Here is a 495,467-nt window from a genome sequence, read left to right as displayed (position 1 = left end):
TTTAAAAAAACATTTTTATATACATAAAAGAATTACATAAACAAATAAGTGTTATCTAAGGAATACTTGTACACTTCTGACATTTCTGTTACTGCGGTCTAGTCCTGTAGAACTTGCCAGTGCCAGGAACTGGGATTTAGAATAGACCAAAACATACTTTATAGAGAAATCCGTGGTAAAAGTAAATGAACTTGTTCTGCAGAGAGTTTTGGTATGTGCCCTTTGAAAGTTCTGCAGTGAGTCAGAGATGAGAACTGGGCAAGGCAGAATCCTCAGATATAGAAAAATGACTCACCAGAATCTGCTTAGACTGGAACTCCCTGGTCCTGCCTTCCTTGTAATAAGAAAGAACAATATGGGAGATTTGGAGGTGCTCAGATGAAGAATTATTTGCCCCAGTGTGGCCACCTTTTCCTACCCCTTCATCATCTACTTTGGTTGGTAATTTCTTCTTCATGTGTGGAATTGCAACATGAGGATTTCTGATCTCAGTGAAGGGTGAAAAGGGCTTCATACTTAAAATGTAAGGAAAGAAAATGCAGATAAATTGCACAGCAAAGTTCACTAATGATATTAGCAATTACTTGATGGCCTGTATTAATGTTATTAGAGAGAACAGAGTTTCATAAATATGGCTGCCATTTGTATTAAGCAATGTTTTATTCAGCATGTGGTCCCTTGACTCAGAAATGCCAGGACCCCTGCTCACTGTGCTGCAATCACAAAAGTCCAAGGCTGGTCCTAGGTTTCTGTCCCCAACTCAGCAGAGATTACATGAAAAAGTTAATTCACCTTGGAAGTATATGTGTTTTCCCACAGGCTCACTCAAGGACAGGAGCCCTTTAAAGCATTTATCAAAGCACCCAAATTTAAGGAAGGACCTCATAGCATGGCCTTAGCAGAATCATGGAATGGGGTTGGGGGTCGACTACTATGTAGAGAAGCATCATCATTCCCTACTCAGTGAAGCAATGCACGGTGATCTCTGTAGAAGGAACACCCCAAAATTTCACTCTGTCAGTTTGTTCCTTCCTGCTCTGCCACTGTCGGGTGCGGGCATTTGCTGGGTGGACTCATGCCCTGGTGGGTTCTTGGCTAAGAGGTGCATTAAGCAGAGCCGAGCCGTGTCTGGCTCTCCGCAGCTGAGAGTGAGTCAGCACAAGGGCCGGCTGCAAGAGCAGAAAGAAAAGGCTCACTCTCTCCCTGGACAACCTCCCAGTGCAAGTGTGAGTATCCCCAGCCTGAGTGGATTTAACCAGTCACCAGGAATGTGGAGTGTGCACCCTTTTCCACACTTCATATAAGGTTCCCATCCTGTTCTCTGTGCATAAAGAAGCAGTTCCTGATACATGGAGGACTTAATTTGCTTTATTTGAAATAGCACATGGGGAATGAGTATCTCACAATAGGATGTGGAGCCTCCCCCATCGTCTTTTCATTTTTCTTTTTTGATACTTTAATCTTGGTGCAATCTCATTCATTCCAAATATTCTCCTTGCACCCCCAACTATTTCTTTGCACCCCCAACTATTTCTTTCCAGGGATTTTACCAGTGGAACTATGCTCCTTCTTGACAGTAATGATCTGACAGTCACTAGAAGTGGGATTAACTCTTCCATTTTATAAAAGGGAATCAAAGCGACACTGTCACTCAGATTAGTGGCTAAATTTTAGTGACGGGCTTCCATGGGCCACTGAAATCTTGTTCTGCAATGAAATCTAATTTAATTTCATATGAATGACCCCTGCCATCTTGAGAAGTACTGCACATTTCAAGCTGACACTCAGACCTAGCTAAAATCCAGCACCAACCTTTCAAAACACTTATAATTTTTTTATATGTACTTTTTCTTTTTGCTGAAGTAGTCAGAAATTATTTATACATTGCTTGCAGGGTTGATGGACAGTTTATTACATTATCAGCATTAACCATGTCACTTGAGTTTCCTGTTGTTTAACAGCATCCTGACAGATTATAAAAGGGGAAAAGAGAACACCAAGTGCCTCTGCAGGAGACTGCCTGCCCTGAGTGAAATTAATGGCAGAGATCTGCTGAATCTCAATAATTCTCTCAAAGAGGTTCACACAGACTATGCCTGAGGAAAGCAGAGCTCTGAAATGAAAAATATTTCTCACCTTTTAGACTAGTTCACTCAGCATTTCTCTCTTTGCTCGGAGATCCCAGTCACCTACATGTGATGCTTTTTGAAGTCACAATTAAAAATGGTTATTATTTCTCAGCAAACATTCAAGTAGAAACTGTGAGCCAACTACAGAACTATGAATCCAAGGAAAATGTGCATTTTTTAGTTTATTTTCCAAGAATATATGCTGACCTTTACAATCTACTTGTTTGTTCCATCATTAAAAATGTGGACAAATATATCAAAGAGCACGAAGATGACATCTGGATTAAGCTACATATTATAGTAACTCATTTTGACTCAAAGCAAGCCCTTAACAGCTGTTTTACATGTAACAGTACCAATGAGATTTGGCAGAAGGTAGTATTTTTCAGGAGGTGGTTTGAAACGTTCTGGTTTTGGTGTTATTTCTAGTAAGTTTCTAATAATTAACCAGAAATTTCTCATAGACACTGTCATCATTAATATTTATTTCTTATTTCTATCACTATAATACCTAGGAATCCTAAAAAAGCACCAGCACCACCATTGTGCAAGGAGCTGTACAAACATAGCATAAAAAGTCCTGAAAGAGTCAACAATTGAAACAAGTTAACCAGCTGTAACCTGAGCCAAAATCAGACCTGACAGACAAGCAAATTCGTATGAAAGCTAGCAGTATGTGCAGATACTCAAAGAAGGACTTCTCTTTGAACTGATACCCTCTTACTAGTTTTCCTATTTTCTCAGCCTTCTGCAACTAATGCGTAAATCAGTCATTTTGCATTGCTGCCATACAACAAATCATAGCAAGTTCCATGCTCTTATTGCTTTCCCAGGTATTTCCCAAATAACTTATATCCAATGTTTAACTTATCACACATCTCTGATGAACTTTTCCCCTTCCAACTGCCCATATTAAAAAAGAATTATGAAGAGCATTAATTCAAAAGTACATAAATCCACATTACTTTTTGGCTTCTATAGGTGGTTTGTTATTAAATATTTTGATTTGCTATGTGTGATATTTTTATTTTACATCACAGGAAGTAAAAAGGAATTGGGAATGTGAGTACTGTGATAATGGTTGAAGATTGTATGTTTCAATTCTATTACTGTGGGGAAAAAAGCTCTCTTTATTAGCTGCTCTATTAGCTATCTTTATAACATGATGATGTCATTATTACAAAGAAAGGAATGAACTTAGAAACAGTGGGCAAAGGTAATTTCAGCATAATATTTTTTCCCTAAACTATCATACAGCACATAAATTGTCTTTTTTATTTGGTAGCTACACAAATTGTTTAAATGTTTCAAGACTCAGGATGTTCTCATTTGCACTGATTAGCTCTATTTAGTGCTGTGAAATTACTCGTATTTTACATGAGTGTAAGATAATATAGAATTAGTCCTTCCTTTAGTCTGAGTAGAAGTTATTTCATTTGCTGTAGTAAGATATTGTGTGTTCTTGACTGATTCATCAACATCTTTTATCAATCAGATTATTGCAAAGAAAAGTGGTAACTAAAAACTTATTATATCTCTTTTTACGGATTTCATTTCAGTAGTAGCATTTTTCCTTAAGCAGTGGAAGATGGGCATTACAGGTAGAGCGATTGCCAGTGATCATTTGCCACTAACATTAGAAGTCTCAGGAAAAAAAAGCAGTAGCCTGTTCTTTATCAGCTTTTTTTTCTTGCCCTCACCCCCAGAGAAGAATACTGTTTTCTAAAGCCAGTCTTCCCTGCAGACCCTATATCACTCTGATAATGCAACATAATAACAGAGAATTAGCACTTAATTTTCAATCCTGGTCTTCCAGATACTCTGTATTTGTCATACCCTGAACTGCCAGAAACTGGAACTTGTCACAGAAGGATGAAATTTGTATTGAATGAAAAAATCTTTCTGAAGACCTTCAAATGACAAATCTGAACTTTAAATAAAATTAGATATACATTAGAATTAGAATACAGGATAACTAACACCAAAAATAAAAACACAAATTCAATTAAAGGACATATTTCCAGGGATCTGAAAATCAATTTTAAATAGATATGCATTAAATAATATTTCACTGAACTGGGGCTGAGCAAACAAAAGGATTCCTTAACACAATTCCATACAAATGAATGATAAAAAACTCCCAAACCTATGTTTTGATGAGGTATATGGATATTGACTATATATTGACTATGCCTCTTGGAATCCAGGCAATTCTTGATCTGCTTTGCCCCTGTCTCTCTACATCCTATAAGGGCCATAGAGGAAGCTTTTAGCTAGAGCTGTGAAACTAACTGTTTATCTGATTTGACAGCTGTGAAGAAAATTGAACACCTCAGCCTGAAGTGTCTATTTGTTCTTTTTCTAGTGAAACCGACAAACAAGGAACCCTATAAACTGTGCTGCCACCTTGGAAAGGCTATTCTTTCTTACTAGTACAAGTAAATGTATTTAGATATAAAATGTTCTAAACCGGAAATCTGAAGCACTTAATGAAAAAAAATCAAGTAAAAATACGTCAACTTTTGGGGAAAACATGAATTTCTGATAGGGTTTCTTAACCAAATTGTTGAATTCACAAATAGTTTTGCTCAATTTAAATCAGCATTATTTTCCAGTGAATAAAACATTCAACCAACATATTTCACCATCAGCCAATAGCTTAAGCCAAAGATGTTAAAAACTAACTGGTCCATCACATTTCCTGCTCTAAACCTTCCCCTTTACCTCAATGCTGACTCTCCCTATTCACATACTCTCATTCTCACACCTGGAACAAGCTCTTTTATACTTGTCAAGTCCAACACAGATGACTAGGGAGAAGAACGGAGGGGGTCATGCATTTCTTCTTGCGGTATAGTGAGAGAGTGAGCCAGCCAGCCAGCCTCTCTCTCTCCTTTCCTCTCTCCTAAGATGACTCTTTCTTTCTGACAGATAAAGTTCAATTTGTTACCATCCACAGCCTGTCCAGAGTGGCCTAGTCCCATACACACCTGCCAGAAATTAATGCTCTCTCATGTCTATGTAGTTTATCTGTTTGTTGACAGGTCTCTAAAGCGGTGTTAAGAAAGTGAGGAAAAATATAAACTGAGGAGACAAGCAGTTGAGTATATCAATTCAGAGTCAAGGGGTGGAGCTGAGGGGTCCTGGGGAGCTCACTATGTTGGGGTCAGGAGTTATTTTGTTTTAAATGAAAACACATAAAAGATTCCCCTTTGTGGAAGGCAAAGAGGGAAAACTGTGCTTTGTTCCCTTCACAGAAAGAGAGAAGTGTAAAATAAATGTATCCCTTTTAGCTATAACACTGTTTTATTTTATTATTTTTTAACATTCAAGTGCATGAGCGCATTGTGGGATAAACCTTAGCTGCTTTCCACAAGGTGGGTGCTTCTAGCTGTGAGCTAACCATCTTAACTAGCCTTAAAAGAGGATTAAGGGTGGATCCTAGACCTGCCATTTCAGGCTGAGTGCTGCAAGGCAGATAATGTGACACCCATCTTCATCACTCTTAGAATTATAATGGATACCATGAGCCTTAGTGGCCAACACAGCTCTTAGAACAGCCCAAGGTTTAAAGGCCAAGTTAAAGCCATCTTTTCCTTGCATGCAGTACAAGAGATAGCTCCCGCCAGTGAATGCATTTATGCACCATTTGAGATTTTCCTGAAATAGCACTGGGAAAAGCTCCAGGAAGTCAATGAAATTACACAAGTGATTCATCTGTTTGACAAGCATCATCTCTGCAAGATTTAACATGGCAAACAGAAAAACACCCTCGACAACAGTAAAAATCTATTTCTGATCAAAACTCTAATAAGAAATGATATGGATGCACCTGCCTAATCCACACAGCTGGGTTCACCTGCATTAAAGACCGAAGCAGAGAGAAGAAACAATGTACATAAGGTCTTATCCCAACATGGAGCTAGGGTAGGCTCAGGATCCATGCGTAGGCCCCAGAATTAGGAAGTTCTCCTTGATCTTCTAACTGTTGCTTCTGATAACAATCTTAAATCAATCCTGATTTCAATCTTAAAGCTGATAATTTCAGAAAAACACACCAAATGTATGATTTAAGATATGAATTGGTAACACTCAAAAGTAGTATTTTTGTACAACGTGTCCATGAAGTGGACATGTCCATTGACTGTGCTACATATCTGCAATGTGGAGCGACTGTGTGGTAAAGTTACAACCTTCCCCACTAAATTTGGGCAAGCAATTACAAATCTACCGTGAAGCACTGAATTTGACCAGCTGACTCAACACCATTAATAAGGCTGCAAAACAAAAGGGTGAGCAAAAAGGAACTAACAGATCTTTAATCTGTATCAGTTCAAGTCCAATATTCTGTTCTATACTCAGGCAAAGCTTCAGTCAACTCCAGTGAAGAGTCTGGAGATTCTTCCTGGAATTCTGAAGAAGATCTGGACTGCAAAGTAAATGTTCTAAGATACACTGTAACCTTCTGAAGAAGTCACAGCTCCTCTATATCAAAAATATTACTGAAATTATTTTTCCAAGTGTAAAGTAACATTGCAGTGAAAAAACCCCTCACTCTTTTCCCTTAGGGTACAGTTGTATATGTTTATCCTTCATTTGGTAACTCACATCTGTTATCGTTAAGTTTGGTGCATCATTAAGCAAGCTGTTTATGGAAATAGTATCATACAGTTTTCTATTTTGGTAGAGAATGAGAGTTATTTGAAAGATTTGGAAATTTTATATGATTAAAATTTCAGCCTATTGATAGCTGAAGCACTGCTTGTGTATCCAGATTCTGCAAAATCCAAAAAAGGGGCCAGTTAAAGTGTTACAAGCTCTGCTTTCTTCACCTTTGAAATAGACTAACAATTATATTTGCAAATACAACCCAGCCTCCTGAATCACCAACACTGTATAATCCCACTTCCTAATTTACAGGTTGACATTCTATGCTGATATTCCCTTTTGCTTTCAAAGATAAATCAAAACCTAATGAAAATACAGACTGTTTTGACAAAAAGGAAATCTGTCTATTTATTACTGCATGTTTTGCTGCTCCTGAAATATCCTAAAATTTCAGCGTCTTGTCCTGAGCGTTTAAATAAGTTATCTGGTATTACTGAAGTTGAACAAAGGGCTGCCACAATTCACCTTTACTGATCAGAATCCGAATGATTTGCAATATCCCAAAGAACTGCATCAAATACTCCTTATCTGTATTCAACCCCATTGCCATGATAAAAATAATAAAAAAAGAGAAAAGGAAATTAAAGGAAGAAGAGAAATGTTTTTCTTCATTGTATTATAAGCATTCCTCCCAAAATTACTGCTGAGCTCCCACACTTCCTTTATGTGAAACTGCATCACTGCAGCATGTGTTGAAGCTCAGCTCTAGTTTGGACCAGCAGCAGCACACATACCACAGTATTTTACACTCATCACTGTAGCATTTCCTTTTCCTATACTGAATAAAGGAAACATGGCTACCCATCTCTATCTGTGAACTTTGATTTCTATTTTCATCTTACTCTATGGAGGAAAAATGTATTGAGTGAATGTTTTATTCAGGCAGATTTTTTTTAAACGCTACCAAGTTTTAAAGTTAGAGACGGTAAGTATATGAAATGCATGTTGTATTTGGAGTGGAGAAGGTTTGTGTCAGTCTAATTTCCATGGGCACTTATTTCTGTGTCTGACTGGCCTGAAAAGCACCTGGCATCTGAATACAGGAGTTTTGCCTCCAGAGACTTGCACTGGGCCAGGCAAAAAAAGCTACTGCGGATGGCTTTTATTTCAAAATTTTAGTTTGTCTTTTAGATATACATGTTGACTATCAGGACTAAAGCAATGAGATAATCCAAAATGCAATGGGAATTTTAGCACAGAAGGAGGGAAGGTTCAGTATGGCCCTGGTGGTCTGTGTGGCAGAAGACAATTTTCAGTAACATTCTGTACTGGATGTGCTCAAGCGTGGCAGGCTTCGTGGGCAGATAGAGCGTACTGTTGCAACCCGATGGAGAAATGATAAAGGTGTGAATAATTGATGCCAGATTAAGATGGCGTCTTTTAGCTACCCACTTATAATACTTCCATGCAGATGGGACCACACACCTGGTTTGCTGAAGGATCACACAATTCTGTCATACAAAAATATGAACCAATTATCTTCCTTTACGGAGTATCCTAGACTGTCTATAGTTTGTTAGTCTAATACTGTTTTCTCTCTTTGTAGTCCTACATTTATGTAAGGCCACTCATTTAAAGTAAGTTATTCTTAGCTCCTGTTGACGTAAATGAGATCAGAATAAAATTCCCCTTTATATGTAAACACATGCGGACATGGGATTGTATATAGTGCTATGTATCACAATACATCTATTTACTACAGTTGTTCAGACCAACATTGTATGACTCCTTTCCCCACCCCTTCAAAAGGCAGAGAGACACATAGAGGGAATGATATTTTAACCCTCTTGGTAGTAAAACAGCAACAGATGAACACTGAAGTAGGAACAATATGTTTCACTTCTGTGGTGGTGTGCCAATAACACATCGGCTGTGCTGTGGAACAAATTCTACAAAGCCTGAACATTAGCAAGCTAGCACAGAAAAAAAACGATATTTAGAATGACAACAACGTGAACAAAATGTTCCATGTACTAAGCATTAAGAGCCCAGCCCAACTCTCTTGTTAAGTCAACAGGAAAATTCCCATAACTAGATGCTCTGCAACCCTGAAAGAGGACACAATTGTGGTAAAATCACTCTTAAGGAATACCTCACTTTCTGACTTTGACTCTCACTGAAAAAGAATAAAACACTACACGGAAATGAAAAATTCTACACGAAACCAGTTCAGACAGCATAAAACTGCATTCATATAAGTTGACAAGCAGATACTGCTTTCAACATCTTTTGTCAGCTACAGTGGCAGCTAGAACAGAGGCATAAATACTTGCATAAACCTCCTTACTTCAGCACACTGATTCTATAAAAAGGCTTTGGTGACCAAAACAAAATCTAATTCTAGGCAGGTTATCTTTACTGCATTTTTATCTGGCACTTTTCTTTTCCACAAAACTGGCAGTTCTTTAGGATTCCATGTTGGTGACTCTCATATTCTCATCATTTATTGAAAATCTGCCTGAAGGCTGAACTCACATGCATGACAGCAGCACTATTTATTTACCAGCATGTTTTACTCTGCTGTTAGAATTGCAGCACTAGCAAAATCTAAACAATTTACAAAGCGAACCAAGAACCCCAGCTCTTCCAAATAAAACGTGTGACTGAAAGCAGGTAGTACAAATGGCTTATGACCCACTGGGAGGATTTGACTAAGGTGTGCCTGTATTACTGCCCATTGCTGGACAAAATCAGAACAGTTAGCCTTAAATCTCCAGCCCAGAAAGTGTTGGTCACATTCACTATTTAATCTGATTTCTGGATGTAAGCTATTTCAGGGATTTGGGAGAGGTCCAGGTTATCTTATATCTGACTGAATTCACAATAATTCAAAATGCCTTATTTTTGCTTGCCATGGAAAGAAATCTCAAACGGTTTTGAAGTCCATCAGTGAATAGCTAGTCAGAAGTACAGATATTACAAAGGCAATGAGCAGTATCCTCCCACAGAAATAACTCAGTTAACTGGGATTACAGAGTATTCTTTATATCCCACTTTCCATTTTACAATTCTGCAAACCACAGGGAGAAATAAAACTCCATCCACACAGGCAAAATCCCCCACACCCCCTTTTCTTCCTTTTCCCTGTTATTGGGTCTGCTCACAAACTATGGAAGTGTTCATACCTTTCCCCCATCTCCCCATTCTCATGTGTTCTCCTCCAAACCAATCTGCAATTTGAAATTTCCAGACAACTCAGATGATTTTCTCCCCTTTCCTGTTCTATTCACCTTCCCTGCATTTTATTTTAATCAGCTAAGTTAACAGTGTTATTACACCACTTCAGGGCCTCAGCTGGGCCCAAATAGCCTCCCACTCCCTAGCTAAATGAAGTTTTTGTTATTTTTCTATTAAATAAATGTGAGACTGCCTTAATATTTTCATTAGTTAGACTTCTGTAACTGCTTCTCATTGTACCTTGGTGACTGCACTTTCTTTTCCTCTTTCATTGCTTTTTATCAATGAGATCAAGTTACAATTTGATGGGAATCCAACTATGCTTTGGTAATCATTCCACGCTTCTGCCATTCAGTTTAGCAATTAGACCTTTGCTTATTATTGAAATCACAGAGAGAAATGGACTGCGTGTACAGCAAATGTAACCAATCTAAACTGGATAAATATCTCTGCATTCAAACATCACTTTGCATTCTGTCAGAGACATGCAAAACATGTCTAAGAATTATTTTCCTTCTGGGTTTTATGTTGTGTCCAAAACTTACTAAGGTCAGCTCTTTTGAATACTTTACTCAGCCTTGATTTTTTTTCTGAATACATTTTCAGTACAGACACATAAAAGACAAAAAATGGGGTCAAAATCTGCCACCTTTACAAAGCCTAAATAAATATTTCATTTTCCCCTGAAAGAATGCCTTTCAGGTGCTCACTGTCTTCAAGGCAGATGCAGACATGGCTGCCAGAAGGAAAGTTTATGAATCCTGATCCAAATCTAAAGGGATTTGACAAGGTTGAAGACTGTGGGGTTTTAGTTCAGATTCATGCTTTCTCTGGAGAACATCTACATACAGCATTGTCTCGCGAATAGCTGCAACCAGATATTACATATTTTAAATTGCAAAGCATCTAAAACAACAACTCTCTCCAGACAGCCTTCAGGCTTTTTAGGTAATAAGAGACAACGGAAGGTATTTATAAAATAGCCAGAATTTCAACAAGCTATAGATCAAATATTAAAGATGAACTGATTTATTAAGCAAGATTGGCTCTATTTTAATGATTTCCCATTATCATCACCTCTTCACCTTTTCCTTATGCACTTCTGCTTCTTCTCATTGCTGGCCAGTATTTGCTATTTCAAACACAAATGAATACGTGTACAGCAATGGCAACACAGTTTAAATGGAAAGAAAGTTTAGTTCTAGTAAGAGCCTGGGTATGGAACGAAATTGTTCTCCCAACATACATTTTGCCTTACAGTAGTCATTAAATTTTCTTTCTAGGCTATGAAGTTAGCAAAAGTAGAACTTCAATGCACAGAAATAAATCTTTCCAAAACAAACAATATACATCTTTGTAGGATATACACAGTACAGATATATATTCCAAGGTTTAACAGAAGGGTTTGAAAAAGAAAATGAATGATGACCTGGAGTTATTCATACAGTAAAAAAAAGCTACCAGTTGTTTGTTTTTTAAAAGGAAAGGCTCTGATTATCTTTGGAGGAAAAAAAGGGATATATAGGAGTAATATCTGAAACACAGCAAATTGCTGTGAAAAAGAGAAATATTTCTGATCTTTAATCTGCATTCAGTAAACAAATATTCTATCTATAGCTGAAATAAATACATAATAAATAAACAATATCCTAGCAGGACAGCTGAAGCAGTAAGATATTATACTACTCAGTTTAGATACAAATTGTTCAAAAGTTGTTATTGCATTTAGCACAATCCACTAATACCTATATGCCATTTCAAGCATTACTCTTGTTTATGAGTTTATAGGCAATTGCTTTTTCTATTTCATGAAACTTGTATGAATTAATTGTGCATGTTATATTCACCAGTGACTATAAGGATTGAAAGAACAGAAAATGACAGTTTCTGATAATGCACTCCATGTTCTGATACTAGAAAAAGCAAGTTTTACCGTCAGATTCCACTTTTTGTCCCAATTCCCACTCAAAGACAAACCCATAACCCAATACAAAACACAACTAGAGTATGACTAGTTCCATATTCGCCCATAAAACCATCACTTTTGATCATTACTTCTTTGATGTATATACACTGTCCAAGCCATGTATGGAGGCTATGTTTTTCCTCTAGGCCCACTAATCTACTGGAAAACATTAGCAGACATTTAAAGAGAGTCTTCCTAGCCCTACTAAAAGAAAGCTGTGGTTATCATAACATTTTATTTCCACTTTTATTGTCCAGCTGAATTATTCCCCAAGTCAAGTCACGTTTTACCTTCAGTGCATATTGTCCATGCTTCAAAGTAATTTTGGAGTTAGTTTGAACATATATTTAGACTAATGAGATGGGAGTTTCAGACAGTGAACTGTACCCTGAGTGGGTGCATTTTAAGGCAATGTATGGGTAATCATCTTTGCTTTTTGTGATGACTGGTTATACAAATATTGGGCAGGCTAACACAGAATATTCTTTGGCATTTTTAAACTACATTACCTGCTCATTCTTTTTTTCATAGGATTCATTTCTATCTAGTTGTAAGCTGAGTCTGAGAGGTTTTCTCATATAAAATACGACACTGAGAAACCTGTCTGACAAGTTTTATGCACTTCTTTTTATAAATTCAAAACCAAGGAAACACACCTTTGTAAACACAGGCTTGGACAATGCTAGATTATTGCTAGATTGCAGAAGCTACCAACTTTAATTTTGTCTCTTCACACTCAAGCATGATTCTGGCATTTACCAAATTATTCAAATACATCTGAATGATAAGAAACGTCAGACACTAGAAAACCATTGAACTAAGACAGAATGAACAAAGAAGAATTAGACTCAGAAAAAGAGCTACAGAAGAAAAAATACACTGCTAATTTGAAAGCAATAGGTCATCAAGCCTAAATAATGTATCTGAGAGTACAGAAGCAGTTTATATATAAAATGACTGAACTACTAAAAGGAATATGCAATGCTGCATTAAAAGCAAAGAACAAAATTGCTAAGTGACAAAACTCTTACATAATACCAAGTTACTTCAGTTTGTAAGGTCCAAAGAAGGCTGCAAAAAAACTACAGGAAGATCTAAACAAGAGCATTATGATAGCAAAACTATGAGTATTGAATACACACACTGAAGAAAATACACACTTAAGAGAAATCTATAAACCACCTGAACAATTTAGCTGTATCCATGTTGTCACCAATAGCCAAATAAATTGTGTTTAAAAAAGGGCAAAAAAATTTAAAAATCTAAGCAATATATTAGGCAGCTTAAAGAATGAAATGAATATTGCTACAGAGAATGCCTCCACGTGAATCAATAGTACACTCTTCCCTGGTCAATTCTATGCAGCAGGGGACACACAGCCTGTAAAAATATACATTAGAATTATAAGTATTTGCGGATGGACAGAGAAAGATCTAGAAAAGTATCGTGTGAAGAAGTGCTGTAAGGATGTGTATACCGTATCAGGAAGAAGCACAGTAAGTAACATCAAGTACATAAAGTATATGATGTGTGGCAGAGGGAACACTGAGCAACTATTGTCTCAGATTTGTGACAGGAAAATGTGGGTATATCCAATCAAGCAGAAAGGACGGTAAATTCCCAAATGATGAACTATGTTTTCACATAAGGTGAAATTAAACTAAGGAACTCACTGCCAGAGGCTGTCAGGTATTTAGTAATGTCCAAAAGATAGACTGAAAGTATACATTGCACTGAAGATACCAACTGGTAGCATAAGATTGATAAAGATTTTAGAAAGGACATTAGAAGTGCTATTTCACAGATTTGCCAATCTCTAATTAGAGATCAGAAGACTCAGCACAGGAGGAGACTGCCAGGCTCCTATACCTTTCTCCAAAGGACCAGGCATTAAGCACTGTCTGTTCTGATGAAGAGTTAAGTGACATTGGGTCTAAATATGAGTGACAACTCCTATACTCTGGTAGCGCAAAAATGAAGTGCTTTCATAACTTTCTGAAATTCCTAATTCTGCCCACAGGATACACCTAAAGATTTGCAGTTTGACCCAAGAGCAGGAGGATAAAGAAGTAGCACAGCAAGAAATAGTCCCCAGGCAAAGTATTTCAAATGAGTTCAGAGATATTCTGGTCTGAGGAAAACCCTGCATTAGGTAAATCACTAAATCTAAAAACTGCAGGGTGAACTCAGTCAGCATTAGGGATTGCCTACTACAAAGATACCTGTCTGGTCACAAGGCTGATTGTACCTTTTGTCTCAATATTCCTACTCAAACCAACAAGGTTTTAATCCTGCAAAGACTGAAGGATCAGGTCCTCAATAATTAAGCACGAATACAATTGTGAGAGCATTTGCAGTAACAGAAGGGGTTGTGAAGTGTGGGAGATTCTTCCACATTGCAGCTAGCACATGGCTATTGGAGGAAGATGATAAAGGAGAAGCTGGGTCGAATTGAAAAGATGTGTGTCCTTTCCTCCTGGACTACCAGCAATATTGTTTGAAGAATTATCAGCCTCTTTTCTTCAGATGATTTGTGTTTTGGTTTGGGATCACCTCAAGGATAAGAAAGAAGCCCCATGGAAAGGGTTTTAGGAATACTGAAACTTAGCATGTTATTTTCATTCCCCGAGGAAACTGATTGTAGCCATCAGTTTACAGTCACATCTACCATGATGCACTTGTGCGTCTCCTTCCAGCTGGTTGCTTGTTTCGCTTGTTTCCCCAGTGATTTTAGTGTTAATTAACAGGACACAGTGAAGTTTTATGGCCTGTGAATTAATTTGTTTTCTTCCCAGATCTACCAGCAACCACAGCAATCTTTCTTTCAAAATGAAGTAGAGAGAGAAAACCAAAAACCTTCGGTGCTCAAACTAAAACCTCCCAAAAGGATAAAATACCATCTTCATGCCAGCAGGCCAGGACTGGCAGCTATAAGCTATAATAGCAAGTCAGCCCACACATGTGTGGCCATGCTCACACAACAGAAGAGCAGTCTGCATCTGTGACGTAATGTATTTCAGTTTCAAACTCTCCAAGGATTGCTACAAATTAAAACCTTATTTTAAATACTAAAAATAAACTTCTTGAGACTATCGTTTGAAACAACAGTGCCTTTACCCAATGCAGCTGTAAAAGAGCATGAAACATAGTTTCTACAGCAGCTTGAAATGGGCCAAAAAGTGAGAAAAAGCACAGAGCAGACAAGTGAAAGAAGTAGCAGTGGAAAAGGGAGGGAGGAAGAAAAGGAGTTCATTCAGCTACAGATACCAATCTCTCAGACCACCTTTAAACAAAGATAAATAGTGGAAGTCACTAAGCCACCAAGTTCTGCAGCTTTTTTGTGTTGGTGCTGTTAGTTTATACTAGAATCATTCTTGAATTTCAGTGATGGAAGCAAGAAGAGACCCACCATTAGAGGCCACCTGTCGATCTTCAAGCCTCTCTATTACACCAGCCTTGGAAAATTAACCATACTTCTCTAACTAATCAACTGATGGTATTTCACTATTCCACACACCATTTTTTACTCTTTCCTTTTACACACCTTTTTTTAAGTGATATGATTCTTGAATACCATCACAGACCCTGGTAGAGTGATTTCTCTAGATGTGTACAGGTGATGGGATGTGTATAGCCCAGTTTCATACTGCCTGGTGTGATGTCCAAAAGGTGTCCTAAATGCCGAGAGTCACAAATTTTGGTAAAAGAAACCTTCACTGCAAGGTACCTAACATATCTTTTCCATTTTACTTCTGATATTTGCTGCTGGATAAATTATAACTACCTTTTCTTATCACCAGGGCAGCGGGAGATGTTACTCTTCACTTTTGACTTTCAATCTTCTGGAGAACTAAAACACCCAGTGCTAAGGCTCACTTCATTAAGATATAAAACTACACAGAGCAGTCTTCTACATATTACTGTTATTCCATTTTTGTGCTTTAAAAGTCAAGTACATAAAAGTCACTTATAGCTCCAGTGTAAATATATGAAACAATAAAGAAGGGAAGACCTACATTCTCCATTTGGATTATGGCAACTCAAGTTACAGGCATGATGGATGACAGCTTGAAGGCTACCCTCATTTTTCCCCACAGAGCTGAATTGCAGCCACTAACCAGTAAGGGAAAGGACCAGAAGAAAAGGGAGAAACAGAGAGCAAAGTGCATGCTGTTGGCTCAGTATGCCAAGAGGAATCCTCCTGACCCTGGGCGATCTTTGCACTAGCTTTCGGACTGCTCTGTGCAGCACAAAGTGGCACAACAGAACATCAGGCATATAGTGAGTTCATCTTCTCAGGGGCAGTGTCTTTTCCTTCCCCTCCATTTTTTATCTAGAAAGCCAAGTTCTCCTGTTGTTACACTGGGACAGAGGATACACATTTCCCTGGAGAGCAGACAGCACAGTAAGATTAGGAATTTGGGGTCTTCTACAGTGTACAGACAGGGTTAAAACTTTAAATGATGCAAAATTAGCAAAGTATCCATGAAGCCACACTGACAAAAACATTTTGTCTGTAAACAGAAAAGAAAATTTAGCAACAGAGTCTATTTTCTTCTTTGTTCTAAAAAGTTGAAGTGTGATTTTCCTATTTTGGTATGAAGTCCATTTTTAAAACTAGATCTCTTTTTAAATGCATTCTGATTTTGCTAGATATGTTCTCAGTATATCAGATGCTAATTGAATAAATGTTATTATCCAGTATTTTATTAAGCTCATCTTTCAGGAGTGAGAGGAAAAGGGAGCCAGGCTGCAGGGCTGGAAGATGTGCACATATAGAAATTTCTTTATTCACGTCTTTCATCTTCCTACCTCAAGGAAGGAAGTCTTTGCAAAAATGGCTGCCATGATACCTCCCATCTGCATCCTGCTTTGGTACCCTAGAGACATGGCTGCCAGATACTCATAGCCTTTCCAGGAGAGAAAATATGTACTGGGATATGATCTTACAGTTCCTCACGGTAAGTTTGATCTTTGTCATTCACCTGATGTGCTAGTACCAGGCTAAGCAATCAATTATCTGCATCACCAGATCTTATTGAGGGTACTGTGGAGATCAGACCAAAAACTTTGGTAGAAAGAATAAAGAATACATGCACTACATAAAGCTACTTCTAATTCTTTTGCAAAAATAGCTATAAAGACATTTAAAATCAGACTCCATTACAATGTAGAAACACATATGAACTCCTGCAAAAACAGTGAAACCATTAAAATAAGTATGATTGCTTTTCCCATGCATGTGTTCCCATGTAGTGCAGGTTCCCTTATTTGAATTTGAATATTTTGTTACTTTGGATAACAAACTATTTATCTTATTTGATGCTGATGATGTTGAAAAATTGGCTAATGAAATTCAAAATGACATCCTTCCAGACAACTGAAATAGAATGAGATTAATTACAGGCATTCGGCTACGAGATCTCAGATTTAACAGCTTTCTTTTGTGCTATTCTTAACACCCACTTTCTGTCATTGCTGGTTTTGCTGCTTTTCTGTGCTTCTACACATGACTCATTGTTGCTTGCAATCTGAAGCATTTAATTTTAGACAATGTTTCTCTTCTGGGAATCAGTCATAAATGACTATAAAAAATTACAATCTTTTAAGCAAAAATGTCGCCTCCCTTCAGAAACGTTGGGCCAGATTCTCCACCCACTTATCCATGTATTACTTCATTTATTTCTGCAGAGTTAGTCTCAATTTACATCAGCCTCAGTGAGGAATCAATTCCATAATCTTACGGCTTAGTGAAGAACACTCCTTAGCTACTGAGAATGGATTCAAGCTACTAATTTGTGCTGTAGTATTGCTGTATTGCTATTTTAAATGCTATTTTAAGGCAATTCGCAACTCCTACAAGATAAATGTTCTTTATTACAAAATTGTAAATTGCAGACCAAAGAGATAACAAAGGAAAAAAAATACTCAGTTTTACCATTTTAAGAGCAGAAGAAAGCTTTTAAAAATGGTTTAAATGCACTGGGCTGAATGGTCCAAATACTCGAGTATTTGTCTTGTAAATCATTTTAAGCCAGTTTTCCATGTCGTTTTCTTTCCCATGCTCTGAAACTGAGCCAGTGACTTCCTGTTTTGCTGTGATATCCAGCAAATAGCTGGCTAGGTTATCACAACTACTGTGGAGCCCTGCCAAATGAGTTACCCCACACAGAACGACATGGGTCAGTGCTGTCATATGAAATGATCTTCATGGCTTTTTTAAAAAAGTACATTTTTATCACATTGCACATGTGTTTTTTCGACTATATAGATGGTGGTCAGGCTGAGTGCATATATATTTGGAGAAGAAATAGAACTCCATAAAAATTGAACTCAGAGAATACCTTTAGATCCTCTTCACATTAGCACAATACAGATTAACCTGGCTGCTATAACATATCCTGTTGTTTTCTTAAGAATGCAGCAGTGTCCTCATGATCTTACCTAAAGCTTAAGTAATAAAAATGCTCTAAAACTATAAGAAATCAAACAATTTTTGCTTCAAGAAGCTTACCTTTAAAAAGGTAAGCTTTTTTTTTTTCTCAGCTTGATTTCTTGATGGTAGAGGACTTGGTAATCTTTAATGAGAGTGCATGCTCTTCCAATCTAATACGTGGAAATTTAGAGTGGATACCAACAAACGTGTTTAATGTTAACTCATCTTACAGTTGCACTCATAAAGCAAATTTAGGAATAAGTATACTTTCAGTTCAGAGTTCATTAAAACCAAGTGAAATAAAAAGCCTTTGAGACCATACCCCTCAGTAATGCTTCAAAATCAGACTCGGGAAATACTATAGAAAATTCAGGCTATGCCTCCTTAGTAGAACTGCTGGCTCCACAAGGTACTGAGCAGCGGAACAGACAGCAAAGATCTCCAAGCTGGAAAGTCCATTTAACTCACCATAACTGGACTTACCTGTGGCATAGTCATTAACTGTTAACTGTTCTTTAATCAATTTTTAATTGTTCTTGCCCAGTCCAGGGAGAAGCCTAGTCTGAATCTACACTCACTGAGCTAAGTTTCTTCTCTTCAGATTCATGAGCTGTGGAACAGTTCATAGTATCCACTAAACACTATTCAGTAGTGGGCACAGAATAGGGAGTAAAAGAACGTGATTACAGTATAACTGTTGAGCTATGGGACTTCTGCTGCCCCAGATAACTACTGATGTGAAGACACCAACAGTCAAAGTGGTGAAAGAGGGAAGGAGGACAAAGGAAAGTAAAGAGGGAGACACTTGAGAATGGGGACAAGGGCATATGCGGAATAGTGGGCTTAGGGAGGAATCTGTAAACAGGAAAAAGAGATAGCTCAAGGCAAGGAAAATTACAAAGGACAGGAATAAAACAGAATTGAGATGGGTTAAAACAAAGTGGGGAAAGACAGGAAGCACTTTATAAGGGATGGGCCAGGCAAGTGAGGAGGGAGAGTTGCCCTTTATGTGAGAGAGCAGTGGGAATACATGGACCTCCGCCTTGGGATGAATGATGAGCTAGTTGAGAGCTTATGGGTTAGGATTAGAGAAAAGACAAATGTGGGCAACATTGTGGTGGGTGTCTGTTACAGAGCGCCCGATCAGGAAGAAGTAGATGAGGCCATTTTCAGACAACTGGAAGAAGTCTCATGTACGCAGGCCCTGGTCCTCATGGAGAACTTAAGCCATTCCAGTATCTGCTGCAGGGAAAACGTAACAGGGCACAAGCAATCCAGAAGGTTTACAGGGTGCATTGACGACAACTTCGTGACGCAAGTGATCAAGGTGCCCATGAGAGGATGCACTCTGCTGGACCTCGTACTTACAAGCAAGGAAGAACTAGAAGAGGATGTGGGGTCAACCTTGGCTGCAGTGACCATGAGATGGTGGAGTTCAGGACTGAGAGAAGGGAAAAAAGCAAAAAGTAGGATCAGAGCCCTGGATTTAGGAGAGCAGACTTTGGCTTATTCAGGGATCTGCTTGGAAAAATCCTATGGGAGACTGTCCTGGAGAGAAGAGGGGTCCAGGATTGCTGGTTGATTTTGAAGGATGGCTTCCTCTAAGCTCAAGAATCGCCCATCCCAACAAGCACAAACAAAGGTGGCAGGAGGCCTGCATGGATGAACAAGGACAGTCTGACAAAACTCAGACATAAAAAGGAAGTATATAGGAGGAGGAATCCGACAGAAGTGACCTGGGAGGAATATAGACACATTGTCTGAGCATGCAGAGATGAAGTTAGGAAAGCCAAAGGCCACCCGGAGTTAAATTTGGTGAGGGACATGAAGGGCAAAAACAAAGGTTTCTACAGGTATGTCAGTGGCAAAAGGAAGACTAGGGAAAGTGTGGGCCTACTGCTGAATGGGAATGGGAACCTGGTCACAAAGGAGGAGAAGGCTGAGGTACTGAATGCCTTTTTCACCTCAGTCTTTACTCATAAGATTGGCCTTCAGTATTCCCAGGTCCCTGACACCAGTGAGAAAGTCCGGGGCAAGCTAGACTTACCCTTCATGGAGGAGGATCAGCTTAGGGAATATTTAAACAAACTGGACATACAGAAATCCATTAGCCCTTATGGGATGTACCCATGAGTGCTGAGGTAGCTGGCTGATGTCATTGCAAGGCCACTCTCGATTATCTTTGAAAGCTCATGGGGATTGGGAGAGGTTCCTGAGGACTGGAAGAAAACAAATGTCACTCATATCCTCAGGAAGAGCAGGAAGGAAGATTCAGGGAACAACAGGCTGGTCAGCCTCACCTCAGTCCCTGGGAAGGTGATGGAGCAAATAATCCAGGAAACCATTTCCAAACATATGAAGGACAAGGTGATTTAGAGTAGCCAGGATGAATGTATGAAGGGGAAATCATGTCTGACCAACCTGCTAGCTTTCCACAATGAGATGACTAGCTTGGTGGATGTGGGGAGAGCAGTGGATGTTGTTTATTTCGACTTTACTAAAGGTTTTGACGTATCTCCCATAACATTCTCATTGACCAACTGATAAAGTACAGAATAGATAAATGCACAGGGAGGAGGACTGAAAACTGGCTGAACTGCTGTGCTCAAAGAGTTGTGATCAGCAGAATGAGGTTCAGCTTGTAGGCGCCTTCAGCAGTGGTGTGCCTCAGAGGTCAATCCTGGGTCCAGTACTGTTTAACACCTTCATTGATAACCTAGAAGATGGGAAAGAGCGCACCCTCAGCAAGTTTGCAGATGATGCAAAACTGGGAGAGGTGACTGATACACCAGATGGTTGTGCTGCCATTCAGAGGGACCTTGAGAGGCTGGAGAAATGGGCAGAGAGTAACCTTATAAAGTTCAGCAATGGCAAATGTGAAGTCCTGCACCTGGGGAGGAATAAACCCACGCACCAGTATGGCCTGGGTGCTTACTGGCTGGAAAGCAGCTTTGCAGAGAAGGACCTGGGGGTCCTGGTGGACATCACATTGAACAAGAACCAGAAATGCACCCTCATGGAAAAGGCCAATAGTATCCTGGGCTGCATTAGGAAGAGCATTGCTGGCAGGTCACAGTGATTATCCCCCCCACACTCAACACCAGTGAGACCTCCTCCAGAGCACTGTGTCCAGTTCTGGGCTCCTCAATACATGAAAGTCCTGGCCATACTGGAACAAGCCCAGTGAAGGGCCACAGAGATGGTTAAAGGACTGGAGTATCTCTTATGTAAGAAGAGGCTGAGAGAGCCAGGACTGTTTGGCCTGAAGAAGGGAAAGGGGGAATCGTATCGATGTGTATAAATACCTGACAGGAGGCTGTAAAAATTAGGCCACACTCTTCAATGGTATACAGTGAATGGACAAGAAGCAATAGGCACAAATATTCCATTAAAATATAATAAAAAGCTTTTTTATGGTAAGGATGGTCAAGCACTGGAACAGGTTGCCCAGAGAGGTTGTGGAGTCTCCATCTTTGGAGATATTCAAAACCTGACTGGACAGTCCTGAGGAACCTGCTCTAGTTACCCTGCTTGGAGCAGGGGGTTGAACTAGATGATCTCCAGAGGTCCCTTCCAGCTATTCAACTATTCTGGTTCCTTCGACTATTTTGTGATTCTCTGGAAACATTCTGACCAACTGAATATATTCTGTTAGTTAGGAGGACTGTCTGGAACAGTCAGCTCAGACAGTAAAACCTGATAAGAACAGATGGAGTACTTGCATCTGATGCAAAAAAGTTCTTTTTTTTTTTTTTTTTTTTAATTACAAAATGAAGTGGTAACCTTCAGTTGTCCTGTGCCACTCAGGTGAATTTTCCAAAAAGAAAGAAAGACAGGGATACCAATGTGGTGAGGAAAATACAGTTATCAAACATCCAGTTTCGAAAATGTATGATGCAATCTAACTTTCTGCTTCTTGCATTATTAAGTATCTTTAGCATCCTCCCTGAAAGAGTAGACAACTCTGCCCTACTCCTTCGAACTCCGGCAGTATCCAGGAGCCATGTAACAGAAGAGGATGTCAGAGCGCATCCTCTCACATTCTGTTTGTAATTGCTTTGCAAGATTTCACCACCTCGTTTCCTGCTAGCCCTCCCCCCGCCAAGTGTCCTAACAATGCAAAAGGGAAGAAATACATGACCTGATTCTATATGTACACCATGGCAACATTGTGAAGCAATGCTGGCACAGATACAGCTGCTAAGTTAACACATGGGCATGTTTCTGATCTCCAGTGAAAATCTGAACAAAGAACCATTCTTTGCCTACCTGACTATGTGTGCCTACCAGAATGGTACAACCCGCAGCAGGGGTATATAGACCGAACTGCAATACAGATAATACTCTCAATGGCAGTATCATTATGTCTCTGAGTAGAGGACAGTAGGTTCAATTTGAGTATGCTAAACCTTATTTCAAAGTTCTTCCCTAAGCAACATCCATTTCATGCTGTGTTGGCAGCTCTGTACATGGGCGCTTGCATGTCATTCTACTGTTTGTTAACTTAAGCAAGACTGTCTGAGAACACTGAAGTGATGCACTCAATCATCAGAATGTAAGCATGGCATTTCTTGTGCAAAACACCGTCTCAAGAAGATAAACTGAAATGAGGGTGCAACAGTTTCTCAATGAAATTTTTTCTCTCACATCTTCCTACTGGGCTGAATCAAAATTGTGTTTAGTTAAACATGAGAACTTCTTTTTAACTTCTTCAGTGGAATTACTGTATTACATCTCCCACTGCCCTAGACGATTCCTAATTTGAAGGTACCAACATAAGAGCACCAACCTGAAAAGTAACTTACTATTCTATACATCTGGATTTAGCAAAATACTTAAGTAGATCCTTAGGTCCCTTCGATTTATTTGCAATGAAAATTAAAAATCCATTATTTTGCACCGTGTAGTCAATGTAACGTTCAGATCAAGGCTGACGTGCTCCAGAAGTATTAAAAAAAAATCTTTTCTTTGCATAGTACAGTTAATCAGGCCTCATGCACAGCTCCTCCCATGTTCTTTTCTCCTCTTCTCTAGAGGATCACATTATTACCCACTCTTTTCTTCAAATGAGTTTACTATGCTCTGTAAAACCAGACAGCTGCAGCAGGTAAGATGTTCAATCAGTTCTGAAAATGTCAATGCTGTACTTGGGTCATTGGCCAGGAAAAATCTAGGGAAAATGATGGGAAAAATATCTTCTCATTTCTAGTTATGGAATTACTGATGGTGCAGAAGGATATTTAGCAATAAGTGACTTGAGAGGTGTGAGAATATCAATAAAAACACAAAATTTAGACTTGCAGAAAAACATTTTGTACTACCTTGCGGCTCTAACACAAACATCTGAAGAGTGTTACCAGATAGCTAAACAGAGATGTACCTGTAGCGCTAGATATCACCAAGCCAGCAGCAGTAAAGCTACAGTAATACAGGCTTTCATATGGGCTAACCACCAGAATATCTCCAGAGGCCTGGGCATGTACTCTAGCCAACAGAGAATGCTGAAACCTCCATTTTTGTCACCCCTACTGCCTAGATTAAAGTTATAAAAGAGATGGCTACCAGTCTACAAATAACTTTATTTTGCTCAGTCGTCAGGCCCACTAAAGGCAAACTCAGGTCAGCTCCAAGTGTCTTTGCAGCCTAATGGGAATCTTCCCACTGATTCCAGCAAGAGCTGAATAATAAACATTACGCCAAAGATGTGCGAGGCAGGCTTATTGTGCAATATATTCATAACACTGACATTAAACTGAGCTGCAATGGGATGTGAGTCATGAACTTCCTGATACAATACTATGAAGACAAAAAATATTACACACATATTGAGAAGGAGGCAGAGGAGAGATACGAATGTTGTGCAGAATAACTGAAAGTCAGATTTCTCCAAAAGCCACAGAAACCAAAATGTTATCCAGCCACAATCGTATTCAAGGGTCTGACAGCAGGGAAATCTTAAAGACTCGGTAAATCCGGAATGCAGGACTAGCCCACTCAGCCATCTCTACCACACTTGCACAGTTACGTCATAGGATATCTGACTATTCTGAAGTGAAGAAATGACAGCCCGATAAAGGCCTCTTCATATACAATAGGTCAGAATAAAACCCATAAATACACCTTAATACAGGTTTAATATTCTAATAGCCATGACCAAGTACAGCTCTAACAACTTCTCAATCACAGATTCATGCATGTAACCATTAAATAGAATCACTTTTAGTGACCAGAATCCAAATAAGGCTAACTCCGACTTTGATTTCTTTTTTATTGTTTCAGGGCTCAACGGAACCCATGATCCCAATATCCATGAACAACATCCTTTTGTTAGCTGCAACAGGAGATGAATCTTAGCTTTTATAACTCTTTCAATAGACAGTTATATCAGGGTGCAGTGAGGGCTGGCTATTTCCTAAGAGATGGGGAGCTGACCAGCAGGGCAGTGGCTTCACCAGCCAGTGCCCAGCCCCACTGTTCCCAAGTGAGGCAAGCAAGGCAGGGGATGATCTCCACATTCAGCCAAGGGTCCAGAGCATCAGGCAAGTTCATGGTGTTGAAGCAGGTCCAAAGTCAAGCCAGGAAATCAAAACACAGATCACGGTCAGGATGAGGCCCGGTGATTGCTAGGCAGGTCCATGGTGACAAGGCACAGCTGAGGTCAAGCCACGAAGTCAGTCAGCCTGTGAGTGAGGGTCAGGATCAGCAAGGCCTGTAGCTGGCCAGAGGCACAGCAGTGGCAGAGCTGGAGACTGGCACTGCTATGGCATTGCTGGGGCAGGGACTGATAGCCTCAGGCTGAGCTCAAATGAGCTCCTGCGCCCATGTGCAGGGGGTGTGCATGGGAGTCCCAGGTAAGGCTGGGCAGGGCCATTAAGGCCTATTAGTGCTCTCATGGCCAACAAGTTAGGCCTATGTTTCTTGATCAGCAACAACCAATTCAAAGATTCACAGCACAGTTACAGTCTGCATGTAATAAGTACAGAGTAATGTTTGCTAGAAATTTCTAGTCAAAGGGTTAAGAATAAGTATGGCCACTGTAAGAAACAGTAAAAAGAATTACCAGTATCAGTTTAATCTTGATTTAAAAATGAGAGATTTGGGACTAATTTTGTGGCTATCATTAGCTAGCTTAGGAAGTTAAAATCCAAGTCATGTTTTACAAAGAAAGGTTGTGTTCTCTCTTGCCTATAAAATATTCTTACCTGCTACGTATGACAGAATTGAAGGTTTTACAATAAATGACTTTGTTATATGCATACAGGTATTTCTTAAATCTGTATATTTATCTTTCACTACTTTAACACCCAAACATATAAATGCTCCATAAAATTGTGACCCTGCTGAAGTCAATACGAATTACTGTTATTCTCTTTGTTAAAGTTAGGTTTTCAGTTTTTCATTCCTCAATATTTTACTGGAAATCACCAGATAAAATAGGCAACTCTAACTACATTGACGTGTGGCTCAGGGTTTCATTAAAATACTGTTAAAATATTAGACAGATAGATTAACTGAGACCAAACATTACCCCATATAAATTAACCATACAACCATAATGAAAGCCCTCTTTCACACATGCTACTATAAAGCCTTTGTTAATAAGAATTCCACTTCTTGGATACTCAAAATGAAATATTATTCATTGCCATATGGTTCATATTGAATACAAGGAAACAAACACAACACAGTAATTCTTTGACATTTTAATGACCACAGACCAGCTCCTACTAGAAGCTGTTCTACTGGCTAATTAAACTCCCTGTTAAAAACATGAACTTTGTTTCTAGCCTAGTTTCAGCTCTTATCTTTTTTGTGTTAATTTTGAGTTCAAATCTTGTCTTGGGAAAAGTTATTTGTATTACTGGTAGCCCTTAAAGACCTCATCTGAGATGAGGGTCCCTTAGGCACTGTATAATTGGACTATAAAAGAAAGTTCTTGAATAAGTTAATTTAATTGATTACACAAGAGAGAGAGAGAAATGATGAAAATGAATGGAGATCAGAGAGCCTCCAGTTCAGGATAAGGAGTTTTCTACTTTCAGGGCAAACGTTCTTGTAGGACCCAGGAAGAAAAAATTGGTCCACACAGATCAGAGGAACACAGTAATTCAAGGTCATGTGAAAACTGATACATGAGGTACGAACAGTGACACCACTGGACTGCTGCCTACCGTGATATCAGAGTACCACTAGATGAACTCGCAGAGGTCCCTTCCAACCTCAACCATTCTGTAATCCTATGACTACCTTATACTAGAAGAGATGTCCTGTGTAATGAGGAAAAAACACAAAACAATGTTATGCTCTAATCAATAAAACACTCCTGAGATCATTGCCATATTGCTACTTTCTCTCACAGACGGTCCCATATTATGTGGAAGAAAATAATAAACCTTAGTGCATGGAGAGACTGAGCTTGTGTATCACAGAGATAAGGGGCTGGGAGTGCTAACAGCTCAGAGCCCATGTAACATACCAACAATTCTAATAGGGAAATCTATCCTTATCCTTCTCTGTACCAATACATTCACTGATAAATATGTATCCTCCCTCTAAGGAGATGATTTTGACATTTTTTTCCATAAAAATCTTCCATTATTTTTAAATAAAACCAAGGGAAATGTAAAAGATAACATCTTGGCTTCAGAAAGCTATTGAAAAGATAAGCATATACCTCCAAAGCAACACAATTACTTTCAGACGCTGACTTGTACTGGCATGGAATATTAGCTGACTAGAGATGATGGAGTGAATGAACATTAAAAATGCAAGGTAGATAAGAAACAGGCTAAATGGAATACAATAATTTTTACTGAAAGAGGAACCACTGGGATGGGGGAGACATTTTCAAAAGAGTTCTTCCAGGATCCATTTTAGAATGAGTCTTGCCTTACTGTTTTCGTTGATGATCCAGACACAAAATTTACATGAACTAATTAATGTTTGATAATGTTAAAAACTGGGAGGCAGCATCAGCCTGGACAAGGACCAGAATGTCATACACAAAGAGCTGTCTGAGGACTTGAGTCCTTGAGGACCGAAGTAACAGAAATTGGATTAAATTTTAATATTACAAATTACACGGTTTTGCATTTGAGGGCTCCTATGAAATACAGACAGTGAGAAGCAATACAGAAAAAGTGTAGGTCAGAAGCGGCCATCACAGGATACCCGAGACACCCATTTGATATAACTGCGAAAAAGGCAAATGCAATCCCATGATGCATCAGGAAGCTATTTCCAGCAAAGACAAGGAAGTATGCCATCACATCAAGTATTTTTGATGTTACAGGAGGAATACAGTCTACATTTCCAGCCATCCATGTTCAAAAAAGATACAGTCAAACTGAATCAGGTGCAAGAAGTTTCCTGGGATAATCAAGGGAACAGAAATATTCCCTTTCTTTCAAGGGGAGACTTAAAGAGACTGGCCTGCTAACTCTGGGAAAAAGAAAGCTGTCTACATAACTGCACATCAGAAAGCTGAACACCAGCAGGGGTAAGATCTCCCTCGGCTAAATGACAATATTGGCACAAGAACAAATGGATTCATACCGGCCACAAATAAATTTAGGCCAGAATTAGGAAAAGATTTTTAGTCTAATCAGTAAAGCAAGTTTTTGGAAGAGCCTTCCAAAATGAGCCTTCCAAACGGAAGAGTAGGTGCAAGAGATTGGACTCACTTCAAAATGGATCTTGAACTGTTTATGAAAGGGATTATATAATATGATTTTCTACAACAGTAGGAGGCTACACTTAGTGTCCGAGAGATCATCTCAGTCCTATTTCCTATATTCACCTTTAACAGTCCAACATTTAAGCCTTCATACGCTTACACTTTATAAAAGAAATAAAAAACTAAACTTAGCATCGTAGTAGGGGCAGCCATGAAGAAAAGGGCTGTGTAGCTCCTACAACTTTGCTTGACTGGGCAACCAAGTGAGGAGAAGGGGTAAAATCCCCTTTGCTCACATTCTTACTAGCCTATATGTAGCACTCATTTTTTTCCCCCCATCAAAAAGCAAAAAGTCTGAACCTGCTTTCAAGTCACCTTATTGAAAATATACACTTATAATTATTTAATCAATCACGGTTTTCTATAGGTAGGTCACACAGGACAAAAGTACAGGATTAGTCCCTGTCTATGGCATGAGTGGAAGACACAGGCAGTGCTTAGTGTCTATAATTGTTTGGAAGAAGCAAATAGCCTCTGCTGTCATCTAAATCACTTTGTACGTTCAGGCATCTTCTCTCTATCGTAACACAGACTATTATTAATATACCAAAGGCTTTAAATAGTTGATGTAAAACAAAGAAAATGCAAGAATAATAGGGCATCAATCCTGCAACACTGCTTTCACACCCTACCACTCTCCTTCTCTTTATGTACATAGCTAATTATCCCTAATAGTAACTGGGAAGAATTACACTTCTGTGGGTACAAAGATCAGAGCTTTGAAGCTTTACCAGTTTTGAAACATTTCAGGAATTTAGAAACTACTATGTATGCATAGATGTGCATAGGGAATGTAAACGTCCCTAAGCATAAACACAGAAAGATAAGAATGAAGAACGTACCTATAACAAACACATATGTCCCCCATGGTTATGGTATACCCTATCATATAGGAAAAGTGCTGTGTGAGACATGCATGTGTGTATAAAACAGTGGTTAATATTCTGCCAGGATTATTTATTGTATAACTTGTGAGTAAAAGTTCGAGCAAATCAGAAGAAAATGAATAGAGGATTTTTTAAAACTATTTTCTGTAATAAAGCTTGCTTTTTGTATTGCTCCTCTCCAAATATTGCCATTTTTCTGTGTTAATTGGAAAGCCTTCACAATTCTAGGATAAGCAGGTATCTTCTATGTTTAAATAATGAAAAGTAGCCTTATGAAGAGTTAAATGTTTACAAATGTAACAAAATAACTCAGACATGTTAGGAAAATTTATATGGAAAGCCAGGAAAAAACAAACAAAATAGCCTTGATATAACTTAAATTCTTTAAATGTAAGGAGTTTGCTCATCTAGAAAGCTATTAAATCAATCATTGCCTACATGAAAATGTCGTTCCAAAGACCCAAGGAAGTCCCACAATGCTGCAAACGAATAGGGAAACACAGACAATATGCAAATGTCCATCGGAAAGCAAAATGTTGTTCTTATAGCACATTACATAGTGTATTTTCAACAACACAAAACAAACAGCATGCATTTACATTCAAACTCAGCAAATTACTGGAGGAGGGAAAAAGGTTGTTTCAGATCAAATGTATTTTTGTTCACATTCTCTGGAATACTATTTATGATTGCTTGAGAGTCTTTATTAATATTGCATATCTCAGGATTGGTTTCCTTTAAAGGGAAATTAAATCAGAAGTATTATCCTGACTGTTTTTACAGCCCAGCAGATGGAATTAGATGGAGTTAGAATACTGTCTGTGTAAATCCAACATCAGCAAAATAATTTCTTTCTCTCTTTAAAAATTATCTTCTTACTAACAGATAAGAAGGAGATACTGAAATATTATTAACTGAGATAAAAACACCAGTCTACGAAAAACTAGGGGAAATCATAAAGTGAGGCTTTCTAATGGATCCTAACAAAAAGCAGTTTGAAGACTGGCAAAAGAGTTTTGAAGAAAAGAGACTGTTAAAAAAATAAAAGAAAATCATGGATATACAACAGTTTACCACCATTGCAGTACTGACAGCAGAATTTTACAGCTGCTTGAGTAGATTTGTCTGTTACATAATGATTTAAAATACTTGTCATAGCACTGTTATTAGTGAAGCTCTTTCCTTAAAAAAAAAAAACTTTAAAATGTTACCTGAATAATTCAGATTTTCTGTGAAAAAAATGGAAAGGCAATTTCACTTCTTTTTCTTGACAGAAATTAATAATTTGCCCCTTGTCCATTTTTGACAGGATGCAGTGTGTATGTAAACCCAGAAGTATTTCATGCAGTAGAGAAACTATTCAAGGAGACTGGCTATCGAGGCCTGCAAATTCATATGGGTTGAGGTTCTTGAACACATGTGAGGGAGTCATACACTGAAATCACTTGAGCATCTTTCTAAAGAGTGGAGAAGTGGTGTTGTCATTAAAACAAAAAGATCAGGGCTGGCATTTCTGTGTTCGAGGTGACAACTCAGATTTCTTAACAGACTTTCCTTTTTCCTTACCACCTTCCTTTCTAGTCCCCAAGTATCTACAGAATAGTTACTCTTACTTTGAAGTTAATAACTAAGTTTGGTACCAAGGAAGAATCCTTCCAGCCCTCTAATTTGAACTAAATTACAAGGATGTGTACATGAACTGTACACATCAAAAACAGGTATTTGTAAAAATCCATAGTACTGTCTTTCTTTTTTGCCACTTTATAGAATAAAAGTGGGAAAAGTTGGAGAAAGACAAAAAGAGCATGCATTCAGTTCATGGCACAGAAAGTTTACATCAGAAACACTATCCTGACAATAACATTCTAGAAAGATAACAGAATAAAAACACTGTCGTTTGCAAGGCCTTCCCAGCACCTTTTACAATCTTTACCAAAGGAAATAACCCATCCTTTTCCATATCCTGAAAGAAGGAATGAAAAGGAGGATGGAATCAGTCTATTTTCTACGCATTGTCAGAGTATTTTTATGAATACAATTATTTCAATTTGACCTTTATTCATGAAAATAAAAAATCAGTTATTTGAGGAAAATGCTTTCTTACATATGTTACAGATGCAGTATACATTTTTATGAATCTAAATCTGATCTCACCTTTATGTTTCTGTCAATACCATGGGATCTGAGAGCATATTTAATTCCTGTAGGTGCATGTACCAGGTTCCACATCAGGATATGCATTACTCTTTATGTGTGCCTTGTTTTTCAAAGGAAGAAACTTAGCACATGGTTCAGAAGGTAGTCACAGCATACTCCACCTAGGTCCCCTGTCTGAGCACCACAATCCTAATGATATTTAACCTGGCCTTCAAATAGTCTGACTTGGGGAGCATTGCACAGTCATGGGAAAGTAAGGAGAAAGAGTTTTCATGCTATTGCAATGTTCTGGCTTATTAAAGTGGCACTTCTTAGCCAGAAATAGAAAAGATCCTTTCACTGGCTGGAGCAAATACACAGTGACAGGTAACGCTAAAAAGCTTTTCACTGATGTGGTATGGAAGTGAATATGGAACACTTTCTCGTAATGGTCTTGGTACTGCAATGTAAAAGGAATGTCATCATTTTTGTCACACAGTAAAAAGACACCAACAAACTGAATGTCTAGAACTGGTGGTTTTGGTAGCAGCTACTACTATTATGAGAATCTAAAATGAACTCTTGATTGGTATAAACAGAGATGCCAAGACCTGGGATTTAGATTGAGAACCCCAAGGACCTATGAAAAGACTGTTAGTTACGCTGTGACTCATTGTAGCAAAAAGGAACAGTGATAGAGCAGCAAAAATATGCTGTTGACAGACCCAGAAAGGCCTCATTTCATAGGCTACTTTTATGTGATCAGATATAAATGGCAAAAGGTCATTTAGACCAGGCATTCAAAGGCATTCAGACATGATGCTAATCAAGTAATTTCTTTTATATATTGTTAGACACAAAATCTGGTTTGCAGACAGAGCACCAGCCACCTGACTGGATCCACTCACGTGCCTCAAGCATGCAAATATTTATCCAAAACTGCATAATAAGTATTAGCTTTGCAGACCAAGAAAGGGAATCCATCCTTTTGAAAGTCTCCTCTTCTATATATCCATATTTTTAGTATTTTTGCTTCCAAAACACTGTGTTATGTTAACAATAGGTTTACAGGGGGTAGGAGGGCATATAAAAGAGCTACAGTTCCTGCTTGGCCCCATTTGCTCTGCACAGATTGATGAGCTCTCCATGTCACATGACAGAGGAGATACTGTGCTGTTCAATAGCACCCTTATCCACATCCTGACTGCATCCAACCCTGACGTATAGCAGTTCTATGTGAACAGATTGCTTTCATGACAGTTTTGAAACTCAGAAGGAGTCAGTTTGAAACGCAATTTCATTTTTAACCATCCTACTAGTAACGTCTATAATCCAAGTCACAACCGTCTCCAACATGGTGGTAATCACATCTACGCAAAAGTGCCAGTGTAAATAATTGGATAGTTCTGAAAGGTTACATTATAGACCGTACACAGCTTTAAAAGGCGAGCCATGACCCTGGAGATATTCAGAGTCCAAGCATTCAGTTAGCAAACAACCTTGGTATTTATATCTTTTTAGTCCCCATCTTCTTGCTATTGAGTGCACCACATAAAAACATGATGAATTTTGCAAACTCCTCTGAAAACTACATCAAGGACACTTGGGCAGCTTGAATTCTGGATTCTTGGATAACCAGAATAGTATGACTCAGAGGACTCTATAAGCTTTCCAATCATCTATTTCACAAATGTACTTCAAGTACTTTTTAAATATTTTCAACTACAACTGCATGATTATTTTAGCCCTTTGCACTTAAACTGTGAAATACTCAAATTAAACAAGACTAATTACCCATATTCTTTTTGTACAGGATGATATTTATCTCAAGTGGTGTAACTGGAGCTCTGGTTACATGTACAATGTGTGATGCAGTGTAATACTGAGATACCCAAGCTAACAAGAAAAGGAAAGAAAAGGATCATGATAATTATACCAAGAGTGTAGACAATATGAAAGGGAGGAGAACTTGGAGCAAAGCTATCTTCCGGAACAAAACCTTCTTTAGCTTCCACACTTGGATTCCTCTAAATGGCTTTAGTATAGTTTTTACCACAGAATAAACCAGAGTGCCATACAGTAATTGTTTTTGATAGACAAGAAAAAATGCCTATATCTCATTAGGGGATCCTACTAGAGCAGCTTTCCTTTAATCAACCAATTCCATACTCTTTCACCAGATAGAAGCCTAAGTCTTCCAAAATAAATGGCTACCTGATTACACAGTCTCCAGGGTGTATTACTCTGCTTGGATACTAATTATCTCATCAAGGTTTCCATGACAACTTTCTTTGCTCATGATGGACCCCAAGTAAAGCAGTTCATTTAAAGTGATCAGAAACATCTCAGTCCAAAGCCACTTGTAATGAACTTTCACTTTCCATTTTATCCTATCTACTCTGACAGGATACTCACAAGGGATTCCCAGTCTCTTTAGCCATATGTTGTATTCTCCACTGAATTAAGACTCCCGTAAAGTGTAATCCACCTTTCACTTGTGGAGCTGCTCAATGAAATCCAAATCTACGGTCAGGACTGAATAGGAGTAGAGAAGAGAGAGAGAAAATAAATGAATCTCATGGAAATAAGATTACATGCATTGACTGTAAGTGTCAGATACCATGTCATTTACCTATTTTTTCCAGAAAGCACTTGGATTCATTCACCAGCTATGCTGCATCCCATTAGAGCCACTATCACACAGACGGAAAGAAAAATCATTCTGGAGAAGAATTTCTGAGAAACACAAGGAGTGAGCAATTAGCTACAAATTGCTAATTTAATTAATGAAGAATAAAATGATAACATTAATTAATCTTGAGATAATAGACTGATTTAAGAATCACTGATAAGTACCTAACCATTATTAGTTAGAAATGCTGCCAGCTCATACAGTAAGAGGCTCAGTATTTCATTTACTTCAGAAATGATACTGTATAAGGTTAACATTCTTTTTGATTTACAGAAGTTTAACTGTTTACCTCCTACTTACATTAATAGCCATGTGGTTAAGTCATCATGTTTTATTTTAAAGAAAGAAATACAAGCAATGTCTTTAAATGTTTCACTTCTTAATTTTTCTCAAGACAAAACTCTGCATTTTGGGGATCTGTCCCATACTACAAAAACTCCTTCAGTCTCCATATCATACTCTATGTAATAGTTCCTGCTAAGATTAGTGTGAGTTCTACTGAAGACAACAACCATCCACTATTGTGCTTTACAAGTGTTTTCATTATATTTGCAAACCTTAAAAATACGAGATCCTGCCTGCTTAAAATTATGTTTCTGATGGCTTAGTTGATGTGTTCTGGAGTTTTTTTTCAAAAATGGCATCAGTTCAAAAACTATTTTACATAGATTGTCAATTGAAACATCATGAACATGAACATTAGCTAGAGTGAAGGGATAGGAAGAAAAAAGTATGTCACACCGCAAAACAAAACTAGTATGGTGAATACCAGACAGAAAACTGAATAGTTAAACAATGGCTTGAAACAAAGTATAAATAGAATTGTATGCAACTCTCCCATTTCTCTAGAGAACACTCAGCTCTCATGGGTGCCTGAGCAAGGAGCTTGCTGCTCTGTGGGCTCAATTCAAAGAAATACTGAGGGTAAAGAAACTTCTTGTAAATGGCAATCTTCTCACACAGCTTCTCTTCATAGATCTTGCATTTTCTTCACTGTTCAAGTGTAAGTATGTAGACAGCAGCCCTGGTCTGTATGAGGTGCCCACTAAGCTAAAAGCAGGACAAGGATGAGGACTACATAACAAGAATCTTCTGAAAGCTTTAATGAGGAAGAAGAGAGTTTTCAGAGGGTACTTTGCTCCACTTCCATCTCCCACCTGAACTACAAGGCTAAATCTTTGTGTTCTCATTGGTTTTGACTTAATTAGGAAGCAATAGATTGCAGTCTTCTCAGCCTCCTCATTTGCCTCTGGATTTTTGGCTCTTCCCCCATGGATGTTTCATCAGAATTTGGCCCATAATAGTAAATATTGTTGTCATAGTAAAAAGTTCATATAGCATTAAAAGGGCTAATCTGCAAATTGCAAAGGAGGCAATTTTTTTCTTAGGCAACCAGTCCAGTTGGAAGCAGAAAATAACCTTGACCTTTTCCTTAACAAAATACACACAGCAGATGCTTTTCTCGGGTTTCCTGAGATGTTATGCCACAGTTATATATAAATCCTGGAAAAGCTGGTAGCCTCTTTCATTCAGTGGCTTAATGCTAACTGATTAGCTGAAAGTGACAGGAGTCTCCACACAACAGAACTAGTCTTGCCAGGACCTCCTAAAAGTACAGGTGCTAACACTCTCCCTTCTTAGACAATTAAAATAGTTAGTGATCATAACATAATATGACACTCAAAATACATACAAGAAATCATATGACACTTTAAAACATACTAGAAATAACTGTCACTATTCAATTCATCTTTCTGAGATGTCTTACGACATTTCATGGACCTGAATATCTCTTCTGCAATAGGTACATGCCTTAATATTTCTGGACTTGGCAGTAATACCTTTGGAAGCATCTGTTGTGTGTTTATGCCTACTGAAGTCTCTCTACTTAACTCCTTCAATTGTTCAAACCCTTTCATAATTTGTGTCCTATGTCCACAGGACATCTTTGCATGCTTTTTGTGGTTCCCATTTCGCCATCAACTTTTGAAACTGCTGGTTTGAACCTATTTAAGGCACAAATTATGCTACATACAATCCCAGAGAACACTTCTTCCCTGTCTGATCATATTAGTGTGTGGATGATGGTGCGGGGAAGTAATCTGATGGAAGTCCTCCAGTGAAATACTACAGGAAGCTAACAGAATATAATATTCCTTGCAAGTCATAGGGTATTAGCATTTTGAATTCGGTCAGGAGGCACCAGGCTTCAGAAGAATGTATTTCTTGGACAAGTCAAAAAACTCAGTTGCTCTATCTAGATATCACAGAGATCAAGAAGTAATGAAAAATAACTGAACTCACTTTTGTATTTGTTGAAAATTGTAAAAACTGTCCGTGTAAAATGCTGACTTCTGAGTGAGATATTTGATGATGAAATAAAGAGACAGAGTCAACAACTTTGCAAGGACTTTTTTTGATTCATTTTGCTATATACTGCAGTGCAGTTTTATTTTCAAAGTAGTTCATGTACATCATATTGCCAGAACTACAAACTGTGTTGCAAACTCCCTAACACTATCAGTTTGGTTATAAAGAAATCTGATCCTGAAAGATGTCCAGTACACAGAATTCTTATTGAAGCTACAACTGAGAGTTCCTAGGATCTTGCAAAAGGTTCTGCAAGAACCTCACAGATCCAAACTATTCTAGCAAAACAGAATTTCATTTTAGGATGTCTGACATTTGAGCTAAAATTCCAAGCTGTGTGCTGCATCAGCACCTTGAGGGCTTTGCTCATGGCCAATGACAGACATTGAGCACCTAAGAGATACCAATTTTTAAAAATGAGTAATGTTTAAATGGTGTATTTAGGTGCTTAAACAGACAGATGAACACACAGAGGGTTTAAGTCCGAGACTTTGAACAGTTTGAATTAAAAAGTGAATATATTTTTAGAATGTATTTGAATTATCCAAGATTCACTTCTTCACTATTAATGAGCTGTTGATCCACTTATAGTAATAAATGCACAACTAGTGGTAGTTTGACCAGAGAGTTTCCACAATTTCTATTTTCAAAATACATGCTCTGTTTGCTGCTTTTCAGCACCTTCCTTTTCCTTAATTAGTTCCTATAGTTATACAGAATTATTTGAAAGGTAGAATCAATATGAGAAATACTGCTATTCTTCTAAGCCAGCACTCATGCTCTGTAACAAAAAGGAAGAAAAGATTTGCAGTTGTCATGTTATTGAGTATATTTTCTATGATGTAGGAAGCATAAGCAACCTAATGAGGCCCCTGCCTCGGTTTCTCTTCTTCTTTTTAAAAGGAAATTATACCTCTTTTGTCTCTTCTGATATGCAATGAAGGAGAGGAGGTAAGTAGGAAAGACTGGAATATGTAAGGGAAAAGTAAGGAAATTAAGAAGAAAAAAAGAAGGTATGGTGAGTTGCACTGTGGGGTTTTTGGGGCACTACAAATTGCTAGAGCTAATCTAACAATCTAAACAATTTAAAACCTCAAACCTACAAAGCTTTTTTTCAGTTACATTTGCCAAAACTTGGAACCAGACATGAAGGGGTTAAAGGGCCAGGGAGCAGGTACAGCTCAGATCCTGCAACCTACCAGCCAAGGGTGATACCTATAAGACGGCATCTACACGAGAGAACAAGTTAAACCAGTTTCACCCTAGTCTGTAGTAAGAAATCATATAGCTTTCTCCATAAGCCCTTAGATTTAGGAAGTACTTCTGGATTTTTTCTGTCCTGCGATGGTGAGAAATCTTTCTTTTTTTTTTCTTTTTTTAAATCTGCTGGAATGTGTAATTTAATGAGAGGCTTTATTTGCTTCTGCTCTGAGAAGAGTGGAAAGACTGAGACCTTGTCTGACAATAGCTGATGTGTTTATGCTGTCTGTTTTCTGCTGAGAAAGCAACAACTATTGTTTTGTGAAGTGAGGTACTAGCTAGGCTGTGTTGAGATGATGCACTGGTCTAACTTGTCTATGAAGTAGAGGATGAAAGAATGCTTTTAACTGTGAGTAAGCTGAGTGGTAAGAACTGTGTTCTTAATCAGTGACTAAACTGTTCTTAACCCTATAGGTAAGAATTAGGCTCTTAGTCAATGGTGAAGTCATAGCCCTTTGGCTCTAGATACAGCACAAAAATATCTTGAGCACTGAAGTTATCTTGCATATAGGTCTTTTTTGTTTTTTTTTTTTAAGATTTAAATACCTGAAGAAACTAATTATCAAATAACATCTCTCTCTGCCTCATTTGCTTCTTATTTCATGTCTATGCTAAGGAAACAATGTCCTGTAGGTCTTCGCCAGTGCAGCTTGAGGATCTAGATTCTTTTGTTGCTCTTTACAGGGGTAAAGCTGATTAATTTAAAAGACAGGTTACTGCCTCTCAACTGGGAGACTGACCTCTCAACATGGAGACTTATATCTGTGTAACATCGGGTTGGATTTGTGTGTGTGTGTGTGCAGCAGTGGTGTTTTGGTGTGGGGGGGGGGAGGTTGTTTGGTTTTTAAAGACAACTTGACCAGCTGGTACTATCACTAATACTGCCAATTCAGTAACCTATAGGAAGGGTCCTAAAACAGTTTTCAAAACAGAGGGAAACCTTGGGTATTTTTTGCCAACGTACTATGAAAAACTGCTCAGAGCTTGTACTGTGTTGGTAATTAAGTTGGTAGCTTAAAAAGCTGGCATACTACTATGGGTAGCCGCTGAAAAGCGGTTTCGGTGTGCTTACAAAACCCCTATTCTCTAAGAGCCGTGGCTGTTTTCGCTTGTGAAAAACAGTACATCCAACAAAGACAAAGCTTAACTTCACAAAATCTCAACAGTAAAGGCTGATGCTATTAAAGACAAAATCCTACTGTGAAAGGACTATATAATAGACTTTGGGGGCCATTGGCCTACTTTTTTATATATATATACACCAGTGTTGATACTACAGCTGTCTAAATTGCTTTTCCACATATATACACATCTGTCTGTTCAAAAAGCTGTAGGCCCTAGAGGAACAAAGTTACACTAGAACATGTTGGTTCCCTGAAGCTGAGGAAGCATGCCAGTCTCTTCTTGTGGTGCAATGGACTGGGCTTTCAGACATACTGTGTTTTTAGCTTCCTAGTGGAGTCAGTAAGAATTAGGTTTCCACACTAAAGGCAGACTTAGTTCTGATGTGAAAGGGCTGTTGAGCACAAGGCTTCAGGAGATCTGCATCAAGGGTGGAGGCCAGGCTTCACCTCCTCCCACCACCATCCTAATGAGAACAGGGTGGTTTCTCATACTGCGCAAAAACCCCCCTTAGACAGTGCCATTGTCTTTGAGTAGGCTGTAGATATGGGGAAAGGCTTTAGGTCTATTACCTTGTTGTGATGTTATAAGCTGCCATAAGCAAGTACCAAAACAAATGAATGGGAAGTGGGGTCACATAAAACAGAGCAACTTATGTTGTGTAATGATGCAGTGTAGCAATCTCAGGACAGTATCACATTTAACTGGTTACAGAACTGGAAGCAGCAGAGCTATGCCAGCACAGTGCTGCACCTGAATTAAGAAAGCTAAACTTATTAACAAATGGGCTGTGCTGATGCTACACAGCTCTGGACACTGAGGCTGTTAGTCAGGAATGGCACCAAGCGAATACACCACATCCTGTGACACTGGCTAGGAGATGTCTAAGGCAGTAGTCTATTGTAATGCGGCATGGGAAACCATCCGGTGTGGGAAATAGCCAAGCAGGTCCGAGTGAAGAGCTCTGGATACGAACAGAGGAGCAAAGTCTAGAATACATTTTTAGTGCTGTCTTTAAGATTTATGCTAAATCCAGCCTGGAACTTTTGCTCCTTCTGATGTTTTGTGGTTGTCAGGTTACACAGCAAAATGCAAGAAGGAATGTTTCTTACAGAAGCTGCTAACTATAATTGGATTGTTCACCCTTAACCATACACTATATCTGAGGATTTAGTGAATCTCACAGCAGTAATTGCCACAGTACTTATTGTTTGAGAGTGGTTTATCTGAAAATATAAATTACTGCCTCTTGGGATGTTAAAATATAAAAATAGATTTACTCAGCTCCTAAAGGAGTCTTGCCAGCCAGTCAGAGCCAGCAGTTCTCTAGCTCTCCTCAGATAATAGAAATATAATCAATTCAACCAATTTTAGACCCTGAATAAAATGGAGAGAGGGAATTATACTGAGTTGCTTGCCTCTTGACTCACTCTAGCCTAAGCTGAAAATGACTCAGAACCACTATTCTCCACCCCCTCACCCCATTATCACTTGGGGGAGGGAGGCAGGGCATATGTACCAAACAAAATGTTAGCATCCTCAGTCAACACTTAGTGAATACATATTGTTTCATAATTTGTATTGATTGTCACCATAACCTACAGTGACAGCAGAATGTGAATTACCCCATACACTGGGAAGTTGTCCAACTGAAACACAGTTGTGAAAATCAAAGTTGGGAGGTAAGATACACACTCTGCTAAGGTGTGTACCTTAGTAAAGGTAAACATGTAAGTAAATATGAAAGACACGACAGTCTTTGAAGTTGCTAATAGTAAAAAAGCAGATGCAGGATTTGTGTTGGTGGTAGGCATGTACATTAAATCATGCCCCTTTCCTAATAGGAAAAGGGTTAGGAAGGGTTTAAGCTGAAAGGTTACAGAATAAGGGAAGCACAGCATCCACAAATAAGCAAAGCATAACTGAAAAACAAATCTTGTACTGTGATTGGCTGGCTCAGAAAGTAATATCCTACTAGAAATAAAATTGGGTTAGGCTTACTGATTCAATAGTTCCACTTCTGTTTGAGAAACAAAAATCCTTTTCAGATAGGTGTTTATGTTGTTAACCGTCCCTTGTAGGGGTAGACTCTAAGTGAAGACTTTTGGCTTTGAGTGATAATACATTTAGCTGAACTGAGCTTCATGGCTGCTTTCAATGTACTTAGTACTGCTTCCTGGTAAACTAGGCATCTGCACAGTCTTCTGAGACTTCTGGCCATCTGTAAATCTTAACTGATAGATATAGCAAATGATTTTACTTAAATTGCAGGTCTCCAAAATCACAGGACTAAGAAGTAAGTTAAATGTAGAATATGGTAGCTGTAGGGCTCAGTGTTCTAAGTACTAATTTATATGAACAGAATGGTTTTCCTATATTTAAAATAGAGCCAAAAGAGAGGCTTTGGCTTGCAGTAAGATACTATTGCCACCTTAAAAATGACAGTCTACTGCTAGCTGTCGGATTTAAACAAATAGTCGTTCAAAGTACTGGATTACAGCAGTACCAAGCTGTGAGTTTACTTTCCTGTTAAAAGCAGTTATTACAAGGATCACTGAATCAATGCCAAACTAATACTAACCACTAGACTAAAATGAGTAAAAAGATGTATATGTCTCTGAAACCTTTGCTGCAAAGACTACTGTATGTGCTCATCTATATTCTTCTTTAAATACCCACAATGTACAGCAACCTGAAAGGCTTCAGGATTTCTCAGGGAATAGATTTCCTGCAGTATCCCGATTAGTTTTCTTCCAGAGACTTTTTTTCTCCTCCTCCTCCTCCCACTGCATTTTCTTCTTTCATTCATGCAGATTGATACAGCCTCACAGAAGTGTGAGGGCAGCTGGCGGGACGCCAGGCCAACCCAGCAGCACCCGCAGCAGGGAAGCAGTGACTCAGCAGAGGTGCTGTGCGCCTCCGCAGCTCCACCACAGCACTGCTCACTCACGCACAACCCATCCGGAGGCAAACCTTGTCCTTGACGTTGAATGTGGCCACAGCTCCTGGTTACCCTGATTTTGATGGGAGGGAGGGCATGTCCTCTAATGAACCTGAAAATGTGGAGCTGCCCCACAGAAGCTAATAATCCTAGGAACAGAGGCTTTGTGTGATCTGAGGATTATTTGAGGCTTACCTTGAGGAGAAGGCTGGCAATTTTGTAAAGCAACTCATTAAGAACCAAACCTTCACTTAAGAAGCTCCAATGTTAAAACTATCTCAAAATAGCATAATTTCACTGCATTTGTTCCTTTTTCCACACTGCATTCTACATGGCTACACAATGACAGCTGATACGCGCACATACACACCCACCCTCAACAGATTTAGTACATATACTGGCATTATTTACAGTAAGACTAAATTTTCTGGAGTTAAGCAGACTGTGTCTGAAAGGAGATGTACTGAATGGTCCAAAAGGACAACAATCTGGCCAGCTGTGTATTAAGATGCTTTTTATTGTCTCAGTTCTTCAGACTTCTTTCTTTTGCTTTTTTAATAACAAGAATTTAAATGGCTCCCTCTTGTGGCCTGAAATCTTGCTGGTTTGCAGAAAGTCCTTGAACAGAAATTGGAATTCCTCTATATACATGTGTGTACATCTGTCTAGCACAATCTAGTTATCAAAATATGGCAGTGACTGATGAGCACATCTATCTCTTGCAGCTTAGGTACTTTTGAAAGTACCCAGTCGTGACTTTTGATTGCCTTCAGCCGTATACCCTTAGAGTGGGGGGGGGGGGGGGGAAGAATCTAGAACCATATCATGCCCCATCTAATTTTGTAATGCAGACTAGACTCTATCTGTCTTGCAGATAACTTTGTTTTAAACTTGTCTCTGGAATGTGAGCACAGAATATGCAGATAGTATAACTTCCTTGGTTTTGATACCTTTCTTCACAGGTGAGCAAATCTGAACCCTCTAAGAGCTGGAAGGAGGGTAATCGGAACTCTGAAGGAAAGCTAAGGGCATAAATGACTGAATGGCAGGAAGCGTAAACTGGATTTTGACAATCTTTCATGTCTTTCCTTCTTGCTGGTATCTACTAGCTGATAAAACTTTGGCTCAGGCTTTTAACTCATGAAGGCCTTCTTCACAATGACTAATGGCTACAAAATTCTGAAATGAAGAACTGAGACCCCATCATAGAATGGGACATGCTTTAGCAACTTTGGATATTAAGCAATAATCTTGGAAACAGACTTGGGCGAAGAAAAGTCCTTATATAAGACATGCTGAGGTATTGGTGACCTCATTAGGCTAATTAAATGTATACACAGGAAATCTCTACTAAACCTTGTGAGAAAGCAGGTCTCAAAGGTATTGTTCCAGGACTACTGATTCCAGTTCTGTGGTTTCTCACAAAAGTTGTCAATGAATATTTATAAACGCTTAAAAAAAAAAAAGACTAGGCTCATTATAAGAGTAGGACTAATTATACAGATGGCTTTACAGCTTGATAAAGCTACCTTGCAGATTAATCTCTTCTTTGAGAATTAAGTTCTTACTGCTTATGCTGATTCAGAAGTCTGATGGTATAGACTCAAGAGGCTTATGCTCAACAGGAGAAGGCTTTAAAATGCCATATTGTATGTCTTGCTTTTGTCATTGTCCTCCTTTGCAAAGAGTTTTCCATGTCACAGCATTATAGGCTGTAACAGAAAGAATGACAATATGGCTATCAGTATCAAATTATATACCCTTTTAAAACCAAGGATCTCAGAAGTGAGAAAAAGTTGTTTGGAGGTAGATGTGGACAGATGGCATTACCACTTCTTCCACAGAAAAATTACTACAGTACACTGAATAATCATTCAGTATCTTAAGATCCTTTTTTAAGGGTCTGTATGGTATAACTAGACTACATGGCACCTTACAATCTCTCTCTCTCTGCTTCAGAACAGAACTGATAAGGATAAAGACTTACTGAAGAGTAGCTGAGACAGTTTAACAAATCTAAAGTTAAAAAAACAAAAAAACAAAAAAACAAAACTGCTGCTCTGAAAACCCCTTTTCAGCTGCCACCTGCACTAGATACACTTAACCTCAAAAATGCCCCTTTTACCTATGCAATCGTGCAAAGTCAGATTTCTGAACATAACCACAATCATGATCTTGATGGAACTGAGCTGCCTGACACCTTAAGCCTGATGGGATAGGACCAGGTAACAGGGCATGTCATTACCTATTTCTCAAGAGGCACTCATTCTAAAATTGCTTGGAAAATCTATATAAAGGATAATGAATTACATATAATAGGCATGGATTTTTATTTTAAATATGGCCAAACACTGTTAATACTACAGAATAATTGAGTGGCTGGGGCACCTGCCTGGTAAGTCTGTGAGACTGAGGTTTTTCAGCTGGAGAGGGCTTATTAATATTTTCCTTCTGGAGTCTATGCCCCTTTCCCTTCTGGGGTATCACTAAACTGCAGGCTATTTTATAAGAGGGGTGCTCTCAAAGACTTTAACAGGTTGTATGGAGAAAAGAACTAGAAATCAACTGATCCATAAGCCTCAGAGCTTTATCTTCAGTTAAGTGGTAAAGGGGCTCTCCAAGCTAGGCTGTTGAAAGGCAGCACAAATACTAACACTATGCCAATGCAGAAGTATTTTTCTAGCTAACTTATGCTTTTTCAGCTTTGCTTTATGAAATACTGGCACACCTAAAATGAGTTGATCAGAACTTCATATCACAATTCTCAATGTTAGAAGGTGAAATACTAAGAGGCAAACATCAATCTCTGAACAGTTTTCAAAGTTTTCCCTGCATCTCTGCGAAGGTACTCCCTTCTTCTTGACTCAGACTGAAGGTAAAAGCTTTCACGCTGATTTCATTTACTTGTTTTGTAGTAGAAGACCATAATATGGCAGGATTAAGTTATGAAACATGCTTCAGCTATCTTTGTCGCTTTAGCGTTTGCTTTATTAAAATTGTACTTGTAGAATTGCAAGTGGCTATGCGAATGGTTTCTTTTAGTTTAAAAAAAAAACAGAAGAGAAAGGCTTGATAAACATTTGCAAAGTTACAGGCTTGGAGGTGAGGTTAATTAAGGAATTAATATCACCTTGCAATAGGGAAAAAAGCTGATCCTGAAATAGTAATGGTGACAGAACTTAGTATTCATTTGTTTGTTTCAATGCTGAAATAGGAAATATCAGTACCTTTCATGTCACTGAATCAGTGCTCTGCATAAGATTAGATTTCAGGTAAGTGAAGTTAGAGTATATAACATATTTATGGGGAAAAAGAAAGGTAGGCCCTTATTCTCTTAAGAATTAAGAACCCAAGTCATCAGAGAACAGGTCCCATCAAGCTACTGAGAAAATGTCATTCCTTTGGGTGCTATTTTATCTAGCCTCAGTGAAGGTTAAGGTCAGATATAATAGAAATTATGGAGTGACAATGAGACTGTTGTTGAAAAGCATACCCCAAGGAAACCTCAGGGCAGTGCTGCTCACACTTCTCAGAAAGAAAACTAGGTTCATGGATCCTTAGTGAGCTTTTGTGCCCTGTTTCAGCTTAACCTGAGGCTATTAGGTATTTATGAAACATCATGTCTCTTAAATAAGGTTTGAATGTGGAATTTAATACTCCTTCCTAATGTGTGCAGGATTTTGGCAAGCAAAGTTTAATATGTATGTCGACTTAAACAATAATTCCTCCAACTGAAAGAGGAAACATTATGTCACTGATTATCCTACATCTACCTGGTATCTGTCCATGGTTTCTATGAAGTTCCTGCTACTAGCTATTGTTACAGACAGGAAGCAACATCATGAACATAGAGCTCCCTGTAAAATAGTCTGTAACTCTTAGTAACGAATGCAAATGTAACTTCCACAGCATGTCAAAATCTTCAGTCATTAAACAAAAAAAAAAAGTGGTGAAACTAAGATTAATACCGCAACTTTAATTTGACCTCTTTGTAAAGGAGGTTGAATTTTATAGCAGCCTTTCACATTCTATGAAAACTCTGTAAGACTTCAGAATTATCAAGCTTTTATCAGCTATGCATTGCTTTTAGTGATCTATCACTGGCATATGTGGGTGAAAGGGACTGAGGCATATTCCTGGACTTGACCTGGTAAACTGTACTATAACAAATACAGCTTTAATAGGTTGCAGGAGGATAAAAAATGTTGAATTTATGCCATATACGTACTTTCCCTGCACACAACAAAATTCCTCTGGTTAAATTACTACATTGTGCTTCTAGAAGAACCACTATAATCTGAGTTATTGAAACAAACAACTGAAGGCTTATACATAACCAGCTTCCTACCACCTCCCTGTGTTGTTTTACTGTTTGGTTTTTTTTAAGGCCTCTTTTCTGTGCAAAGCACTTTAGCAATATATTTAAATGATTGGAAGTTGCATAATATGATTAAGCAGTTTTCTGAATGAAGAATGCATTCCACATACTGTATGTGACCCTGTTCTCTTGATTCTTTCACTGAAAGAGAAATTATGTGACTTTTTTGCATTAGTGGCAGCTGCCAAATGCTAAAGCGGAGGCTTCAGAGGTTTTTTTATATATTGAAAATTACTGTCATTCCCTCTCTCACATATGAATTTACATCTGAAGTGTTCACCTGAATCAAATTTAATCTCTTCCTTAGGGCCGGATATTGGGAGAGGGAGACGAATTTCTATTATAGGAACTTGCACATATGTGTAATTAGGGTACAAAGTAGAAGACCGCAGCCTCAAAAATATACGGGCAGTCCTGAGCTGAGCTACCAATTACCAGTGAGGTGGAAAAACGGCTGCAACCTTCCCAGCTAATCTCTAGCAGCCAGCTGTACCCGCAGAGAGACAAGCGATCAAGAGTTAACTGCATTCATTGTCTTCCCACTCACTCTAACCCCACCCCTTCCCTCAGAAGAGTTTTGATTCTTGCTCTAGCCCGGAATAAAGACAGCCTACAAGGTACAGTTATCTTTCTTCCTACCTCCTCTAATCACTCCTACTCTGGCCAGCCAGCACCGGAGCAGACTGGCTCATGAGCTGATGCGTAGATACAAAATCACGTTTTGTACTTCTAAAAATGCTTATTTCCTGTTCATTTTGCTGCGAGGCGTCTCCTGGTGAAGAGGAAAGACGCGGTGCCTCTCCTGGCAGAGCCTCCATCCCCTCACCGGGAGGGGCCGGCCATCATCACCCGGGCCGGAACCCCTCTCTTCTCCTCTCCCCTGAGGCACTCGCTACCTGCTCTGTCTCGGCTCTCTCACGCTGTCTTTACAGGGCAGCCGTTCCCAGCCCCTTCGCGGTATCTCCGGCTCGCAGGAAGCGGCACTCGCCCTTGCTGCGCCCTCCCCACCTCATTGTGGGGAGCCGCTCCCCCTCCCGGACGCTTAACGGCCGCCCCCGCGCGCGAGGGGCGGAGCAAGGCAAGCGCACAACAGCCGGCGCGCGCGCTCCGTGCCTCGCTGCGTGCTGACGTAGAGGGGCACGATCTCGGAAGAGAGCGCGCGCGCGCGCGGAGGGCGGGCTGCGGCCCGCGGAAGCATGACAGGTGGCGGGAAGCGGCGGCCCCGCGCCGAGGACGCGGGCGCGGAGCAGGTGGCCGTTGGCGTGCGCGCGCGCGAGGCGGGGGGGAGGGGGGCCGAGCCCAACGGGCAGAGCCGGCCGGCGGGGCGTCCCCGGAAAGGGCCCCGCGTGGGGGAGCCGGGGCGGCCGGGACCCGAGGCGCCCGCCGGCAAGGGAGCGAGCTGGCGGCGTGAGCTCGTCCGGCTGCGTTGGCAGGGATGCCTCTGCCTCCCCTGTCCCTGTCGGGATGCGGTTAGAAATCCGACGGTGCTCCGCTTGGAGGATGAAATGCCTGCCTCGTTGTGCTGTCTTGACAAGAAACGGACTTTTTATCCTTTTAAAATCGGGGGGGGGGGCGTCTTTTTTTTTTTTTTAGTATTGTTAGGAATGAGATAGTTGAAGCTGCTGCTTTAGTGGCGTGCATGTGTGAATAGATCGCCTCCCACCCTGTTTCAGATCATACCAAAGCATCTCTAAAACCACTTGAAGTTTAAGCTTTTTCTGAAGTGTTATGCTGTAAAATTCACCAGTTCAGGTGATGGTTAGCAAAGTAGTTCAGATAGTTAGAGGTCTGGTGGATTCTTGCTGCGTCATTTAATCAGGCATGATAAAATAGTGCCCCTACAACTTGGTCAGACTTCTAACAGTCTGTAAAACGTGATTCTTGCATGCAGGCTGCTGTGTGATTGGAAATAGTCATTCTAAAGTAGTCCAGAACTTGGATTAAACTTTCGGCATGCTTAGTCCTTTGCTCGCTCAGCTAGTAAGTGCTTCCGTAAGTCACATTGACTTGTTTGATCAGAGTAGCACTTTGCTATTTAGTACACTTCTAAGAACTTGCCTCGGATGCAAGGGACTCTGTCCTAAGATGCTCTAATCTGTATGTATGCTGCTTTAAATAGCATGCAGCAGAGTTGATATAAACAACTGTTAAATTAATCGCTTTCTATCTGCAGTGTGAAAAAAATGGAGGTGTCAAAAAGAGAAGATCAAATCAGGCAGATATCCCTGATCATCTTTGTCAAGAAGCAGAAACATGTTATCAGCTTAGACTACCTGAAGACTTCTACCAATTTTGGAAGTTTTGTGAGGAGCTAGATTCTGAGAAACCAAGTGGTGGGTTTTTAGTTTTTTTGTGGCTTGTGGGGAGGCTTAACTTGTTTTAACTTTCACTCTCGAAAACAGCCTGAAGGTAGGCAAAAAGGAAGTGAAGATTCATTCCAATGCTGCTTCAGTTCTCAGTTGAGATGCAGGATAATACTTCCATGAGTGTAAAGAAGAATTCTAGAGATACTCATGGAGATGTTAATCCACTTCAAGCTTTCTGAAATAGTGGGGGTGTTTGTGTCTGGTTTTTTTTTTTTAATCATGTAATGCAAGGGGACTAAATGTCCTTTAAATATGCCCTTCTTACAAGTATATTCAAAATAGTCAAAATAGAGTTAAAGCTCAGTCATATCAACCCAAGCTTCAACTTTTCAAAAAACTTATTTGATCAGTGTATTATATAAGGTATCTCTGAATCGGCAAGAAATTACCGTCTCAAAGTAGAGTAATGTGTATAAAAAGCAGTTCATTTTCATATGAAAAGTTTAACAACCTAACTCTTGAATGAAACTTATCTGAATAAAAGACTATCTCAGCTTTCCTTTTCTGGTAAACATCATGTTTGACTGCTTACATTTATGGAGGCTTCTGATACCTGACTGATACACATGTAAAAGTTAGGATCTCCTGTGGTAAGAACTTCGTGGTTTAGATATGCACTCACCAGAAGGTGAAATGGTTCATGCTTTGCTTTTCAGATGCACTTGTGTCAAGTGTTGGACTTAAACTGGTTGGACCATATGATATTCTTGCTGGAAAACACAAAAAAGTAAAATCAACAGATCTGGATTTCAATCTTCACTGGAGATTTTTCTATGATCCCCCAGAATTCCAGACTATAATTGTTGGGGATGGCAAAACCCAGTATCACATGGGATATTTCAGGTATTTTAATTAAAACAGGCTCTTGCTGTGTGCAAATTTTCTCCTCCGTGTTTCTGATGAGACAGAATTTGAGCTGTGCACTATCATTGAGTGAGAGAATTTTTCCCTTCTGTAACAGGATATTAATATGTGGGTTGATGTCTTTAATAAAAGACAGTCAGAGCATTGAAGATACTGCAATTGAAGACTAGATTTAGATACTTATTAGCTTCCCCCTGCCCCAAGCATCTTAACTTATTCATCTTTAACTCTTGCCCTAATGCTTTGAATAAAAAGTCAAGCCTTATGAAATAAGAGAACCTCTACTCTCTGCCTGTATTGACAAAAGTTCCTTTCAAAACCATGCTGTAAGGTTCTAGTGCTCTAGCTCTAGGGATTCTTTTGTTGGCTTTCTGAAGATGGCATGGTGAGGCAGCAAACGAAGTCCTCTTTGAGGGAGGAGAAATGGGCACAACCTGACTGTTTGTATGTACTTTTCCATAAATAGGGATGTGCCGGATGAACTTCCAGTGTGGGTTGGTGCAAATGAAGCTAAGAAGAGCTGTGTGATTTCACAAGTTGGTGATAATGTATTTGCTGCAGTCAAGTAAGGTTCATATTTACTCTTATTTATAAAAAGCAGTATAGGAAAGAATCTGTACATCAGTAGATGTGATGTAGGGTAATGCAGCTATCTTATGCATCTTCCTGTCTTTGCTTCTTGAGAAAGTCTCATTTATTTCCTACTACTGCTAGCAAGTTTTAAGGTATTCTGTAAAAGCTTCTATAGGCTTCTTGAAAGTATTTTCCCTTTAGAAGTAAAATACACAAATGCTAATTATCTGATTCTTTACTTATATTGAAAAGACTAGAAGAGATAGTCTCTTGATATAAAATGTCCACTTGGTGTTTTGAAATACTTCCCATGTTACCACAGCACAGAACATAAAAGCGTCAACAGAAACAACTGTAGAAGACAAACATGGTACTTCTTATTGGCATGATTATAGAAAGGGCATCTCAAACAGTGGTGAGGGAAATCAAACATCTAACTGAGTAACATCTAGCTCTTGTTCTTGCCTATGTATAAATACATTATTTTTATGCATAATAGTTAACTGTAAGAAGTACCATTGCTGACCTGGAACAAGATAACATTTATACGGGTATGTAACTCAGGATGATCCATGAAGCCTTGCATGCTCCTGCATAATCAACATACACAACAGAAATGTGGATTCTCTTATTTCATGATCTGTCCGTTAAAAACTGAAAGCTTTCTAAGGATGGATGCATGTTAGTAAGTGGAAATACTGAAGAAACATTCCTGCAAAGCACCCTTGTCTAGTGCAGAATAACCAATGATGTTTGTTTTGAAACATTGTGATGAAACAGTTACATATGTATGACGTGTGGATTAGATGACAAATAATGAATAAGGCTCTGAAGCAGCAAATTAAATTGTTAAGACAGAAAAATCTGCAGTTACTGAGTTCATGCGATCTTCAGCACTTGCAGATTGCATAAACTATATTGTAATGCAAACACAGGAAATGCTAGAATATTGTCTGCCAATTTTTGGGGGGGAGGTGTGGGCAGGGGGAGAGAGAGGGAGAGACTTGAATACTTAAGTAATCTATGTGTATAAATAAACCTATGATTGCTAATCTTCATTATAAGATTTGGAGGTTTAATGATTAGAAGACTGTATTTTTGTTTGTTCATTTTATGGTAAGCTCTTTTAAGACATGTTTCTTCTGTTTACAGATTATTTTTGTCAAAAAAACTTAAGGAAGTGACCGATAAAAAGAAAAATGCTATTTTGAAAGACATAGATGAAAAACTAACAAGAACAGCAGAAGACCTGGGATATTCTCTTGAACAGAAAACTATGAAGATGAAACAGAGAGATAAGAAAGTATGACTTTTGATCCACTAGAAAGAACTAAGTTCTCTTAAACTTTTTTCATTGACTTACCTGATTTTTTTCCCCCCTCCCCCTTTTATTTTGCAAAGAAGCCTGCATTTAAGAATGTCAAGAGCTAATCAGCCCTCTAGATGAAACTTCAGGAGAGAAAATATTAATGCGTGTTTTCCAAATAATAGGATTAAATAAAACCTTTTTACTTTTGTTAACCACAGCTTGGCAAGTAAGGCAAGCTATCAAGGCATCAATTAAAGAAGGAGGGCAAATAGTCTAAAAATGTAACGGTAGCAAATGAGAAACATGGACATAAATTTTATACTGAAGATTCATGTAAACAATTGGGTTGGATCTACTGGAAAGGCTAACAATGATATGAATCAGTAACAGTGTTTTTTCTGCCCATGTATCAAAAACAGATTATGGCACTGGCTGATTGAACAAATGTAGCACAGTGCTGCACAAGTGACTGTAGTGATTTCCACAAATCAGAATTTCATTGTAGTGGAGTTTCCAGTTATTTTAAGCTTCAATTCTTAAAACATCTTGGCAAGAATAACTGCAGTATACCTTAAAACAGAACTGGTGTCCTTGAACCTGGATGCTATATTTGGTTTGACCACCAGGAGTCAAGTGCTAATGTTTTTTAGTTAACAGTCAGTTGTTGTATGTCATATACTACTGTCTTACAGTACTGGTTTCAGTTTTCTGGTTCTTTATTTAGGTGGTGACCAAAACGTTTCATGGAGCAGGCCTAGTTGTTCCTGTAGACAAAAATGATGTTGGATACAGAGAACTTCCTGAAACAAATGGTGAAGATCTTGTTTACCATATTCTCTGCTTTTTTAAGTAAACAATCTGCAATCACATGTGTATTCTGGCAAAAAACAAACTGCATTCATATTTTCCACTTGAAAAATACCAGCAGTGCAGTGAAGAGCAAGGCTCTTAATCATCACACTTGAGCTCTAAGTATTTTCTTTAAGTAAACAGGTTGAGAATCAGTGAAAAACACTAAATCTGAAATAATACTTCCTAAAGTAGTAGTTTAGACTACTGTCTTCTGTATTGGCACAAGTATTTCTGCAGCCATGTGATAAGTAGATCCAAAGAACTGATCTACATTCAGGGACTTGTGGGTTTATTTATTATTTTCCCCTTCTTTTCCTGATGGTGTTTAACCTGAATCAGCTCCTTGCTGAAGTTTGCCACGTGAATGCTTGTCCATATACAAGGAATTGAGATGGATGGGTGTGGGGTAGGAGTGAGCAGCAAAGGAAAGGGAGAAGCCATTTCATCAATAACTCAGGCTGCATTGCCTTAGTCTTCATGTAAGCGTGGCACATGCAGTACATCTTTGGCGCAAACAACTTTAGTGCAGTATTAAATTTCTTTTACCTAAACATTTAAATATTTCTGCTTTTATTGTTGCAGCTAATCTTAAAAAAATTTGTAAGGCCATTGTTGATGCTCCTACTGATGACCAGAGACTGAAAGCTTTTGCACCCATTCAAGAAATGCTCACTTTTGTCCAGTTTGCTAATGATGAATGTGATTATGGAATGGGATATGAACTGGGCATGGACTTGTTTTGCTATGGATCACATGTGAGTACTACAACACTTGTACTTCACAAAATATGCGTTATTTTATGCGTGGACCAGGAGCTGTTCTGTGTCTTGGAACTTTATTCCGAAATCATCAAACTGTCATCACTAGGGATTCTCCTGTGAGGCAAGACTACAAGAGTATTCTTAATTTGTGGAAACTATTAATAAGATAATCATATTCATGACACCATTCCATATTTAAATTCCTTATATGGAAGCATAATCCTGCAGTCCAGAAGCATTTAAATAGCATTTAGCACTTGCGATTTAGTGTGCATAAGACAATGAGTTGTTACTAGCCTCCTAAAGATGCAGAGCATTTAGTCCAGATACACTGAATATCTGTAGCTTTCTATCTCTGCTGTCTCCTGTCCTATTACTTGTACTGGCACAAGCATTTCTGTTTAACTGGATCGAAAAACTGACGCATCCTTGAAACCCCCATGGAGGGGAAAAAATTGAACCTAGATCAGGTGCTTGTGTACACTTCCTGTATGATGCACAAAAAGGCTTCCCACTAGCTAACTGCATTTATAAATGCCTAAATTTCTCTAATTGTTGTTCCATTTTAACAAAAACATCATTAGTAAGCTGATTGACTTACTAGCATTTAATGATGTGTAAAGATACCATGGTCCTATGCTGAAAAGTGTCGCATCTATAATAACTCTAAGGCTAGGAAATGCATTTAAAATAGAAGTTTCAACATAAGTGTAATATGGATGGTAGTGAAAATACTCATGAGAAAAGCTTCTCTAAATAAAAATAGAAATAGTATTGGCTAAGGGACTCTCTGAACTTTAACTCAAAAAGCTATTAAGCTAATTATTCACTGAAACAAAGTAAAATTCAGTGCTGTGCCTTGTTAAATTATTAATGTGTGTCTTATTACCCTGCCCTCAAGTCTCCCACAGCATCTGAGAATTTGTGGTGTATTATCCTCTGATCTCCTGCTCATTTAAGACCCTTGCTTATGTGACTATACTGTTTCAGCTGCTTAATTCCTCCCTATGTCTGGCAGGGCAGTGAAGGAACTAGTTACTTAAAACTGGCTGAGTAGGAAGAGGCCAAAACCCTCTCTTACTTCATGCCTACTGCAGTGTGAGACGAGTCATTGTAGGAGTTTGTCAGTGGCAAATTACATCCTTAAAATACTGGGACGTGGCCTGATATGCATCTTGTACCTCAGTTTTGAAATGGCTATAACTTTGCAGCTATAATATTCAGAAAATAGAAACCTTTGATTTCTATTTTAACAAACAGAAGGGGAAAACAATGGTTTTGCATGCTAACAATACAGTTTATCCGAGTGAGGTGATGTGATGATCAGCAAAAATGCTGGGACAACAAATTTGCTATCTGCAGATACTTACAGCTGCTTTCCAGTTCTGACTAGATCCTAGCTATCCCATGGCTTACAGAGCCAGAATAAATGCTGTCGCTCTAGCTGTAACCCAAGAAATAGAAAAGGGCTTAACCTCTTAATCCTCATTATACGAGAGGTATAGTGGGCTTACATGTACAATAAACATAATGTGCTAAAAATGTTCTGATTTAAATACATTTAGTATATTTTTATATACTTTAAATAGGTACTTTCTCAGAGTCTAGGAAGTACTACTGTGGAATATGATAGGGCACTGGAAGCTAGACAACTGCATGTTTTAGCCATGGCATCTTTTGTATGGCTAAAGTAAAAATACTTTCCCTCTCTTCCTCCTCGAGTCCAGAAAAAACACCATGCTATTAAACATTCTTGTATGAGGTGAGAGGAGCACAGGTCAGGGTTTACACCTTCCCTAAAAGGGGGAAAAAATTATACAGAGCTTGTCCCTACTTGATAGGAGAACCTAAGCACTAAGGAGCTGCTTGTGTCTCCTTTTAACCTCACACGTAGGCAGGTTAGGCCAGGCTCTTGTGCAGCTGAGCACAAAACTAGTGAACTGGTTCAAACGGTTAGGCATGGCTATTACTGTAAGAGTTCACATTGCAGTTCATTCACATGGCAATACATGCTGTAGCATGCATGCCCCTATTACCCCTGCAAACTGAGCAGCAGTTTGGGAAGGGCAGTCTTTCCTTACTGTGCCCACCCAAGTGTAGTACAAGGGTGTACAGTGCTTTTGAGGTGTGGGAGGGAGGAATGTTAATCTGGTAAAGCTTAAGGGTTAGGTGACTTTCTCCCTGTATAAATGAGGCCACTGAACAATGAAGGGTTTTCTTGCTGTCCCCCTTGTTTACAGTACTTTCACAAGACCGTGGGTCAGCTGCTGCCTCTTGCTTACAACCTGCTGAAGAGGAATCTCTTTGCCGAGATCATCCAGTCGCACTTGGCGAACCGGAGGGAAGAAAACGTGGACCAGCTGGCGCTGTGAGCCAGCGCAGGGGCCTGCGCGGCAGGGAAGCCTGAATGCGTTAACATGGGTGATCTTGCACCGTCGAGGTGGGGTTTTCCTTGTTTTGTTTTTGTTTTATATGGAAAAGCGTCCTGTGCGGTCAGTAAAGTTTTTCGAAGTAAGACGACTCCTCTCCGTGCTTGCTCTTGCCTCCTGTCGGCCCCGGGGTTCCATCTGCGCATGCGCCAGCGCGGCGGGGGGCCGAGTGCCCTACCGCCCCTGCGACAGCGAGGGGCAGGAGCGGGCCGATGCGCGTGCGCGCGGCCGTTGGCGGGGAGGGGCGGGGCTTTGCCGCCTTCCACCGAGCCCTGCTTAGCGGCCGCGCGGTGCCGCGAGGGGAGCCACCGAGAGTCGAGTGCCTGCCCTGGAAATAACTAAAAACCCCCCTCTAGTTTTTTTGGTGAAGCTTTAGCATTGCTGAAGAAAAGCAGTTGTAATATGTATACTGAGCAACCAGCTACTATACACCCACTAGGAATGTTATTCAAAGCTCAACCTCCTCTCTTGGTCCTTTTAACAGTATACATTACCTGAGGTGTGTCCCACGGCGCCCTATTGCTCTTCTGCATTATTGCAGTTAAAGTTTTGTTCTTGTTCGAAATAACAGTCCAAAAAGCAATGAGAAATAACTGCTTTACTCAACATGCCAGCCAGGGCAGAGTGATTTGACTTACATGGTAAATGTCATGGCTAATGATGATAGTACTAATGAAGATGATACCCTGGCAACGTGATCTACCTTCAAAGTTGGCCCTACTTGTATCAAAGGCTTGAACCTCCAACTGTCCCTTCCAACACAAATTATCCCACAATTCAGTGCGAGTTCAAGTACTACAGAAGTATATTTCACCTTTAAGCTACATAAGCTACATCTGCTTTCATAAATTTGTCAAAAATCTTTTTTTCCCCCTTCAGTCAGCATACAAGTGTCCTATTTATTAAAGCATAAACACAAGCAGACACGGTGTCTTTCACAGGCCCAGAATTCTACATTTTGCACATACAAAATAGAGGCACCATTTTGAAAACTCAGATGGTCTCTCTTTCCCATTTATTTTTAATGTTCAAAACAGAAGAGACTTTCAAATAACTTTTATGATTTATAGGGCACTAACAAAAAAAATACTCACTTTCCACGTTGAACTTAAATCTGCAAAAATTAAGATATGAGTATAGGTTTTTTAGTTTTCTTGATGAACTCTTGATTGAGTAGAAAAACTGTTACCACTAACTGAAAACATACTGGTGAAAAGGATACATCGTTAGTATACATTATCAAGAGATGTCTAACTTAATCCTACAATTTTTTTTTTTAAATGGAGGAATGCTAAAAATGCATTTCAGTAAATTGTAATTCTGTCTTTTAGACAGCAAAAGCATGATCCACTTTTTTAAAAAATAAATCACAAAGCCAACTACTCCACAGTTACAGTTGAGCAAATTTTAAGATAGCCATTTCAGAAAAAATACCTAGTACTGGTCTGTTAGCTAACTATATTCTAGGCAATACATAGACTGCCTTTCCCCTAAACTTCAGTCATTTTTTCATCTACATATTCATTCTATATGTAAAATTCCCAGGTGTTAATCTTCTTTCAGTGAAGTAAATACAAAAAACAACACAAATAGTTTGAGGAAACATAGAATTAAAGTCAAAACAATAAATGATCATACAGAAATTTTTAATGTTTATGATTAAATCATCACAGTAATGAGAATTTTTACTGTAATGATATGCAGCTCTACCACACTATCATAAATAAAAACATTAAGATCAATATTAAATACAGCTCTAGGCAACATCACAGATTAACAAATTATGCATTCTTCATGAACCAGTAACTGAACAGTTTAAAAAAAAATGCTGACACTTCTCCCCCCTCCCATCCACCACATTTTTTCAAATTAGTAACTTGAGTAAGGCGCTGGAAGTTTTATATTAGAAAAGAAAACTTTCGTTGAACAGCACAGGCACCCATACATTAGTAATAGAATTTCTAATATATGTTTACCAGAAGATGTTTTAAATGTCAAAAGGAAAAGCTTAGCAGCTAAGAACAGTAAACAGAGATGCACAATACATATGCAGCACTTGGGTTCTATACTGAAATTATAAAACACAGCACTGGTGTGAATTGTATTTCAATTCAGACAGAGCACAGTCTGTAGAATTAGGTGCAAATTCATACAATACACACACACAACAGTGTTTTATCATGAGGAGAACAGCAGAAATGCCAGAGGTATCAAACTGATTTAAAGCAATTTGTATACATGTAGTGCATTGATATTCTTCCACTATAGAAACAAGTTTCAGACAATGGAAATCAGCATTGCAGACAACTTCCAGAGCTGCCTTGTGCAAGTGGGCCAAATGCTGCCCTTTGTAAAGTTTCCTCAAACTTACAGTGTAACAGAACAAATTTTGAACCACTAGCCTTGACTTCACTTGCAGTGAAGCACTAGCTTTTGCAAAACATTTTAACATTGCTTGATTCCCTGCTTCAGTTCCAAAGCAGTTTTTAAAATGGGGGCTGACCACACCAGGCCCACTGGGCACCATGGGGAAGTATTATGCTTTCTACTGTTTCAAGTTGCTGCAAGAGATGAAAAAGAATAGATGGCAGTTTTATACTTCAAGAATAGGTAAAAAATAGCAGGGCACAGGCATTATTTTGGAGCCTGCCAGTAGTCCCGGTAATTTGTGCATGTTAATCATACTTGAAGATAAAACCATGCTGAGTACTTTGCTGAATAAAGACCTTAGAAATAGCTGTGATGAATGCCTTAGAGATACCTGTAATTGTGTATGTTTACCATTTATATTTTTGCAGTCTTGTGGGCATAATTATTAATAGAAGGAAATTTTATCTAAACCCAAATTATCAAACGTGATTTCATCAGCTGTATTTCTTAATTTTTTCCTCCCTATTTTAGGTTTAGCTTATGACATACTACCTTTTTCTCTGTATGTCAGGTTGTTGGTGGTGGTTTTTTGGTTTTTTTTTTTTTCCCCCCTTCAGTGAATATGAAACAAATTAATCTGGTGAGTGAAAGAAAATAGTAGAGATGTTAAGGATCTGTCAGTTAACCTGCTGAAGGGTGTTGGTGTTGCTGGATTTTAAAGTCCAGGCAAGGTTTCAAGGACTGGATTCCATTCTGCCTTCTACCCATCTTCTGTGGCTACATACCTTTTACACCTCTATATACTTGGGGGGGTGTGGAAAAAAAGTGACAACCAAGCTAATAATTACAGTTACTTTTTTCCTATTATTTTTAAAACCCTGCAGTTTTTTTTAATAATATTTTTAGTATTACTGTTCCAGTTATCTGCTAATAAAGAAAAAGAAAAAAGAGTAAATCTCAAGGTAACGGCAGTGAAAGTTAGGTTTGAAAATTATCTTATATGCATGTTGGATCATAAAGAAATCATTTCTTTAAACCCTTCATTTAGTTGTAAACATTTGCCCAATCCTCCATTACTTGCAGAGGATTATGAATTATACTATAAAATCACATTAAAAAGGTAATTAGTTATGTGAGATATTAACTGATCTGTATTTAATAATTTTTTTAAATCCATAAAAATATAAATAAAGAATGGTAAAACTTCAAGAAAAATAATATACATTTAGTGCAAGTTACAAGTTACATTTCTTCCTACTGTGTCAGCAGTGGAACATCTTTTGTGGAGGAAAAAATAAAAATGATAGATCTCATATTTTATGAGGGAGAAGGAAGGAGGGGGAATATCTCCAGTGTTGTAGCATGCAATTTTTACCAGATACACGTATACAGAATTGTTCCAGCTCTTAACTATTAGTGGTGCAGTATTTCTGCTTATACTGCACAACATTGGTATATATCATAGTGTTTTCAATAATACAAAAATTGCATAAGACCAGGTCACATTATTGATATTTTCTGCAGCAAAAACAGTATTTTTCTCTGAAACTTTAGTTTCACCTGTTTTTTATTTTTTTTCCTATCACAGCACATGGGCTGAAAGATGCCTCACATGGTTCTTGCAACGTATTACCTGTTCAATCTGTTTTTGTCGCAGTGGATCTGTACTGCCCCAAGCATTTCATGACGTACAGACTACATGTTTAATGGCACAAGGAAAACCTCCCTTCTTGTGATCAAATCTCAGCAACTCACAGTACATCTCAATATGAGAAACTACTGTTTCAAAAGGGCACACCAATTTTAAAGATGCTTTGTTACGGCTCAGGAGAGAGAGAAATAAAGCTCTTCTGGAATGTAGAAAGGTGACGTGTAATAGTTATACATTTCATGAGTTAACACAACAGTTTTCAATGGTAAAAAGGGCAAGACCTTTCAGTCTCCATAGGATGGCTCAATTCAGAATGATCCCTCCAGAAGCAGGGACTAGTAACACATCTCTTCAATGCTGAAGTACCAGGCTGGGGCTGGAGAATTGCACCTCCTCGCAGGGCTCCTCGCTGCACTATCATGGCAGACCTGACGTCTCGGGAACGCATCCAGTGCAGGACAGCAGCTCTCCCTTCCCACGCTCCCATCAGCCTTCCTCCTCGCCACATATTCCCCCAGACCGACTCCTGATTTCCAGCAGCACTGTTATGCAAAAACCCAGCTCTCATTTCTGATTTTAGAAGTATCCCCCAGACTAGAGTGTTGTGCTATTCAACAAATGAACCTCCTCTTCAGTTTCCTCTCTCTCCTCAGCTATGGGTTTCAGTTGAACATTATTGAGGCGGGGTCTTGGTTTGCCGTCTGGGCCATATGACGGAGGATATCTTTTTTTGTTATAATGCCAAGGAGGCGCCTGGAAAGGATAAGCAGAACACCAGTATTAATCCATACAGGAAAATAATAAAACAGAACAAATCTGTAGCCAAGTCCTTTTTGTTGACAGGAATACAGCAAAAGTAAACAGCCTGATTTTCTTATTTAAACAAAAACATTTTATTAATCAAAATATCGAGTAACCACCAGTTTGTTGAAAGACAGCAATCCTGAGACATCAGATAGGATCGTCTCTGACAGCTGTAGTCCATTTTTAATGAAATACAAGTAATGCGAGTAGAATCCATGACCGTTTTTAACTTTTTGTTTCTAAAAAAAATGAAATTTTGATCAGCGTATGCCAACAAAAAAGTAACGAAGAGGGACAAAGAAAAAAAGAGGTATGAAAAAGAAGTGATATTGATCCCATTTCATAAGGGAAGCCTGTTCCAACCTAGCCATCCGAAGTGGCAAATCACTTGATGGCCCAAAATCTTAATATCAAATCAAATCCCCTTCCCACCTTTTTTAATTTAAAGAATCTTTCCAGTCTCACACCACTGGATCAGACTGAGTATCTTCATAAGAGCACATTGTATTGACCATGAAACGTATCCAAAATAATCTATAGTTAACTAGTTTTTGGAGTTCACAGCTTTAGAAAATAAATGATAACAAAGAAAGTTTTCTTTTTATAATTTATATACTGTGCTCTTATGACGGGGACTTAATTGCTGTTAAAATTATAACTCTGTGTAATATCAAAAAGGATGAATCTGTCCAAAAGGATAATATCACAGGAGAAGCAAAGAGCAGAATGAATGAGCTGCTGCCCTTGTTATTCTGGTTAGTACATTTTGTTTTGTCTTATTAAAGGAGGCATGAAATACTTGTGAAATATTAGCATAAAATGAGAACATAATTAGCGTGTTTTGCACATAAGCAGCTAAACTTGGTGGGTAGGTTAATAGAGATGTGGCTATTGCAGAGCAACCAATGTCCAAATTAAGACAAAGTCTATCTTATAACTAAGGTTAGATCACAACATCTTGGTTAAAGCAACATCTAGATTCTGAAGTCAACAGTAAAAAATACTATCATGCCATATAGTGGCTTAGGAAATCACCACACATTTTATGAAGGGGTACATTAATTGCTGTAGCTGACAGCAGCATTGCAGGACATTACAGTGCAGAACTAAAAAATATGACTACTTTTAAAAAATGATGTAGATAATGGGGATAACAGGGATGATCTAATATTGCAATACATTAAAAACATGTTTGGATTAGCTTGTCAAAAGATGTGATACTTTTCTTTTAGCAGCTATTTAAAGCTGTCAAGATCAGAAAAAGAAGAAACTGTTTTATATGAAAATTTTAATTTGTATGAAGGGAAAAATATTCCTAGCTGTGTGCTTTCCCATCTGGCATAATACAAAACAACCAGATGGACCTATGTGGTCTCAAGAGCAAAATATCAGAAAGTTTTTGATCTCTATCATTTACTTTCTATTAATGTTGTGACTAACAGTATGTCTGTATTAACAGCTTAAATTCTACAAATAGATTTTGCACATATTGTTTTGTATTCTGGTTTCTTTAATACAGATTTTTAGTACAAGATGATTTCATTGTTCAGCCGATGTCATAAGAGCACTGAACAGTTCACAAGTTTCATGCTTCCTGACTTCTAATGTGTCTAATTATGAGATCTGATATATCTAATCACCAAGGGTTCGACGTGCTGCTTTAGTTGCTCGAGATGCTCTAATATGTTCTTCTTTGTGATGATCCCCAAGACAATCCTGAAACACATCATGTTATGCTAATAACTGTGTGTGAAATCAAATAAAAAAAGTTCCAATAATAATGAGAAAGGCTTAGCGTAGAGCAAAACTAAAAAAAAAAAAAAACTAAAAAAAAGGGGTTGCCAGAAAGCTAATAATGAGATCGTTAAATGAAAAATGATTTGAAAATCAGTACCCTTCCCCGACATTGACTGTTTTTTTAACCCCAGAGGAGTATGTTTCTCATACGAAGTACATGTCAGGGGAAGCATACTTCACCCCTTCTCCCCAAATTCATGTCTCTTCAGCTTTTAAAAACACTGAAACTGAGAAGTACTTTATTTCTCCTCTCATACAGATTGTTGTCCACAATGTAATCTTCCTTAGTAGATGACCAAAGTAGTAACTGCACAAAACCACAGCAATTGAGGTTTGAAGCTGCACTACAGAGCAAGGTTATCTGGTGTCCCTAGGAACAGACATATTCAGACAAATTTCTCATTCACGATGGTACAAATCAAGAGCAACTCCTTGGAATTGATATTCTGGTATAAATTATAAAGAGTCAGGCTCTTTCTTTAGGTATCCCTACATTTGTCATCAGCATCTATTTTTGCAAACTTCCAGTTCGTAATTAGATGTCAATACTCATGCATAAATAAGTCGATGTATATGTATATACATCAGTATGTTTGCATGATGAATACATACATTCAATTTACAGGAAATTTGCCAAAATTTAGATTAGTCCTTGATATCCACATGGCCATGTGCCACCGTAAGTATTTACTATCGAACTTTGTTGTAATGGACGGTGAATGCACGAAGAACAAGTTAATAAGTTGAAGCAGGACAACAAATATGAAAGTTAGAAAGCAGCAAACTAAAGCCATCCATATTTGCTGCTACTTTATCATAAAATAATAAAAAATTATAGTAGAGTTTGACATAATTTTGAATAGTTAAGGTTTCTTTGCAGTCATAATGACATCATCAGTGTCAATGTTGAGCACTCAACCACAACAGAAATCAAGAAAAAAAAAAATCAGAATAAATATTCCTCACTGACGTTTTATCACTTCAAACTTCACTCCTAAGACTGGGAATAATTGAATTCCTGCACTGACTTCTAAATGCCAGATCATGATGCCTTTTCCCCAGCAGAGAAATGTTTTTAAGGAAGCATTTATGCTTCTGAAAACCTCCAATTGCCATTCAATATATGGATGTGTTCAAGAAAAAAAATGAGCAAATTTAAAACATTTGATTTTAAAATACATCTGAATAAACAAACTTGCAAATCAGTGCAATATTTAAATATTTACCACTTATAGCTGCCCACAGCAAAACAAAACAGGTCCCACCCATATTTCAGGATTTTAGTTTTTGTCCCATGGACATTTATCCTAAATAATATGGATCAGCAGAGAATAATTAACCTCTCAGGTGCCTTAAAACATATGCTAAAGGGAAAGCAAGATATCACGTTAGAATCTGCAGTGTTTACATGTCGAGTATTTCACACAAGAGATATAGAAAAACAGAATGTTAAACAAAAGAACAGCTCCTTAGAAAAAGTTATTGTAAAAAAGGAGTAGTTTACATCGGATGAGAGGCAATTTATAATGACCATTGCTCTATTTCAATGTCTGATTTATTTAGCAGGTAATGACACAACAATTCCCTATATTCTGATTTACAATCATTCTAAATCTTAAAATTACATTCTTACAATATTTTGAAGTGCAGACAAAATTATTCTAGACTGAAGTTTCAGAACTAGTGGCAGTTATGTGGCTTCCGATACTCCAAAACGCCAGTGTCAATAGCAATCACTAAACTCCAACGTGGAGGTACTGAATGAATCATTTTCTACCTTATGAACCCAGATATTTGCAGAAGATGTTCAACAGCTGATGTGTTTCACATTGGCAGAGCATATTTAAGAACTAGGAAATACCGGCCTCATACTTTGTGCTCCGCCAGATTAAATTCCTGCGGGAGAAGTTCTCTCTCTCCCATGTGTGAGTTGCACACACAGAACTGGTGCTAAAAGAGGGCTAACTTTTAAAAGAACATCTTAAAATGACTGAGATCGCTGCCTGCTTACTTAAGAGTACAAGGGAGGAGGAACAATTTAAGAGATGTGCCACAGCACAACATCCTAACCTACAGTTAAGGTCCTCAGCTGCAGCACCAAAATCATAGGTTCAAATCCCATGAAAGCTCTTGATCCTGGAAATGAAAATTACCGTATCTAACAAAATGAGCTGCATTCCTGCTGTTTTACTCACCCGTTATGTGTTACAAGGCACTGCCTCAGACCCAGCTTCCGGAAAATATCCACCACTATTTCCATCGGTGTGTGGTCTGTCACGGTGAAGGGGCTCATATCAAGTATGCTTCTAAGCTTCAAAGGCCGAGGGCTCTCTGCTGGAAGTGATGGGGTATGCTGGGCAAAACAGACCCTGGAACTGCCAACAATGCCTTCCTGCTTTTTTCTAGCACTTTCTTTAAGAAAGAGAGGGGAAAAAACAATAGAGAAAGAATTTACAATGACTTAGTACAAACTGAAAGTTCTGTCAGCACTATCAGACTCTGGTGTTATTCTGTAGATGTCGATATCCTGCCAGCTGCTATTCTGATGATGTGTTTCCATAGCCACTACTTTGACCTAAGAAACGTTCAGTGCAGAGATCACAAAAAGCTATCTACCGTACAGCTTTAGCCATTCTTCAGCTACTACCACTTTCACTCCAATAACTAACCTTTATTTATTATAAAGAGGTGGAAAGACTTAAAAATTAACATACAGGAAGCACACAGACAGCTGCTGAAGAAATTGTCAAGGAAAACACCAATCTGAAGTGACAGCTCCCTTATAACGATACCAATGAGTGCAGTATGATTGTTCATTTACAAACCAAAAAAATCTTCATTCCTGATCGCTCTGAAAGTGTTCTCGTTCATATGAATTTAGTTAACTTTGTTTGAATGGACCCCCTTTCCTTTTCATGTCATCATCAGAGTCCCTGTACCCCGAACTATTTATTTCTCAAAACAGCTCTCTCAGGCCAGTCAAAATCCAAGACTAGAAGCTTGTACTGTGCACTTCCAGTGGCTGAAACGAGTTTTACCTGTGAAAGTGTTTTACTAGAAGAATGTTCTACTATTGCCCCATCTATTAGTAAATAAATGAAAACTTAAAAAAGCGTGACTTCTATAACAATTTTCAAGTTCTGGAAATTCATATACATCCTATAGTGCATAGCATAAGACCACAGGCAAACCTTTTACTGAAATAACCAGCATTTTGTTGACAAAAAAATTTTTTCTTTAATCTTTCATATAGGAGACATTTGTGTCTCTTTCTCACATGTCTTTGTTAAAGGGATACTTGTCAATATATAATCTAATGAGTTATACAAAAATCAAGTAGTTTAATATACAACTTCTGTCATTCATTTCATGCACCAAATGTTATAGTTTTGTAACTTTTTCTTACATAATGTTTTTTTCTTCTGCTTATGGTACAGTTTCCTCAAATCCCACAGAAAAAAAACTGCTAGCACACAAAGCACTGGCACAAGTATCATATTAATATTTACCCTGAGAAAGAGGGCCAAAACAGGGTTTATATACTGATGTGCACTAGGCTGAACTTCCCATTAAACAGACAAGTTGGGGGGGAAAAAAATTAACGATTCACTCACTATCTCTTGACAGAGAGGAGTGGACAGAGTGCACGACAGAGTGGAGCATAATATCAATTTAAATTGAAAAATCATTTGGACAATAATTCCAACAGAATCCTGCTGGTCTAAAATAAAAGTTATTCAATTTTGAAGAAAAACATTAATGGAATTTCACTTGAGAAAATATTAGTACAAGCCATAAACATTACGTGCGTGGCATAGATAAAATGCGCCTTCAATTGTCCTGTGTTTCAAAACTATATTCAGTCCTAGTTTCTTCTCAAGCATCCAGTACTAGACACACAAGGAAAAAATGGACTAGATGGTGTTCCAGCCTACTTCAGTATGACAACTCTTATTTTTATGACAGAGAAAAGAGAAGAACATTTTCTTCATTTCAGAGCCTACAACTGACTAATCAATATTCTTCAGTAGAGGAATTGACATCTTATGCAAGGTATCTGGACCTTAAAAACATGAAATAGTCTAGAAACATACAGTAAATTCTGTTTTAAGGTATCAATTCATTTAAGTTAGAATATATAACCATACAATACTGGAAGATAATTACCTATTGCAATAGTTAAATCTCTTCTTAGAGCAAAGCCCACTAGTCTCTGTGATTCTTTTGACATAATAACAGGAAAACCATTATAGCTGGTTTCATTTATCAAGTTTTCTATATCTTCAACTGTCATATTATCCTGCGTCAGAACTGCCAAAGGTGGATCACTTCTTCGAGGCCTCATAACATCAGCAGCCAGTGTTGTGTGAGTAAATTCTTCCTTTGCATCCAAGAAAGGATATCCATTCAGTCGAATGTGTGCTTCATAGATGCCTTCCCTACCAAAGGCATCTCCTACCCACTTACTGGTCATGACTGCAGCCATTAGGGGCACAATATATTCTAGCCCTCCAGTTAGTTCAAAGACAATAACTACCAGGGACACAGTCATCCTTGTCACACCACCTGCAAGAAAAATGGTAGTCAGTAACATTCTAATATTAGATAATATTGAATTTAGAATTTTCAGGCCTCCTGTTAGGAGCTACAAATATAGCTTGGCCAATAAAGGTCACCTGACAAACATCACTCTGTATAATACAAAGAGAAGCAGACAGAAGGAAAATGAACACAAAACTTTAAAAGAAAGAAAGGGCTTTTGGAAAAAATCCTGAAAGTCAGAAAATACAGTAGTTTGAGGAAAAGTGTGGTTCTTTCATACAAACTAAGGGGAAAAAAAAGTGTATTTTTCTATGCCACTCCTTATCTAGTTAAAAATACTGAGAAACGCAAAGAAATCCAGTAAGATGATGATTTGGAAGAATAGAACTAATGCAGGTAAGGCACAGGTATTCAACAGCTGTACTGTTCAAAAGGATTAGGAATTTAATGCTGCTGTTTAATTGCAAAACCTAAGGAGAATTCTGAGCTGACAAAAAGCATCTCTTCCTTCAGCAATATGAGAAGATAGGGATATCTCTTTCATTAGTATTCTGGATGATTTTTCTACCACCAGTTTCTGATATTACATCCTCATTCAAAAAAAGCATATGGCCTTTCTTTCAATGCATTCAGAAGCAATTAAGTTGAACTATTAAAAAACAGAATAAGCCCTCCAAAAACTATATTTGTTCCACTAGTTTATGTGATCACTCAAATGCACTCAGATGTTTCTTCCTTAAGGAAGAAGTCTACTTTTCACAGAATCTGTTCTAATAGTTTTCTAAGTTTAATTTCTAAGGAAGCTATCTAATAAGTTAGGACAAGACAAGGCCTTCAGAACCTCTCTTAGTTTAGGCGCCCAACATAAGCCTCCTTCAAAGAAGCTGATTTTTAACATTTCCTCTTAAAAATATCTCGAATTGGATTCTCCAAATCATTAGCCACTTCTGACAGTTTTGTTCAGATTATGAAACTTCAGAAACATTTTTTGCAACTCATACGGAAGCGGCAGCAAATCATATCATCTCCTTCTAATAACATCAACAGTACTTGACTCTTCAAGTCCTCTGCTTTATACGTTTCAAGAAACTGATCATTTTGACTGATGCAGTAAACGACGCCTCTCAATATCACAGAGAGGAAGTTAACAGTACTATTTAAGTTTGTTTATTTCCCAGCAGCTAATCTATTTATATTTCACATTTTATTCTTCAGATCATAAGGATCTTATGACCTTACGTAGAGATTCAAACATTTTCTTCTGAAGGGAGAAGTCCACATAAAAAGGTGCTCTAATACTGTACATGTTTATATCTCCCTTTATTTTTAATCATTATTTTACGTAGGTACAAGAAATCAGATCTTTTATTTATTTTGTTATAGTTTAATTACCTAAGCATGCAGCAGCACCAACCATGGCATAAAGACCAGGCGTAATACAATCAGCTCCAACTTCACACCACTCCTTGAAAATGAACCAGTCGTGATGGTAATAGGCCAGCTGCTCCACTGCAATTCCCACAATCCTTCCTGCTATCGCTCCAATTGCCATACTAGGAATGAACAACCCAGATGGAACCTGCAACAGAAACACAAAAACTGCTGTCATGCTGATGGGAACATACTTGATGCATATTCTTAGAAGTAATTATTTTTGTCTGAAAGAGATGCAAATACTCAAACTGTCATGTTATCAACACATAAATTGACATTAGAAGGTTAGCAGACTTTTATGCAATGGTACTGATACCTTTGATCAACCTGGTTAGTTGAATTCAACTTTATGAGCATGTTTGTTTATATTTTACTGTATTTAAGAGCAAATCTACCAAGACCACAAGCTAGATTCTCACTGTCAATAGCAGAATTTTGCTGATATGTCTCCAATCTGAGCTGTGCCGATAGCTCTGAGAAGTCTTCCTTACTATTTCTGATGTCCCTCATTATTTCATGCTCCTCTGAATCAACATCCATGTACTAAACAAACTTAGCACATAAAAGGAACACCTTTCCAAACTGCTTCCCAACACTCCTATATATTAGGTGGCCATCTAAATAGGTAAATTTTAGAAGAAGCTCCCCTTACTTTATCATACCCCCCATCATGTATTAGCACCCTGTATTTCTGAAAGATAAACAGGTGGCTCAGCTACTATTACAAGAAAGTAGATAACAAATTAGTGTGAAAACCCACGATTCTGTCGTAATTTTGGTTATTTAATTTTTTTTCCTGTTATTAACTAAAACCTGAAAAGAACCCACCTCTTTGTCATACCAGAACAGTTTAGTAAAGTATCATTGCAAGGCTTGCTTATATCAGCAGCTTCAGAAGCAGTGAGCATTCAGCTGAGAAACTGCTGTTTTGTATCTTTTCTCCTCCTACGGAAACTAATCTCCTTTCCAAAGAACATACTGGTGTCTAAATGTCTCATTAAACTGGAAATGCCTGCTGCTTCTCCTAACAGCAGTTGTTACTATCAGAAATATGTTCCGCTGTGACTGAGGTACAAACCGTACTACAAATAAGTAGGAAGATTTTTACTTTTTACCTAAACACATCTGAACACCTCTTAAAATAATTTTATTTAAAAATTTATGTACCGTTAGTGCAGTAAGACACATTATTTTAATTATTTATTTTTAACAACTCTGCAGCAATGAAATATAAGTATTGTGCAATTCCAAACTACAGATTTTGCAATCAAATCCAAAAGCGTGTGCAGAATTGTATTTCAGAATCTACTTACATTATTATTATTATTATTATATTGTCAATATTTATAGTTGCAAAGATAATTTCCAAAAGGCAACCCAAGGACAAATCAATACAGCAAGCTTCCCAAAAGCCAGAAGACTAAGTTTCAGGGGAAAGGTTTAAGAAACGTTCCCTCTCACTGAAGAAGCCTAAGCCCTGAAGCCTAATGATAATTCTTTCAGTGTGGCTAGAGCTAACTATTCAATGCTGTCATTTTAGCATAATATCCAAACTGTGCATTTCTATCACGTTACTATCATCTCCCACAATTGAGTGTCCACGCCCCTTTCTAACTGTTAAACCCCAAATTTTCCTTGAGTGAAATTCTTTTTGTGAGCAGTACAATAGCACCTTTGAAAATGAACATTTCAGACAGAAGAGTAACTGAATAAATCTTTCAAACTGCCCCAGATTCTAGCCTGCTAGACCATTATGCCACAGAACATTAAGTCTCCAAACAGAAACAAAGTCCAAATTGTTTCTTGCTCTTTGTTAACATGGTTTTTCAGGCATCTTGCTCCTTCGCTTCTTTTCATCCCATGTAAATAATGGTTACAGGTCTCACTATGATTTACAGCTGCATTCTTTTAAATAAACTTCTGGATCACATGTCACAAAGTGGAGAGGAACCTTCACAGAGACTGGACAAGGAAAAAATAGCTTCTGCCTTGTCTCAGCAGTGTTTTCCTTCTCCTGTGCATGCCAGCTTGACTCGAGTTGTCCTTTAGAGGAGATTTATTCTGTGGCATACATATCTTCTTTGAAAGCAGCAAGGAATCAGGATTTAGGTATGACTTTGTGCTTTTTGGTAATGCAGCTGCATACAAGTTGGGTCCTGTGGCAGAGCTGTAATCCCACTCCAAACTGTGGTTCATCAGCATTCAGGCATGATGAGCCTACTGCATGTAAGTGTCAGAGTACACACATAGCCTGTTTACTCCAACACAGAGCAACACCACATGACCTTGAAAAGAACATTCTCCTATCAGCTCCCTGGTGCTCCCTGTTCACGGCAGCAAGAGCAGTAGGAAGCACCATGCCCCACAAGCAGCTCTGTTGCCTTGCTAACCTCACAGAAAATCAGTTCCTGTGGAGGAGACTAGCACGTCTGCACATGGCAACAGCTCCAGGAATAGACCTGGACAGCCCAGAGGATCTTATTAATTTAAATGAGAAAGCCCCCCCCCCCCTCCCCCAGTAAATCCTCCCTTCACAGAACTAAAGCTTAAGATGTAAATAAGTATAATATTAAAGTGACATCCCCTTCTCCAGATTCTGGCTGACACTTTAGCCAGCCAAAAACTTCAAAGCTTCAGATAAATGTACGCAAAACAATCCCATCCATGACAGCAGCATGAATCCTTGACTATTTGCAAAGTTATAAATATAATCTTACAACTTCACCAAAAAATTTCCACCAAACCTCAAGTGCTGAAGTTACAAGGAAAAGAAGCAAAAATGAATGCAGTGAAACCTTAACTCTTCTGTGAATTCGAACACACAAAGCGTGATCCCATGGTGACAACCCCATGAGAAATCACAAGATGCACACAAACACATGGTAAAAAGTCTTATAATACTCAGAAGGGCAAAGCCCTGGGTATAAGTGAAATTCTATAAAACAGATCAAGTGAGCATGTTAGAGAAGAATGTCTGAAATTCTGACCTATGGAAAATTAACATTTAAAATACATATAACAGATTTAATCTTACCCATCAACTGACATAACAAAAATAACTTCAAATAACAGACTGAAATTTCTTCTAAAATACCAACCTGTGAAGAACGCAACTTGATATTTTTCCATCAGCTACATGGAACAGCAATGTAGGCTGTGAAAAATTAAAGCCAGGGCAAATAGAAATCCTGCTTGGTGAGCATTCTGCAATCATGTTTGTGCTAAGACAGGATTGATAATCATCTAGTTGCAAAAAAGTGTGAAGGGAACCCGCCAAGTCAGAAGATGATGAAGCCATAAGAGTTACTATGTGTCATTTAGAAAACTGCCACTGTTGGAGAGAAGTGGAAGGGATCTCCAAAACTGATTTACAAAGTGACAAAATAATACTGTTTTGTAATGTCGGAGAAATTCGCAATACAATCATATGAATAGAGTCCATTTTCAAGTCATGACATGCAATATTGAAAATTTCAGAAAAGCAATCAACTGTAAAAATCATCATCAGCTCCTTTTTAATTTGACTGCAGTAATCTACATAGAGATACATTTATCTGACAAATGAGAAGAGGGGATACTAAAGAAAAGTAGTTCAAGAGGTGCAGTATTTTCATTTTCCATGTGACAGGACTAGGGAACATGAGGTTATTTTGAACTCAGTTGAATTGAGCTTTTGGAAATTTTAGAAACATTATCACTGCTCAATCAGGCCCATACAAACAGACAGCCATCCACACAATTTCTGCCCTCTATAAAATTTAACACACATTTCTATTCAGCTGAATAAACAGAAGGCTAGTTTAAACTTACTTAAACTTAGCATGGTTCTCCACGAGATTTGCTTATTAACGAAGGACAAAAACTTTTTTTTTAAACTACACTTTAAAAAAATTCTATAAACAAAGCTGCTAGCTTTGAGAGCTGGAAAGGGAGAAAAGAATAATTATATATACACAGCAGATGATGCAGTCACTGCATTCGCACTTACCTTGATACCAAAGGTGAAGACTGTCATAATTATTTTAAATATGAGGGCTAAACACAACTGCCATATAGCTGAATAGACTCCAGTGCCTGCTGGACGGTCAGGAATATCATCTACTATTTTGCTTGCGTTCATATCATTTCTGTAGTCACAGAGGGAGGAGGATTCTAACGGCCCACAGTCTGTGAAGAGCTCTTTAATAAGCTCACTGGTGTTTAGCCTTGTATATGGATTAGGAAATGCAATGACAGCCGTTATTGCTGCAACAATAATAACCTCCAGGACGGGATACTTCCCAAATTTTGTAGATTTGCGTCGACGACACCACGCGATGTTTGCTCGGATGAAAAATGCTCCCCAGAGCCCACCAAATACTCCCAGTAGAATAAAAGGAAGCAGTTCAAAAAGGTACCAAGGAGTGTGGTATTCGACATAAAAAAGCACTAGACGGCTATTACCAAAAGGATTGATGGACCTCAACACAAATGCAGCTACTAAAGCAGCAAAAAATGACCTCCATAAAGTTTTCAATGGGAAATAATAACTGACCTGCAAAAGGCAATAAATTAGAATTATTAGTGACTCAATTAAAAATACTGGAAAACTATTTTCTGCATGTGTTAGAATACTACTTGTCACCTGGCATATGTGGAAAAAAATGCACTTACATTATCACTATTATTCCTATCACTTGAAGCTCCAGCACATTATTTTATGTTATGTTTTAAAGCCCTAAAGTAATTCATACTTACATCAGTTGAAGAACAACACTAAAGCAATATTGAAGTCACTGCTGTTTTAAGGTTGTTAAGAAAAATGTGGAATAATTTCTGTTAAAAAGCTTCTCTAAGTATCTCTGCATTCATAAGGATCAGACTGTATATTGGCTGCTCTCTCAATTTCTTGCTAACACTGTTTCATCTTCTTTGGCAGTACCAACATTGAAAGGTTTCTGGCATAAACATACTCTTTTAAAGCATGATTAAAATGTTTAAAAAACAAAACAAAAAATAAATCACAAAACTCAAGGACACGTAGGTTCATACTTAAGTCCTACGTAGCCCAATTTTCAAGTGTTTTTCCCTCAGCTTTTTTGGACTTTTTTGGCAACAACAGAAGTCCTCAAAATCCCCTAATGACATAGCAGAATTACATACTAAATGATATTTTGCTTTTCAGAGATTCAGAGATTTTCTGAAGAGCATTAAAATGTCAAATTTCTTTTAAAAATGCTACATGATTGAAATAACATTCCCATGTATTTTGAAAGCAACTAATGAAAACCGATGTAGTAAAAACCACATTCCTTGGAAAACAGAGTTTGATTACCATGGCAGTCAATTTTACATGTTTTTTTTTTTTAATTGATTACTAGTGTATTCAACTATGTTTCGTGTCCACATTTTTTTTATTTAACATTTAAAATCTTGTTTTGTGAATCTGTCAGATAAGTTTCTAAAGCCTCTTACAAAATGAAATACAAGTCCTCAGATTTTTATTTTTTAGAATACATTCCCAGAGTGAAAAGCTGGTTTATCTCCATCTGTATATAAACTATAATGATTAACTGACTGTACCTATAATTGAGAATAAAGCAAAGATGATAGTTATCTGAAATACATAAAAAATATCTGGGAGTTTGCCTCTGACAGGACTCACGATTTTGAAACGTGGGTCCAAAACTAATTTCCCTCTCAGAAAAGCTTCACAGCTAAAAGTGGTCTGAGATTATTCATGTTAAAATGGACTTTTAAACTATCTTTCTTTCAGTGCCATCTCTTGACATACCTCCTCCAGACTGAAAAGGACTCCACCAATTGGGGCACCAAAGGCCACAGACACTCCTGCTGCTGAGGCAGCTGACAACACCTGGAAAAGAACAATGGTGTCAGTGTATTTTGCAGTCTGTGATTATGTTTTAAAAATTAAAAATAAAATCTCATTGAAGCTATCAGTTCTTTTTATATTCCTACTGAGGATACACAGACTTGCTAAGAGAAAGCCATCACGTAAGTCTATCGGAATGCTCATAAGACATGGCCAGTGCCCATGGCAGCCACTCACCAGGCACCAGCCATGACAAAGCCAAGGATGCTGCTCAAAGCCTCCTTAGCAAAGCACCCAAAGGAGTCTATACTGCTGTATGAAACTGCTGGTATCTCTTTATCAAGAGATTGTAGTAAGCTGTTTCTGTGCAGGAAGACGTGTGGCAGAGAAGTGCACCCATTACAAATACTGCTCAAGGGGAAAAAAAAAAAAAAAAAAAATCACCGAGACTACATAGTTTTTAAATCAAACCTAGAGATTTAGGCTCAGCAGTCTTCGACCAAAAACTTACAGGAAGATTTTGTGTGAACTGAAATAAGGGAAATTTAAGAGGAACTGAAACAGCAGCTGGTCCTGCAGCATCATGGATAAATTAAGCTTAATATATGAGGTTAGTTAAAGTGCATGCTAAATATAACAATATTGGACAAATCCCAGTAAGAACACTGATGCCAGTAGCCCACATGCTGGTGGAAGAACACACAGATAAACACAAAAGAATTATTACACTCCTTTGAGATGAACAGCTAAAAGACACAGAAGTTAAATGATTTGCTTAAGTATACATAGCTTTGAAACAGGAAATGAAATCAAGTTTCCTGTGTTCTGCAATCTTCTTCCAGAAGTTGAACCTAAGAAGTACAGCACAGCGGGGATGACACCCTTTTTCTTTTACAGTATGGGAATTCTATTGGAAAGTGAAACAATCCTGTAAAAAGAATGTTAGATCTTGCTATCCTCTATCACTATACTTGGTTTCATTACCTCTATCTACAACAAGACCAAAAACAGAGCAAAAATACTGTTGTCACCAACACTTTCATAGGAATAGTTTGTTGGTAAGTTCAAAAATAGGTCCTCTCCTCACAGCTGAGGACAATTGCCAAAACTGCACCCAAGAAGAACAGAAAGAATTTAAGTAAAATAAAATAGTCTCTGAAATAGGAGAAAGGCAAATGTGCTTTGACATGTACATTTTACCTTGGAGAATGCTAGCGTTAATACAACGTTCTTAACACAATGAATAACTGTAGATAATCCAAGCCTAAATACTAACTCAAGAACAAATACTGTCTTTTAAGAAATCAGTGTTTTGGCTATTTTTAATAAACACATCCCTAGTCTATACATTCTATAAATGTTTTTACAAGAACTTACCTCTCTTTTTTTAGCTTCATTTGTGCTGTACTTTGGAAAGAGGTATGAAAAAATATTCCCACAGCAACAGGCAACATGCACCAAGGGACCCTCTTTTCCTAAACTCAAACCTGATGCTACAGCCAACACTAATGTGATGGTTTTTATCATCAAAGTCCACTTCCCCAAGTAACCTCTGATGATGAAGCCACTCAGTATAGTTTTTATCTGGAAGAAAAATAAATCTGTTATTGGATTCTACCTGCTTCAGGAAATAGATTGCTTCAATCATTTTTGATGCATAACTTTTAAAAATTAGCCTTTTCAAATGGATAACTTTTTTTTTGTTCAGACTGCTAGACTGTCTAGTCCACTCAGTTGCCAGAAGTTTTTCATTTTCACTTGCTCTAAAAGATACGACATTAACATAAAACGACAGCAACACTATCAATTACATTTAATAGAAGATATATCTGCAGTAGCTTATAAGACTGTATTCATTGATTTAATACATAAATTGTCAAGTGAAAGTCAGAAAACTCCTGAACAAAAAATAAACCTTCTGTAAAAACTACACTGAAGGTCACCTATAAATTATTTTAATTGCAACAATATCCTCTTTGCACCAATTTTGCATTTCTCTGTGTTCTCCTTATATTTTACCACATCCATATAAAAATTTAACAGTAAATTCTGTGAGATATCAAAGATGAAAAAGATCAGTCTTTTTCACTAAAGGTACAATTTTCCTACAGTAATATTTTGCCTAATAGCGTCATGTTATTAGCCTGGAAAACATGGCCATATATGGGAAACAATAGAGTTATCAAAGCAAAAGACAACACATCTACAAAATAGGATGCACACAAAATATTGGCCAGCTGTGTGTAGAAAGTAAAGGTTAGCTAAATACATTTGAAGACCAATTTAAGACGAAACCTCCTCCAGGATAAAGGCGCAGAACTACTCTGGGCTTATTCTTATTTGTCCTTCAACTTCTACAATACATGAAGAAATGTTTACAGAAAGACTGGAAAAGTGAGACCGACCAGGATTTTAACTTTGGGGGTTTTTCGCCATTGTGTGTAGTAGCAGACAAGCAATTGTAAAAAGAACAATTTTTTAAGGATATCAAACATTTTACCTCACATATTGACTGTATGTCAGTTTGTGTTACTTAAGAAAAACAAATACAGCAAAAGATCAGCTGTTGTATCAAAGGACCCTGTATTCTGTCAATGAATCACTGCTCTCTTATAATCACAGGGCAAGTTGGGGTGTGGGGATGAAAAAAATCACTGTTCAGAAGCTCTTCAGAAGTTTATACTCTAAGCTATATATTTCCAGAAAAAGTAGTCCAGCCAAAAGCACACAGCAAAAATCTACAAACTCGGGATATACTCTGAAACTTCAAGTTTCTTTTTCAGCTATCATTGACACAACTACAGTATTTCCATTTGAACACTTACATTAATGTATTTCATCAAAGTCAGAGGGCCTTCCCTCTGACCATCTATGGTAACAGGAATTTTCATATTAATATGAAACACCTATAATATACATATTATTTAGAACTCACCTCAGGTATCCCGGAGCCACAGGCATAGGGAGCAAACACCTTCACCAGAGAAACTGCTAAGAAAGCAAAGCTCAAAGCCCAGAAAATGTACATTATGTAGTTCATTATGTATGAACCTGGACCCTAAAAACAAAAACAAAATTCCCCAAATGTTAGAATGTAAGTTTGATATATGAGCTTAATCACTACCTAAAAGTAACCTGGATGCACTCTTGTACTGTACAAGTATACTTATACATACATTTCCTGCGAAAGTAAATTATCACTAAGTCCTGAGAGTGTTAGTTTTGTTTGAAAAGCATCAAGTCATGATAACTGTACCTCAAAGACTGGGCTACACCCAGTTAGAAATTTTCTAACATTACATATTAAAAAACAAAACAAAATAATAGCACAGGCATATTTATAGCTATTAGATGCTAAAATGTACTGAATTTCAAGTTAAATGTTCTTTATTAAAAAGTTTTGTGGTAGAAAAATAAAAGCAATCTATTCTTAATTATATGAAGATAATACAAATTTCACTTTTGTTTAGCTTTTTTGTATAGTGACGATCAAGAATAAAAATTCTCACATTCATTAACAGTTCTATACTCTCCCTGTAACTTCCTTACACTGGCAACACCCCAAGCCCTCTTGCAGTGTATATAAATGCACACTTATTATGGTTTAACTGATTCATCAAAATGCTGAAAAATGGAGCAGATAGCCCCAATTTAGTACCCTACCTTAAGACCATCTTTTCTATAATCAGAAGAGTTGTTGAACAAGATCAGTGAATGGGTATATACTTACTTCTGCTTGACCAATTATTAGTTCTGCCCATGTTTTCCACTGTGGACATTTGTCTCTCTCTTCAAACGTGGTCTCATTTGAACCCCAACAACACTGTTCGTGGTTAAACCACAAAGCACTAAGGCAAATGCCTTCCTTTAAGTCAGTCATCCAATCAGCAGCAATGTCTATTAATCCTGCCAATGCCCCTGTTGTACAAAAAATTTTGTATTAGTATTCTGGGAAATAGAAATAACAAACAGCTAAAATGAAGAAATGTGGTGGCATTAATGAATGTAATCTGAAATTACAGAAATCCTAAAGAAACATATTTAAAATATTAGTGATTTCCATGTATATACTCAATTTGCAATCTGGCAAGATTAGTATTTTCCTGAAGAATCTAATACTGTGCATATTTCTGAAGTTAAATGCATCTCCCCTCAGCATCATTTTTCAATGATCCAGTGAAATTAAGGACTTCAGAGCCAGAGGACTGTTATATTTTTCTCATGAAAAAGACGATACACATTCTGACAAACGAACTATATCATGCCTCAGAGAACTCACAAACCATTCTATTTTGTACAAAACAACACATTTTGACAATTCTTACCTTGCCAAAAATCGTTTTAGAATATCATAAATAAAACACCAGATAAACTATGAGTTCAAGAAATTCTTAGTATCTGTAATTCTTGTAACCTCCAGTGGGGATTTTGTGTGCCTAGCATGTTACAGAATTAAGCCATATAGATTACTTTGAATGTCATCAGGGGTTTAAGATGAATTCTGTTTTGTAACTACATGTTGAAAACTTGCTGGAAGAGCCACTGAAAAACGGGCATTACTTAGGAGATTGCTCCAAAGCATTTAAAAAAAAAAATCATTATTTTACAAAACCAATACACTTTTTCATGGTAGCAGTATATTGAAAAGCTACATCTGAAGTGAAAATTTTTGTGACCATGAACAACTGTTAATTAGTTATAATTTCCCATTTTAAGGTATTAATCACTACTAGAGTTTGCTGCCTATAGACAGTCAACGAGCTTATTTGTGTAAATTAGTGTTACAGAATTACCTCTAATTTACCTTTACTAACCTTCGCAGGGCCTCAGTTTGTGATCTTTGCCAGTTAAAGAAAATACTCAAACTATATGGCAATATTTTATTAGAACATAACTTCAAATAAATTATGCTGATATGAACGATTAAAATACATACACAAAACCTCATCACGACTGAAATCAAGGTAGCATCCCATTGGAGATTTATCATACATGTACAGTAGAAAGTTAGCGCAACTGAAAAACCTGAGGAGTCTGATGAACAGAATTTGCTAGCTTGGTGTTTTTAGGAAGCACAGTAGAGCAATTTTAATATACATTGCAGCTTTGAGGGGAGAAAAAAAATCAATTTAGACAGCAGATACTGCACTTTTCCACTGAAATTATTACAAGCAACTTCCGGTAATTATACACCCCCAATTTGTGCACACACAGGTATATAAACACATGCTATATATACTTTGCATATGTATTTATTCATATGTGATTTGTGAAAGTGATTATGTATTTATCTCAGTGGTAATTATACCTTTACCATGCCTCTAACAGGCACATCCAACCTCCCACTAAACCACTTTACCTATCTAATTCTCTCTTTGAGATACTTGTTTGGACAAAATGGGCACAAAGTCTGTGACTTTTCACTTCTGAATATTTTTATCACTCCAAACCATGCTTATAGAAAGTGGCACTACATCACAGTGAGGCCCCAAACAAAATTCCTAAAAATACTTTAAAAACAAAAAATAAAGTTGAAGGAAAGGCCAATGAACACTGCTTGCTAAAACTAATACCTTTTGTATAGCAATCTCTACAAAGATGGACATAAACGTATAGCTAGATTTTGCTCATGTATTGCTCACATATTTGCTCACACGTGCGTTACAAGCAAGTCTGTTTACTGAAACTACATGTATGCCACAGTTACTTTTTGAAATCACGTGACAGACTCAGTAATGTTCCTAGCAAGAAAAACAAATCTGTGGCAAAAAACCATCAACTACAACCAATTAACACACAGATTTTTGAAAGAAATCTTATGGGAGAAAAGTAAATTTTAATGGACAAGGAAAACCACCACCTCAGTGATAAGATTAAGGAACATCGGTAGTTTATTAGATGGAAGTTCAGTAACTCGAAGAAACACTCACTGCTTCCAGCAGGAAAAGGATTTGTTTTCCATTTGATTAGTAAATGCAAGGATTTGCTTTCCATTTGATTAGTAAATGCTCGCCTAAAATTCCAAAGTCTACAAATCAAGGTAGTCACTCTTTTTCTTCCCTCATGAAATAACATCAGTAGCCTGAACCAGTTCTCATCCAGGCTGGCAGATAACACATGAATGAAAATCACAGTAATTATACATGCTAATGAAAATGAGAAAGATATCTCCATTTTTATTTACCTGATGCCAAACCAGTTAGTGTGACTACTAGCCATCCTGACCATGCATCATACAAACTTTTTGTCATCTCCCATGCTGACTCCTTCTTCTTGCTGTTAATCTGCAAAGACAAATCATAGTCTATGTTTGTATGTGTTCCTGTAATATGAATAGGAGGAAAAAAATAAACATGGGATACAAACTGGATGATGCAAGCTGTAGGCAAATATTCCCCATCTCTAAACTATAAGCATTCTTCCAGGATAACAGCTTTACAAAGGTAATTCAGCTTGGTTATTCAGACATGGAATAACTGACAGAGGACAGGGAAATTTGCTTGATTTAAAGAATTAAAAACCAGAAAATGCGTACTTCATATACTCTGTATGCTTTATAAAATAGGCATCTAAAAACATAACCATACAATTAGCAATTTTTCTTCTAAATCTTAAATGGTTTTTATTATGTTGATCCTAAAATAAATAACAAAAAGGTCATTTTTATGCAACAGGAATTAAATATATAATAAAAGAGCCAAGCTTGAAGTACACTATTCCACATAATTCAAATTAATAAATTTCTATTTCAAATATACATATTCAAATATATACAAATATTCATTTATGTTTAGACTTAAAAACACACGAGTGGACAACTGCGTAATACTTCTAGTCAACTGTTATCAATGATAAAACATTGTTCTGATAAAACATTCATTCTTATTTTAGTCTCATTTACTTTAGTTTCTGAGCTTAGCTGAAATTTGTGCATAATTTGTTTTACAATTAAGCCTTCACTATAAAACTGTATCCTATTCTTCTGATATTTTCATTACGTAAAGGGAGAAAGAAAGTATGTGCAACAAACAGGAAAAAACCAAGAAAACAGAATACTGGACAAGGAGATGTAGAAAAAGATACCTTCCCTAAAGCAAATATATTTATTTCATAATTTCTGTACATTCATTAGATTTTCTTCCCTTTTTTTTTTTTTAATAAAACCTTATGTTCTTCTACAGTAGCACGTCTTTCAAGAACAGCATAAACTAGAACTCATTCTTTTTTCTTTCTACATCTCTGATTAGGTAGCTAAATATTCTCCTATCATTCAGGACATACTTCTATATTTTACAGTAGTTCTATGACTATAAGCTCAGTGTAAATTGTCTGTTCTGACTTTTCCAGTCTCAAACTTTAAAATGAGGAACAGCCGTTAGTCGTGAGAAGATCACTTATCTCTAGGTGTGAGCTCTCTTGCCAGGATTTCGTCAGGCACGCCCGCTAAATATTAACCTATACATTTGCAGTATAAAGATGAACTTGTGTTAATTACTACTTATTAGAAATCAAATTATGAAACCAAGTATCATATGCAAAACGTCATCTTGTCAGAAAAACTATTCAGTCAAGGTACATGTGTTCGCAGATTCATTGCACAAGTAGCCCTTTCTCTGAAAAAAACCACCAGGGTAAAACTGTGGATTGATCTGTTTTCCTTTTTAAACCAGTGTAAGATTCTTGAACCACGGCAGATTAAATCAGTTTATACATCGTACATTTCCTTTCGAGAAGTTTATATTTGCTGTTTCAAAAGAAGGCAAAATAATAATAGCTACCCAGCTGACTATACCATGTTGCACACGAAGCCCTCCGCACAATCAATGCTGTAGTCTAATGCTTGAGAGTCAATTAACATTCACGTCTAAACTATTCCTTTTGGCCAGTTAAAAAAAATCTTAGGAGAACCCTATCTTCACATCTCTAAAGCTGGGTTTTTTAGGTAAATTAATGTGAGCATTCCAAAAATTTGGCAGTAAAGCTCTCAAATAGCATATTCCCTCCTAAAATGCTATTAAGCCTATAACATGAATGACAGTATCCAGTAGGTTACTGAATAACAGAGCTGAAGTCCAGTCCATGAAAGTACCCACAGCAGAACACACTGATAAAGGTGAATAGAGCCTGAACTTTAAAGGTCTTGTGAAGAAATCAATAGACAGAGGAAAAAAACAAGTTCTGTGATGGGAAAGTAGAAAAGATGATTCCCATACATATTGAGACTACTACATTTTTTTTTAATATACACACCAGCATAAGTGTATATATGCAGCAGGAATCTAGATGTATTTGTATCAGTATAAAAGAGACATATACCAGTGTTCATTTTTCTATGCAAAAAGTACCATAAACACTATTGCACTGCTCCAAACACATCTACACTGGAAGACAGCCTTAAATATATCTCTATTGCAAAAAAAGACAGTATTGTAAAAGCATCATTTTGAGGAAAGAAATTTATTCGCACTCCATTATATTGCTGTTTCCTTTCCAGATCGTAATACTGTCAAAAGAATGCAGATAGCAATGAAACAGTGCTTTTTTTTATAGCATTAGAGTAGTTCTAACTGATGTAAGTACTAACAAATTTTAAAGTATGCACATACTTATATGTTACTAGATCAGACCTTAATCCCAGTATCAACCAAAAAAAAATCTTCAGCTATTGTTATTTATCTCAAAGTACCCGTCTATGCCTTTCTCTGTCTTTGCACTTCTCTCGAACCCAGTCAATGGTATGGAAATCATCATATGTTCCTACTCCAGGAATTGGCTCATCCAGAAGGTCCAATAAATGTGTTGAACTGTTGATACTTCCTCCATTTGTCATTGTATAATGAGTTCCTGTGGCAGAGGAAAGATAGGAAACAAATTCTGTAATAAAATAACTAAGTATTCTAATGTTTATAACTTTATAGCACATAAAATTCTATGCAAGTAATTAAGACACTTCCCATAATATGCACATGTTGAAATGCATTGCTCAGTCAGATCCTAACAATGCCAACACTACTTGCAGTAACTATTACTGATCTTAAGTGTGTATCTATGCCTTTCGGCTTTGATGTTTTATGTTGTTTCAGTATTTTTCAACTTGCCCACCTTTCTTCCAAACTAAGATTATGCTCTATTAAGGTTAAAAATTAAAAAACAGAACAATCAACAATTTCACTCAGAAAATTTACAACTTACGTGTACCCCAGCAGTGTCCAAGGACTCTACAGCCCTACAACTTGCTGCACTAGCCACTGTAGTAACACTGTATGTACATCAGCATTTGAGTTTAAATAAGCAGCATGCTTTTGAAGTGAATCTCTCAGTTTTCCCTACTCTTCACTGTCTGGTCCACATTGCTGAGCACTCTAGGGCACAGAAGCTCAGTTCCCTCCAGATAAAGTTAAATCAAAAAATACATTCCAACTGCAAACAGGCATTCACTCCACAAAAACAGATTAGAGCGAGTCCAAAACAACAGCCCCTGAAATAATTATAGTATGACACTTGGTGCTTAGTACCAGTTGTTTCCCTCTACAGATTTATGAAGCCATGTTATTTGCTACTTTAGACATAGGATAATATGGGAAACTCCCTGCAGCAAAAAAAGAAAGTTTATTATTTTACGTGTGTCACATGGACTATGAATATCACCTTCGGCAGGTAAGCAATTCATTTAAGGCTCTCAATGCTGCATGCTAATGTTTTTTTTTCTGTCTTTTAGCTGTAGGTTAAATTTGTACATCACTGTACTTCATATTTCCACTGGTTAAATATAAATTAACATACTAGTCAAAATATGGTTCTGGGTGCAGACTCTTGAGAAACTTCAACAGAACACGGTGAAAAATAAGCAACTCTTGACACAAGTTGTACTTATAATTTACTTTATGAACTGCTATAGGAAAATTTGACTGTAAAAAAGCTGAATCGGATGATTAGACACTGTTCACAGCATCTCCATAAGTTGCCAGTTATTTCTAAATATTCATACCCTTGATTATCAATCTCTCCTACACGTGTAAACCAAACCTAAGAAGTGATATCAACAAAAGTTTATCAGCTCAGCTAAAAAGCAACAGTAAGCCATGCAAACACATTTATGTATTTTAAATCTCAGGTAGCTCGCAGAACACCCTTCAGTCATGAAAAGTCATAAATCCTGTACAAAGGAAAAGTCCTGTACTATTTTTTCACCACTAGCTAGCTCCTTCACAACCAGCTCACATAGCGACACCCACAACACTGTTGCTTTCAGTGATCAGAATAAGGAAGAAGAGCAAGAGGAGTATGGAAAATTTTCCCTCTGCACAAACGATGGAGAATGTTTTGTCTTCTGAAGCTTCCCAATGTCATCAATTCTGTAACATCCTGTTTTAGCAATTCCTGTGGTAAAGTAGTTTGTTTACTGTCCACAAGTATAATCTTCTTCTGGATGACTGCCAAAATATATAATGGTGGCATGGCCACCATTCCCCCCCACCAACTGCTTCTGCAGCAGTAATTGCCTCAAAGGAAACATTTATATTGAAGTAATATACACAATGATTTAAAGAGTGGTTACTGTTTCTTGTTTAACTAACAACAACATCATTTAGTCAATAGCATATGGCATACCACACTAAGCTCTACTCTTGAAGATTGCCATTGAGCCCAATATTTCTACGAGTTCAGACAGGCATTAGAACTCATTTCACTGGACTGACACCTGAATATCAGGCAGGTGTGTGTGTGGGGGGTGATTTTTATTTTACTTTTTATTGTAAACTCAGCTCCTTAGTGTTATCAGCAGCAGATTTCAACCCATCAAAAAGAAAAAAAAAGGTCAAAGGGTGTTACTGTAAACTCATTGCAAATGCTACAAATGCCACCCTCAACAGCCCCAACCCTCACAGATGCGGAGGGATTAAGATTTATACAAAGATAAAACGTGCTTTTGCCTTTAAACTTGGCAAGTCTGAGATTTATCAGAGGCTTGGTATTACCTTTGGATCAAAAGGTGTGTCTCAGCCATCTATAGCATGACAGATCCCATTTATGCTTGCTATATAACACACATTTTCTTAGGGATGAAAGACTACATACAAGAAAATAATAACAAAAAAGTCCTAGCAAGACAAAATGCAATCTAAAATTTTCAAATATACAAAACTATTCATTTTTGCATGTGACAACCTTACTTTGCTGTCTACATACAGCAAAGCTTAAAATGTACAGAAATGTGTGTGTGTGTGTGTGTGTGGGGGGGGGTTAACCTTGAAGTGAAAGCAGAGAATGCAAACACAAGAGACAAGTCCTCAACAATACCTAGAGCTTTCGCTAACACTACCATGATTGTCATTTCTTTTTTTAACACTGCTTTTTTCCAAGTCTCTGCCATACTAAATTCTCCCTCACGTATTTATCATAACTAAGCTCTGCAAACCTCCTACCAAACCTGTCCCTGGTCTCTTTTAAGGTAGCTGTAAAGAAGCGTTAACTATGCTTCCATTAATAAGAGACTAACAATAAAAAAAATTAAAACACATTTACTAATGGAAGCGAATGTGAAAACCTTGCTCTAGGATAGGGGATCCAACTCTCTTGCCATTTTCAATTCTAGTAATCAGAAAGGAAGTCCAAGAGACAGCTCTGACTAGCCAAAAGGGCAGATCTTGGGGGGGGGGGGGGGGGGCAGGAAGGATACCAACAAATTTCACGCTGCGATCATTAGTTTAGCTCTCAAAGCTAAAAGAACAACAAAATATATTATGAAAACGATGACTTTACATGAAAAGGGCTCATAATTTACATTTCACACACAGTCATTACATTATTAATTTTCCACAATGTTTAACTGGAATCAGTTTTCTGAACTTGGATGACCATGGTAGGACAAAAGCTTGCCTTTGCCCTGGAGCATGGCTTTATGCCCTGCTATATACGAAAGAATACCAAACTGTAAGGAGGATGCAGTCCTACGCCACACAAGGTAAAGGAGAGCGAAGAGTAGGAAAAGCATCATAAACAGTAACAGATCATACTATGCATATTAGAAGATGTTGAGAACTGGATTTTTTGCAGGGAGACCATCAGGGATAGCACTGCACACGGCATCAGACACTAAACAGAACTTGGAGCAGACTACAAAGATGATCATCACCAAAGAGTTTCGGATTAAAAAAAAATCCCTCTGAAACTGTCTCGGGTTCCTACATTGCCAGTGTCTGCTGGGTCAGCAGCACTGACAGCAGTGTACCATGTACTGGATACTGGAATATAAGTGTACGATGGGGAGGAGCCACAGAACAAGATGTGAAGCTGAAGAGGTGATTTCTTTGCATACAGAGCCCTCAAGAATGCCTTATGCTGCTGACTCGGTATTATCTTACACCAAACAGGAAACAGGTTGCAGTGATACCCTGCATTAGTGTGCAGTAGAAACACTGCCCTGGACAGGACCACGAAGTGAACAACCGTATATCTGATGTTCAATATGTAAGATATGCCAGGTATCCAGTCTGACAGCAATGACAGAGAATATCTTCCAGCTAGTACTGCGAGCTATATTGCACATAATTATTCTGAAGGAGGATTTAAAGAAATATACCAATACTTGATACTTCTCTAAACTTTTCACTTCCCTTTCTTCTCTTCCTTCTCTTGCATTTCACACCACAAGAAGCCCCTTGCAGCTATGAAGTCAGCGATTCCAATTGCATGATATATACATAGCATAGACCATATCACATTTGCAAGCGAATGCACATAAAATATACTGTTCTATCTCAAACTGAGCATGTAACAGCTTACTCTACTCCACTTTATGACAATAAGACATATTTCTCAGGACAGAATCACACAGTTAGGATGAGCTGATCTAACAGACTACCGCCACCCAAAGGGGAGGTCTTGCTCTCCATTTCTCGCTCTCACCCTTGATCATCCACTCCCACTCCCCGCCTTCGATTAGCTCTGCCACTCATCTGACTGCACAGTATACCAACCAAACACGCTAATCCAGCTAAGCAGACAAAACTGACAAACAAAAAAATTTTCTGCCATTTTACAGAACTGAAATCAAGCTATCGTGCTGTCAGACGAACAGAGTCAGCGCAAGAGCAGGAACGGACAGAAGAAAGAAGAGGAAGGGCAAACAAAATCTCCCCTTCCACAGCAACAAACCATCAGACTGGTTCTACTGAAATATATAAATGGGCTCTTGTTAAATTTTAATTATGTCCTTTTTCTGGAAGCAGTTCAGACACTTCTACATAAATATTAATATCCAATCAGTATACAGTAATACTCATTTCACAGAGCTCAAAATTCCCTGAGAAGGGTATGTTTAAAAACATTTCAGAGTTGCATACACTACAACAGACAAACAATGTCACTAATGGAGTCCACAGCAGAACAACAATAGGACCCAATTTCTCAAAGGTAACTTCTCTACCAGCTACATAATACTACCTCTTATAGCTAGAGTACCCTAGAGTTTGCTGCTGCTCATGCATCCCTTTTTCCAGGCAACGCACAACTACACAGTATTCCACTTAGCTGTTGTCCTTCTGGCTGGCAGCAGTGCAAACTGCTTCATTTGTGCTACTTCAAACAGTGTGAAAGGGGGTGGGCGGGGGGGAATGCACTTCTGTGACTAAAAACCAAGCTAATCAGTTTACACCAGAGGCTGGGATAAGCCCTCCCTGACACAACCATCCAAACCTGCTGAGTGCTAAAGTCGGCAGGAGCTGGAGCTCTCCAGAGGCCAGATACTAATCCAAGGCTTTGCTTCACCCATGTGTCCTTGGGTATTAGGTGGTAAGGGGAAGGGAGGCAGGGAAGCACCCTGAATGCAATGCACAGCATTAAGACCATTTACACTTTTAACAAGCAAGATCTGTATAAAGAAGATGTGTTAGTGCCTGAGCTTATTTTTGTGCCCCTATTCTGACCTCTAAATATGACACATCTAATGGAAAAAGGCAAGAAATAATTGTCAGTTTATTTCAATTTGTCTGTAACCACTCACAAAAATAGTCATTGAAGTGCTTCTGTCTTTACAGGGTAGAAGTAATTTTTAAATTTCAGAATCAGAAGCAAGCCATGCCATGTCAGAGCATATCATTCACTACTGCTGATGATCAATGATTTAAAGCCTTTGCAATCAAGTAATACTCTTCTCTTTACGTGTAGCTAAGAATTCAGCTTGTCTCTTTAGTTGGCTCTCCCGAACTATAAGGCTTACAAGCTTGAACTTACACAAGGCTTACATTGGCCTTCTCAGCATTACAAACAAAATTAATATAGAATGAAAGAAGCATATATATACACCAACTGAAAAATCAGCTAGCACATCTGATATGGTGGGAAACATGAAGACTCAGGACCCCTCCTCACCGTTTCTTCTGGCCAAAAATCTATGTTCAAAAATAACCCTCAAAAAAAGTAGGAGTTGATGGAGTAAACAGGTAATGAGGAGTAAATGAAAGTTGAATAGTAGTGCTGCAGAGTGAAACAAAGCCTTTTGAAGGGCTGCATCCTCTGAAAACAGATTGGAATCTGAGGACAAGGCAAATAAGAGGTCAAGCATTGCTCAATGCACATTGCATATAAAAGAAAGCATCAATAATTTTGGCTTTTTACTTTAGGTGGAAATACTTCTTTCTGCCCAGATGATGCAGCAAAAAAATGGCTTTATCATTACAGATGATTTTTTCTTGCAGTCTTAAAGTACATGGAAGACAGACTATAATATCATTTATTTAGCTATGTTTATAACCAATATGAACTTCAGGTATGTAAGTGAAGAATTAGGTGTGGTTCCCACACTACTAAATTTACAACTTAAACATAAGATGAATAGTGCACAGACTGTGAGGAAGGAGACGAGAAAAATAAAGGTGTGTATATAACTGAAGGAATAATTTGGCTTTGAACAAACAGTGACCAGGCTTTACCAACAGAGTCAGGACAATGGAAATTAAGATAATCAGATTTCTAAGCACTGCTGCTGTATGTACGTAAGAGGTATTTACTTATGTTTTGTTCTGGAGGGCAAAGACAGGATGCAACAGAAACAATAATAATCTTAACATTGTTATCCCAATCAGGTCCAACAAGAACATATTCCTGGTTAATTCATTAGCCTAATATCGCCTATACTAATATATCTCAAAATACTTTAAGTTTGAGAAGTACATGCCTAATATAGAACCTTATCAGTCATACAGCCCACCATGCAGGCAGATAATGTATAATTACCTAGAAATGACTGCAGCTATATGCCGTATTACTGTCTGTTCATCATAAAACTCAAATAAGTTAAACTCATAATAGAAAATCCTTATTCCCTTTTTATACCAGGAACCATAAAATGAAGTGCTGCAGAAATACAATGGCCTAAGAAAGCTAGGCAGATTCCCAACACGTACAGAGTTACATGTGGGGTGGCTCCAGGTAACGTGTTTTCTGTAAATGTTCACCATTCAAGGAACATTTATGGCTACAGTCACCTTGGTTGCAATTTCTGGCCTGAACCCTGAAGTGCAGCACAGCCTGTAATTAGTCTAAAAATGAGTTTTATTACTCTTCTTCCGCTACCAATAAATTTTTCAGGGTCGAACTACAGCTCTGAGCATGTGTACACATCTTTCAAACCATGTATTTCAAAGGTCACGATTTCAGTCTCTGATGGCTTTCGATTCATAACATGAGAGAAGCCCATAAGCAGAAATACAGCCTAAAACACAAAAGTAAAACTTTTACCACTTAGAGGATCTCAACTGGCTTAGTATGCATGTGACTCAAACTCTCCCTAAGATATTATTAAATATCCTCTGCCCCGCAGCTTCTTGTAAAAGGGGAATCTGTGAGGGGGAGTGAGGTTCCCCAATGTTAATATTAATAGTATAATGTAAGCAATATGAACTGCACCTACATGCCACGACGATTCGTCCTTCAAATATATACAGCAAATAAAACTGTGAGTTATTTTGCCTCAAAAAAAAATTGGTTTACTAAAAATAACTCATTGGTAAATCTGGTATGTCACAAAACTGAATGCTCTTTCCACACATACTTTTCACATCTCCTGGCTACCAACTCAGTCATAGATTATTAATGATACAGCATTTCATTAATTTCGGTTGAGGTCCCGTGCACGTAATAAATTCAAGTTGGCCACCACCCAGGGCTTGCTGAAGCTGAAGTTTTGCTACTGGCTTAGACAGCCTAGCCACTATATATGTTCTACTATCACTCATATTTCAAATTTAAAAAGAAAAAAAGAATGGTAAAATGAATGCTTATTTAAGACAAAAGAGGGAAAAGTCAGAGCCAGTGAATATATCTGTGGTTGGTTGGAAGGCAAGCGAGATACTGATATTTTGGAAATACCGGATGGGTCCAGCTAGCAAAAACGATGCAAAAATAAATCCAAGGCAAAGAACTGCACAATACAAATAATAACAATTTATTTACACAATATATTCCAGCGTATGATTTATTATATAACAAATTCTTCTGAAAATGCGTAATGTCAGCTACTTCTCATATACGCACAGTCCTAAATCAGAATTTAAAAGCCCCTGAAAAGGAGAAAAATACTCTTTTGATACCCAAGAAGACAGTAGAACTGAGCTACTCCTGTAGTTTTATTTCAGTGTATCAGAGAGGATAAGGAGGTCTGGAATTATGAGATTAGCAGTAGATAAAGATTAGTACCAGGACAGAGCAAATTAAAAGAAATACAGATAATATCTATACAATAACATCTGTATTTTTTTCTGAGATGAGTAATCAGCATTAAAAATAAATACAATTAATAAATATATGTTTTGAAATCTTTCTACTTGATGTTTTACCACTGTAAAATTTCAGTTCGTTCAGTCCATATTTGGACTGAACGAATTAAAATACCTTCCTAATGAAAACCACTAGGTCAGAATTTTAATAGTAATATAATACCTCATGTCTCATTTCATCAATTGTTAGTAAAGGTCAGTAATTAAAACTCAAAGACCCCAAGCGAGTTAAATAGTTGTTTCATCATTGCTGAGGTACAGCCACTTTGGGTGAGCTGCTGCAGTCAGCTAGTGCAACAAATGTTTTAATGTTACAAAGCAATTTTACAAGATATGGACATTACTCTGCAAGATAGAAAAAGTGTCAGTATGTGAATTCAGGGGAAGAAAGTTACACAGACTTTAACTATTAAGCTTGTTTTCTTTAAGTATGTTTATCCATTTTCTTCTAATCTGTTCTTACAATGCTCTGAAATCTATATAGGAAAAAAGCTTTGAGTACCCCTTTTCCAAATCCATAAATAATATAAAGAAATGTCAAGGAGTTACTTTAAATTTCTGGTTTAGTCTGCCAGCATTTTAGCCTTATTTTGATAGCTAGATGATGACAACATGGATTACTTTGGTACTGCAAGTCAGCAAATTCTGATGAAACCTGTGGCACAAACATTATGATCTGGAGACTCAATTTTCTTATGAGTCATATGCACTTGACAAATTAAGCTTTGCAAGAGAGAACGGTAATATTCAAAATGTTTTTTCTAAATCCAAGCTCCCTGTGTATCAGAATATAGCAAGTACAAGCCTTAATAGAATTCAATGAAACTGGGGAAAAAAAGAAGAAGGAAAAAAAAGTCAAGTCACATTTGGGAATTTTTTTGCTGGCTCCAAGTGATGTCGTCACAATATGAACAGCTAGTATAGCCCTAGACCGTTTTGCTTACATTATTTGCAGTATTTGTAAACTCTGTATTTAAAAGCAATACTCTGACATGCCAGGCACCATTTTGCACCGCAAGCATCTCCGCTTTTTGTGCTATATGATCAACTAAAACGGGGGGCCGATCCAACTTGAGTGTCTAACTATAATTTGTAAAGTTAGAAGGTAAAATAATGCTATTATATAGTTATCATCTTTAGGACTTTTTACAAATTACATTCTCCTATTTCTGGTAATCAAGATGTACAGCCAACTTCTTTTCCCACCCATCTGAAAAACCAAAACAATGAAAAAAAAATCTAAATCACATCTTGTAAATGTTCAAGAAAATACTATCCTCAATTTCTCAGAAGTCATTTTAAAATCTGACTTAGAAAACTAGCTTGCACCTGCTACACAATAATGATCTGAGCAGACAACACTGGGATCAAAAAGTAGTAGTATAAATCTAAAATTTGCTTCTCAAAATATTCTAAGCCATATTTTAACTTGACATTCTTAGGTAACGCTGATAAACACTGTAAGGATGAAAAAGACAACATCTAACCTGTTTATGTAAAGTACTAAAACACCGATAAAAATGCTAGATGAACATAAAAATGTGATCTAATGACTTATAGAAATAAAAGCTTGCAAGAAAAGATGAAAAAGTAACTTACAATGGCTTCATAGTGACTAGAAGGAAAAATCTACTCATTTTATGTAAATCAAATCTTTATTTTTAAACCACCTCCTCTCTAATGCCATCACCAGCAGCAGCCATAAATGTTGATAACTAATTTTAGGTTAGCCAACTTAAACAAAACTAAAGTGAGGAATTATCACATCTACTGTTCTTAAAAGAAGGTTTAACCTACCAAATCCAACAACAACAACAAAAAAGAGAGGCATATGCTCAGAATGTGAAGGCATAATCTTAATTTATTTCTACTATAACTACTCTCAATACAAACCCACATCTTTATATAACATATTCTGATTTAAGTTTATTGTAAGAAACAACTGGCGAGCTCAAAAGATGATTCTTAGGAACACTGAGACCAGTGGGGGTTTTTTGTTTTTAATCTGCTTCCTTGCAAGCAACAGTGTAAAGAACCTATCACAAAGCTCTGATTTCTTAAGAGCTCACCAATATTGCCTGAACTTAATATTACAATTGTATAGGGGTTTTTTTTCCTTTATATCTCAAAGATGTCAACAAAGAGTTGAGTCTAAAAACGCGTACGGAAACTTCAAAGCTAGATACAAACATTATTTCTAGCCAAGTCAGCAAAAGGTATGAAACAGCTTGCTTAAACTCTTGCCTGTTTGGTCATGGTCAGCCACAAGCACAATTTAGGTCTTTTGTGCAGGAGATGGTTTTATTTAAAAAAAGAAAAGACTGCCACATATCGAAGATGGAGTCACAAGCTGATGCGATCTGAAGCAGGACTAATCTGCCCACAGAGAAAACCACCGGAGACAGCACAAGAACCAGCTACAACTGAATCCTTTTCCTGCAAAGGGCATCAGGCTGGCAAACAAAGCGACGCAACCACGAAAGAGCCATTATATGGGCTTCGCATCCCAGAAGCTGCCCGACGCGCAGCGAGCAACTCCAGCCGAACAGAAGCGCGCGGTACCTCTTTTATGCAGCTCCCTGAGAGGGATGCAGTCTCCCCCGCCATCGTAGGGGGAGTACGGGTCCGCCGAGGCGTCCATGGAGGCGGCGAGGCCGGCGCACGTCCGCCGGTTCAGCGCCGCCGCGGCATCGCTTACACAACAACGGCGGCGGCGGCGAGGGCCGCTGCCATGTTGGCGCGGGAGCCGGGCTGCGCGCCGCCGCCTCGTGATGTCATCAAGAGGAACGAGTGCAGAGCGGTTGCTAGGGGCTACGCGGGCGCGCGCGGCCCCGCGGGAGGTTGGGGGGGGGGGGGGGGAGGCTGGCGCGCGCGGCCCCGCGGGGGCGTGCCCCGGGCGCGGGGCCGCTGAGGGCCTCCGGGGGCACCGGCAGCGCCTGGCGCAGCCGCAGCCGGCGGGGACACCGCCGCGACGCGAAAAAAGCGAACGCGTATTTCAGCGCTACAGAAATATAAGAAAAAGAGGAAAGTTCTCAGCCGCGCTGAGGGCCGCGGGAGGTGCGCGCGGAAGCGCACGAGCAAGGGCTGCAGCCCTGCCCCCGCGGCACGGCGGCTCTCCGCGCCCTGTGACTTGCACGTCGAAGGGAATCTGACGTTTGTCAAAGTCACAGCGACGAGCGTACGACCAGCACGAGAAGTTCGCTCACGAACGCTCAGCTGCCAGAGCTGTCGGCCTTGTTAACAAGCTAGCGGTGGGCTGACTGGCTCAGTTAAAAAGGCAAATCCGCATTTCAGGGCATAAAATTGAAGACAAAAACGGTATCCGCAACCACTTCATTCTGGAGCTAGCCCAGCAAAGGCTTTTAAACGGTCATAATCACATTTAATTTGGAAGGGACATAAATGATCAAAATTCATGCATTACCACGGAGGAAGAGACTATCTCCCCATCATTTTGTTTTCAAACATCAAAATTATTCACAAGTTGCTAAGAAAGAACAATGTAATTTGCTAAAAGCAGCAAACTGCTCTACTCCAAGCGCCCGTGGATTATCTTGCCCACTTTTGCTTCCACCCCCCACGTTCAAAAACTACTCATCTACAGAAGCACAGATAGACAATTATTATTTTAGTTTTCAAATACACCAGTTTCTCAAATAATTTTCTGAGTATGTCCTTAAGTTATTTCTTTTATATATCAATGCCAATGTTGCAGACTGTGTGCTATAAAATGATTTTGTTGGGTACAGAGGAAGACAAAGAAATACTAAATTATTTCACAGACATGTTAGTATCTTAAAAATATGGCTCCATTACAGCATTCAGAAAATACTGATACAAATTCTCTACATCTCTAAAGATATGAAAATGGAAAACAAAGGCGAATGAAGGAAGGAAAAACAAAGAGCCTTGTAGCAAACTACAGGAAAAGAAAAAGACCATCTTATCTCCAAAACAAAGACAACCTTGGAGCCACAGATGTTCAAATCCAAAATACCACTGTCTTCTGAGCTAAAAAGATCTCTGTTTGCTGTCATCTACACAAGGAAATGCTTTCTGATAAGAGGCCTCCTACAATCACCTTTTCAGCAAGAGCAATTGAACTCTCAAGTTTTTGAATGTCCAAAATTGGTCTGATTTTCAAAGCCACCATGCACTCTCACCATTCAGGTGTGCCTGTGAAAATCAAGCTAAGGATTTAATTTAACATCCCAACCAGTGAGACATCTCTAAATAAGCTCTCGCTCTCAAAACATACTGTCACAAGTGTCCTGTCCCACTCCCACTGATAGCACTGAGAAGAAACAGAAATAACATCTCCTGGCAGCACATAAACTGCCCAAAGTTCCCACAGAATAAGAGCCCATCTGAACTTTAAATTATCCACAGTACTTTGATTTAAGGGGAAGTGTGACAGAAATCCCTGAGTATTCTCAATTCTGTATTTCAACAGCACCTAGAAAGAATCTGTAATCTCATAATGAGGCTTTAAAGAAAAACTCCTTCACAGCAGGAAGAAATACGTCAAGAATTTTTGTAATCTGAAGAACGATTAGAGAATGAACTATTATCGTATTTATTTTATGCTTATTACAGGAGGCAACACTGTAAATCCAATTCTAAATTTCAGAAAATATGAAAAAAGGTCTTGAAGAACTTACGTAATACAGTCTATAAGATTGCTGCTAATTTAAGAGTTTGATAGGTTTCCATAGGCCTGGAATCTCTGAAAACCATCACAGCAAAGAAATGGTTAACTCACTCATTAATCTCGACTTCTTCACTGGACTAAGGCAGATGCAAAATTTCTGCTGAAAATTTTTAGAACTCAGATTGCTATCAAAAAGATAAAGTGCATAACTAGTTGGAGGGCGTCTCTGATGAACTTCAGGTATGCAGGAAAACCATGACAGAAAGTTTGCAATGTAGAATACATAAAAACTTCATGTTCACTACCTAAAATTTCGAGAGCCTACCCTGTATTAGATTTCAATAGCTCCTCCTAGGTTACTGCTTATAGACCAGCTGCCAAATAGTCCTTTCTTTGTATAGTCTTAAAAAGCAGAACAGTTCATTTTCCCTTCTCAATTACCAGCAGCTTGTGTGTTCTCATTGTTCATGGCCACCGCGCGTACTCCTTTCGCTGCCCCACAACACAACTACAACACAATGAAAGGGTTTTGGTTTGCTGCCCTCTCCTCCGCTTTCCTTTTTGTTTTTTTGTGAGAAAGATGCTATGCATGCTAACCTGACCTGACCTATGCCAGGCTTTTTTTTTTTTTTTAAACCCCTAAGGATCTATAACTTAATGTTTCCGAACTACTCTTGTTTCTGTCTGGTTTGAAATAGCGTCCAACTTTAACTCTGTCTGATAATTTTCAAGAGATTTCAAAAGATTATGTCAGTTATTTCTATTGTATAAGTCTTGCAAATTCCAAAATTGGAGTTAGTGAAATGGTGCATCTTGTTAAGCAGTAATTAGGAATGCTTGCCGTAAGGCTTTATCTTAGATTTAAGACATCCTTATTTTATACAACCAAGAACCTCTTAACATGGCTAATTTTTATATTTAGTACATAGAACAGTTCATAAGTAAACAGCAGGCTTATACAGTAACTTGTTTTCAAGGACATTTCATCAGAATAATTTATACACTAAAGGCCTGAATCCCAGAAATTCTCCATGCCCAAATAACTTTTGATAACAATGGAACTATTCAGATGTATAAAGGCACACGCTGTTGTTCACATCACTCAGATTCATATATCTTTGCAGAAAAGGGCCTTAAATACATTGTTCTGGAAATGTCACAATGTATTTGGCTGACACACCTTTAAAGTACACTGAGAATGAAGAAAGGTGCCTTAATCCTCCTCCACCTCTCTCTCTCTTTTTTTTTTTTTGGGGGGGGGGAAGAGGAGAAGAAATGCATTGAAGATAAAATACTTGAAAGTAAAAGGAGTCAGAGGTTAGACAAATCAGATAAAGACTGAAGGCAGGAAGACCAAAGGAAAAGTGTTTTGAAGTACCACAGGGACAGAACAAAACCAACGAGAGGAAGGGCAGTATCCCAAGCTGCAAGGGAGAGGCTTAATTCTGAAACACTCTTCCACCATTTCATATGTAAAAGCTAGGTTTAAATAAGAGAGCCAAACACTTTGTTCCACAGAACACACACACACACTCTCTCAGTTCCCTCAATTAGTTGGCTTACTCAGATCAGAGAATATATAATTTCATTGCACCAGATAATGAAAATTAAAATTTGGGCCTGTTATGAAATTCCAAATGTACAACTCGGGATGTTGAATAATCTCATTAAAGTAACAACAGATGCCAAAAACCTGTCAGATAATTACAAATGATGAACTGTGACTGATGCAAAAGATTTCAGTGACTCTTAACTGTCATTCTCTTTGGTATTATTATTCAAAACTAAAGCTTCTCCTGCGGCAGAGCTAAAAGATATTATTCTCTTCAAAATGCTACATAACGCAGCTCTCTCTCAAAAAAGCTACCATCTCCAACTGTTCTCCAAAGAATTTAACCCACATTCACCCTCAGTTGATGGCTGAATCTAGAAGCACCCACTTTCAACACAGTGCCTGAAGGATGCAATCTCTCAGAACCTGTGGTTTCCCATTCCCTTTCTTTCCATTCCCTTTCGTTACAGCATTGTTTTCTTGCCTTTTTTTCTGATCTCCTCTTCCATTTACCCTTTTCTCAATACAGGTGGACAAACTAATCCTAGTACTAATCCCACCACTAGTTTGACTCCTCTTACTTAACTCGTGTCTTGGTGTATTGATCTTGCAACCCCTTCAGTCTGACTGTCCACTCTGAATAAAGTCACGCAACTTTCTCGTACGGGTCACGCAAAGCAAGCGGTAGGATTGCTAAAGACAACAAAAGAAGAACAAACACCCCTTCTCCCAGTTCCAGTGCCCAGACCTCATCCGTGAAGAAATAACTCACACATACAATGATAGAAAAGGGGGAAAAAAATAAAACAACTCAGTCACGTGTAGCTTCCAATTAGAACACAGTAAAGAAATTTTTTCAAAGTTTTAAATTAGGGGAGTCCAAAACTTAATTCATTCAGGAATGAGCATTATAGAAAAGTCTTCTTATAACATATTCTATGGAGTACTTTTAGGCAGATGGGGTGTAAACAAAACAGGAGTTAAAAAAAAAAAAACAACAAAAAACCCATGCCCCAGTGGAACGTGCTTAACAGCAATACAGGCAGAAAGCTTTATTCTATTTGCATTTTATCATACAGATACAAGTTAGCTTCTTTTCTCAGCCTCACAGACAGGGTGTTTTTTGTTTTTTTGTTTTTTTAATAGTCATTTGTTCCCCTACAAAATTGCTACTTAATGCTGCTCACAATCATTTCATCCAGCAAAGAACATGCTATTCCAGGACCCAGCCTAATATGCTTGCTTCTTCACTGGCCAACCTCAAGCTCCTGAATTACACTTTTATAGTATTGTAGTAATTCTGATGGCTTCCTTTACTCACTGGCCAGACACGGAAGATGATAATTCAAGTCAAACCCAACTAGTAAACAGAATGTAGCAGAACAGGACGCAGAGCCACAAGCACGTTGTGCAATCGATTCCAACACTGGCTGACTTCCCTCCCCAGGGTAGCTGAACCTTCACTGCATATCACTGAAATAGGAGGAAAGGCTCCCCACTGTCAGGCAAAACTACAGGGCAGGAGAAGAAAGAAATAGACAGGCACATGGGAAATAATGAAAACATGGCGCAGCCTAACAGGCAAGACCAAAAGAGAAATACATCCCCCAAACAAACCAACCAACTCACCCAAGGCCCCAAGCACACTAAGCCTTCGGTCCCTAACGCCTGTTTTAACGTCCTAGCCCAAGAACTGCAGTCAAGACTGCTCCCTCTTACCACTTGTCTCTGAGGTTGTCCATTACACTTTTCTTGATCTATACCCAGGTGATACTGGAAGAAGGAAATGCTTGAGATCAGCTAGGAACACACCATCAGTTGTAAGGGTTTGGAGTTTATTTATTTATTTATTTATTTTAAATTGGGCAGCTTTAGTCCCCATTAAAAAAAAAAACCCACTTTTACTGTACTAATATTGCAAGGATTTCTAAAGAGCAGCAGAGCTATTGTCTGCATGCAGGAGAATGAGTTGTTTTCTCTGATTTGCCAAGAGCCTCTTAACCATTTCCTGCATTTTTTTCCTGTTCTTTTCTTACAGGGTAAGCTTTTATACAGAAAGCTTTGCTGAATTTCACCTATTTGCTTGAGTACGTGTCCTTTCCTCAGTCTCCCATCTGTTGAAACTGCAATCATATCTCAACACTGTTGAAACTGCAATCATATCTCAACAGTAAGAAAGAGGATTTGGCATCCTTACCAGGAAGTGATCCTGGCTCACTTAGCAGCTTCGTTGAAGTTCACTTCTCCCTCTTCTAGGACTAGCCTACACTGGGCTGCTAAGATCATTCTATTCATCTCTTAAACACATTTGTAAGGAAATAGCTTTTATCTGCTAGATTGCCCTTATTCTCACTTTAGGGCTTTTTATTTTTGGCCAGAATTTCCAACTTCCTGTTCGAAGTATGTGCAGGGGGTAACTTAGAGCACCAGAATCTAGACATACCATAGAGTTTACTTTCTGCCTTCAAGAACATTATATCTTCGACATATATGGAAGCTGCATGAACAGAGACACGGTGCCAACAGCAATTTTGAATTTTGTTAGTATGTAATAATACACTATTCTAACACTACATATTTGATTCTAGGGAAGTATGGGCTCAGTACTCAGTAGCAGTCAGAATAAAATGCATCCAGTGCTGGAAACTATTACAGAAGAGAAGGAAAGCATGCTATTGTACTTCCATGCCAGAACCATATCTCAAATGCCGTGTCAAGATCTGATCCCTCCTCTCAAGCTCAAAAATAAATAACTGTATCTATGAAGAGGCTCAGAAAGGGGCAGTAAAAATGATCCAAAGCATGAGATGGCTGCCAGGTCCAAGTGAGCAAACCAGAACTCCTTAATCTGGAAAAGAGAAGTTTGGTAAAGTCATAAGTAGCAGCAGAAATCATTTTTCACCATCTGTTCCCATAGAAGACCTACGGGACAGCAGATGAAGACAGCAGGTCTCTTACAAGAGTTACTGTTTTATAGGATCAAGACCACTGCAAAGGAAAAAGGCAAGGACAATAAACTTTTCCTAAGGAGCCTATGTTGTATACGGATACAGCAGAACATAAGCTATAAATAGTTTAATACCTCACACTGGTGATTAATACACCTACTCATCGATCTGCTCAAATTAAACAAAACACTGCCCTAATACAGTTCCCTTTGGTGAGAGACACAGGATTTTAACAGATGACTCTTCCCTCTCTCCTTTTAAAAGTGGGAGGCAGACTACCACCTTTTATAGTGATAGTACTATGCTACTTATGTGTTAATCCTCATTAGTTTCTACATGCACATAACCAATGCATGACAGGCCTTATCAAAATACGCGTATTTGGCAAGACAGTCAAGTCATCCTAGTTTCAGGTCACCCTGCCCTAGTTTCATATCAACAGTAGTTTCATTTCAATAAGCTAATATTACCCCCTAAAAACCCATATATCTGCCAAAAGATTCTCCATAGCTGCAACTATCTACAAAAAGAAGAGCTTAAACGTTTATGCTGTACGAGGGTGAGCGATGAGGAAGTCTATGTGTCAGCCCACACTCATGCATAGGCCTATGTCAGCCTTGGCAGGTCTTTGGCAAGGCTTTGGCTGTTATAGCTGTTCTCAGCAGTATTTACAGCTGGGCATAGGTTCAAAATAAACAAAAGGAGGTGTTTTTTCACACAAGATGTAGCTAAGCTGTTGGAGCTTGCTAAATGATGTTGTGGATCCTAGAAACTGTTTCAAAAAAGCATTTGTGGAAGAAAAAGCCACTGAGAAGGACTAAAAACCATAGAAACCACCACTCAGTTCAGAAAGGCCCTGAGCCATGGAATACTCAGAGGAACTATCATTTACTTGTCCCCTGTTCTTACTCGTCCTTAAGCACTGACTTTCAGTCACTGTCAGAGACAGGATGCTGAGCTGGATGAATCTGTGGTTTGGCTCAGTACAGCTGCTCTTACATTCCAGGGATGTAGTGACATTCTTTCCCATAACACCACCTCTGTTTAATCCATACAGATGAGAAGCTTTCACTTTAAAATGTATTTATTAGCTGGTAACCACGAACATTCTCCAAGACAGAAAACGGAGCACAGCCTTGACACAAATTTGGTTAAAATCAATCCACATCCTTTGATTTAAGAGAATAAAGCAAAGGTAAAATAAATCGAGAAAAATAATGTTAAAGCTGTAGTGAAAATCCTTTATTTAGTACCTGAAGATTCATAGGTCATACTAGACTAAATGATTTTATTGTACATTTCAGCCTTGTGTTTCTATCGACCTACATATGTGTCACCACATTTACTCTACTTTCACTCCTTCGTCTTGCACTACTCATACAGCATGTGCGGGAGAAGGGAACACCGATGCTGCCGTTACACTAGGCTGTCAAGTGAGTAATAACTCTCAGCAGCGTCCGTTCACAAAAGCAGTGTGTTTTAAGCACTTCAACAAGAAGAGAGCTGCAAAATGAAACTGACAGCATTATACAATATCAGGAGCATGCAAAGAGTAAACTACTAGTACTATGATTCATCTTCTGCCAGAGCATCTGGCTGGAAACACATATGCTTCTGTGCTGGGGAAGATGACAAAAATCCAATTGTGTAAACATGACTTTTCCAGGAAAGACTGGCGAAATTATTCAAGGGCTGGTGGTAGATTTGAGTTCTAAAACCAAAGCAATTCTCGCACCCTACAAGCAAGTCTTCAAGAACCAACCGTGGCATTCGTGAGAAACCTAATAGTCAATATTTGGTTTTAAACATTTAACAGAGTAAGAAACTAATTAGTTACTACAAACTCTACATATGAACTTCCATAATTTCTGTCACTGGAAGTCTAATGCCACATCAATCAAATCACAATCTGAAGGCCCAGACTAATACTGAAACACCACTAAAGCAGTTCCACTGCTTGACTAAAACAGGATCAAGTGAATATATGGTAATTTCATTTATATTAAACACAGATCATTACCTTTCAAGCTATTTTAACAAAGCTCAGCACAGCAATCTAAAAATGACTTCCAGTTTTGGAAGCTAGGCCAGACCACTTGCCTCCCCTCTGACAACACACATCCCTTAAGTACTTCTTTAGCACTAACGTTAGGTGCAAATACTATTTCAGTTGGATGCGATGGCTTAAACTGATATCCAATTCAACGTACAGCAGTTGTAGTTTAGTTACATAGTATTTTCATTTTGGACAGTAATTATGTTCTAAAAAAATGGATTACAGGATACACTGCATTTCACAATCAATAACCTTATGGATCAATTGCTATATGACATCCAGGTTCAAGAAAAATCATCATCATCACAAAAAGGTAAGATGGAATAGACACCTTTCAAACATCTGAGACTCACTCTCATTCAATAATGTGATTTAATAATTAAGGTAAATGTTTTCTCCATTAACCCAAAATTCTTCCAGGCAAACTGTTGCTCTGCCAGGAATTTTGGATCCTGCAGGGAAGAACCTTGTTAATTAACCCAGTTAGCCATGTAAATATAATGCATAACAACTTGTGCTCCAAACAGATAGCCAAAATTAACTTATCTTATTACAAATAAATAAGGCAAAGGAGAAGATGTGTTTTTACATTGTCAGATGTCCTGTGTTCAGCTATTTCAGTACTACAGAGCATAGGCAAAATGTCTGCAGGTCTAACTAGAATTCAGTAGAAAAAGAGTAAATGATAACCGGTTACTGACAATTTAATTATTCAAACAGACCAGCTGTGCCTCATGCTTCCTCTGTGATCTGGGTAAGCCGTATTATCTCATTATTCCATTTCGAATATATGCCTTACTTAAAAAGCAAAATAAGCCCTTTAATGCAAATATTGCTAATTTGGGGAAAAGACTGTATATAACTTAGGAAAGATCTGTCGAACAATCGTAATGTTTGTTCAGTCAACCTTCTATACCACATTTTTTAAAAAGTCAATGCCAAACCAAGTTGTTATATGTGATACGAAACTACTTCGAAGACACTGTTCATATCAGCTGCGGCTAACAGGAAGAATCTGTTAGTTTAATTTCCCTGCATAAAGAACATAAGAAGTTTGAACTTCTGCACGAAATACAAATTCCTTTATTCTTTTCTTTGTGTCTATATTCAAATTAGATACCTCCCTTTATAGACTGTGACAGCAAAATCGAAACAAGCATACACATGAAAGGACGGTCATATGCTGTTAGAAAAGTTAACTAAAAACATCTAGATCTTTCTTGAACAATTAAACTCATTTTTATGTGATAAATATTTCTTGATTATACAGAAACAGCTGCATTTGCTGAAAAATGCATTCTGTTCCTCAAATAATGCCATATTAGTTGATTATATCATATTTTTAGTGTTACTGCTGCCCCCCCTTAAGGCACTAGAAGTGGATTGTATAGGTGCTTTCATCTTACTTTAGGCAAAGAACTCTCATTCATGTACAAAGTAAGGACAGTTTAGGATAGCTGCAGTGTTTTGCACTACCACCTGCTCTTATGTTCTTTTTTCAGTGAGGCTGCTATCACTGCAAGGAAATACTAGCTGCTACTGCAGCAGCTCTTGAATTACCAATTTACAGGTTGTCATATTAAGGTTAACCATTCCCAATTTTGTGTTAACACCATATGCCAGCCTGTAACCTGTCTCAATTCTGAAGTCACAATATAAGCAACTGCGCTCCTCCTTCAACTAGAAGCAAGAATCACTATAGGTATTGAAAAGAATGCCAAGCTCATTCATGAATCAGACTTCCACAGATAGATGGAAGTATATTTTGAGATGTTAACCCCAGTGATATTATTTGCAATAAAAATGATTTGCAAATAAATGAGGTCATCATCTGATTTCAGTCAGTGTCTTGAAGAATGTACAGATTGATAACATCAAAAATCTACATCCTGCTGAGCTGCCTCAAAAAAAAAAAAGAAAAAAAAGAGTGAAAATTGATGCAATCCTCTCCTACCCCATGTAAACAACCCTCAAATCTGAGCAAAATCATGGAGACTCAAGAGTTCTTTGATCTCTCAGTTCTGCCTTATCAGTTGGCTGAACCTGCCTTTGGCGGGGGGGGGGGGCGTGGAACCCTCAAGTAACACAAGAGACTTGCTACAAACGTCAGTTCCAGTCAGCAGCCAAGAACTGAATCTCCTACATTTTAGAGATAGGCAGTGCAAAGCCTATGATGGGGTGGGGAGTCTTCTCATTCACATTTATCAATTAAAAATATTAATTTGGTAACATATTTCCATTCTGGAGATTTCACTTCCGTTTAGAATGGATTCAGTTTTTTCCTGTCAAAATGAAGGAAAACAATGATTTAGTGTAACCATTTTTTTTAATTAAATAGTTAGATCCTATAAAATTTGAAATAGGAAATATTAGTTTATCTGCTCTAACTATTAAAGAACTGGGAACTCCACAATGGCAAACATAACATGTTTAAATTGACTTAGCAAAAAGCAGAGTAAATATTCTAAAAACAAACATGTTGGTAAATCATAATGAAAGTGATCAATACAGAATGCCTACACAGAAGTACACACTGGTAAGATTCCCCCCCCACAAAGAGACAGGTATTTCTATTTTTCTGTTTAATGTCACCTTGACCTCTCATTAAATAGCAGCTCAACACAGGAAAACATTAAATTGATTACTACAAACAGGTTATCTTTGACAAGCAAAAAAAGCAAGTTTTGATCAAAGCTGACAGGCAGTACCCCTTCTAGGCCAGGCTATGGTGCAAGCCATCCAAGACTACACATTCATAGCAATTTCATTCTTTAGCATGTTAAAACATAGTAAGCTCAAAGAATAATGCTGCTGCTGAAAGTCTGAAATTTATGCAAAGAAAACAGCTACTGGAAAACATAAGCATGTAAGAACATGTAAAGTAATACTATACGATAATATTGTTGACTTCTGTATTCTTCTCAGATGACACATTGAAGGACAGGTAACACGCTTTCAGATAGCATTAGGAGAAACAGGTTCTGGTACAGCATTTTTTAGGACAATGGGGAATCCCCCACAAAGAGCTACGTGAAACAATTCTAAACACAAGTCAGAGGTGATGCTAAATAAAAGACACAGCTCTACCAACTAAATATTAAGGACACCTAAAAGTTTAGGTGATAAGACTTTCTGAAGACTGATTACAATTAACATTCACCTGTGTAGGCCCATGTAACGGAGGATTTTTTTCACGCAAAGCAGGTAGGATAGATATATCACTAGGATTCTTTCCCAATATCATCCAATTTCTACATGCTCTCAGCAAAAGACACCATTGAGTTACAGACTCCATGGCTTTGTAAGCCCCAGTGAAGTGCATAAGTGCATGTGGTGATGGCAAAGGCAGTACTGTGCAGGCTTCCTAGAATCACTGCCCGGCCTACTGAAATGAGTAGAACTGTTCCATTAACTAACTGCCCTCCAAACGAGGAGGGAGATTACAATTACTTTGGAAATTTGATATGGTTATCTCTTTCTCTGCATAATCTGTACGTGCAGTTTATGATTTATTTTTCATCAGCTAAAAAGAGGAAAGGACTGTTTATTCCCATCATTTCTCCTCATTGCATGGACTTGATTATTTTAAATCTATAATTCCACATCAGGTAGCCATAAGTTCTAAAGCTATGATGAATGCATCCAGTCTGGATAAGATACCGTTGACAATGGAGTGTTCAAGTCTGTGCTCCAAGCTCATCTGTACACCAGGCTTTTCTGCAGCTACACTGCTTTGAATTTAACTGTATTACTTCCACAACCATTTTAAGTACAGATACACTATTGTCACATTGTACAGGTTGCTAAGAAACCAGGCTCATAAATTCTTCCAGACGTAAAGACTTAAAACACAGCTACACTATACAACTAAACAGGGCTCCTGATTTTAGCAAGGTTCATCAGCTGAAACACAGAGCTAGACTTCATGTAGTTCTGTGCATTCATATAGCACTGCAAGGCCTCTGGAGCACTGAGAAGATGAGATCTTACAGTTATTGGGATGGTCCAGCCTTTTCTCAGGAAATGAGACAGGCTTATGATTCTGTATAGTAGATTCATCTGTGCTTACACTTAACAGAAAAAAAGTATATTAAAAGGGGGAAAATAAAGGAGCATTTAAATACAAAAGATAATATATATTAAGATCAAGGTTGATGCTAAGCACAGTAAGAAGAGGACTATAAGAAGAGCACGTGCAGCAAGCGAAGTCAGGAAGTCCATCATGAAAGTTCCTGTTTGATATTGTCAGTGAGATTTGCTGAATTGAAAGAGACTTACATATCTGGAGACTAAGAAATGGGAGACAGGCATTTGCTTTCTGCATGTATTGGAAACGTTTATCAGTTACCTTCTTACCATCTTGAAAACAAAATTTTCACCAAATTTTGGTCTACAGCTAAGATATTTTCTATGAATTACTTTATTTAAAATATTTTTCATGCATTTAAAGATGTAAATCACTGTTAATTTAAATAGAGTGATTATTACTATTGCTATCTCTCATGGAGTGACCAAAATTCTGGCAAGTAGCTATGCCATTGGCCAAACAATTCAACTCTGGTAAAGAAAATACATTAATATTTACATTCTAATAATTCAGGATTACAATGAGATAGGAGCTGCTGGCATGAGCCGGAATTAACATTTCCTTTGATGGTCTGAACAAAATTACCATCTCATCTGCTTTGTCTCAATTTACAGATCTAGTTTCAAAACAAGTTAGGGACAGAACACTGGCTCTTATTTATTTTACTGTAAACCCATCTCTCCTCAAAGCATGATGGAGAAGATTTATACAAACAATAAGCAGAGTAGCTTCAAACTTTCAGCACAAGTTGCAAGTACTATGTTAGACAAGCAAGACACTCACTTTATTAAAAAAGCCAGCTATTCTGAACAAAGTAGCACACACTGAAGGGAGTTGTTCACTTAATTTCCTAACTTCCAAGTGCTTGACTTCTTAATGCTGATGTTCTCGAAGCAATTTGGAGGAAGCAATTTTTATGTAGCTTGGAGAAATGTTCAGGTTCTTAATACACTGATACAAGTCATATGAGTGCACACTCAAGACTTATCTAAATAGATAAAAAGAAGATAGATGAGAAGGATGCTGACAAGAGAATAATACAACTATCCAGTGTAATGCCAACACCCAGTTGCTAAGTGTGGCAAAAGAAAAGTGCATAAAGGAAGAGATGCTGCAGGGTAGGAAGACAACTTAATGGTGGAGGAGGGGGTGATAAAGGGGAAAGTCAAGAGGCTGATTCTGATCTGAAACAAAGCAAGAAGAATTGACAAGATTATGTATTTAATTAGATTTGCTACCTTAAACAGAAGTATGAAACAGAAGTAAACAAATATAAACAGAAGTAAAGCAAGTATGCTTTCCCTCCTTTCATTCTCTTCTTCGGTTATCACTAATAGAAAGCTAAATCTTTCACTCCATTAACTGCTTTGTTAATAAAAAAGGAGAGGAAGAGCTTCCCAGTTCTTTCTTCTTTGTATTTACTTCAATGCTTTTATCAGTGCTGACAGTAGAAACTTTTCTTCGCAATTTTCCACTTAGTCAAAAGTTCAGATCTTACGAGGTTTGCTGCTGCCCTAACAACACTTCTGCTTATAAGGTTTCTGCCTCTGTTCTACAGATGCAAAGTTGAAGCAAGCAGAAACAGATTTATCACTGGAAGTAATGATCAAAAGAAACTTTTAATTTCTGCCCAAAAGAAATATAAAGGATTTTAAATATAAAGACCTTAATTCAAAGATTTCAAAAATCCTGCTGCAGGTAAGATATACCAGGTAGTGGCAGAATAGCCATCCTTCTCCTACTTGACAGGAAATTTGTCATTTGCCAGAAGTTAGTACCTGCCTCATCTGAGAGGTCATCCCATACAACATCCAGCATGCACAACTGAAAATTCTCAACCACTTTCAATTTTAAAGCATCCCTCTGAAGGACAGAGTTGTCAAAGAGAAACTTAGTTATGAAAAATGGTTGGTTTTGTTCATGACACCCCACACATCCCCCCAGCTAAATTTTAATAAGCCAAAAAAGTCAAAATAACAGTAACTTACCAATCGATGCATCGCCGTCCAGGAGATTGTCATCTTCAGAAGTCTGGAAGTCCATAATGACACCTGCCCCATCTAAAAGCTCTTCATCGCTGCTTGCACTAGTTATACTGTTGTAACTGTTTCGATAGTAGCCTCTATGAAACAGCTGCTCAGACTCCATTTAGCTGCTTTATAACCTAAATAAGGAAACAAGGAGTTATTTTCTATTTGAAAAATGCACAAAAGACTGAGAAGCTCATATCAAATAAAAGAAAACGCAAGCATTCCATGTTTTGGGCAAACATATTAAGGTCACAGTACTGTAAGTTACAAAATGCAGTAGTAATATAGAACCCCATAGAGACCAATTTAGGAAAATCTTTTGTGATTTTTAACTGGATAATGCTTCCTCACTCCCCTTCTTGGGCTCTCCTTAGTTCAGTGTTACCATCATGAAAGCATTTCAGTTAACATGGCTGGAAGGCACATACACTATGTGTAGGAACATGCATTGCGCCATAGGGCAGGCGTAAAATCTAGTCAATATTAAGGTTAAAAAAATTAGAAGAACATTTTAGCAATACTATCATCTTTACAAAACTGTATTTTACTTTCACATACAGTATGACACCAAAGCATAATATGCCTTATTTTGGTAATGCGAAACCTCTCACACCCTCTAACTGAAGAAGCCTCCCCCCACCGCCTCACAAACACACCTCCAGATCTTCTCCTCATCCCTTCTTCCTCTGTTTATTCTCAAATTCTGTAACCATTTGCTGTAGCTGGTGCAAAGCTACATGCACCATAAGCATCCAGCCAGCTGTCATCCCTCAAAAGAGATGACAGGACTCCCGAGTCAGATCTCTCTCCTCTATCCAACCATTGAGCCTTGTGAAGTATAGCTAAACCAGTTGTCCAATGTCCGGAGTTATTAGTGGACAGACAGACAGACAACTTTCTCATACTGGCAAACAGTAGAGTCTGCTAAATTACAAGCTACCTAGAAGAAGCAATGAAAAGCAAAGTGACAAAGTTTGCTGGGGAGTTAAAAATGAGCAGCAACTACAAAGGACAGCAGAAGGAATTACCAGCCCTCAGCAAGCATGCAATAATAGCATGAGATGAAATTGATTCACTTGCATATTCTGTCAATTCATATTTATCAATTCACAAAAGGGGAGAAAAAAGATATTCCTAACTTGTCTTACAGAGTAGCAGGCTCTGACCTGACCACTAGCATTCAGAAATGAAATATTAAGTTTATAAGAAAGAGTTCAGTACTCAGCAGTAGTCCTGAAAAATCTGATATAAGGAATAATCAGGTAAGAGAGAAAACTTCATTACACCACTGTATAAATCTATGACATTCCCACATCTTAAACACTTTGCACAGTGCCAGAAATCCAAAAGGAAATAGAAGAGCTGAAATAGATTACAAAGGAGCAAACTGATGACCGATAGTACAAAATAGCTTTCCTTTTACGGGACAACAAAATGGATCTTCAGTGCAGAAAAGAAGCAAGATGGAGGAAGATACAAAGACCTCACTACAATCTTGTGGTTTGTGAGTGGCAAGGAGGTCAATAGGCATCAGCTGTTTTACGGTGGTCCCTACATCTCATAATGAAAGGGACAAGACAAACAGGTGACAAGCACACAAAAAAGGCATGATTCTTCACACAGCACATAGTGAAGTGGTGGAATTCTTTGCCATTTTGCACAAGTATATATCAGTTCATAAAGCAGCCTAAGAAATCCATAGAGAAAAAAAAAACCATCAAAAGCTACTACAGACAACACCTCTACTAGGAATGCTGGAGGCTAGGAGAGCAGTATATATGCTTATTCTGTTCTTACACTCTTCCACTAGAGATCTGCTATTGGGCTAGCTAGACCCCTTTGATTGACCCATTTTCATTAAGATATATAGATATAGATATATATTTACAATTTAAAACATACTCCTGAAATAAATTTCTGCCATTCTTCCCTATGTTAAAATTCTTCTTAATCTTCTACCATTTTACAGGCACTGGGAAAAGCTTCTTAATGAACAGTCAGGAAAGTGTTACATTGTCATATGAGGAAGCATACCCTATTTGAAAATACAGCTGCTTAGATGCAGAAGCAATGGAAGTATCTCCATTTCAGCCCCAAAATACCAGACCATGATTTGTAATTTATTCAGAAACTATACCTGAAACTGTTCAACAGGTATAACTTGTCACACTTTTTTTTTTTTAACATATTCCCAGCAACAGTATCTAGAAAAAACATGCCAAAAACCTCCAAAAGTCTGTTCACAAGCAGTCCAACAATTTTGCTATCATGCTCCTAGAAGGTCCTGTTGACATCCCTCTGCCTACATCAGCCGGGTGCTATTATAAACAGGAGTCCCAAACAACACAGCTAAACTGAGAAATCTGGACTTCCTTTCTGCTGTTTCCACTCACTGTCTGCACTGTTCGTCATCTTCCTCCACCTGTTGCATGCAACAAAAAGTGATATTCCAGGCTTTGATCTGACAGTTAGTCCTCTTGCTTGAGGAAAAGCTAACACTTACATCCATCTAGTCTTTCCTACACTCTGATCAGGTCTGTAAGAAGAAAAAAACCCAACACCCTCTTGCCTTACCTATAAAAGTTTCATTGAAAGACAAAACTGTAGGACACAAAAGCGAACTGTACCATAGTGCAAGTTTTTAATCTATTCTGTGTTCTTTCTGTAGTATATCTGACTTTTTAAAAATAGCTTATTTTTGTCAATTATGCATTAATCTTTATTACAGAAAACAATTAACAAGCTTAAGACAGACAACAGTTCAGTTAGAAGTGATGAAGAGTTATTTGTAAATTTAACAAAAACTACAAAGTGGTAGTAAATTCAGATCCCAAGAGTACTGCTACTTTTGTGTCCATCCGAGGCCTCGAATGTCAAAATTCAAACTGCCACAAGAACTCTTGGATAGGCTTTATGTTTGTGTGCAAAAGTAAGAATACATCTCCTGTTGTCTACAGGCAAAACTACAGCTATTAAAAACAACTACCTGAGCTCAGTGGGAGTTGATTCTGTGGAGGCAAATCAAGGAGATGTAAGCACTGAATTCTATACCCAACACTTTGCTAAGATGCATACTGAGGGCAGGGCTAAAGCCTGCTTAATCTTTGAAGTATTGTGCCAAGCTTGGAAGCCACACATTTTTTTCCATCTAATAAAAATATTTTTTTCTTGTAAATTTTGCGAGAAATATTTATTACAGTATGATGGTGGAACACTGTAAGCATCTCCTTTTAAAAAGCAGGTACTGTATTGTTTTCTTTACATTAAACTGTACAACTTTGGTTCATCTTGCTACAGACCTGCTATTTAGAATAAGAAATAACTCTCCCTTTGGATGTCCTTTTAAGAACTTTAAATGAGAAATGCCATAGCAGTGGATTACAGATATTAAATCTTCCGATAATTGATTAAATACTTTCAGCCTTGTCTACAATGGAAGAGAAAAATTAGCTAGTTGGTCAGGAACTGACAGACAACACCAACAGATTCTCCAGAGCCAGACCAGCTGTACCGTGAAGAACCTCTCCATCATTGCTGCACAGACATGATCCCACATGCTGACTCCTCTGGCACTCATGTGCTTCCAGTTACATGATACAGCATGACACTACAGGCCTTCTGTTCTTGTTTTGAAACACTACATGTCTCCTACTGCAAAACTATTCCTGCTGACAAATCACAACAACGAAGCAAAAGATGTAACCCCAGAGCCATTCGTTTTGAGGATCTTAACTAAGATTCCTAAGAATTAATTGTACACCAATACTCTGCATTCCCGGAGAGTCCAGTGCATCAACTGCTTCGTATCTGACATAGCAATACAGATTACTGTCTTACAGCAGCATGCAGTAACAGCAGGAATACTGTTAGCAGACAAGAAGTCTGGCTAGCCTGAGCAAAGGAAAGAGAGTGGTATGGGCACAGAGAGTAGACTCCTCCTTAGAAACAGACTGCTGGGGAATGGCAATTACAGAGGAAAGGAGGAGCCAGGAAACAGCCAGAAGAGAAGTAAGGTGCTGCCTGACCCAGCCTGAGGCAGATTATCCCTTGTGGGTTCTGGAAGGCCACGCTCTCACAAGAGACCCTGCGCAAAATCCTACAGAGCTGTGAGGAGGGAGCATGGAGGAATGAGAATTAAACAATCACCCTGCTAGTTTTAGCATGCCAAACTCCCTGCACTAGCCAAATAGGCACTAAAAGACCAGTGAGGACAGATGCAAGTTAGTCGAGAGAAGCTTCAAATGTGGAAAGAGATACTGTTTGAATGCTAGCCAAACCGAATGTCGGGGAGGGGGGTGGGGGAAATTCTCAGCAACTGCTAGCTGCAGTAAATATTTAAGTAATAATCTCTCTTGGATTTGTGCAGTAATCCAAGTTGAGAAACAGTTTACAAAGGCTAGATGAGAACATTAAAGACACTAAATTTTACATGTTTGTAGGAAGCATCATAGCTTTGACCCAGAGTCCAGTTCAGTTACCTCAGAAGCTGATGGCCACTCAGAAATGCTTCAGATAATCTTTGAAAAAGGGAAGATAGTGAAGCAATGCACTGTAAGAATAAAAGAATGAAATCTAACCAGTAAGTGAGGACTTTCACTCAACATATACACCCAAGTCTCCTATGAAGAGACTGCAATGGGCAAAAGGTGCAACCAACCCTTTGTGCTTTCACTGCTGACGTATTTTCAGGACATTATAATCCATCAGAACTCGTCTGCAAAGCAGGTCAACAGAAAAGCCTGACACAAACAATTACAACCAAAAAAGCCCAGACAGCTAATTAAAGCCAGATGTCTTATCTGCTACAACTGGGGAGAGGGAAGAAAGCAATAAGCATGCACACAAGCATATCAAATTGTGCAAGATCAAATACAAAGCAGTCCCTGCCTGCACTGCATTTATAACAGCACAGAAACAGCTACATTTACAATAGAAAAAGTCGGTAAGGCTATTATAGTTTTCTGCACAGTTTAATACCTCAGGCATTTTCTGCTCCCAAATACAAGACATTCTGCTTATCTTTTAAGTCCTATGAATGAAAGGTCACAGAGGCGAGTCAGCTGAGGGACCACTTCCAGCGCAGTGAAGGGCAGTCCCCCTGCAGACGACAGCAGCACAAGAAGAGGCCTGACAACAAACGGCCTGTAAATCAGACCATCTGAGCAGTTAGTGAAGCTCTGATACCTGCTTTGTCATCCTACAGAAATAGGAAAGGCCATTCAGCACAATGTTGAAAGTTTACCTTGTGAACAGAAAAGCTTTTTCCCCAAACCAGGAAGAGTCCTGATAAATACAAAAATTAGCATAACATCCTTTTTTTGTATTCAGTACTAATAACTAAGCTCCAAAAGGCAGCCATCTGTCCCCTAATTCACACCTTCATTCCTGCAAAACCTGCAAGAGGACAGCACCTGGTGAGTTACCAGTGAAATACTACGAAAATACTACAAAAACCACAGAGCAGATGAAATTCACAAGGAAGCTCAGCATATGATTAAGAACGCTATGTTTAAACATAAGAATGTGTTCTGTGTTAGACAAAGTGCAATGATAGCAATAGAGGAGTCATTTGCTGAAACTCCTGGAAAAAATGCTAGAATTGCAATGGTTTTAACTGGTAAGAACCTAAAAAAGTGATACTTGTTATAAAGCAGTCAGGAACTCTATACACTCTATACTTTATTTTTATTAAAAAAAACTATATAAAAATACCATAGACTTTAAGAACAGACAAAGAATGAGATGATAAAAACATTCCCCATGCGCACACTTAAAATAAAAGTTTAACATACACCCCATTTGTATGTCAGAACTACTGTCTGAAAGATGGAAGCAGTCAAGAACTGCCTTGAACTCTTAATTCCAAACTCTCCATATTATGGCAATTTAAAAATAGTGCATTGCCAGCATTATTTTTTTAAAATAAGCATGCCCTTCAAGAACTCCTCCTGCACTCAGAAATAAGTCTTTTACAAAATTTTTAATACAAAGGCCAAGTTTCGTCTACTCTTTCATCCTCAGCCTCAAAATAACATTCTCACTTTCACTGCAGATACAAAGAAAAGCTAGTCATTCAAAACAGGTCTGCAGCTTCTTTTCCTCTAATGAAGCTGGATAAAGCATTGGTTTTTGTCTCCCAAGTTCCAGAGCTTCAACGTTTCTTGTTTCATTTAAAATTTTGTGCCTGGTAAAAACATTCTGTGGGAGGGGGGAAAGAAAAAAAAAACCCTACAACACCAAGATGACTTTCAATTTGAAAATACTGAAACATTTTGGTTTTCTTCATTGGATGTATCAAATTTCAATATTGCCAAATCAAAATACTCTGGCATGTTGAATGGTTTCAGCTTTGTAGATGACTGTTTTGCAGTCAAACACATGGGTTTATGAGCTTTACTTGATTCGAGAAACATCTACATTAAGCAGATGTCATTCCTGTTTTACTGAAAAACAGAAGACACTGAATGGATCTGTACTGAGTCTCAACAACTCTTTAAAAATAAAATGTTCCATCACTTGCACAGTGAGATCTATTATTCAGTTCTATCAGCAGAGGCATCTGGAGATGTTCTCTTTACATGCTGGCCAAGTGGTATTCAGAAATTATTGTTAGCATTAGACTTATTCACCCTTACATTGAGATTGGTGCTGCTCAACAGAAAAAAAGTTTATACAGAAGGGATGACACTTTTAAAATAAAATTTCAAGATCATAAATAAAAAAAAAATCCAGCACATCTGTCCTCCATTTATTCATTTTACCTATCACATGAAGGCAGTTAAAGACAACCCTAATATCATTTATCTTCCAAACCTCAGGTTTGGAAAAAGAAAGAATGAGTAGAGAGGAATTTTTCATTGTAATTTTCAGATCACTAGCAGAGCCTTTCTTCATAAAAAGGCTCAAAACTTTATGCTTCCAACTATATTTTGAAGAATAGGGAAGAGATGATAGGAGAAATAGTTTTCCTGAATTTTCCCAAGTCAGACTGGCCCACCAAAATTAAGGATACTCAAGAAGGCAAACTGATTAAAACTAGGGAATGCCTGTGGTAACCTTACAAAAACAAAAGGACAGAAAATCCTTCTTTGTAACATCTTCCCCTCCCCCCCCCCCCCCAAAAAAATCTGAAACTAACTTAATTGATCTCAGGAACAGAACTGCTCCTATTATAGCTATTTAATGAGGAAAGCATAAGGATCTCAGTCCATTTTTAGATCACATCTAAAATATACAGTATTGTCACAAAGGAGTACAGCCAGTTAACTGAAGTTACTTGAGTTTAAAAATACTAAATACCATCTAATTGAGTTTATGTAGTAGGCACTCTGGGAATAGAAGAGAAAAAGCTGATTTCCAAAAATATATACAAAGATCTATTGTAGTTCCATTACTGACAGAATAAAATAAATGTTCATGGAAAAAAAGACACATATTCAAACGTTCTTCAGACAGAAAAGAAAATAAGGGCAAGTTCAGGAACACACAGTGAGACAAAACTACATGAAAAGGTAATACTTATAAAGTACACATATAATCTTAGTTTTAAATTGTAATTAGAAAAGAGTTTTCAGACCTACTTTCTAGAAAGCTTAATATAATAAAGGTCTGAAAAACCTTCACTTTTATTATACATACCAACACAGAATACCACCACTCTGATCTTCAGAGTCAACAATACTCATTTTTGATACTGCTTTATCTTCTCAGCTTCAAAAAGAAAAAAAAAAAAAAAGACTGAGAGCTACCAGCCTAATCACAGAGTGAATACTGAACTCATACTTCTAGTCATATGACTCCAAACATGAGGGTTACTGAATTTAGCTTGCATAAAATATTTGAAATTACTTCAGTTCCACTCTCTAAAATGTCTTAACCACGAAGGCAATGCATAGCTGCGGCAGCTGAAGGGTTTTTACATTACCAGCTGGCACAAAGATATCAGCCTGCCTGCTGGAAGGGGTTGCTTCTTTTATATGTACCAAGTTACTGGTGTGACTACTCCTTAGTCGTTCCAATAAAAAATAGCTAGATTAGCAGCAAACTCGGACTTGAATTTACTAAGATAACCTGGCTCACTGATGCATTAGAAACAGCTCTGCTAGCAGAGTTAAAGAATAGTTCTCCCACACATGCATAGCTGTAAGCAGCTAAATGCATGGTTAAGATCTTTTAGGTTTTATGGGGGCGCAGGGGGAGGAACATCCTCTCAAACCCATAATCCCTTAGCAAGAACCTAGATTAAGTATAAAAGCAAATATTAGCCCGAAGCTTAAGCTTCATAGGTAAGTATTGATCCTTAGCTGAGACATGGTGAACCACTCTGCCCATGGCTGCCACTTCGGTACAAGTGTAAAATACACGTGAGGTATGGTATTAGTTTCTAAACTAATGGGTTAGCAGCTACAGATGTAAGTATTCTGTCCAGGAAAAAAAACAGGGAGAGTTCCCTTAGCCAAAAAAAAAAAACAAAAAAACAAAAAAACAAACAAACAAGAAAAGTCACCTTATGAAAAATCACTTGTGTTCCTTCTGTGACCAGATTCAGAAGAGAACACCACAAATTCCTTAAGACAAGCGAAAGGTAAAACCCAAAGTCCTTTTCCCAAGGATCAGAAGAGCTGTTACTGTAGGTTCCACTGTAGTAACATAACTTTTGTCTGTTGAGTCTTTGGTCATCACATTCATTTTCTATTCAGTCAAGAGACTGCCTATTCTCCTTTGCTCAAGGCAACAGCGTATGACATCCTCTTCACAGTCTTTAGAGGATTTTGCTCCTTTTGAATGTAGACCAGCATCGCAGTCATTGCGAGGGTACACAGACAATGATGCAGAGCTTCCATACAACACCAGATTGACTATCAGTCTTGGTATTTATACATTTCTCATTTCAGGCAAATGCATTGGACAGTCCTCAGCTATGTGCACAGGTTAAGTTTAGGATTGCCTCTAATCACACCTGAGTTAGGTGCCTTTCAGTAACCTTCACCTGAGTTCAACCCATTTATATCTGAATGACCTCAAAGTACTCAAGGAAGGAAAAGAAACCTTAATATAAAGCAAACAACAGACAACCATGGCAAAAAAAGAGGCTCTGTGAGTCAAGATAAAAAGCATGCAAGACCACTGACTCCAGCAGAAAGAGGGGCACATGAAAAGTATTCATCCTTGAGAGGCAAAATGTTAATTTGAGATTGTAAAATTGTTATCTGAAGAAAACACCATCATCTCAAGTTTCACTATAAACATCTTCTTGATAACAGCAGTTAGCAAAGATTAAGGTCTTTGTAATGTTTTCTTCATCAACACATTGTAGCATCTGACACCAAGAAAAAAACCCTACAAAGATCTTCAAAATACAACACAAACTACCATTGCTTACAAAATCATCTAGGCACCCCTCGTGGTTCCTGTTTCCTTACTCTCCCCGGATACCTGCCTTCTCCCTCCACTGATTTTCAAACTTAAAAGTGAAGAATATACCACCTAATGAGACACCTATTCTCTGTACTTTCATTAGAAATAAGTATTCGGTCACTAAAAGAAAGGGTTGTTGTTCTTGGTACGTCTAGAAGATGCAATTTGTAGAGCTATGCACTGAAGAGCAAGTGTTTTAACACTTCTTGCACAGCAAGTTCCCTCACTTAAATATTTTTCTCTCCATCTGTAAAACTTAGTTGGCTAGTAGGCAAATACAACTCCTAAAATTGTGCCTACTTTATCAGGCTTTAGGATGGCAACTCCGTGGCAGAAGAATCTGAAGGCAAATTACTATTGTTAAATGGTGTTACAAAGTTGAAAGCAAGAATCAAAGTGGGTATTTCAGGGAAAAAAAATAAGCTATTTCTTGTGAGATCTTTAGTTTTGAAAATTATGGAAAAAAGATTCAATAATACTTTACTAAAAGGCTTCTCATCAACAGAGTACAAAAGAAGGCCAGTTATCTTAAATATATGTTATATACCAACAAAGATGAGATCAGTTCCCTGGGTTCACAGATTAAATTTATTAAAATATACATATATCTACACACACACACCCCTAAATCTCCCTATCTATCCAAAGAACCAAAAGTTTTTCTAATTTTTCAGAGGGGAATAAATACTGAGATTTTTGTAATTTTTTGGTAATAACAGCAATATTCAGGGTTCAGGCTGTTAAGTCTGCTCAAGTGTTCTACAGACTTACAAGCCTTTTGGGGAATTTAAGAGAATAGTGATGTCTCAGCCCAAAACATAGAAGAGAGCTGGTAGGTCTGTAAGGCTGATCTGTTCATGCCATTTGCTTGCCCTGCTATAATAACTACAAGTGTTGACTCATTCTTGTAGTGTTCTCTATCAGGTCTGACAGAAGCTTTTTGCAAAACAAGCAGCAAGAAGTCCAAGAAGGAGAAAGGAAAACAAACAAACAAAAAACACCCTTCAGTTTTCTTTCCTAGAACCACCCCTTTGGAAATTTGTAGATTCACTTTTCAGAAACAGAAAGTGAAAAAGTTTGGGAGCATATGAAGAACAGGCTTGTAGTCTTTTCTTGTTGTTGTTGGTGGTGGTGTTTTTTGTTTTGTTTGTTTTTTTTGACATGTACACAGGAGAAATTAATAATGAAAACCTCTGGGGAAGAGCTGCAGTAGATTAAGAACTACAGATAAACACCAAAACCCAACAAATCTGGCAGAGAATGCTAATTTGGAGATAAAGGTGGAATGAACTGAAATACAAACTTATCTTTTAGGTGAATATGTGAATTAACTGGCAGAATGTCAAAACATTAAGTCACTTCAGCAGCTGTATCTGTAATTTAAATGTATTACTGAAGTGAACTTACATTTTTACCATTTCAATTACAAGATGTTTCTTCATTATATTGTATTACAGTGTAAAAACTCAACAGGCAAGTTTAAGTACTTTCTCATTCATGAACTTTTTAAAAAGTTTATCATAATCTACCAGGAAAATAAGAAAGAGTAACAATGAGGGTTAGCCTTACCAAAGGATTTCTGCTTTAGGACAGAACTTAATTCACTTATTCATTCACTATTCCCCCTTCCCCTCTGGGTAGTTTGTATCTGTAACCAGAAAGCATAATCAAAAAGCAAACAACAACAAAAAAGCTAGTCTTGGAAATTTGAGGGAAAGACTATATTAGACTTTCTGCACAACATTAAAAAAAAAAAAAAAACACCTCTAGTACATACTACAAAGTTATAAACTCTTCTTCCTATTCATTTCCAGGTGCACATATTCAACACTACTTGCTACATAATACAAATAAGTAAGGATGCTCCATACACAAAGAGATTTACAGCTACTTTAAGTGCTCTGACTAGATCCTTTCTATTATGCATGAAGCAGCAGAAACAATCTGCCAACTCTGTCTTAAGCTTCTTAGCCCTAAGTGCAGCCATTATCTCAAAATTTTACATGGTTTTCCAAGTTTTGACCTTTTTAAAGCAGAACATATGCCCCAACCAACTACATACTTTTTTTTTTTAATATATACAGTCTGTTTACATACTCTCTTACCAAAATCAGTTTAAATGAGTGTTGTTTTTGATAAACATCATTCTCACAGACCAGCTTTTACAAAGGCTCCCAAAATTCAAAAATAAGCTACAGAAAATTTAATTGTTAGTTTCTAGCATTCTGATCATCTTCATCAGAAGTTTCAAAACCCTGGTATATAAATAAGCACAAAGTACTGTGTCGCAGAGCCTGAAGCCGCAGTCCTCATATCCATGAGCACAGGTAAATAGATGGCCTGACACATTACCAACTTCAGCAAGTCAGCCGACATGGAATCTGCACTTGCAGATTGCAACAAGGAAAAGATTGACGCAGGGAGCATAGATTTGGGGATCTGCATTCAGAGCATGCAGGTATTAAGTTATCATCTTAGTTTGGGGAAAATGAGCGGGGAGAACGTACAAGCAGGCTTATGTGCACATGACTACTGCCACTGCTGACCAGATTCAGAGATTATTTGGGTACTGTTGCAGACAATCAGATACCAAGCAAGAAGTTCAAGAACATGCAATCTAGAGTCTGAGAACTAGGAAACTTGCTCTTCCAACAACTTGAACTGGCCCTACCTTTTCTGGCACTAACCTCAACACCAAAACTTCTCTCTGCTTTTTTATTACATTTTTATTACTTTATTACAAAGTTGCAAATATCCCCACTGTCAAAGGATTATAAGATTGTACCCTAAAGACTTGATCTGCACAGCAATACCTACCCACATGCAGAAATTAGGTGTTATTCTGATATTTGCAAAGTCACTTAAATTTGGGAAGGGAAAAATTCTTAAAGTACCCAGAACAACCTGGGCAGTGCTTGTTAACTCAGAATATTAGCCTCAATGTGTTTACATTCAGAGAATCCAATTCTGCAAACACATGAATGGAACTATTCTTACATTTAAAGCTATTCAAGTACCAGGGCAAGACAAACACACAAAAGTCTTAAAACAAAGTGTGAAGAAAAGAAAAAATAAAAGCATATATTCCATGAACAGAAGAACATATACTATATAGCCAGACACAGCTGTTCATTGAATAGCCCACAGATAGTGGGTTATCGCTTTCAGATTACTGAAATGTCAGTTCATGACAAATATTAGGTGTAGAAAAGAGCACAGGAGGAAGTACAAACATGATCATGTGAGAAGAGATTGACAGAGCTGTAAAAGAATTTCCTTGTTGAGATCTGGCTAACCTTGTCCATATTACAAGTCAGTATTTAAAAAAAAATAGAAGTTATCCTGGGGTAAATCTCTTCCCAACAAAACTAACTTACAAGTATGCCTGACAGAGAGAATGGTGGTACTGTAAATCAGTCGCAAATATTTGGAAAAAGACAGCTATGGAGATCCATACAACAAAGTAAATACATTTCTAGAAACAGTGCAATATACATTATGCAGAACATTTACTATTGGTATGTCAGTCCTAAAAATTCTTTACCTAGTAACAGTAAACAGAAGCAAACAAAGGAAAAACTCCATTTTAGTGGGTGTTATATAACTTGTCTTTTTTATAGAAGATGCAGACAGATGCAAAGTCATTTTGCTTTAAGCTGCGAGTTCAACACTAACTCCAGTTGGACATGGCCCCATGCTAGCCCAGGCGCATGTTTTGCCAGAGCAGTACTGCTTCCAGTTTGGCTAGCTCCGAGCGCTGAGCAAGTTCCCATCTATTTGCCAACCAAAGACTCAAGACATCAGATTTAAAATTGTTCAGCAGTCTATTCCTTGTATCTTAGAGGAAGTGATAGTGCTAGTTTGTGAGTTCTCTAGGGACATATTTTACTTCACACAGGTAACTTTGTTATAACATACAAACAAGTTTTTAAAATCTTACATTACAATGTTCTGAAGTTTCTTTAAATAAACAGTATTGATAACTATCTGCTTTCAAACCTATCATACCAAGACTTTTTCCATTCAAGTAGCTATTTTGCAAAGAAGCATCTATGTTGCCAAGGGATACAGAACATAAAACCTGTAACATTTCTACTAAAAAGAAAGGCAACTGAAAGCAAAAAGCCTCAATGCATCTGACATTTCAATAAGCATGAACTTAATTTCTTTTACAGACTTTGTACCATAAATTCCAGAGGTTCCACAACCTGATTAAGGGCATGTAAATACTAAAACCCAAACGATTACCATGTTGATACACCTTTCCTGAAGTGTTTTTACACATCTTATCTAACACAGTTTAGCATGAGAAACATTGCAAATTTTCTTTTTAGGCTCTAGCTTAACCTAATTCAGTACTCTCAAGTGTGACACAGCAAATTTATTATTCAACACTGAATATTTCACTACCAGCACTTGAAATTAAGCTTTTCCACTTGCATACTTGCAGCTGTTCATTAGATGAGAAATGATATATATTTGTTGTTGAGTCAGATCTCCTTTTTCGGATTAACCAGGTAGCTGAGATAATATGAAAGAGTACAGTTAATCTCAGGTTTTCACCTCAGCTGACCTACACCTTCTTCATTTAAGAGGCTCTAAGAACAACCCTCTCGCTTGTCTGACTGAAACTTTACCAACCAAACCTATGAGTCAACATGAAGTAAGCCAACTTGAGCAGAATATTTTTAACACTGCTTATGTGGGGAAGAGACTCTTCACCTGTGGTCCCTAACATCTTCTAAGTTGCAGAGACCATCAGTTTTCCCAATGGCAACAAGAGACTGCCATTTAATAAAACCTAAATCAACTGACAAGGGTTTTTTTTTTTTTTTTTTAAGTTTTCTTGCACGGACTCCTGAAAAGTAGTTTCCTGATTTCCCACCCCACCACCACCCCCAGGCAGAGACCTAAACTGTGGGAGCAAGAATTTTAACCAGAGGCACACGACCCCGTTTCCCCACCTGAGCGTTGTTTGGGCTGTTCTGTGTAAAAAGATAGGGAGTTCCCCTCGCCCCACGTCTGCGTGCGTGTGTTTTGGGGGCAGACAAATCAACGGGCCCAAGCAGAACACAACGGCCGCCTCCCTCCCCCCGCCGACGAGCGCGCAAGCGGCTGCCCCGCGGCGCCCGGCGGTGGGGCAGCGCAGGGCCCCGCTCCGCAGCCCGGCCGCGCCGCCCCAGCAGGCGCCGCCGCGGCCCCACTCGCGCCAGCACCAGCGGCAGGACCGAGCGGCCCTGCCCGGCAGCCCCCTCCTGCCGCGCCGCCGCGCCGGGCCCTGCCCCGCCCCGCCCCTACCTGTGCGGGTGGCGCCGCCTGCTGCTCCCCGCGGAGGCGCTCGCTCATCGTCCCGCAGCGGCGGGGCGGAGTCGCGCGGTCGGCGCGGACACCGGCTCGGCCCCCGGCCCAACGGTCGCCCCGGCAGCCAGCCCCGCCCCCTCGGCCCTGGGGGGGGCGGGGCTTCCTGTCACGCACTCGCGCCGCCACGGCTCGGCGCCCGCCGCGGCCGGCGTGACTGCCGCTACTTCCGGTTCCGGCGGTCCGTCGCCGGCGCGGTTCCCCCTTCCCTCCCTCCCCCCGCCCGCGGGGGAGCCGTTACGCGCGCGCCTCGCGGCGGTGGCGGGCGGAGGTGGCGGCGCTGCCCCCGCCCGCGCTGCCCGGCACCGCCCCTCCGCTCCGCCCTGGTGCTGCCGGCCTCAGCGACGCGCAGGTGTCGAGCTGCGTCGCACGCGTTGTAACGCGTACTAGGAATGCAAGCTTTCGGCTAGAAGAGATGGGAGTGTCTCCACCTCGGGGAAGTTCCGGGGGCAGCCTGACTCCCCTGGGTAAGTTTTGGCCCAAAACTCGGCTTTGACCCCAAGTTTTGACCCCGCCGGAGCACGGGGACGGCTGCCCCACACGACATTCGCTCTGGGAAGACTTTTGGAAAGAAACCTGGCGCAAATGCCGCGGCTTGCAGCCTTGTAAGCCACGGTTTATCCATGAAAGCTTTACAGCGGTGGCATTTATTTCCACCGTTAACCTCTACAGCCACCGCTAACCCCAGCAGCCCGGTGCCGTTTGCACCCAAACCGCTCCGCCGGGACAGCGCACTCGGCCCCCGCCCCGGCCCCGGCCCCGGCCCCGCCAGTCACGTGTCCCCCCGCGCGTTACCAGGGTGATGCCGCTACGCGCGAGGGGCGGTCATGCTAGCCTGCTGGCTCCGGCTCTGCTCCCGTCGCCCAATAGGAGCTGAGGTGGCGGGGAGGTCCCCGCCAATGAGGGGGGCGGGCCCGCGGCGGGTGTGAGGCTCGGTTGAGCGGCCGCGGTAGCGCCGGGCGCGGCGGGGAGGTGAGCTGGGGTGGGCGGGCAGCGCCGGGCGCCGCCGTTCTCCTGCGCGGCGGCGGGCGGCTCTCAGCGCCCGGGTGGGGGTCCCCGGCCGCGCCTCTCGCCCTGCTGCCGCTCTGGCCGCGTGAGGGCGGCGGCCCGGCCTGGCCCGACGGAGGGGAGCGGCGCGGCCCGGTGTAACGGCCTGCGCGCGGCCTGGGGGCCTCGCCTGCGGCCGGGGCCGCCCGCTCGCGGCCCGGCTGCGCGGGACGGGTTTGTCGTCTCGCCTTCTCGGCTCCCCGCGGCCGCGGTGTCTCGGGGCGTGAGTTGTGCCCCGGCGCACCAGCCTCCCTCACGCCTGAGGGATAAAACGACTTTCTTGCGCAGGGCTTGGGAAGCCTCCGCCCTGCCGACGCTGAAGTCCTTTCTCAAGGCTTGTATTTCCCGTGCCACAGGTAAAAATAAGCCGTCCAACTAGGCCAAAGCTATGTCCCGTCTTTGACTTAACTGTAGTCCACCCATAGGCTCCTTGCTCGTAGTTGATGTTTGCGCAGAGTAGCATGCAGCAGTCACACTAAGTTACATCTAATACTGCTGGTTTAGCTTTAGTACAGCATGACTGGTTTTGTAAATAACGCAGCAGCAGCAAGAAAACTTGATTAAAAGCACCTGAAATGAAATAGTGTCTCACTTAGTATGTTTTACCATTACCCAAAAGATAACGTTAAAGTTAATACAAAGTCCTTTTTCCACCACCACCACCCCCATTTTAGGGGTAGCTTAACACACTGCCTTGATGCATCTTCAAGACACACACAAAAAAAAGTACAGGGCTGTCACTTTCACTTTTTTCCTTCTGGTAGTTATGCCTAGTCATCTTTCACTCCCATCTTCTGTTTTGTGCAAAAGGTTACTTCAGCTCTCCCAGGCTTTGTTTTGCAGTGCTAATCAAGCTTGTTCCTTTTGGTCTGCTCACATGGTGTACGGGTCCTTCATCTTCCTGAGCATCTTTAGCAAACTCCTTTTCTGGTGCTTGGTCACTTCTTGACTGACAAAAAAAATGATTCTAAATCAGTGAGATGAGCCTTAAGTATGAACGTAAGGTAATGACGTCTTCTGTTGGAGGAAAGCTAAGCACGGCAAAGTATGAGCACTGTTAGTGCTCTTGAGTGAGGCTTGGATGCAGAAAAGCTGAGAAACCTTTTGTTTCTTTCAACCGACAGTCCTCAGGGTATAAAAGTTCTTTCTAATCTAGAAAAGATGACCTTTTAACCCACCAATGAATTTGTTTTGATTTTTATCATTTTATTCTTTTTATGGCCAATTCTTTTTGCTGTTCTGACTCTTCTCTATGTTGGCTGTACTTTCAACTTTGAGTCATTTGCAAATTTGGGAAACCTCCCCCCCTTTTTTTTTTTTTAACAGATCTTGTCCCAATTTCCGTCTTGTTGATTATTAGTGATTCTTTCATTCACCTTACCAAATGCATAACTGAAGCTCTTGTGTCATAAAGATAAAAATGTCTGTCAAAAGAGAGAGAAGAAATTAGCTTGATATAGTTTACTTTTGTTAAATCCACTTAGGGTTTTATCACACTTACTCTTTCCCTCCATGTTTGATTATTGCTTCTTTTAAACTTGTTCGGGTCTCTCATTTTACCAAATGATTTTTAAAATATAGTATTTTAAACACAATCAACATTCAGCTAAACAATGCTGCTTAATCTCAAAAGCTTCTGGTCTAACTAGTCAGATAGTACAGTACAAATACTGATTTGCACCATTTTGTAATGAATTTTCTGTATGATATGAAAAAATAAATTATTTAACTTTTCAGTAAAAATTAAGGTCCTACCTTTTTGTATTGAATAATGATTCCAAACTTGACTGGGTATCTCTTGAATTTAGTCTGGTTTTTGGTTCATTAGAGTGACTAGCTTCCAAAATACTGTATTTACTGTTTCTTAAGAATAAATGTATAGGTAATTTTTTCCACTCCTATGGTAGTTTTCCCAGATAAAGTTGAATGAGAGATTGCTAACCAAATGCTGTCACTGTCAAAGTGAAAGGGTAAACTGGTTTTAGCAGTGCAGCCCTTTTCTACACCAACTGAGCCAACTGTACAAAAATAGAGATGATATTAAGAGTAGATGATTTACAGAAATGGTACTAAGCATGTAATGCAGTTGAAGAGATAAATGGGTTGACATTTTAAGTAACAAGCGTAACATGAACTGGCAGGCTGGAAGACTGACTAAGTACAGCTAACTAAATCCATTGTTTTTTCTCTATTAGTACTGAAGTAAGGATGCCTTAAACAGATAAATATGGATAAATATATTAAAGTGCGGAAGATTGGAGAAGGATCGTTTGGGAAAGCAATCCTGGTCAAAGCAAAAGAAAATGGCCAGCAGTATGTTATTAAAGAAATAAACATCTCTGAGGTGAGTGATATCATTAATTACTGATTTTTTTTATTATTATTTGTATTCCTGTTCTCAAAAATCATTATTTTCCTTCTGAAGATGTCAAATAAGGAGAGAGAAGAATCAAGGAGAGAAGTTGCTATATTGGCTAACATGAAACATCCAAATATAGTCCTGTATAGGGAGTCGTTTGAAGGTAAGATCAATTAATACAATAGAACCTGAAATAATAGTAGTAAGTGACTGTCTGTGTACTACTAATTTCATATAATTTAAAAATCACTGTGTTTTTCCCCTTTAATCATGTTCCCCTCCTTTTATTGCTATCATCAGTTCTTTCTGATTGTTTTTGTGATTCTTATACACATTTTAAAAAAGTGCAACAATTATATAGAAACATTCTTGTTCTCTCCCTTACATGATTTAATTTTGGTTAATGCTAAAGTGAAAGGGTTTTCTTTTTCTATTTCTCCACAGTATGTGCCGCTTAAAATCTTTCATCTATCCTAATTACTTGAATGCCTATGTACCCTAAATATGAGCATGATCTAAATTCAGATATTAATCACCCAGCAAGAGCAATCTCATCCCAAAGGTCTGTCATCTTGGAGTGTGGTCTTTAGTAATTACAATCATGTCATCGCTTTAAAAGCTGGAAGAATAGATGAGACTAAAAGTTTGCCTTACCAAGCTATGAAGGAAGGAGCAATTTAATTCAAAACTGGAAGAGCTTAATACAAAAGATGATTCACTGACATCCTTAGGAAGGAGCTACTTAACCAGTGGCCCAGAATTCTCTCCTGGTTATCATTTCTTCCAATGATAGTATGGAAGTTGTGGTAACCAAGAAATTTAGGAGCAAGATTTCACATAATTTTTACAGTGAATATCATGGGAAATAATCAGAAGAGGTATAAGATCCCAAAGCCCTATTGCGTAGAATTAAACCATGTAAGAACATTATTCTCATCGCCCTTCTTTCCTTTCTGCTGACTTTCATGCCTTTTGATTTTGGGTTTTTATTTTCTGCTCATTAAGTTAGAATTATATGCTGTAAATCAGAAGACTGTGGTTGTTGCTTTTTATAAATCCACACTTCCGTCTTCTCTCTAATAGAGGCCTGTTCTTTAAGACTGCTATATTTTATGAGGCAGATTCTGTAGTCTCTAGTTCATGAGACTTCATACTGCATCTTCCTTGCTGAAACAGATTGACTTTGAACATACTGGTTTTGATTTATAAAAGCAGTTTATTTCAGAGGTAGGTCTGCAGGAAATCCAGACTCCTAGGATTACATTTCAGAATAATTCCAATTGCAAAGCTTAGCCAAGGTACGAACCACTGTAAGCTCAAATGAGAAGTTCTGTTGCTGATGTTTTGGAAGACAGATTTCGGAAATATGTTGTGGAAATTAAGTTTAAGAGACTTAGAGGCTTTAATTATTTTTCACTCTATTTACTTTTATAGTATTATGACTAACTTTTCGTAGTCATAAGGGGTGTTTCTTTTGAGTGGTGTGTGATCATGTGTACTTATTCACCTTTTCTCAAAATCACACCTAGTCTGTGAATACTGTAGCTCTTGTATTTTACTAGCCTATTTGAGTTGCTATTCAAGAAATGTTAGAATTTTCATCAGTATGCTTGTAATTTGCCATTTGTTTCTGCCTAATCTCTTTTTTCAACAGTTATAGAAAAGATTGTATTGGGGAACAAAACTGTAACTTTGTATAAATGTATTATGTGTGCTCAAACTGATTTTAGAGGTCTCCCCAAATTTCTTTCAAAATGAGAAAATACTGATTTCCATAAGTTGTTGTCTGCTGGAAGCTTTCTTGTTGTTCTTCAGTCTCTGAAATGAACTCTTCAATCTGGTATGAGGACTGATAATTGCCATGTTCTTGCACTACGTATGCATATATTGTCCAGGTAAAACTGCAAGAAGGAATTAGGCAGATGCAATTACCTGATTTAGAACTTTAAGATATCTGGTTTTAGAGCTAGGTGATCTATGGATGTTTGCAATAGCAAGTAGGGTGGAGAGTGGTTTTTATATTGCATTCATGAAGTGACTTCTTTAATTTCATAGTGGTCTTGCACCTCATTCTGGGGCAATGGTTCTGTAGACGTCATTTTTCCCTCTGCATCAAATAATCCATTATCGAAGATGGGAAACATATGTTGTGAAACTCAGAGTAAATACAACTTTTTTTCTTGAAGTTTGGAAAAAGGAATAATAAATGATATCGGAAGCTGCACATGAAAGGGTTTGATTTCTTAATTGCTTTCTCAATGACCCATGTTGAGACAAACTGTTGTCGTTAAGATATTCAGAAAGATATCTTAGAGAGGTTATTTTTTATTGAAATATTTTGGGTTTTGTTTTACAGAAAATGGGTGTCTCTACATAGTGATGGATTACTGTGAAGGAGGAGACCTGTTTAAAAAAATAAATGCCCAGAAAGGAGTCTTATTTTCTGAGGATCAGGTAACAGCAAACTACTGCCTTAGCTTTTTGCGGCATAATACTTTCCATGTCCTTTAAAGAATTTTTGTTCAATCTGGCAGATATGGTTGCTTAAGATGTATAAAATGTTCCCAAATTGTGATTCTCGTTGCTGCGAGCCGCAGTAATGACTAAAAGCTTAGCTGAAGATCCACGGTATGTTAATTGGGATTTTGTCTGTACGTGTAGGATACTTTAAAACAAACAAACAAACAAAAAACCCCAAAAACTGCACCTCTTGCAAACTAAACCGCATCTGATAAATGAAAAATACTAAGGGAGTGGACAGGCTGAAGTTTTTTAAACCTATAAAATGTTACGACACAAGATTTTTGTTTTGTAATACTGATTTTTTTTCATTTATCCTAGGTATAAAATAACATACTTTGTAGATATAATAATATGGAATATAATAATATGAAACTTATGTCATTCAAATGTTTCTTTTTCAATAGAAATATTTGATATTATGTTGGAAGTATACTAGCAGATTTTTCTTCTTCATAATACTGGTTATAAAATCATTTATGCAATGATTAGATCTATCTAAGGATGCAATCATTAGACAGTCTGGAATAATTGAGAGGATTTTATGTACATATTCAATTAGACAAAGCAAAAATAGATTCTGTAGGATTTAATTTTTTTGTTCAGAACTGAGATATGTTTCCTTGTTTACAAATAGTTTCTACACTTTTGTGTTTGTATGCAGTAGGAATGCATCAGAATCTCAACTTAGCTCTGGCTGGGAAGGCTTAGGACTGTTCTAGGTCTATTGGTGATATTCCGAGTAGGGTAGTGATGAAAACTTTTCTAGACATAGTTTGTATAACTTCTAATTTTCTAGTTTGGACTTTGGACTCACATTTACAAGAACTGAAAATAGAAAAGTGAAAATCACACCTTGCATTTTATTGTAATTTTGATATGTATGTACTCTTGAGTTGTGGAAATGAAACAACTATTCCACATGGAAGAGTGTTTGCAGTTAGCCTCATTACATTTTGTGACTTTCACAAATCCACGATAATGTTGGTTTTGTTGGCTTGTTTATAGTTTCTAATTGCATGTTGTTATTTGTTACTTTTGTAATTGAAATCTACTTTGTACTATTTTTCTTTTAAAGGTGAAATAGATAAAAGCTACTAGATAAAAGAAGCATTTTTGTAAGCTAAGCATCCATATGGCTCTTTAGGACTCGTTTCATTAACTAATTGACTATAAGAAGACTTTGTATTGGTTACAGCAGAAGTACAATCTTAAGGATACAAGTTCCATGTTTTAAGTATTACAGACAATCAGATTCAAATTGCATACCTTTATCTTTATCATACCATTATCTTTATCATACTATTATTGTATACCATTATCTTTATAATAAATCTAATAGTATCAGGATTAATAATATCTGGATAGTTTAATGTGTATCTTTGATTAAAATAAGATGTTTGTGTTTATATTATAGTGATAGTAGCATTACATTCTTAATGTTTCTAGGATATATATGAAGCCAGGTTTGTGGGAAGAGGATAACATTTTGAGTTATAATTATAAAACTGATTTGATGAAATCCTGAGGAAAAAATACCTGGAAAAGCTTTCAAATAAGTTAAGATATTGATGTTGCATATTCTTTTTTACATTTAGATTCTGGATTGGTTTGTACAAATCTGTTTAGCACTAAAACATATACATGATAGAAAAATCTTGCATCGGGACATAAAGTCACAGGTATGCTGGGGTGTGTGTGTGTGTCTATTTTTTTTGTTTTCTTAATTTACTTCCAAACTGATTATGTTATATCTCGATAGTGTCAGCTGGGAAATTATGGAAAATATTTGGAATACATCTTTTTACATAAATGCTTTTAATTTTGGAAACACTTTTTGTTTATAATCTTTCAGAACAGGTTTATTTGATATTTGTACAAACAGATGAGGCAAAGAAGCTATCTTACCATTATTCATATGACCTTTTGTCCCACACTTAATTATATTTTAGAATTTATAGTGGTGTTTTTTCCAGTTTTGGTAAAGTAGGACAAGAATAGATCTGTTATTTCCCAGTAGTCAATAACATTAATGGTAGTGACTTCAGAGCGATTGAATGGTAGAAAACCTTACTCCTTCCAAAACATGTTGAGAACAAAAAGTGTGCAACTGTGTGAATGTTTTAATTAACAGACTTCTTAAATTTCTATACCAAGAATATATTTTTGACCAAAGATGGGACAATACAGCTGGGAGACTTTGGAATCGCCAGAGTTCTTAACAGGTAACTCCTATTTGCTGCTAGTTTCTCTGAATTAATCTAAATAGCTTTGTTCTAGGAAAACATGTGTGCACACTATGTAACTTAACTAGTTAACATTCTTCTTTTTTCTTAGTACTCTAGAACTGACTCGCATTTGCATAGGAACGCCATACTATTTGTCACCTGAAATATGTCAGAACAAACCTTACAACAATAAAAGGTACTGATAAGCATTTTATTAAGTATTTTGGGGAAGGAGGAGGGAGTGTGTTCTTTAGAAATCTGAAGCTGTTCTACTCATATGATAGTAAACAGCCTTTAGTTAATCCCTTACCCAAGAATGAAGTGGGCTTCGCTATGCAGACGGTATCTCAGCAGCTTGATGTAGTACAGAGCAATGTGATCCGGAGATGATTTGCTTAGTGCTCTGAGTTGTAGATCTAGCCATGTTCTTATTTATGGCTCTGCTTTGATTTCTCTACACACCATTTGTGCTGCCTTAATTTATGCAGTATGAATGTTAAAGCATGTTAAGAATGAAAAAATCACAAATATGCTGATTGTATTCTCTAAGCGTATGTATAGATATGTATAGATTCATACACAGAAGAACATCCTTCAAATACTTTGCTTATGTTTGCTGCCCCTGCAAATAGGCTGTATCTGGTAAGAGTTTCCCTACTATAATTAAAATGTTCATTACCAAGTTAATTTTATGTTGCACTAACTTGCTGAAGTGCATCCATTGTTGTGGGTGCCTTATATTAATTTCCTTAATTTTCTTAAAGGATAAAAATGATTATAGTTCCCTGCCCCATAATCTCTCCTGCATGGGATTTCTCATTCAATGATATTCCAACCAAATTCTGCTATCCTGTAATGAGTGCGGGTAAGGTAAGTCAGTGTTAAACAGGATAAATGACCTGTTTAATTGAATATAAGAATTGTACTTGCTGAACTGCTTATAAAATTATATTTGGAATTTCAAAGATGTCTCAGGCAAAAAGTACACATTTAAAGAAAAAATCTTTTATCCCTATTTTGTCCAGTTTCTCTGCTTTGGGTGATACAGAGGAAAAGTCTTAAATAAAATGTGTAGCCAAACTAATCCAGTCTGGTTTTCACGTTGGCCCTGTGTTTTATTGCTGGATTTTTTTTTTGTTTGTTTCCTGGTGATGGAGTTTTGTAAGGGGAAGGGAGTAAATTAGAGGGAACTTGTACATACTGAAAATGCAACTTTTTCTTTCCCTTTTCAGTGCCACAGTACTTGATTAATAGTTTATTTGGCAGTGTCACACCTAGAACTAATTCTTAAAGTCTGTGTTCTTTGATTTAGTGATATCTGGGCCCTTGGTTGTGTTCTCTATGAGATGTGCACACTTAAACATGCGGTGAGTAGAAACTGAGTGTTTCTTTAAGAGAATAATGATTTCAAACACAGGGTTTTTTCCTCATTATTATCATACAAACATATTTATGTTTTGAGTTTATCATCTGTGTTTTGGTTCATGCCAATCTCTGCAGAAATCTTAGCACTGCATTTTTTGTTTTCTGTGAATTGTGTGTTAGCTACAGAAGTGTTAGGTATGGTAACAAAAGATACTATTCATAATGTTCCTTTCTTTCCAAAAACGTGACCTTTTCATTTTTACTGAGAAAGTCTGAATTTAGGCTGCCACCTTTGTGCAGATGGATTAGTATATTTCTTTGTTTAGAACAGAAATAGTTCTTTAAAAAACTCCCAAAGTAAAACAGTTGCCAGTTTTTTTATTTTGCTCATTTAAAACATACCTCTTTGTTTGTCATCCACTTTCCAGTTACAAAGGAAAGAAAAAACCTTTTTTCTATCTCTTCTTGTTAGAGATTTAAAAATAAGATTTATGAGGGGAGGGAGCACACTTCTGTCTTTTAAAATAAATAAATAAGCTATTTTTATTAAAAGGAAGATTACTACAACATGGACATCAGAAAAAAACTTTAAAGGGTTAAAGATTTCATGGTAGCTTTTGTGATTTCTTGTTGCTGGGTCTTTTCTGCAGCAAGTTTGTTGCCTCTCAGAGAGTTGACAGCAATAGGTTTTCTGTGAGCTGGTTGATAAGTACTAGTTTTTCATTGTACAAAGGAATTGGAATGGCTCTCTGCTTCCTGAGCTTATGCTGAAATCTAAGCTTTCCTTTGGATTTGGCACAGAATGAATGTGAACACTTTACATCCTTTCATTTGAAAAGTGACTTCACTAAAAAGTACAGAAAGCATGTGATGGTTGAATGTTTTAGGGAAAGGCAGAGAGCAGATGAAGTGTATATTACACAATACTTTATAATATTTTATCCTTAACTACTGTAACAGCATATCACTGTCAGTCTAGGTCTGAAAGGAGATAACTATTTGTTAGCAAAGACAGCATATTGCTTTCAGAATTTAAGCTTCAGATCTCAATAGCGTGACACTATTGATAGGCAGCAAGCTTTTTTAAATTGATGGTCTTGAAAATTTGTTTTGCTATGTTGAGGCAAAGAAAGTCCTTATTTGTTTTTCCTCACCATATGAAACAACTGTGTTTTTGGGGTTTTTTTGTTTGTTTTGTGATACAGTTTGAAGCCGGTAACATGAAAAACTTGGTACTGAAGATCATCTCTGGATCTTTTACTCCTGTTTCTATGCATTATTCCTACGACCTACGTAATCTGCTATCACAGTTATTTAAAATGAATCCTAGGGATAGACCATCAGTCAACTCCATATTGGAGAAAAACTTTATAGCCAAACGAGTTGAAAAATTTCTCACACCACAGGTATGGAGATGGTTTTAATTCTATTTTTGCCTGAAAACATCATAGGACTTTCCTTTTTTTATTCTAATGTCAATATACAACATAAAATTGGAGTAATAGTATTTCCTAAAGCTTTTATCCAGGCATTTTCTGTTGAGGAAAAAGAATGTTACTTTGATCTTGCTAAATTTACAATATTGATAAAAAGAACTACAAAAAACAATTTCAAATTGCTAAAGCAGTTGGTAGTTTTGCAAACAAATTTTAATTGGCATTTTCTTTTTCTCTCAGGAGCATTGTTTTGTATTTCTTTCTATTTAGTGAAGAATTATGAATCAGATGTTGATCTGTTTAGATATACATTGTTGCATAAAATGGCACTGATGATGACTTCAGCATCACTTCTTTAATGTTATTTCTTCAATCTGGTATTTTGTTCTTAATTTGGAATGGCCTGCAGGTTTGTTCTGTGAAATATTGCTAAGTAAACTAATCATTAAATTTCTTAATGCTTAAATGCATCTCTTTATATGCAAGCTAGAAGTTGCTCAGTATTCCATATTGGATCTGTTGACATCTATTGATGTCATTTTAGTATAAATCTAGTTTAAAAGAAGGCAAGAATAACAAGTGGAGAAAAGTACTGGTGTTATGAGGTAAGCAAACATAGACAGAGAAAGGACATGGAAAAATGAATGCAAAAGGAGAACTTCTTAAGTATAAAGAATTCTAATGGACTATAGTTTGAACTATTATTAATTGAAAGTCTTCCACATATAGTTGAAATTCTGATTATATATGGGCCCTTCTCGTCTAAATTTCTTTATCTGTGAGTTAAAAGTTTCATTGAAAGGTAAGATTAAGAAGTCTTTACAACGAAGCTCATTGTCCTAACCTTTACAGCAGTAATTTTTTGATCTGATTTTTATTTGCAGCAGCTCAAATGGATATGATATTTTTATTTGAGGCTATTCAGACTTTACTAATATTAACAACTATTAATTATGATAAACTACTAATTGATAATAAGCTACTACAAGATGATGATACTGTTTTCTCCTCAGTTGAATACAAATACTTGAACACAATTTTTCCAACTGATTCACTGACATATTCAGCTTAAAGGGATGCTATCTAATTTAAAGCCAAAAAAAAACCCCAAACAAAAATAGAAGGCACCTTTTACAGACTATATTGATCACAGGTACAAAAGGTGGAGGTGATCTTTCTGTGACATAACTGTAATGCCTGTTTTCTTTTAGTTTCACCCACGACTAATCTTGTGCTCAGCTTGCTTTGGTCTGAGCTTCAGAAAGCTTCTCTAGGTATATGTCACCATCAGCATGGCTCAACTATTGCTGAAATCCTGCTCTTAACTGACAGGAGATGAGTCTACCAGGATTATATGAATTCTTAATTTTTGTAGTTAATAAGTCACAATAAAAAGTACACTTAAATTACAGAGCATCCTTGGCGGGGGGGGGAGGGAGCCTCGAAAAGTACTCGAGAGCCATACTTCCATGAACAGCTCTTATTATTGGAACACCACACTGCAGTTGTTCTGCTTGCAGCTCACCAACCAAATAAAAGCTTTAAGGCCATTGAAATACCAGTAGTAGAAGACAGTTCTCATGTGTGACTTCTTGCTTTTGATGACAGACTATAGAGGTTAGAAAGTGTGTCTCTGCTGTTGCGTGCAGTTTTAGGCTCTGCACTTTTGTTCTTTTAGGGTTTTTTGGTGTAGGCTTTTTATTGGTTGGGTTTTGGTTGTTTGGAGAGGTTGGGGGGTTGGCTTGGGGGGGTTGGTTTTTTTGTGTTCTGGGAATTTTGGAGGGGGTTTTGTTTGGGAGGGTTGGTTTCTTTGTTGTTGTTTTGGGGCGGTTGGGTGGGTTTGGGAGGGGTTGGGCAGATTTTGGGGGGTTGGGGCAAACGGGGGGTTGGTTTGGAATTTGGGGGGAATTGAGGTTTTTTGGGGGGGTGGGTTTCTTCTCTTGTTTTTTGTTTTTTTATTATTTTTTAACTCCCCCAACATCTATTGTAATTGGCTGGTGATCTCTAAGCAAAGCAAAATCATCTGGATAGTTCAAGATTCTATAAGGACTATTCCTTAAACTTTGAGGGTTTGTGATTAGCCAGTTGGCATTGCTAGCAGTCCTTGTCAGAACACTAAATGTATTCCTGGCATGCTCTAGGGCTTGAAAGGTGGTTTGTAGTACAGCCATTATCTGTTTGCATGTAGCTGTACCCATCGTAAAAGTTATTTTATTGTTGACCTCCTTTGAATGTTCTGTATTGGTAGGACCAGTTGATGCACTTGGATTTGGTAAGAAGTCTGAAAGCAGGAAGTTAGAACATGAGAACACTGTGCCAGGTCAGCTAAAAGTCACTCTTGTTCCTTATCCTGCGGGCCATGAACACTGGCCATAAACAAATGCCTAGTGAAGAGTATAAAAATACAAGAAGCCTTCCTTTTTTGTACCTGGCTTCAGTAAGGATATTTCTCAGTTTTATTGTACTTAATGTGTCTGACAGAAGTCCATATATGTTGTTTATAGAAATCCATATGTACAGTCATCTTCCCATCTTGGAAAGAATAGGGAAACAAAAATTCCCAAACATCTCTGAAGGACTTTTTAAACTTTTTTTTTTTTTTTGAGGCAAGGCTGTCTGAGAAATTGAAATAAAATCTGAAGACTATACAGAATCTAAAATAAACTATGCACAAAACCATGTTGATGTTCACATTAATTTTCTTGCAGCTGTGATTAGCTAGTTCATAAATGGGGTAACAAGTGCCAGACTGCCCAGAAGTTAGACTAAATCATTTTTTAAAGTGATATGAGTAGTTCTGCCAGAAATGGTTGAAAATATTGAATCCAATTTCATATTAATTTTAATAATAATAAATTGAATTCATGTAATTGAGTATTCATTTAAACTTAGGTTATGGTAGATACCGTTAGTTAGAAGCCTACTAAAAAAGCTATATATATTTTTCTGATAAGGAGTTCTGCTTTTTAGCTTCAGACATAAATACTGTTTGCTAATAATTCAACTTTTTGTTTAGCTTATTGCAGAAGAATTCAGTCACAAAATGTTCCAAAAGTTGGGGCCGCATGCTGCAGCAGGTAATTAATTGTGTAAAAGAACTTTTATTTTCAGCTCTGGTAAGATAGTATATGTATAAATGTTGCACTGTTCTTTTATTGCTTGGGTTTTTTTTTTTTAATACCTGATTCTAGAAATTTCAGGAGAAAACAGGAGAAGTAATGCTCTCTTTTCCTGGAGAGGTGGATGTATGTAAACCTACAAATCATACAAATATAAACTATGGGCCTCTAGCCCTTTTAGGTGTACTTTTTAGTCTTACAGTATGTTACACTTACAAAATGTAAAGAGGTAGTAAAGACTCAAAATACTGGAAATCATTTATATGTTGTTATTGTAGGGGAGTTGTCTTACTAACGACAAATGGTTAATGAGAAATACCATTTCTTATAAAATTTGGAGTATTTTGTTAGTGATTCCGAGATTAAGTCCTGACTTCAGCCCAGAACAGTAGAATTTCTACTGCTGCTAGTAAACCAGATTGTGGTTCAGTTTTGCAAGATGATCTGTTTCTAATTCATTTTCCTGTATTGGTTACTTTACTTTTTTTTTTTTGGTACAAATTCTTCCCTTCTTATTATTTTATTTCCTTGTAATATTTTGAAGCTGTGGTAGGTGCTCTGGTGTTTTTTTGATTGTCTTGTGGCAAGTATTTCACTGCTATTCTGTCATGAAAGAGCCCTGATAATGCAGAATCAAATTCACAAGTAGATACTGGCATATTTTCAGGAACTTTCCAGCGGAACAATATCCCCAAAGGCCACTGAAACAGTAGCTCTGTTAGAAATCTTTTGCTGACCTGAGTGTTGCAGGTTGCAGTCCTGTGTCATTTGTGGAGGCCTGCCTCTGAATTCCATTTGGAAAGCTTTTCCCTGTGTCCATGACAAAGTGATAGTAAAACATGGCAAATGGAATAAGAAGTTCCAGTTCTTCAGATTAAAGTGAAGCGATCCAAGCGAAAAGGTCAGAGATTGTGTTCTTGTTTCTTACCAAGTATGAAGTTTAGGAAGGCCATTTTGGACAACTGGATATATTGCACTATCAGCTCACATGAATGAAATGGTTAGCAGTTCACCCATTCTCCTTCAGCCCTGCTGTCCCAAAAGCTGGAAAAAGGGAGATGTGGTGCATTGGTAGGCCTGGATATCCTTGTAAAAGAGTCTTCTCTTGTCTAGCAAAAAGACCAGCTCATGGACAAAGCTTGGCTTCAGTTGCACCAGCTCAGAAAATTACCAAACCTGCTGCAAAATACAGAGTGCCTTTAATGAGCAAGAAATCTGGTGATGCACCTAAAAAGATTCATGCGAAGAAGCCATTGATTAAATGTGGACAGGTAAGAACCTCAGTAACTTAAACTGAGCTGTTTGTTAGTACCTATTAAAATACTATGCTTTCCTTTTCAAAATACTTGTTATGTGGACACATGCAAAAAATAGTTTAAATGCTTGCTTTACATATGTTTTCAGTTCTTCTGTTGGTGTTGATTGCTCTTGGAAATGTTGGAAGCCTGTCAGTTATAAATATCAGTGTCATTGGATAAGAATCATTGAATCTTTTTTATTTGTTCAAGAATAACCTCCAAATTTCAAACCTTAGAAAACTAATTTTGGGTTATTTTCTAAAGTGTTGTCAGCAGGAGAAATTGTATAATCAGATGAGTTTTGCAGACTTTATTCCATGAGCTAATAACAAAATTATTTGCTATGTACCTTCATACAGTACTTCCAATCTTTCCTTCAGTCACCTTTCTCTGCACACCGTGTTACATTAAAAACACCGTACTTCTCCCTGTTGATTTTTTTTAATTACTTCATGGCCAAGATACATTACATGGTACAACTTGGTCTGAACTACATGCACGTGCCACAGACCAAGCAGTTAGTAGGAAGCCCCCACTTCAGTTTTTTTCCACTCTCAGCAGGAGAACTAATTCAAATTTTCTTCTGAATGGGTGGGTTTTCTTTTTTCCTTCTCCCCATGACACTTCTGAGAACATAACATTGATATCTCTATACACCTATCAAATTTTTGATAGAAATTATCCTTGAGGTTCAAAAGTTACTGGAGGATTAAGGGAAAATTATCAAAGATCACACAAGCCTTGTTTCCCTAAAATACACAGTTTAAAAAAGAGAGCAAGGGAGAAGGAACACACAGACTGCTGTGTGTCCTTATGAGACCGTGAGGCTTTTTTCTGTTTCAAGACTTGGTTGCACGATCATCTGCTAGTCTGCTGCTGCTTACAATCCATTTCCCCAGCCAACCCCAAACCAACCCAACTTACGCAGAGACCCAAAGCCCTCACTGTAGCAGGGTGGAGACATAGAAAATGCCTCTTGCTGGAAGGAGTTTGTGTTGTACCTAGTGACAAGATGTAGCATAGAAAAAATGGCTACAATGTAATATAAATCCTCTTCTCTTTGATGTCACTTCAGGGTAGTCTGATCTTGCAGCTATAGACTGGCTTTTCAAAGGAGCATATAACAATAATCTCCTTTGTTTTACTGGTGTTAGCTCACTGTAGTTGAAATACACTGGCTTAAGTTTCTAAAGGCTTATGTTTCCTCAAGTACTTGATTTAAAGTACTAATCTGATAGGATTTTTAGGTTGTCAAAAAAATTTATGAAGCTGTAAATATCTGTGTTCTATAGTCAAAATAAGCACGCTTTACTAGTAACCATCACTTATCTGAGAAGGAGATTGGAATAAATGCATAGCTTATTGTGTATCGCTACTTCTTTACTAGGTATTTGATAGTGGTTTCATTCACCTTTTCCATAGGTATCAAGAACTTGGGTAATGTTACCAAACAAAGAGTCTCAGGATAACCTAGTAAACCTGTTTTCCAAATAAAAATTTATCTTAATATCTAGGGACCCTAGAAATAATATGAACAGATCATAATATGGAATGGCATTGTCAAAGAAGAGAAATTAAGACAAAACTAACTTAAAAATTACTGCCTTCAGCTTTCAAGAGGGAGATCTTAATACAGAATGAACAAGTATGGTCGCATTTACCCTAGATCTTAGCAGTGTTTTTAATTTAAAAACTCCTGAATAATATTGTCAGCCCTGTTTTACACATACTATATTGTGGATTTAAGAATCTCTCTGATAAGAATTTTTCCTGTCTTCTTGGCATCATGCTGTCTAACTTGAAGTTTCACCTTATATCCAGGCCTTTCCAACTCCAGTGAAGAAAATGAATCTGGAAGAAAGGAGGAAAATGTTTGAGGTATAATGAAATCATCTGTTAATTTTCAAACTACTCAAAAGCTAAGTCCAGAACAAGGATGACAAAATAAAATCTTCAAACCTTTCGTCCTTATTTCTTTTTTCCACTACCTAACATTAATTTTTGTCTTCATGGGTGTACCTCAGCCATTGGAGCACTAACCAATCTTGATGGAGACTTAAAAGAATAATGGTTCAGTAATAAATACCAAATTATATGGTTATTTTTCAGGAAGCTGCAAAAAAGAAAAGATTAGAATTGCCTGAAAAAGAAAAACGCCAGCGAGATCAGGTAGACAAGATACTTCAGCCTTTCTTTTTGTACCCATAGTAACTTGAATGAAATACTTTGATATGTGTTGTGTTATATGTTGCCTAGCAATATATAGAGTAGTTCAAATTCCCAGTTACTAAACTTGTTTAATTCTTGTTTTAATAAATAAATTGCATACCAGTTTACTGAAGGCAGAGCAAATGAGAAGATTGGAAAAAGAAGGGGTAAAATATGTTTAAAATGTGTTTTACTTAAAGTGTTTCCTTGAATTATATTTTCCTTTATTGTTTTCTCCTTCAGATGGAACGAGTAAACAGAGCCAGGGAACAAGGATGGAGGAATGTGCTTGGTTCAGGTGGAAGTGGTGATGTTAAGGTTGGCAGCAGATGCAGAAATGTGGTGTAGCCTGTTTCCCTTCCCCATGTCTCCCCCACCATTGGTTATCTGTCCTGGTCTTTTCTCTTTTCAAAAAGATCAACTCTTGGAGCTGCCCAGTATTAAACTATAAATAATTTAAGAGAGATTGTATAACAGACTTTTTTCCCTGGCTTCTTGGAGATCATGTGCAATTTTCATTTTTAATACTTAAATTTCAGAATCTCCTGTCTTTTGCCAGGTCTTCATACTCCCCTTTCTTTTTTTGCAGTCCTGCTTTTGCTACTTTTCCTATGCTGAATCTGTGCATGAACAGTTTCTTTCACGTTCAAGCTTGTTCTTCAAATTTTTTGTTGAAATATTTTCCAGGTTCTCATATTATGATAATGGACCGTTTGCCCGGTATTTAAAACATGCTTCTAAGCATTCTTTGTTTTTTACCAACATAAATGACCAAGTCAGTATATATAGAAAAGTTGGCTGTGAGGGGAAAAAATTCCTGAGTAAATTTTAAATGTTTTTTTTTCCTCAAAGTAGTAAACTTTGTAGCCATTCACTTCTTGCAGGATTGAATTACATAATTCAGTCTGATTCCTGTGACGGTTTCATTTTGCCTCTTTGTGCGTATCTTAGTTTCATGGAAACGTAACTGTTCTGGGAACTAGTCAGTCTCATGAAGGTACTTGAATATTAACGTTCTCTACCTTCACCAGACAGAACCAGTGCAGAATTAAGTATTGTCATGGTGCAAATCTGTCTGACAGTATAAATTAGATTACTACCACAAATTGCTGTATTTTAATGAGTCTTACAAATATTTGGCTTAAATATGTTCAGCAGAGTTTTTGTGAACAAGCTCTGAATGAAGAGTAGAGTCAAAAGGAGTAGAGGTTTTATTTTCTGTTCCATGTACAACAAGAATATGAAGAAAACACAAGTATGTGGCCAGGTTTCAATAGCTATTTGCTAATTATCTATATGCTTTCAAAATAGAAATCATCTTTGGATGCGTGCCATATATAGATAAACTTTATTTATATAAGTTTAAATATGAAAACAAACTTAAAAATGACAGACTTTGAGAATTAGCATGTGCTGGTTGAATGGAGAATCAAAGGAAATCATTTGGTTCCTATACGTCCCTTTTCTCAAGGTAATGCTGCCAAATACAGCACAAGCTTCCATATAACATGACATACCAGCACCACCACATTTGAATCAGAGCTGCATATGTGCCCTGAAAACAATCATGCTTCTAATTAACTTTGAAAGTTTCATTGCAAAACATTAGACATTGCAAACAGGCACAATTCTGTTGTAGCTAAATGTGCATTATTTTTCTGTACTCTCAAAGTCACTAGGGGAAACTTAGATTCAGTGGCTGTGTGTATTTTCACAAAGTGTCACTTATGTAAAATGTCATGGCAAACTTATGCTTTAAAGATGTTTTAGATTTCTTCTCAAGGTACATTGGGTAATTTTGTACAAATCTTACTGCAGACTAGTAGGTTATCATCAATCTAGGTTTCCATTTATTATCATGGTATTCTTGATTGAATTTTCATTTTCTTTTCTCTTGCGTGAAAACAGTGCATCCAGTGACTTCTTGACAATGCTATTAGCCTGGAATAGTAATGTTCAAACTTTCCATTAATGCAGGCTGCATAGCCTCTTATGAAGGCACAGAAGGGCAACATACTGTATGATTTTCTTCTCCTGTCTTCTTTTTGGGAGACTGGCACCTATTCCAGAAGGGGAATAAGGGAAGAAGGTGGCAAGGAGTTGACTTGGGGTTTGTGGTTCTAGCAGGGGCTCTAACTGTTCTGCAGACTTGATGAGCATCTGCTCTAGAACATTTGCCTAGAGATTGATCATACTATTTCACTAGGTAATCTTTCTGAAAACTGAGCTCTAACAGTTATAGGTGAAACCTTGAATAGTGTCTAAAGCAGTGCTTTGCATTTAATTTGTAGAAAAGGTAGGCTTGTACAGTAAATTATTTTTATCCAGAGGAATAGCATGCTAGCATATTTGAATGCCTGGATAAATCTTTCTGTCAGCATTCTATCATATGGATTAAGGAGGAGCTATTGATGGGTGTTGAGCAATTGAAATTCTTCAAATGTGAACTAAATTTCCTTGTCAAATATAATCTGTTCAAGAACGCTTGCTTTAAATGGGCAATCTTAAACCTGTCACATCTGCACTGACTATTTGAATGTATGTAGAATACTTCAGACCACTCTGGAAAGAACATCTACACTATTATTAAAATAAATTCCGTAGATTCACTATCATGGGCTGTTTGACCACTCCGGCAGGTATAAAGTGAACATTTTTATGCATGTGCTGACAACCTTAACCTTGTTTTGCCAATTTCACGTTTTCTGCATCCATCCTTGGCTACTACTATTCACAACTGCTTGCAACATTTTTTTTATTTTCACCTGGAGGTTCTTTAGGGATTTTAATTCTATGAGAATGAGAGAAATGTTTTCTGTAAAGGGGTAACTTGTGGTAGATATTCCCCTGATCTGAGCATTAGATGGGAAGCTTCTCTATTCTGGTGATGCAACCAAATTATAGGTTGGTAAAAATGGGATTCTGAAATTAATCTGCACTTGGAATAACAACTTAATGCCATTCAGCAACCTGAAAAGTGTGCTTAACTGTTTCCAGCTTTATTTAAAAATGGTCATTTGGATACAAGTTACTCATTGGTACTTCAGTTAGCACTGTATCACTTTTAGCTTTTGTGCTAAAGTGTGATTTATGCTGTGTAGCGCATCTGTCTCTGGTTACACTTCAGTGGAATCTTTACCAATAACTTCCAAACTATGTGATGGATGTCACACGTATAATTAAAATATTATCAGAGGGAGGTAAATACTGTTTTGTTTTGGAGTGCTAACTGAAAAGTACATTTTTAATTTTTCAGTCTTGTTTTGGTGTATTAAAACAGGAACATGCCAGAAATAAAAGCACTAGTACCAAATCAGAATTGTTGCAGAACATAATAGTGCTTTTATTCTGCTGGGGAGATGGAAATTGGAAGGGCTTGTTAAGACCAATATTGAAGATTCCTGTTCTAACTCTTCTGATTTCCAGGCACCATATTATGGTGGTGGAGGTGGTGTTGGTCCTTTTCCTGTGTCTTCCAGAGGACAATATGAACACTATCATGCTATTTTTTATCAAATGCAACAGCAAAAGGAGAACATTAAAGTAGCTGAAGAGAGGGAAGCCAAATGGAGGGCAGGTGTACAAGGCCAAGAAGCTGTTGAAAGGTATGGCTACCTTGTGTTAGGAAGTTGCATGTAGTCTGCTTTAGATGAAAGTAATGAAAGTTACTGTACATATTTATCTACAGAGGAATTCCACCTGGAATACGTCCAGGAGTTCCTAAGGGGCCTGCAGGTCATCACCATTTACCTGATGCTGATGCAATTAGGAAAAAAATGAAAAGATTGAAGGAGGTGTCTAAACAAGCCAATGCAAACAGGTTGGACTATGATAATCCATAAATTTGTCCCTCCATGTTAGACTTCTGTTCTGTGTCTTGTTTCATTTAGTAGTCTGAGATGTCTCAAAACCACTTTTATCCATTGGTACCGTGCTGTCTGTTTGTGTGTTGGTCCCTCACAGACCACAATTCTTTTAGAACCAATGGATACCTTGGCTTCCCCTGACAGTAGAAAAAATGAATTGCTAACAACTGTAACTGGGCTAGATTTTGGCCAAAATTCTTGGTTTAATGCAGTTACAGTCTAGATAACACCACAAGCCTCCTTTTCTTTTTTCATAGTTCTACTTCTTGTGTTACTGGCCAAGATGCTTCCTCCACTTTTCATCTCATTCTGACTGTCTTCTTGCCATTTAAGTGTTTGATTCTCTAGCATAGAGCATTTAGAAAGCTCTCCTGTAGTTTGCTGCTGCAAACTTTTTAGGTCTCCTGTTTGTTGGTCAGTGGAAAATTTTCAGGAGCTTTCTTCAAGAGCAAGCTGTGAATACCAGGTATTATACTGGTGTGCAGCTTCTGGTTCTATGATGCTTATTCTTGGCAATTACTATAAAGTACATATGCATCTCGTATACAAACAAGCATTTTTTAATGATTTCTCTTGTTCAGGTATTTTTTTCAAAACCGCTTTACTTTTCTTCAAATCTGATAATGTTGCCCCAAGGACTGTGTCTGCACTAGAGAGCAGTAAATGGTGAAATGTCTTTTTTAGTAAGTCAGTACGTGAGCATTACTCACTGACTAAGCTTCTCAGAGGGACAAAACTTTCTCATGCATTATCTAAGCTTCTGCAGATCCAAAAATACAATCCACGGACAGAAAGATAAATGGAGGTAATAAGAGGAAAAGGAAATGGTCAGAGAAAATGTTATTGTTCTTAATTTAATTTTATTCAGTTTTATTTTTATATTTATATATATGTGTATGTGCACATATATGAGTATGTGTGCATGTTTTTAGGTTTTCTGTTTTAAAATTTACAAAAATAATATGATAACGTTTAACATGAGTGTTATCTTTCAAAAGAGAAGACTATACTATTTAAATATATACTATATAAATATATACTAATATAGATACTATTTTCTATGTAGCCATCTGGGCCATTGTGAGCTAATTAAAATTCTTTCTGATAAACCTCAGTACTGGAAAATGTATTTTTTCCAGCTGGCATAGATGTTTTTCCATCCTCCTATGCTTCTTCTCAACTCTACACACAGTGCCACCATCCCCAAATCATGTCTACATTAAGAAATATTATTAACGTTTGCCTTGCACATTTGACAGTATTAAATGCTATTTGGCTACAACCAGGTAAAATGTTTTTAATGTGATAAAATGGAGAGGAAATATTGAAGAGGTCTGCAAATTATCAGTAAAATGCAGATGAAGAGGAGGAAATGATGATTCAATATTTCTGAAATTCACAAACCCAAAAGCACTCAATGAAAATTCCAGGCAGAAGTTTCGGAACAAATAGAGATCTTTTTTTCCCTAATTGAGGTGCTGTCTTTTTAGTATCTAAAATATGTTAAATATTTTTATTTTATTATCTAGAGATAATTTTATCATCATAGCCAACATAATATTTCTCTCCTGTGTTTTATTGATTCAATTGAAGGTGAAATGTAAAGATACATGTTCAGGATGTTTAGCTAAAACAAAGAACTTAAATGGAACTTTCTTAAAGACAGGTAATTTACAGTATATATTAAAGAAACTGAGAAATTCTCAAGTTGTGATCTTTCTGATTATATTGCCACATCTAACATAAAACTAAATACATCTTCAGAAATCTTTAAAAATTGTCTCTTGGACAGAAATGTAGTCCAGAAGAAAACTAGATAAAACAGTTTTAAAGCCAGATGATCCATTTTGTTGAGCAGGGAAAAACAAATCATCAACAAATTTAGTTGGAATAACTATTTGCTGTGGACTTGGTTTGAGACAGATAGTTTTCTGCTTGAAAAGCACCTCTCCTCCAATACTGTAAGCTAATCTTCACCTGTATTACAGGTATTTGGACAGATTTCATTATCCACTCAATGAGTTAATATGTAATGAACCGTTACAGTCAAAATCTTGTAGTAAGTCAAATAATATGCGTATGCAAAGATTATCAAGTGTTTCTTTGTGGACTGTCTTGTGTTTTTAGAGCAGCTATGGGATTTGTTTTATTGTATCAAAGTACTTTGATCTCTGACTTTCTCTTAATGAATTACAGCAAATGGAAACAGTTTCATTTCCTCATTGCTAGAGGGAGAAAGGCACAAGATGCAAGGGTGTTTAATTAGTATGCTAATTCATTTATGATTTACCAGCAATAGTTCCTGTATTGCAGAATGATTCTTCCTTGACTGTTTCAGCCTAATGAGTTATTCCTGTCAGCTTATCCTAATTTCTTCCAGCCTGTTGCTGGACCCCCATTACTTTTCAGTTAGAAGAGGCTAAGGACCCAGGGAAAGGGGATTTCCTTTTCATTCATTCTAATAGAATATCTAACACCAGTCTGCAGCTTCTTTTATGGAAAGCTTTCCTATAAGTCCACGTCTAATTGGTTTGTCAGAAACTGGATCCCCTACAGAATGATCATATTTGCACGGAGGCTTGCCAGGTGCTCAGTTAAAATAATCTCAGTACAGCCACCTTATCTACCCAAACTGGTACCTGACCTGGGGTGGTATATATGAAAAAGCATCCTGTTCTGGCGAATTCTGCAGTAGGGAAAATTCTTTCCCTATTCCTCTAAAAGCAAACAACCCCCCCCCCCCCCAAAAGCAATTCCCTGGTACCCTCAGAATAGTAGTGCTGTGCTTATCCAAGGGGTAGAAGCTCTTACTCCAAGTGTAGGTTAGACTTGAGAGACTTCTGCAGTATTGATCTTACTGACTGGCTCATGTGATGAGTTCTTGCCCATCTCTGAAGGAAAACTTTGAAGGACTATGTCCTTTTTAACAGGTGATAGCAGTAATGGAATAAGCTGAGACATTTCAGAAATAACTGCACTAAGATTATGTTGCCTTGGATTTTTGTTTCAGTGACCAGGATACAGAAGGACAATACCATGTTCTGGATTTTTCAGTTTTCTTTTAACCTAGTTCATCTTACTTTCTTACATTTTGTGAAAGTCTGACTTGCATTTTATCTGATAAAAGGCATTTTCAAAAGAAGCCTTACTCACAGAAAGCTGCTTTTTCTTTGTGTCCCAGTTAATGTGTAAATGCAGTTGTTTTTTCTTTTTGTTTGTTTGTTTCTTTTGAGTGTCATATTCAGATACTTTCAGCTTGATATATGTTGCAATTACTCAGGCAAAAAGGATGGGTAGCTGCAGAAAGAGAAAAGCAAGTTGAAGAATTCTGGCAACGGAAGAGAGAAGCTATGCAAAACAAAGCTCGAGCTGAGGGACACATGGTATGGAATCTGATCTTCCTATATGTGTTAGTGTTCCAACATGCTTTATGAACCTTTAAAATAGCATCATAGCCACAAAATGCTAGCTAGATATTTTCTTTACATATTAAAAAGGGTGGGTACATGCTCTACTTGTACATTTTATGCTCATGGTTTTATTAAAATGTAACAGAATTGTGTGTGATACCTTTCGCCAAGATTGTGAATTTATCAACAAAGCAAAAATCTTTTTGTCCATATCTGATTTGATGTTGGGAGTTTTAGAACATTAGTTTCCAGTTTTTGGTCGCTAGTTTTAAAATTTTGGTTAAAATAAAACTTTATGTTCAGTAACTAGAATTTAAAATGAAGTTGGGTGAACTGATAACTCAGCTATAATAGTGCATTTTACAAAAAACTGCTTATTAACAAAATATCATATAGAGACATCCATCTTTGTCAAAGTTGATGTTTCTAAAGTTTTTATTCTGTAGAGGTTGAAACTACTGAAAGTGTCACATGTTCTTTATTCTTTATGCTTACAGTTCTAAATTCAATATTCCTTCAGGAAATCTGTTTCACAGTACAAGTCTTGGAAATGACTGGGAGTTGTTGTGTGGTTGAACTATATTTCCAAAATATGGAAAGTTTTTTGCTTTTTGAATGCTTTTTCACACTATACACTTACAAGCAAGTCACAGTGTTGTTGTGTGCTGATTAAATGAAACACACTATGCTATCAGTGCAGTTAGGTAAGGGGGACTGCAGCTTTACAGCAGCATATCTGTAGTTGTATCTGAGTATCAAATCATGAGTTAAAGACAGCTTTTTGTTTCAAGAATAATTTCAGTTACATGAAGTAATTTTGAAGTACTTTGATTCAATGCCTTGATGGTGAAGTTTCCTTAAATTAGTGTATTCATTTTAAAGCATGAGTTTACTTAAAAACAGTGTTTCTGTTCTAAAACATCTAAGACCAGTAAGTCATTTTCATAAATTGAAAGATTCCTGTTTTGGTAAGACTGCATCTTCATAGTTAAGTTCTTAGTAGTGTCTGCATCCATTTTGTTCTTGACTTTGCTGGCATTAATATCGATGTATGAGATCAGTTTAATGCAAGATATCCCAAGTATTCTATTTCTCAGGTTTCTGCCTGCAGCTAAGGTATTCAGCTGAGCCCAGATGTTTTGCACTTAATTGCTGCTGTAATAAAATGGGGAGGTTACTGAACAATCGTAAAGATTAATTTCCAGGTTCTTAAGACATAGTAATTCTAAATCAGGGTTCCAAATTCATGTACATGGCAAATTTGCCCTCGATAGCAGAAGCCCTCAGCAGCTTCCTTCTATTTGTGCAGTAAAGTAACATGAGTAACTGGCAGTAGTTCTCATGTATCGTGGTCTTGATGATCTTCCCGTCACTAATCCGAGAGGAAAAATCAGTAGGAATGGTCAAGTAGTATGCAGCTTTTAACTGTATGAAGACTTGGGATTAACTCAAATGACTCACTTTGGCTTACCAAACATCAGTTAAATATAGTAGGTATCAATTTTAATTTTCAAATGACAGTCTGAAGTTTCGCTCAGTAGTTGAGTCAATGGTATTTTCAACCATCCCTTCTTTAAGACAGCTGCCTCTGGCCTAATTTGCTATTTCACTATAGCTGTATGGCGCTGCAAAACCTTGAGTCCTGGTTGTTTTGAATCTTAATATGTGTTCAACTAGGTAAATGAATAAAATGTTAAGTGTTAACAGTGTGCAGTGATAATATCAGTTCTTAAAACTCTTGCTTCCAGCTCCTTTCTTGTTTAAGAACATTAATATAAATCACCATCAGTTTGTTGAGAAAGCCTAGAACTAATCTGAATGCTAGCATGGAAAATGACGAGATAAGTCTTAAAAGCTATTTGGCTTTTGTAAATCTCAGGAACATGCATAAAACAGTTAAAATCAAATATTTTTTTCTGAAAAAGTGAGTATGGGAAATATTTCTGTCCTATTTCTCAGCACTCATGTTGAAACCAGATTTCATGAAGTCCTTCCTCATGAATTTATGCTGCTACTTATCACCAGGATGGTTCTTTTAATTGGTTCTCTGACCCCATCTAGTGACTAAACTGCAGAAGTTTAGAAATATTCTGTTACTTTTTTAATTACTGTTTTTTAGCTCTCTCTTGAAAGAATATTTAGCCAGATTTTTTTGATCCAATCCTTTTTGTCAAGAATTTAACTGGAGTATTGACTTACAAGTGGTTCCCAGTACTCGGGCTTGAGAAAGCTAAAGCCCTGGTGTTTCATAAGGCACAAGGTGCATATAACCATCACATGTATGCTTCCTATCTTTATTGTATGTAAATTTATACAGATTTAAAAATAAGCTTTTGATTCTAAGTTGACAAATCAGGATGTTTTAACCTACTCCACAGAGGCTTACACTATATCATTACTGGCCAAAATAATTCAGGTATGATTTTAAACCGAACAGGTAACCTTGAGTTAAATGGTTCTTTTACTGTCTTATTTTGGACTTCCATTTTTATTCCCCTTATAGGTTGAATCTCTTTGACAATTAGCACACTGATTACATCACACTAACCAAGATTATACATTGTAAATGCATATGTATTAGTCAGTTAACTTAGCTTGTTCAATGTAAAAGGCAAAATGTAGTAAGTAAGTATGCATATTTTGAGTGTTTGAGGTTGCTACTTGTAGGATGTAGGTTAAAAAAAGGTTAAATTTATCACGATGGTGGATAATGCTTAATACAAGAACATGCAAAGGTTCCATTTTTATTTTAAGCTTGGCTCAACAATAACAAATGCCAGCTATATGCCACAATTTGTATATAATTCAGATGTAGAAAAACTCACATCTGTCAGAACTTAAGCTTTCTAACACAGCTGTAGAAGATCAGGAAAAAGACAACTATACAATTAAGGTTCATGCCTCTCTGTTTGGCTACTCAGGATATTTCATTACTGATAAATTTTTCTTGTAAATGGAGGGGATTGTCAGTTAACTTCAGAGCAACTGCAGATCATTGATTCAATTTTTTATAAGTAAACAGTTATTATTGGATAAAGCAGATAATTCTACAGCCCCAGACATCTTAAATTTGATCCCATTAAATGGCAAACAGGGTACACTGCAAAACGTGGCAGATATCTATGGAGGCAGGCCCATTTCTGCAAGAGGAAGGAAGTCCAGAAACAAGGAGGAAGAGGTATGCTTGCCGCATGTTTGCCACTTTCATCACACAAATAGCGCCATTTTGACCTTGACTCTGCCTAGTTTTCCTGCATGGTTCATCTGTGTAACAAAATAAAAGAGCTTCGTAGATTTGTGGGAAATGATTTATTTATACCATCCCAGAGGTTGATTTTTATTTTTTCTTTGTTTTTTTAATAATTGTAAGATAATAGTTGTCTACAGCAGTCTGTCTCAGAGAGATTCTTGAATGTGCATACACACAGACATGACTGTATATATCTTAAACTTTTTGTAACAAATACAACCACTCCTAGTGCCCTTGATTCCATCCAGTGTAATGGTAGCTTAATATTGAGGAACATAAGTTCCAGTTTTCTTTATTTCCACTAGAGGACTTTTTCTGGAGGTTAATAAATGCTAATATAGTGGTAGCAGTGGTGTTTTTTCTCTCATTTTATTGGACTTTTTCTGGAATCTTACTTATTTTGAACCAGAAATACTGTAAACAGTTTCTGTCTAATTGAAACTTGCTTCCTTTCTTTGCCTTAGGAATATTTGGCAAGATTAAGACAGATCCGGCTACAAAACTTTAATGAACGTCAACAGATTAAAGCAAAACTTCGTGGAGAAAAGGTTGGTTTGAGAAATAATCCTCAAAATTTTGAGAAGTTGGCAGAGGGAACTATTCTTTTATTCCCACAGAAAGACTTTTTCAGCAGAAGTTTATATATACACATATATATGTATGTGTATATATATATATATAAAAAAATGTATGTATGTATATACACACACACGTGTGTGTGTGTGTGTGTATATGCATATATATATATCTTTTTTTAAAACATTTAGTTTTGTTCCACAGCGAGTGCATCCATCTTTTCTTCCAGAATAAAAGAAGTCTGTTTGATATTTATGTGTTGGAGAGTGCAGCTTCAGTGCCTGTAAACACGATCTTTTAAAAACAAGACAACATAAGTTTACATCTGAATTTGACATATAAATTACTTATCAAGTACTAGCACATTTATATTTATTTGCTTTCAATTATAGGAACTTCTCTAGAATTGAGTTTTTGACAATGCTCACGCTGAATGCGTATGAATTGATTCTTTTTGTACATTCCATAGATATGTTAGAAATTAGAGATTCTTAGCATTAGAAATGAGAAATTCCTAGCATGAGCTCGATTTTTATTAATACACTTCTTCAGACATGGGTTTTCCAAAACTGAGTTCGTAACAGATATAGCACCAGCACTTCTTAAGGTGTTAAATCCAAGGTAAGCTTGGATGCAATTAATTTACTTGTAAAAGTTTTTCATTTGAGAAGCTGTCTTTATAGTAAATAGGGTCTGGAGATTTTTTCCCTCTTTTCATTAACCTGCTGTGTGATCTTATACTCTTAAAGTGTCTTAGAGTATTTGAGTTTCCTCAAGTGGTTATGTGCTTATGTATTCACATTATACTCAGGAGCTGTGATTTGAAACCTGAAAAGTGTTCCTGCCTTACCTCATTCAGTATCTATACTAGGTGCTTTCATGTACCCTCCTTATGTTTAGTGAGTGGACATACAAGGCAGACCATGCCTAGTATCACTCATTTTCTTTTGACCACTATCTTAGTTAAATGGAGTGCTGTACTTCTGTAACTTCCTTCTAGGTAAAAATATTCTGTTTTTCCTGTATTAGTGACTTCTTCTAAAGTGTTTTCTTTATTTTCTTTAACCTTGATGCAACAACAGAGCCAGTTTCAATCCCTTGACTGAGATGCAAAACTACTTTAGTGCCTTGGAGAGGGACCTGTGCCTGCTATGTGCTCCATCTATGTTTCCTATGAAATCTGTGTGATCCAGAGCTAGTTATGTACATTTCTACCTGAGGGTACTATATAGACTTTATTAGATGAACTAGAGACTAAGCTGAACTACTCAGCAGAGGCCTCTGGCAGGCAACCGACATGGAATGTTCTCTTAAGTTTGTCTCAAGGAGCATGATCAAAGTCAAGACCTGTTTAGTGTGTGGAGTTATTGTAGAGACTGGTCAGTGAAGATTCTCTCTGGCATTGACTCACCAATGCAGGCTAAACTGACGCAGCATAAGCACGCACTATCTTACTTGCATTTGGTGCTAGTTTCACTTGTAATTCTAGTGTCTCCTTTGCTATTCGGAAATGCTTCAAACTGCTGCCATGGGACTAGTCATTTCCATGCTCTGCCCTACTAAACCATAGTGTAGCTCATGGGCACCCTTAGGGTATTGAGGACAGTGCTAAAATGCTACCAGCATAGAGTCATTGCTGTACTGCGCTGTTTCTTTGTCATCTGTAACCCTGACCCCTCAAAACTAGGAGCAGGAACACTCTACCTGCAGTATTGTGAAGTAGAAGTGAAGGTGTTCTCCAGAAGTTTCTTTGGAGGACAAAGCTGCTCATCCTCGTAAAGTGAAACAAAGTGCCACTATTGTCACTGTGATGTTAATTCTCCTTATGGGTTATTAGGCTTCTGAAGGCATATCAGGAACCTAGCTTCTTTTCCCAGTAGCTATAGCTTACCTAGTGTGTTGAACGTCCCAGAAGCTATGCCACCTACAAAGGAACAGAGAATAAGTAAACATCTTTCCAGGAAGTCAGCCCAAACTAATTTTTCTTCAAGACACTACCAGGGGTCACTCCGTGCTCTGTCCTAACTTGCTTTTGCACCACAGGAAACATTAAGCCTATGTATCATGATCACCAGAGGTCTCTTTCAGGCTGTATCTCTGGTGTTTTTTTATCATCATTCTTAATGGAAAAATGAAACTGTTGCTTTTCTGAGTGAATGCTGCATCTGTAAAATAACATTTTTGAGAGAAAAAGCAAATGGCACCCCCTCATCTGCCCATGCATTGATCACAAAGAGAATCAGAGCGTGAGTAGATCTCCTCAGAGGATATTTATAGAAAGGGGGGAAAAAAAGTTTTGGGTTTCAAGCAGCATAGGTTCGTTCATACTGAGCGTACATGTGAACCTCCTGTCTGAAAATACTTCAAGTTACTGGTTAATAACCTTTCTTCCTCTTCCGTGTAATTCCTCCAATTTAACATGCCTCGCTTGCAAGGTGTTCCGTACCCTATGGGAAGCAGTGCTTTAGGCAATTCTATAAAGTGACTGCGTGGATCTCTACTCTTTTTTTTTGTCTTTTTTTTTTCTTCCTTCCTTTAGATGCATTCATTCTTGCAGATGAGTGTTGACCCCTAGATACAAATTTAGAATTAAGAAATTCAAGGAACCTTCCTCACAGAAGCTAGGTCCTTTCCGTGATATCTAAAGGGAATTAAATAATTTATGCAATGAGTACATGAAGAACAATATAATGCCGATAATATACAAAGAGTTCATGTATAGCAGTCAAATGAAATGTACTATATACATGCAAATTATGAAAGAGAGAAGCAAAGCACATGAAAGAGAGAGCAGTTCAGTTTTATTTTGAGGATCACCAAGTGTCAAGCCTACCAGAGAAAAAATTTAGCTTACCTAAGTTCAGAGATCAAGTTTTTGAAAGGTTTTTCGATGATCTGCAGATGGGAACCTTGGCACAGAGATTCAGCTCTAGAGAAACACTATCTCAGACCAAAATCTTTTGTTTTGTTTTAGATATAAAATTGTTAATCAGTATAAAGTAAGTAAAGACATCTATTGCTAGTGCAATGTATCCTATTTTATGTATGATAAATGAATGTATTTAATGGCTGCTTTCAATTAAGAGGACTTTCTGTCCTTTGCCTATGAAATGTGCCAGATTTTTTTAAAAAGTTTTACCTTCAGTGTTTTTTCTTCTTTTTCCTTTTAGCTGACTGAAGCCAAGGTGGGTGTGATATTCTTTATTTTTACCAAAAAAAAATTACTTAAAAGTTTTGCCTGTGTTTTGCCAACTTATTTGTAATGCTACCCTACCACTTATTTAATATGCTGTAAGAAGCCTACTAAATGACTTTAGATTAAATGAAAAGTCTGCACGAGTTGGTCATCAGCAGAAATGTGTTCCTATCAGATTTCTTTTTTTTTTTATGCTCAATTTTGTCAGTTTGTTCATAAGCATGAATACGCACAGGCCACCAAAAATGGAGATTTCAGAGGTTGACCCTACATATTCTTGCTTACTTTCATTTCCCTCCCACCTATTCCACTTTTCTTGCAGTTATAACTGGAGCACGTACATGGACGAAACTGAAATTCCATCAAACCTTTCTCATATACCTTACCTGTAGAATATGCAATGGTCATGAGTGGTGGTGGGGAGAGCCCAGCAGTGGACATTGTTAGTTTAAGTTCCACTGCCCGAACAGCAATAGACTCATCATTTTCCTATTGGTAAAAGCTTCATATCTAAAAAAAGATAACTAATCTTAAAAATGCAGGTTAGTCTCAACAGACATTACATTTGAGTGAGGAGTTACCTAGTAAAATTATGGCCTGTGTTAGTCAAGCAATCAGTCTAGATGATCCCACTAATTGCTTCTAGCACTAAATTTTAAAATATGTGAATTAATGATAATTCTTTGAGAACTCTTACTTTGCAGAGTGAAGCTGGCAGTTCTTCTGATGGACAAGAATCAAGTGAGGAAGCAGAACTGAAACGCAAAAAGATAGTAGCACAGAAGGTAATTGTGAGAAGAGAGGAGCTGGAGTTCATTATTTAAAATTTCCTTTGCATCTCATGAGTTTTTTAACATTTCATTTTGTTATCAATAGCTTAGACATTCATCCACTAAAAGAGGCTTTTGTCTTTTTAAGGATGATGTAGCCATACATACATTTGACAGTACTGAAGTGACAACTCTTTGTTCAACTGATTTGTCTCAGCAATTTTAAAATATGTTGTGGCATAGGTCAACAAGCAAAAGATTTTTCTCATCCCTACCTTTGAGATTTTTCTGTAGATTAGCTTTAGTCCTAGAAGCAATCTGGCATAACTAAGATAGTATTTTGATATGGAAAGGGAAGGGAAAATATACCATAAATAACCATTTTATTTATTTTAGGTAGGAAAAACCCTTTGTGTGTGCTGACAGGGCCTACATGTAGTTTGGAAGGTGGGCTATACTTTCCTATCATGAAATATGTTTAGTTCAGTGTTTTAAAGCAAATGTTGTGATTCATAGAAGTCCAATGTTTAATTGGAGTTTCACTCCATGTATTCTCCTTTTCAAATATTCGCTTATTTTTCCCGTTATCTTCAAAGAGCAATGTAAAAACAAGCTGACCTTAAGCCCAACCTAAATTAAAGTAAAAGTAGAGGTGAAACAATAACTGGAGCTTTTTACATTCATGTAGAGTTTACACTGAATACTTAATATTTTGTGATTAATGCATTTAGCCTCAAATAATTTTAAAAGATACTAATTTTAAGGGACTTCTGTTTAAGATTACTTTGTGCGTTAAAAGTTTTACCTTGCCAATCAAGAATTGTACGTAAATTCTGAGGAGCTGTTACTATTTTTGAGACAGGAGATGAGTTATAGTTATGTGGTGATGTTGAGTATTGGTGGAGTCTTCTCTTACACGGTCTATAAAATAAGTGAGGGAAAGGGAGATGAAATGATGCAAGAATGTTTTTTTTTAAAACATCCCATGGAATTAAATGCTCTGCTTGTTATGATTTTAAGTTGGTCATTTTTTGATTATTACAGACCCAAGCAAATGCTCGAGCTGCCGTTCTGAAGGAGCAATTAGAACGAAAGAGAAAGGAAGCCTATGAAAGAGAGAAAAGAGCCTGGGAAGAACATGTAAGCAAATTAAATCTATTTTATGCAGTCAAAGTATATAGTGCTATGTATTTGTGTGACTCAAATCTTGTACTGTGATTTTCAAACTTAGATAATTAGTTTGCCTTCTGAAACTGAGGAGAACATCTGTCGGTCAGAATTCTCTCATTAGAAGCCTCATATCAAGTATACTTGAATGAAAAATTTGTCTCAAGAATTTAATAACGCCAAACCTAGGAATCTTTAGGATTATATTAAGTATTTTGCTAATCATCCATAACTTACAAAAGTGGACATAATCTTCTCTTGCTTTTGTGTGCTGTAGATTGGAAATAGTGCATGTGTGCAGTTGGTAGTTGTCTTTAGTAGTATGAGAGCTTGACATTATTGTCGTTTTCTAAGGTTGCATAAGCCTATTTGATAGTACTGCATTTAACATGTGAAATCATTAATAAATGAACAGTTGATTAGAAAGATGTAATTCAACTAGTTTCTATTGATGCAGGAAGCTTAAAAAGCTGTCGTAAATTAGGATATAGATTAACAATTCAATACAGGGCTATCACAGTGATGCTCCATTTGATCTGTAAAACAAAACTTGAACTGTTATGCTGAAAGCAGACATCTATAAAACTAGTTACTCAAAAACACCATCTTTATCATACTATAGCATAGACTTGATTAAAATTTACTCCTCTCAAAAGCCTGGTGTAGGGCAAATAATTTATTTTTTTCCTGGTACTAAGAGGAGAAAATTTCAAACCAGTGCTATGAAAGGGTTGGGTCTTTTTCTTACTGAAAGAAGTAATTTTTAGGTAAATGTGGTCAAGTAAAATAGCATCCAGGGAAAAGGGGGGGAAGATGTTTGAGACATCGTCAAACTGAATCTTGTATTTGTTGTCCCTTAATGCTATCTGTTATTCTCCAATCATGATTTAAAGCCAATGGTCTATTTGTCTATTTGTTCTTGCTGTGATAATTTATATGGCCTGAAAAAATACATAACTTTCCTTCCGTTTTTGAATTTAAAGTTACGATCACTGATCTTGCAGAAGGTTTCTTCCCACCATTATAATAGCCATTCCTTCTGAATTTTGTTCAGTGTTTTGTTTTTAGTGTGAAGTTTTAAATTTTCAAAATATTAAAGCTAGCCATTCTCTAATGAAGGTACTTACTATGTAAATAGGTTGCTTGAAAACCATATTCATAAATTCTACTTCAAGTAGACTCTAGTTTATTTAGTCTAAGTTGGTTTATAGACTTAACTTTTTTTTTTTTAATTATATACAGCTGATAGAGAAAGGAGTAAAAAGTCCTAATGTGCCTTCTCACGTGGGAGCTATAGGACACAGTCCTGTGCATGGCCTACAAGAGCATGGAGCATCTCTTTCTAAGCCACAACTTCCACCGAAGCCTGATACACCAGTCCTCTCCATGACTTCTGCTTTGAAGGAAGTGGGTGTGGTAGGTACTTTGCTAGAAGGTAAAAGAAATGGAAAAAAGGGGCAAATATACTGGTTTGAAAAAGCAGTTTTAGAAGAATGTGTAGATTAAGTAACAGAATACTTGAAAATGCTTAAGGATACTAGATGCTTTTAATAAAAAATAATATATAAAAAAAGCTTAGAAACTGCTTTGATGCATTGAAACTCCTAATAATTCAATCCACTTTGGACAGAACAGCTTATTTCTTATGAAGCCTGAGCTGCAACTTCAGTTCTAATCAATGCAGTCATGACTAGTGACAGAAGTCATCAACTAATCAGAGTTTTCATCTGCCTCTTAAAGTCAGGAGATACCTGATGGAAGTGACGAAATAAATTTTGAATGATAGAACTATTTTATTTCAGTTCTTGTTTTCAGTGAGTTTAGAAGTGTGCACTGGATATAACAAAAGTTTAAGAGACTAGCATCTGATAGTCTTGTCTTTTTTTGTCTGAGTGGACTGCTTTATTTTTCTTTTCTGTGTTCTTGGATCCAGATATTGTAAATGCTTAACATATTTACCTCAGCTACCGTGTGTAGTCCCATTTGTTGTAAGTAACAGGTGTGAAACTAAAAATATGCATGAACATGTGTAGAATTTGAGTTTTGAATACAATCCGCATTAATTTGACCATTAACTTTGCTTTTTACCTAGCTTTGTTTCAGCATATTGCAGAATTATATACTGTGAACAGCCCCCAAGGCTATGGCTATAGAAATACAGTGAAATTTTATATAAAACGGTTTTATGTATAATTATGCTACACTGAAAGCTGTCAGCTGATAGCTAGAAAAATAAACAAAATGATGTTCTGACACACAGAAATATTTAAATCACTAGCACTTTTTTTATGTGGATAAACTTTTCTTACAGTAACACAAGATGGTGACTATAACTGACAAAAAAAAAAGAAAAAAAGAAGCTTTCTGTGTAGCAGAGTGAGCAATTTGAAAAGGCTGGTCTTGTATGCAAAGTTTTCTTTTGTTTTGTTTTTTTAAGTTCTACATTTCCACCTTCAATTTTCAGTTTCATTACCTATTTACTGTTTTACAGTTTTGAAGAGTAAATATGCATCCTGAATGAAGCTCATCTTGACTGCTTTTGGAGGCCCAATAGGCCTTGTGCTATATAGCTCAAATTCTAGTGCTCCCATAATTGAGGCAATTATGTGCCTGCCTGTTCTCAGTCAACTTGATCTGTGCAGGTTTTGTGATGTGTTTTCAGATATCAAGGAACTGTTATTTTCTTATTCTTTACTGACTTGACATCATGTATGCTGTAGTCACTAACTGAAGTTGTCTCTTCTCCTTTCTGCTTTGCTTTACAGGTGTTTCTTGACTCTGTCCTTGCTCCTTTCCTGTTCTCTTCTAGAATTACTCATTTCTAAAGTTGGAATTTGGTGGCATTTTGCTGTAGATATATCTGGCTTCATCTCCACCTGTTTTGTGCTCTGAATTTTCATGTCTACTTAAACTGAGTCTGATTCTTTTGCTCACCACTTTCAGATAGTGAACGGTTCAAAGACTGAAGTTGTCTTTGAAGTTCAGTCTTTGGGAAGCACCATAAAACCAGAAATATCATACATTCTGTCTTAATCTATCTGCAGTTGTCAATGGAATGGACTTTATTACATCTTTTAGTATTCTGAAGATTATTTTTCTGACATACTGTCCTACATTGTTTTTCATGCTTCTTGGATTTAAAGGAGGAAAATGTAACTCTTATCCAGGAAGCTGAAGAGGAAATAAAAAAGCCAGATTTTGCAATGCAAGTATGTCTAATTGTTTCGTTTAATTTAGTTTTCCTTTCTTTTCCTTTTTAAAAATGTACTGTTTTAAGTGATATATGTCGGCCCTTATTTCAGAATAAGCGAGATATACTGAGAAGATTGAATCAAAATATTAAAGCCCAAGAAGATGAGAAAGGAAAAAAGGAGAGTAAAAATATCTCTGAATCAGTTTTGTCTGAAGGTGGTAAGGAACAGCAAGAAGACAACTATCCAATTCTAGGAGATCGCAAAAAATGGGAATCAGGGGCATCTGAGTTGGTAGTTCCTCTAGCTCAGTTATCAATGGAAGACACTCTCTCTGGAACAGACCGTAAGTGCTTTTCTGTCACTGTGATATTAGTATATCACTTTGCCATGCATAGTGTCTGTGTTTTAGAAAGCATGTGCTCTGTTTTTATCCCTTTGTTAGCAATTTTGTGTCTTCTGCTTCTAAACCAGGTGGTTATACTTTCCTTTGTATGAAGAATAAAGCACAAGTTGAACAGTTAAATAAAGGGCCTGCAGGGTGTCTAGTTCTCCTTGTTTTCAAGAAATAGTTAGGTAACTGAATATGTGGTTACTTTCTTCAAGCTGCTTCTTTTAAATAGGCACTAACTGAACAAAAAGAATAGAAAGCACTTAAGATACATGCAAGCTTCTTAACAGTTTTAATTTTCTCCTTCCATTCCTTCTGATAGTGTTAAAGGCTCATTATAGTAGAAGACTCAGTTACAGGATGCTGTTTTCCAGCAGAAATCAATAATTTTCTTCTGGTACAATGCAAAAAGAAATTCAAGGAGAAGGCAAAAAATAGTGAAGATGAGATGTAATCCCTGTCTGTCTTGCAAGGAAAACAGTAACAAAATCTTAAATCCAAATACACAATGGTGATGCTTATTTCCCCTCTTTAGTAAAACCAAAAAAGATTATATAGGGTAGGCAATCTCATCCTGTCAAAACTGATTGAGATCGGTGTCCAATGTTCTTATGAATAGGCATGTGCTGCACAGACAGACCTGCACAATAGGCTGATATGCACAGTGCAGGTCAAATTGCTGCTAAAAGCTTGGGCACTTTCCAGCCTGTAAGTATTAACTAAAAATGAAATCTGTAATTCTGATTAACAGATTAGAATGTGTTCAAAAGACAGGCTGCCATGACCCCCTGTGGGTAACCTGGAATTTACACAGAATAAAGATCTCAACCCTAATAAAATTTACCATGGAATTAAATTAAAATTCTCCTTATATTTAATGTATTTATTTAACTTAGAAATCCTTTTATGTTGGCAAGAGAGCAGTAAAACCTGAGATTTTTTTCAATTTATATCTGCTACTTTTATGTCATCACGTTGTACCCTTTATCAGTTTTAGCTTGATGGGTTTTTTGAGGGGGAGAGGGGCTTGTTTCGATCAAGACGGTCTTTCAGATTTTCTAGACCTTTTGCTTGGTTTCAGTATGCCTTATTGGGGCTGTTTCACATTGCAGGAATAAATAATCATTGAGGGAGTGATGAACTTGCTTCATAGCATTATAGTTTTATGACTATGGTGTCATAAGATCAAGAAACTCTTTCGCTCTCCTTTCCTTTGTTGCCACTCTTCATTATCGTCAGAGGAAGAAATAACAGAAACAAATGTCAAGAGGTAGAAGAAGGACAAGACATTTTCTAGTTTCCTTTCCATATAAGCAAGCTGGTAGGAGTAGAGATGAAATTTCTAATCAGACCAAGTTAAAGTCAGCTCATGCCAGTATTAAACACTTCTCATCCTGTTTATTTTACCTAGAGTGCCTGACTTGCTGAAAAGACTTGCTGCCATTAAGTTGCAAATAAATTAGCTGTCATCTAATAAGTTTTGTTACTAAAAGGAATTGTCAGAAGAAAAACTCTGCACTTTTGAGCACAGTCTTTAGGTTATTGCACTTGGGGTGAGGTGGCATGGGTCTGGCTTTGTAGTTTCTAGTTTTGGGGAAGTTGTTTGTTTTGTTTTGTTTCCTTTATTATATACAAAGTGAACAAAAGCCTCTAACATATTTGTGTTTGTATCCTTACAGGACAAACTCCGGGGGAAGTAATTAAATTGGATATTGGCAAACCTCACAGGAAAGTCTGGGGCAAAAGCCCTACCGACTCAGTCCTGAAGATTCTAGGAGAAGCAGAGTTGCAGCTTCAGACTGAATTACTAGAGGAACTAGATGTAACAAATGGTAAGTACCTGCTGGTAATTATCTGTGCCGTAAAGGTAGGAGCTGATCTTGTATAGGGCTTATTTTTTTTAAGAGGAAAAGAATCTACTACTCTGCCACTTTTGCATTTTTTTTCTGACACTAACTTTTCAATATACAGCAGTTGTTTTCAACAGCTGTTCCCCAGTATGTATCGTGAGTTTTTCTATTGAGGACAATTTTGAAGTAATAGCATATTCTGTCCTTACTGTTTCTTTGCAATTTTGTGTATTGCCTCAGTTCTAAATATTTAACACAGATTGATATAGGAAGACCCCAAAATATTTGAAACTCTGCAAAGTAGTAAGACATTAGGAAAGATGTGCTGAAAGGGAATGATCTTCATTTTCGTTGAAACATCTCAGGTTTTGCTTATTAATATAATTGTTGAGTTTGTTTTTTAAAAGGGATACCATCAACTTACTATATAATAGAGGTCCTATAATCTTCATGTTAGCGTGCCACTTGCATGTTATCAGCGGAATTTTTTTCAGACCAACTCCTACTTCTCAGCCTTAATTTACAGATCTGATTTTAGCACTATGTTTCCTTTTAAGGATGCAAATTCTGTTGCTTCCTCATCCTTTTTGTCTTTCTGATGAACAACCTTTTCACACTTATTCTTTTGTGATGGCCTGTTTGTTTTCTCCTTCCTTTTTTCTTTTGCTATATATATGCTAGATTCAATAAGCTTGTAGAGCTTCGGAATGTTTGTCTTTGTGGAAACAAAATATTAGTTTATTTTAATAGAACTGAAAATGGTGATTTGCTAAAGAAAGGTAGGGCTCAGTTTTATTTAAATTATATAAACCTTTAAAATATTTTCAGCTAATACCCAAAGCCATATGCTATTGTGTCTTTTTCCTCCCATGACTTAAATTGATAAAATATGATAACCATTTTCTACTTTATCAAGTTTGGTTAAAATTTAAGTTAAACTTTGAAATACAAGAAAACAGTACAACTTACATTTATTTCAAGTGTAGATGTACTAATTATGTTGTAGCAAGAACACCTGCTGTTACAGAAAACAAAAATGATATTTTTAGTACTTCTATTTCTCTTCATAATAGCTATAATAAAAAACATGCTAATATTTCTACTCCAAATATAACCATTTTCCTTTTTTTAAAAAAAAAAAACTTTCTTAACTCACATTGTCATTTACTATTGAACTCTGTCAAAGCACTGTGCAGTGTTTAAACTATAGAATAATTTTGCAGAAGTTATTGAAGGAGACTCTCAGTCTTTAACCATAAAAGAGAATAATGAAGAGAAAGCTTTTCCTACTGTGGGAGCTAAGTCTTCAGTACCAGTTGGTATTGCTCAACCTGAAACGTCTGTACCAGAAGATTCACAAAGAGCTGAACCTACCCAGGTGCAGTACAAGCCTCTTCTGCTGGATGGTAAGTCATTTCATTAGTAACTCTAATTACAATCTATTCCAATTCAGTGACGAAAAAAATGATCCTGTACAGCTTTATATTCTCTTATAAGTAATGTGCAGTTGTGTATTCTTAATACTTTTAGATAGGTCTAAGTATTTTCTATGCCTGTATTGTAATTTGACTTACCAACTTATTATGTTAAATGCCAGAAACGCTTCGTGCGCTTATAGAGAGCTCTCTGGAAGGCTAATGGAATTCTGAAGTGCTTCCATTTTCTTTTTTTTCTCCCCATCAATTGTGCTGGGATCTTTTCCCATATACATTATAGCAGCACCTTGCTAACATCTGGTGGAAGGTTGCTGAGGTTTTTAGAAGGCATAGCTCCTTGGAGCCCTTAGAATACATTTTTTGTATCGGAGCCAAACTTTTAGTTTTGGGGTTACAAACTGTTTTACTTGTTCTTATGAAATGCAGAAAATTATTAAAGCTCAAGGACTTAAATGTAACCTTAAGAATTAAAAAAAAAATCTCTTTGTAGTCTGTCATGCCTTTTTGTTTGTTTGGGATTTATTTTTAAGGAGGTATCTGATTTTACTAATTTTAGAGCCTGATGATTTGGAAGCAGAGATGTTGGAAGAAACAGAAGAAAATAAAAAGCACAAAACCAAGGAATTTCCCATCACTGTTAATGATGTGTGGGTAAAAGAGAAAGAGGATAAGTGAGTACTCTTCCTTTGATCTTCTCTCTCCAGTTCAAAGAAGCAATTTTAACTGAGTAGGATTTAGATCAGTTAAAATGTTAAGTTTAGCTAATGCTTCATTGTTTGTCTGCCATGTTAGTTTTACTGCACTTGGTGGCTGAGGATTTTTTTCAGTAGACTAATGACTATTTCCATGGTATTTCCCGTGGATATGGTGTTTGTAATAGGGCACAATGTGACAAAAGAAATGAGGTGGCTTTTGAGAAGGTAGTCCTTGACAAGAAGCAACCACAAGAAGAAGCTGCAGAAGGTCAGTTGAAGACTTCCTTATTCATTATAACTGGCAGTATGAAGTATTCGTGAGTGCCTTTCTCACTTAGGCACTAACCCTGAAAGAAAAGGTTTTCTGTTTTTTTGTTTTGTTTTGTTTTAGTTCATACTTCTAAAGGCATATTTCTGATAGATTAGGAAGACAAATTGTGGGGGCAGGGAAACTTAAATGGGGAAAATACAAAGCTACATTATGTACTCAAACAGGGAAAAAGCTCACGTTTTGATACTTACAAGTGAATGTCAAGTTTCTGAATACTATGGCCTTTTAAAATGACTATTTAAAATGTTACAAAATCTACTGATTTTACTTGGTAAAAGTGTTGCTTTGTCTATAAACCTCTCTAATATTGAGCTGCAGCTTGGATAAAAGCCACTATTTTAAATAGCTGCTAATGATAACCTTATCTTTAATGCTTAGAAGAATTGCTTGCTCTTAGTAGTCTTTGAAGTAATTTCAGAATCTATTTGCAATACTTTTAAGTCATGATGATTTATGTTTTGTTACAACACAGTCACTTTGTTTTCCTGTGATATCTGTTGTGTTCATAATGTAATTCACTGGGTAACGACAAACAAATAAACCTGAGAGCAGAATAGACTATATCAGACGGCTATGTATTCTCTGAAAGTTAAAAATAATGGGAGAGCTTCACATTAGAATGTTACTAAAATAATCTGACAGATTGATACTCATATAGTGCTATCTATTTTCCATTTTAATTATACAGCCAAAATAAGTTAGTTTGAGTTTAGTTACCTTTTGTTTAAGAGCCTGGGGTTTTTAATCTATTTAGATTTGTAACAGACTTTCTCTTACCACACCAGGAACTCGTTCCAGTGACTCTCTGCAACCTGAACCCTTATTCCAGAGGGTAATACACACCCCAATTGTACTGACCGCCTCACCAGTTCTTTCAGCTCAGTCTTCCCAGGAAGAACCCTTGGTACCTCATTCACGTTCCATATCACCAGCAAAAATTAAAGGCAAAAGTTCTTTGTTGACAGGACTTTCTACAGGGCTGTTTGATGCAAACAACCCAAAGGCAAGTTAAAAAAAAATCCACAAATCAAAAAGAATCCTTTAAATTCTATAGTAATATTCTTTTTATTTTCTTATTGAGGCTTGCTTACCCTGAAAAACTTCATTGTCAAAACAGATGGCATAGCTGTTTCAGCAGACGTTTGTATTTGTCTAATGCCTGCCATGCAGTATGCCCTCACTGTGTCCATTTTGTCAGCAGGAGCCGCACAGCGTTGTGAGTCTTACAATTCTGAATGGTGAAACCAATGTTCAAAATGTTTAGGGAGGAATACCACTACTTCTCTGGGATATAACTGAAGGAGTTCAGGAGGAAATTCCTAATTTCCACTGATTCGCTTGCTCTCTTTTGTGCCTTTTTTTGAACTTACCACCACCTTACCATCAGAAACAAACACCGAACAGATCAGTAAAGGTGTTTTGTTATTTCTGGCAACAAGGTGATAAATACTGTTTCTGTAGAATTTAACCAGCTACCGCAGGTGAAGCAGGAAGACTGAGTGAATGGAACTAACTGCCTTTTGAAGGCATTTCTGGACAAGCTACACAGCTCAGAATCTGTGAGTGGTAGCTCACAATCTGTGAAATGATCATAGGATGGTGCAAGATACTTTTTAAAATAGTTATGGAACTTGTAGATGAAACTGGCTTCTTTCTTAAAATTACATGAAGCATTTGCCCTCATTCTAATATGCAAAGAATATAAAGGAAGAGCTGCTTTTTGGAGAAATGTGTGTGGCAAGGATTCTCCAGAAACTTGCACACCTGCATTGCATTCAGTCGATATGAAGTATATAGGTGATGAAATGTCAGATAAGAAAAAATGCGTCTTGCTTTGACTCTTGGCTTTGCTTCTGAGTGCCTTAACAGAAATTGCACTGTTTAATGGTTAACCAAATACTGAGTAATCTTAACTGGTCGGTGCATTGCTAGGGAGCATAATACAGGCGCAGTCCTCTTGCATCTTTGGGAAAATAAGGCTTCTTGGCAAACTGCAAGCATATTTTCACAGAGCTGTATGCTCACGTAAATGGATTTATGACTCTAATTGTGATTCGTAGAGAGTTAGTCCACCATTAACCTTGTTTATGAAACTGTCTGGCAGCTGGATAATATGAACCACCTCAGTATGTCACCTGTTACTGTGTAATTGGCATGTGTTTTGGGCGTGTTTGTCACAGCAGCAGGTGTTTTGTTGTTACTGCTGCGGTCAACTTGCTGAAAGACAAAGGAGAGCAACAAATTCCCTTTTCTTCCCTTTTCCCTTGCTCTGGTTGCAACAAGAGTAGGTTCCAAACACTTGAATCCTCTGCAATATCTGCAAATGTAACTTTATGGAATCTCCCAAATAACCTCAGCTGCTGCTCTTCCCCGAAAACTAAGAAAACGCTTAGCAGGGAGCCAGGCAGAGTTAGCGTCCTAGCTGGAGGCGGGTGTGTGTCAGCAAAGGCAGACTAGTAGGAAAAGAAGCATTTTTAGAATTCCTGGAAGTTTTTAAATGATGGAGTAAGTGCAGTCTTCTGATTGTTCCTGCCTCTTGGTTGTAGTGGACAAAAAGGTGTTTATAAATAAATAACTATTGGTACAAATAGCAGCAGAGGGTGGAAAGGTGTCTGGGGTTTTTTTCCACTGATTAAAATTTAGGAGATAGCACTGAACATGGATGTATTCAGAGCTATGCTGAAGGAAGGTGAGGCTTATTGGTGAAACTTCTTAGTGCAGATAAGGTCTTGTTTCTTGTTTTTAGCAATACTGTGTTGAATATTTAGTATACCGTTTGGGTCCTTAGACAGCTTAAAAGAGAGATCCTGTTGATCACTGAGCAAACCGTTATTTTGTTTCCATGCTGCTTTAGTTTCCTTGCAATGAATTAGTGTTTTAAACAAAAGCTCCTTCCTTCTTGATTGGAACTGCTTTGAAATATCCGCTAAGCAAAACTTAATGTTTTCAGTGACCCACCTAGAGATGAAATCATAAATATCCTTTGTCAACTATTCACAGCTGTGTTTTAAGCGATTGCTTACAACGTGTATCAAGTGCATTTATGTCACTTACCCACCACAGTGTTCCTTTTCTTAAGGTAGTCATCAAGCTAACGAAAATTCTTCACAAAACCATAACCTGTATGTCAGTTTATCTATCTCCTTTAAGCTTTTCAGTCACTGTAACCCAAAAAGGTGAAAGGAATGTTTTCCATTTATTCCAAAAGTCAAATTTTCAGTAATTAGGCTATCTGTGCTGGACACATCTTTATTTTTGAATTGACCCTCAAAAGACAAAGCAAAAAAAGTTGATTTTAATGTAATTTTTAACCTCAGATTTTTTTGATTTGTTACCAAACATGAGCTTTTCTTATTACTTTTGCAGATGTTGAGAACATGCTCACTCCCCGATCTTTACAAATTGTACAGAATTCTCGTTGATGTTCCCAGTGTAGCAGATGTGCAGCATCAAGATGATCTTGAAATAGATGATACAGAAGATGAACAAGCCAAAGAAGGACCCTCTGATTCTGAGGATATGTAAGTGTAATATGTTTATCTAGCATTTCAAAAGGTATCTTATATCAAGTATGTTTTTGGTTAGACACTAATAGTTATACACGGTATACCAGCATGGGGTTTTTTAACCAAATATTCAAACTGTATGTTGCTTTTAGGAGGCAAGTTTGTTTGTTTGAACCACCATTCACTCTGAGCCTTATTCGGAGAATTGAGAAGCTAATCAGATGTGCTGTTTGCAATAACTATATGAATTTCTGCTCCAATTTCTATCCAAGATGCTTTTCTGTAGGTCTTTTCCTTGCATTCCACTGAAACAGATCAAAGTTGACAGCTACCAACTATTTCAGAAATAAAGATTTTTTTTTTTGAATATTTCTTTTCTTTTTATGTTCTGGGCACTCTACTCTTCCGTCTCCCTTACTGTTGTATCAGGATATCCTTTAATTCCCCCAGATTTTTCCAGGGGCTTCAAAATCCTGGCCTGAAGTGTTTTCGACTATTCCGTATAGCTTGAGCAGTCTGTAGGGATCAAATTATGTGTTGCTCCAAATTTTTTTTTATCTGTAAAGTTTTAATTTCTTTTCAGCATTTCCTTATAGTGTATAAATGCTGGATCAAATCTAGGACTGTTGATTGTCTTTTTTTTTTTTTTCCTTCCCCACTTCCCCCTCCCAATTTTTTTCATTTGTTTCCTTTCTAAGTCAAATTGAGCAATATCATTATCTTCCCTGTTGCTATAACTTGGACCTTTTATGTCCTTGTATCCAAACTGTGCCTAGGTTTTTTTTTTCTTAGGGTTGTGTGTGTTAATCACCTATGACAGTTGCTGCTTCTGTCCATGGGGTTAAATAAGTCAACGAGTTTCATGCCATTTTAGGACCGGTCACATGAATGTCTTTTCCCCTACCCTTGATAAAAAAAATAAGTTTTACTTACTCCTATATATCTGGAATGTTACTGGAAAAATGACTTCTCTGCTGTTTTGATCATATATAATCCTCATTTGTGTTCCTATGCTAGCTCCTCTCCTTTATTTAACCACATGAACAATTCTTTCCACTTCATTGCCTAACCTTAGCCCATCACCTCCCTGCTTCATTTTAAAAATACTTACGTGTACTGTAGGCCCCTACAGCCAACTTCTGCTGCCCATTTACTAAATTTATCTGTCATCCTAATGGAGTTTTCTTAAATGGTTGTCCCATATGTATATAGAGTGCCATGAAAAACTACGCTGTTTTTACAAAAAGTCACAGATCCTGCATTATCATTTCTGCCACCCTTCTCCTTAGCCCACTCAGTGCTTTTGCCTTATCCATTGTCTGTTTAGATAGATCTTTATTCCCTGTGTCTTGCGTGATATAGTGGTAGCAGTGCTGTAATCATACTGGTCTAAGAACATAAAGATCTGTAGAAAGTGCTGATTTGTTTATTTAGACCAGTGGTGTGATAGGAAAAAAATAACCTTATATATCCATAATATTTTTCAGCTATTCTAGTTGGCTTAATAAAAGAAAGGAACTCTTCCCTACAGAGTTTGTCTTGTAAGGTATTAATTACATAATCTTATATCACTTTATTTTAGTATGTTTGGGGAGGCAGATACAGATTTGCAGGAACTCCGGGCCTCAATGGAACAATTACTTAGGGAGCAGCCTAGTGAGGAATTCAGTGAAGAGGAGGAATCTACTTTAAAGGCCAATGCCATAGAATGCATAACAAACGGTACAGAGCTGGATGAAGATGATGAAAATAACCCCAGCAGTGAAAGTGCACTTAATGAAGAATGGCAGTCAGGTATAATCTCTATGATACCTGTTTTTATCTGTTTTCTATCTGTAAGACTTATTTACTGATGTTAACAATACAAACACAGAAGAAAGTTTTTGCGTTATATGCTTATAATAAAATGAAGGTCTAATTAATAGCTTTTTATACAAAAGTTAGAAAAAAATCAGGTATTTACATTTTCTGAATGTCAAGGTCAACATCTAAGCAACAATCAATGCTGTAAATTAAATGTTGGCTATTTGTTAAGCAATCGTTATAAATCATTCTTTTTCTAGTCACAAAGACACTTTTTTTTGGATGAATAATTCATGATTGCAGCGTAGGAGTGGAAAAATAAATAGCAGTTAACATGACTGGAGTGTCTGAGATCCAACTTCTGTTAGAATTAAGTAATTCAACGGGCACGCGAAAGGAATGTGAAGTTATTAACCTTGTCCTTCTCCCAAAATAGTTATTAATGCAGTCAAACTAAAAATGATACAGAAAACTACCACTGCTTTTAGAGTTTTATATTAGTAATACACAGCAGTGTACTGAAGTGTCAGTTCTGTTTCTAAAATTCTGGTTGAGATGTCAGTATTTTACTACTGTTTTAAAATAGTGTGTGTTTATAAATATAGATACAAAAAGATGTATAGAATCAGTAATTAATCCGTAGCTATGGTGTCATTTTGCATTATTGAGGACAACTTTAAATAAATTGAAGATCTATAAATATTCCTGTAAAATAACACTCCTACCTAGATAATGCATTCCAGTGAGTGTTTTAAAGTAAAATAAATTTAAGTAATACCTTCCTTTTTTTTTTTTTTTCCTTGTAGGTCAGGTATGCAAGTAGAATCTCTCATAATTCAAGTATTTATTGAGAAAGTATGTTTTTTAGACAAAAGTTTGGATTTCATATCATGTTGGCTAATAGGATTTTACATAAGGATTCTATCTTGTATTGTTAATTACAGCCACTGAACCCTTCTTGGAGAAGATAGTGAGGTGCTTCCCATTCAGGATTCAGAATGTATTGACTCTGTCAAGACATGGACTGTCCCTTTTTCATTGCAGGTTTAGAAGATCTGTCCATGTCATTTAATTCTCCTGAGCTTAGCTGCTTTCATTAGATTTAGAGGTCTGTATAGATGTCAAATTTAGGTACATGGAAACAACATGTTCAGAATGTGGGAAAACGTCTCAATTTATTTTTTTACCATTGCTCATTCTTTCTTTATAGATAATAGTGATGGAGAGATTGCCAGTGAATGTGAAGAATGTGATAGTGTCTTCAGCCATTTGGAAGAGTTGAGATATAACCTGGAGCAGGAAATAGGCTTCGATAAATTCATTGAAGTTTATGATAAAATAAAGGTTTGTGAAATAACCTTAAGTGGGAAATATTTTAAGAAGCAAGATCAACGTACTTAAGGCTGTTTACTGCACCAGTAACTAATTGCACTGTGTGACTAGAATTAACACATATTTCTTTAGTCTTTTATTTTGTTTCAACATGCAGAAATATTAACACAGAAAATTCCATGCTAGTGGATTAAAGAGGAAAGCTTTGTGTTTAATTGTGAATTGCACTGAACAAACCTGTGAACTATTTTATATACATTTTAAATTTGGCCATGTGGATTGTCCTTTCTCCTAGGCTATACATGAAGATGAAGATGAAAATATTGATGCTTGTTCAACCATAGTTCAAACTATTCTGGGAAATGAACACAAACATCTGTATGCCAAAATACTTCACCTAGTAGTGGCAGACGGAGCCTACCAGGAAGGTAATTAAATTCTGGCAATTATGGGTTGTCTTTGTCATATGTTCTTTCTTGGTTATATACAATAGGTTCTAGTATACTTTTTAAACATCTCTGTACTTTATTGTTATAATGATTGGTTAAATTGATAAAACTCACTTTTTTCACAAAGGGTATTTTTATTGCTGTGGCAAAGCATAGCAAACTTTGATAAAGAACACTGACCACTGATTTAACAGGATGTACGGTCACCTATAAAAATAACAGATGTTATCTTAAAGGTGAAAGATAATTATTTCATTTCTGGAAAACAGTCATTTAGATAGAGAAGATCAAAGACTAGAATAAACTTTCAGAATTAAAAAAAATTTTAACAGTTAGTGATTTTTAAAAAAAATAAAATAAAATAATGAAACTGTTCTTTCCAGAACTGTTCTTTTAATGGGTTACAGTGTTGTTTGAACCAACATCACTACTTTTCTGAAAGGAAATCTTTATTTGGTTCTTTATTGTATAGTTGTCATTGCCTCGAAGAACTTGGTGTGGAGATACGATCTATCTTAGTTTTCAGGCAGCTCATAGATACGTGAAGATAATTTGTCTTGGTGGGAGCCTCCCTAGATTAGCAGTTTACTAAGCAAATGGGCAGTTACCCGGGGTCTTCAGAGGGTCACTGCAGGAGATACCACACAGGCCATTATCAATTAGAAACACTGGTTTCAAGAAATAAATTGCAGTTGTGTAACTTTAGCTTTCTAATGATGAGAGCCTTTGCTGAAAAAAATAATTTAGAAATCTGAAGTAGCTCCAATTAATTTATAGACATTGGAAAGTTAATATATTGTTAATATAGTGATCACTGTATTTAACGCATCATATATTTAAAATTTTGAAATACATGTTACTCAACATCTATTTTCTGCATATTTTAAATTCTTCTACAAATCTGTTGCAATAGCAAGTGACTAAAGGATCAAGTAAGATTATTCTAATTATGACTTTCTAAGATGTTTTACATATAAATGTTTTGGGGGAAGAAAACTCTTAAACTAGTTTTAAAAATGCATTAATTTTTAATTAAAAAGGGGGGAGGGGGAGAATTTCTAACACAAATCACTGTTTATATTTTCCCAATTTTTCTTTGCCAGTGTTGCAGAGCAGCTCAGTCAGTCAGAACACCAGTACCATGTTGGTTTCATTCTGTTTTATAAGAATATGACAAAAAACAGTGTCTGAAAAATTTTTTTTTCAACCACAGTTGACTGACTTAACAGAATTGGAAAGATATATTGTGGTAGTTATTCTTTCAAGCATCCAGGAGACTGACAATATAGAACAGGGGGGAAAAAAAGTGTTACCAGTTTCTTTTCTTTAATACTTTGCCTTAAGGATATTTTAAAACTAGTACTAAAGGCTTAAAATGACAATTTGCTGAAAATATTTGTCATACTTTTAAATTGTAAGCTGTTGTCTGAATGAATCCTATTAAAATGAGCTGACTTTGATCTTGCCAAATGCTGATTAACAAGTTGCTATTTTTTAATAGCTTTGGTTCTACTTTATTTTACAAATGTGTGGTAGCATATGAAAATGTAAAGGAAAAAAATAATTCTATATTTTGGAGATCTAAAAAGAAAAAAACTATGCTAATAAAGATTAATAGAGGACAACTGACAATCAGAAGAATGTTCAGGAGCTTCTGTCTCAAGTTTTATAGTCCCCAGGAAGAGTTAGAAAAATCTATACTCTTCTTTACTAAGAGCATTGTTCTGTGTTGACAGCTTCTTATGTAAGACTAAGTGAAGCAGGCAATTTGAGATGCAACTACCTTAAGAAGTTCACTAATCCAATAAAGATGTTCACTGTTCACTATTTGTACCCCCAGTGCTTTCAAGGCAGTTTTGGTATCAGTCATGTCTTCATTTCTGACTTTTACTTAATGAATTTTTCTATTATTGCTTATTAAATTGTTTCTCTAAGTTTTTGTTTTCTCACTCCAGCCTGATTTTTATCTCCTGCCTCCTTTTCCCTGTCCCCCCTCTGCTTTTTACAGATAATGATGAATAAACCTGACTCAGGAAATTCCTTAACGCTGTACTATATATCAGAGTTTGAATTCTGCACAGTGGAATAACAGTTGCAGCAGGAAATTGTAACATGGGGCAGGAATAAGAAGATGTAAGAAAAGCATGTTGATTGTATAAAAAAGGGGGGGAAACATGCCTTTTAAATTGAGATATTTATACATTTCTTTTGTGTTCTTGCATATGTGTTCATTAACTATTACTTGCCCAAAATGAAAAAATATATGTAATTCAACTTTCAAATTCAAGCTGAAGTACAGAGAAGAATGCCTGAAGATGTTCGGATACAAAATGGAGACCTATCGTGTAATACAGAATCTTTGCCATCTCAGCAGTTGGCTGGTAGGATGAGAAACCAATTGGAAAGATTACCACGTTGTGAAAGTATCCGCTTCTAGCTGTTTACTTGCATGCTCTTTACACCTACATACAGAAGTTGCTTCATTTTTATTGACCCTGGTGGCTGTATGTCATAACATCTTAATCTAGTGGTCCAGTTTGAGTATTTCATTTTTCTTAATAAAAATATATTTTATTTTGAAGCTTAAGGCTTTGTCACTTTTTAACCAGTGTCATCTGAAATTTCTTGATGTTTCCAAAATGATGTTTCCAAATTGAGGCAAAGTGATACTTCAATCATCATTGAATTTTTTGAATTTTCTTGAGATTGTGCAATTCATCTGGAGCTAGAAGATTTTTTTTTCCAATATTTTTCTTCCTTTTCCCCTTCTCCCTCCCCTGGCCCTTCCCCAAAATTCCAAATATTTAATTCTTTGAATTTTGCGATCTGGTCGATGATAATATTGTAAGCTGTTGAAAGGGGTTTCTTGGGATTTCTTTATTTACTTTGTTTCTAAATTCTTGCTGTTATACTCAGAGCTCCAGCAGCCACAGGGATGAAAATAAAATATTGCAGGCACAAATGCTATACCATGCTTGTCGACTTTTGGCTCATATTTTGGAGCTTGACTTCCTCCTCCCCACCCCTGGAAAAGGAAACCAAGCAAGCAAGCAGACTTCTTCTGCTCACCTCTCCTTGCACTGTTCCTTCTAGCAGAACAGTAGTATACAGGATAGAAGTTAGGCCTGTTGTTGTTTTCCAGTTATTGTCTCTGGAAAAGCTTTACCAGCTTTACCCATTCAATAGTCTGTTGTTATAGATGAAAGGAACTGTCAAACTGCCCTACTGGAAAAAGTAGATTTTTTTTTCTCAGCCACTGTGAAGTAACAGCCAGTCAGAATAATCTAAAATTGTCTAAAGTTACTTTTACACAGAGTGAAATCTAGTATGTATATTATTTATAACTGTCAAAATATGTACATGATTTTTGTATAATTGTTTTACTGTGTTGTTATTAAAATTTTGCCCACTGAAAAGTGGTTTGGGGTTTTTTTTGCTTTGTTTTTAATGTATGATTCTTGAAGGTAGACTGAATTCTAGTCTATTTCAGCTGTAGCCTGGGAACCTGCAGTGAGAACTCTGAAAGAATAATTACTAGTAAATGCTTTTAATATATTGACTACATTTTGGATATCATTATTTACTTGATCAGCACCTATTGTTTCATCTAATGAGAAAGTATGTTCGTTGTTGGAAACTGCTGGTTCTGCTCTATGCTGCTTCCTTTCCTTTTCACCTTCCTTCTGTTTACTTGCCTTTTTCTTTTTTAAATTCCTTCAATTTTTGCTGCTTTTCACTAGGCTTCTTTCCTTCCACTTTTCCTGCAATAGATTGTTCAGCAGTGGAATGATCTTCATGAGCCACATCATCCATGACATTTAGCAAATACACTCTAAAGAATTTAATGAAGTATGAATCTGCATTATTTTCTTCTTTTTTTTTACTTTTGTTTTTCAAATCCTATCTCATCCACATTTGTTAAGGGGGGACCCAAACCTTTAGATTTAAATGAGTATGGATTAATTGTATGGAAATTAAAAAAAGAATATACCCACTGGTGAACTTTGTTATGCTTCTGCTCTACAACTGTTAATCTTCCTGAGGTGATAGAGCCTTCCTGAAGTCAAGAAGGGTTGTGGGGGGGGTAATTCTTTTAAAATTGAAATCGCATTGTTACTGACATTCTTCATTTCTTATGCAGCATGCTGGCTTGCTTCTGGTAGGAAAAAGAACAAGTCTGGACATAATCTGCAGACTTCAAGCTTTACAGATGTAAAGCTTTTTACCAATTAATGATTTGAAAAATATGCAGATTCTGCACAGCTCTTCAAGGAGAATAATCTTCAAACCTGCCAACCAATACTGAGTATCCTTCAAATCCCTCGAGCTAATTTAAATTGACTCAGTAAATAAGTTTTCTGCTAAAGTAATATTCTTATCTCTAATATTAAAGCCCTATTAATGTACGCTGTAATGGCCTCAAGGACTGTGACTTTTCAGGACGATTTATTGGTCTGTATGGAATAATAAATTATTGAAATTAGCTATTTGTTAAGTATTTGGCTTGCATTCATAATATTACATTCACTATAAAGAATTTTCTGTTGTAAATCAAATGGCAAATTGAGATATTGATAGAACAGTATTTTTGGCTCAAAACATACTCTGTAATCTACTTTACACTAGGTGCCTGTCTTCACAGTCTTTCATCTTGACCCCTGAAGCCAACCGTAGTTAAGATGAGGAACCTTAAAAAATATATATATATATTTCTCTGTGGGTGTCTCAATGCGTTGTCGTGCAGACATAATGCACTGGAATCTTCTGGTTAGCCATACAGTTTACAGCCATACGTATGCCTTGAGCTTCCTGGCCTTTTACAGAAAGTAATGAAGACCAAGCAGCTATGCAGAACTGAAAAATCCTATCTTAATAGCCTGTGCCACGAAGACGGAGCCTTGACTGTCCCAACCTCCGTTGTTTCAAGCTGAACAGGTAGAGTAATCCTACCCTGACTGATGATTGGTGCCTAAAATTGGTTTCAAAGAATAGAGCCTGAAGAGGGTTTCGCTCTCCCGTTTGCTTAACTTCGAGAGTGTATTTGAAGTTGTTACTAGAAGCTACTTCAGAGAAGTATATTACCTGGTTAGGCAACTTGAGTCAGACTTAAAACAGATAACTACTATTTCTGTGGTGTTCCTGATAAGTGAATGGCTGATCAAAACAAAGCTCAAGTGTACAATACTCTTGACGAGATTCTATGTGCTTTCATAGACATCTACAACATTTATCAGTAATTCATGTTTCAGCTTTTAGTGCATTTGTGCCTCCCTCATGTTTTGTGCAGGAGTGCTGTATGTTCATTCAAATATGTTTTTAATATAGCTGCTTTCTGTTGTAATGTATATAGTCAAGCATATCACTGCAATATATTTAGATCAGAGAAAAATTAATTAATTTTTTTAAGTATTGATAACTAAACGTAGGTTCTCAGTGTGCTTCCCCAGCTGTGTACTGCTTAGCTTACTCATAACTAGCTACCCTTTTTTATAGTCCATCTTTATGGTGATAAACACTACCATACCTGTGATGCAGCCTCACCTATCTGGGCATTATACAGAACTGCACTGAGACGGTGAGGAGGATCAGTGTACAGCAACAACTAGGAGGATGCAGGGCACAGCTCTGTCTCTACATCCTGCAGATTTATGAAATGCTGGATGAAAAAACATAGCTATATCTTTGAATTAGAGTTAAAAAATGGGAGAAAAGTTCCTCTAAAATTGTGCATTATTACAGAGTAAGTCCTGAATATTCCATTTGATGAAGAATATTTCACTAATCTGGTATCAGACCTTCTTACAATCAAAAGATCATCAAGTTGTATAATTTTAGTTGAAAGCTTTACTTTGGGTCCACATTCATGCTAATGTCAAACAAGCTTTTTAGCCTTTTTTTACTATTTGCTGTCTTCTCATTCTTGAATGAGAGAGATTTAATTGACTCTTATAAAGGGCTGTTTTTGAAATACTGGGATTAGGTTTACTTCATGTTTTCTTAAAAAAAAACTATCATAAGCAGAGGATTAATGTTAGAGGTCAACATTAAAAGAGAAAAATGTTCTGCACTTAAAGGAGTTATGCTCTCAAAGCACAATGTATAACATGCCTAATGATTTGTGAGGACACAAAATAACCAATTTAGATACTCGTTAAGCACTTCTACATGCATTCATCTGCAATACTAAATAATGTGCCTCAAAGGAATTAAAAATCAATTCAGTTGCTCATTTGCTGTAATTTGCTTCTAATCTAGGTATGCCTCTGTGGTGGGGCTAGAGTACAAATAACTTGCTTCCACAGCATTCCTATGCGTAGCATGGTTAATTGAAATGAACAGAATTTAACAAAATCTAAAATTTGCTGATGTCTATTAAACAGAGGAATTGCAGAAGAGAAAGTCCTGTCTGTAAGCTATTATTCAACATAGTATTCCACATACAGAAATTTTCCTGTTGCTCAACACAGTAGTAGATGCAAGTTCTACTGTAAAGTATCTGAAGTATTTGTAGGTACTAACTCTTGTGTAATTGTACTGAAGATGGAAAAAAATAAGCTGGGTTGTCCCATCTCTCTAAAAATACTAGAGTGCCAGTCCATACCACTACTGCTGTCATGTGTTAACTTTAGACTATTTGGGGGAGTAGGTCAAGCGCTGAGCAGTGAGTTTTTTCTGAGATGCTGTGCTGTAGAGGCAGGAGGTGTGGATTCGAACTCCTGAGTCTGAGTTCTGGACATGAGGCCTGCATTAGCTATGTAACAGCAGAGAAAAGGTTGGAGGTACCATCGCTTCCATAAGGTAAAGTCCAGAGTGTGCAAAAAGTTGAACTCCAAATGGATAGGGAAACTTTTCTGATGGACACTTAAGATCCTTTCCCCTTTAGGCAGCCAGACGTCAAGAGTTAAGATTCATAATCTTATATCTAGATGCCTGAATTGGTAAGTAGTCTCACTTTAGGCACCCCCTTCTTTGTATGGGTTTCACCTTAGTTTGTTATAGTGAAGTATAACTAGCCTCATTTTATTATTTCACAGGGAATATACTTTTCATAGGCATTAAAAACTGATGGACAGTTGGGCTTTTGTCACACCATAACATGCAAGATGTAGAACTTTGCATTCATTTCCTTTTCTGAGGCAAGAGAAATCTGTGTTCTGCTCTGGAGATCGCATACCTGCAGTTTGTAGGTGCCTCTTCTGATCTGTCTCAGAAATCACTGCCTTCTCCCCAGAACATCTGCAGGTCTAACACCTCCCACTCCTTCAGCAGCATTTATATCAGTTTTCACTCACAGAAGGCCAGCTCCACCTCTGCCCTGCAGTTCCCCAGTGATAACTGGTCTCCGGGGCCTGTGCACCAGATGGGACCACCTGCCCACAGCTGCTGGATTCTGTGCCAGCCCGCAGCGGGGCCAGGTGGCAGCATAACCGTGGCACTGGGGATAGGTGCACGCAGTGCCCCTCTGGGGGCATGCGGAAATCACTGCGTTACCAAATATCATGAACGGGGAGTGGGTATAAACCCGCATGCTTCCATTGCTTTGTATCGGGTTCTGGCTATTGAAGGGCAGCAAGGAAATCACCATCACAGAAAACAAATTATCCCCGAGGAACATACAGGGCCATTGGAAGCAGGAGGGAGGGATGATAGCACTTTTCTTGGAAAGATGTGGGGCTACCTGGTACTCTAGGCAGGGAGGGTACTGAAGTTGGTAGATGTGAGTCTAATTCAGCATGGAAATTCTTAAGTTCCTGTAAATTATTTTACAAGTATTTCTCTGTACATGCTATGTTCTGAAAGGCCTGAGCATAAATCTTCTATTGAAAAAAAAAAAAAAAAAAAAGTTTTTATTGACAAATCACTTACTGACTAATCAAAAATATAGCAATACTGTTTAGAGATAGAGGAAGAAATTGTCCAGCTGGGCAACAGGAGCCTCTAGATAGAGTGCTTGTATTAGTAATGAAATCCTTGCACCCCTTTTCTTGGGGGAGAGAATGGGGAAGATGGCATGACATTTTGAGTTTCCCCAAATGATCAGATGCTAATATGAATAGAACAAAATGGTTGTGATGGTTGTGTATGGTTAGATTTGGTAAAAATCTTTCCTTCAACCAGATGGAGTAGAAATGTGCTCTAACTAAATTAGTGATTGACCTTTTTTCTCCCCTAAAAGCACCCGATCAAAGCTCTAGTAAAGCCAGGCTGCTTTTAATTTGCTATTGGTGATAAACCAAACACAACTATAAAAATTTGATTTTCAATCCTTTTAAACTTTTTTCTTCCCAAATAATGCTGTGCTTTCTCAGGTCTCACCTTAGCTCTTGGTCTTTTCCATTTTCATTCATGAGGGAAAAACAGAAAGCCATGTGGACTAAAATTTAGTATAAAATGCAATCCAATTGTTACCATTTCTACAACACTTGGTGTTGCTCTTTTTATCATAGCAGTCTAGTTGGAACAATTTGTGGAGTGCAAATATTGCTTTTAAAATCCATAAAGAGCTTCTTCCTTTAAATTAAATTTGTGTTTTAATGCAATACACACTTCAAATGCATTTCCAGGTTAATCTGCTTTCTAGTTGAGATGATGAGTATCACTTCAAATAGCATCACTTTGAACAGCTGGCTTGTGCAAGAGTCTTAAAAACACTTCTTCGGCAACTACAACGTTAATTGAATTACTTCCATATAGATGATATTAATTTGTAAGAGTTCAGCTGCTGCTAAACTGCTTGTCTTGAGCACCTCTGATCTGGCTCACTCTTGCAGGTTTTATTTCCAAGATATTTTCAAACCAAGATACGATTTAGTTAAATCAAATTCCATTAACCTTCTTTTTAACTTTACAGTTGTTAACTTTCTTTTTAACTTTACAGTTAAAAACTCACAGGGCCAAAGACTTGATTGTTAGGGATTTTTTTCACATTAGCCACACAACAAAGGCCAAAAAGAGGTGGCTGGCCCAGTGGGAAAACTTATAGCGGAAGAAGTATTTACTTAGTTTCAGAATGGCTATGACAGTTCTTTTCTGTGTCATCCCTGAGGTTGCCTGTATCAAGTGTGAGGCTGGAGCGCTGTATGAGTCACTTATGTTTGGCTGATGAATGTTCCCTTAGGGACTGTAGTCAGCCAGGAGAAATTAAAGTTCAGCTTTAAATAGCACTGTGGCTCAAGCTGATGCAGATGTGCTTGGAGTATAATGGAACCATAATCAAGTCCTTCACATACCCCAATTCTTGCTGTATCCTACAGACAGTCCTGATGGTAATCTTTCCTCTAAGGAAAGGGATAAAGTTTGCATTTTTGCTGTATCCTGAATACAGGATATCAACTATCAATTTCCCTTGATTCAGATTTTAGGCAAAAACTCTGTGGTTCCACCTCCATCTTAATAAAACATTAAATCTCAAGCTGGCTTACTTTAGGGATGTTTTTTCATCTATCAGTTTCCCCATCAGCAGTCAAGAGATCTCATTGCTGTTTGTTTTATTGCTGCTAGACCTATTTTAGATGTTATCAGAGTATTTTTGAAAAAGTAATATATGTAGCTTAGCCTTTTTCTGAAGAACTGATTGATTTGGTGGGGTATCGAAAAGACAGAAAACTTGAGACACTGTTAACGATTAGCTAGAGCTCTCTCTGTTGTGGATCCAGACTAAGGTGACTACTGTTAAAGGGTTGGATAGCCTCCTTTTTATAAACTAGTGTAGCTGGTGTATTTTCTATAATATATATTTCTAATATATATATTTCTATTTCTTCCTTTGTATTAAACCATAACAACTCTTGATAAAGATACCTAAAAGACAATAAGAAATTGCATATAGTTTGCGGTTACTGTAGCATACTAAGTTAATCCTTTCCCATTGGCGTTAATTTTGATAACTTAAATGGCAGTTTAGAGTATTTTACAGCCTTGTTTTTCAGACTGTGTCAGAGAAAGTCAAAAGGGGAAAATTATCATGGCAGTTGAGCTTCTCAATAGCACAGATTTGGACTTACACTTGACATACTTTTTGCCTTTTTAATTATAAGAAATGTTAGTAATTTTTAGTATTTCATGTTCCATAGTTTTGAAGGCTTGGTAAAATGTTGACCTAAATTGTTAATAAACATATATGAAGAATTCTTTCCACAGCATTAAAACATCTCTGATGTGAGTCTTAGCTACAAATAATATGTTATTTTTTCAGCTATTAAACAGCCTACTGATTACATAGAATAGTACCCTGTTCCACCATGAACTTTAATGTTAGTTAATGATATCAGTGCTCTGAATAACTTATTTCACTGTATTTGTAGTGCGTCCTTTCCTCAGATGGCCACTAGTGCTTTCTCTACATTGGGCAAACTTGTTTGTCCAGAAGGAGACTCCAGCAAATTCTGACTCTAAGAGATGACGGGGTTAAGTATTGCCAATTGGGAAAGGGAGCACATTTCAGTCCTGGCCCATGGCCTTTGTTAACCATTCAGGGATACTACCAGTTAACTAGTCTGCTTAGATTGGTAATGGAAGGATTTTCCACCATTAATATCAATATTTAGCCATACATACAATAATGGAGCATGAGTGAGCACAGTGATAAGTCCTTCCTAACCCTCCAAGCCCAGTAAAATTTTTAAGGCAAGGTTCAGAGATCAGACAGGTTAAGTTCTATCAAATCTCCTTGTGATCTTCTCTCAGCTACTTCTCATTTGCTTAAGGTTATTAGGTCCAGCAGACTGAGACATGTGCCCAAACTCATGCTTCAGTACAAAGCATAGCATCCTTGATTAAACTGCTGAGAAGGTCAGTTGGAGCCAAGTCACGTGACTTTGAACAGCAATTGGCGAGGCTATGAGCACATCGTTCACTTGTTCTGCCATATGATAGTAATTTCCATCAAAAGGATGGGGTCATGTACTTACTTAACACTATTTTTGTTCTCTCTTGCTGGCAAAATTCTCCAGCAATGTTTTATTCTGCTTTGCAGCAGTTAAGATTGTGAGAAATGTGTATTTCTCTGGATTAATGTTACTGAAACAGTTTTGAAATCTGTAAATTGAGAAATTGCTGTTCTGTTGTATGATAAAGTGTGGGGTCTTGGAGGGGGGGGGGACTGCACTAATCTGTAGTATGAAGCAGGTCGGATCCCTTCCTACAGTCACTAGCTTTAACAAAGCTGTCTGTGGTACTTCAACTCAGGTATTTTCAGCTTAAATCTGGAAGCCTTGGGTACAAGGCCTGTAAGATGTTGGGTGTCTTTTTTTTTTTTTCTTTCAAATTTCTGTAGTTTGTCTTAGTGGTGTCTGAAAAATACACTGCTCACCTACAATTCCATTGATATTAATGGAAATTGTAGGTGCCTCCTTTCTGGAAATCAAACCCTGATGGTTTTTGAGCCTAAGGGAACTGTATTTCCTTGCCATTTGATAACAGAGAGGTCAGAAGGCTTTGTGATCCTTGGACAGAAGACATTGTAGAATAATAGAATGAACTGGAAAAAATGTGCTGAAAGCATTTGGGAGTTTTAAGGGGTATAGAATATATCATCTAATATGCACACATTCTGTGACAGAAAGTTTACTGTTACCCAGGCCTAGAATTAGTCAAATAAAACAGCAGGGAAGCCCTGTCTGTGTCTCCTGCCCACGTTTCTTATTAACATTTTCACATTCTCTCACTCCTCCTTCTAATGGCAGCCAGGGGAAAAAGCACCTAGTACAGCACTAATCAAATGAAGAAAAACAGCAGCAAGGAGGCCAAGGTTTCAACCACTCTCCCTTCCTTGCCCAGGAAAATGTCAGTGACCTCTTGACACTTCCCATGGGAACTTTTAAATTGACGTGAGTATTTGCCAAGTAAATACAAAAAATGGCATTAAAACCAGTACTGTTTCTGACTTATCTCCCCCAAAGTCAATGAAAGTGAATTAAGGTTCCCGCAGCAGCTATAACCAGCTAACTTCATTTAAAGTGGCAGCATATGTGGATATGTATCAGCATTGATTAAAAAACAATTCCAAGCGCTCAGAAGTGCTATTCACTTGGGAAAGTGAAAATAAAAATGACAAAAAATAAGTTACTGCCTGTTCTTGGATTATCGTCTGGGAAACCTGGTATTTCAGTTAAAACTACCATGTTTCATGTTATGTAACACTACCTAGAGTCAAAACATTGTTAATTTATCTTATGAAAATAGAAAAGGAAGGCATTTCAAGTTAGTTATATCCTGATTTTTCACTCTGCTTTTTTGCTGGGATAAAGTATTCATGAAGGACTGCTGAGACTCTTGGAGAATATTCTGTTTTTATTACCCATCAGTTGCCAATTTCTCTTTTGAAATCTGACGACCAGGAATGGAGGGTTAGTAGAGTACCCTGCATCTCAAGCTAATCCATACCATTATTCCCCACAACTAGAGAATATCTCTGCTGCCCAGCAACGTGTGCTGGTCATTACTAAATCTGGTCATGCTCCTTGAGGGTGTTCTAGGAGACAGGTCACAAGACTGGAGATCTGTGGTTTAGTTCTGGGAATTGTCCCTTTGTTTCCTGTCCAGCAAAGCATTTAATTTATCTTGCATTTAATTTATCTTGAATCTATGCTAGTCATTTTCTCCCTCCTTTGTCTTACCTATTCTTTGCTTTCCAGACTTTTTCATTGTAAGTTGCAGTCTTCAATGTATGAGGCGAGTCAGCTTTCATGCTCCACACCACTGTCATCTAAAAAGGAACAGCACAATAAATACAATTGGAAGCATTTTTATTTAGAGTATCTGCAACAGCAGAAAAATGCTCACCAACTAATGTGAACTAGCACACAGGAAAACATCTAGCATAGAGCATTTGCTGACAAGTTTTTTTGACCACAGCTGCCTTATCTGTATTTAAGGACTGTGACATAGATGAAAAATACACCCTTTTTTTTAGTGGAGGTGTGACTTCAGAGAAGAATAGTGGTAGAAATGCATTAGCAGTTTAGAGTAGTGCTTGCTAACAGATTTTTGGCATATTTATCCATTGTCAGGACCCTAGTCATGTCCACAGGCAGAGCTGGTGTCTGCATTTCTGGAACATGTGGGAAAATAATAACTGAAAATGAGTTTGACTGTAGCTTATATAAAAGTGTATATTCAAGAGATATTTAAGGGCTGGTGCCTAGCTAAAGGGGATGGAATCTAGCTGCCTGTTTTCTTTGGCCCGCAGAATCAGTTTGATATGATTTACATTTTCAGAGTTGGCTTCACAACAAAGAGCTAGAGGGTTGGTTTCGGGGGATATTTTTTGGTTTTTGTGAGTAAATATTTTATAGACCAAATTCCTAGTTCCACAAAATCAGTGACTCAAGGCTGTGGGACAATATAAGTAAGTACAAAGGCTGGAATTCATTGGTAGTAATGATCTATAAGATAAGTTTTTAAACTAAGCCCGTGCAGAGAGGGCTCTTGCCAGATGTGTGGGAGTGAAAGTGACACAAATCTACACCAAAAAAAAAAAAAAAAAAAAAAAACTTTGGCAATCCCAAAGCGATTATATAGCCTTGTAGTGCCAGAAGCCTCAGAGGATTCATCTTGTGTCTCAGTGTCTTTATCAACTTGAAAGCCAAGTCCCAAGCTTTATAAAAGAAATCCAAAGTAGTGCCATGAATACTCCATAAATTCATCTCACTTCTTAATCTTATTTGGAATAAGTAAAAGGTTTCTTTGTCTATACTCCCCCATTTGTAGAAGACAACTATGGTAGCAGAAGTAATACAATGACAGGAATAACAAAAGTCAGATACTCAGTAAATTAGGCAACCACAAACAACTTCTGATATGAATTTTGACAAGGAAAAAGGAGAAGGAAGGATCACTCCCCTGATTCTTTTTTTTATTCCTAGCATGGGTGGAGGTTAGTGGCAATCTACGTGGATTTTTCTTACTATATTAAGCAATGACAATTGCTAAATGTATAAAGACAGTTTATTTGTCTACACAGTCCTTGTCCCTTTATTCCCCTACCTTCATCCCAATATAATTCAGAATTTGCCAGGGTTTCACGTAGGAACTTTTCTTTCAGAATCAAGCTTTGGAAATTCTTGCTTTTTGCTTCTAAGATGTTATGCAAGAAAATGATAGTACATTGGTCACGTCCGAACCTCTGCCTATACGCTTTCTTAAGTGTTCCTGAAATTGCAGGTATCTGAAGTTATGAAGGGGGCTTCTGTAGCTTTCAGACCACACAAAAGATATAATTTGTGCTAATTAATTAAATTTGTGCTAGTTTGCTAATTAATTTGTGCTAATTAAAATGCAGCTTTCCTTATATCTGAGGATATGTTCCAAAAAGGGATGCTTCAGTTAAAGAGAGTGCTTTACCCTGGGGTAAAGGATAGTAAAGGATACTGTTTTGACTAATTTTGGATAGAAATACTAGTGCATTTCAAATTTTGTAACATATTTTGATTTTTATATCTTAGTACACAAACTGTTACAAAACCTATTTGATCACTTGTATTGTTGATACCACAGCAGAGCTGTGCAAGTGTGACAGAGCTGTTTGAAAACCAAACATGCTGATACTGGCCTGTCAGATAGCACTGCCCAGCAGGCAGTTTTAGTAAGAAAATACTATTTTAAGGAAGTAAATCTTTTTAAAGAAACTGGCTGAGCATGCTTTTATGAACTAACATTACAACTCTAGCAGATTGTTTTATTTTTTTGGCAAGCTATCAAACTACTACAGCACCCAAAACTCTAAAATGGCTTATTTTAGAATTTAAACAAGCTAGTAAATTCTTCTTGTAGAATTTGCTCTAAAAACATATGGAAAGATGTCACATATGCATCCTGGAGCATTTTACTGTTCCCCTGCTCCTAAGCCTGGGAGTGTTGCACAGCTACATTCTGACTCTGTTCTGGGACAAAATCCAAGGTGACCAAGTTTCATTGCAGTGGAGATCTAGGTGAAGGGACTGTGGTGCATTTCAACAGATTCCCAGATTTGGACAACAGCAGGAACTTCAGGACTCACCATAAAGTGCACATGAACTGCAGTACAGACATATCCTTGCTGTTGCTATACATTTCTCATTCTTTAACAACCACAAAAGCACAACTGGTTTGTAAAGAGTTGCTCTTCTGTAAATACACAGGAGCCTTGCAGTAACTGCTCTTAGAATGAGACATCAGCTGTTTAAGACCTGTAGAATTTCCTGAGTTTTCATTTAATTGTTGTGCAGTTGCACGAAAAGAGAATTAGTGAACGCAAACATTTCTCAGCTGGTTGAAAGGCCTAAGACTAAGGGAGGTGGATAATATATTTTGTGTGAAAATGTGAAGAGTGCCAGAGATTCCAGCCTACTACTTTTGGGGGGATAGACCGTGATGTACAGGCCTTGGCCAAGGACGTTTGCCTCTAGGATGGCTCATTTGAGTGCAGGACCCCACAAGATAAAATAGCACAGTGCTGTGGCCTCCTTCCTGTTCATGAAATTTGTTGGCTACCTTTGTCTGCCACATAGGATTTCAGAGTGAGGGAGAAGTTGAAATGCTCTTCTGGAAGTATAAAATACAAATACAAACAGAAGACAGAAACCAGGAATTGTTTGTAGTCTTCTTGTGATGCCCACAACAAACCTTCCCTCTGCACAGTCTGCCTACAAAGGTGCCTTTGACTCTCCTTAGCTCTTCCAGCTCCTATCCACTATTGTATTTTTTTGTTTAAATAGTACACATGCCAAGCATCTAGTCTCCAGGCATTCGGCTTCTTTCAGATACCACGGTCATGATGTAATGAGGTATGGTAATGGAGACTAAGTAAAGTTTTATGAACATTTAATGTTGACTATCCTTTACTGTATCATATTTTTGCGTATTTAGAAGGAAAAAAATAGTTTGTGCCCTGCAATTTGCCTCAGATATTTGTGTTTTGAAAGCTCTAAATATTTGTCACAATGTTCCTGAAAAATAAATTGGAGTTCAGTCACTCTAACCCATCATCACCCCAAAGTGGCTGATTACAGTTCTTTCTGTTCTCAATCTAGAGTAACGCAATAATTCTACTTATGCATTTATGTGGTTGTCAGTTTACTGTTGATATGGAACATAGCGGCCAGTTCATCAAGAAGTTTTACACTGTGACTCATACATAGCCTTTGTAGGTGGGGAAAACTATTAAATAGCTTAAAAATTTGCTAACAATCTAGCACACTATAAAAATGGCATGTAAGTGTTCCAGGAAGTCTAAGGCAGTCAATAATTCTAAAGCTATATCCTGAATCAGTTACAAATCTTTGAGAGAGCAGATCTGAATCAGACTGTAACATTCCTAAAATAGGACTGACCAGGATTGTCCACACAGGAATGTCTCCTGTGGACAGAGCACTAGTTCTAGAGAAGCAAAGGAGTATTAGGACCAACTATGTAGATTAGGTTTGCAGCCTATCAGCTGGATGTAAGAACAAAAAGAGTTCACTTGATTTTAGCATAAACATGTTCAACAGGAGATTCTTGCATTTCTATTTGCTATGTCTTTTCTAAAACCTTCATGGCTGTGCTGTCTAGTTTAATTTTTTAAAATAAGCATTTTTCTCTGCCTTGCCTTTAACCTTGTTTGTAGTAAGGGCAATTTCAGGCTTGCTGGTTAATAACAGGAGGGCATTCTGTTCCTAACAGTGTAATGATCATTTTAATCAAGTTCTTGACCACTTGCACACACCCAGCACCTTACTGCACTTCTACAGGACAGAGCAGTGTACGCTGCAGCTAGGCTACAGGGACTGTAACAACCCATCAGCCCAGTAAATCTCCTCCAGTGACCAGCCTGGGGCGGGGGGAATGCAGTGAGGTTATGAGGAGCATAGCAAAACACTGAGAACTTGTAACCTGGTAATTCTTTAATGCTACAACCACTTTTTTCTTCCACATATTCCCTGATCATGACTCATATTGAAAGTTATTACAAAACCAACAAAGTATGTGCAAAGGTATGATCCCCCTCACTTTATTCATGATATTTATACACAAATGAAAGCCTCCTCTGGAAAGTAAGAAACTAAAAAGTAATCAAAAATCAAATATCATCTTAGCCTTTTTAGGTTTGAGACACAGCATGGCAATTTTTGTTTTACTCTAAGCTAGATACCTATTTGGATACAGAATAAAGATCTAAAACTAGAAGCTGAAAACATATCACTCCTTTTTTCCTCCCTCCTCACAGATATGAATAATAATAGCAGAAATCCTTGTGACACAGCACAAACAGAAGCCTTAGATGTACATTTGTATTACAGTCATTGATCCTGGTGCGACTAGTTCACAACACAGAAGGTGCAGCAGGGGCAGGACAAAACTCAGTTTGCTATCAAACTGACTGATCGATATCAACCATGCTGAGCTCCATGTTGCTAGAATTACACTAACAGTAACTGAGCTAGCCAGTTTAAAGCTAGCACTAACTGTGTTGCAGACATCTTGTTGAAAAAAACACTTTTTCAATGAGAAAGGAACAAAGTCATGGAAGAATATCCTTGCCCATTTCCACCAGGAACTGAAGAAAGTCAGCCATCCTTTGCTGTGTGCTATAGTTGCTCATATAAATCCAGTGATATCAGCGTGGGCATCAGTGGTAAGCTTACTAAATGGATGTCAGTGGGAGGTTTTTCTTGGCCTTTAGCCTTTGAAAGGAAATTGCCACTGCATCTCCGGGGGTCACTTTACGAGGAAATAAGATTAACCTTTTTGGTCTGTGCTTGAGATTGATGGGAAAGATGGGCTAATGTGGAAGTTACAAATGGTGAAACACCATCCCTTCTGGGAAAATCAGCTACGAAAGATAGTTTATTTTAGTATGAAGAAGTGTATATTAAAGCAAAAGTGTGTTTATTCTTTTCAGTAGAAATAATATTAATGTTAAAATTCATTCCTGAACCCACAAAATGAAAAAAATTTCAGATGATGGTTCCCTCAAGACCCCATCTTCTGTTATACATTTTCTGATAGGACACAAGTCCTCTTGTTCCATGATTCTTATTACTTTCCTTTTGAGTCATTGAAGTGATCTCAGATTTTGAGGATGTAATTCACAAATATGTTTTATTCATATGTTTATTCCCACAGGCAAGGGTTTCTCTTACTCAGAATTCAGTTGGTCAGTTTTGTTGTGTGAATCTAAATATACTGATCGCTAACATTATTTTTTCAGGCATACCGGTTATCCTGCCATCAGGATCGCAATCTTCAGTGACATTTTGTAGTGTTACAATGAGGATCAGACCTGTTTTTGCTTTTCAGCACATTAGTGTATTTTCGTACATTTAATGCTTTCGCTCTTTAGTGCATTTGATTACAAATGTCGGTACGTTTCAAAAGATTTGCATGCTGACAGTTGAATACCATTCTTAAATGTCTTATACTATTTTTTATTCAAATTTCCTATTGTGTGTGTCTGTCAGGCCCTTTCCCAATTATTTGGCAAAACCTGACAGAATATTTCTAAAGGTATTAAAATTCTAAAGGTTTTATGGAAAACAGTGGTCATATCCAGAAAAGATCAAATGATCCCTACTGAAGAAGAGAGTGCAAGAGAGGTCAAGTTCTCTCTCCTTCTTGGCCTGCCAACTGGTCAATTAGCCAGCATTGCTCAGAGCCAGGTCCAGCATACACTGCCTAGTATTTTAAAGGAATAGGAAAAACTAAGGATACTTGGAGATGCGTTAGAAATGGGAATTATTGCAGTACGGTTTGGGGGGTAGGGGAATAGAAAGCATGATTGCATTGGTGGAGAGGGCTGAAGACAAAAAGCCTGTAGGCTCGTTGGCCCCTAAGAGAAACAGAAGGTACCAGTACAGGTGGAGAAGGAGTACAGGGAATATGCTAGGTTTATTGCACTAAGGATGCTGAACACAGAACACAGGTTCATACGAAACCAGGCTTACCAGTTCTGCTGCTGATAGACTTTTTGCCTTTTCCTGTTCTCTTCCATCTACAGCCCTTCACTTCTTTCTTTCTTTATCCAGTGGCTTCCAGAAGGAGAAAAATGGCATATACTAGAGAGAAAACAGAGTTTGTACCTGAAAGTTTCTGAAGTTCAATTTATTACTTGAAAAAAACACGTAAAATATATTTTCACAGATATTAAAATATTTTAAATGGAAATTACAATTGTAAAAATCCAGGGTTTCACTAACTGGAAGACAGAAGCTGCCTCTTTCCTCAGACTTGTGTTCTGAATGCTTCTCTGCCCTTTGCAACATGCAGTCTCTCCACTGCATCGACTAGTTCCTTGCACGACTCTTGCTAAGTAATGAGCTGTACATAAGAACGGAACAGTTTCAAGAAGGGAGGTCTCCTCGTGTAAAAACTGTGCAAGGTGTACGGTTCCTTGCACGTGACTGGAAGTGAAAATGAATACATGCTTCAATATAATAGTCCAGATTCTGCTCTTTCGAGTGCTGGCATCAGCCTGTTGTAGCCTCTCTGAGACAGAGCACTTCGTCCGTAAGAGGGCAGTGGTGTACATCGGCATGCACACCCGCAGTTTTTTACGCCAAGTATATTTGGTTGAATATTAACTACTGCTGCCCAGGAAGTAATGTATTTACGTGATTCTCATCAGAATGTTTACTGCTTTAGCTAGTATGCTAAGAGGTATTAATATTTTACAGACTTTACATAAAACATTATCGAAGACCAACCCTGATGAAGGGCTAATCTTTTTATCCTGCTTCCCTGAACTTTCATCTTGCTTCTCTTGTGCACCACCTGTAACGTAATGTCGCTACTGTTTTAACAGATATTGCACTTTCCTTAGGCAACAAATGAAGTTTCACCAACAATAATTATGTTGCTTACAAAACTATACTATGCTGGAAAGACTAGTAAGTTATTTCTATTGAACCTCGATGAGATCTTCTGGAAAGCCCAAAGTGTAATCTGTGAGGTGAACTTTGTTTAGACGCAACAAGCAAGTCAATGTTTTAAACGTACTGATGATTCTTCCTTCTGTAGAGGCAGTGCTTGCATGGCAGAACACAGGAATACTATGAGATAATGGGAATGGTTTTACGTATCAGGTGTTTATACTCTTCCATTTATGCTACAATGGTCCCTAGAAAGCACAGACATAGACCAGAACTCCATCTGCATCAGCTTACTTAAACCCCGGAATTCACGGAGGAGGAGAGGTTATTTCTCAATGAAGTGCAGACATTTAGAACTTTTACTATTTTTACTGGGAAAAAAATCAGTTAAAGAGTCACTCAGCAGGAACACATATATTTGGAAATCCTAATGCTCATAGAATAACAATTCTGTAGGAAACAACCAAGCTAACAAATCCAGAAAGCAAGACAGGAGAAAAAAAAAAAAAGCCTATCAGGCAATCAACCTATGCAAACCTGCATAAAAAAAAGTTTTTTAGACGTCCACAAAATCGGGTAAGAATGACAACAAACTTAGTTAACTTCAATAGGGCAAAGCTAAACACAACAGGGAAGCCTTCGGATGGTTTCCTCTCTGAGTTGCAGTAAAGAGATGTTCAACTGCAACGGACTAGCATACCAAAGCTTTACATCCCTTCAGACCTTCCACTTCCGTAGAAGAGGTGCCAGTTTAAAAAGTGTGGTTTTTGAAAATTAATTCTTGCTATTTTCTTTTATGATTAATTTAATTGAAGATTAGTGTACCTTAGGCTCTAGCTCACCCTGCATTCTCACAGTCTAGCACAGCAGTATCTTACACAAGCTCCCTGCAAAGCAGGCGATATCCTGCGCACAGGGGCGGGCCTCGGCAGCGCTGCCCTCCCGGGCGGTTTCGGCGCTAACCGGCGCTGCGAGCGGGCACCCCCAGCCTGGCGCCTCCTGCCGCCTCCGACCCCGCCGCCCGCCCGGAGCCGCGCTCCGCGGCCCGGGGAGGGGAGCCAAGCGCGGCACCGCGCGAGGCGAGACGCCGCTCTCCGCTCACCCTCCCGCTCCGCAGCTGCCCCCCACCGGAGCTCCCGGGGCTCCGCGCCAGAGCCGCCGAAGCCCGCCTCAAGCGCCGCGCCGGGCACCGGCCTGCTCCCCCGCGAGGGCGCCTCGCGGGAGCCGCAGCGCCGGGCCGGGCCCGCCGGCAGCGAGAGGCTCCGCGGCGCGGGGGGGCGCACCTGGCGGGGCGAGGCGGGCGGCGGCCGGGAGCCGGGGCTGCCACCGCCCTCACTGCGCGGAGCGCGGCCCCTCGGCGCGGCGAGGCGGGGCGGGGCGGGGCCGCCCCCCGCGTCAGCCCTGCGCGGCGGGGCGGGGAGGGCCGGGCCGGGCCGGGCCGGGGAGCCTCGGTGCTGCCGCGGCGGGGGAGGCACCGGCGGAGCGAGCGGCGGCGGCGGCGGCGGCTCCTCCTCACGGGAACAAAGCGCGGGCGGCGCGGCGGCACGGTGAGTGCGCGCTCGGCCTCGGCCTCGGCCTCTGCCCCGGCCCCCGGGGGGCGGCGCGGCGGCGGTGGGGGCCGCGGGCCCGGCGTGACAGCGCGGTGCCCCCCGGCCGCCCGCCCGGGGGCCGCGGCGGGGTGTCGCCGGCTGGGCGGGGGGCGCCCGCACGTGAACCGCCAAAAAAAGAGATAATAATAAATGAAAGATTCAGTATGGATGTGCAGTTCAGAAGCAGGTATGCGCGGAGGGAGCGGGCGGGCGGGTAGTTTCCGCGGGGCCGAAATGGGGGCCGGAGCCCCGCGAGTTCCTCTCAGCGGGGCTGGGGCTGCGCGACCCCCCCGCGGCGCGGCGGGCAGCAGCGCCGAGCCAAACGCGCGGTCTCCCTGCCTGTTGAGCAGCCTGCTGCGACTTCCTGGAGGGTTTTTCGTTGTTGTTGTTTTCCCTCCCTTCTCCCTTCCCCTCTCCTGGCAGCTTTACTGCGCGAATTAAACTGGTCGAGCGCCTGCCGCCGCCGCCGCCGCACGCACGGCACTCGTGTCCGGCGAGTGATCCTCGGCAGCGCTTCCTGCTCCGGGGCGTTTTGCAGTAGTTGGGAAGTGCCTCCTAAAGGCCGGGCTGCGCCGAAACTCAAAAGCCTGTGGACTAGTGGCTGTTTTCAAGACCCATCCTTGGAATATATCGCTGTTACCCTTCCCAGCAACCGTAGGAGCATCATCTGCTCTTACTGGCTGAAACGTGATTTCCCCGTGCCGTTCCCTGCCCGTGTACGCTCTCTTGTTGTGGAACAAGCTGTGGTTTTAAGGACCTCACATTTTGCAGCTTTAATTGTGAAAAAAAGCTGTTTTCAAATAGACATGCAGAGTTACAGGTGCGTTAAGCTTATTTTTCACAGTTCCTGCTTTATTAACATGTTGTATTGGGGAGGTGTCCCTTTATTCTGGAATAACTTGAGAAAGCTGAGGATTCCCAGAAATTAAAATCAGAAGAGCTTGAATTTCAAAGCCTTAAGTGTTAGTATTTATTGTAATATTTTAACTAAATAGATATGTTAATCTAAATTGCTATTGTTTTTAAGTATGTATTGCTATTTAGGAGTTCCTTTCGTGCATTGCAGTTTTTTAAAATGGTTTGTATTGAATTAGATTAGGGAGCTTTTATTTATTTTGCTCATTGTGTGAATATCTTCAGATAAAATGGTCCCGCTAACTCTTTTTCCCAGGTTATTAATGCCTTTTTCCCCTTGAAAAAAAATTTCAGAGCACAGCTGGAAGAGGAATGGATGTAACATGATATCCTTGGAGTGTGCAAAACACACGAATTTTGCAAAGATTTGTTTTTTCGGTTGAGTAACATAACGAAAATGGATGAATCGGCTTTGCTGGATCTGTTGGAGTGTCCCGTTTGCTTAGAGCGCCTTGATGCTTCGGCGAAAGTCTTGCCTTGCCAACACACGTTTTGTAAGCGCTGTCTGCTGGGCATTGTGAGCTCTCGAAACGAGCTTCGGTGCCCGGAGTGCAGGACTTTGGTGGACTGCAGTGTGGATGAACTTCCCAGTAATATTTTGCTGGTTAGACTACTGGATGGCATCAAACAGAGGCCTCGAAAACCTGGCACTGGTGGTGGGACTGGTAGCACAAATGCATTAAGGGCCCAGGTCAACACTGCTGCTAACTGTGGATCGAAGGACCTGCAGAGCTCTCAAGCTGGACAGCAGCAAAGGGTGCAAGCACGGAGCCCTCCTGTTAGGGTAAGCACCAAGATTTGTGTTGTGGAGATGGTATTTCATTGCAGTCACGTCTTTTTCTGCACTGTTTCAGAACAGTTGATGGTCTTTGCTTTGGAGGAAAGGCAATCGGATAGTAAGTATGGCAAACCAAAATACTTGGGAGTGCTGTTGCAGACTTCTAGAAAAAACGCATCAGCGTTGTCAGTGTTGGTTTACTGTTCTGTAAATACCAATAAGTTAGGGATAATACTTCCTTCTTAAAACTTTAGTGGATGAGGCAGTGGGAAGAAAAGCACCTCCATACATTAAATTTCTTATTAAAAGGAAGTTAAATAGTCAGTACAAGATAATTTATGTGGAAAGCTTAAGCAGGTAAAGCTTAAGGGTAAACATCTTGTGAAGAACACTTGAACTGGTTCTTGGTTTGTCAACTGCAAGACTGGAGACTTTATTTTGGCTGTTGTGCTTCCTGTGATAATTCAGATCAGCAGCGAGGTTCCTGTAGGTTGTATATAATGAGTGGTAAGCACCAGCAGGGAAGTTTGTTCCTGTTGAAGTTGATGAATTTTTGCCCTTGCCTTCTAAGGAGCTAGGTTTTCACTTCTCTTCTTTTTAAAAACAAAACTGTGATTAGAAACTGCTGTGACTGGTAACTTATTTGTACTCTTTCTCCTCCCACCCTTTTTAAAGTATTTTTCTCTCTAAGTATTCTTTCTAAGTGTTTTTTCTTCCTTTTTATTTTATTTATTTTTTTTTCCTCCTAAGTAATTAGAAAATCTGTGTGCTGTGATGGGAGAGCTGTGATGGGAGAAACAATTGCCTTATGTCTGTATTCCTGTTCCTTCCTCAGGTCCGTGCAACCTGTGGTCTCTGTCATACCTTATACTGAAGGCTTCAGTAGCCTCATTTGCAATTATCCATTCTAGAGCCCGTGTCTGGGAAGATCATTTTATGAGATGACTGACCTTGCTCTGTTTTATCTAATGACAAGGCAGACTAACTTCTTTGAAAGGCTTTGCTACACATTTTATGAAGCCTGCACATTCAGAGCTTTCATGTTTGAAGTGAAATTTCCAAAGGGCTTAGGTGTTTTCCCCCTTGTGAAGGGTTTTTTTGAGCAATGTCCTACAGAGTTTGAAGGAGGGGGCTTAAATGTGTATTTGGTAGGGCTAATCTTTATTTTCAATTATAGTTGAATGATTTAGTTTTCTTTACAGTTGAAAGAAGCCTTGCACTGATTTGTCTTAAGTACTACTTACACAACTGGAACCTCTCTAAGCTGTCCTAGATACCTCTCTTAGGTTTGTGTGAGAACCTAAAATACAGGTGTTCTTCCTTTAAATTGTGGTGTTTTCTCTGCTTAGTACTCTCATTCTGTTCTTTTCTTTAGAATATAAAACTAATTATTATTATGCCACCTCCTGTTAATGAGTGTTGTTCCATACATAGACTAGTTGGTAAGAGAAAGGAGAAAATAATTTTTTTTTCTTTAAAAAGCTAAATATTGATCAGGACTGCAAAGAAACTTCAGCAGTATCAAAAACAATCCAGTCTTCTCCAGAACATTGAGGAGTTTACCATGATCTTTCATTTCATTCCTCAACTTAAAGCAAAATGTCTGTGTAACTTCTTTATGTACTGTCATGTAGACCTTGGTAAATAACTCTGTGCTGTCGAAGACTGCTTCTCCTCTGACAGGTTTCTGGTGCAGCCACGTACTACGTATGTGAATGAGTGCACTTCAGGGGTTCTCAAGGCTTATTAGAAAAATAATAAAACTGAATATAGAATATTCTCTTTTTTATGTTCTACAATATCCTGTTGTGCAGCATTTGCATTTCCAGATGTTCTGTAGAGTGGAAAGTGATAACATATGGAATGGTGCATCAAGTTGCTTCAATTTATTAGTTATGTTATACCATGTGCTATTAAAATTGTGACCATGTGGATTCCTCATGCAATTAACTGATACTCAGTGAATACTGCTGGTGGACTTGAGCTCTTTACAGTAAGCCTGAATACATCTTTGTTTCTAGGGTTTCGAAGTTCCTTGAGGTAAAACAGGCGTTCTTGTGTCGTCTTCCCTTTGGGAGAAAGGGAAAAACGATCTTCTCATCTTTTGTCTGCTTAGTGCAGAGTCCTTTTTTTTATTAGAAAGGCAGTACTTTCAAGAGCATGAGCTTATTCTGAAAGGTAGGGAGAGGGACATGAGAGAAACTTTCTCCCTTACTGTATGAAAAGTGGGTTTAAAAAAAAAAGTTCAGAAAATAAAACTCCAAATTAATGGACAACATGAAGGTGAATGCTCTATTTGTTTTGCTAACCGTAGCATAAAGATGGTTACAAATACAATTCCTCTCAGGGTGTCGGGGAAAAAAGTCTGTTTCTAGATGAGTGGCAGGGTCAGATTTCTTGAACTAATTTTGCTGAAGGGGAACTAATAAATGAAAGCTGCTGTTACGTTAAATGAAGTGAATGTAGATGAGGGCTGTCAAGTCATAAACATTCTGCTTATACCCTGAAGAAATACTAAACTCATAAATGCCCTTTCAGAGGATGCCATAATTTTCAGAAACGGTTAATATAGCATGTACTGCAGCATGATTTCCTGAGCTGTACCAATGACCGCGGAGCTGCCGGCCCTGTTATTATGGAGTCCTCTGTACGTTGCATTTGCTGTACGTATGTGGCGACGCGCTGCAATAAGCAAACAACTAGTGAGGAGCCTTGAGCCCCAGGCTGACCGAGCCAGGGGGATTCACTGCCGTGCCCTGTGCCTTGCGTCTTCCCCACTGCAGTAACCCTGCTTTGATGAGCAGGTATGATCTTCCACCACTGTAATAACTGCAGCTTCTCCCCACAGCTCTCTAACTTTCCCTTCTGTTTTGCCCCCAAAAGCCCCCTGCTCCTTTCCCTGGATGCCGGTCGGACAAAGCCATCGTAGTGGTGTGCCTGATGTGACTGCCCAGCTCCTCTGCTCCCAGCAGCCGGCTTGCTTGAGAGGACAAGTAATAGTTAAGCTCATGCCGCAGCTTTCTCTTTGGTGTGGATGCTAATTCAGTGCTTTCTTTAGTGAAAACCTTTCTAGTTTGACAGCTTGTAAGAGTATTAAGACCTGCAGCCTGCTGTTGAATTTGATTGGAAATGGTTGTCAGGAGCAAGTTTTGAGGGACTACTGAAGGACTGCATGATCACATGAGCCTTGTTTCCTTAAAAAGACAATGTGGAAATATTTAGGGCACTTGCTTTCAAATTTATGTTCATATTATGAATTTTCTCACTTTTAAAAAAAAGGGTGTCAAGTGTACATACACAGGTATTATCTTAAGTTCCTAAAGGTAGTTTTGCTGAGTATGCTTATTGAAGGAGTCTTAAACTTCACTGTGTCAGTTGGTAGATGTTAGAGATCCATTCTAATGTCTGTACGAGAAGATAAGTTTATTTTAAGATGACTTTATGATGATACATGTGTTTTTTTTTTCTTGAATTCATATATGCCTAAGACATGCTAATTCTCCTGCTACTTTCTTTATAGTCCAAGTAGTTTCTGACATAAGGGCTGTCTTCTCAGTGGAATCCTTAGCCAAGTTGTCTATATAGTCTGAAAATCTTATTACAGTTGACTTCTTTTTTTAATTAAAGTCTCAGGCTGTTCTCTGAACTGAGTGTAAGTAGGCAGAAGTAAGTGAATAATATACATTTTCAAAGAAAAGTGTTAATATCTCAAAGGCCGGCCATGCCAAATAATGCTGATGCTTATGCTGAATGAATGTCGATAGTATAATTCCAGTGTATTGTATTGTATGTCACTGAGAAATTTCATAATGCAGACAATGGAAAAGTCTTAAGAACGCTTTTTTTCCTGCCCTCTTGTCTTTAGTCTGTTGGAAAACTAGAGAAACCTGTAGTAATACCACTTGTGGTGAATTCTTCTTGAAGGGAGATGGTAAAGGATCATTACAGGTTATTAGAAGATGTTGGTTCAGGTGTTGAAGGGGGCTTTCTACCTGCCTGAATAAATTCTTGCTCAGTCTACTCCTAACACTTTTTCTCTTGAGAATCACTGACATCTCAGATGTTTGCAATAAGCTCTTCAAAGTTGAAGAGAAAAGAAAAACCTACAAGTAGGAGTTTGTTCTGTGAATTTCTACTAAGCTTAGCTGTGTTGCACTGTATTATAAACCCACACTTCCCTTCTTGTGCTTGTGTCTACCCTGGAAAATAGCAGGCAAATTGTACACCCCACACCCATACTACTGCAGCAGCAGTCACTTGGGCTCCAGTAGGTGTGCTTGGGAACCGCTGAAACATCTGTAATGCCAAAAATGAAGAAAATGGAGCCAAGTTTTTTCTGCCAACCAGGTGTTTGAGCTCAACACACAACTTAGGGCACGAGGGACATTGGCCCACCTTCTCATGGGTGAGGACTTGAGCTTTTCTAACTGTTGGACTCAATGCATGACATAAACAACCATTTTTCTTTTATCTTAAACACCCTGGAGAAAATAGCTCGGGCTAGTAACTAGTGCAGTTTGATTGTTTAGCATGATTCATAGGTCTGGTAGGAACTGGAATGAATGCTGTGGCAGTCACCACAGTCCTTGGCCAACTGATGTCCTGGCAGGACTTTGTCACAAGGAAACCTCTTAATGTGATTAAAAACGTGCCATTCATAGGTCAATAACTCTGATAAAGGATTGAAAACAAATATGGGGTAGCCAAGCATAGTAGCAGGTATAGATTGCAATAGATGTTTAGATCAGCTGTAAACAAGAGGTAGCAGAATAAAATAGTATATAGAAACGTCATATCATTAAACGTCCACTCGTCAGTGTGCTCGTAGAAGAAGCCTGCACTGTGGCGATAGATCAGATTGCAAAAATATACCGGTTTGGGAAAAATATAGTTGTAGAAATGCGTAAAAAGCAGTAGTTAATACAGTCAGTTCCATGACTGATTTCTGTCCTCGTAGGTTAGAAAATCGTTGCCTGATGATGACTGACCTTGAGGATTGCATTTGTATGAGTTTGTACAAAATTTGCTTTCACTTCTTATTAAAAATAGAAACAAAAGTGTATCTTAATGTTTATTGTAGTCTGTTCAGTTTTAAATATGTTCCTGAATGTATTCGCTCTTATGGAAGTAAGGAGGGGCAAGGTGCAACTTTTATGTGTGAAATCTTTTAACTGGAAGAAGTGGAGATAGATGCCTATTAATATTCTGCAGTGATTGATAGAAGACACTTGAAGAAGCTTCTCTAAATCATATACGCACATTTTTGTTTCCTCTCATGCTCTCTGAAATACCGAATTCTGGTTTTACATTTACAATTGTTTGTACAATTTCAGCTATTTTTTCTGTAATACTTTTGTATCCTATGTTAAGCTAGATAAAATTTAATAGAGATTATAAATGGAAGAAGAAAATTGACTGTCATGGTGTTACTGTGCTTCCTCTGCTAGATAACCAATTAAGTAAAGGGAGAGAAAAGGAGGAGACAGGAAAAAGGAGGAATTGTCTCGGTATCTAAAGGCACTGGGCTGAGGATTCAGGGCTTCCGGGCTCGGTTCCTGGCTCTGCCACAGACTTCTTTTATAACCTTGCACGAAGGCATTCAAAGCTCTTTGTGCCTCTGTTTCCCATCTGCAGATATGACTGATAGTACTTCTTTTGTCTGACCTGCTATTTAAGCAGTATAGCCTTTAGTGCAGGGATTGAGTTCTTATTTTGGATGTATGTATTGTGTCTTTTACAATGGATCTACAGTCTCAGTTGAGGTCACTAGATGTTACTGTTCGCTCTTTAAATGGTTGACTTCCGGATTACTGGAGAGCTGTTGATAGTCCATTTCCTGTCCCAAAGATGGTCTGGTGGCTAGCGTTAAATTGTTAAAGGGATTTCATTTTGCATTTAGATGTTTCACTGTAAATTGCATCAATGCCTCAGTGAGGAAAAGCCAGACACGCAAAAGCAGTCTCTAGAAACTGGTGTGCCATTATTCTTGGTCTAGAGAAGTTGGTGTCTGCCTGGAATACTTGTGTGTAGATTTGAGTGTAGTCTGGAAAGAATAAAAAGAGAATGTCTAATGTGAATAATGCTGGCACTGCAGGAATGCTTAATTCTGTATTTTGAACCTTAGTAGCAACCTTTCACTACAAGCTAATGTTAATCTGCGTGATAAAATAGCTAAATAAATGCATTACACTAGTTTTTTAGAAAATAATTCTTTTTTGAAAACACAGTACTTAAGTATGATACTTTAAGACCACTTTTTCTTTTGTTTCTGATGTTTTTCTGTGCATTGGTGGAAGATACTGTTGTATGATTGCTTTTTTTCAGGAAGGAGGGGGGCTGCCATCACTCTTCTTTTTTTTTTTTTTTTTTTTTTTCTTTTTTTTCTTTTTTCTCTCCTCCTTCCAGTTGAATGTTAATATTCCTCCATCTTTGTAGACTTTTTTTGGAACAGCTTACCTGAAATAAAATGGTGTCTTCTTCCCCTCTGTGTGGTGATTTAGCTAGTGAGTTACAAGCTTTGATCCAGAAAGCTTTGATCATTCAGAAAAATGTGAACTTCCACACAAAAATGAAATCTAAAGGTGTAACTTTTAGTGGACTTGTGAAAGGCAACATTTTTTTTAACCAAATAACATTTTTATTAGTATTTAATTTCTATGGCAGTAAGACATAAACAGAAAGATTTGTAAGTAGGCAATCCAGGGATTCCCCTTGTTGTGTGACTGGTTCTGTGCTGTACCCATCCCTCTCCTTGAGATATGCTTAACACCTTCCTCTTCTTTGGCTCCATACTGACCTTTATTCAGAAATCCTCTCTACTTTGACCTTATTTAGTGTACTACTTCCAAGAAAAAGATAGCACCGTGTTGTATCTTTCTTCTGTGTCCAGTTTGTCTTTTACTCTTGCTATGACAAACATAGGAAGAAATAAAGAATAAGGAAAAAAAATTCTCTGTTAAAGAATCTGAGCTGCAGAAACTCATGGGGTGTTTATGACAAAGAACAGAAAGTATTGGTAATTATTATTGTTTTGCTTATCCTCATTCTTTAATTGTAAAAGATACTCCTCTCCCCCTCTGTTTTAATCATTATCTGTGTGCACGTCGCAGTGTCAGCACGTATCTCAGTAATTCAAGCAGAATTGTCATCTGGTCAGCCTTGTCCATACATGCACCTTGCTAGTCCATGCGTTTCAGCAGAAGGCATAAAGGAAAGGGTACTTCTGTTATGTCTCAGTTCCTATTAGATGCCTCTTTGTCTGAGATGAAGCTTTTCTGTTTATTAACAAAATGCAGTGAATTCTTGGATTAGTTGTGTTAGATTAGATTAGTTTCTTTGTTTTTCTTTTCATACTGCCAAACCAGCATCTCTTTTAAGGGCGCTCCCTTTGACCGAGAATGACTACTTTGAGGTAAGCTGAATTCATCTTGGGAAGTGAGCAGCACTGAAGTGGGAGAGTCACATATTCCAGGAAAGTGCTCTGTTCTGCACTCCTTATCTTTGTTCACCTTCCAAACTCATAAAGGTCACTTCAGCCTTTCTGATCTGTCTTGACAAACTAATGGATACCTTGACTCTGGCATGTGTCCAGAATACTGAAAAATGGTGATACAGACTGTTATTTATAGATTTCTACCTTCCCATAGATCTGAGAGGGAGAAGAAAAAAGAGAAACTGGCTGACAGAAGAGCTTCAGAGAACTTAAAGAGCTGTTCAGAGAAGATATATGCCCCTTTTCGAGTGCTCTGTTGCAATTTTGTGTAGTTGATGGACTTCAGTTGTTCTTGAATGTCTGTGCTTCAAAATTGAAGTGTTAGGGTAAGGAAGCAATTACTGCAGTATTTTAGAAGCCCTTTGTTCTCTTTGGGTTTACAGATCCATCAAATTCTGGGCCAGCAGTGCTGCAAGTTGAAGATAGCAGCTTGGCAGGAATCTCCTAGACACACAGCACTGTCTGTGCCACCAGGATTCTGGGTGGAGATGGAGACAGCAGCATTGCCACTTGATTGATTGCCAGAATAAACAGTGGTACTAGTCCTACTCAGAGCCTGGCTGAACTGAGAGTGCCTAAATAACTGCTTTCATTTATCTCGGTCTCATAGATATGCGTCTCCTCAATATGGGCACAAGATTCTCTTGTGCGCGCACACGCCTGCCCTCACCCTCGCTCTTTCTCTCTCTCTCAGTAATTTTGTTTGAAATGGTGCTGATGTGTTCAGCTTTCCACACATAACCTTAAAAATATGGTTTGAATTTGTGGATGAGGGTTTTTTGACATATGAGCTCTGATTGGTTTTAACTGTCCTTTCCATCTTCCAAGCAGGCATGATTCTTCAGAGAACTTAATATAGGTCGTCTGTTATTACTTTCTATAAATGCGCAGACTTTTACAATATCTAGCCAGGAAGTATATTATTAATCATAAATGCATTTTGATCAAAGGTAAGGATTTGAATGTCGCTTAAAAATTAATACCGATAACCTTTTCTTCTCTGAAATGACGAAGTGCCATCAGCATTGCATAGATTTTTAATTTTCAGTTAATAATGAAGATAAGTCAGGCTTTGGTGAATGTCCTGTTGGACTTCATATACCTGAAGTACTCAAAAGCAACAAAACACTTTCTTAGTCTGTAGCATTCCTTTGTTAAAGAAATTACTTTTGTTTCATGGCATTGACGTTACAGTGAAGTGAGGTAATTCTGCTTTGCTTTTCATAAAGGAAAGATGTGCATGTTACATCTCTTGCCTTCTTTTTCTCAATCCCGAGACATTCAAAATATACCTGTACATTAAAAGCTTTTTAAAGAATTAAAGCCCCATTTTATGTCATGTCGTGAACCACTGTTTGACAAGACAAGCTATTTGAAAAGCTCTGGTTAAGGACAAAAGTAGTACTCACTCCTACAAGACTTTCAAGCTGCCGAACTAAAGGAATGAAAGGTAGTGTTGTGCAGAGGTGTGAGAGGATCAATACTGAATAATTTGAAACAATTGTGTTCATTAATTTTTCATTAGCATGCTATCTTAATTAGGTCATAGTATGCATTCCTACTTGTATGAGGAGCTCTGAAATATTACGGCACTTCTGACTCTTTGATTTAAAAAGTGTTAAGATGAGAAGTATTTGAAGATGATCAGATGACTATCTGACTTGGCATATATAGGGCATAGCTGTTCTAAAAGTTTATTTTAAACAAACACAGTGAAGATAAATTCAGTGTGCTGTGGTAATGTGCCTCTGAGTAAAGATAAAGCTCTTACTCTGAAGCTCACAGTTTGCTGAAAGAAAATCAGCATCTCGCAGACAACCTTCACTCTTGCATATGTCAGAGCCCTACTATCTCATATGGTCCTCTTTTTCATGGGCTAGATAAAGATCTGAGAGGAGACTCTTAAATCTTATCCACACTAGAACAGTTAAGCCATTTTCAAAACCTGTTTAATTTGACACAGTTTTAAATCTATAGCCTTATTAAGTTAACAAGCCTTCAGCCTTGCCACTGTGTTCTATAATCGTCTTAGATCTTCAGTCTAAAGCAGGGCAGGGATAGTCAATAAGTAGATGAATAGATAATCTTTCAGTAGACATATTGGTCTTCCAGGGCTAAGTGTGGATATCTATACAAACTTTTGAAACATTGAGAAACACTGATTCTAACTTCTTTTGAGTGTGGTAAGGCATGCTGCCTCAGTACCTCCAGATAGAGGGAAAAGTTGAAAGGACTATCACTTTATTTTGTTGGAGGGGAGTCAAGGATTGCAGTAAAATTAATTTTTAAATGTTAAGTGGGGTAAATAAAAAAACTTAGTTTGCTTCCTTGCCTTAGTGCATATGCAAGTTTAAAAACTTCTTTGTTGTTTTTTCACAAGCTGTGTTTTAAAATTTTTCGGGCAATCAGTAGCCCATGGACCAGAGTTCTGAAAACACTGATGTAGGTGATATGGTGTTGGCCACCACTGCACTCTGCATGTTACCTCTGTTCAGTATTGGCTCTTTTTTTTTTTTTTTTTTTTAAGCTATGTTGGACTTCTGCTCAGATGTTCACAGCCTAATTCCTGAGGTAGTGGAATCAGAGGAAGGGAAAACTAGGATGTAGCGGAAGAAGTCAACCTGACCACAACATTCTTGCCAGATGTGTTCACACAGCACAGAAGTAGGAGCAGAGGAGGTAGATGTAGGGTGCAGGCCAGGCCTGAGAGATGCCAAAGGTGACCTTACAACTGGAAAGAGCAGAAGAGTACACAGGGAGTATAAAGCATAAAGAGGATCACTTATCCCGCTGAAGGAATGGGAGGAGGCTTCTGGGAGGAGATGACTGAAGAGCAGAGAAATCAATACTAATGGGTGATAAGGACCTGACAGATCAAATTAGGGGAGAATGGGTGAATAATGTTGAAAGAAAACAAAACTATAGTAGTAGACTTGACATGGCAAAAGACAGATCAGGTGAAAAAGGAAGGGTGAAGAAAACAGATCAAGCAAATGGTATTTGCTCCCAGGAAGTGCTGAATTGGGACTAGAGACCTAGTGAGGAGGAAGTGCTAGTGAAACAAGTTGAAGAGAGAACCTGATGTTTGAGGATGGTTTTGAAGAGCATCAAAAGAGGAAGAGCTGATAGGGAGGAATTGGCTAGATGTGATGTAAGAACAACATGAGTTAATCTTATTGGCCCACATGCTATCTATTTTCTCCTAGCAGATTGTGCGTTTTATTTTTCATCGCTTATTTTTAAATGTAGTATCATGTCCTGGGTAGCATCTTTGATATTTTGCTTCCAAAATGGATGCAGAACTTCCTATTCTGGGTTATCCTGAGGGTTATTTCATACATGTCTCTAAAGCACTTTGAGATCCTTCACAGAAGGATTCTAAAAATGTCAGTTATTATTACTAATAAACAATTCTTACAGTTCTTATAGAACCAACAAAGCTACAAGTTTGGGTTCTTGGTTGATTTAACTCAAGGAGAATTTTGGAAAATGCGGTCTAGTACCCTTGGAATTGATTAAATTAACATAAGTTTGAGGAGGACGGAGTGGTTTTATTTTTGAGACGATTCTCTAAGGAGGGAAAAAAAAACATTTTGTGATTATTCTTATTTGTGATTATTCTGATTTGGTAGCACTTTTCTTCACCCTGCACCCATGTTTCCACAGTCTTTTGTATAGGTCCTTTAGGTACTAATAACCAAAAATAAGGATGTAAACATCCTACTAGGATTACAGGAAATGGTTACAACCTTGCATACTGTTCTTTTGAACTTACTCATGACAGATAACAATGAGTTTTGTGGGGCAGGTTCTCTAAGCAGACATAAAGGAATATTTTCAGTATGTTTTCAGTCCTTTAGAGCAGCTTACTTTTCCATAGTCAAATGAAGAACTATCTTTCTAAGATTACGTTTTCAACATGCATGATTTTTGTTCAGTAAGGTGGGTTTGTGTATATTATTCACGAATAAATGTAGTTGCTTTTAGGTAGAGAATTTGAATGGCTAGTGGAGTGTTTCTCTCTGGAAACAAGTTTTCTAACATTATTTTACATTTATTTTGTCATACTGAAACCTCTGAGTCCGGAAAGAAACTCATGGGTCAATGAAAGCTTATTTCTAACTTTAACTCCTATGGTAGATGCATGTGATTTATTCAGGGAATCATACTCTTTCACATGTTCATAATTTTGTTGCTTGCAGAGGGGAGCTGATGTGGTTTATTGACCAGCTCCCCACCTTCGAAAGTAACAGGATGAAAGAAGCCAAAATTAATTTTAGTTGGTATGGAGGAGGAAATGGTTATCCCACACACTCCCTACAAACCTTGTGTGGCTTTATTTCATTAAAAATAATAAAATGTTGAATACTGTGTCTAATGCAATGAAACAGAGAATGTTTGTAATTGCATTACTAGAGAATGATAGGCAGACGGAAACTAAGCCTTGTTTTGGTTAGATATTGCTGAAAATTTCAGAAGACTGATAAAAATACATTTAGTGTTTTGTTATACACTTGTTTCAAATTTGCAGAATTTGCAGTAAAGGGATTTAAGAAAATGTGATTCAAGTTAAAACCAAACAACTGTCAGGAGGTATTTGTGTGGGGTTTTTTGCCCTTTTTTATGTGACAGTCGAGCAATTTTACATGCAAACTTGCGTGCCATTTTTAAAATGTGTTCTGAGTAATATTTGATGTAACATGGAGTCCCTAATCTTTCTTTGTGCTTTTGAAATGTCTGTGATGCATATGTAGTTAGGCAATTCCCTTATTTTTTGATGTTGATAGGAGTCATGAGAATTAATGAAATAGGTTGGTTTGGTGCAGCTTATGTTCTTATTTATTGCTTTCCTTGTAGGTTGTGGTTGTCTGAGTGTATATTTTTGTCTTTAGTGTACTGCTGTGTTCACAAATACACAGATTAAACTATAACTGTTAAAAAAGGAAGAAATAAAATTCTCTGAACCATTTTTGTACTTACACTGAATAGGATGATGTGGATTTACAGCATTGGAAGACATGGTCTTCAGAAGAAATCCAAGTATGAGGAATTTCTCCTCTCCCTAGGGGGGGACTTCAGTGCAACTTCCTTTAGATACAGTCACATTGAAGCCCAGTCACACACTACCAGATTGAAGTTCAAGCTGGTTTATCTGCATCAAAATCTGTGAATCAAACAGAAGTACTAACTTGATAATTGTAATCATTAGACATGTCTTACATTTCTAAAAATTTATGTCTTGTCTACCCTATGTTTCAAGCAAATGTTAAATGGTTGGCTCCAGCAATATGTCTGTTTTTGTTTGGGAAAGATGCCTCATTTTGTTGGATAAATCGTTTTCATACTGAACAGATAACCTTACCCTCAGGTCTGGATATTGGCTGCAGTCTCTTTTAGGAAATCATTGCTTTCTCTCCTTTAACCGCTACCTATTTACAGTATAAGGTTAGGGTCCCAAATTTTCCTAAAAACAGCTTTTTCTTTTCTTTTCTTTTTCTTTTCTTTTTTTTTTTTTTTTTTTTTTTTTGTCAAATACCTCCGCTTCTCAAAGCTAAATTGTTAGTAAGAACTTGTAAGTTTTCAGATAAGCTGAAATCAAGTTGTCCGCTAATTTTCTAGGTTTGGGAGCAGGAATGAGTTTTGAAAACTCAGCTTCCTATTCCTTCCTCTCTTCCATTTCAGGGAAGAGGGTAGAGTCGGAGAAGCTTCTGCCAGAACGTGCCTTTCTGACTTAGCAAAACCCCGCCGCTTTGTACGAAAGGCAAAGCAAATTCTGCCCTTGGTGACGCTTCCATTTGGGTTCTGTTGTCTGTATTGCAGTGCTGTGGCTTTGTGTGCAGACTTCAATTTCTGAAGCCTAAGCTGGATGTGTTATTTCCTGCCAAACAGTATTTTTCTTTCTGGAGAAGGTAGTTGATTTTCATTAAGCTGAATGAATATGAATGTCTTAGTTGCAGTACTCAGTGAATGACCTGGCATTTGATTTGTGCTGTTTCAAAAAAAGAAAATTATTTTGGCTGATTTCTCTTTCCTTGCAGTGTTTTAAGCTTATTAGAAGAAATCGGTCCAAAGTGGTCTTATGTAAATATCCACTGTATTTATATTTTTCTAGGTCTTGTAGCTGTAGGGAAAAAAAAGCAGTTTTAAAGTGTGCTATTAAAATATTCATTGGCAAATATACTGATGGAATGCAGAGAAGTGTTAACGGTTGCCATGAAAATCGATCTGGTAAAAATTAATGAGTGTGGTAGATACCCTTCACTAAAGGGATGCTAGTCTTACTGTTTCTGTGGTAGCTGAAACGATAGAAACCGCCGCTGAAAGGCGTTGAAAAATCTGGCGTAGTAAATCAGGAGCAGGGTAAGTTCCCTATGAGGACTGACAAAACGGACCATAAACACTGGAGCTGGGTCTTGATTAGTGCCTCGGGAAAAAAAGGATATATCTGAGATGGGGAAAGAAGCAGAGGTGAGCATGAGCCAGAAAAGTAAGGGAAAAAGCCGCAAAGAGCACAGGACTTGCTGGTAAGAGTCACAGTTGCAGGATGTGTGTGTGCTGTTGCTTGGTTGTATTATTTTCAGAAAATCATGGGTCTGTGGATGTTCTCAGTAAATAAACAGGGTTTGGTATTCTCATTTTGTCTTTCTAATGGAGACAACCCAGCAAAGCCCTCCAATATTGGCTAGCCGTTCAGATCAAAGGCTGACAGAATCTTTGTATTTTATTTCTAGGCTTTTAATTTTTCTTCGTGCACAGTGATTTCAAAAGACTCTGGAAAAAATAGCAATGGATACATAAGTCTGTTTTGTGTTTGTTTTGTTTTTTTCCTATTTTGTCAATATAATTTAAATCTACTTTAAATGAATCGTGTTAATTAAGGTAATTCAGTCTGTAGTTCAATATTTAACTTGTTGCTAAGATTTGTATTGGTGATCACAGTGGCTTAAGTAGTCTTTTTTTAAAGCTGAAGTTTTTCCACCTTGTGAAAATAAAACATCGACTGGGACAAGGGTTGAGACTCAGCTGCCCGCATCCCGAGAGAGCGCTCGGGTCGCTAGGCCAGAGAACAGTTTTGCTGTTCCTTTCAGTGATTTAACAGGGACTAGGAATTAAGGGAGATCCACTGCAAGAAAGCCATGGTTTGGCGGTGGGACCTCGTGCCCCCACAAGTAGTTTGTACAACAGGGGAGCTGACCTGAGGTCTCCATAGCCAGGGTGAGCGCTTGAACCTTGAGTTCCTTGGAAAGGAAAGTATTGCAGATACTTGTGACAGTTTTTATGAAAAAAGAACCTTTTTTCCTTTTTTTCTTTGTCTCCTTGCTTGTGTCCCCAGTGAAATTTTTTGGTGAAGTAAAATGATTCTGGTTTTATATTTTGTCTGGAAAGGACATAATTAAGTATGTCTTGGAGTGTATTTTTTCCCTTGATTTTTGACTATCAGATGTGAAAAATAACATTCATTATTTGTGTTGGCTTAGCTGTGAGATTTCTTTTCTCATTTTACTCTATAATGTAAGAATGGGTTTCATTCCAGAGAAAATATTTGGATCCTAACTTCTGGTTTTAATGAGAAAATAGTATCTCTTGGGATAAACTTTCATATATTGGAGCTTTATTCTTTTGAAAGAAACTAATTTCATTTACCAAAGCATGAATTAAGATTTTTTCATTAGTTAAATCACTTTTATGAAGACAATTTTAAAAGCATATATAACTATTTAAATATTGAACTTCAGGTTAACTATATCTCTTTATTCTTATGGGGGATTGTATATCATTGTTGAATTTGGAGGAAAAATAGTGATTTCAATATAATATTCCCTTAAAGATGATAATTACCTGCAAATTTTATTCAGATATATGCGCATCTGTTTTTCATGTGACCTTGCACTCTGTATCTAACCTTTCACTTTTTCCAGTTCAAATTTCTTCTCTCATAAAATGTGTCAAGTATGTCCTTTCTAGATGGTAGAAAAAAAAAATTCGGGGTATTTCAGATTATAGTGCAAACTATCTGAACGCCTGAATACTGAATCTCTATTCAAAAGGAATCACTGAGCCATGTAATATAATTGCATTCCTTTCTTTTCTTAAAAAACAAAACAATACACACAAAAATCCAACCCTAAAATTGCAGAACCATGAACCTCTACCTCCAAGGAAATAGAACAACCCAGACTGCACAAATGTACTATTCTTGAGACATAGAAATGCAAACTCAAATTATGTTTTCACTTGGAGAGTAACTGTTCTACCTTATGCATACAGATGAAGGCATAAAAAGAACATGTTGTCTTCACTAGAAAGGTGATTTGCAATATTATATAGAAATCATCACTTTTGTTCTCTTTTCATATTTTTCCTTTACTCCTTGTGCACTTTCTGAAATAAAAAGCAAATTTGGGATTTTTATGGTTGTATTTCATTGTTTGCCTTTTATATGAATGACTCATGTATTGCTTTATTATTATTTTCTTTAAATCCCTTCGTCTTATTATAGCTATGGGGGTTCTTAAACTCATGGCTTTGTTGCGGCTTGTGTTGGGATCAACCATTTCATTGCAGTTAGAAGTCAGAAACGTGGTCACCAAGTAGAGCGTGGGCAGAAGAGGCTGGCGGGCTGCCTCAGCACTCTCCGGTCTCTTCTGCTCAAGAATAATTAGTACAAGCATTACGGAGATCCCGCCTGGCTGCGTTAATAGTGACTTTCTAAGAAACCTCTTGCGTCTAGTTTTATTTTGCTCATATTAGCAGTGATGGGAGCAGAGAACTGTGCTGCCAAGGTTATTACCAATTATTGCTAGACTGTTCTTGTAAAAACACTGGAGATGAGCTTCCATCAGTATTCTGCTTTAGATGTTGCTTAGACCAAGGGTGGCAAAATTAGCAGAGATACTTGGTGTAAACAAAATTATGCTGGAAGTTTCTCTAAGGCGATTTATCCTTGAATGAACAAGACTATCAGACGCTAGGCCAATCCACCAGCCTTTTCCTGTACGTGCTTTCAGTGTTTAGCCTTTTCAGCTCGTAATAACGCTGCAATGAAGTGTGCTGCTAAGGCACATCAAAACTATCACAAGCAAATGTAGCCTCTAGTGTCTTATCAGTTAAATTAAGCTGTTCGTCTGTCTCTGAATCTAATATGCTGCTGACATAAGAAGTAACTATTAATAAGCAGTAGAGCTTTTGTGAACACAGATTTAATAGTTGTAGATTTAAAGATAAAGTTAAATTAATAGAAGCCTTGCCTCACGCTTGCTTTTGTTTAAATTCAGTGTCATCTGCACGTAATTATTGGCGAGAGATCTTAATTTAAATGCTGGTTTCTGAAACAAAATTCAGGCATGTCTTTTGCAGTAGACAGATGTTTAACACTTGCTGTTCTTCAGAAACCTGTTGTTGCAGCCTCTTCCTCAGCTCGGGCTCTGCACAGCTAGGGCTACCTCAAATTTGGCTCTCTGACCTAGTTGTGCCTATGTTCTTACGTTCTTTTGCTAGACTGATAAAAACTTGGTTCTCATCTTTAAGATGCTACACCATTGATCACATAGCTAAGCCTTGCTTTCGGTTTCACGATAAACCAGTATCCCAAAAGGGACCCGCTGCAGCTAGCCTGTAGGAGATGATGAAAAGCAGAGTTTTTCTGAAATTGTGCCGCGCTCCAGCTGAGCGATGTTCTGGGACGACTGTCTGTGCCTTCTGTATTCAGTGCTTGGAGTCTCCTCCTGGAGTTAAATGGCTATGCCAAAGATTTCTTCAAAAGTTACTTTTTGTTGTTATTGTTGTTTTTTTTTTTTAAAAAAAGGCAACCAAAAGCCCCACAGTATTTCAGTGGCATGAGCAGTCCCCAGAATACAGTGATCTTTCATTCCCAATTTGAGGAGCAGTAGACTCCTCTCCCGATTCTGGAGGAAATCAGAAGCTAGATGCTAGAAATGTCTGTTTCATTAAATTCCAGATGATGAATAGCAAATGAGCAGTGTATAAGGCAACTACTAGAAAAAGGAGGGCTGCCTTGTACTTCTGTTCCAAGATCTGGTACGTTCAGTATTGCTGGATAAAATGGCTCTGACTCATCACGAGGGACAGTATTCCCTTCTTAGTTTCTCAAAGGTAATATTGAGGCTTGCTTTGATGCCCAGTGTGGTGGGGGAAGTGATTGATACTGGTGGCAATATGCTAAAATTCTGGTATGATGCAGTTGAAATGGGCATAAGAAAGCGAAATTGTAAATCAGGTGTGACAGCACAAACCAGCCATAGCTGAAGATCACCTTTAGTTTGAGTACTGTATTATATGTCAAATATTATCAAATCACTTGGGTATTAAGATGATCTTCAGTCACAGTGAGAAGTTTTGTTGTTGTTCTTGTTCCATAGAAACAAAAACTTTAAAAAAAAAACAAAAAATCTTTGCTTCTTGAAAAAATCTGAGTAGTTTTAATGGGCATCTTCTGGGAAAAAAAAAAATGAAAATCAGTCTATTCAATTAACTCCTGGGGGAAGGAAAAGAGATGCTAGCATTCTGACTAAGCGAACAAGAATTGCCTCTAATCAGCTTATCACCTTAATTTTTTAAGATCACTTTTATTTTATTTACTATGTTTGTATTCAGCGTTAAGTACCTCCTAGTTTCAGTTTTCAGAATTGACAGAAGATGTCATGTTTTACTGTAAAATTTTTTTAAAATTAATATTGGATAACTGAAGATAATATGAGATTAAATGTCCATTGGCAAAGATGATGTTCCATATTACCACTGGTACTCAGTTTCTTCATAAATTATGTGAGGGAGAAATCTCTCTTAAAAGAAAATCTTATGTGTAGAAGCACCGGAAGCTTAGACAGCTGAGGGGAGTCCAAGCCGAAGAGAAAATACAGGTCTTTAGACAACTGAAAAAAAGAGTAGTTCTCTTATTTTTTCTGTTCCTAGGAAGTCATGGTTTTAAAATAAGGCCTGTAAAGGGGCACGTGCAGCATGGTGTTACGGTCATGGCCAGAACTGTCTTTGTGCAAAAACTTTCCTATATTTTTTGAAAGCAGCAGTTAGGATAAACATTTGGGTGAAATAGTCCTGTTGACACAAGATGTTCTTTAGCTCTGAACAAAGAGTACCTTTTAACTGAGGCTGCAAATTGAAGTGTTGGACAAATTGGGCAGAAGAGCTCTCATTAAAGCTCTTTTAAAAAGCCATGAGTATTTTTTGAGATTCTTTGTAAAATAATTAGTTTCTGTAGCATGGGAAGTGCTTCTTTTGGTCATGTTTTTGACTCGGGAATTATTTGGGAAATGAGCTATGAACTATGCTGCAGTTCCTGTTCCTAAACTATTCCAAGGTGTGGTAGTGATCAACTATGTCTTTTGCCTTCCTGGTCATGAACAGAATGGTCTCACAGATAAATTAGTATGTGGATGAGGAAACCCGGAATAAAGGGTTAAATTGTAGGCCTAGGTGGTATAAAGGGGAAGAACCCGTAGGATGCATCAGGACTTCTGCTCTGCATTGCATCTTAAAACATATCTTAAGCATATCTCTAAAAATGTATGATTCGAGTAGTAAGATTAGGAGAAGTATCAAGGATTAACTTCTGTAGTGACATATTTCTGAGAGTGAAGATACTGATGGGATTAAATCTATTTTCAGTATGGAGTTACTGTACACAACTGTTAATAGGCACGCTAAGGTGTTTTTGTTTGCTAATTTCTTATGCGACTGGCTGGGATTAATCTGAATCAACAAGTTGAAGGCTAATTGTCAAGGGAGGAATAACATTTCTTTAATCATACAAGCCTCTGTGTGCAAAAAAAAAAAAAAATCTTAAATATCATTGGCCTGGTCACATGAATGCTGGGAGAGAAATTCACCTATTTGTTAGAATTAGATGACTTCACGCACACCGTCTGTGTTTCTGTTGTTTGTCACTGTTAAAGAGCAAATACCACTTCTGGTTTCTTCCTTCATTCTCTTCAAGACCTCTCCGTATCATAACCCTGTCTGTACCCCAGTTTACGTGGAACATTTCATCCTATTTGTATTATCACGGTTGCAGGGTGACCCACTGGAAACCTAAAAGTCTCAAAACTGAGTTTTAGCCATTTGCAGGCTTTAGGGAAAGGTCCATATAACTCTGACAAGCCAGCCTTTGCTCTTTACTTTTTTTGTCCCTGAATGTCCTTTCGGTGTTAGACCTAAGGCTCGGCAAACGTACGGTTGTTTCTGTCATCCTGGAAATTATCATCCATTTAGCAAGCGGGAAAATGGGGTAGAAAATAGAGGTAATAACATCTTGGATGCTGTAGTAGTCTTCCAGAGATGATGAATCAGGGTGTTTGCCTTGAACTTAGAAAATAGTGTCCTCAGCTAAAGGACAAGCAATTACTCTCAAGGCTTTCATCCCTGCTGTCTTTTCTGTTGCTGCTATTTGTCCCTTGCTTGATCCTCCTACAAGCTTCTTTTGGTTGCTTTATTCCTGGATAATTAGATAGTCCTCTCAAGCAGGTAGGCAGAGGCACTGTTCTTGTGCTTAAATAATGCGAATACTGTTCAAGTTCATTATAGTGTCATTTGAAAAAGTTTAAGTACGTCTTCTGGGCTGAGGAAATCTTAGCTCTCTTCTTGAGACCGTAACAAACCACTTATGCAATCTGAAGTGGCATTCGATTTTTTGGGTTTATAGTCAGAGTCTGTAGATGTGGACTGAGTACTTTTCTGTCTCATTTTAAAGAATGCAAATATTTCACCAGTTACTGGAAAGAGATGTTCATAAGTAACAAAGAAGAATTTTTAACATGAGAGTTTACTATTCAGATTGCTTTCGTACTATGAATTTTTAGGCTTTCCTGGCCAAAGAGAAACATTTGACAAGCAGTTTTTAGATGTGGGAAAAGTTTGGTCTTCCCCCGTTATGGAAACTTTTCAGTGTTGTGAAAAATTGCCATTTAGGTCCCGTTTCCAGCAGATGGGGAGATCAGGTGCATAATTCTGAACAAGCTGATTTGAATGGAACAAAGTGAGTTAGATTGAATCTGATTCACAAAACTGTTTATTTCCCCCATAATCAAGATGCATTTTGCATACCACTTGTGTTGGTGGGGTTTTTTTCTAACTTTCCTTTTCTGCTAAAAACTTTCTTATCGGAGTACTTTATCTTACTGTCAATTGCAGTAACCATAGCAAGCTGTGAAAATAACACGTTGCTTTTGGAGTTATGATTGAAGTCCATTATTTACTTTCAGACAAATAATAGGTTTTAACAGAAAGTTGTTTTCACTTTTTAGTGTGTGAATGTGCAGACACAGCAACACTACAAGTATACTCGTATATTCAGTGCTCAGTATATTTATACATTCATAAATATTGGTATATTTATATATTGAACCAATGTCACATGGAAGGTACTTCTTACTACATTAATCTGCCCTGTATGCTTTTATTTCCTACCGTACTGGCTGTTTTCTTCCCTGCTCTGGTTTCATGTACCTCTAGGAACCTTTTTAGTATTACACATTGTGGTCAGGGTCTTTAAATGTGGGAGGGTGTCTTTTTTTCTTTCTTTTTTGGGCTAGTGTTCTTTTGCTGTTGGAGAAAACTAGCTAGATGAATAGCTCTACCATCTGCAATATACTTTTTCCTGTGGGAAGCTCAAGTATGTTCATCAAATAAATGAGGTTTATTTCTGCAGCAAATTGCAAAATATCTTGCCTGAAATTAGATAGTTTGGTCTGTTCATTTAAAAAAAAAAAAAAAGAGTCATTTTTGTTTTCATGGGCAGGTGAAAAGAGAAATACAAAGCAAAATTAATCTCTGTACATTGTGACGTCCACCGGAGTCTTTCATGGTGGTTGTATAACTTTGTGCGTTTCTTTTAGCTATTGCTTCCTTTTTTGCTTCTATTTATCTCTCTTTTCTTCTTTTCTCTCTCCCCTTTCTGATAGACTCATACTTCTGAAAAGAAAGCCAGAGTAAACATATTTCTTTGGGGCAAAATTATCAACTCCTACTGAATTTGCTGAATCAGATGACCTTGTATTGCTCCTTCAGAGTGGATCTAGCAATGTTCTTTCAGTTCAGTTTCATCCTGAGCCCAGCCATATACTAGGTATGGCAGGGTATGAATTTGATAAAATTTTGTATCCTGCAAGAGATAGTATTCTAGATGAACAGTAGCATTTTTGGGTTTGGGGTTTTTTTGGTGGAGTTGTACATCATGGAAAAGAAAAACAGGAAGCAATTAAAATCTGAAAATTACAGGATGAATTCAGAAACCTTTTTTTCCCCCCCCTCCTCTATAATAAAATGCATTAATAAACAGTATCTTGTGATTAAGACTAAGTCAGATAATTTCAGTTTCCAGCTCTTGAGCTGAATATATGACCTTGGGCAAATCACTTAGTCTCTCTGTGAGCTGAATCATGATCTTTGACAGGTTTATCTGTAGCAATTTAAACTGTTATCACTCCTGCCTTCTGCTGAAGGTTACTGACAAAGTCAGTTTAAGCTAATCTGCAGGTTATGAACTATGCCTGCTGATGAGCTAGTATACAGTTGTTTCTGTCGCCCTTGCTAAATGGACAGTAATCTCCAGCAGAGGAGAGGGCTGGAAAACAGAGGCAATAACATCTTGGATGCTGTAAAGTCTTTCAGAGCTGACGGATAGGAGTCTTAGTTCTTGATCTATGAAATGGATATAGTATTTCTTTTTAGTACGTTATTCACTGCTTATCTACTTTGTAAATAAGATTGGGTGGGGGCAGAAATAATCTTCTACACTGCATTTTGAATAGGTATCATGTGAAATGATGGAACATCTAGGTGCTCTGAAATAGAAATGATGAATTTGTTTACCTTATATCAGTAAATCTCACAATTCTTATAGTAATCTACAAAAAGTTTGCTGTAATCAATTATTTCATTTATTAAATACATGAAACGTGCTTTCTCTTATGCTAAATAATTAACCAAGAAATTATTACCCTACCTAAAACAAGTCCTAAACGTAATATAGTTTTGCAGGAATGGGCAGCGGTTATTGAAATTGTAAATGACTGATTGCAGTAGCGGACTTTCTTTGCTAAAGCAACAAATAATATAACTTGTAACAGAAAATAAAGTAGAGATGTTATTGACTGATGATTTTTTTCTATTTGTGTTTTGATGCCTAATTTGATATTATTTTTTAATCTTTCAAGGTAGTAAGCTCAGGAAGTGTATTTTCTACTGCATATTTGTCATTCAAAAATCCCTGTGTATCTTTTTTCTTGATGAAATAAACATGTATAATTTGTATATACTTTTGAAATGTTTTTTCTAGCATGTTTAGATCTTCTTTGTGGGTGTAACAGATAAGATATCTCAAGCATGGAATTAATATATATTTATGGTGTTTATGCTAGAATATTGTGTGGTATTTTTCAAGTGATATTTCATTCTTGAACTCTGTAACACAGGTAATTAAGGTTGCTTATTCATAAGTGAGTTTTTAAAGATGGTATCTACACGCTTGTTTAAATGGAAATCATTGTACTGATGAAACACACTGAGTAGAAATTTCCTGACTATAAGCAGTGTATTAAAAGAACATATGCAAGTCTTGGCAAAACTGTCACAAAACTCCTGTAAATTACAGCAATATAAAACAGATTTTTTTACCATATATTAGATTCACAAACACAGCATGCTATATAGTTCATGTTTTTTGTAATGTTTGAGTACTTCTGTTACACACAGTAAACAGGAAAATGGGCTGGCTGTATGTGGACCTCTTTAGTAATGTATGGTTGAGCATTCATTTCAGAAAGTTAAAATTAAGCTAGCATACAGTCTTGTCTTCACCCTTTTTCATGTGCAGTCCTTAATTACTTACACTGTGTCTTCTTATAGTGCAGTGTTTATATACATGTATTAAATACGTGTATATTTTGGTTTACTCCAGTTAGATTGATACAGCCTTAATCAATCACATGGCAGGTACATAAAAAATCATTATAGGGCATGGTGTGGATGAAGTATAGTACCTTAGAGTAGCAGTAATAATTTGAAACCATAGATTACCCAAGGTTTCACGTTAATTAAAAAAAAAAAAAAAATTCTTACATGCTATAATATGTAATAGAAAATAATTAAACTTGTCTACCTAGTCAGTTTTCTGATTTGTTTTTTGAGGATTTATCTATACAATTTTAACTGTAATATGAGTGTTACCTGAGCTACATAGTAAATATACATGTTTCTTTTAGCATGAAGTTGGTGGTGGTGGGGACAGGGAAACCCAAACATGGAGGAGCTGCTTTAATATCAGTTTAACAAAACAGGGTTTTTTTATTTGGCATCATGCTTTTTCAAGGCAGGAATTAAATTAATTAGTAATATTAATTAGTAATCAGTATAATTAACCCACAGAGCTTAATGCTTTTTTTGTGATGAGTAATACAATCCAGAGGTTAAATACAGAAATGTTATGCCATGGAATGAGAATCATTGTAGTAACCTATTATGTACATTATCGTGTTAGCTGTAAAAAATTCCATTATATACTTTCCAAAAAATCAGTATGCATGTGTGATTTCAGAGCGTGGTGCTAGAGATGCTATTAAGTTTGCCCACACAAATGACCAGAGAAACCATAAGAAACACTATGGTCTGTCTCTACTAATAATCATGTAAGACTGATAAATGCATAGTTCTGCTAGTTTTCTTTGAAATCCCGCTCTTGGCATCTTATACTATTCTTATAAAGAATTACAAATATCTAAAATAGGAACATGTTTTGAGTTGGTCTAGGCAAATTTTGATACAGAAAGTATAAACCATGAGCTCTGGCATCCAGTCTTTGTCTGTCTCATTTTTTAAGCTTGCTTACTACTTGAGCTGAAGCCCCTACATGGCTAAAATGAGAATTTTCTTTCTCCAGTGAAAACTATTTCAATTATTTCTGTCTTAGACTTTTTAAGGTAAATTTCACTCTAGCATGAAGAACTTAAAACTTCTCTTTTATTTTTTTCTTTATTCTTCACTCTTCATTAAAACATAGAGAAAGCAGCATGCATGCATGCATACATACATACATTTTGTTGTCGGTACACCTCATAGTATTGTGCCATCTTTAAGAAGCAGACCAGTTTGCAAAGTCCTGGGAGCTTCCAGAAGGCAAGTCTGAAGGAAGTTGGCTTTTTAGGTTCTCTTTTGAAGTTTCAATTTCTTAAGTGCTTGTTTGTTGTATTGACACAGTATACATCTGTTCACTGTTTTGCTTCAAAAAGCTAATCTATTTTAGTAAAGGAATAAAGCAAACTGTTGCTTAGTTCTTGTTGCTTAGTTTTCTAACTCAATTAGCTGTTCTTGTGTTTTCACTGTACACTGTTATTTTTTATCTAGTAGTATCCAAAAGTCTTTCATTATTAGAAATAGCTAGAGTAGATGTAATACCCGAAGAACCTGATTGAATAAAAAACTATATTAACTGTTTGCAGCTCTTGTAATCTAAAAATTGAGTACAGTGAGAACAAATCACGCCAAATATCATTGGAATTACTGTTTGTCTGCTGGACTGTGCACGTGTTCCCTTATCTCCTTGGTATTGTGCAAGTCCTGAGAAGGAAAGAAATTTGTATTTTTTTGTTTGTTTGTTTGTTTTAACTCACTTTTAATTGAGAGGAATCACAGCATGCAATCCATAATGACTTGTAAAAGCAATGTTATTTTAAAAGAAATTGATCTCCATGCTTGAAGGACTAAAACATGAATTTTTACTAGCTGGGCGGAATTATCTTTAGTTGCACGAGTGAGAATAATCACCACCAGAACCTTCCTCCCACACATAACTTTTACTGTATTGGAGGTTTTCATGCCTGTGTGCATCCCATGTCAAATGCTCATGTATGAACATAAAATCTAAAATGTTAGTTGTAAAATGTCATCTTTCTTGGCTCATATTAATCTCTGAGGTGAAGCAGTGCCCTCAAAAAGAGTGAAATCACACTTTGTGTTACAGTATTAAAACACCGAACAGTTTTCTGGGGGGGGGGAAACCAAGCCCTCGTAGGAGAGCCAGTTTCTCTCCTGCTCCGAACGCCGTTGCAGGGAAGATGCGTGCTGTTAGGCTGCTTCTCCTCTGAAGTGGCTGTAGCTTTTCATTGGGGCATCCAAAAGATTAAAGCTAATGTTATGTCAGGTTTTGGTGAGTATGTAGGAGGCTGTTTGAATTTTACTCCTGAAGACAGTAGTTGAGATACTTCTGTAGGAATGGGAATTGTCCCCCTTTTAATTTGCACTGTTACCTGCTGCCCTCTGCTTGGAGAGCAAGAAGGTAAATACTGCTTATCTGAGTGCTCGGCGGGAGGGCAGAAAAGACGAGTGGCTGTTCTGCAACGTGGACAGAAGTTGCAGACTGAGAAAGAATAAGCCAGCTGGCAAAGTTGTAAATGATTTGGGCTGTTCTTTGTGTTTATTTATTTGCAGAAATTGAAATATGGTGACCTGGGGGATGGATTGTGGGGGGTCCATTTTGAATCCTGGCATGAGCTTCAGCAGCAGGAACCAGCTGACGCGGTTGTGTGAAACGCAGAGCGCGGTGAATAGTCCGAGTGCTTGGTGACTGGCAGCTGGATTACTAAATGGGATTGGAGAAAGCAGAAAAGAAAGGAGAAAGAATGAAATACTGTGTTCAACATATCAGCTATCCTTTTATAAGGAAGGACTCTGATTTTCCACAGCGAGGTGTTTGAAGTGATACGGAAGTACCTCCTTGTGTGTAGGATTTATGACATGATGTTTTCATGTTTCTAATGGCACTCTTCATTGCATGATATTGCAAGCTTTTGGAGCCATAGAACTATGAATAGAAGGAAAAGGGAAGACAAAGGCTTCATTGATAACACCGAGGCACAGAGAGAAATATCTGGTGAACTAAAAGAAAAGCAGAAGCAATATTTTCCCCTCAAGGGATGCTGGTGCACAGTAGACAGTTGCAGTCTTGACTTTTCTGTGTCTCCTGATTTACATCCTCTAAAAACCATTTTTTTTAATGCAGAAATATTAAATTGTGCTTTTTTCACCGAGTTGACTGAGATGTTAATGCGAGCGGTGTTGTGCTAATAACTGTTCTGCATCATTTTTGTAACTAAGTTTTTTTCATAGCTGTTTGCATGTAATATTTACTTTAAAAACAAGGATTATTCGGAATATTTATTTTAGTGTGTGTATCCCTAATAGATATGTGTTTCTGAGAGTTAGGTTTGGTTACTGAGGTGTATTTTAATATTTAGAAGTTCTTGGGTGGTTTAAGATCTTGAGCTTTTGCAAGGTGGCATGCTCCAGTCATCTTTGGATGTTTTCATATCTTCTTACAAATATCTTTACTGCTCTTAGCCTAACAACTGTGGTCAAGGAAAGTTATATTATTACATAATGCAGGCTGTGAATGTCATTACTGTGTAGTGGTTGAGGAAATTAAAGGTTAGTTGTATTTTAGGCTCCCGAGTCAAAAAGATTCTTTTCAGAATTTCATATAGATATATAAAATATGTTTCATATATTTCACATAATATTTCAAAGGAATTTTCAAAGAAACCTCGTGTACCTCTGTATACATTAGGGGTTGTTATTTAAAGAAAAGCAAAACCCACCACTTCAGTGTTTGCTAATACTGGCTCAGCTGCATCAGCGTATTAAGGAAGTGGGAGGTCTGGCTTTGTTCTTCAGTTTCAGTGTAGCAGAGGTAGCAATAGCAACAGTGCAAATATTTTGTGAAAACTCCGTTAGTGTAAAAAAGACTTTTGTCTCTACTAAATAAATTTAAACTTTCTAAGAAAAGGTACGTTTAGATAAAGATCACATATAGATTGGGGGGGGGGCAAAAACGGACAACCCCTTTTCCCTTACAGACTAGCATATGATGACATTTTGATGAAGACATGGGAGCAAAGAGAAGAAAGAAGCAATGAAAGAAGATATTTTAATGTGATATTTCATCGTGTCTACTGTTAGTTAGTGGTTTAATAAACTCACTTTTGGTACATTTATAGTTAAGAATTCTTTTAGCTTAGATTGGAGTATAACATGAATATTTGTCTCCGAGCATTCTCTCAAGTCCTAACTATTTCCTTTTCATTTTTTTTTCTTGGGGGGAGAGAGAGAGAGAGAGAGAGGGAGAGACTGTATGTTCTCTTTTAAAGACCAGAACAAAAGTGGCAGAAAAAAATCAGGCAATAATGAGTTGCAGTGTGTTACAAAAGGATGAATGACATTCCTAAGGGAAACAAAGTAGGAGGGCAGGGCAGAGGTCATTTAAACGCTGGACAGTAGCAGCTATTGTCTGCTGGGAAAAATGAGGGCCAACAAAAGAACATATTTCTTCTAAAGAGCCTGTATTTCCTCCAACAAGTATATCCAGAGAAAACAAAACAACTTGTAACCCTTCGGCGTTCTCACAGGGCTGCTTTCGAAGAGTTGTGGTTCCTGATGTGTCCGCAAAATGGAAACCTCTTCCTGAGGAAAGTTAATCGTGTTGTAACTGTGTAATTTAGCTTCCCTAATGTATTAGACTACACAAGATCGGAGGGATCCGAATAGAGAGTTGTACGATTTGGAACTTGCACGTTAAAATATTCACTTTTCCTGCTGTCCGAAGCATGCTTCGTATTCAAATAGCATAGTAGGGCTTCATTACAGAAAATTGTTCTTCTGCTTTTATTGTCAAGCTGCTGAAGAAATAGTTTGCCAAGATGTGAGCAAGTGAGTACTCACATTTGTTCCCCTAGAAATGAATGTTCTGTCTGGCTTCTGATAACACTTGGATAACTCCTAAATTGTAATCTTATACTGCTTGTGTATTTTGAAATGCAGAAAAATAAACAATAGAGCTAGATAACAAATTTTGTAGGAGTAGCAGTGTAATAAAATGCACAAAATCTGCTGTAGTGGGGATACTGACTACTAGTGTAATAACAAGCAATTTCTAAGATGAGTCTGTATGCATTGCCGTAAGTGCAAATGTGAGTGAGCATTTTTAAATCATCATTTGTGGTTTTAAAAAGCAATTTGCAAGCTATAATAGTATATTCATTTTTTGGAATAAGAGGAGTCCCACTGTACATCTGGAGAGAGCTGATTTCTCATTCATAGATCCTTTGAAATGCTAATATACAAACAGTGTGTGTGTGTGTGTGTGTGTATATATATATATATATGTAAAATAGCTAGGCTAACAGGCATTAACTTTCCCATTTTGGTGGTCTGCATCGAATACTGTAATCCTAACTATGAGTCAGACTTCAAAATACTCTGTCAGAAGGAGAAAGTATTTGATATAATGAATTTAAACAGTCCATTTCATAGGACACTTTTTAAATGTTAAATGCAGTAAAGTTTTCATGATTATCTGTTGGTTATTGAACACTGAAAAATACATTTGCATAGTTATTCAGTGGTATTTGCCTTCAAATAAAATGTAGAGAACGAGGGGAGTAATACATACATTCACAATTTTATTTTTTTAGAGCTAGAAGGCCCACCACAGTTCTTAACTTTTGTGCTTAGACTTTAAAGTTTTGGTTACAGCTCGGTTTCTGCTGATGAAGTGCAGACGACGACTGCATAGAAACACAATCACAAGGTTTCAAAGGTGGTAAATGTTAGACTTTCCAGAAGCTTTACCTTCAGTCAGGTCTTAGTTGCCCACGTATGGGAGCGGAGCTCTGTCCTATTTGAGGAAAACCATTAGATTGCCCATGAGAGGAAATGAATAATCTTGGTAGGGAAAGGATGGGGTGAAGATTAAGAAGGGGGGAAGGAATGAGTAGAAGTTGCATACTGCAGCCAGTTTCTCCTGGGCCAAATGTATTTGTATGTGGTTAGCTACAGCTAACTGAAAATAAAGCTTAAGTCAGGAGGGAATAGATGTTGCAGATTTTAAAGCAAGGTACCAATTCTGTAACCTGATAGGTACCTCTGGGATATAAATAGTGCTTTGTTATAAAGTTGCATTTGAGTTACTTTAATCATGTCCTTACTTGTAAACTCTCTTCCCTCTTTCTCCAAGGTTCAGTTAGCTTGTCCGCTCAGGCAAACAGTGCCAGGAAAAGGCCTCAAACCAGAAACATGGGGAAGGGCACTGCGCTGGTGCCCACAAAGGCCAACACTTTTGCATCTCTACATCACCAGCGAAGATTGAGTCTAATACCTGGTTCACCACATGCAATGACAAACCAATAAAGGTTGATGTGGTGATTCATGGGCCCCATCAAAATATTACCTGAAGTGTGTTAGATTAAAAAAAAAAAAAAAAAAGCTTTCATCACTTTTGCTCATTAATGCTTAGAAAGGAAAAGCGTTCCTGTTTACTTGTAGAGATACAGTATCATTTAGTCCACTGGGAGTCAGCTGGGTAATTTAGATATTCCACTTCAAGTAGTGATCGCGTAGTCAAATGTCTTCCATTCTCCCAGACTTCGCAACCGAACAGAAATTTCAGCCTTCAGTAGTAACGCTGTGTAAGTTCCTAAGTGTATAAGAGTTTAGCTTATGGAAAAGAGTTTGTTGTTTTTAGGATGCTGATGTTTCAGCTGCCCCCACTCTCTAAAGACCTGCACGGTGCTCCGTGTTCTGGAAAGGAGAGAAAAAGAGGGAACAAAACTAAGCCATCTAAGAGCAGCGAGGGCTTTTGGTGGCTGTCGTTTTGCCTCCATCTGTAAAATTCAAGTTATACCACTGCCTTGTCTTATGGAAGCATTTTTGAATAATTATAAATAAGTTTGTGATTAGCATAATTAAAACCCTTGTCAGGGAAACAAATTTTAGTATTCAAGATTGTTCAAATGAGTAAGACATGGAGACTTGTGATCACAGATGAATGACAAGAAAATGATATAGTAGTGTGTTACCTAGAAAGTAAAAATATGTCATCATGTAATTAGAAATTATGTTACAGTGCACATGTTCAGGGGGATAATGTGTAGCTCTACAGGTAGTCTCAGTTTGGTTTTTGCTAACTTTTGAGGACTTGGCTGTGTAACGTTACTGGTTTTTAACATGTTGTATTTGAAAGGGGAAGACAGTGGAAGAACTACTCTGTGTTTAAATATAGATTAGTACCAGTAGTGAATTTTGAGACTTGTGTGTGTTGGAGGAGTTGCTTTGTTCTTCCACTAAAATACCTTTAATCTTCAGAGCCCCTTATGACACCAGTGGATAAAACAGTCGCTGTTTTGTATTATTTGCTTTTTTTTTTTTTCCTGTCTCCAGAGAGAGAGCTTTTTGGAGTATTACTTCTCAATTGTTGTCCAGATGGATGAAGTTAGGCATAATATTTTAGGGTGTATGGTTGTGGTGTGTGGTTGGTTGGTTGGTTTAATATCCTTTTGGTTAAATGTGTGGGGCAAAGCTACTGGAGTCCCCCATGGGATGACACTTGTTGAGCCAGTTTTTTGGCTGATCAAAATCTTGGATCTTATCAGTCCTGTTAAACCAAAATACTAACACCAAGCTTAAGCCCATGAAGAAAAGTCATCTTTAGATTCCAATCCAATTTTTGTTGCAATGTGTCTTGTTGGTGTATTAGGTTCCCAGAGAGAGCCTGCAGCTTACATAGAGCACATCCTGTCTACATCCTCTCATTTTTCCTGCTTCCTCTCATGTTCCTTTTCTTCTTTACTCAAGTGCCAGATTAAGTTCCTTATTTGATAAATATTTTTCAGCATTGCATTTTAATCAAACAGGTTGAAAGGCTTATTGGCATAAAGCTTTTCTGTTGCCAGTGCAGGTTTCTGTGGCTCTATAGCATCACTCCTGCCTCATCTTTGGACAAAACAGACAACCAGGAGGTAACGAACTCGTGATGACTCTGGAAGGGATTGGTTGAGCAGGCTGATGTTTGACACTTACTTACTTTATCAGAACAATTGCTGAAGTGCCGAAGAGTTGTTGTTCAGTTAATATGGGAGGTGGAGGTTTGGGTTTGGAATATTTGTGTATTGAGGCCTTTTCAGAGGCCACTTGCCCAAAATCTTGTCCCTCCCCACTTAAAATCTGATCTACCTATGTACATGGAAACAAGTGAGGTTTCCAGGGATTTAACTGTGAGTAGCAGTAAATGCAATGCAATAGGCATCACTTAATGTTTGAGGAGTTAACAAGGCCAAATTGTCTTGTTTCTTTTGCTGGAATTAAATAATTACTGGATATAAATAACATTAACAATTTGTTTGGCAAATACTGCAGAAAAAATTGAAGCTTTAATTCATACCCTTCAAATGTTGAGGGTTAAACTAATAGTTTTAGAAGTTCAAAAGTTTCTTTTATGATTATTTATTACTATTACTACTACCTTGCATTACTTGGAAGCTTCATCAGGCTAGGGTAGAAAGAAAAATCATTCCAGGTAGAATATGTTGGAAAAAGCTATTCATTTTAGGAAGATTATGAGATAAAATTGAGGTTAGGAGATGTTGAAAGCCCCTAACTTAACCTGTAAAGTAATGAACTATGCTAGGAATAGCCATTTGTAGCAAAGACATGGGGAAAGGGTGTGACTTGCACTTACGATTGCAGTGATCTTACAGGTACCTGGATGGAGTTACAGAGAAATATAACTTTTAATCTACTTAATAGCCATAGGAGGAGGAGAGAACTTTGTTGCCTGAAATGATTTGTAGAGTTTTAAAGCTCTTAAATAAATAAAGGAGTATAGCTATACAGTTTACTTCAGTTCTTTACTTTAGAAGACAAAACTTCATTTTTCAATTGCTATGTTCAGCCTTACAAGCAAAACTTCTTGTATTACAATCTCTGTGTGTAACTATAAAATGGAAAAAAAAATATGTTGATTAACTTTAACTGGAGGTGGATAATACTGTGGTATTCTATTTTATACAGTGCAAGTACATTCAAAGTTATTCTGACTCATTTTTCTTTTGCCTGCATGTTTTATCTGTGTAATCTCAGAGCATTAAAGATTAAACAGTATTATCATTATATATATATTAGCATAATTTTATTTTTGCGTACAATGAAGCAAGGCTCAACAATTCAGCCTTGAGTTCTTATTTTTATTTAGTGTCCTAACATGGGTGTAATCTTGCATAAGGGGAAAAAAACTAACATTCAGTAGCCTTTTAGTGGAATCTTTGTTAATGCAATATGAAACCTAAAGAAACAGTATAAAAATGATCTTTTAGGGGAGACAAAATGGATAAATTATCTGTGCCTATGTGAAGCAAATAGTTTGGTACATTCTGTGTTCTAATAAGTTGGCTGCATTTTTAGAAAATAAAATTTGATTGTGCTTTGTACTGGTGAATGACCTCTTCAGGAGAAACCCTATTGAGACCCTTTCCTTTCTTCCTTTTGATGTGAAATCTTTCTTTAAAAGGGTGTTTTTAAGTGGGAGCAAATAGTTAATTTTTACAGGATCGTAGGTATGTGTTTTTTCTGTGCTTGTTCTTGAAGTTCATTGGTATGATAAGACATGACATTTTAGAAAAGGCCATTACAGCCCGTCTGGTATTTTTAGCAAGTGGACCTGCTTCGCTGACTGTGTAGCCACGTTGACATAACGGAAAGTAACAATTCAGAAGTGGTGATGGTTTCAGGTGAATGACTTGACAAATTTAAAGCCTTTTGATCCAGCTTTAGAAAACACAGTGAACTGAAGTGGGTATGCTGCGTTTTGTACCAGAAACTGTAGGTTGAAGCTTTACATGGCAGCATATCTGTATTCCTGACTCCAAGAGCCAGCTAAGTAGGGAGCTCCTCCCACCGCTTTCTGGCTGGCAGGAGCAGCGAGGACCCTTGGCATGGTGCAGGACAGGGTTCAGACGTCTCCCTTCCAGCGCGAGGAGCCCGTCAGAACAGTCCTCTTCAGTGATGGCCACGTGCTGCAGTTCACAAATTGAGATTTGTTGTATTTGTTTGGGGAAAACATTTCTTGCGCTTTAAAATAGGAGAAGCGGGTTTCTCGTTCGTATAGAAGTTGAGCAGTCGCTGCTCTGGTGGCAGCAGATCTGCTGAAGGCAGATGTGTCTTGCATGTCTGGGTCTGCCTGCTCCCCTCCCAGCCCCGGTCCTCATACAGCTCTTCTGGGAGCTGCTTTTTTTTTTTTTTTTTTTTTTTTTTTTAATGACTCCATGTCAAGGCAGATACTTTACTTAACAAAGCAAGTGTAAAAATATGGACACTTATATTTTACACTTGCAAAGTGGTCAGAGTGTGCGGGGGTGATTGGGGTTTAGGGCCTTCTCTCTTTCTTAAAGGACCAAGTGAATCCCAGTGCCTCAGGTTGTGCTTTGTCAAAACTCTTATTACTTAGCACATGCTGTAGGATAGGCTTTAAGTTTTAGTTTGATACCTTGCTTGAATGTCTGTTTTCTAGCAATTTTCCCTTTGCTTGCTGACTTTTATTTATTTTTTGATGTTTTGAATAAATAGCTGCTGATAAGCTGCAGCAATCAAAGCACTGAACCCAAACAAAAGGAAAGAGCTGTTTTTATGCCTTTTCGTGTTTGTGTCTGGTAGAGAATACATCATCATCTGCAATATTTCTCTGATTTATGCACGTGTAACTTTTTTTTTGAAAGCCATTTAAACTTTCAAGTCCCCTCTGCTTCAGGTGGTTGCTTATCTTCATGAGGCTACAGGTTAGGCCAGTGCCCACGCTGCAGTGACCCTGGATGCCTCTTCATGTCCTCCGCATCCACTGTTCCCGTGGTGTTGGCAGTTTCTCCTTATTCCTCCTGTGTCCCCCACCAACAAGCTGGAAAAGAGATGCTCGTGGCTGGTGCCAAGTAGTGCGTGTCCCCACTGAAAAGCCGACAGGCCCCGCGGGAGCACCAGCTTTGGCGCGCGGGGAAGCAGCGAAGGCGCTCGTGGGCTGCCCTCCCCTTTCATGTGCTCGCTTGTTTTAATGCAGCTGCACAGAGAGGGCATGGGACCGGCCAGGACTGCACGGACTCCTTTTCAAATGTAACCGAGCTAAAAATTGCCTTTGGCTCAACAGCGGATGTGAACTGCTTCGTACGGACTGGATTTTTTTCATGAAACCATGATCAGAGCGTGGTGTTTCCATCTCCATTATTAGGGCTTCAGTTGTAGCACGTGCTTATAGCAGATGCTAATGACGACAATTCTGGTTTAGAACAAATTTCCCAAGTATGTGTCGTTTTTATTATTGTCACTTTAATATTTCAAAATCTGATTTTGAACTATAGAAGTGCTGATTTATAGAATATGGTTGCTTCTGATACAGTTCTTGTTGAGCTTCTCTGGACAGTGTTCAAAGATTCATGTTGGATCTAAACAGAAGATTTTTGTGTGCGGTTTATTTCTAGGGGCAAACTTACCGACATGGATTGAATTGCTGAGGAATTTTCTCAATTGTTTCGTGTGTTTAAATGGCATTTCACACAGAAGCTTGCATCAGCTGCAAACAGAATTCAGGAAACCAAGCTTACTACACTTTACACATCTGGAAAAGCTTTTACTTTAGCTAGTTAGTGGTCTGTTTGGAGAAGCCATTTAAGCCATAGTTGTGTTTATTCTCAGAAAACAGCTTATGAACTGCTAGGAGTTCTCTCTCTCTCTCTCTCTCTCTCTCTCTCTGGCAGGGAGAGGCAAGGCAATACTACGTGTCTGACCTGCTAAACTGTCATAACATCAAAATAATTTAATTGGAAAAGCCAGACTTTTCAAGCATTATAAACTAAGCTACTAATCAGAGCAGGTATTTAGCATTCCTGATGGAATGCGTGACAAACGTAGAAAGTAGGGAAGCAAGGAGCACTGGATATGCTATCTTGCCAGCTCTGGCCATTTTGACGTTAAGCTACTTATTTACTGTTTCCTGGAAGTTTCAACTAAATGTAAGGTGCTAAAGTAGATTTAAAGACTTGAATTCTGGGCTAATAGTCTTGATTTCCTTTAAGCACTATTTTCAGTGTATTTTGTCTGATGTGTGGATGATAAATGAGTATTATGTGCCCTCAATAACAAAATACTTGAGAAGAAAGCATGGCCCCATATTCATTTTTCCTAAAGGCTAGAACTTCGTTTATATTGCAGGATGATCAGACTAACGCCTAACCAAAATGCAGACATGTTACAAAGGAAGTGCCTCCATATATACCAGGAGAGACTTTCCTCGGTGTTCCCAAAAAACAGTAAACATAAAATGAAGAGATATTTAGAAATACTCTAGTTTCATTCTATACAGACCTTACATAATCTTAAATTCTTGAAAATATTAAAAACTTATGATAATCAACATACTGTTCCAAAAAGAAATTGTTCTGTTTCTTTATATTTTCCGTGATGCTTTTTGGTGGAAAAAGCTACGCTGGCCTTTCTTTTGCCTTTTAAGTTGCCCTTAAGTAGAAAATGCCTGGCTTTTTTGCTTTTAGATTTCCTTCTCAGTCTGTAAAGTTTGAGATTTGAATTCAGGGAACTGGAAAAAAAGCAGTTTCATGTGGAAAGTGTTTCAGTTTTTGAAAACGAGGATTCCAGGGTTATGAACACTATAATAAGGTTATTCTTCTGCTGTTTCCTTCCTTAAATATATGAAGATTGGGGGATCTAGAGAAAATTTCCATTAAGTTTCTTAACAGGGAAGGTTTGAGCTTCCTATAGAAAAGACAAAGCATACTTTGAAATGTACTTGCTCATATGTGGTTTGCTTGTTTCTTTCTTGTATTCCAAATCTCTTCAGTAATGTTAAAGACTGCTTAGAGTCTTTGTTAGCTGCCACTCCTAAGTGTTCAGAAAGGGGGGAGGCCTCCAAGCTCAGGAGCGCTTAAAAAATTAAAATTCTGAACTAACTTTCATATATCTTTCGGATTTTGAAACTACAGCATTACCTTTTTGGCATTTTCTTAAAGCTATAAGAGTTTTAAATTTACTTATAAATACATCATAGGGTGTATTTAAGTAAATGTAAAGCCTAGAGTTTTGAAATAAATACTAAATCAGAAGACTGAAGTCACAGAAGCTGGGAATGATGTGACTGAATCAGGGAAATAAATGAAAACTGGCACAAGTGTAATTATATTCATATTTCAGTTCTCTTGTGTAAATACTGCAAAAATGCAGAGCTTGTACTGGTATGACTTGATCCTTCTATTCTATTGAGATCTTTCTTTGGTGTAGTTCAGCAACGCTAAGGCTAACAATGTTATCATTCTGATTTGACAAACCCAAAATTTCAAAATACCTTCTTGGGGTTTGTTACCAATATAAAGAATATAGGAAATGTATTTCTTCAACTGAAATTATCTGTAGATAACTGTAAACACCCTGTTGGATTGAAAGTTTTTTTTTTTTTTTAATGCATTTTGGAATAGATCTTCATCGGATCTCTGTTTTTACAGTCTGGCTTCACTTTGCTCCAAGATTCATCACTGACACAGATTACGAAGTTAATTTTGTGTTTGAGAAAAGTTAATCTATTGGGAAATGCAAGAAGACCTTAGATAGGATGGAAAGGAGGAAGAGAGCAAAGAGAGAATATATGTGATTAGTTGTCAACATTTTAAATTAAAAAAAAAAGTTTAAAAATGAAAAGAATGATTTACTCTTTAAACACAGTAATATAAAGGAAGAAGGATATTGTGTTGAAGAATTTCAGTTTGAGATTTACTCTGAAGATCTTATGCAGCTTCTATTAATATAATATTAATTTCTAAAAATATAGATAATTATTTTCCTATACAGAATGTAACTAATGCACATTTGTGTATTGAAATATTATAAGTTATTAAAGTATAACCTGATAATCCAGGAATTCATTTTTATCTGTAATAATGAATTTCAAGACAAAGTGGTAATTGCTTAGAAAAATAGTAAGTTATATTCAGCATAAGCAGCCCTTGATGTGTCCCTCTGGTGATTCAAAAGGTTTCATTTCTAAAAACTGAAAACAATTATAAACAAAATATTATCAAAAAGAGTCTCTTATAACAAGTGGGGGAAAGAAGGACTAGTAATCAGTACGAATTATGGATCCTTCTATTATGGAAGAGTGATGATAACAATGGGCTACCAAGTTACCAAGGAGTTCGTAAGTACATGAAGAGTCATCTAAATCTTTGCAATGTGGTAAGTGAGTGGAAACCTAACGAAAGGGCAAAATTGTTAATTTTCAATGTTTTCAGTTTAATACTTGGTGCCTTTCTGGAAGAAGTGATTTTCTGCAAGGGAAGCTTAAGGCTTTCAGACTAGGTAATATAGGGGCAGACCTACAAGCCAGCTCTGAAGGCAGCAAGTTTTAGACAGAACGTGTTATGGCACACATCAGTACTGCTGTGCTATACTTCGCAAAGCAGTGTCTGAGGCTACATCTGATCCTAAACCTCAGGGATCCTAGAAAGGGAGAACAGAGGTGAGCGAATGAGGAGAGAAACTTGAATGTCAACAGAAGTTGATAGGAAGGCGAGTTGAGCAGAAACCTGGGAATTTGTTGCTTACGAGGTAGTTTGTTTCATCTTGAGCTGAAGTTAGTGGGTTGAAGAGTTCACCCTGCAGGAAAGTTGAATGTGTATGACAACTGCGTGTGCATTGGCCTAATATCAACGTTGTTATACCATAGGCACGCTTTGTACTGACAAGAAAATATATTTGAGGCTTTTTGTTCAGGGCACTATTTCTGTGTCAATACCAACTCACAGAAATAAACTAAGTGGAACAATTTCTAAACTGAGGGCCATGATAATGATTAGAAGGGCTTCTGCTAGATGCTTGGTTTTTAAGAGCGTTTGGACTCGTATGATACATATGAGTCCAAACTACATATGGTAGGACCTCATAGGAGATATGAGAAACACCAGCTCTGTTCGCTGTGGTCCTTAAGTTGTGAGCTGTCCTACCAAAGTGACAGAAAGGGGACAGCCTATTAAAACAAGTTGTGGAGTTCAGTCCATTGAGTATCCTACTCAAGGAGTCATCTTCTGCGAGGCCCAGCCAAAGTTTACATCAGGGAAATGTGAAGTAGCGCTACTGAATTTTGTTTTTCAAATGTATCTCAACCAGTTTAGTAGCATGAATAGTTAAGAGAGAGAATTACAGACATCTCATTTCATTAGCCTATCTGATTCTTAGCTCTTGGCACCAAAGCAGTGTTTTCTTATAATAATGCATTATGATTGAACCACGTAATTAAAATACTTTTTATCTAAATGAGAAAGTTGTAGTTCTTCTAAGTTGCTCTTGAGAATATGTTTGTGGAATATAATTATTCTGTGCATTCCCTGTTAATGTAAGGAGGGAGTTATTACTCTGCTTACTGTGGAGTCTCAAAGGCAGGAGATGCTGACTTAGTAGGAGCTTACAGGCTCCTTAAAAGTTTCAGAAGTTGAAATTGCACAAGGACGTGTTCCCAGCACATTGAGAAAGCTTACAGTTTCCTGCAAAAGATTTTCTGATATTTAGTTCATTCTTGTTGTAAGTAATTTTATTCAAGCAGTTTTACTATCCTTAGGAATCAGGTCTTGGAAGAAAATCTGTCTAAATATCATGAAATAAACTTTGATAATCAGAGAATTAAAAAAAAATCTTTAGTTTGAGAAAGCTTTGGTTATGTCTGTACTAGTAAATAGGTTAGTGCAGTGGGAATGGGTCCAGAGAGGAAAAACAGTGAGTGCTGCAGACTTGGTAGTCAGAGCCTTTATCTTTTCAGAGGTATTTCTCTGAGCTGCTTCTACTGTGGTTCCAGGGAATGAATAGAGGCACATCTTCCATTTAGTTTCATCTAAAAGGAGTGCAGTTCATACACTTTAAGACTGCTCCAAAATCAAAAAGCTATCTATAAAACTATATTACTGATTAAAAATTTGTCATGTAGCTACTTGATTAAAATTGTTATGTAGGGGTATATATTTCCATTTATGGCACGAACAGATAAATTAAAACTATGAGTAGATCTAACTCTGTTAATAGGTTAATGCGGATTATCTCTAATATATGTATTTTTAAGCTATCTGTTCAGGGGAAAAATGATAATTTTCATTGAACTGGATTGAAAAGTGATCGTCTCTTGTGTCTATATCGCAGATAAACTGAGAAAGTTACCTTCTTTAGCTTTTTCAAGTATTTGAGAGTAAAAAAGTTCCAGAAATTTGTGTAAATTTGTCTTTTATAGATATATAGACTGGTAAATTGTGGTACAAGTCCAAGAGAGACTTTGTTTTACAAAAAGACTATAAAGCTCTCATAACATCTGGAGAGGCAAAGGGTTTTTAGAAGAACTTGTACAACAACAGGGTAGAACCAGTATTAAGTTGTCATTTGAAGTAGAAAGGATGTGTATTATGAAATAGAGGACTTCTTTGAAGAAGAGGCTTTTCTGCATACGGCATATAACACTGAAAGCTTACCATTTCAAGGCAGTGTCTACTAAATACAAAAAGGAGAGGCAAGGATTCCCAGCTGAAATCACAGACAGATTTAATCTGTGCTGACACAGTAGACTAATAATTGATCTATTATTTTTAAAGTTCCTTTTACTTCCTGAGTGGAACAAATATAGTTGGTGAAAGACCATTGATTTAAGTAGTTAAAATGCTTCTAGCTGGTGTGGCGGCATGAAATCTCTTCTGTTTGTTGCAACCAGTTACTACCACAGTGTCAGCAGTCCAAACGGACTGGAGGAGCAGAACCTCTGCAAGCATGTGCAGACTGAACAGACCTCCTTGGGTCGATGTTTTGGTCATTTTTCTGTAGTGAAGTACTGGGAGGTGAACAGGTCGTCTTTCCTGTGTATAAGCTTTTTTTTATTTTTAATTTTTTTAAGTAGTACAGGTGAACAAAGGTAAGAAATGCTAAGAAATAAGAGCTTTACAAACAACTGCATTTGAAAGTAAAATTGAAAATCCTTTCACGTCTATCCTGAAAGATCCAGGTCTACTTTATGTACCCTTTATATAACTCTTTCTGCCTCTGACCATGGAGCATATATGAATAGTGAGAGATTTTGAGACTAATGAGAGACTTTGATATATTTGAGCAGACAGTTACTGTAAAATTTAAGCACACCTATGCAATTAAGGACATTCTAGAGCTAGGCAACTTGAAGGAGAATTTGGCCAGGTTCTGCCAAAGTAAATGGGTTTAATACCTTAAGAACTAGCTTGCTCTGAAAATCAGTGGAAACTGTTACTCTTAGTGGAATAGGGCTGGTAAACATGAAAAAGTGGCATCTACTTTTGTGCAATACTTCACAGCAGTAGTCACATGTAGGAATTGTCGTCTGGGAACGTGGTTTGCTGGCTATGGTAGCAGAGTCGTGTCGGGGCCCCGGAGAGCTGCTGGATCTTGGAGGAGCCTCAAAGCAGGGGGGCAGCACGGGCCACCGCACGGGAGTCGAGCAGGCTGGAGGAGGTCGGGTTTGCCAAGCTGAGCTCTGTTTCCTAAAGCAGATGTAGGGACAGTGGAAGTGGGGACGGGCTACGCCGGAGCATTTCAGAAGACATGAGCAGGTAGGCGTGGGATTAAGAAAGCCGGCACTGGGGCAGAGTTGAAACTGGTGGGGGTTACAAAGGCCAGCAAGAAGGGCTTCTTGAGGTGCAAGGACAGCAAAAGGAAGTGTGGTGGTGGAAGATGTGTCCGTGCACCTATTCAGAGCTGACTGAACTCCAGACAGGCAGCTTGGTTCTGTGCTCTACACTAATACTGTCATGCTAAAGTATATTCTTTTGAGCAAATATGCAAGGTTTATCAGATTTAGTGAAACAGTGCTCTCTGTTTCAATATATTTGATGGATTCAAATCTGTTTTAGCAGTACTATGTGCAGAAGAAGGCTCGTTTTAGCCAGCTGCTTGTCTGCTTTTACAGTCTGGCTGAAATATATGTGAGGGGCAGACTGCAGCTTGTCACTGCACAAGAGATGGATGTTAATGTAACATTCGTCTGTGCTCAGTCAGCCTTTTGTTATAACGATGAGCATGCAGGAGTATTTATTTTACAAAAAATGCATAGTTCAGCTAGGAGCGGTTGCCTTTTTAAAAAGGCCAAACAGCTGCTTCAAATAGAATATCAAAATGTTTTGAAATAAAAATTTTATTCCAGGAAGTTTTGAGGCAAGAGAAATTTTAAAATCAAGTAAAAATGAACAGCAAATGAAGTTTGTAACTTACTGTGTGCATGCAGATTACGTATACTTCTGTATATTAGAGACAGCTAAAATTAGCACTTTTTCTTTTCCACAGTAGGCAATTTCAGGTCCATATGTTAAAGTCAATTAACTTGGCTCCAAAAGGGTTTTAGGGAAGGAGACATGCTATTGGTTCCCAAGCAAACTTAGCAAAAGTTCCTCCAGGTCCTGACGAAAAGAGTTTGCATGCAATACCTTAGAAGGAAATTATTAGTCCAGAAGATTGGAAAAGCACCTGAACATGTATGAAATAGTGAAGCTGCCAGGAAATAAACCTGTAAGACATTTTCTGGTAAGGTAATAAAATGTTCGATGTTCTCTTAATTTTTTTAAAAATCAAATTCAAATCGGAGTGCTGTGTGTTGCTACTTTTTCATGTCATTGACAGAGTCTTTAATTTCAGATCTTGCACTGTTTTGGCAGGGAATACATTAACACTTGAACATAATGGAAAGCAAAACATGCTCAGATAAAAAGTCATGCCTGTCAAGCTTGATAGGTATTCTTCAAAAAAATACGTCAGTCTCTTCATCTGTGGCACTGGTTTTTCCCATTGCCCCGTTTTTGGCAGCAGAGTATTAGAGAGATTAAAGGATCATTTCTTCATGCTGATCTCACCAAGAATAATCTTGCAAAGTCACTCCCTTGTTCAGAGTCATTTGCTGGCTTTGCTCCTTCTGTATCATGTTCAAACTCCTCAGCTTCAAAGCTCAGTAAAAGCTGCTCTTGGCAATTTCACCTCTCCTTCTCCATTCCCCCCTCTTATGTAATGTGTCTTTACACCTGGAATTACCTCTCCTTTTCTTGGTGCAACAAGTAAACATATTCATTTTCACATTGCGATAAGCAAAACTTGTTTATGTTCATATTCCAAATTAAAAAAAAAATTAGAGTAATGCTCTGTATGGTTCTGCATTTTTTACATTGTTGATTAAACCCTCTGCAGCTTTTGATACTTGTGCTAAAATAACAGCTCCTTGAAGTAGGGACAGCGCCTTCTGTATTTCAGTGCCGTGTTGATAAATCAAGTGTTTCAATCCTCTGCATTACGTAAATTAACTTCTTTTTAAAGTAAGCAAACAATGTGTTTTGTAAAGCAGTGTTACAAAGCTCACATTTCTCGGAGAGAATTTTAAATGTTATCAGTAAAATAGATATCAGCTTTTCAAATATTGATAGCTTATGTTTAATGTAAAAATGGAAGAGATGTCTTCTCATTAGCCCATGTTAGGGCTGGTAGAGGACATATTTCTACTTGTTTCTTACCGCTGCTGCAGCATAGCACCTGGGGGTGGCACATTAATAATGGGATCTCTTCTACATCTTGACAGTACCCTCTGGAGTTATGTAGGTAGACCCCCTTTTATTTCTTTCTAATGCATTAAGCTTTTATGATTAAAAGAAAAAAAAGAGAGAGTTTAATAAATAAAAGGGAGATGTTTCTCATCAATGTAAAATGGTTCCTTTCTCTGAGGCCAGTGTTGACTATGCCCCTGTATCTTCATCAGCTACCATATATGCTGCAGAAATTCTCACCAGCTGTTATGTAAAATATGTCTGCCATACTGGTTATATGGATTATGGGAATATGGTGTTTTGTGAATGTTTTATTGGATTAATAGTTTTTCTTTCTGATCAAAAGTTGTTGTAAGGTGCATTTCTTAGACAGCTGTTCAATTTGTAGGGCAGATATCAAATGATAAACGTGTGTTCTGTTCATGAAAAATACTTCATTTCAGTGATACTGGGCGTATATCGGTGCTTTGTTTTTGGCAGGGTACACAGAGGAGGACTGGTGGCTCTGGCTTAATGGGAAAGAAGGGTATTCTTGGCTTGTGTGAAAACTTGTTGTCACACTTCCACTAATAGATTTGGAGTGGAGGAGTGAATAGTTATTAAAGGTGCTTACTGGGTTACAAGGTAAAATGAAGCTTCTTACTAAACGTAGAAATACTACCTAGTGATTTGATGTTTTGAATAATCAGATAGTTCTGGATTAGGTTAAATAATACATTTAAAAACTACTTGAGATGTGTTATTTCTAAATGTTTTCCCAATTCTTTGAGAGGCTCTTGACCTTCATATACTTTGTTCTATGTGATTGTTTGTTTGTTTGTTTGTTTGTTTGTTTTCTCTCTCTAAATTTTCCTTTGATTCACTACTTCTTTTTAATCCAAAAATCCAGTTTGGAGTAGGACTTGAAAATCCTACTACCCAGGCTCACAGTCGTACTGCTCCTCTATGTATCTGCTTGCTGTGACATGTGAGTGTCTTTCTTGCTGGGATATGCAGTTTTGTGATTTCAGAAGTCATAGTCGGCGTTACGTGGAAACAGAATGTATTGAAAAAGCTACTGGTAAGAGTTTAAGTGAAATGGAATGAAATATTCTGCCAAAGAATAATTATGTTGCATAACAGCTTTATGTGCTTAAAGAGATTAGCAGATCCTCTCTGCCACCGCTGTACTCTTTTAAGTGGCTTTGGAACAAGAAAAATTAACAGTTTTATAGAGATGTCAAATGCCAACCAGTCCTAACATACCAAGAGAAAACGCAAGAGATTAACAGTGTTTTCAGACTGTCCAATGAGGTTGGTGTAATGGCTTGTAAGAGCAGATCTTTAAATCAAATCTTTCTTTGCTTTTGGAGGGAATTATTTTGTGTAAGTATCTCATCTCTGCTTACTCTCTTTTGCGTCGTAAAAGTTACCTTCCCAGTCTTTCTGAAGTTTGGCTTTTATACGGAGTGGTTTTCACATTTTTGTTTATTCCCCAGTCCTTCAAGAGAGAGCCAATCTTTGACCTGTCAAGTACATATAATCAAAATAATTGGGGACATACAATGTGCAGAGCATAATTATTTTCTTCTTTTCACTTTTTCCTGCCTTGTTGCTTACTGCTCTGGTTATTTTCAGGGCTTAATTTAGTGGAAACTGCTCAAAATTTCTTTATCTAACAAAATCTGGAAAAGTAGGTAGCCGAGAGTTTTGGATTTCTGATAGGCAAAGCAAAAAAGCTGGCATTCAGAAGAAGCTCATTTCTTCATTAAAACAAAACAAAACAAAACAAACAGTGGAAAATGCAAGTCTTGCATGGGAAGCGACTAGCCCAGCTGCCTTTAGGGAGCTTTGTGAATGGCCCCCTCTAACCTCCCCGATGATTAGTCTGATTGTTTAGGCCTTCAGGCAACGTTTTTGAATTCCTTTCGTTCTACTGTATTCCAGCTTCTAATTTCAAAACAGCTTTGTGTGAGAGACTTTCGTGTACTTGCATTAATCAACTTTGTATTTATTTCTTGACGTCAGACGAGGAAAAAATGCCAAACTGTTTTCTTCTAATGTGTGATAAAAGCAGCTGAGACAGAGGAAGCAAAAAGGACTTTCATAAACAGACTTAATTACTTTTAGTAGGCTATTGATAACTCACCTCAAAAGTTCATATAGAAGTGATGTTTAAGTCAGAGGAGGAGCTACCTTTCCACCACAAAATATAGGGATTCTCTGAGCCTACCCTGTGAAGTTTGCAAGAGCAAAATTAACTGAGACAGAGCTCAAAAGAGTCAGGTAGTCAAAGGGATCTAGGAACACTTGTAACACTAATCTGCGTTAGATGACTGAAACCAGGAAACTAAAATCAGGCTTAAATAGTATTCTGATATATCATCTATTACGTTTAGAGCTAGTACTGGTCTAGGTTATCAAGTATGAGCACTAGTACAGAGAGAACTTAAAATTTTCTGTAGTAAAGGTATCTACTAGCAGCAAAGCTTTGCAGGTCTACTGAATAAACTTTAACTTGATGGTTGTGTTAAATGGTTATAAACACGTTGCCCGCTGCTTTTGTGTACCAAGAACCTAAAATTTTTACTGATTGTAGATGCAGTTGTTCAGCAGCTCCAAAACTGTAACAAATACGTTGGTTTTATTTCGGTTTTTATACTGCACCCTATTTTTTTCCTTAAGTAAATTTTCTTTGACATTATTGTTACACAGGTCACTTTTAAGTTGCACATAGATAGGATTCAGATCTAGTCTGTCTAACAAGCTGTAATTTGACTAACTAGTGTCCTCCTGATGCAGTTTCCCCTTTTTTGATTAAAAAGAATATTTTTATTAATATCAAATTGTACTAAGTTGAGGCTAAACAAATTTAAATTTCAAATATGGCATTTCAAAACAATTACAAATCTTCTTACTGTTTTAAGCCAAATGTGTGGTTATTTTCTGTATAATTATACTGAGAACACTGAAATTTAGTACAAATAAATCATTAGGAACTAATAAATAAACATTAATATTGCTCACTTCCTTAAGCTAGCAAACTGTCATGAAAGTCAACAGTTGCATACCATTTCGCTGTATTCAGTAGAGCAATAGCAGGTCGTATCAGATAATACCAAGGGGTTTTTTGTGTGGTTACTACAGTATACTGACAGCCTGATGCCACCTTCTGACATAGAAGCATCTCTCATTTTTAGCATTCATATAAAAGATACCTCAGAAGCTCTGTAACTGAAAATCATCTGATGCACACTGATGACCTCTGCCGTCTTCAGTCTCCCAGGAAAGTTCGGATGATAAAGCAAGCATGTACAACTGACTGCCATAATGATTCAGGGTTAGGTGTAGATGAGTAACACTTCACTTCTAGCCTTTCTTTGAAGAAATCCGACTTTCTTGGTATCATTCTGTAGATGAGCAAAATAAATGCTGGGAGCCAACGTTTAATGTTGTACTGAGACACTTTGAATTCTGAAACTCTAAAAAACAAATGGAGAGATTTACAGTTTCAGATGTTAAAGCCTGTAGGTGGATGCATTCAGTAAAACAGAGTATGTATAGCTTAACATAATGAGCATGTTTCCTTCCTTTAGAAGGAAATCCTATTTGCGTATATTAATGTAAGCAGTTTAAGAAAGTCTTCAGTAAAGTATTCTTATAAGCTCTGTGTCTCAAAATATATGAAAACTTAAATGCAGGTACAGAAAGAACAAAGGAGACTGAAACAAAAGAAATGGCAGTGCAAACCAGAACAGATCAGATGGTTTTAACTTAAGACTTAAAAACAGGTGTTGGAGTTGGCAAGATGAAAGAGATGCAAAATCTGTAGGTGCAAAATGGGATGTTTTTGCACATAGAACTGGGCAGCTTGGTAAAAGCCATAAAAGGTGAGAAAGGAAAAAATACAGTCAAAGATTGCTCTGAGATTCTTTGAAAAAAAGAAAATTAATGCAATGGGAAGATCTGAGTCAAGAAGTAAGAAGATGAAGGAGAAGGGACTAGGTGGTTAAGAAAAGCAATACTGTATTTGAAAAGGGTTTTTGAATGGCAGCCTGAAGTGAAGTCTCGGGTATACCTGCACATACTCGAGAATGTATGTGGGGTGGGAAAAAATCACTCAATCCAAATCTACCTTGCAAACAAGTTGACTGAAATAGTTATTACAGCATAGTAACAAACACCTTTCTATGTAAAGGCAGCTTTCATTCGCGACCAAGTTATGTTTTAAAGTACTGGTTCTTTAGAAAAAAATATGCTGTACTGGTAAAAGTACCTCTACAGCACTAGAATTATTGCCTTTGTGATTGCAGTGTAATTGGAGGAGTTCTGTAATAATTACTTTCTCATCCTGGTTATTAATGTAACTGGTTTGGTTTAGGAGAGGAATGATATGGAGAAGGAAATAAGAAAAAGACAGATGAAGGAAAATCATTTCTATGCCTCTTCTGTAATAAAATTGCACAGAAGTGATGATTATTGAAGACCCTCATGATCAAAAAATTGTGACTTAGTTTAGAGAGAGACTTGCTCTTGGGAAAGTCAGAGGTTATTTTAAAAAGCTACACATACAAACTAGCGCTGAGGTGTCTGAGCAGGCCAGCTCTTTCGGAGGCTGGTAGAGCTTTGCTCTTGCATAGAAACAGTTCCAGAAATATTTCTTGTCTGTCCTTCCGTGAAAATGAACGGTACTTCTGCAAGAAAGCTGCCTGGCTTCTTGAAAAAACTGAGGGTCTGGGAATCTGAAATAGGTGAAAATTGGATAGATATTCTGGGTAAATTCAGCTGGTTCACAGGGAAGCCCAGGTACCAGTATAACAGCAGGAGAGCAGTGCAGTCCTCTGCTTGGCAGAGGGAAAAGCAGCAGCACCGTAGTGAGGGAGACGTGGAAGGAAACGAAGGTGCCGCTGACCCTGTGCCTGGTGGGCTCATTTCCCTGGAGGGGGTATGCGTTTCGGGGTGGGGGGGGTGCTTTTGATACTTCAGCTTATTCTGGTTCTACAAGCAGAATAAGCTGTACAAAGAACCCTGTTTTATGCCAGTTTAAGCATTTTTCCATTTGGGCTTCTGCGCATTTTAAACGGAAATCAGATCTCGTATTTCTGTGCTGGCGTAAGTTTGTGTTGGCTTAAGCTTATGAAAAATACATACAGTTGCATATTGTTCATTAAAAAAAAAAAAGAAAAAGAAAAAAGTTATGAATAAGATGACTAAAGACAAAGTATAAATCCAAACAGGAAAGTTATAAGCAAATGCTGAAGATTTCTAAGATGAAATAGCTGGGTTGGGAGAAGTCTAGCTGACCTAGCCTCTAGTCATATATATATGTGTGCATATGCACTTTTTCCATATTCTTGTTATGTTGTTGGTTTTGATGTTGTCAGATATTACTAATTTTATTTTCTTTAAAGGAATCTCACATGTGAAATGTGTGTGTATCCACGTCTTAGCTAAAAAATGAATTTAAGTGGCATGTATATAAGCAGTGGCATTAGAAGTTCAGGTATTTATGTGTAAGGATAAGTGAGGAAATAATATTAAGAAATCTGTTTTGTGTGGTATCTTTCTGGGTTTTATATTTTAATTTCCTAAAATGGTTTCTGGAGGTTTTTTAATTTTGTTTTCTCTCTTTTTTTGTGTTTTTGAGAGGGGTTTTTTTGATTTTGCTTTCTTTCTCAAAGAGCTGCTAGGGTAAATGGTAGCTGTAAACCTAAGGGCAGGCTGCGCGCTTTCTCTTCCAAAGCTTTCCTTTCATGTTTAGCCAAGTGAGAGACTCGGAACGAAATGCAAACTCTGGCTCAGCACATCTCCGTGCCGCCTCTCCCGGGGAGCAGGCAGGGAGGCAGCACGAAGGCTGAGGCCGTTAAAGGCGACGGCCAGCAAGGCCCGGCCGCGAGCTGCCCCCCGGGTTTCTCCGATGGGGGGTGAAGATGTGCTGTGGTGGGCCTGGAGACGCGGCAGCCGCAGGAGAGCCCTCCCCGCTGGCCCCCGGTTGCTCCGGCTTTAGCCTGTGCCGGTTGCTGGAGGAAAAGGCATTTGCTTTGTTTCTCTTCCGGGTCGTTTAACCATTTATCCTTAACCATTGACAGTCGGCCTGAGGAGGAGTCCTTAATTTGCTGAACTTTGTCCTGCTTGAAGTCATGGAGTGGAATCATTTTCATTTAACGTGGGGAAAACACCTTTTGAGAAACTCAGCGTATACGCTGGTAACTTACTCTTTTAGCTTCTTCTGAGAAGGCAGCCTCCTGCAAAACGTAAACAGATGCTTGATTGAAGATTTGTTTGTGTGAGGCTTTGTGATAAACTGTGTAAACGCAATAACCAATTTAACACTTAAATGATGATGAACTAATGGATTTTTTTGACAATCCAATTACGTCACGCTGACATAGCTTGCTGCGCTGACGCTCCTGATCCGTTTTGGTTTTGTTTGTTTGCTTGCTTTTTGCTAAGAGACTTTTTCTACTATATTTTACACATGCAGCTAATCCTGAGTCTCCCTCTGTTCGAGGGGGTAGCGAGCCGTCTCCCTGGCCCAGCCGGGTGAGCGCCCTGGGAGAGCGCCCGTTACTGTCGTCGGTGCAAACGAGATGCTGTCCTCCAGTAGCCTGAACTGCTTGATGCCCTTCTCCTGCTGCCAAATAATTGTTGAGATCACAGTCACTGTGGGGCTGTAATTTTGGGGGCGGGGGGGAAGAAGTTGGGAGGGTGGAGAGGGAATCAAAAAGCAGTGTTTCCTCTTCCGTGTGGAGGGGATTTGATTTTGTTTTTTCTCCTTACTGTACCTACCATGAATTTTTCTTCGTTCTATCGCAAACTAGTGTTTCTCTTGTCGTGTGAATCAGAAGTGTGAAGACCTTTTCCGCAAGAAGAGCGGGCCCAGCTGGCTCCCCCTTACCAAGGACCGATGCCCGGGCCGCTTAGTTTTCTTGTGATCTTTTGACTCTGCTGAACATGTAGAAGTAAAAGATAGCACATAGACCTTTGTTTTGTTTTTTAATTGTTCTGTTTTGGTCCCTGAATGTCCTACTCAATCAGTGAGGATCAGCAAATTCCTTAGCTGATGTATGATAGTCTTTTTCCCTGTCCAGGTTTCTACAGAGTATGTCAGTATTGTTTACCATGTGTGCCAGTGCAGTTAAGTGGGATCTAAATAAACATATTGTTTGCATCAATCTGAAGATCAACAGCTGTTGGGAGCAATTGTATGAAAGCTGCTAATACAGTAAATTAAGTACGCAGCCCGAATGCAATAGGTGCAACTGTGATTTGTCTGTATTCATATGTAAATCATATTCATCTGTACCTGTATATATGGTTATTCTTTGATTTTTTTGGAATCGATAGAAGACTATTAAATGTGGTAATCTTGAAGATATTATTTATCCGTTCATGAAATAATCTGTTTATAAAATAATGCACAGGGTGTCTGAATAAACTGGATTATATTGAAAGACAAAATCTAAAGTGTTAAGTGTGAAATAAATCATCCAGCCCTCTGTGTCTTCTGACTAACACGACGGACTCTTTAAGTGGCAATTCCTTCTGAGAATTTCCTTGCGCTGTGTATCGCTTGAGCTACTGTGTGTAGAACTCCAGTTTATGATTTCCAAGCATGTGGAGGAAAAGGTGGTGATCGGGAGTAGTCAGCTTAACCAGCCTGATAGCCTCCTATGGTGGAATGGCTGGCTGGGTAGATGAGGGGAGAGTGGCGGATGTTGTCTACCTTGACTTCAGCAAGGCTTTTGACATGTCTCCCATGACACAGTGGACAGTGAGGTGGACTGAGAGCTGGCTGAATGGCAGAGCTCAGAGGGTTGTGCTCAGTGGTGGAGAGTCTTGTTGGAGGCCTGTAGCTAGTGGTGCCCCCCAGGGGTCAATACTGGGTCCAGTATTGTTCAACTTATTCATCAGTGACCTGGATGAAGGGACAGAGTGCCTCCTCAGCAAGTTTGTTGATGGTACGCAACTGGGAGGAGTGGCTGGTATACCAGAGGGTTGTGCTGCCGTTGAGAGAGACCTGTACGGGCTGGAGAGCTGGGTGGAGAGGAACCTCATGAAGTTCAACAAAGGCAAGTGCAGGGTCCAGCACCTAGGGAGGAATAACCCCATGCACCAGTACGGGTTGGGGTCTGACCTGCTGGAAAGCAGCTCTGCAGAGAAGGACCCAGGAGTCCTGGTGGACAACAAGTTGACCATGAGCCAGCACTGTGCCCTTGTGGCCAAGGTCAACAGTATCCTGGGCTACATTAGGAAGGACATTGCCAGCAGGTTGAGGGAGGTGATCCTCCCCCTCTACTCAGCCCTGTGGTGAGGCCACATCTGGAGTACCGCGTCCAGTGCTGGGCTCCACAGTACAAGCCAGACATGGCTGTACTGGAGTGAGTGCAGCAAAGGGCCATAAAGAAGATTTAAGGGACTGGAACATCTGTTGTACAAGGAGAGGCTGAGAAAGCTGGCACTTTTCATAGTTTTCAGACATTGTAGAGGAATCAGCTGAAGAAAGCCCAAGGATATACATCTTCAACTGAATTTTTTTTCTGTTTTTTTTTTCTCTTTTTAGCTGTGTTTAAAAACACATTAATAAAGGGGTTGTTTGTTCCAGGATAAAATAATTTGTTTTTAATAAAGTGAGATTTGTTTTTCAAGCTGGTAAACACCTCCGTTATGTCTTCATTCTTAGCATTCTGTGCCTGCGAAATAGATAAGGTGAAAAAATTAATAAGTAAGTCAGACAAGCAGCAAACATGCCTTACATGTTTTACAGCAAATTTGTTATCATAGTACTGTATTTTCCTTTGCAGCATTGTTCTGTTCGATCTCTCAAATGCTCTGGTCAGGATACTTTCCAGTAATTACCTTTGAATTGTTTAGCTGATAAACTTAATGAATTTGGACATGAGGGTCAAAACATTACCATTTTTATTTTGCCTCTTTTTTTTTTTTTGTCTAGTAGTAATTCAGGGTTACTGAAAATCATCATGAAATTTAAAGAAAAGGACGTTAAGGTTATACAGTTCTCAAGCTTTTCCTACATGTTTGGGTAAAATCATTAGAATAAAATGATTTTATTGTGGATATTTTTATTCTGCAATTTCATGCATTTATTTTCATTCATAGTCTCCCAGTTTTATTAGTCCTATTTAGTAATACATATCTAATTCCAGTGATTTATTTTTCTCCCTTAGGGTGTACCTCAGTTACCATGTGCCAAAGCATTGTATAACTACGAGGGAAAAGAACCTGGAGATCTTAAATTCAGTAAAGGAGACATCGTCATTTTACGTCGACAGGTGGATGAAAATTGGTATCATGGAGAAGTCAACGGTGTCCATGGCTTTTTTCCTACCAACTTTGTTCAGATTATTAAACCTTTACCACAACCTCCGCCTCAGTGCAAAGCACTTTATGACTTTGAAGTAAAAGACAAGGAAGCAGATAAAGACTGTTTACCATTTTCAAAGGTAAAAGCAAAGTAATGTTAGTATTTTGGTTTAATTATTATTCATTGATTTGGCTAAGAATTAGTATGACTAATGTTCCGTAGTCTTGTCTGTGTGTTTTTTTTAATGGATCTGCACAAATATGTAAAAACAAGGGCAAGTAATACTACAGGTATTTCTCTTCTATACACTAGTCTTACCTTTCTTCTCCTTCTAAATTACCTATAATTTCTCTCTGAGGTTCTATTTTTGAGAATGCAATTTTTCATAATTATACTATTAAATGTTCTCAATTTATGAGAAATAAACTGTTATGAATTAAATGTACTCCATCTTGTAGAGAAACACTGATTTTTAATTGTTGAGGTAGATATCAATTTACAATTTTGCTTTTAGTAAGTGACTTTTTAGGATCTAGTTATTAGATACAAAGTGCTATTGAACTCTAATATTACTAATTGCCTTTTGGAAAATATTACATTTATTCTTACTTCATTTCTATTGTAGCTTTCTCTCTTGCAAAGCACGAAATGAAATCAGGTTTTAATAGAAATCAGAGCTGTTTTTTCAGTTTCTGATAGCTTATCAGATTTCACAAAAATGTTACAACTGTAAACTAATCATGTTTTGTTCTGCCTTCAGCTATTAAAATGGAAAGGATGGCTAAAGGCATAAAAGCAAAAGGCTTTAACTCTTCATGAAATCAGTGCAAATGCATATGGACAGACTGTTTTTGACTACACAGAAGAGTAACATTGTCAAGGATTATTGGTATTAGCTTGTGAATTTTGATTAAATTGTTGGCAAGCCATATCTTTGGGTTTTTTAATCTGCAGTCTTGAATGGATATGTGTTTCCAAATTCTTTAGCTTACGTATGAAATAATTACGTATTTCAGTATAGAGAGAGCAATGTTTAATGTGCTAGTAAAACCTTTTTATGTAACCTTCTCAAAACCATATTTACGAAAGCTCAGAATATGTCTGAAAAGTCATATCAGTTACTAGCATTCTCATATAGGTAGGAGAACATCATCTACAAATGTTAGATAATGAGTCACTTGAGAAGTAAAAAGAATGAGGTTCTGTTGCTTAATGCTGGTACTTTAAAGGAGGCTTATAGAAGACGATAGAGTGAACATAGTGGGAAGTCTGTTACTAAGGTCAAACTCAAATGACCGAGATGAGTTGTGGCTAGTTAGCCAAAATCCAACAAAATAGGAAATGGAGCAGTTGGAGCCCACTTCAGTGGCAAAGACTGCATGTTCGTATTATGCAATGCCTTCTGTACCAGTTCTTTTCCATGTACTGCCTTCTCTGATTGCCCACGTGCTATGGAGGGAAATTAAATTAGAAGTTTAGTTGGAGCTGGGAGACATAATCACTGCATGTTCACGCAGGACGATGTTCTGACTGTAATTCGCCGAGTGGATGAAAACTGGGCAGAAGGAATGTTGGCTGACAAGATAGGAATATTTCCAATCTCATATGTTGAGGTGAGTAAAGCTGGGCCCTGAGTAAGGTTGTGTCCACAATGTATTTCATTTTTTAGAAAGGAACTGCTGCAATTTATTTATAGCATTTCTAAAACAATTAGTACTGACGTTCATTCTGAAATAACCAGAGATATAAATCATCTAAGACCTGAAATAATCTATGTGCTTAATTTGGGAATGCTCATGACTTCAGCTCTCCAACGTTTGCTTTTTGCTTACCCTTTTGATATCTATTATTTTTGTATGGAATCAGAATGAAAGAACTTGGAAGCAGTCACTGTGTTTTCTTGTTAATACTCTGGGTCATCCAGTCAATTGCAAACTACACTTACAAACAAAATGAAAGCGGCCAGTGAGTCAGAGAAATAGTAAGCTTTGCACTGTCCCTAATCCCTACCTCTCAAAAACAAAGGAGCACAACTAGAAAGTCAGAGAATATAGGATATTGCTATGCAACTAAAGCAATGAATTACATCCAGCAGACCCTTAGGTAAAATCCTCTGTCTCTTCCTGCGTTTCTGATATGTGGTAATGACAGTTTATGGAGAAAAGCAGTCCCTGAGAAATAGTTTCCCCAGCCTTTTAGTGTTTCATAGATGAAAGCCACTATTTTGTCCTCTATATAGAAATTAATAGGTAATTAAGAACAGTGTGTGCAGCTGCAATAATAATCACTGTCATTTGCATTATAGAAGGGCATACAAGCTTGGAATAGTGTTTGCCTTTTTCTGAAAGGTACACTATAGATGGTAAGGTACACTTCTTGCACTGAAGACATTCTGTTTAAATAAATGAGACAGAAGGATGAAAGAAAAGAAATAATTCCACATTACAAGAGGGATGAGAAGTATGTACCTCAGCTCATAGAATAAAGGTGTAACCATACCAAGAATTGAGCCAGCTCCTATTAATTCAATTTCTAAGTATTCTGATGAGATAGGAATTTAATTTAAAAAAAATTATGAACCAACACAGAAAACTTGTTTGAAAAAAGAAAAGTCTGTTTTCTTTCATTTTACATTGTTTTAAGGATCAGCAGGTGTATATATTCGGGAAGAGAAAATTTCACGTGATTTAAAAAAGCTTTTCAACCTGCTTAGTGAAATTCTGGCTTCAGTTTAAGAACTCTTTAAAAGCCAATTTAAGAAGTTCTCACCACTGGCTATTCACTTCTAGCTCCTTGCAAATAGCTGCCCCTTCAGTTCAGCCAGTACAGCTATTTGTAGTGCTTTTTTAAACTAGATCACTCAACTTATCCAGGTTAGAAAAAGCTTTTTCCTGGTGCTGCCACTTGGGCAAGCTATTTAATTAGCAACTCAGTTTCTGTTTCTTTAAAAGTTTGCAAAATGGAGACTTCTTTTTGGAAACGATTTATGTAACAAATGATACTCAGTCACAAAATATATTTCACCATTGAAGTTTTCAGACAGGTTCCATCAGCTGAGAAAATGTATCTTCAATTAACCCTTTTAGGATTGTGCATAGCTTCTTGAATAGCTTCTCACATTAAAATGATTTGGGAAATTGAGAATAATAAATATGCTCAGAGAGATACGTTAGGTCACATAGATGATATTTTTACAGCATATACTGAACAGAAACACATGCTATTGTGAGAAGTCAAATATGCAGAAAACTATCAGTTTTAAGTTTGAAATCTCTGTTTTCTGATATTACACAACAGCTTTTATCTTCTTGAAAATATGCAGTTGATACAAACAGAAGTATATTAAACCATTCTTAACTTGTACGTTGCTATTCCTGAAGACACTGAAGACTAAAATGAATGCATATATTTGAGATAATTTTGATATGGTATTATTAGTCATATTTCCAAATCCTGTAATCATTGCCTACTTTTGTCATAACGATGGACGTGTCCTTGTCTTACATGTATGTCAGTCTACATTCTTTTTTATTTTAATGTCAATTAGTAGCTGTATTTACCTGAAAGTTTCTGAAGTCGTTAACTTTGAAATGAGTGTAGTCTGTTCTGCTTATTCTGTAGTATATGTGTGTCTGATATTAGGGTGTTTCTTGCACTATGAGGTGGCAGAATAAAATTCTAAATATGTTAAAGTCCATGAAGACCTTTATTTGATTATATTTAAGGAAAAAGTTTTACCTGGAAAAACACTTTGATTCAATGTTTGCCAGTCTGCTGTACTCCTTTATATCACTTTAATTTATTAAATTTCTGGTAATAAAAAATTAGGACTGAAAATATATTGAGAGGTATTCTAATAGTGATTGTATTAACGAAAGTATGATTTGTTAACTGACCGTCTCACAAAACAGTACGCTTCAATCTGTAGACATGTGGCACTGTGAAATCATTGCTTCTCTCTGAAAATGAGAAATAGTGCAAAAAATTGCAACAAAAATAGTTCTATTTTCTAAGAAAGGAAACGCTGAAACCAGAAAAACTATAGTTTTAGAGTATAAGCTTTTAAATATATCTAAATAATTATTACACACTCTGACTCAACATACTTGCATTAAAAGCAGGTCAACCAGGCTCTTGCATGGTTAAGTAAATACAGTGAGTCTGGAAACAATATATTTAAATTCGCAACACTTACATTTTTCTCTGTTACAAAAAATTAAGCTTAATCAGAACTAAACAGATGGAATCAGTTTTTGTAAATAGAATACGGTTCTGTGTATACATTTCCTAGAAAGACCTCAAATTTGACATTTTTTAATCACATCTTTATAAATACATATCTGCTTTCCAAATCTAAAACATACTTAAATTATTACACATCATCCAGCACTCATATAGAACAACTTGAAAAAAACAAAATGAGAAAGGAATAAATTGAGGAAATCAATTTTCAAAAGACTGATAGAAAATAATGACAACTCTTGTTTTTCCAAGTTCACGTGGACAACTGGCAAACACCTTTGTACTAATCCATTTCCTCTGCCTTTATTTATGAACAACCTTTTAGAAATGCAGAAAACAGATACTTCACTAATAATCTATTTACAAGATTCATTGTAGTAGACTTTTAAGTTCATTGTTGTTTATGCTCTCGTGTCCATCAGTTAGTCTGACATTTTAGTGAACAAGACCTCAAGATCTTATGCATGTGGTGTGTCAAGTTCTTTATTAGTCTGTCTTCTGTACCAAACAAGAGTGTTTCAAAACCTGTTTAATCGTGTCTGTATATTTTAGCAGGATTGGGTTTGTAGCACAGTTTGGTGGTGTTTTTTTTAACATTGTACTTATTGGACTAAGCTTTCTGTCTGTCATTGTTAGTGTGATCTAATTCAGTGCTTAGAAAAGTTGGTCTTTTGTAATAATACTAAGCTCAGAAGAATAACATCAAGACTTTTATGGAAACTTTGCTTTACTTTTCAACAGTTTTGTCAGCCTGGACCTAAACACAGAAAACTTATGCAAAAAGTGAATCTTTAGTATTATTCTTGAAAGCATAGATTGTTAATTTTGAATGCAGTAATCTCAAAATAATCTTTTCATTCCCACTGAGAGCTTCAAAGCTTCAAAGTTTTTATTAAATAGTCCTGTATTGCATAGTTCTTGTTAGGAAAAATAGTTTAGTTTGAAAACTGATATTATCAGCAGCTCTGCTCATGATTGTAGTCTCTTTGAGTGTTGTTTTGATGGAATAAAATATTGCTTTAAAACTTTCCATGAGCGTAGTAGGTGCCTTAAGATATTTTCAGGGAAAATAGGTAAAATAAATAGAAGAAGTAATATGCTGAAGAACAGAAATAGTGCTTCTACAATAAGTAATTTCCTTCTTTCATCCTGATCTTTCTTCTTCAGAAAAGATTTTCCCTTCTCTGTAGTTGGCTACAATTATTCAAGTAACAGTATTCGTATTTAGTGGTACGTATTAACGCTAGTTAATTTGTTCAGAAAACTGATGCTGGTATTAGTTCAGCTCATGAATGAATGAGACTTTTCACTTATTTACAGTAGCTCTAAAATATAAATAAAATTTTCTGGAAATAATGGTTTTGTGAAAAATGTGAATCATTTTGCTGTTTCTCTTAGCTGAAGCTAAACTACTGTAAGAAGAAAATGTGTAGAATTCCATGTTTCTTTACTGCAGAGGAAGAATTTATTTGCACTTAATACAATGTTGTTATAACAAATTAAGAAATAGAAAAAGTTCATTATGAACAAATATTCATTAGGTAAGCTTAAAGAAGAAAGATCCATTTTAGGGTCTTACACTCAAAGGTGTACAACCTCTGCATAAGAAAATTCAGAAGCTACAGGTTGTTGGAAGCTGAGAATTTATCTCCACAGAATTGTTGATATATGTTTTTTCTCTCATTTTACTGTCCCATACTTGTATAGTTGCTTGCTGTCAGACAGTAAATATGTTGTTTTAGGTGGATCTTTAGTCTGTCCTACTTTGTTTTTAAGTCTGTATTTTGGAGACCTCTTTTTCACTACTGCTAGTGTTGGATATATGCATAAATAGGTAAGGCTACTAGGAGGAATGTCTTCAAAACCCCCCATGCAAAGGTTGAGGTTTATGTTATGTTGTATTTAAAAACAAAGCCAAAATGAAGTTTCAAGGAGTTTTGTAATGCAGACTTTTATATTGTAAGGTCAGATGGGACTGCTGTGATTTACTCTGGCTTCTGGATGACACAGGCTAGAGGTATTGCTGAATTAATGCATGTTTCAACTAGAACATAATGCCCTTTCTTGATTTAAATTTTACCTCTGATGGGTAGTCCACCCACACCAACACTAAGTACGTTGAGGTTGTAGCGAAAGACTTGTTCTGACAGCTAATTTTTAGAGTGGATCAGTGTGTCACAATTTTAAATTGCAAGGTTTTAAATTTAATCTTTATTATGAATAAAAGAAAAAGGAAAGTAGTGTTCTATTATATTCAGTTGCTTTTTATAACACAAAAATACTAATTTTAATGTGTTAATATTTTTTGCAGTTTAACACAGCAGCCAAGCAGCTGATAGAGTTGGATAAGCCCTCAGGTTCTGCTGTAGACTCTGGAGAAGGTACCTCTGGGGCAGCCCACAACAATTCAGCCCAAAAGCACACCGATACCAAGAAAAACACCAAAAAACGGCACTCTTTTACCTCCCTCACTATGTCCAACAAGTCCTCGCAGTCTTCTCAGAATCGCCATTCAATGGAAATTAGTCCTCCTGTCCTCATTAGCTCCAGCAACCCAACTGCAGCAGCCCGCATAAGTGAGCTGACAGGACTTTCTTGTAGTGCCCCTTCTCAGGTAATTTACCTGAAATTAAGTTTAAATTATATATGTTTTTTAATAATGATAAAGGTTTCTGGTTTTGTCAGATTATTTATTCCAAAATATTAATTTTATCTAATTAATATTAACGCTTTCAGAAAGCCTGTGTTTCAAGATGAGAGGATTTTAAGTAAAATTTTTTACAAAGCTTCTTATAAAATGATTGCAGATATTTTTGGTCTTGTAAGTTCTTTTTTTTCTGTTTACCGTTGTTAATTTCTTAAATGTCACAAAGATTGCTGTTAAACTATGGAAACCAGAACTAGAGTAATTTAATTTCTTGGTCATCTTCTAAATTGAATGTAATAGTGAATATAAATAAACTGTATGCAAGTAAAAGGTAAATTCACCTAGAAAATTGTATGAATTTTAGAAGCCTACCATATTGATCTGATTTTGATAAGAAGAAACGTTTCTCTGGCTTTATTCTTCTATCTCATGTGTCTTCAAAGCCTTAAGTTACAAGTAACAGGAGTTGTTGAACAATTGTGTTTCACATGAAGATTACAGTTTGGGAGTGGAGATAGTAACAGAGACAAAAAAGCGTTGGTGTTATTTTACATGAACTATTAAGTATGTTTTATTTACACATCTTTGGCATCTGACTGCCATTTATGGGGGGGGAACCCTTGCCTTTGGTAAAAGTGTGTGTCATATTGCTGGTTTAATATTCGTCTTCAAAGTTTCTGAAGTATCAGAAAAGTGAGCATGTGATCCAATACTGTTTGCATGAGTATCTAGCAGAAGATAACTCCTGTGCTGAAGTTACGGTTAGCAGAGTGCTGGTGCTGTTGACCAGGAAGTATACAGCTGTGTCATGAACAGCCTTTCTAACGAAACTGCTCAAATTGACTATTTTTTTGGACAGGTTCATATTGGTACCACAGGGCTAATTGTGACTCCACCTCCTAGCAGCCCGGTTACAACAGGGCCTTCATTTACGTTCCCATCAGAAGTTACCTACCAAGCAGCTCTTGGTGTAAGTAGCATTTAAGAAAACTCAGCCTCCACGTTTATTTCATGTGTCTACAGTCACTTTCCCTTCTGGAGTTCTGGTACACTAATTTGAAATGTTGGGTTTATTATGATTATATATGTGATACAACAGCACACGTTGAACTATAGCAGACGTGTTATTGCCACAAATAATACCTTATGTCCTTGATGCGTATCCACTTCCCCAGCTATCCTCTATCCTTTCTGCGTAGTAAACAGAAGTGTGTTTTCTTCAAGAACAGTGTTTCTTGTCAGGATGAGTGAGAGATTAAGCTGGGAAGGGGTGGAGGGAAACAAGCAAGATCTTGCAAAAAATAACTTGAGACCTCAGCTGCCAGATTTTTTGTCTTACTGAAGTCAATACTAGCAGGATTCTCTGAGATAAGTTTCAAAACTCTGCATTTTACTTCTAATTAAACATATGGATTTTGGTTGTTATACACTCTTGAGGCAGATACAGAAAATACCTGATGTGTCTAGGTGAGGATCTTGGAGATAAAAATGAAAACAATGTTGCAAAGCAGTGTTGCTTTCCTTGGACGAAGAAAATGTTTTCAAGAAGGGCAGCTTTTCATTCCAAAAACAACTAAAATTCTTTATTTTGCTGTGATTGTGGCAGACCAGCTCTGGAATGTCCTGTATCCGACTGCAGTTATCAGAGACTGATTTTAACTGCAATAAAGAGTGTGGACACCAGTATTCATAGACCTCAAGGGAACTTTAGTTTGATCATAGCACTTCTCTAAATTTAATTCTTGTTTCAAGTCTAAAAATTGTGTTTCTAATCAGAGCCTATCTTTGTCTTTTGAGGGGGCTTCTTTGAATAATAATAATAAAGTCTTACTCTTTTTAAGATGTCTAATTATCCTTACAGTTGTTTTAAAACAACTAAAACGTAGTGAATAGCCTTGCTGCTGAACTTGTCTGGGTTTGTTTTCAACTTTCAGCCCTTGGATCATTTTACATCTTCGTCTACAAAACTGAAGAGCCTTCTAGTATCAGCTTTTTGATCTTTAAATAAAGATTTAGGCGTGGCTTGGTCACACCTAACAGCTTTCTTTTTTTTTTTTCCTGATCCTATTTTTTTGAACTGTTACTATTTTTGATCCTCTAAATTACGCTGCTGCTATTTTCTGAATCATCTTCAGTATTTGTCTATCCTGAAACGCATTCCAGAACTGGTAACAGTACTGCACAGTCATTTTCAGTAGTGAAATATTGATAGCATGACCCTTTGACTTTTTTCCTCTTAGGCTTATGTTTGTATCTTGAGAATTTGCATGTATTCATTTGGGCTGCATGAAGCATTACAAGTTTATGTTCAGCTCAGTGTCCACTATGATCCCACAAACTGTTTTCCTTGTCATTAGTGATATAGTGGTTGCTTTCATCCAACTAAATATGTTGCATGTTTTTTGTTCCTCGGATAAATGACCTTGTTGACAATTATACATGCAGTATGCTTGTGCCCTGCTTTACTGAGTAAGCCAGGTTGCTCTGTAGCAATGCTTTGTCCTCTTATTGTTTACTACTCCTTCAACCTGTGGATCACCTCTGCAATCCTGCTGTTAAAGAATGCTAATCTGGAACCAAATAGAAATCTGCTTTTATATGTAGATTGGCATTTTCTTGCAGAAGAGGTGTACACCTAATACTAGAATCAGCTAGCTGATACTAACTTGTGTAATTTTTTCAATTTCTTTCATCCTGTTCTTCAAAAAAACAAAAACAAACAAACAAAAACCCTCTACACAGTGAACAAACAAAATTGGCATCAATGTCATTTTTGCTGTGCAGGAGAATACAAGTCTAGTTAATGTATATGCTGCAAATATCTAGCAATAAATCTGGTTTGTGGCTGAGGATATTTGGTCGTGGAGAGGATGGGGTAGGCATGATTCAAAGCATGATTTCAAAGGTTCTGTCAGAAGTTGCTTCCCCATTTCCCTCCTGCCACCCCATGACTAACATTTTTCCTTGTTATAAAAAATGAGCAGTTCTTTCTTTGATTCCCAGCATGGAAAAATACTTTATTTTGGCGTTGGTGCAAAGTTACTAAGCAACCTTGGGTGCTTTAGTTGCGCAAGTTTGTTCAAAAAAGATCTCGCCATCAGTACCCATGGGAATTAAATTACAGTGCTAAATGCAACATGGAGTGAAACTCCCGGCGCATGATTGTCCTGTATCCTGTAGAGATACTTCCTCTTTGTGATAACCTGGTTCCTGGTTAAGTTTCCAATTAGGCATATAATTCCCATTAAGGATCTGAATTATCCTCTGCCACCCTCTTTGAGCTGCTGTATTTTAAAATTCGATAACGTTCTGTACATAATGTTCGGTTCCTTCTTGACTTGTAGTCAGTACGGCTAAAATACAGGCTGGCAGCACAGCCTACAGTCAGGTGGTTCCTGTGTTCTTTACTATAGATGATATTAAATGATGATGCAGTTTGGAGTTGCAGGCTGTGAAGTGTGCTTTTATTTCCACTTTTGCTCTTGCTTCATAAATTCTTGTTTTAATTTTGGGAATCCGCAAAACGGTTCTGATGGGTCAAGATAAAAAATGATGTTCTTGTTTTTCTGGATTTGCCCCTCTGGAAATATCCTCCCTCACGTTCTGAACATTAAACTATAGAACATTTGTGACTGTACAGTATAATATAGTGGTCGAAGTTGGCTTGGATCCTTTTGCTTTTCTTTTTTTTTGCATTTGCAAGTATAAACTATTGCACTTCTCTAAGCTTCTCTCTTTAGCTTTTCACTTCTGAATACTGTGCAAATGACAAGGGAGCCAGGTTGGAACAGAGAGAGTTTAGAGTTTCTCTTAAGCATGAAGATGTTTTAATTGGATCTTCTTCCTATTACTTATTCTGGGTGTTTATAACACTGTTTGATTGATCTTTATGAGGGCAAACCATTTGATACAACTTCTTCTTCACACCAAGATCAGATTAAGGGAGAAAGCAAGAATTAGAGCATGAGCATGATTGTTAATCAATGAAAAAGGGTATTTTCCTCTACAGTAATCCCGAATTTATGTATCTTTGCTACTTTCCCAAATCTGTAAATGAAGAAAAGCTACTGTCTTGTCTTACTCTCTGTAAGAAAGAAGGCTTTTTTATTTTCAAGAGGAGATACTTTGAGCTCTCTTGTTTGGAAAGTAAGTCACCCTAAGACAGTGGAGATGAATTCCTAGAACTAAGGAGCCTGTGAGTCTGCTATCTGTGTACGTGTATAGGATCGTATTTTAGTTGAGTTGTTATTGTTATTTTTGGGAAACAATACAGTCATTCAAGAGATGCCAATTTTACTCAATTTATTTTGTCCATAGTAGTCTTTTGTAGATGCTATTGCGTACCAAAAGTTGTATGAGGTAAGTAATTTATAACTTCAGGACTGAAGCTGAGACAAGTAAAAAAGCTTTGTCAGATGATCATGTACCTTACCTATTGCATGTCTTACAGGCAAAATTTAGCTTGCATTCAGAAAACCTGAGATAATTTATCTAAAAGTTTTGTTTTACAGCAGCAAACTAGATCTTTAGCAGCAGCACTAATGAATTTGAATTCTTTTTTTGGATTTTTGAGGTTTGATTCTTTGAGATGGAAGTGGCTATGTACTGAGACAAACTTTACTTACACTTGAGGCTTTTGCCTGTGGTAAAGTCACTTACAGGGCTCTCTGGAAATTCCCACTTCACCGTTGTCCTTAATGAGGGCATTAGCTGGTCTTCTCTTCTTGGCCACTGGCATTTCTGAACTTGTAGGTGCTTCCAGTATTTGAAGTTCTTAAAATACAAGTAGCACATAGCATGCTGAACAGCTGTTGGGTGAAAATATGCACACACAATTATGCAAGCCTCATTTACTTGAGAGGAAATTCTTGTGTGTAATTTATAAGGCAGCTATCTAATGGAGGAGGTCTAGTTGCCATAGATTCTGCTGAAAAAAATCTTAAAGGAAATATGTGTTTTGAGCTGTGATATGGAAAAGAAACAGAGAAGAAATATACCACAGCAAAGCTAGAGCTCCATTCACAGGTAGTAGGAGAAGAAAAATAGAGCGTAACAAGAGAGAACTAGCATTCTGCCTTTACATTCTCATATGAAGTTTCTTCTGGTCTTGTTTTCTCTTTGTCATGGAAGAAAAAAATACCGTCCCTGTATGTTTACATATATAAGGTAGTCTGAAGTATTAGTAATGATGCAAAAATGATGACATTTAGGTCTCTTTCATGTGGTTCCAGCTGATTCAATAGTGTTAAGTGAGTCAGGAGGCGGATTAAATGAGAACTAACTGTCTGAATTGTAACCAACAAAAATTCAAGATAATTTTGGTAGGCAGGAGGAAGCAGCTGAAAGAAGTGATGAGCTCTTGTATCAGAGGCCTCCTCTTCAAAACATACATTTGTAGTTTAGGAATTTTGTTAAACATGAGCCTTAATTTGTTAGCCCGCGGGGGATGGTGCAAGCCGTGTGTTTTCCCTAGATGTTGTGGGAGGAAAGACAGTTAATTAATGTTGTCCCCCCCCCCCCCCCCATTGCTGTGCCTGTTATTATTCTTTGGGTAAGCTGATTATTGATCTTCAGTTGACTGATGTGGGAATGCAGCCTGCATTTGAACTTTTGAAATATATGTGAGTTTCTAGAGTATGGGTACAGCTACTAGTTGAAGGTTTTTACCTAAATAGATGAAACATTACACAGTTTGACTACTTATTACAGAGACTTGCTTAATATGCTGTTTTATGTGCTTGAGCGTACATTTTCTGGCTAAAGCGTAGTTGGAGGAAGTTTGCATTTTCCCCCTTCAACTGCATTAAATAAAAATGCTCTTAAAATTATTTTAATAAACATATTTTATTAAATCATGTGGGCTTTGCATTTTTTTAATATATAAAAGTTGAATACAGGATAAATCAAAACTAGCTTGTGCCCTGGAGGCAGGTTCGTTTCTCAGTATCTACAAAAATGGCTACATGCCAGAGTTCTTGTAAACTTGGCTAAAGCTTTTTGGAACTATTTTATTAAGTTGTAGAAGTGCAAGCTGAGGAGCACTTGTCCTCTAAAGGCTATCAGGTAGTTTGTTCAGATTTCTGAGCACCTGCCAAATCTTTGGAAGTTTAATTGGGCTGCAGCTCACCGCGGGTTTCATTACCATAGTAATAGACACTGGGAGGGGAGCAGAACCTGAATAGAGCAGGTGCCTTTATTGCTGCTAATACGCTTCTATATATATATTATGTGTTCGCATGGATAAAATACAATGTCCACTATTCACATCCTCAGCGGTACTGAAAGCATGAAGTTGTGACACCTTGATAACTGTGCATGAATAGGGTTAATTTTAAAGATTTCCAGCTGATTGTCTCCTAATGTGGATTTACAGGTTCCACCATGGATAAAGTATCTAGATACCTAAAGAAGGGTTTGAATTTATATGCTAAAGACCAGCTGCCTAAAAGTTAGATGTTTGCATTCAGCTTGTCTTCATCTAAACTGATAGGGAGAGGAGAATAATTTCTTCTGTAAAGCTATTGAAACAGAAATGTTGCTATTTCACTGTAGAATATCACCATATTTCTAAAATATTGTTTGATGGATGGGGGCCTAGAATCTAAAACAAATGTAATGCAGTTCTTGTAAATAACTAAGTTATTAGTAGCAAAGGTCACAATTACATTTTTTCAGCAGGCTGTGTCTGCTTGTGCTTGATACAGTTGACCTCTGTGGTAATTAGGAATTCTCACACATGAACAGATTATATATTTTTTTTAATGTTCACATTTCACAATTTACCTTGCTACATGTGTCATTATTAGGGGTAAGAATTTTGATTCAAACTATATTTACTATTAGAGACGATCAGTTTTCTCTAGATCTTAAGGCTTTAATCATGCAGCTCTTTATCTTGACAGTGTAAAACTAGTTCAGAGCTGTCTTTTTATTAACGCTTTCACCAAAGGCAGTGGCATAATAATCCTACAGTGGAGAACTAGAACCTGGTTTGTTTAAAAATTTTTGTTTAGAAAAGCTAGGAAAGAAGTGCACAACTGAGCTGTTCGAGGTGGGAGGAATATAGTTGAAAGTCATTGTAATTCCAGAGTCATAATACAGTGCTATACATTGATATGCTGATATATTGAAAGAGCCAGGCAGTACTTAAGTACGTTTTGTCAATTTATATTTTTCTTATGGGGGTTTTGAATCTTAAGTGAACAGTGGCATTGTTCAGAGCTTTTTCTTTCAGAATTAAAGGATTGCTCTACATTAAAGATGGTGTATGAAACATTAATTCTGCTTTACGTTCTGAAATTTTTGTTTTTGTTTTTTTAGTACTCACTTTTTATGTGTTGTAACTCAAAGAATTATTTTTGGAAGGGGGGGAGGGAAAGTTCTCCTTCTGTGAGAAACTTTTCCCAGGAGTGTCAGTACACAAGGTCCCAAAGAATTGTCTGTGGCTTTATAAAGCAGAAGGTAACAATTGCTCCATTGATTTTCAAAAGGCATAGTAGAATCCTGTAGGCAGAACCCCCATTAGGATCTGCCCGTAAAGGAGCTGTGCCTTTTTACTAGAGTGTTTGTTAAAGATTACCAGTCTTGATAATACTGAATTTCAAAAGCTAATGCTTTAAACTAGAAGAATAGGCAAAAGTGGTAACAATAGCGCAGTGACTATGGTCTCATATTGTGCTTACTTTTGTAACCCATACATCAAAGGGAATTTTCGGGCAGAAGGGGCGGGTTTTGGGTGCACTGCTGCTGAATCGTACATTATGTTTCAGCTTCAGGTTACAAAAACAATCATGTTTTGAAGTACAGTCAGCAGTAGGATGTAAAATCTACCTCCTGGGAGGCTTGTGAATTTTTGTCAAGTCCTCTCCTAAAAATATTTTAATTAGAAACAATGCATTCGGTTTCTCCTGTGCCGAGAAATTGCTTGTCATTTGCTTAATTAGCTCCCAAGACTTAAATATTTTAAACTGGAAAAAGAGAAATACAGACAAGCCTAGCTCTCCAGTTGTATGTTACGAGTCAGTAATGGAATACTGAATTCAGCTGCTCTTCTCATTTCCTTAGCATAACATGGATTTTTTGCAGCTCATTCAACTCATCAAGCAATGTTGATCATCTGTTGCTATTTTTTGTTCTTATTATGTCAGAATATGAATCCCCCTCTTCCACCGCCACCACCTCTCTTGTCTGCCGCGGTCATTGCATCAGCCTCTGCTGGACCTCCACCTGCAGGTGTAACACAAAGGCCTACATCAGGATCAACTGACCAAATGGCACATTTACGACCACAAAGTCGACCAAGTGTGTAAGTAAAATTGAAACTTGTTGGCAGTCAAAGAAATGGAATGAGATCAATAACTGTGTGTGTACTTATTTCTTGCCAGCTGGCCTATGTTCTGCTAGAATTCCCAGAAAGCCATGCGTATAACGAGGAACAAAAGCAACAAAACATACATAAAGGTGATATCCCCAAACAGCCTTCTTGCTGAGGGCTATTTATGGCTTAGGTAAATATAATCAGACACTGCTGTATATTGAAAGGACTCGGTTCAAAAATATAAAGTATTTATCATGCATAAGATAAATGAATCCTTGAGTTAGGAATGAAGACTGTGTACTTGCAAGTGGCAAGCCCTGGAGTGAATTTATCCCATGTTTTCTATTATGAATGGAATGAAAAGGCTATTCTCGTGTGAAATAGCTTATGCCAAAATACAGCAAACGCTGTATGTCGTTTAGACTGTTCTATTAGCATGTCATTGTCAGGCTGCTTATGCAAGTTGCGAGTGAAATTTGATTGAGGATTCTACAGTTTCGTTAATTAGTGGGTGGCAATTTGGAATGAAGGCAGAAAGCTGCTAGTTAGCATTATGTCTTCGCACTTGTAATACAAGCAAATGTGCGTCATCCTTCTGGGTGAAAATATTTTGTATATTAACGTGTGCTGCTGACAGCGTCGTTCTTCTTGGAAACTTCTTTGTGTGCGGTTTGGAGAAGAGGAAAGATAAAAGAAAAAATAAAATTCAGGGTGGTTGAACCATCTAATAAGGCATTTGAATAATTCAAGGACCACTTTTGTTCTGTGTCTTTTATTTTATCTTCCCACCAGGTTTCCTCCCACTCCAAAAGAACGCCTTTCTTGTATAGCAGGTGCATCTGGGTTTGAGCTATTTCTTTGGCATCAAGCATTTTAACAGTTTTTTTTTATGGATTACTATGCTTAGTGCAGTTAATCAAGTTCCCATCTCATTTATTCCTGTTCTCCATCTTCAAAGTGTTGCTCTCTATGAGGATACTAAGGAAATTTGGACTCATTTCACTAAAAGGGAAGTTAATGAACACCAATTAGCTGCTTTCACAGGCAGCTTTACTGTGCAGCTTTGTAGATCATCCCTAAATCTTGTGCCAGTGAAGCCTTTTGTTTCCAGTGTGTCATATTTTTGCCACTGTATTGCCTTTAAATCATTTTTGCAGTTAATGCCAAGGTTCTTGGGTGGACAGCAAAGAAAAAAAGATCTAATGGAGAAAGGAGAAGTGTACAGTTAATACTGTCTTTACTGTGCCAAGGCATGATTTTGCCTGGAGAACACTTCTTTTTATTCTTGGGGTAACAAGGGAAATGGAAAGATGAGCAGTGCAAGTGATTGGGGATTGTTTTTCAAAAAAGGGGGAGAGTCTACTCATCAGCCACCCTAATTGGCTGCCTCTGGTGAAAAGTATATTATTTTTGAGAAAATGTGATTTATTAGGGTATGTAATTTCCAAAAGGTCTGGGTGAATAACTGTATAAACTTTAAGGATTAAAAGGTTTTATATTTAACTTGTGGCAGAAAACAACACTGTATTGGTAGAACACTGTCTCTTTTTAATGTGATAATAGGAAATTTTACAGTTACAAATTTTCCGGCATGTGATTGCAGGAGCTTCAGTTTATATATACACACACACACACACACATATATATGTGTATATATATTTATATACACACATATATAAAAACATATATATATATGTTTTTATATATGTGTGTGTTTGTGTGTATGTATAAATGTGTGTGTGTGTGTGTGTGTGTGTGTGTATATATATATATATATATATATATATATATATGAGATCTTTTATTGTCTTAAATAAAAAAGGAAAAGTTTATCAACCCTCACTGTTTTTTCTGATGTACTGTGTTATGCTTTTCAGTATTGTTGCTTAGGAGAGAAAAAAGCAAATAGGCTTTAAAACTTGAACAACTGCTAGCTACCTTACCCATTAATTTCAAGTTCCAGTAATATGTATTTTTCTAGCACCACAGAGAGATTCCAATTACAGGGAATCTGGGGAATTCAGGGAGATACAGGGAATTGGGGACTACAGGGAGATTCCAATGTTGCATTTTGAAAACTATTTCTGATCCTGCTGTTTCAGTCCCAACTGTTAGTACTCCCCAAAAAAGAAGTTGGCATGTCACAAAGTGGAAAAGATATTAGAAATAAACATACTGAGAGATAAGTGGGATGTGATGGGATGACTAGTCAATAAACACCTATTAATTAAATTCATTAACTTAGTTAAGAAAATGAACGATCTTATTAAAAATATTGAATGTTACAGTAAAGCACAGTTGGGAATATATTCTTAACAATTGTTTCCCCTAATATTGCCATAACTTCTGTTTTAATATTGTAGCGGTATGATAGATGAGCGAACATGTAACCCTTTCTGCCATGCCTTGTCATCTCTGACTCAAGACTCTCTCAGCTAGAAAACGCAAGCCTAAAACAATTAAAAACCATCACTTCTCAATTGCATATATTGAGAATCATCTACATACCTCTTTTTTAGATACATTGCTATATATCCATACACGCCTCGAAAAGATGATGAACTGGAACTGCGGAAGGGAGAAATGTTCTTAGTGTTTGAACGCTGTCAAGATGGCTGGTTCAAAGGAACTTCCATGCATACAAGCAAGATTGGTGTTTTTCCTGGCAATTATGTGGCCCCGGTTACAAGGTATATTTTTATACAGATGTCTAAATAGCTTACCTAATTTCAAGTCCAAAATGATTTTGGTTTTGTATTTAATCCTAAAAACTAGATAATAGAAGAGCTGTGGGTTTTAGTAACTAGCTCATTTTTTCAGTTGTGTTTCAGTTTTTTGTTCTGAATTTTGGCAGGACAGTGACAAGTGCATCCCAAACAAAAGTTCCCATGTCTACTGCTGGCCAAACAGGACGAGTGGTAACAATGGTCAGCCCTTCCACCGCTAGTGGAACATCTCAGAAGCTCCAGGGGAATGGTGTGGCAGTCAACTCCAGCACAGTGCCCACAGCTGTGGTTTCTGCAGCACATATCCAAACCAGTCCGCAAACCAAGGTCCTTGTGCACATGACAGGACAAATGACGGTCAACCAGGCTCGCAATGCAGTTAGAACAGGTAATAATAATAATAATTAAAAAAAAAAAAAAAAAGAGGTATGCAGGATAGCCAAACTGGAGTCTGTCTGAGCAGATCCCTGGAGTCAGGCTATGTGTAAATATATGTTTAAAAAAAGAAGAGGAGGAAAGAAAAGGGTTTTAAATATTGTTTTATAGAGCTGAATGCTTTCTGAAATGCTGGTTTATCGCTCTGAATTTTACATCTCTTAATCTCCTTCAGGCACTTGTGTGTACATATATACTGCTGCTGTTGGGAATTTGTATGCAAGTACTTTAAGTGGAATTTTTTAATTCTAGCACTATCTGGGATGGGGGCATGTTGTCTGAGCTTCCCCACTCATATGCAATTCATGTAGTAATAAAAATAAGAACATCTTAGTCATAGCTTATTTTTTAACAAGTGTTAACTGCACAACAACTACATATTGCTCTAGTTTGGCATTCACATTTAAATTCTCTCCTAACATCTTTGAAGACCTTTTGCATTTATTTGTTCTTCTTTTTTGATGCTTTAGCTCAGGGTTGGTCTTTAGGCATTCCAGTTTGTTCTCTAAACTATTGACTGTAACTTCTGGCTTTGACCGTGAAACACGGTGACTATACTGGGTTGAAGATGTGTACCATCTATGACATAAAGTCGTGTGTTTCTGATGGGTCTGTCTCTGCCTTCACTGTCTGTGAAAGGCCATATCATAGGGAAACATGACCTCTTGCTATTTAAACTCAGACCCAGAAAGATGAATAGTTGTGCTTTCAGGAGATTTCGTTTACCAAATTCACGTGCTCCTCTGTGGATTTGCCAAGCTAGGATAACACCACACAGTTAGAGCCTTATGTGTTCCAGTTGCTCCTAGGGCCTCAAAAGAACACACCTTAATCTGATGAAACTATCCCAGTATTTCTTTTTCAGCCTTTTATTTGGGATCTCTTGGCTGAAAGAGCCATGACCGGAAGTTTTTTTTTTTTTTTTATCACTAGGTCCTTATTGGCAGGGCAGAAGAGAAGACAAAAGGTCCAAATGAATCTGTTATTCCCTTAAGGATCATTATGATTCCCATGGTCTCAGTATCCATGAATTAGCCCACACCTCCTTCAAAGCTGTGCATCTCCTTAGAAAGCCTTACACGCATGTTCAGATGTCATCCTATCTTCAAAAACAAACCTGGTGCTATCTGGAGATGTCTTTAGGTCCTTTGTTTCCCCAATTGGCCCCATCTTCCTCCAATATGATCTTGTAAAGGACTATGGTATCTGATCCAGCCCAACAACTTCATTCTTTACTCTGAAATGAAAGCAAAGAAGCCCAGGTGCTATTGGCAGCTGGAAAGAGAAAATAAAGCAAAACATCTGTATTTTCCTGCCTCTCAGGCACAGGTGTTTTCTACTCTAAATCCTTCTTTTGCACTACCGAGGAACTTGCAAATGAGAGCACAAAAGAGAAAGCTCCTGCAGGCTCCAGAGGCCTTTCTGTCCCTGCACTTCTGCACTTCTACCACTGTCAAGATGAGTAAGTTCTTACAGTTGTGGTCAGCTGGAAGACATGACAATGTGCTTCCAGCCAACTTTGCAAGTCCAAAATGGAAAAATCAAAGGGGCTGCAGTCTCTTCACAGAGAACTTTACATTGGATTGCAGTGTAAAGGTGTGCTGCTGGAAGATGAATAGGAATTTGTCCCTTATAAGGGCCCATTTAACCAGAAGTGAAGCAATAATGGCTGCTTTATGTTCAAACGTTACAGAAAACTTTGTAGTCAGCATCTGAAATGTGATCATCTTGAGCTTTCCCGAACACCTTTGCTGAGCATTATCCTCTTGATGAAGCTTTGAGGATTAATGCTGCATTTTGCAGGGCTGTTCTTCAGTTTCAATTTAGTTCAGGACTTTGAGGATCCTTCTTCAAATGATCTTAATGAGCCATTGCTTGCCATCACCCACACTGAGGAGTGTGTGTTCTTTGTTTGAGAGACGGGGAAGGAGATGTGCACCTTGCCTGTTTTATTACTGTCTGAAGTGCGTGAAAATAGGGTGGCTTGATGCATTCTTCTTGTGGGTCAGGGATAAGAAAACAAAACCAGAAAGCTGTTACTTACCTGTACACTTACTGTTTGCGTGTAAGTGTAGTTGTATCTTGAAGAACGGCAGCTACTTGTAAGAAAACTGACTTTGTCTCATAAACAAAAGACAGCAGTAATAATCCCTCTTAACCAAAAATCTTGCTACCGTTGGATTTACACAAGCCTCTACCCTCCTAACCTTCCTGTCTGAAATGCTCGTAGTACTTAAAGCTAAAAAGGGTCTGTGATGGGGGGGAGAGGGTATGTATCAAAAAGATACAAAAGAGGGTATATATCAAAAATATACGTAGCATTTAGTTGTGATTTCTTCTTAGAAAGAACTACTGTTTCGTATCTTAGACATTGTACTTGGATATAATACTAATTGTAGGATTGTTATATCAGATTTGTGAACCGTATCAGTCTTTGCTAATGTACTGTTGGCTCAATCTAACCAAATTAGCAGGGGAATTAGTAAAGAGACCAAGTGCTAGAGGCTTGATTCCAAGGTATTGCTTACAACTAGCCTGAGACTCCAATTAGCATCTGAAATATCAGAGTGAACTGATATTTGAGAAGTATATGCACCAACCTAAAGGTGCATATTCCTAGATATTAAGTTCTAGCGTACTTGGAGGAAAGAGGCTATGCAGCACTGGGATGCTGCATTCTGCCTCATATTGTTCAGATTAGATGTCTACACTTTATATCACCCAGTGGTACAGAGATACTCAAGCTGTTTAAATGACCTAATGCAAGTATGGTTTACCATTTAACCATATGCTTTTTGGAATGGATAAATTAGTTCATGCAGAGCTCTACTTTGTAGCTAGGCTGTGGCCCAGGTTAGTTTATTCAGCCCTATGCTATTCTCCAACTTCCAGTGCAGATGTTTCTTTTATTTCACAGGGGTATGAGTAAATCTACTTCTATATCTAAACATCCCAAGAGACAATAGCTTACGTTTCTAAAGAAACCACTCATAGCAGTAATTGCCACTATACTTATTGTTTGAAAGACCCACTAAATCTGTTGTGGATTTACTGAATAGTTTAGGGAAAACAATCCAATTATATTTTTAGCAGCTTCTATAAGGAGTGTTCCTTCCTACATTGTTTTATGTGCCCTGACAACTATGCAGCATATTAAAAAGAACAAACAAGTTTCAGGCAGGATTTAGCTAGCTCTTATGAACTAAAATGTAATCTTCACTTTGCATCTCTGTTCATATATGAAGCATTTCACTCAGCAGCTTAGGTACCTTCACAATAGTCACAGGGCTGTAGTTATTCTGTTGCTTACTGGTGCAAGTGGGATACCAGGCATAGGCTAGCTCTTTATTCTGGTGAGATAAATTTGACGCCATGTAACACGTCACTATAGTATTATATAGGAGATGATGATGGTAGAGAGGAAGCTGCTTAGGATTTTTATTGATTAGTTTTAATACAGTGACTGTACTCACTTTTTGTGTGTCTTGTGAAAAGATTAATTCTCTTGCATTTTCTTCCTCTATTCTAGTTGCTGTGCACAGTCAAGAAAGACCTACAGCAGCAGTGACACCCATACAGGCACAGAGTCCAACGTGCCTTATTCCTGCTGCTGTGATCATTCCCCACCACTCTGTTGCTTCCCAGCAGCTCCAGCCTCAGCTTTCAAACGCTGCTGCTTACGTCACGGCTGTGAACGTGAACCGGTCAACCATCCCGCTGGCGTGTGCAGCAGCTTCTTTGAATTCTCCCAGCGTTACCCCTCCCTCCTTGGAGGGAGACGTTAGTGGGAGAACTGTGAACGCTCACCCTGGAGCTCCTGCATCTCCGGAGAATGCTTTAGCAGCTGGTGGAAATGCTGCTGTCAGTAAAGCAGACAAGGATAGCAAGGTGGGCAGAGAATAAAATCACTCCCATGAGTTTTGAATTCTCCTGTTTCTATCATGCAAATCTTTAAGAGGTCTATTTTTGTTTTCTGTCTTCATTTTCTGAGTAACACCACTGTAAGGCTTTTGAGGCTGAGCCTGAAACTCAAGCATCCACTTTGCAACTATAGCTGTGGTCAAGTCCATTCTTGGTCGTGCAAGAATAATTTAGGGTGGATTAAAATACAGAGCAGAGCATCCTTGGTGGAGGGTTAAAATAAGGCAGCAGATGCAGGCCATTAACATTAAAAACAGAAGGTGAATTGACACAGTTCAGTAGAGTCATTAGACTGACAGTTGGAATTTTTAATATTTTGTTTTTCTGGACTTGCAGCCAGGTTCCTGAATATTTTAGAAAGCAGTATGGTTATCAAATGTTATCAGTGAGTGTCTCTAAATTGATAGAAGAAATTGCCGAAGACCGTGAACTTGCAGGAACTTTAAAAGATCAGTCTAATAAAATAAAAGTCGTATTTAATGAAAATCACTATTTGCTTAGCCTGTATAAATAGGTGGGAAAGCTTAAGCATGAAACTCTCATTTTACTTACTACATCATTAGAAAGGTTACTTTCCTCATTAAGTTATTGTCTTAGAGACAGATAGATATACAGATAGGAAAACATGTTACAAACCATGTTTGTTGGACAAAGGAAAAAAAAAAAGGTCAGCTGAAATATCAGGACACAGTTGCCTTTTCTAAATGCGGATTAGTAGAGGCTCTGGTGAGTCTACTTTCCTTCCTTTTATTTGAAGTACTTTGTCCTGGGTCTAAACTCAACCATGTGATTATCTTATATTATAGGCAAAAAAAAAAAAAAAATCCAATGTCTTTCCAACTGTTTTTGTTTTAAGTTTGTGATATCTTTATCATAATCTTTAATCTTTTTACCTTCTTTTAACAGCTTCCTTTAGATCTCAGATGTTTTAGACAATTACCGTGCTACTCTTTACTCATGTGCACTCCCTGATGAAGTTCATAATCATATTCTGTACACTACTCTCACCCACTTTTTAATTATTTTTGTTGATTATTGTCAAGTGGAGCTACTAAGAACTTTGCTTTCAAAATGAGTTTAGCTGTAGCCAACTGAAATCAGTAAGAGGCCTTTAGGCAAGGCTTTTAGAAAATACGTTGGAGCTTAAGGTTAAAGATGCTAACATATTTAGACTATATTAATTTCTGGAGGGTTTTTTTTCTTGACCATTTCATAGACGGCAGTTATTTGCTGAAATCGCTTTAATTAATGGAGACTTGGAAGAGGGACAGAGAATTTTTCATTCACAGCTCACCGATGCCATTGCATCCCAAGCTGTCATAAAAATCTCACATTGCTCATGCTTTTCTGTTTCTGTGGTTAGTTTATTTTTGTCTTCAGGGCTTACAATCTGGCACTTCTCATAAGCACTAAACTCACTCAGTCAAAGGGTTAGTAAGAAGATCACTGCCACACCCCTTAAAAAAAAAAAAGAAGAAACACAAAAGCTACTTAAATAATTCTCTTCAGGGTAAGTAACAGTCTTCAGGGATTCCTGTCTGGACAAGCAAAAAAAATGTTTACAATTCTCCCCTCTAGCAGAGCAGCAAAACACAATACATTCCCCTTGTGGCAAATTTCTGCTAAACTGTAGAGTTTTTCCCTTACTGAGGGAGGATAAATAGAAGACACATATCTAGACAGCAGCCTCCAGGTCAGACTTTTCTCCCAGTTTGGTTTGATAGTGTGTTTATTTCTTTCCTAGAAACTTCCATGTTAACTAAATATTTTACCGCCTAGATTCCCTTTGTGGGAATCTAACTCCTTGCTCCTTTTTCTAAATTACCTTTTGGGCCAGTGCTGTTGGCTTTTAAGATGAACCTTAACTTATCTTTAACTAAGTGAAAGGCCTTAGCCAATTTATGGTCCAAAGAAGTTACTATTTTTCTCTTCATAAATTGAATAGTTGTCCTTTGTAATTATTTGTAGAGTCTCAAGTGTCTCCTCCTAATTTACTGAGTCCTCTCTGATCCAACTGCCATCTATAAGAAGGAAACGTTCAGCTTTTTGCTGAATATCTTTGTTCTGAAATGAAGCACTGTTTTTTGTTTACAGAAAGAAAAAAAAGGTTTGCTGAAACTGCTTTCTGGAGCATCCACTAAACGTAAGCCCCGATTGTCACCTCCAGCCTCACCGACTCTGGAGGCTGAGCAAGCAGCTGCAGAGCTGGCCCTGCAAGGTGCAGTCGGGCCGGAGCTTCCTTCAGCAGGCAGTCACAGCAAAGCCGGACCCTGTCCCCCCGACAACGAGGTCTCTGCGCTGGCACAGGAGACGCTGCATCGGAAAACGAGTTCCCTGGATTCCAATATTCCTATAGCGCCGCCGCCTCGGCAGCCCTGCTCGTCCCTGGTTCCAGTCCTGAATGAATCCAGGCCTGTTGTCTGCGAAAGGTAAATTACCCTAAGCAAACCAAGAGAAAAGTGCATTTCTGACATGCGCAGTATGTATTAGGACTGCTAGAAGTCTTTCAAAACACTGAGATCTTATAGAAAAAGTGGACCTTTATTTTTTACAATGCTTCACGTGTGTATCAACCAACATTTCTGTGTGTTTACTTTTCGTGTTACTTTGAGGTTTTGGAGTGAATACTATGATCATAGGCCTGATCTGAGAATTGAGATAGATAAAATAAGCCTCCTATTTTGCAATTCATTAACACATTATAATTTTGCATATATGAATAATCATGTTAGTTCTTTAAGATTATTAGCAGTGCCTAGCTGCAAGCATAAGTATATAGTGAATAAGATCTTTATCTATGAGTAGGCTTCACATGTGATTTCTTCAGCTGTTGCAAAGATACTTTCACTACCTGAATGCTGTGCTTGTTACTGTGCTCTGCTTCCTGGGAAGTGAGCCCAAAAAGCACTTTGTCGTCTGGATTCTGAAACTGCCAGACAGTTGCCTTTAAGTTTTCTCACTTTTCTTTTGTCCCTCTGCTATTCTCAAATTTTGAGGTTCTCAGTAGATTGCGTAGACTGCGAAGGAAGCAGCAATTTTCTGAATACTGCCTCTTTTTATTATCCCTTGTGCTAGGCAAACAATATGAAGAATCTTGTAGGACTTCTTTTCCAGTAGCTACAGGAATTTGTGGCATACAGAAAAAATAGTGCAGTTGCAGTGTAACAACTGTAGAAATGAATTGATTCATGCTGACTATTTTAGGCTTTGGTCTGATGATATTAATTCATGGTATGTGGGCATGCCATTGTATTAGAGTCCCACTGACCTTCGGCTACATCCGTGTAGCAAGACCCAGCCAGTATGTAAGTTTCCACTTTGTCCTTAATTTGATTTGTCATACCTTTATTTTTTTAAAAGGTTATTATCATTTCTGCACAATTTCCTTGCAGGAAATTTCTGTTTCTTACTGAATTTCTGAAGTAGTTTTACACTTACGGATGGAAAATAAAAGCTGAAGGAACGTTCTTTAAAAATTGCACCATTTATTTTCCAATTATCATAAGTCTGCTTGGCACAGTAATATATTTTTAAGCTTTGAATGTGCAAATAATATCAAATTCGTTCTGGTATGACCAGTGGTTGTGTAAAACCATTTGCATACTCACAAAATGTGATTTTTTTCAAGTATCTTGGTTTCACAATGGCGATTCTTTTCTCTGAACTACTTACTGAAAACAATGCTGAATATTTGTACTGAAACGTTAATAACATATACTCAAATACCCCTTTTAATCTCTGTATCCTTATTATTTAGTTATGTGATAATTGCTACCAGAGAGGTGCTACCACAAAGTCATTGTCTCTGCTAGTCTATTATTCTTTTTTTCAGTGTATTTAAATAGAATTTCATCTTTACGCTGGGTTCTCCTTGTCCTTTTTGGTGCAGGGTTAAGGCTTTTCTTGCTGACGCGCCCTGTTTCGATTTCTTTAGTCCAAAGTGCTTAAAATGTGTTGCTTAACAGTGCTTATCACTTACACTGTAGTTGGTATCTTAAAGTAATCTATGAGCATTAATTTTCATTAGGTCTGTAAGAAGGGTGAATAAGAATAGTGAATAGTGATGATGCAGTAGTATGTACAGTGAAAAGTGGGGGGTGTGGAGGAGAATATTCATGAAGATAGGCTCAACAAAAAGGTAAAGAACAGAAATCTCCAGCTGAGATTATTCTGCTCTTTCATATCACAATTTCAATCACAGGCTACAATCTGTTTGAAAAAGAAACAGTACTCTTTCTACACTGGCTCTGGCTTTGGATCCTAATTATTAGCGTGGTCAAGTTTTATTTTTGGAGGTTACTAGAGGATTTAGGAGTAATGTTCTGCTGATGGTCTGTAAGAAATGGAAGCAAAGTGCCTGACTCAACACTGAGAAGCACTTGAAAATGTTCCCATTTTTTGATACCAAGTTTTCCACAAATCCTGGTTTTCTTTAAGGTGAAATAACTAATTCTTATTCTAATTCCACTGTTTTTCCGTTCACTAGAATAACAGGTTTTCTGTAGAGCCCGCGTATTTCCTATCTGTCTAGAAAACAGGAGGTAAAAATCAAACCATTTAAAGAGCTAGCTTCTGATCATGCACAAGAAGCAGACTGGCACTTTTGGTAGTACACTGCCTCTTTGTGCTATGGGTTTGCAAGTAAATACTTCGATACTCGTAGCCTTTCCCCTAAAGGAAGGGAAGAAGATGACACTCCCTTCCACCGTATTGCAGATGTTCGGTGCAGCAAACCACTAAGTTAGTTCCCGTTCCTATATTCAGTCTCCCCCGGTGAACTAGCGCGGTTGCTCGCAGTGCTCCATGGTCCTTCATGTTTGCATTGTGCAGGAGGAACAGATGAGTTAAACAGAGGAGCTTCAGCCAAGGCAGCCGGGAGCAGAGCTCAGGAATTCCTTTCCTCTCGTGAAATGCGTCAGCTCACCTGAGACTTTGTGATAAGTGTTCGGTCATTTCTTCCGATTCCCCAGCCGAGGCACAAGTTGTCTTACGGCGTTGTATTTGCTCGTATTGACACAGTGCCGACAGGGGTAAGGATCGCTGTCTTTTCGTTACAAAGACAGGCAACCACAATTCCCCGCAGCTCCCGGAGCAGCCGTGTTATGCTATGAATACAAAGTAATTTGATCATCTGAAAGATTTATTTTTTTATTCAACAAGAGGTAGAAGACCGTTTCAAGTAGTCTTTGCCAAATCTTCTAAGTTTTCCACTTCTTTTTAAAGGGAAGCATTGGTTAAATAGCTTTAAGTTTTACAGGAAATATATAGCGCTGTAATAATAAGCTTCCCAGCACTTCACAATGGTGATAAAGACCTGATGTTGAACCTAAATACACATCACTGCATATCCTAAATTGTAATACAAGTAGAGTCTTTCATCCAGTTACAGTGAAGGACAGCAGTAATCTTGTTCTGTAATTGAGGTGGTTCCACGTCATTTTATCCACCACAAAATGACTGGTGTGACATCAGTGAGCAGGCCAGTGGTTTTGGAGGACAACAGTTTTTTACCAGATCTGGCAGCGTTAAATGCTATTGAGCATGAGTCTACCCTAGGAGGGGGCTGATTATCTGTAGGAGTCAAGAGACCTACTCAGCAGACCGGAGAGTTGCAGAGCAGCAGGACGCAGATGAGCTGACAAGGAATGGTAAAAATTCAGAGTTTAAAAGAAAAATCTTAAAAGAAAAAGTCGAATAATGAATATGAATTTAACTTATATAATAACAGTAATTCCGACTATTTATGCCTGTTGTCTGCATGTGAGAATGTGATATTTTTCTCCATTTGGTGATCAAACAAGTGGTTCATAGAACAAGACAGGAGAAGCACAAATAAAGTTGTCTAGAAACCAGCTACACATAGCTGGGAAGAAAATCAGTATTTTGTGTCTAGTGAAATAGAAGCAATGAAGAAAGGGATGAAAAAGAAGGATGTATTCTTTTTCATGTTATTGAAAACTAACAGAAACGTGAGTATTAAAGATGAAAAGCAGAATGGAGAAATGTGAAGATAGACCAAAAGAAATCATTTCGCAAATGCAGAGTACGAGAGTGCTGTGGGATGCAGCAGACCCATTAGGAATATGGGGAAAGAACTGGCGGCAGATAAAATGGATGCTTCTGGGAAGCTTAAGTATTTTTATAATGTTAATATTTTATCACTAACTGATTACAAAGAGTTAGGATACTTTTAATATTAATGAAAGATACCTTAAGATAGTCAAAGCAAATGTAAAGGAGAAAATGCATTCTGCATATATTAAATGCATGTAAGAGATATTTATAGATGAGGTGACCAAGAAAGACCTGCAAATCTGACGACATTTACATATACCGGATGAAGAGAGAAATAGGCATATCTTTTGAAATATTGGAATATGGAGGAATAAGCATGTTCTTTCAAAACGGAAGTCATGCTTAGCAAATGTGATTAATTTTTTCAAGGACCTGGCAATGAACTTCTGCGCACAAGCATAAGCTCTTTACCCTGCAAGAAATTCGTAATGTTGACAATATGCTATAAGTAATAGAAAAATAGTTTTGTTCTGTAGCTGATAGAGGGTGATATGAATGGACAGCTGTGTGAATTTGAGCCTGGATCTGATCACCCATATTTGGTCAAATAGAATTTGTGAAAATGCAATATAAAATTAGATGCATGTCATGGCAAAAGCAGAAAGATGTGATTTCAAGGTGCGAAGTACAGCAGCACACAAACTGAGCCGAGTTAAGATGGCGTGCTTTCTATCCTGAAAAGCTTCTTACATAAACAAAAATAATGTTAAAAAACAGCAATGCAAGTGAAGAGGTTTTGTTAGCTACTTTTTTGTTCTTTGCCTTTCCTCAAGAGCCCTCCCTGGGATAAGATCATGTTAAACATACCGTCATAAAGTTGTGCCCAGTTACTCTTGCGAATGCTTTGATTATTGCTGTGTCATGCTTCCTGGAAGAGTCTGCAACTTTACATCCAAAAATGTGTTTACAATTTTCTCCTATTGCTTAACCTCTTATTATATGTCTTTTAACAAAGATCTCTGTGAAAACTGTGATATGAGATGCATACATTTGACTTAAATTCTTTATGTTGCTATTGTTATTTTCTGTTCACGTTGTCTTTAACTTTAGTTGTTATAAACTCAGCAAATGGTTCTAGGCAATTTCGTTTTCTGATAAGTTTTAACATGCTCAGAATTTTTTTTTTTTATGAGCATTGGTTAAAAAACCCCTAAACTAAGAGCTTTGTTCTTTTATTTATTTATTTATTCTGCAGGTACAGGGTTGTGGTATCCTACCCTCCTCAGAGTGAAGCAGAACTTGAACTTAAGGAAGGTGACATTGTTTTTGTACACAAAAAACGTGAGGATGGCTGGTTCAAAGGCACGCTGCAACGAAATGGAAAAACTGGCCTTTTCCCTGGCAGCTTTGTGGAAAACATTTGAGACGATTCATTCCAAGAGCTTCAAATCATACTGTACTGTAAAATAGCACAAATATTCTACCAGAAAAAGCACAGTCATGGAATACTTTCAAATGACTGTAAGAACAAAATTATACATATGTCTACATTGTCTATAGCACAATTACACCAGCGAACAAAGAAGATGAAGGCATCTGCTGGTTTTATCACTTTGGATTCTTAAGTGTGATGTGTGCCTTGTACTGTCTGATTTATTATATAGAGGAACTTTTTTTTTCCCCGAGTATGTTACATAAATGAACAATTGTTTACAAGGCTGTAACTAATTTATTCTTGTTTTTTAAAAAACTTGAATTTTGTGTAATAGCTACAATTCTTGTGATTATGATTTTAACAAATTATTAATTTATGAAAGAATAGCTAAGGGGAAGCTGGATTCTCTCCTTTTGAGCAAGCAATTATATCTGATAAAGAGCCTCCCACTTACCCTCTAGACATTCTTCCCCTGCTGTGTCTGACCAGTGGAGTAAGTCTCTGTTTTATGAATTAATGTTGAGTGGTGGTGATGTGGCGTCAAACAGAATTTGCCAAGTGGGGGAAAAATGTGTATTTTGTTCTTAGGACAGAGATAAAAAATGTTAGTGGTGTTCTCGAGTCTAGTTCTACTTCTTCATAAATCACCCAGGTAGAGTAATGTTTCCAGGAGGTGAAGATGTAAGTGAACAACTGAATAAAATTCAACCATCTTACGGTTAGGACCATCTCAAGGTTAGGAAGGCAGAAATTTAGGAGAGCCAATAAGAAATTCCCTATACCTTCTGTTTATGTAAGAATTTGGCTGTTTGCACAAAGCTTAGCTTTGTATGTATGGCCGGTTCTCTGGGCATTTACCTCTCAGGATCCAGCAAAATTGGAAGGAATGTTAAAGCCCAACACTTAGAATGGTGATAGCTTCAAAACACCTGTTTGATAAGACTGAATATAAAAATAAAATTCTAAGCTGTACTTAATGTCTAAAAATGCCTAAGAAGTGTAGTTTGCAATGTTTTCTTCTCACACTCATCTGCATGGCCAAGAGATGTTTAAAATGTCTGAGCAATAGTGGTGGTAAGTGATGCACTTGTGTTAAAGTAAAAGGCTGTATGAAACACTGTGAAAACTTTACTAACTTCTTAACCATTGCTACTTTGGTATGTTCTGACTTTTTCTTTGTCTTGCATGTCTTACTCAATTCTTGCAGTAGTATAACTGTGCATGATCTACATTTTTCATTCAAATTTCCTGTTGCTGGGTTATTTCGCTCTGAAAGTTTCCCAAAAGCCACTTGACCAAAACTAGTGAGCAACTCGCCTTCAACCAGAGGAGGTGTCCAGTGTTTGAATCATTAATAAAATATCATAATGTCCTTGCAGCTGACAGATACAAAGAATGAGGCCTGCAAGAAAAGTGATGTTAGTCTTTCAGGGTTTTGTTAGAGATTTGACACTGGCAAACGCACTACTCAGCCAAATTTATTTTTTATATTATTGTTTGGTTATAGCAGTCTAATTGTGATTCTTGCAAGACACTGAGCACCGTCATCTCCAGTTAAATCCAGTTAAAATTGATGGAATTTGGCTGTTGCTCAGCACTTTACAAAGGGAAGCCGGTAGCGTGATTCCATTTCACGCGATACGCAGAAGTAGTGATGGACAAGTATGCAGTGATGTATTAAATCCTTATCATTTTATTTTTTTGAAGTTATACATTGAAAAATATCAAATATTAATGACAAGGATTTCTTGCAATATCAGGTAGTATCATGATGGTCTTAAAAATAAGAAAAAATTTATCTATAAATATATATCGTTGGAAATGACAGCATTCCCAAATTAACTGTCTCTCTGAAACACTGTATAATTCAGCTTTTGTGTTTTTAAATATTTTAAATAGTTTACTTGAATATTCATGTAATATATAAAGGTTTTGTGAAATGAATTTTAGTTAGAAGCTGATATCAGCTTTTGTCAGCATAAATTGGCACTAGTGTGTCATAATATTCTTATTTTGGAAGATTTAGTGCATTTTATATTAAAGACTACTAAAGGTTAATTTTTTTCTATCTCTATTCTCCATATTTTAAACTAAGTGACTAAGATACCTCTATTAATAGAATTTCATGATGTAAAGTCAGTTAAAATCAGCTGTTAATCCGATAGTTCTGTTAGATGGAATATGTTAAATGATTTTTTTTAACATTAAATAAATGTTTGTAAAAAGGGCTTATTAGATAGCAGTGCAACAATGACAAAATGCAGTTTATCATGCCTTTTTGTGATCTTTTGGTTTTTTGGGTTTTTTTTTGGTTTTGGCTTGGGATTAATTCAGTGTAGAAACAGACAAACCCTGTGCATTTGCTTTGTGTAATTCCATTTAAAAAAGTTTTGTAAGATATTTTATATCTGTTTGAAGTCCAGTGAATGTTAAGTGTTTGATTTACTATGTTAAACTTTCAATCCTAATAAATATTTTCTTAGCAAACAGCTAAAGAAAAATGTGTATGCAAATATTAAACACAAATTAGTTGCAGAAAATCTGACAAAATTATCAGAACTTAATTTCAGCATTTATAGGAGGACATCTGTGCTAATACAGAGAAGGTCTTCAGGTTCCACAATGTTGAAAGTTCAGAATAATGGAATATAATGCAAGTTTTCTAGAGACAATCTGGCTGATCTTTTCCATTTCTATATTTCCTCAAGTAACTTCAAAGCAAAAAGGTAACTTCCATCTCAATTTGATCATCACTTACTATTTTGTTCTAGGTCTTGTCATCAGCATAAACTCAGGTGCGTATGAGTTATAAAGTGCTTTCCTAGAGAGAGAAGCACCTAGCATAGTGGATCTGCTGTGTGTATTTTGAGAGATGGTCCCCAACACTGGGAGTAAAGCATCTACCCTAACTTTCGCTGAGGGCCAAAGTGTTGGGTGGTAAGAGACTCCTTTGCCCTGACCAAGTTTGCTGTGCACAGCACTTGGACAGTAACAGCCTAACTAGGAGATCTTAACTTGGATGTGGTTAGCTATCCACTAGTATACATGGACTGATTGGAAAATGATGGAAAGTGGATTCTACACGTGTTCACAAAACATTTAGACTCTATAAATGTTCCAGCTATTATGACAGATTCTGTGTTAGGTAAGACTGACCTGGGCCTAGATCCTGCTGGTAGCGGATGACACAGCTTCTAGGCTGTTAAAAACAAAAAAACAAAAAAAAAAAAAGGGGGGGGGGCAGATCTCTTAACTTTCCTTCGGGGGAAAGGGGAGGAGGAGAAGGAACAGAGAAGATGAAAAAACAACTTTGTTTATCTTTTTCAGAATTGTGATCTGACATCACTGCATCCATAGTGCATCCGTAGGAGAAGAGCATACACAAACATCATGGTTAAGCAGTAGAGGTAAGACTGTTTCTTTGGGTTGGGGTTTTCTTGGTATTGCAGTTACTGAGTGATACTAATATGTGTTTGGCTTGCCAAAGGTGCTTGAAATCTTGTTCACCCTCACTTCATTACCTCTGCCTTCCAGCAGTAATACCAATTATAGTTTTGCATAGGCTTAGAAACAAGGCTTCTAAGCCTTCTGACTTTTTTCCTAGAGCTGGCAGAATGTTTTAACTGGATTGTTCTTTCCAGCAGCTTTAAGCAAATGCTTTTAAAGGTGTGTATTGACTTTACTGAAACACAAGAACCCACTTGTCTAGTTAACAAGTTTTTGTGTCTGACATAACTAAAACTCCTACGATAATCTTTCATATATCTGCACAATAAATAGCTATGTCACTGGTTTCTATAGGACATGTCAATTCACCTGTCTTCTTTGGATTTTTGCCATGTATCTGCAATATTTATACTTCCCAAATCAGTCCCAAGTGCTGTTTCCCTGCACTTTCTGTTACCTTAGTGGTAAACCTTATAGCAGATTTGAAGCTTGACTTGAGTAAGAACAATGTCATAATTCTTTCGACTCTTAATCATTCATAAACTGGCATAGTCAAAATATTTGTATATAGAAAAAAAAGCTGAGAATGGTGGTGGTGGTGGAAGGTGAGAGCATGGGCCTTATGTGTGGGGAAGGAATGGGAAAGAGAGAGGAGTTGGAAGACTTCAGTCTGATCTGGCATGCTTTGATTTTAGTCTGTTACCAGCATCCAGTTCTGTGAAAGGCCTTAAGAGGAACTTGGATGACTAAGACTGAGATCACAGCTCTCGACACTGCATGTGCCCAGAACTACTGCTGCCATGCCAGACCTGAGTTGCATTGTTGTTCTCATGTCAAAACACATTTGAAATGTGCAGCACCTGTATTCCTGCATTACATTAAAGAGTTGGTGTTATAGGTGTGCTTCAAGAATGCATATTGCACTCAGAATGTTGAGTTCAGTGCAAAACACAGTAACAGTTACAGGTTTCCATTAATAAACAAGAGAGGTGTCCGCTTTCTGTGTAATCTGGAAGTACACTGATACTAGAGTGCTCTCTTGGGAAAAGGTATGGATGCAATACACCGTTCCTGGAGAATGTTGTCCAAATCCCTCTCTTTCTGAGAGAGAGACTTGTTGAGACCCTTGAAGTCAGTAGCTGCTCTTGAAAACTTGAGTTCTCGCCTTTTTTGACCCTCAGTCTCCTCATTTGCCAAGCTGAAAATTCATGTTCTTGTGAGGCATGTTATGTAAAACCTGATTAGAAAGTAAATGCTCACTAGTTTCAGTGAGGTTCTGGCGGGTTAAACCTGCCTCCAAATAGGACATATGGAACATCAAGTCCTTTTCCTAATTTTCCATAGAGCAGCACAAAAGAAACTGATATCTGTGGGTAAGAGACTGAGCCGATCCGCTTGAACAGTTGAAGAGCATTTTCATGAGAATCAACTTGATCTGAACTGAGGAACAAAGCAAAATTCAGTTCCCTAGATCCAATCTGCAATGTGCAAAAGCCATTCAAAATGTAACATAATAAGCGCTTCATGCATGCCTATCAAATCATGGCAGTTATACAGAATATAATGTTAGTAGATGTCAGAAGTAGCTTAATTTTCCTTCCTTCTACTGTTCTCTTTTCTGTCAGCTTTATTTTGCTGAAAATGGAAGTGGCAAATCAGTTAACTTCTCCACTGATCCTACTCAATGGACTAAAGACAATTTAAGCATAGTAATGCTAGCCCCAGATTTCAGTTATTCAGTTGTAACTAGCTTGCAAAAATTTCTCTTAGCACATATATTAGCTACACTCTGCCAATCCTAGTGCCAGTATTACAGTTCTGTTAATACAGCTTGCAGTACCCAAAAGCCTGCTGATATTTGCATATAATAGTCATTTAGATCAAAACCACTTCAAAAGATGTGTCCAAATGCTAGCTGCATTTTAACTTCAGTGTGGTGGGAAAAGCCTTGCACAACAGGAAAAGAGTGGAAATTTGGAACATAGCAAGAAAAAAATACGCTGTCAATAAAAAAGGGAGAAAGAAAAATATCAGGACCTTTTAACATCTGTACAGGTGCTTTCTGTTCCTCATATTCTAGATAGAATCCCTTTCCCCAGAACAAAGGGACTTTGACTCCCCCACCTTCCCTGAAAGGCAGGCAATAACAGCCTTTAAAATATCCAGATTCTTTGGCATCAGAACACATGGTTGGACTCTCAATTACTGCAAATCAGTGCTACTTCACTGATTTCATTAAACTTTGCTGGCGTACACTGAATATGCCCCCTACTGTTAAACAGTGAAAGAAAATATCTCATCTACCCTACAGGAATGAATATATCTGAAAGAAACTGAGCTGATAGATCCTCATACTTGGAAAATACAGAGCTATTAGGGCTGTGTTATCCTTTTCTCAAAAAATGTTAGTCTCAGTAGTACGGATAAGGCACTAGATCAAAGACGATGCAATTTAGCAGCACTGTAATGCGTGGGAGACTTAATCACTTTTCAGTCAAACCTATAAATTTTCAGATCCACAATTGCAGAGCAGGGTTTGGTTTGCTAACAGCTGCTAAGCCCAGAATCTCTTGTGGTCAGTTGCTGCAGTATTTTCTCATGGTATATCTGTGCATGTTTGGGAGAGAAGATGAGTCAGCAGCTGAATGACTTTAAAGTGGTGATTGACTTTGTTCTCCACAACAAGGGACGTGCCCTAGGTCAAATTTCTTATTTCAGCTGGCTGAACATCTCAATAAACCGAAGAAATCTCGCTCTAAAAAGTTTATATCAAAAGAAAAGTTGGAAGAATTTTTCTCTGTCCTCCTCTTTGGTAGGCAATCTCTGTGTGTCTTTTGAATACACAGGGAGGAGGGAAGTTGATTTTTTTGTTCCTTGTCAAAGGTTTAGCCCATGCCTCTGTCCAGCTTCTAAATTTCTAGTACATAAGTATTTTTTCCTGCATGTCACTGAAATTCCTGGCATTCAGTAGTTTATGATATGTGATATACAATATAGATTTCTTTCAAGGATGAAATTTAGTAAGTTATTTTCAATAAAATAATACTGGTCTTTTTGAAGACCTACCCTTTTTGTGGAAGAACACATGCAAAGAGATAAATATTTTAAAGCTATAACAAAAAGGGCAATTACCCTGCCTAGGTATCCAGTACCCTTGACAGTTTGCACCTGAGGCATGTCCCTTAATACTGAATTGGTGATTTCAGCCAAAGACATCCAGACCATAATTCTCAGCTGGAGAGCTGGAGTGCTTCTGTTGAGAATGTCACCAGTAAATAGGAACAGGAGAGCAAGAATGGTAAAACCTTTGAGTTGCTAGATCGCTGACTAGATCTGGACCAACTATTATTGGTCCCATTGTGCATGCCATGACCATATTCCTATCTGGAGGCCAGCTCGGCTCTTGAAAATGCTGCAAAATACTTAAAATTTGTTCCCGTCCAGACCTGGAATACTCCTTGATGAAGATAGCAGGTTAACCTGGTATCAAAAGCTGATAAGATTTAGCCAACACTGCCAAACACAGTAATACTCTTGCAATTTACTCTCTTTGATTTGGTAATGTTAGTGACCATTCAGCTGATCCAGAAAAGAGTTAAATACTGAAATATAAAATTCTATGCATATCATTTCTCGACGGTTCTTCACAGCACAGGATCAGCCAGGCCAGAAGATCAGTTTCTAAGTCTGGGAAGCTTGCTGCAGTTCTGCTGGTAAGGATTGACATGTCAGCAGTGAATGTGCCAGTGGGGAATGGGTGGGAGGAAAAAGAGCCCTGTAATTAAAGAGAGATCAATGAAACGTTGTCTGGTCCAACCACAATTGTGTCTTTTTTTGATGCTAAGCTATCCCTTTGTAAATGAGGATGCTAGTACTCCTCTCCCACGATAAGGCAGTGTGGCTTGCTGCTGGATGTGATGAAGTGCTCGGGTGTCTGGGAGATGAAGACCACAACAGAACTTAGCTCATTCCTTGCCTGTGAAGTCTCTTCTTCTCAGCCAGGCCTCTGCGGTAACAGCTGCATTGCCAGAGCCCCCAAGTGTAGACGCAGTCTGGGCAGATGGCAGGAATTGCTGCTGGAGCTATACAACATCCTCAGACAGCTGAGCCAAGCTCTGAAAGCTGTCTGTGGTCACAGCAGCTGCAGCTCTTCAGAGGTTTTGCTTGTTAAAAAAAAAAAAAAAAAATCCGTAGGGCATGCGTGTCTTTGCCCTATAATATAGCTATGCTGGCCAACCTTTCTTGTGTGGACTTAGCCTAAGCGTGTTACTGATGAACAGAATGACGTGGGAATTTTTCCATCTGCTCTCTTACTACTTTCGCTGATCTGTGTAGCAGATCCATTTTTGACCGTGAAGTATCTATCATGCTTCTGCAGCTGACAGTGATAGAGAGCACTGGCACAGCAACGGTATGATTGTGCTGCAGCCCTGCTTTGACTGAGTAATGCCTAAATCCACCAATACAGAAGTTACCTTCTGTCAAGTACAAGGTGGGGGCGGGGAGTAGAGCAAACCTGTATTTTTGTACAGCGCTGTTTGTGCCTTATCAGATAATGCTGGCAGAGGTTGGTTGGATCACTTCGTAGTCGTTTGTGCATGTTTGAAGGTCTATCTGCAAGTATTGCAGTTTTTTCTCAAGTAACTTTTCATGGGGAAGTACTAACTCTGGTCAACTAAAGCTGCCAACATGTCTGCCATTGTAAAAGACACAGGCACAAAGCCCAGTTTCTTACACTTAAAAGCACTATTGACAAATTTACGGTAGTTTATAGCTGGCTAATGTTATTTTTCAGTTATACTGAGTAACACAATCAAATGTTTTTGGAAGAGATGTTTAATGCTGATAATAGTGAATCCAAATATAAAAGAGGTCTCTAAGGCATGAATGTAATGTCTTGATTATAAGTTTAAATTACTTTTTTATAGCTAGAGCTAGGATATCTGGTGGCTAATCAGAATGAAGCCTGATGTTATGCCCTACCACCTCTTTCTCTCTTTCTCACATATATCACTTAAACTCATAGGCCTTGATTTCATAGAAGGTTAAGTGTATTTGGGTTCTTACTAAGAAAAAAAAATGTTAAGCACTTTACAGAACAGGAATGGATTTATACATTATCTTAAAAGTTAAGCATGCGATGAGGTGTTTTGCTGAATCATGGCTTTTTTCCCTCTGGACCAGCCTGTAAACAACGTGGCATGAAGCAGCTGGTTCTAGCAAAAAATACAAGAACAGTATGGTCAAGTAGAAGGTATTTATCCTTTTCCAACTCTGCAAAAAGAAGTTAAATTGGTATTTTAAACCTGAAACTGATTCTTTGGGTGCTTTAACATGTAGATATGAGCGGAAAGTACAGCACTTCAGAGTTCAAGGAATGTTTTCTGTTTTCCAGCTTTAGATTTAATGGTTGTGGTTCAATGAATTGGCCTCAAATCCTGCCTCTCCCTCCCTCCCTCCCTCCCCCACTGTGTATTAGTCACTGTGGCTGTGATTTGGTGTAGTCCTTTGGTGTATGCGCTAAAGCTCTGCTAATTTCAGCAGGAGTTTCAGGTGCTTGTGAGTTTTGCTGAATCAGGGACTTCAATTATGCCTTGGACCATGCTTAAGCAAATAATCCCAGAGACTTCACCATAGGATATTTTAAACAGTCTGCTGACACAGACCCTGCGAGTAGTGCCTGTCTCCACTGAAAGCAAGTTCGGAGCAAGTAGTGTAATCAGGCAGCTCAGCACATGGATCGCGACTGGTTCCAAGAAATCCTGCCAATGCTGACAATAAATTTGATCAGCTTATGCACAGCCAAGGTTAATCACGTAGGGTGTTGTGTCATCAGCACTGGAAAACTGCTGACGTCTGTAATGAGAAGTTTATAGAGGCAGAAGTTAGAAATTAAGAAAGCAAATGTTTTCCCTTTGAGGAAAGAAAATAAAGTGCTCACTGTAAGTTACATGTTAAAATGGACATCTGCTCAGGTGTGAACGTGGACTCCCAGGGTGAAAAGGAAGGACAGTCTTTCACATTTAACAGAGAAGTAGACAGCAACTGAGTGCTGATCAGACATTTGTAGTATAGGTGCCTAGGTTTGGTTTTGGTGGCAGGAGGATAACATTTGTGGTACCTGGAAGAACTACTCACCCAAGCTGTGAAGGAAAAGTATGTTGACGATAACTGTGCTGATAATTTAAACAATGAACATGCAGAAGTGGGAGGTGGGGGAGGAAGGCCTTTTACCAAAACAGACGTGGCAAGCTCTTTATTTAAGTGTAACTAAAATATGGTTTATTCCATAAAAAGCTTTTATCATCTGGGTCTTGGACACAATTTAGGACTTGCCATGTTAAACAAGTCCAGAGGGTTGGAGGGTGTGATGTTAGTGCTTATGCTTTTCTTTTTCCTTTGTCTCCTTTAAAAAGGAGAGCATTGGCTTCGGGGAAAGGGAGGAGTGAAATACTCAGTTTCCTTGCCTTGTAGGCAAACTAGATGGGAGCCACAGAGGGAGGATCATCCATGGAAGAACTGGAAGTATATCAGCACTATTATAAGGGAAAGCAGTAATTCTGGAGTAGATACCGATACCAGTGCTAGATATCAGCTGCAAGAAGGACTGGAAATAATCTGACAAAATTACTGACGCATCCTCTATTGACTGAAAGGTTTATGGTGATGGGATGTACTAAAGATGTGAAAATTAAGGCAAGTGTCTAACTTGTGCTTGCTAATGTCCGTGAAAAAGACTTGCATCTCAAATGGTGCTGTGAAAAGAAGTTAGAACCTGTATAATTTCAAAGTCTTATCTTCCAAAGGAAGATACATGGATGAAACATATGCTATTAGTATGTGTGTGGCTGTAGTTGCCTTAGTTCAACATTAATGTGTTAATGTAGGTGTTCTTTGGAAAGAACTGAACGTGTTGTAGCAGAATACTTGGATTTTCAAGAAAACAGAACTATAGAATGGATCTGTAATTTGGGTTGATGGTATCTTTTTTTTGCCTAGAAACTATTCTATTAAGTTGTGCATGCTTTGTGCAATGTATCTATCTGTTAGAAGTATATCGAGAAAATTCTTTCTTAGAAACAATTATGTTTAAAGACATGAAGAAAACCAACACTGATGTTGTTGCAAGAGAGTTTCAGTCAGATGGTGGACCTGGGATTTGTGTTTTGCATGTTTCAGTTACACACAAGTGGGTCCCCAGGGTGTGGAGGTACTTGGGATGCTGATACCATTAGGGAGAATACCGCAGTGCTGTCTATTTTTTATTTTTGACAGAAGAAGTGAACTAGTAATTTACTTGCCAGGCTGATAAAACACACAGAAATGGTTAGTATTAGCGACAGCTGTGATTTCTCAGCTTGTCTAAAGATCTTCAGATTTATGCTGCTCTTTGAATTATCACCAGTGGAATAGGTACTACGTCCTGTTCTTTATAGCATATCCATTTTATCATCAAATGAATCTCCGCATGGCTGCCCTGCACATGGCAAGTGATGTTCATTAGGAACTGCTACCCAGCAATGGCCTGTCTCTAGCTCACATAAATGTGCCAGCACAGACAGTGCACACTAATTCGGTATACATGGGTTTTCTCATCCCTCAGGGAGCAGTCTGTCTTATCAGAAACAGAATGACCCTCTTGTCAGCGTAACAGATTTATTAACTCGTAAGAATCTTGTTTTGGAACCTCCTTCTGGGTTGTAAAGTTCCAGATGTCAAAATACGAGAGCATGGCAGCAATTATATTTGTTTACAATCTCCCTTCCCCCTCGCCTTTATTGACTGACTTGTCTTTGTAATCATAATTGCTGAGCGTTGCAGGTACAGAACTCTTAGAGCAAAAGACTTCCTTTCACAGCCCAATAACGGAGCTCAGTGCCTTATTTATTTCCCAGTGCATCTTTTTCCCTCACCTCCTTAACAAAGCAGGGCATGTAGATTAGTTAAAGCTGAGAAGGGTGTTGTGACTGGATGTAGCATCCCGGCTAAAATGGGCTATAAAACATTATGCAGAGTTCTGCTGCTAAAAATAGCTATGCATTGAGTTGAGGAAAATGCAAAGAGGCTGGATAAGGTCAGTCAGCAAAGCAACCTGGTTCTTACAAAGGAGAAAATGTACCCGTTGATGGCCCATGTAGTATGAGGAGTTGGAGCCCTGCTGTGTCCTGGATGAGGCCTTCCTGTTCTTTCCTTTTCAGTCTGTTTACTTATTTGTTGTTATCCTCCCCTTTATTCTCTGAACTATTTCCTGCAGGATTGCAGCTTGTTCTTTTCTCTTGCATCATTGTATCTGCAATGTACCAATATGTTGCAAGTAAAATTGCTTGACATGTATTTATCAGATCATTTATTTTTATATATTTAGCAACTTTTGAATCTAAATACACGTTATTACAAAGCACCTTTGCTTTTGCTAAGCATTTGCTTTCTCTGGAAAATTGAAGCCTACCAGTAGTTTAGTAAATATGAGAAGCGTTACTTGAAAAATTGAAAGAAATAGTTATTATCAAACCTGGGATTTTTTGTTTATTTGAAGTGCTCTTCTTTTGGAAACTTCTCTGACCTTCCAATCTAATTTTTTCCAAGTTTCCCATGAAGAATTAATTGACCAACTCTCCTAATAAACCGCTTTGGAAAGGTATTGTCTTTTAAGGCCTGTATCTGGTAATTCAGTTTTTTCAGATGCAGGGTTCTTTCTACTGTAGGGCCTATAAGTGCTTCCATTGGAAAAAAAAGAAAACAAGAGCTGTACAATAAGAGATCTTTCCCAAAGGCTGACAGCGAGGGGAATTGACAACCATTAACCACAGTTAAAGACGGAGAACTGACATTCAGAGGGAAAAAGACACCGAGTGACTTGGCAAGTCTTAAAAGAAATTTGTAGCATGTCTTCTGAATCTCAGCCTGTAAGAACATCCTTTCTCTTAGAAACCTAAATACTCTACTGCTTTAGCATCCTGTTCCCCAGCTACTTGTTTTTCCTTCTTCATATCACTTGGAAAATAAACTTGGACAATAAACTCTAGGAATAGGAGCTGTCATTTGTCTTTGTTCTCCAAAATGCTTGGCATGTTCTCAGTTGTGGGAAACTAAATTATAAACAAAGTATAACCACTTCCTTTTTTTTCTTGTTTGTATAATTTATAAATAGGCTTTATTTAAAAAAAAGGGGGGGGGAGCATCATCAGATGTTATCTTCCTTAAACATTCATATTTCAATGAATTTAATGAGCGTTTGAGAGCCAGATGGCAAACCATATTTTTCAAAAGATTTTAAGGCACATGACAGACAATTCACTCATGTTGACAGGAGCGCTTCACTGAGGTGTCTGCAAAGCAAATGTGTTGCTTGTTACTATTAGAGCAGAATAATTGTTTATGAAAGGCATCCTCAAATTGAACAATGATTTGATGAAGAAAACAGGAATGAGTTCTGCTATGTAAACACTGAGCACTCTGCAGAAAGTGCAGAAATGTTACCGACTTATATAGGTTACCTAAAATAATTATGATCTGAGTGGAAATGCATGATGCAGTGTTGTATTACTCAATGATAGTCACTTAAATCCAGATTGATGCAATCGTGTTTGCAAATCTTCAGCCGGTCAAGCAGTGGTAAATGAGATTTGTGTCTGCTGAAAGAGGTTGGAGAGGGAGAGAGTGATTCTTGTTACCGAAAATAAAGAACAGGATGTAAAGAAATTGGATGAAGAGAAGTTGAACTCTGACAGAAAGGGGCACTTGTCTGCAGAAGCCTGGGGATAATCTACCACTGTAAATGCAGAATACAGTATATTCTATTTGTTCAGTATACAGTGATCTTAAATGATTTAGGTAGATGAGGATAAAAGCAAAACGTGCATTTACAGTATATATGTGAACTGATAGCTATGCCTGTGCTGAAGAAAAACTCGAATCGGGCTTCTGTAGCACCTGTATCAGCCTGTATCACGTGGCTTTGAATCGGTAGAGCTGTTTATTGCTTTGGCATTTTCACAGCCAATATAATTATAGTGTGGTAAAATATGCACCTTATATGTTGATCTCCTAAATTGATTCATTTGTCCCCTCTGCCGTGAATATTTAATTGTCTTTTTTATCAAATGAACAAATGCAAATATATATAATTCATAACAAAATCTTCTGGAACATAGGGGCAATAGCTTGTGCCTTCCTTGGTTTCTGTAAACCACACTTAACCACTTCAATCCCACCACATACAGTTAACAGACCTGTTTTGGTCTAGAAGAATGTATTTGACTTCTGGTAGAATCCTGTAATAAATTGTACTCTTGAAAATCAGAATAGGTATCTATGAGGAATGATTAAATATTGAAGCTGTTGAAATAAAGTATGTATCTTATGTAATCAGCCATTACTTGATCTGACAGTCTAGAGCAAGCAGTAGTTAACAAGAACGCTAATTGTTTCTGATAATTTCTGAAGGAAAATATTAAATATGGTAGGTAAATTGAAAAGTGGTGCAAGCAATCATCTAAATGTCACTTTCCATCTCTAATAACCTACTTCCTACCTCATTAAGCCAGCTGATTGGGTATTGTTATGATTTACTACTTCAATGTTCAATCATTGGAGGGAAATACAACATTAAGGGCTTCTGTCTCCCATATGGAGATGCAGTCTGCTGCTGCTCAGTTAAATACTTGAGCAGGATGAAATGACAAGCAAGTATTTCTATTAGAAGATGAGATATGAGACTAGATTTATTAAGGACAATCTGATAGAGAAAAGTGAATGCTGGGAATTGAGTTCCTTGAAAACTCTCCAAGTATTGCTGTATGTGTTTCAGGCTGCAAAATGGTAACAGCTGTAAAGAATATTGTCTTTGGCATTTCCTATAATACTGGTGAAGATAAAGGAGGTGAGCGATCTATGAGAGATGAGTGATTGTCACTATCACAGTTGCAGTTTATTATGGGCTGTGTTTAACACTTACTGCTGGCAAATCATCAACTGAAGTTTTGCCAGTGTAAGTCCTTATATTTAGGTTCATAGCTATTTACGGTTACGGGGGAATGACTGCATAGTCATAGGCTTCCTGCTTTCTGTCAGTAAGTAGATGTGCCACATTAAGTTGGTATTCCCATACTCAGCAAATCTGTGCCTTGTTAAGGCTAATCTTGCAAACATTTTCATAGTCCTGTAATGAGCAATCCTGCTAAAATAGGTGAAGCCATAAAAATGGCTTAAGGCTTGTTGATATGCCTTCAGTTTCTTGCTTCAAACAGCTTTTGGTCTTTTCGTACACATAAATGTTATGAATTTTGAAACAGATGTTAGGAGGAATCGTGGAAGTATTTCCCTTTCACGTCTCAGGTTGGCTGTATTTCCTGTGGGCTAATTACTGTGTTCATAAATCACAGATTTTGCTTATATAGGTTTTATGATGGGGAGGTGAAGGATCAGCTCATGTTGCTTATTAACTATATGTTTTCCTATTCAATGAGATGTCTACACCGCTGCTCAAGTTTGACATAAAATTTTATCCTATTGAGTTCGGACCAGATTGTTAGGTAAGATCTTTCTATGTTTTTCTTCCCTCTCCTTTCCTTCTTTATTTCTCCCCCTCTTCCCTCAGCATGCTTCTTTTTTTCCCTTCCACAGCAAAAGAAACCTTAAGATACAGTAAATGTAGTTTATTAAATATAAATTTGCAAAGATACAGTAAATTTCTAGAAGGCTGCATCACAGGCCCAAAGCAGGCAATAATTCGGTTGTCCATAACATACGTGAAGATTCAGCACCCAAGGCTGTGATTTGTATTAGGGCCGGGCATACCTTGGCACTAGCTCCATCATAACATGAAGAAAACTTTTTGGCTGTTCACAACTTCATTTTGTTGTTAATTTTAATGCTCAGAGCAGGATTTTGTGTGTTTTTGAACTAAAGCCCAGCTACGTTTTTTGATAAATACTTACCATAAATACTTTTTTTTTTTTTTTTTGTTAGCAATTGTAATAATATCCACACTGGTTGTTATAGGATAAATTATTCCTTGAAATGATTGGCCATAGATATTATTTTGCAGCTTCTATAAATGTGTAGGCAGTGAGACTAGGGATAAGAGTATGCAAGGCAAAATGAGGAGAGTTAAGACTGTTGACACGCAAGTAAAAACTAGACAAATTATGCAAGGCCTTGACTGGACTTTTATGAATAGCATTTGGCTGTTTTTTTAAATGCTGTTCCTGAGGCTACTGATTTTCTCTATCGAGTGCATTAGAGCGTTAAAAAAAAGAAAAAATTGTTTCCAAAAGGACAGGAAGAGCTATTCAGTTATGACCATTCAAGCAATATATTTTTAAGTGTTGTTGTTCCTACAGGTACTACAATAACCATTATTTGTCTTCAGCAAACAATAAGATTTTATAAAATGATCTTCAACCTCTACAGCTGCCTTCAAATGTTTGGGGTGGGGGAAGGAAGGAGGAACTACTTTAAAGACGTTTTAATAAACTGCTTTGCCAGAAAGCAGTAGGCTAGCTAGCTGACCTGATACCTTTAAAAATAAATAAATAGATAAATAAAAGAAAAGCACTTCTGCAAAACGTAGATGTTATTGTACCAGACTTTTACTGGATATTCTTAGCACTTAGAAAATATTCAATATCTCTAAAATATCCTTTCTACACAAAATAGTGGTGATTGCTGGGAGCGGGACAGGTCCTTGTGTGTAGTGTTGTTGACTTTGCTTGTTTTCCAGATTACCTTGCTGAGAGAGGTTGACAGCTCAGCGTGACGCTCTTTGCCTTTTTGAGAAGCTGTCTGAGAGGTGCTGTGCAGCAAGCAGCGAGTTTCCTCCCTGGATGACCGAGCTATTTATTTGCTCGTTGTTCCCAGTCCCTGCTGGTTCAGGCCTGGACTCGTACACTGCGCTGATAGCACTCTGCGGCAGTGCGCCGCTTCAGCCAAGAGCCAGACGCATCAAGGGACGCAAGAGATTTCAAGAGAGCCCTGAAATCTTAGTTTCCATCTGTTTGGCCTGAAGTCCATTGCTATAAGGTAAGAGTGATCAGTGCCTGCAGTCACCAACTCCAGCTGGTCTGTGTGACCAAGCCGAGGCCTCTTTCTTGATGATGCTTTGCAGGGGTTGTTTTCTTTTGATGTGTAAAGTGCTGCATGACAGCATGGGAAGTGAAGCGTTCAATTTAGCAACAGATTAAGCAGCAATAGCACAGGCTTCTCTTTGTTGTCTCCGTGGTGCTACCTTACTTCTCACGAGAAGGTGATCAGCTCAGCCTCTGAGTTAACTTAAACATGGGCCTCATGCTGAAGTGTGAAATCATACTAGCTGTAGTGGGGAAACCTGTTTAGCCAGGAGCATACAAAAACATTAGGTAATTTGCCAAAGCATCTGATTGATGCATACATTCATACATACATATATATATAGATAGATAGATAGATAGATAGATATGTGTATATATCAGAGGGAAGTGTTTTCACAGGGTACTGTGAATAGATTTCTTAAGAAAACATTTGCTTACATATCTGTTGGAAAAGTACAATTAATTGTACAAGAAAACTTCATGTTGGCATGATAAAGTTCATTCTTACAACACCATAAAAATGCAGAGATTTTGGATAGTCTAGAAAAACAAAACAGACTGCAGTGTAATTTTAAAAAAAATCACTAGAAATCAAAAGTATGGTAATTTCACCACTTAAATCTGAGCTGGTGTGGTTGGGCAAAGTCTGCCAGGTTGCAAAATGCTGGAAGGAGAGGGGAGTGTTTTTCTTTCATACAACTTTTTTTTTTTTTTTCCTGAACAAGTTCACCTCAGGCTTTATATCACTTGCCAAGAAGGCTAACGTATCAGAGAGACTTGGGAACTCCAAATATAACTTGTTAGTTACATAATTTTTATATGTGTGTGTGTGTGTGTGTGTGTGTGTGTAAATAAAAATTAGTATCTAGACGTGATTTTTTTCTCCAGTACAAATCACAGATGCTCTCCATCTGATGAAAGGGGTGGGTCAGGCCCTACAGCTGGGAACAGAGTGGGCCAGCAACCTCAGTGGTGAGCTGTCGAAAGTCACAAGGAGCCCTCGTGGTGGTGGTGATCTGTAGTCTAGAGGAGAGCTCTCCTAGAATTAAATATCTAGGCCAGTTATGCTCTTTTTTTATAAGAAGAAATGCATATAGGTAGATTGGCTGTGTGACCTGCCAACCAGATACCATTTGGTCTGGAAAGCAGGAGAGGTCTTTTATTAAATCCTTCACTGGCTTAATTTGATTCCTAGTCCAGGACTCCTGTATCCCAGAAACACAGCCTAATCACCAGACTCGATTATCCTAGAGAAGTAATTTTTAATATGTCAGTTGAAAAGCAAAACAGTTTCATGAATTAACTGTTGATATCAACAGATGTTTAATCCCCAGATTCTTATATCTCTGGGCAGTAATTATCTGGCTGTAGTGTCAAATGTCATTGTGGTTTTAATTTTAATATTTTTCTCTTTTTTCATTAATTTAATTTAATTTGTTGTTGTTGATACAAACTGAAACTGCTTCAGCTTGGTGGTTACAGCACTCTTACTTGATACTGAGAAATTGGAGTTAGTGACCGTGTTTCCAGTAAGACAGAATGGAGATTTGAAAACAAGTTTCTTTTCAGCTGAGTGCTCCAACAAGCTGGCTTTTGGCTAAAATGGGACTAACTCATATGTACAGCCAGTTTTCCAGTTGCTCTGACTCCAGCCTTACACAAGAAAACAGATAATGGTAGGTGTGCTTTTACAAGCAGTATGGAGAACAGTTTTGAAAATGCTGCTGGAGCAACTTCACTCTTTTCTTGTGTGGCTGCTGGGAGATACTTAAGAGCCCATAGAGTTGGGCAGCTATGTGGTTAATAATCAGCATTCAAGTTTCTTTGTAAATCTAGCCTTAAATGTGGTACCAAGAGGAATTTGAAATAGCTGATATAGGGGAACTCAGTTATAGAAATGGCTAGTGACCACTGTTTCGTGATGTTATGCTTTGATTTGCATTTGATGCTCTTGGATGCATTAAATGTCCTTTCATTTGAGGAAAATACGTGGGGTTTTTTTCCTTCCCTGTTAATATAAAAATGCTTGCTTGAAAGCAGCAGCATCTTAGTTATATAGAAGAATGATTGAAATATTTTAAGAAAAGAACAAAAAACTCTCAGAGGAAAGAGTATTTTTAGTGCCTGAATGCATTAGGCTTCATGAAAGACAGTTGTATGATTTTTGTATATTGTGCACAGGCTTCAAAACTGTGTATACATGGTCACATGGAGAACTGTGCAAGAATCATTAGATTGTAATTCCACACTGACAGTAAACCAGGCATAGTAATGGCCAATATTGAACTAGCTGTTACAAACCCAGACATTAAGGTTGGACCACGTCTGTTAGATAAAGTTAATATACCAGAGTGTGCTCTGTGTGTGACATGGTTCCCCAGAAAGGGTGGGAATGAATGTGAGACTGATTCCTCATTCGGATTCCAGCAGCTCATCTTGTTTTAATGGGAATCAGTGTGAGTAAACTGGCTCAGGTTAACTATGTTTAGACTATCTGGTCTCATGATTTAATCAGGTGTCCAGAGGAAGAAGGCTAATGTCACTTTGACAAACACTTGGCTACTTCTGCCCCAAGAACGAACGCACATCTTATTTCAACTACTGAGTCAACGAATAAGAATTGAACAGAATCTTGTCTGAACTTTGGAAAAGATATTTGTCAACTGTAACAGTTTAAAAAAAAAGGGCGGGGGAGAGCAAAACTCCTTCTTACTCTGTCAGCAACATCCTAACAGTACAGCCAAGATCAGCTTTAACTTTCTTAAAAGGATGGGTCAGCTCTCTTGATGAGGACACAGTTCACGGACAGGTTAAGTTGTAATTACTAACATACAATTTCAGGCCTGCTGCTGTCCTCATACTGTATCATGCTCATAGGTATTCTCTCTGTAGTCTACACACCTTCAGAAAACTTGCCATATCACTAAGGACTAATTTTTTCCCCCTCCATGTTATTTTGCTTATCTGTGTTACTTGAACAAAAAGCTGTAATTTTCCCCCTGTAGATACTGACTCTTTGTTATGCTGGAGACCAAAAGTCTTGGTTGGAGACTATTCTGAGACCTAATCTCAGCTCTCTGTGCATTTGTCTTACTCCTCACTGGGGCCTCTGGCTTCTCAGCTTATGGCAGAGACAAAATGTCACTGGATCACAAAATCTCATTGACTCTTGGCAAAATAGTACCAGCTTGCAGAATAAATGTACTTGCTCGAAGGAAGTGATTTTGCAAAACAGAATTTGTTTAAAATAATTTTTTTATTAAGAATATCTGTTTAGCAATGTATTTTTGTCTACATAATAAATGATCCACTGAGAGAAAAAAAATATCCTGTGTTACAAACAGGTGGTGATATTAAACCGTACAGCTTCCCTGGAAACACTCATAATCTGAAATCCTGAGCAACAGCTTTCAAGTCAAAAACAAGAATCTTACCAAGTTATACTCCCACTCAGCTCACAGAAACACCAGTGCAATTTTGACCCTTGTTACTTAATGAAACCTTTTAATAATTTTAATCAAAAATGATTGTACACAAGTTGTGATCAGGTTTATTCTTATTTCTTGGGTATGTGTGAGTCCACAGAAGCTCGTCTAGTACAGCATCTGACATAAAGGTCAGTAACATTACTGTTAAAACATAGGTTTTATGCTAGTTTAATTACATACCATGAAGTTTGATTCCTAAATAGGAAGTCTTACAGCTGTCCCACATTTTGGGTTTATCTACCCTGAAAGCATCCTTTTTAACTATACTATGTCTGTCTTGGAGATATTTTCTGAATGCAGATGATCATATGGCGCCTTCATAGGTCAGGTCAGAGTCGATTTCCCGTGGTGGTGGGGGAACGAAACGCCCGAGAACCCCGAACAATTTAAATTTTAAAAGTATTTTGAAAAGCCTTTTACGAATCCCTCCCTTGCAGGGCGCCACCTTCCTGCGGTGGGGACTATGGACCCTTGCGAGGGCACAGCCCGATCTTCACTTAACTGCGTGGCCGCGCCTTGCGCGGGCGAAAGGGCGGCCTCCGCCATGTCGCCTCGGCGCGGCCGTTGGCACTGCGGCCGTTGGCGTTGCCACCGTGGCGCCGCCACCGTGCACGGACTACGCGTCCCAGCGCCCGCCGCGGCGGGCGGGCTCCCAGCCGGCCCCGCGCCCCGGTCATGTCAGCGGTCTCCATCTTGAGCCCGACCGCCGGCCCCGCTGCATGCCGGGAGCGAGAGTGGCGGAGAGGAGCCCCGCGGCGCGCTGTGAGCCCCTCGCCAAACTCCCCCCCCCCCCATCCGCCGCGCCGCCGCGGGAGGAGGAGGAGGAGAAGCAGAAGCAGAAGCAGAAGCAGGGTTGAGCGCGCAGCCGGGCTGGGCGGCCAGGAGCCCCGCGGCGCCTCCACGGTCACCGGCCGAGCGCCGTCTCCCTCCCTGCCCCGCGGGCGCGCGCCGGTGCGGCGCGGCTTGAGGGCGGGCTGTGCGCTGCCGCCCCCTGGCGGAGCGTGAGGCGGCGGCGGCCCTTAGCCCGCGCGCCGCGACCGTTGCGCGCGGGGCGGGGGCTGAGGGACCCCGTGGGGGGGCGGGGAGGAGGATGATGGCGGGGGTAGGCGTGTTGCCGCGGGGCTTGTGCACCTCTGCCGATGCCGGGTGTCGGAGGAGCGGGGTGGGAGGCGGCCAGGCGCCGAGGTTTCCCTCCCCCGAAAAAGAACCTGCCGAGAGGGGAGAAGCGGTGGCGGGCGGCTGGCGTGTTGAAGGGTGCGCGCCGGGCGGAGGCGTTAGTCTGAGAAACTCCCTGCTGTGCACACGCAGGCAGCCGCCGGCAGTGGCGACGTAGCCGTGGTGGTCGCAGGTGAGGTAGCTTGCTCGGAGGAAGAGGAAAAAACCCGATATAATACTGTTGCAACAGCTAGTCAAGAACCTTCAGGAATCTTTTTGGATAATTCTCTAAAAGAATAGGTCAGTCATGATGGAGAAGGCAGACGGTACTATGTGTTTCTAACAGAAGAGCCGACAGCACGGTATAGGTCAGATGTGCCTCTAGCTGCCTAAGGCAGTAAGTGCTGAAGTTATTTGGGTGCAAGACCTGTTGATCCATCTCTTCCAATCTAACTACGTAATAAAAACTACCCAAAAGGTCAGTCTTTTTGGTAGGGTAGTAGTGCCCATTTTTCTCATAAATAGTGAGTTGTCTTCATGCAGAATATCTTTTTATAGGTGCCCTTTTGGAAGGGCCCCCACCTGAGATGCAGATATTTAGTTCTCTTGCCACGCTTAGGCTGAAAGCCGGTTTACATTTGCCAGTTGGGAAGCAGACACCTGGGTTGATTTCAAGCACTTCTGCTTCCTTGTTATTACAGAGAGGGATCAGCTGCCCTTTCAGGCAATATCACACAAGACCAAAAAAAAATAGTTATGCAGTTATGTAAATTCATGGTGTGCCTCTGTACTTAATATTATGTGCAATTCTAGTTATCACAAATCAAAAATGATATAATAGAACTAAGTAAGGCATGGGATAGGGTGACAGGAGCAATGAGCTTGGACAGGTTTTAAGCAGATATGGGATGGCTTCCATACATGTAAAGGTAGCTAAATAGGCCTGAAAGAGGATAGAGCGGGGGAAGGTGAAATACAGAAGCATAGTCTCTGAAGTTATGAACTGCAAGAAGATAGGAGGAAAAGTGTATAGCATTCTCTAACCAGAAAGCAAATTGAGAACAAAAGCAAGTACTTTCCCACAAATGATGAAACTTGTTGCCCCAGGATATATTGGCGACTGAAAGTATAATTGGGTTCAAAAGAGATTTATTCAGATTTGTGGAAAAGAGGTTCCTTGCTATTAAATGTTACTGTTTGGACTCTGCCTCTGGCTCAGAAAATCACTAAGCTGATTGATTTTTAGAGGTTGCAGAATAAAAGATCGTTCTGTACAGACGTTTTCTTCTTAACACTCTTTCCTAAGCAACTGTCAGGTTTTATCTAAGCTAGCTATTTCATAACCATTTCAGATTTCAATTTTAAAAATCTTTCTTTGAAAGCAGAAACAAAAAGCTAAGACTGGTAATGTAAACCTAATGTTACTGAGTCATGCGCAAGCGATGCATGCTGTTTGGATGTCTTATGTAGATAAGGTGATGTATTAATGTAAGATAATGTCCTGTGCACTCCACTTAGGGTGGAGTGAGACCTTGAGACCAAATGTCTTTAGTACTGAAATAGCGTAAGAACAATATAGTTACAACTACTGTGTTGGCTTTGAATGGTTATCGTGATGCATTAGTGATAAATAACAGCTGAACAGTACATTATGACCTTTAAATACAGAAATCATATTTCATCAACTAATTTGGAGTTACCACAAGACTAGTATTGAAGTGCTAGATTACATGCATAATTTTTATGGCTAGTTCAGAAATACCAATAGAATGTATTAACTTGCATTTATTTGTAGTAGTGGTGTCATATTTGGTTCAGCTGTTTATTTTTTGGTGAAAAAGAAAAGTAATTTTATAATCCATATTATAAAATGCTACAAATTAATGAAAGCTGTGATGTTGGCAAGAACAGTGACTATTATGCTATATTGGGCTTGAAATTCATGTCAGTCACTCCTCTTTGCTTTATTTGCAATTTTTGAATTATATTTGAAGATGGGCAAAGTTTGTGCCATTTTTGGAGGATCACGAGGAATAGGAAAAGCTGTTGCAGAATTACTGGCCCAGAAAGGCTGCCGCCTGGCGATTATTGCTAGAAATCTGGAGGTAGCCCAAACCACTGCACATAATCTTGGTGGTATGTATGCTGCTTTGCAATGCTTTCTTCACTGTCCAGATCTTAGGCAACTTGTAAAAATAGTAAATCATTAGTAGGTCAGTAATAGGTCAAATTAACCTGATTGTTAGCTAGATGCAGATTAAAATAAAGCTGAGAAATTTTTAAAAAGTTGTATCAGTATGATTTGTTTTTCACAGTATATTTTGGGAGAGTTAATTATGTTTCAAGTCATATCTAACAGATCGAGTAGGTGATATTAAGGGAATTGTTCAAGGTCACGCAAGTGAGTTAGTATGAATTGATTCATTCTTGGCTCCTGGCCAGGCCAGAACTGAGACCAGTCTGCCTATGCTGAACTTCAGATTTTAAAAGGCCAAAAATGTAAAACAAGAAATTGTCACATAACTAATCAATACAATACCTGCAAATTGCCCTTGTTCAGTTGAGTTTCTCAAGTTAAAACTAGTCCTATATCTGTTTTTACAATTGAGTTTAGAGATTCTTAAGAAGGTGTATGAATGATGCAAGATCTTTAACTATGGCTATGATGTGGCTTTATTTCAATACAGAAGGACATCTGGCACTTAGCTGTGATGTATCCAGAGAACAAGATGTCCAAAATACTTTTGAAGAGATGCAGAGGAATTTAGGTCCTATTAATTACTTGGTTAATGCAGCTGGGATCAGCAGGTTAGTTGTTAGTTACAAGGTTATATGTAATTCTAGACCACACCATATTTTGGAAGATGCTAAATATAGAAGAGGGCCTTTACCTTTAATAAAAGTATTGTTAATGAGTGCATCTGAAAACAGAATTAAGCATTTGCCAGTATTTTACTTCTAATGGAAGTTGAACACTAGTAGATTTGATGATAACAGCTTTCACCATAGTTTCTGAGTTTGTTCCCTCACTGTTCCTCTTTCCTCACTTCACTCCTTAAAATGGTCCAAAACAATGTGTGATACTTCTTTGCAATAATGGTCTTTGTTATGAGAAGAACAGCTTATCTTTCTTTTTTCTGCTATGTGTAATCCTTGCAGTTTCATAATTTTGAATGCTAGGTTGTATAGAACCACATAATGCCCTGTTACAATTGCATTCACTTGTCAGGTTTTCACATGAGTAAATGTGATTATTGGGTAGTCAACCCAATGAGTAGAACCCATGAGTTCTTTTGTTTTTTGTTTTTGGGGTTTTTTTGGTCCGTTTGTAGGGATGGCTTGTTACTGAGAACGAAGACTGAAGATATGATATCCCAGATTCACACTAACCTTCTGGGAACAATGTTGACGTGCAAAGCTGCTGTAAAAAGTATGATTCAACAACAGGGAGGTGCTATTGTTAACATAGGTAAGTCGCTATTCTAATCCAGTGCCATTATATGTAAATTAGTTTTATAGAAAAGTTTTAGCAGGTGTAACATTGAAATATTATTTTTTTTATAGTTTACTGTTTTCTTTCTGTTTAGTGTAGTATTTTTAGCATTTCTTTGTGAATGCTTATCTCTTATGTAACTTCAGCAACTTAAAAAAACAGCTTGTGTCAGTAATAAACACCTCATTTTATATTTTTTCAGAATTTTATCTTGCTTTATCAACTCTTTCAGCAGCTAAATTTACCCGCTACCAGTTATTAATTAGAATCAAATAGGTGCAGGTGTTTGGGGGAGGTCCTGTGCAAGGATACTTTTTCTAGAAAGCTTTCTGTTTTAATTTCTTGGCACATGCTAGTCAACATATATGTGTGCATTCCACAAAAATCATGCATAGTTGAGCGATTTGCTTATCCTAGCGATAGGCTGTAAAATACATCCACTAGCATACTTTGTATTTGTTTTTTACAATCTCATTTTCATTCTGATTTTAAAACCAAAATGATGAAACTAGTATAAGCATCCAAATCAGTAATTTGATTTTTTCTTCTCTTTGATGTTTCTTTATTTTAGGAAGTATTGTAGGAATTAAAGGCAACTCTGGTCAAAGTGTGTACAGTGCTAGCAAAGCAGGATTAGTTGGATTTTCACGCTCTCTTGCTAAAGAAGTAGCAAGAAAGAAAATTCGAGTCAATGTGGTTGCTCCAGGTTAGTTTATGTGAAGTTACTCAATCTTTGACTGTTGTAGTAACTGATCTGCAAGACTGCTGGATATTTGCTCTCCCCTGAAAGTAACAAGATATTTTCTTTAACTTTTGTAAATAAGTAGTTTTCCTCTCTTTTTTTTCAGTATAAGTATAATGCATTCTTTCAGTGAAAGTTTACTCTTTTGAAGGGAACACTGGGAAATTTGGGGGAGAAGGTCTTCCTGTTCCTCTATCCATTGCTTCCTAATGGCTTTTTTAATTTCTTCTCCTTCAAAACCTGCTATCCTTACAAGTGAAGGATTAGAAATAATTATATGCAGATTGCTAGTTACCCTCCTGTTCTGCTAGAGAGTGCTTATTTGCTATTAGAGAAACATTAAAGACCCTGAGAAGCAGGCATGAAGGCATCCCTGTCTCTCCCTTTTAGTAAAAGGAGAGAATCTGGAAAGAAAGTTCTGTAAAGATGAGGCTATGATTTCACAAGATAATCTTTTCCAGTCTAATAAATCTCTTGAGAGAAAATCTCTTCTGGCTTTCCTGAATTTCTCTACTTGTGGCTGTGTACTCTAGTGCTCAATTTGTGGTAGCTCTGGTGCCTTTAAGACCTCTACATGAACCAGTTCAAATTGTGAACTAGGCAGAAAAAATATTTTTTCTTGTTTAGTGAGTCTACCAGCTCACAGAAGACTCCAGAGCCATCACAAAGGAGCAGGACTGTACAGCAGAAAGCAGAACTGAGACCTACCCCTCTTGGTGGCAAATAGACCTTAGGTCAGATCAGCTCTTTGTGAAGCTGCAGCTTATGTAAAGAGAAATCAACGATGTGGGAAAACTGAATCTCAGTTAATGGAAAATTATAAAGAAATCTTTTTCAAAATTGTGAAGAAATATTCTTCAGATAAGTGTGATGATAGAAATTCTGCAAGTGCTATAATAAGTTATATAATATAATGGAAATACTTGCAAGCTGTAGGTGTTTCTTGCCATAGATTTCATATCAGTTTTTATTGGAACTGTTTTGGCGAAGTGACTGTATTTTGTCTTACAGAAAAGTGATACTAAATATGGGGTTTGGGCCCAAGTCTATAGAGTTACGATTTTTTTTCATAGACTTCTACAGATTCTGCATTTGGATTATTATATCATTGCTTACAAAACTGGAAGACATTGTATTGATTAGGGAAAAGAAATTGTTCTCAGCTATAAAATGGTGTGAACTGACTTCTGCAACTTTGAAGAACGATAGCTGGTGCTGAATTTCGGCTGTAGCTTTCACTGAGGAGGATTCCAGGAAAAGTGAGCTTGAGAAATTTAGTTGGAGATTATGTAACTCTTCAGATTTTCTCCTCTCTTAGGCTTTGTTCACACAGAGATGACTGCTCATTTGGAAGAAGATCAGTTGAAGAAAGCAGTTCCTCTCGGGAGATTTGGAGAGCCTCGTGAAGTTGCACAAGCTGTTGTCTTTCTGCTAGAGTCTCCTTACGTTACAGGGAGTGTTCTAATTGTAGATGGAGGCTTGCAGCTTTTGACTTAAATGCTATATCGAATAAGTGCCATACTGACATGTCATGATGGTGCTTATAAAACATACACTAATCAAAGGTAGGGGGCAAAAAACTTAGCTGAAGATTGACATATGTAATTGACTTGGTACCCTCTAGTCAGAGTGGTAACTCGTAAGTAATAAAGTGCAGCATGTATGTTTAGTTGCCTGAAAAAATCGACAAAGTCTGTGTATGAAACATAAAATTAAAAAAGGTCTGGTTTGGAATGAGGATAGCTTTAAATAATATCTTGATATATCTTAAAAGCACTATATATTTATAAAGTCATGTTTTCCAGTTTGGGGTAGCACGGAGATTATATTCTGAATTATTATGTTACACAAAAATGAATAAAATGTGGAGGCATGTTTACTGGTTGGCAGTTACGATTGCATCAAGTTTATCATGTAGGGAGAGGATTGCGAACTGTTTAATTTTTTATTCTTATCAGTACCTAGAAAATTGGTTTCCTTTTTTGTTTGTTTATAGCTGAAACTACAAAGCTAGAAGCTTCTAGATCTCCAGCATACCTGAATTGCCTTTAGGAGATTTAATAATACATAATGCACTTTTATAAAGACAAAACCTGCTCAGTTCTGTTCTTAAATATGCATACAGTGCTCATGTATTTCAGCAGCGCTTGAGGATATATTGAAGGACTCCTGATTGGTCATTGGAGATGTTGATTTTGTAATATTCTGAGTTCAAACTGAAAATACACTGTGAACTGTGCAGTTGCAGATGTTCCACATAAAAGGTGTGAAAGTAGCTGTGCCTTTTCACTGACTTGAAACATATTTAGAAACAAATAACAATTCCAAAGTGTGAAGTCAAGGTGTATTGCTGTAAATCTTCTTGAAAACTCAGTTCAACTGTGTTGTGCTGATGTTCTTTAATATTTATGTACAGTCAATAAAATAGCCATTTATCTTATTCAAAGCAGCTTTTGAAGCATAGTAATTATTCAACTGTAGACAATCTTGAGTGTTGTTCTTTTGCTGAAATATCACCAAAAGTTTGACCTCAGGCTTTTCAACTGAGATCAAGTACTTTTTGGTAGCTGATGTTTTTATCTTCTCTGAAGAAAACTGTGCGTGGGGCTTAGGACGTTCACTTCTTAGCTCCAGAGTTCATTGCATCATGATCCAGATGTTGGTTCAGCTTTTGAAATTATTTCCCCTCTTGGCACAAACTGAAGTGCAGAAAGAAGAGATCTCATTGATGATAACTTGGAGTCTTTAAAGTCTGAGATTTTCTTCATTTGTGCAGCTGAGAAATTTTGTCTTTGTGCCAGAAAACAGTGCATGTTCAAGTTCCTTGATGGTAGGTATTAAGAAATAATATAAGGAATGATTGTGTTTTCAAAGATTTTAAAGGTTATTCACTGTGGAATCTAAAATATCACTCACTAGAGGTAGCCCTATCCGTATCTTACTGAAACCTCTTTGTTGAGAAGTGTTATTTGCTGTGAAAAGTTATGTGTCATCTGTGTCTTTGCACCAAAAATATAATTGCTAATTCTGTTTCTCTGTGTTAGGAGGAATTGGCCAAAGTATGGATGAATTTTTTCAGAGGGCACTGAAGATGAGGGAAGACAGCTGGTACTCCCATTTTTACTGGTCAAGCAGTAATACGTCAGTAAGCTGGCTGCTACCCATACCTGTCCTTAGTATCTTACAAGCAAAGGTTGTGTGACACATTTTGACCATTAGCCAAACTTAAAAGACTAAAAGCAATTCCCTATTAGTGAGCTCTGGACCTAATTATTATTATCCATTGTTTCATTGGATAAGTTATTAGCAATAGCACTTTTATTTTATATTTTATTAGCAATAGCACTTTTATTTTATATTTGTGCTTAACACCTGGGATAACATCTTGATAAGAGTCTGTGTGCTGCTGCATATCATTCTCAAAATGTTGCAACACTTACTATGTTTTTCATTACTGTAATGGTTGGGTATGCTCTAGGACCTGAATGAGATGTGGGTAGCCTTAAAATCATATTTTGAAAAGTTTTTTTTTTTTCCCGCTTTTCTTCAAACTGGTAAATCAGACCTGAAACCTAGTAGTAATCCATTTCAGGATTTATTGTGTACGTATACACTAAGAACATGCCATGTGTATTTGTCAGACTAAGGTTGTGTGTGGCCCGGTGTTACGGCTCAGACGGTGGCAATAGCGAATGCACAGGGTACATATCAGGTCAAGTGCGTGGCAATGTCTCCTTAGAATATTCTTGAATCCTCCAGCAATTTGTGATTGATATGTTTTGAACCTGCCATTGGATAGCTCTGATTGAGGCCTGCTGGTTCTTATATTTGATGAGACATTATAAAAACCCTCTGTGCTGTCTCCATGCCACTCTTGAATTTGTAGACCTTTATCATATCCTGCCTGGATTGTTTCTGTTTCAAACTGAAGACTCCTATTTCTTTTAGTTGTTCCTTGTTGGAAAGCTGTTTCATACTCTTGGTTATCTTTGTTGTCCTTTGCTATACTTTTTTTGTTTCCAAGGAGGGAAGAGCAGGTGGAATTGCTCACAGAATTCTACATGCAGGTGCACTGCAGATTTTTCTAAAAAGAAAAAAACCAAAAGTTTTATCTTGTGTCAAAAAATAATGTCTGATTGTTTTGCCTTTTGCTGACCATTAAGCTTATGTTTTTAGAATCTGTCTAAGAAATATGTATATGAACTATAACTCAGTCCTGAACAGTTGATTCTCAGTTTGGAGCTGGTTTCCTCATATGTGTATTTAGGACTATTTTTTTTCTTCCTGGTGTGAATTGTTTTAATTTATCTACAGTGATTTTAATCTGCTGGTTTTAAGACTTATTTGCTCAACTGGTGAAATGGCTCAGCAAGTTTTGTTTCATTCCTTTATCTCTTTATTGAGTAAAGGGATTTGAGTAACTTATTTGAGTAAATCAGCATTACAGAAGATAATGTTGCTTCAGAAATTGTTATCTCAAACCACTTAGGAGTATGTTGTACTGCACTAGCCTCAAAAGATGTCTTTGAGGTTCTGTTGGTGATCCATGTCTTTAGAAAAGAATGACCACAAATTCATATCGTTTCTGTTATATTTTTTAACTATTTACAGATATGATGACTTGCCTTCTTGGCAGTCGAGGATCTTTAATGTATTTTGGTAAGGGAACATGTCAGATCTCTTTTAGAATTTCAAGCATGCTGTATTAATTAGATCTCCATTACTCACATACTGTCTTAGCCTTTTAAAGTACTATGAAATGTTCATAAAACATGACTTCCTTGTCATGTCACTGACTTTCCTCAGTATGTTTATCTAATTGTTTATATGCCTTTAGAACAATTTCTGGCAGTTTGCTGTGTACAGAGAACAGATAGTTAATCTGTGTTTCCTTGGATCTCTTGGGAATCTCTTTAAAAAAACAAGTACCCCTTCCCCTGCAAAAACTCCCAAAAGCCTGATGTCACTTTAGCCAACTTCCAGTTGTCTGACAACTGTCTGAGGCAGTTTTATCCAAGCAGTTTCACACTGCAATTATTTGATTTCTTCTAGAATTCTGGAGTGATATCACCCAGCCTTGGCAGTTGGTCACTGTTTGGTCTGTAACCTCTTTTTCTACTGTTCTGCTTTGATGCGAAGAACTAATTCAGTGTTCAGGGTTTGGGATGTTTTCTTCTTTTTTTTTCCCCCTATGACCTTACCTCCTTTGAGCACTTTGCTTTTTATTTTGATCATCTGCTCATCTTACTCAGGAACAAGAACCTGTTCCTAATGTGGTGTTCAGTTTGTATGTCTTTTTGGAAATTGTTCCTCTAGACTCTGATCTGCCTGTAACTTTTACATGAAGTGACAGACTCCCTCCAGCTGCTGAAATGAGACTACTGGTTTTTTGAAGGTTGACTTTTAGATTCTGGTAGCTATTAATCCATGCCAGCTCTCTCCATCTGCCCTTTCCCATCTTTTCCTGCCACAATAGAAGTGTAAGTTGGCACTGTATATTTAAAGTCATCGTAGTGGAAGTTCAATACATACAGTTTCAGTGTTGTCTTCAAGCATTGTATCTCCTAATTTTTTGGCTTGTCCTTTTAGTTTCATTTTAACATATTTCCATGTTTTTATGTAGCTCCCTTTTTGGGAAGGCAAATGCTATAGTAGTCGACTGTTGTCTTTATTAATGAACTCGGTCAGTATTCTTGCAGAAATGAAGCTAGCCTTACAAAGTCAGGCTTTGAAAATAACATTTTCAATCAGGCTTTATATGGACCACAGCCAGAGTTGGGAGTCCCTGACTGACCGCATGAAACAACCATGTGTTAAAAAATGTAATCTAGACATCTTGGGTGTGACATTTACCAAACTTGCTGGTAGTTGAAGCCTTTCATTACAGTTATATTGTCTGCCTTACTGTCCATAATCTCCCTCAGGATACCATAGCTACTGCCATGATCTTAATTGTGTGGGTAATAACATAGTCTGACAACAGCTTTTATCGTATTAGACCTGGAATTTCAATCCGTATATGATTTGATGATTTAATATATTTGATGTCTAGTTTGAGGGCTTTCTATGTATTTTGTATATATACATATATGTGTGTGTGTATACATATATATGTACCGATTTGTCTTCATGGTTCTGGTATGTGTATTATGTCACTATCCTTGATTAAAACCAGACATTCAGGTTTCCCATCTTGTACTTCTAGCATTTATGCCAAGCTATAGATACATGTTTTGTTTATGTGTGTTTTCCTTCTTCAATAGGACTGTGCTTATTTTTCATGATTTCTGATTTGAATTTTGAAAATCTCTGTCCACTCTCTTACTAGAGATACAGAGTTTTTATGACTCCATTCATAGAGGAATTGAGAGCATGTGCTTCGTCTGATGGTTTTTCACTTGCTATATTGCTTAAAATTTTCCTATCATCTTTTATTACATACCAGCATTCTGCTGCTTTTTGATCTAGAATGAGCTCTTTTACAAATTCCCACTATTCCAACAGTTTCTCTAGTTCCTAAGGAATCTGGGCTTTTCTGTCCTACCCCTGTCTTTTCAAGCCTGCGTTGAAATTTGCTGCTTCACCTTGCTCTGGGAACATTTTGAAGGAGGCTCCTGTTCAGGTCTGGTCTTTAACTTAACCTACGTTTTATTCCAGATCTTTTCTCCTGCTGCACCCTGTGTCACTGGTACCTACATGGCCTGGCACCACCTCTCCAGATTTTCTAGAATCCATCCGGGCACATTTTTAAGGTGGCTGCTTTTGCAGATGGCATTTAATTCACCATCTAGTCCTCTTGTACAGCAAACCCCTCTTACTCAGTCACCAATAATTATTGCTTTATTTCTTGGTCTCATCTGGGTTCCTGCTTCAGAAAAGATATCCTGATAAAAGAAGATTGTGTGTTGCAGTATTTGCTTAGTTATGTGCCCCACTTTGTCTCTGCCTTGTTTGAAGATCTAAAATCGTTCTTGGCTTTACATTTGATTCAGCTGAAATTATTTAGGTTGCATGATTTGCCTGTTCTGGGCTGTACAATGTGCTCTCTGGAGCACGTTGTAGGCCTAGAAAGTTAATTGGTTTGTATCTTTTTCCAGCATTTTTTTTCAGCATTTGGGAAGATGATGGACTACTTTTTTTTTTTTCTGCTAGATCAGACAGTCATTGTCCCTCTTAGCACTAGAGAGATGTATTTATAACTTAGAGTTCACTGTAATGAACTCCCTCTGTTAAGCTTTTGTTACTTTTCTGACATACATCACAACTGGTTATCATCCGTAGCAGCTTCTAGCAGGGTGCCTAGGTGCCTATACTTTCGGCGGGCAGTTATTTGTTTTTAAATATTGCAGCTGTAAGTAGGAGATGTAGTGAGGAACAGCCTTTACAGACTTTCTTTGTTGTAACAAAAGTGTGTAATACATCCTGTGTGTAATAGTAATGTGTGATATCCCATGAGGAGATTTCATTGTGGCCTCCTGAGGGCAGTCTATCCTAAGACATTATGTTGGTAATTACTTGATTAATATATCTATATAGTTCTAGGAAAGCTGCCTGTTTAGATGAAAAGATGATAAGTTGCACTGGTACTGATGAAAACTTGGTAACTTGCATTGCTGCTATCAGTTTTCTGAAGCCCAAATCCATATATTCTGCACTATTTTGGGATGTAAGTCAGGATTTTTAAAGACTGAAAGGATTGCAACATTGAGTTCCATTGAAATTTGGATAGAAAGAGGGTATCTAAATCCCAGCCTTCAAAATACGACATTAGTATCTGCAAGTAAAACACACATTATAATGATTAGCCACTGCTGTTAGCCAAATTTTCCTCCTTTTATCGTTTGCACAGGGCGAGAGGCTGGTGTTGGATGAAACTGAAATGTGTATTGCCTGTTGCTAATCAAAACTGAATTTTCCAAGACCGGGTGTACCACTTACTTCACATAATCAACCAGTGTTTGAAAAGAAGAAGGAGCAAATGTAGTGAGAGAGTAAAGTCTTTAAGGAGCATTCCCTGTGCTTATTGCCTGTGGAAGTAAGAACTCTGTTGAAGCCCAGATTGACAGAACACATTTTTTTCCCCCACACATTTTGTTCAGTTTCAGACCTATAGAAGGGCTCAGGTGTTGAAGGCTCTTTTTTGCTGTAGGTATGTCTACTGAGTTAATAACTGGTATTACCTCTACCTTTCCTGACATCTTTAGATCAGTATTTGCTACAACAATTGTTCTAGTATTTTATGCTTTCATTTTTCATATTAGCAGCTTATTATCAAGATCTGGGATATTGTTGGTCCATTTCACAGGAAAAACACAACACTGAAACTGACAATCTGTTTTTCATCTGTTTTTTTTTTTAATATATCTGATCCAATGCTGATAAAATGTTTCTCTTTTTTTTACTTGGTGTACTTTACCATTATAGTCTCAAATTCTGAAGTATTTCTGTACTATTTTTTAAAACTAAGATTGCATTGGCTACTTGGAGATCTGATAACAGATCGCCAGTTTGGGTATGATGGTATCAAACATGTTGAGAAAACATACAAGTAAAAACCACCTACTTTCACTTGGTATCATTATGGCCAGATTAGGATCTTACAGGTACAGCATGCCATTAACTGCCCTTTACTTATTACCTGTATATCTCATTTTGGCAGGATGGAATCAGTCCTTACGGAAGCACCTGAGGTAATTTGTGACATGTTTTTTGTGACCACTCCTGTTCTCCATACTTTTTATTACTTTTTTTCTACTGAACTTATTTGATAACGCGATTGAATTTCTTGTATTCTAAATGATCTCAGAAACTAGGATCCAGTGATATCCAATGGCCTTATTCATTGCTATCTTATGGATATTGCAAAAATTAAAATGTTGACAACTGTAGTGACAAGATACTTAATTGATACTCATAAATTATGCAGTGAGTTTGTAAATTTGCGAGGTCGCATTTCTGAAGAGAAAGGATAGCCTGATTAAAAGGAAAAATACGGATAATTAGAAATATTTAAATAGAACTGTGGGCATGTACAGTGAGAGTAATGGCAATAGGAATGTGGAGGACAGATGTCTCTGACCTAACACCAGTGTGAGCAAGTGGCACTCCAGGGCACATAGTTTCCAGACTGCTAGTTTAGGTGGTCTTGCATGCTCAGCAGGGTGGTGGGTTTGAAATTGTTGCATCATCTTGAACAATTTATTTAGGGATAACTGCAAGTTGATTATATGGCATTGCTGAAGCATGTTAGCGTGGCAGCATGACATTTGCATCATAAATTCTAATTTAGAGATCTCCTCATTCTGTATTTTAAAGGCTGTGCTCAAAGTACATGTTGCACCTATACGATGTAAATGCATCTCCACCCATATGTTGAAGGCCTGTTAAAAGCTCTAAGTTTCATTGTATTTTGCTTCCTGCTGCTGTCAGTCAGACTCTATGCTATATATCAGGCTCATTGATATATTTCTGCTGAAAATTTCTTGTAACCCTAGAAAAAAAGACACAGTCACTTAGTATAGTGAGTCTGTTTTGTATAGATGCTATCTAGTGTATATAGCTGCCTCTCAATCACGAGATGACTGCCAGCAGTGGAGTGGAGCTGCATCCCTTTTCTGCGTGTTCTTGTAGTTTTTTTATTGGAAGGCTACAACAGAATGGAGACCAACTGCAGTGTTGTAGTTCACCATGTAGTTCACCCATAGTTTTCAGGGTACCGGGGTGGAAGTCACCTTATCTTTCTGCTATGCAATAAAGCTGTATTCTGTCGATCTGTAAATATGAGATGAATGAGGTTTAATTTAGGGACACATTTTTGCAAAGCTGGCAGCTTTTTATGACTTTTCCTGTAAAATCTTTGTTTCTGTTAGCATCGTGGGGCCTTTCTTCCTGATATCCCTATATCTGGCTTCCAGTAACACTTATCACGTGCTATGGTAAATGCAGTTGATGTCTTTCCAACTGTGTGAGAACCAAATGTACTCAATTACTAATATGTGAGATGAGGGGTTTTTTTTTAATAAGAAATTATTTATTCAGAAACATTCAGTTGAACCTGGCTGTGAAGGTCATTGCAAAAGAAATACATTTCAGTTTTGCCTCTAAAAAGGTCCTTTCATTTGAGCTCCCCTTCCTGTAATATCCTCAGTAAATAGGAACTATATTTTTGCTTTATTACTGCAGATTAGTAGTCTGCTATGTTCTTTTGTCAGCCTTCTCTGACTGCCAAATTAAGCTCAAAGACACTTACTGGGAGTTTGGTTCTGAATACTTGTTTGACTTCAGCCAGAATAAACAAGGACAAGATCTGAATTCTTAAGCGAGGGCAGTGGAAAAACCCTGATGATCCTCTTCTGTAGAAAGACAAGAAATAACCTTTTATTCTCTTCCCTCTCCATCCCCCTCCCCGCCCCACCTTGAGGTGTCTCTATTCTTTCTGCTTCACCCTGGGCTTGGATGCCACTTGCCCTGCGCAAAGACAGATCACTGGAGTCTTAGTCCTTGGAATCAGTGATTGCAGACTGCAACCGTTCACCGCCCCTCCTAGGAAATGCAGGCTGACCTGAAGCTCATTACTTTAGAAGGACAATTCCTGTCCGGTAGCTTTGCTTGTCCTTATACGTTTTTATATTGTGCAAGAAGGTGTTAATAATTACAAATGAAAATCTTGTTCTGCTGTTACGAAGTTGGTCTTTTAATGGACTTGCTGCCCTGAAAAAACTTGGAAGAGTACAAGTGTTTAAAAATAATAATTTTAAGATAACTTCAATCTTCTATTAGGCTTTTTAACTGCTTTGTTTTTTGTATGCAAGACATTTGAGGGAAACAACTGATAAGAGTCTATTTAATAGTATGATGCCATTTTTGGATTTAGAAATCTATACTATGCAATTCCTCTTTTTTTTTGAGTAGAAATTGGATCTGGGACTTTTCATACTGAGAATCTTGAGAAAACTGCTGCAGTTGCATACCTCAGATGACAGCATTTACATACAGTATAAGATTGTTGGATTTATTAATGGTTGTATTGATTGATAGATGAAATAAAACATTTATTTCAGAATTTTGTTTATTATAGATTTTAATTATATATGAATTAATAAATGATCAGCGACTATGCAGCTAAAGTTAATACAGTATTTAAGAAAGGGAAAACTTTTATCGTAGTTTAAAAGTGTATTACAAAAATGTTCAGTGAATCAGACTGAGAAGTAGTGCAGGAGGGAATGAATGAATTAATGGTATGTTAGGTATAAGCAGAAGCATTATACTGTTGAATAGTGTGGTAAATTAATTATGTTTTGTTTTGAGCAGGCTGTTTCTCACAAAAGGCTCCAGCAGCGGCTCAGACAGGCACTGCAGGTAAGATATCTCCAAAATCCACTAGTTCTTAATCTGCAACAGAATAGAGCTGTGTTGCTTGTTGTATAGGAAATCTTACTAGTTATTTCAAACACCTTTTGCAGTAAAGGTGTTCGCCTTGGCAATAAATTTTGTGCCCTAAGTTCCCCTTTGCAGAAACACTCTGTGAGATTTCTGGGCTAAGAGTTGACCGAGAAAGCTTGGCAATATGCTTAGTTGTGTATTAAAAAAAAAGTTTCTGGCAAAAAAAGCCCTAATCCACAGTCAGTGTAATGAGATTTGTAGTGCTTCTGCTGTAAATGATGTAATCATTCTGAGTAGTGGCCATGCGCTGTTATTTTTTTTTCTCTTTTCTGCAGCTGTTTCTGGCCCAGTTACATTTCTACAGACCTAGAAAGTGGAGGCAGTTGCAAGACTTGGCCGCTTCCCAGTGTTTACCTATTGCAGTGCAGTTATTTTATAAAAAGCTTCTCTTTCCTAGAGCTGTTGGATTGAAGTTCATTCCGCCACCTCTTTATAGTTGCTGAAATCACTGCTGTGCAGGTACTGTTCCTCATAGTCTGTTTTTTTGGTCTGAGAGTTGAGCATCACGTTCCAAAATACAGACTTTTTTTTTTTGGTTATTCAGTGTCGTATGGGATTATTTTATGTATTAATCATTTTTCTAAAAGGATGCAAATGGTAGTTTAATTCTCTATTACATAAAGCCCATGCTTTAAGACAGGTTAAATAGTGTGTGCACTATCTATCTGGAACAAGTTATAAATTTCTTGGGGCAGGAGCTGTGTTTTCATCTGCCTGATGTGTCTTACGCAGTCATGGTTCATTTCAAACAGAAAAAACTATACAGGGGAAGCGCTGGGATTTTTTTTTTTTTTCCAGCCAGTTCAGGAGAACTAGTTAAATGCAAGAAAATTCTACCTCTTGCATGTACAGCAGAATCATGAGGTGGGGGATCAGAATGTTGTCAGTGTGCATACCCTGCGCAGGCATTTTCAATCCACGCAGTAATCCAGCTGTACTGCAAAGTGCAGGTTCAGCAAATCAGTTGCACAGCTAGAGCCTGCAGCTGATCCTTAGCGTCATGACATGATGGGCAATACGATCCCATGAAGTACTTACCACATACTAAGTCTGTTCAGGCTGCTTGCAGCGATAAGGATGTGGGGTTCCATATGTGGGGAATCAAGGCATTCATTAACATACATACAAAGCAAATGAAAATGGTCATTGAAAGTGAATCCACAGAAACAACCTATAATTTATAAGCTATGGTTTCAAACTGGATTATGGTTATGATCCCCAACCTCTAACTGACCGTGATCAAAAACTGTGTATATGTTAACTAATTGTTGCTGTTGCCATGAAGTCAAGGGATAAAGGCTTATGCTGTGTTAAAGTAGTCAACCAACTAAAAAAAAAAACCAAAAAACCCCAAAAAACCAAAAAACCCTTAATGCATGTGGAATTTGGCACATAACTCTTGATGGGGGGTTCTGTTTACATTTAATTATTATCCAGTTGCATCACATTTTGGATTGCTTTTAATACACTTGGACTGATAGGCTTCCTAAATAACTTCAAAAGTCATCCTTTAGCTAAACCTGAAGTCTTGCAGAAAGACTCTCTTTTATCATTTTACAGGACACACCAAAAAAAAAAAGTACACTTGCAGTTCATGTTCTGTATCTTTGGAGTTTGCGGAGGGAGATTAAACTTCTGAAAGTTACTTTGATGCTTCCAAGAACTTCAGTTTTTGGATTAAAAATTATGTCCTTTTCTTGTGCCACACTTCTATCTCTGAATTTATAAACCCAAACAGCCCCAGTAACTAGGTAACAGCACAGCTGAATGTTTTCATAAAAACAACTTTGCTGCTTAGAGATGTGATTTACTACTCAAGTGTGTGCACGTACAAATATACAGAGGCAAAAAGTGATGATGACCTCATCTTAACTAGCTCACAAGAGAGTGTTACTGTCTAAGCCAAAGATGGATTTACTGTAAGTAGATGAAACTTCATTGACTTCAGTAGTAGGATCACCATTAATGTCAGGTCTGACTTAATTGTTGTGATAATACTATTTGTAGTGATTGATGCTTGATATGTAAACCTGAAAGAAAATTTGTATTATCTTGCAGCTTTCCTGGTATTTTTGCATGGAAGGGAAAGGAAGAGAGGCTAGTTAAAATACAGGATTTTACAGATAAATAAGATAATTTTATTTATTTGCTTGATTTTGGTATTATCTACTTAGAAGTCTCTTCTTAAACCAATTTAACAGCCCTTGCACATTGCCCTTACTTAGAATCAGTTGTAAGCAATGTCATATTGCAAATACTAGATACAGAAAATAGATGAGCACATTTTCTACCTAAGTTATTTAAAAAAGGCATCTTCAGGTACTTTTATTCTGTAAGAGTTTCTCCAAATTTATGGGTCATGTTCCTCTGTTTTGTTTAAGCAAGATTCAGTGTCACAAGGAGAGTATTTTGATAAACAAATTATAGTCATTTTTAGAAACTTCATATAGCCCTCATTTCACCTGTGTTCATAATACTTAAACTTCTCTTATACTTGCATGCTTGTACTGAAACAGGTAATAGCCTTTACCAGCAGGAAAACTTTCTATTTGTGTAATATTTATTGATGTTAAACCCACATTATATCAGCACAACAATCCAAAGTAATGATAGTACATTTTTATAAATACAAATAAAAGGTGGCAAAATAATGCTAGTGAAGCTAAACAAAAAAAGTAAATTAACATGTCACAGTCAAGAAAAATTTGGCAAATGATATGACATCCTTTTGCTAGAATATAATCAGATTATTCCCATATGACAGACTATGACATTAATTTAGAGTAACGATCCCCATAACTGGTCATATCCTGCACCAGTTTGCATAGAATAGTACTACCTTATGTGCTAAAGTTTATTAGTCACTAAAAAACAAAACAAACTTTGTGTACTTACAAAGCAATACACGTATAGCGGTAATGCAATATATGGTGTACACAATTACAAAATTAAAAAAACTCCTAAGTAAGTACAGGACTTCTGAATAACTGAACTGAGATAAAAGATTTCAACACTTTTATTATAAATAATGAAAGATACCATATATGTGCTTCATATAAGGAATACAGTGTTTTCCTTTCATGGCAAAGTATGCTCGTACCATCAAATGTTAATTTTTCTTGTCAGGCCTACTGATTCTTCCATCCCTCCCTCCCCTTCATCTGAAATTCATTTGGTTCTAATTTAAAACTACCTAGTCAGGTTTGACTAGGTAGGGCTCCAGTTTGATGTGGATTTGCCTTGCATTCTGAAAGTAGCCTTAAGGTATTTTACCTACTGCACACAGCCTCTACCCATTAAAAGAGGTGTTATTAGCCTACAGCAGGGAGGAGAACAACAACAATAAAAAATCTACCAGAGACGTGTTAAGAAAAAAAAAAAAGGCACAAATTTTGTTGTAGTCCAGCTTCATTCTCTACTTCCTCAGATCTGCGAACCTATCACTTATGGTGTATACTTGTCATTTAAATTCATATCGCAGTCTCAACCCATTTTTCACTTACTATACATTTCTAAAATCCTCATACATATTACACAAGCTCTAAACAGTCAGATGTCCCATACATATACTCCCTATTTCTCAGCTGACCTTGGAATTTCAGGTGTTTGCATGGTAGTATTACAAGGTTACAGACTATTTTCCAGAAATTGATAGAGAGTTTCAACATCATGCCCTGTTCTCCCCCCCCCCCCCCCCCCCCCCTTGGCAGTAACTTAATGCAGTGGTTCATACTGTTGGCATTTTTTCCATCTAGGTGCTCAGATTCATAGTCTGTAGTAGACTGTTATTACACTCAGCTCTTATTCTTCATTATCTTGAAGAGGTTACATTATTTATGCTTAAATTAGCTTTGCTGTATGTTTATAAGTAAGCCTCCTATTAGGTGGCAAAAAGGAAAAATACAAAAGAATTAAAAATTATGGTGTCGATGTTGCATTATAGGATTGCTCATATGAACAGCATTTAAGGCAAGGTATTTTTTTTTCATTGTAGAATAGAAAGCAGTTTGCAGAAATACAGCATTTGCTTACATTTCTCTTCCTTGTCCCTTCTTGTTTTATTCTTACAGTATTGCACTTGTTCATTGTAGCTATCAGAATGCATTGCCATTTTAGAACTACAGAGATAACGATACATTCTACTTTTGTGATCTAATGGCCTCAAATAAAATATCTTGCACCATTAAGATTGTGTAGCATCTACTTGTTGCTTATGAAGGCGTGTAGTGATAAATAGTGTTTTCTTCTGAAAAGTCTGTCTCACTGTAGTATTTTGGCCTTTATGAAAAGGGTTATTTGTAAGAGCTGAAGCGACTTAGGTATAAGGAACTGGTGAATGTGATTTGTTGTGCAATGTGTACATTTCTATTAATAATCTATTTTTCTAATTTGGTATAATGAATAAGGAATATATGGTTGTTGTGTTTGTTGTTTACCTTTTGTACTTGAAGGTGTCTGCCTTTGCATAAAGTGACATAGGAGTATCATTGGTCAAGGCAATGGCTTTCAGTGTTTCTGCTTTGAAAGAAAGATGGAGGTGGCAGCTTGGATCTACAGATCATCGCTTTCTACCAAGCCAGATGGCATTGTCAGATGAACTGGATTTGCTTCAGGCTGGAAAGCTGCTTTGATGTCTAGTCCTTGGTCAGAAAGTGCTGCATATCGACTGGCTGAGGGCCGCACCTTCTTTGGCTTGGTTGTCTGAGGCGGTTGTTGCCACTGAGCTGTAGATTAAAAAAATAAATAAAATAAAATTCAACCATCTTGATGTCTGCAACAGCATGTACCCGATGCACAATCAACCATTTGTAAAGGAGATACTAATTCCTGAGCAGCAGAAAAGCATAATATCAAAGATAAACTTGTTTAATTTCTTAGTGTCCTTTTCCCCCTCAGCATCTAGTTTCACCTTCAAATGCGGTAAGTAGAAACAATAGTTTCTCTGTTTGTTACTTGGCTTTGGCATTGCTTTCTCCCCTTGTTCCTTTTATTTTTTTCAACGTTGTGCATCCTAATGCCTTTGCTTCTGTCATTCAGAAGAGTAACAGCAAGGTACTTGTTTCTGTGCACTAATATTACAGTGGCAGGCCTGTTCTAGGGTTATTTGTTGTCTATGAAAGGAAACTGCCTGGTTGCCCATGTATCCTGAAGAATGTTGAGCCTAATGTATAATTCACATGTCCCACTATCGCTGCCACCCCTGAAACCATCCTTTATCATTCAATTTTTTTTCCCCTTATTTACTACTCTTATGAAAGGACTGGTAAGAGATTTTGGTTGAAGAAAACATTTGTTATATAAGGAGCTGCATTGGAATGAACTCACTAATTAAGCAGAAAGCCTTAAGAACAACTGCATTTCCGGTAGCTGTCACAGGTGTATTATAGACTAACATACAAAAGAATACAAAAGGTTAGGGAAGTGCTAGCAGAGCAATAGTAATAATGATCCACAAAACTAAGGTAATCATGCCATTATCTACTGTTAATTCACTATGTTTAATGTACTAAGCAGAAAAAAGCATGCATGCTCATTTTGCTATAAGTATCTTAAAGGTGGTGAAATGTACTTTGACAGAGCATTTGTTGTCTTGATGTGGATCGTTATTATTGAGGAGAACTATAAACAAAAGAAAAAGAGACCACCATAAACCATTCTGTGAATAAACTGAAATTTTTAGAACTGTTGCTTTTTGGGGGATTAAACCGATCATGAAAATTGATGTCACTTACTATAAACATCCAACCTGGCATTGCAAGACACAATCCCAGCCTCATTCTTAGCTGACACAGTATACCACCCGGCATCCTCTTTCATAGCTCCCTGAATAAGCAGGCAAATGTAGCCGTGGCTATCCTGGTGCATACTAAACAAAAGAAAAACAAAATTACTATTTAAATGCAAACCATTGTAGACTACTTTTAAATGTCATTATAAACAGAGCCAGTCCTTGCTACAGATTAATTATAGTCCACTTTTAATTAATATGAAACTTCCTCTGAAATTAGCAAGTGGAAAATAAAACCTGGAGTAGAGTTGAATATTTGGTAATTTAATATCCTGTATTAAAAACTAAGAAGCAAAAAATATTTCAAGTAACCTCTCTTTCATAATTACAGATTAAGACATGTAGAAATCTGATTTAAATAGTAGGGAAGTCAGAACTTATCCTGACTTTTGGGAGGAATGATAAAAGACTTGAATTGAGGAATGAGGTACTGAAATATTCTTAGTTATTTAGAAGGCTAGCAACGATTTATTACAGTATCATATCAGTAATAAGTTTCTTTTCCTGAAATCATGAGTTTGCTCTTAAACATTCCTACAAAATGTTATAAAATAGTGATGACAAGTTTGTAGGTCTTAAGATTTAAAAAAGTATGTAACATTACTCCTTTTTCACTCCCTCCATCATAACTCCATATAAAATTACTTTTTGTGATTAAAAAAATAGCACTAACTCATAGCTAGATTCACAGAAAATAGCACTAATAGGAATATTGGGCTTAACTTTTAGGTGCCTACACTCCTAATGGAGGCATGGAAAAAATGGAGTGCTGAAGAATGAAGGTGACAGAAGCGGAGAAGACTGAGCAAGGAAGGAATCTGCTTGAACTAGAATTTAGGAAGTGCTGGGGGAAATTGTGTGTTTTAAGCACTGCATAAAGCATTTATCTGTAATAAGAATTTAAACCCATCAGTTATCTCGTGCAGTTAGTTCCACTTGTGTGGGAATAACTAAACTTCAGGCCAAACGGAGCACAATTTACATACTAGTAATTTCAGGACAGTTAGCTGGGAGAAGAAACACCAGAGGTCTAGTTCCTCCTTTGTTTCTTTCTAAGTATTTTGCCATGGTATGAATACTTTTGATACTCCGCTACTGTCAGTTAAGAAAGCTTTTCATTGTTGAATCTTAGTTGCTTAACTTCACAGCAGAGTTGTGAATCAAGATTCCTGCTGAGAAGCAGACAGCTTTACTTCATCTAGGTTTTCGCCAGTATATTTCTCTAAGCCTTAGTTCTAAAAGAGAAAAGACTATTTCTCAACTTGGTTAAAGTGCAAAGATAGTTGTTTAAATACAAGGCTGGAAAAAAGAACTACTATGTTAACTGTGACTCTACCACCAGCCTGTCTGCAAGTTTGAGTAGATGTCATAAAGCATTATAACAACTAGTTAATATTTATGAGCTGCTGTTCACACAAAGCATTCTTATGCCCTTCTAGTCTTTCATTTGTATTACAGGATAAATAATCATTGAAGTTATGTATGGGGAGATTATTCTAAATCATTCTAACCTCACTCGGTCAGTGTTGTACGTGAGTGACTCATTCTCTTTCTTCCAAAATATCTGAGGAGATGGCTCCCCCAAGATTCGACACTCCAGTCGCACTGGATATCCCTCAGCCACGCCTGTGTTTTGTAGTTTCTCTATAAACACAGGTGCTTTGTGTACTTCCTTAGCTGTGAAAATAAAGATTGCAGTAATGTTGACACTAGTCTATCAAAATGTAGCCTTTCTTTCAGCAATATGCTAAAAAACAATAATGAAAAATCTAAGTGGCAGGAAACTTAGTGTTGTCCTCATTAATCACAAAGTCCAATCCTGGTTCATCTGAAGAAAACTGTCACATCACTATTTTAAGAAGAGAAAAGTGAGCTCCAGTTGAGCTGATTTCCCACTCCCTAGAAAGAATTCAAACGTGGAGCATCAAGACTAGATAAACTGGGAGCACTGCGTCTGTTAAACAGTGCTCCTTTTTTCTCCTTAGAAGTATGGAGGTCTTTGATTATAGCAGGATCCATTCCACCAGAAGGTTGAAATGGCATTAATTTAATATCCTATGAAATACACAAATCGTATCATACTAACAACTCATAGGAAGATATGAGGGTGTACAAATTGCCATTAAAAAAACCATTGAAGTAATTAGTCTGGTTTGTGATCTCAACTGTGCCTCAGGACAACAGCCCTCCTTTCCTAACTGTGTACACAGAGATCACGTGCCAGTCAACTTACACCAAAGCATAAGATAAATTGTATCACTTACAAATATAGTATAGTTCTGTTACTACTTGTTTTCCTTTTTTTAATTCACCACTTCCCAGTCATGTCATTTCGCTGCACTTACATTTTCCTTTTTCATGTAACGCTTACAGTGCTCAGTATGGATGGAAGCTTAGTTTGAAGATGTTACCTGCAACGATGAGCTCCAGGCTGAATGTGTTTTCACCAGCTCGATTGCTGGCGATACATGTGTAGATTCCAGCATCTCGAGTTGTGACTGGCTCTATGATCAAGGAGTGTACACCGTTCTCACGCACCAACATTTTGTGAGAACTATCAGGACGAATTGGTCTTCCGTTAAGTTGCCAGCTTAAATCTGGAGTTGGTAATCCACTAACCTTAATCATGAACAGAATGAGAAATGGTCTTAGACATACAGAACACTAGAGAAGTCCTGACTTGTTACTTCAGAGAAGTTTGGTTTTGTTTGCTAGTGCAGGTGTACCTACCACAAGATTTAAAGGTCTAATTCTATCCTGAATTACACATTGACTCAGTTGTATTCATTTACTTACCTTCTGGCCAACTCCCTGAATTACAGGATGTTTCATGGGTGTGACTGGAAAAAGATCAGTGTTTAGATATGCTAGAATCTAAATAATAATACATTGCAAAACAAAAGGCAGGGTGACACCTTCTGTCTTTTTTGATTGTTTGCTCTTCATGTGGAATGAAGAGATGTTCCTTTCTAGATTAATTTCTTGTGGAAAACTTGGCAGACGAGGGATGTTAGCTGACTAATTGTTGAACTCTAAATTCCGTTCCACTTAGGTAGAATTTACTAGTGAAAGCACTGTCTGCACCTAGTTTATACTTGGTCTGTGTGAACCAAACTTGTACTGTTGAAAGCAATGCCATTTGCTGTAGATACTGCTTGAAAACAAATAGCTGCTCCCAAATATATCAGCATGAAGTAAACAGAAGAAGTCTGAGTCTTAATTAATTCTCTCAAGCAAAATCATAAATCAAGATTAGACTGTCTGAAACTTTAAAGGGAGATTGAAATTGAAGTGCCAAAAGGATTGAAAATTGAGAAGCACACTGTGTTTATGTTTGATGTTAACCCCCTATACTCCCCCCAACATAGCCGAATTCTAAAAATCAGTTTTTTGTTAGCTGTAAGACTTACTGGAAAACACTTTCATTGGAGGGTAGGCAAACTTGTTATTGCCATCTTGCTCATAAGCAGTGAGATTAATTAACCTATTGACAATCATTGTAACTGCCAATAGGTTAAATAGCTGAAAAAAAAAACTTATCTAACTTGCTTTTTAACTCAGCTAACATGATAGAAAGGTAGCTGTTATCCTTTGCTTGATACTTGCCTTGCAGTCCATTCTGCAGAGTTTTCCTTCTTGCACAGTCAGGTCTCCAGGAGCCTGCAGGAAATGAGGCCGGAAGAATCGTTCCTGAATTGGTTCATTTTCATCACCACTGTCCCTTGATCGAGATCGTGGTCTTAAAATAACATGAAATGAAGGTAAATTTTTTTTTTTCCTCTGCTATATCACAAGAACTAAAATCACTTACCAGACTGTTTTAATTTTTAAGTCACTTCTTTGACATATAGTATAATCATTCCGTATTTACACACACATACTGGTGGCATTTAGCTCAGACTGAGATAAATATGACACTTTCTACTTACTACTTTCAATTAATGTACATCTTGTGGCAAAATATAATCTAGAAAACAATTTTATTACAGAATAATTACACTTACTTATAATAATAATTATTATTTATACATGATAGTATTTTGGGTTTAGAATTAATTAGAATTAAATTACCAAAATAAAAATTAAAAGAAAAGTTGTTAGGCCTTTAGCATATATCTTCAACTCCCCATTTCTTATATTCCATGTATTTAAGCCCTTCACTGTTGCTGATTACACCAGAAAGTAAATGTACTGTCTATAATTATGTTTACTTTTCAGAAAAAAACAGCAGCAAAAAGCTAGCTCATCTCACTTGAGATGAGACTTTCCACATAAGACTTATTTTTCATTTTCTCTTGTTTTGCACTACTGAAGACCATACAGAAAATTCTGTGAACTAAAGTATAACTGCTCTGGATATTTATTCTTCATCTAACAGTTTTTTGTTTGAGATATTGCTGACCATTTTCACAGCCACTGAATTGTGGTGTCAAACAATAAGAATTTCATCTGTGACCAATAGAAAGAAAAGCTTTCATCTGTAAACTGTTCTTAATAAAAGTACCATAAAAAATTAAATAAACAAACAGAATTGTCCCCAGAAATAGTACTAATGAGCAGTTCCACTATAAGCTTCCAAAATACAGTTTAATACTTTTCCAGCATCAGCTGTTTTTGCCTGTTAATCTACTGAATCTTTGTCTAAGCCATTCCTTTTTTAATTAGATTTTGTTTCCAATTGAAATTAGAGTTATCCTATTTGTGTGATTTAGAAATTAAAGCAAGCATGTCATTAAAACAAAGTTTTAGATCAGTTTTCTCCTTGCCTGATCAGCTCCAATAGATTGCCTTCTAGACTCAGCTGCTACCCACAGTAACATCCTGTTGCAGTGAAGAAGAGTTATTCATATATCATTAAAGAGAACATTTATCAGTGACATCTTACAGTGAAGTTTCCCTTTCTGAATGCAAAGGTTCCATATCCATATCATACATTAGCCCTTGCCTGTGTTTCTGTTTTAGCCAACATTTGCAGTATATATGACTATACTGCATTTTCTGTAGCTCAGGGAAGTTTCTTTCATTTAAAATAAATCATAACAAAACAGCTTAAACCCCTTAACAATTACATTTGGAATAAGAGATGCTGTACTACTGTATGGAAGATAAACACCCTAGATCCACACATTCTATTCCAATGAGGTAAGTTAAAATAGACTTGTTTAAATTTGGTTTGTTGTTGCCTTTCTCTCTATCGTTGGTCTGTTTGAATTTTGACAGATCATCACTTGTACTACCTTAAGTATTATCTGTCATAAATAGATAAATGTTGACTTTTTAATGATCATCTCATGCTTCCCGCAGCTAAACTATAAGCAAGCATGGAAAAAAAATCTAGCACAAACTGCTTCTTAATTTAGGAATGGATACTGAAATGAAAAGTATACTAAATGCTTATGCATCTTTTCAGGTGACTAAATCCAGTTCTTAAATACCTAATTTTTTGCCACTGGGCATGCCCAAAGCCACTTCAGCAGTGATGCTGCATGACAGCTCATAAGGAACACTGAGCTCCAGTTTCTATCCATTTTGCTCATACACCTAATATGCCTGCGGCAGGGGTGGAAGATGCCTGGCTAATAAAGAAAGGCTGCAAGCTTACCTGTGTGTGGGTAATGAGTTCTGCAAGACCAACCAGAAATGATGATATCTGGTCAGCACTGCACGGTGCAAGCAGCCCATGCAGAATCTGCCTTCATGACATGTATATGCATCCTGTTCAGATACTGTTTATAAGATAACAACCTAATAAGGTGCAAGTAACTAGTGTCTCTTAATGTGTGTGTGTTACTTGTAAGCCTGAGCCAAATAGGTTAGGTTAGTTAGCACCACAGAAGTGTGAAAATGTATCTGTAAGCCACCATCTCACTGCTGCAGCTGCATAAAAAGGCAGCATTGGTCAAAATTGGGGGTGAGGGGAAAATGGGGAAAAAAAAAAAAAGTGGCTACGAGTTTATGACCAAAGCAATTTTTTCTGGTGGTATTTTCTCAAATCCTTCCTTAACTAAGTTTTCAAATTACACATTCAAAAGTAAACCTAAAATCAGAATGCTGTTCAGCCTAGGGTCAGAAATTAATAATGCATTTCATTTCAACTCTTTATAAATTTTCCTCAAAAATTGCACACTACTTTAAGCCTTTACCTTGAGAAGTGAAACTAGAGTTATTTTTATTCTAAAACATGTTGTGTTTTTAAAGAAATAAAGACATGAGTGGAGCCAACTACTTCAGATGTTTAGGAATGATGAATGGCAAGAAGCTGGAATACCCTTGGATTATTTGGGGGTTCATTAGAAGTTGTGATACGAACATCGAATTGCAAAGATAGTTTGAGCAATACTGACATCAGGTACTAAATGTGCACACGCTAGAGTGTGCACACTCTCAGTGGAGAGACTCCATGGGTTGGTACAGATAAATGCACTAGGAATTTCAGAGAGCAAGAAGCTGGGGAAGACTTTACAACTGACGATACTATAATGATCACTAATTTGGGGTAAGGGAGATTACGTTCAAATTAATCCTCTAATTTAGAGCAGGGCATATGTCTTCTTTTAAGAAGAATATTTCTTCTTTTAAATCTTTCTTAAATCTCACGCTTTTTAAAGCTAATTTGTTTGGGGCTCTGACTGCATTGCACTGCAAGACAGCTTAGGTGCCTAAGGGTTGAGTGTCATGATGGCTAAGGGATTTAGCCCCAGCTTTGTACACTTCAGACAGTTCAGAAGTCTTTTCCCTAAAGTAATATTAAGGGGGTAATATTAGCAAGCTAAGCAAAATTCAGAAAAATACACCATTAAAAATTAAATAAACACAACTATAAAGAAAATGTTTTAAAATAGCTGTAAAGTAGTGAAAATAACAAAAACAGTAAGTTCTTCTGCCAAAAGACATTCTATGAAACATTTAAAATACTTCAGGAAAAAGTCTGTCAACAGTGTAACAAATCATAAAGTTCATAAAGCTAATAATTATACTTGTAAACAAGTTTTTGCTGCTTTCAGGTAAAAAAAACTTATAGAAAAAAGCACCTTAATGCCACAGAAGTATCACTTACCAAAAGTATATGAAAAATACATATGACAAATATTCCATTGTATTGGGGAACATATTATTGTGGTATTGTTGAGAGTCTGGCTTAGAAATACATTACATGCTCAAATTTCATCAGTCTCAGGAAGAACTGGATGATGAGAATAGTGAGAAATGTTGCTAAACAGAAACAGTGCCATGCTGAAGATTAGCAGAAACAGACCTTAAGTAAGGAAACATAATTAGGATGAGACCTTCAAATCTGATAATCGTACTGGAAATGAGAATTCCCTTTGCTCTAATTTTAATTAAACTGCTATATGGAAATCTCTTATTTATAATTCATAATTCTACTGGATATCCATCCAAAACTACAATAGCTGCCTAAGGGCTTGCAGCAATTAGAAAATAAAATACCAGACATAAGCAGCCTCAGGTTTCAGTTGCATTTGGAGGTTTAAAAAACAAACCTCCCCCATTACTATCCAAGGGTTCTGCCTGTCGCAGAAAGAAGCAGATGCATTTTATCCTTCAGAAAGGTGCAGAAGTATCAGCTGCTTAGTACTCTCTTGCTTGCATTTTTCTTTCTCCCTTCCCCATTTTTCAAGATGTTTTCCCTCTTTCTCATTTCATGTGTGTACATCAACTAACTTAGTTGAAACCTGACTCTTCATGGCAGCTCTTCCCTTCGTGGACTTAACAGAGACTGTTCATTGCAAAACTGCCATTGTCATTTACCCATTATTTGCAGGTGTAAATTGCCTTATTTACTAGACAGGCTACACTGAATGGATATAGCCTTGGGGGCTGTTCTGACAATCTAGCGATAGCAGAATACTCCCCTGCACAAGTGATTTGAGCTTTGGGCCTAAAGCTGGTAGGATACCTCCACGACAGATGGCAGGAAGCACCTTCAGGACTGTGGGGGCCCCAGTTTGTTCAGGGTAGAAATAAGACTGATGAGATCTTTTAAAGACGACTTCACCTTGAACAACTTTCTAGTTATCAGACGGGGAAAAAGAACCTGGTTTTCATGCAGCAATTCTATAATACATTACCACTGCTAACTGTTACAAGGTAAGTATCTGAATTTCTTTATTGCACATTGATCATAGGTAATTTTATCTACTCTATATGTTATAATTAGGCAATATTGAGATTCTATGGCCAGTGTAGGTATTAATCAAAACACGTGCCTCGCCACCACAGAAACCTGAACTTGAGCCCTTGCACTGCCTTGAAAGCAGTTCTGTTTGGTTAACCAAAATGATTTTTTTGTGTAGTCTAAACATTTCTCCGCTGTGTTAAATAGCCTCATAAAAACTTTCTGTAATGAAAAAAGGTTTTTGAAGGGAAGAATCCCTTATATGATCCAAAAACAAACCAAAGATTCAGATGTGAATTAATCACAAACTTCACAAAAGATGAAAGTTTAATACTTTATTTCTGACTCCTAATTCCTTAGAAGAACCTGAACTGAAATCACTGAAATACTAAAATATTTCAAGTGTAAATCTAAACTTTGCGGTCTAGAGTTATTTCTACTGTTTCTTTAAATGAACACCTACTAAAAGCAGCAGAAAGTATAGACTCCCAATAGAATCCCAATTCCCAATTAGGTGAGATGTTTTAAAAAACAGTGACAACGTTTTGCCCAACAGCTTGTAGTGTAAATTGAGATAAGGAGTAACTAGTGAATGTCACAAGGCAGGGAGGACAGGGAAGACGCACAAAACAATTGAAGGTCACGTAAATTCAGAGGTTGCTTATAATTCTGAGTATGCAAAGTTTGCAGAAATTTTTAGACAGCAGAGATGAAATTTCTTCCTGTATGCCATACCACTAACTCACCTTCTTTCTTCAGATTCGTTATCTATCATAGTAATTTTGAAAAGCACATATTCAAACAAACAAACAAACGGCATAACGTACCTTCTAATATGAGGCTGACCAGGAGGTGTCCGAGGACTACGGCCTCTTTGATTTACAGCCTGAACCATGAGCCTTCCAGTGCAGCTTACTCTGCCCTGTTATGATGATGGAGAGAAGGAAAATTAAAATAATTAAAGTATGTACTATTCATACATTTTCAGCCTGATGTCTTTTTTTTTTGCCCACCTGTTACAGACCTGCAATACAATCTCATCTTTCACAAAGTCATTTAAAACCATTTGCTAAGATAGCTTCTGATATTAAATTATTTTATCAGCTTGCAATCTAACAACAGTTGTGACTGGTTATTAGATTGTATGGTTAAAATATTCCAAGGCTTACTTTACATCCTAGAAGATTTTTCTTTTAAAAAGATTACTAGGAACACCAGCAATTAAGTCCTTAATACAGTATATTGGTTTAAGTTATTGATTTGGGAGTATTTGGGAGGTTTCTGTGTTTGGCAAATGGGAAAAAAAGGCAAGACAACAAGTAGTTCAAGATAAGCCACCCTTGTATATGACAGTTGGTGAAGTTGAAGTGTAATGACAGATCTCCTGCATCCAAGGTGGATTGGTCCACTTGATCTGCTGGGCTCACAGGTCAAAAGTCCATTAATGCAAAAAAAGAACTGTTCAAGTACTTAGAGGTTCCCCTCTGAAGAGAGACCCTTGTCTGGGGGGAGGAATCCCACTTGACTGCATCACTGGGTATCAGTCCTGTCTGCTTAGGTTATTCCTGGTGAATGATAAAACTTTAGATAAAATGCTTGGACTCTTGTAGTTAGTTCTGTGTTCAGTTTTGCTTTGTATCTTATGTCAAACAATACTTTGTTTTTTTAAAGACAGACTGGACACTGCACTCACAAATGGTAATTCATTAGGGTAACAGATTGCCTGAACCCAAAGTTGCTGGGCAGGCACAGCTGATATCCGGGCACTGTAGAACTGACCATATAAAAGGTAAAGGCACCTAGTGGGTCAAACTTAAGAGGAGACAGTGACACAGTGGTGCTACAACTAACAGAAGTATTTGCAGGGAAGTATGCTAAAAATACTGGAAGCCAGTGGAGCGAGGCAGAGTTATGCAATGATGTGATGGAGACAAAAACAAGAGCCTTAGTCACCTCTGCATCAGCCAGTTGAGGTGGACAGAATGGCCCTTTCCGGGCAGTGGAAAAGGTGCGGAGCTTGCTGTAAGAAACAGCAAGAGAATGTTACCTGTGGGATAGCTTGAAAAAGCCGTATCTGTGAGGTGCTATCCAAAAAAAAAAAAAAAAAAAAAAAAAAAAAAGACTTCTACACATTCTGGAGTTAGCACAAAGGAAGTAAAAATGAAGGCGATGCCTGGTTTAATATTGGATTAGCAACTCTGTATGCTAAAATCACAGCACAAAGCATATTTTATATTTAAACAAACATTATGCTAGATACAACTATAAAAGCTGTATCTATAATGTATTAAAAGTTTATATACGTTTATATAAATATAACAATGTAATAATTTCAATCTCGTCTTTAAAATATTATTTTTGAGAACTTTTAGATAAATATATATATATTTATTTAGATAAATATATATAAATATATACATCCCCCCCTCCCTAGCAGTGTGGCAAGCATCTGCATTAGCTTTGCAGTGTATGTGAGCTCCACGCTCACTTCTGTCAGCATGAATAACAAAAGTGACAAATATGACACAGTAATTTGGGGAGGGGAGGGGGGGGGATGCCAGTAGCTGCTAACAACTGGCCAAAGCCCAAACAATTTCACACAGGTCACTAAGCAGGTGCCAAATGGTAATGACACTCTTGTTACTGCTGGACTGTTGGAAATGAAGTCTTCGCATCCCATTTTTATTCCCATGACCCAGTTAGTCCACGAGAAAAATACTTGTATTACAATAAGCCATTGCTCACGACCTGGAGCAATTTCTTAAGCAAAAACTTTTTTGTGATATAAGACCATTAAAAACATCTGGAACAAATACAGTTCTATTTCAGGCACCACTGCATATTAACCTTTTGCTGGCAGGTGATGAATTAACTCATTTTGGGTTAATTTCTGTGTATCTCAATACATTAAGGCATCATAAATGGGAAGATGAAGGACTATAAAGAATTTGGAGAGGGAAGAACAAGCAGAAGGCCAAAGATTTGGAAAAGGGAAGGAAGTGGTGAGCAGCAAGTGATGCATGAGAACATGGCCTAGAACATAAGGAAATACAGACCTAGGACTGGGGGTGCATCTTGCAAAGGAAGGGGAAAATGAGATGAAAGAAGGCAAAAATACAGCCTTAAGCCCATAGTTACACCTACTGGAATGAGATCAGTTAAGGGATGTAACCCTTCACTAAAGGGCTGAAACATGCATGATTTTGTGGTATTCCTGCTCTGGGGTCAGTTTGCTCTGGATTAAGTTACATGGCAAATTTTACTGCTTTCAGAACCTAAATTCCAGACTGCTGCACTTTATATTGTAGGCCCTGGTGCAGCAGTTGTTACCACAGCTGATTTCCAAGGTGTGTTAGTAAGTCAGTCATTTTGCTTACGGGAATTCTGTAGTATTAGTCCAGCTCATCAGAGGCATAAACAGGCAGAGCTTTAATGAACTGGATCCTTTGCTTTAGTAAACTAAATCCATTTCTACCAACTAAGTATATGCCTTTCTGTGTTTTACTTTGGTGGTCCTAATGGCCCTGACCAAAACTCAGCCACAGTCTAGCAAATTTCTGCCAGTCTCTCAGAAACCTGATGGGAGCTCCCTTAGATTCATATATTTTGCTTTTCCTAAGGAAAGACTGCCAAATTTGCCTAACTTCATGATAGCTTGAGATGTAGACAACTTTCCATTAGAATTTAGGAAACTAAGCCAACATTATTTCCACTCAGGATGACTTAAAAGAATTGGAATCCAAATCTTTTAGTGCGAAAGGCTAGTACATTAACTCCTAGCTGTTCTTTGCCTCCACTATACTGCTGAACACATTAGTGAAAGCAAGTGAATGCTAGGCGATATAATTATGTTTACTTGGAAATTACACTGTGAAGACAGACTCTAATGGGCTTGGTGAAACAGATGTTTCGTTTAGAGGATCCAGTGGACGATACTTCTGGTTCTTCTCAAAGAAGAAAAAGCACAGGCACAGAATTTTATTATTTCACAAAACTGCTTTTTCAATCCCCAAACTAGGAACAATATAGAAACTTTTCACTTTAGTACGCTAAAAAATCCACCAAGAAACTGGTGTCAGCAATGGACACAGCTGATAATCTAGTTAACTGGTGTGTCATCAAAGAAGCTTTACTCAGAATAAAAAATGTTAAAAGTAGACCATAAATATGCTTATAAAAATTGTTCAGGGACAGATTTCAATGCCCAAACTCAAAGGCGGTTTATCCATCAAGTTCTCCAAGACTTGAGCATCAAGCACTAACAGCACATAGGGGAACTGCACATGCACTAACACAACACTAACAGGAAGATGAACAGGATCTGTTTCCTACCTTGAGCAAGTATATAACTATTTATCAATTCTAAACTTGCTGTGACTTTGTACAATTTAAACGGTTGCAAGTATTGTAACACAATGCTCTTCTATGTGTAGAAGTTCCCAGCTTGAAAAATTACCTAGGCCTTTTGCTATTTCTCTAACGTACTATTCAGTGTATGTGGAAATAACGTTTAACTACCTAGATATAAACACTGCAATTTGTGGTATCAGGGGTCTCAGTTAAAAGTGGTATTGTGTGTCATGCATATGTGTGTATACTGTCACATACTTCACAAAGACGCTGCAACATGAGCAGGATTGACAGTTAAAAGAGTAATGCAAAAATGGAAGCGTCATGTTAAGTAACCTAGCAACATGCACAACAGAGCACAACACTCCTGTTTAGGTTAAACTGTCTCAGTGATAGAGTTTGTTATTATACAGTGTAATCCTGCTTGCAGCTCTGGTCTTGGCAAGAACTTTAGTGCTACAGAAGAGAATAATTCATTACATCCCTAAGTTATGTTACTGCCTTGCTTTCTCATGTGCAAATCATTTCCCTCAATTTGCTGTGCTGTAGGAAAAGTGGATTGAAAAAGTTACTTCAGTAGGATGCTTGAATTGTGACTTTAGTTATGTTCGATGCACTAGTGGGTTTCTTTTGTATTCCACAGCTCTCATATGGGGTCTGTGAAGAACAAATGCTATTAGAAAACCAGTAACACTGTGTGCTTCAGAAAAACATTGCTTAAGGCTTTGGGATCAACATAGCAGACCTTCCTCACTACATATTAAATGCTAGAATTTTTTTTGCCTTGCAGAATTGCAATCACTGGCCTCAGTCAGTGAGCAGTGTCAACAGAAGAATAACGGAAGAGCTTAGCTGAGCTGAGTTACTTTTGCTGGTAACCTTGATTTTTTTCCCTTGTATAACACATATGCTATCCATGCTCAGTTAAGACACTGAGATGATATCAGCTGAAACAAAAGGAGAAACAGTGATTAAAAAAATACCCCTCCCCTCTGAAACCCCAAACCTTAGGAAAAAAATTGCTGTTGACTTGCTAATCTCTTGGAGATAGAGTGGTCCCACCCTATTAATGCATGATGAAAACAGAATTCTAACTTACATAGTTTATGGTGACTTCATCATTTAATTAAATGATGCAAACGTAAGATGAGATCGTTTTCTGAAGATTTATGTTCAGAAGCATGTTTGCTCTGGAGCCAAACCTTCATTTACCTGTGGGTTGGCTGCCATAATAGTGTAATTCCCATCGTCATCCAGGGTGGAGGCTGTAGTATGCAGCGAGCAAGTTCCGTCAGGTTCTCTTTGAATTTGGTAGTGATCACTTCTTTTCGAAATTTGCTTCCCATCTTTAAACCAATAAATCTGTAGCAAAAAACAAAGCACGGCTGATTAAGAGGTGGGTGATTATTGCCATCATTTCTCAATTAAGGACGCTAACAAATCTCAACTGCTGAAAACCTCTCTGGTAAGCATTAAAAGGAAACCAGTTTGATCGACTAGTTAAAGAAGTGTAGAACTACACTCCATGACCCAGTTTCAATAAAGACATGTTACAGAATAGCAATCTTTCAAAGAGAAAGACTGCAGGCAAACATTTACATAAGACATAGACATAGGTATAAGGGCTGTACCAATCCCAAAGACAGAACAGCCCCGGAACGTTTTAAGAACTCTAAATAAATGTCATTACAAAGAAGAGTTCCCGATCAGATAAAATTACCAATTTTAAAATTTTAGTTCACTTATATCTGAAAAGGTTGGACACGGCACTTAAGAATGCTACTGCTGTCTTTTCAGAAAATGAAAGCATAAAACAAGGTGATTATAGGAATAATTAGTCCCATGATTACTAAAATAGAAGTCATGATCTCATTGCTGAAACACCAGCTTTGTTACATATCCATTACACTGACTGGACTAGCCCAAACGAGCCAGAAAGGGATTCAGCCACTCTCACTGGAGATGAATAAGTTCAGTACACAAATGGGCCAACTCAGTGGAAGTACAAGATTTAAACCAGCAGTGTCACCCAGAAGTGATGGACATCTATAGAAATGGACAGCTTCATAGAGTAATAGGAAATACTTCAATGTAAGTCGGTGTATAGATACCCTTTAATAACTGCAGGCCAACAATACTATAGTTCCAAGTGGTACAGAACAGTTAAATTATCTATCAAACAGAGGTCTTTTCCATTACTTTCAATACATAATTTTATTCTCTGGCCGACCCAAGATCTAGTTTTGATGAGCCAAAAAAATGATGTATGCAGAATAATATCTTACAGTAATTTATAAATTACACAAAAAGCATGTATGTGTTTTTAATGCCTCCTACTTGAGGGGAAAAAAAGCTTCAACTATTTTGAACAAGGCTTGTTTTTTTTTTTGCTGTATTTTGAAAATAAAGATAAAACTCCAAACTGAATCCCATTGAAAACAAGGGAAAAACATATGACATATGCATGAAAACACGTATAGGAATGTACCCGGATGGAAAGGAGGGACAGATATCGATACCAAATTGGGCTTGGGTTGGATTAACCCAGAGTTTTGAGAGGCAGACTTGTGTTCAGCTTGAACCGCTGGCAACTCTTCCGACCCTGCCACACAGGCCTTTTTTTCCAATCAAGTAATTTCTCTAATGTGACAGGAATAGGAAAATGCAAACACAAAGCATTTCTGACTCATTGCTACTGCCAAAGAGATGAGGGAGAAGAACAGGTCCCCATATGACCGAACGAAGGAAATATTAGCACAACAGAAGATGATAGATCTCTCTTACCATATGGCAAAGGAAATTGTATTTGTTCTGGTCACAGGATTACTGGGACCCTTAGCATGAGGAAAGCAAATGCATTTTCATCAGTGTAATTCTTCAAGTGAAAACTTACATCTTTTAGTGAGAAAAAGGTGCTTGTTTTCCAGTAGAAATGAAATGAAAAAACAAAGAAGAATTCCTGATAGAATTAAATATTCCAGGTTCTTCATACTTGCCAACATTTCAAAGCTCTAGATTCATTCGCTTGGGGGAAAAATTAAGGATATACTTCAAAATTTCACTAAAACACAATGGATTGGAGGATGGCATGTTTTGGAGGGAATGAGTGGAAACGTCCCTTAAAAATTAATTACCATGTATGCTTTTTATATTAACAAGCATTATGTGCAACTAGAAATGATTTCATTTCCTAAATAGCTGGTTATACTTGTTTCCCATTTTGTCTGTCAGCAGTCTTGCAGAGACTCTGTGGTGCTAACAAAAGATTTGGTAATGTCTTCCCATCTGCTGACAGAGCACTTACTAGAGATGCACAAGATATTTGATCACTTACATACACATGCTAATGGATGTTGGTAACAACATAGCTGCAAAAATGAGTTTTAACTTGCATGCTTTACATGTTTCATAATGTTGCTTGAAATCTACTGCATTAAGTAGTAATTATTTAAGAATAAGGCACTTATCAGAAATATCAGGAGAGATGATGGGAATTATTAAATGGAAATCTATGCAAATATTAAGTGAACCAGATATCCAAATGTCATGCATAGGTTGTTCAATACTCATTTCCACTAAGTTTAAAAGCATTGGCATCAATGGTTTTTATTTATGCGTAGTAAATACTTAATATTATCTTTATCTGAAGCGGAGTTAATAAGTAAAACACTACCACTACTGGATAGAGTGGCCATTGTCCTAAAGTATTTTCTTTCTAGGATACCTTTTAATAAATGTACTATGTAAGCACTGAACACTGCAGCTGGATTGCCTTTATTTGTACCAGATTTTCAGAAACCAATCTGCAATGACTAGAAATACAATGGAATACACAGTACGAAAGGGTTTTTGATCTTGGGCAGCACAGTCATTTTTAATCACTATGAATTATATTCAGCCATGTCAGGAGAGAGCAGTACAAGCTCTGTGGAACACTGAAGTCTCATTTAACCTTTTTTATAGCATTATCCTAATTTTAAAGAGAAATATCGCTTAAAAAGAAATAATCCACAATCCCTTTCATATCAACAAAAATTCTCATTTTAATGAGAAAATAGTTTTACATATGCTGAAGGCTACAACAAAAGTAGATTCAGATTTAAAGAGTCATATTTATGAAGACAGAATTTGCACATCGGTATTCAATTTACATGGCATGTTCAGGGGAAAAAATAATCAAGCCAATAACTCTGCTTAGAAAAATCCCTTGTAATGAATGCCAGATTTTAGAAACACTGCAGTCCTTCCCAAAGCCGTTCCTTGGCAGAGCTGACAGAACACTTAGAAGGGAGGAGCTTTAAGTTAGTAAATTATTTCCAGCTTTTCATTTGCCAAAGTAAAGAATTTATTCGGGGCAACACTTCCAGCTTCAAGAAATGGCAGCAGAAAGGCTGCCTTCAACCACGGAGCATTTCAAAATTGCCATGCTGGCATTCTCTGAGGAAGACACAGCCTTTGACACTTGCACAGTCCAGCTAACAAGTAGCTATCCAAGGGGACAAAAAATTGGTTCCATCCCAAGCAATCTAAGAAATCTCACAAAGCATCTGCAAGTGAATGGAATAAAGGGTCACAGTCCCAGGTGCAAGAGCAAATCACTTCCTAATGTGCACACTTTGACACAGAATCTGCACTTATTCACATCAGACACACCTTTATAATGCAGTGTTTTAGGGGAAGTACTAACAATATGGCTGTGCAATCACTAATGCCAAAACAAGGAGAGTGAGGGAAAAAAGAAGTGACATCCTCTTTCATCTGTCTTAAATCAGATTAAGTTGACTGTGAAACTACACCTTAATTGAAAACTGTGAAAATCAGGGAATGGCTACAGTTGACTAAGGCTGACTCATAACAGGTCATTCAGCATCTTACTCATAAGCCTCAGGCAAACAGAACACCTCTCCATCACACTGCACCTCCAACACCAATGAACTGATTTGCCTTCCACCCTTATTCAGCATAACTCTTTTATAGTATCAAACTCAAAAGTAATGCTGGTCATCAAAGGCTTGGTTTCAGCCCAGCTGGGCCAGTCTTCTCAGTGTGCATCTACACTAGCTTCAGTTTGAAGCAGGAGTGTGTTTTCGGAATGAGTGTGCTGATCATCCCGACTTACTTTGCAGTGGTTCACATTGTGGAGCGGTCCCGAAGCACAGGAACTGGATTCCTTTCAGATGAAACTAAGCCAGAACATGTGCTCCAAGAACACATCTAATGTGCTGCATCTGTTTCAGTCTATGGGACCAGATTAGAGCTAGCCCAAAGTTAAAACCTCCTGAAATGTGTACATGGATGGATATTTCATTCTACGTATCTGCTCCTCTTGGTCTGCACCACTTGCTAACGCAAACATTGCCGTAATTGCCCGTTATTCTTCCTCTGCTACCTGACAAAGTACATTTTTCCTTTTTCCAGTTTGTGTAATGCCATACAGCTATAGCACTGGACATGTCAAATCATTTGCTTTTATCTCTGTTCAAAATCCTAAATACATGTAGAACTTACACTAGGTAAGAGACTTGGACACAGCTGTGGCACTTGCTGCTGTGAAGATGGACAGCTTATCTAAGAGGTCACTCTAAGAGCTGCAGCGACCTCACTGGAAGATGCTGGCTTTGGCGAGAAAGTGTAAGAAGCTGCTGCTGTTTGTCAGCTGCAATATGAGTCAGTTTATCGCTGAGCGATTTTTGATATGATTAAGCATGACCTACTGAAGAAAGGTATTGTTCCAGACTACTGGTATCACATCAACTGGTACTTTTACATAGGCTGAAATGAAGCCCAGTCCTCTCTCAGAAGTTCATCATCATAAACCTCAGCATCATGTCCATCTTGCTACTAGGATATATGGGAGCTGATTGTATTTTAATTTGCCTTCCTCTGTCAACAAAATTTAGCCTTCTTGGGGTGTGTAGATATAAACTGTGTAATGCTGCAGAACGCAGAGATCCCACACTGGCTTCTGAACCAGATGCAACGTATTTTTGCATTAGCATAGTGCTGTGCCTGATCACCCATGGTAACCTGACAAGGCTGCTTCTGGGACCATTGTGCCAGCTCACATGGGGATTTAGAGCATTGCACTGCATTCTGTCGTACAGATTTACTGTGAAGGTAGCTCTAAAAATGACAAAAATATTACTTCTAGGGAAAGTAACTGAGATAAAGTCTCAGGAAGGAGTATGCTAGAGATGAAGCCTCATAGTCAGATTTTTGGCTGGTATAAATTATATAATTCCTATGATGTCAAAAGAGATTTGACAATTTATACCAACTAGGGATCTTTATTGTCAAGAGGGAACATCTGCTATTCCTGTAATACACAGTCCACTGTCCAGGGGCTCGCTGTAAGCTACCAATGTGGCACTCTTTAGAGTGCTTCTAGAAATGTTTACCCTCTTTCCTTACCTTTGACTTTGGATTTCCTGCCACTTTGCATGTAAATGTGACTGGCATTCCCTCAAAGATTTTGTAATGCTTCAGCTTTATCTCAAAATACGGTGACACGCTGTTATCAATAGGATCATCTCCATGTTGCACCTCATCATCCGATTCCTCCACAGGAGACCTCTCCAGCCTGTATTCAATTTCACTGATCAATCTTTGCTCAAAGCTGGAGACTTTATACTCCTGTCAAACAAGAAAGGTACATATTAGTGTCCAAGCTCAACGCATATTGCTTAGCAAGATGCGTTTCTGACAATTTTTTTTATTCCACTGGTCTTTGACAATCCATTAAGGTTTTACATATAAAAGGAAACTGTATCTTGTTGAAAAACACTATAATCTATGCCTCCAAATAACTTCCCTATGAAACATCTAAGACATCTGGTATGAGGCAAAAACTGTATTTCATGTTGTCTTAAGGTCTAATTTATAAGGGGAAGGAAAGGCACTGGTTGCTTTCTTTCCATTTTTTAAAAAAGCCTGTAAGAATAAAAGTATTCTGAAGCAGTTCATAAAGAGGAAAGACATACACTAATATTTCCTTGAGGGTACACACAGATTTAGGGCAGGTGTTACTTCCAGATGGCCAAAAGACCATATGGTTCACATCTGCAATTTGCACAGAACTGTACTGGAGGCTGCACCCAAAGGCTACAATGATTTTATTTACAGTTGCTCGTAACAATGAGAAAATGGCACCACTGGCAAACTATGATACTTGCCTCCCTTCACTCCTGTTACCATATTCCCCTTTGTTTGGCCAAAAGTATCAATTTCTTCCTTAGAAAAACAGTTTGTCATGAGTACGTTCAAGATTTAGAAAGAAGAGTAGACTGTTTCATCCAGTGTAAAACACTACTACGCATTTAGATTTGCTGGACACTGGGAAGTGTTACTGTGGCATGCACAGTATTTCTTTTCTTGAACTGTTCACTCCATCTGCTTTACAGTAAGAATGTCCTGGCTTGAATCTCAGTACTAGCAAGGTAATGCCAGAATATAAGAAAGCTCAGAAGCAAGGCGGGGGGACACCTTTATTAGCCAGTGCTCTCAGTCAACAGAAATTTAGGCACTATTTCAAATGACATTCAATGATTGTCTCTGACCCTTGTTTTATTTAAGATAAATGCACATCTCACATGAAGCCCCCCTTCCATATACCCCATCCTCTATCTTCGACTTTGGTCTAGGAATGACATGTAGCCTTTCTATAGGCTGGTTACAGAACTAGTCATAACCCTCAATAAAGGAAAAAAATAGGAGAAGAGAGAAATACCTTTGTAAACTTCAGATATTTTTTATTTCTTTGTTCCCTGAAAGTTTAAAGTTTATGCAGTTCCCTGCATAAAAGCAAATCATGAAGTACACACAGTAAGTATACAAGAGCAGCTGATTTGGATGCAAGACAGTTAGTATCAATATATGTTAACACTACTGCAGAAAGATACTGGAGCATGTCATTATTGCACTCAAACAATTAGGCATATAGACAGAGCTTAACACCATAGAGGGAGTGCATCTCCTCAGTCGTTAAAATCTAGGAGACCTCTTCTTATTAACCAAGAGCAGTAGCAGGGAAAGAGCAAAGATAACAGTTAAAAAAAAATCAATGGACAAGAAAAATAAGAAAGAGAAAGGTGAAAACATTAACCTTTTGAATATCCACAGGACTCATTACAGAAGCATCAATAGAGCGAGCTTCCTGTAAGGGCAGAAAAAAAGATCAAGAGGCAGAAAGAAGACCAAGAAGAATCCATGACAATTTCTCACGGCTTTTACCAAGAGAACATACTGCATGTGGTAACATAAGCAAACGGATGCGGCACAGCTCTGCAGAGCAGCTCTGGCATCTCAACAGACAACAGGGAACCTGGCCTTTCAAGCAGACTTGCTGCTGTGTTTTTTGGTCTGCATCCAAAAAGTGCAGATTACACACATAAAGACAAGATGGTTTCAAGATAGTAGATGTATTTTTGTCTTGAGAGACTTAAAGGTCAGGATAGAATAGGATAAATGGAAGAGCTTAAAGTGGAAAGCAGACATATGAGAACTCTCAACCTTATTCAGTATGGAAAAACTGAGCAATAAGCATGCGATTCTCCAGTTTACTTCACTGATATATAACATACAACTTCTGTAATCAAAACCATCCTATCTTGTGCAATTTACTGTCTTATGTAGGTCTTTAAGGAAATGACTGCCTGTGAGAAAAAAAAATTGAAAGAAAATTTTATTTTCCTATGAACATGCAGAGTTATGCAGCACCTGTATAGCTGGCTCCTCTTCCGGTTCTTGTATATTGAAGACAGTTGCAGCACTGTCTGCTCCCAGCAATCGGCGAGCCATTTTTTCCTCATACGTCAACCTCTGAACAAAGAATTAAAAAAACAGGGAGAAGGAAAAAGAAGAAAGAAAACTTACTGTTTCTTATTAAGAACTATAAGGCAGTTAGAGAGTAAGTAATGCTTCAACAAGGAAATCTGAAAATTATTCAGCTTAATAACAGAATTTGCTTCTGTACCACAGTTTCTGTATTGTTCATTCTATGTTTTTAACTGTAAAAAGCACTTAAACAGAAAATGGGATTTTTGTATCATAATAATCCCTCTGTTTTCTCTCCACTACATGAATTCATTCATCTATTTGTGACATCAAATTAATTTTGACAGAAAGCAAACACATTTTCTAAACAGGATGGCAATTTCTAAAGAGAAATAAGCAGGAAAGGGTGATACAATTATTCATCAATAAAGAAGTAATTTCATGCAAATATTCTTTCTAGGCAAGAACAATACAAAAACAGGACTGAAAGTGTAAGGCATGTGTGGCACAAGACTTTTGTGCAATTTTAAAAATGTCACCCAGACCTTGGCAGTATTAATTTCATTCCCTAAAATAAAACATTTAGCTTTTACCTGAGGAGGTTCAAAGCATATGCACCTTCAAAAATCATCACAAAAGGAGGAAATTATAAATCAACTCCTTTTGAATATTCCAAAAAATACTGTTTTTTTTTCTTTGCTATATGTTAACAATCATATTCTACCCAATCCAATTGTCACCTATCCTCTCTCCCCAGAGAGAATCTGGAGGACTTTAAAATGGATACTTATAAGCTAGCTATTGTGTTTTGGGCACCCACAAAACCTTTTTATAAAAAGTAGAAACAGACCTTAAAGCAAGTTTTTCTTTGAAAGTAGCAGAAATTTATTTTAAAATAATGTTCGTAAAAGAGAGTGGCAAAATGTTTCAAACTGAAAATCTCTACTGCAGTTTGTAATGCATTTTTTTTGCATTACCAGTGGCTCTTCTGGCTTAAGCAACCCTTGCTCTGACTCTGCCATTTGTTTCCATCCTCATGCCAGGAACTTGGGCAGGAATGAGCAATAGAAACTGCTTAAATCAGCATGGCCATTGAAAAAGTGCATGTCAAATCACCCCAAATCTTACTCCTAGTCATTCTGCTCGATTTCTACATTAGAACCACAGGGCAGCAAACTCTGCCAAAAATGCCACGGAGATATTACCCTACTTGATTATTTTGTCAAAAATATAATGACAGTTTTTTATAAAAATATTTCATTTTAGATTTTTAATTCCTATTTCTTTTTATTCTTTTGCAAATTAAGGACACTGCTTAAGACAAGGTGGCAGCTTACACTTAGAAGGTAAAGAAAGTTTTTTTTTTTTAAAAAAAGACCTTTGTGAGTGTACAATACAATTATTCCATTATTTTTCTTTCTACATTCAATAACACATTTCATGCACCTAAATGCACTTACAAACTTTCTTACAAACCAATATTGCAAAAATCTGTCAGTGAATAGATGGCAAATTCACTGCATGGTTAAATGTCTCCATTAAACAGAAAAAAAAACAACAAAAGAAGAATGGAAATTTTAAAATTTTAGATGTGTCTAATGCTTCCACTTAAAAAAAAATCATTTTAATTAACTTTAAAAAGATATGACATTATAGCTAAAGCAGCAGGCTAAGACTTATGCAGACTGGGTACTAGCGTTGGCTTGGTTACAAACACCTAAACAAATCATGAACTTTTCTTCACTTTAATTTCTTCTGTGATCACTCCAAGCGCCCACAGCCACAATTACACAAACAGGATCACCCAGGACAGGAATCTGCAAGGCAAAAGCCTCCAGGCAAGCACACAAGCATAATTAGCTTGGTTCAAGCTACCACATCATCTGATCACAGCTTGCTTTCCCCGGGACACGTGGGCTTTCTCAGGGCATTTCACTCATACGTCCAGGCCAAACATCTCGCGCACTTTCCAAAATAGGCATCGACAGCCACGTTCAGCACACCTCCCGTGAAAAGCCTGGACTCACACACTGCGAGGGTGATTCTGCTCAACTGCTAAAGTGAACTGCCAGACTCTGCAGTCAATGCTGAAGTTAAGCACCGCAGCACTAGTCACTCTCTCAACACTTTCCTTACTTCACGCCATTCACCTTGCTGCGAACCAGCATCTGGCAGCTCTGGAGTAGCAAATCTGAATCAACAGGCTCGAACGTAAACACCGCAGTCCACGTCTCAGACACACTAACAAACTTCTGAATATGGTCCTGAGAAACCTCAAGCACACTAACTTTCAGTGACACAAAGGTATCCCAAGTCATTCAGATGCTTCTGAAAACCTTTCATAGACGAAACATGGATGACAGCCTACATTTTTTTAAATTACGTTCCTCTTAAAAGAGATTCCTGCTTCAAAGACATTTAAATCAATCCTTTAATAACTGTAATGGAGTCCTAGGAGAGCTGCTTCTTATCTACTCTCAGCAGGAAGAATTTGGTATTTTATCTTTTCCGCATATCTCAAAATGCACAAAAATTAACGGAGAACTTTGCAGCTGTGCATTTCAAGTGTTTATCATACTTGCCCATTTTATCTTATTTCTTGTCTCTTCAAGTAGATTGCTAACTCTTGATAAAGTGTTTAAATTAGTAGCTTTAAGTTGGTTTTTATCCCCATGGTCAAAAATGTCCCACAGTCACAGGATTTAATGATGCCTGGTTCCTAATGGATTTGTTTCTCATGATGAACTACGTTGTCTCCCTACGATGTCCACTTACCACCTATCTTTTCCAACTTGATGTCCACTTTGTTTGGTCTGACAGCTGGGCAGAACATCCAATGAGCCCAGACTGACCAAGAGCTACATGCATGCTGATGGAGCAGCTACCTGGTGGTGATGAACAGTCAAGAGCAAACGGCCTCAGAGGCTAAACAAGCCCATGAGGTACATACTGTGCAGGGTTGTTGCAGGAACTCATTTTTGAGACCTCCAGTGCTTTGTTAATTCCAAGTTAAGTTGCCCAACATGAGGGGAACTGCTAGGCCAAAATGTATAGTATGATTACTTTAGGAAATGCAGCTTTGGAAAAAGCAATTAAAATAGTAAGCATATAAAACATAAAAAATACTATACGCACAATTATTTTATATGCAGGATATCTGAAAAGCTACCCTTGATGCCCACTCCCCTTCCCCAGGGCATTTTATGTTTGTATACCGGTTGCCCATTGTTCAAAAGGTCTTCCTTGAAACGAAGCTTTCTTTCCAGGTCCTGAATTACAGCATCTTTTGACCCTTGAATCTCTTCATCTGATGCTATCCTAGCAGTTCTGCCTGTTTTCTTGGGAAATCCCCTGCAAAACAGTACAAGAAAGTTCATGAGCTTTCCTGAAATCACTGGTATTTCAGACTTACTGGATGAAGTCCTGCCATTAGTGAAGAAAATTACATTTTGCCTTTGGAGGGCAGGCATCTCACTTACTATACTGCCCTGTATAACCCACATTATGATTTATTCAAGAATTAGTTGAAATAGGGCTCAAGATGGCATAGCAGCAGCTGTAAATAACACACACTCAGAAAGAAAACTGATGAGCAATGACAATAAAGCAAAGTGACAGGAAGCATGAAAGAGAAAGCATGACTAGATAAGCAGGAATGGAAAGTAAACTAGATTTCTATGCAGTACCAGAAGGATAAAGATCATAAACAAGTATGACAGGGCAGTTAATTATTAATTCCCTATATTATTTAATAACCAATCCTTGTAACAGCTTTTGAACACACAATGCATAACTTAATGTTTACTCTTCATATCTTTGTGAATACATACTGGAAGGCAACATGTAAATGTTATTTCTGAAAGAACAGCCATTCAGAGACTAGGTTACACTGGCAAAAGATAAAATCATTCCTGCAAAGCAGTTTTCAGCAGCAGGATTTCATAGCAGAATGACAACCAGTTAGCAGTTAGCATTTGCAGGGCTAAGCTGTTCCTCACACCAGTCTGGAAGATGTAACTGCAATCTCAGGATGTGTCTGTCACTCCTGCTTTTTGGAAGGGCATAGCATTTTTTTTTCTTCCTCCAGTTTGCACTAATATTAAATGCTTTTCAGTAATGTTCTGATGATTCTATTGCTGGAAATGCCCAATGATGGTGTTTTCTAATGAAGATGAGATGTACAATTCAAGTTGTGAAGAAATAAACATGGCTATCATTTTTGTAAACCTGCAGCACACCATATTTCTCCAGTGAAGTCACGCGATATCATTTAAAACACTGATACTAGCTCCGTATTAGTTAGGTTGGCTTTTTTTTTCCTCCAAACTTTATGGTTTAATTACGGCTCAGCCCATTACCTGGGAATGACTTCTGCAAAATATGGAATCGGGTAAATTGCCAAACTCCTCTCACATATCAGAATGTTTATAATTAGAACCCAAACCCATCTGTTACTTTAAATTAAAATCTTTCCTTTGCTTTGATATGCTAGGATAGGAACCACATGATCTTTCCTTCTGGAAGGAACACTTCAAATTCTTTCAAATTTAGGATTTCACAGATGACAGAGATGGAAAAAAATGAGACTGGTAATAATGGGCAATCTTCCTTCCCACACACAACTTAACAATTTAATTACCAGCACACAAAAATTTAAACCAGAATTATATGGAGTTAATAAATATTCTTGGATACTGTTTGGTATTATGTTTCCATAACATGGGTAGATTAACCTTGTTCTTCAGAAAGTGTCTTTGATGGTAATTTTTAGCAGTAGTTAAAATGAAACAATACACATACACTGTCAAAAGCCAAAAAGCAATTAAGTGAATAGATGGAGGAGACAATAATTGGAAACAATTCTATCTAAATGCCTAAAACATTTCATATTCTGTTACTGAAAGTAACTTTAAAATGGGAGGAGGATGAAGTATGTGTAAAAAGAATTGTATTTCACATCAAACTGCAGCAGAAGTAGAACAGACAAATGTCACTGCCTAATGTCTGTCTGTCTGTCTAATGTTCTCCAGAGAACTGGAGAACAACATCCCTCCCCCTAGAAATATTCAGCAGTTAGCTGGAGCTCTTGTCAGTCACCAAGCAGAATAATTTTCTCAGCATTCGGCTGGGGATGTTCTGAGTCACGAGTAAAAACTCTTCCTGATGCTGCTTTGGGGAAGGAGTCAGGAAAACTATCCCACCTGCATGAAGGCAGGGGGATACCGAGAGCAAGGGGGAAAGCCTCTTTCAGGAAGAGACGCTGCAAAACCTTGAGACGTTTTCAGACAGTAAATGTAAAGGAAGATATGAAAGGAAAATGTGCCAGAAGAAGGTGGGAAGAGGCAAGGTTCCTCAGCAAGGCTTGACTGAGTGCTGGAAGGCTAACGGAAAGGTGACATCTGTAGCTTTCCTTGTCTTTCTCCACAGTCTTTCCTTTACCTCCCAGCTTCATACCCCACCCAGCCCAGCACCATCACGGATCTCAGTTTTGCCACTCTTAGGATAAGGACAAAATAAAAAAAATGTGGCCAACCTGGAGGCCAGATTTTGGCTTCACTTTGAAGAAGTCCTGTGCCAACTCTTGAGGGAGACTTGCATCCTGCCTTGAAAATTCCAAGCGATACACTAAGAAATACAGTGTTCATTTCACGTTCTACAGATTTCATACTCAAATGATTAAAACGATAACAGCATTAGCAGAAAAAGGCCAGCTTATGCCTGGCACTTAATAGGTTATAACGGTAACATTTACAATATACTCAGGAAAGTCACAACACTGCATGAAGAGAGGGTGACAGGCTAAGTACTCTGGAGTTGATTTTAAGGAACAAGTAACAGCATTCTCTGAAGCATTAGCAATTATCTCTGAAAAACAGAAAGCCCCTAAGCAAACACCTATTTTTAAAAAGGGAAGGAGTATCGAAGGAATTATACATCAATCAGTCCCATGTCCATACTATGCACAAGAAAACACTACTATAGTCCATTTCAAAACAATGTAGGATAATACAGCAATGAAAACTGAATCACATCAAACCTCACTAATTTCTCTCTCTGACAGGCTGACTGGCATGGAGACAGGCAAAAAGTAGTAGCATTTCAGTCTACAGCTTCTGAGTAAGCCCTCTGTGGCTCCAGTAGTTCCGCAGCAAATTAAGGAAACAGTCTGGCTGAAATTTCTATTATATGGCTGCATAACTGTCTGGAAAAGCTATTCCAAGAGTAATGATGAGGTTTTCTCTGTCAAACTGGAGGAATACAGACCAATGAGGTCTTTCAAATGTCTATACTAAGTTCAATACTTAGTATTCCAACATTAACAACTGGAATAGTGAAATAAAAAGTGCATTTCACAAATTGGCTTATGACAATGAACTTGCAGAGGTTGCAACTCATTTTCAGCTAACAACTGTCATTTACAATAATCTTCACAATTGGTCTAGAGGCGGTCTAACACTGATTAAGAAATTCAGGAAAGAAGTTCAAAGCATGACAGGAATATGAATGTAAAAGTAGCACTAAGATACTAAGCATCTCAGAAGAAAAGATTCTGTGAGCCTGAAACTTTGGACAACAATGCAATAGTTCTGAAAGCAAGAGAAATATAATTCTGGAACACATTAGCCTAAGGCATGAAAGTTCATTATTTTGCTCTAATTCTTGCTGCTGGAGACTGAGTCCAGTTCTACCACTGTACTTTACAAAAAATACAGCAAATGGGAGTCTGGAAAGCAAGAAAAGTGTAAGATGGTTTTAAAGCATAACTTCTGTGAGGTTGGGAAAATCTTGTTTATTTAGCCTGGAAAAGAGAAGACTGGGGATAGGAGGTAAATCAAACTTGTAAGACATCAGAAAACAGCTGACATTCAATGATTCCCCCTGTCCATTGAGGACAATAAGCAGACAACTTAATTTGAAGACAGACAGACTTCAATTAGACAAAAACAATGTTGAACTCTCCTCCTTTCTCCTTCTCTCCACCCACCAGCAATGACAGATGATAGCTTAAACACTGGAACAAGTTATGCAGGGAAGCTAAGGAATTTTTATTTAAGAACAGGCTAGGCAGATTTTTCAGCAATGGCCTGGGGACCTCTGATAGTTTTTAACATGAGAGGCAGACTCCCTAACACCCTTTCCACATCTTTGCTTGTAAGCAGGTACGGGAATGTCCTCCAAAACCCAGTCAAGGCAACTTGCCTGAAAAATTAATTCGATTTTCCTTACTTACATTACAAATACATATTTAAGCAAGGAAGCAGTCAGTTTAGAAATATAACTATAAAAACAAACATCTGCCAAAATTCCCTCAAATGCCTTTAGAAAACCTCTCTCTGTCTCAGGACTATTTTATACCGGGGGAGGACGGAAGGAAAGGAAAAGGTAGATGAGTGAATGTAATTCTTCCTGCAGATGCTCTATTTCCATCCCTCTTTAAAATCACTTTCTTTCTCTACATATATGCATATATGTGAACATGTAAACATATATACATACAGACACATACCCCTCAACAAGATAGCTGCTCAGACATACATTCTCGAGATGAATTTCAAAATGGCTACAAAGCAATGAGGACAAATAGGAGGTCACCAGTGAATCTATCCTCCAAGGCACAGCACCATTAGAGAGAGACTTTTCAGAGGTCAAGACAGACCAGTAGCAAACTTTCTTCAGTTGCTTTTGCAAATATTTTTCACTATTCTAACGTGACTTATCTGGATGCATCAAGTTCTTAGGATTTCTTTCTCACTTGGTTGTTCATGTGCTTTCTTTTCATCTTTTCTCGGGGATAATACCAACCAAATTTTCTGCCAATCCATTTGTGTATTTGCATGCTCATTCTTTGCCTGATGCAATTTTCAGGGTATATTGGGAGTGCTCAAGCCAGCAGAATACAGTTGAAAAAGGCACATTTAAAGACATTGGTACCAGTAGCCTTAGGCACACAACAACTACCACCAATGTGCAAAGAAATTCTCAGTCTTTGAGAGAATCAGACTGAAATTCATACTGATTTTTAAATCACCTCTGAAATGTGCATCACTTAAGTCACTGGGTGGCTGAATATAGATGTAGATATAAGCATGTAAGTCTGAATTCTTTGGGACAGAAATGGCGTAAGAGAGTTGCCAAAAATCAGGCATCTGAATTCACACACAAATTTCTGACAGGAGAAAATTCTGCAACCTTGGTTTGGCTCTCCTTCATTTGGAATATTTTCTCTAACATTTGTTTAGAAAGCAAGCCAAGCCAGCAGTACTTTTCATGTTTTAATTACACGGAGTGCTTACTGGATGAGACTCCCTTTCTTTTCCTATGTACCTTTTACAGTGTAAACAAGGGCAACAGGCTGGCTGCCGTTATCCTTCCAAGAACAAATTCCTGTTTGCAGCCAGTATGGCTCGGTTTCACAGAAATCCAAATCAATTCTCTGGTACTGAGGTAATGAACAGTAACTTGATTCTTCTTTCAGAACTAAAGCCTTCCAAAAATACAATTAACTCCTGTCCATTTAACACATTTTCACTTACTGTAATAACAAAATTACTGTAAGTACTCTAACAGGTCACAAGCTTTGGAGCTGCAGCTGCATATCAAAATTAAGTTTTAGCCTGATCTTGCCATATACACTATGGAGACTAAGATTCAGCTCTGTTCAATCCACTTAAGGGAATGCCTGAGGCAGAATCCTGACTAAGGATGATTTCAACAAAATGAAACAAAGGTAACAAAGTTCAACCGTTTCTACCACCCAAGAAAAAGGTATGAAACTGTGGTTAGAAAAAAAAAATCCTCAGCATTGGATAGTATCAAGACTGACATGAATAATAAGTATTTCTGAGCATGTTTGATCTTTCTTAATGATTAGACAACAAAGAGAACAATTCACCTTCAAACTGCATGCCTACCACCAAAAATTTATTTTTCTAAGGCTTATCTTTAGAAATATATTTTTACTTCTTAAAATGAGAACTATTGTCTTTACATTCTCCTTTTCAGCTCCTCCCCCTGGCTGCTTCATGCTGCACTGGTTACCATAGATACATAAGTGTAATTTGCTATTTAAAGGATGTCCAAATATTTTGATATCAATTGAAAAAGTACTATGTATTTTGAAACTGGTAATTTTATCTGACTTTCTGTTTCCAACACTTTGCTAAAACTGAAGACATGAAGAATACTGACTGCTCCTGAATGTAAAGAAGGCTGGCACGGTCCTCACAGTCCTGAGCTCTTGAGAAGAGATGGACAACTGCCAGAAGCATGTTAAGAAAAACCTATGTGGGACGGGGAAAAGGTAATATATCAAAAAATATTAACATTTGTTCAAGTTACTGAAATGCTGCTGAGTAAGATCTCCACTGCCATCAGCCACTGTACCTGGCCATTCACACACAGCTCTGGGGCATCTTTATCTGCATGAAATAAGACAGTTGTAATACTAAATTCTCAGAAGGAAAAAATCTGCAGGACCCCAGCCATGTTGATAAGCCAAAAAAGCTATAAAGCAATGGTACAAATCTTACTGAAATAAATGATCAACAGAAAGGTATATGAACTAGTTTTTAGTTGAGTTCACTTGTCATCTTACAAGATTCTAAGCATCTGCAACAATCATTCAGAAAAAGAAATGGATCAAAAACATCTGGAAAATAAAGCCTTCCAGACGCAGTGACTGTCAAGATACAGTGGGTCAGTTATTTTGGCTACTGTCTGCATGCCTCCCCTTCATGCTGAATTCTTGATCACTGCTTACTCTTAAGCAACTTTATTTTAATAAATTAGATCCAGGGCATAATCTGGATTTCAAAATTGAAATGGAACAACCATGCATTCATCATATTTCAAAAAAGCTGATATGGATAAGTATTTTACGATAACAACTTGCATGTACATGTTAAAAATGTGTCATATTGTGCAAAAACAAAAAAACAAAACCCCTAGTATGAGTGGTTTCTTAGCACAGTCAACAAGAAGAGATCTGATATACTAGATAAACCACACAGATGTTGGCCAAATAGCCACAATTAGGATCCAAGTCATGGGGAGAGGAGGAGAGATAACATACTAAAGCAAGGAACTTTAAACAAAAATGGTCTAATGGACAGGGGCAATAGATTAAGAGGTCTCTGGAACATAAAGTGAAATCTGGGAGTATCCACTGCTATAAAACTGGGAATGAAAGCAAACACTAATGTTTGTTGGAATTTTTCCAACAACAGAAATATTTGTCTTCAGATGTATTTTCATGAGCCCCACAGCAACTTCAGATATTAATGAGTAAGTACCACACAGAGATGAGCTGAGTTCCCTCAAAGGCAGGAAAACCATCCTGAACTTTCTCTTCCGTTTGGTGGTGGAATTTTTAAACAAGGGACTCCCTCCAACATATCACTATTTTAAATCAATCATACTGTAGGTAATCTCAATTTTTTACAGTTGTGACAGATGTAACTTACAGAAATGGGAAAAAAATAAATCTCAGGTTTACATAGGACAGCAATACATTTCACTCTAAAATGAAAGCTGGCATTTGTAATGAGAGACTGTTGAAAGCTGTAAGATAAAAACATGAAGAAGTGTAGCCTTTCCTCGTGTTGCCACCATCATTGCTAACCCACTCAAGGAAAATAAGGATTACTAAAAAAATTGCCTCTCAGTACTATTTGAGATAGAATTCGATGTACAAGTCACAGCGTAAGGCTGGAAGAACAGACCAGCAACTCAGACTCAAACAAGGAAAAAAAAAATGCAGATCTCTCTCTGATGTTCCTATTCCCATGATTCCCACAGAATTCCCTTTAAGATTTGATTTAAAGTTCTAGAAACAGCAATTAAATTATCGTGTACAGCTTGCTTAATTTAATTTTACAAGAGACTGTAGACTATCTTGTCTTTAAAGCAATGTTTTCTTTTCCATTTGAAAGATTTATAGAGCAACCAGAAAGTACTAAATCTAGAGTCATGTATTTTCATCAATTCTCTACTGTCAGATTTTTTCCTGTTTGCAACTAAGGCAATACTACTGAAGATAACTATTTAAAGAAAAAGTGCTATATACATCAGTTCTTTTCAAAAGGATATATGTATAGCTGACAATACATGGGTTTTTTATACTTAGAAAGAGACTCCACTTCTCCAAGTTCGATGACTAACTCGACACCTTTTTGAAGCAGGATTTATATTCTTTTTAGTTCACTATTCACTAAGTATTCACTCGATCCTTCTCCTGGGATTAAATTTTGTTTTCACTTATGCTCATGGAAATTTGCCAGTATATATGCTTACCTAAAATTTGCCTTTTCCTATAATTTTAAATGTATACTTACCTATTTTCATAGAGATATAATTCATTTCTCTATGATGAATGGCAAAGAACGATTCTAGCTTCTACAGATTTAAGTGTGGGGGGGAAAAAAGCCTCAGTTCTGGTTTATGTCACACAGACTTTGTTCCTTTTAAGTCTTTTGTAACTGAAAGCTAACCTGAGCCCAATTCACATACCCACCCATACAGTTTTCTTTAGGGAAAGAAAAAAAGAACACAGATGCTTAAGAACAGTATCCAACAGCAATATTCCAGTCAGATTTTACCTCAAAAATAAGCAATGAGTGTTCATGATTCCCTGAGGTATTTAATTAGCTATGGAGTTCTACCAGTACTTCTCTACCTATTTAATAAGACTACGTTCTGGCAAAACATCAATTTTTCAAATCTGCCCAATCAGAAAAGATAAGTATTCCTAAAACTTGTTCATTACCATTGAGCCAAATGGTAAAGCCAAAGCTTGAAAATGCTGATAACTACAAAGTGACTGGAGCTTACTGGAAAGATGAGATACATTTTATTCAACTGAAACATTTTCTATACAATTGTTGCACAGAAATATTTAATAATGAATTACCAGGTACTGCCTACACAAAGCTGCTCTTTGTGTTTCAGATGTCCAAATAAAATCTAGTAAATTCATCTCTAGCTGTTCCCATGCTTCAGGCCAGGGTATAAGACTAATTATTGGCAAAAAAGAATGTCACTGTCTCCAAGTCCATTGACTAGAAAAAATATTCATTTGACCAAACTGGTTTAGATAATGCTATCACTTCCAGAGTCTCAGGGTCCACAACTGAGGAAAATTTCAGCCCTTAGCTGAAACATCAGTATGGTATTTACTGCTCATTTTCCCAGAGCTCACAGACAGATTACAGGGATGGAAAAGAGTTATACATATTTTGTCTGAGCTTGTATATAACAACAGGAACAATGTTTCCTTGGAGTCATTCCTCTTTGTAGCACAGCAAAGATGATACATATACTGGAAAGGAAATGCATTAAGAAAGCTGATGGAGGGAAGGTCTGATTCCATGAGAAGCAAGGGGGACTCTGTTAGCTTGTATACCACCAGACAGCTTCCACCTTGTCTTCTATTTTGCAGAAATCTTCCTTGATGCTGTCTTTAACCATATCCAAACATACATTAACTCCAGATGGAATGTTTATTGTTTTATCTATATTTTGCTTCTAGTGCAAAAGCCATCAACAGAAAATAAGAATGTTGCCTACCACCTCTTGATTCTGAGGAGCCTGTAATTGAGGGGCAGATCTGTAATTTTGTAAAGATTTAGTTATGAAAAACAAATGAGATGTATGAAAAAATCAAACAATTATTCAATAAATTCCACAGTCTGTCAAGACGCATAATTTACAAAAACAGTCTGTAGGACTTTTTACTCAGCCAAATAATGTTTTTGTGGTAATTACAGACTCTGATAAGGCTAAATAATTTTTTCCTTCAGATATTTGGCTATCAATATCATGGTACCCACACCTGGGAAAGAAGTAAACAACCATGGTAGGAAGATCGTATAATCAATACCTGAGCAGTGAATTACCAACCCTGAAATACAACAAAAAAATGACAAGAAAGAGAAAGAAGCCATGAAAGCACTGGAAGCAGGCAGAAAAACTGTTTTAAAAGCATTCTATCCGTTAAAGGTACTGGGTATGAAAGTGTATAAATATTTTTAAAAAATCATAGGTCCAAGTCTACCTCCACTGAAGTAAAAATATATATAAATCATAAAATTATATTCTAAAGAGGAATCCCACTCCTTCAGACATAGTAGGTGGAGTCTATAGTCAAAGTTGTAGTTCCTGTCCAGGAAGGACACTTCAAACTCTGACTAGCTCATTATCAGCAACACACAATCATATTCTCAATAACATCATTATATGACAGATAGAGAAGTAGAGACAAAAGTTAAATGGCTTGACTGATGTTTTAGACGACAAGCTGAAGCAAAACTTTGATTCCCTGCTGCTACAGACTAGCATCAGAAAAAGTTACCATTCTTTTCAATCAATGTACCTTGGAGATGCAGAGTACACTGTGAGACTGGACTCCTAATGACACACGTCTCCTTTTTCAAGGCCTTCAGAATCAGCTAGGTTTCATTCTTGTACTAAGGCTTAAGATCTGTCATGTTGACTGCATTATTAATGCACACGTACCCAAGTAAGTAGACAGAGAGAGCTAACGGAAGTATTTCAGAGAAGGTATGGCATACATGTGGTGTTAGTCTGATCCTGGGAGACTCTTTCCTCTCCCAAGATTTGCTTTGTGGCATTAAACAATATACTTCACCCTTAAGCCAAAGAGGCTAAGTTTACTTCTAACAATGAGATATTCTTATAGGCTGAGGATACTGAATACAACAAGTGGTTCAGAAACTGTAACATCTCAGAAGACAAATATGTTCAAGAAAAGAGGATTAGCGAGGATGGAGCAGAAGATGAGGAAAGAGATGAAGCAAAAAAAAAAAAAAAAAAGAAAAAAAAAAAGAAAGAGGAAAAAAAAAGCCAGAAGAACCGAGATTGCAGCACAAAGTAAAGGGAGATCAAAAGTAGTAGTGGGGGGGAAAGAAACTCTTAGTAGAATGATGGTAAAGAGAAAATATAGCTTATTTACTCAGTAAGTCAAAAGACACCAGACATTAGTATTTTAACACAGTAAAATGAAAGAAAAGAGGCCAGGGAAAAAATAGGCATCAAAGACACACAACGATAGATTTTTTTCCATCATGCAGTACATCATCTAGATGTTTGGGTATTATAATTACAATGAAAAATGTTCATATGTATAAGTATACATAAGTTATACACGCCAACAGCCAGCATGGTTAACATGATCCGGCTCCCATCTGGACTACGTTTCCTGAGGGGATGCAGGCCAAACAGCCCAGCACCTCATCCCAGCTCAGAACCTGAGGCTGTTGCCTTGTCCTGGGTGGGGGGAAGACACTGCCATGTGCACACCCAGGCTGGCTGGGCGGCTGGAGGAAGTGAGAGGCAAGGGAAATGGGAAGCATCCTTGCAGAGCTCAGGCTGTGTTTGTGTCTGAAGACTGAAGGGAATGAGGAGGAAGCACACAGCTGTCTGCCTCAAGTGAAAGCAGGCATGTGTGAATGCAATGTAACAGGGAAAGAGGCTGCTGTTGCTGCCACTATCACAGCACACAGAAGGGAAGTCAAAAGGGAAGTCAAAAGGGAATCCAGTCCCCAACAGTTGCCTAGAACAGATTATCCTATGCAGCACAACTGGATATGCACACAGAACTATATAGCTGTTTTAGAGCCTCTTCTGGCAAATAAGGGATAATTTCAGGCTTTTGTGGGCTGTGTTTACCCGCCAAGCTGCCAGTAAATTAATTGTACAACTTTCAGCAGTCAGTATCAATAAAGAAGCTCCGCCAGTGCAAAGGACACAGTAAGACAGAAAATCACAGCTAGAATGAGTACAAGAATGAGTACAAGAGTGAATGGTACTACTCATTTTTCTCTTAATTCTGTTTTATGGCCAGATTTCATAATGAGCCATATGACAGAAGTCCAGATATATAAACGCTTTTTAAAGACTATCCATGATTTATGACTTTGATATCTATCCGCTTTCTTCCTTCTCTTCCTTTGCAAATCTTGGACTGAAATAACAGAAGTTCCCACTGCAACACTATGTAGCTGAGCAAGTCACCTAGATACCGTAGATATGTTTAGAAAAACTTCTAGACAAAGTTATAAATAAGCCTTGGATACAGCTATTCTCATTTTTGTTTTTCAGCATTTCTCTTTGTTCTCTTAAGGATGGAATGAGAATCTAGTGCCAGTGGAAAGACAAACTGATCTATGATGGGAGCTGACATGCTCCAAAATAATACTTTGGCCTTGAGGGAAGACAAAAGGGGAGAACAAATCTGTGGAGTTGTTAGGGGGAAGGGTTCTGTTTGTTTTTATGCATTGTTCTTCTAAATTCCCTGCTTAACCCCTCCCCTTCCAAACTTCCTCAGAAAAAAGCTCTAGGCAAAAGTCAACAAGACACCATTATGACTACCTTGTTGTGAGAGGTATACTTTAATACCTTCTACTTTCAGGTATGTATACAAAGCTATAGGGACTTCTGAACAATGCTCTCTTTCCTTGATCTTTATGTGCAGAAATAATGGGGATAGAGATTGGCAACATCACCATATGTGTGACCTTAAGGTGACTGGGCCATGAGAAGGGTTTTCTTGCAGCTCCTTCCACTGCCCTGGCCATGCAGAACCTTTTGCTGTCACTTTCATAAATTCATCAACTCTAATTAAAAATTTTAGATTTTTCCCTCTCCTGTTCCCACTGTAGGACTCTTCCAGAATCTTATTTCTGCAAGGATTAAAAAAACTATATATGCAATCTCTAGTAGAGACACATTTGCAACTAGCTTGTGCATCTCTCCCTCTCAGGCAGCAGATAACAGTAAAGGACCCTAGAAAAGTATAAAATGAAACAAGTGCAATAATCTTCAATACAATCTTCAGAACAGTCAAACTCAAGGAGCTCATTAGCTGATACTTACGGAGGTGTCACTCCTTTCGGGAGCCCTAGTGCATTGACAGAAACAGGTGGTGGCTGGGATGGCAGCATGGAGCTGAGAAAAGCTGCTGGAGATTGTCCGGAATTAGGAAATCTAGGAGTAGGAGACAGGCTGTGGGAAGGGGAAGAAACTGAAGGAAGAGGCGGGGGTGGAGGAGGTGGAAGTGGAAAGGAATCACACACAGGATATGTTGTGGTTGGACTAAAGACAGGTGGAGGCGGTGGGGGAGGGGATGGAGAAGAAGGAGACCATGGGTACTCCCCTTCTGGAGCAAACTGCTGGGAGAAAGGGGGAACAGGTGCTCTCCCAAACTGTTTCTGAGAAGCAGTTGGAGACATAGGAGAGGGAAGGCTGGATGTAGATGATCCTGAAGAAGGAGTCACATAACCTGAAGCAGGGCTGATGTTCTGAGCAGCAATGAACTGCTTAGGCCGAGCATAGTTGAAGGAGCTGGAAGACTGCATGGTGGGAGAAGTATGAGAGTTCACAACACTCATTGGCACAGAAGCGACAGACTGGCAGGATTCAAGCTCCTGAAAGGAGGGGGGAGGAGGAAAGGAAGGAGAAGTGGGAGGGTGCAGGTGGTGATCGGGTTGCTGTTGGTGATGATACCGCTGGCCACTTTCTTGCTCTAGACGAATTTGGTTCTGCAGTTGCTGTATTTTTAGAGGGTCCCTGCACGAAGAAAAAAGAAACAGAAAGACAGTCAGACACGTGGGGCTGGCTGGGAAGGAGGTAAGAATTCCAAACGCTGAGCTATGGTTTAGGAAAGTCCAAAGCCAGGGAAAGTTCAAAGTATTTGTGTATCTTGAATAGCTCTATTTCTTTATATTTAAAGCATTGCTACAAAAGCCTTTTTGGACCTCAGGAAGGAGGGAAAGAAGTATATGCATAATAGAAATTGAAAGAACTTTAATTTTTTAAAAAAGGTAAATTATAAAGAAATTTGAAGACACTCTGGAATAGAACAGGAACAGAATAAAGACTAAGAAACTAAGAAACTAATACACAGAAGCACTCAAAATGGCAATTTAATCAACAAAAATGCTAAATGTTCAGCAGTGAGGAAAACCAGAGCATGCATTCGCTTTTTTGTTCACAATACAGTTGTTTGAATGACATTGTTGCCTTCCTATTAATTGCTCCTTCATAGTAAAAATACACTATAAGGTGAGAGACAGGAACATTAATGAGAGCTCAGCAGACTATTTTAACTGCTGTTCTGCTATGGTAGTAGCAGTGCAATGTAACTAAGATCCCTATGAAAATGGAGATCGAACTTAACTGTGTGGTCTCTCATCTTAGAATTCATCAGACCGAATGCTTAAAAATTGTGATGTTCCAGCTGGAAATGATAACTTTATCTCAGTACTCCAGATGCATCTGAAGTTTCGGCATATGCACTATACTTTTTTGGTATATTTCATATATAAATTCTTTAGTAACTACAAGTGTGTCATTGTTTATTGAATTATTTAGGTCATTTAAGCAGAACTTTTAGAAGCTGTCTACTTAATGCATGGCATATGAATGTATGATTCTGGCACAACATACTTTTGTTGGTAGCAACAAAATTAGAAATGGTAATGTCATCATATTTTCCATTCTAAGATTAATTTTGATACTCTAACCATCCACATTTCCCAGAAAACATTTTCTGACAATAATTCTGCTTATGATCCCAGGCCAAAGAGATTGTTTAGATTAAGAAGGAGAGCATGATAGTTCAGGTCCAGAAAACTGAAAACCCAAGTATTTACTTTAACAGTTGCTTTTTGTCTTTTTTGTCACAAAGATGGTTCATTCTAGCGTAACAGTCATCTCACCAACAATATGTATTTCAGTAAAGGAAGATTACTTTTTTCTCTCTTTTTAAATAAATCAGCAACAAGAACACTAAAATGTTGCACTTCACTCATACATTTTAGAATTCATTTTTTGATGCTGACAATAGAATCTAAATGCCTATCAATTCAGCTTTCTGCTCTGTAAGACAGGGGCTGCAGCTTATTCTTCAATTTTTATTAAATTATGTAAAACTATGTTAAAATATGTAAACTATGTAAACATTTCCCTAAATGGGCTAAAGTAACTTGTGCAGTACAGTTTCTTTTCTTTTAGTTCCCATAAATCATTTGAGTATCTTGGCTGATGGCAGAAATACTTCAAGTAGCATTTTACAGGAAAGTCCTGTACTCATTCAGTATCTCTAGTTTGACTATTTGCAGACCTATTGGTCAATACCTCTAAAATTATGTAGAAATAATACTTACTTTCACTTCTGTTATAGTTTTCCTCCCTTTTCCCCCTTATTTTCTTGTTTATTACAGAGAGGCTAAGGCTTAAAAATGACCCCCAAAACAGGGAAATGTAGCACTGTAAATGCTGTGTTAAGTATAGAAGAAATTCAGCTGTCTCCAGCATTCTTATGTTTTCCCAGCATGTGCTGCAAGTCAGACTGTCTTGTCTTGGGACGTTTTTGTTTTCATTGCCAAGTCACGTGGCCATATGCCAGCCAACAGCATAACACAAATGACCATCTATGGCCTTGTCAATGGTACATATACTACTACATGCACTGCAGCGTCTGCCACTAAAGAGTGCTGCTGTACCAACACGAGCAGCAGTAAAAAACAGACACTAAAGCTCTGCAGCAAACGGGTTGTTCTACTCGCACACTAAGCTTGACTTGATGCCACAAGAATATATACACACCTGTACGACAGAACACACTAGCTCAGGACAGCACTAACTCCATTCGCAAAGCTTTTTTCCAAGTTAGGGCCCAGACAAAGCGAGTACATGTCTGCTTGAAAAGTAACATGCAGACATAATCATTATCACATCAGTGCACATAGCAAGGAAAGCAAAGACCTTCTTGGAGCAAATTTTCATTCCAGTGGTAGAAACACATGGTCCTTGTGTGTAAGGGAATGCTCTCCACCTCAGAAACTGTTCTTTCAACAGCTGATGCTGCCCTATACTTATTAAAATTTCTTGAGCAGATGTATCCTAGGGATGTGTCATTTTGAGGAAGAAAAAAAGGGGGGGGGAAAGTCAATTCACAAATGTTACTCTGCAGTGACACTGACAGTGGTGCAAGTTCTACATGGTAAGTCACTGAAATGCAACACTGTTGTGCCACAGAGAACAGCCCAGCAGTCAAAGGGATGCAAGGGAATCAGTCTGTTACATTGTCTTTACCAGTATCAAAACAAGCAAGGTAACTAAAAAAAAGGTTTGGTGTTTGGATGGGATTACAGGAAAAATTAGTTTAACTGTAATTACATCCTCTTTCCAATTAGCTGAAATGTGTTTTGTAATCCCAGTGTTTTAAAGGGCACACATACTTCGAGGGAACATATCAAACTTGTTTAAACAATAGTGAATAAAATTTCTTCTTTCATTTGGGGTTTTCATACAGTTTTTACCAAATAATTAATTGCAGTAATATAAGAAGGAAAAGTTAGAAGTAAATTTTAGTTAAATTCCAACAGTAAATGAGCATAGAAAGTAATAATAATAATAATAATAATAATAAAAAGACAGCTTGGGGTAAAGCAAAAATTAAGAAAATTGATTAATTGCAACAGAGGAAAAGAACTAGCATTTATGCAGTTATCATTTACAGTCTGAACATGTACAGATTTACTGTGCACAATACTTAATCTTTTCTTAATGGTTACTAGGATGGAAAGGCTCAGCCTTTTCACCTTCAGTTATGTTTATCTCAGGTTGTTTTCCACTTATTATACATTTCTAACTATGGAAAGAGACAGGAGAATGCAAAGATGAAGGAGAAAGAAACTCAATTTGTTCAGCAACTACGGATGAGGATCTGGAGTTTCTCTTGCCGTTACAGAGCGACTCTTCTCTCACTGTATCAACAGCTACGACATTCACATCAACCTCCAAGTACTGCAAGAGGCTCCCTACTGGTGTCAGGGATTTGGGTATTTCCTCAAAGCAAATACAACTACATGAGAACAATGGCAAACAGAAAATAGCAAAGAGCTTTGTGTATCATAAATAAGCTCTTACAAATGTGATTTTTTTATTCTAAGAAGCTAGAGTCCAATTTAAAAATCTGCAATATACTGGAAATTCGTACCAGGGAGGAAATATTTCAGACAGAGTAGTAGTAGAATATGGGACTTGAATTGATTTTACAGTCTTATGCCTGTGATCTTGAACAAGTAGCTTTTCAATCTGGGCCTTGGTTCCCATACTTTTCAAGTGACATACATGAACTTCAGGATGCTGTTTATTAGACACTCAGAAACCTACTGGAGTGTTCATTACTAACATTGTTCCTACCCCACAGACACAAGGTGGCAAAGTGCTTTACCTGCTAATGCAGCTCGAAATCAGCAAGAAATTCTGACTTTTGAAGCATTCAGCCCACCAGAAAAAAAAAAAAATCTTACAGTAATTAAAATTCTTTTACACTACTGCTCACAGTGGTGCAGATACTTGTAGAAATCAAAATTTTTCAACAGCACTGTCTGTAAGTGCTACACTTTTTAGCGATTTCATTTCATGGAATAAACGATTGAAATGCCTCTACAGGTCTCCTGGTTTGCCTCGGAAGAGGAAAAACAGGGTAGTTCACACTCCATGCTGACCACAATATCTTGAAGAATCAGTCATTTAGCGCTGCTCTCTCAAGCTCGGCATCTTCCCCAATTGTTCAGTGGCACTGTTAGGCATAGGGAAAAATGCCTAAATGCTAGCTTTAATAGACCGTTGGGAGCAGTAAATGATCGTGGTCCTACAACTTGTGTCAAAGTCTTGGCAAACCAGGCTTGTTCTTCATGGCAGTGGAAGCTTTGCAGCGTGCAGGGAGATAGTGTCAGTTGAGGGGGCCACTCACTGAGAGAAGCAGAAGCAGCAAGCTACAGCACCTTTCCTGGTTTCCAACCTAGTTTCTGCTCCTCTTTTTTCTCTGGCAGAAGCAGCAGGCCCTGTCTCATCCCTCTTCTTCCATATTGGAACGGTGAAGTTCAGTTTTGCCTAAATCATCAAAAAAACCCTGCGAGGAAGTGCTAAACGATGAATGGAGAGTTAATTATATTAGCCACCCTGTAGGGTTTTGTAAATGGACATTTGTGATATTGACAGGAAACATGACAAGCGGTCGGGCGGACGCCATCCCCAGGCTCAGTGGAAGTAGCTGGCCAGTCGACTGCTAATCCGCTGTGTGAACCACTTCCCTGTTCTCTATAACGAAGCGGCCTAGTGTGGCCTCCGCAGTGGCCAGCAACAGGCTGGCTGAGCAGTTTGTTTCTGCTACTATTACAAGGCAGTATTATAAGCATTAAGATTTTACTCTGCTGCTGCACAAAGGGATTTCAGAAAGAAATCAAAATGGTTTACCGATTGATTGAGAGACTTAGATGAAAATGCAAGGACTATGCTGGGAACAAATTTCAGGTGAGGTTTCTAGCCTGCTTCGCCTGTAAGAACCATTGCATACGCAGGATCAGTTCTGAGTACTGGTAACTTGCTCAGTAAGATGATGACTTTCAAAGCTAACAATAATGAGAAGCATTCAGAAACAAGTGTTCAAAGGGAAGACTAGAGGCGTTAGATTTCTTTGGTGGGCATGTGTATAGACTATTATCCTCTTAATAGCAAAAAGCTCCTACTTACTGTTGGGATGAGAAAAGACTGAACTGCCAGAGATACTCAGAATCTTCTGTAAGCACGCCAGTAAACATTGAATATTCCAAGGGTAATAGTTATTCGGCGATTCATGTTCTGAGGTATGTCGAGAGCTGCCCCGATTTCGCTGCTAGATGAGATTCACAGCGCTTCCACATTTGTGGCTTCTTGGCAGCTGGCTCAACAGACTTGCCAGGTAGCTGAGAAGCTAGCCCTACGATGCCAGAACTGGTGTACAGCAGGCTATTCCAGGGCCCACAGAGTCAGCGCAGCCTGTCAAATGGCTTCTACTTTTTTTTTTTTTTTATGGTGGCTTTGGAAATTTGGGGGTTTTGTTTGAATAAGGTGGCAGCAAAAATTCAAGATACCGAAATTCTTTGTGCAACATTATTTCCTTTCTCTGCCCTTTTTAACTACCTGCTGCAGGCAGGCTGATTTTAGATTATTCGCTAGAAACCCAGGGCTCTTTTGTCAAAAGCCTCAAGCCCACACAGAAGGCTGGCATACAAGGCTGCCTGGCGAGCCTTCTGTTATGCCTGATGAGTCTGTTTTACATCTAGAAGCATAATAGAAGATGGTTTTGTCTTCTGAAAAAGAAGAAAAAAAAGAAAAAAAAAAAGGAACTAGGATCTCCTGCTGCATTAGCAAAGGCTCTTCCAAAAGCCCGTCACAGCTTTAGCATGTGAACAGCCAGGCCCGGAAAAAGAGTTTGAAGAAAGAGGTATTTCGTCATCTTTAATTAATTTTATCATTTTATGCCAAGAAGTAGACCATATTTTATACATACGTTCATGTTTTCTGTTAAAAGTTTAATTTGTTTTCTACAACCGCAAAATTTTATGTTTTACTGGTATAAATGGAACTACTGAAAAACAATAGTTTTCTAAAGCCAGTCTGATAGTTACTATTTCAGAAACTGTAATGCACATAGGAACTCATGCAAAATTTGACAGTAGTTACAGGTATCCGGAATTGTGCTCTGACAAAATTCCTAATAGATTTCAGGTTTTCCACCAGATTTATCAATGGTCGAGAGTTATTTAAAAAAAAAGAAAAAGACAACTTCAGCTAGTAGTGAATGAATTAACAGCTGTACTGAAAATAAATAATTTTACTCAGAATAGCAAAGTTAGTTCCAACTACACTCTGTTCATACTTATGTAAGACTGGAATTATCAGTTTAGAAAATAAAAATAAAAAACACCACCAGCTTGAGCTATACTCTGGAAACATTCAGATCTACTTTTTGTCTATACTAACAGATCTCAAGAAGGATGTGGGGTTGTCATTACAATTTAATCCTCATGTTGAATAATAAGAGAGCTATAACTAGCAACCATCTCCACCAGCTGCAGCCTTTTAACATTTCCATTATGTGCCCTCCAGAACCTAACAACTCGAAAACGCAGATTGTCTGCAAGTTCATAGTTCACGTTAATATACAGGAGTGTTTATCTCATTTCACAGAAAGATAATGTACTCTAAAGAGTATCAGTATGATACAATAGTTAACACAGGCACTGTGTTATGAGGGAGCTATGAAAGTAAGCTTGTCTTTTCACTGGAAAACCTTCATACACCCAGAAGATAAATGTAAAACATCTACATTGTATCTGCATTGTTTGTGAACTCTCCTATAAGGAAATCCTGCTGTATTTTGGCTGTGAAAAACCTTCCTGTCTATCCTAAAAAGAGGCACTTGTACCTGTGCCCACTTTCCATTATTCTTTGATTATCTGTGAAAGGCATCGAGGTAATTTCTATACTAAGGAAACCAACAGTAGTGATAGTGCCAGTATTTAGTGAACACAAGGCGGCTCCAAGCAATTCTTCTGGAGACAGGAACCACTTTCCGTATCTCTATAACACTGCAGGGACATTTTTCAAAACATGCACTAGTAAGATAACACATTTAGCCTGGGTACAGAAAGAGAGGAAACTGTGCTCTTGTGCACACTCATTGTTCTAAAAGGTCATAAAGACACAATACAGCTTTAGTTAAAAAGGCTAAACTTCATAGCTCTGTTAAGGTTAGATCATAAGAGTTTGTCTTGTAGTTCAAAGTGCTCGCTGGCTGGTAATTCGATATTGTTCAACTACTGCTTGAAATATCCAATGATGGATATAACAGGTAAGAATTATGCAGGTTATAAGTTCTACTGAAAAAAGAAGCAAAAAGTCTGTATTATTAAGAGGTAAATTAGTAACAAGGCATTAATATCAATACAAGTTTGGGCCAATTTGGCTGTAAATTCAAACTGCAGGAAATCATGGCTTGGAATGAAGGTGTGAATGAACCTGCAAATGGACAAATAGTCTTCTGCCTCTGTTGTGCCATACCACATGGAAGGTTACACTTAGGCTGCACTTTTTGGTATATACCCAGAGCAAGTATGAAAAAATGGAAAAACACTTCAAAGCTTAAGAACAACTGCAGTAGCCTAAACCAAAATGGATATACAAAAGTAAACAGAAGAAACTACAGATTACTACTCTCCTTCTTCTAAATGTAGCATGGTAAATTTCCACAATGGTGCCACTGGAACAGCAAATGCAGGGTTTTTTTAAATTTAATATGTTTGATTAACAACGTACTCTGTAAGTTATCACATTTCATCTAAAATTGGTTACCAAGTTATGAGATTTATTTATCTTTATGCCCACCCACCAACAGCTACTGGACTCCATGCTTTCAATATCAATATTCCAGTATCTGCCTGGTCACGGTTCCTTGGGTTACACTTGCAGGTGACTGGCTTGTACTATTGAAACGGTCGCTTTTGGAAGGAAGAACGAGCATCCCAAAAATAATAATAAAAGTAGCTACCGGATGCCCTGTTATTATAAGTGCAGCACACAGTTATTGTCAATGTGCTTTCAGAAAAATGAAGACTAGCTACATTTTAAAAGTACTTGAACAAATTAAGGTAGTTTTAGAGCCTAAATTCTAAGCCATTCTATGAGCCTTTTTGTATCCACAAAGCAAAACAGTTCTGACCCTTGAGCAAGTCACTGCCCCACGTGAATCTCACATATTACCAGCTGATACATTGGCATTCTATTTTCCTGAAATATTGAGCAGCAGAGGTATCCTATTCTTAAAATACCACACGGAAACAAACCACCAGAAGGAAAATCAATGCATAAAAACTGGTATGATTTTTATACGAAATAAACATATACTTCTGAGATTCTCCTACCATCACTCATTTTCGGTGTCGGCACCATCTTAACACCCTATAATTTTAGTATAGTACCACTCCTGAGAAAGTCCTTCTACACGTACAAAAATAACCCCATCAACACCACACAGTAACTTTTATGGAGAGAGGCGAGCACCAAGAGGTAACAGTGACTGCTAAAGAGAGTAATAATCTTTCAGCCTGGTTCTCCAGAGCACTGGGAGGTGAAAATAACACTACAACATTACTCATAACTTTTGTGACATTTATTCAGTTACGTGGCTCCTAACCAGCTGGAGTTAGAGTTTGTTCAGTGTTTGGACAAACTGCCTCAACTTTCTTTCACAACAGGCTAGTTCAAAGACAAAGCTCTTATTAAGTGTCTAAAATATATAGTTTATCAGAAAGAATCTGCTATAAAAAATACCAGAAGTGTCCTCAGCCTTTACACATGTTGCAGTATTGCAAATGAACATTTCTGCAAAGAGCTGGAAAATTTCGATTTATTGACGTCCAGCAGATACCTGATGGGCTACACTAGTCACAGAACCGAATGAAATCTCCAACACACACTGACAGAGCAGCAGCAACAGAATATCTTAGTAAAATGAAAACACTTAGCAGTGTGGCCAGAAGTACCTTATTGTCAGCTACTGCATTTAGAAGAAAGAAAAGGATTCCTTGTAGTCTTTGCTACAGTAGTATATATAACTTAACCTGCTCATGCAGACTGATAACACCTTTTTGGTTTATCATTTTTTTTTCTACCAGCAACTTGTATCAACTTCAGTGATACCTGCTTGATAAATACTTCTGTGACCTATTTTGCAGGGGAAACAATCTCCTAAGCTACATTATCATAGATCGCTGTTCACCTTGATGAACTGATTTTGCAAAATAAAATGCAGTTCTATAGAGCACTGCCACTTTTTATCTAATCAAACATGTACTTCAGGTGTATGAGCAGTTTTTGTTTGTTTAAGAAGCATGTTCCTCAAAGTATAATACAGACAAGAACAATGATGAGTCTCAAAATGTTACTGAAGTGCTCTTAAATATGCAGAGCTACTGCTTGCTGAAATTGCAAGATAAACATCATTATAATGAAAATGCTATAGAAAAATCCTGATTAAGTAGATGTTTTGCAGCCTTACTCCGTGACTGAATCCCATACCTCACTATAATTTTCCCATTTTTTGTTATAAAACAAAAAAATGAATACCTATCAGCAGAATTACTAAACAAAGGCAAAAACTGTACACAGTTTACAGATGCCAACACTGCAGTTAGGATATATTTTTAAATATTCTGAATTAATTCTGCTCCTGAATAGGCTGAACAGTTCTGACCAGGACCATTCACATTATCATCACAAAGAGAAACACTGTATACTGAAATAACACATATTCGGATACATTTGCTCAACTTGCATTAACTTACAATGCTGGCCACACATAATTTTCAACTTATCGCCATGCTAAATAGGTGAAGTTATTTTACAGTGAGAATTTTTTTTAATTGCTAACTGTATAGTGCATTGTGCTGAAAGGTGAAAATGGAATACTTTTTTATATAAATGACAGAGCATGTAATTACTTTTGTACTCAAGACTGAAAATACATTCCATGAAGATGATTCACTTTAAATACTATTTATTTCTTAATTTATCGAATAACCTTGAGTATGAGAGATTTATACAACAAAGACTACTTCTCTAAAGTAAAGTGTGCCTTAAACATATAAGTAAAATAATAATAATAATAATAAAAGAACAGTACAGGTAAGTGTGCGACGATAAACACTTGTTATGCCCAAATACTGTGTTAGTGATATTGAACGGCCTTTCCCTTCTGTAAAACTTGTTTTGGAACTTGCTTAGCTCTCAGTGAAAGGAATCAGCCTTCTTACCTGGGGAAAATACAAGAAAGGAGCACGTTTTATTTTCCTAAAATGAAACAGTAACCAATATGGTGACTGGCCTAAAACAAGGAACCACACAGACTGGCATTTATCCTAAGAGAACAGTATGGTTGCATTTACATTTGTGCTTTAGTTTGGATCAGAAATGTGCTTTTGAAGCAAATCTTCCAACTGTCGCCACTTAATGTTCTCCAGGGTGCATCCTGGAGAGCTCTCTCAGGAACGTGAACCGGATTCCTCTCAGATGAGACTAATCTAACACACTCCAGCCACTAATGGGCATTCAGTCTATGGCAACAGACTAGAGCTAGTCCGAAGTGAAGGACAACAACAAAACCAAAAAAAACCTCAATGGCTCTGAAATGTGTACTGCAGATACCATGTCCTTGGCATCAGGTATTTCACGCTATGGAGCCACTCCTGTTTCTCCATATTAGTTGCTAATGTAAATATACATACACCGTAGTTGTATAAACTAGTAGGAGGTCTCTAGCAAAGCCATACAATCCAAAAGGCATTTTAAAATAAGTGTGTTTAGCACAAGTGGTTCTACCTTATTATTTGGTGTGAAAGTCTCACAATTTTTGGGAAGTTAAACGTGTCTTGCTAAACAAACACACTGAAAGTAAGTCTCTACATTTAAGTTGTGGGTCTTCTTAATTTTTTTTTTGAAGTATAGAGAATATTTATGTATAATATACTAAAAATAAGGAATGATGCACAATACTTAATAGTTACACATTCAGAGACTATGCATGGGCCAGTCCTGCACAGCGAGGCACAGATTTTACCACTTAGCTGACCTCCAGAATTCTGTTAATTCCGCTCCTCCATTCTGCCCTGCAGAAAAAACCTCCAAGGCAAAACAAACATGCCTTGCTGGTCTTCAGCTTGATCACAGGGCAGTTCGTAAAAAGCTAGTTACAAGAAAAAGTGTGTTCTTCAGGATTTAAACCCATTTTGTCTGGCACCTCATGAAGGAGGATTCTCTCTTAACAGGCTCATCATTCTGAGTACTCAGGCACCTTTTGAGACTAGTCGCTCTCAGAGAGATGCTGGATGCACCACCTGTCTGAATGAGGGTCCAAAGTTCTCGTCTGTCTCCCTGCTTTTTCTCTTGGGCCACCACCACCTCGCCACTCCTCTGTGAGCTCCAATAGCACTACCTAGGATTTCAAATAGTAAGTCCTGTGACTTCACATCCTACTTTACTTAAAATGCTAGCATGCTTCTCTTGAAAGACATGCTCCACTCTTTGGAAAAGACCGACCTAAAATATCCCTGTCAACTACAGTTTTCTACTGGAAACTAAAGGATATGTACTGCAGCTGTTAGAACGCATATGACCCTTGCCTCTGTGGGCCAGTTACTAAAGATACTCTGTACTCACAGATAAAACTTATACAGTACACGGATCCTTAATTAATCATTTAATCATTAATTAAGGATCAATCATTAATCACAACTAATTATTTGAAGGAACCATCTACTTTTTCTTTATTTGAGGGAGAAACCCAAAACAACACTAATTGGACATGTTATACTAACTGAAGTGTTTGGAATTGGGATGATTTGAGATCAGCTAAATTATTAGACAATTCATATATATTATGATAATAATTTTATACAGAACAAGGAATGATTAAATGAAAGGCAAAAAGATCATTTTAAAATGTTGTGGGTTTTGTCACAGAGGACAAAATAAGGCAGAGTCATTTAAGTTCTCTAAGTAGCTTTGTGGTATATCAGGGAAAGTGTTTGGGCACCCATATGTGTAGGAAGACTGAGTTGCTTGGTGTATTTGTTTAGAGGAAAACAAGTTCGTTTCCCTACACTCATCCTGTTTTGCATGCCAAGATTCTAATGAGCACATACACTTAGACTTAGACTTAATTACATTCTCACGCCCTAAAGGCAATGTTGTCTGAGGCTGTCCATTTTTAGGTCATTTCATAAACCTTCAGAGACTGCAGTTTTCCAAATTGATTTCAAGACTTCAAAATTAAAGGCACTTTAATAATAACTAATTTGCCAAGCCTTAGTTTTGAAAATGGGGAAATAACCTTTGCTAAACAAGAATTGATAGCACATAATTCTTGCTGTATGCTGTCCAGGCAATACTTCATAGATTAGTTATGTCTGATCTTCTACACTGGGGAGAACTTTTGTCCTCAAGAGCCTAATATTAGAAATGGCATCTCATGATCCAAGGTTTTTTGTTTTGTTCAAATGTCTTATGTGTAAAATCTGATATCTGAAATTAAAATGTATCTTTAAGGCAAAAGGCCCAGCTTGATTAACATGCTTCATAATTGCAGGAAATGTTTTTTGACCCCTAGTTGACTCAAACCTTTTTCTCATGATTATTTAGCAGTATGATCTACTTCCCTAATGAATCATTCAGAACGACTCAGAAAAGATCTGCATCATACTTGGAAATAGCAACAGTATCTTGCTATCATTTTGAAATCCTCTATATATTAAATAGCTTTATATTTTTAAAACAGCCTCCAGATGTGAAGAAAAATGATGCTTCATTTGTGATAGGCCTAAAAGATTGCTTGCCTTTTTTCTGGCCTTGCAGCACTTAAGTTTACTGCCATGTTGCTCTAATTCTTCCAGTTGAAAGGAGACACATAAGGAAATATTACCATCATCTCATCTTAGGCATCTCATTACATGAGGAGTAGAGCCTCCTACATAGTCAGTGAAGCCTCCAGAGAACAGTTCAGTGTGTGTAAATTTGATGCTAAATGTCAGAATGTAAGAATACCCTCTGAAAGAGGTATCTTCAGAAGTCATTCTAATGAAGCACACATTTCAAAATGAAGACAGGGGATTCAGATCCAAGTATAAAACATATGTAATGTCCAACACATCCTCACTGATGGAGGGGGGAAAAGAAACCCACCCCAAATGCTTTTGCTTGCCCATGACATAACTCCTGAGTCAACTGAATATCTCATGATAGTAAATCACATAGTTCCACAATGACACTGGACTAGCTCTCAAAGTCTAAAATTAATATATACTTGTAAAAGTACCAAGTAGTTTCTTTCTTACACACTATGTAAATAACTAGTATGAGAGCTATTATTTATAACTTATGAATTATATTGTTTCCAATGCAGCTAACAAATGTACTCAGCTACTTTTGACAGGGAATATTCTTTTAGAAAGACTGAGCATTGGGGAGGATCTGTAGTTGCAACACTACCACACCCAGCTAGGGTCACCATGTAGGAGTAAAATTAATAGAAAAGGTCATACTGTTCAACAGCATTACCAAGTAACATTGTTAGAGTCAGGAAGAAATTTTGAGATTATTTATCAAGACTATCAGCTGTAGAACAAAGAATTGAACAGAAACCAGGTGAAAAAGTTTACTCATTAATAAAGGGACTTCAGTAGTCCTAACAAAGCTCAGAGAAGACAATGAACACAAGATGTGTTAGACTGATTTTAAACATCACCAAAAAGGCACAGTATTGCACTGTATTGCATGTGAAGATGAAAAGATTTTTCAGACTAGAAGATCAGTTGGAATATGTATTTCAGGGTTGGTTTTAGCCACATAGTTTAAATGTTAGTATATCTGCATTGTAAGTCTAAGAAGAGTTGTATCAACATAAACAACTTCTTTGTATTTTGTATCCTTTAAACAATCAGCAAAACAGTTAAAAATTAAAATGTCAAACAATGCTTTTCAGCACAGGAATACACATATTGTAAGTACAAATGCTAAAAGATATCCTAGAGACTTTCTATACACCAGAAGCAAATTTGGCATTTATGTTTCCGGAGTTCAACCTGTTTTATTTCAATGAGATGCACAAAAATCTTTTTATAATTATTTCCATTGCATATAAACATCATCTCCTCGTATTAGTAAATTAGCTTGGTTAAATATAGCAAGGAGCACTCATGTTTTATGGGGCATTTTCTCTGGTATGCAGCTAATATAAATAAAATGAGCAGAGAGAAGCTGGCAGTGTTCCACTGACATTACATCACTTTTCCTTAATAGGAAACTTCTCTGCAACTTAACATCTTGCTTTAAACACTCAGAGGTGTCCATGCAGTCTTCAGGGAGGATCATCATATAAGGCCAGCAGTTAACTGGAAAAGGACTAGAACATATGTTTGGAGCTCATGGTAAAATATTGAGGAGAACCTCTAATGAAAACCACCTTTAAGCTGTCACCAACCGCACAGCAACATAGTTGCATTCATCTCTAACAAAAGGTATGTGTATATAATTCCAGTAAAAAGATGAAGTTCTAATTCCTATAACTTAACTTGAGTAGAAACAGGATTTCCCCTAGAAACCTTAGCAAGCAAGACAGGCCTAACACACTGGTCAAACACAGGAAAAAAAAGACAAGCATCCATTGTATCTTTGCTAGCTGCTAACTTGTGGCCCTGAGAAAGATAAACCCACTATTTTACAGTACCATTGGTACCATCCTTCATTTCTAGTATGACATTATTTTGAAGATAAATTAATTATTGTAAAATACTACATGATATTCATTTACCAAGAGCAAGATGTTGTTGCCCATACACATGTTGAGCTTTTCACCGCAAACAATAGGACTCCTTGACTGTACATGATAAAAATGATAAATGAAATGAAGAGTAAAATCCAGTGGCCCTGCAAGGTCTTTCTGAGAAAAAGATGGCCCTTGCACTCAAATTATTGCCTCAGTTAGTGAGATTGCTTTTCATCTCTCAGTATAGGACACAAACAATAAAGACTAGCAGTCAACATAGCACATGAAGAATAGAAGTGGCCAGAGAAATTTATTTATGTTCATGCTCGTGCTATAATTAATGTAAACATGGATTCCAGTTAGTGTATTTCTACTGTGCAACTACTGAGCAGTAATCCAAATCCTGCTTCAAATCTGTATGCAGTATTTGCTAGCATGGAATTTTACTGAGAGCATAATTCATCTAGGCACTGTCACACACAAAAATGTATTTACCACAGTACAAAAAGTCAGAGTAGGTCATTTAGTCCTCTGCATTTTCCAAAAAAGCTGAAGAGGAGTTCACTGGGTGGCTCCCACTGCTTTTAGTGGCAACTGTGTAGCATACAATCTCTGAAAATTTACAATAAACATTGCCAAGTTTATGTCAGTGATAGGAAAGAAAAGGCAAATCCACTATAGGTATGCAGTCAATAAATACAAGACACAGTACATTGAAACAAGTGGTCTTACAACACTATTTTCTATGTCCCATTTACTCTGTAAGACATCTAAACATTCTGTGTAATCCTTCCTGTCCTTTTACACCCAGTTGTGACGGCACAACAGTTTGGGGATCCTCACAGCAGACTGAGTGAGTGAGTTAAAAGTTGAAAGTAACCCCTTTTTTCTTTTTTTTTTTTAAACTTGGATCAGTTCACTGCTTCAGATTAAAGAGCAGCAACACAAAGGGTTCTGCTGGTGCAACACAGGGTGGTGCTTGTCCAGGAACAACTGGAGAGCCAGACCTTCCACAGCTGGCGTTGGAAGGGAATTCCTCGTCAGCAAGGCAGAGTTTGTGAAACTATACCTTTAGTTTGCTATAGGGAAGGATAAGCAAAAACTTCTATATCCGTTTTATTTCTGAATGACAGCATCCAAAGACCTTTATGTTTTAATTCATGCACACGTGACTTCCCACTTTTAATCGAACTGCGCTAAAATTCCTGCAGTCCTCAATGTAAATAAAGCCAAAGTCTAAGTTACAACAGAGAGAAGTGATTTTAAACTAGTTATAGTGCACAACGATTAAGTCAAGTAAATTTCACCTCCATCACTAGCCTTGTCTGAAAATTTCAAATGGAGGATATTTGTGCAGCATTAACACACTCTCTCCAAGTAGAGATTTTCATTTCACTAAAAATGATGATGTTTAACTTAAGGCTTGATGGTCTGAATGACAACGGTATAAATAGCAATATTGACCTGACCACTTTCATCTCTGGTGTACTTTTATTGATCAGTGAGTGAATTGGCTCCTTACTAAATAATTCAGTTTTCTTCCTTCTAAAACTATGTGCAGAATCATTAGCTTCAGTCAATGCTCATTTTTTAAAATACCATTTTTTTGGTGATTCCAATTAATGCCCAGACCTCCTTTTCAGAAAAGGGAAAACAGAGGAAGTTAAATTAACCTCAAAACACAAATTTGCATAACCCAGCAGCTGTATTTATCTAACATAAGTCAAATTTAAGTCATGACAAAACTTGACCAAAGCCTGCTGATCACTGGATAACACAATCCCTGCTAAGTAAGTTATAATTCTCAGTTAAGTCTCAACTATTGTCCTATGTTGCACTGTCATTTTGGAAGCAGAGAAAACATCTGCCAAAATGAGCTTTAATGGAAAAACTTTAGCTGAGAGTCTCTCTTGCTCATCTATCCTAGCCTTATTGTTATGCAAGTTAGCCTACTATATATAGCAACAAGAGGAGGAACTGATATGCTAGCTGGTCACATACACATCATATCTATCATCTTTTTGCTTTCTCATAGGAAAAAAAACAAATTGCAAGATTTTTCCAAACTTGTGTAAATGAAAGCAAGCATTCAAAGTGGTCGCCTACTGGTTCAGGCACATGGACGTTCCATTGAAACTAATGGGAGCAATGGTCCTTAGCAGTCCTGGAAATCAGGCAATCTATGTATGAATCTAACTTCATTCAAAGTCAAAAATTTAAATGTAAATTTCATCAATGTATTATGAAAATGTTTCAAGTTTCAGTTTCTGCTTTTGGAATAAATTTTTCAGGTGAATTAAGTATTTCAGTAATTTGCCTGCATGAAAATGGCATGGAAATACTTGGAGATGCAAAGGTTTCATATCCAGATTCCCAAATAAGTCCAATCAGTAGCGATAAAAAATGATAAACAGCTGTTTAGCATTTGGTAGTATGAGTGAAGTGAGTCAATCTCAGTTGTATTCCCAGAAAAGTTGTCACAAAATCTAAAAATATCACCATTGATCTCAACCCTTATGAGCAGAACTAAGTAGCAAAGACATACAAACTCTCACCCCTGGAAGATGTCCCTGTTTGTAAGACAGCGTGGGAAATTTTCTGTGGATGTTATCTCAGTTTCCTGGGTGTCATACTGGAGTCTTTTACGAGTCTTAATTACATACTCTGATCCCAGGGAATGCTCGTCCTGGCACACAAATCCAGGTAACTTAAATAACAGTGAGGAATGACATTTGCTGCTTCAAAAACAGGAACAGAAAAACCTTCCTATTGAATGGCGTAGCACAAGTCATGCTGTCTTCAACTGAACTTTTAGGCTACAAATAAAATACAGCATTAATTCGCTTTATTCTTAACAAAGTGCCTTTGCATTGAAAGCAGAAAAGCCTACGAGCATTATAGAACACAGATACATATAGAGTGTTTTTCCAGTTTACTACCTGTACTTACACTGTTGATTCTAGATGAAAGGGAGAGATGGAAAACAGATTCCAAGAACAAAACAACAGGACAAATCACTTTCACTATTGAAGATACAGCTTCATTATGTTAAGATACATTATCTGTGGAACAAGAAGAGTTAACACTACTATAACATTGTTTCTCATTAGCTGCACACAGGCCGTAAAGCAGGGATATTTCATGGCGTATTTTGCAGACTGCCTCCCCCACTTGCATAGCCCAGAGAGTCTACTGGAACCTGTGGCAGATCCTGCAGCCCATGTGTCTGGGATTTCTCCCGAAAGAAACCAGGGTAAGCAAGAGACTCTGGTCTTGTTTCAAAGTGCACTGGCACTTGATACTCAGCACTGTGGGTTACACTCTGCAGTACATTTGCTGTATATAATGTAGGCAATGAGAGTGACATTGGGTATTAATGTACCACAGGTTCTCATAACATCAGTAGAACTTGTTCATAGTCCTGCCATCCACTGAAAAATGTCAGAATATAGCCCAGTTTGCTCGTTAAAAAAAATTAGTTTTTTACTCACCTACATTCTTGTTCTGGAGGACTCCCCTCCAGTCTTCAAGTTTTGTTAAAGTCTTTGATATGGAATTTTGTATCATTAGCTAATTCATCATGGAGCACAAAAAGCAGCACAGTTCTCTCAATGGATAAGTTTTTTGCTAAATGACTATGGAAAAGACCATAATATGTAACATGCAGAGATCCATGAATGTGTATAATAGTTCCATTTTCTGGTATCATTAATATATTTTTAGCATCTTTCATAGTTCACACTGTGTGAAGTTCTTGCTTTATTACTGCTATTCAATGATTTAACTGCCTTAGCTTAAGAAAAATTATGAAGATAGGAACTTGGCCTAGTATGCAGAATTGTAGAAAAATTAACAAATTTATATTAAAACATGAATTGTGCCTTGCAAAACTGGCATAAGAACACTAAAAGACAAAAAAAATTGTGTCTTGAGAAAGATAGACAATGAAGCCTAAGAAGAAATTCTGCCACTATCAGGTGAATAACAGTTTAAAATGTCTAGAAATATTATATAAATCAGAACGTATCTCTTTCAAATGGACACTACTAAGTATAATTTAGTTGACTGTGGCTTAACAATCACTCATATTTTATTTTCAGTAGTACTTTTAGCCTACTGTGCTGCAGTCTAGAAATGCTGGTGGGTTTCTCCTCTATTTTGGACTAGGAAACTGGCAATGAAATAATCAGTTGGGCCTGTCTGAAAAGGAATTACACCAGAATAGATACTTTTACCAGAAGAGATGCTCCCAATTAACTACCTAGGCATACGCACTTACTCCAGAACAGAAGTATCCAAGTTTTGAACTAATGAGGCATAGCTAACTGAACACTTTCCAAAGACAAACTATTACAATTTTGCATTATCCCCAGCCATTGCCTGACCTGACAAAGACAGGCACACGAATACAATGTACAGCATCACTATTTCTCACTACACGTGACAACCAGAAGGCCAGCATGTTAATTCATCAGCAACAGTAAATGTAACCCTATTTTTGCTGGGAAAAAAGATCCAGAAGAAGCATTTACTCACGTCATAGATAAATCTCAATAATTAGTATCTCAGAAAAATAAGATTTGACTAGAAAGACGGTTATTGCAGATTCTTTGGCAATATACGCTATTATTACAGCAAAACTACTAATATTTTCTGAACAGGCATTGAAATGGTTTCGTTAAACCAAAAGCATGACAGTTTTTTTTAAACACGTGACCTTGTCCCCCCAACATGCAAATCTGCACATCAGCGTGCAACATCTGAATGACAGAAATCTGCACAATGCAAGATAATATGAATGGATACATCCGAGAACATCCAAGAACAACTCTGCAACACCGAACTGCTTCTCACACCGATTAGGGCAATATGTTCTTCATGTGTCCAACAGCTTCCAAAAAGTCCTTCATGTGAAGCTACTTTTCATCATCACCTCTTTCATATCCTTTATGCAGGATCCTACAACTACCTTTAGCAACTATGAAACACACATAAAAGCTTAATTTTTTCCATGAGCTTTGCCAGTGGGCAATGGTTTTAGTAAAAACCCTAAATTTTCTAATACTAAGGGCAATTAATTGAGAAACTAATCAAATTAGTAGCTTCCTTCTTTTTTAAGTGACTGACATCAAAGACAATTTCAATGAAAAGAGTGAACAACCTATAACAAAAATCCTGAGGAATTTGAGGTAATTAAGTAGAGGAAGCATTTGAGAATAATCTCAACAATCGACAACAAAGATTAACATCAGTTTCTTAGGAAGCTTGACAGCAGATTTCTGTGATTCTTATTTGCAAAACATGTGAATAGTACCTTTCTAATTAATGGAAATTATAAAAAAAGAATGCATGCGTCTCAGATAGAGAGTTATACAAGACAGAAACAATTTGTCTGAGAGATGAAATTCTTTGCAAATCCATAACTAAATAATACTTAATGTGTTATGGGTTGAGGAAATTCTCTCTGGCATCACTGATGGTCTTTATGATAGATAAGAATCTCCCAAACGTCACCATTCCAATTCTAATTAATCAATCCTGTATTACTCTGCACAACCAACTCTGCACTGCCAGCAGCAGAATATTTTGCAGACGTACTGAATTTTTTGGAAAAAGGGGGGATACTTAGTAAAATATTTCAGATCAGCTTTGTATGTTCATACAAATTCTCTCAAACAAAAAAAGAAAAAAACAAACACATACACAAAACTCATCCACTTCAGATCAGCTTTCCACATAAATGCATTCTAACTCTATTCTGCTCTGCTCTTTATCAATGAGCTTGTTACTTTAAATATTAACACTGCAAACAGTTCCTCTAATTCAGTACACATTCAAGAATTCACTCAATAAACAGGGCATGACTTTTGCATTTGTTGGCATTAATGCTTTAAACACAAGCATCTATCTTCTTAATCCAAAAAAGGACATAATGTAACCACTGTGTCTTATTTGCAAGCTGATAATTAGCCCTGTTGACATATGGAGCTCTTTTGTAATTCAGTATAATAACTGTCCCTAGGTCACTTCTCTTCTCTAGTTACAATTTACCAAAAAAGCCCAAAGTTTGCAACCAACAGGAATGCTAACTTCACAAAGTTACAGAAATACTAGACAGCAATTTTCACAAATGTTCAAAGTGAAGATGAAATAGTCTTGCTTGGCAGTTTGTAGGAGGAGCTGACTGCAGTTAGAGGAGGATGAAAGCAGAAGTATTTTGTTGCCTTTTACTGAAAAAAACGTGCTAAATCTAGCATTAGAAATATTAATACTTCTTCTGAAATTAATGTTTCACCACTCCTAAAAACAAAGAGCCAGGCCCACAGATAATAATCAAATCCTTGTAAGGAGTGTAGGAATAGCTTGCTTCATCTCAAGATTTGCATGGCAGAAGAACCTGAAACTGATTTATAATGGGTTGATAAACACCCTGATTGATTACTGCAGTCTGTAACAAACCATCTACGCTTGTGCGTGTGCTTCTGGGGTCTAAGTTTCTTGATACTTCTTCCGCAAATCTGCAGAATCCCCCAATCGTTTGCTTGTGATCCAAAGAATTCCAGTATAGGAGTATTATAGACCAGCTGGATACACTGAAGCTTAGACAGGCAATAGCAAAACCCAGGACACTTAAAATGACAGCTCATGTTCCAGAACGCATTGTTTCTTTCCTTAAAAGATTTCCCAGAGTTGAAACCAGGTCGGTGATCCTGGGCTAACCACGATGCATGTGGTCAGGGCTGAGCTTCACCATCCTGGGAACAATTCCCCAATATACTGATCTGTTGAGCACGCAACACCTTGTGACATCGAGACAAGATGCCTGCAATATGTCACCTCCAGGGCTCCACAGAAGGCCCGTTTGTTGCTTGCAGCTGGTTGTTGGAGGCAGCCGTACAGCTGGGAAGAGAGCAAGGAAAACATGGCACAGAGATCCTGATTTTTCAGTGTGCTGCTCATTTTTCTGGATATTTTATATGATTCAGATAAATGCCAATATTCACTTTTCAGAGCATTAAATGGCTTGCGCTCTTGCTCTCTTTTAACCAGCTATTAAGATGACCACTAAATTTTGAAAGGATGGGGACACAAGAACCTAGACTTTCAGAACCAGTAGTATCATTTTTGTTTCTAACATCTGAGAAACACTTCAGCATACTCTGTTTTTTGGGCTGTAGACAACCACAGAACTAACCTCACAGCAGCTGGAAGTTCATTCTTTGTTTCAGAAAATGTTGACATATCACTTTGGTTTTATGTTAATATGCACTATTTTTTCTTTCCTTCTGTGTAGGCAAATATACATGCGACACACAACTAATTCAGTTGTACTTATGTGAAAGCAGATTCTAAACTTGCCTTTTTTTTTCCTGAAAGCTCTATGTCCTAAGAGCACAAATATTCCTGAAATGCAACTGATGTTAAAATGCCTTTTTTTATTTTTAAAGGAAAGAAGTGGTTTTAGAGGGTGTTTTTAATACAAAGCAGAAAATGGAAGCAATCATTTTCCAGAAATTCCTGATGAACAACTTCAGAAAATGTTAAGCAGCTAATAACCCTAAAATCTCTAGCAAAAACACCAAAAGCCACTAGAGATAAAAGAATGGAAACCACATGTAACATCCTGGAGACTCATAAGACAGCATGATGTACTTTCAATATAGCTTGAACTTCCACAGTCTCACTTCATAAATTGGATTCCATATGTCTTCAGAAACTGATAGCAGAGGTGTCTCTCTTTTTACCTTATATATAGATCTCTTGATTTTTATGAAGATATAAAAACATGAACATTTATAGGAAATGAAGATTCCTTAGAACATAGCCAAACAGTATGGCAAGCTAGTGCCTGAAAAAATAGGTGACAAATGTTATACATGAAAGAATAAACATGATTTGGTTAAAGATATTGAACCTGGACATAGGAAAATTATAACGGATATGTGAAAGCTATAAGATAGTTTTAGAAACTAAAAAGAGATAAAATTTGGTCATGTCAGATGAGCAAACTTATTGGTGAAAAATAAGACACAAAAGTCTCCAACCCTTCACTGAAAATAATTTCCATTTTGTAGAGCAAAATATGTAGTCTGTTAGCATGATGGTTGAGTCATTACTTGATGGATACTTGAGAAGCCCAGATGTTCTTTCCATGAAAAGGTGTGAAAGACATTTGTAACTATGCAACAACATCCTCTGGCAGCGTGGCTATCAACACCCCTTTCAAACCTTCTTTACATAATTTTGTTTTAGGCACCTCAGATTTGCACAGAAGTAAATGACAATATCTTGCAACAAACAGACTCACTCTCAGTAACATAGTATCAAGTAACTGATGCTTTCACTTAACCCCCTAAAAATTTTGTCAGGAAGCAGAAATATTACACACAAATAGAGAGCGCATAAAAAAAATCCCATCCACAAAATATTATGACCGCCTCTGAGTTTTTCAAAGACCCACTTGTACTAAAAAATTCACTAGATTTTTGGTCACTGTGTAATACAGCCATAAATCAGGGTGCCCTCCTGAAACCTTCAAACATGGAAAACAAAGGCTTTATATTTCAGAGCCAAAATAAGTACAGTGAGGTGGGCTGGAAGAAATACAGTACCAGTGGGTTTCTGTGTAAGGAAACACTCCTTTAATTTGCGCAAAACTTTCTATGTTGCCTTGGTGAATCTGCTCTGTCAGCCAAAGCTGGACTTATTAAAACTGTTTTGCATTTTAATAGCTGCTTTAAACAAATCATCCCCATAAGTCAGATACAGATTTTTACTGATGCTCTGTATGGACACACACACATGTATATATTCACACACAATTACATACATATGCACACGGAAACAGACTTGCAGTATCTCTTCTCACAAAGAAAAAGAAAAGATACATATTTTCTCTCATAAAAAAGATGTGCACTACTTACTTTTTTAAAGTTAGACACATGCGTTTTACATACCATCCATATGTACACATGCACATGGTCTCTGAATGAGGACTGAAAGAAACAATCTGGTTTCTAGTGACCACTTTCAAACTGTGATTCAGCCTATTCAGTATAATGAATTCTGCTATGGAGTAAAAATTTAAAAAGACAACAAAATCCAACAACAAGAACATAATGATCATTTTTTAAGGAATAGCTCTTCTAAGGTGTGAGTAAGGTGCAAAAATGGGCAGGAGCAAACCCAACTTCAAGCTTGGCCTAAAAACAGCAGGTTGGCTCTCCTGAGAGAAGTCACTGTAACACATGCAGGTCTTGACTTAAACCAGATTTCTGTAATCAGTGTGGCTGGAGAACTGGGGTCATACTTCTTATGATTCTGTAGCAGAAGAATCACAAGAAAGCAAAATATTCCATAACCTTTTTCTATTCATTAGAGCCTAGGCAGGAACTCATAATGAAGTTTCTCCAGACCACTAGATACTGCCTGGATGCATTGCTTGCTCTCTAAAGTAGATTCTTCTTCATTGTAAGAGAGGACTTCTTTTTAAATTTCACTTTAAAAATTAAATCCTGCTGAAAGAATCTTCATCTAAAATCTATGCTTTTGATGCAAACTCATTTTCTTGTAAAAGCAAAGATTAAAACAATCCTGCCTGAGACCATAAAAGCAAGGAGTTAAATACTGATGTTATATACTTAATTGCTTATGTTGTCCCATATTTACGTGTGCGCCTCTGATACTGTGCTGCGCTAATGAGTACAGCAGCATACAAGATGAGAGTATCACCTTTCATCCTGAATTTCATGCCTTTTGTTGTCTGATATAAACGTTAACATTACTAAAACAGATTTTTTTGTGTTAATCTATTTTTACATTTCAGCCTGGAAAAAAAATGTAACGATGTTGCCAATGAAAACCAACAGATCTTTTCCTGTACATTTCTGCTGGCTGACACATCATGTCTGCAAATAAGTGTCTTTCTCTAGAAAGTCTTTTCATTACGCAAAACCACCAGGACAAATGAAACATGTGCCACGTTATGAACATTTACCAAAATTTAGATACTTTGGCAACACAGTATTTCAGCTCCTTATACACAGACTCAACTTTTCAACTATTTAACTCTTATATTTTTAAGGCTGAAGTATGAACTCAAGTTGACATTGCCACTTCCTGTTTGAAATATACTATACTGAACCATAAGAAAATAAGAGTCGTTTCTTCACTCTTACATTTTAGAACAGCACAGGTAATATAGAGCATATTCTGAAACTGGTAACAACCACAACCCTGGGCCCATTCCAGAGTGGTGAGGGAGAGAAATATCTTCTGCAGACACGAAGGAGCTGGAATAAAACTCCCAGCCTCAGAAAAATGCACTGAAAAGAACTGGAAGGACTTCTGGATAATTGCTGCCGAAGGGTGGTTTAGGCTAATGCCATGACCTAAAAGTTTATCCAAGTCAATTGAAGATTTCTCATTCAGATCGTCCCTGGAGATGTACTCAAACTGTGGCAAGCAGTCAGCTGCTCTGTGATTCACCTCATGCTGGTGTACCAGACAGAGAAAGGCCTAGTAATAAATTGAGCACTCCGTATTTTTTTTTTCTTCAATAAACAGTTTTTTAACTTCTTCCCTTTGTGGAAAGGGAAAGCGGTGCAGAGTGCCATACAAAATACACCAACTATAATCTCTCTCTGCTTCAGTAAAGGAAGTACAAACTTCCCATCTTGGCAAGGACTAAAACGTCTCAAGCAGATGGGAGAATGACCATGATAAATGTCTAGACAGCAATGGGGAAGAAAAATACTTCCTAATTGTTTTTATTCATATGATAATCCAGAAGGTATATTCCAGGTATGTGAAAAGAACACCCTTAATTACTGGTTGTCCCTCTATGAAAATGATGGTAGTATAGAAAATAGTACTTTTTTAAAGTTATATGAATTCCAAAATGTTAAACGATATGTAAAGCTCAAGCGACTTACAGTCAAAAAAAGATTCCCTTTTTCATTTTCTATAGATTAAGAGGTTAAAATGAGTCTTCTGAGCATATTATAACTTGGTTAATAATTAGTCTATATTCTTCCTAATTCTTCCAGATCAATGTATAATCACTATGAAATCATTGCTTGGTATTGCAGTTGTGGAGCTTCACTCCAAAGGGAACTTTATTACATAATCTAGCACTAAAACTCTATCTGTTAAAAATACGGGAATATTTCCAAGATGGAAGATGATTCATGAATATAAAATTCCATAGGCACATTTTGATTAAAGAATATTCCCAAAATGAAAGATTTCCAGCCAAAGACTATGTTATCAAGAACATATGGGACTATCAGATAATCAATATGTTGCATATTACCCTGATTTTTTTAATAGGAATATAAGCATCTTGGGGCCACCAGTTCTTCTCAGGTCAGTAAAGGTCCATTAGACTCTAAAATATTAAAACATTCCTTTTTTGAAGAGTGAACAGCAAATGAACATGAGATATTTCATATAGAAATTATATAAGCAATTGTATATATGCTTATCTTCATCTTTCAGACAGACAGCTTCTTCTCATTGCACCCATGCACTTCTTCTATCTACACACTTTCATCTTGGAAACTCACGTTTTAGAAGCAAAGGTCTTTCTCTTCCTATCTTTCAGGTTTAGTGCCCACCACTACTCATAATCTGCAGGAAACAGTGCTTTACGCACTGAGAAAATCTATGTACATGACATCACACTGATTGAGGCTCTACTCTGCTCTCAGGACCATGGACCCACATTAATGTTAGCAAGAATAAAATCACAAAACAACTACTTTGAATAGCTTGTTGAAGAATGCATTTGCATTTGAAGAATACAATAACTTCCCTTCAAATAAATGATTTTAGAGATCAGTTTACTTTGCCCAGATGAGAATCACTTAACTTTAAATAAGAGGAGTCTCTCACCAATCATTTCAGAGCAGAGTGTAAGTAGATATAAAGTCAATACAGGAGAGAAAGACAGAACTCTTTATTGCCGTGGGCTGATCAGCATCCCACAGGTCAGCTCCAGCTAGACTGCTCCCTTTGTCTTCTGATACCCATAGCCCAATAGCTGAGCATTACTCATCAAATTTACTGCTCTGTCCTCACAGACACGGAGGCTTGCAGCTCTAACATAGCTGTTAGAAACTGCTGCTGCAGTCATAGGGACCAAAGTGGATCACAAAACTGGAACCCCACTCCTGCATCTCTTCCCTAAGCTCAAAAAATTCTCCAGTGCAGAGCAGAGCATAGTGAGTTGTTTTCTTTTGCCTGGAACTGTAGCTCTTTTGTGCTGTCTAAACTAAGCAATAATTGCTATAGAGTACAACTTTGCGAGGTCTTATACGTTACAGGGATCACAGGGTCTCTGCAAGGAGAAAGCAGTAGGCTCTGCCTAGTCTAAAATAATAGATCCACTGCACAAACATCCAGCAAGACGAGCTTGGCCAGAACAATATACACAGTTGTTCTGCTCTTACAAAGAAAGAGAAATGGAAAAATAATTTGAACATAGTAGAGAATTTTGTAGGACTTCATTAAGTATGAGAGCATAGAATATATATTCTTACCCTACTGCTTTTCAATAGCATGCTGATACCACTGGCTGCTTATTCTTACTTAAAGCAAACTTTACATTTGCAGAAGAGTTTTTCACTGGGAAAAAAAAATACTTGGTCCTCATAAAGCTACAAGAAAAGCTATGCTACACATATCTGGCAACTGCTAATAAACCATTACCACGTATCTACCAATCTGATTTTAGGAAAACTTTTATAATGTCACATTCCAGTGTAGGGTAACTCTTGGCAAATCCCGACTTCGTGATAAATGGTTTCAGCTATCATTCTCAAAGATGAGAGAAATGTTGTTTTTATCCAAATGAGACACTATAATTCCAACAAACCCTACCTGCATATTTCTAAGAGTTTCAGAAGCTGTAATCTGTATATGTCATACCCAATCTTCCTCGTTCTTTTATTCAGGCTCTCCTCCCTCTGCCCCACCTTTTCCCACAGGGTTTCTCCTTCTGTCCAGGAAAATTAGTACCAGAATACTATTTCACAGACAGATCTTCCAAGATTCCTCCTTCACTAAAAGCAGGACCCAACAGAATTTCTCTTAGAATCTTGTTCTCACAAGAATTTGACCCATTTTTTCATAGTCAAATGGTTTAGATACAATCAATGGACAAGGGCCGAGAGTCACTGAACTTTATATATGTTGTTTCCATCCTCCTGTTATCAGTTATGTATCTTAATCCTTCTATGTCTGGTATGTACTGTGAATCATAGAGCAGCTCTGGATACCAGTGCTGGATGCCTGCAGACTGTTGGGCTTCCATAAGAACATCATCATAGTTTTTTCCCACCCCAGAACTCCAGTGCATTTTGGTGCACAGAGGCTTGTGAGTGCACATACTACTTTCCATATGATATAAAATACATCCTATGGAGTTCACATCATAAAGACAGGTCTGCTCCCAGGAATTGTGGTTCCAGTCCAATACAGCCACAGAATACTGTGGAAAAACACTTTCCTGACCTCAAAGCTTAATGAAACATAGACTGTGTCCACTCCTATTTTTAGATGTATGCTCTGCAGTGCCATATTCCTTAAGCTAAGGCTGATCCAAATGTTCCAAGCGCAGACGTTGGTTTGTCTTTGATGGCCAATGCATATCTCCGCTTTCCAAGTTTCTGTAAACACATCATTATAAGGAAGGCCAGTCTTACTTTTCCCAGCCTTCTTTCTAATTACGTGCCTGCTGCCAGGAAACTTTCACGTATTTTTTTTGCCTTCGCTACTAAAATTTAAACAAATGTCTGCTGGAGACCTACAAAGAAAGAACGAATGAAAGAAAAAACCCCGCCAAAGCAGTTTCTGTTACAAGTTGCAAAGTTACTAGGTAACACTAAATTCCTTCCAACACTCCATTATAAACATTCACAAAAAAAGCCAGTGAGAGTACATCAATGCTAACTCACCAAATATGTCTTCCTTACAGCCTAACGAATTCCACAGTACAGATGAAAAGTTTCGATTTTGTTTTAATTTTGGTAACAAGCCATAGCAAGTTTTCTAAAACACCGAGTCTCTTGCTCATGGCCAACTCTCTTCTCATCCACGAGTGTCACTGGGTTCCTACAAAGCAAGCTGCTAGAGCACTCATATTTTACTGCTGTGTCACATTTACTAACAACTGGTTTAGCAACTCTTCAGCTACACAGATTCACACAGCTGCTGCCACCGCAGCAGCATCCCGTCCGTCTCTGGAAACGCTAAGCAGATGCCAGAGTCGGCAAATAAAGCGCATCGGCCAAACTCGGATGCAGTTACAGAGGACGTGGCTAACTATTGTTCAAAGGGGTAAGAAAGAGCCACGCAGAAAAGCACTTGCGGGAGATACAGGCAGCACGATCCGACTGCAGCGAGATTTCATCTGCCCTGACCTCTCACTTTCCATCACCGCTTTTGCCGTGCTTTGCCTAACCGGCAGGAAGCCCGCCGGGACGGACACCGAGGAGCGCCCCGCCACCTTACCTTGCCGGCGCTGACGCGGGCGGCCAGCGCAGAGCCGAGCGCCAGGCGCCGGGGCCGGGGAGCGCGCGGGCGGCGGCGGCGGCGGCGCGGAGCGGAGCGGCGGGGCGCGGGGCGCAGGTACTCCGCGCTATATAGGGAGCGCTCGGCGCAGCGGCGGCCGCGCCGTGACTCAGGGAGCCGCCGCCGGCGCTTCCCACTCCTGCGGCTTCACATTAAGAGTCCCGCAGCCGCCCTGCGATGCCCAGCGCGCGCGAGGGGCGGTACCGGGCCGCCGCGAGCAGCCGGGAAGGGGGCTCCGACACCGGGTCGCCACCGCCTCGCTCTATCAGTCCGCCCCGCGGCCACGGCTCCCGCCTTGGGGCGGCGACAGCTTGGACTTTTTGACACACTTTTTGCCAGAAAGGCTCAGGTCCCATGCTGCCACGCTGCTAAGCTCGCTCTCTCCCCTCCAGGACATCTGCATCCACATCCAGTAGAAATAGTAGAGAAATTTCCACCAAGTCAGACCAAGAGCTGCCCAGGAGCACCAGGAAACATCCTCGAGCCTGTGACACTGCCATACAGCAGCACAAAAGCTCTGCCACTAGAGCTTTGGTTAGCTTGGCTGTGTGGAAAGGTTTCCAAGACTTCCACATCACTTTTGTCTCTACGACAGAACAGGCAGGGCACCTACATATTTTAACGTATAACTGTGGAAGTTGTGTCTCAGTTTATTCTTCTAAGCTTCTTAATACATTCTGTTCTTTTGAAGTAATACTTATACCAGTACTCATCACTTCCACTCCCTGACTTTTCATATTAAACTGAATTTAAAATTGCCCGGAAGGTCCGTATCACTCCATCGCACACTTCGGACACCTGTTTCATAAACGATCTCTTGTGTCTTGACCTGTCAGAGGACAGTGTCAGAGTTCAAAGAACTTTTACTGCATGTTACCAACAGCACGATGCTTCGCGGTCTAATTATGCAAAACCATCCAGAGTGCCAAATGCATATGCTACTGCACATAGAGTATATATACTCATATATACACAATAGATACACATTACTACTGTATATTCCACTAAGCACATCACTTGGATGCAGATGCTTTTTTTCATGAGAGGAAGGCAACTGAAGAATAGATTTCCACTGTTGCTTCATACCCTTCCTATTACAATCAATTTGGACTGGATCCAGTGCTTTCTTACAGATTACATGGCAACTTCACTTTTATAAGAAAGCACAGAACAAGCCTTAACATCATCAACACATCTATTTAAAACAAGACAGACAAGCTCAAAGGACACATCTAGAAAACCTCTATTCTCAAATTCATGCTTAATCCACAGTGCTGATGTGGGTATCGCTTGAATCTTTCACAATGTGGACCAAAAAAAAAAGTGTATAAACATGTTGCTAGATATCTCAATACTATTGAACACCTTAGACACTTGGTTAAGAGGTTTTAGGGCAGTTGAAAGTAAGGGTGTTCCTCATCCTTTTTTCAGATCCACTCTCCATTCAGTGTGTTGCAAAATCATAGCCCAGCTCTGGGTGCCTGAAATCTGTGGAGTTTCCATAGGAACATTATCGTAACTATTTTTCTCCAACTGGTGTGAGCCCACAGGATGGGAGAGACCTTTACCTGTGAAACTTCAGTCGAAGGCAGACAGTGCAGAAGAAGGTGGCACTGACACTTCCCCCGCTTAGTCCAACACCTTTACCCCTTCACCCAGCCCTCCTTAGGGCTCAGCACTCCTCGCAGGGAGAACAAAGGACTGCTGCCAACTAGGAAAAAGAGAGGGGGAAAATAAAGCGTTTCCAGCTGCTGGAACAGCAAGTCACATGCCAGAGCTGGGAAGTAAGAACTGGTGCTGCACTAGTCCCTCTCTTTCCAATTCTGGTACATGACTAGGGGAAGAAGCATGGTAGCTCATACAGGTAGTATTACTATAGTGCAAAGATAAAAAGAGTATCACTCATCAGTAATCAGGTCTCCATATGATCTTCGGTAAGTATATTGTTTGAAGATAGTATTTTATCTAACAAGCAGAACACAATTCAGCCAGTAACGGCTGTAGATAGTCTAACACACATAAAGAACTGACTGATCTGCTGTTGGAAAAGCCTATTACAGAAAAACACTAACTGGACTTTTAAGTCTCCTAACTGCACCTTCTCATTTGTACTTGCTTATAGCAGAGCAAGTTAATACTGGAGTAAAGAAAAGCAAGTTCGCCAATATTGTATCTTCTACTGTCACAACTTATATTGCACATGCTTTGCACATATGTTTCAAGAATTTTGGAAAATAAGCTTATGTCTATGCATGCATGCTCATGTTCACTTCATGGGGATGGAAGATGAAAGCAAAGGGACAGCTTGGGCACATCAGCTTAGCTCAGGACACTTGCTTCACTGTGACTCCATAAGCATAACCGGGCATGGAAAGTGAAAATGAAGCTTGACTTACCGGGAACCAAGTATGAGGCACAATGTGAGATAAAGATCCAAAGAAAAAGGAACCAAAACATATGCTTGACTTAAAACTTAGCATGATCTGTAATTCTTCCCTGTAAACAACTTTAGTCTATCATTACAGATGCATAAACGTTTATCTATAGTTTAAGTAATTTCCAACTATATGTGAAGAATGCCTTGGACACTAAACTGGGGGAAATTTATTTACCTACAACCAGATAATTGCATACAGCTACAATGAAGTCCTAATGTTTAAGTGAAATATTTAAATATAATGACAATTACAACAAACATTTTTGGAAAAGACATAGCAAAAAGCAAAAGAAAACAACAATGAATTGCTATCAACTGATGGAGGTAATAGTTGATGCTGTTAGTAAAGAAGATAACCAACCAACAGAACAAGTCTTGAGGATTTTTGGTTAGCATTGGTTCAAACTTTTTTGTGAAGCTTCACAAAATGAAGATGTGATTTCACACAATTCCATGAAAAAAAAAACAGATTGAAAAAACTGACTTTCACATAAAATCGAAATATCAATGGCTGATTAATTATTGTGTTATGATCTGTACCAATTAGTTTTTAAGTTTGTTTTGCAAGCATGGCAAGTTAGTTAACTAGCTGTCTATTTTTCATGTGCATATAGTGTTTGCTCCATGGGAAACAAATACACACTGATTTTGAGTTAACTTACTTCTTCTCTTTGCTGAATTTATTTTTCTTATTGGAATAAATTGAGAAAAGTATAGAAAGGGTGACACACTTTTTATGCCACCCTGTAAATAAAACACAATTAGTACTAGTTAAATTATGAAAACTAAAAAAGGTTGACTTCAGAAAAAAGTTGAATTTGAAAATGCTGATTAAAAGTTCTTACACAAACTAATTACTTCTAAAGCAATCTGAGAGAAAACAAATGATTATAAAACAGTTCAATGGATTTCTTTACAGTCTGTCAAAGCTTTAAAATACTACTGCACAATATTTAAATGCTGTCTTTTTGTTTGCAATTTATCTTCACTGAAGGGAGTATATTTTAATATGGTTATGCTGAATTACAATATAATTCACAACAACTAGTTTCCATGTGGTAGTATACTACAAATAAAGTTCTATTTCCCTTCTTTTACTTGTCTATTTGATTTTCTTCATTACGATATTAAAAAGTTTAGAATACTAGCTGGTGAGTAACAAAGACATTATAAGCTATGTAGAGTGTGCAATTTCTGATCTAGGCTAGTTAAGAGTACATTTCTTAAATTCTTCAAATCCAAACAGGATTTTTTCAAAATGAAAACAAAGAATTATAATTTAAAAGTTCTGTGGTCTAGGATGAAATTATGAGTGAGAATCAAATGGCCTTTTCTACATGGGGTAGACATACATGACACAAGATTCTTCTGGTCTTAAAAACTGGACATGAATTCAGGAGTACACATATGCCTGTAAATCAACCCATATAGTTTTCAACTAGCTATAATGGAGCTTTGCATCATATCATAGTTCAAACACAGTTAAGCTTGGATGGAAATGCCAGTGACAGACACCAGTGAACTAGGAGAGGGGATTGAGAGTTTGCAAGCATTCAAACTGATTCATATGCAGCTGACTGAAGTCAGTGATGTACTGAGCTCAATTCAGCAATCTCCCTGTTTTTCTCAGGTAAAGGAAATGCATCCTATGTACACCATTATGTGAAATAAACCCTGACATGCCATGATTTTCAAACTTAAAAAAAAAAAAAAAAAAAAGCGATCTCCATAAAATTAAATCCCCTCCCACACCATACTTGCCAACACCATACTTGCCAACAAACACAGCTTTGATCAGGGACTACCAAGACAGGAACCAGAGGCAAATTCTATTGCAATGCATGAGAGGTAAGAGATTTCTTCAGAATACTAGAATACAAAGTTATGTTTTCCTAAAAACAAAAAGGACTAGACCTCTAAAATGGGCAACTGCCAAACACCTGCCAGTCCTAAGTATTTAGCACCATCTCAGAAGAGTCTCTTGAATCCCATATTACAGGCATCCCCTACTAGCTAACCTTTCTGGTGTTGACAGATACTGAGGTCATAACTGTATAGCACTTTGCTTGGTATCGTTTCCTGCGGATGAAAAGTGCAATGTCAGAATTACTGAGTTGTACTGAGTTGTTTGTGGCATTTGTTTTTTTTAATGCTTCTGGAAAATAAAGCTTCACATGTTAAGACTACTTGAACAAACATTCTCTATCACTTTCAGTTCTGCCAGTACACTCCATCAATGTTACGTTTCTCACAGAGAAGAAACCATAGCTAAAGACAACATTTGAAGGCAAATTATACTACAAAGCCTCTGCTCTATTAAAACACGATACAACAAAAAACAACAAAAAAAATGACAACAGAATCTTTTTCCAAACTCCTAAACACAGAGGAAAACAAAAATCAGAAGTTGCTTTTGCTGAGACAACTTTCACAAGCAGGCAATTACCATTCTAACTGACATATATGCATGTGTATAAACACACACACACATATAAATGGTGATGACAGGACTCATGCTTAAACCTTCTTTATTGTAACATCAATTGCTATTTTCATCCCAAAGGTAAAATAAAGGCCTTTGGGAACTGAATTGTTTAAATGATATTGATGAGACTTACTATACAACTCCCATGATGGCATGGAGAAAGCCTTGAAAGCCCAGAACAGTTGAAAAACAGGTGTATAGATAACTCAGGCATTCCTTAAGCCCAATGGCTTCCTTAAAGTACCTATATATTTCAGGTACCCAAGTTCTCAGTCTGTTTTGACTGTGGGTAACCCTAGCGAGTTTCCCGGCCTGTGAAACTACAGGCATAGCATGCTGATGAGCTCTGGAAATAGCTACGTTAAATATAATAAAGTAAATACCTGGAAAACGATTCGCTCCACAAACTCAGAGGGGTAATATCTGTGTTAAGCTGCCAATTTAACTCTGCAAAGGAGAACCATTTTTTAATTCCTGTCCGGTTTCTTTTCTTTCCCCGGTTGTGCATCCAATTCTACTCAGTATTTGTCTCCCAACTCTTGCAACTTTTTCTTGCATTCTCATCTTCCCTCACTCTACCGTTCTTCTCAGATTCTCTATTTGTATTTAATGAAGGAAATTACAAAGGCAATTCTAATAAATTCTTCTGTTTCAATCAGCATGTCAGGATTGAGAGCGAAATAACCTTGTCTGAGGCTTACCCTCAGTGGTTTTCTAAGCATCATTTCTATGGTTTCTTCTTTAGGCTATAGTAAAATTTGCGTAACTGTCTTCAGCTGCGATACTGAAATCTTATTTGCAAGCATCAATATGCGTCTGTGACAGGCCTACCTGTACTTCAGATGGTTAAATTTTTAGGAGGCTTACATAAGGTCACAGGTGGTTAAAGAGACTGGAATGTGACCCTTTAGTCCTAATTCCCATTTCCCAACTCAAATCTCAAACACTACATTCTCTTCTTTAATACTCCTGGTATGGTAATACTGCATGGGTTATATCTTTCAATTAGTCACACTTTAGTAACTTACAGCTGCTGTAACTGGGAGGCCTGTCAGGAAAGATGAAGAAGCTGTTTCTTCTGTGTCAGGCTTCACCCATAGTATTTAAAATGTTTTTCAGTAGCAGTTTCTGAGCCCATCTATTCACAATTTCAAGATCAAGGCATAACTGACTTCCTTTCATCAGGGTATCAAACTTACAATGTCTTTAATTGTTTCCTATAAAAACGACTGTGAATTGCAGAGACAGCCTATTGCAAACGTTTTGAAACCAGAGTAGACCAGGCCAGTATGTTACATGCTAATGCTGAGGTTTGTGCCCACAGCTCTTTAGTTTTCTCTGTTCCAGCTTTCACAGTTAACAGAGATCACAGCTGCTCCTTCATCTCCTGAATGCTTTTGCTGTGTTGATTCCTCCTGCTCTGAGCAAATCTCAGGTGGAAAGGTGAATAGCGTTCTGCATCTCTTCCCACTGGGAATAAGACCTTTTAAATTCAGCCACAAATACACAGAAATAATAATAGTAAAGGTCCCAAGACATGGGTTAGAACTGCAGGGTGTGAGCTTCATACCTATGCTCAGAGCAGTAGCTCACTTGCATTTCTGATATCTTGGAATATCTTCCCACCAATTCATTTTGTTATGAAAAGCATTTCTATCAGAATTGCCAAAATTTTGGTTACTAGAGTTTTTAGTGCTCATTTTCTCTCTTTCCCAATTACAGTTCTCAATTACAAAGACAGCTCTCAAGGGGTGCATACCCTTTCTAGATCAGTTTATAAGTTTTCATTAGAATGTTGTACTAGACAAAAATCCACCACAAATTTTCATAATGCCTGAAAGTTAACTATGACGGGCATTTTTTCCTCCAGCAGAGGAGAACTCAGTAATCTCCAGGCTGCTAAACAACAGGGCTGCCAAAGATCCCTCCTCTGCAAACAAAAATCTATAAAGAGCTTTCAGAAACATGAGAAAATACGACAAATACAGCTCGGGTCCTTCAGCTTTGCTGGCAGAGGATTACATAAGGATGAAGACAAGCCTGTGAGCCTCGCTTCCCTGCGTTTACCACTTCCCCTTTCAAAAAAGCGAGCCGCATCCCGCAGGCCGGCCTCTTCCCAAGCCTCGCCGCGATCCCCCCCGCTGCTCGTATTCTGAAATCCGCCGGCTCCCTTTGCCTTATTTGGTTGCCGGGACTGTTCTTTGTCTCGCTGAACCCCCCGCACCGCCCCCGGCTCGGCTCCAGCGGGCCACCCCGCCCGGGCCCCGGGCGAGCGGCCGCCGGCCGCGGCCATGCCCATGTAAGGAGCACCTTCCCCGGCGCGGCGGCGGCGGCGGGGCGGGCCCGGCCCGGCCCGGCCCGGCCCGGCCGCGGGGCAGAGAGGGCCGGAGGCGCCCGCCCGCCCGCCGCGGCGGCGTTCCGCGCGGGCAGCCCTCCGGGACGCGGCAGCTGGGCGCTCTTTGCAGAACTACTTTTTGTTCCTCAATTCATTTCCGTTTAACAGCGTTAATGCCTCTAAACGGGCAAAAACATGTCGGGTTCGGTGATCAATGTAACTCCTAGGTATTTTTCATCTGCCACAGCACGGTGTGTGCAAGCCACCGGCAGCAAGACAAAGGAAAAATGATTTATAAATCTCCAGTGCAAAAAAACCCTGAAATTAGATTCCTTTCATCTTTTTCATTGTTGCTTGGAACAGAAGAAATGTTACAAACCGCCCTTTTTGAGGGTTTAACTGCTTCTCTCTGCGAAGAAAACAAACCCTTCACAATGCTACCTATTAAGAAGTAGCCACTCTGTTACACTACATCAAGAAAGCAAACAGGCCTAGACTGACTATCAAAATACATCTTACAGACCTATTTTTAGCAGTAGCATAAAGCACAGCTGATCTGCTGAAAGAAGGTGTAAATTTGCTAGCAGAACATTTCCTACTATTATTATTGTTGCTTCCTACCTATATGGTGCTCGCAGCACTCTGCATAATTAAGGACTTTGTGGGAAAGAATTTACAGTCCAACAATATATGTTTATGTAAGACCATGACCGAGCAAGGAAGCACACGGACCAGGAATTAGTCTTGCTGGCGCAGTATTTTCTGTTCACATCTTACAGATTTACCCTCTTCAAAGCGGAAGATCACGGGCATTTATGGGGTAGTCATCTCTAAAATAAATACCAAGGAATCCTTCATGAAGCAATTTCATTCCTTAAATTGAAATGTGAAATAATAACATTTCAGAATATATACTAAGTATGTCTACAGTGATAACTAAACCACAGAAAATTAACACGCAGAGATACCTCTATCTGACCAAGGAAATTATCGAGCTTGCGACTCCTTAAAAGGAATACCCTTCACTACATAATGACTCAAAATTAGTAAAAAGTCTTGTGAGACAGCCTTCTGTAAGATAGCATGACAAAATACAGTATCTTGCAACAAATTAAGAAGTTGTAGCTAAACTTCTAACTTTATAAGTCTATTTGAGAGCCTGAAAGCATGCCCTGATCTCTCATTAATGTTGCTTAGTATCAAGTTGTGAAAAGAAGTCCTTAAGCAATGGTAAAAGCTCTTCTGTTATTGCAGCCCCCTGTGTATGGAAAAGTTTGGATGAAGCGGAAAACAAGTAGCAGACTGGAACAAACAGAGCACTACGTTACATCACTGATGTACAGCACAGGGAAATAAGTGACTGCTCTCGGCCTAAAAAATAATAATCAGGGAGAGTACAAAAGTCCATTTAAAAAAAATCACTTTCCTATAACACTCCTTCTGCTGCACCCGACACATTGCACCACTTATGTTTTCAGCTTGACAGAAAAATTGGCCCTGGTATTTTCATAAAGCATTCCTGCCCGCAGCAGAGGCCTGAACAAGTTCGTTTACTTGTGAGAAACTCTCAAACCAGAAAAACCTAAGACGACAGCTGCATAAGAAATGTATCGACCACATCATACATTACATACATAAACTACCCTGTTTAATTCAGGTTTAGAAAAAAATTATGGCAAAATAAAAAACACATAGCAACACCTAGCCTACCTATAAAAGGAACAACTAAGCAGCAGAATTTACATCCAGAAAAACCTGCTAGTTTCAGGTTATCCACTTCTAGATGAACTTAATAAAAACATTCATAACTGACAAGATGCCAAAACTAAAACCCAAAGTACAGAAATTCTTTAGGAATAACCAAAAATAAAGGACATGTGCTTGTCAATTACTAATTTGAAACAAAATGAAGTAACGGGACAGATCGTTCTCTCCCTCCCCAAGCGCTGCAGCAGCGGCAGCAGCAGTTTATTTCAGAACACCTCCATCATGTCCAGCACGTGTTCCCACTGCTGACAAATACCTCGCTGCGGAGGCTGCCAACAACGTGGTGCCCGTGCCCCGACATCTGACATCAGTTCTTCTGAAAGGAATGAATTACACCATACTGGATATACTCAGGGCAGAAGGATGCATCTTCCGACCTTTGAGGTGCTGTACTATGTTTGCTCTTTTGCTGCTGTGACACGTTTCACATCTGAAAGTAACTGAGTATGTCTCTGCTGAATGAGGAATTCACAATGCTCTCAAGGAACCTATATAAAAACTTTGATAAATGCCTACAAAAATGTAGGGCTCTACACCTGAATTGAAAAGAAAAGGATGATCTCCCAAATTTCTGGATGTCACCACTCAGCTGACTTTCCATGACAGTTCCACACCTCTCTCTGGTCAGGTGGTTTTCAAGGTTCAGGTTTCCTCTAAATACTCCATATAGCTAAATTGCTCCCTTTTACCCCAGTGACAATATTCCAGCAAGTACAGACTACGTGTTCCCCATGCCAGCTTCTCATTCGGGTAGCTGCCAATTTGTGCATGCACAGTTTAAACCCTTCCTTCTCCTCCCCCAACGAACCCGTGCCCTTCCTAACCTCTGCACTGCATGCAGTAACTCAACAGGCACGACTAGACCGAGGGCCGCAGCAGGGCCTTTCTCGAGGGCTTGAAAGGCTGCCCTTGGAAAGCCAAACCGTATGCTGGCCCACAGGCCTAAATATGTCTCAGCGGGAGCGTACTCTCAGTGTCCGGCCTCCCACAGATTTTATGGCACAGCTTTACGCAGTTAATAAATAGTAGGTTCTGTGGGAACAGTGGGATATATATGTGCCAGGAAAGATCGTATCATTAACCAAAAGGGCCTGAAAAGCTTTATCACCTGAATATGAAGATAGTAGATGGTATACACAACCACTTATCAAATTTAGAGTGCTGGCATCAACTTGTTTAGCCTGCTACAAGGGAATACTGAATACATAAACTACAAAAATCCTCTACTATTATTAAAAGAATTATGAAAATAATCAGAAGAAAACAGCATTTTATCAGTAAAATAAAACTGAATTTCTGTGTTAGTGTTCAGCTTTGTAATTTATAATAAAAAAGAATATGGGCATTGTAACATAAATGCTAAAACATTTAGTAATATTGTAATGCGTGATTCAACTATATATAATCACCTTTCTTAGATGGAACATTTTGCCACATATAGATGTACAGACGCACACACACTGATAATATATATATATATTTTAATACAGAAATTCAACAATTCTCTCACCTAAGTATGAGAATATATAATGATTTAACTGTTAAAAGTCATTCCTTTCAGATCTGTTGTACCTAAATATCCCTGAATACCTTTTTTTTTTTTTTTTTAATTAGGGGGAAGTTCTTTTTGTTTTGTTGTCTAAACATAAATGATCTGGAAAAAAGGCACACATGATGAACTGCACCAGACCCAGCACAGGTCTGTGTGGAATTCCACTGGTCATCTCCTGCCATTTTGAGAATCAACAGCTTGCTCTTATTTCTGGTTTCTTTCTTTTAAACTCTTATTTTTATTTGGTCAAGCCTTCATCCTGGCTGCTGAGTTTCTTCAAAAGCCTTTCACAATAGATCTTCCTGAAAACCCTTTGGAAATCCAGTGGACTGTGTGAAACCAATTTCACTCAGCCACATGCTTCTTGTTGATTCCTTCAAAGAATCAGAATAGGTTTGTGGGGTATTACCTCAGATTACAAAAATTGATGTTGATTTCCCCCAAATGTCATATTGCTTAGATTGTATCCATGAGCCTATTTTTTATAGTAATTTCTTTATTCTATATTACGCTATTATTTCTATATTATCTACTAATTTGTCAGATACTGGGCTCCTCAGTTCCCTGAAAACACCTTTAAAAATTGGTGCAAGGTTGCTGCCTTCAAAGAAACATTTATTAGCTAAATACACTATGCTTTCCTGTCAAAGCATCATCCCAAATTGTACTGGCTTAATTACAATCCATAGGCTTAACATATTTTTCTTTTTCTAGAGACTTTAAATGCTTGTGGAAAAAACAAGTGTCCACATTGCAACCAAGATAACGCAATGAAGGATGGCTTGCTAATTCCCACTTACTGCAAATCTGTCCCAGAAGTTTCATGGAAAGATATGGAATGCCTGCATGGAATTGTATAGGTATCCATAAGAAGCCACATAGACACAAAGAATGATACTTCCCAGTTTAAAATTAATCTATGTAGTTTAACTGTCCATTAAACTATGCTTGCAAGGTATCACAAGAAAGAGACAGATTTTGTGCCTCAGCATTTTCACCACGATAAGCAAAACAGATTCTCAATAGGAAGAACAGCTTTGTGCCACTGAACTACATGCCTGAACTTAGAGCAGAGTGTTAAACGTTCAAACAGGAGTGTACAGAAAAGCTTTTTATGATGGAGTAACTATCATATTATTTTTTTCAAGTATCAATGCACAGATATTTGTCATCTACATATATAACTGGGACTCAAAGAAATGTTTTCCTTTATTGAAACTGAAAATGTGCTTCCTTAATATCAAAATTTACCATGGTCAATAGTACTTCAGTACTACAGATCAACCTACTGCTTGAAATGAATTTTCATTTAATCTTAAAGCATGCTTTTCTGATTACAAACCCACATGAGCAACATTTTCATTATGTATCTGAATGCAAACCATGCGCATTCATAACAAAATAGTATTGCCAGAGTTTTCAATGCAGAAGTACTAAAAATATGTTCATGGGGAAACCTGGATAAAAGCTGTTCTGAAGAATAATGCAGTTATGAGGGGTAAAAAGTCGCACATTTGACTTAGGTTGAGCCAAGGAAAATGTTCCTGTTATAGGGACTTGGACACAAATTCATGGGAATAGGAAGTACCATTCTCTGTATGTATGGTAGACATGCCCCATTGTGCTGTGTTTCTATCTGGAAACCATTTGCCATGTTATTATCAAAATGGAGGAAATGCACAGAATGGTAGCAGAAATAACTGTCAACAGCAAGTAGGTCACTGCTTTCCAAGCTGGTTTAAGAGAGCAGTATATCCTGCATGACTTCATTAAGTGATATACAAGTGGTAAAGAGTAACTAAGGGCAGATCACAGCGAGGAGTGGCAGGATGAAACTAAGAAATGACAAATTGAAGATGGCTATAAAGGAAAATTTGCCTGCTAGTCCATAGATCTCAGTCAGCTGGGCAAAGTAGAAGATGATCCATGGATTGGACCACACAGTGCTATATAGTGGATAAAGCAACACTGTAATAAAACTAACTCAGTGATACAAAATCATTTTATATTAGTTCTCTTGGTCCACTGTACTAGTGAGACTTCCTTTGTAGGAGTCATGTTTATTGGATGCTCAGGATAAGACTATAATTTTTGAGCAACCTAACCTGGCTATAATGTACTCTATATCAAAAAGGCATGCATTGTAAAGTCCAGGATTGTCAAAGCACAACATGTTACAGACCTATTTTTTTCCTTTAGGAACCAGGTTTCTTCTCCCTAGACATAACAGCATTAAAAAAAAACAACAAAAAACTTAAATAGTATCTTGCAGTAACTAATCTTAGGCCTAATGCACTTCTAGTGGGAGTTCAGAATCACTTACTGTGAGGACTGGTGGGCAGGAGTTTCATGTTCTATTTACATTTTCTGGGAGCTTAAGAAAAAACAGTCTGAAGCAAGCTGCAGCTAACATGCTACACAGGAAATGAGGGAAGAGAACCAGACTTAAGAAAGACTTACATTTATATTATGGTGATGGCTATGTTTTGGTTTAGAAAAAGGAATGCAATTGTTCTAAAATAGAACAGAAAAGCTGTTGATTGGCCTCTTTCCTTACTCTGCAGATCGTGAACCATTCCAGCCCTGTATACTGGATCAAAATGTTTTTTTTTCAGAGAACTCTTTCACCATTGCATAGTACTTTGTTTACAGACCAAAACTTCTTTCATCAGCAAACTCTCTCTCCCTAAGGCAACCAAAGAGACATTAAATAAGTGCAACCCCTACCTATGCCAAAGATGTTGGTGTGAAACCCACCAGAGCATTTTCCATGGTTACAGGAGAAAACATTCAGACAGCTTACGAATGAGCAGCAATATCCTGCTTCAAAGTACCACATAATCTTTTACGAAAGATGCCCACAGCACATTGATAGAGGAACCTACAATCAGCTGTTTACAACTTCGCAAAGTTTTCCATTTGTGCCAAAATACTCCATGCCAAACCTCTGTGCAGGATATTTTTTTTTAAGTTTTGAACAAAGAAGTTTTAGCTACTTTTGAAATGAAAGTTTTGAAATTGAAATTAATAAAAGGGGAGTGTGCTTCTTTTTTCTTAAGGATGCTCTAGCATGTGAACACTTCTGTAGAGAATGAATTTATCTGGCAAAAGATCTTGCTAGTGCCAGAAGTAAGTCTTTTTTCTCTATACGAAACTATGCTTATATTTGGCCCATTTATGAGCTTTTTATTTAAAAGCAAACAAACAAAAAACTTTCCTATCAAAAAAAAATTCACTTTGCATATGCTTAGTATGACCCCAGAATCTGTCAGCCAGATTTTTTCAGTCAGTCAGAAATCCACAGTCCTTGCATGTAAAGTGGTCTACAATGGACCACTGGAGTATTATCGGTTCAGGAGGACTTTACAAGAAGTTCCTGTTCTGAATCACATATACGAGACATGGGAACTGAAAGCAAGGAGTCTGGCTCGCCTGCGTTCCCACTGTTTGTTCAGATGGTGACAGGTCAACTGGATGAGATTCTCTGTGAAAGTCAGACAGTAGAGATTAAAGGGAATCAGATTATGAACTAGCTTCTTGTACCCAACTTTGTAACTTTCTTATCCTGGTGTGTGTGTGTGGGCGTGTGTGTGTGTGGGCGTGTGTGTGTGTGGGCGTGTGTGTGTGTGGGCGTGTGTGAGAGAGAGAGAGAGAGAGAGAGAGAGAGAGATACATATGGATAGAAGTGGGTGAACAAACTTGTCCAAGCTAGTTTTAACTTCAATTTTCATCCATTCTTATAGGCTAAACTTGACCACTGTTACCATTAACACTGTCTGATGCACTGTAATGCTCTGAGGTTGCACCATACTTCTCTCCCTGGGATACCTACCAGAATTTTTGCAAAGCATCAAGTTTTTGCATGTATCAGCAGTATAATCAAATCTGTTTTAATAGCACTTTCTTTCTGGAAATGCAGTTCTGTGATACCATATTCCTTTGTATAGTTATTTTCATCTCAGTTGAATAGCTGATATATGCAGCAGTACTGCAGGCCAGTGCCCAGGCAGCAATCTATGGGATGCCAAAAATTTCATGGACTTCTACAAGCTTGCATTGTAAGAGCAAATGCAACAGCAGCAGACACCAGTTCTGAGGCAGGAAGTTTAATTCATGGTATCGCTGATTGTGTGGGTGACAGATCATTTGGCACATTCAGTAATTCTACTGATATTAACAGTGTGGAAAAACTATTTTGGTGCATGTTGCCTATTCTAAATGTGAAGGATAACTGTAACCAAGTTTCTTGAAACGAGTTTATCCTCTAGCCCCAAAAATGTACTTATCCAGAGGAGCTATTTTAAAAGCAATTCAGCTTCATTTATTATGCATAGTCTGATAAAAAGGCAGGAAAAGAAAACCCCCAAACAGCCCCAAAACCCCTAGCAAATGAGGATTTTTCTATATCACAACAGCAACCTGTTTCTGGTTGAAAGGGACTGCATTACAGACATACAGTTCCTATCAGTAAACTTCTACTTACTGTTCAAAACTGGACTTTTAAGAACAAGTTAGGCCCCTCTTTTTTCCCCGGTAATGGGGTGAGTGCCAGTAAAGAATGACTGACAACTGTATACTTCTCTCTAAAGTCGACTACTTTGATTAAACTAAACATATAATATACTTGCACAAAGGCTTTCCTACAGTACTGTAACACGTATGGTACATATCTGAAGAAACATAACACCTTTTGTTAAAACACAGCCCTCATGACTAACATACACTAATGTAAGCTGACTTAAAACAATTCATTAAGGTTACCTTAAACTTACAGAACATAGCCACAGTTGCAATGTAATCTTTTTTTGAAAAAAAAGAATAAAAACCACGAGGAATTCAGTAAGGGGGAGAGGGGGAGAAGACAGTTCCCCAGTACACTCAGTGCCAAACATATTCTTGAATTACTTCTTTGCCAAATCCAAAGGAAATCTACTTCTGCATTTGGCATAATGAGAACTCCCTATAGGTATCTTGTACAATGCAACAGTGTTTACTTCTCTGCAGGGTCTGTTCAGCTCGTGGGGTCTGTTCTGAAAGGACTACTGTGCTCTTTTCACAATTTCATACTCTGCCATGCCGTAAAACCTATGCTTCCTTCTGCTTATTAGCAGGGGAATATCTAGGGAGGGAGTATCTAATTCTCTCTAAGATACTCCACCATGTTAGTTTAAATTGTTTAGTATTTAGGATTTTGCTATAGGATGTTTATCAGATTTGGGGGGAAAAAAAAGCTTGTCTAACATATTGAAATTAGCATTTTATATTTAAAGACAATACACTATTGTAGTAGATGTACTGTCAAGATTACTATGTGAGACTGGGCCCAGGACAATACCACTGTCTCTAGACTAAATCAAACTACCTTGTATTTCTAAACCAAACAGACACATTATGATTAACTGAATATTTATATATTTTTATACATATATATGAGAACTAATATATGTATATTTAAAAAGACATTCCAAATAACATTTGTCTATTGCCATAATGAGAATCTAAGTTCTGTATTTCTCACAGACTTATTGCAAGTCCTATAAATTATTTAAATACTTTACTTAGAAATATTTTACAAATGTTTTGTACTTTACTTTTAAAATAAAGTAACCAAAATCTCTTGTTCGGTCATGCAATAGCTGTAAAATAACCCTCTACAGACTGCATTTACATAAGTAACAATAGTGGGAAAAAGGAGAGCGCTCCTGGAAAAAGGCTTAGCCATAGTCACCATATAAGTAGCTGGACAAATACTTTGAAAGAGGGTTCAATCTCTTCATGACAGGCCCTCAGGACTGCTCCTGCCTTTTGGCCACCTGTGAGGCTAACCAGCTACCACCTGGAGATTCGTCCAACACAGGGAAGAGTTCCCAGCTGATATCTGCAGTTAGTTGCTGTGCCAACTTTTTGACAGTCCTAAAAAAGATGGGCATGCCAGAAGATTCAAAGAACAAAAACATGGCGGCAGGAGGTTTTACTTCAGCTGTCTTTGCCTAGCCAGGAGCCATATGGAATTGCTGCTGTGAAGAAGAGTATGAAAAAGAGGTTGTATTTCAATCCCAGCAATTGTTCAGCTTGCTTGGGGAAGAAAAACTCAATGTTCAGGTTTGTCAGAAGAAGCTGCTCTGATTTCAAGCAGCAGCAAAGCCACACTAAGAATCTAATTTATGCTTGAAGAGATGATGAAAGCACAATAACTACAAAATCAGAAGGAAAAGGTTACCTGAGAAAGTACTGAAGCTAAAAATGGTATTTTGTTATGCAAAGAACAGGAGAAATATATTCTGACTGGAAAAATGTGGTAGAATTAAATTACAGTTTACAACGTGATAAAACATAACTCAAGAAGCAAATTGTAGATCTTCTCCAGATAAATGTGATCATTATTAATGAAGAGTATGCTGCTGTAAATAACTGAATAGCAATCAGACCCGAGGCTGGGCTCCCGCAGTTAATTTCTGTGGAACTGAGGGCACTCAGGATGTCTTAGGAAGCAGTTCAGTATCTTTTAAAACTGGGACCACTGGAATCAATTTAGGCTAAACTATGCACAAACATGAAAAAATTTCTATCAAGATGTCTCTCTATTGTGGCCACTTCACTATCTGTACCCATGTCTTTTCTCATGCTCCCCTCAAGCATATCCCAGTGGCAATAAGACCTTGGGCCTTTAACTCTTAGAGGAGTACTAGAAGCAGAGAGGGAAATTCCACTGTTTGCTTATTCTTACACTGCTACAACAGGTTTCATCTGTGACTGATCCAGGAGTTTGTCGCAACACACATTTGCTTCTTCGAAACAAAGCATGATTTATGTCAATACTTAAGGTACTGCACTTAAAAATAAGAAACATGTTTAAACAACTCAAAAAGACATAAAAGAAATCCCACCAAAATGAGCCTTACCCTTTCCACGCATAAAGGAGGAAAGTCCCGCCTGGTTACGCACCTCTGCACTGTTTGCAGCACACAACCTCAGCTTCTCACTGTCAGGCCTTTTTCACTGACAGACCTGGAAGCCAGAGTTCCTTTTCTATCATAGGTTCCTTTTTTCCTCTTGAACCTTCTGTCGTATGTTTTAAGTATCCTTCATCCCTCCTCAGCTCACCCCAGGGAAAAATACGCTATTCTTTTCTGGATACAGCCAGCTAGGTAATTACACTAGCTCATGTTGTCTTAACAGCTTTAAAAAGCTGTGCCCGTATGACTGATTTATTTGCATCAGTATTTCCTGCCTTGTATTTCGAACAAACACTGTATAGTTTCCTTTAACTTAAGTGTACATTCCAAAGGACATGATATACAGTGAAGTGAGGAAAGTCTCACATGTATGGAAAAGGTAATACAGGTATTTTTTAAATTTCCTGGTTAGCTATGAGAAAAGCACGCCACAAACAATACAGACAGCAGAACAGTATGATTAGCAGTATGGTCTGATATCATTGTCCAGGATATGGTCCTCAAAGAATAAAACAAACCTGGTAAGTCTGACCACTTCATGTACTTTCTTATCCTACTTTTATCAAATACTGCCTGGACTGAATCCCGTACATTCTACAATAAAACAAAATACAAATAAAGGTCTGGACTTCTGAAACAAGGAACTGCAATTCTACTCACTGATCTGAGAAACTAAAAAACACCACAAACCAACACCACAAACAATAGCCACTAAATCAAAGCTGAATCATTTCAAACAGAAAACTGAAACAAAAAAAAAAAAAAGAGAGAGAGAGAGAAAGAAAAAGACCCACACTTGAACAAAGCCTGAAGGAATCAGATGGCTTCGGGCCAAAAAATGCTAATGGAACACATATTAGCTGAGAAGTGAAACAAGTTTCCAAGAGTCATGGAAATTCTTTAAGATAAATATTCATTGTTCAGGAAAAAAAGGCAACTCCACTGAATCATTTTCCAAATGCCTGATCTTGCATACCTTGCACGCCCAAATTCCCTTTAAAGTAATTATGAGTTTAGGCTGCATGCCAGGATTATATAACTAAATGTATGTCTTAAAAGACAAATGCACAGTAGCACAAAGCAAAAAAATATAAAACCAAGATCATGAAAAAAAATTCATTTTGCTGGACAAGCAAAACTACAAATTTGAATAAAAGCTGAAGGTGAGGTATGTTTCTAATCCCCTTCTCTAGAACTGGAAAACATTAAGGAGGAGGAAATTAAGACTAAAGGGGGTGAAACTGGAAAAGTTAAACAGGCCTGTCAAATAACAGAAATATTTGAGGAACATTTCCTAAACTACTTTAAAAGGGAGTAAACTAACCAAATGCCATCTGAAATTGGCTGTATGCCCATAACTTTGGTTGACTTTAGGGTCAATAAGCCAAAGGACAGATATCAGCTAGAATAGCTGAAAAATCAATACAAATATAGATACAACACAGATGGAATTTATTATAGAGCAGTTGGAAATGCAAATAAAGAATTCTGTGGATCTGTACTGATGCTATAACTTTGAAAAATATTCCCCAAGTATGAAAGCACTTCACAAAACAAACAACTTTAAGAAGTGAAGCTAGACAGAGCCATACTACGGAACACACAACTGTGCTACTCTGAAAGGCAGGGGTAATGTAAGGTTTAATAATGTTACCTTAGAAATAAGTCTAGACTTGCTCATGAAGATCAATAAATCCTTCACTCACATACCAACTTAACTAAACTGTTTGTGCCTCTCACATGCATGACAGCATCCATAAACCGGGCAGAAAACAACTGCCAAAAACAAACCAGGAAATTTTAAGCTGTTTCTTTTCCCACTGCTTTCCTTCTAGGATGTATTTTGGTTAAATTGTCAAGTAAAATTTCTTGCAATGTGTGAAGTTTTAAAGGATTCCTGAAAAGCTCTCAGGAAATTCATCAATGTCAAGATTTTTATTCTGTAGGGAGCCATGTCAGAATCAACATAATAAATGTTACCGTAAAGTATTGCTAATAAGCAATTCTTACAAGCAAGTTTTCTTCTGCAACATAGCACAGAACAGTCAGTCAAATCTCATATGCGTTTTTATTTCAACAATACCTTTTCTAAAATATTCTGCACCAAAAATAACTATTAAAGGATTTTATTAAAGGTTTACTGAATGCATCTTCCATGCTACAGATGCAGCTTTACTGTTAGTTGAAGCTGATCTAAATTTGGGCCAACACTGAAAGGGTAGTGCTCTGGCTGAAAACAAACACTACTTTTTTTTTTGGTTTACTTTTCAGTCATAACAACTACCTAATTCAACTGGCTGCATGATTGCTAGTGCTTTCACCAGAGGAGAGGTGGTAAGATACTTGGGGTGTTGGGAAAGACAGAAATATGCTTTTCGTGGTAAAACATAACCCTAAAACAACATGAGCCAATCACGAAACTACACCCTCAAACCAATACGGAGATACTAAATTCTACTAAGCGTATCTGCTTAGGACATATATTGTACTTGAGAGTGGAAGTGAAGAGAGTCAAGAATCATAGCTTTATAATTAAAAGATTGGACAAACAAAGCATAGTGAGGACATCAAAAAACATTCTTGAGAAGAAACTGAACAGATGGCAAATTCAACAGAGTAGCAGCTTGCAGGTATTTCACTAAAAGTATAAAACTCCACCTAATTAAGAAAGCCAACTCATTTCTGAATCAGAATACGCTTCTCTCATTCTTTTTTCCTAACTGCATTGCTACATGTTCCCTATGTTTCTACTTTGCAAAGTTATAAAAGCGCCCTCGACAGCAAGGGCACACATGCTCCATTAGATTTTGCAGTCTCACTGCAAGTGGTGTAGAATGGTTGAGGATACTAATCATGGACTGAATTCACAAATGAAAACCAGAGAGGTGTATCATTTTTTCAGATGTTTACATGAACGTTGATGCTAGTGAGAATTAAAAAAAAAATGTGAAGACAAACAGCATGACAAGATTAAAACAGCAAGTATACAAAATTTTGAAGACAGATATGAATAGAATGCGAAGACATATGAATGTAAGCAATACTATTTTTTATATACTGCTTCTCACATGAGCTATATGGATGACTGCCATTCTTCAACAACAATAGGCTGCACCTTTCAAATTTTTCTCTATATGGATACCAAAAATGGCTATAGTATTAGCAAATATTAACTTTTTTTTTTTTTTTTTTTAGTAAGACATCAGTGGAGTTTTAGATACATGGGCAGCACAAAGGTCCTATTCCCTCTTTAATCCTCCAACTGGCAGTCCAAGGAGCAGAACCAGATTCCTACTTGGCAAAACAGCCTGGTTTCCACTTTTCTGCTGCTGCAGGGAGGTAATTTGCACTACCCCACCCACTTGAACAAACTTTCTTCATTGGCAATGACTTTGACTTTGGGAGTGCATTGCCAGCTCCACTGGTAGAGAGAAACATCGCCAACATACATGCCTGCCGTTCTACCCATCCAATAACGGCAGTTCTGTCACTCTGCGGTCAAGGTGCAGGAACACTAGGTGCTCAGAGGCATCAGGAGGCTCCATCTGGGAAGAGTCACAATTGAGTCTGCTCTCATTGAGTCTGTGTATTTCAACCTTACGGAATATGCTAATAAATCAACACATACAACTGTGTTTGAAAGTTCTCAGTTCAAAAAATATCACTCAGCCATACAACTAAACACATTTGTGTGCAACTGCCTGAAATCTAAACCACATATCTCAGCTTCAAGTCACTGGACCAAGAAATCTGGGAGGATCTGGCAGAATTTCCATGAGACAGGTTGTGTCTCACTGGGAGAGAGGGGGGAAGGGAAGCTAACTTAAAAGGCTTTCAAGAGCTTCCTCAGGCCTTTCCAACTACTTGGCAAAGAACCCTTCAGGATATACTGAGACTAAACTATGATGCTGGGTCAGTTCATCAGAGTAACACTGACCACAAATAAATTTCAGGGATATTGCTTCACACTCAGTCCAGAACACACACCTATGTGATTCAGTCCTGATATTCTACAGGACGCTGTCAAACATTTGTCTTCTTTAGGCTCTTCCTTGGGGAGTTTCAACTCTTAACTTTCAGTTGTTGCCTGTCTGATGTAAGCTGAAGCTCTTCTCTCCTCCCACCTCCTGGTGAGCTACACTGTTTCAAAATGCTTGGAAGTTTTACAGTAAAGAAGAACTGAAGGAGATTATTATTATCATTATTGTGTATTGCTGAAGATGGGTTTGAAACAAAGCCCATCTCTGAACTCCCTGGGAGCTCAGGTTCATGTTTTTCAGTCTGAACCATTTCTTGATCTCTAGTATAGAGAACAAGCCTGGGGAAAGAATGTGAAAGGGAAGTACGTGAAAATAAATCAAATGTTACACAGATTATGGTGGTGAAACTCTGCTGTGGCCCTGAAAACAAACTGCCAAAGAATAGAAAGGAAAAACATTATGGCATGTTATGGTTACAACTGTCATTTGTAACAAAAATATTACGGTCTCAGTGTAGTTTAAACCTGCAGATTATGCTTTGTAAAGTGTTAACAAGCCAAAATATGGAGGTTTTAAAAAAAATGTGCTACTCCTTCATTACCTGCTTCCACAGGCTATTTGTTCTGCCTTGTTCCTTACAAAAAAAGTTCTACTAGGTTTTATAATCTACTACATCGTGGGTGAAAGTGAATGATTGTTTTCACTAAAAAGTAGTTGGTTCAGTTCAGTCAGATTCTTCCCATGTCTTTCAAACCCCTGCCAGTGTATTTTAATATCTATAGAAAGCAAGCAGCCTTTTTATAGATCTTTATGCTTTGGAGATATATGCAGACATTCACAAACCAAGACTGGCACCAGCCTTATTTTGAATGTTGGCTATGTCAGATTCACTAGAAAGTAGGACTTAAATATACAAAAGCAAAAATAGGAGAAGTGCCATTCTAGCTGCTTGATATGTTCTTTTCCAAATGAAAAGGGAGGTTCTATATGAACAGCATTTATCCATAAATCCTGAATTTACTCTTGAAAAAACACACAACATGACATTTTCCTCATTAGGGAAACAAATTCATTATTTTCAGAAACACTTTTGGCTTTTGATATGAATGCTATTTGAAGGAGGGATACAAGCTATGCTCTGAAGATATTTATGTTGGAATTTTGTTTTTCAATGCGGAGTTCTCAGAGTAGGAGCTATAAGCAACCTAACTAAGAAATCAGCAGGTAAACCAGTAGCATCGAATTTCAAAGATGTCAAAAGAAAAACAAAAAAAAGGGCGGGGGGGGGGGGGAGGAGGAAACTTGGTCTTCCTTCACCTGGAAACAAGATTTCAAAAGAGTGGAGGGTGCATCCTGGGTCCGGCTCTTCAGACAAAATCATAACGTGGTTTGATGGGGCATCTGGACTTTGATGTTCCATCCATACTTTCGGGTTCCACAGTCCCATAATCTGAAACAATTTCCATAGCAGCTCCCCCACCTTTATTAATCACACCAGAGACCGTGCATGACCAGCCTCCTAACGTAGATTCATTTATGTGCATTAAGCAGTGTGAAAAACCCATGTTTCTTTACAAGCAAACATTTTCACAGTCACTAGTAAGCATAAAAATTTTGCGTAATGTCAAATGCTGGAACAGTTATTGCTAAACAAAGGGCTCATTACAAAGGAAAAGTATTCCAATAGCTTGCCAGTAGCTATACTTGCTACTGGACTTGTAATAGTTGTAATTGCCCTGAGCAGTGCTTGCTAGCTAGACCTGTAGTCTGCTACATACCATTGTTAACATCAGACCTAACCCCATTTTGAGGCCACTAGGTCATAACTTTAACAGGTCAGTATGTTTTTCATCAGCCCTTGGCTACTAAGTGTAGTACTAAATGTAGTGACACATTACTTTGAGAATAGTTTAATTCTGGAAGCATTTGTTGCTGTTAAAGCTAGCACTTTAACAATCGGATTAAGTTTAATGTGCTTCATGGGTGGTCATGAGTAAAAATACAGGAGCAGAATACCCTGACAATTACGAAATTACAAGAAAGTATGGTCTTCATGAATTACCTCCCTTAGGGAGATTAAGCTAGGAGACAGAATAACAGCATTCTTCACTGTTAAACAGGAGTTTGGAATTATCTAAAGGAAAGGGGAACTAACTATTCATAGTGTCTGAAAATCAGTGGGAAGAAAAACTTCTAAAGCCTCTTTCTAGTTTACAGTAAGTGGCTACAAGCTTCCCTAGGATACTTTTTTTAAAAAAATAAGATAAAAAAACTCCATTCAGATTCTTCTCTAAAAGGCAATGTATGAATGTTTCTCATCCTGTTCCCAAGCAGACTGATAAATATACGCTAACAGATACATGCCCACAGGGAGAAGAGTCTGGTTCAGCAAGTTAGCGTGATTCATGCCGAAATGCTTGATTGTTCTGTCTGGAGCACCCAGTGTTTTACATCTTCTCAAGAAAAATCCTTTTTTACATTGCCACTTTAGTAAAAGGAAATGATTGTGAAAGGGTATTTGGAGTCATACTTTTTTGCTTTAATTTGTGTAAACAAACAGTTTTAGGGTCAAATCTTTAGAAATGAGATACAACAGCTGCAGCACACAGTTACTATCATTGCACATGCATCCATTTGTAGCCACCTACAAATATCCAAACATGGACACCCTACAACCATTTTTATGGATGTTTAGACTAACTGTTGATATAAATGCTGCATATAATTGTACATACACAATTAAAAAAAAGTTGGTCCTTCATTACCAGAAATAGAGCAATGATCAGAAAGAACAGATAATGACAAATTTGCAACGCTGGCCCCAGAACCTCAGGATATTGCATAATGTGTTCTGATATTAGAACCAAAAAATTCCATGACAGATGGAACTTTGACAGCTAACACACACACACAAAATCCAGATATTTGTGTGCATGCTACAGGCTTTTGATTAAGAGCTGGAATTCTTATCTGATCTAGAACCATAACACTAGGAATAAATGATACATATATAAAATGCAAGTTATCAAATGTAACCTGTGGGGAAAACAACACATACCATATACTTTTTACTATAACTATTTTGTATTAGTCTGTACTGGTCGATGTTATTTTTGTCTTACAATCTGATGCTTATATAGGATTGCCTTGCTTTAATTGAAATCAGTGACTAATTGTGTGAAGTGTCTGTACGGCTCTGAAATCATCATCATTCTATATGAATTATTATCATTTATCATGTTCACAGATAACCAGTTTATCTTTTTATTACAGTTTAAAGAGGTTTCTTTGTCTCAGAGAAAGACACAAGGAATTGATTTGGCATTTGGCACAACCTGAACGAGAAGAATATGTATCTGGGGATAGAGAACAGGAACTTTATTAAATAAGTGAAGAGGAACGTTTTCCATCAGTAATTTTAGTAGTTTTGTCTCTTCCCCTCCTCTTCAGCCACTTCTTTGACCCTCTAGCACCACTGCTCCAGCTTCCTACCTCTCTGCTGTGCCAATACAATGTTTGTGTGATCAGACTCTCAGGAGACAGAAATAATTTATTTCTGTCAAATAAAAACTACTTATTTCTGCCACTTCAGAGTCACACAGTTTATTTTTTATTCTCTTATCCCAAATCAGTGCAGTTACTAGCTGACCTGTGAAGCGAATGTAGCTGTTGTGTTAGAGAAATTTTGAAATGAGTAACTGGTACTACAATTACATAACAAGATTCCCAGTAGCACTCCCACTGTACTGAAGAAGGAAAGACAAAATTACTCTGAAGGAAACCTGCATTTGTTAATTTTTATAATTAGCGGTTTTGCCTGGATTTGTGTAAACAGTGGAATAATGGAATGGATTTGGGCAACTATGTTTGACGAGCCAAGGCGGGGGGAGGTATGGACAGGAAAGGGAACAACACTGGGCAACAAGGAATTGTCTCAAAATAAGTGAAAAGGAACAATGCTATGGCACTGTCCAGTCCCTACGGAGCTTTCTACAACTCTCCTTCTCTCCAAGCGAGTGAACAGTTCCTGATGTTTTTTTGAAAGATGGGGTGAAACTCACTAACAGTGTATAAACCGACTGCAAGTGCTTCTTTGGAGTTTGATTTTCTAAGATGTTTGTTCTAGCAGCTTTGTTTCTTCAGTTACCAGACCTCAAGGAACTGCAACTTCAAGACGAGAAATAAACAACAGCAACAGAAGGAACAAATGAACTCATGAATAAAGACCCTGAGCTGAAAACCCTTTCTCTTAAAATAAAACCCATTTATACTGCACTATCATGAAAAAAGCCTTACAGCAACAGAAATACTTCTCCCAGAATAGTCCTTGAGCAGGAGGCCTCCTTCAACAGTACAGCAGGAGTTTGAAAGCCACGCATTCACACATTAAGTTTGCCTTAGTGCCCTAAGTAGCATCCCACCAACCCACAGCGCCTGCCTGCTGCCCCCACCCTGGTGCCAGCACAGGCATTAATGCAGGCATCTGAGGACTTCGCTACTTTTGTCACCCTGATCTGATTCTTTGTGCTGCTCCCGGGGGAAGCTGTGCCATAGGGGTGGACTGGCTGCGAGGCGGCCAGTACAGGGCGACGGCAGCATTGACTACTGCTTCTTTAAAGGGCACGCATGAGACCACAGCCTAGACTAATCCTCTTGCATCTTTCATACTGGCATGTTGAAAGTAGTCCAAAGCAGAAAAGGCCTCCTAGAGTGCACATCACTAATATTATCTACTACTGAGAATCCACAAAGTGCCTATGAAAAAAGCAATGTAAGCTACAGAAGCCTGGAAACCTTTCAGGCTCCCAACTGCCTAAGAAAACTGGCTTTGCTACAGCTAATGTACAACCACCTCCTCCATTTGCCACGACTGGAATCCCTTGCTCTTAAGTTATTCTTAACATTAAAAATTCTAGGCAAGAACAAAGCTATATACAGTTTACAGTAAAAACTTTCCTGCAACAGAATGCTTTTCTAAGCTTTCCATGGGGTATTCATGGGTCATTGGGTTATTAAAACCACCCACTAAAAATACTAACTGAAAGTGTGTAAGTAATTGGTCAAAAAAAAACCCTACTGTCTTCTCTTTTTCTCAGAGCATGTTTACAGTGGTTTTGCCTTGCTTTGGCACGCTGTCTGAAATGAATAAAGTGAACAAACCAGTTGTAACAGGACAGCTTTACTTAACCTAACACATCTTTCGGCAGGTAAAACAAGAGCGTATCAAACTTAGATTGCATCTAGAGCTAAAGAATTGTGTTTTGTTTTAGAATATTCCCATATAGAAGTGACACTACAACTGTCTGCTGAAAAAAAAAAAAAAAAAAAAACAAAACCAAAGAACGCAGCAGGCTAACTGGGGAAATGGCAAATACAGTCTCACACATTTAGGTCTTCTGCACTGCTTTGGTAGCCTTCTTTTGCTGCAAATAAAGTTAAATAAAAAAAAGCTGAATCCAGTTCAGCAAGCCTGGATTAAATGATTACAAACTGACTTCTAACAGACTGTGTGAAACAGTATTTACATCAGCAGCCTCATCAGTCAGACCACCAAGACAGACTGAAGACCATTTGATCACTTAAACCTTCTGGTCTTTTAACTGAGCTGTGAAAACCCTATGTGAAGTGTCAAGAGATGTGTCAGACTTTAGCACCATGCTTCAGCTTCCTCCTACACACAGCATGGAAGTAAACTGTGTCTATTAACTAGCAGTCTCTCAAGCGGGAACCAGTGTTCTTGTGTACTGGAAAAAGGGAGAAATACTACGCAGAGCGATTTTGGATAGTTTCATGGGACAAGTCTGCCTGGACTTGAGCTCAGTAGGTTTCCTGATCTGTATAGCCAAATTGTCACTGTCTCTACTCCATTGGAGAGGTAGGGGGTACTTCAGATTTAGTAGAAGACAGTGATGTTAAGGAGATTTAAATTAACTTTTTGCTTTTGCCTTCAGCCAGCAGAGAAGACACACAGACACAGTGAGCGCACACTGGTCTGAAATGTGAGGCAATGAATTGCAGCGCTGTCTTACAGCCGAGTATGGTACCTACCACTTTCTCAATGGGACCAAAGAACGTGAGGTTTTCCCTATTCCAAGAACCTTGCTGGGCCAGGGCTCAGACCGCAGCCAAACATACAACCTGAACATACTCCAAGTAGTACAGACCTAAAAAGACCACAAAATACAACTGGCTCAAAGCATCAGTTCTATCCAGTGGACTTCCTGCTACTTTAAGATGTAGGCTAGTAAAAAATTTACTTTTGCTGGACAATTCCTGAATTTTAAAATAGTTCAAAACCAAATATACATGAAGATGCTTTCTCCTCTGAAATTTCTGTAGGCAAATTAGCCTTATCCTGAGGGAGTTATAGGATGTAGGAAGTTGAGAATGGCTTATGGAGCCTGCACTATTTGACCACTGTGCTACTTCAGTCTTCATTAGGGTCAGTAGTGATCCGAATCAACACACTGAAATAGCTTTACAGAGAGTTCTGAGCACTCCTTTACAAGAAAAAATGTCAATACTGTTACTTTCTTAGTTTTTTACTTGGACACACGTGAACTAACACCAACAGCATCAGTAGTTAGAAACCCAGTTCTTGGCAATCAAAGCCAAGAGAGAATGGTCAAGTGTTAATAATTTTGAATCTGTGAAGAAATCGTTCTAGGGCAGTTACAGGCACACAGCGTGCTACCACTTACCACTCTTCAAGTAGCAGTATGCTGTACCTATGCCATCAACAAACCTGGAACCAGTTTCAGGGTTGTATATTAAGCACAACTATCAAATAAGAGAAAAAACAAGAACAAAAAAGCTCCCAGACAAAAAAGACAGCAAAAGTCCTTTCCAACTCACATTCAACATATCATATACCTAGTACAATCACTATCATACAACATTTCTAAACTGGTAGGACTGAGGTTTTCTCATGAGTACCAGAAAATACTTCTAAATGAAAGAATCTTTTAAAAGGATTACTATATGCATACATACATACACATACATACACACACTTGCTCATTATCATAACCATAGACCTAATCATCTAGGATTTTAGAAAATTTTAGAGTGCTCATAAAAGGAAGGATGTAATAATTCTATTATTTCCACAAGCTAGAAGGTCTGTGTAGCATCACAGCTCTGAGAACCAGCAAGGAATGTTTCCGGGTTCTACTCCAACCAGCAAAAGACTAAAGTTCCAGCAAGATATTTACAGAAAGATAATTACTGTGGTCTGCAAATATTCAAGAGAGATGAAATGATTAGTATCTGAAAAGCCTCTTCACTTTCATGCTAACGTTTATAGCTTATTTCAAAGGGACTTGTAAAAGTCTATCCCTTTCTAACCAGAAGAAAAGGGTTTAGTGGTATCAAACAAGAACAAAGTCCATTTGAATTTCTGGCTAAAATAAACTAGAATATCGCAGGTTTTTAAAATCTGTTTCCAAGAAGCTATATACACATAGAGAATTAAGTGGATATTCCAGTAAAGCTAAAGAAAATTGGAGTTCAGGATACTGCAAACAAAAACGGGGATCTGAAAGGTCCAGTTTCAGATATTTTTAAAATTCAAAGTTGATTACTAAAACAACAGTAAGTTTAACTTATAAAAATATCTTTGTCTTCTCAGAATTGTTTTTGCATTTACAACAGAACTAAAATACTCAATATTTTATGTTTAAAATACTTTTCTCTCCTTTTAGGCTTCATTGCACAGTACTCTGAAGTTTATTAACTGTTTCTCCCTTTACTGGGAAAGAAAAATAATCTTCCTTCTAACCACAAATTAAAGAAGTAAAATACGTGTTTGTTGTAAACATTTTTTTCCTAATAGCTTATGCCAGGTCCTTTGACCATATCTAAAAACAGACTGTGATTTATGGAGGACACTAGGTGGTATAAAAGCACTAAAGAAAACCATTTACAAAATTTAAAAGCACATGGATTCCTGTACAAGCAAGAGTAAATGGGTATAGAGAACTCCAACAATTTGGTATATATTTTCATCAAGGTCAACAACCAAAATCAACAGCCAATGTAAAAAGCAGATAAAATTACTCTCCGAAAACTAGACTCTCAAAAAAAGTTATTCTGTCCTTAAATAATGCTGTACTGCATTTCTCATTGGCAAAAAGTTGATGTAGTTTCTCAATGTTTTTTCTGAAACATTCCATGATGTGTAAACACAAGATGTACAAGTGGTACACAACAAGTTGAACAGAAATAGCCATTTCCTATCCTTAATATTTCCTTTGGTAAATCAGATTTATATTGTTGTCCCAATCCCTAGTCATTGTTTTCACAATACACTAAAATCATACTAGCACTTATCTATTATTACACTTTGGCTTGCAAAGCTTTGCAAAATATCATTATCCAGAGCATTTATTCCAAATGTGTGATTACAAGCACTGCCTGATCACACTTAGCAGTTTAGCACTTGCTCTTTCACTATTTGAGCATAAACTGGGGTTTTAGATCTGGCTTCAGCAGGCATGTTGAATAGGTTTTTAATGTACACATGCATTTTTAGAAGGATCAGATTTTATCTTTCAAAGCTATCCTTAATTTTGTTCTGAATTTTGTTAGTTTGCTATAAGGAAAGGATATAAGATACTATATCAATAGCTATCTATAACAAGGTGGTAAATATTTTCTAAGCCTAATGTTTTATTTCTTCTTTTATTACTTCTACTAGTATTAATTTTATTGCATTAGTAAAAGGATCTGAACAAACATATTTATCTACCTCACATTTTACCAGTAAGGGTTTTTTTTTTTCCAGCTTGAAATTTCATTAATTGGTGACTTAATTTATGAATGTTTTTCTGGAAGGTTAAGTGATGATTTGTGAAATTAGTATCTGCTCTGGTGACTAGAAAAGTTGTTCCAAATGGCCTTGCCTCACTTTGGAAACAATGGCATCATCTATTTAAGGGACTAAGTCAATGTCTACTGTCAGAAGCTACAACATCTCCCCCCCCCCTTTTTTTAAGTTACATAAAGCTATTTTCTTAAATAAGGGTTAACTTTGGCTTGCTTTAGTAAGGCTGGTTCTCTGGCAGAAATCAGAGAGGCTTGTTTGGAAAAGGATTTGACATGCATGCTCTCTCCTGCTCAGAACTGGCAGAACAAACCTAATATAAAAAGCCTGCTACATCAAAGCCTGGGAAGACTTACCCACTCATATATTTAGTTCTTTTTTAAAAAACAAACAAACAAAATAATCCCCAAATTCTTCCTCATCCTTCAGCTATTTTGATGAGCTATACCTTATCCTGCACTTCATTATTTGCAGATTGTACAGGCAGTAACCAAGCAAAACAGCTATGTGTCTCTATTTTTAAGTTCCCATGTTTATTTTCAAAAGCATGCCTTAGATTCAAAATTTCAAACCTACTGAATTCCAGCTTGACAAATTTAGGAAAAGCAGCAAGATACACAAATGAAGATGACTGAATTCTGTCTTTCATATTTTCATTTCAGTGACTTGCTATTTTAACTCATTTTTCATTCTGGCACTGGAACAGTATGTGGCAAGGCTATTTACAGCATCTCCTGTTTAATACTAACAGAATTGACAAGCTTAGTCTTTACAAGTTAGCACAGAATACTACCCTATGCCGGGTAACTTCTGGGACTGACTTAAGTTAAATTCAAAAGCTTTTCTGAAATTCCCAGCTGAATTTATGTTTGTCAAGAAATTAAGCCTTAACTTGCTGTAGAACCATGTGCATGCTAAGAACTAGCATTAGATTGTATCTAGGAAAAATAGGCCACGTCTAAAATGCTCCCAGAGCTTCAAAACAACCGTCTTCTCTACACAACTTACAGCAGAGAGCCTCAAATGACGTGTCAATAGCAGCACTATAGGACAATTCCAGCAAGATGTTAGTCTAAACTCAAAGTTTGCTATGAATGTCTAGAGTACACTATTTTAAAGGATACTATGAGATCACCGTCTTCCTGTCCATCAATTATTAGACACCAACCAGGTAACACAGAATTACTTATATATATGAGCCTGCAACAGAAATATTTAGTATTACATGAATACCTCTCAAATTCATCTTGCCAGGATATTCTTTCCTCAAATGAGAACCAATTCACATCTCTCCAAATAATCAGTTTCTTGTAAAAACTGCATACTATTTTTTGTTCACTGTGTTTTTACTGAGAGTTCATATGACACAGTTCATCAAGCAAACAAGTAACCTGCACCTTACTTAAGGTGTTAGAATCTGCCAGCAGCCATGAACAAACACCTGGTTAGATTCTTCCCGGGAAATACTGTTAATGAAAATGACAATAGGAGACAGTTCCTCTGGCTTCATTTCATCCTGGTACCTTCCATGAGCGTTCTCTGGAGTGAAATCTGCTGCCAGACACCACAAGGGAGACTGCCTACAACAAATGTGATGCTGAACAAATGGAAACTTTGAACAACCAAAATTCTCATTTATAAAAGCAGTGCTTTATAGCTCTGCAATATCCTGAGTGAAAGTAAAAGCTGAAATACCTGTTGCTATACAGATTTTTCCCTAATGAAACACAGAACCATTAGAATTTAAATGTTTACCTTAATTGTGAATGAAAACTGTGGAATACCTTAATTAATTGATGATAATTCAGCAATATCCCTAATAAGGTGCTTTATCTGCTGCTACACTTACCAAGAACAGAAGTGACTGATTTGTGTCTTCCTGAAGTAGAGAACAGATTCAAGATGCCCATCAATAGCGCTGTAAGACACAGCACGGACCCAAAGTCGATTTCAATTAATATATCCAATATGACCAGGGAACAGACAACACTCATCTACTATAATGACCTGCCCAATTCTATGCATTTGTTTAGAGAAAATGTATTATGAGAAACATCTGCAAACCTCAATGTCTGATATCTCTACCAAGCTATTTTGGATATTATCAGGAGGTAATTCTAAAAATTAATTTCCTAAGGTATACAAACATGAAGAAAACCACGCTGGTTATTCTTCCCCTCAATATTGCTCAACCTGGGAAAAGTCTGAGACGGGTATTCAGTATTTCATGATGAAATGAAAATATAAGTTATGTTTTAACAATAACGTCAAATTCAAAATACCTTCACTGCAGCTTTTTTGTGTAATACCACTACTGCAACTACAGTCAGTTATGAAATCCTGTGAGTTAGTGACAGAGAAAGTTGAGGTCTCCTTTGTGTCTTTTTTCTTTCTAATGTCAGGAACAAGAATTCATAGAGGAAAAATAATTTGGTCAGAGCAAAAAATACATACACAAACATTTGAATTCAGGAGTCCTATCTCAGTGAATTAATCAAAGACAGCACAAGTGTTTGCAAGTAAGTCTCTTAATTACATACACATACGCATTAGGAAAAAAGATATATTCAGCTACACCACAGCAACACAGTCAATCTGGAAATCTGTAATTCTCAACAGTTGTAAATGTTTTTTCATTCCATGTTCTGAATGTTTTGAGATTGGTGTTTTGAGATGCACAAACATGTGGTGCTCTGTTGTGTCACAGTGTCAAAACCTGAGACTTCAACAGAGCCATGATTAGGCCTATTCCATTATGCCAGTGGCTATGGACATTGATAGAATGTTTATGCTTATTGAGTATTTTATGCAGTTCAGTTTCTGTGGTGTTTACTGCTAACTAGCAACATGTTTATATGTTTTGATGGACGCTTAAGGCACACAGTTCTGACCTCAAAGGCTGACTTGGCAGTTTGACTCAGACAGGCATTTACTACATAACAAAATCTGCAAAAGTCACTAAAGTCCACTTTAGACTGTACTGAGAGTTAAGTAAACATTATTATTAAGGGGCAGAAAGGATAGTTGTGTGTTTCTGCTTATGACAGAAAACACTGTTTATGCTATATTAGTTTAGGGAGGAAGAATTTAATTCTCAGTGAGCATTATAAGTAAACAAAATTTGAAGTGAATTCAACTCAAAATTCTAAGCAATTTCAGCAAACCAACAACATCCAAGCCAATATGACAACTATTTTCCCAAATATTTGAAATACCAAAGCAGTTAATCAAGAAGTAAATGATAAAATGCAGCACTGTAGGGGACTTCTCATCATTATAATCTCCAATGACAATTTCATCCTGTAAGGAGTTACGAAAGTTTACTGAATTGTAAAGATGAAACTACATTTGGAGCAATCAGCTGTCGGAAGATAAAACTATACCCTTTTTCCCCAACATGTTTGCCATTTCAATAATACAAGTATTGAATATTTAATAATAAAATACAAAGCATCATTTTTTAAATGCAGCAACAGAAAATTCTACTCCTGAATTCAGGAATGCAGAAAATAAAAATGCCTCTATACTCTCAGGTAAAAACAAAAACAAACTGCTGCAATGAAACTGCTGTCACTGGAGGCTGTTTGAGCTTTGTCTTTATTTTTCAATTATTACACCACTCCCTTCCCTATTGGAAGTGCAAGCCGTGATATTCTGCTTTGCCTTTTGGGACTAGGTATGCTGTTGATGCTCTAATTTTTTTCACCTACTAGTGAGAAATACGCTGCTACTGAACCAGAAAGCCTGGTTCTTCAACCAGATCACCATTGGCCTACTTATTCCTACTCCCGAACACCTGAGAAGAATCTGCAAACATACAAGATCTGCTCGCCCACCTCCTATTATAGAAACTGAACTGGGAAGAGGTGGCACTCAGTACTGTGAACACAGGTCCTTAACAGGACTCTAGATGCTTTAAGTTTAGTACACTTTTTTTCCCACTTCCCTCATTATCTTCCCAGTTAAAAGAATCCTTTTGGACTGTGGTGGCCAACATAAATAAGAAGCAAAACAATCCTTAGGTTAAGAAATCAGCTACAGATGGAAATGTAAAAAGAAAACACATACAGATAGGAGTGAGAAAAATTTCCAAAGGACTCACACGATGCATTCACTGTCAAGGTACTTTCTGAAAGCCCACGAGATAAAGCCAAATTAATGACAATAAGAGCACTATCTGTTAAACTCTGGCAAGTGAATTGGACAAATAAAAGATTAGAGAATGATCTTCTCTTCCAGATTCCTGAACACTTTTTAGCATACAAAATAAGCAGAAAATTAAGAGAAGGGAAAGTAAACTTTTAAAATCTGAATAAAGTGAGAAATTTTGAATGTTCTCCCACAGACCATTTGTGTGGTCAGACAAGTTTTTAACATTTTGATGCTTCTATTTACTCATATTTAGAATTTAATTCTAAAATAAACAAATCAAAACAAAGCTTTGGGATGTTAAACAAACTCACGTCTACTACATTCACAAATTATCATCAGCTTACCATTTGCATGGCAGGTCCCCAGGTGAAATAGCTAGTTTGTCAACAAGAGAACACCTCTTGTTCGGTATTCAATGAAACAAGAAGTACTGGTGTACTTCTGTGAGGTACATACAACATCCTGTCCAGTTCTGCAAGAAGCATGGATGAAGATCTGCATTTACAAAAGTCTTAATCACTATATGGCAATTCCAAGAAGGCAGCAGAATTTATCGGTGTTATGTGATGATTTTTATTTTAGGAAATTCCAACAGGATCGAAGCAACTCCAAGCTACAGGTACAGATATTTTTTAGAATTCCACCACACTAGCTGTTTCACAGTCATATTAGAAAAGGTAATATTAAGATACATAGGAATTATAAGCAACTGCACAAATTGAAAATATATAAGAACAACAACAAAACACGATTAAGGAATAAAGAACACTATAGATGGGATTAACAGCAAAACTTATCGCATTTCCCTTCAAATTAGCAAGAAAATAAATATTCAAACTCCTAGAATACTGTTAACACAGTAATTTCTAGAACATTCTGAGCACATGGTTTATGTAATGTCAGTACCATTTAGATGGACTGGTGCCACCATTTAATTACAAGGAAGTCACCAATTCCCTAGCAGCCTTTTCCATAATGTCTTCTCTGAATCCTCTTCAGTAAAAAAAAAAAAGAAAATTAACTTAAGCTTCCACCCTCTCCTTTCAGGGTCTCCCCTGCTGAGAACATAAGTATTTTGGTCCGCATTTTATACAGCTGTCAGGATCATCCAAATATTTAATTTCTCCAAGCAGGAAACTGAGATGCAATAGCCAAATTATAAACCAGAGCTCACAAACAAGAAAGAGTTTCTAAAGCAATTCTTATTTTATTATATGTGAAATGGAAAATATGCTGTCAGGATGTCTTTGACACTGCTAAGCCGCCTTTGAGGCCTTATGAAAACATGAATTCATGTATCTATTACCACAGTTAACAAAAAAAAATACTCTTTATGTATTGATAGTCATTGTGCTAATAGTTGTTCATCTGTGTGAACGGTGTAAATTTTTTATTACAATTTAATAGAAAGAGAGAGAGAAAGGGAGAAAGGGAGGGAGAAAGGGAGAGAAAGGGAGAGGGAGGGAGGGAAGAGGAGAGAGAAGAGAGACCTTCATGCTCTAGTTATTTAATCTTTTTTTTTCCTCAGTTAAGACAATTATTTTAACAAAAGTCTCTAAAACAGAGAAACAGACAGAAACCCTTTCCTTTAAATGGACTTTTAAAATGTGTAAGCCAAAGGCTTTTCAGGCTGTAACCTAAGTAAGGGCAACTTTTCCTCTAGATAATTATCTCTGTCTCCTCCCCTTCCATTTTTCATTGCGGAAATACATCAACAGCTACAATAGCACTGGAGTAAACCACCACTTGGACTGAATTGACTTTACCAAAAGGAATGGAACTAAGAGTATATACTAAGTATTTGTAAATTTTTGGTACTAAAATACTAAAAATAGTAAGAATGTGAATTGTTGTGTACTCTACCAAGCAATTTTAATTGGTCAAACTTCTTCCTTTAGCCTTAAATATTTTTCTTTTTTAAATGTAGGTCATACCCTTTAATATATTACTTTCTGGAAATGGATAGGCAAATAGAGGCACTCAGTCCAATAGATAATTGAGAAACAAGGAGTCAACAAATCAAAGGTCATTTTGAGCATGTTTTCATTTCTGAATATGTTTTTCTCATCTGACTTTTGTTATTTTCCTTATCACATTTCACATTATTTCTTGGGTCATAATTTATTGACAGTCTTAAATTTTATTATGAATCCTGAAAGCTGGTGAAAGCCCCAAATAAATTTATTTTAAACTACTTTCTGGAGACACCCTTGCTTCTGCCAGATATTTTACATATTTTGGGCCTTGTGACCTGTGAAATATGCCTGTGAGTTCTGTACTTTTACAGTAATGTGAGACACTGTTACCTGTAGGTCTGATCAATTTAGCTTCAGTTATTCTTCAGTCATCAAAAAATGTACTTGTTTATATAAGCACGTCATTGCTTTGTGTTGCATGTCTTCTAAGGCATGAAAAAACACTCCCTTCTCAGCAAAAAGTGACCATACCTTTCTGAGCTTTTCATGGTCTGTAACTACATGTGAAGCTTCTCCTTAATGTTTAGCTAACAAAATAAGTACTGTTAATAACTAACAATGTTTACACGTAGATTAGGGTGAGCCAGACATCAGTTTAGAATAAGAAAAGCAGACCTAGAACTTAAGCTTAACTTTAATACATGACAATCAGCATACTGTACTTCCTGTTAAAGAGGCTGACTGAAGATCTAATGCATGGAACAGTAAGAATGCAGAAGGCAATAGGAAAGGTGGAAAAGTTGTACAAGACAAGGCAACAGGGGTAAACGCAGAGAAAGGTCCTGACACGAGCTAACAGAAAAGACTTTTAGAAGGCCAAAGATCTCAGCCACGTCAGGTTCCTGTGAATATTCACAAGTTCTAAGTTGTATCAAGTCTACCAGAAGATAAAGAGGTGATTATTCCTTTAGTAAACAACTGTTTTACTGGATGCCAAGGTCAAACCAGTAATCCCATTGAGGCAACATTTTTGGCATTAGTTTCTGAGCTGTTCTGTGTAAATATTGTTAGTGTCCTGTCCTGAGCTTTGAGGTTATTTCTCCCTTTACGGCTTTTAGCTTTCCGCCTAATACCCGGCTTTCCCTCTGTAGCCAAATGCTAGACTCCAGCTGGGAACTCTGACTAGGGCATGAACAAGGTCTCCGAGCGTGGCTGCCCCTGCCCTCATCATGAGCTTTTCTCAGCACTCTAGAAAGTGTTGAGCCCTCTCCTGGACAGACATCTACCCAAGTAACACAGCTCCCTCCACTGGCTAAGACTTTTCTATTTTTACATCCATAACAGTCTCTGTGACAGCAGTAAGGGTTCTTATGGCAAGTAATATTAGATAGCTTTAATAAGGCTGGCAGAACAGGACTTGCAGCACTTGTTCAATTCTTAGCTCCTCTCCAACATACTTAGCTTGGGATTTTGCTAGAGTACATAAACTAGGAATTTGGCTTTAACTGACAGATATGTTACTATCTTTAATCCCCGGCACCTCTATTGGTTCTGTACAGGACAAAAATTAGGGACAGGGAAATTCTTCATCCAAACTTGTATGGCAAGCATATTGAATGAAACAGAAACCACTGCCACCGAGTTCTAAGCTCAGTGTTTTTGTCACCAGAAAACATTTCTTAATATGGGACAGAAAATGAAAAACACAGCACACGTGAATGCAAAAGATAGTGGACGATAAGCCTGAAGACAAGCAATCAAACTCAGAACTACATAAATGGAAAAGCTTTGTAGTACAATGGCAGTTGGAAAAAGCTCGGAAACCATCAGCCAATTATATCACTTCAATAAAAAGAAACTGGCATATCTCAGGAGGAAACGGGGGGATAATAAAAACAAGTAGCTGTATAACTATACAAGTTTATGATTAAACTTCACAAGCTATAGCATCCTGTATAGCAATTGTCCTTGCCCAAGTGTGAGATTCTACTTTTGCAGATCATTTTTTAAAGCACGGGCAAGACCAACTGCAGATAGATTGGTAGCATCAAATGCAGATGGTTAGATGTTTCTGCAATAAGGTAAGTTGCAGCAACAATTTTATTAAACAAAGATGACACCCTGACAGTAGGTACTGGGACTCTGAAAGTAACTGGCATATGAACATGTAACCAGTGGGTCTCAGTTTAGCTACTTTTTGCACATACATTATACAAAAAGGTATCCAGTAAACTAGCTATTCAGAAATTATCCTTGTTAAATGAATATTTAACATATTCAATGTTAAGTTACTTTTTTTTATTACTACCAGAAAGAATGATAAAGAAATAGATAATCTGCCCTCATTTCATTGCAGATTTCAAGTCAAAGCTACATAGTTTCTGACTTGCAATCCAATATAACTTTTCATTTGTGTCTATTTTCACAATTTGAATTATGTGAGTTACCTACTGTTTTCCCCAACTACCATTTGCATAACTATGTTTACCCCTATTATGGACTGCTGGAATGCCTGTAACACTTCAGAGTCCTTACTATCAAAAGGAACTTCATATCTGCACATTTATCTATCCAGACTCTACTGAACACGTCTTCCAAATAAAATGAGTATTGGCAGAACACGACAATGTTCTCATCTTATGTTTTCAGCTCATGAAAACTACCTGTAGCTCTTCCAAAGAGCTGAGCTGAACTTTATGCCAGGTAAGTCTCAATCATTGTTCAAATATTTCTCTTAAAAGCTTCTGGTTGCACAACTTCCTGACTGTATTTTTCCTATGGTACAACATCTTCGTGTTTAGGGACTTGATGAAAAATGCGCAGTACCACTTCTCCCCAACTACCAATGTACGAGACTTGTAAATGTTCTCCTGAAAATTTACATAACACAGTTGCTTCAAAAAGTAGTTAAATATGTTCTCAGAACCAATCAAGTCCATGGAAAAGTTGATGCACCATGACATTTTTTTCTTTTAATACGATGAAAATCCATTGAGCTTGAGCCTATCACAGAATTTTGTCTACAGCAACATAGGTGAAGCTCCCTTCAACAGGGCATATACAGCAACTGTCTGTTTACTAAACTTTCGTCTTATGTTCAAGTCTTCCTAAGATTTTTTTTTTCCCCTTAACAAACCCATACGAGAGACAAGACATCTCAGCATTAAGATGGTAACTCTACATATGCATGGTCTTCCCTCTTACCTACATAAAGAATTTTAATCTATTAAGTTTTTCACCAGTACTTTTTCTTTCATATTTGAGAAGACTGAAAATCCTACCTTTGAACTCAAATTTCTACTTAATATCAAAGTTCTGAAAGTTATGTAAAATTAATCTTCCAAAATAATAAAAATTGATGTTTTTCTATGTATAAATCTTACTCAAAAGCAAATTATATGCCTGATGCACGAACTGACAGGTTTTACAGTTGCATAGTCCTGGAGGTCAAAGAAAGCACGGCTAATTTTCTACTGCAGCAGCGCCCTAGAATCTACTTTAAAATTTACAAAATACATTAAAATGTCTCTTTCACTCTTTCCTTCCTTCAGGAATTCACACATGAAGATGGTATAGTTGCCTCCTCTGCTCTTAAATCTGTGAGTATCATTTTTTTTCCTATCACCATTTGTCTCACTTTGTAGAAATTCTTTGTAAATTAAAAATGATAAATCCCTAACTTTCTGCTCACATTCTTTTCTTTTTATTTCCATGCCCCATCCACAGAATCACCACATTTAACTATACAGAGGACATACACTGTAAAAATCAGAATACATTAATTTTGGAGGATACTTTCACATCTGTCAGACATGTCCTGAGCAGTGACACTAGTATTTGATTTAGTGTGACAGTGAATCTCCTGATTTGCTCTGATGAAAGCTTTGGCTAGTACCTCTCTCAGCTTCTTAAATTTCTTTTGGTTGATCTTTTATTTCAATACATTCTTTATCAATTTTATATGGAACAAAGACCCTGATAAACAGTACTGTCAAAGCATGTACAAAAGGAATACGTAGCCTTTCCTCCCCAAAGGCAAATTGTTCTGATGTATTTTCTGAAATTAATCAACTTCTGTGTCATGCCTTGGTGGGTAAGGAGATCCAGTTCCACATTTTGCGTTAGAATATTAGGCGCTGTATGTAGAAATCTTTCCATTTCTCCTTGTGTGCCAAAGGAAGTGGCATTGCAATCCTGTCCTACTAGTTAAAAGCCTTTAGCACCAACCAGAGAGGACATCTCTTTAGGAAGTCACTCAAGCAGCAAAGAAAAGATACACACTATACTTGATATTTTTTAATCTTGTGTCCCTCTTTTCTGGCAAACCAAGCACAAGGAGGCGCGTGCCATCTGTCTCAGTTTTGAAGCTTCATCAGCTAGCTCCTACAGCCAAAATAAGCAGTCCTGGGAAAGGGAAATCAATTTTTCTACTTTGAGGGCAAAGGTAGTGCCAAACAAAAAGTAAATCCCTTCTCATCTCCCTTCCTCTTTCTCACCAGCAAAAGATGATATTTTTGCATTCTGTAAGCTATATGAGGTCAGGGATAAAACAATATCAAAGCAAATGTAGTTGCATGACCTTCTTAAAGCTACGTAAATATGGAGCAAGTACATAGGATGATTAGTCTGCACAGATTAGTATGCATGGAAGGATTTTAAAAGAAATAAAATTAAGAAAATTTTATCATCAGCTTGCTTGAGAAATCAGTCCTGCAGTATCAGGAGAACCCAGGAGCACCTCTGCAGGTACTGCCTATTCAAGGCCACACCGAGAACTGAGAACCGTCCGGGAAAGGCTGCATAGGAAGAGCATTCTTTAAACTTTTAGGAGTAACTGCTTTGAAAATGTAGTGATAATGACTGATAATGAGTAGGAACAGGTCATTAACAAAAACCAGCCTGATCTACCAGTCTTCTAAACACTGCTGTTGCAGCAAACTAATTCCCTCGCTGATGGATGGATGGAGCAATCTATCTGCCCATACACACAGTCAGTTGCAACACACTAGATTCTGGAAAGTTCAATCCACATTCTTTTGCCTCCTGTATTTTCTGGTTCAAGGGTGCATCATAAACTGCTGGCATGGTGTTCTACACTCCCCCTTGTCACAGAGAAGGGAAAAAAAAAATCTCTTACCCCCCACCCCAACCTTTGGTACAGGTTTTTTCTGTAACCCTGCCTGCTTATTTTTCCTTCTGCATGATTCCATACACTTCCAGCATCAGCTCAAAATGAAGATGGTTTTGAGCACTTAGGGTGAGTTCCTAATTTGTATTTGCTTCTCCCCAAAAAGCCTACTGTTAGTACCTTGAGACGAATGAGGAGTATCATTACTCTTGGGTGCACTAAGTTGGGCTGCCATTTCAGAAAACATACTAAATGGAAACTAACTCTGCAAACCAAACCAAAATAAATAAAGAAAAACTGATTTTCAGCTAGCTCAGATTCACAGTCCCATTCATGAACAGCTGCATGTACCAAAGGGAGGAGAGGCAACAAAGGGAGGAAGCAACAGCCAGGCAGACAAGAGAGGGAGACTGGTTTTTGGAGGCACTGAAGATTTTTGCAAGCTTACATCGTATCTTGAACCAAAACCTTGAAATGCACATGCTCAAACTGGTGACTGAATCTGTGCCCATTTCCCTCCATTGCCCTGCCCATCCTATTACCTAGATTACTTTTGATCTTGAAGGAAATAACCCAAAAAACACAGAAGTCATTCGGTGTGCAAATTTTGCTAACAGCACACACACTACTGCAGTTTTGGAAGGGTATACACAAAATACATAAAATATTTTATAACTAATTCAAGGATGTTTGACTTTTCCTGTTAAAATACTGATTAGCTTTTATGTAAGCAGGATGTACAGTTAGTTCTCTCCACCTACTTTAGGTCAAAAAACAGACATCATCACTGCCAAAAGAAGAAAGAAAAAAACCTAAAAAAATATATTTCTCACCTACCCTTAACCTTTCTTTTTGTAGATATTCATTGTTATAGAGAGACAGACTTCTACTGCTGCAGATTTTAAAAGGCTTAAAGTTCACTATAGCCTTTACCGTCCTTCTAACAAAGGCATTGGTAAAAAGGAAATTTCTCAGCAAAACTGCTAATGTTTTTGGATCATACTATTCCTTGGTCTGGAATAGACAATTAAGGTCACTGAAAGCAGAACAATCACAAAAACCTGTTTAATATTTTTTATCTGCAATTTCAATTCTATCTGTAATTTCAATTGTACTACCTGTTCTGAGGTTTTCATTAAAGTCACTGTTTAGAAATGGATGATAACATAACATCTGGCTGCCTGAGCAGACGGCCTTTAACAGTAGGCAGATTAGCATATAATTGTTTCAATACTGAAGTTATTTGTGCTTGTCTTGAGGAATGCGAAAAAACTGTTGACATACATTCATGTGGCTTTAAATGTCTAAATGTTGAATCATCTCTGTGACGAGAACTGTCTTATAAAACTGAATTTAGGATGGTATGAATAAACAGCTTCTTAATATACAGCATCAGACCTGCCTGCCTGCTAATTACAGAATAGAAATCTTTATTTTGAGGTGGAGCTGGAAAAGTTTTACATCTCCTCTGCAAGTTGATACAGTTCAATTATAGTTGAGAGAGTATAAATACATAAATTTATAATACTTTAGTGAAAATGCTGCAATTGAGCTGTATCAGACTTTTTCATCATACTAAGTATAGATAATCAGTTTTTCTCAGCAAAATTGGGTTATCTTTTTCATTAAAAAAATTCTGTCTAAATTTTGTTGGCAATTCTCTAGAAAAGAGTCATCCTCTCAGAAGAGTTCTTTTAAGTTGTAAGGATATAAAGATACAACAGGTCTAAGATTGGTAGGAAGACTTAGGATTTAGCATACATCATTAAGCCAACTAATATAATTGGGAAAAAGGGAATGATATTTTTGATCCTAAGTCTCTCACTGGGTTTCCTTGAAGATTTTTTGAACAGGCAGTTAATTCTACAGCTTTAACATCCTATTGCCTGTCTCCTTTTTCATCTCTTCTATCTGAAAGCATCAATATAACAAACCACAAAATGCTCAGAAACATTGTTCCACTGATCTATTTTTTTTGGTAAAACTGAACAACCTCATCCCTCAAAATCTTCACAGTGAAATACAGACCACAATAAGTAAATGCAACTTTCAACCCATATTTCCTAACAATTCTCATTTCCTCTTCTCCATCTCCCAGTGGCCTCATAGTTTTTCACAGAGATCTAACATCACTAATGAAGTCAACGAATGCCTTGGTTTAAAATAATCTGATCTATCGCATGCTGTCCCAAAGTATGTCATAATTATACATTCATATACATGCATCATTACACATCCTGATTCTTCTCAGGATTTGCAATCTTTGCTTAATAAAATAGCCAGAGAAAACAGAGACAAAAACCCATTCTTACCAGATTCTCTCATAAAATCTATGTTTCTGTACGAACTGTTCCTCGTAAATTATAAACCCTAGCTCTTGTGCAACACGTGCTTGTTGATTAGCAGCCAATGAAACAAATTCTGCATTAAGGTTGTCTGTGGTTTATCTCCAATACTGTTAAAAATACTGGCAAGAAATAAGAGAGAGAAACAAAAGTGCTAGAAAAGAAACATTCACATATTAACTGTAAGAACAGATGTTTAAATGCTCAGAACATATACTATAATCAAGTAATTAACTTAATATGCAGTTATTCTGCTTTACATTTTATCATGTTCTGTTCAGCAACATTATTACTAGTTAAAGTTGAAAACCAGTTTAGATCAAAGTTTTGTTGTGGATAGACTCTGTCAACAAAATAGTCAGTGACAGTCCATAACTCAAAGGATCTACAATCTTTAAAAATAAGTCATAGCAGATGAAACTAAAGAAGTGGTCCAGGATGGACCTTTGTACAAGAATGCAAAGTTACACAATTCCTAGAAAAAAAAGTGTCACAGTTTTCCCATACGGATGAACATTGTCTGTATCCTTCCACACTTCCAAGGAAAACTCCATGAACATTTACAGCTTTGAATGCTGTTCAGCCTGATGGAGTATGGGAACCTCAGTTCCATATTACTTTACTTCTTTTCACTGTCAGAAAATATTACGGTACCTGCTAAACAGTGTCCTATTCTCTATAAGAGTATATATTTTTCATGTGATGTTTCAAATTCCAAGGGTTTTAAAACTATTGGTTATTGATTTAAAACATTGTTGTTACAAATTTACCAATTTGTGGCCTTTCTCCCCTGCCATTTCCGTAAAGGCAAAACCTCCATTTCTCACACTTTTTTCTGTTCCAAAAAAAATTTGAATATATAACTGTAAAAATTTATGATTGACAATTCTACCTCAAAGTGAATAATATCTGCTCTTAGTTTTTTTTGTTGTTGCTGTTTTGTTTTGTTTTTTGAGAAATAAGAAAACTCAGCAGGACATGGTTCAGTGTTAAATCACACATAAGAGGTGGGAAATGATATTGTTCCCACAGGCAGGAAAGGCTCCATTGCTTTTTGTATCCTACAAATAACAGCCACAGTGCTCTGCTCCAGGTGCCACACAAACAATACAAGAAGTATTTTCTATTCAGGTTTTCATCAGAAGATGCATTAACTTCAAATAAGAAGTTACATAAATCAGCGCATAACATTCAAGTTGAGCCTTCCCAAATTTAGGCTGCTAAGGCAAATCAAATTCACTTATTTATTAGTAGAACTGGATGGAAAACAGTTTTGCTATACCACATACCTTTCCATCATTTCAAAAATCTTGTTCTGCATAGGAACAAACTTGAAGCTGTCAAAGGAATTCCACAGAGGGGGAGAGAGAGAGATTTCTCCCACTACCAAGGTCTCTTCTCTGGGCTTCTGCACCCTGGGCTGAGTTATGCATGCTAAGGACTTATACACGGCTTTTAGTATATTCCAAAGAATTAACCACTGGATTGTTGGCAACTCCCACATCGAATTTTTTTCTGTCCAACTCTTCCTAGTAAAGTCTAAACAGTGACTCATTACTTGCATAAATTGAACACAATTATTAAGGAGGTAATAATTTATTACAGTATCTGTAAAGTCCAATGTGTGGTAGGTCAAGCATTAAAAATGCCACAGCATGTATATGATTAGAAAACTAAGCTCAAAAATAAGCAGACTGCTAAAGAAAAAGCAAGTTACAGACAATTTCAGTGCGGAGTGAAAAATTAGTGAAATAAACATTTTAACAAAGGGCATAAGAGATATTCTAGAGGTGACTGAACTAGCATCTATTTGCAAAAATGTCTGAGCCATTGGTTACGAAACAGCAGAAGCCAAGTAAGACAAAACTCAGCTGCCAAGGAGTGGAAATCCTCTGAGAAATGACAAACAATTCAGTTCAAGAAACTGTATCATTTTTACAGCTAATGCAAACACAAATATCTTATGTCTTTAGGCCTTTACCACTCCCTTGAGTTGTATCAACTTACACAGCAGTGACTTTGATACATATGGACCAGATTAGCTCCTTATCTTGAATGAACATTTTTGATTATAGTTTCAGCTTTTCCTGTTAGATATAAATCGCTTGAGAATCTTTTGATTAAGAAAGTTATATTTATGCCTAATTTCTTCTGTATGCTATTAAAAAACTAAGATTTTAAATACATTGTTAAATTAAAGAGCAAAAATCTTAGAAAAAATAGCAAACAATAGCCACAGCTTTTGAAGGAAATATTCATTATCAACAACCTTCATAAACTGTAAAAAAAACCCTATTTTGTTGCTTTGCAATTTTAACGGGGGTTGTGTTAATTATAATTAATACCTGCCTTTCATTTCCACTGCAAAAAAACATTGCTGAAGAGTCATGAGTCAGATACAATTCAGGAATTCTGGCCATTCAGCTTCTGTGCAGCATGCATGATGCATGCCACGCAGAACACTACTACTCACACTAATGCAAAGAAAAAACGCCTAAGGAAAAGGACTGCAGTCAGCATATTCAAGTGTTGTTATACAATGTCAGCTAATCTTTTTGAGGTAGAAAATTGTACTTTATTTCCTTCATTCAATACTTATTCTTTAAAATAATTTAAACATTTGAATTATCATTTGATCACTTTTGGATTTAGCTCAAAACTTAGAATGAGTATGAAATGCTGATCATTCTATGTGGACAAGTATTGATGTGCTAATTTTAGTGGTGTCAAACATGTCAATTCCTACTGGCTTCTCTGCATCTGCCAGGGAAAACCATGGAAGAGAACCACTCCTGCTAAGTTAATACTCTTTCTGATCATTGTATATGACAGACTGGAATTAATATCCAACAAAAACTGGATAAAAAAAGGTAACAATTTAAAAAGAAGCTCTGATCAGGAAATTCTGGCCTTAAATGAGATTGTAAGCATGTTGGGTCTACACATCTTGAACTGACAGCTTGTCATGAAGCCATGAAGACATCACATATGTAGGTGCAACCAGTATCCATATCAATGCCATCTTCTTTACTTGTGGCTGCTTTAACAGACACATAGAAGAATAATGGTATTACTAGGCCCTTGAAAGGCAGCTCTTCATTTGAAATCATGGACATAATGCACACAATTTTACAGAACAGTGTCCTGTCTTTTCTGCAGGCATTCAGACCAATGATTAATAGTTAAAGCCAGCACCTTCCTATGAGGATTTTTAGGACTACATACTGAAATTAATGTTAACATTTATTTGCCTAATTTTAGAGATGCAAAATATTTAAAGACACCCGGCACTTGTAGGGACACTTCTGAAAATTCATTTGCATATTACATTGACACTATCTTGAAAAGTCCAAAGCAGATTAACAGCTCAACCTCAAAGGGGTCACAGCAGCAGAGATCAGAATTGCACAAATCTCTTTTTTTTCAGTCTCAGTTCAACAGTTCTTTCTCTCTACATTAATCTCGTGTTGCAAGCAAGACATGATAAAATATTGTGCCTTTTAGCAATATTTAGCACTACTGCCTGCTAAATTCCATGTAAGCAAGATATTCTGTATTGATTCCTTTCCCAGTAAAAAATAGTAGATTCTATGCATGATCATTCTGAGCGCCATTTTAAATATTTTCAGCGCCAGACAGATGTAAGAACATTACCACTCACAGTATTACTTAAATATAGTGTCTATAACTACAAAGTGAGCATTTTGTAGGGTTTTTAAAATACTTCTCAAGACTGAAAATGACTACAGTAACTCTCCACTTCATGCCAACTCTTGTTTTGCACAGAACTGTGGCAAGTCATTACTATTTATGGGCACTGGTTACAGCTTCATTGCCGAAGTGCAACTGTATTTCATACTTGAAGCAGGTATTCAGTCTCTCTTTCTTGCTAAATTAAAAATAATAATAATAAAGCCCTAAATCCAGAACCAGCTCATCATTCCCAAACTCTTTGCAATTACTTTCAGTGTTGGCTAAGTAAACCATTTTCAGAGGGTTCACAGATAAATCTGTTGTCATTTATCAGTTAAGATAAACTTTTAAAGAAAAGTTTCTTTATGAAATTTATTATCAGGGTCACTTTGTCCCAAACAAAACTTACTGGTTGTATTATTCAGAAACTTCAAACTTTCTACATAGCTATCATTACTTTAAATCTTTAAATCTTTAAATCTTTTTAAATCTTTAAAATAACTTTTGAAAAAATCAAATTATAATAAACATGGTTCTTGTTATGTCATTGCTAATATATCCCTGTTCAAAAGGGAATCACTTTGCTGGCTGAGATAACTACCTCTCTACCAAGCTAATTTTCATGTAATTACTTTCTTCACTTGGACTCAGGATGCAGTTTCACAATCACTGAAAGTTGATTTAAGTCTCTGCAGCCAGACATTCCTTTTCCCCCCTCCTGTTTGCACCCTTTGCCTTATGCTGGCACTATGCTTGGGACCAAAATATTTGGCTGAGGTGAAGGCAAGATTTCAATTTCTGACATCAGCATAGACTTACTTGTTTGGATTGGCCAAAGCCAGTGTATCTTGATTGCAATCAAGATCTGTGTCTTGCACATCGAGTGTTGATAATGGCAAAATGTAAGGTTCACGTGCAACTGCAGTAGGCATTCCAAGGTCATCAATTTGGACATGAGTGATTGAAAGGATTCCCATAAAAGCATCCCTCTGGCACCACTGTATACAGAGGAAGTGGAATGGGAGCCTGTACAATGGGGAAGGCATTTTGCCTTTGGTTCTGAGCTTCTTCTGCTCCTCTTTTCTATACTATAAATCTTTTTAATCTAGTCCTTGCTCTGAAATTAAATGCCAAATTTGCTACACCTTTTTAACTTCCTTTAAACTTCTTTGGTAACGTAGAATCATCATAGGCCTGTTTTAACTGGCTCTGTGTGTTGTGACATCTTTATGCTCTCAATTAAACTTCAGAAACTGAAATAAAGAAGTCCTGATTTCAGATACACTGTACATGTCACAAGAACTATCACACAGCAGCATGGTCTACTTTTTGTTATAATAATTTTGCACAAAACCAAGGTAATATTGTGTTGATGCTGAGTGTATCAGTAACAGAAACGATTCAAATAAAATTATGGTTGTCCCAGAGCTAACTTTGAGAAACTTCGCCATCAAAGTTAAGGATGTAGTTAAGAAAATTCCAACAACATACTACAGTGAGATACGACAAAGAGGCATCTAAATCACCATAGTCTGTCCCATACTGCTGTCACAAAGGGAAAATCCAATCAGTCTTAAAGCCTTAGTTAACCTTTACTGGAACCAGAAATACTGAAATGTCTACTAAATCATAATCAAATGTCTACTAAATCATACTTTCTGAATTAAGTTGTTAAAGTACTGTAGACAAGCATTTTACAGTATGCATGGACTTCTATTAAGAGTAACCTTAGTTCTGAGTTTCCCAAGTTTGCAACTTTTGCAAGAAAGGATGTTTTAACTATGCTTTTGATACATACTCTCCAACTCCTATCTTTCACAATGAGACACAACCTACAGGTTTTGAGAGTGGTACATTTCGATATATGAGGATCAGAAGTCAAGTAGTGCTGATTAAAGAAATCACTGTGGCTACCTATTAGTCATTTTACATAATGAGTTTTATTGCTACAGTCCCATGCCTATGAAATAGACCCTGAGTGAATTAGTAAGAAACTGAGAAAGAAAAACTGATAGGAGAAAAGGTATCTGCTAACAGGAGAGAGTTTCTCATCTTCAATCTCCACTACTCTGCTCTATTTTCTCTTCTTTCTATTGTGTTTAATTCCTCACTAATGCAGCCAGCATCCAATAGTGATGAAAAAATTACATGATCTGTCCAAAGCAGTCATGTAGGTGAGCTGAATTCAAGGTCTGCATAAAGAAACCACACTTTTCCATGTCAGGTTGCTCAATTAGTCACTGTGACAACTTAGGGTTTTAATGACAGTTCTCATCTACTTTAAAATGTTAACTTGGTATTAATTTAAGAAAAAAAGAGAGGGCTATACGAATGTATGAGAGTGTCTAATCGCTAAGAAAACAATCTTTTATTAACAGTGATCAGATGCTGCTTCTCCCATGGCAAACTGAGCAAAATATGCTTTTGTAGGGAGCTACTAACAAGCAGTCCTCAGACTGACCATAACACTCATACAGAGTAATATTAAAGTGAAAGTAGGTCTCATCTACAAAAAACCTCTCTCTTTTTTCTGTTGCAGGTTACTGAATGCTGGTATCAGTTGCTTTCTTGCCCCGATTGCCAGATGGTTTATTGCAAGTCATATTACTGCACGGTCATGGCTGCAATTTGCATACTCAGGATATTGCAGCTCTATATAATGCAAATTCTGCTACACAGCAGCAATTAACTTTGTGAATAATCCCCACACAAGTCCCAAATAAGGCACTAGTATGCAGAGAAGTGGCGCTGTGGACTACAGGTAGTCAGGGAAAAGTTGAGAGAAGAAATTCCGAAAGACTTTAGATTAGATTGAGATTCATTCCATGCCAGCAGCAAGATGAACTTAAAAACCACTAAGTAAAAGTGTGCAATTTAGCTTTGCTTCTTGCTATCCTAGAAGTACAGCACAGACTTTCATCCAGATTATAAAAGGCTAGCCAACCTTCATATGATATTGGAACATCTGGATTCTGAAGAAATGGCTCAGCTTTCCTCTTAGACTAGAAAATCTATTTGCTGACTATCTACAAGCTTTTGCTCATCAAATTGATTTTTGCTAAACTACAGCTTTGACTTAGTGGCAACAAGGATGAATTTAATCTCATAGAATGTTGGAACACTCAAAACACAGTGCAGATAATCTGGCCACCCAGAGCAACCAACATCTCACAGCAAAGGACAGCGTTTCCAGGTTTGGGAGGTAATCTTCTGTTAGTAATGAAATAATGCGGCTATATCAAAGTCTTGGGTTTAAACAGAACGAGTAAGTGAACTGACTAAGCCTGGGACACACGTAGCCCAGATCCAAGCACAGGTAAAGACAAGGCAAAGGTAAAAGTTCAGCACTGTGGCTACTTTCTTTTTCTTTTTTTTTTGCAGCAGAGTGGTGGTTTCCAATATTTGCACTCTTCCCAAGAGCACATTTATTAGTGAAGCAGACTAAAACAATGCAATCTAATGCAATAGTTAACCTTCTTCAGCTAAACTTTATCACATATTTTGTACTGCGCTGTTGAAAGTACAGTACAAAATATATGTAAACTATGACATCACAAGAGGTGAAACAGAGGTATCCTATCACCCCATCTGATGGCAATACTATCACTATACTAGCAAAAAATAATGTACACTTCTTAACTGGAGCATACAATCAAAGTTCTGCATTGAGAACATGCTCTCTCCTGATTTTCAGAATCTACCTTAGCCATTCCAACACCTCCTCTTCAAATATGGAAAGCTGCCTAACCCACAGAAGAATTAATGACTAATTGGAAATAAAAATCCAGATTCCTTTGCACCTGAATGGTTCATGTTGAAAGTCTGGCTCAAACAAGTCATGATGTCAGTCTGAAAACTCGTGCCTGAGCCACTCATCTTCCTTTTAATACCACTGCTTTGTCCGTTTCTTGCAGATAAAGATTGTATTCTTCAAGCACAAAGAGCTCAAATTGGAAGGATTTCCAACTTGGTTAAGTTAACAGCTACTGCTGTCTTTTGCTAGTCACCACTATTTCAATAGTTTTTGTTTACATCCCCTAGATAAAGTTCAACATATTATATTTGATGAGTCATTACACATAGTAATTATCACTCTATGTTTAAAAACAAAAAAAAATTTTGCACGAGTAGCAATGAAGATTATACAATGGAAAGGTTATTCCACAGCCATCTCATTTTCTAGGGCAACCTCACTTCTGGGAGGGAAAGCTCTAGGGGTGAAACTTCCTTTTTATGACCCTGCTGAAGCTGCTGCCTCCTTTCATCACAAATGGGCCTTGCTACAAACATGCTGGGTATAGAGCCACCCAGCTCATTCTACACTGTGTATGATCATCTGCATGTTACTATCCTCAGCAACCTCCCTCCCATATATGCCATCACCACCAAATACTATTCCTCCATCACCCCATCTTTCCACTTCTTCCACTCCTCTTTCTCTGCAGTTATCACAGACTACTTATAATGACAAAGCAACAGAAAGAAAAAGCCCTGCTGGCTTGGGGTCTCAAGCATGTATTTTTGTGTTTTTAAAGCCAGGAATATGTGGTATATGGTTGCAAAGAGAACAGTATTTTAGTATTTTGCAAGTTATCCTGTGAAAACAACTAATTAAACAAATGATCTAGTTAAACTTGAAGACCATACTTCCTTCTAGACTCTTTTTTACATGTAATAATCCTTTTTGATTAAGGATGCAAGTGAAATAAAAAAAGAAAAAAACACTTTAATTCATACGTCACACTGCAAAAAACTTAGAGATGGAAAAGAAGAGTCTGTACAATGCTAAAGTCAAGCTGTAAGTTCACAATCATCATAAAGTCACTACTGTGTAAGTATTGTGTCATCACTGTGATAAGGTAAAAATGTTACTGCAATTTTTTCACTTACTTCTCTCTCCTCTCCTTGTGTTTTTTCGTTTCAGTTTTTCAGTTATAATGATTTAGAGCTATTGCAAACCAGCTGACAGCAGAATCACTTGCATGTTATATATGAACATAATGTAAGAAACAATACAAATATTGCACATGTGAATATCCACTGACTACACCAGACCAAGAACACTCAGAATAAAGATGGCTAACCAGTGCTGAAAGAGGGACAGTATGCAAGAATCTCAACCCACTATGACATTTAGGTACTATGACTAAGGGAAAAAAATGCAGAATAACAGTCACTAATACTTATTTCTTCTCTGGTTTTATCTTAAAACTTCTATAGAATTTCGTATACTCAACACACTTTAATTTGATGCAACACTAGGAAAAAAAAACAGTTCTTTTTCATATTCAGCTCTTTGGGATATAAACCACAGTAACAAGGAGCAGCAATAGGAATATTATTCAAGGGACAGGCACAATCATTGGTCATTATTTCTCTAGCACTCAGTTGCTCTAGGCGAAAATTTGATTTCAACAGCCAACAAGTTTAGAAAAAGAATTAAAAAAAAAAAATACTCACAGCTTTGGTTTGGCAAGCACAGGTGGTGGCTCCTTTGTGGGTGAAAGCAAGACAGCTGAAGGGGAGATGGATTTATCACTGTTTGGTTTGCTGTTAATCATTCCATTTACTCCATGAATGGGATGGATACCATTTGTTTTTTCCTCAGATGCATCATGCTGTAATTGAAGGGCTGTCACACCAGATCTCAATTCAGTGTTGTTTACCTGGTGGGTCTCTGTATGTTTCTTAGGAGGAAGCTCAAGAGAGCTAATTTCCACTGGAGTAAGTGGTTGGAAACGGTGGAAATCATCACTGTTGGATTCTCTTGTTAACAATTCATAACTAGAGCTTTCTGAATTGGCTGAAACAAATCAAAAAGAAAGACTCTCCAACATATCGCACACAAAGTACACAGCATAGGCGCACTGTACTTTCAGTTCATTAAATGTAAGACCAGTTTGTTTCTATGCAGTAGCTACATCAAGCAGATATTTTTTGAGAGCTCCTGTTCATAATTTATGCCAAATTAGATACATGACTGGTTATGCATTTTCTAACTTTCCTTGCATCTCAAAAGGAATAGAAAAGAACCCTATGGACCCCTCTAAATCTGATCCAGAAATCTAGCTACCAATTGAGAGGCTCAAACACTACTGGGCAGCAAGAGCTGAATCAGCATTTACTCGTTCTGGAGTCGCAACATCTTTTAAGAGCAAATCATTTACAAATGCTGAAAGATGTATATATATATATATATATATGTATATGGCATGCTTGCAAAGGCAGCTGGGTTAGTGCATTCAGCAACAAGATGTATGCAAACATATTACAAAACTAAACATTCCATGTATTTTACTTTACAAAAAGCATATGCTACCCTTGGTAGCATTATTTCATCTGTTTTCATTTTGCCTCTGCTGCCATCTAGCCCCAGAATCCTCATGCCTAAGAATATGCCAAGGCTTGTGACAGCCACTTTTTAAAATGTATTTGCATAAAAAACTAGGAAACGAGCCAATAAATGCATTCAGTTTGCTTTCAGTGATGTGAAAGGTTGACAGTATGATTTTTATATATTGATATAAATATTGACAGGTACCTGTCTCCCATTTTACAAATGATGCAAGTGAGACAGAGATGTCAGACTATCCTAGGATGACAGTATGCATTGACAGTAGCATTGGAAAGCCAGGTTTTTAGCTTTGTTTTAGCTTGACTGGAATGGAAATCAGTTAAAGTTTCTTGAGGTGCTTATTTCTTGACTAACAACTCTGGGATAGATATATTTTATGTAACACAAGTAAATAAAATCAGTTTCTTGCATTTCTTAAGACTTCTATTTATTTCCCTGAATTATTGTATAAGCCTTTCTTTCTTTCCCTCTTTTTTCACAGATGCAGTGTTTTATCATCTATCTTATTAGCAACATGCTAACTGCTTGAGGAATACCTTTTATTTACTATTTTATATTTTCCGCATGTTCTTCTTGGAAGAGCCCTATCTGCCATCTCTGTAATGCTCTAGAAAGAAACAACGCCAGTTCAGCTGTTACTGCCTGAGAGGGTACTTGGCGCTCTCAGTTAGTATCTGGACTTTTGAAACAGATTTAGAGGGATCCACAGAGTTCCCTTTCATGCTATTTGAGAACAAATAAAATTACATCATCCCACCCAACAACAACAATTTTTATATTCAGATTATATCAGTCAGTGCTGAGGGAAATGTGTGAAGAGTTCAAGACTGAAAAGGAAATCTACCAAAGGAACCCCTGTCTTAGAGCAGCTCTTCTGCAAAGGAAGCAGACTGATAATGTCTCCGGTATGGGGTAAATTAATTATTTAAGATCTGTGATACAAACTCCTCCTTTCCCTCATCACATACCTGAGCAGACATTCAGTTGTGCACTGCTTGTTATTGACCCATGGTCATTTGTTGCTGTGCATGTGAAAACTCCCGAATCTTCAGGAAATGTTTCTGCAATTACAAGGGTACATATCTCTTCTGCAAATAAACAGAAAAATAAATGGCATCATAAAGCATTTGCAGTACCATGTAATGTCTTGGTATTGCACGTTAGTAGGACACCACAAAATGTTCCAAAGACAAAGAAATACCAGGAAAACTGTAAAAGAGCTTCCAAAGAATACAGCTTTAATGCAAATCATTCTGTAAGTGAACCAAGCAGATTTACTGAACTAAGTTTTCAAAAGGGGCCTGTGTTGAACAACAATTTTGCACTCCCAAGTCTGCACAATCACTTTACACACACAGTAGTTCATTTCTATGTAGGACTAGTACAGAGGCATACAAATCAACTTATCAGTTTCCATTTACCATTGATACTTCCAAGCTCTTCCTGAATCTGTGTAAATAACATGAGCATATGAATGTCTGTTTAAAAGAAACCGAATAAAAAGAACTGTGTATATGGAAATAAAGTACAAAACAGTATCATTTTTTATAAAATTACAGCCATAGGAAAAAATTCTAAAAAGTATTGATTTTTCTTTCAGTGCTGTGGAGTACACTGTGTTGAGTCCATAGCTCAGTTTGTGACTTTCACATCATTCTTTTCTTCCGTAATTTCTGTCTTCAGTGCAATAGTTCAGAGCTAAGTCCCATTCTGAGTAAAACTATGAAGTATTTTGTCATTATGATCATTTCACTCTTCGGTATAAACTGACCAGAATTAAAAACCTTGGATGCACAAGGTATGCCCCTGACGCAGCATGGGAAGATGACCTGACTCTGTCTCTCCAGCAGTGGAAAGGGAAAAATGGAAAATCTAGGACAAAACAACATCCCCAGAAATTCTTCGCAATGCTGGGATACAGGCGTATTCTGGGCCTGTTACAGATCTGGTCATGCTACTTTGATATGCTACAATATATGCTGCCTGCCTCAATTATAGCAAGGCCCCAGTCAGAAAGCTCGTATGAAAGCTGGGCTGTTCATATTTCAGGTTGCGTCTCATAGGAATTTTTTTTCTAGATCAATTTCATCCATTATAATGGGCATGTATTTAATTATCTAGGCATAATTTTTCCAGACTCTTCAAAGAAGTCGCTTTATTTTATCTCCTATTGTATTTCTTTTTTTAAAAAGCTGACAATGTAGCTAATCTAAATAATCCTAGTATATACACAGCATACCTAGGTAATTTTAGTCCTGGACTAAAGGGTTAGTCCAGGCCAAGGAAGCCATAGGCTTCTTTGGTTAATTAAGAGTTTCTTTCGAATACATTCACAAAACCAAACCATGGAAAATCATTTGATTACAAAACATATTTCACTGTTTTACAGAATTCAGTTTCATAAAAAGAAGCATTTTGGATATTTACAAAAGTCCTATATATTATAACCAAGTCAGTGGAACATAGCTAACAAAAACAGAATTGAAAAATGAGGCAAAATATTTCAGACTCTAATAACTTTTGCACAAAAACTATTCTGTAGAAGAGCTACAGTAAGGGTAGTTTCATTTCTTTCACTTTAAACAACAAAAACATTTCCTGGCAGTTTTCTTTTTCCTTCCTAATTTTCATTGAGGAATGGCCAACCTGTATTTCATTTAGCTAACAAAAATTTTAAGGAATTTTTCACTTTTAAATGACAATGTATCCAAGAGCTTTCTGTGCTGGCGACAGGCTAAAAATGAATGACGAACTAAAGATTTGGCACAGAGTTGTTTTTCAGACTGCAGAACACGCTTTTTTTGGCAACACAGAGCAGTCATTCTGTGGAGCTGCAAGAGGCATGTCTGGTAGTACTGTAGCACGTTGGATCTTATCTGACCCAGATGAAGATTAATGACTCATGAAAGGTCTTATCAGGAAAGTAATGGGTAACACACGCTAGCTTTTGGACTACTGAGATCAGCTTTTTCAGAGTCTTGGTATGTCATAAGCAGCTTTAAGCTGTATTGTTAAACACATGTGCATCCTCCTGGATTGAACCATCTCTGGGGATGCAATTTGATACACAAAGCACAATAGTTTCCCATTAAATGAACAGCAGAACTCTGAAAGCTGGGTATTTCAGGACTGCAAATGGAAATCATTCCCACCATGCTGAGAACTATTGTCTGAGTGAGGGCAAAGCTACTACCAAATATAGCAGTCAGCAGAATTCCTATTTTCCAAACAAATAGCTAATTAATACACATCGTTCTTTCAAATGTTTTAAATATATAATATGATCACAGGAGAAGAGCTAATCTTCACTTTTCAGTGATAAAAGGAGTCTAAAGGATTCTACCATGATATGGTTTGTTTACTTAAGTAGCATATTTGAAAATCATACATGGTAAAATTCCAGTAATACCTCTAAGAGAAATTTACTGTAAATTAGTAATGAAAATAATCAGTTTAAAACTCAGTCTCCTTGGCTGAAAGATGAAACTAAAACACAATTATGATCAATCATGAGAAAACTGGCTAAACTGGAAATGTTTTAAAATGAGAAATAATCAAAAGGCAGCTCAGGCAAAAGGCAAGTGTGAGCAACACAATACCATTGTCTTTAGTTGTTTTGCTTCCCCCAGATCAAGAATCTCTGACCTCCAGATCCTTGCTGAAACGCTAACCACTTTGCATCAGTGTAAAGCACAGATATAAAATACTAGTTTGACAAAAGAGAGTTCTTTAAAGAATTCTGTAACATAAGCTGAAAGCACAATTCTCTGAGTATTTTTTAAGTTTTATACCCTCACTTATATATTTATTTTTCTTTCTGTTGGTGCGCTAAGTAGAATCTGATGACTTGAAGTAAATAATGTCTGTTCTACTTCCCAGCAATCATCAGCTGAAAAATAATTTCATCACAAAAAAGTGTTCCAGAAAGCAGCTCTGAAATGCTGTTCTCAGGGCCTTAAAACATATTTAACACTTGACTAAATGAATACAAAAGCATTCTGTTCACTGAAACATGTAAAATGCTTAGGCATGCAAGTACTTGACTATTTTTTCAGTTATTTAGCAAGAAAGATTACATTTTACAGGGTAATCCTTTCTCTTTATGGCTCATGAATCCATTAGGAAGAACTAATCTTTTCTAAGACTAAACTTCAGAAAACTGTTGCAATTTTAAAAATTTCATCACCGATAATGTGTTTATCTCCAGAATGTTTCTGCATATCACTGACTAAAGGTAAAATATTTGTAAGACCTGCAGCTTTAATCTCCAAATGTGATCATTAGCCTCCTCCACTGTAATGTACACAGTCCTGGCAAACAGGTAATGCATTTTTTTTAATTGTTTTTACTATGATGCAATGAACAGTCATTTCTATATATGTAGGTTCAAAGCCGTAAGAAAGTTTCCTGCTATAAAAACAAATACAGTGGGTAGTCACAATGGTGGTTTTCTGTTAAACCTCCCCTTAAAGCCCCAAATCCAACTCCGCTGTCTTGTAGAAAACCTGTTTCTCATTCTCCCTCTTGCTCCCTTAGCCATCAGGTGTTTAAGGGCACAACATTATGCCCGTCAGGTAACCTCTACTCATTTGGGAATTTGTTAGTCTTGGACACGCAGAGAATAGAGAAGTGTAAAAAGAGAGAAGTAGTGAATACGTAAAGCTCTACCAAGACAAAGAGAAACCTCAAATAAAAATATTAGATGGTAGCATCTCCGTTCTGTAAACACTCTTAACTTTCGATAACAAAAATTACAAAAAACCCACGATTTTAATTTACCTCATTCTGATGATCTCTACTGTATCTACCTCTACCCAGTCAGGCAGCAATTCTCGATTATCTAATAGGCTATATGTCACTCAAGAAATGGAAGGACAAGTTTTTAAAAGATATACAGAACTAAGTTTGAAGATATCTCAAACAATGCTTACAAAACACTTAGAAGGAAAAAAAAAGGACAACAGCAAATGAGATGGTTTGCAAAGCAATGCATTTTTAGGGTACTGAATTAATATCAGGGCTGCACTGCTACATAACACAAAAATATGAAATAAGACTTCTACTGAGGCATGCATATACCATGTAAGAATGGATGCCCATTATAAGCCAAGATGTTTTCCTCATCCTATGGGCTCCGATCATCTTACATCTTCATGTAAATCCAAGTATAAGCACTTAACACAGAAAATCAGTGCTTTCTGAAGACAGTTTATTTACGAAACCCACAATCCTCTGCTGGGATACTAGCCATCAGTACCTCTTTCATCACTGTGCATCAGGAACATCTACAAGGCCTGTAAGATTTTCATCTTCTCTTAGTAAACTGCAACTGTCTCATTCTATCCAGATAGTAGTTCCAGTTTGTCAAGTGCCTCTTGGAATCAGTTTTGTAACCAGCTGAGAAAACCAAGTATAGTTGATCTGTCATACAGCAGATTTTGTTGTTTGGACCCTAGATGCTCAAGATGGCTGAAATCTAGCCAGTTCAGGTACCAATAAATAGTAATACTGCCATGGCAGCATGGACTTTAGCTCCTAAGTCAGTGTCCAGGGTTGAGAAGAAACTAGGTCAGTGTCAGAGTCAAGAAGTTCGTGCTAAAGCTTACACTAAAGCAGCTATGATGCTATAGGTGCTTAAGCCAGCTAAATTGAAGTATATGCCTAGATCAGCCTATCCAGCAGCATAACTGTGATGATTAATGCACCTCAATAAGCTTTAAATATTTACATATTTACAGACTGAAGATGAGGTCACTGACAGGAGCAGAATTCTGTAGGTAACCTGGGAGAGCAGAGTACAATTGAAAATTTAAGTGACAACCAACAGCACAGAAGATGATCAGATCACCTTTAATGAAGGATAATTTTAGTTTATTTAAGGCTTTTCTCTTCATTTGGAATCCTGAGTCATCCAGAATTTGGAGAGTACTGTCTTCAAGCCTTTCTTCCTTCCTCAGCAGTAGCCAGACTCTTAGTCATAATTATTCTGTTTGCACGAGAGCTGAACTAGGAGAGGGATCCAGCATGCATGCTGATCTACTGAAGTTTATGTTTTGAATATCATCAGCTATTACATAGCTGATATTCTTACTGTGGAGGGGGAGAGGAAGCATTTCTATGACATTTGTCATGTATTTTCAGTTTAAAATGTTATGTAGAAATATGTGGGAATTTCCAAGGAGTTACTGGAGATGGAACTTTGGGTCATAGCAGCCAGACAGGGAACCAAGAAAGCACAATCCAAGAGAAGTGATGACTATCTTTTGAAATGTTTTTGGTCAACATACACAGTACTGTGCTTAGAAAAAAAAGTATATATATTTAGCAATTCCCTGGCAATGTAAGAAAAATTACTTCATATAGTTTTCTTCTTATTTGCCATCAGACAATTGTTTTAACATAATTCAGTACAGTTTGTGGCTGCCTCCAGACAGCTGAGTAATGGTCAAAGTATCAACAGCTGGCAAATGACTCCATGGGATTTTTCATTCTCAGGCAGCTTCTTCTTTGAAGGATGCAATCAGTATAAAGTCAAAATGTCAAAGAAAGAAGTACAGAGCAGGTAATATGACAAACTGTGATGTTGGCTTTAAGTAATCTGACTAGCTATTAATTCACAAAGCCGTCTGGAGAGATTTGTGATGCAAGCTGATTTCTGTCTAGACAGAAAGAGGAGTGTAAAATACATTAGGGTAGATAGAATGTACCAACAAAAAAAAAAGTAACAAGAAAACTCTCTTGCTTCATAATTTCTTACCTGTATGAGTTCATGGAACACTTCTTTTTTTAAATCATTAATACTGACCTAACAAAGGATAACCAATGTTTCTGAGCACTGTAAAGCATTCACTGGCAGCTAGACTTTAGTTGACAAACAGCAATTAAAGCCCCAGTACAACTTGTTACAATTTAGGCAAAATTCCACGGAAGATGCACACTTGGGAATAATTTTAGAAATCATGTCCATCTCTCAAAATTCTGAATACTTCTCTAGCACAAGCATGTTGGTTTCCTTACTGGATCTTTGCACACATTCTCATCATCTGCACTGAGTAGCAGTTGCTTGTTTGCTTATGAGCAATTTCCTCTGCAGGTATTGTTTTGTCTGGCTTCTTAGAGTCTGCATTGCATCATAAACCAGTGCTGTACCTATGGCCTTTCTGGAACCCACCCATCTTCTTTTCGTAAAAACTCTAAGATCCTTAATGACATCCTAAGCAATAGTGTTACTTATTTCTGCTATTACCAGTATTACTACTAATACACAAAACATGGCCTGTAACTTATGTCAAAAGGAAATATTTACATTTTGCCCAAACTTTAGTAATTTACATACCCTTTGCATACACAGGGTCAATTCCTGCACAAATAAGCCAAAGGGAGTTCTGTCATTGATTTCAGTGAAAAGACTAAGACACACTGCACATTATTTAATGGGAGTTAATAGAAACTATCATAACAGAAAGAGAAAGGGTTTAGCAGTGATACACATACAAATTTTACAGGGATAGTACTTAGCTCAGTGACTTCCGGGAGAACAAAACACCAAACTGGAACTTTTCCATTGGTTTTAGATAGCAGGAAGGGGCTTATTAAAAATATTACAACAGAATTACAACCATGAAGAAAAGGCAGAAGCAGAAAGAAAAAAACCTGTAGCCGGAAAAAGAACACTTTTTGCCTGCTGAAATCTAGCAATTGTACCTTGTGAATAGACTATAAAAACTCAGAGTGCCCTTTTTTTTTAGAATCAGCTTTTGCTCACATCTGTCAAGCTAAACTGGAAAAACTAGCATTTAATGGTTGGGTGTTACGAAACTATTATGAGTACAATTCGGGTGATGGAATTTTGTGGGATTTTTTTTTCTCATTAGCTTGCAAAATGCTCGTATTCTGCGAATTAAGTGCTTCAAAGTTTAGGCTGCAGGGCTCTCTTTGCTGGTCTGAATGGAATTTACTGTTTAACTAATAAAGGAATTGATGTAAAGCACAGTGTAAAGCATGGAGTCTGTGATAAAGAAACATTGTCTTTAAGGGAGTTTCATATTACCAATGCTCAGCAGAAACATTGTTCTATTTATGGCTTCAATGCAAACACAAAGAGCTAGTGAATCAAGAGATTATTTTTTCATATGATTCTTACCAGGTTCAGTTGCAGATCGTGGCTCTGCATATCACATCATGAGGAGGAGAAATAAACAAGAAAAAAGGTGTTAGAGATTGCATTAGTAAGAAACTGTATATTAAGTGAACATGAAATACTGTAGACAAGTACAGAATCTGTGCAGACACATTAAAAAACAAGGATGACTGAAATTGTATCTTGGTAGCAATAGTTCTATCATTATTCTTAACCATTATAATCACTGAAATGTGAGGAAGACTGGAATCTACCAAAACTCAGTCCTGACAGACTAACTTTATGATTTTCCCCCACATCCCCCCATATCAAAAGTAGCTGCTTTAGATTATTGTCTTACTTTTTTGGAGAATTCGAAAGTCTGGAGAATCTTGAATTTCAGTGCCCTGTCGAAACCACTTGACATGAATGGGAGGGGCTCCTCTGACCCTGCATTCCAACACCACAACTTGTCCCTCAGATGCTGTGGAGTTTTGTAGCTCCTGAAACACAACCATCACCATTCAGATGAACCAGAGGCATCTTACAATCTTAAAAATACTCTTTTCTTCCCTTTATTTTATTGTGTCATTGTATTTTTGCAATAGTCATTTTCTATGAGCAGTATTTTCACTCTGATTACATTAAATATATCAGCTATACAGCTAAGACCAAATAAATATACTATTTTCAAATACGTTTTTAATATGACTACAGATCGAAAAGGTGTGGTGGAAGGACTTAATTCCTCAGAACATGACAAGCAGAGAGTTATGGTCTGATCTTTGAGCTTTCATTCATCTTCCACAAGATGAAACTAAAATTCTGAGTGTGCAGCTGACTCTGTATTGATTGAGTCGGTTGTGACAGAGTGGCTGTGCTGCTTTCAGGTCATCCTCTAGAATGCAGAGTTGCTTTTCCTCTCAGTCACCTATAACCATCTAGGCAAAATTAAACGATGGAAATATGATTAGGATATATTAGCTTGTGTATGGATAGCTTCTGAAACAGAATTATGGCTGTAATAGATTCTTATGTACACCTGAAGGAAAATTTAGATCTTTGATGGACTACAATGATAGAGGGAGAAGCAGAGTACTTAACTAACGGAGTAGACAGGAGACAGCTACTATTTTTGCCTTTGATATCCATCTGAAGATTACAAAGCAAAGAGTCTTTTTTACTGTACTAGCCCTCTCATTCCCTGTCCAGTTTATTCCTAAAATTTTAGGCCTTGATCCAGCAAAGTATTTAAAGTTAGACCTAAGTTCAGGGTTATCCCTACTTAGTATTCACAGACGTGGATTTAATCAAATATACAAGAATTTATTTACATAGAAACCTAAAAATCTTTCAGTTGTTCCCTGAAGTTTGCATAGAAAGAAATTTGTCTGAGGAAGCTGGATAAGTACATTCTTTGTTATTGTTCATATCTGGTTCATTTCTTCTGCAATTAAAGTTGTTTGGGTTTGGTATGTCCCAACGGGCTTAATCTAGCTAATAACAGATCTCAGAAACAAGCGATCTGAGGACTGGGAGGCAAGACTGGGGTTTTGAATGCTTTGGCAGTTTTTGAACTAGGGCTGGATTCCTCTTATTCCCCACTCTTGCTACAAGCTGCCTGCCTCCCTACCTTGTAGCAACCACTCCCTCCAACCCCCTGCACCTCTGCTATTCACACTGCTGTGACGCCTGCACTGCTGTTGCATCACTGCAGGATTATGAGGGATAAAATCAGATCTTTCCTGCCATGAGAAAGGGATGGGCTGGAGCCATGCTGGAAAGCTCTGGAAAACACAGCTTACTTTTTGTACTATCTTCTTTAGGTAAAACTGTTCAATGCTCCATATCAGCTTTTAGTCAAATTGTTTTTCTGAAATAATAACCAGAAGTACTTTATTTTCTTCTATGTAGTGCAACAAATGGTGATTAAGTAATAGTTCCCGCTATGAAAATCTTTGTGTGCACAGTGCAAATCATAATTTTGCTGAAAGTTGTATCTTAGAGAACAGGAAGATAGGCTGTCCTTCTTTTTACTGTTATGTTGGTCTATCTAATTCCCAAATGTTAAGGGTAATTTGGGGTGAATGTGAGGATAAACATTGACTTAAGTAATCAATTAAGAATTACTGAATGAAAATTTCCTTTCTAGCAATTATATGCCTTACATTTTAAAAGACATCCCAATAAGGAATATCTAGATTGCTTTTTTAACTAACATACCTGGATAGATTTGTTCCAAAACCAATGAAAAAAATCCTATCTCCGTTATTTATTCTGTTCATAGATTAATTCATGGAAATAAGGCTTTGTCATGATTACGATGCATGACTGGTGCCTACCTTGTTTTATTTTATGAAGATTTCTCAATGGATGACAGTAATGGGCATAAGATAACATATACTGAATATTCATGCAAGTTCTCTAATGATTTGAATAGGGTAGAAGGTACGAGGGATTTCACTGTAGCAGTGGAAAAATTTTCTTAGAAAGCCATTTATGCTCAGACTGAGAAGGACCCTCATAATGAAATGGTAAAAGGTTTAATATGATCAAAGAATTTCTGCATTAGAATATATCATTTTGATATTTCCTTTTGGATTGCAGATGTATGACATAAAAATCATGATGGATGAAACAGACCTTTGTAAAAATAGGTGCAGAATAGATAGGCTTGGATCCATCCAGACGGTGGAGATGTGAAGTAGGGCTTTGGACCTGGAGAGCAATGCAACAATGCTATGAAATGGTAAGTATATCGGTTGGAATAATAACATGATCTGCATGTATCTATGCAATGATACAAATTCTCAAATGTATAGCATTATTATGGTGTTCTCATTACAGCACACTTGTTAGGTGACATTGCTATTTCACATCTATTATATTTCTGAAACTGAAATGCAAGTTTTAAAGGCTTCTATGCTCTTCCCATGAGAACTTTGTGCCCAACTGTCATTGCCTTGAAGTATTTTGTGTGTTTGACTCCTGTGAATATCATTCAAGAAAGTCCTTTACACTGAAGCACTTTTGCATCTTCTGTTATTACATCCCTTAGCCTGACGTAATAATAAATAAATCAGGGTACTTAAAAGTTTATCAAGGTTAACCAAAGGAAGGGAAAAGAAGTTACCATTTACAGTCTAACAGAGATTTTTATTTTATTTATATTATATGAATTATACACAAACTTTGTGCAAATCACCCACAGAGGCTATAAAACTTGCTATAACCTTAAGAACATTGATTTTCTACATTTAACTTCAAGTCAATAAAATTTAACTTTCTCTAAAAGGCCCAGATGACAGCAATATCATTCAAACAAAAAGACATTAAAAACTTTGTTGCTAAAAACTTCATTAATATTGTAGACATTCTTATTATATTGTTTTGTAATTATAATGAGTCACTATCAAATGATATCCTGTGTTATTCTCAGCATCACCAGAACTGTCAGGTGCTCACATGCTGCAGTGATAAACACTGTGTAAGAATCCATACGCATTTTTACTTTTATGCTCCATTCAACTATTCAATATTTTTACTGTCATTCTTAAGATAATAAATAAGTTTAAAGTCCAGTAATATACTTCCACAAAATAATTTTGAAATCAAATTTAAAATAATCTTACTAATTTAAAAAGTGGTGTCTGAATACCTGCTGACTGGGCACAGAGATAGGCTGAATAACAGCAGTGGTGACTCCTGACTTTGGTGTAGAAGATCCTATTGTTAAGGAAACAGAGGTGGTTTTCTTTTGGGCCCTGGAAAAAAGAAACAAACAAACACTTTATAAGATCTGAAATGAGAATGTGTTAGTTTGTAACCAATATAAACCATCTTGTATCTTCTGCCTTTTCAATAATTTCAATAATTCTGCCTAAATCCAGTAATTTAAACTGGTGCTGATCATGATCTCATATTTGCATAACCATCTTATATTTTCATTTTGGATAAAAGACAAATATTATCAGCTGAAAATATCAGCATTGGAAGACGCTTGAATAGAACACGGTCTTTGGTTAATTTACATTTTAATACCGTAATAAAAAGTACTGTTTTAAGCTACAAAGTGAAACACATTTTGTTTCTTTAATTGTAGGTGTCTGCCTGATTTTTTTGCAGGAACAGGTCTGGGTGGTTACAAATGAAGACTGGATTAGCTAAAAGTTACTCCTAAACATGAAAAGTCTGTATCAACAAAAACGTTGTCAGAGTAGGGCCAGACTTCCTAAACAGAACAAGCACGTTAATAAAATTCACAGTCACAATACAACACATTTACGGCACATCAGAGAAGGAGAAAAGCCAAGGACAAGGCACACACATACATATCCTGCCCGGATGCTTATTCAGATCTAAAACTACCAAAGATTTTCTGGGGTCCCTTACTAAGAACATTTGCATAGTATGCTTATATAGCACTGGTTCTACTTTGCACACTTACTGTGGCATAGCTCCAGATTTTGATTTGAAAATTAAACTTTCACTCTCTGAATCTGTGGAACTGGCACCTGGAAAAGAAAGTATGTTCAGTACTCTCATGTCCTTTTATTGATTTCTATCATGTTTAAATTCAAAAGAAAAAAAACTTTGCCGCTTTCTCATTTCACTTGAGCTGACTTGCAATAGGCACCATTAGTAAAAGCACTGTAATACAGATTTGAGAATTCTCTGTAATAAACTAATGCAGCTTTTCTTACCTGATAAAACTTTATAACTATGAACTTTAGACAGCTACAGGAACCATAACCATGCTGATTTAATTGCAAACTGTTGTCCCTAGGTTCTCAGCTGCCCTCCCTCATATTGAAGCAAATACTACTGCTACTGTACTGGAAATCTGTAATTTCATTGACTTAAATGTTAAAGATTTTAAAAATCTATTTTAGTATAGGAGTACTCAGTGAACTAACTGAAAGGAGGTGGTGGTGTAACAAAAAGAAAGGTAAGAAAACAGTAAGTGCTAAGATACAGACATAAGTAGTAGGAGAGTTTTACCAGAGGCTGTTTAAAGTGGGAAACATTAAGTATTTAAACTACATAATATACTCTGCTTTCTGAACTGTCAGATAGTGATGTTAATTTAAGATGCTCTGTATGTCAGCGAAGCTTATTAATGCCTTATGTTTGGGTGTAAATGAAATGCCTAAAGCACTGTTGTGTCAGTGCGATTTTGAAGCTGATTTTTTTTCCTTTTCAATAGGACTGTGAACAAATAAATAATGTTACCATAAACCTGCACAAAAAGACAAATAGCTTTACCCTCCTTTCAGCTTAAGCAAACATATGGCATATTCACAGATAACTAATCTTCGTCCTCAGTTAAGAGCAACTCAGTATAACAAGACATCTGCAGACTAAAATTGTTACCTACTGTCTCCACAGTTCAGACTATTTATATTGAACTACATAACATTTACATACTGGTGTTTCCTGTCAGTGGAAGTTTTGACATAATCTGTTTGGAAATATCCTGAACTCTCTTAAAGAAAAAAAAAAAAGTATTTATTCCCATTGCCTTAATTTTTCCAAATAGCAACTGATACTTCATACAAAATTAATTCTAGACATTTATGCAGTATATATCCCTCTGTGAATTTGTGCATGAATATAAATAACTGTATTTGTGTATTTGTAATCAAATCATAAGCAATATGCATAGTATTATAGAGACTGACTTCTGATGAAATAAAGCTTGGACTTGGCAACCATGTACCTCATTTCTTTACAAAGTTTAGACTCTAAAAACCCAAGCAACAAGTAGCACAAAAAAGGTAAGAAAACAGAAGCAATGTCGAGTGAGCAAAGCGGGTCTACATGAAAGCATTTCTCATGAGCAAAGGATAACAAAGTATTGTATGGCTGGGACTGATGCACAGAAGGAAGTGCAAGGCATCAATGTCATCAAGACTATTAATGCACAAAACAGTGTTCTTATGGCAATCTGGTTTCCTTAAAGACCAGAGGGCAGAATCCTAATAACGTTTTTTACAGTTCTCTCAAGTTACATGCCATAAAACTTCAAGACAGCATTTCCACATACTTAGCCAGATTTCAGAAAATGAATTGTTCTAAGAGACGGACTCTCTCTTTCTAGCTATTTATTTTTAGTGTTGTTTCTTTCTGGCTATTTCTTTTTTAGTGTTGTTTCCGTTATCAGAATTTCACACAGGATATAATTGTATATCTGTATCATAGCCAAGTATTTCTGAAATCATCCTCCGCTTGTAAAGAAAAATCTTACTAGAAATCAGAATAATCTTGGGGATTTTGCTAATATATCCCAATGCAGGACAACACAGTTCTGGGAATAAAAAACATAATGAAAGAATCCCTATAAATAATGCGTGTCTCTCATGATTTCGCTAATGTACAGAGAAAGTTTATTCCTTTGTTAATCATAAGCTATTTACTCTTTCTGGTATGGTATTATTTAAACTAATTTGTTCCAACTATTTGTTATATTTATGTTTTCAATTATTAAATGAATGTTAATGAGTTATGAATACAAAACTAGTAAAGGAGCAAGTGTTGCCAAAAATGACTGAAAGATACATGAATTAAAATAAAAATCAGGATTCAGTTAATAAAATCATGCCTACACCACAGTCATCCACTAAAATATTCCTTTAATTATCATTAACTTTTCTCAGAGAAAATAATACTTGAATTATGACTAATATTGAATTAAAGAAAGATTTAGACAATTACTAGCATCTGATTCTGGGCAAAAGCAGTATGGTTGACTCTTACCCTGACTTAAAATCAGTGTAGCAAACATGAAGAATTATAGTACATTTACTGCTAACTAAAGAGGACTCACATTTAGATTGCACTGGGAGGAAGTTCAGAACTGAGATAGGGCTATACTGCTATACTGAAAATTGTTATTGGCACCACCAGTCAACTCTTTGATTCTTAGAGACTAGACAACCATATTACAAAAGCTCTCTTTGTTCCTCATTTTCCATTTTTGACCCTACTTCTACCCCAAATAAGTAGCATTCTGACCATTAAATTTTGGAACATTTGTTGGAATACCTGACTTAATATGATGCAGTGTTCAAAACGTATTGTATGAAAGGGAAGCAGAGAAATACCACCAAATCAAATGTAATCCTAACACAGAAAATCCAAAGCAGATTTCAGCTTGGTTATCCTTTTCTTTATGTGTTGAGCATCTTTTTTATTTCACCTTTTTTCTCACCTTCAATGAATATTTCAGCAGATGTACTATCTGAACCAACTGAATTTGAAGCCAGACAAGTATAGCGTCCAGTATCGTCTTCAAAAGCTTCTGCTATAATTAGGGAATGAAGTCCTCCACTTCCAGAATGGATCTGAATGTCAGGGGAATTCTGGAGTTCTTTTCCTTCACAAAACCATCTGTAGCCCACACACATTTAAAAAGACAGGAAAAAAAAAAACATAATGGGTTGACTCAGGCCCATCACTCTGAAGATGACATTACATTTTGCTGCAAAAATCTAAATTGCTATTGTATCATCACATGGTGCTTTTATGTGCATTATGGAATTTGCAAAGAAATAACTTGCTTGAATAAACTTTATTAAAAGGGTAGCAAGAAATCTCTGAATATTGAGTAAATTGTACACTCTGACATTTTAAATCTAATTATTCCTTGTCCTTTTTGGTGCAAATAATGCTTTCTGCTTTCTACATGCTTCTGTACTAGCTTGCTTTGACTACAATCCAACTCACTGCTATTTAACTTGCTGCTTCCTTCCTGCTAGTCCTCACAGATTCTCCGCTCAGAATGTGTGATTTTTGAGGTACCAGTTCCCATTTTTTTCTATTTGATTCTCTCCTACCAGCTAGTCCTATTCTCAAAGGCTACTCCATGATTTATCCTTATCTCAATCAGCCCAGCAAGTATGAGAAGTAGATATTTCTTTTTTTTTTCCCCCATGGCGACCATGCATTTCTGTGAGGCTGGCAGCTCAGTGAGCCACAAAAGGAAAATAGTCAGGGAAGAACCTCCCCTCCATCCTCAGACTTCCACTATCTCCTGAAAACAAATTTTGCCAGATCTTTCGCAGCTTGCTATTCCCCCCTCCAATCTCTCAAACTCACTCTGATCTCTACTGCTCTGCCTTGCCATCCCCTTACGCCATGATCCTGAGCTGTGCTCTTTTACTGAACTCAGAGCTCTCTCTGCACTCCTTTCCTTCCAAACCTACTCCACCAGCACCACAAAATATGAACCTTGCTGTAGTGAGCATAAAGACAAAATGATTAATTTTCAACAGCAGGCTTCATAAATGGACTCTCATTCTCCTTCACTTACACACACTTCTAGTTTCCCAGTGTAGTAAGGAATTTATAAAAATAAATAAATACCACCATAGATACTCACTGAGAATTTATCTCAAATTAAAAGACACTAAAAAATATTTCTAAAGACTTAAAATCTGCCACCAAAAACATTTGATGCTATTATTTATTATTATTTAGTCCGCACATGCTTCCGAGAGTTTTTTTGCTGGTACAGCTGTTTTGCTCTTCTCCCTGCCCCCAGACAACAACACAAGCCCCAGGAATTACAGAGTTCTCCCCACCTCTCCAGGAAGAGCAGGGCACACTATGGGATGCCACGCATCATGCAATAACAATCGCTGCGGAGTCTCCACAGAGGAACTGCCTCATTTCTCTTGCCTTTTTTTTTTTTTCTTTAAATCAAGTACACATAATAAGCAGAAAGAAAAAATGTTACAGAACTTTTTTCTGAAAATAATAGATTGTAGAACTTGAAATTTCACGTGTATTTCAGAATGCAGAATAAAAAAGCCAACAGATTTACACACGAGAGAGTTTTCCTGAATAACACTCAGAACTGCAAGCAAGTCCTCTGCGCTTCTGAAGAATAGAGCTTGCATTTCTGAAGGCTACAAAATGTCGATAGCGACATCAAAATCACATACAATTCTCTTCTGTAATTAAAAGACTAACGAGTTCCTTTTCTGTTTTCTATTGTGCCCAGAAAGTGCACACAGAAAGTATCATTTTTGCAAGGAATGAATAAACTTCCCTTTGTTTACTCACTAGACCCCTTTGGCCTATTTTTACAACTATTGGGCTTGGAGACAGATTTATTCTGTCAGCTCAGCTGCCAAAATTAACATTTCTGTTCCTCCTCTTACCCTTCCTTCTTCTCCTTGTTGCAACTCCTCCCATCTCCTAGTGCGAAGACCTCTGCTACTATTTCTACTGACCAGACCATCAGCCCCAAACTCTGTGCAGCCTTTCCTAAGTTACATTCTAAACAATACGCATGAGAGGTTAATTCAGCTCCTAGACAGTCACATACAAAAGCCCCTAATATGAGGAATGGCATCCTACTTAACCACTAGTCCTATTCTTTCCTTCCCAGAAACCTCCTGCAAGGGAAAACCTCTCCTCCACGCCTAATTATGTTCTGAGATAGATCCCATCTTAGTTTCATGCATGTTGTACAGGTTTCTACTGTCTCCCAAATTCCATGTTCACAAAGTATTTAAGAAATTATGATAAGCATATAATTACAAAGCAGAAAGTTCCTTAATATATTTTTTGTCAGACAAGGCTTTAGTCATCAAGCTGCTTTCTTAGGAGGGCAAGTTCTATACTGTGGCTTCATTCATGCATATACACAGCACGCCTCAAGTGACACCAGTGGGAACTACTCCTCAACTCTTGTTGGGGTTGAGATTCCTTACACCTTCGGTAAATCAGTGATTCACCACTGAGAACAAGTCCTGACCTGCTACATCAGACACTGTCTGCCAGGGAGAAACACACATTAGTAAGCAATTCAATACAAAATTATCTCAACCATCATTAATGTGATATTTGATGAATGGGAAACAGGCTTGATGTTTGACTGCATTGCTTACTATGGAAAGGAGAACTCACCATCCACACTAGGCAACAGCAGCGTTTTTTGAAATGAAGAATAGTGGAGTAGACATAGCTATATTCTCTTTTGCTTTCTAATTGCTTTTTTTCCCTTGTTCAGCCACTTGTTGACAGAAAGTGAGGAGCAATTTATGTGAGTTTTTTGGAGAGATTAAATAAAAATTAAAGTGAATGCAAAAATATTCAACAGAAATACTTTTCTTGCAATTAACTTGCTAGTTTTCCAGTTCAGTTCACCAGAGTTTATGAAGAAAAAAAGTGTCTGTCAGCTAATAAAACTAAATGAAGTATCTGCTGCCTGAAGAAAGACCAAATTTCAGTTTTCCGTCTTTTATATAGTTTGGGCTATTATAAGGAACAAAATGATTATCAATAGACTGTGATATCTACAGGCCTCATCAGCCCTACTGCCGTTACACATGGAATACGCATGGGAAGAGGAATTGCTGCTCCTAAAGACTGAAAAAGGTTCAAAGGCCAATCTTTGAAGCATTCTCTCTTTCTCGAGAGAGACCACCAAAGCAAACAACAAATCACTATCAAAGGGAGACAGGCCCATACAAAACCTGAAGGAGTCATGGCTAGACAGTGAAAAACAGCCACAAAGAAAATCTTACAGGAAAATTCCAAGTTTATGCCAGCTAGGACAGCATTAACTCATGTGCAGTCTATTCCAGCCTACTGAGCCTCTTGGGATAACAGGATTACTATCCAGGTGTGAGAAGGCAATAATAATGTTGCTTCTGGAGAGACAAAAAACCCCAAACCAAAACAAACCCAACAAACTCTGAGAGTAACACAAAAGAACAAACCCACGGCAGATGTTTTAAGGAAAAGAGAATTCCCATATAGAGATCCCTGGTATTAAAAAAAAAAAGAAAAAAAAAAAAAAAAAAGCATCTGCTTCACAGGTTCTGGATAGTGAATAGAAAAAAGTAAACTTTTCACTACCCCTTTGCTGTAAGTTCTTGATATTATATAAAGTGTATAGACAGAAATAAAACAGAGAGAGACCAATAAAAGGCCTTCCATACGTGTGCACGTATCAGTTCACAGGACGAGAAACCAAGAATCCTAGCTTGCCTCCACAGCCTGCAGGCCATGCTAGCGTTCATGCAAACTCACAGAGAAGCATCCCCTTGAATGAGCACAGAAAATGTTGTAATGATGGCAGCAGGCTGGCAAAAAGATCAAAAAAAAGGAATATAGATATGTAACTGGAATGCATTTTATTAGTTATTAAGTATCTTACCAACTTTCACATCACACTGAATTTCTGTGCTCTTTGCTTCTTTCTTCTCCATTCTCTGTCCTGCATTTTTCTTCCTGCCTGCATTTCCACTCTACTACTCTGGCTTCTCCCTTTCTGCAACAATGCTTAGTTTTCACCTACACTGTATTTTTCATTTACTGTAGGTTAAAACAATAGCAATTAAGTATTTAATGCAGACACTGAAACACAGTCAATGGACTAGAAAGTGAATACTCCAAGGAAGCAAATTAGAGGTATTCTGGCACCAGGTGAGAGGAACAATGGTTAAGATACTTCCTTTACATGCTCCAAAGCCTAACTGGCTTTCCCTTCTGATACACTATTGTATGACAGCAAAACTTGATGAGCAAACAAAAAAGGACAGCCAGAGATGCCAGGTGAGAAGCAGTTTGCATATGCTGACATTAAGTAACAATTCATACAATTTGCCTTTCTTCCTCACTCTTCTTTTCTTTATATCCTGACAATCCTCCATGTATGCAAATACATACGAGCGCATGTCTAGGATTTTAATGACTGAACAAAATATAAACAGAGTTGAACAGTACACTGACTTAGTGAACACCAGGGCCTTAAGAAAAACAGTTCAAGGTTCTCTCTAATGCATAATCCTGCTGGAACCTGTGTTTTCTGAAAGTCACTGAGGAACAGAGAGGCTTTCCTTTCTGCACACTCTTAAAAGTTAATTTAAAATGGCAGCTGAAGTGAAACTTTAAGACATAGCCTAAGGGAAGTGTTATAATAGGGAACTCAGACCACTACAAATAGCAGAGAGAAATAAGTTGTAAATTAAAAAATAATTTTATACTTAGTGGTGTTAAGTATGTCCAGCAAGAAAAGTTAAAATGAAATACTCTAACATTCTTGTACTGGCAGAGTCAGTATTTCCATCATAATCCTGTATAACTTCTATTTTGCAGTTTCCCCATACAACTTAAACAGTCCGGCACTTCCCAGCTGTAAAACATTACTATTTAAGGAATGTTTTTGGTTTGATTTTTAAAAGGAATCATCTTCACCACATAAAAACTACACTATAGTGCAGGAAATAAATCAGTTTATTTCAGATGCTTACGTTACTTGTGCATAACTCAATTTTTGCACAACTTGTAATCAAATATTTTTGTTTTTTAAATAATTTTCTTCTTTGCATAGGTAATTCATAAAAGTGTTATCAATAGCAATGCACATACTTTGAATGTTTATATTTTGAAAACCTAAAAGAAAATCAAGATCTGAATATAGCTGCTGAAAAATCTGATGCTTCCCCTGAATCTCCAGTTGAGCAGGTTCAAAAATGCCTTTAACATGCTGAACACCATAGAAGCCATTTAATAAAAAGAGCATAGTATTACAGATGGGTCTGTTGCTTATACAGACTGTAACTGATTCTTCGGGTGTTGCAAAATGACCTCAAAGGTCTCACTGATTTCAGAAAGGGCTTCACATAGAACACAGTAAATTGCAGCATTATGTACCCAAGGATCAATACCATCTTCCCAAAAGAGTATAAAGGGCCAGAGGAACAGCAAAATGCTGCATTTCCATGACACAGCTCAAGACCTTAGCCTGCCATTCTGCTGCCCCTAAAGTCAGGCTGTGCATCACCCTTTTTGCAAGGACTCAAGGAGGAGAGGGGAAAGCAGCTACAGGTGGGACCAATTGAGCCCTGGGCTCCAAAGTTCCCCCGGGAAGTGGGCAATTGCTGTTTGCAGGCTGCACTAGTTCCACAGATCATCTTTAGTTAATTCCTGTCAAGAGGAAAATTCCTTCCCTCCATTCTTGCGTAGGTTTTCCAAGTCTCTTTCTGTTAGCTTTTCTTGCAGGACAAGGCTCTGCTTAACTTACTCATTTTGGCTACAGCTGCCTAGTCCATTGATGTTGATACCATACGAAATATTTAGTGAAGAGATCCTATGTCTGGGGAAATCAACTGTGAAGCTAGCTTGAGTTTCTGACAGCTCCAAACAAGATATTCAGAGTTAAAGCAGAGATCCTGCCTGTAGATGATATTGTTCTCTCTGGGTACAGCAAACAGCCTTATTACCCATGTACTGCTAAGGACAAAAGAAAAACAGCATTGCCCGACCAGACTGAAAACTAACTGCTCTGTCTTAAAATCACAGGTTTTGCTTAAAAGCTCTTAAAATATTTTAGACTGTATCTTGTCTCTGTCTCCATAATTCTAGGCCTCACTTTGCAGTTTGAAGTATAGAATCTTTTTAAAAATGTATTTACACTGAAGGCTTTTCTCATCTCCTGCCTGACCAAGATGTTCACACAAGACAATGCAAAATTGATAAAAGAATTGACTACATTGAGAACATGAATATTTTATTAAAGTCTTTAACTAGACAATACATTGTCTTTTAGAGAACCCACTTTATTTCATATTTTACCTTAAGACAATTTTGAATTTTTATTTGCTTGCCAGTTACCTTGGCTTGTTCTATACTGTCTCCCTTTCAATGTAGCATAATGCTACTGATTTCAAGTCTGTTATTAATTATTTTTATGTGCAATCAGATTTTATGCCACAAGTGCTTCCCTCTGGAGTTACTGAACTTGCTGAATTACATTTTTATTATAAATTCACCACTGATGCAGCTATTTCATGTTACTTTAGCCCTTTCTGCTTTACTTCAACTTTTTGTTCCAAGTTATTTTTAATAGAGCCCCTTAGTCAAAACAGTTGTGCATATCATAATACAAACTAAAGGAATGAAGATATTTGGAACTATGACTACATCTCTCGGTAATTCTCTATTGAATTAAAGATTCAGGACAAGTTTGTCCTGAAATATAAATCTTTCATAGTTCTCCTTCCCCTACACATTTTTTTTTTACAGGGATGCTTACACTTTTGTTTAGATTCAGACATGTCTTTTCTTTTTGAAAATCTTAAAGATGTGGCTTTGGTGTGGGAGAAGCATAAATAATAATTTAAATAGATAAATTTGATTTTTTTAATAATATTTCGCATGATTTGACTCTATACTATGGAAAATGATTCAGAAGAATCATTCAGTAATGCCAAACCATTCTATTTCAGTTTACTTTCATTAGGATAAATTGCATGTCTCTGTGTTAATCCTACATTCTCCTAAAAGTCTAGAAGATGTGCATGATTTCATGCAATAACTGAATATCTGAACTAAAAAAAAAAAGAAAAAATGGCAAAATGGTAATTTAAAGAATAAAACTATATTACATTCCATGATAACAATGAAAAAATGAATGCTAAATTTTTCTTTATAAAAGCCAGAGATAATATACCATATAGAAAGGAAAACAATATTTTTGATTAATAAACACCTCTGTTATAGAAGGCTGTGCAAGACATGAAGGTAACGTTCACTACTAGATACTCACTTCTTTCAGGAGTAACTTTTTTTTAACTGGATATGTTGGGGTTTTTTTAGAATTTTATGATCACTGGAAAAATATTAACTTCAAAGTTTAACAGAAGGATAATTTAAGCTTCAAAAATGGCAAATATCTAGCAACTTTCTTGTTGATGAACCTGCTTTAAAGTCTCGGAGGTACATTTATGACTAAATAGGCTAAAGAAATGGGGAAGTGACTCTTACCATCTGATCTTATTATGGGTTGGGGCAAATGATATTTCATACTTCAGGTATACAAGCACATCTAATGGTATCCAAAGGTGATACCACACTTCAGGCAATCTAGTTTCATCATGCAGAACAGAAGGCATCTGTGCAGATTTATTTATTTAGTAACAATAGGAAGGAGATCATATTTCTTTAATTGACCAAGAAAGCAGAAAATCTTAAAGAAAATGCCTGGACAGCAACAACTTCTTCATATACGCAACAAAGGAATGCTGAATAGTACGTTGTATAACTCATCTTCCATTTCTGAAGATCAAAGTTTAAATCCTACCTCATACCATAGCTTTATTTATCTTTGATATTGACCTTATTTGTGTCCATCACCAAACCACAAAGTAGTTTATTACTCTTGATTTTAACTGGATGGCTTTTGAAGACAAACACATTGAGCAGTTGTAGGTATAAAGCATAGATTTGACAGAACAGTTTGAGAAACCTTACACAGAACTTGTCCTTCTATATTTGGACACAAACCAGTGGTATAAATATGTCATTTTCAGAAGCAGCAATTTAATTGACAAATAGACTTGGATAAATAATTCAGTTCCTTCCAGGTTTGGGTAATCATCACATCATGGAAAAGAGAAAATACTGTGCTGCAAACAACCTCTCACAGCAAGCATGCTATTTGCCACATATACAGCTAGTCACTTAAAAGTAACAATTCTTTTGCATTTCACTGAGTAACTTCTATAACTAGTGAATTTATGCATATATAAGCTTATAAATTATGAGTGCATGTTCATATATGTAAATAAAAACAGATGAATGAACAGGAAGCTAACCTGAGAAGTGCATTAAAAACATGAACAATTTTTATGCCATTTAAGGTACTAAGGTTTTCACACTATTTGTAAGACAAACATTTTTGAGAACTGTTGAACTCATAGTTTTCAGATAATGAGGTACTGTATTACAGGTAAATTTAAAGAGATTCTTTATAGTAGGTATTGTCTTCAGTTTTACCTTATTGCACAACAGGTGATTAACAATATTTAAAGTAATAATTTTCCAACTTAGTTTCTTATTAGATAGTTTCTTAACACTTTAGTGCTTTCTGGAGCATCACGTTATATCCAGTATCCTCAAGTTTATAGAAGGATATATTATATATTGATACTATATATGTGTGTGTGTGTGGGTGTGTGTGTATATATATATTTTATAGATACACACACACACACACACACACACACACACACACACACACACACACACAGAGACACGCACACACTACATAATTATCTAGGTGACTAGGCTTGAGTTCCTGACACATATATGGGTACTCCTGTACTTTATAACTCACTTACACATCTCACATAGAAATTCTACTGAAAATGGGATATAATGTTGCAGGTGGACCTTTTTTCAAAGTATACAAGATGCATTATACATGGAAGACACTAAAATCCTTCTGAAGTACATGGCTGGCTTTTGAGATGAGGTACAGTCTGTGAAACGATGACTAGAGTTTCTTTGCGGGTGCCAAAGAAATTATTTTCCTGTCCTTTCAGGAGGATAGCCAGGTTGAGGAAGAATAAATCCAAATAACCAAAGGGATAACTAGTTCTTTCCCCAAAAGTCAAAGTAGGGCACCTTCTTGCACAACTTAGTCAAAAGAATTTCTGTGCTCTACTACAATTACAGCTGTGTATTTCAGTAACGAAAGCAGCCACTCAGCAACTCTGATGGTTGTGCTTGACAAAAATTTCTTCATGTTCTCTTTACATGGTGAAACTGGAATAAATTTCATTCAGAACCAAGCCAGTATTGCCTGACAACAAAATATTTTCAAATTCAAATTCATAGCTGTTAAAGGCCAAGATTGAATTGATAAAATTATTTTCCTCAAAAATGAGCCCCCCCAAATTTTAATTATTGAAGCATGCAAATTTCGGGGGGGGGGGGGGGGGAGAAGATTTCCGGCAAGCTATGATGACCCCATAGTTATTTTAAAAAAAAATTTAAGTTTTCTTGAATTACAGCACTTATTTATGTATGGAAAGAAGTGGTTTGTTTCATGAATAACTCATAAAACCATCTGCAGCCTACCAGGGTTTCAGAGTTTAAAAAACAAAACCAAAAAAAAAAGCACAGAGCAGGACAGTAGATACAGAAAAAAAATGTTCATGCAATTGTTTTTAGGTACATGTACCTGGATTTCAGAATGGTTTATGCCGAAAATTGTAGATGCTATAAGCCATAAATGAGAGGAAGAATGAAGCAAAGTACAAGCTCAAATTAGAAAAGCCAGCAGCTTACAACTAACAAGATACGTAACTTCATTTCATTCTATAACATTCTACACATCTTTCTTATTTTGTCTTTCTTTTTAGTTTTCATATTTCTCTGGAAGCTTTGTTTCTTCATGAAATATCTTAGATATTTTGAACCCTACTGCAATAGAGGCAGTAGCATGCCTCTAATGCTAATAAACATGCAAGCTGCTTCCACGTATCAAAGAACAAAGACAAAATGATTTATAGGTGTGCAGAATGAGAAACTGCAGTCACAAAAGGGGCAGTTCTGCCCAGTCAGCTATTCCCAAGCTAAAATTATTTTAAGTGGTTATATGCAGTTCTCTCTCTCTATATATATGATTTTTAATGTAATTCAGGTTTAAATAATTACCACATATAACCCTTCATTTTCCACACTTTTATACTCTCAGATGATTATCACACAACTGTGAAACACTCTATGAAGAATTCAGCACTGAACACAAGAAAAAGCCCAGCACCTGAAACACGCAGTTTCTGCAGTTAACTAGTTACTGCATAGGAACCCCTATAGTTTTATGGCACGAACTTCCAGACATGGAGCAGTAATTTCTTTCTTTCTGACAGGTAATTAAATTAAATGTTTTTGTACAACTTCCTTCTTGGGCCTGGAACATCTTACTCTGAAGTCAAAGTGTGGTAGACATTATCTGTGTTTCAGATTGTTCCACTAATTCATTTGTCAGTATGTCAAGCAGCCCCCTTCTGCTTCTGTCTGTTGTTGTGCCAGAAGAAATTGACTTATCTGCTGTTTTGTTACATGAGATTATCATCTCTTCTCAAAAAATCAGAATATTAGATTTCTAAAGCAGAACTGCCACTCCATGTTTTTCACCCCATAGCTAAAAGATTCTCCTCCTCTCTCTCCAAAATGGATTCTAAAGATGAACCAGGAAGCTCCGCCTGTTTTATTTTCCATAGACCTTTCTTAAACATTTGTTTAAAGGAAGTTACGATAAGATATTCCACACATTTTAAAAAGCAGTCTTCAAATGCAAGCAGCCCTGTATTGAGAGCCAGAAGTGGGGGAAGCATCTTACAACACAGTTACAGTTTAGCACACCAGAAGCGGCACATCAGCATACAGTATTAGAAATAATATTCTCACCTTCACATGGTCTGTTGTCAGCCTCAGAGAATGCTGGTTGAGCCAGCTACTACTATGTCTCATTTTATTCCATCCTTCCCTCCCCTTGCCCATTTTCCCATTCTATTAGGTTAGATGTGTTTTGAGTAAGGACATTCATCAGAATTGTCCGAAGCATCTAGCACAATGAATACAAACATTGGACCAGCTGGTAACAACAGTCTAGACAGGGTCTAGTGGTTCAAAACAACACTTCTCTCTTATCTACTCTCCATGTGGCCAGATGCACAGTGCATGTTCACATGTCTGAGGCAGCCTAGTAAAACACGCCTCTGAAGAAACCTTTCTGATGTAGGCTTTTCAACTAATTTCACAAAAAGCATGCTCAATCAATAGGACTTTGAGCACTGAAACAGTAATTAGATTAGATGTGTGTTATTAATTGAGAAACAGAGGTGAAGCACTTTGTTACCCCAGACACGTAAGAGGTCAGAATTGAGGTCCCCCTGCCTTAACCCTAAGACCACCCTAAGACCACCGACTAGGCTCTCTACAATATGATTAGACTCTGACCTTGCATTACCAGACACACTGTTAGCCATAAAATTATCAGGCAGTCTTTAAAAAGCCAGCACACCTGAATGAATAGACTGATACGAGTTCTCATACAGTACTGCAAGCCAGTAAAGTATTGGAGCTTCACTTTTCAGGGTCTGTTCACTTACTGTCATGGAAGGGCTTCATATGGCCGATTTCTGTTAACTCCAAGTGCTGTTCTGCAAGTACATCTCTTATGCATTGACTAAATAATTGTAACTGTTTAATTAAACTGCAGATACCATCACTTGACTTATGTAGACCTAAGCTTACATCAAGTTGCTACTGCTAGTACTTGATATGAAATTAATGGTATTATAGAAGGGAAGAAAGAAAATAAAAACAGTAAAGACTGTTACAACAGGTTAAAAACAAAAATATTTAATAATCCCATGTGAAGTGTTGGATATTTTTGAGATATAAAGAACTGCTAAGGCTTGTAGAACATGACTGCATGTCTAGCTGAAATGGAAGGCCTATCTTCTATAACCCAAATGCAGTGCCTAATAGAGCTGTCCATTATAACTGTATAGTCCTTTGATCAGAAAAGGATTTTGAACTACCATACTGTAAGTATTTTGCTCATATTGGGAGGGGAACTCCTTAAAGAACTGCCAGGTATAATCTTTCAACGGAATAATGTTTTATACCGCGAGGGCAGAAGTGTAAAGAGTTATGAGGATAAAATTGCATGTATGTAGTTTCAGTTCTGGACATAAGGTACATTTGCATTTAATATGGTTTAGTTAGAGGCGAGCTCATGGCTGACGCTTAGATTACAGATGAGGAAAGAGGCAGTAATGCTTCTTTTCAAAACCACAATAGTTAGAAGAGGAAGAAGCTGAGAAATATTTTAGACCAATCATTCTGGTTCACAACAAACCCCAAAACATTGAATCAGGAACACCCAAAAACTCGCAAACCAACTAACAGTAAAAAGAAACCCACATCCACAACACAATCTAATTCATACTGAATATACAAGATCAGCAGCTGTGGCATGTGGTGCCTTGCAGGCTTACCCTCAAAACTGGTAGGCATATTGCTAGGGTTACAAAGTATACAAAACTATGAAATAAACTATGACATTTACTTTGATTGCCATACTTTTTATAGGCACAATTAAATGATGCTTACAGAAGACATTTATCTACATTATCGTAGCTGAATAGCAAAGCCCTTTTACTTGCATCTGCAATGTTATATAAAGCCAACTGGATTAAAATGAGACCCTACATATCCAATATATAAATGTTTCATTCTTACATGGATACTGTTCCTACCATCATTTCCTTTCTTTTTCTATAGGTTGCTTCCAAGGCAGAGCCAGTAAATATAACTTTGTTTATCGGAAGATAAAATATTTGATTCCTGCAGGTCATGTCAGCAACTCAGTAGCTGAGAACAAAGGAAGAAAGCTGTCGGCAGTTTTGCCAGAGCCTTGCATTACGTATGACAGCAATCACACTTACTCGGTGAAGGTCAGCCTGCAGAGACTGGCATCATTGTGCAGGGAATCTCCAGGATGCAGAGAACAAGCACCTCACTGACCACAATTTTCAGTACTAGATGCAGGCCTTGAATTTCTGGAATGCCAAAGAAAACTTCTATCACTGAAGCATTCAAGATTATGATGGCCTTGTATTCAGAGAGTTTCAGAGATGTTGATGGTAATCCATGCAGAATATTACACATTAATGAATAAAGGCAGAAGAGATAACAACACTGATCTATTCATCTGTATCTTGACTGTAAATATGCAGCCAAAGCATGACTACATCTGCCTCATGCATTTGCAGACAACAAAAGCAGCAATCACATAGAAAGGCTGGTTTGGCTGAAGTTGGTGACATGTGGCTTAAAGCTCCATATAATGATTTCTGTTAATGGCCACCACAGTTCTCCTCTGTTAGGCATAAAACAGTCTTCACTGAAGTGCCCTCAGGACCATCAGGAAAACAAAATGTGTAAACGCTATTATAAAAGTTGTCCAATCAAATACACACACTGTAGGTCGGTATTGGTATGCCCAACATTCTGCTAAGTGTTCAAACTATTTCTGCATGTGAGAGTCTTCGCAGATGTGAGCGATGCTACAAAAAGTGCTTTTAAATAACAGCAGAATGAAATATATTTACAGTTCAGCGGAAAAAAAAGAACTGTGATATACCTAACAGAATATGTACTAGTAAAGGACTTTATTTTAGTCACAATGAAATCTGCTTTCCTTAAATTAAGTCACAGACAAGCCTACTCCATTCAATGTATCAATAAATTACTTTTAGAGATAGAAACAACTCTAGACTGAGAAGGCTTACTCTTTCAAATGCTAATGAGAATTATTAATTTGTAGCTTAATGACACTGAATGAGCTTTGACGAGTAGACTTTTCTAAATGGAGATAAACCATACCTCTGAGACAATTTTTGCTGTATCTGATGAAGATTCAAAAACCTAGCTTTGAAGAAGTTTGCTGTAATTTTTGTTGGCTGAACTTTCCTCCTAAATGGAAGTGAAGATTTCTCAGTTCTTCCACCTTTGGTCCCCACACTCAAAGTTCAGGAGTGCTTTAATCAAAAGCACGAGCCTCTCCAGCTTTATTGATGGCATAATCGTTTCTCTTTTCACTCAATATATAAATTCAGTGTAAAAAGTTTTTAAAGATTTAGTGTGAAATGTTTTAAATGTATTTTAAAAACATACTGTCAGCACCATGGCTCACTCAGACTTATCACTCTAACTACAAAAATATGATTTGGTTGCCACCCAGGATAACAAGGATGTGATGTGGGTTGGAAACTTGCATAAATTAAGCAGACATACTACATTTCAGAAAGATACTATTAGCATATAAAGCAAATATTACTACCCCCCCCCAAGTATTTCATTTCTACATGCATTATGATGAAGGACTATCATTCATAATGATCTATCAGATTGCTTTGGATAAACACATGTGCACTCACGAGCTGAATAAGGAAAAACTTATTTTTACTATTGATCCAAAAAAAAAAAAAATACAGCCCTGCGAATGAAAAAGAAATAAGAGCTGAGAGATACAGGGGAAAATTTTGAGGCTTCAGTACCCAACGATGTATACAGACAAAAATTTCAGAAAAAAATTCAAGTGTCTTGGTATTTCAAAAAATTTCTCTAGTTATTTCTTACATTCTGGTCTTTTTTTTTCTAATCAACAATTTCCTATTTTTTTTTTGTTTGCAAATGAAATTGGAACAGAGACTATTCTGCTGTTTCTGGTTTGGACAGTTTTCCTATTTGAACATTTTTCTTTAGCAGTGCCTGAAACAGTAAGCAGCGGTAGAAATTTGGACCATTCCAGTTCAACTTCAATTTAAAATACTGGTCCTTTTATGCATTGCAGTGTTTAAATGTTAATTATTTGAAGTTTTTCTTTATTTTCCATGTTCACTTGATGTCACAGAAGCAAATAAAAATTAAATAGCCAAGGCCCAACAATAATTCAGCTAATTTTAACTGTTTTTAAATGGATAAAATTTTTGTCAAAATTTTGTTCTTAAGCTATGGCTGCAGTCTTTCTCAAATATGCTGAAGTCTCCTTCATCCATATAGCTAATTCTTGCTATGTCATATAGTCATGCTGGCATACATTCTCAAAGTTGTAATTCAGATTCAGTGGCATTGACTGCTTGCTTTATATATAGACAAGTGGAAAATGTTCATAGAACTATTTAAAGAGACACTGAGAAGAGCAAATTGCTAAAGCTAGAGTTGATACATCTTTCAAAATTGTTGAACTACAGCCAACCATCTAAAATTTGCTTCCTTTCAATAACAGATGAATATCTAGAAGAGCCAGAGAACTTCAGACACTTTGCAAACCCACATTAGTAAATTCTGAGAAGTAATTTCTATGCCTATTCGTCTGGACTGAAACTGGCAGCTTTCTGAATTAGTTTGCAACATTAACTAGCAAAACAGTACATCAGCAATACTGATTATACCTGTTCCAATTCTTAACGTAGTATTACCAAATACATTTTTCACGGTTGCTGGTTAGAGAAAAGCCTTGATCTCTATGTACCAGTTGCCATCTTTACAAGCACCTGTATTTTTCTTGGATATGCCCTTTTCCTCTACCCTACCTTGGGGGTAGGTACAATGAGAGACATAGTAAAAAGCCACCTATTAAAAGAGCCGAAAGTCAAGGCTTTGACTCTCTGATATTGTCTGTGATTTCATAGATCAGATTTAGACTGGGTTATAGGAAAGCATTGAGTTGAAACAGCAGCCCAGAGGAAGGGCAGGGTGGGGAAGGAAGATTGCCTGTCTTTGGAACCTGCCTCTGTTCTCCCATTCTCCAACCTGGACACCTCCCAAGGCAGTACAACCTATGCCACCATCTCCTCGGCATGCTTAGGTACTGCATCCCCTTACAGAAATTTCACAGCATGGGCAAAACATGACTTAGGCAAATAGATACTTGTCATCCCGACTAACCTCTGCACTGCTCCACACTTCAGAACCTGTAAGACACTCTGTAGGGGAGGACTACATTCACCACCTGAGCCAGACCTGAGGACTATGCCTCACCTTCACCTAACTAGTAGTGATTAACCAAGAGCTACCTGTTCAGCATCTACTGAGTACAGTTGTAACACCTTTACCCACTCTCACTGACTGCAAGACACACCATGGCTCTCCTTGAGACCTTGGTTCCAGGCTGGCCAGACAAGCTTAATCCATGGTTACCAGGTGACAATACAGTACAATTCAAAAGCAGGCATGCCCCACTGCTCTGTGTGCTTTAGTCACTCCCTGCGTAGCTCTGGCCAGCGCCTGCCTGCCTCCACACGGTCTTCACTGCCAAGATTCCTGCCACCTGCTAACACATGCTGGCCTAGCCCACCATGTCTCCAAGCATGCCATGTGTATCTTCAACAACCACTATGAAAGCAGCTATATGAAAGAACATGAAAAGTAGTTTTTACTAGGAAATAAAATATTTCCTAGGAATCCAACAGGCTTGGGGTCAGTGCTCAAGCCTCCCTAAAGATCCACTCCTTACTTCAACAACTGGAATTTATACACACTTGCTGTGGCCCCCATAAATCCTAGAATTACCTGATCCTTATTTCCACCCCTTTCCATCATGCCTCTTTCTACTATTTGGAAAAGGAATGAAAGAGAAGGGCTCTACTTTACATAGGAGCAGCGCAACCCAGATGGCATCAACATTACAGTCAGAAAAGCCATATAAGGAGTCATAAAGTTTGGCAAGAATGACAATGTCCATTTAATTACAGATTAACTCCCCAATTAATACCTATATATCCTTAACAACCCTATCAAAAACTGCCCTAGAGCTGTCCCAAAGAACAGGACATTCCGGTATCTAGATGGAGACACAAGGTTCAGAGCAACCACCTACTATTCCCAGCTGTACTAAGCAGCAAAACCTTAACAACTCTGCTTTACTAGACTTGTAAAGCACTGAGATGCTCTGGAAGTTTATGCTTGTGAAATACTTCAGGCAGAAGATGCTCTTTATGGGGCACCATAAAGGCCATGCCTCCTCACACTTAGAAAAATTGCACTGTTTTATCCCTGCTACAATAAATAATGTTTAGTTATAATGCCAAATGAACAGCTACAAACAAGTCAGTTCAGGGTGGTTTCTTACATATTTCATATATGTTAACACAGTAAAATTGAACATTGACATAGTGACATTTCAGAGAGAGGAATTTCAAGGTACTGTAGTATACATTTTGACCTCTGATTAATACTCACAGAGGTTATTCAGAAATACTAATGGCTTTCCCATATGCATTGTGGACTTCAAAGTTATAACAAACTGCAAACAAGTTTTAGGTGTTTACATTGCTGTTTATATGTGGCAGATACTAACTAAACAGTGATTTATGGGCTCTGATTAAAGGTGGGGAGATTTTTTTTTTTTTAAGTTAAAAACAAAGTTCACATGTGTCCTGGCAAGAGGTAATACTGAGCAAGAAACTAGTTGAAAAGGATGTATGCAGCTATATGACTGATTATTCTCTTTTTCAATATCAGCACGCTAAATTTACTATCCTAGTACTTAAAGACAGCAAAAAGGATATAATTGTTGTTTACTGGATTTGCTGTTGTAGAATAATACTCTTATATTACTCCTAGATAAATTATTGTGTATACTGAACTACTGTAAGAACTGATCTTCATATTTACTTCATCTTCCAACCAGTGGCAAGAATAAACAGTATTTTTCAGTGTCGTAGCTTTTAATCTATTTTCTAAATTTGAAAATACATGGATTTGTTTTCCCATTTAGAAAGTACCTATTCAAAAAACATCTATTGTCTAAAATTCACATTCTAAGGAGAGTGCTATGTAACAGTCACACTTACAGGGAGACTCGGAAAAGCAGTGGTTCCACTGGTAGAGGACAACAGCCAGAGGCTGAGCGTACCTTTAGAGAAAGCAGTCGCGCACAGCCATGCCCTGAGTGGAGCTCCTTCAAAGCAGGGGCTTTGTAAGCAGCAGTATTGTGTTGACAGGACTCAAGGGGCGATGAGAGTCTTACATCAAGTGCTATGCATCAGTTTAGGGGAGAAATGGTTTAATTGAGAAAAAAATACTATGAGAATATTGAGGGCGGAAGAAAATTTCATGAACGGTTTAACTGCTTCAGAATCAACAGCGTGCATAAAAAGAGTATAATTCTATAAAGCACCTAAAATACAGGTTACTACAATTTCATTCTCAGATTAGCGATAAACTTTGAGTCAATTACAACAGACGTCACTGAGTGAGATTAAGGATGTCAGAATTTTCCTTAAATTAGCCATATCCTCAAAATGGGAAATTTGGAGATAAGGCACAGAAAAGGTCTTTGTGGATTATCCCATTTTTGCGGTTGTTTTTTAAGAATGTAAGCAAGACTGGTACACTAGAGAATGATACAAAATGAGCTGATATTCAAGTTCAGTATAAGAGAGAACCTCAAGGAATAAGAATGCATTTTAGCAGTAGTACTATATCTACCTCATAATTTAAGTAAGATTTTGCAGTAAATTCAAGCTACCATAGCCACAATTAATTATTTTCTCTTGCACATCAGACTAAAGTTAATTTACTACCATTATTTAATATACATGTTTATGAATAAAGGAAAAACTGTATTAATTATGTTCACTTAAACATGCACTTAAATGTTTAATTATACAGAGTTTTCACTCTGCTCGAGGGCAGCCCAAAAGTCTCACTTTGAGAGCACACAATGAAACTGTGTGCAGTCAAAGAGGACATTGTCCTTCCATTTTATTTTTTATACTTTCCATTATTCATCTGGAACAGAACATATTTAGTGTGATTTATGACAGGGAGATCTTCCCTCATCCCTCTCCCTCAAAACAGGTCACCAATTCCCCTGCAACATCCAAAAGAATTCCTGGGATACATTTACTCACATGTAAGAGAGAGGCATGTTTGTATTCTGTGCAAGCATTCAAAGAAGCCATCTCTCCTTTTATTTAAAGGAACATTAAAAACTATTTGTTTTAAGCCTGACCTTACCATTAAATGCCATTATCCCAACTCAGCCTCTAGGCAATTAAAAAGAAAAAAAAATCGTTTGAGTACATCCAGCCAACAATTTTCATGTTAAAAAAAAAACGTGCAAGTTGGAGCCATGTGGTCTCAATCAGGCAGTAAAAAACCCTCTGTATTTTCTTAAATGCACAACTGCAGTATGCCCATAACCTCTCTTTTAAATCATCTTAACCAGATCTGAATCACTCTCACCACAAATGATTCGGTGGCCCTGGAATGTGCTGGGGTAGACAGAGTTGCTCTGCAATGGACATTGGGACATTTACCACTTCCCCAGTGTTAACAGACTAGGCTGCAGTAAAGAAAAAAAAGTTCTTTAAAAGGCCTAAGCCAAGACAAAAAGTGACATCACAGTTCAATCATTCAGGGAAAAAAAGAAAAAAAAAAGCAACTACTGCCTAATAAATCAGTGCTATGTGCCACAAACCACAGTGAGCCAACAGAGCCAATGAACAGCTTTTCTTGCTGAAGCAAACACAGATACCTCAAGCAGCTGGCAGACGCATGTTTAATTGTATTCACAGAGAACCATTGTATCCATTAAGCTAGCCAGACTTCAAGTTGATCCGTTAAAAAAAGCACACTAACCACGATTTCAGTAACAACCTGAGCTTCCCTTTACAATGCACTACCACATTTCTTACTATGGGCTACCACAACTTTTACCATAGATGAGGATATATATGGCACTGTCTTTACAAGATCAAAGGCAGATAATTTAGGACCAAAGCCTGTGACGTACTTGCACTACCTGGATGAATGCTGCTTCTCCACTGCTCCACTGAGGTCAGCGGGAACTGTAGGCACTCAGCACCTTGCTGGCTTTCTCAGCATATCTCAAAAGCAATTCCTAAACATTATTTACTTCTAAAGTTAATAATAGAGGAAGGGGAATGTACTGCACTGGGGGCTCCTAAAAGTCAAGTTTCAGCAGCAAACAAGCAAGCCATGCTTACCTAACTACGAGTTTTTTAAATGTCACTTCCTCTTTAAAAGCTTGAAAAATTTCTTTCAGTCTTAATAGAATTACCTCAAAAAACAAGTTAAACATGTGGCCAAAGTGATGTGCATCTTAAACAGAAATGGGCCAGAGCCAAGACATTTGGATCCAGATATTAACTTTCTCATAGTTCAAGGATGTTGGAATCCAGGGTTTTTGGTTCAGACCTGGTGTATAAGTGCTGAACTCAACACTCATGGCCAAACCTCACAGTCAGTACAAAATACACGTTAATATATCAAAGTAGGAAAAAGAGTGTAAAGATGTCAGATTTTTCCACCACATCAATGAGAAAAGATGATATTATAGCACCCACGTAAATTGTGAAACTGAAAGCAACTGCTGAGGAAACCTGACATGGTGCCATCAGCAGGGGGGAGCCCAACTCTGGAAAACACTATTCCAATTTTAGCTCTGAAAAAGAATCTTTGCTAGTTCAAGTGTGCAATTCTATTCCAGTGAATAACTCGCCATAAATAGCGCTAGTAACAGCTATAGAGAGAAGATGTGCCTCAGTGCAACGCAAACAAAATTTGTACTAGACATCGCTACTCTCCTAACATATTGTACACTATTCTGTTGAGCGCTATTCTGCAGTCGTTACAGAGGTACAGAATTTAGCAGACTGTTTTTACCAGTTACCATGCCATGAAAATTATTTTTTCCAAATGAAGGGCAAAAATCAGAATGGGAGAGCTTTGGTTCCAAGTTTCTGGATTGAAAAAAAACCCAAAGGGCAGACCTCAGAGCAGTTAATTGCCTGTGCTGGCTACCCTTCGCACAATCACCCCTTTGCTCATTCAGCATATTTTTCATGTGACTAGATTCACCTTCGCAAATCTCTGATAAGCCAGCACTAAATCGGGTGGTAGGGGGGAGAGACTGCTTGCCTCTCAACACAAAATGTTGGAATAACTACTTGAAGTAGTTAAAGGAGACAGAGTTAAGGGGAGGGAAGGAAAGCTTTCCTCTTTTTAGGTTCATTATCCTAGCTTTTTGTTTTGTTTTGAAGTATGTAAGTACATTCAATCTCCTGGCCTCCTCCTCTTCCTCAAATTTATTATATATTTGAACCTTTAAATTTCAAGGTTTTCTTATTTATCACTTTGTTAAGATAACCCGTCTAGCAAGACGTAATAGCATGCTGGTAGCAGCGCTTATCAGTAGCTTTAAAACAAATGGGTCCCTACAGTGAATGTCTTTTGACAGCTAGACGGCATTTCTGAAAGCGAGGCAGTTGGACTAACCTGCCCTTGTGCTGATCACTGTAAAACTTTTTCTAAAGACAACACAGGGAGAGGAAAAAAACTCCTTGTAACAAAGCCGTACGCTCCTTTATGCTAGCAAATTTAGAAGACAGCCGTGTTAATGCTTTTATAAAGCAAGAGCAGCCACACCACTACTGGAAGAAAACCAAGTTTCTTTGTGCAGTTCCTGTCCTCTCTGTGATAGTCATTTACTCATTTACCCAAGTATACACTGTTTTCCACTCTCCGTTAGCTTTCACTTGTATGACCCCAAACTGTAGACTTGCAAAGGCTTTTTATTTTCAGAGATTCACTTGGCTCGTACGATAAAGGTGGGTTGGGAGGGGGAGGTTTGAATGAATGCCAGTCATTTAAGAAGAGTCTATTTCTGGTTTCTGTAAACTAAACACTCTTAGGAAACATCTCATCCCCTTTCACTCCCCCATCCTCCCTGAACTTTAGTTCTGTTCGCGTCCTCTGTGATGAAAAATCTTTATTTGCCCGGGTCAGCTCTCACACTTAAAAGAAATGGGTTACACTGCTGGTAGAAGTTACTCTATTCTACGCACGATTCAAAAGTAAACAGATCTGCAGAAAACCCAACAACGAAGCCATTTGGAAAGCTTTCCAGAATTGTACAGCCACTTAGGAATTTGGCTAAAATCTATCCATTCTTGTAGTGCTTTTCGGGAAGATAGAGAGCAGGAAGACTTCACTGCCAGGCACTGTTCTCAGCGCACTAGAGCTAGCGCACACGGTACGATTCACTCGCACGCTTCTCCTCCTTCCCCCCCCCCCCCCCCCCCCGTAGTAAAATGGCTAAGGCACCTCATTGTCTCTTGCATCTTTATACACATTTAACGCTGGCACTTACCGTGGTGGAACAGATGGGCCCCCACGCCCTACAAAGACGCCGATAACTGATGATCTCGGGTCCTTTATGCCCTGACGGTCCCAGCTCTTAGCTTCGCCGCTCTCAGTTCAGGCTAGTTCGCAAGAGCACAGAGGGAATTAAGCGGCGGGGGAGCTGCCAAAACGCCAGCCGCTCGCGAGCAGCGCTGCAGCCGCTCTCCCCGCGCTGCCCGGCCGCGCGGAACAAAGCCTGCTGGCAGGGAGGCGGCCCAGCTCCCTCCTCTGGCGCCGGGCCAGCGGTTGCGCTTGCTTTTGCTTCGGAGTACGTGAGAGTGTTTGCATGAGCTTGCAATGCGGGTAAGAGAGGGGGGCTGGGGAAAAAAGAGGGTGTGTGTAAGGGGAGGAATGCTAGTCATATCCAAAAATAACATGAAGGAAGTACCGTGGTGATCCGTCTCCCCTCATTCTCCCCCCTTATCGCATGTGCGGAGAGTATTTCGACCCTGAGATCCTGATCGCAGGAGGAGGTAGAGAAAAAATTCCAGTGGGACTTGCAGTTCATTTAGTTGTACTATTGAACTGTAGCTGAGGAGCTCTACATTCACACGGACGCATCGGGAAAAGCATGGTTTAGTAGCAACCTACTTGATAGTACTGAAGCCAGAAGGCATTTCACATTGTGCCTTTGTTTGTTTGCAAGCTGGAGAGAAAAAGCAGAAACGGCTATTAAGTTTACTGAGAGTCAAAAGAAATAGTATCACATTTGCCTTTCAAGGCAATTCCAATCCTTGGTATTTCTACACACTGCTTAATGTTGACTGTTAAAATCGCAATTGCTGCAAGTTTACAGCATAATGCAGAAATAGAGATATACAAATATCTCTATATAGTTTTACAATAATTTCCCCCCTACTTTGTCGTAACTAAATTGTTAGCAGTAATTCCACAATCAGGAGAGCAGTTTCTGTCTTAAAACAAAACAAAACCCCCCTCCCCACACACACACACACACAAAACCCTACAGAATAAAAAACTGAAGATTTCCTCCCTGGATAATCATAAAGTTATAATGTAATTATGGTTGTCACAGTAAAAAGCTTAAGAAATTGGTTCCAACAATAATTCTGGGCTTTTTAAATCTTAAAACAAGTCATTAATAGTTAACAAATTTAAGGAAGAATGTTGCAAAGAAACTGGTATTTGGACTTTGATTATAAAATAATAAACTAGTAGTGATAGCCTTGGTATTTTTTGATTGCTTCATTTAATCTGGACTCTGTCAGACAGATTTGTGGAGCAGTAAAACCAGAGTAGCGTGCATGCTCCTTCCTATATGCCCAGAAACAGTCTCTGTGATTAGTTGTAATTTCTGGAGAATCTTTACTGTATCCAGCAAGCAGGAATCCTCAAAATAAAACAAGCTAACACAATATATATTCTACTCTCCCCACACGATTCCCATTTCATCTGAGAAGCATTATTTTTTAAAAGGTGGAATTAAAACATGGCAATATAAAGGAAAGTCAAAGCCATTCTGGACTTCATTTTCATCTCATGCAGAATAATTTAGATTTTGATGTGACTGATCTGCTACTGGGTATTTTAGAACAGCAAAACTAGTTACTTTCAGCAATGACTGGGTCAGAAATAATGATTCTCACAACACAAAAGTGTGAAAGAAGAGAGAAAAAGAGAAATTAGACTGTAATTTGCCAGTGTCAACAACGACAGTGTGAAACAGCCACCTGTTTACACAACTGTTCCTCAATATAGGAGACAGTATGGATCAGACACCAGGCACAGTGATTTTCATATTGAGGGTAAATTGCTCTTTTTTTTGGGGGGGGGGACCTAACTTTTCTTCTCCTTTAGTAAGACTAACTGAGCTTAGGTTTTATAGGACCCATACAATACGCTTCCCTACATTCCCATTACATTACATAAGAAATTGCAATGCTTTTCCAAAGCTAGCAGCAAAGAGAATTATTATGATAAATTTTAAAATTACAAGTACACTCTGTGTTGAAGGTAAGTCTCAGAAGCCTATAGAACCCATCTGGAATGAAAGGAAGTTATGATGATTTAAATTTGCTTTCCTGCATATTCACTAGAGACTGAATTTCAATATATTGCAAGGCCATAAAAAGTTACAGTAAATCCAAGTTCTGTATCAGGAAGTTCACTGAGCTCTACTGTGATGTACTTTTCTTCTGGTCCTTTAGTCCTTGGTAGCATTAGAAACTTTGGCTTCCTTTGCTGCCTCAAGGTTTGCCAGCCCAAATTTAACCTGACAAATTTCACATGCAAAAAAAGATCAAAACCAGATAAGATTACCTAAGGGATTTTAGTCCACACCTCATCCCATCTTGAACATCAGCTGCACTGAGTTTCCTGAATTGGCTAATTGCTCTAACTTGAAAAACATATGCTTTGAGCGGACAACAAAAGCCCATATTTAGTTTCATTTGCAATTGGATCTCCAGAAGAAAGAGGTTAGTCCAAAACCCAGTCTTGGTCCAGACATTTGAATTTTTTTGCTGACTATTATGGAAAAGCATGGGCCTGGAAGAATACTAGTTCAGAAGAGGATAAAACTGCAACATAAATATACACAAAAAAACAAACAAAGAAGTAATGGAAAGCTGTCACTTGCTTTTCTCTGTCTCAGATCTGCTGTCATAAGCAGAGACCCAAACCCATGAAGCAGCTTTCTGCAGAATTTGAAACCCAGAGGACCAAAACCTCATATAAGATGAGATAAAATAAGGTTGAATGGTTCAGTAGCTGATATTCTGCAACATTTATGGATCAAACTAATCATGACTGGCATAAGTGTAACATGCCTGTTATTCTCTGATGTCAACACAGATGACAAAGACATGGCACAAAGAAATACCTGGATTTATTTGTTATTGTATATAATTAGTGAATTAAAAGATTTAACTTTTAAGGGGTCTCAGTTGCATTAACCATCACTACACTAATACTATGTTATTCAACTCAACAACCCTACCACATTTAAGGAGATATGACAACTGTACATTTGCTAATTTGCAGCTGGTCTGCTCCAGGTAACATGTCTTATTTTCTGCCTACAAACCTTTCAGCTACAAGTTTCAAACTCTGATGGGCATTTATCAGATTTCAGTTTTTTTTCCAACTGTTCTAATTTCCAGTCAAGGAAGGAAGGAGAAAAAAAAGGATATATATTACAGTTTTTTTTTTTTTTTTTTTTTTACTGAAAGTTCATTTTCATTACATGCAGAAATGAGACAGGTGGGAGTAACGCTTTGACGGGTAAGATATAGCCATCATAAATTGGTTGCTACTCAGACCAGATGGCTATAGTAATATCTGAAGGGTTAGATAAATGGATCAGAAATTATAACTAGCAAAAATAATACAGATTTAATAGATTCCTTAAGGGTGAACAAAGCATTCTGACTAATGTTGGAGCTGGCTCCTGGTAGCAGCTTCTGAACAGCAAGCTTTTCTGCTATTACTACATGGCAAAACCCATTCAGAGAGGTTATGGCAGCTCCTTGGAAGGTCTTGGACTGTCTGCATGAAGAAGCTATTACATTTTATTTTTTACTCTCCCCAGAGTAATAATATGATATGATAATGTACATATATTAAGCGGGAAAAAAATTTACTCGTTTCCTTTGACCAGTTACTAGCCACAAGCTCTGGTAAATTGGGCCATTTAACAACTTTAGTATCTTGTACTTTGTACACACAAACGTGTACCCAACATAGCATGTGTAAATTTGACATTTGGCAGTAAAGGTCACAGGTTTCTGAATGTAGGGAGTATTTGCAAGACAAGAGTTGTAATCTAATAAAAGAAACAAGATTGAGGGAAAAAATATAAATGTAGAAAACTGAGGGCAGACAGTTTGAATTAGGAAATTACATCTTCAGTTTAGAATATGTTAATGTGGCATATATTTAGAGAGGAGTCTTTTCTCTGTGAAGATAATGTGTGATATATTTGCATGCTCTGAAATTATTTAAATGTCAAAATTTAATTCTTAAAAGGGCCCAACAAGCATTTAGATGTTTTTAGAAGCGAGACTTCTTGTACAGTTCCAAAATCTTCTCTGTCTTAGAGGAATAACCTAAGTTAGTGTTTAAGAGAAATCTAAATTTCCCCCCAACAAATATATTTTAATAAACCTTTACAGGCTATATGATCTAAGACACAGGAAACAAAAATTTTCATAAAACTTCCCTCGCACCAAAACTTTCTTAATACAAAGAAAAAAGAATATACGTAATTCTCTTCTGTCTCTCTAATGCTTCTATTTACAAACATTGTTAATTCACTTACACTTTAGCAGTAGAGATGAAAAGAATAGGATATTAGAAGCAGTCATATAGGCTGTGTATATAAAGTAATGTGATCATATATCTCAGAACAAGTTAATCAATGAGATCTCTCCCACAAATCTCCACACAACCCAAGGTCAGAATTAATATCATACCTAAACTGAAGTTTCAATGAAAGCACAAGTTTCTCACACCCAGTATGAGTTAAAATGAACAGTGCCTACAAGCGACACCTGCAAACAGAATGCCCCCCAAATCAGTATATGAATCATCTTGATAGTACACATTCAGACAATTTTGTTTTTCCAAGTATTTTTGAGGCATTACAACTTAAACTGATAGAAATATATATTTGTTACAGTTGCATCAATAAAAATCCTCATCATCTGGATTTGAGCCTGAAAATCAAATCACATCACATGAATAACATGCTGGAGCACTACAAGAAAGCATGAATCTTGTTCAGTACACATCCCCATTTTGTTTAAATGTCAACAGGAATTCCCCAAAGACCCAAATGCTCACAGACAATTTTAAGAACTGTTACTACTATATCTGATTTCAATGAAAATGTGTTTACTTTTTCAGGATATATCTAGGCACCCCTGGGCATAAACGAGTCAAATGGCTGAAGGACTTGTTCACAGAGTTGAAGAATCATCTACTTGTTTGGTTTTTAAATCCATGGTAATCTCACCATAATCAGTCCTAAGAAAGGTCCCATTTAAGTAGCTAAGCAATTAAATGTAAAAGCACCTTAAAAGGATGCATCATGAACTAGGAAAATGGTAAGGTGGAGATGAGGAGAACCAAACATGTCTAAAGCCCAAGTCATTCACACGTTGAATTCATGCATTGTCCATAGGATTCCTGCGCTGACCCCGGGGATATTCTACTTAAGACTGTAGCTCATCGGAACTGTTCTTCACAGACAGAGTTTGAGAATCTCACACCTTCACTGATGCTTCTGTTTCTCTGCAGCGTTAGCTTACATTCATTCTCATGTTGAGAGAACATACAAACCTAGTGTAGAAACAGGTAATGATTTTCCCTTTCCCTCTGTCTCAAATTACAAACCCAAATAGTCATTTTCAGACAGTGCACATGTTCTTAGTCAGAACTGAAGATTTCCACAAAGAAATTATACCTTTAAAAACTGTTAAAGAAAATCATGCTCTTTCCTTCCTAAGAATTATAAATCCAGGACAGTGCTAGAAGCAGGTGTCAGTTTTGGTTGCGAAAAAACAGGCTACACCTAAAAAAATTGTTGCAACTCTTGTAAAATAATTTTTAGAGTGAATGCCACCTAGTTCTGCCCCTATTCTCTGCCTCTCTCTCTCTCTTTTTTTTTTTTCCTCTTTTATTTTCTTAATTCTATTTGGTGCCTTAATTTGCTAGCATCTACTACAGGAAGTCCATGAGAAATACCAGGAACAGATGTAGCTCGAACAGAGCATCATACTTGCCTGGCTACACTACTAAAGCAATAGGAACTACAGGCATTTAGCAGCCTCTACTTCCCAAGGAAACAAGGTTGGGAGGATTGACGGGACTCCAGGAGTACCAGCACAACCTCAGTGTTTTGGAAGAACAGAGCATCCACTATTAGTTCTTAAAACTGAGCTTCCATCACTACCAGTACATCTTTCTCTACCCACACTGATGCCCAGGAAGTCAGCAGGAGACATTGCTAGCACCTGACCACCAAATCCATTTTAGCCAAGAAACAGTTGAAAGGGCAATGGCAGAAACAGCTCATCAACCAGGCGTTTACTTTCAGTTTAATCTAGAAAAGGTGGTTTCCAGAAAGTTACAAAGTAATCACTAAGTCCTGAACAAGGTACATTTTCCTATTTTATTTGCAGTTCTAAGAATCTGTCAAGATCACAATCGATAAAGGGGAAGAACTATTTACATTAGTTTTTAGCTTCATTTGCATTTTTTTTTAATATAACAACCCCAAGTCTTTCTGCTGTGATCTAGTAGCCAATAGGAGTTTAATAATAAAAAGTAGCAATATAACAAGAGGTTTGCGGGGCCTCTATCACAGAGGTGTAACAAGCTTTTCACCCATTCTCTCTCTCATATGGATTATCTGAAGTCTTTTTTTCCCCTAAACATACTGCTTTTTTAAACTATAGCCACTGCCTTATCCCATTCTAGTTTAGCTTGTAAAGAATAATTTTCTGGGGCAAGGAATAAGTTTCTGCAGCCTCTATTAGTGAAAGGAATATTAAATGAAGCAATCCCGCTATTGCTATTTTCCTGTTTAAACAAAAGTTTATTTTAAGATTGAAAAAACATACATTTTGCAAAAACAAAACAAAAAACAAAACAAACAAAAAACCCCCCAAAAATGTAGCGGAGTTGTGAAGGAAAGTCCCTCTTTCCTGTCCTGTCCCAAATGCTCAATTCCTGAACCCTGACCAACTTTTCAACTGACAGTGAGGCAACTGCCATTCACTGAAAGTCATCCTACAGTTATTAAAAAATAAGTTGCATTGTTTACAGCTAAACCGTGCAAATTTGAAACCATCCTGCCCTTCTCATCATACAATAAAACCTTCTATTCTCAGCTAACAGCCGATTCCAAAAAAAAAAAAAAACAAGCCCCCCAAAAAAAACCACCAGCAACCACAAAGTTTTAAAATGGGAAGAACAACCTCCTTTTAATGAAACAGTGATTAGTTTAAGCCAAGTGACAAATACTACATGTTGTCAAGATGTGTTTGCTAAGCACTAGAAGCATTCAGCAGAGTTGATGGTTTGCCAGCATTTATAACTTCCCATAAAGAAAGTAGCTAAATTGAAGAAACAAACCATTTGCTTTGGGTTATGATGTTAAATTCATTATTATTTGGGAAGCTCTTATATTCATAATGTTGAGATTTTGTTTTAAATTTTCAAAGAAAACGATGATTCTTTGATTTAGTACTAAAAGAACAGGTAAATTGTTGGTCCATGTGCTTTAAGTTAGACAAGGCCAGCATTTAAATAAACCAAAAATTCATGTCCATCTGAGATGTCTCTCTTTCTATCATTATCAGTGTTTACTATTGTAAATAAGTTACAAAGGTGGCCACAATTTTTCCTTCTCAAACTTGTATAATCCTATATTTTAAGAGATAATAGAGGATGTATTACATTTTAAAAAGTATGATATTTTTCCAGGAAGTTAAAAATACTTTTTATTACCTATTAAACAGGAAAAAAGAGATTATATTTTGATACAGAAGATAAGGGCTAGAAACAACTTGCGAATTAACACTGGGCACATAGGAAATATTGTATCAGCAGAAAACAAAAGCTAAAACAAACAGTATATTTAATTCAAAAGAATATCTGACTCTTGAAAATCCCATTCATTTTCCTATTCTTTAAAACATTTCACTTTAGAGTCAAGACAGGGAAAGAAAAAAAAAGAAAAAACTGTGCGATGTCTCTAAAATGATTTCCAGAAAAGATATTTTTGGCACGAACATTGTGGACTAGGTCGGGTGGGGGAAAACTTCCCAATAGATCACCTAGCAGAGACTGCTGACTGGACCATAAGGGGGTCCCAGTTCACGCATAGCCTGCAGTGGGCCTCCCTTGAACATCAATCAATTTTTTTTATATAGAATCAAGCTTGCTTTGGCTGTTTGGATAGCTGTGGAGTGAAGGCTGAGTTTTAACAGGCTGCCTGCTTCACCTACTTCTGGGACAAATCTCCTTTCATCATTTGAAAAAATCTTAAAAATGCTATTCAGGCGGATTAACTGAGCAGCAGTAATTCTTCAAAAGTAACTTGAGGTAAACCACATATTTCTACTCCTGAATACGGGAGAAAATCAGTTCAGGAAATTAGCTCATACGTAGATTAAAAAATAAATTAAAAAAAGAAAAGAAAGTCATTCTTAACACAAAATGTTAGTCTCTTCTAACACATTGCTTAAACCTTGAAGAAGGGGGGGTGTATGGGCATGCTGATACATGCATTTGGTACTGTTTGCAGCCAGTAGTAACTGAAGTTGTAGCCAATATCTTTTTCCTCTTTAATGAGAATTTAAAATTGTTTTTTCTAGTCCCTCAGATGTTTTACATTACCGAGTACACAGCAGGTTCTGTTAATCAAAGCAGTATTCTTAAAAAACTTTCAGCCATTTTTGGAAAAATCAAACTACTTATTAAAGCACAATCAATTTTTAAGAAGCAATATACAGTATTTTTGTTTTGAATATTCCAATGTACAGGCTATTTGTTGTTACCTTACACTTACGCCTCAACTTTTTTTCCTCTAATTACTTGTCCTGGAGCTTTGCCTAGGGATCCTAACTGCTTTTTGGGTATATCTTCTAAAACAGCTACGTTTGTTGTAGCAGATCTTTTTTTGCCATTTAGTAGTTACACCTGGATTCTAAGCCAGTACCTCAAAAAACTACCGATTTGCAGTTTAAGAAACATGTCTCTGAACAGCCCTTCTTAATGTGCATATTGCCTTTCCCAAGAAACATCAATTAACAATAACTGTAACCAAGTCCATGCTTACAAAGTATTAATAACAGATTACCCCAACCCCTAAGAAACTGATGGCTGGAAATTTCTTTCTTTTCAGCCTTCCCGCACATGAAGTTTCGGCCCCATGGCAAAGCTCCATTATCCCAAAGTCTGGATGCAGTTTCCCCTCAGACTCACTCCACTTGCTGTAGCATGAAGGACTGTTTTATAAATGTTCCCTAAACACTACCAGTTAGCTTGGGCTATTTCAAAGAATGATTTCTTACCTCTGTACAACGAAGCTTGATACAACTTTTTAATTTTACAAGCAATAAAACTTAGGGTATTCTGCAGAGCTGATTTCTTATGGATTTGCAGGACCTACGTCTTCTCTGCCTCAAAATTTTACAAAGCTTTCTGTATTAACCAAATCACTTTCTCCTCCCCCCATGATCATAAGTGTCAGCTCTCAAATCTGTCTTGTAATCCCTTCCATGCCCCCTAGCTACCAAGTGATGTATGCTGTCTTGACATCCATCTATCAGTGTACTCTTCAGCATGTACAAGCTGACTCATGATGCAGCAGGGCAAACAAAAATATAATTTGCTATAATTATTTGCACTAACAAAGAAGCCTTAAGCTCAGCAGGTATACTAGCTTTGGTTTCTCATTTTCACAGAACTCTTAAATAGTTAGCTTTGAAACCTCTACCGTGTGATACATTTTGTTTTTAATTGGCCTGCAATTCAAAAATTGCTATGCCAGCAAGAGGCAGAAATATTCAGCTGAAAGGCAAGCAGGACTGGAGCGCGGCCACGCCAAGCAGATTGCCTTCAAGTCCTGTGGAGCTGCATCCAGAAGGTGAGCTTTCATGAACAGTCTGGGATAATTTAAGATCATAGCTTCTGCAGAAAAAGGCAGTCTCACCCTCTGTTGCCTACATGCTCCCATTGCCTTTCTCATGGCAGGCTAGCATACATGTGGTTTGGTTTTTTTTTTTTTTTTTTTTTTGTTTTTGTTTTTTTAACAGTCCTTTGAAACTGCATACTGCTTTAACTGAGGCTTTTTCACTTGCATTTATTTTTGTTGGTGTCAGGGTGAAACACCAACAAACAAAGTCAGTGAAAGAGTGACAGTGTCACACCCGTCATTTCTAAGACATAAGCTTCCCTAACTGCATTCTGTGTGAAGTATCTCTGTGACAAAGAGGAATTTGCAAAATTTTAAACAGAAGAAAGTTTGAGGACACCTGGAAAAGACTAGGTGAGCTTGTAAGATACATATGTCTGAGTAAATACTACAGCAGAGGAGCTTACTGAATTGAAGCTTTTTAAATAAGGACAGTCTTCTCTAAAGAAGGCAAATTCTTAGGTGAAATTTTATAAATCAGAGACATAACAAGGGCAAGGCAAGAGATCATTAGATGGGAGAGGTGGGAGTGCTTACCTCCACTGCGTAGCCAAGTACACACTGCTTCCCCCCTTCCCTTTCTAGGGGAGAGTATGGCCCTTTAAAACAAGGGATCACAGGGTCCTTTTGCCTGCTCACATTCACTCCCTAGTGAGGTGCTGCCTCACTTGGGTGAGTTTAAGCAAGCAGCTGGCAATGCTGTCTGCCTAGAGATTTCTCCTCAGATAGCTAGGGCGAGCATCACTGCCCACTGGGGCAGGAAGTCGGAGAACTAAGTAGGAAGAATTTAGGCACCCTCTTTGGGGCTTCAGTCTGCTCTTTAAGTTTCTACATCCCACATACTTCATACCCCTTGAGCTTGCATTCGGAGGGGAAGTGCTGTTGATCTGTTGTGGTTCTTCAGTCTGTTACTGTTTCACAGGGAAGTCATACCCGGCTAAAGTGCCAAACCATCTCAGTTTGGTGTGGGCACCAGTAGCTAGTAAATGAAAGTAAGAGCAGAGAGATTGCACGTGTGTTTCAAGGTAGGACTTGATCACATTTCACATTATTCTGCAAAGCAAGAGTCAGCTCTGAGCTAATTGCATAGCTCATGAAAACAGGATTTATGATGAAAAATGGATACTCCATGCATACAACATCCCAAATGTCTTAAGCAGATATCCTGCTGTTCTCCAGCACAATGTTTCCTATGATCTTTGCATACCTTCAGCTATAGCCTCACAGACTGGATAGCAAAAAGCCCCAGCAGATCTGGAAACACATTCTGAAAGCTTCACTCTTGCAGCATGGCCAGCTGCTTTATAACAGTTGATGAACAAATGCAGAAAGCATCCACAAAGCATTCAAACACCCCTTGCTCCCTCACTGCTTCACTGTGCGCAAAAGAGTTAAGCTGGGTTAAGAAGGCTAATGAGTAATGCAGCTGGCAAGAAGCTCTCTTTTCATCTCACTCACTGAAAAGCTGGCTTTTGTTTCTGTATTCAGTGAATGAACTCATGCAGCAATACCTGTTGGCAAATCCAGGCTTGTTGCATTGCTGAGATACACGTACAATACTGTCAAGTCCTTGATGTCTTCACAGATCTCTGTTACGTAGATTGGTATGCCAGGGACTCAGCAGATCATCAAGCCCACACAGTGCCAGAAGGAACATCCATTGCCACATGCCAGTCAGAGCTCTCAGGACAGAGACAGAGATCTCTGTTTGCCAAAGCTTGTTCATTATCTTCCTTTTGGGTATAGTTGAAAATGCCAACTCCTCATTTAAAACAGAAATCATTTTAAGTCTGTAGTAAATAATGCAAAACTGATTTTTCCTGCCCCTTCCCCTTGATCCCTGCCTACTCCTATAACAGATACAGTTAATATGGATTTATTACTACTTTTTGCAGAGATCCATACATGCAGAGAAATACAAAGATTTAACTGTACATTTACTTCTATTTAATTATTATATATTTATACAATTCCAAACACTGGGGCCTGTGACTTGGTGGAAGCTGCTAGACATTGTCATGCTCTAGCTTTAAGAAGAAGTTAAAGCTTGTTACATAATTAGCTCTCCATTTTCTGTGGGCAGTTTATATACTCTACAAAGTAGCCAGAAACAAAGCCTAAAGCCTACAGGCAAGTTAAGCCTCTCTGCTACTGTGGTTCTATTAACAGCTTCTCAGTTCCAAGGGCAGCGTTTTGCAAATATTACCTGTTTGCTTCATGAGTTAACTGTAAGGGGACTTACGTATTAACTACCTTGCAATAGAAGAGTCTGTGGAAGGAAACTGGACCATTTTATAAGGTAACTACATCCTGAGAAGCATTTAGCCTGCTGAAGCGCATTCACCCTTCTAGTCAGGGACGACGGGATGAGCCTAGCCAGATCTGGATGGTTCACAGACAACCACCTTGTATTTCCTCTCATTTTACTGCTCCTCAGAAGAGCAGAAAGCTGTTGAGTGACAAGGAGAGTCAACTGAAAGGTTGTGCAAATACAAGTTACTGAGGACATGAAATAGTATTCTAATTTAAATAGCAAGCAAGTCAATACATACAAGGGTAAACAGTATTTTTTATAAAAATTACTAGTATGTACAAAAAGTATATTTATATTAAATTGTATGCATTTCAACTTTGTTTTTCAGGAACAGAGCATTAAAGACTTCTTCTGCTGACACAGAACTTCAGTTTTTTTGTTTTGCAAACTTTTTGTTATCTTAAAAACACACAGAAGTATGTTTCCTAAAGTGACCACTAGGGAAGAGATAGGTTTAATTTAAATTTAGTATCATTTTTAACAGCTATTTACATTCTAGACAGAGTTTGATAAAGCACACAGGAGCCTGACTGATTGATACATACAGATACCTACATAATTTGGTCTCTATTTTACATGAAAATGATTTTTTCTTTTAAACAGTTCCACTAGTTCAAAGTTACTTTCCTAAGTAAACTATTTCTTATGTAGATTAGCAAGACTGTCCATGAACTGACTCTGAATTAGATGGAGGAAACAGCAGTTGAAACTAAGCTGCCGCACAGAACAGAGTATATACAATTTAGCTGGAAAAGGATAATGTTTTCCTCTTTTAGAAGGCAAAAATTCTCAACACAATCAACAGTTAACCAGGGAAAACAGAGTGATATTTATGAAATGAACTTCCTGATCCACTGGCATCTCTTCTTGATACTTAGTTTTCAACATCAGAGAAGGAGCTGAAAGGTGGAAGAAAATTTCTATACAAAACTCACTTAGATCTGGAGCCTTGAGCCATATAGAACTTTGCTCCAGGCTTCTCCAAAGATTTCACTTCATTCCACAATTTACATTAGTGCTTTATACTGTTAGGGACAATTCCCAGAATCTTCTGGAAAACAAAATGACAACAAAACAAAAACAAACCCATGGAGGCTATGGATATTCCCAATTCACCTGTGTGCTATTTATTTTGCAGAGTCAAAGGAGTGTGTCCTGCTTTTTACAAACGAGAAAAAGGTTCTCATCCTCCCCTTAAATAGGTCAGGATGGCTTTGATCAAACTTAAATGATTCACCCACAAACCAAGGAATGTAAAAACTAGCAGTTAATCATTATTCTATACACCCAAATGGTTCTTTTCAACAGAAGTAAAAACTAAACTGAAGTAGAAACTAAAATCAAAGTATGAATAGAAGTAGAAAATTGCATTTGTTATCCCCCCAATAAATTGATAGAAAACTGAATTTAATAAGCAGCACTGGAAAAAGCTTGATTGTCATATGGTGATGTTTAACACTATTAAGCTATATTTGATACTTGTCCTTCAAGACGAGACCAGGTTACATTCAGTTTGCTTTATCTTGATAAAGAACTTCCCTATTATTTAGTATTTATAGTATTGCTTACATAAAATGCTCCTCAAATACATGCCTAAAATGCATGCTGATGCAGTCTATAACTATTTTATAAATCAAATAAAAAAAAATTCTCAGGTTTGTCTGCATTTTACAAGCTAGAAAACACTACCCCCCCCCAAAAAAAATCAATATTAGAAGGGAGTTAAAGGAATCAAAAGTTACCATTCAACTTCCAATTACCATTAGATCTGAACTGCCTAATCCAGTGTCCTGTTGATGTCATCAAACAGGCTTTCTAAGGAGAAGCCTTCACAGCTGACAGTTGCAGGATAATCTCTCCTCACACAGATTTCCTTCCTAAACCTAGGCCTTCACAGGTTAAATTTGTTGCTTTGCATCCCAAAGGTTCACATGCCTTCAACATTTCTGCACAGGTTAAGTCAGCTTTTACACTGTTCTCTTTATTCAAAAGATTCTGTTTATTTTATTCTTAATCTTAACCTCTAAACAAATTGTATGCGCTACAATTCTCCTTAATATATTCCTCACTTCTCTTTTACCCTTGCTCTTTTTGCCAGCAGCAGAACAGCTGGAACAGGACACTATTATCATCATTTGAGCAGAGCCAGAATGGTCAAGCTGCATGCTCCTTTCCATAACACTAACTGTTTCATCATGCTGCCTTTTACTTTGAAGATGGACAAAACAATTCTAGACTTCTCATTCTATCTATAAAACATTCCTTCACATCATTTCTAGTCTCTTAAGTCCCTCTAGTCTTCTTTCAGAGATAAGCAATTAGAACAGGTGATCATAAAACTAATGTGACAGTATGATAAATGCCAGTATTGATTTGCCATCCACTTCTGTATGCAGTTATATGAAAAGCTGGTCTGAGCTTATTTACTAAGAGTGGGTCATCACAGCAATAGCAAAAGGATTTCATCTGAAATGTAGCTGAGCATTACCTGAAACAATTCTGCTGAGTAGTTTTGCAAAATACATTTCTAGGCTTATAGTATTACTCTTTGTTATACTTGCATAAATCTGTATTACACAGAACACTATACTGTAGATCACTCAACAACTTTCTTCTAATACACACTCTTCATGTGCTTCAAGGTGTTTAGTCATTCTTTTTTTTTTTAACATTTGTACATAGTGCCATGCTTCTTTTCTTTGCTCTCAGGTTTCCCAGTTAAATTGACCATCCCTGTTCCCCCTGTAATAAGGAACTGCAGGGAAAGATAATTGAAAATGCCTTTGTAAGAACCAATGGCAGCTGAGGATTTTTTTTTTCCTGGAAGGTAGCAAGGTGTAATATTGTGTAAAACCGATCTGCTTTCTACTTTATACTTCTGTCCAAAGGTCTTAAACATGCCAGGGGCCCACACTTGAATCAGGACAGACTAAAGTAAATAGTTCAGACAGTCAAGGTGCAAGAGCTTACCATTCAACTTGAGAGTTCAGGCAGTTACCTACAAGTTTACCTTGTCCCGCATGAAAGACAGACAGACAACTATTCAAAATCTTTAACCTGTTTTTTTAGCTACTGATAACTTGCAGGAAGGATGAAATTCCACACATTTAATAAGTTTCTTGTTCACTATATGCATCTGATTGATCTGAATTCCTACATGAATCAACTGCACTAGAACAGGATCAGCTGTCTAGTTTCAATCAAAAATTGAGCTTCATTGTGGCAGATCAATGATTTTTGTCACATTAGTTCTGACAGCACTTTACTGACTGAGTCTGGTGATGTGTGCTTTATAATCCCTCAATAAAACGCTAACTCATACAAAAAGTAGGCCTTCACAAAGTGGTATGAAACATAGACCTCTTCTTCCAAGCAGCTCATTCTCAGCAGCTGCTCTAAGTTCCTGAAAGCATCAACATACAGTTCAAAACACACAGTTTGAAGTTCCAGTTATTAATGCAAAGTCACTGAAATCTCCTTTCAATGCACAGCAGCTCTCAAAGGAGCAGGCAAAATATAGTATTTCATATTTTGCTTTGATATTTGTCATATCAAAAACAAAAAAAGTGTCCAAAAGTCATCAGAATTTCTGATGCATCTTCTATAGAGTGGGGAGGGGGAAATATCCAGACCATACACTAGAGTGCAGTACAGAGGTATTTGAGCTAGTACGAGTCCTGCTGATGAATCTGTACATTATGGTATAGAGGTATTATACTGCAAGACCTCCAGCCTGGCAAAATGGTATCAACAACTCTGACATAGCTGCTCTGTTTCCAGTTTGAGAGTGGGTAAGTGGGTAGTGGTTGATTTTATCAGTGTCAGATAGGTGAAATTTTAAAAATGAGTTATATACAAACATCTGTTTTTCTACAGATATCTCCCTATATATTACACAGAACATTAAAAAAAAAAAAAAAAAAAAAAAAGGTTGTAACAGGTGCAAGCAAAGTATAAAGGGCTGAGAACCCTTCTGAATAAATTCTTCCATAACTATCCAAGATGAGCCTTCTTGCACTTGGTCAAAAGGATCAGGTATTGGACAGTAATGCATCTGTAAAGGAACCTAGATGATGTGTTCCTTTATTATTTCAATTTTTCCCCACAAGCTTAGTCACGAAAAGAAACTAACACAGGGGATGAAACTAAAAATTGAACTAAACTCTGTACACCTGCCTGCAGCTTTCCTTCCTGAGAGGTGTCATCTTGCATGTGTATTGCTCATAACAGATAAGAGAGACTAATGGCAACATTAATTCTAGAGACTGGACTATCATTTACCAGTCATCACCAGAGAGAGAACAGGCTGATACCACATCAGCTAAAATGATAATCACACAAAATATTACAATATATAATGACTTTTTGTGTAATACATGGTAGTATTGTAACCTGCATATATCAGACAGTGTAGTGACAATTCAGTATAGGTTTCATTTTAATATGTTGACTAAAACAGTTTCTTTCAGCATCCTTGAAATACTCCTTGAAATGCATGCTTCTGTGCAAGAATGAACAGCAATTTGGGGCCTGTTAATGCTAATGTATGATCAACTAGGATGTCACTGTTGAGATACAGACCACGAATTATCTGGCAGTGAGCCAAAAATGTTATTACACAGTTTATTCCTGCAGTGCCTTGCTGTAGCCTGTGAGATACTGCAGTGAGAAAATCAGATACATCCCCATAATGGAAAAGCTGGGTGAGAGACAGGCTTATGTTCCCGTTTTACGATGGCAAGATTTGTTTAGCTAACATTTGCTATATTAATTGTATCTATTAATGCATTTGACCTCAAAGACTCAGAAACATCCATTCTAAAAGCTGAATAGTATTTGCCATCCCTGGCTGCAGAGATTTACGTGCGCAACATGGAACTGGTGGTAGTGTGGGTTTTTTTCTTTATTGTAAGAGCATGCCTGCAGAAGGAAGTGCATAAAATGAACTTGCACTTTTCAGCTTTCCATCTATTCATAAGGTGAAAAATTTCAGAATGCTTTTCTCAGCTGTGCATGCTTAGAATTAAATACTCCCTTCTTATCCTTTTAGGTAGTTGGGTAGGTAGGAAATTAGTATAACAAAACTCAGTGCAAAACCTTATGAAGATGAAATCATACTTATTTACAGTATCTTCAGGTAAGTTTATTTTACCCACTCACTCCTCTCGCAGATTACATCCACTCCTGATTTTACCTCACACGCTCACACTCACATACTCACAAGTACCAAGATGTGTGTTTGGTGCTAAGGCTAACGGAAAAGAGAAACAGCATGTTCTACAGCCTTGCTCCAGCCCCTCTTTTGTCAGAATGCATGGTCTTCCACTGACAAGACGCTGTGGTCTTAAAGTGCAGGCCTTCTGGGTTTGACAGAAACAACACATTCTTTAATTTGATCACAGAATAGTTGGGGTTGGCAGGGACCTCTGGAGATCACCTAGTCCAAAACCCCTGCTCAAGCAGGGTCAGCTAGAACAGGTTGCTCAGGGCTGTTTCCAGACAAGTTTTGAATATCCTCAGCGATGGAAGTGCTCCAGGCAACCTGTTCCAGAGTTCAACCGCCCTCACAGTGAAAAAGTGCCTTCCTATTTTGGATCGAATTTTCTGTGTTGCAATTTGTGCCCAGGGCACAAACTGGGAATGATATTTTTCATTATCATTTCATTCAACTCTCATTCTGCTGTTTCTTCTGGTGCTTACACAGACAGACATTTCCATTCATGCTCCATTCATAGCAATCTCAATATTTCTGTTGCAAGTCTCCACAGGAGTGTTCCCATAGCTGAGAATTCCACTCCCTATCACCTCTCACACTCACCCAAAGTCCTATACTGCATATACCTTTGTTAGTAGGATTGGTAAAACAGAACAAACCCCAAATCTGCTTTCGAAATCCTTTCAGTAGGGATACTGCTGACTGATACCTTCCCAACCAGCCCATGAGCTGTCCTGAAAACACTGCCAGTCTACATTACCAGGGCAAGACCCAAAATAAAACAGCCATTCAGTCTAACAATTTACTGTACTATAAAACTACTTACCAGGCAAAACTACACATATTTCCATACAAAGGAGCATCCAGTT

At 37.7% G+C, this 495,467-nt stretch overlaps 6 protein-coding genes and 3 long non-coding RNA genes across 39 annotated transcripts; 4 read left to right on the top strand and 5 right to left on the bottom strand.

Annotated features, from left to right (window-relative positions):
- Positions 1-24,173: 24,173 nt before the first annotated feature.
- Positions 24,174-46,976, bottom strand: LOC135328228 (uncharacterized). 2 transcript variants are annotated; one of them, XR_010389021.1, is made up of 4 exons: positions 46,538-46,976; positions 33,768-33,871; positions 33,551-33,670; positions 24,174-25,056 (listed from the first exon to the last, which is right to left on the bottom strand). It is a non-coding gene; the product is annotated as an uncharacterized LOC135328228 (long non-coding RNA). The 2 variants fall into 2 exon arrangements; XR_010389020.1 differs by having other exon boundaries at positions 46,795-46,976.
- LOC112997066 (histone PARylation factor 1) lies at positions 37,469-55,138 on the top strand. Of its 2 annotated transcripts, none has more exons than XM_026122900.2 (8): positions 37,469-37,544; positions 48,072-48,231; positions 48,921-49,107; positions 49,595-49,693; positions 50,854-51,004; positions 51,735-51,822; positions 52,445-52,617; positions 54,864-55,138. In XM_026122900.2, exons 1-8 carry the CDS (start codon positions 37,542-37,544, stop codon positions 54,993-54,995), a joined length of 993 nt encoding a protein of 330 aa, XP_025978685.1. In that variant the 5' UTR covers positions 37,469-37,541; the 3' UTR covers positions 54,996-55,138. The 2 variants fall into 2 exon arrangements, with proteins under 2 accessions (XP_025978685.1, XP_025978684.1); XM_026122899.2 differs by lacking the exon at positions 37,469-37,544 and adding an exon at positions 46,993-47,148.
- A 1,543-nt stretch (positions 55,139-56,681) lies between these two features.
- Positions 56,682-122,498, bottom strand: CLCN3 (chloride voltage-gated channel 3). 4 transcript variants are annotated; one of them, XM_026122891.2, is made up of 14 exons: positions 122,280-122,498; positions 107,523-107,698; positions 82,149-82,306; positions 79,647-79,746; positions 77,193-77,380; positions 76,398-76,520; positions 74,840-75,046; positions 73,424-73,504; positions 71,639-72,184; positions 67,609-67,795; positions 65,842-66,240; positions 63,870-64,086; positions 61,518-61,593; positions 56,682-59,826 (listed from the first exon to the last, which is right to left on the bottom strand). In XM_026122891.2, exons 2-14 carry the CDS (start codon positions 107,680-107,682, stop codon positions 59,668-59,670), a joined length of 2,601 nt encoding a protein of 866 aa, XP_025978676.1. In that variant the 5' UTR covers positions 107,683-107,698; positions 122,280-122,498; the 3' UTR covers positions 56,682-59,667. The 4 variants fall into 4 exon arrangements, with proteins under 4 accessions (XP_025978676.1, XP_025978678.1, XP_025978677.1 ...); XM_026122893.2 differs by lacking the exon at positions 61,518-61,593 and having other exon boundaries at positions 122,280-122,496; XM_026122892.2 differs by lacking the exons at positions 107,523-107,698; positions 122,280-122,498 and adding an exon at positions 92,803-93,043.
- On the top strand, positions 122,492-174,554 carry NEK1 (NIMA related kinase 1). Of its 14 annotated transcripts, none has more exons than XM_064510949.1 (36): positions 122,492-122,806; positions 123,675-123,742; positions 125,582-125,730; positions 125,812-125,908; positions 128,102-128,199; positions 129,864-129,947; positions 130,423-130,490; positions 130,603-130,689; positions 131,806-131,860; positions 133,064-133,264; positions 136,311-136,371; positions 137,527-137,684; positions 139,533-139,589; positions 139,821-139,880; positions 140,163-140,237; positions 143,346-143,524; positions 143,608-143,739; positions 147,066-147,168; positions 150,290-150,373; positions 150,910-150,993; positions 154,192-154,206; positions 154,922-155,002; positions 156,032-156,127; positions 157,397-157,561; positions 159,298-159,363; positions 159,457-159,691; positions 161,416-161,568; positions 162,810-162,992; positions 163,579-163,693; positions 163,903-163,985; positions 164,834-165,051; positions 167,415-167,569; positions 169,137-169,348; positions 170,568-170,701; positions 170,985-171,117; positions 173,147-174,554. In XM_064510949.1, exons 3-36 carry the CDS (start codon positions 125,614-125,616, stop codon positions 173,158-173,160), a joined length of 3,858 nt encoding a protein of 1,285 aa, XP_064367019.1. In that variant the 5' UTR covers positions 122,492-122,806; positions 123,675-123,742; positions 125,582-125,613; the 3' UTR covers positions 173,161-174,554. The 14 variants fall into 14 exon arrangements, with proteins under 14 accessions (XP_064367019.1, XP_064367015.1, XP_064367018.1 ...); XM_064510945.1 differs by having other exon boundaries at positions 157,397-157,570; XM_064510946.1 differs by lacking the exon at positions 122,492-122,806 and adding an exon at positions 123,229-123,311 and having other exon boundaries at positions 157,397-157,570.
- LOC135328229 (uncharacterized) lies at positions 138,007-147,078 on the bottom strand. Its single transcript, XR_010389022.1, has 2 exons — positions 146,939-147,078; positions 138,007-139,562 (listed from the first exon to the last, which is right to left on the bottom strand). It is a non-coding gene; the product is annotated as an uncharacterized LOC135328229 (long non-coding RNA).
- LOC112997054 (uncharacterized) lies at positions 150,987-192,361 on the bottom strand. Of its 6 annotated transcripts, XR_010389017.1 has the most exons (6): positions 192,248-192,361; positions 190,041-190,151; positions 183,756-183,844; positions 162,556-162,604; positions 152,913-152,945; positions 150,987-151,315 (listed from the first exon to the last, which is right to left on the bottom strand). It is a non-coding gene; the product is annotated as an uncharacterized LOC112997054 (long non-coding RNA). The 6 variants fall into 6 exon arrangements; XR_010389019.1 differs by lacking the exons at positions 150,987-151,315; positions 152,913-152,945; positions 162,556-162,604 and adding an exon at positions 167,326-167,859; XR_010389014.1 differs by lacking the exons at positions 150,987-151,315; positions 152,913-152,945; positions 162,556-162,604 and adding an exon at positions 167,326-167,559.
- On the top strand, positions 192,348-278,689 carry SH3RF1 (SH3 domain containing ring finger 1). Of its 3 annotated transcripts, none has more exons than XM_064510957.1 (12): positions 192,348-192,511; positions 193,763-194,252; positions 246,326-246,601; positions 247,980-248,075; positions 253,016-253,318; positions 254,211-254,321; positions 261,499-261,656; positions 264,188-264,358; positions 264,523-264,782; positions 268,359-268,717; positions 270,845-271,179; positions 276,021-278,689. In XM_064510957.1, exons 2-12 carry the CDS (start codon positions 193,866-193,868, stop codon positions 276,187-276,189), a joined length of 2,625 nt encoding a protein of 874 aa, XP_064367027.1. In that variant the 5' UTR covers positions 192,348-192,511; positions 193,763-193,865; the 3' UTR covers positions 276,190-278,689. The 3 variants fall into 3 exon arrangements, with proteins under 3 accessions (XP_064367027.1, XP_064367029.1, XP_025978699.1); XM_064510959.1 differs by lacking the exon at positions 192,348-192,511 and adding an exon at positions 192,598-192,740; XM_026122914.2 differs by lacking the exon at positions 192,348-192,511 and adding an exon at positions 192,832-193,373.
- An 18,154-nt stretch (positions 278,690-296,843) lies between these two features.
- Positions 296,844-304,035, top strand: CBR4 (carbonyl reductase 4). Of its 3 annotated transcripts, none has more exons than XM_026122883.2 (6): positions 296,844-296,967; positions 299,355-299,496; positions 300,048-300,168; positions 300,693-300,829; positions 301,425-301,559; positions 302,914-304,035. In XM_026122883.2, the coding sequence occupies exons 1-6, from the start codon at positions 296,881-296,883 to the stop codon at positions 303,090-303,092; spliced, it is 801 nt and encodes a 266-aa protein (XP_025978668.2). In that variant the 5' UTR covers positions 296,844-296,880; the 3' UTR covers positions 303,093-304,035. The 3 variants fall into 3 exon arrangements, with proteins under 3 accessions (XP_025978668.2, XP_064367013.1, XP_025978669.1); XM_064510943.1 differs by having other exon boundaries at positions 296,952-296,967; positions 297,707-299,496; XM_026122884.2 differs by lacking the exon at positions 296,844-296,967 and adding an exon at positions 297,287-297,838.
- An 11,544-nt stretch (positions 304,036-315,579) lies between these two features.
- On the bottom strand, positions 315,580-477,747 carry PALLD (palladin, cytoskeletal associated protein). 4 transcript variants are annotated; one of them, XM_064510941.1, is made up of 21 exons: positions 477,374-477,747; positions 468,135-468,248; positions 455,084-455,262; positions 452,321-452,387; positions 451,532-451,637; positions 450,517-450,591; positions 448,235-448,376; positions 447,898-447,921; positions 440,723-440,842; positions 438,860-439,202; positions 355,979-356,671; positions 343,303-343,438; positions 340,031-340,132; positions 337,727-337,948; positions 332,528-332,677; positions 327,793-327,887; positions 322,435-322,567; positions 321,240-321,447; positions 320,340-320,505; positions 318,773-318,906; positions 315,580-317,764 (listed from the first exon to the last, which is right to left on the bottom strand). In XM_064510941.1, the coding sequence occupies exons 4-21, from the start codon at positions 452,326-452,328 to the stop codon at positions 317,592-317,594; spliced, it is 3,030 nt and encodes a 1,009-aa protein (XP_064367011.1). In that variant the 5' UTR covers positions 452,329-452,387; positions 455,084-455,262; positions 468,135-468,248; positions 477,374-477,747; the 3' UTR covers positions 315,580-317,591. The 4 variants fall into 4 exon arrangements, with proteins under 4 accessions (XP_064367011.1, XP_064367010.1, XP_025978666.2 ...); XM_064510940.1 differs by lacking the exon at positions 468,135-468,248; XM_026122881.2 differs by lacking the exons at positions 455,084-455,262; positions 468,135-468,248.
- Between the last annotated feature and the right edge of the window lie 17,720 nt (positions 477,748-495,467).

The sequence above is a fragment of the Dromaius novaehollandiae genome, chromosome 4 (assembly GCF_036370855.1).
Source record: "Dromaius novaehollandiae isolate bDroNov1 chromosome 4, bDroNov1.hap1, whole genome shotgun sequence".
NCBI lineage: Eukaryota > Metazoa > Chordata > Aves > Casuariiformes > Dromaiidae > Dromaius > Dromaius novaehollandiae.
This window is presented reverse-complemented; position numbering and strand designations above follow the sequence as displayed.

Excerpts from the sequence above, each read along its gene's own strand:
- CBR4 (XM_026122883.2), top strand. The coding sequence starts at position 296,881 with ATGTCAGCGGTCTCCATCTTGAGCCCGACCGCCGGCCCCGCTGCATGC. Across the intron at positions 296,968-299,354 it reads GAGGAGCCCCGCGGCGCGCT|ATGGGCAAAGTTTGTGCCAT; the intron begins GTGAGCCCCTCG and ends TTATATTTGAAG. Across the intron at positions 300,169-300,692 it reads AATGCAGCTGGGATCAGCAG|GGATGGCTTGTTACTGAGAA; the intron begins GTTAGTTGTTAG and ends GTCCGTTTGTAG.
- LOC112997066 (XM_026122899.2), top strand. The coding sequence starts at position 47,095 with ATGACAGGTGGCGGGAAGCGGCGGCCCCGCGCCGAGGACGCGGGCGCG. Across the intron at positions 47,149-48,071 it reads AGGACGCGGGCGCGGAGCAG|TGTGAAAAAAATGGAGGTGT; the intron begins GTGGCCGTTGGC and ends TTCTATCTGCAG. Across the intron at positions 52,618-54,863 it reads TGTTTTGCTATGGATCACAT|TACTTTCACAAGACCGTGGG; the intron begins GTGAGTACTACA and ends CCTTGTTTACAG.
- NEK1 (XM_064510948.1), top strand. The coding sequence starts at position 125,614 with ATGGATAAATATATTAAAGTGCGGAAGATTGGAGAAGGATCGTTTGGG. Across the intron at positions 128,200-129,863 it reads TCTTATTTTCTGAGGATCAG|ATTCTGGATTGGTTTGTACA; the intron begins GTAACAGCAAAC and ends TTTTACATTTAG. Across the intron at positions 170,702-170,984 it reads AAGTTTATGATAAAATAAAG|GCTATACATGAAGATGAAGA; the intron begins GTTTGTGAAATA and ends CCTTTCTCCTAG.
- PALLD (XM_064510941.1), bottom strand. Across the intron at positions 439,203-440,722 it reads ACAACTGAATGTCTGCTCAG|CCAATTCAGAAAGCTCTAGT; the intron begins GTATGTGATGAG and ends GATTTGTTTCAG. Across the intron at positions 332,678-337,726 it reads CAGGAAATCCAAAGTCAAAG|ATTTATTGGTTTAAAGATGG; the intron begins GTAAGGAAAGAG and ends TTTTTGCTACAG.
- SH3RF1 (XM_064510957.1), top strand. The coding sequence starts at position 193,866 with ATGGATGAATCGGCTTTGCTGGATCTGTTGGAGTGTCCCGTTTGCTTA. Across the intron at positions 248,076-253,015 it reads TTCCAATCTCATATGTTGAG|TTTAACACAGCAGCCAAGCA; the intron begins GTGAGTAAAGCT and ends TATTTTTTGCAG. Across the intron at positions 264,783-268,358 it reads TCGCAATGCAGTTAGAACAG|TTGCTGTGCACAGTCAAGAA; the intron begins GTAATAATAATA and ends CCTCTATTCTAG.
- CLCN3 (XM_026122891.2), bottom strand. The coding sequence starts at position 107,682 with ATGGAGTCTGAGCAGCTGTTTCATAGAGGCTACTATCGAAACAGTTAC. Across the intron at positions 66,241-67,608 it reads TGGTGCTGCTGCATGCTTAG|GTGGTGTGACAAGGATGACT; the intron begins GTAATTAAACTA and ends TTTTTCTTGCAG. Across the intron at positions 59,827-61,517 it reads AGCAGCACGTCGAACCCTTG|GCGCCTCCTTGGCATTATAA; the intron begins GTGATTAGATAT and ends TATCCTTTCCAG.